We start from the raw sequence: 545,038 nt of genomic DNA on the forward strand, positions 1-545,038 counted from the left end.
GGCACACCAGGCTACCACAGCCATCCGTTTATCCAACAAGAGGCCCAGATCCAGCAGCATCCCCTGCTCCTTTAAGGGAGTGCAACCTCTTCCAGAACAGGAGATATCCCCATTCCTGGGTCAAACCTTCCCCCCACCAGCAGCACCTCTGATTTGTAGGGATTAAGTTTCAGCTTGTTAGCTGTCATGCACTTCAAAATTGCCTCCAGGCACCTGTTCGCAGTTTCCACAGCCTTCCTTGGATCTGCTGGTAGCATGAGACAGAGCTGAGTATCATCCACATATTGGTTGCAACTCACCCCAAATCTCCAGGTGACCTCTCCCAGTAGCTTTACATAGATATTGAGAAGCATGGGGGACAAGATAGACCAGAGGCCAAGGGGCAGAACAGCAGTCCCCTAAGTTTCAGAGTGTGAAGACAGGACTTTGAGGCAGGACAAGAACCACTGCAGAACAATGCCTCCCAATCCTAAAAAGGTAGTCCAAAAGGATACCATGATCAATGGCATCAAGAGCTGCTGAGAGATCCAGGAGAATTAACAGGGTTGCAATCCCCCATCCATCTCTCAGTGCAGGTTATCCCCCAAGGTGACCAAGGCCTAAAACCAGATTAGCATGGATTCAAAAAAGCCACTTCATTCAGATATCCCTGGAACTAGCCAGGGATCTGAGACTGGACAGTAGTTATTCAGATCCTCTGGATCCAGAGTAGATTTCTTTAAAAGCGGACGCAGCACTTCCCACTTCAAGACAGGACAACCACCCACTGTCTCAGGGAGGCATTTACACTCTCCTGAACCCAGTTCACCAGGCTCCCCAGTGGACAAGCAGCCATGAAGGGCAACTGTCTCACAAGTAAGTGGTAGATCTCAAACATCCAAGGATCCTATTGTGGGTATAAAATAGAAGAGAACACTGCTGTAAGCTGCTTTGGGTTATCATCGGGGACAAAAGCAGGGTCTAAAATATCTAAATAAATAAATGTTGCAGAGTATACAGGTTGGGTCTGGGGTCATCACACTGTGTAATGATGAGACCGAGGATCTCATTACACGTTACAAAAAACATGAGTTCTACCTTATCTTCATAACTGTGTGACTGCTCCACCCTCTCTTCTGTTTCTTGACCTGTGTTTACAATTAGTAGCATCTGGGTTGAGCACTGAGACTCTGTGCTAGAGAGTCAGTAAACCTTGTTTAAAAGTCAGTTGGTACTTCACCAATACTGCAATTAAGCTAACATGTGTGTTAACTATGAAATAAAAAGTATAGAACATATATATGAAGCAATTGAGCAATACACCATGAGAAACAGCAGTCTCAGGGCCAAGCTACAAGTGACGAATGACACTTGAACGGCAAGTGTATTTCTCCCTGTTCACTTGCCCTCCACTCAATCCACTTGCCGTTCAAGTGTCATTCGTCATGTGTAGCTTGGCCCACAGATACAAGGTTACAGTTGCATATAAAAGTCCTTTTACAGTTGCATATTAAATTCCTTAAAACAGCTATCATGGGTACTTAACAAAATGATAATCTTTGGACAAACTTAAAGTGAAGTATTTCCTTGTGTTAATAAGAGACCACCTGCTGCATTTGAAAATATGTGAGGAGGAAGGGGGGGACCTTTTTTAACCTGTTTCTTCTTTCCCAGGTTGAAGCCAGAGGGTTAAGGGAACTCAAATATACTTGATTTCTCTTAATATGCATCTTAATTAAATGATAATACTGTGCTGAAAAAAGAGTTATGTGGCTTGTTTAAAGTGAAAATGAAAGGCATGCAGGGATACATTCAGAGAGATGTGTAAGACCGCCAAAGACGTGAGTTTGTGATTCATTGTTTACAGGGAGGTGTGACTTCTCTTCCCCTTATCTTACAGGGAAAGAATGTAAATATAAGTTTGTGGAGAACACCTGGATAATGTGCTTTTTGTCTCATGTAATCAGATATCAGACCCTCAGGGTGGCCTTTGGTCCGTGCAATGACATCACCCAGGGGGTGGGGGGACCTGGCAACCCTATAAGCAGCAAATGTAAAATCAACATCAACTGAAATCAATTTGGTTGTTGTGGATTTTCCGGGCTGTATTGCCGTGGTCTTGCCATTGTAGTTCCTGACATTGAGGTGTAGCACCAAAAGACAGAGATCTCTCAGTGTAAGTGGTTTGACACTGAGAGATCTCTATCTTTCGGTGCTACACCTCTGAAGATGCCAGTCACAGCTGCTGGTGAAACGTCAGGAACTACAAGGCCAAGATCACAGCGATACAGCCCGGAAAATCCACAACAACCATCATTCTCCAGCCGTGAAAGCCTTTGACAATATATTGAAATCAATTTCCCTATTTTTAATGAAATTGTATAGTACCGATTAATTTAGCAATAAAATATTCATGTAGGCCACCACTATTCAAAGATCAGCTTAGCTAGAACCATGAGCCTATCACCTTCTGTTTTTTAGTACTCATCATTCCCCCCGTTTTACATGAAAACTTATGTCCATAGACACATTATGTCTATGGGCCTGAGGTCTCCCCACCCAATGCAACAGTCAGATGCAAGTTGTATCTGAGGTTTCCCTTTATGAAGTGTGTCCAGTATTTTTGTTAAAACCATCTGGCAACCTTAATCATATGTACACAACTAAGACTGTTCAGAATCATGAGGAACACAACACAATATGTTATATATATTACATCGAATGCAGTAATGCTGAATCAGCAATATGTTGATTCACTACTGATTCAATACTAGCTCCTTCTCTTTGGCCTGTATCCCATAGATTAGTGTTAGCATGCTCAAGGGAACCCAATACTAGATACATACATTCAACATAGCTTATCTGAAAGGACATCTTTTAGGTGCAGTGGTATCCCTATGGGCCACAGCCAGTATGCCTTGCCAACAGCTCCCTGTGTAGCTCTAGATCAAATCTCCAGCTCTAGATCAAATCTCTAACCTCATCCATGGTCTTCAATCTTCCATGGAAGATTGGTGGCTGACATTAGGCCAGTCAGTCTCTCTCAGCCTAATCTACCTCACAGGATTGTTGTGAGGATAAAATGGAGGACAGGAGAATGGTGTAAGCTGCTTTGTGTTCCTATTGGGGAGAAAGTTAAGGTATAAATAAAGTAAACAAATAATAGAGATGAAGGCTATTGGAGGGCAGATAAAAGAAAAGTTGGTTGGTGAGTGGTAAAGAGAGAAGGAAACACGAAAGGGGAGAGGCTATGGGGGCTCTCAGGAGGTGAGAAAGAAGAGGATACAGAAGGGAAATGAAGTGACCTGCAAATATCCTTGAGGGGGTCTCTGTGTTAACCTAATACAACCAAAATAAATAGGAATCTTTGGCACCTAGAAAAACAAGTTTTTTTAAAAAAAAATATGCCCTAAGTGCTGATGGGCAATGAAGAGGGAGGTTGGAAGGTCTCCCTGTGTTTACACCCCTAAAGCATACATTGATTCTATTTTTTACTAGCCCACTCCCATTCATGATGTCCTTGAAATGCTAATGTTGTTGACTAGGAATAAATATTTTCTCAGTTCTGTATAGGTTTTTAGAAAAGTGTAACTTTTTTGTGTTGAGTCAACATAGTACTTCAGATTTATATTTATATAAAGCAGAGTGAGTTCTGGCTTTGTATATGCTTTCCATTGTTATTTTCAGTGAAAGTAAACAACTCTTTAAGGTCCAGAATAACTGTGATATAATTGGGGAGAGCTGGGGTAACTTACTTGTGATTTCTTTGACTTTTTCATAGCTGCATTAGTATACTTTCTCATGTCCCCTAGGTTTACAATAGTTTGTGACATGTTGCCTTCCAGTGATCTTCCATAAAGCTGATAAAAAGCCTGAAGCTTTTGAGTTTGCCTTCTTTGATCTGGATCATTAGTTTTGGCTACAACAAACAACATTGGAAATAAAATTCTTTTATTAGAAGGTGGCCTGTTTTTTTTTCCATCCTATCATCCTGATTGAGAAAGGGATTTCCACTCGCTGAAGTATAAATCTCTAATTTAGTTTACTTTCTGATACCAAATCCAATTATATTTTCTAATAAAAATACACCTCTTGTAATTTATTCAAAACATACAGAGAGAAAATTTAATCTCCTGATGCTTCAAATACAAAATGGTACATGATACCCATGGCTGTAGTTTTCAGAACAACGCAAACACTACTTTTTATTTTATTTCCAAATCAGCAGCCCAACATTAGTTCACCAAACTATATTGTAACAAACAGTGGACCGGCGAGACTTGCGGGGTGGGATATCATATTCCACACTACCCTCACCCAATTTCTCCTCTTTTGATTATTCCCTATCCTTGTTTTGTTTTTTGTCCAATTGCTTGTGGGGCCCTAATTTCATTCCTCATCCTTTCCAGTCTGGATATCACTTTCTGTCCCTTCCCAGCCCACTGTCCGCTACTCTCACCCCAGCCTCTCTCTGTGTTCTGGGGTTGCCTAAGAAGCCCCTTTCCTGTTGGGTTGCAAGCAGGGCTTTTTTCTGGGAAAAGAGGTGGTAGAACTCAGTGGTAGAACTCAGGAATGCACAATGCCATCACTTTGGGTTAGCTGGAACAAGGGGGGGAGTTTTTTAAAGTTTAAATCGCCCTTGGCAAAAAAGGTCACATGGCTGGTGGCCCCACCCCCTGATCTCCAGACAGAGGGGAGTTTAGATTGCCCTCCATGCCAGTGATGTGGAGGGCAATCTAAACTCCCCTCTGTCTGGAGATCAGGGGGTGGGGCCACCAGCCATGTGACTATTTTCAAGAGGTGCCGGAACTCCATTCCACTGCATTCCAGCTGAAAAAAAGCCCTGGTTGCAAGGCATCCCCACAATGTTCACTGAGGTCTTATGAGAGTTCACAAGATTTCAGGTATCATTCTTCTCCTTTTTTAATGTTTTGGAATTTTTTTTCTACAACCCTGCAGGTACTCTCAGGGTACCAAAACCATCTCCCCTGTCCATCCCTGGCCCCACAGTGTGGATGTTTTTGATCAGCATTCTAGGGCCAGGTTCAGAATTAGACATTGTCCTTCTGGGTTCAGAAAGTGGTTTGCAAGTCAGCAAATTAAGGATATGGACCAATATAGCTAGATACAAAAGATTGGTTGTTGTGGGTTTTCCGGGCTGTATTGCCGTGGTCTTGGCATTGTAGTTCCTGACGTTTCGCCAGCAGCTGTGGCTGGCATCTTCAGAGGTGTAGCACCAAAAGACAGAGATCTCTCAGTGTCACAGTGTGGAAAAGGTGTAGGTCATTTGTATCTACTCAGGAGGGGTGGGGTTGAGCTGAGTCATCCTGTAAGAGTTTCCCAGGGTGTGGACTGCTAATGGCGGGAGGCTTCACTGTGTCCTGAGGAGGTTCTTTTGCATATGGATTGGTACTTGATGTGCTAATCTTCTCTGCAGGGCTATTGTCGGGGATAGAATGTTTTGTTAGCCTGGTGTTTTTCAGAACTGGAAACCATGCTCTGTTCATTCTTAAGGTTTCTTCTTTCCTGTTGAAGTTTTGCTTATGCTTCTGAATTTCAATGGCTTCCCTGTGCAGTCTGACAAAGTAGTTGGAAGTGTTGTCCAGTATTTTGGTGTCCTGTGCCCTGTTTGCGTTAGGCTATGTTCAGCCACTGCTGATTTTTCAGGTTGTCCAAGTCTGCAGTGTCTTTCATGTTCTTTTATTCTTGTCTGGATGCTACGCTTTGTGGTCCCGATGTAAACTTGTCCACAGCTGCAGGGTATACGGTATACTCCTGCAGAGGTGAGGGGGTCTCTACTGTCTTTTGCTGATCGTAGCATCTGTTGTATTTTTCGGGTGGGTCTGAATACTGCTTGAAGGTTATGCTTTTTCATAAGCTTTCCCATCTGATCAGTAATTCCTTTGATATATGGCAAAAACACTTTTCCTGTAGGAGACTGTTTTTCCTTGGTTGTTTGATTCATCCTGGGTTTGATTGCTCTTCGGATTTCATTTCTGGAGTAGCCATTTGCCTGAAATGCGTGGTTTAGATGATTAATTTCCTCATTGAGAAAGTGCGGCTCACATATCCGTCTTGCACGATCCATTAATGTTTTCATTATGCCTCTTTTCTGTCGGCGGTGGTGATTGGAGTTTTTGTGTAAGTACCGATCAGTGTGAGTTGGTTTCCTGTAGACCTTGTGACCTAACTGAAAGTTTGCTTTGCGGATGACCAAGGTATCCAGGAATGGGAGTTTTCCCTCGATTTCTTTCTCCATTGTGAATTGTATGTTCAGGTGGATGTTGTTGAGATGATTCAAAAACCCCATCAATTCTTCCTCCCCATGGCTCCAAATGATAAATGTATCATCCACAAACTGGAACCATACACTAGGCTTGTGGGGTGCTGATTCTAGAGCTGTTTTTTCAAAATGTTCCATGTAGAAGTTTGCTATAACTGGGCTGAGTGGGCTCCCCATGGCCACCCCATCCATTTGTTCATAGAATTCGTTGTCCCATTGGAAGTAACTGGTTGTCAGACAATGGTGGAATAAGGCTGTTACATCCTCTGGGAAAATCTGATTAATAAGTGCAATAGTGTCTTTTACTGGAACCTTGGTAAACAGGGATACAACATCAAAACTGACAAGTATATCTTGTGGATTGAGTTTCAGAGAACTGACTTTGTTGATGAAATCTGCTGAATCTTTGATGTAAGACGAGGTTTTCCCGATGTGGTCCTGCAGGAGATCTGCCAGATGTTTAGCTAATTCATATGTCGGTGAACCAATGGCACTCACAATGGGTCGGAGTGGGACTGAATCCTTATGTATTTTGGGGAGTCCATATAGTCTAGGTGGCTGTGCTTCAGTCTTGCATAGTTTTCTGTGCGTGTCGGGATGTAGTGAGGAATTCTTGATCAGAGCATTTGTTAGCCTGGTGATTTTGCAAGTGGGATCTCGTTTTAGTTTTTTGTAGGTGGAGGGGTCCAGGAGTTCCTTAATCTTCTTTTTGTATTCCTCTGTTTTCATGATCACTGTAGCATTGCCTTTATCAGCTGGTAGAATGATGATGTCTGGATCTGCATTGAGGGTCTTGATGGCATTTCTCTCCTTGCGTGTTATATTGCTGGTGGGAAGCTTTGCCTTTCGTAGAATCCTGGCTGTTTCTCCTCTTATTTCCTCAGCTTCCTCTTCAGATAGATGACGAATGGCAGCTTCTACATTTGCAATGATGTCTTCCACAGGAATTCTGGTGGGGGTGACTGCAAAGTTTCCTCCCTTTGCCAAGATGGAGGTTTCTTCTGGTGAGAGTTGACGGTCTGTCAGATTGATGACAATGCGTGCATTGTCGAGCATTGGGCTAGTCTGTCTTTTTTCCTGTAGTTTGCTAAACTTCTGCTTCTGTCTGGATGTGTGGTTGGTAAAAACTTGTTCCATCTTCCTGTAGGTGAGATTATCGATCTTGTCCCAATCCTGACTTCTCATTTTATGGCTGGTGTTGATATGCAAGCAAAATATGCTTGCATATATTGTAGTTCCTGACGTTTCGCCAGCAGCTGTGGCTGGCATCTTCAGAGGTGTAGCACCAAAAGACAGAGATCTCTCAGTGTCACAGTGTGGAAAAGGTGTAGGTCATTTGTATCTACTCAGGAGGGGTGGGGTTGAGCTGAGTCATCCTACACCTTTTGACCTACACCTTTTCCACACTGTGACACTGAGAGATCTCTGTCTTTTGGTGCTACACCTCTGAAGATGCCAGCCACAGCTGCTGGCGAAACGTCAGGAACTACAATGCCAAGACCACGGCAATACAGCCCGGAAAACCCACAACAACCATCGTTCTCCGGCCGTGAAAGCCTTCGACAATACATACAAAAGATTCATAGTTCTTACCATTAAAATTGCAATTTGTCCTGTCATAGTCATCACTGAGAGGTTTGCCTGAATGCCAGTGATAAAGTTCATCAAATTCTTTGTGTTTGGGAAGCAACATCACTGCAGGCTCATTGCTGAAACATAAATGCAATAGGTTACAATGGGTGTGAATGTTTTTAGTTTTATAATACAAACAATTACAGAGTTAATGCAGAGGCAGTCTAAGTGATTGGCTGGCCAATGGGCAGGGCCGTCAGCATAGTTTAGCACATTAGACTTCCCCCAAAGATCTAAGCCTTCCTCATGCCATGGACCTCCTCTCTCTCTTAAAGTATGATCTGCCACCTCTATTTTTTTCTTTCTTTAGCTCACAGAGGCTGAAAATGCATACAGCCACTGACTCATCTATGCAAGAAACTAGCTAGGAGCATCTGATACCTGGAGAAACAGATAAACATGCAGTTGGCGCTGCTAGAGGGCTGCAGCTCTGTATCAGTTCCCCTGAGACACAGATCCAAAGTAGGAGTGGCCAACTACGAGCTCTCTTTGAGTGGAAATACATGTTGCAAATTACCTGAGAATGCTCAAATGCAGGATTTTATGTGTGATCCTCAATTCACATACAGGCTGTCTCTTGCTTGGCACAAACGCATGCCACTTTCAGGAGAGCTCCCTGTGTATAACTGCATTTCCAAATGAATATGAACTCCCCCACCAAGTTGGGAGGGCAGAGTGCCAATTCAGCTCTGCTTTCGCAGTGAGCACTCTCAGGGATGGACATCGAAGGGCAACTACTGTAGGCTCCTCTGACTTGCCAGTGTGCATTTCTTTAAGGTGTGAGAAAGTGTCAAGATGTGCATTTCAATTAATGGAGATGGGAGGTGGGGGGAACTGGGAATTTGGCAGCTGTAATCAGAGAATTTCCTTATGAAAGATTAACTGCAGGGGCAGCAAAGAAAGTCATAGCCAGAGCTATTTATTTATAGAAATGTAGCAATTTCAAACCACATTGTTATCAGAAGGGAAAAATGGAAAACACTGTCACCTCACAATAAATTTAAAAAACCAAGAGAGCCTGCAATACTTTTGGCAATTGGAGAAGAACTGATATTGAACGCATGAACGTACTCACACGGAGCAAACTGAAGTGTGACTGTGCAAGCAACTGCATTGGAAGCTGCATCAGAAGGGGTGGGGAACACATGAAATGAGGTTCACTTGAGCATCCCTAGGTACTTCGTAACGTGTACTTCCATCCTCGTCTCTGCCTTTCTACAAACTTCTGTTACTTCGCATAAACCTGCCTAGTCTCTTCAGCTGGGAGGGGCTGCCTTCCCAAACTCTGATGAGTACATGAATAGAGCCATTTCCTAATAATCGATGCACGTTGACAAAATATCCACTGTCATTATGAAACATTAACATTCTTTTGCCAAAGACCCTGGCTTCAATCGCCTAAGACCAAAACGAAAGCAATATATTTATAATAAATTCAAACAACATACTTCTAAAAACACGTCAGCACAAAAACTGTTGTTTTAAAGATATTTACTGATTATCAAAATTCAGCCATCTCTGACAGCCAAAAAATAGTTATAAAATTCTATCTAGGCTTGAGAGGAAGCAATGACAAGTAAGACTGTTGGTCCAGTCACTAGCACTCAGAGATACCAGTACTCAAAATGAAAATATATGTACCTGCTTAAGAAACTTAGATCTTCCAAAATGGTTCCAGCATAGTCTTCCACTATATCAGATTTAATTGGAATAAGTCCAAAACTGGGGACATCTGTACATTCTTGATAAATGTGATATTTATTAACCACAGAAATAAAATTATCAGTTTCCATTCAAGTTCATAGAAGAACCAGGAGTACAAGTAGTATCAGAGATGCAAAGATCATCATATCCCATGATTGTAATGCATACCTTGTTACATTTTAGATAGCTCAAGATAAGTAGCCATGTTAGTCTATCTGTAGCAGTAGAAAAGATCATGCATCCAGTAACATCTATAAGACTAACACAAATTTTGTTAGTCTTATAGGTGCTACTGGACTTTTGCTCATTTCTATTGTTACATTTTAAACTGTGATAGTATGATGGTAAAGTTGAATATGGATATAGATATGGTTCATAAACTCTCTCCTTTCTTACACTCAGCCAATCTGGCCACTCCAGTCAAGGTTGCCAGGTCCTCCTGGTGGGAAGTGGGGGACTGGCACATCTCCCTCTTCTTCTGGGCTCCGCAGAGGCTCAATTTGGGCCTAAATCAGCCCAATTCAGGCTCAGATTGATCCAGATCAGGCTGCTGTGAAGCGTGGGAACGCAGCCATGCTCTGCAGTGGCCTGATCTGGGCCGATTTGAGCCCGAATTGGCCCAAATTGGGCCGCTGTGGAGCATGGGCGTGCTCCCACACACTGCAGCAGCCCGATCCAGGCTGATCTGGGCCTGAATTGGGCTGATTCAGGCCCAAATTTGGCCTCTGTGGAGCCTGGAAGAAGAGGGAGAAGAGAAAAAAGGCTCCTGTGTTCCACAGTGGCCCAATTTGGACCAGATCAGGCCTGTGTGAGCATGCAGTGCTGCCCAGGAGCATGTCCCAGGAGGCGCATTCCTCCCTTACCAGCCAGGTAAGCAGGGGTGGGGGTGAAGAGTGGGAGCAGGGGATCCTCCGCCCCAAGCAGGGGACTGGTAACCCTAACTCCAATCCATACTTCTGTTACCTCATAGCTGGATTACTCTACATTGGGATGCCCTTCAAGATAACTTCAGCTAGTCCAGAATGTCAGCTTGACTATCATCAGGAGCTAGCCAATGGGAGCATATGTTGCCCGTTTTGAAACAACAAATAATAACATTTGATTTATATACTGCCCTTCAAGACAACTTAACACTCACTCAGAGCAGTTTATAAAGTGTGTTATTATTATCCTTGCAACAATTACTCTGTGAGGTGGGTGGGGCTGAGAGAGCTCAGACTGACTCAAGGTTACCCAGTTGGCTTCAAGGAGAGGAGTGGGGAATCAAACCCAGTTCTCCAGATTAAAGTCCTGCCACTCCTAACCACCACACCAAACTGGCTCCCTTCATGGCTTGGGGCTCACATATCTGAAAGACCATTCCTTTCCGTCTGTTCCTGTGCACCAACTTCTACCTATTGGCTGTTCCCACACTTACAGTGATGCACTGGCATTGACTGGAGCTCAAGTCATTTGCACTGTGTGGAATGGGTTCCCTGAAGAAGTGAGGGGTGTCTCCTCATTGGAGATCTTTAAGAGGCACGGTAAAGACTGTTTCTTTGCCAGGTCTTTTGATGGGCTAGGGTAGCTTATGAATAAGCAGGCATCTTTTAGGAGGAGGGACTTGTTATTTTATTTTTGGGCTTTCTATTTTATTTTCGTGTTGACTTGCATACATACATAGCTCAGCAAGTTCACAGTAGAGACTTCACTTTTTCAGTCCATACAGCATTGCTATTCCAAACTTAAAGCTGTAATAATACCATATAATACTAAACAGTGTAATAATGATGTATAATGTTGTAATCACCATACTCATCCCAAAGGGCAATGCATTTCAAACAAAAACGTTCAACAGAAGTGCAAATTGACAGTGCATTTCTTACACTATAATAATTGTTAGACAGGGTCTATACCCATCTACTATCAGACTCCTTGAGCCACTAAAATTAATTAATTAAAATGGTGCTCATTGGTTATACAAAATGAATTTTGTTTTTAGAAAGAAATAGTTACGGATTTCTGGGCCCATCACCCTCTTGATGATTTACTGGTAGTGCAGTTGAACTAAAAATTTTCCCTGTCGTGTAATCACCTGGATAGGATTTCTCCACTTCACCATCCGGCTGTGGATCCACCCAATTACTAATGGCAGCCTAACAGTGCAGTCTGAGGGCCAAGCTACACATGACGAATGACACTTGAACGGCAAGTGGATTTAGTGGAGGGCAAGTGAACAGGGAGAAATACACTTGCTGTTCAAGTGTCATTCGTCATGTGTAGCTTGGCCCTGAGGCAGAATTATACCTTTCTGACTTCACTGAATTTATAAATTTGTAACTCTGCTTAGAACTGCACTACAAGAGTACAGAAATACTCCAGAAACAAATGACGAGCCCTTATTTCAGTGCAGCAGTACTGCCATGCATAACAAAACCGTGCCTTCAGACTCAGTTTTTCAAAGTAGCAAATATCCATGTTTATAGCTTACAGCTCATATTCATGGTTCAAGACTTCTAATACCTTTATCTGTGATTTCAGTCTGTTGAAGGAATAGTTTTGGGGTATTTCGTACTGGAAAAGCTTCTCCAAGGTCACACAGACCAGCTATTGTGGTTGCAGTATTCCATAGATATTGATAACAATTTTGAATGTCTTTTCCCAGTTCTAACTTTAAGCCTGCACAAAAGAGTCACAAATGTAAGTATAATCCTAATGTTACAGAGACAGTCTTAGCTCATTCAATGCTACCAGAATCAGCTCATCTGACAAAGGCCTCAGTCATGGATCAGACTTGACCCTGCTCCCTAGGTTTCTTCACAGGAATATATTGGTCAGGGTTCTGAACTTTGTTGAACAGAACTTAGGCCTTTGCCTATTTGTGGTGTTACTCTTATGAATCTCCCATAAACTATAGCAGGAATCATTCATCTATGGTAATCAGGTACAGAGGGGATTGGCTCAGATACGCTAGTGTTTTAAACAGTTAACATGCTGTTGTTATTTTTTATTTACTTGGAAGACACATTGCAGTTCATGGGTTCCAGCCAAGACATACATGATGCCACACTCAATCCAAGTGAAGTATATTCTACTGATGGAACAATGCACTAGAGCTTAATCTTTTGGGGGGGGGGGGTAGACTGGTTAAAATATTTCTTTTGACTGCCTTTGGTAGCCTTGAGTTGTTGACAGACCTTTAATTGGTCATTTAATTAATAGAGATACTATGACAGGGATGGCCCCTTTCCTCAGGGGATATACAATCATGCAGTACCATGGTGGAAGTCTTTCTAGGTCTATGTATGAATAGCAACTCAAAAGTTGCAAGCTGTTAGGATGCCTGAGGGTTTTCTGCACTGCAAAAAGAACAGGATCAGGGAAGAGTGATGTCTGAAGCAATTAAGGTGTCCGATTAATTTTTTTATCAACATGACTGACTTTAGATGACAATTACTAATTAAGCACTGAAGCAGCCAACTTATGGTGTCCCCTCATGGTATGACAGGGAGATATAAATAAAGGTTAGGATTAGAGATCATGATGGCCCAAGGTAGCCAATCAAGCTTCCACAGCAGAGTGAGGATTTGTACCTGGTTGAATCAGGTCCTAGTCCACCACTCTAACCACTATGCACTCCACGTCTCATGATATCTTTGGACAGTACCACCCAGAAGAACAAATGCATGAGCTTTTCATGTATTTGTGCAATGCTGGTTACTGTGACCATCCACACAATAGCATCAACACTGGGAATATGTGCAGTGCATGGTGGGGAGTCATCATCCTGACCTTGCAGAGTCCAGTGGTTTCTGCATAAGGATCCCAGTTGAAGATTCAAATACAATAACTAGAGACGGGCACAAACTGAAATACAAACCAAAGTTCAGCACAAACTGGGCTGGTTCATGGTTCGCGAACCGGCAGTTTGTCAGAGCCCATTTCTGACAAACTGCCACGAACTTTAGGTTGGTTCGTTTGGTTCGTTTTTTGGTTTGTCGCTACAGACAGCCTGGCACCAATCAGTTTCCTAGGCAACGGGGAATGGGCTTTCTGCAGACCTTCTGCTGATCCAGAAGTGATGGTTTGCTGACCCAGAAGTGACATTTTCAAAAACCAAACAAACTGGGGCAGATTCATGAATGTTCGTGGTTTGTGAAACGTGATGAACCACAAACCACATGGTTCATTTTTTCCCCGGTTCATGCTCATCTCTAATAATAACTATTGTCCTTTACCCTAATAGAAATACTGGAATACACTAGCATAATTCTAACACAGCACACAAGCATGCCAAAAGAGTATGTTTGAGTTATAAAAATAGTATTAGTTTAAGATGAAAAATCAGATTGTTCAAAATCAAAATATAAGTACCTGCACAGTATTCTAATTCATAGTAGCATACAAGATTCTTCCACAGAAAATTATCTCGCAAATCTGCCAGATATGTGAAATCCAATTTCCAGTCATTTGCAACATTCAGATATTTCAGAACAAGATAATCACATCTTTGTAGCTGTTGAAATAGAAGAGTACTGCAGATTTCAAAATGATTTTATTCTTCCCTCACAGAGTGCATTGAAAGATCAGACTGCCATAAGAAACTACAATATATATATAAGGACATATTAAGTAATACAGACCTTATATAACTCTGCTTGCTAACTACCTGGAGAAAAAAAATGCCCTGTTTCATTTGTAGAGGCTTAGCAGGATGCTATTTACCAGGTAATATTATTTACCTTCATGTCATAAAAAGTGTCAGCTGCCTATTTTGTACACATTATGCCCCTATTAAGTGGGCAAGGCATTCTTCTCTGTTAGTAACCATAAATGGAATCACACCCTTCCATATTTTACCTGATATAATTTCATTGCCATTAATTTACAGCTCTTTCCTTATAAACACAACGGAACATGAGCAGGTTTATCTCCTCATCCCATAAAATAAATTGTTATTGACCTACCATCTTTATAAATGGGAAGACTTGTACTGTCCAGCAGGATTTGATTATTCTAATTTGAGCTCGTTGTGAAAGTGGCAAACTACAAAGAAAAGCCACACTGAGGCACTGAATTCTACAAAGATCTGCTACTTCATCCATTGTTAACCCTTCTCCTGTGTCCTGTTGTGAAAAGACAAGGTGTTTTGCATTTAATTTTTAATTTTTGAGCTGCTTTTTGAATATAATTTACATTCCTTTTCTTTTGCAATATAAGTAACCTGTATCTATCTATTTTTATACTGCTGTACCCAGATCCCATAATCCTGTGTACTGATTAGGAACTGAGGGTTTGGTTTCTTGGCTCTTCATTTCTTTTTAAAGGGTTTAATGGCTCTTACCACTCCTTCCAAAACAATCCACATGTGTTTTCACACACATGCACACACACACTTGGAACTAACGACTGGCTTGAAAGGTAAAGTCTCTGAGGTCTGAATAACCTAGAATTAAGAAATAGCAATTCCCCCTGTTTCCAAACCAAATACTCTTCTCTGGGAAGGCAATAAACAAAGCATTGTATTTGTTTCCCAACATATTTCTTTAACAAAAGTATCGGGCAAAAACCTTTAAAACATATTCTTATGTAAGGTTGATGTCAACGGGTGGCTAGGCGAGGTAGCTGCCAGGGCCCATGGCTTTTGGTGGGGACCACTCCTACTGACTCCCTACTCACCCATCTCCTCTGATGCCTGCATTCACATCCTCCCACTGGCTGCTTGTGAGTGCTTTGTCCCCTCTGCTCCCAGCTGCATATGCTGCCTGGCACTGCTAGAGAAGGGCATGTGGGATGGTGCACAAAGCCTCAGCATCCCTGGTGGCTGTGGCAGTGGCACTCCTAGCTGCACCCACCACCCAGTGCCATCAGGAAAAGGGCATGAAGACAGTCTGGGCAGCTGTGACCACAGGTGGTGGGAGAGCTTGCAAGTGGGCAAAGGAAGGGTCACAGGCAGGTGGAGGCATGTGGGTTGGAGGGCAAGAAGAGGAGCCTAGTAGTGGGCATGGAGGGGGACTGAACACTCTCTGCCCAGGGGCCTCCAAAACCTGGAACTAGCACTGTTCTTATTAGTTTTTTTACTTCATTATGTCATGTTTGGGTTGCTCATTACTTAGGTAACTTAACCCTCTCCCAGCCAACACCATGTTCTACCTTTCTCCTTAGGGTTGCCTGATCCCCCCAGCAACTGGTGGAAGCCTTACCCACTCTTGGGGGGGGGGGAGCATTTCTCATCATCAATATTATGGCATCACCACTGATATCCTCACATTGCTGGTGGTAGGCTGACAGAATTCCCGTGCACCCAGAAGTTATATCAGCACGTTGCTGATGTTGCATCCGTTTTTCTCAAAACTCTGTGGATTGGCCATAGAGTTTTGGAGAAATTGAAGAGCATCCCTTACCATTTCTGGCTTAACTAAGGAGTGGTGTTGGTGCTCCTCTGGGGTGCCCACTCTTTTCCTGCCCTTCCCTCTTCTCATAAGGGCAGGGGAGATTGGGGGATTCCAGCCATAAGTAAGACCTCTCCCTTCACCAATGTTATATCCCATCTCTATATGTTTGCTACTCTTCTCGCCTACTCTTTTCCCTTAAAAAGTAAATTGAATAGGATAGCATTGGGACCTCAAGCAAGAACATGATAGAATGCTAATTTTTTTAAAAAAAACCTTAGCCATGAAAAAGAAGGAAACAAAACAAAACATCTTGTCAGGTGTGATTTTAACAGCAGTCTTTCCAATGTTAAAGAAATATTTCATACCTTTTCATTCCACTGTTCCAGTGGTTCTCTTTTTATTTCATCAGTTACCTTTGCTTTTTCTAACATGCTTTTGTAAATTTTCAGTCCTACTGCACAGGTAAGAACACAGAAAGCACACCTAATGTCTGATCCTTCTGGCCACAAATCCTTAAGCAATGATATGGCCTGACAGACCTGCAAGTACATTAGTTAAATGAAGTTTTTCAACAACACAAAGATATTACAGATGCCGTATTCTTTCCTTATATCAAATTCGGCCGTGACATTCAAGCACTACAAGATAGTGGTCATTGTTGTTATATTTTATCCATATTGTTGTCCAATTGCAAGACAAATAACTTTTATTTTATCTTTGCTATGGAAAATAGTTCAACAGTTACCTCTTCTTGCATCATTCTCACGTTGAACTTCAGGTGTTTGTACAGAAATAGTTCTGCATCCTTGAATTCTGTTAAATGTTTGAGCATAGTTTCCCAAGCACGCAGAATATCTTTTTCATACTAAAATCATAAAGTTATGTAGTTATTGTGACAAGGAAATGTCAGAACCTTCAACGAGTAGAAATGCTTCATTACTGCACAAAGCAACTAGCATTTCAATATGTATATTGAAATGGGATTTAGAGAAATGATATAAAAGTTTGCCAGATTACTGATACGTCTAACCTAGGTCTTTCTGCATGCATGGCATGTTCTGCTGTGCTCTGACATTGAGACATAATCTTTCCTCATAAACCCAAGCCTCTGACAGGGACCTCAGCAGTCTCATACGAACATTCAGGGCCTTTTTCTGGGAAAAGAGATGGTGGAACTCTGAACAGGGAAATGAGGGAGAAACACACGGGATTCTTTGAAATAATATTATTTTCATGCACTATGGACTTACATCAACTGTGAGACAGAACCCCCAACCTTGTGTGTGTGTGTGTGGTGGTGTGTGTGTGTGGGGGGGTGATATTAAATGACATAGGAACTACAAGTAGGATCCTACTTATCACAATAGTCTTGAACTCTTGCCCCGGGTGCAAAATTTCTCCAGCCCCACCTCTATACCTTCCCCAGAGCAGCCAAGGCAAGTCCCTTATACCCAGGGCTTTTCTTCAGCAGGAACGCAGTGGAACGGAGTTCTGGCACCTCTTAAAAATGGTCACATGGCTGGTGGCCTCGCACCCGATCTCCAGACAGAGGGGAGTTTAGATTGCCCTCCGCGCCGAGCTGGTGACCAAAATGGTCACTAGCCATGTGACCATTTTTGCCGAGGGCAATTTAAACTTTAAAAAACTCCCCTCTTGTTCCAGCTGACCCAAAGTGACGTCATTGTGCAGTCATGAGTTCCACCACTGAGTTCCACCACCTCTTTTCCCAGAAAAAAAGTCCTGCTTATATCTATTGGGGAGACTTGTTCCTCACAACGATCCAGCCTCCCCTCCCTGAGCAGCCACTCTTGCCGGATCTCCGCATAATGCCAAACAGCCCCTTAGAATTTTGTGCCCAGGGCAAGAGGTGCCGGAACTCTGTTCCACCGTGTTCCGGCTGAAAAAATGCCATGAAAGTAAGTCTATATGTAACAAATCAGACCATTGGTCCATCTATCTCTGTAGCGATTGCTGTAACATGCAGTGGCTTTCTGAAGTCTTTTGGAAAAGAGCATTTCCTGTTTTATTTTTAAACTAGGAATGCTAGGGATTGAACCTATGACTTTCTAGACACAAGAGAAAAAGTGCAAAACGTGGTCTACCACTGCCAAATTATATGTGTCAGGGAGTTCCATGCAGCCGTAGAGGGCTATATGGATCACAATTATGTCACTGGGAAAAGGGGTCAAATCATCCATCTCATCACTACTTCCTCAAACAAAACTCCCCCCACCCTGGTGTTTTTAGCCTCAATAGGAAAAAGACAAGCACAATGTAGGCATTTGTCTTTTTCCCTGCCAGAGAAACAGCATGAGGAAGAATTTTTAAAATGTTTTTATTTTTGACTGAATTTATAGCCCAACTTTCTCACTCAAAGGTGCCAGCATTAATGTAAGAGAGATTAAGTCCCCAGCTCCATTAACAATATACAGTGCAAAGTGCAGGGCTTTTTTTCCGCAGGAACACGGTGGAACGAAGTTCCGGCACCTCTTAAAAATGGTCACATGGCCAGTGGCCCCGCCCCCTGATCTCCAGACAGAGGGGAGTTTAGATTGCCCTCCACGCCAAGTGGCGCGGAGGGCAATCTAAACTCCCCTCTGTCTGGAGCTCAGGGGGCGGGGCCACCGACCATGTGACCATTTTCACCGAGGGCAATTTAAACTTTTAAAAACTCCCCCCTTGTTCCAGCTGACCCAAAGTGATGTCATTGTGCAGTCCTGAGTTCCAACACTGAGTTCCACTACCTCTTTTCCCAGAAAAAAAGCCTTGGCAAAGGGTATTGTTTTTCCAGTAGAAAAGAGCACATGTCCAGTAGCATCTATAAGACTAACACAATTTGTGGTAGGGTATGAGCTTTTGTGAGTCACAGCTCATTTCTTCAGAGCACCTTCTCACCTCTGAAGAAATGAGCTGTGACTCACAAAAGCTCATACCCTTCCACAAATTTTGTTAGTCTTATAGGTGCTTCTAAACTCTTGCTCTTTTCTACTGCTACAGACTAACACAGCTATTCATCTTGCTTTCTCCAGTTATAGAAGATTTTAAAAAATATATATTGTAACATACCACTGTGAAAAATACTTTGTGTCCATACATGCTCTGCACATGATAAGCATGAATTCTAAGAATGTCCGACTCCTCTCCTAATGCAAGTACCACATTGATTTTCTTTGACAGTGTGTGGCTGAGGAATATGTTCAGGTAGTCTGTCTGGATAGATGTCAGCCCCATATCAGAGATTACCATAAAATATGGATAACTTTCCTTGAGGAAAATCTGCCATTCTGGTGACAAACAATTGGAAAACTCCGTATGAAGAATAAGGTCGGTATTGCGATCCAAGTGTTGAATTAGCATAGTACGTAAGAACAGTAAATAGGGTTGACTGAAATACATCTGTTCTACATCCTGTAGAAAATAAATGCAATGAAGTTATTGGTGGAAAATTTAAAAGATGACAACTCTTTCCTGACTTTATGGTGGTGAGAGTGCCCTCAAGTCCATTGTCCCTAATTAATTAAACTAACATCAGTGTAGTTTCCGTTTCTCAATGCCTTAATACACATGCAATTGTTGAGAAGATGGATATATCAAGAACAATCTCAGATTTCCTGACAATCCAGGCACAGCTTTTTCTATCAAAAGCTGAAAAAGAACTGAGAGCAAGATTGGGTTCTGAAGAAGCGCTGTCTTTAATGGATCTACCTGTCTCCTCAATGGTTAGCAAGTAGCAAGAAAAATGTGCTTTGTCAGAGAGACTTTTACTGCATCCATACATATACAATACAATTAGAGAACCCACCATGGGAGCACATTTGTCACATTTTTTACTCATGTTTAGCCTTCTCTCCACAATCAGTGGAGTCTGTCCATTCCTCACCCACCCACCCAGTCACCCACCCACCGCCTCTGTTTGGATTTCACAGTGCAGATTGGCCAGATCTAGTTACAATTTTGTCTCAATTGTAATGCAACACGTCACCTCATTTTAAGTAGGATAATTTGCTTTCAACAAGAATAATGGTATGTATTAGTGGTAGTCCTTTCCATTAACATAAAGAATAACAAATAATTAGTACAGATAGATAAGGCCTCCTAAAATGGTACAACTGTGAAAAAGGGGAATAAAGAATATTGGCTACTACCATACCTTGAAGAATACAATTATAAATCTTGCTCCTTTTTGAATGAAATCATTCAAAAAACATTCTACGGTGTAAATGAAGGACAGAAATGGTCCTTGGGTGCACATGCATCTGACAAGTAGTGAATCTCCGTCGATTACAAAAAATTCAGATTCTACAAAGTCATTCAATATACTGGAATACCTGAATGATAGAGCAAATGAAATGAATACATAAAGTAAAAGGGAAAAGCTGATTTCCATAAACTTTCATTCTTTCATTTGTTCATTTATTCATTTATAGTCCACCTTTTCCCCTGAGACACAAAGCAGATTACAGAGTGTAAATCAATACAATCAACAGGTATAACACATGAAAGTCCTTAAAGGCAGACAGGTAAGGCTCCTAAATGAGGCGGTTGGGATGAATCAGCAATCTAGTTAATTTTAAGATTAAAACTTTTCCCCTAGGTTTTATATAACCTCTCCTCCTCTCATATGAAGACTGAATCTCTGGATGAAGAGAACATTGTTTTCAGATTTAATCTTTGGAATGGCATGTAACAGTTCAGCTCTGGGGATTATAATTCAAAAAACTAAATAGACATAAAAGTCATTTATTTTTTAAATTCCCATATCTGAAATTCATGTAAAGAATCCACGAGTATCAGAATGAAAGGGAGTCAGCTTGTAAGTCATTGTTCAGATAGAAAAGCAACTGAGAATGGTAGAGTCACCAACAGACTGGCAAAAAAACCCTGTCTCTTTAATAGAGGTTTACTATGTGGAAATGGACAGTTGAAGCTTTTCATGTATAGAGGTAACTATCATAACTTGGTAAATAATATTCCATCAAGCTTATATTATTCCACACACACACAGCCCGGACAATTGGCAACCCTCAAGAAAGGAATGAAAAGTAGAGCATCATTGGATTCTTGCATAATCAAATTACGACATCAGCAGAGCACAGCCAAGACATAACAGACAATATGTGTGTCTCCAGCAGTAAGACAAACAGGTCACCTCACACAGCCCTCTTCTATCTGCAAAAGTGGGCTGGGTGGAAAACGGGGACCAATGAAGCCATTCCTACCTCTGCATGTGCTGGGGAGCCCATTCCCACCCAACTCCCCCCACACACACACACACTACTTTGAAGGTGAGTGCTGTCACACATTAAACATGAGCAGGGCTGGTTTACTGTGTCATCGGTAGTACCACCATTGTACCGTCTTGGTGCATATAGAAGGCTCAATATTCCTGTGCGCTGTAAGACCCTTTAATCTGGCTTCTAGAAACCCCAGTGTGAGAACATAAAACTCTACAAGCCACCTGGAGGTCCATGATGCTGCACTTAAAGAAGAAGCGAGGATCACAGAAGTGCATGTCTCTATTTTTTCATGTGTAAAATAAGAGTTCACTCATTACGTTTTGATCCATGTAAACAGTCCTATTTCACAGCATATACACTAACATGGTGAAAAGCAGCAGATTACAAACTTCCAGTGCAAACCTAAGCAGTAAGTCTCATTGAGCTTAATTGGGCTTACTCCCTAGAAAGTATGCTTAAGAGTGAAGCCTGTCAGGGCTTGCCGCCGCTGCCGCTGGGCGTGGCACTGGGCAGTCTGCTCCTGACGTCACAGGGGGGCCAGGGATTCTGCAGGACCCTGCTCTGTGGAAGGAGGGGCGGTGTACCTCACCCAGACTCCCTCTCAGTCCACTCACTGGCCTGCTCAACCTGGCCTGCTTACCCTCTGCGTCCTCCTTCATCTCCTCCTTCCAGAGCTCTCCTCCAAACCTCCACCCTTGCATCTTACTGCTCTCACTCCACATCATCACTCCTCACTCACACCCACCACCACAGGGCTCTTCCCAGCCAGCTTTTATAGGGCTTCCTTCTACTGCCCCACCCCTCTTCCAGCCTGGCCTTGGGCTGCACCAAGCAGTTGCAGCTGGGGTAGCTGATCTGGCCCCACTGACCAGCACCAGCTGTGCCTTGTTCTCTGGCTGCCCAGCCTCCCTGCCTTGGCTGATTGCTGAAGGCATGTCCAGCTGCAGTCCCCTGGCTAGCAGCCCAGCCTCCCTGGCAGAGCTGATGGCTGAAGGTGGGTCCAGCTGCGGCTCCTTGGCTGGTTGCCCAGGGCTTCCTGCAGAGTGCCTCCAATAGCCCCACCTGGAGTGGCTTGGCTTTTGGCAACTCCTGGGCCAGGCTACTATTTTCTAGCTGGGGCATGGCTTTGGGTTGTTGGGGCTGCTGCTGCTTCTCCTCCTCAGGTAAGGTCTTTGGGTGGGTGACTGCTGGGCTCCCAATCCCTCTGCCCTTGCCCCCTTCCGCCTTGCCTAGCCCCCTTTCCCTCCCTAGGGGAGTGGGACTCGCTGGCCTCTCTCTGTCTCCCCCTGCCTCCTGAGGCCCTGGGCTTTTGCTCCTTGCCCCTGGCACCGGCAGGTTCTGGCTCCATTTGCCTGTGGGAGGGGTTGACCTGCTGTCCCCCAGCTGCCCCCTCTGCCTGCCAGTCAGACCGGTTGACCTGCTGTCAGCTGGCTGACCAGTTGACCTGCTGTCTGCTGGCTGCCCCCTCTGTTTGCCCATCAGCCCGGCTGACCTGCTGTTCCCTCCTACCAAGTCTGGGGGCTGGGACCCAGACCCCGGACACAGCCATAGTCAGTAGCTATGACTATAATTGTAGTGACAGTTTTTTCCAGATGCAACAATAATAATTATAATTGTGTTAGAAATTGCATATGTAGGTTTTAATTAAAATTTATATTTTAGATTTATGATTATGTTTCAACAAATGAATTCTTATACTTACTTAGCTTTCAATAAGGATTTCAAAATATGCCTCGATAAATAATCCAGAAACATTCTACTTTTTCTGAATTCTGGAATATATAAACACAACCTGGAAGTTAACTGGAAGATAATTGAAAAATAGCTATATATTTAATTTCAGTATAAACAAAATAATACTACAAACGATTTCTTCTCACCTGGGCCTTGGGGACCGCAGGTATCGTCTGTCTTTTTTGAATTTTCCTTACAAGCAGAACTTCCATCCTCGGTATTTTCAGTTTCAGAAAAGTCACTACAGCTTTTAGTGTCATTAGATTCCTCGTGCTTTTCCAACAGTGAGGATGTATCTTCTAGGAAACAGTCAGTCACCTCACTCATGTCAGAATCAAAATCGTCAATGTCACTGCCCTCCTCACTAAACTCTTCCTCAGAATCAGATTCTGCAGAAGCCATTGTAGACACTGCTTTTAGGATAAAAACATCACAATCAATAATAATGTTGTATGCTTAGTATCACTGGAGACTAGAGATGGGTACAAACTGGGGGAAAACGAACTGTGCGGTTCATGGTTTGTCACGTTTCACGAACCAAGAACTTTCACAAACTTGCCAGAGTTTGTGAACCGGTTCGTTTGGTTTGTGAAAACACCACTTCCAGGTCAGCTAAACATCACTTCCGGGTCAGCAGAAGGTCTGCAGAAAGCCCACCTCCCGTTGCCTAAGAAACTGATTGGCACTAGGCTGTATGCAGTGCTGAACTGAAAAATGAACCAAGCGATCCAGCCTAAAGTTCGTGGTGATTTGTCAGAAATGGGCTCTGATGAACCGCTGGTTCACGAACCATGAACCGGCTTGGTTCGTGATGAATTTTGGCTCATGTTTCGGTTCGTGCCCACCTCTACTGGAGACTATAGAATACATTCAAGCTAAATGTCAGTGCTTTAAAATCCCATTTATCTACCTTGATGGGAGCACATGGTTAGATTTCTCCCACTGAAATTAATGGCACTTAAGTGTTCCACTGTAGCCAGACCATGCCTTGTACAAATACAAAAATTCAAGATGCCATATAGACAAATATCATTGTTATTATGGTCGCTTTTTTGGAATAAAGAACCCTGGACTTTCAGGCTCAGATAAATTCTTTTTAAAATAACCTGTAAATTCTTGATTAGGAGTCGAAAGATTAGAAGACAGATATGAGATTTACATATCACAGTCCATCAAGGGAAATTCATGTGCAGAAGTTGACTTTCATGTACATATCAGATATGGATGCAGTTCTACATCTGAACCTGATAGGAATGCCAGGCCAGTGGTAGCATCCAATGGGAGACTGTAAAGGATGGGAAACCACCTGACTGATATCACACTGATGCCACAACATCACTTCCAGCCCAAACCAAAAGTTATATCAATGTACTGGACATGTTCTAGGATTTGCCCAAAACTATGCTTTAACCACACCACCATAATGACATTACTTTCCCTATAATAAGAGGCTTGGCTGCCTTAGGATCTGAGCAGGGATCTACCATTTGCTATGATGCAGCAGAACCAAAGGTCAAGAAGTACCAAGGGTTTGCCAATCTCCTGGCTTTGAAACCACAGAGAGTCACTCTAAATCATCCCAAACATACAAAATCCAGTAATTACTACTACCACCCTAACTTTTGTACACAATAAAGGGATGACTTCATTTCTCAGTTAAAAACAAGAAAGATTTCTTTGCTGATATGTTAGAGGACAGAGTCATTCAGTATAGATGGGTTTAGGGCATATAAATTCAATGTCCCCCTGCTCTAAAATATTGAACTGTATCTAGCTCTAGGAAATCAGTATAACAAGGCATTTGAATAATTTAGAAGTACTTCAAACTTTGGCTGAAAATGTAAGAAGTAAAGGACTTTATGCTGCCTCTTGTCTTAAGTTACCCAGGGGGACATGCAATAGAGACAGAGTGGTAAAGAGGTCAGGGTCTGTGCACCTCACCTTCCTACTGCAGCTATCCCTATGACATTGCCACTTTCAGGGCTTCCTTCCCTCCTCCCTCGCTTGTTTGCACACTTTTCTATCTTGCCACTATGGATTATGCAGGACATGCATCTTGCATCCACCAGCATCCTAGCTTAGACAGACAGAACAGATCCTATCTCTTCTCTTTCCTATCCTCAGTGGAGTTCCTAAAATAAAAGGACTCTTATTTTCCTTACTAAATAAAGCAGGCTCTGTATAAGTTTATTCTTTAAACACCGCACATTCACCTGCTTAGCTGTGCCGGCTAAGCTACTCTGTTAATAGAAAATACTCTCCCCTTTTTGCTCCTTGGATCTTAACAGGAGTGAGGTAGAGGGTGGAAATGCACATTACGAAGTACCTAGGGACGCTCAAGTGAACCTCATTTCACATGTCCTTCCACCAACTTCCCATGCACTCATGCACACAGTCACACTTCAATTTGCTCCACGTGAGTACATTCACATGTTTGAAATCAGTTCCTCACACCCACTCCTCAGTTTTCCTTCAGGTGCTTGGAGGGGGGGGGTGTAATATAGCAGGAGGCAGGAAAAAAGCTGAGGGAGAGAGAAAATCCACAATACCATTTCTCACCGGGAGGGACTGGGGTTCTCTCTCTTTCACAAAAAACTTCAGCTTTTTTCCTGCCTCCCCTCAAGCTCCCCAAGGATTTTTGAGACAGAGAGAGAGAGAGAGAGAGAGAGAGAGAGAGAGTCCCTCCAGTTGCGATTCTCCTTGGCTGAGAATCGCACCGAGTGGCTGGCTGTTTTTTTTTTTTAAGACTACATTTCCCAGGGAACCACGTGTCTCATGTAGTTCTACTCTTAGTCAGGCTTAGTTACTTGCAAGACTATCCTGAGCAGATAAAGTCCATTTCCACATGCTCTTAAAGAGATGGCCCACTCACTGAACTGTGGCAGTTTTTTTCATTCATTCCATACACCTATGATTTGAAAGTCGAAGCAGGCTCTTTGGCTTCCAATTTTTGGTGTCTTTTCTGAGAACGCAACTTCCCTGCACTTTCCTGTGCCCAAAAAACAGAAGCCAAGCAGCCTTTCACTTTGCAATCAGAGACATATGGAGTGAGTGAAAAAAAATGCCAGAGTTCAGTGAATGGGCCATTTCTTTAAGAGCGTGTGGAAATGGCCAAAGTCAAGGGTGCTTAGGACTGGATGGCAAGTTTTGCCAAGTTCTTTTTCAGCAGCTTCCAGTGTCTGGGACGCATAGGGAAATGTGGTTTATATGGACTTGAAATGGCCCACCCTTGCTCTGACCTGAACAAATCATGATCTTGCACAAGTGCATAAGGCCAAGCTTCAAACAGCCAGCGAGAGAAGCCTCTGCTATTTCAAGGTCTCTGCTGAAACAAAGAATAATTAGAACTAAGCAGTTTTTAAGTGTTGAGTGATGAGATAAACGGCTGGGTCCAATGGTCACTTGACTCACAGCAACTGAAATTTGGACATTCCTTTAAAGCATTTGTGCACATTTAAGGCAAGAGACATGCACATCTAACAGGCAGGAAGGAGAGAGAACAGAGTAAGATAGTTTCTGCCATCTACTGACAGGCACTGATTCACAATGGAAAAATCCTTGAGCCAGAGCATCATTTGTGACTGGGGGACAATAGAGGGAGGGAAGCAGGATGAAGCTGGACATTTCTGCTCAGCGCTGGCTGTCTTTAGAGCCGAGTGACCTTAGAGCAGCTTCGGCAGCCCAGCCTCTCATGGACTGGCCAGGAAGGCGGGGAGGGGAACTGAGGGTTTCAGATTTCAATTTGGTCCCGGTGTCATGTTGAAAAAGGAGGAAGAGGCATTTACACAAGGCATTTGAGAACTCTCTCCCTCCAAAGACCCACCTTACCACCCCATGTTTTTGCTTAAATTCTGTTTTTCGGTATGGAATCAGGATCACAGCTCAGACTGCCTTATTGTATGTGTGGATCTGTACTGTCTTGTAGATGGGTGGCACTCTGATTCATATCTTTGATCACCTTGTTCAAAAATTAACATTTTTTAAAAAACTGTGTAAACCTATGGCACTGGTAGCTAAATTCATAGCTGAATGCTAGAATCAGATAAGACTATTGCAGCTTGCAGTTAAAAACAAAAAACGCCCTCTGCAAAATTCACTTGTCAAAAATAATGTTAAGGATGTGCAATTCGGATTTGGAAATATTCAGAAGCACTGAATAACGTTGTCTTCAGAATTAGGGTTGCCAGGAGTTGAGAGGCATGTGTGCGCTGAAGACAAGCTGGGTAAAACTGCATCCAAAGGGGCAGTTTTCACTCACTTCCATTTCAATGCACGTTGGGATTTCTCTGCAAAGGGGAAGTGCAGGAGCATGTGCTTGTGCTTCTCTCCACCCTGTGTCTCCCATCCCCCACCATCCAGGTGAGCAAGAAGAGGTAGAAGCAGGTGGGGGGTTCCCTCTCCCCAGGCAGGAGGATGGCAAGCCTATTCAGAATACTTTAAAATAATAATTCTGAATCTAAATATTACAGTTCTAGACATTCAGAACCATCCCTAATATTAAAAATCCCATTAATTCTTATAGAAAGCAGGCTAGTCAAATAACACCTTAGACAGATATAGATAAGTAGATTTTGATTAGATTTAGGTAATACATTGTATTTATGAGATGTTCTTTCTCTCTCTCCCTCAGTGTTCTGCTGTATCCGTCTGCTAGCAGTGTGAAACATGGACATGATAGAGTTACATTGCTGGGTTTCCCTCAGGTGCACGTTGAGTAAGCGGGAATGGCCCACTCCAACTCAGAGTACAGGGCCTGTCATGCTTCATTCTGCTGCCTCCTCCAGCTGCCCCTTCCCTTCTTCCAACTGCTATGGCAAGGCTGTGTGTGTATTCATTCAACTGTGCTGTGCCCAAAGCTGTTGGGGCAGTTCTCATCCATCCACCACTATCTCTCTGCTTGCTGCTTCAGTCTGCCTGCCCTGGGTCTTCGCCCACTTTCCAGTACCAGCTGTCCTCTGCTCCACTGTGCCATGCCCTGTGCTGCCCTGGTGGCATTAGTACTTTTCAAGGTCCATGCCCAGATTGAAGTCATTTGCTAATGCCTGGCAGTGCTCCTCAGCAATAGTGGCTATTGCTGTGTGCTCTTGCCAAAGCTTCTCCAGTCACTGAGATGGGCACAGGTACTGGGAAAGGGTCAGAGGGCTGAGGGAAACCTTATAAAAAGAGGTTTGTCTTTTCGTGCTTTTAAAAGTGGGGAGATGACTATTCCTATTGACGTTAATAGAGTTCTGGATATTCAGAAATTCCAGATTTTCTAAATTCTGAATCTGAAGGGTCCTAATTCAGAACTCTAAATCTGAAGGGTCCTAATTCAGAACTCTAAATCTGAATTCCAAATCCAGATTTTGGTGGTAGTGCACATCCCTAGGCAATGACGGAGCAATTGAATCACAAGCCAAACATATAAACAAGTCCAAAATGAAAAATAATATTGCCCAATATTGCAGTTGTCTTCATTTGTCCTCCAAAGACCAACTATACTTTCCCACATGAGGTCTGAAAAGTTCCATGATCAGAGCTCAGTTCCCAGACACACGAGGCCTGATTCAGAGCAGCCTTCAGGGGAGCTTAAGCCTTCCCCCAGACCCCATTTGCTGAACATGAAATGGATTCTTGAAGATTGTATTTGCTCCACTGATGAAACTTATCTGCACTACATGGGCAGCCTATCGGATTCAGTACATTAAGGTCCTCAGTGGGGCGAATAGCAGTTTCCCAGGGTTGTTTCAGGGTCAAAAAACAGTAAGAGGGGAAGGCTTAAGTCTCTTTCACATGTCACATTCCCACTCAAATTACATGTACATGGAAATTGAGTTCCAAACTCCCAGAACGGGTATATCAAATGAACCCAGGGATGAAAACAAGAAAAGTATAGTTATTCTCCTACTCCCTGCCACCACCCAGTGTTGGACTTTAAAGCTGGACTCTTGCAAGTCTTCAAATCAAGAACCAGAATACACCCAGCACATTTCCCCCCAAGTAATACACATTCTCCAATCATATTTGGTGCAACCAGCACACACAAACCCCTTCACTCCTCTACGCCACCCATTCTGTGGACCTCATACCCCATAGTAATTACATTGCTTCCTTGGAGACAGTAGAGAGATCCGCCACTGTATTTTCCCTCCGCCTTGTTCGTCCAACTTCAGGAACAGAAAATGCACAGCCGGGCAGGGAGGTGGCCAGGGAGTTCCTTTTATTATGTATAGTATTTATTGGGTGCTGGCTCAGCAGTTGCCCAAGTTACTTTCTTTTCCTGCCAGCAAGGAATCAGTTTCGTTTCTTAAAGAAAATGTTACTGGGAGGTTCACAAAAATGAACCCATAATAGTAAATTAATTAAGGCTGGTACAGTACTATTTAACCTGAAACGAGTGCTTTTGCACCGTGAAATTCATATAAAATGCAAATATTTTTCTAAGCTGGAAGGAGTTCATTTTTATTTTTTAAAGCTAATAAGAATGTCCAGTGCAATTTTGGGGCACCATTTTAATGTTTTTTCTACACAGAATTAGGCCAAGAGGGGTCAGCCCCTCCCCCCATGCCTGTCAGACTCTCCCTGGTCTGGGATAGAGTCCAGGGCTGCAGCCCCCTCCAGGGATGCCTTGTCCAGTTGGTCACAGTGTGGCTTCAGAAAGAGGAAAGGAGGGGGCTTTCAGTGTCACCCTTCTCCCTCTCTTCCCGGTGCTCCAGCCAGAGGGAGTGGTCTTGCTCTTCCTCCCCAGCCTCTCTGGGTTCTGCCTTTTAAGGGTCCCCTTGGGGGTGATCCTGAGAAGTTAAAGGCTCCTGGGCCAATGGGTGAGCCTCCTCATCTCCCCCACCTCCCTGCCCCTCAATAGGGGCCCCACAAACCTGCAACCTTTCCCAGGACGAGGGTTTTTTTTCTGGGAAAAGAGGTGGTGGAACTCTCAAGAGGGAAATGAGGAAGAAACACACAGGATTCGTTGAAATCATATTATTTGCAAGCACTATTGCTGAGTATTTTCAAGAGGTGCCGGAACTCCGTTCCTCCATGTTCCCCCTGAAAAAAAGCCTTGCCCAGGACTACTGCTTAAGATCCTTGCATCTCCTCTCTAGTTGGCATCTCCCTACACTCTGCCAAGGGTGAGGCCATTGGTTTCCACGTTGTGCCCAGTGATCCCTCCCCTGGCTGCAGCCTGATATACAACCACAGGCCTGGCTGCGGCATCAGCAGTGCAGCCCCTGCTGCTTCCTGCAGTTCTTGAGGATGTGTTGGTCTTCTCTGCAGCTCCTCCACTGCTGCCGTGGGTTGGATCTTCTCATAGCCCTGCAGTGGCTTCTCTCCTCGGCTCCCCTGGTGTGGTTCCTTCTTGCTGGTCAGGTACAGGGTGCCTGGACATTCCTCCCATTTCTTCGTTGCAACTGCCTCTGGGGGAGCATCCCCCAGCCAGCTGGGAAGTGCAGGCACTGGAGGATTGGCCCTAGATAATGCCATATAGCAGCTTGGGTTCACTTGAATGCTGTCCAACACCATGGGAGCTCATACACACACACACACACCGTGGTCCCCTAGTGTACAGTTGATAAGAAGCTAGCTTATCAACTGTTTATCAATCTTTTTACTGATACATCCCTCAAAGAACTCGCCAAATCTTCCTTTCTATCTCATTTCCCCCCCAAAACTGTATTTACTTATTTTAAAAAAATGTAAAGTCATCTGACAAAGACACAAGTTTTTGCATATTTATATATTTTCAGATAAACAACCCTAATTCTGGTGTGAGTTGTTGCCAACAAGTGGCCCACCAAAACTTGGAGTGAGTCTACCCTGATATTGAACTTGGCCATTGGCCATTGCTATTGCTGACCATGCTGCCCTCTCAGTTAGGACCTTATCAGTCTACATGCAGAGAAGTTAGCCGTGTTAGTCTGTGGTAGCAAAATCAAAAAGAGTCCAGTAGCACCTTTAAGACTAACCAATTTTATTTTAGCATAAGCTTTCGAGAATCAAGTTCTCTTCGTCAGATGCCTGATACAGAGACTGTTTGTCCAGTCTCTGTATCAGGCATCTGACGAAGAGAACTTGATTCTCGAAAGCTTATGCTAAAATAAAATTGGTTAGTCTTAAAGGTGCTACTGGACTCTTTTTGATTTTATCAGTCTACACTAACTGTGTGCATGTGTATGTGCTGTCAAGTCACAGTCAAATTATGGTGACCCCAACAAGAGGCTATCAAGGCAAGGGAGAAACAGAGGTGGTTTGCCAGTGCCTTCCTCAGCAGAGTCTTCCTTGGTGGTCTCCCATCCAAGTACTGACCCTGCTTCGTTTACGAGACCTGATGGGATATACCATGCCACCTTCCCTCCCCTACACTAACTAGATCTATTTAAATAAGCTCCCTTATACAATGTAGAACAGACAAAAAAAAAGGACTTTCTCATGTCCAGTTAGAGACGGTCCCAAAAAACTCCTGCTTGGTTCTGAATTGGCCAGCTAATCCTATACCGTATACCACTTAATACACATTTATGTTAAAAAAAATCCACAAATTCAGACTAAATTTATTTCTTGTCTATTTGCATTTCACATTTGTTTCTTATTTATTAAAGGCAACTCTTTCTTTGACTGCAAGGGCAGAGCACAAGCACTAACACATGCTGATACACAGCAGAGAGAAGAAGAACAAGAGAGAGGTTGAGCTGCGAGAGAAAACATTCAGTAAACCCTAAACACTAAAGAATGCTCCACAGCTCCCCCTAGTGTACAAGTAGACTAAATTATTTTCAGTGGTATTTACAGTAACTAGACCCTTGGCAGGCTGTCGCTTCTCCAACATAAAAACGATAACTTGAAAAAAAAAACATTTCCTGACATTCAAGGCTCATTGAGAAGATTAAGACATATTACCCTTCATCATGGGGAACAGATGTGATCAGAGATCAAGCCTGTAACAATACATTGTGAAAGGGCTCACTGTTCACAATTGTGATCAGCACCAAAAAGAAGTAAAACTAAATTGCATTTGACACAATACAGGCAATTATTATTATCCATTATCAAAATGACACAGGATGAGACCTACGATACTTTTACCCCCACCTTCTGGAACACCTGTCTATTAGCCAATCAAATTAGAAAAAGCCTGAAGACTGTCCAACTCTGGAAATCCCTTCCAAAAATAGTCCTGAGCTAAATACCTTCCCAGCATTTCTGCATTCATGCCAAATAGTGACTCTCTTTCTTTCTTTCTCTCTGCCCCCCTTAAGACCACTTCTCTTTGTTTTATTTTAGCAGTCAAACACTATTTGGTAGATTACGCTTTAGATATTTTTGGCATATTCCCACAGCAGAGTTTGCTCCTTCTTTTCCCATGGAGTGTAATTCACATCCTTTCACATTTTCATCTTTGTTTAGCGCACAGCATCTGTCATCGTTATACAGCTGTCTCCATTTATCTGATGTCAACTGCCTCTTATACTTGCAATGTGGAAATCCTGATATAGACAAATGGATATCACTGTACTGTCAAAACCAACCATGATTTGACGTGGTTGAAGGAAAGAGTGCTTGCATCATCTTCTTTTTTTAATAATCAGAATTTTTTTTAAAAAACATGCTCTGGATAGTTATCCCATTGTGCAATGAACTAGTGCAAGAAATCCTCCTTTTTTGACTTCATTTTGTTGTAAAAGAATGTTGAGTTTCAGCACAGCATTATTGAATGCAATATTGCTTTCGGCACAGGTAGAACATGGGTTTGGATCCAACCAGATTTTCCACTGGTGAAAAAGGGAGGATGGGGGTCTCCTTTAACCAACAAAAAGGCTATGCTGGAGAATCATAGAACCTCCATGGACACAATGGGATAGAGGCCCTACTATAAAGCAGAATCGGCTGAAATTGAATGGCTAGATCTAACCCATGGATATAAAGTTAGTATTTAAAACATTGTCCTCTATATACTTCCATGAGCATCTTATAGAAAGGTATCCCTGGGTCCAGATGATTTAAACAAATATTCTGCTTTTGGCAAGATAATTCCAGGTGGGTAGATGTTGGCCAGTAGTAGAACAGCAATATTTGAGTTCAATGGCACTTAAAGACCAACAGGGTTTTCAGGGTACAAGTTGTCAAGAGTCAAAGCTCCCTTTGTCAAGTACATATAAGAATGGAGATCCCTGAGCCTTTACATTCCACTTAGAAGGTGGGAGGGGTGTTGCAAAGAAAAAACTCAGAATGCAAAGGTACAATGGTACAATGCAGCTTGATTAGAGCAGAAATTATCATCTGCACTGAGATAAGAATACTATCTACGCATTCGCCTCTGCAGTTTTGTATGGGAGATGCTCTTGCCTGCCTTTGCAGCAGCGTTGTTGTCCCTGTTCAAACAAAGTGGTTGGAAATATCACACACATACTTTTGCACTGCAAATTCTATCAAGAAGAAAGGATACAATTAATTATTCCACTACTCTATAGATTTAAACCATTACAGTATTATATGGATTTTAGTCCTGAAACCCTTCAGGTATATCTTTTAGAGGATAGCCAGAGAACTGTATCTTACGCAGCTGCAGCTGCAAAATTCTGCGTGATAGCACTCAGAAAGCAGAATCACTTGGCAAAGGAAATGTCAATTTCTGGAAAGTGAATTAATGGAGTGCCCCCACACCCGCTTACCTGGCCAGTGGGGGAGAGCGCACCTTCCGTGCTCACTCTCCTGTGGTGCTGCGCACTCCCGTGCACTGCAGCCGCCTGGATTGGACCCGTTTTGGCCCGGATCAGGCCCAGATCAGTGCTCCTGCCTTCCACAGCAGCCCAAAACGTGCCCATTTTGGCCCAAATTGGGCTCAAAACGGGCCTGAAACAAGCCTGATCTGGGCCAAAACGGGTGTGTTTTTGGGCCACTATGGAGGGCAGGAGCACTTCCGCACTCTGCACCATTCCCAATCCGGACCCCAGCAGAGCATGGGTCCACACCTAGGGACCGCATGATGACGTTACTTCCTGGAAGTGATGTTATCGCGCTTGTGGGAGAGTGCGCACACTTTATGCATGTGCACCCCCACTCCTGCAGAGAAGTGCCAGGCCCCAATCCTCCACCAGGAGGTTGAGGGGGTCTGGCAACCCTACTATAACTTCATGTGTTTGTATAGTTTGGAGTTACTGAGTTACTGCCATAGCTGCCTAGACTTACCCTTTTTGGTAACACAGTTAGCAGTCAGTCTGCACTCATGGGAATTCACTTGGATTCCCAATGAGCTTTCAGTGGATGCTTATTTATTTTGATTATAACCCTGCTTTTCAGTGCTAAGTTGGCTCCAAATGAGCTCACGGGTATCAGAATCTGACACAAGTAATGATTAAACTGCAATACTAAATGTTGCAATGAAGCTCCTAGTCCCTGATAGCTGCCTGGTGCAACTCTAGACCTTCCTGGGCTGGCAGAGATGCAGGTGGGGACAGGAAAGATAACTGCGCTGGCTGACTTCTTTGTCTCTGGACAATTTTCCCCTCTTGGACCACCGCTGCTCTAGCCGTTTGTTATTCATTTTTATTTTGGTTATGGTTTGATTTTGCTAGGGGATACTATTGAAGTATTTGTCGTTTTCATGTGTTTGGTCTATGTTTGGTGTAGTTCCTTTACATGTTTTAAATACGTTGTGAGCTGCCTTAGGCGGTTTTACTGGAGAGACAACAGCTGGTAAATGAAAGTTACTATTTTCTGCTTTATTACTCACACAGTTAAGATTATTGAATTGAGACTGGGCTGTGAAAACTGCATAGTCTGACAATTTGGGGATGATACAAACCCATGGCTGCAGTTGCTTAGCCTCCCAAAGATGACATATAGCTGAGATCTGCTGTATTGTTACAGACCTGCTATATTGTACCTGCTATATTGTTAAACCTAAGTGGAAGGGAAACTACACAAAATGCCCAGGTATGTGTTTGGTCCTGCAAGGTTCCCTGGGTAGTGTAGTCTTACAAAGAACAGCCGCTCAATGTAATTCTCCGCCAGGGAATCTCTCTCTCTTTTGCAAAAAGCCTCAGCTTGGGTTTTCCTCCAGGAGCTCAGGGGTGGCGGGGGACATAACAGGAGCCAGGAAACCCAGGGCGTTTTTTTGCGAGAGAGAGAATATACAATGTGATTCTCTGCCAGAGAGAAGAGATTCTCTCTCTTTCTTTCTCTCTTGCAAAAAGCCACCCTGGATTTCCTGCCTCATGTTACATCCCCCCACCCCCAAGCTCCCAGAGGAAAACTTGTCAAGGCTTTTTGCAAGAGAGAGAGAATCCCTCCCATCACTTTCCCCCAGGTGGAGAATCACATTGAGCAGCTGTTCTTTGTAAGACTACACTACCCAGGGAACCTTGCAGGACCCAACACATGAAGAACATGTGTCTGGCGTCTCATGTAGTTTTGCTCTGGGTCTCAGGCTATTCAGTTCCTAATCATTGTGAGCATATCTAAGCTGTTCTGATCTTTCCAAAGCTTAAAGAAACTGAAAAGAAATCATTAAAATACTTTTTACAAGTCACCCGAATCCATCAATCAAACATGCATCAGGATAAAAGGTTTCTGCTTTGTTACATACTTTAGAGGGGCTAAATATGCTGAAATGCATACATTACAAATCCTTGTCTAGCAGCATATTCTTTTAGCTGTAAGTTCAGTAACATGCACACAGTCTTATGCTGCATTAGTGTTTTTTATTTACTTGTTTGTTATGATCTGATAGATAATTGCAACAAATAAACTGGCTGGTTTTTATTTATTTATTTTATTTACAAAATTATATACCACCATCCCACACAATCAGGGCCACAAAGGTAGCTAACGGTTAAAACAAAACATTATAAAAATATATCATAAAAATAATGTATATAAACAACTAAAACGACAACATATAGAGAAGATCACATAAACAGTAATTAAAACATAAGGGTTCCCTGATTTAGGGCATCTACCTTAGGTCTAGAAACCTATTGCTCTCTAGAAATGGGATTTGACGCTCATAATTTTCTTCCTTCCTTCAGCAGTATGCTGGTGAATGAAAATATGAGGGATTCCGTAGGGATTTATATTCTGGTGGACCCAGACTTAAAGTTGAAATTTCAGCTCTGATCTAGATAAAATTTTTTAAACTTCTTTAAAAGAAAATCTCAGTGAAACTCTGTAATATGTTGCATTACTTGTACAAAGCTTTGATTGATGGAAAATCCAGAACAGTCCCTCTGCTCTTAACACTATTTGGCTCTGACGGACTTGTGCTTCGCCTTCCGTGGTATCACTTTCAGCTCCCTGTCCAGGAAGTTCCTTGGATTTCGTTGGCAAGCAACTTTATAGCTTAGCTGTAGTTCGTGCTTCTTCATCTTAAATTTGAATCCTGTGGAGCTTGACTTTGCTTTTTAACTGCCAGGGGATGTTAAATCATTACAGAAATAAATTCTAATTCTATACATGAGTCATCGGAGCTTTCACGGAAGCCTAACGGTAAAGCCATTCTCTAGCACCACAACCACATGTCCATAAATCGTACTTGTTTTTTCACTTGTGTAGACTTAGATTAAACACGGGCATTTGGATAGAATATTCTCTCTGAATGTCTGTGTTTAATCCAAGGCTATAAAGAGAAGAAGATTCCCACTCATTTTATTAGCAATACTGCAATCTCTGCAAATAGCAAGCTCCAAAATGGAATTTACCCATTCATAATGCTCTTTTTCTCTCAATTCCCTATATTCTCAAATTTCTGATAAGAGACTGGCAATTTAAAATTAGCTGTATTTTGAGTTTGTATGCTATTTTAGTATCTGTGTGGTCAGCAGCACTGAACATCAAACAAGGCAGCTGGCTGGTAGCTGCTGTTAGCACTTGCACAGAACTGATGGGATTGCTGTCCAAGTCACACATGCCCCAAAGTCAGGGACAGGGAGTGCATCATTTAAATGCTAGGTCTTAAAAGAGCAACTGCACAAGAGCCATTGGGAAAACAAAGTTTTTCTTTTGACTGGCTATTACTGTTAACTAAATAATCAAACTCGTGAACAATATCCTCCAATCAATTCAAAGCTTCATCTAACATATGCAGAGCGCTACATGGCCGCTTAAGTGAAACAATGCCATCCCACAATGCCCTTGGTATGAGAATACGCATTTGTTTTTCATGTTCAAGGATTAGGGATCCCATTTCCCTAGTGGGGGTGGGGGATCCCCCACTTTCACCCCCCATTACTTGCCTCTGCTTACCTAGCCACGACAAACTCAGGGGGACACAAGGTCCTAAGAGACCTGAGATAATTATAAAAAATTTTATAATTAGCACCAATGCTTGTAATGAATTAACTTTGATCGAATATGCAGTTTAAAATGTTGGCTTATGAAGAAGCAATGTGAAACAGGATGTTTTAAGGGCTGGCACACCCATGGCCAACTCCCCTGGAACACGGCTCTCCGTTGTTGGTTCTCTGATTCTTCACGATGGGCATCTGCCTATAAAATGAAGGAACAAGGAATGGATATGTAATATGGACTCGTTCTATGAACTATGACACTTATCTTCCCAATGAGCATTGGTTTGGATTGGATGTAGACAAATTGTGGCATTGACCTTATTTGGAAAATTGACCGCTTGGGGTAGTAATGTCCTATATGGATTAGCTATATGAGATATTTTGATGTCTGTATGTTTGTAGAATATGTTCACACTAATTGCACTTGCACTTTAAAAATTAAAAATTAATTTAAAAAAATTATAATTATCTCAGGTGTCTTAGGACCTTGTGTCCCCCTGGGTTTGTTGTTGTATGAGACCTGTCCCTTTGTTTCTTTAGTTGTGGGTTTCCACTTACCTAGCTGCCAAGGGAAGATGGCACAGGAATGGATCTCCCAGGTGCGCTCACTGACATCATCGCACCACCCCAAAAGTGCTCCTGCACTTCACCACAGGCTGATTTGGGCCCCAAATTGGCTGAATTGGGCCCATTTGAGGCCCAAATCGCCCTGCTAAGATGCACATGAGCACTCCCGTGCCTGTGCAGTGACGTCACTGAAAGTGCTGTCACCAGAAATGATATCATTGCACAATGATGGGGCTGTGTAAATACGACATTAAGAGGGGAAGAAAGAGGTAAGAGCCAGGTTTCCCCTCACTCCTGCCAGGAGGATAAGGGGACCTGGCACCCATAGCAAGGACACTGCTCACAATTTATTATTTGAACTTCAATAAATCCAGTAAATCCCGTCATCACTAAAGTTTGGAAGTTTTGGAAGACAATAATTTAACACATTTTATGTGTTTCAAAAGACCAACAACTATTTTGCTGAAGAGGTATGAAAAAAAAATTGGATCATTAATTTCCTAGTTTTCATATATGTGTTTCAAACAAACAATTTGATGGTAAATAAATGGCAATAGACAGCTATAGTACTATTTGCAATAGTTATTTGTTAAAAAGAAAAATCCTATAAAAATCCTGTGTTGTCATGACAGGGGAAAAAAAGTTGAGAAATGGCACCCATGAAAACGGTATTGATGTGGGTGCAGCATTAGCAACAGGGAAATGCACACCATTCCTTGCACCAGATATGCTAACACACTTGGACTACATTCTTTCTAAAAAGATCAGAGTAAAGCAGGGTTGGGAAAGGACATATTGAGCATGGGGAAAACCTGGAAAGGGGATGATTAAGCATGATGTCATGTGGATGCTTAAAAAAGCGCTCCAGTTTGGAAACCAAGGTGGAAAGAAAACCCTCTGTGTGGAAACACCCCAAGTCTCTCTTTCTCCTTCTGTCTCTTTATCCCTATACATATTTATAAGTACACAAGCTGATTCAATAGCCATTCCTTCTCCCCAGAGAACTCCTGGAACTGTAGGCTGGGGTTGGGGGGACAAAACAATAATTCTCTGGATTTAAAAGGAGAAGGCAGGATTCATAAAGCAGTATAGGATTGATTTAGTTTTCTACTGTGTAGACACATCCTTGTTCTATTTGTGCTCCAAATTTTCTACTTCATTTTCTAACTGAATGAAGGGGTGCTTCTGGTGTGATCCACTTTTGTTAGGCTGTGGTCATTATAACTTATTTGTGGGTCCCTCTTGGGGATCCAACTTGGCACTGCAACAAGAAAGTTATGTACTATTTATATTTAACTGCAGAGAAATTACATAGTTAATCAAATAGCTGAAAACGTGGTTGATATCCTTTTCAGTGAATGCTAAAATTTAATCAGTGCACATTTTTTTCTTCCACTCTTCTTCCACTCTTCTCAATTTATTCTCACATTTGATTACACCAATATATTGTATGTTATATTACAATATTATATATTGTATATTCAGAGGCTTATTTGAAATTTTGTCTGAGAAAGTTATTTTCTAATGATCACCACACTGAACTTTTACTCAAGCTAGCTGTGACTTTAAGTGTGAAGTGTCACATTTGAAATCACTTCAGTATTGTTTTTTTTTAAAAAATGGAAATGAGATCATAAACTCTAACAATGCTATGTTCCTTGAAATTATAAGTACTAAGCACACTGAAGTTGCTCATTCATCTAGGCCCAACGTCCATTCTGTTGGAATTCCAGATAGTGGCAGTCTGCTGAAACATGAGTTCAGTTACCAAATATAGTTGAGAGGGGTAGGAATTACATAGTCAGAGAGGACAGATGTAACTCAGAGGCCACCTCAATGCTTACTGTGGACCAAGCAATCTTGAATGAATAGTTAAAGCAAGTTCCAGCTTTCTTAGACAAAAGGAAGTCAAGCTTCCAAGCCTGAATTTTATTCTGTATGAAACCTTTCGCACTGGTTTAAGAGTTGCAAGGTTTGTAAGATTCTCTCCGATTCTTAGTTAAGCATTGTTGATTCTGCTTAGTAAATATTCATTTTGATTTTTACAGAAAAATGGTTACATTTAAAAAATTTTCTGGAATTCATAGTTTATTTTTAAAGCATCTTTTTATTTTAGTGATGTAACTTTTAAGAATGTAATTAAATGCTTGCATTTTTGTATTTCTGGTTTAATTGCACCATGAAAATAATTATTTTGAATAACGCTTAGTACTTTACTTCTTATTTGTTTTGCACCTTCATTTGATGAACTATTAATATCTTTTTCATACCTCTATAAACAATGCATAGATTAAGGTATTACACGTGTGTTTATTTCTTGTGTTGTCTAAACTCTGTAATGTTATCTTTTTTGTAAACTTATTAATTTTAAACATAAACATGATGTAATTAAAAGCATGAAATAGACACGTTTAATTTTTACTACTTCAGATTTTACAGTACATTGTTTTACCACCATTTTAACTTGTCAGAGAGATGAGAAAAGTACTTATAAATATGCTGTTCTCTAATCAGTGGACTCCAGAAATAGCTCATAAGCTATTTCTAACTGTGGTCATGTATATTATTCAGTAGAGTTAAAATGTTGTTTCAACTAGATTTGCTATGAATTAAAAAAAGAATCCTAGCAAAGAAAACCTGGGTGACAGTGAATTTCCTGGATCACATTGTATAAACACATTATGTCCGCAATGCAACACATCACTCAGTGTGCTTAACCCCACTGAAATAAATGGGCCTTTGCCTGCATAAATTTGCCCCCCAAAATGTGGCCCCCAAAATAAAGAGGGGCGTTTATTTGAAGTTTAAGGTTGAAAAGCATAAGATTAGAGATTTTGTTGGCTTCAGAATAGCCAGTCAAATTTTGAGAGGACTTGTATGATTGTGGTTCTTATTATGAAACTTGGAAATGTCTTCATGACGAAAGAAACTTCGCACCTGCTAGAAATCTCGTTATGTTGCCAGGTGACAAAATATTTGCATCAGTATCTATTTTTAGGCACCCCTGATCATATTAGCTGACTATTCTGGAACTGAATTAAATCTTATTATTCCTTTGTAAAACTCAATGAAATATCTGAAAGGGAAAAAAAGACATTTCTGCTGCTATGTATTATTTCACAGAGTGTCGTGGGGGAAGCAGACAGAGAACCAAGCACTAAATTGCACAGTTGATGTTATTCAGGTTTAGTCAAATTGAAGCAAATCTAATTCTCCATTACTCGAATCCACTGTTTCACTGCAAGGGTCTTTCCCTTGCATAGAGCCTAACTGCATATGAGGAATACCTCTGAGCTGAAGAAAATGGAAGCAGATTTTACCTCGAGCAAAAGCAAAGCTCCCTGGAGTTTTACAGAGATTTGGACCAGTAACTACACTGGCAAAGCATGAAGTTAACTAAAGATCAATTTTACAAAGCCAGTAAGAAACATACAGTCTTCATAACAATTTTAAAACTAGACATTTTTATGTCCTGCTGATTTCAGTTTCATACTTAATGGAAAGCTATGGGACTTAAAAAGTGGTAATAAATTAACAGAATTGTAGCATCATATGCCTACAACATATAAATTGTCCAAATTTAACTTTGATTTTCTGGCATTTGCAATAACAGCTGAACCCATAGACCAAAGTTCCAATCCACCATTCCATGTGCACCATTCCATGTGCACAATGTTGCACATTGATGAATAAGCTCCAGAATTCGTACAGACATCCTCATTTACTTAAATAGCAGAAGCAGGCAAGTAGAGAGACATGCCCCTTCATAGGAGTGGGGAAACCTTTCCATACATGGAAGCGCTAATAAACCTTCCAAATGGGCAAGGAGTCTCCACATTGGGCTGCAAAAATTGTTTAATCATATTATTTTTCTAAATGTATCAAGCTGTGTGGATTGTTAAACTGTATCCAGTTTAAAAGTTTTTTGTTGGTAACTCATCACAGTTTGTTAAACAGATTGAGAAGGAAGCATAGAATCCAATGTAAACAGGAAATAGATTCCAACAAATTAGATTTTAATAGTGTTAATGAACTGTATACTGTTGTTTTTATTTTTTTATGCTGTGTGATTTTAGTTTTGGTTGTGATCCACTCTGATCTAGCTTGTGGGATGAGCGGAATATAAGTCAAATTAAATAAATAAAATAAATTAAAATTATAAGGCTAATAGTTTCCTTTATCTGTCCAGTTGTGTTCCGTTAATATGGCCCACAGAAAAGGAATAGTTATAAATTCCTAATTCAGGAATTTGAGCACCCTACCTGTCAGTTAACAGTTTCATGGAAGGTAAATCCCAGAGAAGCAGCTAGATGTAACTGGAGCTGCACAAGCTAATGTCAAACACATCCGATTGCTTCTCATGACTGCCAGGTCAAGCATCTGCCACTGGACAAATGTAATATGGCATATGACAAATGTTATGTTTAAAACTGCACAGATTAAATGAAATAAATTATACTGAATTGAAAGTTCAGAAATATTTTAAACAAGCTGAGTTGGCTTTTCTAAAATTTAGATTGTTGTCTTCATACAGAAATATGATTGTGCATTCGTTTTTATTTTGGTCTATCAAACCAGCCAAATTAAATGCCTCCATTTCTTTGCAAACTCTTGCAAGCTTTTAATATAGTTAGAAATATATTAGAGCACTAAGCAGACGCACAACCACGTGTATTTTTCTCTTATACTTGAAGGTGTTTTGAGGAAAATGAACTGTAGATACATTCAGTCCCAAAAAGAATATAGTGGAAAGCCAAATATTTTTGCCTATGACTTGGTGCAGCCTCCTTTTTGTTCTTTCAGTAAATCTAGTCCAATGTCCTGTTTTCTGTCAGGAAACACTGGAAGCTCACAAGTAGAGTATAAAGATAGTAGCAATGACAAATGTCTGTTACTTATCTTTAGTCTGAGGCACTCAAGGGTTCATGTATTATATGGTCACAGCTAATTTAACCATTAGGCTAAGAAGGTTCCTCATAATTTTTTAGGCCTCCCATTTCCCAGATCAGCCACAAAGCTCATTGAGTGACCTGGGCCACTTGCTCTCAACCTAACTTGATTCATAGGGTAGGTGAAAAGAAATCCGCATTTGTTGCTCTGAGACTGAACGTAATTAATAAAGCCATTTAAAAAAAAAACAGAAGACAGGATAAATAAAGCATTGTGTGCTGTGTAAAAATGCCGTGTAGTAGCATGGCTTTCAAGGCCTAATACATACAATGGAGTAAGTGTCATGTAGCAATGGAGAACACATACTCAACGATGGCTCTGAGTCAAGATACTTTAACAATTTGTTAACAATTTGTTTATGACTTCCAAAAAAATGGCTCCTTCTTCACATTATTTCTTCTCTACAAATGAAAAGCTCCTCTCAGCCACAGGAAGTCATTCCCTGCTGACTCTTGGTCTAAAAAAGATACGGTTGCCAGGTGTCCAGTATTCTCCCAGATAGTGTAGTATTTTGAGGGACAGTCCAGGGGAAACATTCCCCAAATATCAGACACCTGGCCCCTCCCCCAGCAGCTCCATTGCCCAGCCTGAGCACTTAGCCCCCCCCTCCTGCTTGGTGCAGGCAGGAGTGGGCTGCCTGGGTCCTGTGGCTGTGTGGCACCAGCAGGAGTGGCCAGCTAGTCCAGGTGCCTGGCTGGCTTCCTGCAGCTGTGTGGCACTACCCAGGAGCGGCTAACCAGCCATGGGGCCCGGAAGTGGGTTGCCATGGTGACATCACTTTCTGTAGTGATGTCATCATACCAGCTGGGGGAGTGTGCATGCTGTGCACACAATTGTAAAAACAAGGTTAGTGCCACACACACCCCTCACCAGGGTCCAGTATCATTCCTGACCCCATCTGGCAATCCCACAAACAGACAGTATCATAATATACTACAATGAGGTAGCAAGGGTGTTACAGTGTACTATCTCACTCCTAATTGGGGGGAGGGGAGCATTTCCTCCATTTTTTAATGTTTTATTTGAATTTCTTGCTATAAGGCATCAGGAGAAGGACTCGTGAAATTTTACATAATTTATATAGGAATGGTTTGGGATTTTTAGTTGTTAACATGAGGGAGTTTGTTTAATTTTTTATATCCTGCCTTATCTCCTTGGATTTAAGGTCGCTAACAAAGCATTCAGACCTGCCTAGTCTGGGGCGCAGGTGGCCTGGGTTGAACAGCACCATCCTTTCTAACATTAGGCCTTTGCTATATTGATTTGTTGACCGGGCCTGAATAAAGCCTTAGAGCTCTTGTCTGTACATGTTTATATTTAATTGTTAATGAATGGGCTAAAATATACTTCTTGCTCAACTTTAAAAGGCTTTGGTAGATTGACAAAAATATTGTCCAAAATTTGTCAGCCTTTTGAGTAAATAGTCTTGCATAGCTCCCATTCATTTCAATGGTACTAGTACATGGGTCTCCTATTGGGCTGTGCCTTGTGATTCTTGAAGAGTCTGTGCATGAGATCCATCAGCATAACAGGCTATATTCATTGGATTTGGAATGCTTGTCTTTATTGTTGCATTGGAAATGTTAGGTCTTGTGTAAAACATCTGGGAATCATTGTTTCAATTACATAGTTCTCATTATAAATCAGCATGTTGGGTGTATTACAAATTTAGGAAAACTATTCCTTTTCTTGTGTATCAGCCTTTGGTACCTTTTCCTGACTTCCTAGCCAAAAATGTTTTCATGAAAAGACAGCAATTAGGTGACATGAAATCTGTTGACTTTATCAAGAGTAAATTTGTTGTGTTCCAGATGCAGGAGAGAAGCAGTGAGCAAGATGCACCTCTGTCTTTAATTATGAAGGATGCTTATTCTGCAGAGGAAAGCAATCATGCAAACAACCGTGAAAACCTGTATGAAGATTCCTCTTCTTTTGATCTTTTTTATGATTCCCTCTCAGACATAGAGGGTGGGGGGCTTTCACATGAGCTGTCTGCCTTTCTCAGTGAAGAGGAGATATGCAAAAGCCTTGAACTCGCCCAGGAGTCTATTACAGATTCTGTAGAGGATGGGAAGGCAAAGCAGGAATTCACATATTACTTCAACACCTCTTCTCCAAACTCACCAGAGGAGATCAAAGTGTATGATCCAGATGCCTCCAAGAGGAATCAGGTGACAAGTCCAAACTCTCTGCTGATTGCATCTCAAACTCTCCCAGAGCAGAAGAAACAGAATGCACATTCTCAAGAAGCAGACAATATTTGCAGTGTTACTGGGAAACAGTCCAGCGTATCACCCCTGCTGCCTGCAAGGCCCAGCTTTATTCGGAGTCTCAAAAATGCTGAAAGATGTGGTCCAAGTGTGCAAAAGATGAACCAGAAGTCCAAATCTTCTTCCAACAGTGAATCTCCCTTCAAGAACAAGCTGTCTGACAAAGCTGCCACTTTGATAGAAGAACTCTCTTCCATATTTAGAGAAGCAGCCAAGACAAGAGTTAGGAGCCCAGATGGAAACTCTTCTTCCCCAGACAGCGGATACCTATCTCCCAAAAACAAACGATCAGCCATGTCAAGTTCCTTAATGAATTCAATCCCTGACAAAACATGTCAAGAGGCCATAGCTGAGAATGAGTTACTCAAAGTCAATCACAATGGGGAATCAGTGCTCCACAGGAAGGACAGTTCTCAGGCCAATGAAAATGCCTCCCTGAACCATCTCTCAAAGGAAAGACACAATCAACTGTCAGCCCCTCGATTTACCTTAAAACTCAAAAGTCTGGAAGTTGCTGAAGGAAGTAAGGTGCTACTAGAATGTAGAGTTACTGGAAACCCAACACCTCATGTCAGGTAAGTTTGGAGGAGAGTTATCTGGTCATACCTGTTTCATCAGATGCAACCTTATTCCCCCTTCCTTGTTCATTGCTTTTGTACCTCTGAACCTTCTGACATGGTGAGTTATTGAGTCCAAACCTTCTCCAAATTCAAAAGAGTCACTCAAACTACTTCTGAGACCTTCCCCATTGTCAGTGAAATTTCTCAGGAATAGTTGTTTGAGGAGCAGTGGTCTCCACACCACTGTGGAAATATGTTTCTCTTGATGAAATGTCAAGACTTGCCGATGGCTGCAGGTCATTATGGAGTTGTTAATAGTGTGGTCTGTTGTTTGAGTAACTTTGGACCATTTTTTCTTGCTGTTATATTTTGCATATTTTTAATTTAATTCTTCCTTTAAAAAGTTGCTCATAATACCATTCCTAATTAATATACTTGTTCAAATTCACAAAGGGCATTGAGCCTCAGAATGTCCATATGGTAACTGCAACTACCAGTGAGGAAATTGGACAATCTTCTAAACAGTACCAGTTGGTGCGAGGTGCGAGGTAAATCAGTCCTTGGTCTGGTTTTGCCTTAAAATACAGTAAAAGGCAGGTATGTGTTTGGGGCAATTTCACATTTCAGTATAGGTCCCACAGGTTGCATGTGCCACAAAAAGAGTACCAACCTTTGAGAAACATGTATTGCTCAACACCTTAGAATTTTGTCATGTATAATTTTCCATGAGAACACTGTCTCAGTAATATAAATGAAATCATAATAGTAATAATAGGGTGAAATAACAATGGGTCAGTACAAGTGATGTGCTGGATGATAAGCTCTGTGGAGGTATTTATTTGGACTGACACAGAAGTATAGGGAGCAATGGGTTTACAGGTCTCCTGGAGTTGCTGTTTATCCCGTTTATTTAGGTTGCATACAGGTTGTCCATCTGGTTTCCCAATTAGGCCACATACAGGGGGTAATTTGAGTGTGAGGGAGACGAGTTAATCTCCTTCCATCATGCTGTGGCTCTGACCTTAATCAGGGCTGGCAGCTCCTAATTATAAAACAAAAACATACTGTCAATCTGATCCTGACGCAGATCTTCCAGCGTATTGTCTGAGAGTCTCGCTATATGAGACATCTTATACAAGGACGCTCAAGTGAAGGAACATGCAATGTTAGCCTGGAAGCCGAGTTTTGAAAGATGGATTGGAAGGCTCTGTCAATTTTCCCTCTTTACAGAGCAGCAAAGATCACTCTTCAGAGGGTTTATTTCCTCTTTGCTTCCCAGAAGTCTCTGTCAGTTTCATCTCCCCTTCTGGGAGGTGAAGAGGAAATAAATAAACCCTCTCAGGAGTGATCTCTGCCAGCTCTAGAGAGATGAAATTGACAAAGCCTTCCAATATGACTTTTAAAACTCATTTTCCCGACTAACATTGCGTTTCCTTTCACTTGAGAGTCCTCATGTAAGATGTCTTGTGTAGAGAGACTCAGAGTTGAACCACATGATACGAATTACACGAGACCGAGCGAGTGTCCTGTCTTACCCCAAATGCCCGTGTCCAGCATTCTATTGATGAGCATGTGTCCTGGTCCAGACACGCATTCAAAATTTTCTGCTCCAGTGTAGCTGCGACGGCGCATGTACACAGTCACGATCAGTAAGTCGGCAATGCAGAGCGTCCTTATTTCCTATATCTTCCGCTTCCTATCTGTGCAAAGTGGAGGTGCATGATGGGATATCTTGAAGGTACGTGGAGAAAACCCATGCTACCACGAACACGCGTTCGATGGAGGTCCTGCAGTCTTGGCGCATGTAGTTGAAAATAACCTTGGAACACGTGTAAGTAAGTTTTCGTGTCATTCGCGTGTAATTTGTATTGTGTGGTTCGGCTCTCTGATTTGACCCACAAGCTTGAAATAGATTTGTATGTCTTTGAACTGCAGTCAATTATAAAAACATAAGAAGAGCCCTGCTGGACCAGTGGTCCATCTGTTCTAGCATTCTGTCTTACACAGTGGCAGGTCAGTTGCTATGGAGGGCCAGCAATAGGGCAGAGAGGCTGAGGCTTTCCCTGATGTTGCCTCCTGGCAATCATATTCAGAGGTTTACTGCCTCTGAATAGGGAGATTCCCTTTAGTCACCATGGCTAGTAGCCACTGATAGACTTGGCCTCCATGAATCTGTCTAACCCACTTTTAAAGCCATCTGTGCCTGTGGCTGTAACTACATGCTCTGGCAGCAAATTCCACATTTTAATCACTCCTCAAGTAAAGTGGTATTTCTTTTTGTCCATCTATTGAATCAGAATGATACAGTTAGTCCACTTTCACAAGTGATGCTATGACCTGTAACAAGAGGTTTTTTAATTACTTGTTAATGCAGCATGGAATGTAGGAAGCATCCATTTGTAATTAAGATTATAACAAAGAAGATCATTCCTCAAAATATGTTAATTTCAAATAATCTGCTAGACACACTTTATCTGGCAGGCAAGAATGATCATAGATTGCCAACTTTATCACAGACACTCAGAGAATCTGGCTTCCCTCTGAGAAATATAGAATCTCCTTATGGGAAGAAAAATGGGCATGATGCATGAAAGTGCTAACAATTGAATATGCATAATGTAGGTGCAGATGAGGGGAGTTCAAAAACTGTTGTAAAACCAGGATTAAAGGGGCCAAACATTTGTATTCAGTTATGTGTGTTAAAAATTGGGCCTCCTCAGACTAGGTTCAGATGCAATGTACTGCACACCTGCGCCTGAGGTAGCATTGCCAGGTCTCCCAGCAACCAGTGTGGGGGGGCAGGGGGCATCTGCCAATGACATCACATAGTGCCTTCCAATAACATCACTTCCAGGTTACATTGCATTGGGGTCGATTCTTTAGAAAATAGCCAAAGACTATGTTTCACTATGTTTTGGGTCAATTCCTAAAGAACCGCCCCCAGTGGGATGCTGTTACTTCCAGGTCATACTGGAAGTGACATCATCAGTCAGAGATCCTCCCATTTCCCCGACCTGCCTTCCAGTCTCTGCCAATGATGGGCAATCTCCAGGTGGCCTACCTCTTCCCACCAATCACCAGCGAACAGCAGGCAGAGACTACAATCACTGTGAATGGAATGTAGAAATAGCATGTATACTTCTGTGCTGCATTGCAAAACTTCTTTCTGCCAAGTCTTCCTCCAGTGGAGAAAGTGTTTGTTTTTTCCATTGGAGGAAGGCTTTGCCACCCTAGTCGGAATAATGAAACAAACACAAGGCTTGGAACTCAAGGGCCACTTTATTAAACATAACATCAACCCTTAATTCGGCAAGGGCCAAAAGAAAGTTGTAGGATCTAACACAACAGAAGGGAGTTGTTTGAACCAACCCAACCAAAAGTTTATGACTTCCTATTTTTAAAGTACCACGGTGGTTTGGAAATTAATGCCTGGCTATCTCTTTTAGTCCACAGAATTATTCCCAATATTATTTTATGGCAATAGAAGATTTTATTTTTCCAAGATAAGAAAGGGATCAGTCAAAACTTCCAAACAATTACAAGAAACCATTTCTTTCTTTTAAAAGTTCCAAAATGTCTATGTAAAATATGACAGTAATGTAACTATTTATTTATTTTATCCAGGGCTTTTTTTCTGGGAAAAGAGGTGGTGGAACTCAGTGGGTTGCCCTTGGAGAAAATCATCACATGGCTGGTGGCCCCGCCCCCTGATCTCCAGACAGAGGGGAGTTTAGATTGCCCTCGTTGCCGCTGGAGCAGCGCAGAGGGTCATCTAAGCTCCCCTCTGTCTGGAGATCAGGGGGCAGGGCCACCAGCCATGTGACCATTTTCAAGAGGTTCTGGAACTCCGTTCCACCGCGTTCCTGCTGAAAAAAGCCCTTATTTTATCTACCTAAAGATCTCACAATTAAGAACACTGTTTCTGTGCTTAGCTATTACCAGGGGTCATTTCGTAGAAAAGGAGCTAGAGGAACTCATTAGCATAGCTAATTAGCATATGCCACACCTCTTGCCATCATTGGAAGTGTGTCATTAGTAAAACTTATTTGCATATGCCACACCCCCTGACATCAAGTATTCTGGCTATTTAGGACCGAATCCTGGCCATTCAGGGCCGAAATTGGGCCCAAAATGGCAAAAAATGGCTAAAAATGGCTGAAAAGAGGCCCAAAATGGTCAGGATCAGGCCACTGATGAGCGGGAGAGTGATCCACCACCCATCAGAGGCCCAATCCGGGCCGTTTCGGCCCCAATCCAGGCCGAAACGGGCCCAAAATGGCAAGAGTCAGGTGGGCGGGGCCACCTGACGTGTGACCTCTTTGGGGAACTGCCGGAACTGTATTCCTGTGTGTTCCCCCTCGAAATGAGCCCTGGCTATTACTTGTCTTATGTGATACAGTAAATTGCTTCTCTTTTTGTACTGAATTTCCTGTTTGCTGAGTGCCAGTCAACAAATGCAAGTACAACAGACATGTGGAGAACGTGTACTGAACTGAACCTTGACGTGTCACTTCTGTGCCTTAAAAGAGTGTGAGGTCAACAGAGTTGTCATGTATTTACATTTTGGCAAGCTTATATTTTTACATTTGCAGCCATTGCTTTTCCATTCTCCCTTCTTTTAATTCAGTGAAACTTATAATCTATACATATAAAAATCAGTTTTAACTTTATGTCACACTGTCCCGAACCTGTGTCATGGTGTCATCGCTGTGTCATCACTGGTACAGCACATTTCATATATTACTTAGAAGCGAGCTCAGATGTTTACTTGAACCTAGTTGGGCCACTGATATCCTTTGTATGTGGCTGCATGATGTATACAGACATGCATAGAAGCCTCGAAATATATATTCCAGGGGTAATGAGAAGGTCTGTATTTCTCTTGAAATTTTGAGTGGCTTGTAAAATGGAACTATTTAGAAAGGCTTTGGGCACTTCCAGATGATTGTTCTGTGGGTGCCTAGGGTCGGAAAATTTTTATGATGGCTATTTTGTTTTCAAGAATTATACTTTGTACTGTTTTTATTGATGTTACCCTGGGCTTTGGGTCCCATTTATTTGGCAGGAAGGCAGGTTTAATAATGGTTTAAATCAAGTAACTCAAATCCTACTATATAAAAGGTTAAGCGTATTCAAGACAACTCACTTCCTACCCTGGTGCACCACCAGAGGGGCACTGCTGTGAGGGAAGCCCAGATGAGGCAGCCAGACCTCCACAGAGTGTGCCACAGCAGGAAGTCCAGGCTGGGATCAGGAGCGGAGCAGGTGGCAATGCCCGCCCACCCCTTCACCCAGCCAGAATCAGGTGCAGAGCAAGAGGCAATGCCCGTCCCCCTTCATGCAGCCGGGATCAGGTGCAGAGGAGGTCGCCATGCTGGCCCCCCGCCTTCATCCAGCCGGGATCAGGTGCAGAGCAAGAGGCAATGCCCGTCCCCCCTTCATGCAGCCGGGATCAGGTGCAGAGGAGGTCGCCATGCTGCCCCCCCCCCCCGCCTTCATCCAGCCGGGATCAGTGACGGAGGAGGAGGGAATGCCTGCCTGCCCATCCTCCCCTTTCTAGAGCCTGTTGTATTTTTCCCCACCATGGCTCTTTGTTGCTAGTAAATAAATAAATGTAAACCCTCTACACACACAAACACATTGTGCCTGTCAGAATGAGGAGCATATGATTAGTGATTATGTATAATTTTACAATATGTTGTTTCTTTTAATAATAAATAAGTTCGTCAGAATCCAAACTATGCTGCTGACACAAAATGTTACAATTATGAGTAAGGCTAAGTTCATAAATGTATGTTTGCCCCCACTCCCAAGTCAAAATAAAAGGCAGACACAATGCTTGAATATAAAAGTGGGCCACTTTATTAATTACAACATAAACTATCAATACAGCAAGTAATCTAACTAGCAGTACAGGTCAAGCCATGGGGTTACCTCAGACCTCCACCTTGACCTGTCTGGGTGAGCCCCTGCTGTCCCGGAGGTGAGCCATCCAACACATCGCTGTACCCAGCTGCCAGGCAAATGGTTCCCCCCTCCAAGCCTACAGCACCTCGCCATAAAGCAGAAGGGCCTTACTTGCACAGGGGGAGCCACACGGCAGTCTTCCCTCACAACTAGCAGCTGTACAGCCTACCAGCCATTCCTGACAGACTCCAATTCCCCACCAATGGGGATGTACCAAGGGGATCACCAATTTTTCCAGAAAACAGTGTTCATAGCTAGGATTTCCAGCTCCAGCTTGAGAAATTCTTGGAGATTTAAGACTGGTGCCATGGGAGGGTGAAAGTTGGGAGAGAAGCTCAGTGGGGATATGTTGTCCTAGAGTTTACCCTCTAAAGTTGCTATTTCCTTCAGGGGAACTGTTATCTGTAGAGTGCAGAACAACTGTAATTCTGGGACAACTCTCAAGTCTTTCCTGGAAGATGGTAATCCTATTCATAGCTCCTGACATAATTTAAAGGAATAAAATCAATCAACTTAAACCAAACAGAATAAAACAGTAAAAAGTCAAATCCCAGCAGAAGAGATATGATTTACAGCAGACCAGGAATCAAAATTAAATAACACAGAATCGGTATAGAAGAGTTTTACCTGCCCCCTGAAGTGAAGGCACTGGCCAGACACCTCATGGGATGGAGTTCCAAAGATGGTTTGCAAGTTGCAACTAGACATGGGCACGATCCAAAAAAAAATCCAATTAAGCCGTTCGTGGATCTGGGCTGCCGCCAAACGCAGGTCACCGATTCTAACCGATCAAGTCTCGTTTCCGGTCCAGAATCAGGAATCAGGGAGGCCAGCGCCCAGGGCAACTGTAGTCAGGCTCTTGCGCGCGCGCTTATGTGCGCACACGCTCTCCTGAGTTGCCCACGCCCACGCAGCAAGCCAGCTGTCCCAGTGCGCTGCGGAGCTAGCGGCAGCGCGAGTGGCTTGGAAGCTCCCCGCGCCGTTCACCTGCCCCGCAAGACAAGGGGTGGCCGGCTTGCCCACGCGCCCCTTGTCCTGGGGAAAGGCGAACGGCGCAGGCCTCCCGCGCTGCCTTTTGCCTTTCCCCAGGACAAGGGGCGGCTGGCTTTCCCCAGGACAAGACGAATGGCGCGGATGGCCTCCCCGCCTCCTGCACTGCCTTTTGCCTTTCCTTTGTGCCCATGGCTTCAGAACACCCCCTTCCCCCTCCCTCCCCTTGGTTGCTGCTCCGTGGTTGGAAGGAAGCCTGCTAATCAAGGAAAGCTGGGCTTCCATTCATGTTTCGAGGGCGACAGAAGGAGGGCAAACACAGCTCATTCCCCTGACACCGTTGCCCCGGGAATAAATTACTGGCACCAGAGTGTCTGCAATTCCGAACAGAAACTGACCCATCCGATCAAGTCCCGAACAAGCAAACTCCCGACTGCTGGATCGGTTGCCATGGACAGAACCGATTAGCTGAATCACAATGGTGCAAACACCAAAATCGGGGGGGGGGGGTTGAAATCGTAATTCAGATTGGGCCCATCTCTAGTTGCAACCCCTAAAAAGGCTTTGCCTTCAGTCCTAATCCACCTATTCCCAAATGGGAAAAACCAAGAAGTGTCTTGAACAGGTGAATGGGTTGATTCACACAGCTCAAATGCCATGAATATAGCTTTCATGTAACTTGATAGGGTTTCATATTTCGTTCTCAGCAGGAAAACTTCAGATATTCAGCTGTGAATTAAATGATACAGTGCTAAGTGTTGAGCTATTGTGTTGATGAGACATTGAAGACTGAATGATGGCATGGTATAGTTGCTGGATTTGGGCTTGAAATAGTATCAAATAGTGCTGGGCTACTCTTTGCCCAGTTTGTAGAAAAAGCTCTTACATATTTCATCAAAATATACCAATTATTTAGATTATTATTATTTATATCCCAGATTATCTTTGAAACCTCTACAGTCTATATGGTTTAGCAATGTGATTTCTAACAATATTTTCCCCAATTTTAGTGAGTGCTTATAAAGAGGCGAAAGTGCTACACTGGTCTGCCAGAATGAAGGCCTGCCATTCAGCCCATGGGAGTTTCCCCACCTCCTCCAAGCTGGAGAGGAACCCTGCCAAACCCCCTTGTGGGCTGGCTACCAGCATTTGACTGTTTGGACTACCAGACCACCACTGAAATACCAATTAGGTTGTGTTTCTGTGCAGCGGATGGGGAGCAAGAAGCATTGTCTGGTCACAGCTCAAGCTGCTGTAGTGCTGCACCAACAGCCACCAGGCTTGCAGCGGCTGTGTCCAGGCCAGTCCTGGACGGTATCTTTTCATTGCACTGTATCTTCTCAAAGTCACTATGATACAGTTAGCCAAAATCTATTTATACCTCTTGCATAGCCATTCTTTCAGAATATTTCAGAGTGTTTTCATTTCACCAAGAGGGGATACAGGAAAAGCTTCAGACTTAGTTCATAAGTGTCACATAGAGAAGCAACAAGAGGTGCTAGGGGCTTACAATGTAAATACTAAGCAGGGTTAAAATATATCTATGGGCTTAGAAAGGTGTAATTCTTAGGACTGCATTGTTAATGGGAGGGGCTGTGCTCAGTGGAAGAGCATCTCTTTGGCATGCAGTGTCCAGCAATGAAATCCTGTCCAGCCTTACCTTTTGGAGCAGGAACACCCTCAGCACAGAGGGATGACGCATTCATCATCAGAGGCCGGGAGCCAGCTGCCAAGGCTGCCTATTATGAGTGGGGAAAGCCCCCTGATACACAGGCACCAAGCCATCTTGCCTGAGAACAACCAGGCCATGTTTCTGGGAGGAGTAGCCCAGCATGGCCAGGCCTGCCAGCCAGGTTGAACCACTGGGCCCAGCCAGTGGGGCAAGAAACCAGAGGGTGTGTGGTTGTTCAGCCAATGTGAGGACAGAGGGGGAGAAACAGTGACAGGAGAGGGGAATTGCCCAAGCATGGGAGAGGCACATCATAGCAGGCGGGACTTCCTGGTGGACAGAGGAAGGGGATTGGTCTACAGATTCAGCCTCAGATAAAAGGGAGCCAGAACCAACCCAATGAGGAGGAGAGTGGTGCTGTCAGTCTGTGAGGTGATAGCAACCACAAGAGTAGAAGGGGACTAAGACAGAGCAACCCTTTCCCTCTCCAAACTAAGGTGTAGAGGTTCACTCAGGATTCAGTGTAAGGCAGGTTCATGTGTGAATGGGATTTTCAGCCTTTCCATATAGTTAGCAAGCAACCAACCCAATTGGATCCCGGATCAGTCTAGCAAATATGGCCAAATTCAAAAGTGCCAATTAAATGCCTTTCTTGCTTATCTAGATAGAGACCATTGCTTCATTGATGGATATATATTGTTCTGCTATTTTTACTTTCAGCTCTTAGATTGACTCATCTATAATATATATAAAGCAAAAGAATGTTAGAAATGATATAAGGAATAGGATAAGTGGATTAAAAAGCATAATAGATAATGTTTATAGAAAACAAATGTTTGTAGAAACAAAGGGAAACTTTGTTTGTATATGGGGCGTTAATTACATATTTAGTGGCTTTCTATATTTGAACTGATGTATCTGTCCTGTGGTGAACCTGTTAAAGATTGATTTCTTGCTGTATCCCCTTCCCCCTTACTATAAAAGCTCAATAAAAATTGATATATAAATAAATAAAAAGTGCCAATTAAATGCCAATTAAAACATTCTCCAGCCCTTCTTCAGCTCTATATGTGCAGATATGAACAGCCTCCAGGGTATTTTTAAATGCACTTGTTTGGAGGCTGTGATATGGTCACAGAGAAAGGTTGATTTACAGCGCCATTTCAACTTTTCTGCACTTTATAATACCGATGTGATTTCAGTCCTTGCATGGCATGATATGCCCAATTATTTCTGTGAAGTGATCAAAGTCACAAAGGATCCTCTGTACGTCTAAAGTGATGCTACACATCACCTCTAAAGTGATGCCCAAGGAAATATGGTTCTTATAAAGAAGAGAGATAGCCATGTTAGGTGTAGTGTAATACAACAAAAGGTATTTTTAGGTCAACAGCCGTGTTTGTTTTTAGTAGAACCTGCAAGATTTGAGTCCAGTGGCACATTAGAGACCAACAAGATTTTCAGGGTATAAGCTTTCCAGAGCTCCCTTCTTCAGATATGAGCAGCCTAAAGGCTCAGGGTGATCTCACTCACAACTAAAGAAGGCATCTTTGACTCTTGAAAGCTCAGACTCTCGAAAGCTTATACCCTGAAAATCTTGTTAGTCTCTAAGGTGTTACAAGAGAAGGTGCCACTGGACTTTTTTTTAAAGCATGAAGTAATCTGATATCCCTGAAATGTGGAAGGCATTGCTGAGGTACTTTTTATGTGGACGCTGATTCATATCTGTACCATCTCATGAGCCAGACAGAGAAAATCTTTAACCATCATTTTCTATGTTATTGAATAACACCAGGGGGCAGAACAAAATTTCACACATGTGTTCCATTTACACACACAGCAGTTAATGTTGAAATGTAAACTTTAAGCAGTTGTTCAGAGCAACAATTAAGAAATCTTCATTTGAAGGCCACCTTAGACCAATATTTAAAGTGTCACACAGGATTTCCGAATGGGGGTTCGCCTTTTTTGCATAATTGTATTAGAATGGAAGGTTACTGTATTGCATAATTGTATTAGAATGGAAGGTCTAACTGGTTACTTTATGAAGCTCATAAAAACGGCTAAATTATCTGTTTTCAGAATCTTCTCTTTAGCTGTACAAATGACATTTTGGATGAATATGAGGGGAAGGGGTTTGCAAGAATCTTCCAATAAATTCTCCGTTATTCCATTCAAAATACTCCAGAATTGATGAAAGAACAGCCATTTTGTGGCTATTGTTAAATTATATGTAGTAGCAATAGGTGGCACTGCAAGGCAGGATATAATTGTGTTTTTCAATATAGCTTTAGGAATGAGTCTGAGGAAAAGAAAATATGCATTGACTATATTGTGTCCACCGGAACATTCGTAAATCCTTCCCTAAGGGTCCTCTTCAATTGACTCGTGCTAAAAATGAAGCAAAAACTTAATGTTTAAATTAATTCAGATCACATTCTTAAACATACATGAAATAGCAATACAAAATAATAAACCTCCATAATTCATAGTGCTGCATTTGAAAACTTGAGTCACAGTAAGCATGCCCATTCAATTTGATCAAATTTATGTGTGCTCAGGTTTGTGACATTCATCTATTTTTGTTGTCATCCATTTATAATCCCAAGGCATTGGTCAGCTTTAACTTTGGGAAACCAAAACTGGTTTGAATCTGGTCAGTGCTTGGATGGCAGACTTATAAATAAGTGCTTGGCCGGCATTGTGTTTTGATTTAGTCACTCAGTCCTTGTTTATCTGCATTTTCCTCTTAGCTTTTAAAAAAAGTTGGTAAAGAAATTAAAAATGATGCCACACTGGTTTGTCAGAAGAAGATTTATTTATTTATTTTTATTTATTTATTTATACGTTCAATAGCCTGCTCTCACTGCAAGCAAGATAATATCAATAGATAAATATTGTACATCTGTAGACATATCTCAGGCAGTCTAGATACACAGTCTTTTCCAGAACTCAGGTTGTTCAGTGTGATGGTTCTCAAAGTGATTAGATAATTCTGACATCAGAACCACTGAGCAATGTTGTACAAAAAAACTTAATACTGTAGTATGTGTTGCTCTTCAAGCTGAGTGTGGGAGGAAAAGGGATCTCCCCGCTCCCCGCTCCCCGCCCATTCTATGGAACAACCCTGGGGCTGCCATAAAATTTGGTAAATACATGTTAAGTGGCAAGTTCTCCATAAATGAAGATACATTGTTAAAAGGGAGTGTTTGGTAAAAGGTGATGTTATGGGGTTGAGATTTCTCTTCCAAGACCTGCACTTAACAAGAAGTAATGTCTTGATTGTTCTTCTCAACGGAACTTGGGAAATGTTTGGGCTGATTCAGACATGCATGTACATCTCTTGTTATTTCATCACTTGATGACTCACACAGCTCAGTGCAGCAGCAGCTACTGTGGTGGTTCAGTGGGGGGCTACCAGCTTCTAGAGATGAGCACCACTGCGGAGGACACTGAAAGGTACAGTGGTGTGGTTCATGGAATCACAGTGCTGCTTCCTCAGCATCACGCAAGCACTGGCTGCCAAGGAATTACTGCACTTGGTGTAGCACATCAATGCAACACCCCCAGTAAGAGGGCAGCACTCAGCAGAAGAAGCAGGAGGCTCTTTAGAGAACTACCGCATGAGCAGTTACTGGAATGAACTGTTTGCTTCCATTGAGAAATAATGCATTCTAAGCGGTAAAAGCTTCATCTGTCTTGACTGTATAACACACACAAATGTCCATTTTGTGCTGCAGTCACTGAATGTTTAACATGTGTGAAGTCCCCACCCGTAGACTGATGTAGTATTCCAATATAATAAAAAGGAGCTTAAAGGGACACATTGGGAAAGCTTTATGTTTAGCATGGCAGCTGGCACAATTTACAGTTTTCATTATGATGCAAGGAGTTCTCACCTAAACAGTAAAGAAACTTTGTAAATCCTTAAGCTCTTTAGCAAACATTGTCTGTGGTAATCAAATGCTATTAAATCTTATTGTTCTTTTTTGACTGAATACAATTCATTTCATTTCCTTCCAAACATCCCAGGTTAGCTGCCAGGAACTATATGGGAAAGCAGGATATAAATGTTTTAATAAATCAGTAAAATAAATTAATAAATAACCAGGACAACTGTGATGTTTGTGGGGATATATCAAGATGGGTAGCTGTGTTTGTCTGTAGAAGTAGAAAAGAGCAAGAGTCCAGTAGCACCTATAAGACTGACAAAATTTGTGGTAGGGCATGAGCTCATTTCTTCAGATACTAAAGTATCAAAATAGCAGACTCCAGTAGCACCTTTAAACCAACTTTATTGTAGCATAAGCTTTTGAGAGCCACAGCTCTCTTCGTCACATGCATCTGACGAAGAGAGCTGTGGCTCTCAGAAGCTTATGCTGCAATAAAGTTGGTTAGTCTTAAAGGTGCTACTGGACTCTTCGCTATTTTGCTACTGCAGACTAACACAGCTAACTCCTCTGGATCTAAAGAAGTATCTTAAGCTGTGACTCACAAAAGCTCATACCCTACCACAAATTTTGTTAGACTTATAGGTGGTACTGGATTCTTCCTTATTTCTACTGTGATTTTTGTGACAGCCATTTCCCAGGAAAACTCCACCATCTAAATCAGGGAATCCCTGACATGGTGCTCATGAGTGCCCAGCAACACCTTTTCTGGTGCCCACTAAGTGTTTTTAGAAAGTGGGTGGGGCTGGGTAGATCTTTGTCTGGCAAGGTTTATGATTGGCTGACGGAGATTTGATTGGCTGTGCAGATCTTTAAACATGTTGCTTCAGCAACAGGTGCCATCACAGCACAAAGATCTTCATTGTGTGACTGAAGGCAAGCTGTGGCAGCCATTGTATGCTGGCTCTGCCTCTTGGGGCAGCCATTGTGTGGCAGGCATTTTGTGGCTGTGCCTACTATATTTTTTCAGAATTCCAAAGGCACGTGCATACAGGCTCAAAAAGGTTGAGACCATGATCAAAAAGCACCAATTTTAATGTAGCAATTATAGACCCTGAAACATGATATGTTGTCCACATGTGCCCCCTTGTGCTTGCTCTGGGATTTGTTGCCCAAACATGCTGAGATTTTTTTTCCATGCTTGGTATAGTGGTTAAGAGCAGCGCCGGATCCAGACGTGCGGACGCCCGGGGCAAACCTTGCCTGGCCGCTCCACGTGCACGCTGCGCGCGCACACTCCCAGAGCTGCGTGATGATGTCACTTTTGTGATGTCATCACACAGGGCGGGAGCCATGCACGGCAAGCCGGCCACTCCAGTGCCCGGTGAGCCATGGAACTGGCAGCGGCACGGGCGTGCGCTGGGGCGGCTGGCTGGCTTGTCGCGTGCGCAGGACCTCCCAGCCCTGCACTCAGCCACCCCGCTCGGCAAGCCAGCTGCCCCAGTGCACACTCTCACTGCCGACAGCTCCACAGCTCACCAGGTACTGGGGTGGCCGGCTTGCCACATGGCCAGCTGAGCACAGGGCTAGGAGGCCCTCCGCACAGTTAGCGTGCCCCGCTGCCCTGTGCCACCCGTGCAGCAAGCCAGCCACCCCAGCACACAGTGAGCCGCGGAGCTGGCGGCGGTGACGGCTTGCGCTGGGGCAGCTGGCTTGCCGCACTGGTGGCTGAGCGCAGGGCTGGGAGGTCCTGCACGCGTGGCAAGCCAGCCAGCTGCCCCATCGGCGGGGCTGATGAGGGTCTCCCAACCCAGTGCTCAGCCTCCCGGGCGGCTGGCAGCCATGCCCGGCGCCCCCTCTTTGGCAGCGCCAGGGGCAGGCTACCCCCCCTGCCCCCCTCGATCCGGCCCTGGTTAAGAGCACGGGACTCTAATCTGGAGAGCTGGGTTTGATTCCCCACTCCTCCACTTGAAGCCAGCTGGGTGACCTTGGGCTAGTCACAGCTTCTCAGAGCTCTCTCAGCCCCACCCACCTCACAGGGTGTTTTGTTGTGGAGATAATAATGACATACTTTGTAAACCACTCTGAGTGGGCATTAAGTTGTCCTGAAGGGCGGTATATAAATCGAATATTGTTGTTGTTATGGGAACGTGATTCCACTTAGGACCATGGCATACAAGGACAGAGTGTTAAGGCTGCACCGTTTTCCCGACCTGAAACAGCTCCAGGAAGCTGCTATTTGCCCCATTGGAGAAATTTACATGTATAACCAATCAGTACACATATAACTTCTTTTTTGAGGATGTTTGGTGTTCATCAGTAGTGCTAGATGAGCACACCCACACTATTATTGCACATATCATATACACCAGAATATCCTGCAACATTTCACAGAACAGAGCAGGGGCAGGAAAAGAGTCTAGATGCCCAGTAGCATGGCATAGTAGACAGTGATGAGGGAGGCCAACACAGTCTAGATCCAAACATGCTGCAGCAGAAAACGGGAACTCAGGAAGCAGTTCTGGGCTTATGCAGATTGCCTTTTTCTCTGTGAAATGCATCTCTTGCCTCCTTATGCATCTGGAATTCAGGAGCAATTTGCCTCTCAGAGTCTCTCTACACAAGACATCTCACATGAGTAAGATCAAGTGAAAGATCTTAACATTTGCTCTCCCATTGTGGATTCATATGCAGTGCTAGGGAAACAAAGTACACTTGGATATAAGGCTGCACAGAAAGGAAGTCACGTGAGCATCCCTGCATAAGATGTCTTGGGCTCACAGCATGCACTTAGTCCACGGTTTTCAGGAGGAGAGTTGATCCCACAGTCCTTGTCTGCCCCCCAAATTCCAGTCCTGGGTTTCTATCCCATATATACATTCAATTCCATGAGTCATGAAAGAAGCATTTGCATTTTAATTCTGTTTTTACATTTTTTATATTCTGAAATGACACAATGACCCAGACTGAGGCTTTTATTTCAGGCTCTCAAACAGCCCTCACTTTTTTGTTGCTCTTTTTGCTTAACATCACTTGAAGAAGAGTCCCACAAACCTCGTTGATTATTGTGTAACATTGTGGTTGGTCCTAAGAAATTATGCTGTTGATTTTTATGGATCAATACAGCTGCAAGCATTTTATTAATAGACCCATTTATATAAAGATTTATTTTCCTAGTCTTTTTATTGCAAAATCATGCATGATTTCCCCCAAATCCATTTATCTTTTCATACTCAATAGATAAAATAGCTAAGTGGGATAAATGTTCTTGCCCCATAGTGGAATGCCTGCAGTTTTTGATGAGTGCTTGCCTATGTAAATTTCTTCCTTGGAGAAACTTACAAGGATGTTAGAAACAAGCATGTATGAATAATGTTTTTAAAGTTTCACCTGATGTATCACAGAAATTTAATCTAGACTTTGCATACAGTAACCAGGGCCAAAAAAGTACAAGACCAGCTTTGTGTGCACATTGTGGCTCACAAGTAATTCTCTCCCACAGCTGCCTTTTTCCTACCAGCTAGTAAACTGCCCCTGTAATTTGGAACAGCTTTAGAAAATCCTCCAGGTCGGGATAATGAGCATATGTTGATCACATGACTAAAGAAGATTTTAGCTTCCTACCCAGTTATAATTAGTTCAATTTTTAGAATGTGGTTGTCCTCATATTACAGTAAGACCGGAACTCTAACCCTGTGCCAGATCATTCAGTTGTTCACCACATAAGTAAGGGTCTTTGTTCTATTCTCTGAAGAGAACCAAAATTCCTGACACTGGAAATCTAGTCCCCAAATTCATAAGGAAACAGAATTCCTTCTCTTTTGCCTTGCCCACATCAAGTCGGAATGCAAGTTTAGGGAGGTCACAGCCTGTGTACACTTACATGGGGGTAAACTCCATTGTATGTAGTGAGATCTGTTTCTGAGTCGGCATGCATAGAATTGCAGCATAAATGTTTGGAGCTGGGCTTCACCAGTACCCCCTTCAAACTTCTTTTCTAGGTGTCTCTGAAGTCCTGACAACTGTAAAAACCTTCACGAGGAGCAAACCATCATGCATAATCAGAACTTTATTTTATAAAAGAAAAATATTGGCTATATGTCTATGTAACCTTATGCTGTCCTGTGTAAAGTAGTGAGTATTGTCCATGTTGCACATTCTTTTTTCACATTACACATTCTTGCATATCCATAGTAATTGTTCAGAAATCTGATTGTAATCAAATACCCTGCATTTAAAAGACACTTAGCAGTTATCTGCATTTCAGTTAACTCAGTGTGTCATCTGTAGATTTCTTTTTGCCTGGTTTCTTTGTGGTTTCATTGCAGTACTGCTATCCAATAGATTTAACAAAAAAAGAAATAGATTGCTGATGCTCTAATCTGACAATCGTAGGCATATTTGGCAACTTTCACAGATCACTGCTTCTAATTTTCAATGGTAGTCTAAATGGAATATCCTAAGTACAGATGATCTGCTCTTGAAATTGTAGGATTCTGCTAGCAGTGGGAATGTGGGAGGGGAAAGTTCTTAGCAAAGAACAACACTTGGAATTAATCTTAGTGATAGAACTGCAGTTGTTACTTATAGGTTACTATGTGTTTTTTTCCCCTCGAGGGTGTAGCTTGATTGACTATTATCTTATTTCCCCTAAATTATTCACTTTTGCTGATAATTTACAGATGGGGCCTTACCTCAGCAGGGACCACCTACCGGTTACACTCTTCTTGGTGGGTTTGTCAGGGGAATCATTTCCAGAACATCAGGCTTCCCTCTTGAGGGCCCAGAATATACCCTGACCAGTCCGATGGAATGTAGAACGAAAATGTGAACTTCCGGTTTGGGATCCATGGAGGTCTGAAGCAGCTCCATTTGCGGAGCTGACCGGACTGCCGTTTTAAGCGGCCGGCAGGGTGAAAATAGCCCGCGGCCGACTGCTCTCAGGCGGAGAGCAGGCAAAGAACGCTCGAGACCCTAGGGTGAGTTAGATCTCGGACGAGGGGGGGGCTCTACACAACGGGTCCCCTCCCGATCCTTGAGGTCCCATCCTGCGACGGGTCGGCTACAATCTCTGCGGCAGTTCTGGGGCCAATTCGGCTGGCATAAGACCTACATACCCAAGCTTCGATTGGGGGAAGAAGCGGAGAGGAGAAGTTAAAATCGAAACAGCGATTACAACCCGAGAAAAGTGAAGGAGAAGGTAAAGATCACTATCTTCTGATACGGGACAGATTGATAAAAGCAGAGAGGAAAAAAAGTAGATTTTTAAACTGCAACAGACTAATGAAAAGGAGGGGAAGATTCGGCAAGAGTTGTATTTGAAAAGAGACTAAGTTTAAAGAAGTTATTAAAGAAATCGGACTATTGTTTTGAATACTTGCGGTTATGGAGCTGTGAGAAAAAGACACCATCGCGAGATCTGCTGTGGGAAGTTGGGAGACAGGAAGTGCGTAACAACAATAGAGTGGCTGGAGAGAAGCGGCCCTTGCTGGAGGGCAGGAAGAAGGGAATCGCCATCTTTGAAAGGGGAAGGGTCGCGGCTTCAGCGGAAAAGGAAGTAGGCCATCTTGGATTACAAAATCATAGAGAGACCATAGAGAAAAGACGCCCGACATTTTGGACTCTTTAAAAACTAATTTATGCAAGAAGACCGGGACATTTGAAATAAAAAAGGTATTAAATTTAACGCTACGGAGTTAAGGAAGAGAGCGGACTCGTGGGAGCGAGCTAAAGCAAGCCCCACGATGTCGAAAAAAGAGTGGCAATCGGCAATAGAAAACCTGGACAAAAAACTTTTAGAGGTGATTAAAGAATTCAAAGATATGAAATTGGAGCTGATTAAAGAGGTTAAACAGACAGTAAAATCGGAGCTGTCAGAAGTAAAATCGGAGCTGTCAGAAGTGAAGAAAGGTATGGAAACAATACAAAATGAATTACAAGGAACGCAGCAGAGAGTTAAAACAGTAGAAGGAGCGATGGAGAATTTAGCAGACACGCAACAAACAGAGATGAGACTGATGAGGGGAAGAATGGCGGTTGCAGAAAGTAGACACATGGAGAAGCAGCTGAGATTTCGCGGTCTGCCGGAGATGGAAGGAAAGACAGCGCAAGAACAGATGACGGAGGTGTTAGCTGAATACCTGGGGAAGGAGGAGGAGGAAGTTGTGGCTATCCTTGATGTGGCATATCGCGTAAACTCGAGAATTGCAACCCAGAGGAAAGTACCAAGAGATGTGATTGTGCAATTTACAACACGAAACATGAAAGAGAAGATTGTGACTAAACAGTTTCAAGACCCATTGGAGATCGATGGCAAGACAATTATCATAATGAAGGAATTACCCAGATCAGTGTTATTGGATCGGAAAAAATATAAAGCGCTAATCCAGATGTTGAAGGACATGAAAATCAGGTATAGATGGGAGCTTCCAGAAGGTTTGTCCTTTGAATTTGGAGGTGCCAAAAAGCGCATTAGATCTGAGCGGGAGATGGAGCGATTTATAAGGGACAATGAAAAAGACTTACCAACAAGACTATGAGTATGGAGTGTAAAGTCATATCTTGGAATGTAAATGGACTAAATTCACCGAACAAGAGAAAAAATATCTTCCACTGGCTATTAAAACAAAAATGTGATATTGTTTGTTTGCAAGAGACCCATATTCGAAAGCAGGATGTAAAATATTTAAAATTGGGAAAATTGGGCAAGGAATTTGTAGCGGCCTCAAGTAAGAAAAAAAGAGGAGTGGTGGTGTATATAAAAGAGGAGCTACAGCCAAAATTTGTAATGAAAGATGTGGAAGCCAGATTTATAGCAGTGGAATGTACTTGGAACTTAAAGAGAGTGTTGGTAGTCGGAGTTTATGCAAAAGAAAGCTTCTTTGAGGAGTTGAGGAACCAATTAGACGATCTTTCATATGACCAGATAATTCTTGCTGGAGACTTCAATGGAGTGACGGACTTGGAATTAGATAAAAAGACAATAACGGCACAAAAGAAAAGAGGATTATTACCAAAGCTCTTTTTTGAGTTGACTCAACAGGAGACTCTTGAAGATGTATGGAGAAGAGAACATCCCAAAACCAGACAGTTTACTTTTTATTCTGCAAGGCACTCTACATTATCAAGAATTGATATGATCTGGGCCTCAAAAGACTTAGCGTTATGGACTAAGGAGGTAGAAATAATGCCGATGGTAGGCTCAGATCACAACCCAATTATGTGGAAATTAGGGAAAAGGAGAAAAAGGAAAGCATGGAGAATAAATGAGGACTTGCTACAGGAAGGAGAGAATATGGAGATACTGAGAAGAGAGACAAAGTTCTTCATACAATACAACGTGAATAAAGAAGTACCAACTGGTAAAGTTTGGGATGCTTATAAGGCGGTCATAAGGGGCATACTGATGGACTTAAATGGTAGAGCAAGAAAGAAGAAAGAGGAGAAAAGACAAGAGATTGAGGAGAAAATAAAAGCCAAAGAAACACAGTTAAAAAAGAGACCAGGGAAAAAGAAATTATATCAGGAAATTAAAATACTTCAAGAACAGCTAACAGCAATGAGTAACAAAGAATTGGAGTGGAACCTTAAAAGACTGAACCAGAAAGCGTTTGAAGGTGCAAATAAACCTGGGAAGTACCTGGCATGGCAATTGAAGAAGAGAAGGGAAAAGAAAATAATAAATAAAATTTGTGAAGACAACAAAACGTATTTGGAACAGACCACCATCAGTAGAGCCTTTTTTAAATTCTACGCTAAGCTGTACAATAAGAAAGAAGTAAATAAAGAATCAATAGCGTTATATTTGGAGAAAATGAAACTTCCAGAAATCTCGGAAGTTTGGAGAAATAAATTGAACAGTGATGTAACGGACGAGGAAATAAGTAAAGCAATACAATCTGCAAATTTAGGAAAGGCGCCAGGGCCAGATGGACTTACGGCTAAATTTTATAAGACAATGGCCAACGAACTGGCACCATTCCTAAAAGAGGTGATCAATGGAGTTTTAAGGGATCAAAGGATTCCAGATACCTGGAGTGAAGCGAACATATCATTGATCCCAAAAGAGGGCCAAGACTTGACTAATGTGAAAAATTACAGACCTATATCGTTACTTAACAATGACTATAAAATTTTTGCGAAGATATTGGCGGAGAGACTGAAGGGGTGGCTCTCGGAAGTTATAGAGGAGGAACAAGCAGGCTTTTTGCCAGACAGACAAATAAGAGACAATTTAAGGACAGTGATTAATGCTATTGAATATTATGACAAGCGTTGTGACAAAGAGGTTGGTTTCTTCTTTGTTGACGCTGAAAAGGCGTTTGACAATTTAAACTGGGACTTTATGTTTGCCACTATGGAAAAGCTACAATTGGGAGAAAGATTCATCAGAGCAATTAAGGAAATTTACAGAGACCAGACTGCAGCAATTGTGGTGAACGATGAAGCGACCAAGAAATTGACTATAAGTAAAGGAACAAGACAAGGTTGCCCGTTGTCTCCACTGTTGTTCATTTTAGTATTGGAGATCCTGATGATACAAATACGACAAGACGAAGAAATTCGAGGAATAAAAATAAAGGACTATTCATACAAGGTCAGAGCATTTGCGGATGATATAATGTTAATTGTAGAAGACCCATTGGAGAACATGCCAAAAGTGATAGATAAGATTAAGGAGTTCGGAGACCTGGCAGGTTTTTATATTAATAAAAAGAAGTCAAAGATATTATGCAAAAATATGACTAAGCAGAAACAACAATTGTTAACGGAAATAACGGACTGTGAAGTAACAAGTAAGGTGAAATATTTGGGAATTGAACTGACTGCAAAGAATATAGACTTATTTAAAAACAATTATGAAAAACTATGGATTCAGATAGAGAGAGACTTGATTAAATGGAATAGGTTGAATCTGTCATGGTTGGGTAGGATTGCAGCAGTTAAGATGAATGTGTTACCAAGAGTAATGTTTTTGCTACAGACAATACCAATCATCAGAGACTCTAAACAATTCGAAAAATGGCAGAGGAAGATATCAGATTTTGTATGGGCAGGCAAGAAGCCTCGAGTGAAAATGAAAGTTCTACAAGACGCAAAAGAAAGAGGCGGAATGCAACTGCCCAATCTGAGACTTTACCATGATGCAATCTGCCTAGTGTGGCTGAAAGAGTGGATGACGTTAAAGAACAAGAAATTACTAGCCCTAGAGGGATACAAAAAAATATTTGGATGGCACGCATACCTATGGCATGATAAAGTAAAGGTGAACTCGATGTTCCTGCATCATTATATACGGAGAAGTTTATATACAATCTGGAAGAAGTACAGAACTTATCTACAAGAAGGAACCCCTTTGTGGGTAGTTCCATATGAGGTGATAGATCCGAGAGCTGTTGATAATGAGCAACAATGTTTAACTTACAAAGAAATTACTAGAACTGAAGCATCTAAACTCAGAATAAAGACGCAGGAGGAACTATCACCTTATTATGACTGGTTCCAGTACAGACAGATTAGAGATTTATACAACTCGGACTCTGTAAAGGGAGGTGTACGAATAGAGAATTCGGAACTAGAGCAGACCCTTCTTAAAGAGGACAAGAAAAGAATATCTAAGGTATACCAAGTACTGTTGAAATGGTATACTGAGGATGAGATAGTTAAAACACAAATGGTGAAATGGGCTATAAATTTTAATAAAGAAATAACAATGGAGGCATGGGAATACTTGTGGAAGACTACAATGAAGATAACGACATGTACGAGCATTAAAGAGAACATTTACAAAATGATTTATCGTTGGTACATGACACCAAAGAAGATTGCGCTAGGGAATTTGAACACTTCTAATAAATGCTGGAAATGCAGGAAGCATGAGGGCTCCCTCTATCATATGTGGTGGTCGTGTGAGGTAGCTAGGCAGTACTGGGGGGAAATAATAAGAGAAATGAGTGAAATTTTGCAATTTCAAGTAAATAAGAACCCAGAACTCCTGCTACTAAACTTGGGAATGGAGGGAATTCCAGCTCATCATAGGACGTTGATATTTTACATGACGGCAGCAGCCAGACTTTTGTATGCGCAAAAATGGAAAGTACAAGAAGTGCCAACTATTGAAGATTGGATACACAAATTGCTGTACATGGCAGAAATGGACAAGATGACAAGAAAACTGAGAAATCTGGACTCAGGGCAGTTTAACACAGACTGGGAGAAGCTGAAACAATATTTGGAGAAGAAATGGGAGGTGGGAGGAGAACTGTGGCAGTTTGAGAACTACTGAAGTATAATAAAATGTAGAGGGGGGTGACTTTACCGGGGGGGAGAAGAGATAAACATGAATCTCTAAGCAGTTAGGTTTATAGATTGATATATATAGATTAACAAATAGAATATCGATAGAAAATAACTAACCATAAGGGTTAACTATAAGGACTGATTAACTAATAATATTTTCTTTCTGGTAAGATTTGTATAATGTACCAAATTGAATATGTTTACCTGAAGATATATATGAGTTAAGTTGATTGATTATATAATGACAGTAATATAGATCTACTATTGAAGGGGAATAGAAATACTAATGTAATTAAATATAACTAAAACAGAAAGAAGAAGATAGAATGTAACACATAGAGTATAAGTCAAATTGTTTGATTTATATGAATGTATGATTTATATGGTTTATGATCTATAGAAATATTTGAAATCTGAACTATGAAAAATGGGATAAATTGTTTGTCCAATATGGAAATAAGGACTCATAGTTAGGGTACAGAGTTTTAAAAATAGTTAAAGAAGTATTGCTTAGAATAGAGGGAGAATATACATTTGTTAGATAGAGGAATTTAAAAGGAGTAAGGGAAAAGGGACAAAGGGTTGGAAAACTGTTGGAAGTCAACAAAAAGGGGGGGAAAGGGAGGGGGTTAGAAATTGGAAAATGGGAGAATTGATTGTAATGTGAAAATAATTGATCCTAACCCAATAAAAAATTTTTCAAAAAAAAAAAAAAAGGAATGTAGAACGAAAATGTGGCCGCTCTTTTAGATTTTTTGAAATGTATTACCCATCAGGATGCTTCCTCGGAATTTCTTTGGGGAATGTTGGACAAGGTTGTGGGACTACTGAAACCAGTCCCTTCTAGAGACCTAAGGATGAATAGAAATAAATTTTGCTTGGTAGTAATAAATGGTTTGACAAAGAATGCCTTTATGTTGGCTCACTTTAATTCACTCCCAATGGCGGAATTATCTGGCTGTTTTGGAAGGATCCCATTAGCTGATAGTCTTTGCAGCTGCGACACAGGGAATCTCAGCGCCATGCACCATTGTCTGTTGGATTGTCCAAAATTCCACAGGTATACAACTATGTCTGTTTCCCCCTTTTTAAAGGATCTAGTCTGCCTCCCAGCCCATTATAAGTTACAGATTCTTTTGGCTGGAAGTGATCGTAATACCCTGGCAGTAGCCACATTTTCCCCTATGTAATTAAATTTAATAGATAGCCAGATCTGGACAACCCGGTGTTTTAGCTGTTATTTGTCATTACCATTATCATTATTTGCTGTTATTACTATCATTGCTTCTTTGTTGTTCTGTTGTTGAATTATTGATGCTCAAGACTGTAATCGTAAGAACAGAGAATAAAAAGTGAAATTGTAGGATTCCGCTAGCAGCGGGAATGTGGCGAGGGCGTTCTCAGCAAAGAATAACACTTGGAATCAATCTAAGTGGTAGAACTGCAGTTGTTACTTATCAGTGCTCATAATTCTATGTGGTGCTATACCAAGCCATTATACATTATTGTGTTCAGTCAGTTTTTGACATGTATTGTTGCTTGCTCATTGGCAAAATGGCATCTTGGCCTACTTAAAATTCTTGGAGGCAAATGTTGTGATTGAATAACCATTTTTCGATGGCACATTTTTGTGGTATGAAATGCATTGCTTTATAAATATTAATGTGGGTCCTGTGCAATTAATGTGGTAAAACTATCACTTTAAACCACGATTTGGTGAGCCAAAATGTTTCAAAGGATCCACGAGACGTCTAAAATGTTTAAAATTAGCGTGTTGGTGGTTTTGTAAGTGAGAGGAAGAGACAGCGAAATGGAATTGTTGGCATATGGGACTGGGAACTATTTTTACATCTGAAAATTTTGGGGCATTGGTTTCTGGTTTATATAATAAACCATAATAATAATTTTAGGAGAGTAACTGTGTTAATCTGTAATAGTAGAGCACAATTAGTGTTCAGTAGCACTTTAGAGGTCAACAAAATTTTCTAGGGTATAGGAACAGGCATGCATCTTCATCAAGCTAGACGTAACAGGGATAACCACTGTTTAGCCATTGTTTAACCATAAGTATGCCCTGTTAATGTATTTATTGGAGAGTGTGGCAGTTTTATTTTTACACCAAAAAAGGGAATATAGAGTAACTGAATTTTCCACTCTTCTTACCTTAACTGCTTCCGGCTGTTTTCTTCTAGCTCATTTTTGGTATCAGAGTGGGAAAACAGTGGTTGGAGCAACACAGGTGGGGAAAATAAGGCAGGGATGGGTGGAGTCAGTTTCTATGTGTGACCTTTTATGTTAAAATAACTCCACTTTAAATATAAATAAACAGGGCTTTTTCTGGGAAAAGAGGTGGTGGAACTCAGTGGTGGAACTCAGAACCATACAATGATGTCACTTTGGGTCAGCTGGAACAAGGGGGAAGTTTTTTAAAGTTTAAATTGCCCTCGGCAAAAAATGGTCACATGGCTGGTGGCCCCGCCCCCTGATCTCCAGACAGAGGGGAGTTTAGATTGCCCTCAGCACTGAGCGGCATGGAGGGCAATCTAAACTCCTCTCTGTCTGGAGATCAGGGGGCGGGGCCACCAGCCATGTGACCATTTTCAAGAAGTGCCGGAACTCCGTTCCACCACGTTTCAGCAGAAAAAAAAGCCCTGTAAATAAATATATAAACAGATACATAAGCAAAGGGGATCATGATCATGAGACCCTTTTAATTGCTAGAATAAACCATGCATAAGGGAAAATCATACACCCTCTCAAAGTGCATGGTTGTCCTTTTGTGTGAACAAGGCAGCACATCTATTTTCTTACTTCAGTACATACAAACAGATACCCTAAAAAAAAAATTGGACTTTCCAATTGCACATACTGAAGCAGAAAAATATGCACATGCTCTGTTCACACAACACAATGGCTATGTGCAAGGCTTTTTTTCAGCAGGAACGTGGTGGAACGGAGTTCCGGAACCTCTTGAAAATTTTCTCCGAGGGCAACCCACTGAGTTCCACCACCTCTTTCCCCAGGAAAAAAGCCCTGGCTATGTGTATAAAGAAGATTGTGCCATGTGTACTCTTCCACTTATGTACAGTTTATGTCTAGTTTGGCCATTTCTCAATGGTAGTGAGAGAGAATTGCATATTCTTGTAATTATCCAGGAGTTATTAAATCTTGCAAATGAATTGCTACATAGTGAAATCAACCAAGACAAATGCAGTGTTAGGGCCATTTCATACATTGTGTACCTAAAGAATCTGCAACGTTTAAAATGGCTGTGTGGTATAGGCCATTTCCCCACGTCCTAAAAATAGTGCCTCACTCACTGAATGCTGGCGGCTTTTCCATGCAATTTCTGACATCACTATTTCGAAAATGGATGCAGGCAGTTATGATTCTTTTTTCATGGCGCCACGGAAATGGAATCATAACCGCCGGCATCCATTTTGGAAACAGTGATGTCAGAAATCACGCAGGAAAGCTGACAGTGTTCAGTGAGTGGGGCACTATTTTTAAGATGTGGGGGAACAGCCACAGTTATGCCTGAAAATAAGTGCAGTTAGCTAAGATTCCTCTCCACATTTATTTTTAGTATATGCATGTTCAAATAAAGACATGTATCTCCTTCAAGTGGTAACGTTTTAGCAGATACATAAAAGTAGTCTTTAATTTATTCCCACTAAAAATGTGATGTGGATTTTAGTATTCCATAGATGACTTTCATATGGCTACATCTCAATTTCACAGAAATTTGTAAAAAGCCTCTTTCAATGTTCCTTGATACAAATACAACCTAAGATGCAGTGTTGCATACTACAACCTCACATTTTGAACAACTGATTTTGGCATTAAAAAGGAAACAAGGCAGCTGTCCAAAAGAGGATGGAGCCATGTCAGATTAGAACTGAAGTTTCTTGAGAAATTTATAACTTCTCAAACAATTAGCAAACAGAATTGCTCCTAAAAGCTGCTCTTAAGCGAACTACAAGTAAAAGCAAGTTGAAGGCTTTTAAGATCTTGTTCATCTGCTTTGTTAAACTCTTTTTCTTATATCCTCTGTAATGTAAGCTTCAAAGCAAGTATAACTGGATGTTCCCTCATGTTGAACATGTATGTAATAAAAATGATTATTAGTTTGCCTTTATAGTTCCTTTATATCAAAGGATCTGAGTGTTTAACAACCTCTGCCATATGCTGGCAACCTTGCTTTGCTTTCAAACATCTCAAAAAGGAATCCTTGATCAAGGGGAATAAAAGAAAACAGACATGTGTTCCAGCTGTCCCTATTTACTTACTAGGGTAGTTCTGGTTTTCTGATAACTGTCCCTGATAAATCACTGCCTTCTCTTGTCCCTCTTTTTACAGAATTCTTAAATGTTTATCGGTGTGAGTTGCTAGCATTCATTTTTCAGCATTTAGCTCTCTCCACAAGCTTTCTAGAAGTTAAATCTCTGATTGGGGGAAAGGATGCCTCTTTTTCTCACATGCATAGTAAAGGGATGTTGGTTGGAAAACCAGAAATCTTGAAGGAAATTGTGCTTCTGACCTTTGATGCGGTCCGGCGACCTAAGGGTTAAACTGGATCCAGCACTGCTACGAGAGAAAAAAGTAAATGCAGTGGCAAAAAAGGCCTTCTCCCAACTTAAACTAGCCTGAAAGATGGCTGCCTACCTTGACATAGTTGATTTATCTACTTGGATTCATGCCACGATAAAATCAAGACTAGACAATGTTATGTTAACTAATTACACATTAATTCAGAAAGGTTTCATCTATGTGTCTGGTTTTACACTAGTTTTCAAATTTGCAGCTTACATACCCTACTGTATCTGTTTTCATTGAATGCCCTGTTGATCATAGTGTATTGTTATGCTGTGAATGTTGTTGATTATATTCTTGATTACATTGTATTCACTTGCAGTATGTAATCCACCTTGGATCTCAGTGAGAAAAACAAACTATAAATAAACAACAAAAAATAAACAACAAGAAATAAACAATAAACGACAAGAACAATAAATACTTGTGCTTGAACACTAAGGTGCCATGCAGTGAAGAATATTTTGAACAGTTGGTAAAATTTTCTAGGGCAATTATGCTTTTCAAATGTATCAGCTTTTAAATCAGTGACTATTACAGAGTGAATGTATACAGCAGGGTCCCCCCTCCTTTCTGAGACTATGGGCACCTTTGGAATTTTGAGCAGAGGTGGTGAGCACCACCCCAAATTGGCTGCCGCAGGAAGGGGAGCCAAACATGACACCTCCCTCCTTTCTTAGCAAAAGAATTGCAGAAGAATAAAGGAGAGAAAGAGAAGGGGGAATAAAAAGAATGAAAACCTAAAGCAGGAATGAATCCACGCTCTGACTAAGGAACGCCTGGGTGTTACTGATTACCAGCCCCCCTGACCCTACAGTGCCTGCAGCTGTTATTGAAACTGTAGACGCCTCTTTCATTTGAATGAGGGCAGCTAATAATAAGCCCTGCCCACTTTTTAAAAAGCTCAGTGGGTGCCAGAGAAAGTACTAGTGGGTGTCATGGTGCCCACAGGCACCACAATGGGGAACCCAGATATACAGCATAGAGTAAGCAGAGAAGAGAATCCAGCAGTATGGAGGGAAGGAGTTTGGAAAGTGATCTTTGATATGAAAGTTGGAGTGTTATTCATATGTCCTTGTTTCCATTTGTGAAATGTTGGATGGTATGAAGATATGATATAACAATAAAGCTATTGTTAGACTAGGCTTCCCAATTGCCCACCGGTGGTAGGCAATTTCCCAGGGCTTTGCTTGGAGGTGTCAAACCCCCCTGGGGATCGCCTGCCACCAGCAGGCAACTCAGGAAAGCACAAACTGGGCACACACTCAGCAGGGTATGATGCCACTTCCTGAAGTGACATCATCATGCCAGCCATGGGCATGTTCCTGTGCTTCACTGGGGCCACTTTTGGCCCCAAATGGGCCAGAATTAGTCCCACAGAAACCACAGGGGTATGCTCATGGCTGGCATGATGACATAACTTCCTGGAAGTGATGTCACTCATCATGCCTCTTGCACATGCACGAGACAGAATGAACGAGATAAGTCCCAGGTCCCTGTCTCCCTAGGAGAGGATATAGGGACCTGGGAACCCTGTGTTAGACACATGGAAAAGCCCTGACCAACTTGTAATCCACCAAGCTGAAAGCAACTCATCAGCAAGCTATGGAAATCCGCCATGGTTCTGCTGCCTGGCCAGGACTGCAAAAACAGAGTTGAACACCTGTCACAGTACCTGGCTTCTGGGGGAGAGGGCTGTCTCCAGCTTAGTGGATCACAGCTTGGCAAGCATGATCTACACTTTACAGAAGCTGTGTCTGAAGAGGAAGCTGGGCCTCTTCAGTAGAAAGTGACTGTTTATTTTATTGTAGGCTGGAATCCCTTGTGGGAAACACAGTAAGAGGCAAAACATGTATCTCCCTTCAGAATAATAATCTGGACTCCAACCAGCTTTCCAGGGAAGAGAAAACAGTGCAGATCTTACTCAGAATCATAGTCAGATCCCTAAGGAGAGAAGTGTAGTAAAGAAGTATTCACTTCAACAAACCTGCTAAAATAATTTAGTCTAAAGTTCATGTTGGTTCAATTCGTTCAACCATGTCCAATAATAAGGAAATGGGGCTCAGCAGAACAAGGTCAAAAATATTGTTGAAAATCCCCTATCCTTAATAAATAGACATAGTCACCGTCATAATCTAAAACATAACACCTGATATTGATTATGAAGTTATAGTAACATGCTGCTAAATCCAGTATTTTCACAAACTGACAGAAAATAATTATTTCTTCCTTTGCGAAATTTAATGGAAACTATAGAGGAAAATAATTCCAGCAATCACTATTTTCAGTTGAAATAGAAGTATTCACAATAAGCCTCTCATGGAAAATGTTATTTAATAGTTCTGGATAGCTGTTGTTTTTGGCACTCTCTAAATGTGGATGAGGACAAGCAATTTTTACCCTTGTGACAGAAGTCAGGTGCTGCTTGGAGGAGAAGTATTCCTCTGGGGTTCCAGCGTAATGGAAGCTCACTCCCTTCTTTCCGTCTCCACCCATGATGAAGGAAATCCCATCCTTTTTATCAAGAATATTATATACTAGGCAGTTAATTTACATTTTAAACCACCTTGAACACTCTTGTGGAAAAGTAGTATATACTTGTAATAATTAAATATGTAAGAAAAGTGCTGTGGGGGAGAAGGCCCATATCTCCAACAAAAGATAATTCTACCAGTCTTTCTTGACTATCCTACTAAGAGAAGCTAGACAGAAGAGAAGCAAGATCATACCAAAATCTATAGAAGGATCTTATGCTCCCAGTTTGGGCCCGCATATGATTGCCAACCTCCTTGAATTCTCCCCTAATTAAAACCGATTGCCAGAGATCAGTTCCCCTGGAAAAATAGCAGCTTTGGAGGGTGTGTGTGTGTCTCCATGGCATCACATCCTTGCTCCCTCCCCTCCCAAAGTCTGCCCTCCCCAGGATCCACCCCCAAATCTCCAGGACTTTCCCAGCCTGGAGTTAGCAACATGAGGTCAAAGGTATGTCATTGGAACTTCCAATATGTAATTTGGCTCTAAAAAGAAGTAATTGGAGGTATATGGATTGGGGCTACAACACTAAGGAAGAGGAAAGGTTAACTCTTTCTGCTGTTGTTTCCCCAAGTGGAAATAACTTAATGTCTTAAATCCTAGTAGGGAAAAGGAAAGATGCCGACAACACATGTTGTTTGGCTCTGTTTAATTAATTCTGAGATTTATCCATAAATCCTAAACCACACAAATACCCTCTAAAATGGTAATTTTTGTAGAGCTCATGACACTCAGTATATACTGCTTGTAAGTACTGTAATGTTGATTAAATACATCTGTATGTTGAAGCTGTGTATCACAGACACACCGGTGGAATCTTAATTGGGGGAGGGGAATCAAAGGTGTAGATCCTAAAAGCCCCTATTCTGTATAAATGCATGGCCCTGCAAAACTTTGGGGCATTATGGCTCAGGTGGCCTAAGGAAATTTTAAACTTCAGCTCAAAAACTTCATGATATATTCAGCATACACACATCTGGTTTTCTCATGGTCCTGAACCAAGAGAGGATAATGTTTTGCATAAGCTACCCATTCTTTATTTCACAAATTTAAAACTAGTTCTTAAAAATTATATATCATTAGCACTGAACATAGACTGTCAAAACAGAATCATTGAGACATTTCCTTTACTTTTCTGTTCAGGAAGTATGAGACTGAACACAGAAAGAAGATGACAAGACCAGAAAGCTTGTTCTTGCTTGTTTTGCTTTTATTTTAAGTGTACCTGAGAGGTGAACATTTTGTAGGCAGTAAATAATTAGTCCATCACCATGGATTTTTTTTAAAAAAAGAATTAATCTTCTATACAGCCTTTTTAAATTCAGCAGGACTTAACTACAAATAAACCTGCCTAGGATTAGGCTGGGGGGGGCACACTTGCAGGAATGGTGTTTTTAATTTCTCTCAACTGTCTGCTTCCTTAAAACATCTACACAAAAACTCCAAGGACTTAGAACCGGAGGTGAACCCAAGGATCATCTAGTCCAAACCCCTGCAAACGCAAAAAATTCAAAGCTACTTCCCTCACTCCCCCAGTGACCGCTGCTCTATGCCCAGAAGATGGCAAAAAATCTCTAGGATCCCTGTCAAATCTGGTCTGGAGGAAAATTCCTTCCTGACTAGAGATGGGCATGGAATGGAAAAAAACTGAACCGCTTGGTTCGTGGTTCGTTAATTTCCACGGAACGTGGAACACGAACTTAACTAACTTGCTCAATTTCTGAACCAGTTCAAGGTTTGGGGTTTGGGGAGGAGAAGACTAGGATGGGGGGGGGGGAGGGAAAAAAGCTCCCTTTCCCCAAACACCTCCTCAGTCCCCAGTCAGTAAGAAAAACAAGAAAGCAAGAGAAAAGAAAAGAGGCTTTCAGCCCCTTTTCCAGCAGCCAGAAGTACAGGACAAAGATCCAAGTTCCAATCCCAATCCCAACACCACAGCCAGCCACCAAGCTCTCCTCCCTCTCCCACTCTAGGGAAACTGAAACCAGGAATCACACAGCTTCCCCTATTTATGGGAAAAGCCAAGAGACTGAACAACACAGGAGCACTCCGGTTGGCAGAAAAACCTGCCTAACATGGTTTTGGAAGGAAGAGATTGGTGTCACAAGGGCTTTTTTTCTGGGAAAAGAGGTGGTAGAACTCAGTGGTGGAACTCAGGACTGCACAATGACATCACTTTGGGTCAGCTGGAACAAGGGGGGAGTTTTTTAAAATTTAAATCGCCCTCGGCGAAAATGGTCACATGGCCGGTGGCCCCACCCCCTGGTGGTGCAGGGGCAATCTAAACTCCCCTCTGTCTGGAGATCAAGAGGCGGGACCACTGGCCATGTGACCATTTTCAAGAGGTGCCGGAACTCCATTCCACCGTGTTCCTGCTGAAAAAAAGCCCTGGGTGTCACCATGGCTGCTGAAGGCCCATCTCCTCACTTGCCTTGGAGATTCTAACCTCCCCCCCTTTTCCTGGCTGGATAGGCCAGAGTGCGAGCTCTCTAGTTGGCAGGGACAGCTGCCAGTCAAGCCTAGAGGCCTCAGATTGGGGCAGGCTAAAGACTGCCACTGTTTCCTGGGCAAAGGAGTATTTTATTTATTTATTTATTTATATTTCAATTTATATACTGCCCATCCCCAGGGGCTCTGGGCGGTGAACAGTTTAAAATCAATAAAAACAAGAAAACAACAATACTAAAATCAATATACAAAACAATAATGAAATAAATTAACCAAGTGCAATGGTGGGGAGCCCCCCCCCCCGAAGGTGGGAGGCCAACATGGCACCACCCCCTTCAACCACCGAACTCCTGGAGGAACAGCTCTGTCTTACAGGCCCGGCAGAACGATAATTTGGCACCAAAAGCAACGGAATGGTAAGAAAAGTTCATTTGGTTTGGAAAAATGCAGTCTCATGGAACGTGTGGTTCTTTGACTACGAACCGGCCGTTCTGTACAGAATTTTGTTTCATAGTTCGTTTTGTACCCATTTCTATTCCTGACCCCAAAGTGGCAATTGGCATTACGTGGGGCTTATAAGAAAGGACCACAAGAGCATAGCATCAGCTCATCCCTTCATGCCCATCTACTGATCTGCCTGAATTCATACTGAGTCATGGAATCATCAGTGCTGTCAGATGGCCATCTAACCTCGATTCGGCTTCGTTTTCCCGGCCATGTCGGACGCTCCTCTCCGCAGGTCCGGGAGGAAGCGACCAAGCAGCCTGACCGGGTGGTTGACCTGCGAGGGTTAACCCCCAGGACTCCTAGTGAGGGGGTCAGGGTCCGGAGCGCTGCGGGAAGAGCCCCCTGAAGTTGATGCAGGGGGTAAATTGCCCGTCTGCTCCTACGGAGGCCAGCAGACTTGCGCAGCACATCGCGTGCTGCCGGGCCATGGAGAACGGCAACAAGCAGATTTAAGGTGAAAACCTGTGAGTAAGCGAATCCCTTCTGTTATTCCAAGCATATGCGAAGGATTGGTGAGAGTTGAAGCTAAGAAGGTCCGGATATCTTCCCCTTCACTGAGTTTCGGAACTTAGTTGGCAGTCTCCCCCACCCCCCCTAAGATGGCAACGAAAAAGCAGAGCCCTGCTGTGAGCAAATCAGTTTTGGTGACGTTACAGGGGAAGGGAGAAACTCTTGAAGAGGTGGTTAAATGGTCGGTCGTTGAAGCTATGAAGCCCTTTGTTGATAAGCTAAATGAAATCGGACAGAGGGTTGGCTCAGTTGAGAATGAAGTGAAAACCATTAAAGATGCAGCGTCTGGGGCAGAGCAATCTGCTCGGGAAAATGTAGTACTCATGAAAGCAACAAACAAAGAAGTAAAGCTTTTGGAGAATCAATTGATAGGATTACAAGTGTATCGTGCTCAGACGGTATTGCGTCTTCAGAATGTGAAGGAGGAGGAAAGTGAAAACTTAAAGGATTTGGTGTCGGAACTTTTGGCGTCATCCGCAAAGGCAACTAAAGAAGAGTTAAAAAGCGATATTCTGGAAGTCCGTTGGACATCTTCAAAATATGCAACGAAGCGTCAGCTGCCTCGCGAGATTATTATTGATTTTTCATCTAAGAAGACTCGGGACACCATCTTATATAATTCGTACAATGTGGACTTGGACTTTCTGGGCAACAAGGTTAAGATATTGAAGGACGTCCCATTTTTAGCTCGGAAAAGAAGATTCAAATATAAAAGGTTTGCAGCTCTTCTGAGGAAGCGTGAAATAAAATACAAATGGTTATTTCCGGAAGGCATCTGGTTCAGATATAAAGACCAAGCCTACAAGATAATATTGGAAGTACAGCTGAGGGACTTTGTGTTTAATCATCAAGAGTTCCAGCAAGAAGAGGATTTAGAATCTGAAGGGGGAAGTGGGGAGGAGGGAGTGAGCGCAGCTACTGTAGCTGTTCAGAGAGAACTGAGACCGAGACCCAGGGGAGGGGAAGAAGAAGACCTGATCTTGACTGTAGTTTGTATTTTATAAGATCTACCAATCTAATAGCATATTAGAAAGTTTAACTTTAAATAATTGTATTATGAAGGGAATACAATTCTTGTAGATGTAGTGTGTGTTTTTTATATGGTGTTTTCCCCCTCTCCCCCTGTTCCCTTTTTCCCTTTTTTTTTTGTAGTTTTTGATGTTAGTAATTAAAAATTTAAAAAAATTATATTAAAAAAAAGATGGCCATCTAACCTCTTCTTAAAAACCTCCAAAGAAGGAAAGCCCACCACCTCCCAAGGAAGCCTGTTCTACCGAGGAACCACTCCAACTGTCAGGAAGTTCTTCCTAATGTATAGCTGAAAACTCTTTTGATTGAATTTTAACTCTTTGGTTCTGACCCGACCCTCTGGGACAACAAAAAACAACTCCACTCCATCCACTATGTGACAGGCCTTCAAAATGTGAAGAGGCTTATCAAATCACCTCTCAGTCACTTTCTCTCCAGGCTAAACATTCCCAGCTCTTTCAACCTTTCCTCATAGGACTTGGTCTCCAGAACCCATGCCATCTTTGTGGTTGCCAGAGCACTCAGGGGGTGGGGCTCACATTTAACCTGCCTTATCTACTTATCTAGTAGCCACAAAGAGGGGTTGACCTTATCTCATATTACGCTCTCAACTGATCTTTCCTCTTTGACGCCAAGATCTCTTTCAATCTCAGCCTCAGACAGTTCAGACCGTGGCCATTTCCACACACATTGACTAATGCACTTTCAATGCACTTTCACAATCCTTTAGAAGTGGGTTTTTTGTTCCACACATGGAAAATCAGTTTCAAACGTTCACTAAAGAGTATAGAAAGTGGATTATTCAACGTGTGTGGAAGCAGTCCCTATCAGGATTCAGGAAACAGGATTTTTTGTTCCAATATGCTTCACCCTACACTTACCCATCCTGAACTTTATTTGTTACATTGTTGCCCACTCACCCAAATCTCTTTAGAGAACTGATCAAATCTCTGTGGTATTTACCATAGAGTTGGGGGAAGGATTCTAGAGAGTTGTGGGAGGCAGTGACATCACTTATAAGTCCAACCCCCCCCCCCCAGCCCTGCCGTCAAACAACTGGGGAGTGCACGTGCAGGCCTAGCATCCCTAGCTATCATGAGGGCAAAATGGAGGAGAGAAAGCTTTGTATACCACCGTCAGTGCCTTCGAGGAATGATGAGATAAAAATTCATTAGATAATTGGTTGACAAGAGAAAGGGGACACTCAGATCCTCCTATACTAACCAGTTCTCTTTCCCATCTTTTAGTTTTACTCCTATTAGTGGAACATGGTGAACTGGGAAACATTTGGCACCTTCTGTCCGCTCAGTAATTCTAACCTGCAGACCATTAGCAAAGAATATGTTTTCCTTGTAACATTTAGTTCTGCCGTTAGAAATTCCAGTGTGCTTTTTTGGAAAGGAAGAGTTGTCAAACAATTTTTCACAAATTCAATTTTATTTCATTTCGTTGTTTAATAAAAAATTGACTTGTACCAATATATTTCCTTGGACAGGACACAAGACATAGGGCAATTTTCTTTTTCATGAACTAAGAGGTTTATCCAGTGTTTAAGCAACTTGCTTCTTGTAAACCAAAACAACTTCATTAAAATCAGAACAACTCTGAAGAATGTTGATTATAAAAACTAACCTCATATTTACTCCTTTTTCTTGTAAAAAACTTTCTTTGGAATATTTCTTTTAAGAATTACTGTGAGAATATAAATACCCTTTTACATTTTTTGTGAGATGCTTTAAATAAAATAATTAAAATGAAGGGAAATAATTGGATTACCACATGGTTTAAATCTGATGCAACATGATCTGTTTTATTATAAGCTGGAAGTTTATTTATTTAGTACATTTTAATCTCACTCTTTCTCTGAGGAGCTCACTGCAGTATACATCAACCCCCCTCCTCCATACGGTTGCCAGCCCCCAGGTAATAGCTGGAGATCTCCTGGAATTACAACTGGCCTCCAGGCCACGGAGATCAGTTCACCTGGAGAAAATGGCTACTTTTGGGGTGGACTCTATGGAATTATGCCATGCCAAGGTCCTTTCCCTCCCCAAACCCCACTTTCTCCAGGTTTCTCCAGGTTTCACCCCCAAGATCTCCAGGAATTTCTCAACTTGGAGCTGGCAACCCTACTCTTCCATTTTATCATCTCTAAAACAACAAGAGGTGACTAGCTTAAGCTGAGTGTGTGATTGGCACACCAAGTAAACGTGCCTAGTGTTGCAGCCCCTGTTACCTGGAGAGCCAGATGGAGGAGTAGCTGAAGTATCCAGCTATAATCAAGGAGACCTGAGTTAATCTTCCCATTCTGCCTAGAAACTCATTAGACGTCCCTAGGCCTGTCACTCACCCTCAACCTAACCTACCTTACATGGTTGTTGTGAGGATAAAATGGAGGAAGGGATCATGTATGTCATCCTGAGCTCTTTGGAGGAAGGGTTGGGGAAATATCAAAAGCAACTGAACATGGTGACGTTTACTTCAGGGTAAAATAAAACAAAGGGCCAGAGGTGCCTTAGACTAACATCGTCTATTTCAATATGAGCTTTCATGAGTCAGAGCTTGCTTCTTCATGTATATGGAAAAGATACCATTTTGGGAATACTTACAGGGATAATTGTAGAAGGGAGAAGTTGAAGCAGAGAAAGATTTGGTGTGAATCCCATCCTACAACTGTAATTCTCTGTGTAAGGAACTTAAATGGATTTATTTATACATAATGGATGATGGCAGAGCTCAGAGGTTCTAGCCTCTCTTGGAGTACAAATAAAACCCAGTAATGAGGAAGAATAAACACAAATGATCAGAAAGAAGAATTCAGACATTCTGGGTAAACATGCATAAGAGTAGGCTGAAATTTTTCTTGAGGGATTAATTAGGGGTTTCCTTTTCTGCAGACTAGAAGAAAAGTTAGAAATCCTATACTGTGTATTTTTGTGCCCAAACATCTATTTCCCCTATATTATAGACAAATTATATTTTTTCTACTGCTAGTTATTCTGTGTGTCCAATAGAGGGTGCCAAGAGATCCAGATATTTCATATCTTGCTATGGTCAAATATTTTCAGAAAGGGTCACACACTTTTTAATTCAATTTTAGTAGTTATGAGATGGTAACCTGGTAAAATGAAAGTGGCTGGTCCATATAACCTTACCCTGATTGCCTCACTTTGGGTATTACAATTTTCAGACTAGCCATTCTTCAGCTGTAGCCTCTATAAAAGTGTTGGTTGGTTGCACAGTGTGGAAGAACGCATCAAAACTCACTAATAAGAGGACAAATAATTATTCCTTTGCTGTACAAAATAATTATCCCTTCGCTGTACAAAAGGGACAGCCTTGCTAGTCTCTCCAGATGAGATCACTTTGTTAGTTTATACTAGGACTTCATGGTCTTGGCCACCGTCACAATCATAATACTATTCATTATTCTCTCCCAGAGTTTTACAGGTCTAAATATAAGAAAGAGTTCACATGCTGTATCGGGTATTCTTTATTGGTCTGGAAGTAAATTGTTTGAGAAGGGGGAACTAATGGTATTGCATGAAGACCTCAATAACTTCATTTATTTTCTCATAAAAGTTTACATGTTTTGTGGCTTTTAAGCTCTTGAGGACCAGCTGGCCAGGTAAGATGGTTACCCTTCAAACTCTATGAATCCAAGCAGTTTCCAGACTGTCTAACTGGTTTTTCCAATAATTCCAGTTCTAGAATTACACAGTTTTGTTGATCATCTGGTTGACTCTGGAATGAGAGACTCGACTTAGCAACAGTGGTTCCCTCATTTTGTTAACAAACCTATTCTGGGACCACATCTCCAGATGATGTATTTTGCTTACAATGCAGTGCTGTGAAATATATTCTAAATAATTTAAGACAAGGATATGGTTTCTTACACTTTAATATTGTTCGGTGCAATCCTAGGAAAACTTACTCCAATGGGTTTGAACTAGCATAACTCTGTGAGGGATTGCACTGTTTGACTATTTTCCAGAGCAGAAAATTTTCTTTGGAAGAGCAACCATATTAAGTAATTCAAAAACAGTATATTTTTAGAGGTACCAGTTTAACTTCATACTGTTTTCTGGAATTGGACTGTCATTGTAGAAGCTGGATTTCACATGTTACAAACTGGCTGAAAAGGAAGCATAAAACCAAAATAATAAGATGAATAAAAATAAAATATTTTCTTTAGTTTCTTCATTATGATTACATGCAAGCTCTTTGTTACAGAGGCAATTTGTTTCTCTTACTTTACCACACCATATGTATTGTATACAGTTGGTGCAAGAATAATAATAGCAACAACAACAACAATCACGATTCACGATAATTCGGCAGTGGAGTCATTCCCTGTCCTGCCTCATTCTATTGTACTTCCAGCCCATGATTTTATATCTCAGGTTTCTCGTCTAACGCAATCCATCAGTACCACTGCTGCCATTTTTTCCCTTGGATTTCTCTACCAGCTAGGCTTCTGGACTTTGTACAGAGAGCCTGCTAGGTCAGAGGCACATGCCAGGTGCCATTTTGAATCTAGTGAGTATATTGCAAAGTGTTCCTGTCAAGAAATTTTGTCATTCAGCAGGCATCTCAGACAATATGAAAATTGCTTCTCCATATCCTTTGTCAGATCACATAGGTTTCAGGGGCTTCTCATTGTGCCATTAGGAGGGAAGCCTGAGTCAAGGGCTGCTTCCACACACGTTGGATAATCCACTTTCAATACTCTTTAGTGAAGATTTGAAACTGATTTTCCATGTGTGGAACAAAAAATCCACTTCTAAAGGATTACGAAAGTGCATTGAAAGTGCATTATTCAACGTGTGTGGAAATGGCCAAGGAGTGAAATTAGAACCACTGTCTAGGAATGCTATGAAACAAGAGGGTGTGGGTCCCTCCACACAGACATACCATGGCCCTCTGCTACATGAACAAGCAAGGGAGAACGGCCTCTCTCAAGCTCTATGCCGAGGCAGCAGCCAATTGGGAATGGGTGATACAAAAGAATGTGTCCCTTCACACCATCCACATAGTGGGCACAGACACTCAAAAGCAGATGCCATCGGCAGGGTTCCCCTAATGCACCACAAATGGGCATTGTTGGGCAAGTATTTCAGCAGTGGGGATTACCCAGGGTAGACTCTTGGCAATGCCAAGGCCAAGAATTTCTGTGCACTGGAAGGCAGCTACCCTAGGTCTCTAAGGACGAGTTCCAAATCTCATGGACCCAAGCGCTCTTTTACACCTTTCCTCCATTCCTCTCTTGACCAGGGTTTTATGCAGGGTTTATGAGTTCAGGACATGCTGCATCGTTATTGCCCTCTTTTAGCCCTGGCAGAAGTGGTTCTCTACCCACCTCACCATGTTGGAAAAGCACTATATACACCACTCAAATCAGGGCCAAGCTACAAGTGACAAATGACACTTGAACGGCAAGTGTATTTCTCCCTGTTCACTTGCCCTCCACTCAATCCACTTGCCAGGCAAGTGTCTTTCGTCATGTGTAGCTTGGCCCTCAGATCTCCTTCACAGGGACCCCATGTTCCACCATGATATGACCCTGTTTAACCTGTTTCTCCAAGGAGGTGACACAGGTCATACTCCATGCCCACCAGGTTTCTACCCACACCTCCTATGGTCACAAATGGAACAGATTTGCTTCCTGGGTTATTCATAGAGGGGAATCACCCTTTCCCTGCCCCCCCCCGCCACAATTCTTGACTGCCTACTAACTCTTCCCAGCAAAGGCCTATCTGTCTCATCTATGTTCACCTCTCGCCCCTCTCAGCCTTCCATGAACCAGTAGACAGTAGAACCATTTTCTCCCACTATGTTTCTAAATGGTTTTCGAAGGATCTTTTCAACACCTTTCCCCCTAAACCTGTCCCAGTTCTACAGTGGATCCTGCCCTTGGTGTTAATGAAGCTCATGTTTCCCCCTGTGAACCCATGTTCCCTTCCATACTACCCCTGTTATCATGGAAGGTGAGCTTCCTAGTTACCATTAGGTCAGCCAGATGAGTTGACCACATTCAGAAGTGACCCCCCCCACACACACACACACACTTTTTACCCAGTTTTAACCCAAGAATGTGATTTTATACACGAGCATGGAGTTCCTTCCCAAGGTTGTTTCAAAGTTCATCATCTCTACCTGTATTTTTTTCTACTTGTACTTTCCCCTTCACCATGTTTTCTACCTGTATTTTTCCCCTCACCAAGCACTCTCTACATAAACTAGACTTTAAAAGAGCATTATTATTTTATTTGAATAGAGCAGTTCAGAAAGTCTAAGGGATTACTTATTTGTTCCTCTGGACTAGACAGTGGCATGAACAGAAGAAAAAAAAACATGGTGTTCATTGTTCATTGCCATCCATGAACAACGAACACTGATGAACATGATTCTGTCATTAACATGTTCATTGTTCGTGGTTCATGGGGGCCAGCAGGCTCTCCTCCAGCCATCAAGATCCCTACTGCACCACTCCCAGAAACCCTACCTGAGCAGGCACCAGGAAAGGTACCAATAATAAATAATAGCTTGGCTCCAGAGCCTGGCAAAAGCCCTGGAACTTGAAGGGGTAGATCCCTACTGCACCACTCCCAGAAACCCTACCTGAGCAGGCACCAGGAAAGGTACCAATAATTAATAATAGCTTGGCCCCAGAGCCTGGCAAAAGCCCTGGAACTTGAAGGGGTAGATCCCTACTGCACCACTCCCAGAAACCCTACCTGAGCAGGCAGCAGGAAAGGTACCAATAATAAATAATAGCTTGGCCTCAGAGCCTGGCAGCAGCCCTAGAACCTGAAGGGGTACATCCCTATCCCACCACACACAAAGAAAATTCAAGCTCCAATGCACTCACCCTGTCTCTCTAACAGCAGCTGTCTCTCCCTGGAAGCCAGAGCTGGGAGCCCCCCTCCCCCCTGCTCTTTGCTCCCTTGTAACAAATTTGGAGTTCCAGTCCACACTTGAAAGGAAGACCTGCCTATCAAGCTAAATTGGGCTTAGATTGGGGTTTCCAGGGCAACAGCAGGAGTTCAGACAGAGTTCAGACAATCCCTACATGAGTTGCCATGGGAATTGATTGCAGGTGCCAGACTGTCTGGCGTGATGAACTGCAACGAATAGCAACAAACAATGCTTGCAACGACCACCTGTACGTTTAGAATGGGGCCTCACAAACAGCTTGCTCAGGAACAGCCAAACAGGCTGTTCGTGGGCTTTTTTGCATTCGTAATGCTGTTTGTGCCCATCTCAACTCTGGACCTTACAAAGGCCGAACAGTTTCAGCCCAGTCATTACCAAGGTATATAGTAGCAACCATCAAGCTGTGTTATACAAAAACTGGAGTTCCTTGTCCTGTGGCAATTAGAGTGCATTCTGCCCGGGCCCAAGCATCATTTGCCACCTTTGTCCAGGGTACTTCTCTATGTGACATCTGTCAAGCAACAATGTAGTCTTTGTCTGACACCATCAGACACTACTCTGTCAATACAAATTCAAGAACAGAATCAGTCGTTTGAACAGCTGTGTTGCACTCCATATTTAATTGACAGGCTCACCCCTCCTCCGTTGATAAGTAGCTCTTCATACTCTCCATGTAGGACTGCACAGTTAGATAAAATGAACAAAATAGGGTCGCACTTACCTATACCTGTTGTTCATTGAGCATCTTGATGAACAAGCACACATTCCCTCCCTCCTACCCCACTGTGAGCTCTGTTTTTCCTTCACTTATGCTTGACTCTGGCAGCTTAGGAGAATGGAGGGAAAGGGGGATGCCCCACCTCAGGACACGCAACATTTCAGTGGGAACAAGCCATGCATGTGCTGTGAGGGGGACCATCCCCCTGCAGGCTCCTAGAACTTGACATTTCTCTTTGTGGCCAGACTGTGCCTGTGCAGTCCCAATGTGTGCCTGCACAAGAAGATACAACAGTTACAGGTAAGTGCAACCCTATTTTTCTCTGAAGCTCAGCCTGGAATTGTAGAGGCACCACCTAATAAGGAAGACTGGCTACAGCTTGAACCACAGTTTCATTGTTATTCTACTCTCTGCTCTGCTGACAGCTTTTTGTAGCAAGCAATCAAACTTTAAGGTTAGTCTTAAATCTGAAAATATAGTATTGGCTTCATACTCCTTCCTAGAACAGAAAGGATTTTGAATCACTACTGAATAAAAACACATTCATTTATATATAAATGTGATGAAATAATATTTTTAAATGTGATTTGTATTCCCTTTCACTCTCATAAACCAAAGAATATGAATTATGGGTTGGATCCTGCAAAACTTTTCTAATAATGGCATTTTCTCCCGGCAGAAGGAGACTTCCAGTGGCACAAGGCCCCTTGTGCTGGAGAAAAACACCTCTGTGAGCGGAAAAGTTTGGTCGGATCCCACACAATGTCTCATTAAATGAATGGCTGTTAATGAGAAATGGTTTACACTGCCTTCCCATAGTGTTCACACTCAGAGAAGTGGGAAGGGGAATCTATTTTACCTGCATTATCAGCTCATTGTAGTCAAACAATGACTTCTTATCAACAAAAAACAGATTTAGCTTTATGAATGGGCTGGATTGGCAACCATCTCTGTCTACATAGCAACTGGGCAAATATTATTCTAGGCCTGTGGAGGGGCCAATGAGACGCAGGTCAGGACATTTTCAATTCAAGCAATATGAGTGTGAAGAACTTCTTTCTCTCTCCTTTCTCTGTCTTTACAGTTCTTAGAGTATGATCTCATCTGCAGATTATAAATACTTAGGGCTTTTATGAAGGGAAAATATTACAAAAGCAGAATTCATGAAGAATTTAGATAGGAGCCACAGATCTAATTATGTTTAGCTATTTGTTGACATCTGTGTCTGTCAAAAAGAGTTCTTACAGTAATCTATTGACATGGTTGAAAAATTTTAATCTAACAGCAGATCGGGAAAAGCCAATATGATGCAGTAGGTAGAATGGTAGCTGAAGGATATGTACTATTTATTTATTTAACCTATTTCTGTGCCTCTTTTCTGTTGCACACTCCAAGTGGTTCCCACATATGCATGCAGTACTATAAACATTTAAACCAGCAATGGCAGTTTACCAGTTAGTCAACACAACAGGTCAGTTGTCAAAGGCCTTTTAAAAATAGTTCAGTCATGCATTTCCCTCCCCTAAAAATCATCTGCCCATTCCAAAGGATTGAAACTATCACAGAAAATGCCCAATTACAAGCTGAAACAGTCCCAGCCTTCCTCTGTGTTGGCACTGAAAGTAACCTTTGTTGTAACAAGCATGGGTCTCTCAATATTAGGCAAGGTGATCCAGCAGGCAGGGCCGGCGTCACCATTGAGGTGGTGATGTGGGCGCCGTGGGCACTGGGGTGCTGGAGAGGGTGCCGGAGGGGGTGCCAGGGGCAGAGGCACGAGCCACAGAGCTGGCGTGCCTGGCCTGTGGCTACTACAGCCAGCCAGCCAGCCAGCCAGCCAGCCCTGCACCGCCGCTGCCACTGCTGCTGCCACCACCACCACCACACGCCCCCAGCTGGGTGCAGCAACTGTGGGCCAGGCACGGCAGGCAGCCAGGGCGGCGTGCCGAGCGTGGGCAGACTCCGCGCGCCGCCCCAGCCACCCGCCAGCCAAAGGGCCCAGCTTTTGTTGCGTGATGACGTCATTACATGATGATGTCATCATGCAGTCCGGGGGCGTGCGCATGCACTGTGTGTGCATGCACATAGGGATTGCCGTAGGCGCCAGAAACCCTGGCACTGGCGGTGCCAGCAGGTATGCTGGGTTCATCGTGGTCTTATTCAGCAGAGCATTTCTTAAATTCCTGTGTCCATTCTCACTGAATTTCTCAAGAAAATTATTAGGGGTGTGCATGGCAGAAAAATGAGCTGAAATTACACACATAACTCACTGGTTTGGCTTGATAAAGCAACTTCCAGAATACTTAACCAAATCCAGGAAAATAAATTCAAACAAGTCTGTCCCGCTAAAAAGTTTGTGCACTTCATTTTGGCTCGTGCCTTCCCAAAGTTTTCCTGAACGGTTCCAATCAGATCCCAAAGGGGAAAAATACCTTACATAACTCTGTTGGCTGGAAGGGGGAATAAAACCAATGTGAGCGGCATGAGTACATCTTTCTACCCTCCTCTTCGTAGCTACCCAGGAAATGGGTCTCCCTCCCTGCTAATCCACAGAGACCCTTCCTCTCCTGTCAGCTTTGGAAACATTTGAAAGGAATAGGCTATATTGCAATTTGAAACAAACTTCCCTGGGAGTGAGCACTATTGAATAACATGGGACTTACATCTGAGTAGATTGCTTCCATAGTCTTTCAGGGCTCTCTCTTTTTCTGAGGGCCAAGCTACAAGTGACGAATGACACTTGAACGGCAAGTGGATTGAGTGGTGGGCAAGTGAACAGGGAGAAATACACTTGCCATTCAAGTGTGTAGCTTGGCCCTCAGTCTCTGGGCAAACGTGTAACTCCTCCTTTTCAAAAACAATGCTGCTTACCCCCAAAGCAAAGGGAAAAATTAGATCCATTTGAATTGAGATTTGTGGTACCCCACCTGATGCTTGAGGATTGCCTCTAGGAACCGTTAATAAATTCTGCGTAGTTTGCTTCAAGGGGAAAGGGAAACTTCCAGAAACACACATATCCAAGTTCAAATTGCCACTCTGCCATGGAAGCTTGCTGGGAGAGAGTGGGCAAATCACTTCCAACCATACCTATCTCAAGTCAGTTGCTGTGAGGATAATAAGGGGTAAGAAAAAAATAATATCAGTTGAGGGGAAAGCTGCAATTGTTCCTGCTCTCACATCCCAGTCATGAGGAGAAAAAGGCACATGTGGGGCCGCATGCCACATTTCCATTGAATATCTCATTTGAAGTCCTCATGTCATTGCTCAGCAAACACAAGGACTTCATAAGGTGTAAATGAGCCCTCATCTCTGAGTTCAACCCTAGGTAGGTCGCCAGACAATCTAGTGGGGACCACTACTTTCCAGACCTGTTGCTTTAACAAAAATCAGTCTGCATCTTTGTGGAATATTCTTCTAGAACAGTTTAAATGTGAAAGTGTTTTTGGTTGCTTGCTTGTGGTTTTCATGTTCTTATTTTATTGTATGTTATTTTGAGCCTATAGGTGGATGGCAATATTTTAAGCAAATGTAATTAAAACCTAAACAGGTGTCCCTGCAAAAAAAGTATCAGTAGTATAACACCGAGGGTATTTCAAACAAAGGTTCAGTTTATAAATGATCATGTAAAGATATGCTGCCCAGATTTTTCTCCAGTGGGACAATTGCCAGACATCACTTCAGCATCTTAATACCACTATTTTCCTTGCTGTTACTTATCTGTTACATGGATAACTGTTGCACACACAGACTAACATCACAAACAAGCAAACTTGTTATATTATGTTTTTACAATAAATGAGATATCACTTGGACTTCATTCTCAAATGATGCAGGCCAACATACAATCATTTTATCCAGAATTCAGGTAGGATCCAGCCAACTTTTTCACTCAATTTTGACCAGCTTCCCAGTTTACTGCAGTCCCATTCCACATGGCTTTTTTTATATGCATCCCAGGAGCTCTAGCATAGCCTTTTTGTGTGGTCAGATGGAACCACCTTCTTTCCAGACTAGAAAAATTGGTTGTATCCAACCCTATATTCTGATATCAGGGTTTTTTAATTTATTAATCAGCTATGAGTTCATCAATAGTGTGTGTGCGTGCCTATAAAAGTCAAACATGCCTCAGTCTCTCTCTACACAAGACTTCTGACATGGGTTCTTCACATGTCAGGAGACGCAATGTTAGCCAGGAAGTATAGTGTTAAAAGACAGAGCCAGTGGAGATCTCTCCGGAGGGGACAGATTCTCTCACAGCCCACTGCCACCTCTGGCGTGCCAGACTGTCGCCCCTTCCTGAGCCTTTGCCCTGCCAAGGCTCAGTTAATTCAAAGTTTTAAGCAGTGAGGGCAGCAGGGCAAAGACTTGGAAGGAGAGACAGTCTGGCGCACCATAGATGGCGAGGACTATGAGAGAATCCATCCCCTCTGGAGCAATCTCCACCAGCTCTGACTTTTAAAACTACACTTCCCAGCTAACATTACATCTCCCGGTACTTGATGAACAAGCACCCAGGCATATCGTGTAGAGAGACTCTGAGTCCCATGGAAATAGCTTTACTTTTCAACCATAAAGTTCAGTAGGTTGCCTTGGCTCACTGTCTCAGCATTCAACCTATGTCATGGGGTTATCACAATAGCATTATATCAGGATAATCAGTAAAGATGAAAAATATGTTTAAAATGCATACATGCACATCTTGGTAGCAATGTCATCTAACATATTAAATTGTGTATCCTGAGCTTTCCAGGATACAGGAGCTTTTAAAATCTACTGTAATTGATTCAGACTCAGATGGGACATTCTAATTCTAAATTCAACAGGTATCCAAGAGTTGTAGGGAGGAGTGGAGGAAGGCATTTAAATATTTTTTTAAAAATGGAGTGCTCATCCTACTAGACTGAGGCTGACAGATGCTAAACATCACACAAAAATTGCATTTTTTTCTGAAGGACTTCATTGAAAATAGGCATAAAATGACTACTTCAGCACAGCAGAGTCTGTAACTTTTTAGCTTTTTTATGAGACAAAGAGTTCCATTTTTTTTTCCACAGAAAGATCCAAGCCAGAAGCAGTATCCATTAAGGAAGCAAATAAGACATATGGGACACAGTTTTTATAACCATATTACAGAAATATTCTAAAAGATCCAGATCTGGAGGTCAATTTGAGGAACAGCTGTTTCTTGTGCTTCCTAAAAGTTTTGGGTTTATTTTATATTTTATCCCTTACCATATGATTGTGCTTGAATTTCACTTAATTGGGCAAATGCTTTGTTTATGTCTCTTGTGAGGCATCAACAGTACAATTCATTACAGATTTCAGATAATACTTATTAAATGGAGATATTTCATTCTCCATAAAGGTATTTGTCCAGGGTCTGAGGCTCTGCCCCTGGACTTAACAGGAGGAGGGGAGGGGAGACAGCCAGGTGACCGCCACTCAGCTGCCAAGACAGACACCAAGACCCTGCCATGCCCAGCAACAGAGGAAAGGAAAGAAACACCTAAGCCCCAGAGAGTCAAACAGGGCAGGGGAAGCCACCCAGCCCCACCCTCTGGTGGGAGAATAGCCCAAGCCAGGAGGAAGAGGGCACATGCATCGGAGATGACCAGACAGCAAGATCACCAGCAAACTCATCAGCAATAGCTGAAGGACAGCAAAGACAGCACCAGGCCACACCTCAACCAGCAGGCAGGCTAGAGAAGGCTGGAAAGGAGAGTCTGGGAACAGAGCAACCTCAGGTGGGGCTGCCTGAGGCAATCAGCAAAGGAAGCCCATCAGCCAGCAAAGGAGACACAGGTGTGGCTGCCCAGAGCAGCCAGCAGAGTAACCCCAGATGTGGCTGCCTAAGACAGCCAGGGCTGAGGCTAGAGTGCTGTGGGGCATGGCTGGCAGGTGGCGCTGGGAATGGGTGAAGAGATATAAGGGAAGTCCACCCACAGGAGAGGGTGGGTTGTTTAGGAGTGGAGGGGGAGAGAGAGGGAGAGAGATGAAAGGAGGAAGAACAGAGGGGCTGAAGAAGGGAAGGAGCAACAAGCTGGAAGCAGGAGGAGACAGCCGGGAGTCAGCCAGGTTGAGCAGGCCTGCGAGTGGGTTGAGAGGGAGTGAGGGTGAGGTATACCCCTCCTCCTTCCACGGAGCAAGGCCCTGCAATATCTCTGGTGGCTGCCTGGATTCGAAGTCAGGTGCACTGCCATACAGCACCGTGGCACCCACGGTAAAACCTGACAGTATTTTTCAGGGTGCTTGAATGTAATGCCCCAAATATCAGATCTATCAAATACAACACAGAGAATTATATATAGTATCATTAGAAATCATCAGGATTGTACATGTACATGTGCATGCAGAATTTGAATATACACGCAAACACAACTTGCTTTCCAGACATTATCCTGAATACATGTACCAAACAAGCCAGTGGGCAAGAGCAAATTCGTTCCTGCTTTGCTCCTGTGTTCAGACTGATTGCAAATTGTTGTAATGTGTATGTAGTCATAGAGTAAAATCAAAATAATCCAGAATTAGTTACCATATAATCCTTACTATCTGCCTTATTTGAATCATTTCTCTCTCTCAAAGGTGTTCAAAGTAGCTTACAGACAACTAAAACAATTTTAAAATACCAGTATAAATGTGATATTCCTTGTGCATAGACAGGCTAATATAGTGCCTTAAAGCAACTTTAATATAAAGAACAAATAAAACATCTTGCAATGCAGTTTCTAAGCTTGTTCTAGAATAGCCTACGATCTTGTGCTCTTAGGACAAGTCCGCCAATTACCAATTCATTAACATTGTAAAATGTAAGGGAATGTCTCTAAATGGTAAATTCTATCATGAAAAATAAAATTGCACATTTAAAAAAAAAATAACAGAAAACTTGAGTTGATCTGTAGGGTATTGGGTATTGAGTTGATCTGTATTGATCTGTATTGAGTTGATCTGTATTGATCAGTAGGGATAGGGTATTCTTTAATCAAGGGACAACCACAGAAAAAGTCCATTTTCATGCGGCTGCCTACTTTATTTAAGATAACGATAGCAGATGGAGCCCCATGACGCAGAGTGGTAAGCTGCGGTACTGCAGCCCAAGCTCTGCTCATGACCTGAGTTCGATCCTAGCAGAAGCTGGGTTCAAATAGCTGGCTTAAGGTTGACTCAGCCTTCCATCCTTCCAAGGTCGGTAAAATGAGTACCCAGTTTCCTGGGGGTAAAGTGTAGATGACTGGGAAGGCAATGGCAAACCACCCCATAAAAAGTCTGCCAAGAAAATGTCATGATGCAACATCCTCCATGGGTCAGTAATGACTCGGTGCTTGCACAGGGGACTACCTTTACCTAGCAGATGAAGCGTGGCTTCAGATGATGACTGCATCAACTGGGAACATTCATAAAGGAGCAGGCAGTCTCTGGTTCTAGATTATGTGGCATTTTAAATTTCATAACCAGAGATGGCAAGTGAATCCATAGCCAAGGTGTTAGCAGGGGAGAAAAATGTATACAGACCTTGCTGCTGCATTTTGAACTAGCTGAAGGGTCTACACTGTCTTCAAAGGGAGAGTATTACAATATGAATAACATTGGCCAGATTACCTTGCTCAAAAAAGGGCCACAGCAGGTGAACCAACCAAAGCTCTCCAAAGGGATGACATGCTGCCGAGGAGATCTGAACCACCATTTCCATTCCTCGCTGCCCTCTGGTTGTGATCCCATACAGCTTTAGACTGGAGAGGCAAAATTGACAGAGCCTTCCGGGAGGCGAAGATAAAATTAACAAATCCTCTAAAGAGCGATCTTTGCTGGCTCTGTCTTTTAAAACTACCCTTCCTGGCTAACATTGTGTCTCCCTACAATTAACAAACAAGCGCCGAGGCATCTCATGTAGAGAGACTTTAAGGAGTTAGTAGTAAAGATATATTCTATTCAGAGATTCCATTATCTTGCACTATTATAAATGTAAAGTTGAGAATAATTTTAATGGCAAAAAGGTAGGAGGCCTTCATCTTATAAGACTTTGTTTTTTGTTTTTTATGATAGTTAAGTATGAAATTAGTTACAATCCAATCATACCTTGAGGCATTGACTTCCATTTTCCCAGAAAGAAAGCATTAGTTATGTATCAATAAAATATATTGTTCATTACAAGGTAAAAAAAAAAAAAAACATGGGCTGCAGGACTATGTGGAACATAGTAAACACAGAAATAAATGTCATTGAAATAAGTGGGCCTTCCAAGAAAAATATGTAACTACACTGGCAAGTTGGAAATAAAATTTAAAATGGGGATAATTCTGTGTGGATGTTAATTTGTCTGATGGTTGCAGCAATAAAAAAGTTAGGTTTGCAATTTTGCTGCTGCATTCATTCATTTGGAGCAGTTGCATTAAATTCATTGGGCTGATGATGCTGAATCTACTTCCTGCAGTTCTGACCTCCATTGTTAAAATATTGTACTCAGGGCTTTTTTTCTGGGGAAAGAGGTGGTGGAACTCAGTGGGTTGCCCTCAGAGAAAATAGTCACATGGCTGGTGGCCCCGCCCCCTGATCTCCAGACAGAGGGGAGTTGAGATTGCCCTCTGTGCCGCTGGAGGACAATCTAAACTCTCCTCTGTCTGGAGATCAGGGGGCGGGGCCACCAGCCATGTGATCATTTTCAAGGGGTTCCAGAACTCCGTTCCACCGCGTTCCAGCTGAAAAAAAGCCCTGATTGTACTTAATACTGGAGATGGCAAAAAGGGGTTTTAAAAAGTATCTACTTAATTTATCTGGCAACTGATATTTGGCTATTGTTGCTTTGTGAACACAGTTGCTTGTCTTCTGTGGCCTAACTACGCTCCCTCCCAATGTACTGGGGATCACTAAAATAAAATGAAAGCCCCAAAAGATAGCAAGCTCTACAATTATTTCCAGTCATTAAATATTCAGTCCCATTTTAATTAAAGTTTAAATCCAGAGATCGGGCAATTTGGTTTTGGACTCTTAGGGGGGACAGCTACAAACTCAAACAACAGGGGCTCAAAATGATGACAATGAATTAATGAAATTCCCTTGCTTGGAAACCATTAGTTGTCATTCACATCAGATTATGGGTAAGTATATCTAGTTAACCCGATGATAATTTTAACAACCAGGTGTTATAAATGATTGCCTATAATAAGATAGATATAATGGGTTTGATTCAACCAGCTTTTCTACTGAAGGGAGGACCACAAAAAGGCTATGCTGGAGACCATGAGGCATGCATGGACAAAATATAGGAAATAGGGGCAGTAATAAGGAAAGGAACTGACCTGAGATTGAGAGAAAAAGTTGGCTGGATCCAGCCTAGTATCTTTTCCTTCTTTCCTCTTCCTAGCATTAACAATGTAAATACTTGAAATGCTGCCAGTAAAATTCCTATAGGAAGACATGTATGAGACAGAGAATCCAAGTGCATAGCTTTAATGATGCCTGTGATGCAAGCACAGAGATTGCTGTAATGGCATATCTATCTTTTCTTATTGATGGATAAGACAATGTATGTACAGCAATGTGAGTTTTCTCCCTTCTTCTGTAGGTAAGTTCTTATAACAAACTTACTTCCCAAAGCATCGATTTGTGCTTTATTGGAGCAGACCATAGGAATATCAAGAGATCCATACCCTCTATAGTTTTGTCACTGGTGTGAATAGGAAAAAAGAATTACTATAGCACAGAGATACTAATTCCCCAGGATAGTTTCCTCAGTATAATGGGGAATCTGTCAGGCTTGGGGGAATACCAGAATGGTTCTCACACAATCAACAAGCACCCTTTCCCATTACTTGAATGATGTTTTGAACTGTGATCAGGCTAATAGTATATTTTTTTGTAGTGATGGAAAGAAAAAAGGACATCTCTCTGAAAATTTTAGGCTAATTTGAGAATTAAAATTGTTGCTGTTGACAAAGCATAGTTTCAATATATCCATAGATATTTTCTTTATTGTGGCATCTGACGGGAAGCTCATCTGTCAGACTCGTGTGAAACCAAACTGAAAATAGAATGTATACTATGTGAGTATATGAAAGACGCAAAACTGTTTTACGTAAAATTTCACAGTGCGTTCTTAAGAGCAACAGAAAACCATTCCCCTGGTGTGGTTGAATACAACTTTAGCTAAAAGGAGTAACTTTTGGGTGCCTTCCTAATAAATCACAGTGTTCCATGAGCATGACATCAAGTTTTACAAGCAAATTTAAATTCCGTACCTACTGCGGATTAGTCACTTATGTGTCAAGTGCTCTCATTTATAGCAAAAATTTCCCTGCAAGCACATATCTTTTTATGTAATTGTTAACTATGTATTCTCCTTTGAATAGCATGAAAAACAAAAATTGCCCTTGAAAGTATATTTATAGGGACAGCTAGTAATATATATTACTTGGCCCACAGATGGGATGGTGGTTGCAAGCTGACCCCAGGGTCTTACAAGTAAGCAGAATCACGTCATTCACTATATAAAGTTTGAGGAGTTTGACACCATTTTGCCTAGTGCTTTTTTATCACACACAATCACTGAAGTAGCTGATCTGGAAACGTGGTGGTAACATATTATATTGTATATTTTGGTGCCAATATGAATTCTTAAGAGGATGGCAGGTTTTTTTTTTTAAATAAGCATTATTCAGGTTACATATTATTATCCTGCTTAGTATTAAATTAGATTAGGAATTTATGTCACTGGTATAATTTTAGTTTGCCAAGATTTTATTGGTAGAAAAGAGCAAGAGTCCAGTAGCACCTACCACAAATTTTGTTAGTATCATAGGTGCTACTGGACTCTTGCTCTTTCCTACTGCTACAGACAGACTAACATGGCTACTAGAGGTGGGCACAAACCAGGAAAATATTGAACCATGTAGTTCATGGTTCGTTGCATTTTACGAACCACAAGTCATGAACATTCGTGAACTTGCCCCAGTGCGCAAACTGGTTCTTTTGGTTCATGAAAACGTCACTTCTGAGGCAGCAGAAAGGTTACTTCCGGAGCAGCAGAAGGCCACAGAAAGCCCATCCCCCCATATCCTAGGAAACTGATTGATCGGCACCAGTCTGTCTACAGAGATGAAACTGAAAACAAACCAAATGAACCAGCCTAAAGTTCGTGGTGGTTTGTCAGAATTGGGCATTGACGAACCACCAGTTCATGAACCACAAACCGGCCCAGTTCGTGATGAATTTTGGTTCGTATTTCATTTTGTGCCCACCTCTAATGGCTACCCGTCTTGATCTATCTCCATGGAAGGATTTTATTAGACCATTTTGTTAAGCAGGGTAAGAGTAACAAATGGTGTAAAGAGTAACAAAATCATCATAAAAATGCCAGATTTAAGTATGTGAATGAGCTACTGCTTTGTGTCCATCCCAGCAATTAACGTCTCTTTTCCCAAGAATTATCCAGAATCCTGTTGTAGAAATTGTTGGTACCTTTTCTGGTTCCTATACATTTTATGTTACGGCTGTCATCCTAAGTTTGCTCAGGCGCAAAGGTAACACCTAGAATCATATGGGAAGAGTTTTTAGATCGACTCAGATGTTACTTAGTCCTGGAAAACAACAAAAAAGAGCTGAGTTCTTTTAGAGAAAATGAAGGGCAAAAGGGAGGCTGTTGATTATGATCGAGGCATTCTTAAATTTTCTTTTAGGTAATTTTAGGATACATCTGTGTAAAACGGAATAAAGTGCATTGTAGTTAGAACTATCAATAAGTATAAATGAGCAAACTGCTCATTGCAATGCAGGCTTTTGCTTCTTGCTTCTTTGTATGCTGTAAAATATTATTACTCAAGTTTTAAATTAAGTTTTTTTAAAAATATATCATCGGCCTGATTCAGAGTCATTTGTACATAAAAACTTCCTGATTTCATGAGAACAAAAATGTGCCTATGTAATGAGAATGTCTGCTCTTAGAGAAAGCACAAAAGCCTTGTAAATACCTGGATCCTTGTCCCTATTGACATTTTTATTAAGACTACCATTAGGAATATAGACAAAAATAATATGTAGAATGGATTACCATACATAGTCATTCTCATGATTGCAGTGGCTGAGAAAAGTGCTGAAGCAATAGCTGACAGTTGTATTCAGGACTAGAGATGGGCACGATCCAAAAAAAATTGCGATTCAGCTGATCGTGGATCAGCGCCGGTGACGATCCCGACTAAACGATCCACACTGATCATCTCCCGTTCCCGATCCGTGGATCGTGGAGACCAAAGCGGGGCACGCTGCTATTCCTAGCTATGTGGGAAGGTGGGTGTTGGCGGCGGCCACCAGGCCCAGCGGGCCCGGGGAGATGGCGACGAGCCACCTCCCCTCAGAGGGCAGGGGGTCTGGCCACTCGCCAGCGGCACCCCCCATGTGCCCGCTCGCCAGGCCAAAAAGGAGCACGCTGGCGAGAAAAGAACGGTGGGCGATGCCGGTGGCATCCGTGTTTGTCCGTCTGTGTTTGACCATCAGAGCTGCCTATCAGGGTTTGCAGGGATGAGATTGGAGTGCCCATGGCTACAGAACACCCCCTTCCCCCTCCCTCCCCTGGCCATCTTCTCCCAGCTGGTGACTGCTTTGCTGCTCCGTGGTTGGAAGGAAGCCCTGCTGATCAAGGAAAGCTGGGCTTCCATTTGGGTTTCCAGGGCGACAGAAGGAGGGGAAACACAGCTCAGGCATTCCCCTGGCTCCGTTGCCCCTGGAATAGATTACTGGCGCCTGAGTGTCTGGCTTCCCGATCCGAGCACAATCCAGCCCCAATCCAGCCCCCTCCCGATCGCTGGATTGTTGGCCATGGCCAATCACGATCCGCTGAGTCACGTTTGCGCAATCGCCATTATCGTGGAGTTTTTTTTATCATAATGCAGATCGTGCCCATCTCTATTCAGGACTGCCAATTCACAGACTATGGAAGCAATCATAAACAGGTCCACTCAGATGTAAGTAGCATGTTATTCAATAGTGCTTACTCCCTGGGAAATGTCTTTAGGACTGCTGCCTATGTTTGTCCATCGTCTGGCCATGAAGAATTGATGGTACCGATCTTATAAGAAAAGATGTATTTGTAATAAGATTTGTTCTCAGCAATGTTATTTACTAATATTTTCCTGGAATGTTGTCAAGTTAATTTTGCATAATACTGTCCTGAGCCAAGTCTTGCCCCCCAGTCAGAATGAAGAGGCAGACACCAGTGTTGGGAATTAAAGGGGCCTCTTTATTAAATTATAACAACATATTTGTCGACATGGCAAGGGCCTAACTAGTGGTACAGATCAGGTCCTGGGGTCACTCCTGGACCTCTGCCCTGACCTGCATGGGCGAGCCACCCACAGCCCTGGGTGTGAGCCATCCATGGTATGGCTGGGGCCCAGCTGGCCTGGTGAAGTAGTTCACCCCCTTAAAGCTCCCACACCCAGCCGTAAAGCTGCAAGGGGGGACCGGCTTGGCCAGGGGTTCCCCACTAGGGTGTCTGACCTCGCAACTGGGCCGTACAGCAGCCAGCCACTCCTGACAGACCCCAATTCCCCACCAATGGGGATATGCGAAGGGTGGTCACCGGCCCGCTCATATTTCCCAACTCCTATTGTGCATTTGAACAGAGACTTCCTTTGTCCATTAATTTTAATGATAGAAGATAATCCATATGAGATTCCTGTATCGTGAAGGGCGTATCTATACTAAAGTCTTAAATTAATAGTCTCCCCAGGTTCATTTTAGAGAGAGGAGGCAGTTTGGGACTATTTAGTGTCCCTTTCCCAGTGATAGTTATTTGAATAGGAATTTCTGTTTACCCAGGCAACTGGAAAATTGATGGTACTGATCTTATAAGAAAAGATGTATTTGTAATTAGATTTGTTCTCAGCAATGTTATTTACTAATATTTTCTTGGAATGTTAGCAAGTTAATTCTGCATAATAGTATCCTGAGCCAAGTCTTGTGTGCATTTTCTATATTTGTTTATAAATAGGTAATATCTTGTTGGGGTTCTTCTTTTTATGGCCAAGATATGCTGGTAATAGAAGAAGATGTTTAGAATTATGGAGAGACTGTACTTCTGTCTGTAGTAGAGATATTGCTAGCATAGATCAGCTGTCTTCTGCCTTACCTCGGAGAGGATAACACTGTTGAACTCTCATTTTTCAGGAACGTATGAAATAGTCCAATCCACCCCTGCCTCAGGACATTCCATGCCAATCATACTATAATGCATTTTCACTAGTCAGTTACACATTCTTGATATACCTGGGTTGCCTACCAATTCCAGTTTCACTGGTGCAAATATAATTAATTACCTCTACTTTGCTGAATTAATTATACCTATGACTAAAACTGTGACTAATGTGCCTAATCTCTCTTTTCAAGGCCTCATGAAACCTTATTCAAGATAAAACTTGGCAAATGTATTTTGCGACAGGACTAAGCGTGACAATATATTTTATTTCATCATGGTTAGTGAACCATGTTTGTAAATTCTCTGTGGGCCTTTCTAATGTGGTTCTGCATTTATACATTTTTCCTCCAATCCTCTCCCTCCATAAATTTAATCTTTTAAAAATATGTATATATTTTTATTGTATTAAATAAGTACAGGAAAAATGAATTTAAACATTTTGTTCCCTCTTTTTCTTCTTTCCACTATGTGTTTGGTAGAATATTCTAATGTTCTTAAGGCTATTTCCCTGTGTAAGTTGTTTTGAGAAAGCATTCATACGAACAGTCTTTCCGTGAGAAAATTTCCATAGGGGAAATTTATCAGAAACAGCAATAATTAACATGGAGTAGACTTTTAAAAATTACTTTAAAAAAACACTTTCTAAATTCCAAAGTAGATGTGAAATGGCAAACATTCATAATTGTCTTCTATTCTCCCCCCCCCGCCCCCATCCTTTTAATGAAAAGTAGTGACGGCTGAGCATGAGACAGGCAATTGCAAATGTTAGATAACACTCAAAAAAAGTTCTTTGCTTCCAGTAGTTTTAAATTCACTCTTAAATACACTCCAAAATCCTCCAGTTCTCCCTGAGAACCCTCAAACCCTCTTATCTGGTGGCTGTTGCAGCAATTTTTCTAGCAACAGCTACTGCTGGAAGAATGAAGGTGTCTCCTCCTTCATGTCTCTGGGCTGCCTGGCAGAACGTCTGGCAGTACCAGAAACCCTGGGATGTGTGGGACATTCTATATAGTATGACTATTAGGCACCTTGGGAAAACTAGAAGTTCAAGCACTCATGGAGCCAGTGATGGTGCCATTGCAGTGCTGTCACTTTAAGAGACTATCCCAGTAGTCATCAGCACAAGCAGGACTGTAAGACAAGGAACAGCCTTCAGTTAAGTATTCTTATATCGTTTCTTCCAAGCCAAGTTACCTGCCCTACAGTTAATGTTAATAAATAAACCTTCAAGTTAAAAGAAACTGAGTGTTTTGTTGTTTGTCCCACTACTCAGTAAGCACAGGCACCAGGGAGAGTAATTGTGGAGAGACAGTCATTACAGTTTTGGCACTCCTACCTCTCATATTGAGAGAGCACAATAGGTGTGATCCTCTCAATATACACATGCATGTTTTGTGTGAATTGGTCAATGCGTCGTTTTCCTGCTTTGGTATATAGGAAACCCAGATTTTTTTCCCAGGTATGTGCTCATATAATACTGAAGCTAGAAAATACCTATATTGCCCTATGCACACAAAATGGGTGCCATGTGTATCAAGAGAGCTGCTTGTAGCGCACTTTCCCAGTATGCAAGGTAGAACCATCAAAATCATAATGACTAAAAAAACTAGAAAGAGATGGAGGGGGGGGGAAGGACAGAAGGATGAACAGAGGCCTCTTCAGCTGGTCCAGAGCATCTGACGAAGAGAACTGTGGTTCTTGAAAGCTTATGCTACAGTAAAGTTGGTTAGTCTTAAAGGTGCTACTGGATTCTTTTCTCTTCAGCTGGGTAAATGAGTAGGTGGCTATAGCAAGCAGTTCTTCTCTGACTAAGACGGAAACTACACAAGACGTCCGGGTGCATGTTGGGCCCCACAAACTTCCCTGGGTAGTGTAATCTTACGGGACATAACAGGAGGCAGGAAATCCAGAGTAGCTTTTTGCAAGAGAGAGAGAGAATCTGTGATGTGATTCTTCACCAAGGAGAAGAGCAGTGAGGGGGAATTCCCCACCTCAGACCTGGGCTTAAGGCCCCCCTTTGCCATGGAATTTACTGGGCCCGTTGCTCTCTTCATCGTACCGTATCCTACAGAAAACCCAAGTGGAGGCTTTTTGAAAGCGAGAGAGAAAGAATCCCTCCCATTGCTCTTCCCCAGGAGGAGAATCATATCAAGCGGCTGTTCTCTGTAAGACTACACTACCCAGGGAACTTTGCAAGACCCAGCACGTGAAGAACACTTGCCTGGCGTCTCATGTAGTTTGGCTCTTAGACTAAAATCTGAGTAGGACTAACGCTTATATCTCATTGAAGGTGAGCATTACAAGTTGCCAGCATTGTTATTCCAAATCAATAAATTGTGAAATAATTAAACAACAATGAAAAGTATCCATGGAACAATGCAAAGTAAGTGGAGCAATGGTGAAGGATAGCTGTTTCCATTGAAATATTTCTGCCAAAACTGATTTTCCACCTGCAGGGGGGAAAGGTATTTTCTCCATTGAAGTTTATGTTTGAAGGTTATGTTGAATTTAAAAACAGAGCAGAAGGGTTAAGCAGCCAGTTCTCATTGATCCTCCACTCCCATATAAAGACATTGTTACAAATATCTGCCATACAACACTTACTTTGGGCCTGAGTTAAACATTGTTAAGAATTTAAGACTACAGTCCAAGTAATTCCACTTTAGGTTTATTGCATTTTTCCACAATAAAAATATAAAAGAATTGGCTTGTGCCCTCCTTTTTCTTATCACTTTCAAAACAGATTGTACTTATATAACGCCTTAACCCTCGGCCCGCTAAATTCACTTCTAGAATGTAATCTTATGGCTGAGTACTGTACATAGCGACTCTCTGGTGGTTGCCACTAATCCTGTCCCTGGTAAGTTGTCCTCTTATCAGCAGACATCATAGGGGAAGTGAGTAGGCCTCTTTCCAAGGCTGTTTTGGCCTCCAAATCCACCCCTGCTGTTCCCCATGGCTTTGCTTTACAGAAACCAAGGCTTGGGAGGCTCAGCAATATTGTTGTGGTTGCCTAGGAAACTCCACAATGGTAACTGGGAGCTTAGTGGGCATTCTTTCTTAAAGCTACAGGCATTGTTTCTATTACTCAGGGGAGTTTTAATCCCCCATTGTTGTTGTTTTTAGATTTCAGATTTTTCTGCAAATCTAATCCTCCTATCTGTCCCTAAGTCTATATGCAGATGTATACAGAACTCTATGGCCTTGTTTGGAAATTGATATCTCAGTGTCAAAGATTCAATGTGGTAGTGATTTGAGTGCTGGATTGATAACAGAGCCCTGGCATCAAGTCCCCCCTTTGCCATGGAGTTTACTGGACCAGTCGCTCGCTTCATTGTCCCCTATCCCACAGAGTGTTAGTGAAAATAAGATAGCGAGGGAACCATGTACACTGACCCAAGTTCCTTGGTGGAAGGGTGGGATAAAAGTTGCAATTAATAATAATAATAAATCAGTCTGTAATAATTAAAAAATCTATAGACCCACAGGATAATAGCAGACATACGGGACACCATTCTGATCCATACAACCATGTATCACCCTTTCAAGATTAGGCATTCTTTGAGACTTTACTGTACTGACTCTCAAATGCCTGCATACCTGTCAAGAAGGCAACAAGGAAAAGAAAGCTAATGGAAAGCATGCTGAACAAAGAGTACACACAATAAGGATATCACAGGACATGTTGTAGGAAGAACGTGTGATTGGTTTACATCAATGCAAGTGCGGATGAAGCAACAGCCTTTTGTAGACACACATGGGGTTGCCAGATGGGGTCTGGCAAAATACCGGGCAATGGGGAAGGGGGCGGCGGCACTCCCCTTAAGAACAATCTTCTGGAAAGTGATGTCATTACACCAGGCTGCACAGGACTCACCTGGCCCAGTTCCGCTCTTCCCACCCTACACATATGGCAGCCACTGCTGCCAATTCTCAGGGCCAATTCTCAGGGCCAGATCTAGGGTTGCCAGTGCCCAAGGTAACCATAGTCCGGCTTTTGCTCTGTGCGTGTGCGCAATGCACGCATGCACTACCAGCACTGCATGATGATGTCGTTTCTGTGACATCATCACGCACGGCCCGGAAGCATACTGCCCGTTCAGCAAGCTGGCCACCCCAGTGCACAGTATGCTGCGGAGCTGGTGGCGGCAGTGTGGGCAGCTGAGTGGAGGGCTGGGAGGTTGACTGCGCCGTTTGCCTGCCCCGCCGATGGGGTGGCCAGCTTTCCACGCAATCCCTGTCCTGCGCACTCAGCCAGCCAGCCGCCCCATTGGTGGGACAGGCAGGCAGCCTCCCAGCCCTCCACTCAGCCGCCCGCGCTGCCACCGCCAGTTCCGGCACACTCCTGGCGGTTGGCAGCCGCACCCAGCGCCCCCTCTTTGGCAGCGCTTGGGGCAGACTTCCCCCTCTGCACCCTGTCAATCTGGCCCTGTGGCCATTTCCTGGCCAGGGACCAAAGAAGCAAGGGAGGGAGGGATGAAAGGGCTCTGGTCAGACCACTGCATGCCAAACACTGTGGACAGCCCAGCCCAGAGCAGTGGCAGTTCAAGCAGGATGCCACAGGTGGGAGGGGTCACGAGGAGCATGGGACAGGAGAGTAGGCACCCATTGGCAACCCTCCCCAGGCCATGGCGCATCTCACTCCAGTGCAAATTCGGCCCTTGGGGTTGACTGCCAAGTCAGGGAATTCCGACCAGTAGATCGCCTCTTGGCCTGTTCCACAATGGTGAGTGAGCTGGCTTCCTGTGTGCTGTGCCGCTCCCTCCCCTTCCTTGCCTTTCCCTTCCCTCCCCTCCAGCCAGCTGTCCAGTATTTTCAGGACATTTCCCCCAGACAGTTCGAGGAAATACCAGACTGTCCAGATGAAAACCAGACATATGGAAACCCTAACACACATTGTATTAGGCTGAGCAGTATTTTGTCCAGGTGAGCCTGAGCTTGTCAGAGCTCAGAAGTTAAGTAGAGTCGGCCTTGGTTAGTAATTGAATGGGAGACCTCCAACAAAGACCAGAGTTGCAGAGGCAGGCAATGGCAAACCACCTCTGTTAGTCTCTTGCCAGGAAAACCCCACCAGGGGTCGCCATAAGTCAACACTGACTTGAGGACACTGTCCACCACCACCATGTTTTTTTACAAAGAAATGGAAAAAGAGCAACTAGGAAACATATTGTCTTATGGCTTGTATGAGAGAAGGAGTTAGGAGCCAGGCTGTAATTGTTGGGAAGATTTGGTTCCTTTATCAGGTCTCATTAAGACTAGGATAATAAACCATTACTACAATCTACCATATATTTAGGATTAGTGACAGCATTTTTTTCTCTTTGTAGTAGGTATGAGTTATGAAAAATACTGTTAATTTATTCTGACAGTGTGTGATTTGTTCTCTGAATTATGTGAGGGTTCTAAATAAGCAAAAAAAATCAGTAAATGATAACGTTTTTGAAGAGGTAACGTTCAGGTTTTCTTAATGGAGAGGATTTTATGAAATCATGTGGGGTAAGCTAGTATTATAGCTACTATGGAGGAATGCTCTCAAGGCAGTGATCTTTCATAATGACGTGAATTACTTATTTGCAAGCCAAGAACTGTGTGGAATCCCTCGAGGGGGGGGAATTGGAGGGAGAGAATTGCCTCTTCTTCCTGGCTGCTGCTGCTTGCCTATGTGTTCTGACTGGTACAGACTGGGGCAGGGCGCGTCTTCGTCCTCCTAGCCACAGTCACTTGTCTGCCTTCATTCCTTCCTCAGCATTCCCCCCCCCCCCCCAGTGCAGTAGAGAAGGAGAAAGAAGCAGCGGCAGAGCCTCCACCTCAAGCACCTCCTCCCTGTCACTTACCTGCCTTCTTTCCCTGGCAAAGGCAGAGGAGAGCTATAAAGGCTGGGCAAAGAAAGAGAACGGAGCAAAGTTGTTCTTGCCTGCTTTGTTGTCCGCCTGGTTTCTTCTGTCCTTGGCAGCAGCTTCCACCACAACCCACCTTGTTCCTCCTTTCTCAGCCAATCTGCACGTTCCACTTGCCTGCCTGCCCACTCTCCCTACCTGAGGGCCAAGCTACACATGACGAATGACACTTGAACAGCAAGTGTATTTCTCCCTGTTCACTTGCCCTCCACTCAATCCACTTGCCGTTCAAGTGTCATTCGTCATGTGTAGCTTGGCCCTCAGTTTATCACTATCCAACTAAATAATGTTTGCTGGGGTTGCTTTGCAACCCCGCAAATGGCAGCAGAGAATCATGCATTGTTTTCCTTGTCTCCATGGGAGGGGGAGGTGTTTTACCTGCCTAATTTTTTTAAAGTTTGGAATTTGTTTGCCTGCCTAGGAGTTACTCCAGGTCTGCAGAAAAATCCTTCATCCCTCTACATGGCCATCTCCTCTGAATTTATAAATCCACATTCTTTTTGCCATGTTCAGAATTATATGTAAGATTTGGAAAATGTCTGAGCTTACAAAATAAAGCAGGAAAAAGAATAAAATAGCAAACTATTGAAAAACCTAATCATTATAAATCCCAGTACAGCATAAAAACAGGATTAAACATTTCGCACCCTAAAATGATTCTCATTAAAAATAAAGTTCTAAGGACATAAGCAGACTATAAAAACAATTGTAAAAGATCAACCCCTAATTAAAAGCCTGAGCAAAAAGAAATGTTTTCTCCTGCCACTTAAAAAATATACAATAGGAGCCAGGCAAGACTTAAAGGGAAGGGCATTCTACAGGCAAGGTGCCACCACTGAAAAAAATCCCCTGTCTGGTTGCCACCTTTCTCTGCAGGTGGGGGCAGAGAGAGCAGGAATTATGAGGAGGATGGTGGGCTGGACAGTATGTGACAAGGCAGTCCTTCAAGTACCCCCCAGTAAGAATCAGCACTTTGAATTGTGCCTGGAAACAGGCAGGCAGCCAGTGATATGATCCCTGCCTCTGACAGCCTGGCCGCTGCATTTTATACCAGCGGATGTTTCAGGACAGTTTTCAAAGGCAGGACCACATAGAATACATGAAAATAATCTAACCTGGACGTGATCAGCATAGCATGGATCACTGTAGTTTCCAGATCATGATTCTCAAGGAATGACATATCACCCAAAGCTGTTAAAAGGTGATATATGCATGGAGGAGTCCTGCTAAGCTTGCCAGCCTCCAGGTGGTAACAAAACATAAGAGGCTTTCCCCAGTAATAACCGTCCCAATACACAAACTGTACATGGGGGCGGGGGGGGGGGCGGAATTGACAGTTACCTGAAAAATTAGTATATACAAATGCAATTCTTTTTATAAATATTTTCACATAATTAAAGATGAAAAAATACCATTAAGATTAGTGCTCATTACACCTGATGGAGGAAACAAACAGCTCAGTCCACAGCGTCCTAGAGATCCCCCCGCCCTACAAGTCGGCTTGTTACATGTTCTATCCACTTCCTCAGGGGCCAGATGTTTCTCTACCAAAGGAACACTTTTCAAAGAATCACCACAAACAATCTCTCATGCATTCATATTCAGAGCACATCAAATACTGACCATTTTGATGTGCGCTGAATAAGAATGCACGAGAGATTGTTTGTGGTGATTCTTTGAAAAGTGTTCCTTTGGTGGAGGTCCCCTTCGGGGGACCCTTTACATCTTCGTAGTTCCACCAATCTGCAAAGAAAGAGAAAATACAATTCAAAAAGGATTATTTGAGGGTCACTATTCAACACACTTACCTGTGACTGTTGGTTCCTCTAGTCAGTGGAGGACAGCTTGTGACAAATTGTTCCCATTCCTGGATATAGAAGGTCAATTCCGGAAGTTGTTATTTGTCAATATCTTCAGTGTCTAAGTGAAATTAATACGGAACTTAGAGACTCTACCTGTAGGACGCTGTGGACTGAGCTGTTTGTTTCCTCCATCAGGTGTAATGAGCACTAATCTTAATGGTATTTTTTCATCTTTAATTATGTGAAAATAGTTATAAAAAGAATTGCATTTGTATATACTAATTTTTCAGGTGACTGTCAATTCCCCCCCGCCCCATGTATAGTTTGTGTATTGGGACAGCCTCCAGGTGGTGGCTGGAGATCTCCCGGAACTACAACTGATCTCCAGGTGACAGAGATCAGTTCACCTGGAGAAAGTGGCTGATTTGGGGGGCATTATACCATTCTGAGGCCTGTCCCCTCCCCAAACCCCGCCCTCTCCAGGCTGAACCCACCCACCCCAATCTCCAGAAATTTCCCAGCCTGAACCTGGCAACCCTAAGTCCTGCGCTTCTCACTGTAGGCCAGGATCTACCAGCATCCTCCAAGTGACAAACCTGTTGCTTTAGGGGAAGTGCAATCCCCTCCAGACATGCTGAATTTTCAGTCCTCCAACAGTTTGTTCATTGACCATAACACCTTGGCCTACTCTAGACTGAACTTCAGTTTATATCATTAATTTAGAGTTCTCTCCACAATCAAGCCCAACAGTGCAGTATGCGGTAATGATGGAGGCAAGCATCATTCACACTGCTTCAAAACTGCTTTTTGTTGTGTGTGTGTTTGTGTGTGTGATGATTGTCCTAGAAAAAGCAAAGATGATTAGCATGGCCCCTGCGCAAGAATGACTAGAAAAATCAAAAGCATGGACTTCACATGACTATGAGACACTAACTACACATTTTCACTTTAAAATGGCAATGCTGTCAGCCAGGGTTTTTTCCCCCTCTTGGAAGGCTGTTATGTTGAAAGGTGACTTATTATAGTTCCCAGCTTGCCAAGAATTGTTTTATAGAACATAAAATATTTGTTCTATTACAGCATCAAAAATATGTAAGGTACCATGTGGGAAGCGATTGAAGTTCAGTGGTGGTCCTGCTAATGGTCTACAGCCAAGGATCCACAAATTGTACACTAGAAATGCATGGAGTGCAACTACTATCAAGCAAAATTATATGAAAGCAGAACATTCCAATTAGCTACAGGTCTCCACTGTGTGCAGTGCTGTTGACACCTGGGAAAGATGGTCATTTCTTAACATGGGCCAGCATACAGCCGCGCTGGTCCCAAGCAACAGTGGGGTGTTCCAATCAGCATGGCTGGAAGTAAACAAGGCTGTGCCAGAAGTGATGAAATATCACTGGTGGGTGGGTGGGGTCAGGGGGTGGGGCCCATCCCTGCCACCCACATAGTTAACAGAGCATGGCGGGTCAGCAGAAGGAGGTCAAAGCAAAGGGCTAGAGGCTGAGGGAAGCTTGCCATACAGAAAGCAGTGAGAGGGGCCCCAAGGCCAGGGAAAGGCAAGAAGTGGAGACAAGCCTGCTGGCCAGTGCAGCAGACATCTGGAGCCTTGGGGCAGAGCGCAGGCAAGGAGGGCAAGATGAGGAAGGGGACAGAGCTGGAAGCCCTTCACTTGCCTGCTTGGAAGACAGCACAGGGGAGCTGGGCATGCTGCTCTAGGCGGATGCATAAACATGTGTAGGTGCACTTGTAAGACAAACAAGAGAAAGAAAAGAAAAACTGTCAGGGGCAGAGGGACCAAGGAAGAAGCACTAGGGAACCTGATCCGCACCAGTTGGGATCAAGGAACCCAGTATGAGGCCCTGCAGGTAAACATGACACTTAACAATACATTTTTAAGGGCGAAATGTCTCTTTGTTCTACATCACTGGGCGGGGGAGTTTGTTTTGCTTTGTAGAGCTCTAATGATAGGCGACAAATTGGATGCTGTAAAACAGGTTAATGACAACTCCATGCAGATACCTGATCTTCTTACTAAATAACTCTCCTCCCATGATTTGCCCCACCACATCAGCACCAGGTATCTGTGATTTGTTTCACCCTCCTTTGAAGGGTTACTGTCGGTAAGACAATCCTCTGGAATTACATTTTAAAGATTTTTGTTTGTTTCCAATTATGAAAGCCAATTTATCCTAGAAGTAGGTGAAACAGGGAGCCTGGTGAAACTCATCCCTCACAACCATCCATACCCCAAGCATGAACTTCGTCTATATAAAAATTGATTGATGAATACAGGAGGCTCGTTGCAGCCGAAGCATGAAGCAAGTCCTCTCTGGTACAGTCAACAGTCTCTACCAGGTGATCTATAGGGAGGCTTTTCCCCCTGGCTGACCTACACTATGGGATCTCTGCCAGACATATCTTATCTGGAAATCATTCTCATTGCAACTGTTCAAAATTACTTTCTCAAATGCAAAATGTGATAGGGTGCACATGAAAATCAATTTTAGTTCAAAATAAAAAAGATCCCAAGTGTTACATTAGCCTTCTACTAGAATATTTAATAGATGTTTTTATTCTACTAATGTAATTCTTATATGATAGTTGTCTACTCCTGGCCTTCTTTTCTATCAGATCCCTGCTTCCAAACTTACGTTTTCACATTGATGAACCTTTATTGTTAAAACAATATAAGTGTATCCAGTGTCCAACAGTTTCTTCGTGTTCTGAGGTCAGGGAGTTCCACGTGTGTTCCAATGTTCATCTGAAGTATCTATGTAGCACACTCTCTCTCTCTCTCTCTCTCTCTCTCTCTCTCTCTCTCTCTCTCTCTCTCTCTCTCTCTCTGTAGAGCACAATAAAATATTAATCTGGAATGGTCCCAAGATTGCTAGTAAATATGCCTGATATTATGCAGGTGGCTTCCTTATACCACATGCCTTAAATTCCCACTATTATTTGGGTTTAATGCCTGGAAACTAGTCTCAAATTATTCTTAAGATCTACAGTTTTTCATAACCTTTTTTAAAAAGCAGGATAGTTCTGCAGTGCAATGTAGAAATGCTTGCTTAAAATGTAGACATGCTTATATACAGGAGAGTGTGTAAAATTAAACTTTTATGGTGAGCAAAAAAGATAGAAAAATTGTTGATAAGTTATACATGGTGTCCCACAGTGTCAACTTCTGATTCCTCTGCAAGACAAAATTAGTATCTACCTCAATAGTTCTAACATTTTTTTTAAAGGGGGGGATAAATTTCAACAGTAATTGAGAACTTTCTTTTGAGGCCGCAATATGGATCGAAAGGTGGCATAGAAATGTTTTGCATACATACATTATATGGATCAGCAAATTAAGAGAGCCAGATATAGAGATGTTTTTTTTAAAATTGGCTGTTCCAGGAATTACCAAGTAGGGTGAGTTTTATATTTTTTAGCTATCAAATTTACGCAAGTGAAAAAAATTATAGCAATGCTGAAAACATCCTTTTATTGTAGAATCACTTGTCAGGTTTTCACAAGCAAGACAATGAAATATTTCAGTTCCAAAAAATGCTCGTTTCAAATGTTTGACATATATGGGCACTCTTGGGTCTGTGCATGAGCCAAAAATAAGACCACTTTTCATTGAAAACATATGGACCAGCTAACATGGAAACCAATAAAATTCTTCCATTTGTTCTCTGGCACTGCAGCTTTCAAAGAGATCCAGTTAAAATAATAAAAAGACAAATGTTGAGAAAAGGCCCTCCATTCCGTTAATGCTCTGAAATACCGTCAGTGAGATGTAAACAGAAATAACAAGGAGGGCTTTTCTTTGCTGCGACTACATTCATTATGGGGTTCTTCCTCCCCGATCTGTTTAAGATTATAATGTGATCAAAGATGTTTGAAAATTCAATCGTCTTAATTTATGTTTTATTCAGTAATTGTTCAATTTTACCATCATTAACAAATGAAAACAAATAAACAAAGAGTAAACAAGTATTATAAGTCTGAAAATGTAGTTCTTGTCTCCTTAACATAAATATAACAATGTCAACAAAGTAGTATACAATACTTACAAACTATTTAAAATTCAGTCTTGATTGAATATAATCAATATGGAATCATTTTAAGACCAATGGCTTAGTTTTAGGGCCTGAAAAATATACTTCACCTGAATTAAAACAGCACTTGATCTAAATTATTATGAGTTAGATCTAGCCAGTTTTTTAACCAATCATACCCAATTCTCCTCCCACGTGGAAAGAGATTTGACCTTGATACCAAGCTTTCTAAGAGCCAGGCTACAAGTGATGCCTTACACAGGTTGGACACTTGTCAGCTTACCTCAAGTTTTGATGGGAAATGTAGGCATCCTGGTTTTACAGCTTGGCTCTCCATAACAGCTGCAAGACCAGGATGCCTACATTTCCCATCAAAACTTGAGGGAAGCTGACAAGTGTCCAACCTGTGTCAGGCATCACTTGTAGCTTGGCTCTGAGACAGGACAGGACTTGCAAGCCATCCCTATGAGAGGCCAAGTACTCCTTACCATCAAGCCTGGGTCGACACGCAGGCAGATGGCTGGACTTTAGAAATAGTCTCACAAGGCTATTCCATACATTTTGAAAGCTACCCGCCAGAACGTTTTGTCATCTCTCCCCTATGCGAAATCTTAACTCAAGCTGTAATCCATCACCTTCTGGACATTCAAGCTGTGGAGCATGTTCCCCACAATGAAAGAGGGTGGGGGAGGCAACTCAATCTTCTTCACAGTCCCTATAGCCCACGTCCCATATGGCTTTGTCTTCATAGGCCCCAAGATCCCCACCATAGCCTTTTTAGTTGTCACAGTTGTCATGGCCCCCCCCCCCCCCCCGTTTTTCATTAAAAGCTGGTGGGACTCAACCCTATGCATTTCTGAAACAGGATCTTAATAATTTAACAAAAAACTTTTTCATTGCGGTAAATCTGTGCCTATAAACTACTGCAACCACTTTCAATACATATTTTCTATACATTTAGTACTTAGCTATCTTATTCTATATTCCACTTTTAGCTTTTGGATTTCTGACTCTCTGGAAAATGTTCTCTTAAAACTAAATTGGACTCACATTATTGGTGCAGATGCATGATTCCTCTGTGAAAGCTTACTCCAACCATATGCCTCAACTTAAACTGCCTTCGTCATGACAAGCCAGTTTCTCAAATCTTCAGTACTCAAGGGAGGACATGATAAACAGCATGGCCAGCCACAGTTTAATTTGCTTAACCTGGATAGGATACCTGTTGTCCCAACTGCAGACACACACTGGCAGCAGGAAAGGGAAAACTCCCAAGCTGTCAGAGCAGGGCAAACCACAGTTCCAACATTCAGGCACCAATTGGGCAACACTCACAGCTTCAAGTCAAAAGGGATATTCCAGAAACAAGTCCACATGAACAGGCCAAGGTCAGAGACAAGCAAATCAGTTCCAAACACAGCAGCAAGGTCTACTGACACATTGCTTCCACACAGCTACTCCCTTTTTGGCTGCTTTTAATCCTCACAGTGCTCAGCTGCTTGTGCTCAGCTGCATGCACCTGCCAGCTGTCTCAGTCCTGCTCCTCCTGCAAGCACTCATCATCACTAATGATGCTAGGCCAGTGCTGTGCTGCTAGCCTGGCACTGCACCTTTTGGCTTGGAGGGCTCTCCTAGCCCTCCTCTGATGGCACTCTCAAGGCCCTGGTGATGAGGGGGGAGAGCTGGCTGGTGCCTGGCTCCCTGTTGCTGGCCCAAGGCTGGGAAGCTTAGGGGGAGAGCTGGCTGGTGCCTGGCTCTCTTGCTGGAAAGCTGAGAGGCTGATGTGCTGTGGATCCATGTCTGATCCTTCAGAGACTGCCTCCTCCTGCAGTGCCTCTGCCACTGGCTGTGGATCTGGGTCAGGTTCACCAGCTGCCTCTCCCTCAGAAGAGTCCTCTAAGTCTCTCTGCTCTGCTGGGCCAGGTTGGTCCATGACACCAGGTTGGTCCATGACACCATGACACATGGATGTACAAACATCAGAAAGCCAGTCACAGCTAGTCACTTTCCTGCTTTGCTTATAATTTCCTTCCAGTTTATCCAAATGTTACAAAAGTGTCACTGCTGTTATTTAAAGACCTCTGTAATTGCATATTTTAAAAAGAAGGAAGGTTGTACAGCTGTACAAGTCAGAATTGATGCAACTTGCAGGAGCTTGGGACAGTCAGACAGGTCCAGAGGCTCCTCTAGGGAGATCAGGAAGAGAGCATGATGATCAGGCAAGAGCAAAGTAATAGAAATGCCTGGCAAGCAGACGTGTTCGAGTTCTCACAGAAAAGCTCACTGCACAGTTAATGGCTCCAAGAAACAACTATTGGCCAGAAGCACTCATTTCAAGGGAATTTAAGGAGGCCTGTGCTTCAGTCATGCCCATTCATTTATTTGTGTGTGTTCATAAAACCCAGTTCTTTATGAATTCTCATTACTATTGTCACTCCAAAGAAGTTCATAAATATTTATTCAAATTTTACCACTCCACTGTGGGATCCCACCACAGGGAAGTGACAACCATGTAGTTCCAATAATATATGAATCAGATCCACTGAATTCCAGATAACATAATACATTTTCCCCAATCCAACAGAAAATTTGACGTGGCATCAGTGGGCTTCCACATCCTTAACTCTATATTGATTGTGACCTATGTTTGTTTATTTGTTATACTGAAGCACTTCCGTGCTATATCAAATGATTGAGCTGTTGGTCTCAGCTGACATGGGAAATCCTATTTTTCTCTTTCAACTAACAAAGATTAAATTCAGCCCAAATGCAATATGGTAGACATCCTCTATGGCATATCTTTTAAAGCTCTGATACTGTCCATTGTGAGAACCAAACTAGATCTGACATACCACTCGGCTCGCGTCACCTGCCAGAGGAATAATGGCCGTAGGATAATTCCACCACTTCCATCCAATCAAGACCGTCAGTCTGGTCCAGCTGGATGTAAATTCTAAACTGTCAAACTGATCTCCCTTTTCTATGTTTTCCTTCCCTCTTGCTTTCCATTTGAAAAGTCCCAGGTTCAGTTCAGGGGATCCACAACTAAAAGGATTAGGAAGAAGGTTATCCTGGAGAACCTGGACAGCCACTGCCAGTCAGAATAGACAATACTGACCTTGGTAGAACAATAGTCTGGTTTAGTATAAGGCAGGTATTTGTGTTCCCTTTGGTATCTTTTTAAATCACGGGCTTGAGAGAAGAGCTTGTCTCCCTTATTGGGAGACAAATGTAAGAAAAGAAGGATATAAATATAATCAATAAATAGTATTTATTGCCTTTCCTCCCATCTTGATTTTGTATTGAAAAGCAGCCTTGGGGGCTGTAATGCAGAGAAGATGAGAGGACAGTGCTGCTTATTTTATGCATTTAAAATTGCACGTTCCAAGTGTATTTTCCACCTACTTAATTACTTACTACATTTATACCTCACCTTTCTCCCCAATGGGAACACCGAATGGCTTACATTATTCTTCTGTCTTCCCTTTTAATAATAATAATGGAGCTTATATACCACTCTTCTAGACAGATTAGTGCCCTACCCAGAGTGGTGAACAAGTTATCCCCACAATACAGCTGGGGAACTGGGGCTGAGAGGAGTGGTTTACCCAATGCCACCTACTAAGCTCATGGCAGTAGTGAGATTTGAACCAGTAGAGTGCCGAATCGCAGCCAAATCACTTAACCACTGTACTACAGCAGCTCTTTAGCCTCACACCAGCCCTGAAGGGTAGGTTATACTGAGAGAGAGTGAATACCACAAGGTCACCCAGTAAGTTTCCATGGCAGAGTGGGGATTTGAACCTTTGTCTCCCAGATCTTAGACCCAAGCTACAAGTGACGCCTTACACAGGTTGGACACTTGTCACCTTACCTCAAGTTTTGATGGGAAATGTAGGTGTCCTGGTTTTACAGCTTGGCTCTCCATTACAGCTGCAAGACCAGGATGCCTACATTTCCCATCAAAACTTGAGGGAAGCTGACAAGTGTCCAACCTGTGTCAGGCGTCACTTGTAGCTTGGCTCTATGTCTTGCACTATAACCAGTACACTGCACTGACCCTCCCCTCTAGGGGAAAAGATACAGACCCCCAGTATTTTCCCTCTTAGGGAGAAAAGCAACCTGAGAAGAGTAGTTTTTAGTTGGACAGGACTGGAGAAGAAAGAGTTAAACAGCTTCTTTCCTCCACCTGCCTTTCCTCTGCTCCAACTAGCAGCACGAAGAGGCTGCCTTTGTTTTAAAAAATTATATAGCGGAAAGAGACAGAGATATTCATGTAATGTCTAATTTGGCTTTGAATCCCATTGAAAGCACAATCACAATTAGATGGTTTGAAGTAAACGGTAAGATTTAAATCTGTCACATTTGGCACATACCTGCACACTCTGGGAATTGCACAGAAGGGAATGGGATGTGGACCATTAGTCCCTTCGACAGGAAAACAACGTGACACACACACACACCCGAAATTGGCCGGGCATGTTATAAATACTTGGAATAGGCTGTTTTACCATCTGGTCAACAAAGCAGTTCCTGGCATGCTGTGGTTTCGAGAGCTTATTTGGAATGCCACATTTTTGAACTTGAAAAAGAAGAAATGGTTTTTCTTTGTCATGGTTCCACAAACTGCACAGAAACTCTAAGGATCTTGCAGATGCGCATGTTAAATCACTCTAGCTACCAGTGTCCAGATAACGCACAGAGCAACATGATTGCTGAAGGGTCCATGTAAGTACATGGCTTCCATAGTAGGGCTGCCAGCTCCAGGTTGAAAAATTCCTGGAGATTTGGGGGGCGGATCCTGGAGAGGGCAGCACTTGGGGGGGGGCAGGGAGCTCAGCAGGGTATAATGCCTTAGAGTCCACCCTTCAAAGCAGCCATTTTCTCCAGGGAATTGATATCTATGGCCTGGAGATCAGTTTTAATTCCAGATCTCCAGTCAACACCTGGAAGGTGGCAACTCTGTTCCATAGCTGGACAGTCGTTGGACTCAACAACATGAAAGAAGTCTTATATCAAGTCTGCTAGAGGCAAGGTGCTAATGAACGGGTCACGTCCTACCATGTGGGCAAGTAACCAAGCCATGATAGTCAGTGTGGCATAGTGATTGAATTGTTGGATTAGTACCAGGAAGACCCAGGTTCACATCCCTCCTTGAAACTTATCAGGTGACCTTAGGCTGGTCATTCTTTCGAAGTCTAGTTTTCGTCACACAGTTATTGTGAAAATAAAATGGAGAAGCAGTGATCCATATATGCTGCCCTGAATTTATTCCCCCGCCCAGGGCGGGGGATCCCCAGATCCCCCCTCCCCCCACGCCCACTTACCTGGCTGGCGGGGGGGTGCTCCCTGGGGCGCGCCCTCCCCACGTGGCATGGTGCACCCCCGGGTAGGGGTGCACTCCCATGCTGTGTGAGCAGGTGGCAGCAGCAAGAACAGGCCGCTCTCACCGCCACCACTGCCACTACCACCTCTTGCCACCGTGGCCTGTGTGCCAAATGAGAGTGAGTTGTGGCGAAAGCAAGCGGCGGCGGCAATAACAAGAGTGAGTGGCCGCAGTCACAGCAAGAGCAGGCAGCAGTAAGAAGGGCCCTCTTTGACCCGGGGGCACCCTTTGACCCTGTGTGATGATGTCACTTGTGGGAGCACATGCATGCTGTGTGCGCATGCAGAGAAAAGAAGCCAGGGTAAGTACCGGCTTCCAATCTCCTGCCGGGAGACTAAAGGGGCATGAGGACCCCCAGCCGAAGGACTCCAAGTCTCTGGCAACCCTACCTGAACTCCATGAAGAAAGGGTTCAATAAAAATTCGATTTTAATAAATTGCTTGACAAGAGGGAGAAGTATTATGTTTACAATATATTCCCTCAGTGAATGGATGTGAAATTAAGGAATGGTATGAAATCACTCTAAATTTGATAATTTAGCAATTCATCAGGTTTTTTTTTTAAAGCAACAGCATAACATTCAACTTAGATATAATCTTCAGTAGCACATGGATTTTAGCCATCCAGAAAGACTAGGGATCAGTCCAGACTTTCTTCTTATTTTCTGTGTAGCATCGGGCATTTAGTATTCTTGAGCATGGCAAATTGTTCCATTCAATCTATTTCATGTGATAAAATATACTTCAAAAAAAATTGTTTCTGACACTTTCCATAGACTTGCCAAGTAAATGTATCTGTTCCTGGTTTAGCTGGCCCTGAAAGAATTTTTCTTGTGAGTACTGGGTAGAATAGTACATTATAAAGTACATTATAAAACTACCTGCTGTTTTTAATACCTTAAAAATTTTGAGGAATTCAAATTTAATTTGTTCAATCCAGTTTAGCTATAGTCTGAGCTGTTTCTCACACACTGTAGTATCCCTTCATCCAGTATAAACAGGATGACAATTTTGGCTGGTCATCTCAAAAGCTACTAACCTACACTACCAGGGAGTAGGAAATGGAATTGGATGGAACGTTTAATAACAAGCAGTCTGAAACAACGGTCTGTATGGGATTTTAATGTATGGAACCTTAGGAGGGGTTGGAGTATGAGATTCTTTCCAAAATTATGGCCATGTGAAATGTTCTTCTTCAATTTTATCTTCTGGTTTCAGCACCATCCCAGTATGGACCTATCTCCTCCAATAAGCTCTTCTCTCTCTCTTTCCTCAATACATACATTATATAACTAGCTAACCCATCAATTCCTGTTTAATTTTCCCCCTTGAGTTTCTAAAGTTAACCATCTGTAAATCTACTTATATTCTTCATGTAATATCTTTTAGCTTTTTTCATTTAAGGCTTGTTTATCTGTACTTAATTCTGGAATTCTAGTGAGTGCTTACTTATTTATTCATGTAAAATATTTATATTATACCTTATTTACTTTGACGCGAGGTAGCTAACAGTCATTCAATAACTATTGGTGAAATTCTAAGCAGAGGCCTTGGACGTGGAAGGGTCTTTCTCTGCTTAGGATTATGCTGTAACTAGAGATCAGTTCTTAAGGAAACAATATAATCATGTTTTCAGGATTTCCTCTGCAACCCGTTGAAAAAATAAAGCTGGTTCATTTCTGGACTTAGAAGGAGACAGTCTGTTCTCTCCCCCCACCCACCCTCCATTTCTCCTTACTCTTCCCAATTTATTGATGGAACATGATCCTACAGTAATTTATTGAACTGTATACAACTAGTTCTGCTGAAGAAGAATGGCTATGGAATGATTTATATACATATGTTCATTGCTGAATAACACATCATCACTCAGTGATTAGAATGGGAACTCCTGGACTGCCTCCACTGGAAAGTATTGTGGTTGTTTCACACATGTAACTCATCAGCTGAGCCTGCAGCCATCCAATGATGAGCATGAACGTCGTATATGGCAGTGCTGACAAGTGAAGGACAATGCAGCTGATTTAACCAATGTTGACTTTTCAAAAAGATCTATTCTCCAGCTTTGTGTGTAGCTAATCGGCTAAGTAATTAGTCAAATCATCCAATGGCTCCACAATTATAACATTTTTTAGGATAGTGCATGAAGAATGAGGTAAGTAGTTTAGTGGACAAATTAGCTTCCAAGTTTTGTCTGAAGGAAAACATTGACATAGATTGGCTATAGCAATGGGGATTTTTACAGACGATGTATAAACAATGATAAAAGCTCATGATTCAGGTGAAAACTTACAGCCAAATCGCAAATTATTCTTTTCATAACAGTTACAAACCAGTTTGATCATGAACTTCTCAATAAGTCCTTAATTGGTGAATTCTGAAGATGTTGAAATGATTCCAATTTATTCCCAAGAATTCCCTTCAAACAGAAGCCATACAGCTTGCAGCTGTGAACTTCCTAATGAAGAAAGTTGTGTTCTTTCTTAGCAGCAAAAATCAAGCTTTGTATGTATACTGAAGTCCACAGAGTTTGGTATGTGTAACATCCCCCCAATAAAACCATATATTCAAAGCACTTTCTTTAGGTAGTGAGCTGAAAGTATAAATACCACAGCTGTGTGGCTGTTTTTTCCTACTAGAAATCCAAACAATACTTTTCTTAGGGCCAATGAACAGTGATAGAGTAGCAAGGAAGCTTTTGAGTTCACCAGAAGTCTTCTTCAAGCTTGATACTAAGCAAAATAAGGGGGGGGGAGGGAGGGGGGAGGGAGAAAAGGTGTTGCTGGTTAAGGTTCTGCAGTAAATTTAAATTAAACAGCTTTAAAATGCAACTTGTATTACTCTTAAGATGGAATGAAAGAGGTGTTAACATAAATTTACAGTACATTCCTAAGAACATCAATTTACAGTACATTCCTTACTGGAAGTAAGCCCCGTTGAATAGATCTCTGTAAGATTCTAAGTGAATTTGCTTATGCTTGCTCAGTTAATTTAGTTAACCTGTGGCTAGTACAGAAAGATTTCAGGTTGCAGCAATTCCAGGGTGAAAGAGCAGTGGCCCTTTGAAAATATAAAACGCAGGCAGTCATTTGACTCTGATTCTAGCTCCAGTTGGAGCTAGTCAGGAACACATGCTCTTGAACATATGCATAATTTGCATAAGCAACAACAACAACTAAACCCCATAAACTTTTGATGTAGTAAGCCATCCTGAATATTGATTTTTTTCAAAAAGTGACTAGCAGCCATAGCTGTTTTACAGTAAGGAAAAGCTACATATGGATCAATGCTATTCAAAATGAAAATGTCATTGTACACTTTAAAATTTCTATAAGGAATAAGATAATAGTATATGTGCAAGAGCTATATGTGTGACAATACCAGATACATTGATGGCAGTACTTGTTTTGTCCTTTCCCTTTTCCTCTTGTACTTTTTTCACAAGATAGGAAGGAGTTATGTGCCACCATAAAGACAAATGTATTGTGGCAGCAGCTTTCTTCAGATGCCTCGGCCAGCCCATGGGCATGTCTCTAAAGTGGGTTCTCGATAATAACCCATTTTCACAAACTGCTTTGCAAAACTGGTGTTTGAATGTCTCTTTTCAGTGAGCTGACACCATACCAGTCTGCATCATGTGTTAAAAGGTGGTTTTACATGCTGTGCCTACCAGTTTTACCGAGGGAAAGGCCATAAATCTGGGAAGAGTCCCTGGACCGGTACAGACAGAAGTTGTCAGGCCGTCTGAAGATGGTACCAGACCACAAGCACAGAATAACATCCATTCGTGAACAGTTTGAATTAAGCATGTTTGATTTTGTTACCTTTACAAATTCACCTGAAATAGAATGTGGTTTGCACTGCATCCTCTCTGGGGAGGTAGAAAAGGTGCTTCTTTTGACAAGAGGCCCATGACGTGGTGGCCCATTTAACCGCCCTAGCCAGAAATCCCAGATGATGGAACTGTGGAGCGAGTATTACTGTCAGGTCACAAAGGAAACTTTCAAAGGCTGTTGTGTTGGGGAGGAGGGGAGTGACAGGCAGACAGGCTGGTCGGATAAAAGCCACATTGTGTCTCGTAATTGCCTGTTAATTGGTCGTAGACACTCCCTTTGCCCAAGCTGCCTGGGCAGATTCAGGGACTTGGCGGACGGCGATGGGAGTTACAGAGTCCGAGTCCAGCCAAGTAACTTTCCCGCAGGCTGCTCCGGCGTTTTGCTCGCCGCCTTCTCCCTGAGAGCGCAGAAGCCAGCTAAAGCGCGCGCGCGCGCCTGGGAGGCGAGCACCGCCTGAAGGGAGCCGCGGATCGCCCCGGTGGTTTCTGCCGTGTTATTTTTGGCCATCCCCGGCATTCCTCCCCGGCGCACGCCCGTCGCCTTCCCAGCCCCCAGCGCCCGCCCGCTCGGCGAGAGCGCACGCCCGAGCCGCGCTCGTCGTCCCGCGGAGCAAGAGCGAGAGCCCCGCGCTGGCCGCGCGCCAGACGCCTTCCACTCGCCTCCCGCGCTGCCAGCAGCCTTTGTTCGGGCTTGGGGCGCAGTCCGGACTCCTCGCGGGCGGGCGAGCGGCTCCCTTCGGCGGCTGGCGCGCTTCGGTGCGAGTGGCGCGGCCGTCCCTCGGCGGCGAGCTGGACTGACTGACGCAGGCAGAGCTGCAGCTAACCCCGCGGGGCCAAAGAGCAGCGGCGTCTGGGAGGGGGAGGCGGCCCGAGAGGAGCCCGCTTTCCATTCCAGCGGTAAGTGCCCGCGGTTTGCATTGCATCCAGGGACTGGACGGAGTGGGCTGTTGAAGTGCCGCGGGTGGCGGCAGAGGCGCCCCCCGACGACGTTTGTTTGGCTGCGGGTGTCTGTGCTGAGTGATGGATGCCTCAGAGCCGTTTCCCTGAAGTGTGCCTTTGTCTGTCCTTTCCCTCTGAATCGGCAAAGGAAAGAATGCGAGGATTTAGCTCCATTCAAAAGTGCCTCAAAGGGGCTTTCTGATTTGGCTCTGGGTGGTAAACTCTTTGGACTCGGGTAAAAGACACACGAGCTGCGAGCAGCTTGTACGGAAAGCAATTCCTGGAAGCATAATGAGGTTTTTTTGGTATGGCTCTACCTGGGAGGTGGGAACATTATGTCTGACCCAAGTAACGGAAACATTTGTGCGTGTCAGTAGTTCATGTAAGCAGCGAGGATATTTCTTCCCCCTCAGAACTACACTTTATGGAAACCACAAAGAGCTTTGAATGGGCCCCATTCATTCAAGCCCCCCCCTCACACACACACACACACACTCCTACTACTGAGAAGAGTGTTCAAGATTTTCTTAGGATAAAGCTAAAAAACCAATAACAAGCTCTAGGTACCAAACATGCATTGTTTTTAACAGACGGCAGATACAGCTGAAATTGGTTGTTCAGGCTTTTTTACAGTTCCTTGCCCCTCTCATCAATTTAAAAAATATCCTAGAGCAACACCCGCAGCTAAGATAACCAGTGACAGCAATCCGAATTCACCTAAAATAGTTTCAAGCCCCATTGCTTTTAATGAGAGAAAGTTAAAACACATGTTTAACTTTCCCACAAAAAGAAGTCAATGAAATTCCAAATGACTTAACTTTGGTGGGATCGTCTCTTCTAAGACTATCTATGTAAAATAGGTATAGAAAGGATCCCTTAGTTATCTCTCGTCACTTAATTAGTTCACGGTAAATAGAATTATTGCATCTGCTCTGCTTTTTGTTATTGGGGGATGGAGTAAATACTGGTTTTGCATGATGTTGAATGAGCAGTTGAAGTTTTTTTTGTAATACCTTGGATTACTAAGGTAGCTGTCCTACTTTGACAGCTAGATTACATTTATGAAATAAGAATCCCTTCTTCCTCAGAATTTCTTTGTTTTAAAATTTCTGAAGAGCAGTAAAGTTGTAACTCTGTTATCTATTTGTGCTGGCAGCCAAATACCCTTGACAAAACGACCTAATCTATGGATCCCAGTAAGAAAAATAAGTTGATCGGATTTAAACATAGATGTAAATTGGTAAACTAAGCTATAGTATTTGTAAAATGAATATATGTAAAATAAACATTGTAGTTTTACTTCCTTCCAACAGTACTTGCAGCTAAGTCCATGCAATAATTTCAGCATCTGCAGAAGCACAGAGTGAACAAGTGTTCTACTAATCTAATCAGCTGTTGGCTAATGGGGATTTTGAGTTCCCATTTAATGTGCATGGTGTTTAAGTTTCATTCTCTTTTCAACAAATTGTCGTCATTGCATTGGGAAACACATCTCCTCTTGCATGCTGTTGTTTAGTCTATTTATAAAATAGGATTTGCTCAGTTGGAACTAGAGACTACAACTACCAAAGATTCCTGGTCAGTGCTAAAATTGGAATGGGCCTTTCTGGAATTGTGCTTTCCCTCTAATGGCATAATATCCAACGGTGTTTTAAATTACTCCATTTCCAGATTTGCAGTATCGTTTCTGTATTAAGGGAAGTATGTTGCTGTACTGTCAGTCCTAATTTAATGTTTAATATGCATTGGATTTTTAAAAGCTGATGTAAAATACTGATGGAAAGGACCAGGAAGTTGCATCTAATTAAATGATCTTTGTTCTATGTAAGATTCCCCATAAATTTGCCCCCTGCCTATTTATGCAAACAACACAGCCAGCCAAGTGTATGTTAACTGGAAGGCATGAATGAACACAAAGAGCCAATCCTCCCGCAACTCCACAAAAATGAAAGCAGACAGCTTTTGATAACACAAGCTGTGGGAAGAGTTCGAGGTGTAACCAGACTCACTAACAAATTTGTCCTGGGGGACTTTTTTCTCCTGATCTAGTATATTGTGATCAGGAGTGTGCAAAATGAAACAAACGTTCTAGAAATACATCCAGAAATCATGGTTTCGTTTCATTAAAGCAGCTTCCAGAACAGTGAACCAAATCTGGGAAACCAAATTATAACAAGATCCTCCCACCATAAAAGTTTGTGTGTTTCATTTTATTTTGTTTCTTACCTCCCAGCAGCAGCCGCATCTTGTTTTCCTTAATGACATTCATCAATCAGATCTCAAGGGGAGAGACCTCTTATATTATTAATTAACTCTGACGGCAAGAAGGAGGAATGTACACAATGGCATTATGTTGGACATAATGCCATTAGAGGAAAAACATGCCTTTTTTTTGCCATCGCAACAGCATTGTCTCCCTGCCAATTGGGTTCTCACAAGGGGAGACCCCATCCTCGCTTACCAGTTTTGGAAACTTTTGGAAGGGGTAATATTCAGACTTCAGCCATAGGCTGCACTTCTAAAGACACTTCCCTGGGAGTAAACACTATTGAATAATAATGAACTTACATGTGAGTAGACCTGTTTAGGGAGTTGGAGCTTGGTTTGTTTTGCAGTGCTATCCAGCACTGGTTTATCTTCCCGTTCCCTCTCAGGGCACTTGGACAGTCAGTCACTATGAGGCAAAGTGCTGCTGGGGATGGGGTGCAAGAGGTCTGTTCAATCAATCAGTCTTGATAAAAGCCTCGGAAGACTTCAGTCATTGCCTACAACTCTAAAGACACTTCCCTGGGTGTGAGCACTATTGAATAACATAGGACTTATATCTGAGTAGACCTATTTAGGATTGCTTCCCCCCCCCCACCCCCATCCTGTGAGCCATTCACCTACTCTGCTTTTTCAAAAACAATCCTGCCTGCCCCCACAGAAAAATGAAAACTTACAGGGAAAAAACAGGTCTCTTGGGGAGGTGGGCTCAGCACCTGCCTGCACTTGGGTGATGGAGACTGGCGGAAGTTAATGTGAGAACATCCCCTCATCACGGGAACAAAGTTGCAAAGTGCAAGGAAACATGGCACCCCATGGGCAACAGCAGGATGCAAAAGTAATAATTTATTGGCACAATAGAAAAAGAAAAAAAGTATACATAAGGCAGGATTGTTTTTAATGCCGCCAACCACCAACTACCCCATTACTTCGTTGCCTGCCAGTTTCCCACCATAGTGTGCACCTGCCAGCAGTTGTCTTCTGGGGTTGTTGTTGTTGTGTATATGTATGTCTAGTGTAGTGCAGTAACTGAGGACAAACTCAGTGGATCGATAATTTAGAAGGAGGAATGTTCTGTATGATTTTGATGCTGTTAACTGCAAAAAAAAGTTGCCCCAAAGAACCTGGAAGCCCTCAGTGTAAAGGACAGGGCCAAAACCCATGATAACAACAACAAATCCCAAAAGGATTAGATCTGACCCAGCAACACCCCTTCGACATCTTGGATCTGAAAATGAAATGGATTTTTTTTCAGTACACACACCTAGTGATCTGTTTTACCCTGAGCATGAAACAAGATGAATCCATAGAGATTCTCCAAAAGTAATTTAACAGGTTATGCCACTCTCATTGTCTGTCTTGTGATAGTTATAAAGACAATCCTTAATTAAAACATCCACATTTTACAGTGCATCCTAAACAGAATAACATGCTTCAAAATCCATTATACTGTTTAGGATTGCACAGTAAATATCTGAACTCTGCAAGCCTAGTGGGTAGAAACACTTCTGGTTTACTCAGTTTGGGGCTATATTTTAGTATTGGAAATGCAGTCCCAGGTAGAGGTTTACCCTTCTATGTCCATTGAAGTAAATGGGCCTAGAGGGATGTAACTGTGTTTAGGACTGTACTGTAGATAGCTGAGCATGTTAAATGCGGCTGATAACAACTCTTGCAACCGAGGGCCACTATCTGGGACCAGATGTTATGTGCTTCCTCAGGGGTTTACAGTTGCAGTGTTTAATTATTAATTGTTTGAACACTTTACTGAAATTAACGCTCTATCTTCTTGGGGCTTGTTTCAAGAAATGCTGGTAATTTGCCTACAATGTGTCAGCTACCCATTTAGTCTAGAAATTCTAATGCATGTGTTGGCAACTTGCTTGTAGAGTTTATCCAATTTCTTTTGACCCTCCATGGATTAAGTGCTATGCCTGATGATATATTCAGCGTGCTTAGCGCACTTTTGATGGTATGCTTGGCCCACTTGAAAATAACATTACAGTTCAATGCTATCAATGGATATTTCAAACTTACGAAGGTAATGCTGCAGAAACATCTGTGGCCCAGATCCAGACGGATTTGGAAAGCTTCAGAAAAGAGCCTGTAGGAAAAAGCTGTTGGGGACAGCTGGTTATATCATCCCTGATATAAAACATTTTTGGAAGGTCGGTATCATCAAGGAAGCATAAAACATCTTGGCAGGAGCATAGAGTAAAAATTATTTTATGAGTATTGCTTGAAGGTATGTGATGGGCAATGTATAGTTTGTATTTTTCAACTTATTCTAGATGCCCACAGAGTGCTTACAACATACATGTAAAATAGAGGATGGTTCTTTTAAAATTTTGGCCAAGCTAGTACTCTGCACACTGAGGCTACTGCTATAACTGAATTTGCAGGTATGAAACCATTTCTGAATGATGTAATTGACTACTGTGTCTGCCAGCTGATTGTGGTATCTGTGTGTGTTGCAATAAAAAGAAGCCCGAACATTTTGGTCTGGCATGATGCAGCAGCTGTGGTTTGTGGTACCTTGTGGCAACTTTGCAGCAGTTTAGATACTTTCCTCCTGGGCCAATTAAGCGATGATGTCACTTTCTAAATTCAAGACCTTAACCTTGAAGGATTTTGTTCTGGATGTGACTGTTAACCCTAAGGAAGGGGAAGCTGCCCCACAACTTCTTTGTAGTGCAAATCTGCCTATTCAAGCACATTCCATTGTTCATAGTCTTAGCCACCAAATGAGTTTTGTGGACAGAGTAGTTCAGAGCTGGATAAATGCGATTTTTAAAATAGTCTATGGGCACACTGCAATATACATTTAACAAAATACTTTGTATGTGTGTTAATTTTCTGCCTTATTGAGACCACATGGCTCTAGTTGACATTTTTTAAACATATAAATGTTTGGCTAGGCTGCCTGCAATGAGTTTATTTTCTTTTTAATTGCCCGGAGAGACAGAATTTGAATTGTGGCATAAGGCTCAGACAAAGCTAATATATATTTTAAGAGTGCTTGCAATGCAAACATAGGGTTTTTGGGGTATCAGGCGCACTGACTCATCACAATGGACATACCCAGGCCATATGGAGAAAAAAGTTTTAATTCTCCCTTGCCCTGCTGTACTAGTTTATATGATTAGTAAGGAAGGATTTTTACACTGATAACACTCCAGATGAGTAACCAGAAGCAGCATCAAACATTGTAGGATGCTCTAAGATTCCCCAGAAACTCTATGTTTTTATTATAGCAAAATCGTAGACTGTCCCACAGCACAACGATGTCACACTCCAGGTTATGCAGCCAGAAATGACATTGTGGCATCACAGGTCTCTGCCTCCTGTCGTCTCCTGGGGGCAATCCTAGTATGTTACCTTTCCTCCTACCCTTGACAAAGCCTGCTTGCACTGAGGCCTGCTGAGTTACCCTCTTAATGAGGCAGTGTACAACACAAAGAATTTATTTTGGGGCTACCTACATGCAAGCAGTGTCCTTCCCAAGAGCAGGAGTAGTAATATCAGGGGAAGTAACTTTATCAAAGGCTTTTTATATGTACATCAAGCTTTCTGCTTTATTGGGGTGGCATAGGATCAGGATGTATCCATGCCACAGCAGCTCACACACCACTGACATTTACAATACCTGACTGCCTCATTGTATCAGCTAACATCAGGGGATTTCACATCTCTCTTAAAAGGAAACATAATGAATACTGTTATCCTTCCTCATAGTATTGTCTCATCCTTTAGATTTTTTTTAGATATATTCTTTGAATTTTTAATGTTTTCATTGCGTGTTACTGAAATGAATATTTATCCTGATCTTTTAAAAACAGTGACACAGGTGCAGGTACACAGATACCTGGTGGATAGGTAAGATGGGCTACCTCCCAATCCGTTTATGGGAAACCACATATCAGTTGTTCTGGATCAAAGTTAGTTGGACGAGAGTGGTGATGAGAGGATCGGGATCATTTTGTTTAGAAAAGTCTTAATAATCTACACATTCTTATGAGGGGGAGCACACCACCAAATCTGTATTGGCAAATACTCTTGCCGGTTTTCAGAATAGGCTGTCTATGGTACAGAAATTATAGTCTTGGTTAGTGTCCAAGGCAGCTTACTTTTGTATAATGTCTACTAATAAAAATAACAGAATCTGGCAGCTCTAGAAATGTGCCAGTTTTTGCCTGAAACTACTGTCTCATTCACCCAGATTCAGGGTGCTTTGTTAGTCTTCCCTGTTTGGAGACAGATTAGGAAGCAGAGAAGAGATGATGGTAGTAGTGATTGAAGGCTCCTGTGGGAAAGAGGTTAAGCCTAATCGGCTAGTATTCTCACTGGATAGTTTGTTTGATGTTGCCGTGCTATGATTGTGCTGTGAAATTCCGTTTATAGGATTCTGTCTTCAACCGTAGACCTAATAGCTCTTGGTGAGCAGATGTCTAAGAAATATTGATCAAGATAGTTAGTGATCAGCATGCTCACCCCAGCTCAGTTCAAAATGGATTCTGTGTTTACAGATGTTTTTAGAAAGCATTTGGCTCAGCTGCTTTCTGAATATTCCCTCCCAATGTTAAATGTTCGCACATGGGAGCTAATAGTGACATACACATGTACAGTATCATGTGGTCTCTGGAACTGTATTTTAGTTTGATACTACATGTGTAACCGAAGTTCTAGCAGTGCTGCAACGTCAAGGCTCAGATGTTTATCTGTCCACTCAATGCAATATCATTTTATATATAATATTAAAGAAATCCTGCATTGGTGTCTATAAAGCAGCTGAGTTGGCGTATCCAGGTTGCTGATCACTGCTTGTGAATGCAAAGAACTTTCTTTAGCATTCTGAGCCAGAGACGAACTCGTGGGAAAAATGTCGCATAAGAAACTGGATAAATTCAGTAAAACTGAAAGAAAGGAAAAACCTTCAGCAGCTCTGAAAACTGAGCTGGATTGAGACATGCTCAGGCCATAAACTATGTTACGCTTAAGAGGCCCTGTAGCATTACCAAAAGAATGGTCCTATAGTAATGGAGGGGGTATTTAGAGGCCCTTCTTAATCTGAGGCCCTAAATTCTAGTTTACTTTGTTTGAGGATAAATCCAGCTCTGACTGAGTATGCTCATATGCTGAATAGTTCAGTTTTTGTCAGTCTTTCTCGCTACATGCTATGGGAGAGTAAAGTGACTGCCCAATTAAAACTTTGCTCTAGGGATCCCAGGTCCCCCAGCGGGGGTGGGGCATTCCCTGCTCCCACCCACCACTCCCTACCACCACTCACCTGGCTGGTAGAGCGGGGGAGGCACAGGAATGGGCTTCCCGGGCATGCTCACAGGGCAGCATGATGGCTTCACTTCCTGGGAATGATATCATTGCACCTCCCCGAGAGCACTCCTGGGTGGTGGGTACAACCACAAAATAGCTGCTCAAAGAGGTAGAGCCAACAGTAAAATGGCTGCCACAAGAGGAGCGGCCAGTCACAAAAAGTCAGGAAGTGAAATTATGCAAAACCCTAACAGCGAGGTGCTGCTCACAAATCCTTTCAGGTTCCCACTTGGCAACTGGACCTGGTCTGGCCCAACTGGAATCAAGAAGCTGGGCCTAGCCCAGCAAATAGTATTGTGCACCTCAGCCAGAGTTTTCCCAGGGAGAGGCTGCTTGGGGAGGGAAGGAGACAAAGCTGACAGGGGGCAGATGAAGGTAGGTGGGCTGGTGAGTGAGAAGGAAGCAGGGAAAGGGCTAAGTTATTGGAGCTTTCGGGGAAGAGAAAGAGAACATACTGGGAGAAGGGAAAATGAGATGTCCCCTGGGCATCCTTGTTTCCTCCTATTTCTGTTTACCAAAAGCCATCTAAAATAAAATGTGGTGCACCATTATTGGAAAATGCTCAGGCCTGATCACAGTTGCAGTAAAATGAGGTGAGAATGGGGAGGCAGAGCCTTGATGTGGCGAAGTGGATTTCGCTACTGTAGACTGCAGATGGCAGATTCCAGCTTTAAATGTTTCTTTGCATTAAAAAAAATCCATGCAGAAAGAGAACTAGCTCAGAAGGGAGAAAAGTTCTACTGCCTCTCTTTGCATGCAGTACTGGCTTTTTATTTGCAAAGAGTTTTTAACCCAGGGAGCTTTCCAGTTGTGATCCTGCATGACTCAATAAAAGAAGCCATGTCCTCCAGTTTGCAAGATCTGAGCAAGTCTGTTAACAATAGGACATTTTGGAGGTCTTTCATTCATAGGTTCTCCATAAATTGGAAGTGACTTGACGGCACATAACACACACACACACTTAAGAGAAAGGGCAAGTTAGAAATATAAACAGATTGATGATGCAGTTTACAGCATATACAGGGTATAATAAAAGCAAAGATGAATAGCTTAGGAAAGAGACTATACATGAAGTAATACAAAATATTGGCTTGCTAAAAAAGTGATGTCACGGTTGGCTTTAATCCTTTATGTGCCTAGTATTTTCTTGAGTAGTTTCTCTGTAGACGCTTGTGTCATTCTTCAAAAACAAATTAATATTTTAAGCTCCTCTTATTTTGTACCCTTATACTAACTACTGGTGACAATATTGTGCATTCTGTTGCAGTTTATGGGAAAACTCTCGTTAGTTTTTATTCTTCTTGATTGTACTAAAAGTACAGTGTAGCTCAATGAAAGGGAATGTAATGGAAATGTTTCTTTAGCACTTTATTTCTTCCAGGTTACTGGCATGAGGGGAGGGGGATACCTAAAACAACCAAAAATAATTGGACCATTTGTCTATAAAATGATGTCACTACTTGATTAAATCACAACAAACAGAATAAAAATATACTGTGTTCAGTATTTATTAAAAATAAACTAGAAAGAAATCACAGCAAGACAAATCCAAATTAAAATGTGTTTGGGAAGACAACTACCTTTCTAATGAGTGTAAGAAGACTGGAGCCTTCCATTTTCTGTAGAGATATACCAGCATAAGTAATAGCAAATATCGGAAACTTTTATAAATTTCTGGGAACTGATCAATATTTGTGCCATATTGGAAACTTAACACATAACCAAGCCAAACCTGAGCCCTTTTAAGTTCCAAAGATTTGTGTGGGGAAATTAAGAATATGCTTAATTCTTTCCCATTGAAATGAGGACAATTTTGCCTAGTTTGTTTGGCATAGACCTATCTCCTTCATCAGTTTCATAAGAAACTGACTCAAAAATGATATATGTTTATATACAAATATATGAAGGTACACCTAAGAAGGTGCCATGTCCTACTCTACAACCATTTCCTTTCCCAAACTTTCATTCCACTTGATCTGATGTATTTCTAAATAAATATATGCTTTCTGGATTTTTTTGAAAAATGATGCTTTTTAAAAAAATAAAAAATAAACATAAGTATCCTAATTAGAATACACATTTAAAATTCTACTGTGATTATAAAATAAAACAGTAATATAGAGGTCTGTATAGGGTTACCATTCCCCTGCCGGGGGCGGGGGATCCCCATCTCCTACCCTTCACTCCCTGCCCCCGCTTACCTGGCCAGTGGGGGAGGCACAGGCCTCCCGGGGCATGCTCCTGGGGGCGTGATGTGCTCCCGTGGGCCCAATTCAGCCCAATTCGGGCCCAAATCGGGCTGATTCAGGTCCAAATCGGCCCAGATTGGACCACTGTGGAGCCCAAGAGCTCTCTTATACTCCACAGTGGCCCGATCTGGGCCCCCCCATGGAATGTGGGAGCGCTTCTGGAGCAGCCGGTACTATGACATGACTTCCCGTAAGTGACGTTATCACGTGGGCCCGGAGTGCACACGCGCAAAGTGCATGCGCAACGTGCACCAAAGCAGATAGATGCCAGAGCCCCCACCTCCCACCAGGAGGATAGGGGGACCTGGCAAACAGGTCTGTGACATTTATCAATGTATATAGGCTATGTAGGGCATGCTTTTCCTTGCTAATTAAATGCTTAGCCAGGTGGCTTTACAAGTCACTTTAGAACTGGGAATGTTTATAATCTCTGTATGGTGAAATATTATGGATAGCTTAAGATGATCGTTCCCACTATTCTTCATTCTTGCAATCCCTCCCTCCCCCTTGCTATCTAATTTAATTTTTCAGTACTTTTGGTTCAGAGATGTTCTAACAGCAGTTTGGATACTAACTTCCTTCTGGATCCTATGATTTTCTTCCATTAAGTCGTCCTTCAACAGAGAAGGATTTCTTCCAAAGGAGAAAGACCTTTTCAGATGGGGAAAGTCTTTCTTTGTTGAAGAAGGTCTTTCTGTGATGGAAGAGCAGAATTGAAGACCAAGGTCTGTTAGAAGAAAACATGGTGGAAGGGAGTCTCAGGATCCAACCCAGTATTGGCAGTGACTTGCCACTTGTACTTACCGGGTGAGTTTTTTTCAGATGCTGTTTTGGGATTCCAACCACATGTAATGGAAGTATCATCTGCATACAATCATCCCAATATATGTAGTTGCTGTTTTGTGTGAGTAGGGAAACATGCATATTTTCCATGCCTGTAAAGTTTTGGTACATTCAAACAGAACACTTGGGTTTTTGAGGAAATACGTTTGCGTGTTCCAAAATGTACACACACATATACGTATACTACCCCATTCACACATGCAACTGAGCATAGTGGGAGACTCACACATAGTACATATTCCCATTATATGGGATCGGAACATCAAAACTGAACAGGGCTCTATACATCCATGGGAATATGTCAGTTGTAAGTTTTGTTTTGTTTTGTTTTTAATTCCAAGCAATATGTAGCAGATTTATGGGCCTGACTTCCTTTTAGCATTAACAGGAGTAGACTGCATAAAATCATTGTACAGCAATACGTGAATAGTCCCTTCATATTTAAATGGCTATAATTTACTGCCCTACAGAGCAACATGAGAACTTGCATGCCATGCATCCAGACCTTTGTTCACTAGACTGTGTTGGGTAATAAAAAAAAAAAGAGCTGAATAACTTTATGGCTAATAACATTAGTAATTCTAGATGTTCAGGATCAAATCTAATTCTGCAGAGTGTAATAATAGAATGGAGGGTGGTCTTACAGTTTAAAACACAGGTCCCTGGGTCAAATTTCAGGGTTCTGTTTAAGCTCTGTAAACTGTCAGCATGGCAAGAAACTGTTTGCTCTCCTGCTTCATCTTGAAAGAAATATAACGGGAATTTTTACTTACAAGGCAGTGAGAGTCCCATATGGAGTGTGATATATAACCTCAACATTTTTTCCTGAGTCAAAGGGAACACTATGTTGACATGGTTAGAGTTCACCAAGAAACAAAAAAAGAGAAGTAGCGGTAATGTATCAGACGTGTTCTCCAGAATACTGTGTTTGTAAGGTTGCCAGCTCGGGGTTGGGAAGTTTCTGGAAATTGTGAAGCAGGGGAGAGCTCTCAGGGCAGCACAATGATGCCACTCCCAGGAGTGACATCATTGCATCGCCCTGGGAGCAAGCCTGGGAATCCCGTTCTCCCACCTCCCTCCCCCCAGGCGACCAGATGAGTGGTGGCAGGGGGCCGAGGGTGGGAGCGGGGGATCCCCCACCTCCACCGGGGAACCTGGGATCCCAAAGCAGGGGTAAAGCCCATAGAGGGTGGAGCTTTTCAGTTGGAAAATGGCACGAGGATGAACAATATTAAAGTATTTTGTCATCATACTGTTTTTTTAACATTTTCCCCTTTTAGGGAAACATTGTTCTTTCTGTCGCAACATCATACCCTTAAAATATTCACATCTTTCCAGGAAATTTATTTCTGCCTCATTTATTTACTTTCTTCATTTATGACCTACTTTTCTCTTCAGTGGGAGTCCAAAGTGATCTGCATCTTTCCCCTCTTCTTCCTTTTATCCTCATAACAACCCTCTGAGGTAGGTTAGATTGAGTGTGTGACTGGCCCAAGGTCAATAGGCAAGCTTCCTGGCAGAATGGGGATTCCAATCTGTTTCTCCCAGTTCCTAGTGTGACACTGTAGCTGTTACACGACATTGTCTTTTTAAAAATATATTGCATGCTACCATTCACAGGTAATATGAACCAGAGGTGCTAGTACAGGAGGAGGGGGATAAGAATTGGACTAGGAATGTGGAAACCTGGTTCCACGTCCCCACTCAGCCATGACTCTTGCTAAATGACTGTGAGCTAGTTATCTCTGTCAGTCAGAGCTTCTCGAAGCTCTCTTGAGTCAGCCACAGCTTCTCAGAGTTCTCTCAGCCCCACCCACCTCACAGGGTGATTGTCATGAGGATAATAACAACACACTTTGTAAACCACTCTGAGTGGGTGATAAGTTGTCCTGAAGGGCAGTATATAAATTGAATGTTGTTGTTGTTGTTGTTGTTCAGTCTAATCTACCTCATAGGGTTGATGTAGGAATAAATAAAGGATAGGTAAAACCTATATACCACTCTGAGCTCTTGAAGGAGGGATAGAGAATCACTTTATACCTCACAGACGACTGACTTAAAACCCTCCGCTGCATCATATCTATACAGTCTGAGTCTCTGTATCTTCAAAGAGGAAGATTATTTATTTATCGGTTTGACTCATAGAAACTCGAATGATGGCTGATAAGCAGAGTGACTTCTTTATTCGATAGCAGACTGTGGATCAAGTAGATTGACACAGTGAATGGGGGTGGGAATCCAGAGGTAGCTTGAGTTTAAAAGTCTTCTACTCTAGTCTTTTAAAATATATGTTATCTTTTCCCCTAGTCAAACAGCAAGTAAATCTTGGTTTTTTGGCAGGACAACAGAAGCAGATAGAAGGGAGATGCCTGACATTTCAAGAAATGAATTAGTGAAACAACTTGAAAATGCAGATAAGCTTACCACATTTTGACTTGGGGTAAAGCATTCCACCCACAAGGAGGAAGTGGTACAAAAACATTCAGCTTAATTATCTGTCAAAAGGAGTGCAGTTGTGGAGACTGCAGAGATAAAGCTGTGATGCAATTATTTTAACAAGCAGTCACCATAATTATTAGCTCTCCCAAAAAATGCATGCAGTGATTACCTCGTTTCTAGTATGGGGAAATGTTTTGAGCTTGTTACATAGAATCCCCCTAGAATGTATTTATTTGTTTGTTTACTTCCTTCATACCCTGCCTTTGTATCCAGTGACCCAAAGCAGCTTACATTGTTCTTGACTCCCCCATTTTATCCCCACAACCACCATGTGAGGTAGGTTGGGCTGAGAGTATGTGATGGCCCAGGGTCTCCCAGCCAGCTTCCATTGTAGTGTGAGGATCTGAACCTGGTCCTAGTGTGACACTCTAACCACTACACTACATCAGCTATGAATAACAATGCAAGAACAAGGTCTCCTGCAGGTGACACCCTGTACATGGGTGAAATCAACAGCGGCTTTCCCTTTGGTGGCCCCTGCCCTGTGGAACGGCCTGCCTGAGGAGGTCAGAAGAGCCCCCACTCTCCTGGTTTTCCACAAACAATGCAAAACTGAATTACTCAAAAAGGCTTTTGTATTGTAGGGAGGGGTTTCAGATGCTCTGCTAGTGAGTTAGGGACCATAGACTTCACCTAGATACTTCACCACTGTGTTGCCTTATATACTTTCTGTGGCTTTGAATTTGTGCTCCTATGTCAGCCCTAGAATTGCTTATGTTCTTTCAGCATTTCTTCAACTCTTTATTGGATTGTTGCTGATGTTATGTCTTCGTAAACTTGTGTTTATTAACCCTATGGCATTGTTTATGAAATTGTCCTTGATACTCACTGTACTAATCTCACACTGTGTAATCCTTCTTGAGTCTCAGTGAGAAAGGTGAACCATAAATGAAATAAATTTTAAAAAATAAACACTTTTGTGTTTATTTGAATAGATCTGAGTTTCTGAGTAGACTTGCTTAGGATTGCCCTCTAAATCAGAGAAGTCTTTCTAAATTCTGTAAGATTGGTGTACCGTGTGGGGCATAGACAGTTCAGAGTAGACATAACTTAATCTCAAAACAATGAGGCTTCCTGGAGAGGAACAGGTACATCCCTGTCTTTTCTCTATAGAAGCAAATGCTTCTATTCCTGGGAGAAAAATTAAGCATTGCGTTTAGGGACAAATCATCAGCCCAACAGCAACTGTCTCAAGGGATTATTGGGAGCTGACTAATGGTATGTGTAGCTCTGCCTCTCCCCAAAAGTGACAGAAGAGAAAGAAACTGTTTAGTCTAGGAACCTCAAGACACCAACAGACTGGGCTCCCTATTCACTGAGAGTGCTATCGGAACAACCAGCTATCATGCATCCTGTTGAAATAAATTAAGGTTGCCAAGCTCCAGGTGGTGGCTGGAGATCTCCCCAAACCACAACTGATCTCCAGATGATTGAGATCTGTTCCCCTGGAGAAAATGGCTCATTTGGAGGATGGATTCTGTGGCATTATACCCTACTGAGGTCCCATCCTTCCTAATCCCTGCCCTCCCTAGGCTCCACCCTCAAAGTCTCCAGGAATTTCCCAACCCAGGGCTGGCAACCATAATATCACCTTACCTAATGAGGTTGTTTAGCTGTACAGTAGGTTTGGTGAAGGGTTCTAATTCTCCAAGCTCAGAAACATCTATTTTAGAGGCAATTGCGCAGGACGTGTAGTTGCCAACAGGATGGGGGAAATGTCATGGAGGCTGAATGAGAGGCTGAAATTTTTCATGGCCTGGGGGTAATCAACACCACCTGGTAAATAACATCCTATTAAGGGACAGAACATTTTTTTCTTCCAGGCCAGTTGGCAACCCTAGCAGAAAGACCTAGGTTTGTGTTTGTGCTTATAAAGGAACAGGTTCCTTCTTGAGGGTGCTGCTGAACCCAGGCTTCCTGCTGGATGGGCAGGAGTGCCTTTCACCAGCTTTGCCCTTTTCTGGCCCTGGTTGGACTACTGCAATGTGCTTTATGGGGCTGCCCTTGAAAAGTGTCCAGAAGCTACAGTTGGTACAGAATGCTCCAGCCAGAATGCAAACTGGAGTGGGCTGTAGGGACCAGTTTTGTTGGCTCCCAGTTTGCTTCAGATCTCCATTCAAGTTGCCGTTTACTGATCCTGAAAGCCCTATATGGCTTTGGACCAACACAGCTTAAGGTGAGCCTACACTCAAATGAACCTACCTGACTATAATTGGCTATATTCAGAGGCCATGCTTCAGGTACCCTATTCATTTGAGGCTGGATGAGGAGGTAACCCAATAATTGGGTTTCCTGGTTGTAACTCCAAAAGTATAGAAGTCCCTCCCCAAGGAGACACCTCTCCCTCTCCGTCACTGTCTTCTGTCCAATTTTTGTTTTCTTTGACATTCCCTTATTAATCCTACATCCTATCTATGTGTTTTGTTTAATTGTTGGTTTTAATTATTGTATATGTGTGCGTTTTTAAAGCTGGTTGTAGTGTTTTTATTGTTCACCATCTATGAGGCTATAAGGTGGGTAGAAAGGTGGCATAAAATGTTTTAAATAAATAAACTCTTGAAAATCCTTGTAGATGGCTTGGCCAGGAAGATTTTTTTCAGGATTTGGTATTTTTGGTATTTTTTCAATCTGTATTCTGGTGTTCTGCTATTGTAGAAGCAGCTGACTCTAGCACTGGGTTAGGAGATGAGACTGTAACCATCTTTACTTCACTGTTCACTAATTCATTTCTTACAATATTTATACCCCACTTTTTTCTCCAGCGGGCATCCAAAGCAGCGTACAACATCATTCTCCCCTCTTCTGTTTTATCCTCACAACAACCCATTGAGAGCGACTGGCCCAAGGTCATCATAAGCTTTGATGGCAGGGTGGGGATTTGAACTTGGTTCTCACGGATCCTTGTCCAGCACTCTTAACAACCATACCATTCATCTAGCAGCCAGAATCCCCAGCAGGAACCTATATAAGATAAAAAAAAAAATTCTTGCTTAGTACAACATGTTCATGCACTGGTTCCTATGGTTGTTGTGGGTTTCCCGGGCTGTATTGCCGTGGTCTTGGCATTGTAGTTCCTGACGTTTCGCCAGCAGCTGTGGCTGGCATCTTCAGAAGATGCCAGCCACAGCTGCTGGCGAAACGTCAGGAACTACAATGCCAAGACCACGGCAATACAGCCCGGAAAACCCACAACAACCATCGTTCTCCGGCCATGAAAGCCTTCGACAATACACTGGTTCCTAGTTGGAGGAATTTCTCTAGAGGAGTCTGTTTAGCTCCAGGCAGCCATTAAGAGAGAGGGGCTGCTGTTTTTGGTTGGAGAGTGGATTACTTTTTAAAGTTTTAGTTCTTGGGCTCAGTCTGCTTCAAAACTTAACCAATTTCTGCCAAGCCTGTCTTCAATTTCTTGTTGTTTTGAAGTGTGGAGAAACCAGATGCTTATCTAAATTGCAGGAAGTGGACTATGAGAATGATCTATTTTTCCTTGCCTTCCCTCCTGGTGAGAGCAGGAATATCTCATGCAGTATGTTGTTCTTACCAGGCTGGGAGAAACTAGGGTGTGTCTCTGAATAGAGCATCAAACACAGAGATGCAGAAGAGCATAGGCGCAATGGGCAGGAAGGACGGGCCACTGTAAAGGGGTGATCTTGGTTATCACTTCATCTTGTCTAAAGAACTACCTAAGTGTACATATCAGGTATTGGACAGAATAGAGATTCTGTTAACGTATCAACCCCTGTGCTGTTTAATGCTCTGCCGGTCGAGGTGAGAGATAAGTCTGGAATACAGGATCCCGTGGCTTATCATCATGGGGTATTAAAATCTCCATGTTGTTGCCTCCTTAACAGCCTTAATGTATATTACACTTCCTCACACATACACAGGGGTTTTTTTTGTTATTGTTGTTCTGAATTGAAGTCTATGATTATTCCTTTGTCAGCATTACCTGAAAAGTGGACATTCCGTTTCCTCTACCCTTTAAAGCATATGGAACCAGTTAAGCTGGCCAGCTCGTGATCAAGGTTTCCTGGTGTGTGTATATTAGAGTTGCCAAATGTGGGGGTCCCAGAACAAATCTGGCTTGGGAAGTTTATGGAGATTTGGGGAAGGCAGAGGTTGAGGAAGGGAGGAAACTCAGTTTGGATGTAATTTAATCTAGGGCTTTCATTTCTCCTACAGTCCATAATACACCATAGAGTATACACCAAAGCTACCATATTCTCCAGAGGAACTGATCTTTGTAGTCTGGAGATCAGTTTGAATTCCAGGAGAACTCCAGGCCTCACCTGGAGGCTGGTTATCCTAGTGTCTATGGATATATGTAGTCATTACCAGGGGTGTGTATAATGGAAAAAATGAGCCAAAACCACACAGAAATCACTGATTCAGCTCATTAATGCAGCTTCCGGAACACTGAACCAAAACCAAGAAACTAAATTGTAATGAGTCCTTCCCATCCAAAAGTTTTTGTGTTGCAATTTGTACTTTCCAGCAGCATACAGGCTCTGGGCTTGCCTTTCAGGGCAGATTCCTGCTTTCCTGAAAATCAAAAGGAAGGATTTGGATTTGCCCCTCATTGTGGGAACTAAACTACAAAGAATAAGAAAACAGCAGCAACACACAACAGCAGAATGCAAAGGTAGTAAGTTATTGATCCTATAGAAAAAGGGAACATGAAGCAGGATTGTTTTTAATGTTGCTGCACAGCATTTGTTGGACTGTTCTCCTACTTGGGAGTGCCCCACTGCCACTAACCCACCTGCTGACACTCGCCTTCTACGAGTCCATTGTTTTCTGTGTGTGTGTTATTGTGCTTGAGGAAATACTCAGTGAATCAATGGTTTAGACTGGGAAGGGGACTGATGACTGATGCTGTTTTTGGTTAAGCATGAAAACAGCTGCCTCAGAGCCTTGTTTCCACACCACCCCTTGAAAAGAACAGCATGCGTTTGCACATGTGTGGCCAACATGCATGCAACAGATCGAAACTCATGAAAATGAACAAAAAATCCAAATTGATCAGTACCGAGCCTGTACCGGCTGACCCAGAACAAACTAGTAATGGAACGGAATTATTCTGGAACCCCTGGAACTGAAACTGAAACAAATTTTCTTAGTGTACTCTAGAGGTGGGCACGAATCAGAATACGAAGCAAAAAAATGCACGAACCAGGGCGATTCTTGGTTCGTGAAAACGTGGTTCATAGGACTGCATTTCCCACGAACTCCATGCCTTTTTTTGCCCGGTTCGTGCGAGTTGTCAGCGGTTGTAAAGCCAGATAAGCTGATGCCGTTGATCGTGTGTGAAACTGATAGCCCCGTTCTCCTGCCACTCAGGTGGCAGGAGAAGGGAGCTGTCAGTTTCACAGACCCCGCACTGGGTTCAGCCGATGGGCTGAAGCTAGTGTGGGGTGAGTGAAGCTGACAGCTCCCATTCTCCTGCCGCCCTGAGCGGAAGAAGAACGGGGGCTGTCAGTTTTACAGACCCCGCACTGAGGTCTCCCCCTTTCTCCCCCTTTCCAGATGGCTGGAGGAAGAGGGGAGAATTTAAAGGGAAGAAGGTTCCCCATGCTGCTTGCAGCATGGTGAACCTCCTTCCCTTCAAATTCATCCCCTTTCCAACTCCCCCTTCAAACTCACCCTGGGTGGCAGGAGAACGGGAGCTGATAACTTCACTCACCCCACGCTGGCTTCAGCACATGGGCTGAACCCGGCGTGGGGTGAGTGAATTTGACAGCCCTGTTCTGCTGACTGGGCTGTCAGCTTCACACACTTTGCACTTGCTTCAGCTAGGAAAAGGTCATGGAAGTTTGTGGTATCTGGTTCATGGCATGCAATGAACCATGAATCACGTGATTCATTTTTTTTCGGTTCATGCCCATGACTAGTGTACACCCCTAGTCATTACTTAATATGAAGTTTTCTAATTGTCAGATTATAGATAAGGACAAGCCAATACTCCAAATGTCTGTTATAGTAAGTGTGTTCACTCATCTGTGGCCACTGCGTGTGTGAAAGTGCTATCAAGTCACAGCAGCCTTATGGTAACCCCATAGGATTTTCAAAGCAAGAGACAAACAGAGGTGGTTTGCCATTGCCTGTGCTTGTGTAGCAACCTTCTTGGTTTCCCATCCTTGTTGAGAAACCAACTTCCTTGGGCTGCAACTAATCATCTGAAATTAATCATCTAAACCACGCGCTTCAGGCAAATGGCTACTCCAGAAATGAAATCCGAAGAGCAATCAAACCCAGGATGAATCAAACAACCAAGGAAAAACAGTCTCCTACAGGAAAAGTGTTTTTGCCATATATCAAAGGAATTACTGATCAGATGGGAAAGCTTATGAAAAAGCATAACCTTCAAGCGGTATTCAGACCCACCCGAAAAATACAACAGATGCTACGATCAGCAAAAGACAGCAGAGACCCCCTCACCTCTGCAGGAGTATACCGTATACCCTGCAGCTGTGGACAAGTTTACATCGGGACCACAAAGCGTAGCATCCAGACAAGAATAAAAGAACATGAAAGACACTGCAGACTTGGACAACCTGAAAAATCAGCAGTGGCTGAACATAGCCTAACTCAAACAGGGCACAGTATCTTATTCCAGGACACCAAAATACTGGACAACACTTCCAACTACTTTGTCAGACTGCACAGGGAAGCCATTGAAATTCACAAGCATAAGCAAAACTTCAACAGGAAAGAAGAAACCTTAAGAATGAACAGAGCACACCAGGCTAACAAGACACTCTATACTGGACAATAGCCCTGCAGAGAAGATTAGCACATCAAGCACCAATCCATATGCAAAAGAACCTCCTCAGGATACAGTGAAGTCTCCCGCCATTAGCATTCCACACCCTGGGAAACTCTTACAGGATGACTCAGCTCAACTCCACCCCTCCTGAGTAGATACAAATGACCTGCCAACATCTTTTCCACACTGTGACACTGAGAGCAGAAATACAAGTGACAAAAGGCACAGATTGGACACTTGTCAGCTTCCCTCAAGTTTTGATGGGAAATGTAGGCATCCTAGTCTTGCAGCTTGACTCTCTGACTGCTGTCCAATGGACTTTTCAACTGTCACTTGTCCAGCATTCCGTCAAGCTGCCTACATTTCCCATCAAAACTTGAGGGAAGCTGACAAGTGTCCAATCTGGTCACTTGTAGTTCCGCTCTGAGAGATCTCTGTCTTTTGATGCTACACCTCTGAAGATGCCAGCCACAGCTGCTGGCGAAACGTCAGGAACTACAGTGCCAAGACCACGGCAATACAGCCAGGAAAACCCACAACAACCATAGCTTCTGGGTGCTAGACTACTTCAGTTAATTGTTTGACTGAAAACCAATTGTCATATTTGAAAGCACTTCACAAAGATTGTTGATTTCATGCACATTTATGAATACCTTTTAGTGAGGAAAAGTCAAGTGAATGTGTAAAAAGTAATAAAATGATCTTGGTGTAGATCCAGCTTGGTGGTAGTTAAAGTGTTGGACTTGTATCTGAGAAACTCAAGTTCAAATCCCCACTCTGTCATGGAACCTTGGGCCAGTCACCCACTCTAACCTACCTCACAGGGTTGATGTTAGGGTGAAGTGGAAGAGAAGAGACCAGTGTATCTCATCCTGAGCTTCTTGAAGGAACCGTAGGATAAAAACATAGGACATAAAATCTGATCTCCTAATGTTTTCTTTAATATTATAAACTAGCATCTATGGGAGTGGGCTTACTGGACTGGGGCCACAGTGGTAGAGGAACACTTTCTTAACCTCTCACTAACTTACTCAATAAAGAATACCATCACAAGGAGCCATTTCTGACCATCAGAATCATCATTATTCACTGCCCGTAGGCCGCATCATAATCTATTATAGTTCTATGTGTATTAACAAACAAACAAAAACTACAACTGGAGATATTGCTGTATACTGGATTTCCTATTCTTCCATCTGATCCATAGACACATGTTGCTCTTCAGAAGGAAATATGTGAACTGCAATGTGGGCGGCGGGGTGGGGGGGAAGAGGTGAGTTGACCTTGATGAGATTCCAGAGTCCCGACCTTATAATTCACATGTAAGCATCTCTGAAGAGAACATCTATATTGAATAATGGTCCATTACTAAATTTGGTGTCTGCTGTTGTTTGGAAGTCATTTGTACTTTATGAAATCCAAGTGTCTCTTAAACACATTGGAGGAAAGAATCTTCTCTCACCTTGTTCTTCCACAGGGGATGCTGTCTTCTGCTCTTGCAAAATGAGTAACAGCTGCCTCCTGTTCTACATACTGACTGTTAAAACTGCATTATTTAGAGTGTGTTATCTAACCTTTTAGACACTGATCAGTTTTCACAAGGAGATAGTTCTTTGTTTATCTTCCAGCTTTTCTTTATAAATGTACCCACGAGGCTCATTGCACTTTTACCAGTTGGAGAGGAAAACTAAACAAAAGTGGGTGTATATTTTGTGTGCGTTTTTTTCACAACTGGGGGATGAGGAATAACTTGCACAAACTCTTTTCAGTAAAAAGGCCATGACTTTGTAAACTGGTTCCGCAGAGTAACAATTCCCTTTTCAAAAGTAATTCATTTTGGTGCCTTATATAATGGCTCTGACCCAACTAAGCTTAGCTGTGACTAAGAAGCAGTGCAAAACACACTCCTTGAACAAAGTTACTATTATTTCTAAACAATGATGTGTAGGATCAAGCTGTAATTATCAATGGACTAAGTTAGTCATGAGTAATTTAAGTTGCACAGCAACTTGGAGCAAGATCCTAAGTATGTTTACTCTATTGAGTTAATTGTGTCTTGTTCCCCAGAATATCTTAAGCCTGCAGTCTCAGAGCTACAATTAAGTCATGACTAATATTAGCTGGTTCATGAGCAGTTATTTTGTAAAGGCTACACTGAGATAGTAATTTTAGCTTACATTGGTGACTATGACAGCTGAACACTTTTTTATGTAGAAAAAAAATCCTGGGTTTTTCAGGATCATAATAGAGTCAGCATTTAAAAAGGCAGCGCTGGAATTGATCTGTGTCTTGGAGTTTATTTTATTTTGGAGTGAATTACCCTTTAAGACTGTGACCTGACCAGCCAGCAATAATTTCCCATTGATCAGTGCCAGAAAAAAAAATGCTAACTGCACATATGTGTGATGAAAAATAACAGCAGTGGGTCCAAAAACTATTCTCATGGTTTTTTATTAGATGTTGATATAGAAGCTGCACATCTTCCTACATGTTTAGCTTTTGCTTTTAAAACCTTGGTTTACATTTGAAAGATCTCCATATATGGATGCCAAGAGAATGTATTTGCCATTATATTTTTTATGAGAGACATCAAGCATGAAAGGGGATACTTTTTATTAGAGATTCTGCTCTGCTGCTGAGTTTTGCAGTGTCCTTAAGAAACGTGGGCCATGTATCCATGAAACGTGATCTAATATTTTTGAAATAGCAAGATTTCGTTAGATCCAAAAAGTTAGGTCAACAAAGTCATAGAAAACAATTCCTAGTGAAAAAATTAATCATGAATAGTTTAGAAATGTCAGATAGTGGTGAGTACACTTGAATGAAATGATATAATAGCACTTTAGGTATTATGGGGGGGGGGATTACATTTCAAAGAACAGCAGTCTTTAATTTTCTCCCAATAGATATATTTAATGCTATTTAGGATAAAATTTCCTTTTAATTTACAAGTTATCTCTCTACACATTTCACAGCGGAAAGAACTATAATTATCCTCTCCGTGTATGTCTTTTGATTTCAGTACAACTGCCACTTTAAATTATCTTTTTAAAGTCTGTAGAAAGGAAACTTTCATTATTCCTTGGTGACCTTTACTAAACACAGGTTGCAGTAGGATTATGTGTGAGAGAAAAACCTGAACCGTTTTTCTTAAGGCCCTAACTTTTAGCCAGTCAGTGGCTGTTGGCGTTATTATAATTTTTTCAATTTTTAAAATCTCAGCTAAGTAATTAAACTTGCACACACACACACACACAGAGTCACACACACATTTTTTTATATATTCCTTTCTAAGACTGAAGAGCTGGTAGAGGTCAGCATGAAACCAGAAGCGGGAAATAAAGAGACAAATTGTATGAAGGACTGACTTTTTTATCTGTTCAAATTGCTAACAGTTGCTGCTCTTTTCTCTCTAGCTAATAATTCAGAGTAAAACTAAGATTCCAACACTGCAGTTGTATGCAGAGTTAGACAGTCCATTGATCTGAATGGATTAAGCAGCCTGCAGCGGCGAGAGCAAGCGGCAGCAGGAGCCGCTGGCAACTGCGAGCCACTCTCGCTGCCGCCGCCGCCCCTTGCTCTCGCCGTTGCAAGCCGCTTTTGCCAGCACTGCGGCTTCTGCACCACAAGAGCAAGCGGTGGTGGTGTAAGCGTGGTGACGCTGGCAGTGGCAGTAGCATCGAGAGTGGCCTGCTTTCACCACCACTGCCGCCTGCTCTCACGGTGCAGGAGCGCGCTCCCCACCCAGGGGCGCACTGTGCCACCCGGGGAGGGGGCGCCTCAGGGAGCAGCCCCCCCCAGGTGGGTAGGTGGGAGCAGGGTGGGAAGGGTGGGATCAGGGGATCCCCCGCCTCAGGCGGGGGGATGGCAGCCCTACTATTGTCCTAAATCTCCCAGAGTGAGGCTTATCCATTGCATTTCCCCTGTGATTTCCTCACACGTGGGAAACTCAACTTCATTATTTGTACCACTTTAGGAGGGGAAGGACCTGACTTGGATAGCCCAGGTGAGCCTGATCTAGTCAGATCTCAGAAGCTGAGCTGGGTCCGCCTTCTTTAGTAATTGGATGGGAGACCTCCAGCAAAGACCGGGGCTGCAGAGACGGGCAATGGCAAACCACCTCTGTTAGTCTCTTGCCATGAAAACCCTATCAGGGGTCACCATATATCAGGTATGACTTGAGGGCACTCTCTATCACCAAGAGGAGGAGGGACAGTTCAAATGGTTAAATGCTATTTTATATATAAAAAAATCTTTCCTCATAGGTAACTAGTGCATTAGGGAGAAAAAAACACTGTACAAGAAAAGTGGGAATTATGATTTAATATAGTAGCATCTCCTATGTGCTGGCACAGGTTATAAGATTTCACTTACATGAGAAAACAAGTTTCTCCAAGCCCTCATGATTATGAAGAGAAACTTTGAATAGCTCTGATAAAGGCTGCAAATCTCGCACAAAATTATGCATGAATGTTATTGGGCATAAGCACATTTAACTGTGGCCTGGAGTGAAGCCAACAACCTCTTTCCTTGAGTCTTCAGACTGTAAAAAAGAAAAGAAAAGCAGTGAAAGGTGTGACCCTCTCACCCTCATTAATCATTTTGAAGAGCCAGGTCTGCAGCCAACAGCACAATGGTTATCCTTTTGTCAGTACTAATCATTCATTGTTTTTATCGTCTAACAAGGCATAATGTGGAATTAAAACCTAGTCATGATGGGAATTGCTATCGGAAGGAAAAGCAGAAAACAAGATTGATGGGGGTGGGGGACAAATGACAGGATGTTAAAACCCTGAAATAAAACTATTGGAAGAATGGGATTTCTCCCCCAGAGAGATCCAGTAATACTGAAATAATAAAAAGATACATGACAGGCTTAACATCTGGATTTAAGTTCTAAGTTCTTTTCCAGTATCCTGAAAGCTGGCCAGTCAGCCACAGTGTGGGCCCGCTCTTTTTCAGTAGCAGCTCCAGCACTGTAGAATGCCCTCCTAAGGGAGGGGCCGGGGGGGCTCCTACAGGTGTCTGGTTTCTGCAGCAGTTGTAAAGCTGTTCTTTTCAGGCAGGTATTTGGCAGCTAGTTTATAAGTAAGGATTCCCAGGGGACAAGTTCTGTGGTGGGGTTTTTTCCTGATTGTCATTTTATACTTGTCTATTTATTTACTTTAGGTTACTTATACCCCACTTTTCTTCCTCATGGGGATCTAAAGTGGCTTACAACATTACATGTGGATGATTTTTTTTTGTAAGCCACCTTGAGTTACTTTGGTCAGTAGACAAAGACATAGAATATTTATTGTATGTGGCCAAAGGCCATTACAATCAAGCAAATAAAACTAAGTAAAACACAAGCAAAATATAAACAATAAAACTATGATGTTCACAACATATACAAATTACTTAAAATGCACGAGCACCTTAATTATACATAGGTGAAAGAGTCTCGGCCATTATGTGCAGCTCGAGCCCTGATTTTCTTAGCTGCCAGAATAAACTGTGCTGTTCTATAAGATCAGGTCAGAGTCAAGCAGTGATCAATAGTGCCACCCCTTTCCTAAACCCTGCTTGCTCAGGATGTATAAGTTCCAGTTTTTTTATTAACATATGTAGACCAACGGATCATAAGCAAACAGGAAAAGAATACAGTAATATATTACTATATATTAATTAATATTTTAAAAGGTAAAGGTGCAAGCTCCTGTGCAAGCTCTAAGTCATTACTGACCCATGGGGGGAACGTCGCAACACGACGTTTTCTTGGCATACTTTTTGTTATGGGGTGGCCTTCCCCAGTTATTACTTAATTAATACAGACAGTGTGAAAACCCAAGAATACAAAAATTTTACATTCAGAAATAATGCCATTACATGCCATAGACAAAAAATTTGCAACTGCAAGACTCACGTTTGGATCAGTATCTGCTTGTAGATTAGCCACAACCTCTTGTTTTGCAACACGACACTATTTTTAATATAAATTGTAATCCATTTGTTACGGACCAAGTTATATTTGCTGCAATCAATTAAAAAATGCCAGATGGTGTCTACATTCACAGATTTACAATCACAAAGCCACTCAGAGAAAGGCCCTTCTAGAAACCGACCTGCTAATTCCCCTAATGGCAGGACATTTAGTCTTGCCTTAGAGAATGTATGGAGAGTGACCTCAAGTCATAGCTGACTTATGGCGATCCCTGGAGGGGTTTTCATGGCAAAAGACTTACAGACATGGTTTGCCATTGCCTGCCTCTGCATCCCCGATCTTTGTTGGAGGTCTCCCATCCAACTACTAACTAGGGCCGACCCTGCTCAGACTCTAAGATCTGACAATATCAGGCTCACCTGGGCCATCCAGGTCAGGGTGCCTTAGAGATATATTCTGTATTTGGGAATCGTTAAGAACTTGTAGTAGGCAGGTAAAGTCTTTGGGATTGGAAGGCTCAAATAGTATAGGGAACATAGCTTTCTAGCTCTACAACCAGTACTCCATTTATTGAAATGTAGAACACTAGATTTAATCAGTTTACGTGCTGTGGAATATTCTATCTGGTTGAATTACTCAAAGGTAAAGCCCATTCTCTGAAGCCTATCATCAACTAATTTTAGCCATGAAGTTTGGAATTTCCCAAGCCAGAGTTGGCAACACTATTTAAGAGAACAAAAATACTGGCCACTGAACTTGCAAGATACTTTTTGTTTGCAGGCTTCCTCTTTGGAAAATGAGGCCAAATGGGGCTGCTGGGTAAACAACAGTATATTTTTTCCATGGTGATCTGTTTTCTCTGGGCGCTATAATGCACACAATAGGAACTTAATGGATCTTAATTACAAGAAAGGAATGATAGAATGTTTTCGTTCCATCATCAACATTTCCTAGCCTTAAGGGATGTCGGGTTTATTCTTCTGCATAGGGTATTGTATACATAGTTTTCATTAGCATGAATGGGAGTTGTTTTGCCTGCATAATGCTGTTGTATGTTGATTAGAGAAGGCACTGTTCTACTCTGGAGTCCATTTTAAATAAAAATAAACGTTATTTCGTATATTTTTGCTGAGGCCCATATCTTGATTGTGTAAACTGGGGTTCTTAAGAGAAATTTTCTTAATTCCTCTTTACCCAATTTCTTTCTGAAATCCAACAATCCATTGCTTTTCATCTTTTTAGGAATCTGGAGTCAGTTTCTAGTCGATTCCTTTTTGATCAAAGAGAAATTTGAGCAGAGGAGGTACAGGAAGGAAGGTTCTGCAAAATGTCCTATTTTCACTCTGTAGCTGCTCAGAGGCAGTTTCTTCCCAAACCTTCCTGTCCTCCTGCTAGAGCACCACCCTGTGTTGTATAACCTAAAACATCTACAAGGATTGAAATTGCAGAATACATTGTAGAGAAATCTCTTAAAAGAGGAAAAAGAGGAATTAGTGGCTGTCCTCCGTAACAGTACTATTGTCAACCTTATATGAGGAAGCCAAAAATGTACTTTTATTTTAGAGAGAATGCCGCATTAGCTCATTTTTTTGGTGTTCCTGTTTGGAGTACTTGCATATGAAGGCTGGCCCAAGGTGAGCTTTGATTAGATACAAGCACCCTTTGACTGACATCACTTGGGATTTTTATATACCACATTTAAAGTATATCTAATATTATAATCTTTACCAGTCAGGAACTGGCCATAAACAGAAATTGCTATTCTTGAACTGGAACTCATTGCCCAGCAAAAATAATTATACATGCAAAGGAAGGTCAGATTCCTAAATGAACCTTAATCCTTTACCCAATTTCTTTCTGAAATCCAACAATCCATTGTTTTTCATCTTTTTAGGAATCTGGAGTCAGTTTAGGAACACAGTTATACAGTAGTGTTGTATGACTGTGTTGTTTTTTGGCCAAGCTCAGTACAAGTTCACCACTGCCCAATCCACGGGAAGTTGTCTGCTTTGAGCAATTAGGTCTCGGGGTGCATGATCGAACAGTTGTTCCACCATGCACTCATACTCATCCCACATGCCCTTTCTCAACCCACTAAACGAGAGCCCTGGCTTAAAACCCCAAGGAGAATTTGGCATTAAATTCATCCCTTTTAATTCAATCCTTCTTCCAAAGAGCTCAGGGCAGCTCACATTGTTCTGTGAGATTAGGCTGAGAGAATGACTGGCCCAATCCAGCGACCTTCATGGCAGAGCAGGGATTTGGTTTCCCCAGTGCTGATCAGCTATGCAAACCATTCCATAAACTCACACAAAAAAATCTATTTATTTCACACAATTTACAGATTACTATCTGAAAAATCTAAGCTCAGTTCAACATTTATCAAATGCATTGTGAATTTTACCTTATTTGTTGACCCCCCCCCTCTCCAATTCTTGACAGTACACAATGAAGTCTGTTGCATATGGTTACACTTGACGAACGGAGTTTTAGTTTTTAAGCTACATAAACAGTATTGTCGGTCATGTCTATAGTCTTGATGAATGATGAGATTTGTGGTCTTTAAGTGATAAAACAATTCACCTGAATTACATCAATGTGATATGATCTGCAGTTAGCCAGGCACAAAAAGTGGTTGCAGAAGTGGTTACAACCTGGGATTACTTTTCTGTTTCAGATGGAAATAAAATGGTAGGTGAGAATGGTTTCTTAAATAGTGAAAGGTGCTTTAAAACCAATCTAATATTCCAGAGGAGTTAGCCATGTTAGTCTGTAGTTGCAAAATAGTAAAAAGTCCAGTAGCACCTGGAGTTGCATCTGATGAATAGAGCTGTGGTTCTTGAAAGCTTACGCCTCAATAAAGCTGATTAGTTTTAAAGGTACTACTGGACTTTTTACTGTTTTGCAATCTAATATTGTTTTAAAACAATGTGAGAAGAAAGTCTGAACGTGCACCAACACCACCACAAGTGGTCTTTGCAGGTTAACTTTTTTTTTTTTGGCTATGGGGAGGGAAGGGGTTCAGAGCCATCCAGGGCTTTTTTTCAGCAGGAACGCAGTGGAACGGAATTCCGGCACCTCTTGAAAATGGTCACATTCCCAGTGGCCCCGCCCCCTGATCTCCAGACAGAGGGGAGTTTAGGTTGCCCTCCGCGCCACTCAGTGGTGCAGAGGGCAATCTAAACTCCCCTCTGTCTGGAGATCAGGGGCAGGGCCACCAGCCATGTGACCATTTTCGCCGAGGGTGATTTAAGCTTTAAAAAACTCCCCCCTTGTTCCAGCTGAACCAAAGTGACGTCATTGTGAGGTCCTAAGTTCCACCATTGAGTTCTACCACCTCTTTTCCCAGAAAAAAAGCCCTGGAGCCATCAAATATCAGGATAACATTTTAGCAAGCTGTATATTCAAGACTGACACCAACTTGTAATATTTATTCATTTCAGAGCAGCCCTTCCTAAAAGGTAAACATACTTATTTCATGAATTGAAGAGGCAAATTTTCTCTTTCTGTTTAAGAAGAGAGGATGGATTTGAGCATTTAGTACATAGCTGTTCTTCTTGGAGTCTCCCATGCTAGATCTATGTTTGGAAAAGGAAGGGGCTGCGCACTAAAAATGAGTTATAAGTCTTGTGTGAGAAGAAGTGGCATCTGTGTGGTCATGTGACCTGTCCTGCAAGCATTAATCTTTAAAACATTGAGGGCATAGAAAGCATAATATGCAACATAGTTGTGCCAGTCAAGTATCTGTAGGCAAGAATCAAAAACATGTGCTGGTAGAGTCATAACAGACCTAAGAAGACTGATAGCTTCCATGTCTTGTGACAGAGTAAGACCTTTGTAACCCATTTTCAACATAATTCAAGTTACTGTTTAAAAAGAATTACGATTAACAGCATAGTTGAAACTTAGCAAAATGTTAATAGCTCACATGGATACATACCATTCCAGGGTGTTCTTGGGTCGATAAACTGCAATGTATGAAAGAAAGCATTTTTAACAAATTCAATACAAAATAACATTGCTGTAATTCTCATATGTGCTGCATGCTTTAAGGCGCATATATCATTATAGAAAAAAATAATTGTCTCATGTGAAGAAAGATATATTTTTCACACAGTTGCTTTGATGGTTATGGACCCAATCCCCTTCTCAGATCTCACCCCTCAGGACAAGCACCCTTAGGTACTAACGTTGAGCATATTGATCGGGGCAGCTGCCTTGGGTTGTCCCCATACACACACACTGCTAGTCTTGGCTGTAGTGGCATGCATTGTTGGGTTGTACACTCTCAGTGTGCATATTAGAGACCCCAGAGGCAGAATCCTATGCTGTGTACCCTATCATATGAGCTATGGGGTAACCTGGCTTAGAGTTATGTAGTGCTGGAGGGGATGTGATTGGATGTGGGGCTGGGGTTTGGCCACTCTGGGAGAGGTTTGATTGGTTTCAGCCATAGTCAACTATGTTGGGGCCTGTGGCAGGACCACATGTGTGTGTGTGTGGGGGGGGTCTTTGTCTTTTAGTTCAATGGGTGGCTATGAGCTATATTGTTGTTTTGCTGGCATAACTTTGCACTGGTTCTGCGGGGCGTTCCCACACTAGGGTAGATTATTGAGCTAACTTGTGTCATGCCTCCAAGCCCACACTTTCCCCATCTGGCACAGTGAGTTGCCCCAGTGGTGCAGTATTTGTATTTATTAAACTTTTATTCCACCATCCCCACGAATGGGCTCAAGGTGGATTACATCATTTAAAACACAGTAGATATAATTTACATACAGTCATCCATAAAAATCAGGGCTCTGTGGTATTGCCTTGCCGGCACCTGGCCACAGTGCAACAGCAGTGAGGCATTCCACCACCAGATCTCCAAGATAGGCCATCTTAACTTGGAGTGGTGCTTGGTGCTTTTGCACTGTCAAGGTAGCTGGTGCTTTCTTGCTCCAGATGCATTAGAATTCCTGGGCTGCATGATAGCTGTATATGTGTTGTTTTTTAAACACAGAATTATGCAAAAGCATCACAGCTAATCTCCAAATCATTCCTGCTAAAGGCGCTAGATCTGGGTGTCACAGTGTTCCATACAATTGCACTGGATAAAGTTTAGCCCATGCAGTGGTAGTGGAGAAAAATGTCTTCACTTCTGGCCCATGGACCATCAAATGGCATGTTGTGTCTGGTTTTATGCACATCTTCCACCAGAGTTGTTCAAGTGATACCCTACCCCATCCTCTTAGCTCCACCAGTTCCCAGGGCTACAGCTCTTTCAGAAGGAGAGAGTAAGGATCAGGGAGTGACTCTGCCCATTGCTCCTGAAAGCTAGAACAATATCTAAGGCATCTGCAGAATGGCTGTTAAGGTTCACAAAAGCCCCCCTGGCCTAAGCATTCTGGAAGCTGTCTGGATCCATCAGTCTTTAGGGAGAAAGGAACCTAACTGAGGTCTGACACTTCGGCAAAAGAGAGACAAGAAGGCCAATAGTGCCTTCAGCAGATAGGAAACTGATGGGGCCTTATTTTCACTCCACTTACCAGATTACCTGCTTGGTACAGAAAAGTAGATCCAAAGATTGAGCACCTCATGTGTTGGTCCCCATAAGAATGGCAGCTTTAAACGAGCTTGATCAAAGGAGGCCATCTTGTCATGAATATTGAAGTTCTCCAGAATAATCAAACTTGAGACTTTCTCAGCCAGGGCAACCTCAGGTAAGCTAGATGGTTGGTAAACCTGCAGGAGCCCAGTCCTGTCCCTGGTGCCCAGCATATTGTAAATTAGATGCTGATATTCATTAACCTCACAACCTGACTATAAACCTATCTCTATCAGGAATAAGCTATCAACTGAATGATTTGGGGGGGAACAGAGAAATACACAATTTTAGAAAAATCAGTGAGTCTAAAGAAACACTAATACTAGTCAGTGACTAACAAGTAATAGATGTGTTACTTACAAATATCCTCTATTTCATTATAAAAAAATATGGGGAAAATGCATTTGACTCTCACAAATATATCTACCACCAATGTCTTCAGTAAATTGATCCTTTTCATTTAAGTGGCTTCTTGTCTTTAACTCTTTTCATTCTTTTTTATTAATTACAGGTGGTTCTGTGAAGGCAAAGAGCTAAAAAATTCTCCTGATATCCAGATCTGTTGTGAAAACGGAGGACTCCACCAACTAATTATAACTGAAGCCTTTGAGGACGACACAGGGCGCTACTGTTGTCTGGCCTCAAACTCTGTTGGATCTGATTCTACATCTGCAGAAGTTTTTGTTGAAGGTAAGAAAGCATGACAGCTAATGAGGCCGCCAAACACATTATGTATGGATTACAAGAGATCTACAGCAATCACCCTAACTTGTACAGGGATACAAGTTGCAGTGGAATCGTTTGTTGTAGCTGTGTCTCTGCTGCCTGTGTGGCTTACCTGGAGTAGGGGATGAAAGGTGGTCATGAAATCTATACAATTATGATATTTAGGTGTGGGGCTAGATAACTTTGAAAACAATTTTTAAAAATTAGGGTGATGACACGAAAAACTTCCAACAGGTATTAATAATAATAATAACAACATTTGATTTATATACTGCCCTTCAGGACAACTTAATGCCCACTCAGAGCAGTTTACAAAGTATGTCATTATTATCCCCACAACAAAACACTCTGTGAGGTGGGTGAGTCGGAGAGAGCTCCAGAGAACTGTGACTAGTCGAAGGTCACCCAGCTGGCTTCAAGTGGAGGAGTGGGGAATCAAACCTGGCTCTCCAGATTAGAGTCCTGCACTCTTAACCACTACACCAAACTGGCTCAGGATGTTTGTGCTGCAAATGTAATTGTAAAGGGATGGAAAAGTTTATTTTTCTTTAACTTAATGTTTTGTTTTGAAGTGTAGCCGATGACCACGATGGCTTACGCTGTTTTTACTCTGCATGCAGGTACCAGTTCCTCTGATTCGGACAGTGAAATTTTCAAAGTAAACTCTGGAGCCATGCCACAGTAAGTTTACACAGCACAACCCTCAGTTGCACACTGTGTTTCTAGGACAATCTGGAGGGATTATTACAAAGCTGTTCTGCTTCACCTCTTCTTCCTACAGTCACTGGATAGGAAAAAGGCAAACCAGTGTTAATTAATGATTGGGCCATGTCAGTATACTGCATTGAACCTTGGACACAGGGAAACAGAGGTGGATTTTAGTTCAGTCTTCATTTGGATGGTCAATTAGAAAGTCTTTACTGGCTGAATCTTTGTTGCAGACATAGTCAAGAAGGTTTTCCATATTATGTTATCTTTTTCAGTTAATTCTGCATAAAGAAAAGCATTATTATGTCAACTGCGCCTGAAATTCTGCATATCTGAAATCTAGCATTTCATACTAAATGTGTAAACTTTTAGTGGAAACCTAGTTTGTGCCCTTTCTTGTATGTATCTGTATCTGTGCTTTGCTTTTGTTTTTTGATTTGTGTTTATGAAAATGAATTATTCCAGTCTGTGAAGGCAGTCTATTTTTGTAATGATATTTTATCTTTATTTTTTGCTACAACTAACATTTTTCGTAAAGAAAGACATCAAAATTTTGGAAAACAGAGAGTAGAATTAAGATGTCATTTTATAGATCTCTTTGCTGCCATGTGAGAGTTACCCATGGAGTCCCTTATGTTTCCACTGCCCAACAACGGTCTTTTCTTTGTGCTGCTGGCTCCAGACAATTGGGTGTAGGGGAGTCACTGCTGACAGTTTCCTTAATGACAGTCTGACAGCCTCTCGATTTATCCCTACAAATTGTCCTGAGGATAAAATGAAATAAGATGATGTAGTATGAATTGGCAACTAAACACCTTGGAGCTACATCCAGCCCCTAAAGAGTACCAGTTACCCATTTCCAATAGGCCAAAGAAACGTGGGAAAGAATTGGTGGCTTGGACATTGCTGGAGGGGGTGTGTATGTGTCTTGCCCATCGAGCTGCATTCTTTCACTGTAAGACTATTTGCTAACAGGAGTATTTGCTAACCTGTCTTCTTCCCTCTGCAGGGGGGAAACTAAAATGAAATGTAACTATCAATGACCAATTCAGCTCATGTCAGCCATAGGAAAAGCTTAGCCAAAAGCCACATGTGAGATTCAACAGCTCATATACCAGAGCAAATTGCCTTTGATATGAGTTAGCAGTGTTGGGCCAAAAAGTCAAACCCTGTGCACATTGGCAACATGTTTGTGGATGTGCAAAATAACCTTGCTATAAGAAGACATGACTGAAAGCTAGATCACTTCTGTGGATGTCATGGGTTACCCTGGTAATGAGAACAGGCCTTATAAGGTGGAGGCATTCATAGGAACATTGTTTGACCTTTTCCTCTCTTTATGCAGGGTCCAGAAGAAAAGCACGTCTGTTTCTTTAACAATAGGATCTTCTGCTCCAAAGGCTGGGGTCACTACAGCAGTAATCCAACCTATCTCTGTCCCTAATCAACAAGTATGTAGCTGTCACATTTTAACTTAGTTGTATTCTTGGTAACTTATGACGTAGACATAAATAAAATCACTTGCAAAGGTTCCAGCTTGAATTCCTTGCTAGATGGAATTGCTCCACAAAGCCTTCCCCAGGAAACCAAACCCTTTATTTAGGATGTTATTAAAATAAATTCTGCTTCCATTCTTCATAACCTATCTAGTCCTTTATACTAATTAAGGAAACCCTTGAATTTATCTTTGTGAGGAGGGGCCATTTCATAGGTCCTGACTCTTCCTACATAGCCTGGAAATGTATCTCTCCTCTGAGATTGGAACATTAACAGAGCAATAGAGGGTGGGGGTTATGATGTAACAGCTCCCACACCACTAAGAGAGAAATCCTAAGCAGGTCTACTCAGAATCTCAATCAGGTCTATTCAAATAGGGCTTACTCCCAGGAAAATGATCTTAGGATTGCACTATAACATAGGGGTCTCCAACCTTGTTGAATCTGTGAGCACTTTGAAATTTTTGAGAATTTGTAGCGGGTGCCACAGCAAAATGGCTGCCATAGGAACACTTTGTACCATAGTCACAAAGTGTTGAGAGGTTACACAGAACATTGGAGGTTCCATAACAACAACATTCGATTTATATACCACCCCTCAGGACAACTTAACACCCACTCAGTGGTTTACAAAGAATGCTATTATTATCCCCACAACAATCACCCTGTGAGGTGAGTGGGGCTGAGAGAGCGCCGAGAACCTGCGATTGACCTCCTAAGGTCACCCAGCTGGCTTCAGGTGGAAAAGTGGAGAATCAAACTTGGTTCTCCAGATTAGAGTCCTGCTGCTCCTAGCCAGTACACCAAACTGGCTCTCATATCAATCATCCTCCTGTGTTGGAGAGAGCTGTTTCCTGTAGACACAAAGCTCCTAGACTCCACTATACCTCCTATACCAATGAAGCAGAGGAAAGCCAGAATTGGCTGTTTGCTTTGGGGAAGAGATGTTTTAGGGGAGAAGCAACTGGGCACCCCAAAACACATTGGCAAATACCCAGCTGAGGGTTACTGGGATTACAACAAAGGTGTATTGGTCATGTTGTTGCTATTCACTTTTCTCTTACAATTCTTGAATTATTTGCATGACCCCTTACAAGGGATTTGTATTTGTACAGCATCTAACACGGTGTTAGTAGTATGTTAAATAGCAGTACTTTTTGAATAAAACTTACTGTCCTATGCTAATGTGCAAGATCATATTCTATACACTTCTTTTTAATTTAAGTTTGGTTAAGCAGCTGAGTATATTTAGTCTGGTTTTTGTGTATTTAAATTGTGTTCACTTTTAAATGTATATAAATTGCTTTATGAATCATTTGAATGAAATGTAGCATATACATATTTTAAATAAATTATGGCTTGCATCTCTCCGACTATTCTGCTAATGAATGGTAGTATGTTCTTTCAGGTCAAGGCATCTTCCCCTGGTACAGAAGAGCCCCCTTGCTTCAAGGGAAAGCAACTTGTCCCAGAGGAATGGGTTGCCATCAGCAAAAAATATCCCTGAGAATCTGGCAAAATTGTCCAACTTTTGTGCGGTTGTTTGCTTATTTTAATACTTTAGACTTGGCTTTCTACAAGGCTTACAAAAATTCAAAATACAATAAACAGAAAAGCTACAAAATAGGAGATGTATGAAAGTTTAAGCCAAAGTACTAGCATTAAAAGGGTGTGTGCTGTTTTGGTATTGTGTGTGTAAACGGGCTAGACTATCTTTCTATGTAATCTGTTATTATTAATGAAACCCCTGTGTCCTGCAAATATTTCTCTTTCTCTTTTCTAGGTCCAAAGTCCTACTTCATACCTCTACAGATCAGATGGATCTAAACCCAGTCATGCTGTGCCTATTTTTACAAAGGTCTGGATTCTCCTCTGAGATTGGAAGGTTTTAGGATATAATAGCAAAAACATTTTTAGTGCATAGATCATATAAAAATCACATTAAACATTAATACGAGTTCCTTTTCTATATGGATATTTTAAGAAAAGTACCTTTTCTGTACTGAATATTTTCTGTTTCTTGTACTGCAAGAGTTTATGTATTTTTATTAATTTCTGTTCTATATACGCCATGTTGCCATTAAATAAAGCAAGAGTGAAAAACAAAATAACACATGATAAAATGCTGATAAGCAGGTTTTGCTGTCTGATTAAAATCCATTTATTGAACTTTCAGGAGCTGCAAAACTCGACGGCAACGGAAGGACAAGTAGTGGTGTTGGAGTGCAGAGTGAAGGGACCGCCTCCGTTGCAAGTCAGTTGGTTTCGGCAAGGCACTGAAATTCAGGATTCCCCAGACTTCAGAATTCTTCAAAAAAGTAAGTGGCAGAAGACCTCCTGTTATAAATAGCTATGCAACATGAGAAACTGTAAGAATATATCCTTTAGTATTGTTTTCTTATACAGGATAATTTCATTTTTAAAAAATTTACAGCCCTATACTTGATTTTACCTGCCTGTAATTTTAGTATCCGAAGCCACATTCAAATGTTAAGACAAACTATAGTTTGCAATAAAATCTGGTTAGTCTACCAAATGTAAGAAACCAGATTTTCCTGCTTCCACACAGGAATTTTCCCCTACAGGGGCAGTGTGAAGCCTTCACAGTCTTTGGGAGTATCCAGATGATGCCATATCCTAGTTGGGCACAACTCATGCGGCTTGCCCCCACTTTTAGCCATTTCATAAATAAACCTCCTTTGATTCAGCTCAGAGGGAAAACTGCAGGATGGCTGCAAACCCACAGCCACTCAGCTGCACCTTCAGAACAGAAGGGCTAAGCTTTGCGTCTCCACCCTCCTTCCGCTGTTTAAAGGGCTTTTTTCCTTTACCAGCTGAGCAACTTTGTAGCATTACACTGTAGGTCAAGGGGAAAGGAGGCACTCAAATCCTGTCACATCTGTGCAGATGTGATCGAGAACAGGGGCAGAAACAGTGGGTGATAGTTGGTACCAGTGTATGTGAAGATCATTCCCATCCCACTTGTTGCTGCTGCTGTGGTGAGAGGTACATTTTGCACCCCTGTGTGGAAATCAGTCCTGGTTTCTGCATAAATCCCAGTTTGTCTCTTTCTTGTCATCTCTCCTTGTACTAAAAGAAAGGATATCTTCCATGTGCTGCCATCTCTCTGACAGGTGGTGGTAGTATTCAACAAACTGGTTTGTGGGTTCAGACCACCTCACATACAACAATGAATTCAAATAGGTGGCAACTTCTAGGAAACTGGCAGAGAACCCTAATGCAACTGCTGCGTAGCTGGAAATAACATCACCACATGGTGGGATGCTTTGATTCACCCAAAACTCTGGTAAAAATGCAGTGATGTCACTTCTGGTTATGTAGCTGAAAGTGACATTGCTGTTTTGGAAGGTTGCACATTACACCCCCCAATTTCCCTCCTGCCACCCTCCCAGCATACTGTATTGTCTGAGTGCAGTCTAATACTGCTACATTAAGACACGCTCTTGAAATATTTGAGAACGACTGCTTCTGACACATTTTGTTCTTTCCCCTTTTCTTCTCCCTCCCTTGCTCTCCATTTGGATGATGTGATAAGCAGAGCCTCGATCTGCAGTTGAACCTGGTAAGCATCATGTGAAAGAACAATCTTTTTGTTCACTCACCCTTTGTGTTTGTACTGAAGCTAAACAGTGTAATGTTTCTGCAATGGACTGGTAATATGAAACCCCCTCCAAGGCAGTCTATTCTTTATTAAAGACTTCAGATCCTGCTGTCCTGCAGTTTACATCAGTTCCTTTATTAGTGGAACAGCAAATTCCATCCAGGTCAATGTGGGGAGCCCCTCCTGGGTAACGTTTTAAGTTCTCATTCTCTGAAATGGAGCAACTTGTAAGCTAATGAGGACAGACTTGCATCCACAGTTTCCATTACTGAATCTCTGTTGGCCTGTTTTGGGTACTACCAGACCACTAAATACTAAATTTCCACTTCTCAAATAGGCATTATGTTAAATGTAGGCAGAGCCATCTTAAACATAATAAACAACGGTTCCCAGTTCAGTGTTATTTTTCCCAATATTTTCTGATTATATTTTCTTTAAGACCATCTTGCAATCGTGTAATTGAGTTTTCTAGATATTCTGTTGTAGGAATTTGAAGGTGGGTTCCTTTTTCTTAGGCTACTTCTGCACCTTCGAGTTCAGTGGGCAGCCCAGCCACAAGGCTCTGCTCATATGCTTCTTATTGTCTTTCTGCTTGTACGAGTCAGCTGGTCCCTTATCTTCAGTTTGCAGCAAATCAGCAACGTAGCACTGGTGATAAAGGACCTGTAGGTGCATGAATGCAGCAAGTTCTGCAGAATTCATAGCAATGGTTCATCTCCCCCCACCTACTGCGGGACAATTTCTTTAACAATTTAGTAGCACAGGCATTAATCGCGATGGTCCAAGATCACACTAAGCACACCAGAAGCATTTACTCTATCCCTATTGCACTCCTCTCCAATCCCAAGATTGGAGTCCCATCCAGTATTGTCAGCTTGCTCTTTGTGGTGAGGCTTTGGTGGTAAGAGGGTGTGATATTGTCAGTTGAAAGACTGGAGTATTTAACTAGTCTAAAGACAAGGAGAGAATAGCAAAGGTTCAAAACCCGAGTACTGATCAGCCACTGCCAGACAGTGTTTGAGGAGAGAAGTAGTACAGTAAATAAGCATACTCTCCAGTTTTTCTCCATATGTTCTCAGCAGTCTGGAAGACAAAGTGAAAATGGATCCTTTAAATAAAAACTGTGTTTGGGCCCAGAAGTGCCTTCTCTATAAGTCTGCAGAGGTTTTGACAGTAGATGTTTGTTTGTTTTGTTTGTTTTGTTTGTTTTGTTTGTTTTGTTTGTTTTGTTTGTTTTGTTTGTTTTGTTTGTTTTGTTTGTTTTGTTTGTTTTTACCCACCCTGCCCGCAAGCGGGCTCAGGGCAAGGTACAACATTGATTAAAATACAACTTAAAATCAATTATGAAAACAGATAAAATACTGTGTCCCTTTTGGGGCAACCAGCGGGAGTGGACTCTCCATACCCCTTGTAGAGGGAGACCGGTGGAAGGCTCGGCAATGATGGGCTAAAATTAGCCTCCACCATATGCCTGGCGGAACATCTAAATGATACAAGATCCTGGCAGGCCCGAGTGTCCTCAGACAGAGAGTTCCACCAGGTTGGGGCCAGGACCAAAAAGGCCCTGGCCCTGGGAGAAGCCAGCTGAGCATCCCTAGGGCCAGGGACCACCAGTAGATGTTTTCTAGTTGAACAAAGTGCTCTCTGGGGAACATACAGGGATAGACGGTCCCTTAGGTATGCTGGTCCCAGTCCGTTTAGGGCTTTATAGGTCAAAACCAACACCTTGAACCGAATCCGGAATTCTACTGGGAGACAGTGAAGCTGCTGCAAAATAGGTGTAATGTGTGTCCTACACGAAGCTCCAGTTAGGACACGCACAGCAGCATTCTAGACCCGTTGAAGTTTCTGGATCAAGCCCAAGGGCAGCCTGCATACAGCGAGTTACAGTAGTCTAACCTGGAGGTGACCGTTGCATGGATCACTGTTGTTAGGTCCTGGGCCGAGAGGTAGGGTGCCAGTTGCCGGGCCTGCTGAAGGTGGAAAAAGGCTGCCCAAGCCAAAGCTGTGATCTGGCCCTCCATAGACAAGAAGGAATCCAGAATCATGCCCAAACTCCTAACTGATTGTACAGGTACAAGTGGTGCCCCCCCCCAAGTTTGGGAGAAGGATCCCTGCCTCCGACAGTCCATGGCCTAAGTACAAGACCTTCATCTTCGCAGGATTCAACTTCAGCCTGCTCTGTTCTACCCACCCAGACATGGCCTCCAGAGCTCTCAACAGGGTGTCAGGGGCAGAGTCAGGTTGGCCACCCATCAACAGATACAACTGGGTGTCATCTGCAGTCCGAAACACCACACCAACTGGGTGAGGGGGCGCATATAAAGATTGAACAACAGGGGAGAGAGTATCACCCCCTGTGGGATGCCGCACTCCAACAGTTGGCGTGCAGACAGTCTCTCCCCCAGCGCCACCCTCTGTCCCTGACTGTGGAGAAAAGAGACAAGCCACTGAAAGGCCATCCCACGAATCCCCACATTGGCGAGGCGGTGGGCCAACAACTCATGGTCAACTGTCTTGAACGCTGCTGAAAGGTCTAATGATGAGCAGTGCCGACCCGCCCCCATCCAGGTGCCTACGGAGATCATCCTTGAGGGCAACCAACACTGTCTCCGCCCCATGACCCATACAGAACCCAGACTGGTATGGGTCCAGGATAGAGGTCTCTTCCAGGAACAACTGTAGCTGATCCCCCACCGCCCGCTCAATCACCTTTTCCAAGAATGGGAGGCTCGATACCAGGGAGGTAACTGGATGGGTCAGTGGCGTCCAAAGACGGTTTTTTCAAAAGAGGCCTTACAATGGCTTCCTTTAGCGCCTCGGGAAAAACCTCGGCGCTGAATGATGTATTAATAATGACCTCCAATTGGGCCCCTAACCCATCGGCACTGGCTTCTACCAGCCATGACGGGCAGCGGTCCAGGGAGCATGTAGTGGGCCTCACCAGCTGCATGATCCTCTTCCTGGAAGACCAGGCTGAAGTGATCCAAAAATGGGCCAGAAGATGGCCTAATGTGTCTGATGATATAACTCTAGCAATTTTAAGCAAATAGCTCAGTCACTGTGATGAGATTTTATTGTTTGCTGTGGAAATGAGGAAAAGATGAGGACAGAGATACCAAGAGGTTCTGAGTATAAAGTGGGTAAACTGGCTCAACTCCCAAATCCCGCCCTTCAAATACGGGTGTTGAAAAGATTTATGAAGACAATGAAATGCAGACGCTTGGTTGAGTGTTACACTTTGAATAATTTGATTATCTGTTTCTGTTCCTTCTTAGAATATCTTCTTGCCAGAGTACATTTGTAATGTTACTGGTGTAATAAATAGAACAGGGAAGCAAAGAGGACTGTTTTTATCTCTTCATCTGCTAATCCTTGACAGTCAGCAAAAATAATTTCAGATGGCCATTTGCTACATGCTAACGGGTCAGACATGGTTGGATAGGAGAAGAAAAAATAGCTCCTCTTTCTGGATTCAGGCACCTGAACAATTATGAAACAGGTTTTTCTTGTCACTGCTAAGTTGTATCTCCCTAATGTGTTTAACACTCCTTGTTCTGTCTAGACGGAAATCAGCCTGCATCACTAATCTCTTCAGACTGTTTTAAGAAGTAATAGCCAGTTGAATTACTTAAGGCCAACATCACAGTTTGTCAAATTACCTGCTCAGTACTACGTTATTTTGACATTTTGACTTTATGTGGATTGACTCCTTCAAAGAACAGCCAGTTTAGGAAGGAAGAAAGAAACTAGTAGAATCATTTGCCAGCTGTTGATGCTTTGGCCATTACTCAGCTGTCTGGAAGCAGCCACAAAGTATATTGAATTTCCTTAAAACAATTATCTTTTGGTATGTAAAAATAGTGTAGACAGAATTTTTTTTGAGGGGGGATCTTTGATCCAGGTTGATCTCATTGGAAAGACACACCCCTTTTTAATGTTACCAGTCTTAAAGTGCAATTTTAAACAGTGTTACACTCTGGGCTTAGGATTGTGTAACTCCATTTAGGATCGCACTCTTAAAGGAACATTATAAAACTTCTTTAGTTATTCTTATTCAAGCTGGGTTCTAGCCCTTCAGCTGTACAGAAGAGTCCTAAGCAGAACAGAATCCTACCTCGGATTCAAAGAGTTTTCTTTATAATACTGGTAATCTGAGGCCTTTTTCTCACATTACCTTGTGGCCTGGGAACCTCTGCAGCACAGCTCTTTCTTTCAGCGTGAAGGTAACATCAAAAGCAGTCTCAGGCTGGTAGCCATGTTGATCTACAGTAGAACAGCAGGAACTGAGTGCAGTGACACCTTACAGGCCAACAAGATTTTCAGAGTGTAAGCTTTCAAGGGTCAAAACTCACTTCTTCAGGTACCTGAACTGGATTCAGGTCGATCACATGGGAGCAACCCCAGCAACAGCTCCTCCCCATGTCAGCACTCTCCTAGCTTCTTGGAAAGCTGGCCTTTGGCGTGGAGAGAAGGAGGAGACTATACTGTAGGTTCCTGACACTATGTTCACACGGTAGGAAGGACCCATTGCAGAAAGACTCAGATCTCTCAAAGGTAGCACAAGAAGGAGACTACAGATGTAAGTACAACCTTTGGAGGACTGTGTGTGGGTGTAGTTCCAGCATAAACTAATGTCCAAGCATGGAAGTCATAGAAAGGAACTGCACCAACTCTGTGCAGTTCAAAAAACAACACGATGTCGAGGCCAGCTGCAAATGAGTTCTGTTGCTTAACTGAACAGAATTTTGAGGAACCCCTCCCCCCCCCTGAATAACATTAGATTATTTAGGAAAAAGAATCCTCTCTTACTGTGTCACTCTGGTTTTGCTGTGCCTTTTCTCTCCCATATCTTCTTCTGAGCCACCAACATATTTGCAGTATATTGACCTCTTTGTGGACTGGTTACTTTTTGCTCTTTTGCTCCTCCGTTGCCAGTTGCCCTATGGCATCTTCAATTAACTTCTCTAGATTTCTTTTGACCCCTCTTCCAAGCACATCCCACCCATAACCCTGGGTTTTTCCTTTAGGAAGGGGAACAATTCAACAGATGAATGAAGTTGAAGGACAAGGGGATGGGGTGAGTTACCAGATAAGGGAAGCGAAGTACAAAATATAACTTGAAGAGCTGATCCAGCATGTAAGGATGGAGAGAAGGAAATCAGAGGCTAAAAAAAAAGTCTGGAAACATTTGTAGATAAATGGTTGAAGCACCAAGTCTTTCTTTCCCTGATAAACAGAAATATTTACAGTTAGCTTGTATATGTGGTTGCCAGCACATCGGCAATTCCATACTGAAACCTTACAGAAACAAGGTTTGAGTCCAATAGAACCTTTGACTCTTGAAAGCTTATACCCTGGAAACTCTTTATTGTTTTTAAGGTGCTACCTGACTTGAATCTTGTTCATCTACTGTAGACCAACATGGTTACCTACTTGAAACTTACAGAAACTACTAATGCTTGTTTTCAGGATAGCAATTTAACAATACAAATCCATAATAAAATTCACTTTCCTTGTACCCCTTCCTTTTAAACTACCATTAAGTTCTATTTTGTCTTAGTAATAGGTCTGTAAGTGTATCTTGTTTCCAATGCAATGTAACCCAGCTCTCTAGAGTGTTTGGGATACTTGCAGTTGTACAACAAACCTGAACCAAGACCTTGGAATTCTGCTGCATGAATTCTGCACTGGTCATTGGATTAAGACAACCATGGCTGTGTCAGACTGATGAACTATCAATCTTTAGCATGCTGCCAGCACTTTCTTAACAACCCCAATGATTAAGGGGCTGGAGCTCCTTTCCTATGAGGAAAGGCTAAGGATTCTGGGACTTTTCAGTATAGAAAAAGACCCCTGAGGATGGAGAAAGTAGATAAAGATAACAACAACAGCTGCCACTCTTCTAGACAGGTTAGTGCCTCACCCAGAGCAGTGAACAAGTTAGTATTATTATCCCCACAATATAGCTGGGGAGCTGGGGCTATGAGGAGTGGTTTGCCCAAGGCCACCTACTGAGCTCATGGCAGTAGTGGGATTTGAACCAGTAGAGTGCTGATTCATAGCTGAACCACTTAACCACTGTGCTACAGAAGCTAACTTCTTCTCCCTATCCCATAACGCTAACACTCAAGCGCTCCCAATGAAGTTGATGGGCAATAGATGCTTCTTAACTCAATGAGTAATTAAGTTATGGTATTCACTGCCATTGGATGTACTGATGGCCATGAACATAGATGGCTTCAAAGGGGGATTAGACAGATTTGTGGAGGTGAGGTCCATCACTGGCTGTTAGCCATAGTGGCTGAAGGGAACCTCCATCTACAGAACTCTGAATACAAGCTCTGGGAGGCAGCAGCAGAGAAGGGCCTCGGCCTCTGTACCTTCTTGGTTTGGCCCTCTAGGGCAACTGGTGGGCAGCTGTGTGAAAAAGGTTGCTGGCCTAGATGGACCACTGGTCTACTCCATTGGGGCTCTTACATTCTCATGAACCGGTCCTGGCTAAGAAAGTGGTGGCAGCATGCTAAAGTCTGATAGTTCATCAGTCTGACACAGCCATGGTTGTCTTAATCCAATGACCAGTACAGACAGCTACTCATGCAGCAGAGTTCCAAGGCCTCTGGATTCACTGGATAAATGTTCAAGCAGAAAACACAATTTCTTCCTTCCCTTGCTCATCCCAAATCATTGGATAATAGATTCTAAAGTGCAGGAGTGTAAGTATCCATTCATTTGTGTGGAGCTTTGGAAAGGGCAGGCTGCAAAGTTAATATTCATCTAAACTGACAAAATAACTAAGCTGGCCCTCAGTGCTGCTGGAAGTCTGCATGGGTTAGCTGAAGAGCAACAGCTGCCATGAAGAGATGGTTAAAATAGGACCTTGGAGATCAGTGATCTTTTAACAAATATATTTTAATACCCATTAAGAAGCAAAGGCACAGATAGAAATGTGATTCAAGCTTTCTGCAGATTGCAAAGTTAGGAAATATCAGAATTCTTCTCTCCACAAGTTTCTGCCATTTAATTCATTTAATTCTGGCCATGTGGGATTTCTACTACCTGAAGCACTTTGAGATTAGTCAATGAAGCTAGTAATTCCATCCTTCAGTGGATTCTTTGTGTGGCTTAAGACTATGCAACACCAGAAATGAAGGGTGTTCATACAGCTAGGACACTTCTTTGTTAATACTTCTGGTGTAAATGTCGAAAGAAAGACCTTGAGCTGTATTCATATCTGAATTTGTGCATCTCATTGATCCATCAGATGTTACACTGCCAGTACAAAACCAGGATGTACGAAGTGTTCTTCACAGCTTTCCCATGAGACAATCCCATATGGCTATGGGAAATTTGTGAATGAAGCAACCATATGTGCTCAGCAGATTGGATCTTTCCAAAGAAATAGGCACCTTCATTTCTGACAGTTGCTGATCAGGTTGTGAAAACCCAGACAAGCTGTCCTGCCTAGGTGGTGGCCTCATTCAGCGGAATATCTGTGGGTCACTGGCAAAGCTCCTGCTTTGCATGCAGAAGGTTCCAGGTTCAATCATCAAAGAACTGGTAGTGAGTCATGCGGAAGAGTTCTGCCCGAGGCCCTTGTGAGTCATTGCTAGACTGAGTAGAGAACGGTGACCTTGACAGACAAATGGTCTAACTCACTATAAGGAAGCTTCATCTATTCACATGCAGCTACAATACAGCTCACATCTATATTAATTCTACATCTTGGTTTTTACCACAGAAATAAGATTGCTAACAAAATGGCAGTATTTTTCTTCAGCTCTCTTCTGTATGTTATACCAATTACTCTGTGTCATGTATTTCCTCACCCCAGCCAGAAGAAGCCAATGATATGAGTGTAATTGGGGAAGTGTACAATTTAAGGATATTGCCTCACACAGAAAGTGCTGCTACTGTAAAATAGCAGGGGGGCAAGCTTGAGTACAGAGGGACACAATTTTATTTATTTTTTATTTTATTTTGGCAGCAATCCTGTGTTTCTGGTAACATATAATTCTTCCCTTAATCTCATGTGAATGTCTCCTCAAAATCAAGCTAGTACTGTCATGTGGGTGGGTGAATGGTAAAATGCACCCATAATTACTTAGATTGCTTAATATGAAGTGTCAGCAAGTTTTTTTTCTATTATGGAATTATGAATACATGTAAAAGTTTTCACAAGAGTGACTTGATACCATCTATTGTTCTAGTTTGGTCGTTTCTATGTCTCTGTGGAAACTGGGTTGTCTCAAGTTTCTCACAAAGTCCTTTTTTCTGTCTGAAACTTTTTTCTTCTTTACAACCCAAGTTTCCAGACTGTCGCTACTAAATATGGTGTTGCTTTATTATTATATACATTTTTATCCTACCTTCCCTTCCAGGAGCTCTGGATGGCAAACAGGGTACCCTCAAGTTTATCCACAAAAATCCTGTGAGTTAAGTTAGGCTGAAAGTTAGTGACTGGCCAAGGTCAGCCAAATACATTTGTGGTTGAGGGGGGATTTGAACCAGATCTCCAGAATTTTAGTACTACATTACACTGGCTCTATACCTTATACTTGTTTACTGTAGGCAAAGGACCAAGGTTGAATGTAGAATACAAGTTTTTCCATATGTCAAAATTACAGTCATAATTGGTGGGTTTGAATTACGACAGTGCTGACCACATAATTATGTTAAAATAGCTTAATGAAAATGTTTGCTTCCTAGAATTATTTTTGCACCGAAAGGGAAGGCAAAGATCAAAGTTGAAAATCTGTGGTACTGTCATACTTCTAATATGAAGCATTTACAACCCAGTCGACACACATTTACTTGTGAATTAAGTCCATTGATTTCAGTGGGTCTTCCTCACCTGGTTACTTCCACACAGACATTTTGTTCTGGTTTGGCATTCAAACAGGAGCAGGGTTTTGTATGGGTTTTTTTTTTAGCAGCCACACAATTTTTTCTCCAGCTTTGCTCTGATCTTTTCTAAACCTGGTTTGATATGATCTTTTGGGAAAGATCACATTTAAAACATGTTTGCACACTGTGGGGTCAAGCAGGTATGTGTTTTTACAGTGCCATTTCCCTTGACCCTCTGCAGCCATCATCCCCCCCCCGCCCCCCAAATCAGAGGACTTTTTGATACAGCAGTGGCATTTCTTATGAAAACCTGAAGAAGCCCTCCAGTGGTGAGGAAGGGAATGGTGGTAGCAGTGGGCAGAGTCCAGTGAAGTGTGGGGGAAATGGCTGTGTGGGTGTTCCATTACCCCTGCAAATTTGCAGAGGTCACAGAATGTCCACACAGCCATTTTCTCCTCACTTTGACTCCATCCATCCACACAGCAGTTTTCCCACACTTCGTTTGACTTTGCACTCGCAGTAGCAACGAGAGAGCCACACAGACAATTATTGCTTTGTGGAAAAAGGTTTAAATGTTGTCACAGGCAGTGGTTGCTAAAGCAAAACGGAGATGTGTAAAGGGGCCAAAGGTTCATTCCCAGGATAACCTCTGTGTTCAGGCAAAGTGTGAGCCAGCCCCAATGCAACACAATGTTCTCGTTAGCTAAATGAACTGACAGATTAATCCAAAAGCTTTCCTTTTCTTTTGTGATACTTAGGCTTTAAATTTTTCCAAACTAACAATGGTCTTCTGTTGTGACCTTCTTGGTCAGATTAGGGTGGTTATAGAACATAAAGAGGGTTTCAGTGGCTGCCACCCAACTGTGGATCTCACGTCTCTTGGAGAATCACCAAAGCTTAAATCATCTTTTGAAAGTATGAGACCCTTTCTAAAAAGCAAAAAGAAGTCGTGGTTGAGAACAAGCTGGTGCAAGTTGAGCTTCTGAGTGCCTGCGATGCTTTTGTTTGGTTTCAATTTGATTTTACTGGATTCTTCACATAGCTTCTCTTTTACTTTATTGTTTCATACTCTGGACTTCCAGGCTGGAGTGAGCTAGCCTTTAATATAAATAAATTACAGGTTGTATATGTTTCCTGTACAAATAACAATTAGCAGTTTAATTGGTATCACATACAGTGATTGCTATTGAATAAAGATTGCAATCCACACAGGCTTAGGTCTGGAGATCTCACTGACTACATTGCTTTGTAATTGTAATATGGAATTATTCCACATTTCATTTAATTAAGAGATGTACAGGCTGCTTTAGCTGTTTTTTAAAAACAACCTCCGTCAGAGTGGCTGCGGCAGCACGAGTCTCACGTTTGCTAGAGCGGCCTGTTTCCTGCCACAGTCTGCTTAGGTGCTTTCCAACATGTCTTTCCCAAGAACATGGGTGTACAGGGAACACAAGGGAACACTGAGGAATGGATGAAGGAAGCAGGGCAGGAGAGGACAAAAGCTGCCCCAGATGCAGAGAATGAAATGCTGAAGGTGGCCCAGCTGAAGCTGTGAGAGGAGAAAGAATTGGGTGGCGGGGGAGGGGGGAGAGAACAGCAGCTGTGAGCTGGCAGATAAATCTAAAATGGGATCACCGAGTTATGACGGGGAGCTAGAAGCCGCAACATAGAGCACAACTAGAGTTGCTAAACTTTTCTAAATAGCATCTTGAGAGGATGGACTTGGTACAGGTACAACATTGGGAAAAGGCGTTTTAACCCTTTTCTCATGAGAGAGAGTGTTTTTCCCATCTGGGTGAATAGAATCATACGGATCTTTCTAGGATGAGTATTCAACAAATGGGACATCACCCCTGGAAAAGCATACTTTGTAAACCGCGCTGAGTGGGCATTAAGTTGTCCTGAAGGGTGGTATGTAAATCGAATGTTGTTGTTGTTATATTATTTTGTTGAGTAAGGCAGTCCTGCAAACTAACCTGGTCAAAAACAATTTAGGGCTTTAAAAGTCATAACAGTTCCCAAGAACATACTGATCAAATTGGTGCATTCCAGTTAGCAGCTTTTCTGCCTCATTCAGAACAACTGGATTCCAGATAGTTTTAAAGGGCAGCCTCATGGATTATGCATTGCTGTTATCAGCCTACTTGTTAGCTTGACTATTGTTATTTATGTTCTTCTGTCTCTCTCCTGGAGACTTGCAGCAGCCATGCTGCTCAATGTAAACTAGAAAGGTACTTCATAACACACATGTTATCTGAGCTGCCCAAAATAAAGGACAGGTCTAACACAGCACCACTAAACTGCAAACCTGTTTTTTTAAGTGCAGCCCCATCCAGCGTAGGTTGTGTACAACCTCCTACTAACATTGAATTAGTTCCTAGCTGAACTTCTGCCTTGTCAGGATTGAGCTTCACATTGTTAGCCTTCATGTCTCATTATCAACTCCCAAGTACTTGTTTAACATGCCCCTGTCACTCCTGGCTCAGAAACGGAAAGGAAATAGAGCTAGCTATCATCAGGACACTGGCGCAACCTCGCCGCGTGTATTCATGGAGATGTTGAACAGGTTAGAACCTTATGGAACATTATAGCAGAGGAGCCCTGCTGCTGGACTAGTGCTGGTGTACCACTTCCTTGTCTTTGTGGCCTAGGCAGCAGTAAAATAATCGGAGAAGTGGTCCAGCAGATTAAATGGTATCAGAGGTTGCTGAGAAGTGCAGAACTAGCAGTGCTACTTGAGAACTTTGCTGCTCCAGTAACAAAATTACTAATTTGCTTTACACATAAAGGAAATCTACCCAGCTAATTCTACCAAATGACCTTGCATTGTCTGAAACTGCTAACATTTTGAGAAGTCTACCTAGCTGGGGTGGGGCAGCCAGGGGGAGGCCTTGCCTATTGTCTGGCATGATCGTTCCCTAATCACCATCTAGAGGAGATTAAGATCGGTGCGCTACGGAATACCAGCCCACATTTTTGTCACATTGTACAGACTGCTCGCTGTTGCCAACAGAAACTGTTCTGCTGTCGGAAAGGGGGGTGGGGGGTGGGAATCGTATAGTGGACCTTTTAATTGGCCCTTCATTTACAGACTGTCTCCAGCTCAGGAAGTCCCTGGATGTGTTTTAATACTTGATGGTTTTTAAAAAGAAAAACATGCTAACTTAATTAAGATACCAATCAGCTGCCATGAAGAACTGCTTCCTGGATACAATCATTTAAGGAGGAGGAAGGCAATGCTAGCTTATTATGCATGGTTGCATTTGTTTTTAACATATTCATTCAAGTAGTGAGACCGGAGCCACAAAAGATGTGCAACCTTTTATGCCTTTGAATGAGACAAATGTTACCTTAAGGGTAACACGGCTAAAAGAAGGATAACTGAAAAGGACAAAAATAGTGGAAATATTGCTCCAAATGTAGTACCAATTGATATGGAACCGGTGGAAATTTAATCAAATAATAAATAATAAAAACAATAGTAATAATAATAAATAATACCAAAACAAATTAACCAAAATATGGTTAAAAATTATTTTTACCTGCATTTTTGTATTATTTACTACTTAGCTACATTTTTACTGGTTCCGTATTGATCTGTACTGGTTTGGAGCAACACTTTATATTGTTTATTGTTTCAACTGAAGTTACCCTGCTCTTGGGCCAGTCACACACTCTCAGTCTAACCTACCTCACAGGGATGTTGTGAGGATAAAATGGAGGAGAGGAGAATGATGAAAGCCGCTTTGGGTCCCTGTTGGGAGAAAGGGGGGATAGAACCAGGGTTTTCTTTTCTGGGAAAAGAGGTTGTGGAACTTCAGAGGGTTGCCCTTGGAGAAAATGGTCACGTGGCTGGTGGCCTCGCCCCCTGATCTCCAGACAGAGGGGAGTTTAGATTGCCCTCCGTGCTGCTGAGCGGCGCGGAGGGCAATCTAAACTCCCCTCTGTCTGGAGATCAGGGGGCGGGTCCACCAGCCATGTGACCATTTTCAAGAGGTTCCAGAACTCCATTCCACCACATTCCAACTGAAAAAAAGCCCTGAACAGAACTAAAGTAAATACATAAACCCCAACAAGATGACTAATATACATTAAAGGGCAATCATGAAATGATTCAGAGTATGCACTCTTAGATTTTGAAGCCAGTTTCCTCCTGTTTGAGTCACTTGGCTATAGTTGCTAATTTCCCAGTGGGGGAGACTGCATAGATCAGTTCCCCTGGAGAAAATGGTGCTTCAGAGGATGGACGGTATTGGATCACATCCCTGCTGAGTTCCCTCCCAAACCTCACTCTCCCCAGGCTCCACTTCCAAATCTCCAGGAATTTCCGAACCTAGAGGTGACAACCCAGGCACTCACTACATACGTTTTAGGGGTTTTTTTTGCCATGTATGGAAAATCGGAGTGCTAGAAACCCTGTGTTTGCGAATATTGGTATCATTCAGGTGTGGTTGCCAGAAGCCAGGGCTGGCTTCTTTGGAGGCAAACCCAAGATTGGCTTGCATTGCATCTGTAATTTTGAAGGCCAAATTTTGATCACCACGAAGCCAAATTTCTCAATTTAAAGGAAGGGCAATCCAATATTTTAAAAAGCTGAATAGTATCAGATAATTAGAAGGGGGAAACTCCACAGTAAAAGCTGTGAGAGGTCATTTATTGTAGTCAAGGCACTTGATTCTACTGGGAAGAATTCCATAATTCTGCCTTAGAAATGTAGTGCTCTGTAAACATATATGCTATTTTAATGTTCCTTTTAGAGGTGAAAATATAGACTTCCTGTGAGCCATGGCAATATACTGCCTTCTGTGTCAGATAATGCAATGGCATATCTGGTTCTTTCTTTTTCCATTTTAATTCCTGTCTCTTATTCACTGAAGTGACAAACTCTGCCTTAAATTTAGAACTGCTTGCAGAAATGGATCACTCTGCATGCAGACAGGTCTCTTGGATAATTAAGAAATTATGACTGTGTCCAAGCTTGCAGCACTGGAAAGACTTAGGCTGAAGTGGGTGACCAATATGTTTATATTTCAACTAGCATGGTGTAATGGTTAGAGTGTCAGATTAGGATCTGGGAGAATCGGGTTTGAATCTCCACTCTGCCATGGAGGCATGCTGGGTAAACTTGGGCAAGTCACACACTCTCAGCCTAACCAACCTAAAAGAGTTGTCGTGGAGAGAAAATGTGGGACAGGAGAATTATGTCAGACATAAATAAAATATTTGTTAGCGCTGCTGTATCTTGCAAGTACTGCACAGTCTTTATACAAAATATTGGGTGGCATATTAGGGTTCAACTTACATGTTTATTTTAAATGACTTTTTTCCTTTGCCAAGTTTGGCTGCCAGGATTGTTTATCAAAGAGGAAGACATATCCTGGAAAGCGGAACCTTTTCTTCCCCTGTCATTTTCTCTGTGGAGAAAAAACCAGTTAGCTGCTTTCATATTGTTGGGGGTGGAATCTGTAAATTTTCCTCAGTAAAAACAACTCAAGGATGGCTTTTTCCAGTAAGAAAACAGTAAGGATAAGATGGGTTTGTTTGTTTTTTTAAAGTTATCTCTCCACACTTCTCCTAGGTGCTAATTTTTGCAGGAGAAAAATATGTCAAAATAAACATGAGAGAGATTGTAGCATGTAGTTAATCTGTAAGATGCAAAATTTAGAACCTTCATAAACATAAGCACATATAACCCTAAGTGGTATCCATTATGCTATTGCCATATATAAGGATTCCTCTATGGTTTTTGTTGGCTGTTTACGGTTTATAAGTGGAGAAGAGACGATCTGACCACGTGCTAACAATAATCTTGAACCTTGACTATTAAACACCTCTATATTGGGCTGTTCTCAAGACCATTAAGAAACTGCAATTGGTGCAAAGTGTGGCAGCCCTTCTAGTGTTAGGAGCAGGTCACAATGATCAGGTTATACCACTTTGCAATCTTTGCGTTGGTTGCCTATCAGCTTCTGTGTCCAATGCAAGGTGCTAGTGCTTATCCTTAAGGCCCTCATGACCTGGGGCTCATATAGCTAAAGCACTACGTATCCTGATAGGAGCCAGTGTGGAAATTTTGCTCATTCCAACAATGTCTTCGTTCTGACCCAGCCCCGATGGGGGTACTTTTTGATTCGGCCTGCTTGTGGACCTTTTCTGTTATCATGCCAATGTCATAGGATTGCCTGGAAAACCTCCATCTCTCTTGCTTGTAAAACACAACTATTTAGAAGAGCCTTTGGATTCTCAGAAAGATTGCTTCATGGGAGTTTTGGAAGGCAGCAGTCTTTGCTGGACTATTTTGAAGGTGTTGTTTTCTGGTGGTTGTTTTAATTCTGCTGTTTATAGAGTTATGTAATGATTTGATGTTGTCTCCTTGATCCCAGTTACTTGGGAGACTCACACTTTCAGTATGTATACATATTGTTTAATGGCTGACATGAGGATTTCCATATGTTTCTCATGTTGAGAAGCTTGTTACCTGGGGTTGACACATCTTGCCTACATTTTGTAACTTTCTGAGATTGCTTTATTTTAGAATGCAGGCTAAATTAGCCCCATAGGTACTTTTGTGAAGTGAAAACAAAATAGCTCACCTGTTCACTGACTCGTTTCCATTCCTTTTTAGAGGAGATATGTACTCTGGTAATTGCAGAGACCTTTCCTGAAGATGCAGGAACCTTCATGTGTACAGCAAGAAATGATTATGGATCAGTGACAAGCAGTGCAAAACTGACCGTGCTATCAGGTATTCAGAAGTGTTGACACAATATTTAATTAGTATAAACTTTGTGATGTCTTCTGGCTGCTCTTGCACACAGCTGCAGAAATGTAGTGAGATGTCTTGTTTCCCCTTCTGGTTCTTTCTCATGTTTAGTCTTTCCACATTTTCCTTTGTTGACTGATTATTCTGTGTCTGGGTAGGAAGAATGTGCACTGTTGACATGGAGAAGAGGCTTCTACATTATCTTAAACTGTAGGCTATAAGCAAGGGAGCCATTTTTATCTCTCTAAAAGCACCTGCTGTGATGGTCAAGTACTGTCAAGCATCTGCAACCGTGCTGCCCTGAGTCTCTATTTCAGAGGACCTATTGTAAAAATGCAGTTGCATAAGAAAGTACTGTGCTGCTGTGCCATTGCTACAGCCCAAGTGCCAGTAATAAACACATTAAGCTTTCTTATACTGAGTCGGGCTGTTGGTCTCTTGAGGTCAATATTGCCTATTCTGACCAGCAACAGCTCTCCAGGATCTCAAGAAGATGTATTTCTTGCATGAACATCACTCCCATCCTACAGTCGCTCCATTGGCTACCCATCAGTTACCGTGCTCAGTTCAAGGTATTAGTTATTACATACAAAGTTCTTCATGGCTTTGGTCCGGCATACCTACAGGTCCGCCTCCCTCCCTATGTTCCTCCACGGCAGCTTCGCTTATCTGAACAGGGTCTACTGCAGGTGCCAGGCTGCACACAGGTGAAGTCAGCAGCAGCTCGTACACGCACTTTCTCTGTGGTGCCCCCTATCCTGTGGAATAACCTGCCTGATGAAGTCAGGAGAGCCCCCACTCTGCTGGCTTTTCGTAAATGATGCAAAGCCGAACTATTCAAAAAGGCTTTTTACTCAAATGGGAGGGCTGTATTGTAGGGCTGGGGTCTCAGATGCTTTGTTAATGAGTTAGGGACCATAGACTTCATCTATTACCTTACATATTTGCTGCATTAAATATGTCCTCCTATGTACCACCAGTGCTCCATGTTGTCTAATGTTAGTCCTAGAATTGATTATGTTCTGCTTCAGTATTTTTTTCTACTCTATATTGAATTCTTGCTAATACTATGTCTTTTAAACTTGTTTATGAAATGTCCTGGATACTGTATTGAATGTACTTGATACTGATTGTACTAATCTCATACTGTGTAATCCACCTCAAGTCTCAGTGAGAAAGATGGACTATAAACAACATAAATTAAATAAATAAAATAAGTATTTCATTTTACCCACTACCACTTCTGTGATAATTGAATTGGAGATTTTCTGCAATCAAAGGAGATACGGTACCACTGAGCCACAGTACCTCCCTTAAAGTGCACCAGAATCCCTTTTTATTATATTTTATCAAACACAGGAAAAGACAATCTTAAATTCCAACTACATCTAGGTACAAATGGAACATTTTGAGCATGGATTAGGATGTGATGCACAAACGGTACTGCGCTGCTATGAGGGAAAAATGTATGCACCAGTGTGGTATCCACTGACCCAATGCTATAATGGATCCTTTTCCTTTAATCTTCCCTTCTCTGCCTTCTTAAATCTTCAGATATATATATTTTTAAATTATGATGGAGCTAATAGGACATTTTAGGCACATTTAGAAATATTTCAGTTATTATGCCAACCAGCCAAAAGGAGATAGATCAAGATGGATAGCCGTGTTAGTCTGTCTGTAGCAGTAGGAAAGAGCAAGAGTCCAGTAGCACCTATAAGACTAACAACATTTGTGATTGAGTGTGAGCTTTTGTGAGTCACAGCTCACTTCTTATAGTCTTATAAGTGCTACTGGGCTCCTGCTCTTTTCTGCAGCCAGCCAAAAAGTTTGCCAGTTCCATCCAACGACAAAACTGCCCACTAACTAAAAAGTATATATTGAACATTTGGCCCCCTAGTAGACTGTGTTAACTGACAACCACTGTTTATAAATTAAAAATATTAGTTTTTAGTTTTGTTTTTCCAACTTGAATAGAAAGTTAAACTGGGCTGGCAGCTTTTAACGCTGAGATCCTAAGGCTAGGTGGCAGCAGAGGCAAAATGGAAAAAAGTAAGCTCCATTGACAAGTGAAAATGAAATCCTCATGCTAACATAAAATGTAAACCAGAAATATATATTAAACCTTGGAATACATTAGCAGTTCTCACGCACAAAGATGTTGAATGTCTGTGGTGAGTGCTAACAGAATTTTGATGCATGTGGTTCAGTTGCTCAGCCAGTACTGAATGTGCGTCGATCAATTACTGTTCTCATCTGGCAACAAGTTCTACCTACATCAAGGACAAAGGCAGTGAGTAAATATTCATCAAAATGATTACATCAGTTCCAGCACTCATGAGAACTTGAGAGGAAGACAGTCCTTTGGGCAGAGCTGTCAAGTATAAGAAAATAAAATAGTAGTGTCACCTTCCATTAACTGATGCTGTATTGGAAGTTCATTCAAGCTATCTGTTAGTAGTTATGGTACAGCCTTATAGACAGGATTATCTTCTTCTTTTCCCGCTTTAGCTGATTCTGAAAACTCCATGCCTAATTTGTCAGTGAGGGAACAGAACCATGACGACTTCCACCATTTCCCACCTCCACCTCCAAGTCTCGAGATTAGTGCTGTTGAGCTTTCGCCAAAGAAGCACCCCGAGAGCCACCAGATGAACAATGCTGAATTCAGACCAAGCGTAGCAGCCCTTCAACTCCAGCTCAGTGCAGCTGACAAGAAAACCAATGGGGTCCATCCCAGTCATGGAGTTAATGGGGTGTTTAATGGCAATGCCAAACCTGATGTATCTGCTCCTCATCCAAGTGGCCTCCTTTCACCCACAAAAACACCACCACCTGTGCTTGCCAAGCCAAAACTGTGAGTAGTTACCTTGTTTTGTGCAATGCTGATTGGTTAAAAGTATGTATATCCTGCTAGAAGCATGAAAAGCATTGTGTGTGTGCGCGCACGCTGTGAGACACTGCTGCCTCAATAGGTGTGGTCTTTACAAATAATATCTAAAATGTGAAATTTGGACACATGATGGCATGGACAATTTTAAGTATGACTGTGTATCTGCTTCAACATCCATGTGTTAAGCAGGCCATAGAACGTATTAATTTTAATGTTCTGCTGTCTCTTCAAACCCAATTTCCGTCCTGAGTATTGTGTTCCATGTTTGATAACTTGTAAAATGAATTAGCTTACTAGACTGCTGATGTTATTTTGGTTAACTTTCAGTAATAAGTAAGTGGACGGATTCTGGCAAATGATATCTGGAATGGCAATTATTATAGGCTGTGTTGTATTACAGTTTAATGGGGTTAAAAGCCACGGATGGCTCAGAACAAATCCCTTTTCGCTTCTGCTTTTGTCCAGTGTATGTGCAGAGATACTTGTTTCAAACTTCAAAAAGTAGCAAAGAATGTTTTGAAATGTTTGTGTGAGAAAGGCAGAAAATAAGCGAGAAGAAACATTATTTGGCTGAACAGAAATTGAACAGTCTTGCTTTGTTCACTTTTAGGTCAAATTATTAATGTACATTAAAAAAAAACCTCCATTTTTTTCTTTTTGTCTCTGAAAATCAGACAAAACCATTCTTGTGGTTATTTGTGAGGTTTAGACTTAGTTCTTGTGGAATGACATCATAATCTCTTTGGGAGCAGGATTTTGAGCATCAGGTTCAGGTATATGCTGGAAGCATTACTGTATTCAGACTTAGCTACAAATTATTGTGGCTTTCTTGACTTATACTGAGGTTCAAGAGAGGACATGTTCTAGTTTAAACATGCCAGCTAAATGCTTAAGTAACAGGATTACTAATACAGAATCCAGAGGCCTAAGCACTTTTGGGGAGAGAGCAAGCACAGGAAGAGAAGGTGGTGTTGCTGTTGGCTCAGGGAGTGAAGATGGCTAGTTGGAGGAAGGGTGGAGACAGTTGAGGGACCATAGCTAGGAGATGACAAGAGGCAGGTGACCAAAGTTGTTGATGACCAAGAGGCTAGGAGTTTCCATTTCCTTGCAAAATTGTCGCAGAGTGTACAAATTGCATCTAGTTCAGAATTTAAAAATTAATTTATCATAAGAAATGAAACTAACTAGGTACAAACCTGATTTGCTTAAGGACTCAAAACTTGAATATTTGCATCCATCTTATTTTCAAGTTTAGTCTTGAGGTGTTATTCTCGTGATACATTAAAGCAGCTTAACTTGATTACACTATTTGCCATCTGTTTATTGTCTACCAATAGACCCAATGGTTCGTGGTGCTATTAAGTCTGCAGTTCACAGCTGTTCATCGACGGTATTCAGTGCAGTCCCACACTGGGAACTGCGCTTGCGCAGGCCAGCTGCTCGGAACAAGATCTTTCCTAGCTTTTAAGCTATTAATGGGGAGCGACCTCCCCGCAGCTGCTCTGAGCTGGTTTTTCCTGCCCAAATGGCCACGTGATTGGGAAGGTCGCCCCCTCCTTTCCCCAGTTCGTTTTCTGCCACCGTGTCTTGGATCGCTCTTCTTCTGTGTTCAGGCTTGTTTTCTTGTTTCTGCTGCAGTTAGTGTAGTTATAGTAGTTAGTTGTTAAAGTTTGTAGTTGTTCAATAGTTAGTTGTTATTGTGTGTAAAAATATTTTTTAAAAAAGAGGGAGAGGGAGAGAGCGTTGTTCGGCCACTCTCTGCTGGATCCACGAAGCCATCAGGCTCTCGAGGCTTGGATCTCGCTCTGTTTGGCTTATACGCCCTTTTTACTGCTGAGGAGAGATGGTGGACAAATCTCTGTTTAAGAAGTGTTCGGAATGTGGCACTAAAATGGCAAAAACAGATGGCCATTCACTCTGTTTAGCATGTCTTGGTGAAGAACATATTGTTGAGAAATGCAAGTTTTGTCCCAAGGCAAGAGGTGATCATACCTCCCGTTTAAGAACAATGCTTTGGCAGAAAGCGATGTCCAGTTCCAGCAGCCTGGCAGTTAAGGTATCTGCCCTGGCAGAGCATTCAGTGAGAGCCTTGTCGGAACTGACCCAAGAGTCGTCGTCAAGATCGGACCCAAAGAGGGACCTAATCTCGGATCTGGGTGAGCCACAGCAGGGTTGACAGCAGAAGCGTTCCCGTTTGCAAAATACCTCCGCTTCAGTCCGTTCTGTAGCGAGTGTGGCTTTAGTTGAGAACAGCTCCCCAGACGCTGAAGGGACTTCAGCAATTCCGGTGATGACCGGAACCGAAGAATCCCCTTCAGATCCACCGCTGAAGAAGAAAGATAAATCAAAGCATAAAGGGAAGAGGAAGGTTAGGGCTTGGAGCTCCCATCCTAGCCCCCTTCCTCTGGTGAAGAGGGCATGAGGGAGAGAGAAGTTCAATCCCAGCCCTATGCTGCAGTGGATCAAGTGCGGCAGCTGTTTCATCCTCCCCCATAGGGACTTCCTTACCCACCAATACACTACCCCTATGATTGAGATTTCTACCAAGCTGGATAGTATGCCCCGTCAATGTCAAGCCGATTAGTTCCATCATGAACCCCACTCCATTCGAATCCGAGTGGGCACGAACAGTCGCATACCATCACATCGGATCGGAAGTTGGATTCAGAGTCAGACCTAGAGAGGGAACCATCTGAGCGTAGCCCGACAGGAACTTTCGAACCATTCCCAGAGGAAATCATCGGGGATGCTGACCAGAGTTCCCCAACTATTGATTTCAAGCTCTGTTTGAAGCAGATGATTCGTATGGCAAAGTTGCTGAACGTTGATGTCTCTTAAGGTTAACCGAAAACCGAAGGATACTATTCTTCAATATATATATATTCAAATATGCTGGACATCATTGCATTCATAATGACCGAGGGTTTTATTGATACCGTACATGGACAGCCTGTTCCAGAAACCAGCATCGACTCCAGCAACTGCAAGGAAAGCGGAATCCCTTGATAGGATTAAGGAAGATAAATGCCTTTACCTATTCACACATCCGCCAGCATCTTTGATGATTGCTGAGCAATCTAAAAAGAGACAGGGCAGTCTCTCCACTGCAAGTTAGATGCCATTGGCAGAAAATTATACTCTGGGTCTGCGTTGACAACTAAAATGGCAAACTATCTGGCTATTATGAGCGGGTACCAGATTTTCTTATGGCAGAAAATGGCTACCTTTATGGAGTCCTTGCCAGAGGACAAGAGACCACTTGCCAAGCTCATTTATGACAAAGGGGAGATACTGTCTAAACAGCAAATTAGTGCTAGTGTGCTAATGAGGGGCTTAGGTACAGCAGTGGTAGTGCGCAGGCATGCATGGCTGAGGTCGACAGCCCCTCCCTCTAAAAACTTGTGCAAAAATTGAAGACATGCCTTTCAAGGGTGCCTCTGTTCACTGATAAGACAGACGAGTATTTGTCCGAGAAGAAAAAAGATAGACAGACAGGGCTTATGGTGTTTTGCCAGCTACCACTGGGGGAACAGCGTACAGGTGTTATGGGAGACATGACTACCAACCGAGATGGGATTATAGGTCCTACCGTTAACAACTGTACAAGCAATAGTATCCATATAGGGCTCCTTCTTTTAGAAATAAACAGAATGGACACTCTAAGACTGCCCCCCCCCGCCCCAATCAGGGACAAGCTCTTAAGGAGCAGGGCCAGAACCAGAAGAACCAATTCTGACTATAATCCCCTGGTCTGGTGGCCTTACATAAGTTTGTAAATAGGTTGTTCCAGTTTTTAAAGGCATGGCAGGAAATTCTGTCAGATATTTGGGTCCTGTTGATTATTAAAACAGTTTCTACTCAAGATGCTGCTGCTGCTGATAACAACAACAACAGCATTTGATTTATATACTGCCCTTCAGGACAACTGAATGCCCACTCAGAGCAGTTTATGTCATCATTATCCCCACAACAAAACACCCTGTGAGGTGGGTGGAGCTGAGAGAGCTCCAGAGAACTGTGACTAGCCCAAGGTCACCCAGCTGGCTTCAAGCGGAGGAGTGGGGAATCAAACCCAGCTCTCCAGATTAGAGTCTTGCACTCGTAACCACTACACCAAACTGGCTCTAGTATCTATATTTCATGTATCACAGGTGATAACGCTTCCTGTGTTCTTCCCTAATCCTACCACCCCTCAGGAGCATACTCTGCATGCGCTAGATGTTCGACAGGCCATCCTGTTTTACAAGGATAAGACTTGAGCCTTTCGCAAGGAGTCAGCATTTTTGTGCTATTCTGGCCCTAACAAGGGCAAGGCTGCATCCTCTCAGACAATTTCAAGGTGGGTGGTGTCAGCAATAAGACAATGCTATAAAACTGCCAATATACCCTGTCCATTTGCTCTTTGAGCTCATTCCACAAGGGCTCAGGCAACATCGGCTGCCTTTCTGTGGGGGGAGCGACCTCCCCAATCATGTGGCCGTTTGGGTGGGAAAAAACCGGCTCAGAGCGGCTGCGGGAGAGGTTGCCCCCCCCCCTTAATAGCCTAAAAGCTAGGAAAGATCCTGTTCCGAGTGGCTGGCCTATGCAAGCGCAGTTCCCAGTATGTGCCTGCATGAAGACCTAGATGAACAACAGTTACAGGCAAGTACAGCATATGGAAGAAAAGCATAAAACTATCATACATGGGCATTGCTGTTTGGACTAAGTTATTTTTTATCCTGCGTAGTCCTATATATAGAAGTTCTCATATGCAAATAAAAGGAGCTTCCCTTTTGTAACAACTTCCCTGCAGTAATTACTGTAATGACATAGGCTCAAAACAGATTAGACACTTGAATATCTGTGATTAGGTCCTCCTAGAATTTTAAAAATACGAATAGGGCCCAATTGTGCTGTTGTTAGTCCTCAGAGGAAAAAGAGAGTATCCCATCTAATTTCTTTTGAGGACTAATAGCTCAAAAGGAAATGGTTTCAATAAGTGAAACCTTGATGAAGAGGGATTAAACATCTCCTGGAATTACAACTGATCTCCAGACTACATAGATCAGTTCCCTCAGACAAACTGACATCTACAGAGAGTAGACTCTATGGCATTATACCCTGCTGAACTCCCTCCCCTTTCCAAACCCTATCTTCCCCAGTTCCACCTCCAAAAGTTCCAGGAATTTTCCAAACTGCATGTGGTTTCAACCTGAACTGGGGCGTTAGGCAGTTTCTTTTAGTATTTCAAAAACACTGGATCATAGCAGTCCGGTCCCACCATTTAATTAAGTTTGACCCTTATGCCTACTTCATCTATGCATGTACAATACTTGATTATTTAGCAGTACATTACTTAACTTTCATAACCAGCAGCTTAGTGGGTGAAAACCACTGCATTTCATGTGATGTGAGTAGTAATCTGTGCGGCCCTTCATACAGGAAGCTCATTGTTTAAGGTTGCAGTCATAACATCATGAAACTGTCCTTTTAAAGCAGTTGTATTGACACAAAATGCAATTCTTTGTGACTGTAAGGATATACTTTGTTATAAGTATTTAACTTAGTATTGAAATTCTTATATGACATTTCTATATGACTTTTAAAAGTCAAATGATCCCACAAGTGAGTCAACACTTCTTAATTTTAGCAGAGCTCAGCTTTTCCATATTGTTTTTGGAGACTATAGTGCTAACCACTACTTCTAGGAAGTAGGTCCCACGGGAATTGGTGGGTCTTACTTCCCAGTATGCATTGATAGAAGAATGAGGATTCCTTATTAGACCAGAATATGCTGCTGTATGCAGGACAATGGGTTAATGCAAAATGTGCCTTTGTGGAAGGGAGTGAAGATGAAAAAACTTCCTGTACTTGGTAAAAAAGGATGTCATTGGATTGAGTCTATAGTGTCTTGCACAATAATTTTCGAAGGATCACTGATGCCATTAGATACAATGAGTTGAATCTTACAAATGATTTCTGTTAATGAGAGAACTTTCCTCCAATGTAGTGTACATATTCACAAAGTGCTGAGAAGAGTGACATTTAGAAGAATAATGGTTATCTCGGGTAGGATTTAGTAATTTCATTTGGCTTCAGTACAATCAAACTCTCAGCCAAGGTGAGCACACACTTAACATGTTGACACCCTCATGCGTACTCGAAGCTTCCTGTAGAAGAGCTGACAGGTCCTTTTTTTAAAAGAGCATTACTCCCTCTTTATCCTATTGTTGGAATATTATTTAGGTTAACCATGAGGTGTTCAAAATGAATGTCTGTTAATAGAGTCTAAGCTACCTTTCTGCCTGAAAAGAACAAAGCAATCAGAGTAGACCTTGTGTTTAGAAATGCTAAGTACCATGATCTTTAATTAATAAAGTAGTATCTCTGGATTCTTAATCCTTTCATGTTTAGTCTGTTCCTTGCTGAATGGTTTGTTTCAACTTTGCGAGTATAAATGAGATAATTTGGTTCTCTTTATACAAATAGGTTTGTGTCCTTTTGAAGAATGATGTGTTTACAGATTAGGTCACACTTGAAACCAATAAATGTTAATGTTAACTTTTTAATCATCTTCATCCCTCCTACCTCTTCCTCCTCCTCCTTCTCCAAAACAGTGAGAATGGAGCAGCATGAAATTTAGTGGGTATGGTGGTTTCTCCCTGTATTTGTGCACTGTGGATCACATAAAGTTATCTGATGACTGTCTCTTTGCTTTTATGGATGTTTTCATTCCGTGGGGCTATTATTTTATGCATGGGGTTGCCAGGGGCCCCAGGGGCCAAAGTGGGGGGGGGACAGGGGCCTGAAGGGGCAGGGAGAAGCAGGGTAGTTACCTCCCGCTAACATCATTTTCTGGCTCAACGGAAGAGCTGCCAGGCACACTGAAGCTGAGCTCAGTAAAAATCACCTGCAAAGAAGTGGTTTTTACTGAGCTCAGCTTCAGCATGCCCCATGGTACCTCCATCTCACTGGAAAATGAATGCAATGGAGGAGTGCACTGAAGCCAAACTCAGTAAAAATCACTTCCAAAAGGGTGTATTTTACTCTGCTTGGTTTCAGTGCACCCTGAAGCGTGTGCATGTGCTTCTTCCTTCCAGTCATCTCCCCCCCCCACCAGCCAGGTGAGTGGGGCTAAGGGATAGCAGGTGGGGGCAGGGATTCCTCCAACCTGGGCAGGGGGGTGGCAAGCCTATTTATGTAGGATCAAAAAGTGGCCAAATGATAACAAGCGTAAAAGGAAATGTAAGCCTGGCCAAGTTACCTTGTGGCCTGCTATAATTTTAGTCTGCTTAGAAATATGGTGATTTTAAGTTGGAAGGGCATTAGAGAAGAAATAAATAAAAATTGAAGAATGTTAGCCAATTCCTCCTAAGTTACAACAAAATAGTGCACTTTGGAAGTGAGAAGATTATCTTGTTAAGCTAGGTTTGCCAGCTTCTAGGTGGTGGCTGGAGATTGACAAAACTGATCTCCAGGCCATAGATACCAGTTCCTCTGGAGAAAATGGCTGCTTTGAAGGGTGGATTGTAAGTAGGGTTGCCAGGTCCCTTGGCTCCCCAGGCAGGAGATTGGGAGCCTGGCACTTACCTTGCCTTGTCCTGGGTCTTTTTCTTCACTCGCGTGCTTAGTGGGCATGCACGCTCCTGGCTTGCATGATGATGTCACTTCCGTGAAGTGATGCCATCATGCAGGTCAAAGGTGGCCATGTAGGGCAAACGGTGCTTTCCCTGCGCTCTCCAAGCGGCACAATTAGGTCCGAAACAGGTCTGTTGTGGGGCATTGCGGGGCGCCATTCAGGCCACTGTGGCTGCGGGAGCACGTCGCACCGCCAGGGAGGGCTCCCTGCGGAGTGCACCCCCCTGCTGGCCAAGTAAGTGGGTGCAGGGGGCAAAAGGGTAGGAGCAGGGGATCCCCCACCCTGAGCGGGAGAATGGCACCCTAACTGTAAGGCATTATACCCTGCTGAGGTCCCCTGCCTCCCGAAGCCCTGCCCTCTCCAGGCTCCACCCCCAAAATTTCCAGGAATTTCTCAACCTGGAGCTGGCAGCCCTCTTCTAAAAGGAAAAGCTGTTAACATTATTGATAACAAATATCAATAATATCAATAATGTCAATTATCAATAAGTTTGTATTGTCAAAGGCTTTCACAGCTGGAGAACGATGGTTGTTGTGGGTTTTCCAGGCTGTATTGCCGTGGTCTTGGCATTGTAGTTCCTGACGTTTCGCCAGCAGCTGTGGCTGGCATCTTCAGAGGTGTAGCACCAAAAGACAGAGATCTCTCACTGTGACACTGAGAGATCTCTGTCTTTTGGTGCTACACCTCTGAAGATGCCAGCCACAGCTGCTGGCGAAACATCAGGAACTACAATGCCAAGACCACGGCAATACAGCCCGGAAAACCCACAACAACTATCAATAAGTTTCTTTTTCTAAACTGGGAATTTAGAAGAATTAGTATGATTGTTGCAACAAATTCTTATAGCACTATAGCAGGACTCAGGAGAGGCAGCATGAAAAATTCCTAAATAAACATGGCAATCTAGCAATTTCTGATTTCTTAAAAAGTCCTTTAAAAAAAGCCCTCCAATGGTGCCTCAAGGAAAATGGCAGCCAGTAGTGGACAAGGGAAGAAAGATGTCACCAGTATGAGTGGCACCTTGGATAAAGCTCACCTTCCTTTTTAGATCACCTAATCCGCTTGGACTGTGGTAGTGGGGAGTGTCCTCAAGTCATAATTGACTTATGGTGACCCCAGCTGGGGATTTCATGGCAAGAGACTAACAGAGGTGGTTTGCCATTGCCTGCCTCTGCAACCCTGGTCTTTGGTGGAGGTCTCCCGTCCAATTACTAACCAAGGCTAACCCTGCTTAGCTTCTGAGATCTGAGGAGATCAGGCTCACCTGGGCTGTCCAGGTCAGGGTGCACTTGAACTGTAGTCTTCTAAAAAAAGAAAAACAGATTTGGAAAGAGCTTACCACGGATGGAGAAAGGATAATTGGAGCACAATTAGACCATGAAGTCATGTGGATGCTCAAAAAAATAAGGTCTTCAGTTTGATAACCAAATTGGAATAAAACTTCTGGGTAGACGTGCCTCAGGTCAAGTACAGGCCTATGCAAACTTAATTGGCAGCGTTCCGTTGAACAGAATGGGATTTATATCTGAATAAAATTGCATAAGATTGTTCTATACCAACTTTTGTAATGGAAATGTATAAACACATACCATGAAGAAGTGATGAACTAGCACTATCCCTTAAACTTCCAACATCAAAAAGAAATTAAAGACGCCCATTATTTTTTGCATTATTTCTGAAAGTGAAGGGACTTTTTTTTTCTTTTACCCCATTTCATTACTGTTTGTCACTTTTCCTCTGTGCACATCTTCTCTCCTGCATTCATCATTGCTAACTCAAATGCAGATTTCATCTTTATGGTTGCCAGAATTCTCAGAGCTCTTGGGAGAGAGAGGTAAATTACTTCCCCTTTCTGTAGCTTCCCTTCAACCTTCGATCAATAATCATTACAGTGTGTGTGATTTTTTTAAAAAAACTGAGCTGCAGAGATGCAGATGTTCTTGCTTAAGTCAAGGGGCCATTTTACTTAAGGATAGCCATCAGAGCCAAACTTAGCTATGTAATTCCTAGAACAAAAACTGCATGTGCTTTAAATGTGAAACCACCGAATGCATCTATGCCAATCTTAATAATCCCATTAGGCTGTTACTTACAATTGCACTGGGAGGGAAGGGGAATTGAATTAATGTACAGAGACCATATGGATAGCTAATTCTTGGCCAGTGTGACTTGTGGGTTCATTGTTGCAGTTAGAGAATAATTAAAATTCAGCAGAATATCATTCCAGCCCAAGTCTGTGATCCTAAGCACTTATGAATAAAGTTGGCTTAAGGTTTTTACTGTTACTTTAATTATATTCTTGAAGCCGATTAGTATAAAATATGATTAGGGTCACAGAAATGCTGTCCATCTTAGAGTGGAACTACATGTGACAAAAGGCACAGTTTGGACACTTGTCAGCTTCCCTCAAGTTTTGATGGGAAATGTAGGCAGCTTGGCGGAATGTTGGACAAGTGACAGTTGAAAAGTCCATTGGACAGCAGTCGGAGAGCCAAGCTGCAAGACCAGGATGCCTACATTTCCCATCAAAACTTGAGGGAAGCTGACAAGTGTCCAACCTGTGCCTTTTGTCACTTGTAGTTCTGCTCTTATTCAGGACTTTTTTTCAGCTAGAACGCGGTGGAACAGAGTTCCGGAACTTCTTGAAAATGGTCACATGGCTGGTGGCCCCACCCGCTGATCTCCAGACAGAGGGGAGTTAGATTGCCGCGGCGCAGAGGGCAATCTAAACTCCTCTCTGTCTGGAGATCAGGGGGTGGGGCCACTGGCCATGTGACCATTTTCTCCAAGTGCAACCCACTGAGTTCCACCACCTCTTTTCCCAGAAAAAAAGCCCTGATCTTATTAATGGGGCAGAGGATGGCTGCTTCCACACACGTTGGATAATGCACTTTCAATGCTCTTTAGTGATCATTTGGAACTGGGTTTTCATGTGTGAAACACAAAATTCACTTCTAAAGGATAACTAAAGTGCATTGAAAGTGCATTATCCAACGTGTGTGGAAACAGCCGATGAATGAACTAACTTAATAACTTTTTAAAGGGCAGAAGAATTGTGTTATCTAATAATCTTGCATCAGCTCTTCCTTTCTTGCTGTTGCTTTGAGGCTTTTTCAGAGGAACAGCTTTGGAGCCCATTCTTCATCCTCTGATAGTATATCTAATCATTAGATCAAAGAAGAGCTCCTTTTTGATGCCTTGGACGGAATTGTATAAGTTTGGTAGATTCTCCATACTCTGATTCCAGTTTCTGTTTTGTGTCTGTTTGCTGTTTATGACGCATACAAAAGTTATTGATGCCAGCCAATATCTTGGATTTTCCGCCACCCTTTTCTCCTTTTTCTTAGAACTTCCAATGATCACTGCAAGACTTGCCCAACTCGTTCTCTTTTACTGTTCCTTCTTGAATTTTCAGCCAGCTTTATGTCAGAGGAAGGCTTCATATTAGCTATTCAGGTCCTGCTTATCTGATTTGGAAAGCAAAATCCAGGGCTCTTGTATCAAAAATTGGTTGAGTTGCATGCAAACTCCCTTCTCTTTTTCTTAACTTATTTCCATTTCCCAATAGATAATGGTGATCTGTCTGACAGCTTGGCTGGATTTTAGTACAATTCTCTGTCTATGTAGCGGTTTCACAAGTGCTCTGCTTCTCTTGAAAACAGTTTAACAGGGTGAAAACTATACCTGAAATGAAGAAAAAGGGAAGCTGAAAAAGCATATTTTAAAGACAACTTCCATCAAACAAGATCTCTGAAAGCTAGCAGCACTTTTCAGTGACAAACAGTCCATTGATACTGATGGTTTAAGCACACCATTAAACACTTACTTCCACTGAGAGTAATGGAATTTTAGGATTGTTACATGTATTATGGAACGGCAAACTCACATTTCTCTGATAAGGCATGTAAAGAAACTGCCTCATCTCTCAATTAATGATGAGTGGATTCCCCAGCTCCATCCTGATTGGGATTGGAATTTATTTGACTTTTACTTCCAGAGTTTCTTTCCAGTTTTCTTCAGTTGAATTTAAAAAGAACTTTTTAGAGTGGAGTAGAGTAGAGTTTCCTCAAATGGGATGCAATAGAAACACCTTCAGACTGTGTGTGCTGGTATGTTAGGGTAGAAGCCATTGTAAAAATAGAACTGACAATGATTTTAAAATGGAGGGAAACACTGTGGACATGAGTCTCAGAGGAAAGGGTGTTTTTAAAAAAAGCCCAGAGTCTTTTACTGACATTTTATACACACAAATGCAGAACTCATGGCCAGGGTGGGTGGGGAATCCCACTCTTTTTATTTTCTCTTCCCCTGTCAGCCCCCTTCCTCCCCCCACTGCCTTCTCTTCCTTTTTCTTTCCCCCACAGGCACTCTTCTTCCCTTTTGATCCACTTCTCTCACTTTCCCTGCCTCCCATTTTCATCCTCTCTTTGTCCTCATGCTTTTTCTCTCCTCACTGCTTCCTCCTGTTACTTATCTCATGCTCTTACTTGCTCACCTGATTGTTGGGTTGCCAACTCCTGGTCAGGAAATTCTTTGAGATCTGGAAATGGAGCCTGGGGAGGGTTGGGTTTGGGGGGGAGGGGTCAGCAGGGTATAATGCTATAGAGCCGGCCATCCAAAACACTCATTTTCTCCAGGGGAACTGATTTCTGTAGTCTGGAGACTGGTATAATTCCAGGAGGTCTCTAAATGCCACCTGGAGATTGGCAATCCTACCCATTCACAGCCCACCCACTGACTTGCTAACTAGCCAGCCTGCCTAGACCCTCTCTGCCTGCCTGGCTCACTCAGCAGTGGCTACTCCTCCCCTCCCCTCCACCTTCTCCCTGTTCCCTCTCCCTGCCTACAGCAAGATCCCTCTCACTCCCCAGCTGCCTTCTCCTTGGCCACCTTGGCCGCCGCCCCTATCCCCGTCTATCCTTTCTCTTTCCTGGGGGCTGTATGCACTTGTGGAATTTAATCCCCCCTTTGAAAAAGCTTTTGATATTTGTCTGCAAACCTGGGGGCTCTCTCAGGCCTACTTGTTGTACTTGTCCCTGTCAATTTCAAAGGGGCCAGGTCACTATTTGATATAGAATCAAACATAATCACTGAGACTAAGACAATAGTTCCTTTAGTGGGGCTTTTAAAATTTATTAAATCTCAAAAACGTAAGAAAAGGTTGCTTTTATCTTAGCTGTGAGAGTAAGGCTGCATCTGTATATCACTGGACATTGTGCAATTATTGCACAATAGCAGTTATTCACTTACTGGATTTTCTTATCCACCAAGAAGATCCCAGTTGCAAATTATTGCTATAACTCAACAATACTGCAGTATCCAGCATGGATGCTGCTAAGTGCTGCTCCTAAAAATTGTACAGAGATGCTAATAGGGGGTGGTTTCTATATGATTCTGATTGATTACATTAAAACTTGCATTTGCTCTTTCGTACAGCTATGTTCCATCTATTTTTGATAGACGAAATATTTCATCAAAAGTACATAACTGAAAGTGAATTAAGCAGTCTATTATTTCAAAATCACTTTACAACTGATTTAATATGTAAGGTAGTTCTTTTCTGATGATACTGTATTTTTGCTTAATGGGATCTGTTTGTGTGCATGGCTCTGTGAAGACAATAGAACAAAATTGTCCCCAAACAAAACCATATCCAGCTGCCTCTGTTCCCCTCCAAAAGAAAATTACTTTGCTTTAGAGATACCAAGCGTTGGGGGGAAATTTTCTAATTGTTTGGAAAGAGATTTAAAATGGAAACACATTCAGATTTCAAAACCTTTCCAGTTAGGACTTTCTAACACATATTTAAAGTATCATGATGTGATTGCTTCTTTTAAAAAATAGATTGCTTTGAAATTATTCATAGGTTCTGCCATTTGTAAGCAGGGAGATATTCTAAAAATGTATTTGACGAGGTATTTATTTCCATGTCCTTTCCTAATCCACACCCACTGAAAGATTCTATTCAAAATGAGATCATATAGTATACTTCACTCTGAATAGGACCTTATGTTGTTCTTTGCTATTTTCTATTGTCTCGGTGTTGCAGTTTATTAAGGGGAAATTATTTTTGACAAATAAGAATCTGACAGGGTGAAACCTCTGCTTAAGACTCAGGAATCTTCTGACAGAACCAAAGATAGAGGGAATGGGCCCACTTTCACAGAGCCTGAGGGTCTGGGAACCCCCTGCCTGGATACAAACTCATTATCATGATAAGGTCTATTTCTTTTTTTAATTATTTTATATTATTTATAGTCCACCTTTCTCACTGAGACTCAAGGCGTATTTCATAGTGTAAGTTTATACAATCAACAGCAGGGACATTCCATAAACAATGAAATAGGGTATACATATTTGCAGAGATATGAAAACAAGGAGAAATCTGATATAGAACTGAAGCAGAGCATAAGCAATTCTGATCCTGACTTATTAAACAACACAGAAACTACCCAGTAGTTCAGTAGGATCATACTTACAGCAACAGAGACAGTACATAGTAATATAGTCTATAGTCCCTGTCACTTTACCAATCCATCTCTTTTGAAACCACTTCCTTACAGTATCAACCTCCAATCTGAGTGAAAAAGCCCTCCTGAATAATTCAGTTGTGCATAGTTTGCAGAAAGCCAGGAAAGTGGAAGCTTTCCGGACATCTTCAGACAGGCTGTTCCATAAGGTGGGGCCCATCACAGAGAATGCATGTAGGGCTGCACCATGGTAGGGCTGCCAGGTCCTCCAGTGAGAGCGGGGAATCCTCCACTCCCAGCCTCTGCCCCCCTCTGCCACTCACCTGGCCAGCTGGAGAGGAAGGCCTGGGAGGCAAAAAACCTCCCAGGCCAGCGCACCGTGGATGCACTCCCACCAGCTGCAATAACATCCCCCCTTCACACTCCACACTGAGAGCCAGATTTTCCCACCAAAATTCAGTTTCCCTGCTTTGACTGAGCAGCTCCAAGGACCATGTTAATATTTGTGGTTTTGAAAGTCTGTTCGTCCCAGCCTGACACGCAGATATAATTTTGGCTTTTTATCCCAGCCCAGGAACTTAATGGGGAAAAGCAGGAGCCCTCTTCTTTTTGTGCTTGGAAATGGCACTAGAGACTGTATAACATTTAAAAGGAAATAACAACTATATTTAACATGCAGGGGTTGAGTAAGTGTAGTCAGGATGGAAATGAGTAGGTAAAATTTTGTTGGTATCACAGAATACACTTTGTGTAACAGGCAAAATAGTATCCTTGAAGCTTATTTCCATATATTCTTGGTTCTTAACAGTGAGAGGTGTGTTACTTCATAATTTAGTTATAGCAACAATGTTTCTTCAGGAAGTTTCCGATGACAGTGCAAGTTTTCTGAACTTAGTCACTTTTGTTGTGTACCTAACTCTTGCCTTTCTTAAAACTACAGGGTATTTCTATCTCCTGAGTAGTTGAAAAACATTTTCCCTTCACAACAGACCTTGGGTCCTCCTCAGAGCCACATCCCCTTCGAAACTGGGAGGAATTAATCTTCTCCTCAGAAGATATAACCTCTCTTGTTTTTGGCTTGAAAGGGAATCTCAACCCACTATCCAATCACTCTCGCCCGAAACACATACTCAGTTCTCGGATGTCTGTGTAAAGCATTCTTCAGCTCATGGTGACACTTAGGCTTTGAATTCAAAAGTCTTCCTCAGGACAGTAATACTACAGTTAAGGCAAAAGAGTCTTCTCTCTTCACTCCAAAGATTAACCTGACTTTTCTTGTCAGACTCCCTAATTCCAAATTCTGTCAGATACCAACTGACTGTCTCCACTGGTTGATTGGAGCAGCCTGTCACTCAGGCTTTCCATTCTAGGGAGTAGTTAACCCTTCCCCTCCCAGCTCTCTGATTTTTTTACACCGTCGAAACCTGCTGTTAAGTGCAGTCCATCATACCTCTGCTTCGGCATCTGGGGGGGGGGGCTGGCAACCCTAAGCTGAGGGCATTTTTAATTGTCCCATTTCTGAATTTTTAATATGCTTCTGATTTGATGCTGGACCTGATATGTAACTGGTCTGTTATATCTATGGTTGCCAGGTCCCTGGGGCATGAAATCGAGGGATGGGGGGCGTAGAGGGCCCCAGTCTGGAGACTTACCATGCAGTTGTGCTCCACAGTGTTTCAGCACTGTGCTGGGAATGACATTCCCAGCATGAATTGGAGTGCTCCGGAGCATGCAGGAATGTGCTGTTGGGTTCCCGTGCCTTTCCCCCCTGTCATCCAGATGAGAGGTGGCAGAGAATGGAGGCTGGGAATGGGGAATCCCCCATCCCCACCATGGGGATGGGAACCCAAGTTTTATCATGTGTTTTTAACTTGAGAGTTTTTGTGATTATTGCTTTATTGTAACTCAACTAGGGCATCATTTGGGCTGCAAAAGTAATCTAGAAATTCTTAAAGAAACTGGAGTTATGGTAAGTGTCATATGAGGTGGAAGGTATCTCTTCCACAGGAGGACATTACTGTGCTCAGCACACAAAGCCAACTGTGTAGCTGCACATACTAACCCTGCACACATTCTGGTCAGCCAGGCACAGAACCCAGGCTTTTTTGATTCATTGGGAATGCTCTGTGGTTCTCCCTGTCTTTGTGTGTTCCTTGAAGTGAGCTGGAAGTGAATTTCTCTTTATTGTAGAAAACTTATGCATTTTGGGTATACTGGACAAAGAACAGTAAAAAACTGAGTTTGAGAACCAAATCTGATTCCATTAAAAGCTATATAGCATTTTTGGAGACATCTGTTTCCCATTTTCTTATAGAATTTAATTAGCATCAGTCTTACTAAACTTGACAAATCAAAAAGTAGTATTTTGAAGGGAAAGACTCTTTCTTAATAATAATTTTTTTAATGTAAAAGAGGGTACTTTGGGCTTGATTAACTTCATTGTACCTTGTTTGATTTCATGTCTTCTTCATTGCCTCACTCACTGCCATGATGGTTTGTATCAACAAAGGCTGACCAAGCTCCAGACGGCGTTTTGTTCTGAGCTTGGGGCTGTTGATACATTTCTTGAATACTGAAAATGGAAGAAAAATTAACTGTAGTAGTGAGAAGTGAAGGGAAGCCCTTTTGTTTGTCTTGCTGCCCTTTTGGCTTTGGAACAAAAAAAAGTTAAGTCCTATTTTTGCAAAGCAGCTATTTCTACTTTGCCATTTATAAAAGATCTACTTTTAGACAGGGCCATGAAGGATTGTGAAATACTTAAACTACAGCATGAGTTTATTTCTATATTTTCCTTTTTTAAAAAAAATATAGTTTGCAAAGCTGTAACAAATCTCCAGAGAAGAAATAAGATCACCAAGGAGAAAAGAACCTATTGTCAACTGGCTTGTTGAGTTGTATTTATTTTCTGTATCACTTAAGTACATGTGCCCATTAAGTGGGAAGTAAGGGGAATGACTTTCATTTCACAGTGTCATTATGGAAACTCTGCAGAGCTAGCATCCACTTATACGTACCAACTGATTAGGAGGGTAATGTGTTTCTGCTCCTGGAGAAGAATATGTATAGAAGGTTTACAGTGAAGACACCAGTGGCATCCTTGACATGGCTGCTGCTGCTTTTGCCTTTCATGTCGATGCAATATTTGTGAGAACCAGTGACTCTGTGTTATAACCAAGGCTGTCACAATACCAACATTTGGAGGGAGAAAAGATATACTACTGTTAAATTCTAGTATTTCTTTCCTGTTCTTGCCTTTTTACTCACATTCATATATTGTTGTAGGGTCACCTGCCTCTGACCCTATAAAACCCCTAAGAGCACACAACACAAAATATGCTGGGGAAGGGACCCCCCTACATGCCTATCAACAGGAAAGTGGAACAAAACCATAATTAGCTAAAAAGCAATTGTGGCAATGAAGGGACTTCAGTACCCTTCCCACTTGTAGCATTCTAAATTTTCATGAACGCATTTTAAGCATCTGCTTTAAATTGCATAAAATGATGGATATTTTCATACACACACACAATAGCCAAAAATACTTGTTTTGCGGGAATTAATAATAATGTTCTGAAGTCTTCCGAGTCTAGATCCTAAAAATTATTCTGTCCTTCCTTGCTACCCCTTTTGTAGGTATTTGCTTTCCCGAAGACCTGTATGATATCACCATCTCTCTCTTCAAATCCCAGCTTTTCCATGAAGCTTTTGGATTAACCCATTAGTGTCTATCCCCTGCAGAAGCAATGCCTAAGAATGTGCAACTAGAACATACATGCTTTCCCTGTTTATCCCTGCTTTTGCTTTCCCTCCCTCCCTTTGCTGTCTTCTTTGTAAAGCCTCTTGGGGCAGAGACCTGTCATTTTCTAAAGTGTTGTGCATAGTGATCCTACTCTATAAATAATATATGGTTTAACAGCACTAGCAGATTTTTAAAAAACAGAAAGAAAATGGCAATTCCAGTTGGGCCTTCTTACTATGTAGTTAACCCACCCAGCTAAAAAAACATTATAACAATACCAAAACATAACAAAGACATTCCCGATTCCTTCTTCCTAAAGGCAAGATTTTCTTCTTGCCTTAATGGGGTGGTGGTGGTATTGTTGTGGACTTTGTAGCCTTTTTGCTGCAGGGCTTTTCTTTCCTTTGGATGGTTTCCTAGATCTTTTGAAACATCGCCAAGTTGTTTTTTGTTTGGTACAAACAGAACTTTAGCGAAGCTTTAAACATCCCTCTGACAGCTCTCAAAATGTCTGCAGATTCCTTGAAATTTCTGTAAAGGATTTGCCTAAGAAAGAACCTGTAGTTTCACTTAAAATGTCAGCAATTTTGGAAGCAATGAAAAAGTTGCATCACTCAGCCTATCCAAAATGAAGACTGCTTGCTGTAAAAAACTAGATCTTACAAGACACATATCTGAGCTCAGTTTCTATACAGTGTGGACTGTCTGGTACTGATAGTGTGTTGTATAGACTCTTCCTCTCTAAGAAAGACCAAAAGGATCAAGTACTTCTGCATCCAGCAAAATCAGTGGGTGGTCTTATTTGGCTTGACATTCCAGTAATAGCCACAGGGTGCTGAGGTCCCAGAGTTTTAATTGTAGCTTTCCTGACACAAACATTAGCACTGGGAAATCTCATTTACAGGCATTACTAAAGGAAATAGCCAAATGTACTTTAGTTCTTTTCAGTAGAACCTGAACGGAAGATCTTTGCAAGAATTGCACCACACTCCCAGAGCGGTGCAACAATGTCATTCCCAGGAGTGACGTCATTGCACAGGGGCCAGGAGCACCAGCCCCCCCCCCACACACACACACTGGGAACATGAGGGGACTTGTCAACTGTAGCCCTACTGGGTGATGAAATCTTATTGCCCTCTTTTACTTTACCCTCACTAATCTCTGACCTTCAACAAAAGTCTACCTAGCTTTGGGCCCCTAAGTAGTGTATAGGCTATGACCAGCCCCTTATCTGGATGGAATCAGAGGCAAGCTAAGAGCTGCTTATATAATCTGCTTCTAGATCTTAGCATGAGTCTGAAGTCAGCTCTGGAACATGAGAAAAAATCATAGTCTCTGAACATGTTCAGATCTAATTTTCTTTATTTCTGATTAATCAATGGCTATCTCCTGTAGATCTGGTTAATCTTTTTTAATGGGGAGTGGAACAAGTCTTCTGGATTCATGGGTACAACTTCCAGTAGGCATGAACTTTTAGAAATTAACCACAACCAGAATTCTACTTTGAGAAGTTTGGATGTTAAATCTGGGAGTAAGCTCCACTGAATAGATCTTAGTAGGGATGGGCACAAAACGGAACACGAATCAAAAAGAACCACAAACTGGGCTGGCCGGCCAGCCAAGCCCCACTGTTTAAATGGCCATTTCCCCGCCGCTCGGAGCAGTGGGGAAATGGCAATTTAAACTGCGGGGCTTGGCTGCTCGGCCAGGAGTTCCCGGCCGGCCAGCCAAGCCAGACCCGCTGTTTAAATGCCCATTTCCCCGCCACTCGGAGTGGCTATTTAAACATCTCTGCTGTTTAAATGACCAGCTGCTTGTTGGGGATCTCCCTGACAAGCAGCTGATACGCAGGTTTAAATGCCCTTTTCCGTGCGAAGCAGCACGGAAAGGGGCATTTAAACCTCATGAACCATGAACCGGTTCACGAACTTGCCCCAGTTCATGGAAGTTCGTGGTTCGTGAAAACGCACAAACGACAAACCTCATGGTTCATTTTTTTCATGGTTTGTGCCCACCTCTAGATCTTAGTCATTCTGACCATTTTAGGATTGCTATCCTAAGCTCTTAAAGAGTGGTAAGCTGCAGTACTGCAGCCCAAGCTCTGCTCATGACCTGAGTTCAATCCTGGTGGAAGCTGGGTTCAGCTAGCCGGCTAAAGGTTGACTCAGCCTTCCATCCTTCCGAGGTCATTAAAATGAGTATCCAGTTTCCTGGGGGTAAAGTGTAGATAACTGGGGAAGACCATGGCAAACCACTCCATAATAAAAGTCTGCCAAGAAAACGTCGTGATGTGACGTCCCCCCATAGGTCAGTAATGACTCCGTTCTTGCACCTTTAACTTTTTTTTTAGTGGGGCTTACTCTCAGAAAAGTCTTCTTAGAATTATATGTTGAGGTAGGTAGCTGTGTCGGTCTGTAGTAGAACAGCACAACTTGAGTCCAGTAGCACCTTAGAGACCAGCAAGATTTTCAAGGTGTCAAAACTCCCTTCTTCAGATACCATTAGGATTTGTTAGGCTCCTATTAGTCTGTTCCTTCAGCCAGATACATTTCTTTTGCGCTACTTTTTCCTGAGATACATTTGTATAGAACATAATGTTGTATGTGTTTATACTTTTTTAGCTGCTCTTGTTTATGCTGCTTATGTCTGTTTGAGATTGGCAGAAGGCCTAAAAAGGAAGACTGTGCCTCAGTCTGATATGTTTGGTAAAACTGAATGGCAGAAAAATGAGTACTAAGGCAGTCTCCATGTTGTAGATTTTTCAACAGACACATTTCTCTAAGTGCCTGTATATTGTGTTACATGTCCATCTGTAATCACTTTCCTTAACTGAAATATCATCATGCCCATTTATTACAAAAAGGCAGGAAAACAATAAGAAAAATAATTAACATTCCTCCTCTACACATTCTTGGCAGCTATAATTTCAGTATATTTGCTCCAGCCAGAAGTGTGTGGCCATGCCAGTAAGAAAATGGAGCTTACTGTTTCAGTCTGTTCTGATCAAACACTGGCTATTGAAAGATCCATCTTTGGAGAACATATCTATATCTATCTATAGATATAGATATATAGATATATATCTGCAAGGTCTTCTCTGTTAAAGCAAGGTATGAGTTGCAGTTTGATCTTGTTAGGGTTGCCAACCTCCAAGTAGTGGTGGGACAGCTTCAGGGTGACCAGTATTCTGCTAGGACCAAATCTCAGCTGGCTGATCATGCCAGTCTCTGTGGTCATCTTAAAAGGAGATTTCAAAGCACTCTTTCCATACCAGCATTAATATTCTGTATTCCTATAAGAGCTCCATGGTGCTCTTGAAGCGCCCCATGGCGCAGAGTGGTAAGCTGCAGTACTGCAGCCCAAGCTCTGCTCACAACCTGAGTTCGATCCCAGAGGAAGTTGGGTTCAGGTAGCCAGCTCAAGGTTGACTCAGCCTTCCATCCTTCCGAGGTCGGTAAAATGAGTACCCAGTTTAGATGACTGGGGAAGGCAATGGCAAACCATCCCATAACAAAAAGTCTGCCAAGAAAACGTCATGAAGTGACGTCCCCCCCATGGGTCAGTAATGACTCGGTGCTTGCACCTTTACCTACCTATAATAACATTTTGGTCCATTTTAATCTCAGTAATTGGTATCTACCCTTATACTGTCATCTTCCTGCAAATGTTTCCCAACTAAGCAGCAAATACTTCTTTTTCAAGCAAGTTGTGCAATGATTTTGAGGGCAACCAAGTCCATTTGTTTTCTGGCTTATATTGAATGCTGGTTCCTGTTGTTATCCATTGTCTAAATAAGTACACAAAAAGTAGAGAAAGCCCCCCCCCCTTCTAGCAGCATTAGCAGACTTTCTCTCTCTTTCCATGACCTTGGGCTGAATCCAGCAGTAATTTTCCTCTGACAGAAGGCATTTCTGTTGACAGAATGGGACTTTCCTGCCTCCCACCTTACCCAGCAGCCCATTGGGCTCTCCAGAATTCTGCTCCCAGGGGATAAGAAGGCCCTCATGAACAGCTGGAGCAATGAATTGGGGGTCTGCAATGGGAGGGGGAAAGAGTGAAACACACACCCCCTTTTCTAGTGACCACTGGTTCCAACTCCTTGATAAAATGGAGAAGAGAAAGCAATACACAATAATGCTGGTCTGGATGTAGAATGAAAGCTGGCATTCTCATCTCTTGGTAGTTGATGGGAGAAGTGCAGTAGAGACTAACTGCTGCAGAGCTGCAAAGAAGCCACAGGAATCAGTGGTATTGCTTAGTAAGTGACCAGGGCTCTGATCTCCTGCTTAACTTCTCCCCTTGATTAGACAAGACAGCTTTCAGAATGCCTTGGCTTTCACCTTGGGTTTGAGTTATCTAATGGCCCTTTTTTGGAGCAAGGCTCTGATAATTCAGTAGTGGGAAGTGAAATGCATTCTGCATGTGTTCATGGGCACTTCCCTGTGTGTTCCAAAGACTGTTCATGCTACTTACTGTGACTTTTCAATGCACAGCATAAATGAGAAGCATAAATCAAGAAGCCTGTGCAGCCCCACTACAGCCCCACCAACTCCAAAATTCTCTAGTTATCCCTTTGCATTTTCTTAGGAAACTCCCCTGGATTAGTGGATGCAGAATAAATTATATAAAATAAGTCCTTGTGCAAAATCAACAGCTGCCTGTCCATGTGCATTCTCTGTGGTAGCATCCACCTGCCTGAAGAGGTCACGAAAGCTCCCACTCTCTTGGCTTTTTGCAAGTAATGCAAAACTGAATTGTTCAAGAGGGATTTTTATTCTGTTCTGTAAGGAAGTAGTCTCAAAGAGATGGAGCAGTAACAAGATAGGGACCATAGACGTTACTACTGTGTGCTACTGTGTACTATATGTTGCTTTAAGTATGATCCTCCTGAGTAGCTGAGGAGTTCTACATTGTTTAATATTTCAGTCTTAGAACTGCTAATGCACTTTTCAGCATTTCTTCACCTTTGTGCATTGTATTTCTGCTGGTTTAAATCTTTGCAGATTTGTATTTTTATATCCATTATGTTGTGTATTGGAATATCCTTGAAAATTGTTATACTAACTCACACCGTGTAATCCTCTTTGAATCTCAGTGAGAAAGGTGGACTATAAATGACATAAATAAACAAACTTAGGTGGTAGAACTTGGTGTCCCTATTCAGCCCAGTTTTCACAATTTACACTGCACAAGAGACCGCATTCTCTGATCCTTTATTTGTAGGAGATAGCAAATGAAAGATGATGTCGGCTATGAATAGGAGCTTCCTGCTCAAAACAGGAAATGTGGAAAGCATTGCCTAGAAAGAGGTTATGATTATAGACCCATATTAATTCATACCCTGAGTGGACTTTTCCCGCTTTGCACAACTTCTTACTCCCAAGTGGTAGGTGGAAAATAGTGCAAGCAGCATACCGATGTTGTGTGGCTTTGGGGGTGCATGAATGAGTTTATCCATTAGCAATTTACCATGTAGACATTTTGAGGCCATTATCTGAAACTGTGTGAAGAAAGACGTTCTGTATCCACAGGGCTGTTGAGTCTGCATGATTGTTATACGTATTCTAATTCAGCATCAGTCTCTTACCCCCAGCAGCATTAACTGAAATAAAACATCTGGGGGCACAATCTACCGGGAACATCTGTTGCACAGGCTCCACTTTAATAAATGCTATTTGCCTAGCTAAGGTTGCCAGGCTCCAGGTGGGGCCTGGAGGTCTCCTGAAATTACAACTGGATCTCCAGACTACTGAGAACAGTTCCCCTAACTGTTCCCCTAAATGTCAACTTCAGAGGATGGACTTCACAGAATTATGTCCCTGCTGAACTCCCTCCCCTCCCCAAACTCCACCAACCTCTGCCACCACCACCCTGAAATCCCGTGGAATTTGCCGAGTTGGAGTTGGCAGCCCTACGCGTAGCTCATATTAATTGCAATGGTGCTTGTGCAGCAGAGCTCCTGGGCTTGTGCCTACTATGTTTAAGGGAGTTTCCCTTCACGCTGAAGCTGAAGACATCTCTCTGAAGGTTCACACCTGATAACGGGAAGAAAGATTTGATTGGTGGGCTGTCAACTAGGAATGCTCTCCATTTTCTTTGCGAAGAGTAGAGATCTCTGTCCAAGGAGCATAGACAGGTTAAATGTACAGTCTTCATCTCTGGGGCATCGTAATAATAAGGTTGCTTTATGTGCTGTCTGCAACTGTTGCCAGTGAAATGACCCTTCAGAGACTTCTGGGCCTTAAATAAGCTGTACTTTTCATGCCGAGCTACTTGGCCACGACTCTCTTGATGTTTTTGGTAAATTGACTCTTAATTTGTGAATTGGGAATGGTGATGGAGTTGTTAACGTGTATGTTTAGTTGCATGACGATGGGACGTTTTGGAGGTCTTTCATTCAGGGGGTTGCCATAGGTCGGAGGCGATTTGAAGGCACATAACACACACACAGTTACCACAAGGGCAATAAACATAAACTGCAGGAAATTGTCCCAAAATTCTCTTTTTAATTTTGTTATGGCGTGTTGTAGATCCATTGTGAATGATGTGATTTCATCAAGAGCAGTTGAAGGGGTAAAGAAGAAGGGGGGGGGGAATATGCAAAGAAACAAAGGGGATACAGCCTTACATCTTTTGATGTGACAGAAACCTTTTTTCATATTAGGCTTCTTTTGCCAGTTCTCAACAGCCAAATATGTGCATGTCAAATCTCATTCCAAACAAGCTTCACTGGTTCCTGCCAGAGAACTTTCGGGCTGGAGGAAGCCAAAGTTAACCCTTTTTATAATTTTTCTTTATAGAAACTTTATATAAACAGTGTCATATTTGAGTGCAAATCCAAGATTACTTAAAAAGTGAAAAGAAGACAATTGCACATTAGATGAACAGAGCCACTCTACAAATAACTCCCACCCTCCCATGCATTGCTGCGTTGAAGTCAGGAGGATTGCTTTACATTGCTGAACTTGTCTTGCTCAGGAGGAGCAGTTGACACACACAGCCCAAAGGCTTGCTTTTTCACCCTTCATGATTTCCCCTCATTCATTTTAAAAGGCCATGGCCTTGTCCAGAAAGTTTAAAAGAACCCAGCTCTGCTTGAAGGATTACAATTTAATAAACAGACATCTCTTTTTTTAAAAAAAAAGACTGCATGCAGCAATGTAACTGAACTGAACTTTACAAAGACAAAACCAATCAGCACTCTGCTGGTTCAGATCCCACTACTGCCATGAGCACAGCAGATGGCCTTGGATAAGCCACTCCTTTCAGCCCCTGCTCCCCAGCTGTATTGTGGGGTTAACAATAACACTGACTGTGTTCACCACTGAGTGGGGCACTAATCTGTCTAGAAGAGTGGTAAATAAGCTCATTTGTTGTTGTTGTTGTTGTTGTTGTTAACAATGGTTCGAGGGATTCCAGTAATTCAGGTAGCTAGAAAAAGTGCTGTCATAATCACAGAAAATGATGCTGGTCGTATCTCTGTACAGCACTGGCATTTTTTCAAATGATCTGACATCTGAGAAAATTACACAAAGGGATGATAAACCTGCTGGCTTGTATTGGTGAATGGATCTTTGGAGTCAACAGTTAGGGATGCTAGTAAAGGAGGCTGTGGCGAGGTATACTCTTTGCAGCCTTAAAGACCAAATGTGAAAATTCTTTAAGAACATCTATATCATACTGGCTCAGTTTAAGTCACATGCTTGTACTCGCTTCCCTCCTCCCATATCACACATGGTTTCTCTGCAGTAGAAAAGAGCAAGAGTCCAGTATCACCTATAAGACTAACAAAATTTGTGTTAGGGTATGAGCTTTCATGAGCCACAGCTCACTTCTTCAGATACCTGAAGATATCTGAAGAAGTGAGCTGTGGATAATGAAAGCTCCTACCCTACCACAAATTTTGTTAGTCTTATAGGTGCTACTGGACTCTTGCTCTTTTCTACTGCTACAGACAAACACGGCTACCTATCTTGATCTATGGTTCCTCTGGTTTGCCTAGCCATTGGTTCAATTTTTAAAAGTCTGGAATTTCCTGCAAATCAAAATTTGGCACCATTATTGGAACTGGATTTGTTTTTAGGTATCATGATCAGCACATAGCAAAGGGATGACAAATTCTGTGTGTGAAAGGGGGAGAGAAGGGGCAAATCCACAGCATGTTTCTGGCCCTCCAGACACTGGATTGGGGAATGTGATGTCTGACCCAGAATCACCAAGTGACAATGGTTATTAAAGCTATGTGCCCTCTTCATTTTGTACTTTATTTATTTTAAATTTTTTGTACCATGATTGCCAATTCTAGCTTGGGAAATTCTGGAAGATTTGAGGATGAAGCCTGAGGAGGGCTGGGTTAGGGGAGGGCAGGAACATCAGCAAGTTTTGCGATAAATTTGGGGCCAGTTTTGAGTAGTGGTTAAAAGCAATGGGATTCTAATCTGGAGAAGCGGGTTTGATTCCCCATTCCTCCACTTAAAGCCAGCTGGGTGACCTTGGGTCAGTCACAGCTTCTAGGAGCTCTCAGCCCCACGCACCTCACAGGGTGATTGTCGTGAGGATAATAATAACACTCTTTAAGCTGCTCTGAGTGAGGGCCAAACTACAGGTGACGAATGTCATAGGTTGGCCACTTGTCAGCTTCCCTCAAGTTTTGATGGGAAATGTAGGTAGCTTGGCGGAATGTTGGACAAGTGACAGTTGAAAAGTCCATTGGACAGCAGTGGGAGAGCCAAGCTGCAAGACCAGGATGCCTACATTTCCCATCAAAACTTGAGGGAAGCTGACAAGTGTGCAACCTGTGTCATTTATCACTTGTAGCTCGGCCCTGAGTGTTAAGTCGTCCTCAAGGGCAGTGTATAAATTGAATGTTGTTGTTGTTGTTATAAAGTCCACCCTCCATGGCTTTTTTTAAAGCCAGAATGCAACAGAACGGTGTTCCGGCACCTCTTAAAAATGTCCACGTGACTGGTGAGTAAGTTGGCTGTTTGGGCCCTTAGTAACAAATGTATTCAGTTTTCCAAATCTGGTTGTTTGTAAACAATACGGGACTTTAAATGTTTCCCCTCACCAGTTCTTTTCATTTGACCTAATGTACCAGGCAAATTAAATACATTTTTGTTACTTTCAAAGAACTTATCCTGAGCCCCCATAATGACTGTTTATTGATAGTATACGACTCTTCATTCATCAAGATGAGGTTGAAGCCAAATTTGTTTTTTCTGTTTTACTAGGAACATTAAATGCCAGGGCCTTACAGTGACATTTTAGTTTCTAAAAGTATTATAAACAGAAGTCATTGTGAGTGCTGTAGTTTGCTGTGAGTTCATAAACAATTCTGAAAAAGTACCAGCCCTTTCTGTAAATTATTAAGCATCATTTTAACAATAAAAGTAGACTTTAGGATGGCTTTTGTTGAAATCTCCGCTTACAGTTGCTGTATCTTAGATATAGATTTTATAGAAATATCCAGGTCATTCCCACTATGTCTTGGCAGTTTAGAAATAAGCTATTTTCTTTCAGCCAAACTCTCACAGTGGATTTATTTTTTCTTTTTCTTTTTTTTATCTCTTCATTCTTTGACTAGGAAAGGAATACATTTTTACAAGTCCCTTTGAAAGTGATATGAAAGCGAAAAGAGCCGGAGCGTAAAGAGATTTTCAGCAGAGCAATCATTGCATCTGTCTTGAACATGACACTGTTAATTAGTTCTGCAAAGGATCAGAAAATATACTTTTATTGTGCAATCTTATCAAGAGTTACTCTAATCAAAGCCCATCGAAACAAATGAATTTAAACTGGAGTAACTCTGCACAGGACCGCATCGTTAAAGTGCAAACAGAAGTAGAAACCAAATGTTGATTCCTTTGACCATCTGACATTATGACATAAACCAGTTCTGTGTTGGGAAATAATGCTGTTGGTTCTTTTATCTACATTTGAACATACTTTTAGGTATGAAGATGGCCCTTTGCAGGCCTCTAAGTGACTCTCCCGCATCCTGTGGAATATTTTGTTAGACTTCAACTCCTCTTTTTTTTTTTTAACAGCAGGTTTTCCTCAGAATGAAACTTCAAAGCAAATACAAAGTCACAGACATGTTGCGTGCTCTTCGCTCATGAGGAGGTATTAGTACTTTGAAAGACACAATCATAGTAAAACCTATTAAACCATGACTACAGATAATTTAGCATTACTTGTCACTGTCGACAAACAGACCAGGAATCCTTGCTGTTGCAGGTCTGTTGAGTTTGAGCATGCTAAGATTATCGCCTAGGCTGAGAATGGATTATACATACCTTGACCTCAGTCACCCTTTTATCTTTACAACAGGGTGTGTTGCTTAACTATTGCTGTCAGCGATAGGTAGGATGTTTTTCATGTCTTGTGAATATACCTATTAGGGAAATGGAAATGACAGAGATGCAGTTCCCCATTTCAAAAGTAGTCTTACTCTCATTCTCTCTTCTGAAGTGGTGAATGATCCTTTGTCTAGAAACAGCTTTGTACTTTACTTGGATTGGTTCTTAACCACATCTGTAAAGTTGTTGAAGTTTGTTTCACAAATCCATTGGATTCAAAGAAATGCAGCTTTATGAACTGCAGGCAAACTTGGTTTTATGGTACTGTAAGAACCTTAAGCTTTGGAGACCACATTGTGGATTCCAGATGGAAATAAATTATGCTGATGTTTAGTTTCCACTTGAGGTTCTCTGTAATGGTTCTACAAATATTGTTTTAATATAGAAACTTTTCAGGGTATAACTGTTGTTTGTAGGTTTAAATATTATCTAAATTCAATGTGTACTCATTGTTTCCAAAATGCCAGTAGATATTGTCAGTTAAAATAAAGATAATATTAAATATAGTTTATCTGAAAATACCTTGTAAGAACACCACATGCAAGATGTTTTGAAGCTTAGAACGGGTTTTGTCAGCCAGGATGGTGAATTTAATGTTAATATACATGTATGAATAATACACAGAAGAAGTGGGGTTGCTTTGATTTTGAATACTAGGGGTCCAATAGCAAAACTCTTTCAGTGGTTTTAAATAATTGTTGTTGAAAAATCCTAAATGTACATTTTTTCTTAGTATGTCAGAAGAGATTTGCTGGATCTTACGTGCTTTTGCAAGAAATAGCAAGTATTAACTAGTGATGTGCCAGTAGATCTTGATGTACCTTCCACTCATCTTTATAGTACATATACATATATTTGTGTTGCCTTAAAAAAGCAAAAACAGAATAAGAAACAACATTGTCACCAGATTTCAAGGATTTCAAAGATTAGAGTGAATTTCCTATTATTTTTGGCACAAGCAGATGCCACAGAATAGGCACAATTCTGAAACTTGCAATAGTTTACCACCTATATTAATGGGTGCTTTGTGTTTTCTTTTACAATATTGTAGATTCTGTGCCTTGTAAATTATTGATAGAGTGAAGTTATTAATAGCGGCTGTGCTATAAATGCATCTACAGTTCTGGCACAGATGGATATTATGTTGGTTTTATAAGAGATCCTAAACCTGATGCCGTTTCAAAGCATCTGGAGGGGCAGAAACCAGAAATGGGAGAAAAGATGCTAGAAGGAGTTTGAATCGTCCTGAAAGTTTGCAGGTTCATGATCTTTACATGTTCTCTTTTAGCATCTCTGAGTTGGCAAGGAACATGCATATTTTGTTTTAATTATCTTAGAACATTAGGGTAATTGCTGCTATTAGATGGTCTAATGTTCTGTTTACCTTGGGTTTATTCTCCATCATTCTGTCTCTGAGGGCATTGATGGCAGGTTACAATATGAAAATCTAATTGTATTAACTTTATGTGTTAAATGCAGCTCTTATATTCCTGGGAAATAAAAGCATCACGTCCCTGTGTTGCTGCTTATCCATAATGTGTTTGACAGTATACATGTGACTTACAATTCTTGGAGGTACATGTGAAAGCCTGGAGATTTCTTGTTTGTTGCTGCCTGTTGGAGGTCTGCCGTGCTCTTTTTTGTTGGATTTTATACTTAGGGCACCAGTTTCAAAGGCAGGAATTTTACTAGATGGATAGATGACCTGTTCCCAAGCTGTGGTGAAAGGAGAAGAATCTAGATGATCTTTCCAAATGATAAATACACTTTTTAACATTCCCTGGGCTGTAATTGATATTCATTGTAGCTTTCAAAAAATTTTTGTTAGTAAACCATAAAAAGCTTGGCATGCCAGGGTGGAAGTGTGAACATTTCCTACCCTGAGAGGGGGCCAGCAGCCCTAAGGCAGGGCCTGGGATAACTTCAGGAGCTGGAATTCTCCATCCCCAACAGTCACTTCAGAACAGGAGTACAAGAAGTTTAATCCATGTATTGTCGAAGACTTTCACGGCCGGAGAACGATGGTTGTTGTGGGTTTTCCGGGCTGTATTGCCGTGGTCTTGGCATTGTAGTTCCTGACGTTTCGCCAGCATCTGTGGCTGGCATCTTCAGAGGTGTAGCACCAAAAGACAGAGATCTCTCAGTGTCACAGTGTGGAAAAGATGTTGGCAGGTCATTTATATCTACTCAGGAGGGGTGGGGTTGAGCTGAGTCATCCTGTAAGAGTTTCCCAGGGTGTGGAATGCTAATGGTGGGAGGCTTCACTGTATCCTGAGGAGGTTCTTTTGCATATGGATTGGTGCTTGATGTGCTAATCTTCTCTGCAGGGCTATTGTCGGGTGTAGAGTGTTTTGTTACCCTGGTGTTTTTCAGAACTGGAAACCATGCTCTGTTCATTCTTAAGGTTTCTTCTTTCCTGTTGAAGTTTCGCTTATGCTTGTGAATTTCAATGGCTTCCCTGTGCAGTCTGACAAAGTAGTTGGAAGTGTTGTCCAGTATTTTGGTGTCCTGGAATAAGATACTGTGCCCTGTTTGCGTTACGCTATGTTCAGCCACTGCTGATTTTTCAGGTTGTCCAAGTCTGCAGTGTCTTTCATGTTCTTTTATTCTTGTCTGGATGCTACGCTTTGTGGTCCCGATGTACACTTGTCCACAGCTGCAGGGTATACGGTATACTCCTGCAGAGGTGAGGGGGTCTCTACTGTCTTTTGCTGATCGTAGCATCTGTTGTATTTTTCGGGTGGGTCTGAATACTGCTTGAAGGTTATGCTTTTTCATAAGCTTTCCCATCTGATCAGTAATTCCTTTGATTTATGGCAAAAACACTTTTCCTGTAGGAGACTGTTTTTCCTTGGTTGTTTGATTCATCCTGGGTTTGATTGCTCTTCAGATTTCATTTCTGGAGTAGCCATTTGCCTGAAGTGCGTGGTTTAGATGATTAATTTCCTCATTGAGAAAGTGCGGCTCACATATCCGTCTTGCACGATCCACTAATGTTTTCATTATGCCTCTTTTCTGTCGGCGGTGGTGATTGGAGTTTTTGTGTAAGTACCGATCAGTGTGAGTTGGTTTCCTGTAGACCTTGTGACCTAACTGAAAGTTTGCTTTGCGGATGACCAAGGTATCCAGGAATGGGAGTTTTCCCTCGATTTCTTTCTCCATTGTGAATTGTATGTTCAGGTGGATGCTGTTGAGATGATTCAAAAACCCCATCAATTCTTCCTCCCCATGGCTCCAAATGATAAATGTATCATCCACAAACCGAAACCATACACTAGGTTTGTGGGGTGCTGATTCTAGAGCTTAGAGATTCTAGAGCTCTAGAGATTCTAGAGTTTAATCCAGGCCTTCATTTCTAAACTGACCAACTTGGGTAGGAATTATTGGATCATATGGAGACAACGCAGGAGTTGATAGAAAAGGATTGGGGTAAGGAAGTGGTAGACAACCTTTTTATTCATTCCTTATGGCCAGTCATGACCCCCTCTGGCCAGCCCTCAGACCAGGCCAGTGTCTCTCACCTGGAGGGCTCAGAGGCCAGGCCTGAGGGACTAGGGCCAGGGAATCAGGGGGACCAGGAGGGTCAGGGAGGGCCTGATGCTGCAAAGGCACCAACTGACCATTCCTCAGCAGCACCTGAGAACCTGAGACCACCCTGCCAGAGCCTGTGAGCGAGACTCAGCTGATGATGCTTCAGCCATGCCAGATACACCCTGTCAGAGTCTGCAAACGTGTCCTTGCTATCTCTTGCAGCGGCCCTCGCCAGGCAGAACATGAACCTGGGTCTGTATTCCCTCCGAACCTTCTCCCATGCTGCAGGAACGGTGACAGCAAAAAGCTGAGGCAGAGATGGCACAACGGAGGCAAAGTGTAAGGCTGGCAGTATGCCACTACCCTGCAGACTCAGAACAAAGCAAGGCATGTGATACTTCCTTGCAGGATCCTGGCCAATCTCAGCCTCCTGAGATGCAGTACCTGGCAGCAAATGCAGCTTACAGTCTATTTAGGCTGAGACTTGAGAAAGCTGCATTGCTGGATCAATTGGTCTACTAGACGTAAGCCTAGCCCCAAGTCCCCTGCCATTCAGGGCCGGCGCCACCACTGAGGCGGTGAGGCAGGGGCCTGGGGCCAGAGGGGGTGCCGGGGGCAGAGGTGTGCGCCATGGAGCGGGTGTGCCTGGCCCACGCCGCCACCGGCGGCCAGCCCCATGCTGCCGCTGCCACCACACACCCCTGTCTAAGTGCAGCAGCTGCAGGCCAGGCACGGCAGGCAGCCGAGGCAGCGTGCGGAGCATGGGCAGCCTCCTCGTGCCACCCCAACCACCCGCCGTCCAATGGCCCCGGCTTTTGCTGCGTGATGACATCATCACATGATGACATCATCACACAGTCCAGGGGCGGGGGCGCGCACACTGCACGCACGCACATGGGACAGTGGCCGCAGGCACCAGAAACCCTGGCGCCAGCAGTGCTGCCATTCCATGCTCTCAAGCTTTGCCTGCTCAACCAGCAGCCCCACTCCTGATGAACCCTGACCAAGTGAGCCTGTAGAGCACAGATTCAGAGAAGTTAGCCGTGTTAGTCTGTAGTTGCAAAATAGTAAAGAGTCCAGTAGCACCTTTAAGACTAACCAACTTTATTGTAGCATAAGCTTTTGAGAACTACAGCTCTCTTCATCAGAAACATCTGATAAAGAGAGCTGTGGTTCTCAAAAGCTTATGCTACAATAAAGTTGGTTAGTCTTAAAGGTGCTAATGGACTCTTTACTATAGAGCACAGAGCACTGTTAATTCCTTTTACGTGTCTGGCTCCCGTGGTCAAGGGTGAAATGGCTGAGACATTTGATCTGTGTAAGAGCATTTAGGGATCTGAGCCCCTCTCCCCAAAATCCAATCAGCCTGGGCAGCAGAGTGGACTATAGTGTTCATTGCATATCAGTTTAAGATTGAATCATATAAACTATACAAAGTAGACTCTTTTTTCCCCAGGGCATGTATGTTTCTATTTGTTTATGTGTTGACTTAGAAACAGAACAAAAATCATGGTGTTTCCATTTTAGAAGAAAGTTGGAACCTTTTTTATTAACAGAAAAACGTAGCCCAAGGAAGCTTGTAACCATTTATTTGAAACTGGAAACAAATTGCAAAAAGTTTTTAAAAAACACACATAGTTCTTCTATGCTAACTATATAAACCGTTAGTTCCTCTCTTAGATAACATCCCAGACTTCTGTTTACTGATGGTGATGACTATAACTGCCTGACTCATTTTAATTTCTTTATTGGGAAGTAATAAAACAGAGCATGCTTTGTTGTAATATCTTGCTATTTCATCCTAGCACAGCCTCTGTAGATTGTTTATGGCCACCCATGGAGCAGGTACTGGTTAACAAAAGGGAATAATGGGATAAATGTGATAAATAACCAACTTTTTAAAATAAAAAATAATCTATTTGCACGATTTCATTACCTGGATGCAATCAATTCACATAGTCATTGTGGGCACAAAAATATTCATTTTATTTACTTTATTTTCTCTGTCTCTTTCCCCAACAGGGGAATGTAACTTCCCCAAAGCAAGTTACATTATTCCCCTTTCTTCTGTTTTATCCTCACAACAAGCCTTTGTGTGCATCTCTTTTGCTAGAGGTTTTTTAGAGTGTACAAGATCAAAGGAGATGCTAGAAACCAGTTTTGCTTGCACAGAACTCAAGTTACTGCAGAATTTCTGCCAAATGGATGACCTCCAAATATGGGAGCAGAAAGAAACAGGGTTACTGTAAAAAATGTGTTGGAAAGAGGCATGAGTCCACAGTGCGTTAGTGCGTTAGTTAACTTTCAATTCAGACATTAGATGTTTTCACACGTCTTTACCCTCGCTCAAAATCGCCCAAAACACACGGAACAAGGGCATCTTAATGGCACGATTTCTGACACCACCCCATCATGATTCTATTTCGTGGCATGATGATGTCAGAAATCATGCCATGAAGTCACCCTCATTCCATGAGTTTTGCATGATTTTGTGTGAGGGTAAAGATGTGTGAAAACAACCATTGCTAGATTTCCATCTCTTTAAAAAATAGATGAATGGCAGAGGTGGGGAATTAATTTAATTAATTTAATTTATTGTATTTATATTCCGCCCTCCCCGCTTTCGCAGGCTCAGGGTGGATAACAGAATACAAATATACACATCATTAAAAACACCTTAAAAACACAATCATCTCATCTACATCTATTACATATAAATAATTTTTAAAAAAATTTAAAAGCAGCACATAGCAAAAGTTTAGTGTATACACACAGCGGTGTTCCCAGAGCAAATCCATACCTTAATAATAAATGTGGCGGCAGCATCTGCGTTTACATGGGGGAATAGTTTAACCCCCCCTCCATGGGGGGGGCACCGCCTGGCGTTAGCCATACACCTGGCAGAATAGCTCCGTCTTACAGGACCGGCAAAATGCAAGCAAATGTTGCCGGGCCCTAGTCTCGCAAGGCAGAGCATTCCACCAGGCCGGGGCCAGGACCGAAAAGGCCCTGGCCCTGGTCGACGCCAGGTGGGCCTCCCTAGGGCCAAGGACATTTAGAAGATATTTTCCACTAGATCAAAGAGTCCTCTGGGGCTCATATGGTGAGAGACGGTCCCGCAGATACGTCGGTCCCAGTCCGCATAGGGCTTTATAGGTTAACACCAAAACCTTGAACCTGATTCGGTACTCCACTGGCAGCCAATGCAGCTGGCATTGCACCGGTGTAATGTGCTCCCACACTGGTGCTCTAGTAATGACCCGCGCCGCTGCATTCTGTACCAACTGTAACCGCCGAATCAGGCCCATGGGAAGCCCAGCATAGAGCACGTTACAGTAATCCAGCCTAGAGGTGACCATTGCTTGGACCACTGTAGTCAAGTCACGGGGAGATAAATAAGGGGCAAGCTGCCTGGCCTGCCGAAGATGATAAAAGGAGGACCTGGCGACTGCCGTGATCTGGTCTTCCATCTTCAGGGAGGAATCCAGAATCACCCCCAGGCTCCTAACTCTCGGGGCCAATGTAAGTGGTGCCCCATCAAGTGTAGGGATCTGGGGTCCCGAAGCCATCTCCCCACAACTCACATACAGGATCTCCATCTTTGTAGGATTCAATTTCAGCCGACTTTGTCTCAACCAACCAGCCACAGCCTCAAAAACATGCTCTAGGACATCAGGGGTCAATCCAGGCCGCCCATCCAACAACAGATAAAGCTGGGTGTCATCTGCATATTGATAGGAAGCTCCAGTCTCTGTTAATCCATTATTAGTGATTACTTTTTCTATGTGTGCTACACATTACTTATAATGTCCTTTTCATTGGTTTCTTGAGTTTCCAGTATATAAAGGTGTGTTTTATTTTTAACACAATTACCTTGTGAAATCCAGCTGAGAAAATTAGTTGATTTTTGTTCAAAAAATAGACTAGCTAGCTTTAAGCAGTTTAATCTCTATAGCATTATTTCTTAAGCTGATTTGTTTTGAGAGTTTTTTCATGGATAGGGGAATAATTGCCTTGGCAGCAGTAGGTATATCAAAAGCTTTTCAGGAATTTTTAATCTTGATACAGTAAAATGCACTAACAACTTTTGAAAACTGCTGCCAAAACGCATGAGCAGCTGATCTCTTATTTCTTTTAAGGAAGGAAGCTGTTCCATAGAAATGTTTATAATGTCTACAAACATTTTTAATGATGCACTTAAATTAGTAAATGGTTATTCCAATACCTTTATCAATTATCACTCAGCGACTTGGTTCACATGTCACACCAAAGCATGGTTTTAGCTCTAAGGAAATAACCTTTGTGTTTGCCCTCTCTCCCTAGTCCCTTGTATGCTGTGATTTAGAGCACTTTCATGCTTCTACTTTACCCCGATTTTTCTCAGTTGCTAGTTGTTGCTGATCCTTCTCTGAAACAAGGTGAGAAGAGATTTCAGACACTGTTTAAAAGGAGGAGGTGGGAAAGGGAGATTCAGGCCTTAAAAGGAATGCACTGCTGTAACTCAGTTAATTTGTTGCTAAGGGACAAGGTCTGCAAAGAAAGCTCAGATTTGCAAAGGCGGTGCATTATAAAGCGACAGTCTGGACAATCATCCAACAGATAGAGAGCATCAAAGAGAATCATCAGCCATTTCCATACAGTTTATCTGCCCTAGCTCCAATGCTGTTTCCTGCTTCCTGATCCATTCATAAACCTTCTGGGGATTCCTTTGCTTTCTCTGACCTTTCTCAAACCAGCTTTAGGAAAGATTGCTGGTAAGACAGCTGTGGACCTTCCTGGGTGAGAAATCTTGCCACTATGGTGCATCCCCTGGTATCATCTGGATTAGACTACTAGATTGGACTCTACATGGGGCTGTCCTTGAATACTTTCTGGAAGCTACAGTTGGAATGTTGGCTGAAGTAGGTCATAGGGACCATATCACCCGAGTTTTGTTCCATTGACAGTGGCTCCTAATTTGCTTTGGGGCCTATTTCAAGGTGGCTTTTAAAGCTGTATACAGACTTGGGCCTGCATGCCCATAAACACCTACTCCTGTATTAACTTACTCATCCACTCCAGCCATCTTCAGGGGCCCTATTTGGGGCGGCCCCACCATCTGAGGCTAGCTAGGTGGTAACCCAAGAAAGGGTTGTTCATGGCTGCAAAATTTTGGAACTCCCTCCCTACAGAGATTCTTCTGTCTCTTCTTCTGTATCATTGTCTCTTGCCAGCAGGTGAAGACTTAAAAAAAAAATTGGAAGTCTCCCGCTGTTATTGCCCTCTTCCCAAGTTGTGTTGTTCTCTGTGTTTGTGTGTTTATATGTGTTATTTAATTGTTTAAATAATTATTTGCACTTTATTTGAAATGCTATTTTATATTTTGATGTTTTAATGTTGAAATGTTTTGATGGTCATCACCTTGGGGACGCTATTTGCATGGAAAGGCACATAGAAACTTTTAAAATATAATAAAAAGGGAGATGTGCGGTTTGCCAAGAAATGATAAATTGATACAAACTCAATGTACACAAACACTGATTTAAAAGAAATGTTGATACATCCTTGCATGTCTCATTTATTTATTTATTGATTGATTGATTTACTCCTTATACCTCACTTTTCATGAAACATTGTTCTTCTTTCTTCCATTTCATCCTCACAAACCCTGTGAGGTAGGATAGGCTGAGAGAATGACTTGCCCGATGTTATCCAGCAGAGATTTTACAGCAGAGAGGGGATTTGAACCTGGGTGTCCCAGGTCCTTGTCCCATGCTAATCACATATATTCAATGGAAGGGGATTAAAATTAGACATGGGCATGAACCGAAAAAAACGAACCATCTGATTCGTGGTTCATCGCTGTTCCATGAACCATAAACCACGAACTTCCACGAACTTTTACCAGATCACGAATCGGTTCGTGGTTCGTAGTTTGTGGAATTCAAACACCCGGGTAGGGTGTTTGAAACTGACCGCCCCCTTCTTCCACCCCAAAGCGGCTGGAGAACTCTGTCCGTTTCAAAACACCCTTCATCCGATCAAGTGAAGCCAATGCAGGGCATGTGAAACTGACAGCCCTGTTCTCCTGTCCCCCGAGTGGCAGGAGAATGGGGCTGTCAGCATCACTCACCCAGCACCGGCTTCAGCCCATCAGCTGAACCCAGTGCGGGGTGAGTGAAACTGAGCCCTGTTTTCCTGGGGCTGTCAGCTTTACTCACCCCGCACCGACTTCAGCCTGTGAGCTGAACCCGGCGTGGGGTGTGTGAAACTGACAGCCCCCTTCTCCTGCCGCTCGCTGGCAGCAGGAGAACGGGGCTGTCAGTTTCACACATCCCTCAGCGGTGCCAGCCTGTCTGGGGTCACAAACCACTCACCAATATGACAAACCGGGCCAAAAAGTTGTGGGGTTCGTGGAAACGAGGCCCCACAAACTGTGTTTTCCCGAACCACAAACCAGCCCGGTTCATGCGTTTTTTGGTTCGTATTGCAGTTCATGCCCACCTCTATTTAAAATCCTTGGAACTTGGAACGCCAGTTTGGGAAAGTATGGAATTGTTTCCTTATTCATCTGTATTAACTGCAAAATGTGATTGATTTAATATTGAGATTAAGGTTTACATTGGTGATAATTTGATGAGACTTGTACATTCTGAACATGACATTCCTTCCCTCCTTTATGGCTCAGCTCCTACCTAGTATTTCCACAAGCATAAGGAGTGGCAATTTTTCTCAATTCCCTCTCCTTCAGGATACCTCTGCTCCCCCCAATTTTTACTGGAGGTCCCCAATCTCCACTTTTGACTGCTGCAAAAGGGAAAATCATCAAAACCACCCCCACTCATGTAGAAATTCTATAAATTTATTCTAGGTGAGTTCCAAGCCTATTCTGTGATTCAGTTACTTACTTACTCTTTAGTGCATATGCTGCTTTGCTGTCATATATGAAGTAGAAAAGTATGGCTTGCCCTTCTCCTCCAAAACAGTATAGCAAAACTTTTTCAAACTGTTTGCAATCCTGATTTGAAGGGAAAGCCCAAACTGTACTTTACCATGTACAGTTTTGGATGTACTAACAAACTATAATTTGTTATAACAGAAGCCACTAATTGACTTGCAACATGAGGAGGGAAGAAGAAGAGGGACTGAACCATGCTCATTCATAGTGCTAAACCATGGCTAAGTGTAGGGTTGCCAACAGACTGTAGGATCATGGGTTGGGGCTCAGACCACAGAAGTGACAACATTGCACAAGGGGCAACACTGTAGCATTCACTCAGTTGGGTGAAAGCTAGAGAGTCACCTCATGTGATGACATGACTGCTGATGCAGCATAAGTGACCCCATAGTATTAACATAAGTGTGATAGCCTGAAACCTCCCCCTCCTCTGCATTCCCTCCCCAGTTGAATGGTGGCAGGCACACATCAGTTCATAGTAACAAATCCTTCCTTAAATTGCAAAGTGGTCTATTTTAATCCATCTTGCTAATTAATGCATAAAAGGGATAGATGCAATATTCAGAAAACAGACATTTTGCTTAGCTTAGCTGTTGTTCAGAGAGGGAAGTCTTGCCTTCCAGCAAATTGAAAACATCCAGGACACCTTTCCCCTTCTTCAACTCATGCTATCAGTTCTGAACTTGCTACTGTAGAACAGTTTCACTGAGTAAATCTCAAATTCTAAAATTTTAAGAGAGAATAATTTCTCTGTTCATTCTTGCCACATTTTTCATGATTTTATAAATCTTCAACACGTCCTCCCTGTAATCAGCTCTTTGATTTTTTCAACATTGAAATCCCATTGCCTCTGTATATATAAATGTTCTTTCAGTCAATGCCAAGTGAGAGAGTTAAGGGAACCTTCTGCCTCACACACATAACAGCATGCTTTTACGGTATGATATAGTGTGAAGGCTATAAAATGAACACAGTAGTCTTTCAGAACAGATTTTCTAGGCCAGAGCAGGCCCTGCAGAGCTGTAAACAATGGTGCATTATAAAGTCTGTTCATGGGGTATCAGTGGGGGGTTCGCTCTTTTGCCAAGTCTAGGAAGAAGCATCATTTAGGTTTGACAAAAATAGAAATTAGAAATATTTTTCTTAGGTGAAGGGTAGTCTGTTTTTTACTTTTAAAAATGCATTCCTTCTCCACATTTATTTCTATTTATAGAGGTTACAATGAATCTACAACCCATTCATGTAATATGAAATTACTAAGGCCATGAATTAGTGTGATGGATTATACAGCAGTATTTTAACAAGCATTATAGCTTACCTCCAGATGTGAAACATGTGTCAGTGGTATGGCAAGAACATTGGAGTACATGTCTCTTGTGTGCTTGGTGGAAGAAGTAAAGTAAAATATTAATGACCCCTTACCAGAATTTGTGCCAGTAGAGAAATAGACCCCCAAACCGTCTATTCTGGAACAAGCATGAAAAAAAAATTAAATCTATGTTTGCACTGGTTTTCCGCATCAAATCAAAAATTAATAATTTGACTTCAGTCTGGGTCATAGATTATCTTGTTATCTATGTTGGTGCATTAATAAGGAGTAAGCAATCATCTCTTGGTACTAAGTCGTTGCTGCAGGTTTGAAACTTCTATGAATGAACGTTGTAAAACACAATCACTTGGTACGTTACGCAATTAAATATACTTTTCTTCACTTAGCATTTCTTTGGAAAATGCTCATGAGTATACCATTATGCATGAATGAAATATACATGCGCAAGCTGCCTCCATGCAACTGGAATTAGTGTTTTTCTAATGTTCCTTATCATAAGTAAGGGAGCTACGGTTGTAGATGACATGGAGGGAAAGCAGGCATGCTCGAACTCACTCCCATTCTGTGCATGTTGATTGAACGTGCAAACAGATCATGTGGGGAGGTGGTTAAGTGAGATTTCTGTTCATGTCCTATATCCCTGATTCTTCCTTGCCGCTTTGCTTTTTCATTGCTTTACACTTAGGATAATTCTTGTGACTGACTGTTTTAATGCAATGAAGGACATTTGTTTCGGGGAGCCAAAATGTTCTCCAAAAGACATAAACACTAGACCTCATCATTTAACACCCGTTTGCTCTTGGCTCCCCTCTGGCTTTTAAGTGGGGTTAGATAAATTCATGCAAGATAGGACCATCAGTTGCTACTACTAGCCATAATGACTAAAGGGAAAGCTCTAGTCCATAGTCAGAGGTAGTCAGCCTCTAAATACTGATGCTAAAAAAGCAAGATGAGGACCTCTATGCCCGTTCATTTGGCTCACCAAGGCAAGTGGTTGTGTGAAACCGGCTTGCTGGACTAGGTAGACCACTGATCTGATCCAGCAGTGTTTTCCTTATGTCCAGTTATCTTACTATGATCAGGAACATTGTTTTCTTGAGTGTTGCTTTGGTGCCAATTTCTTTTTAAGAAAAAGAGGGTTGTTCTTATTGGATACGTAATCCAGCCAATTGCAGTACATATAGCCAGCCTGATATCGCTCTCTCATATACCCAATGAATTACATAGCTTTTGGATTTTGCTATGGACCATTGTGGTCACCTTTATTTTTGGCTATTTTGTAAAGACCTAAATTTAGCAGGTAGAGAGAGAGACTCTCCCAATGGAGAGCTAGTATTTGCAAAGACTCCCTAAGTAAGTCTATCCTCATTTGGCTTACATTGACTCTTTACTTACTATATCAACCAAAAATTAGTCTCCAGTATAATTAGTATAAATTAGTATAACAGCTGCTACATTCTTCCTTTGCGCTTGGACATTGAAGGAACCTGTGTGATCCATTTGACATCAGACAGTTGACTGACTACTGGCTCTTATATTTTCAGCTGGATTGGATGGCTTCCATTTTTTACATATTCTTCCCAGAATAACCATTTGTGTGTAGTAACAACCTGAACCCCTTGAAGTCAGCTGGGTGTTTTACCTTGTATGTAGACAAAGAGGTGTTAAGATCATGACTAGGATTGCCAGGCAACCAGCAGAAGACTGAGGGGGTGGGAACATGGGGGGCCATAAGTGATGTCATGCCTCTCTAGCAACCTGGCTACTCCTAGAGAAATGTAGCTTCACTTCTGGATTTTTCTTGGAAGGGGTATCATACTGTTTACCCGATGGCCTTTTTTATATTTCTTTCCTTTTTAGTTTTCTCCTCTCAGAGCAGTGGCAGGAAATGGGAGCTTGGGGCAAGGGATGCCTCACCGTCACTGGGGGGCTGGCAATCCTGTTTGTGGTATAGAATATCTTATTTTCCTTCACCACTCACACAATTTTGCTTTATTTTGCAGTTCCCCCTCCAAACAATCAACACATTGGATAGAGGTTCAGTTCTTTGTAAAATGCATTCATGGTTTTAGGTCAGCTCTATTTACAGTATTTGTTCAGCAGCTGGCCATACATACAAACAAGCTGTACAAGTTGTGGCAACTGTTGTAATAAAAATATATCCTGCATGGCATGCTTTCCTGTTTAAAACGAGATTTCCATCCGAATACTCGAGTTCAGTTAAAATTGTTTAGCATTAAATTGTGTCTAACCTAAAAACTGGTAGAAAATAAGAGTTGGGTGTGAGAGTTGAAGGGGCTGCTGAAGTTCTAGTTGAACAAACATAGAAATCCTGCATTTTATGTCCATGAAGTATGATATGTGCCTACCTGAGCACGTTTTATACTGTCCCATATAGCTGATAAGCTGTAGCTGACACATGATTTTTGCTTTCTAAGCAGAATTTTAGTTCTGTGCATCAAATATGTATGCATATTATGCTTGTAAAATAACTTTCTGTGCTCCAGGCAGCCCCTTTAAATTTCAATAATACTTAAAACATTCAAAACTTTCCATATTATGAAATTTATTTCGCAATTACACAGCGTCATTGCTGAAACTGTATGGTTTCTTGACTGTGGTCTTGCTCTGTGTTTTAACAATGTGTGATCCTATCACAGTCAGACTCATGTGAGATACATATGGCTGAGTCATGCCCTTTCAATGGCCAGCCACGTATACAGATGACCCCATTCCTTAGGCAATCTGGAAGGCCACTATGCGAGTTCATTTTCACTTCAATGAAATGTCAGTTCCGGCAAGTGATTTCTCTTTCTATTTTTGTAGAAGTAAACTCGTGTTATTGCTATTCTTACTCAAATGCTTTCCTGGTATTAAACCTCTTATCAGTGCTGTAAAAGAAATAACACTATACAAAGGAAGGACACCAGTCTTTTTGGAGCTCAGTATATTCCTAAAATAATACACTGGCAAGAATATAATTAGTCTTCACTTTTTTGTTGGTGTTTCTATGAATGGCCAGAATAGTTTTTCAATAGGTTTTTTGGCTGCACAGTCAGAATAGCTATGCCTCTCTGAGAGTCTCTGTACATGAGACGCCGGGGCGTCTGTTCGTCAAGTGTTCGGAGACACCATGTTAGCTGGGAAGCATAGTTTTGAAAGACAGAGCCAGTGGAGATCGTTCCAGAGGGATGGATTCTCTCCCAGCCCTCCACCACCTCTGGTATGCTGCACTGTCTCCCCTTCCGGGGCTTTTACCCTGCTGCACTTGCTGCTTAAAACTTTGAATTTACTGAAACTCAGCAGGGCAAAGACTCCGGAAGGGGAGATGCCAGAGACAGCGGAGGTCTGTGAAATAATCCATCCCTGCCGGAGCGATCTTCACAAGCTCTGTCATTTAAAACCAGGGCCGGATCGAGGGGGCAGGGGGGGTATCCTGCCCCTGGCACCGCCAAAGAGGGGGTGCCGGACGCGGCTGCCAGCTGCCGGGAGTGTGCCGTGGCTTGCCGCGCAGGAGGCTGAGTGCAGGGTTGGGAGGCCCTTGCCAGCCCCGCCGATGGGGTAGCTGGCTTGGCGAGCGCGCAGGACCTCCCAGCCCTGCGCTCAGCCACTCACGTGGCAAGCCAGCTGCCCCAGCGCACACCCTTGCCGCCACCGCTGCCAGCTCCGCAGTGCACTGTGCGCTGGGGTGGCCAGTTTGCCATGCGGGCGGCATGGGGCAGTAGAGCAGGCGAACCGTGCGGAGGGCCTCCTAGCCCTGTGCTCAGCCTCCCATGCGGCAAGCTGGCCACCCCAATGCACGGTGCGCTGTGGAGTTGGCGGCAGTGGTGGCGGTGAGGGCGTGCGCTGGGGCAGCTGGCTTACCACGCGGGTGGCTGAGCGCAGGGCTGGGAGGTCTTGCATGCATGGCAAGCCAGCTGCCCCAGCGCATGCCTGTGCCGCCGCCGCCGCCAGCTCCAGGGCACACCGGGCACTGGGGCAGCCGGCTTGCCGCACGGGCAGCACGCCTCCCACCCTGTGTGATGACATCACGAAAGTATTGTGTAGAGAAACTCTGAGAGATAAAAGCTTAACTTAAAAGTGAATGAAATGTACTGACCACCATTAGCTTCGTAATTTCAAAGCAGAAGGTACACCCACCCATAAAGTGTATGCTGATGTTCTGATGTTTGCATCCAATATTCTGCAGCTGTTTGTCGATGTAATACTGATTTTTTAATCAATATGCATCTAGAAACCACCTGATATCCATATGTATGTAAGGCATTTATGTACTACTCCTTTCTCTTCACATTGCAAAGAGGGTAACAACAACAAATCCTATATAAAAATAATCATCTTTGAAAATCATTATTGGGAATTTTCTGATTGGTTGCTGTATTGGTTGGAAGTCTCCATATAAATAAATGGTCCTCGCTCTAAATAAAGACCAGCTGTACGTACTGATTTGGATGACTCCGGTCAGGCCTGATTCAGATACAGGCATGCTTTTAAGAAGCCTTAAGTGTTTAATTAGCTTTCCTGTATCAAATCATTTATTCCTGTCCAGAGGTATGCCCCAGATAACATCTTTGGTCTGTTACTGGGTATAGTACACAATCACATCATACCATTATGGAGTCTCTGCTTCCTTTTTAGGCCTTTATTATTACAGCACACCTACTTAGTATTCTTAATAACATCTCTATCAATAAAAAATCAGAGACCATTAAACAGGGCAATTACACGAGTCCAAAAAGTATCTTACCCAAAGAGAAGAAGATCACAGGCAAGGAGCACCTGCTAAGAAGAAGCTCTCTATCAATTTAACATATTTATAGGGTTTCAGAACCTTTTCTTAACAATACCCGTTTCAAAGACTCAAATTCTTGGCTAACTTATTATCTTATGATTTCATACACCAAACAAAGTTTTCCATATTTATGAAACATCTTCTTGAAACATATAACAATAACTAGTTCATTGTTGCTACTTTTTGTGTTAATTAAGTATATGTAGAATTAGCGATTACAAGTTTCTCATACATCTGAATATCTCTTGCCCCTCCACCAGTATGTCTATAATATTGCCAGCTTCTATGAAGTTATACATTCTTGCCATTCTCAGACACTCGCTGCTTCTGGGCCTTGGTACATTGTATGCATTATTATGAGTTACGTGGCGTGGAGTTCCCAAGCAGGGGGACTGGGAGCCTGGCATTTATCCTCCGAAGTCTTCAGCATCGCTTTTCTCCTTCTGGGAAGTGACATCATCATGTGGGTCAACAGGTGGCCCCGCGCTCGCCAAAGGGCTGAATCCCCCGCCCACAGGCCCAATTTGGCTCCAAATGGGTCTGTTGCAGGGCACGGTAGTGCACTGTGGCAGGGCGCAGGGGCATGCCGCACCACCCAGGGATGCACCACGCCACCAGAGGGTGCCCAGGGGGGCGCCCCCCTGCTGGCAAGGTAAGTGGGGGTGAGGGGAGGAGGTGAGAGCAGGGGATCCCCTGCCCCGGGCGGGGGAATGACAAGCCTAGATGGTGTCTTCTAATCCACGCATGGCGATACAACTGTGTAACTCTATTGCTTTGTGCCTCTCTCCAAGATTGTTTTATTCTAGGCCTCTAGACTCTCTTTGCAGCCTGTCTAATTATGGGGCTGGGCTAGCCCTGTTTCTGTGAGCATAGACGTCTTGAATAACTTCCTTGGTCATAGCCATGACAATTGATGTTGTAACATTTCCTCTTCCAGGTAATTTAAGAGATCATTTAGTTGGTCATGAGAATCAGACCTAACTATGGTAGTCCTGGTATGCAAGCAAGGTAAAAAACTGTTAGGTTAGGAGTGTGACCTGGCATTTGGGTGGTATCCTGGAAGTAGATGTGAGGGCAGCAGTCTTCAAGGACTAGATTGAGATGAACCTGAAGACTGTAGATGCTGCGTGGTGAAGCCATTTGATGATCTCTTTGTTAGTTAATGCTAGAATCAGGAATCCATGGATCTATGAAATGGCAGCCCCATGTTTTGAGCTTCAGGGGCTACAGATTTAAGGATTCTCTGAGCAGTAAAGAGAGGTTGGGCTCTAGTGTGACTGTACTCATCCTGGCTGACCATTGGCTTTCTCCTACTAGGAAGGACTTTTCCAAGCAGGAAGATGCCTGAGTATCAGCAGTAGGTCTGATTTGTAGCCTCCTGCCTCCAACCTGTGGCTTCAGGTTCTAGGATTTGCTGATATTTGGCTAAGGTTCACCTCTGGCATCCTTATTGGGCTCCCATGCTGCTGCACATGCGAGGTTTTGTGAGCCAGAAGGTATACCCAAATGCAACAACCCATCAGCAATCATTGAGAGTCCGTATGATGTAATAGTTAATGCCCCTACTTTACCATGAAACTCACTGATTGACTTTCATATCCTATCGTCCTACTCTACCTTACAGGGTTGTAGAAAAGATAAAATGAAGATGGGGGTGACCATGTATGTTGAAGGAAGATTAGGAATGTGATGACAAGCAGAATAATTTGGTTAATGTTTTTACTGCAGCAGAACATTACAGAGAAGTTTAGAAGAAATTGTGAAGGAATTTGTCTCCACTTCTCTTCCTGAAGGTGGTCTATCTGAGGTCAAACTGGGATATTCCATTTAATAACAACAACAAAAACTTGTACGTAAAGGGAAGGAAGCTGGGCAAGGAGCCAACTGTCTGTATAACGAATCCTTGGCCAGAATCACAGCTAAGGACATAATCGGACAATTGAATGTTGAAATCATTGACTGTCACAGCAATGATGCACAGTCTATTGACCCTAGTATAGTGGACTCGTCTTTCAGGAGTACCTATGGTTAGAAATATGTGGAGTCCTGATGAAACAGATGGGAAATTGGTGGAAAGGTAAGAATCCATCCTATAATATGCCATATGCAGAAGGTGGGGACTCCTTTCTGGATTTCCATATCTGGTTGAATAAGAGATTGTTCCAATCCGCTGGAACCTGGAGAGGAGGCTGCTGTCTGTTTCTCTTTTGCTCTGCAGTCTAGAGGGACCACAAGGGCATCAGCGTACAGTTCAGGGAGTCATGAGGGCATCACCACATAGATAGCAGTGTATTAGGGTTGCCAGCTCTCTGATGGCAATCTCAAGGAGTATATGGGGGATGGAGGAGGGAGAGGAGCATCATAGATGCCATAACATCACATTTGGGTTAGCACTGAGAAGTGATGTCATGGCATCCATGACTATAGCAACTGAGGGAATTCCTAGAGTGGCACAGCTGCTGTGATATCATTTCTGGATACTCAACTGGATGTGACATCACAGTATTTGCACTGTTGTTCCACCCCTTTCCTTCCATTGTTCTACTTATCCAGTGTGAGGGATGGAGTGTGGGGATGGGAGGTTGCCTACCAGGGTAGACAAGCTGGTAAGCCTACAGTATAATAGACTAGAAATTTCTGGTTCAGTTCAAAGTTGATGTTGAATGATACCATGCTAGGAAGGGATCCGTAGCAGGGTACCATTTTTTTCCTGCAAAAGAAAGAAGCTGAGAATTTCCAGGATTCTGAGAAGATAGGGTTATATAGCCTACTGTTTGATATTGTGTATCTGGAGGAGCCCAGGTGCCCATCTGGCCAGCCAGGTGGAGACAGTGGCCAGTGTAGAGGGAATGACGGCACAGACAGTGGGATTGAAGCAGGGCCAGATGGGGGCTGGCAAACCCAGCAGATGACTCAAAATCCAGGAAGTGACCTGAGGGGTTGATGCAGTGCTTAGGTTGCCAACCTAGCAGGGCCAGTGCTAAGGTTGTCAACCTCCAGGTAGGGCTTGGAGGTCTCCTGGCACTATGACTCATCTCCAGATTACAAAGATCCATTCCCATGGAGAAAATGGCTGCTTTGTAAGATAGAGTATATGATATTGTAGCTCACTGAGGTCCCTCCCCTCTCCAAATCCCACCCTCCTCAGATTCACCCCCAAATCTCCAGGAATTTCCCAATCTGGAGCTGGCAACCTTAGCCAGCTCAGTAAGGCAAGGATGATTAGCCATGATCCCTGTTATTGGGGTGATGTCTTTCCCCTGGGCTAATGCTGGGTGGGTCCAGAGGAGACTGTGGTGGGTGGAGAGAATGAGTCAGCATGGCCCTGGCAGAGGAAGGAATGGAGCAATTCCTAGGGTGGGTGAGGTAATGTGGAGCCATTGTACGTAATATGGGCAGTACTGAACAAAGACTGTCTTCTTGGAACTTGACTAGAGAGACATTTATGGGTAGGAGATGAGATGGATGGACTGATGCACCTCCCTCCCAAGCCTGCTGCATTCTCCACTGCTCCAGATAGCCCAGGGCCTGTCAGTCCCACTTGCAAATTACCAAGTATAAGGAAAGCCATAGGTGCGTATGAAGAATGGCTTTTTTAGTTGGGCTTGAAGGCAGAGAACCAGAGTTCTGTACACAGATGCATGCATTTATATACCTACACACTCAGACTGGGTATCCAGATGTCCAAGCCAGAAACGTCTCATGAGAGACAAACCTGATTCTTGACCTGAGTCTTGTTCTTGAATGTTGTCTGACATTTTCTTCATTGTCTCCTGAACTGCAAACTGTGGAATTAAAATATTCAATCAGAAATAAAATTGGATTATGGAAAAAAATGTGACATGATTTATAAATGGGAAAACATCATAAATACAACCAAACATTAGAAATTATAATGCGAACAACATAACTCGTCCTTCCTAGTTATTGTGAGGATGAACTACGCAAAGTTATGTGTAGGCCTAAGCTTTAAAGAGTTGGCAGGCTATCAATATAAATAAATTAGCCTACATTCCTTTATTGTTTCAAAGCGCAACTATTGGCTCAGCTTTTAGGTATCTGGTGTTTACCGCTGTTGGTTGACTAAGAGCTTTATCCGTTGTGTAAATTGCTCAACTGAGGGGATTCTAGCCTGAGAAGATAAAAATTCCACCAGATTTTTTTCCCAACCACCTCATTTACTTCCATGGCACAGATGTGCCCCTGGGCAAAGGGCAGCCCCTCGAGGGGAATTACTGGAATGCAGGGGTCCACTGTTCCTGTTTTTAATCACCTCCACTCGACAGCACAAATTGCATTTGGAAACGGCATCTGACTCCTGCAGTGTGTTGCCTTGCATTCTAATAGAGCGAGGCATTGTGGGGTTTCATTCTATGATTCTGTAAGACTGAGTGAACCAGAAGAATTGAAGGGAAGCCATGACTGTAGCCACTCCGCTCTTTGGAAAGTTCCTCCCTCCAGAGAAATCAACAAATGAGCTTGCCTTTGCCCCCTCCAAGTTGCTGAAATGCCAGGAACATTTCATTCCTGTACAAAGGTGGGCCCAAGGCCAAGGTACAGTATCTGCATTGTGTGCAGGTCCAAGTTCATTCCCTGATTTATCCAGTTAAAAAGAATCATGTAGTTAGTAGATGGTATGAAAGACCTTGACATGATACCCTGTAAAATCACTGCCCGTTACAGTAGACAGCACTGACCGTGATGGACCAATGCTTTGATTCAGAGCCAAACTACAAGTGACGCCTGACACAGGTTGGACACTTGTCAGCTTCCCTCAAGTTTTGATGGGAAATGTAGGCATCCTGGTCTTGCAGCTGTAATGGAGAGCCAAGCTGTAAAACCAGGATGCCTACATTTCCCATCAAAACTTGAGGGAAGCTGACAAGTGTCCAACCTGTGTCATTCATCACTTGTAGTTTGGCTCTCAGTATAAGGCAGCTTCATGTGTCCAGTATACAGAAATGCCTAGAGCTGAAGGCAAAAGTAATGTTAAAAAAAAGTTAATGTACTCATGGACTGAATGTGAATCCTAGAACACTTCCCAGAATCCTCTGCAACACTCATAGGAAGTTCTGTTGCAGACACAGGATTTCCTTGTCAGATGGGTCAGTGTAGGCATGAAAGACTGAAAACCACTGCTCTCTAGAGGGGTGTTAGAGGAATCCCCCTAAAACAATCGTCTTGAGAGATCTTGGCTTTGCCATTCAGGAAGGCTTAAAGATTATTACAGCAAATGAGCAGCAAGATGTAGAAGAACTGTTTTCTGGTAAATATTTCTGGATGGACAGTGTATGTATGTGTGTTTTTCCTGAGAAGACATTTGTCTAGTAGACTTGTCTAATCTAAAATTATTAGATATCAACGAATGGAGACGTGCAAGACTCCCAGGGGGAATTCCATCCTGCTCTTCAGTCCCGCTGTGCCAACCACATGCCAGACAGCTCCCCTTAACCACCAAGAGACTGGCAGAGAGGAATTTTGCACAGCCATCCCCCTCCCCACCACCTTCCAGGTTTCTGAGGGTGGGAGGGGGTACAGAGAGTAGTGGAGGCTCCCCTCCTTCTCACCCCCCAACTCTGGCACTGCTGCCTCAGCAACAGTAGAGGCAGTGGGGGGGGCAGCTGAAACTCACCCTCATCTCGCCTGCTTGCCCCCCTCCAGCACTAATGCATCAGTGGCAATTTTGGAGGCAGGACAATGCTGGGAGGTGGCTGAGGCTCCCCCTTCTCCTTGTTCAGGTTTTTCTGCAAACCTGGGTAGTCACCCAAGACTGGAAGGGGCAAAAAAATCTCCCTTCTGTCTATATGGTCTTGATATGCAGATTTGGGCCATGTTGACAGCTAGATGTATTGACAAGTGGGACCTCGAAGACCTGCAGGAGAGAGAACTATGGGCTGGCAACTCCTGCACTTGCCAGCCAGTCTGCATCACTGCTGTCTTATATGCAGGGCTCATTTTGAGGGGGAACGCGCAGGAACGCAGTTCCGGTAGTTCCACAAATAGGTCACATGTCAGGTGGCCCTGCCCACCTCTTGGCCATTTTGGGCCTGTTTCGGGCCTCTGACGGGTGGTGGATCACTCTCCCGCTCAGCAGCGGCCAGACCCTGACCATTTTGAGCCCCTTTTTGCCATTTTGGGCCCAATTTTGGCTCTGAATGGCCAGGATTGGGTCCAAAACAGCCAGGATAGGTGATGTCAGGGGTGTGGCACATGCAAATCAGTCATGCTAATGACACACTTCTGGTGATGTCAAGGGGCGTGGCATATGCTAATGAGTTCCTCCAGCTCTTTTTCTACAAAATGACCCCTGCTTATATGGCATGAGAGGGGGCAGCAGCTGCTTCCTCCTCTGATGCTTGCATCGCTTCCCCTCTGTGGCTCACTGAATTGTCCAACCACATCACCGCTGCACAATGGTAGCCGTGGAGGTTCTAGTCCCTCTTCCTCCACTCAGCTGCCTGCCTCCATTGCCACTCCCCCTTGGCTCATGGAGGGGAGGCAGCGATTGCTTCTCTCCCCACCACCTGTATTGCTGCTCTTCTGCAGTTCAGACTGTACACACATCGTTGTTGCCTCTGACTCACATGGCAGTAGCAGTTTTCCCTGCCCTCCTTCAGCCACTAGCCTGGCATGGATGAAGCTAGGTGAATGAAAGGTACATTGTCTGCACAAATGCAGACAACACTCCTCCATTTGCAGGGGGGCGGATTTATTCCACCACCTCCATTTAAAATAAATCAGTTTCTTTCTGCAAACCTGTGGATGTGTCCCCAAGTTTGCAGAAAACTCAGTTTCCTTTCTCCATGGACCCTGTCTCCTGATTTAAGTATCCTCAGATGAGGCCTAGATGACTATTCGATATCATTATAGTTGTACCATATCAGTGCTTCTCTAGAAATGGAGGTCTTACACTTTGGTTGTGCAAGTCAATCAGTCTTAAAATAATTAACTTCACTTTTAGGCACCTCTTTCATTTGAATTACAGTGATAATTTAATTTATGTTCATAACTCTGAATTTATTTTCTCACTCTTTTTCCTGGTTTCAGTTCCTAGCACCAGCTTTCAACTATGCAGCAGCTGAACTGATTTTATAGAATAGCTGTGCATCTTTAAAACTTGAAAGACTGTCTTTAAAACCCACATGGCTAGACTACAAAGAAACTAGATAAGCACATTCCAGAGGGGTGGCCGTGTTCGTCTGTTGCAGCAAAAATAAACAGGTATCTTTTGGCTCTGTAAGGGCCCAGCCTACACCCATAGCAGAGTGAGATGGAAGAGTGGGCTACAGTGTTCTGGCTGCTGGTGAAGAGGTCACACATATTCTTAATGCTCTCCCACATAACCAACCCCTGCAAATAAAATGTGTGTTCATCAGGGAGAGATGTGTTTGACTAGAACTTTGCATACGATGCTAGATTTCCACTTACAGGGAATTATTAACTTGGAAACATGGTTTCACTCCAGTCTGAAATTGTGTGATCCATCCTGCGGCCTCAACAATTTACTGCGTTCATTACCACTTCATTCTTCTACGTGTCTACTTGACCAGACCAAAATTTTATTTCGGCAGAAACTTTTGTGGACTAGAGGCCATTTCTCCAGAGGCAATTGCACACATACATTTATGCTGGTCGTAACATAGTCACAAGTTGCTAGTTTGTTTTAAAAATAGAACTAGGGTGTATCCCCCTACATACCCACGTCTTTTTTAAAAAATTCTTTTGCTTTGTTTCTGGGCAAAGCAACAAGCCTGTACGACATGAAAATGAAAACCCATGTTTTGTGCTCATTTCAGTGCATGCTGCAGAGCAAACTTTCCAAACCGCTGAAAACTCCCAGTTCCCCTGCTGATTTCCAAAAGGAAAGGTACTCCATAAATGGGCATATGTGCTGTGTGATTGGTTTGCAAGCGGCAGAGGAGGCTGAGTCAGAGTGACCTGTTTGAAGCCAGACTGTATGTATGAAAGGGGGGAGGGGGGGCCTGTGGATGGAGGGGAGGCCTGCAGCTTCCCCGGACGGTTGGAGCGAGGCACAAGAACTGTTCCAGCAACCAAATAAGGAAGTCAGAGCCAGAGTACTTCAGAATACGAGCATATTCAGGATTTGGGGGAGGCAAAGAGTAAGTACTTATGCAGCAGAGTGTGTGGGAAAAGCAGGAAACATATCTCTCTCTCTCTCTCTCTCTCTCCTTGTTAATCCTCTGTCAGCAACTCTGACAGACTCACTTTTTTGTCATTTCTCTGTGGAGCCTGCTCTGTAAAATTACAATAACGGACAAAGCTTTTAGTCAAAGCTGTAGGGGGTGGAGAGGGGGCTGTTCCTCCGGAGCCATGCAAAAGAGACTTTGAAGAAACGCTATCAACATTTTTGTTGTATTGTGTTTTCATCATTTGTTTTAATGTTGAAAAAGCATCTGTGAAACACTGGATACCTCTGTTTTGGAGTAGAAAAGGGAACATGAGGACAGATGCCAAAGGATTCTGGTGCCAATTTTCATTGCATTTAAATGTCTAAATGGTGTTTATATAACAGTGCTGTTGGCAAATGTGAAGTCCCAAACAATGCTGGGATATGGGTTTAGTGGTTAAGAGTATTAGAATATAGTGGTTAGAGTATAGATTCCACTCTTCACTGTGTCATGAAGCTTGCAAACATTGGCTCTGGTATTATTTCTCAGTGACACCCTTCTTTACCTACCATCAACCAGTTTTAAGTAGTATATTGATTTCATCAAGCATCTCACCCCTACTAATTGCTCATGGTTGCTTCATCAATGTTTTGTACACACACTTTGACAATACACAAAGTTAGATGGTATATATTATACCAGGCAACTATTGCCTCAGCTTGTGTAGAAGCTGCATTGTGCAGAAGCTGCATTATACTGACTCAGACCATTGGGCCGTCAAAGTCAGTATTGTCTACTCAGACAGGCCACTCTCCAGGGTTTCAGGTGGAGGTCTTTCATATCACTTACTACCTGGTCATTAACTGGAGATGCTGAGGATTGAACCTGGGACCTTCTGCATGCCAAGCAGATGCTCTACCACTGAGCCATGGCCTCTCCTGAACTTACTAGATACTGGAGAATCATAGCTTTCAGGTACTTTCTAGCCCTGGAATTTCGGAATATATATTTGTGAATAGTCAAGAGTCACCCACAAGTGACACCCCTAGACAAAATCATTTCCAGCATTGCTTCTGGTTCCAGATAAGCATGCAACCTCTGCAGCGAATTGCTTTTAAGGTATCTTAATTGCTCCATTAGATTTGTCCCACATCCATCATCCTTTCAGTTGAAAACTGGAGGTAGTAAGACTGAGCCAGTAGCTTAGGGGTACCAATTGTTGTACATGGCTTTTCCTCTGTTCGTGGTCTTGGGATGCTCTTGAGTCCATCTCTGTGTCCACAGATCTAGATGTTGGCTTTGGATCTGAATGATTCTGCTTGATGGGAAGCCTGCAGCTGTGCAGATGGGACCATCTGAATGACCTTGGCTCAGTCAGGAATACTTATATATTGATGATGATAATGAACACTTCCCTGGAAGTGTTCGAGGGGATAAAATGCCATTATTAATACATTGCTACGTGCTTCCCACTTTCCAGATTAGGGAAAAAATCTAGGGTTTTATTTTTTGTTTTGATAAGTGAGCAATAGAATACTTTAGTGTCTTTGTGATATCTGTTTATTTACAAATATCCGAGCAGAGCCCAGGGAAAGCAGGTTCATTGCCTGCTGTAGATGTCTTGTTTGTCCAGGATCAGATTCTCTAAGAGCAATGGTCAGTTTTTATGATGCCACAAGATGCTTGTTTATTCCACATAAAAACTGTCAGATTTTTGCCTCTATCTGTGTTTGATTCAAACTGCCAGTATATATATATATATAAGGGGGAGTGACACCCTTCTTTACCTACCATCAACCAGTTTTAAGTAGTGTGTGTGTGTGTGTGTGTGTGTGTGTGTGTGTGTGTGTGTGTGTGTGTGTGTGTGTGTGTGTGTGTGTGTGTTCTACTGTGGGAAATCAAGAGTGTGTTGCTTTCTAGATTTTATCCAGTCAAAACTCTGTCACAGGAGGGCAGAGACCTAAATGTGGTCCTCTTTCCTGCTATTGGTTGTGGGATAGAACATCTGCATTCCATGCAAAGGACTTGGGTTCAATCTCCAGTATCTCTAGTGAAAAGGATTTGGTAGTAGGTGATGTGGACAACCTCTGCCTGAGACCCTGGAGATGTGTTACCAGTCAGAGTAGACCCAACTGACCTTGATAGGCCAGTGGTCTGTTGCATAAGACATCTTCATATGTTCATGTGTGTTTACTCAGCCCTAAAGCAGCTTTACAAATTTTCAAGGGCATCAGCCTGCCAGCCGGTGCTGCAGGCTGACGCACCAACAAATTGTTAAAACAGTTCATGCGCTGGGTGAGAAGTGTGGCTGTAATTACTCTGCCTCAGCTCTACACACTTCATTTTATGCCCATTGAATGTATTGAAGTGGAAGTTGGACCAGCACAGGTTTTGTTTTTTAACCTCACAGTACAAGTCTAACCTCCATGCATTAACGGTGTAAGTAAGATCTTGGGGACATTTACATCATTATAGCAGGTCAATTGTGGGTGTGGCACCTTGAATGCCAGCACATAGTTTAAATTCTTTCAGTAAAGGCACACTGTTGACAATTTGCACTTAACCCAGTGGGAGCTGTGACTTGCACTTAGTTTCCATGGTTGTCAATACAACACAGACGGGACCATATGAAATGTGCCCAGACAGTGCAATCCCAAACAGAGGTACACCCTTCTAAACTTTTTGACTTGAACGGACTTAGAAGAGTATAACTCAGTTTAGGATTGACTGTAAGCATGCTTGCTCGGAATTGGAAGAAGGAATTAATACCAAGTAAATGACTAGGATTAAAATCTTCAGGAAATTTAAGAGTGTGTGAGTCTAAGGGAACGCTGCGGTGACAGATCTATCAATAAATTGAGATTAATTGAGATGAACAACCTTTAGTTGTTTAAGTAAGTTTCCATTCTCCATAGAAACCACTTGTTACCAGAAAAAGCTGTTCAGTGCAGTGAAAGCAAATAGAAAATATTGGGCTACATATCTAGGTTTTTATGTCTTATCACTCTGTTGCTATGTGTGTGTGTTATGTGCCGTCAAGTCACCTCCTATGGCAACCCTATGAATGAAAGACCTTGAAAACATCCTATCTTTAACAGACTTGCTCAGATCTTGCAAACTGGAGGCTTCTTTTGTTGAGTCAAGCCATCTCATTTTGGGTCTCTTCCTCTTTTCCTACTGCCTTTCACTTTTCCTAGCATCATTAACTTTTCGAGAGAGTCTTGTCGTCTCATGATGTGACATAATATGATAGTCTCAGTTTTATCATTTTACCTTCTAGGGATAATTCAGGCTTGATTTGATCTAGTACCCACTTATTTGTCTTTTTGGCCATCCATCTGCAAAACTCTAGCATTTCAAATGAATCAATTTTCTTCCTGTCAGCTTTCTTCACTGTCCAACTTTCACATCCGTACATAGTAATGGGGGATACCATCGTTTGGATTATCTTGAGCTTGGTCCTCAGAGAGACATCTTTATCTTTAGGGATCTTTTCTAGTTACGTCACAGCTGCTCTTCCAAGTCTCAGTCTTCTTCTGATTTCTTGGTTGCAGTCTCCCTTTTGGTTGATGATTGAGCCAAGGAATAGGAAATCTTGAACCATTTCAATTTCCTCGTTATCTTTAAAACTGTGTAATTCCTCAGTAATCATTACTTTTGTCTTCTTGATGTTCAGCTGTAATCTTGATGTGGCAGTTTATTCTTTAACCTTCAATCATCAGTAGTCATTTCAAGTCTTTGCTATTTTCTGCCAGTAACATGGCATCATCTGCATTATCTCAAACTGTTAATGTTCCTTCGACCAATTTTAACTCCCTTTTCTTCCAGATCTAATCAAACTTTCCTTATGATATGCTCTGCATAGAAGTTGAACAGGTAGAGAGATAATATGCATCTTTGTCTGACACTTTTGCCAATTAGAAACGATTCTGTTTCCCCATATTCTGTCCTGACCGTAGCCTCTTGTCCAGAGTACAGGTTGTGCATCAGAACAATCAGTAGTTGTGGCATTTCATTTCTTTTAAAACTCTCCATAGCTTTTCATGATCCACACAGTCAAAAGCTTTGCTTTAATCTATAAAACATAGGCTGATTTTCTCCTGAAATTCCCTGGTATATTCCATTACCATTGTAAATTTGTGATCTCTAGTGCCACTTCCTTTTCTGAATCCAACTTGAACATCTGCCATTTCTCATTCCATATATGGTAAGATTCTTTGCTGCAGAATTTTGAGCATCATTTTGCTTGCACGGGAAATGAATTCAATAGTCCAGTAGTTGCTGCACTCTTTGGCATCCCCCTTTTTTGGAATTGGAATGTAGACTAAGCATTTCCAGTCTGTGATGAAATAATCAGTTGCTATGAAGTAGAATTAATTCATCAACAAGACTGGTTTCACTCAAGTACAGTCTTGTTAGGTTGGCACAACAAAGAAATTGCTTAGATTTTAAGTTATAAAGCAGTCATCTGCAACCCATGGTGCTGGGTCAAGATGAGCTCCTACAGAGTTGCCATTTTTCTGCTGTATTTTCAAGATCCGGTATTAATATGCATGTTTAGAAAGCATGGTTGCCATCACCCTTCAGCCATTCTAGATTTTCTAGCCTTTGGACCTATTGTTAATGTCTATGTGGACTGATTGAGAGGCAACCACATATTAGGGCCACAGTCACGTGACAGGAAAAGGAGGAGCCAGAGTTATGAAGAGCTGCACAGACTGACTAGTGGAGTGCACAGTGGGCTAGCCATGGGAAGAATAAGAAGACAAAGGAGAGCTTTTCTCTGAACCTGCTTGTGCTAAAAAGGAATCCTCTTCTTGAACACATCCTGCCGATCCTCTCAGCGCACATACAAAGAAAAGCATGAGGTATGGCAATAGGGTTGCCAACTTGTTAAGTAGTCATTGCAACTATGCCTTTTAACAGAACCTGAATGTGCAGACAGTAATAAAGTGGTGATATTTAGCAGAGAAAAGCTCGCCCTTGCCTCATCTCTCTCCCTTGGGCTAGCCCACTGTGCAGTCCACTAGTCAGTCAGGTATATGTATAGTGGTTAGTCTGTCAGACTAGGTTTTGGAAGACTCAGGTTTGAATCCCAGCTCTGCCATGGAAACTTGCTGGGTGACCTTGGGCCAGTCTCCCACACTCAGCCTAACCCGATTCACAAGGTTTGTTGTGGGAGGAAATGGAAGAGAGGAGAATGACGTGGCTGTTTTGGGGAGAAAGGTGGGGCATAAATGGCATTAAATGAAAAGCTTCGCACACTGATATCTGACTGCCTTGAAATGAACAAGAGCAAGTCAGATGGCCTTTACTGGTCAGCTGACACAACCCTGTTTCAATACTGATAAAGGAAAAATGATGCCCTTGTATGTTTGTGAGGTTTTTACAGTGCAGCTGCCTGCACTTTGTAGGAAGGTCTCGGACAGGGATGGGTTGTTGTTGTTTATCACTGGTTCATGGGAAAGTTCCCTGCAGATTCCTGCAGATTGTGGATGGATTCCATAGCTGACACTGTGCACCAGCTGTGGGGCTGCAAGTTTTAACGGGATCAAGTCCTTGATCATATGCCTTTTGTGGGCTGAGGCTGTTCTGAAGGGATGGACTGTAGAAAGAGATCTGGCCAAGAGAAAACGGAGTGGGCCAGCAACACCACAACATCAACACTGCAAACACAAAAGTTGTATTTATTATGAGAGAGTCCCAATCCAAACTTTTATGAGACTTCTCTAGAGTAAGTAATATGATTGCAACATGAATATTGGTGTTACATGCAAACAAACAAACATACTAGGAAAGCTGTTCAGGGGCTACGGGTACAATCCCAAGCACACTCACTTGAGAATAAGACTTGCTGAAATAAATTAAATTTGTTTGTGTGTAAACATAGTTAGTATTGGGCAACAGTCCTAAGCATATCTACCTGGAAGCACTGCATTGAATTTGATGTGACCTAATTCTGAGTAAACATACTTAGGTACTTTGTATTGGTCCGTTCCTGTGCGCACTTCCCTTGGAGTTGTCTTAGATGGAAACAGTGAGATTAGCTTTTGAGTAGGCTGCAGAGGATTGCACTGGCTGGATCTCTTTAAGAAAAATCCAAATAGAACTGCTACATCACCACACACTTTTTAGGCTGCAAGTTGGTTGGGGCTATGGCTCAGTCTTAAGAGCATCTGCTTTCTGTGCAGAGGGTTGCAGGTTCAATGCCCGGCATCTTTAGTCAAAAGGATCACACGGTAGATGATGTGAAAATTTCTCTCTCTCTGAGATCCTGGAGCCAGGCAGAGTAGACTGTATTAACCTTAGCTGACCAGTGATCTTCACCCAGAAGGCAGCTAATGAAAAATGGTGCTGTACTATAGCTCTCTCTTCGAAGCAGAGTGACAAATAAAAGTGGTGTGGCAGACTAGAAAATTTAATCATCTCTCTGCGCTGTGAGGTTAAGTCCAGAGCCCTATAGCTAAACTCTCTTTTAACTGCTGCCATTTTAAAACACACAAATTCCAGAGAACCCAGGCTGTTTCCTTTTCTTTCTCGTGCTTGATTTATTGAAGATTTCTCTGTAATTTGTAATGGAAACAGACACACAGGCAAGATGGAAAAAAGGCTTTTGCTGCAGCAGCCAGGAGCCCTTCGTGCTGAAGTAAAAGGGATGCCAAACTTTTGCATGCTGTGAAGGAGACGGTGAGAATCACTTCAGCAAGCCTGGTGGTTTTAAAGAAAAGAAGGCCTGAAGGACATGGCAGCATTTGGGGTTTTTTCCCCTTGAAACTTTGCTTTTCTAGCTACTGCCTGGCGAAATTCTGAGGAACTTTGAGGGACTCTTATTGTGAAACTGCTGGAGCTAGAAAGCTTTAGTGAAGAATCACTGAGTCATGAAGTTGGTGTTCTCTCTTCTGACTAATCTGTATATATTATTGAGTACCTGCTCGGCTCCACTTTAGTTCCCAAAGTGGCGGTGTCACGGCTGCAGCTGGTCTGGTCTGCCTGTCACTTCATATGGGAAAAGCTGCACAGTGGCACGAACTAGGTACAGAAAAGGTAAGGTGAGAGGGTTACGTGTATTTACTTCTGCATGTGCAGGGTACTTTTTGCATGTCAGGTATGTAAATAAGTTAAACCAAGTGTAAGAGGGCAGATGAAAGCAATTACAACCTTTTTTTTAAAAAACCCTGTGTAATGTGATCTTGTATGTAGCTGCTCCAAGAAGCAGGGCTAAGCTCTTTCTGTCCTGATTCTGTATCTTACTGTATTAGTTAATCTTTTTTGTAATTGGAGCCGTGTGTAGGCAACACCACATTGTTTGGCATCACTTTAATATTTTTATCCTCTAAAGTCCACTTGAGATGTCAATGTAGCAGCAGCTGCTTTAGTCTGTGATTTTTCACACAGAGACAGGGAGTTTGGATGTTTTCGAATGTATTAATTGCTCCCCCTCCATTCCGATACAAAAAAACAGCAAATAAGGGTATGATTGGGCTAAGAATACCCCTTATAGCAAAGTGAAGACCGTAAGAAAAAAATGTAAGCCAAGATATTGAGTAGAGACAGAACTTCAAAACAACTGTATGATTGAACAAATGATACACAAATGTTTTGGTCACGTAAGCTGCCTGTAACTTCAAGGATTCTGAATATTCTGTAGAGTTTAGCACTCAGAGTGCTATGGTTCATTAACAAACTCGCAAGTTGTATAGGAGCCATGTGGCTCGGTTTGCTGAGTGCTTTGGAGGAATGATCCATTGTGTACTCAGTCACTGTGGGTTTATTATGTTTTCACGTCTTTCAAATGGAGTGCTGAGAGACATTTTTGTCAGTGGTACTCGAACAGCTTTGTGAGTTTCAGAGCAGCTGTCTCTAAAATGGCTTGGTTTTTCTGGCTGTCCATCTCCTTGACTGCAGTAGACGTTTGTTTAAATGTTAGAATGGGACAGAAAGTACGTGAAAGTTTCCTGGCAGCAGCCACCTAATTAGAAAGAATGCTGGGAAAAGTCAAGCTTGCTTTTTTATTATAATGATGTGTTTCCAGAAACTTGGAAAGCAGAGAAATCCATTGGCTTTCAAAGAGAAACCAATGTTTGCTTTTGGAACATTGAGATCAGCATTAGATGACTGAAGCACACTCATCTAAAAATAGGAATGGGAATATTTGCATTTTAGAAAGAGTTTGGAGGGGAAAACCTCTCTTTACAAAAATGTTGTGTATTATGCTAGACCACTGAGTGGTTCACATGGCCAAATGATGATGATGATGATGATGATGATGATGATGATGATGATGATGATGATGATGATGATGATGATGATGATGATAGGGAAAGATTGGGGAGCTGTCACTACTGCCAAGGAGCAGTCAATAAATAGTGTATTTATATACACACGTACACAATAGAAGGGGGCAGGTTGGGGGGGGGGGGGCTGTGGTGGTGTCTTTCTGGTGTTTGCATGTTCCTGATGGCCTCTGGGAAGACCAAAGGAGCCTGTGACAAACTATACAAATGCTGTGAAAAGATTTGGGTGAGTCACTGATGACATGGGCAATAAGCAGTTCATAGGAAATCTTATCTTTTGACAAATCAGTTGACCTCAAGAAACTTGACGAAAACTTTGAGCTCAGTGTAATAGGTGAGTCACTGGCAATTGCTGCTGAGCAGAGTGCCTGGAAAGAATTCTCCACTATATTTTCTCATAGAAAGAGTAGAGAAAATAAATAATTGTATACTTGTCAGTTCTTGTAATCTAAACTTCTTTTACAAGAAGGTTGAGTCTGGTTTCCTTTGAAAAATACTCATTCTGTCCAGTCAAACAATGTGTTTAATCGTGTTTGGGTTGTTGTTGAATTCAGAATGGTGCAATGGATTTCTGCTTAGAATTGCACTGCAAGAGGTGCCATCCTTTCAGGCTGCAGAATATCCGTTATTCAAAAAAACACATTACATTAATAAAATATGCATCATAGTGTCATGCATTCCATATTGAAATCATATTATTCTGATATATAGGATTAGGCAGGGCCGGATCTACATATTTTTGGAGGAGGGGCAAAAGTAAAAAATGGCGCCCCCTTATATTTTTCTTTATGTATGCGTCTATGATCAATATTTTTAATATAGATATATAATAAACAACTCTTTTAAACAACGGAATGAATTGTATTGACTTCTATGAGTTGTTAATAATAACACTTTTACATTATCTTATCCATCGTTAGCTAAGCATTCCTCCTAGATTTCCTTTTGTTGTAGGGAGCTAAGGGAGTTCATAGGCAGACATACCAATAAGCAGACATGCTTATTGACCAAAGTCTTTTCAAAAGTCAAGGGTATGGAAAAGCAAATGGTTGGCTTTCAAATAGCAACTCTAGCTACAGCCAAAGACTTAGAATAATAAAGCTGAAAGGGACCCTAAGAATCATCTAATCCAATTCAGAACTACCTGCCCCTTCCTCCACTGATCTCTGCTCGGTGCCAGAGGAAGGCAAAAAACTTCCAGAATCTCTGGCCAATCCCGCCTGGAGGAAAAATTGGGATTATGTCTGCCATCTTCAGAAATTGACCATTTAAAGCAAAGCCAGTCTAAGTGTAGAGGAGTTAACCGTGTTAGTCTGTAGTAGCAAAATAGTAGAGTCCAGTAGCACCTTTAAGACTAAACAACTTTATTGTAGCATAAGCTTCTGAGAGCCACAGCTCTCTTCGTCAGATGCATCTGACAGAGAGCTGTGGCTCTCGAAATCTTATGCTACAATAAAGTTGGTTAGTCTTAAAGGTGCTACTGGACTCTTTACTATTTTCCAATCTAAGTGGCATTTTGAGCTAAGGAAGCTCCTACCAAAGGACATCAATAGTTTTTTCCTGATGTTTTGAATTTGGTTAACTGTTCTCCAATAACCCTTCTAAATCATTCATTGATATGCAATATGATAGGCATTGTACATTTAAAAATATTTTTTTAAACACTGAAAAAATGATATTTCTGGGGCTTGTCCTACAAAATAGAACACGCAGATTTACACTCCAGGATCAGTATTAATGAGAATGGCTTGGGGTTACGCTGATCTCACCACAAAGCCATTACCTTGAAACAAAATGTGAATCAGTTAAGTGGCTTTCCAAGTTTTGGCAGCTTTTACTACCACTAATGCATGTGTTATGCATTTTAAAACTATTTGCAAAATCAAGTGGACCGATTTGACTGGATTTGTTTGCACCCAGGTCACAACGCCATTTGATTTCTGTTCAAGCAAACAAGTCTATGTAACTTGGGCTGCAATCCTAATGACATTTTCCTAGGAGTAAGCCCCATTGAAGAACATGAGGATTACTTCTGAGTAGACCTGCTTAGGATTGCTCTCATAGACTTCCAAGTTTATGCTATTAAGAATGGGGAGTCAACTGGACGTCGTCAGCTTTGCTGTATTGACACTATCCCCTTCCTTCTGGGAAGGCACTAAGCTCTACCTTTCACTTTGAATTCTGGTGGTCATTTACTCAATACATGAAATGTTCAGATGGCCTACCTGCCCCTTACCTTCCCTCCTCGGTAATCATCATCTCAGTGCTGATCTCATCGAAGCACTTTCAGAGCTCTGCGCCCTGCAGGTCCACCTGAAGTACTTGCAGAGGAGAAGCAGGCTCTCTGCAGCAGCTGCCTGCAGGCCGGAGTGAGAGGAAGACAGCGTGTCACACCACAACTCCCCCCCCCCAGGCGCCAAAGCCCAGGCCAGATGAAGGAGGCGAAGCTCCGGGCTTGCAGAGCAATTAGAGGCGCCTGCTGGGGTGGGGGTGGCAGACCCCTCCCCCTCCTCACGTACGTGCCTTCTGTGCCTTTCCACCTTTTGGCGCACCTCGAGCTTTTCTCACCCCAGCGTCACCAGAGACAGCAAAAACACAAGCGGGTGAGCCAGGCATGCATGTCCCCATTCTTGCCTGCACAGGCTGCCCCCTCTTTGGTGCTGCCTGGGTCAAGTGACCACCCTGCCCCTCCCCAAGATCCAGCTCTGGGATTAGGACACTGATTTGGACATTGGCATTGAATAGGGGTGTGTGAGTGCAAGCATGCATGTGTATAATGCTGCCAAGTTGCAGCGATGATCCCAGAGGGTTTTCACAGTAAGAGAGGAATAGTGGTGGTTTGCCATTGCAGATAGTTAGCGATGATGATTCATTCATATACGCCTGGGAACAAATCTTCCTGTTAGGTTTTGTAATGCAAAATAAATTGTTTTTTTGTATTGTAAAGTGGCACAGGAAGAACTATACACAGTGATTTCCCTTACTACTAAATCCACTTTGCCATCCTAAGCAGAGTTGCCCTCTTCTTGGAAGTCAGTTGGTTAAGAAGGTATAATGCTGCTTAGGCTGGCACAGTTAGTCATCAGATGCAGAAATGTTTCATTAAAACATTTATATAAATTGACATTCAATATAATGAATCGCTCCATTCGATAACTAGCTGATTCGATATCCTGTTGCAGTATTCAAGTGCAAACACATGAAAATGCATTTGATGTCTAATTTTTAATGAAAAAAATTAAAAGCTCACTTGGAATGTACTGTTCTGATTGCAAAGGTTGGGATGTGTATTCTATAGAGAAGACTATAGTGCTCTTCATTAGTAAGTAAGTTTATGACTTTTTAAATCAGTGTTGTCACTTGCAAAAAATGGAAAAAAATAGAAATGATTTGTTTTAGAAACTTGTATAAAAATGCCTTTTTAAGATTTACTTGTCCTTACATTATCAAGCCATGACATATCATAGATGAATTATAATAAAAATAAAGGGTATTAGTTGCTCCTACATCATGGTTTCTACTCTAGCAGACCTTAGTCTACAGACATCAGTACCCTTTGTGAGGATGGCAGCTTCAGAGGGCAGACTCTATGGTATACCTTCGATCCCAGGTGAAATTCCTTCCCAAATTGCCCCTCCGATAGGCACCACCTCAAATCTCCAAGAATTTCCCAGACTGCAGTAGGCAACCCTAGTGCTGACTTAGGCTGAATCCTACACATAGTTGGGAGTAAAAACTTCGGATTCCAAATAAATGTGCACAGGATAGGCTTTCCACTTGTCCTTAAAACAATCACTGTTCCCAGCAGGGTTTTCAGTTTGTGTTTTGGGGTTCAGCACTGGAGTTGCACATATTACTGATAATGAAACCATCCCTGGTGGTACAGCCATGGTAGAGGAGAGAAAGGTAAAACCAAGAAACAGATTGCAAGAAGAAATGCCTTTGTGCAGTGTGAGAAAGTGCATAAAGTGATGCAACTTGATATTTTCAGTAGCCCACTGTTTGGTGAGAAATCAAACCTTTGCTTTAGAATAGGCCCACTGAACTCAGTGCTGGCTGCTTCTGTGTAAACATGCATAGAATTGTACTGCAGAATATTAGACCAAATTCATGGCTTGACTCAATATCAGTCAAGTGTTCCTTTGTAAAACATGCCCAAATTCTTCCAAGATTGAACCTGGCTTAGATGTTATAATAGCTAAGACCCAGTGAATGAATTCTCACTCTTGATAAACATGAAGCAAATAAGCAGTTCACCAGTCATGTAGGAGATCTTTACATTGGGTTGAATGAACCTACCAAAAGAGTTCATGGAAGGTGTTGACAGAGGGTATCTTTCCCTACCTTATCTTTCCTTAACAACCTTTCATTAACTCCTCTCTGAAGGTCAACAGAGCTTTGGAAACAAAATGAGTGGAAGGGTAGAGAATTGCAACAAAGAGTTGGAATCTCTACCTTCCCCCTTTTCTGTTCATGGTTTGAATCAGCAGAAGAGAGAAAAAGAGGAGATTTTACTTGATTTCCCCCCTCATTACTGAGATGCGAAGCTGGAGCCCCAGCCACTGTACTCAATGACTACAAGGCCCCCACTTCAAAAGTTAAGAGACCTGCACCAGAAACCATACTTGGAGACCAGGAGCAGCAGGCATAGAACAATACCTGTTGGACAATGATAACTTCAATATATCATCATGACTGTAGCCCTGGATTGTTGTATGGTTATCTCTGGACACTAGCATGTTCAATGTGAGGTACCTGGGGTTTATCTTTTCTGTTGTGGGGGCCGGTCTACCTGGAGCAGGTATGTATGTATGACATATCCCAATACAGATGGGAGCTGGTAGATACGGAGGTGGGGTTTATCAAAGATGCCCAATGTCAGGCAAGGTTGTTCACTGCCTGCTCAATATCTGTAACATCCCTAGAGTTGATGATGCAAGACTCTTCTTCCCCCACTTAGTCTCTAATACTATGCAATGCCAAATCTGCCTGCCTGACCACAGTGTTGAAGGAGGAGAGAATTGACCTGGCTTGCCTAACCAAGACGTAGTTGGAAGAAAATGACATGTTGTCCCTGTCCTAGCTAACTCCACCTGATTATGAGGTCCTCCACCAACCCTGCACAACTGGCAGGGGAGATGGTGTTGCTACAGTACTTCGTGAGACTTTCAACTTTTGCAGACTCCCAGTACAAACTATAGCGGGCAGTGACACTACGCTCCTTACATTGGGGACTAAGGACAGATTGATAGATTGGATATTCTGCCAGTCTAGCAGCCATCCAGTTCCCCAACAAGCCCCCTTTCTGAGCTGGCAAAGGTGCTGTCAGAAATAGTGCTGGAGACACCTAGACTGATATTCTAGGTGACATCAATGTCCATGCTGAATGCACCACGTCAGGGCCTCTAAGGCAAATGTGCCATGGGACAAGAGGCTGCAGGAATTACTTATTTTATAGGCTGCCTTTCTTGCTGAGACGTGACGGATTACACAGTACAACTGAAATACAATATAATCAACAGCTAGGACATTCACTGAGCAAAATACAATAATTAGCAACAGTTAGGACATTCAGTGAGTAGATTTAAACTAGTCCAAGCCGCATTCCCCAATACCTACTTCTGCCTCCAAACACCTCAACAGGATGGCATAGTCTACTGTGTTGAAAGCTGAAGATAGGTCCAGGAGGAGCAACTAGGAAGCATGGCCTTTGTCTACATTCAGATGGAGGTCATCAACTAGAGCCACCAGAGCCATCTCTGTCCCATAGCCTGGCCTAAAGCAGACTGAAAAGGGTCCAAAACGTTATTCTTTTCCCAAGTCTGTGCCCAAGTCCGGTTGATAAATGACATCTTGGAGTTCCATGTGCGGATTCCAGTTCCTGGGTGTAGGAGGGCCTAGTTCAGATTGGGCCCAGAGTGTCCTTGAAGAAGAGTCCTAAGCCCTTCTTCCTTTCCTTACCTATAACAACATTTTTCCTTACCTATAACAGCACTAGGAGCTGCTGTTTGGTCAATTTGGGGAAACATACCTGCAATATATGTGTAGCCCATGAGTGCAGGAAAGGATTTCTCAGGGGCTGTTTCAGGTTGGGGGAAACAGTGCAGAAAGCTCGCTTTCCATGCAACGTGGTCCTGATCCAAACTGGGCCCTCCTGTGTGCCTGGAAACTGAGTTCCAAGCATAGAACCCCCAGAATTTGTTTGTCAGTTAGAAGTCAAAACAATTACACTCTTGGGGGCATTCTTTCACTGTCCCAGGCTCACAGGGTTTTTAAGAGGAAATGTGTGTGTGTGTGTGTGTGTGTGTGTGTGTGTGTGTGTGTGTGTGTGTGTGTGTACACACACATATAGAGAGAGAGAGAGAGAGAGAGAGAGAGAGAGGATAGAATAAAAATGTCTAGACAGAAAACAAAGACAATTCATAAGTGCCTAAGTGTTTCCTTGTGCACAGGGCTTTTTTTCTGGGAAAAGAGGTGGTGGAACTCAGTGGGTTGCCCTCGGAGAAAATGGTCACATGGCTGGTGGCCCCGCCCCCTGATCTCCAGACAGAGGCTAGTTTAGATTGCCCTCCGCACCGCCAAGCGGCGCGGAGGGCAATCTAAACTAGCCTCTGTCTGGAGATCAGGGGGCGGGGCCACCAGCCATGTGACCATTTTCAAGAGGTTCCAGAACTCCGTTCCCCCGCGTTCCTCCTGATAAAAAGCCCTGCTTGTGCACATTTAAATGCTATCCATAACCTTATTTAAGGTGTATATTCAATTTTTAAGAACCTAGCAAATTTGAACATGGAGTGCTGGACCCTAGATATTGCAGGGACATTGGGATTGGCTCAAGAGTATCCTTGTGCACTCGGGCATGTATCATTTCCCTACTGGGAGGCTGGTGGTGGTGTTAGAAGTTTGTCAAGGGTGGTGGGTGGTTTTTGTCCTGCTGCAATACTTTATTTTTCTCCATATTGGTGAATGGTAGGCACACTTGCAGCCCCCAGTGAGCTGGAAGTTAAACTTGGCCCTCGTTACTCCTGTGTCTGCACTGAGAATCAATGTCAGTGGAAGCAATCGAGCAATGAGGTCCTTATCTATATAATCATATACATATTCCAAAATGTCTTCATGGGAGGGGGGGTGTCGCAGTTATATGTGATGAAACCCTGAAGACTCGCCTTGAGTTTTATGAATAATATGGACTCAAGCAAGATCTAAGCTTAACATCTTTCAGATTCAGATGCAGGAAGGAGTCTTCAGAACTCTCTGTTTGCTTCTGATCTAAGTTTATTTTCAGTTTCTTCTGCAGTTTCAGTTTTCTCTAACTTGAAATGCTAGACATTACGCCTCGAAGTATACACAAGCAAGCTCCACAATATCTCATGCCCTTGCTTTTGTAGTTTCTGCATGAGAGTAATTATTTTTTCTTTACCATGCCCTCTACTATGATACTTCTAAATAAAACATTGTTTTCTACTGGTGGCTGCACTGTGTGCCAACTCAAAGAACACTTTTGAACAGGATACTCGTCTGTTGCCTGTGTGGGAGACCTAGGACAATAGGCAAAGTTCCTGAAAGAAACTCTGGTCCTCCTGGAAGGGCAAGTCCTGCTGATATCGTAAGAGGAGGCCTATTTGGCATATGCAGTGGATGGGTGGGAGCTTCCCTGGGATTTCTTCCTCATACGCTTATATGTGTGTTGCAGCTTCACAGTACTGCAAAATCTATTCCCTTCTTCGGCTGGACGCAACAAAAGTCACACCAGTTTCCAAATGGCACAATATCAACCATGATTGGATGGTGATTAGCAGGCTCTTCAATTTAGCCAGCGAATAGGGTGGCCAACTCCTGCTTAGGAAACCTCTTGAAATTTGGAATAGTGCCTGGGGAGGGTACATTTTCAGAGGGCAGGAAGCTCAATGAAGATGTGACGCCTAGTCCACCCTCCAAAGCTGCCATTTCCTTCAGGGGGATTGATCTCTGTCATCTGGAGATCCATCACAACTCCAGAAGAACTCAAGGTCCCACCTGAAGATTTGCAACCCTAATAGCTAAGCATATGAAAGCTATTTAGTGTGAGACTAGTGTACGTGTTCAAAGTGTTATATGGCTAATACACTGTTAGCTATTTGGGCTTGAATCCACAAAGTGTCAGGAAACTCAAGAACCTTCTTCTGGGAATCTGTTGCATGATGTCTGCAGGCTTGTTTGGGTTTACTTCAATCAGCTGCCTGGACTTTACTTCAGTAGGTGTTGGAAACTGGGCAGTCGAACAGACTGTTAAGGAAACATCTGAGAAGCAAATAAGCCTGACATGGGACCCAGACAAGCATTTATTAAGGAAACCAATTAAATTATAGGAAGTCACTGAAGTGTAAACATGTTGCTTCCTTTTCTGAAGTACGTGAGGAGACTTTGATTCTGGCAAGTCCCACCAGACTTGGAGAAGTTTTAATAATATTGTTTCGATTACTGTCATCGTGGTCTTAAAATGTGTTTTCTTGGAAATAAGTCTTAATTGGTTATGTTTGTGTGGTAGGCTGGCTTGCAGTGCTGAATTGAAGTTAGTCTAGACAGCAGTGGATGTGTTCCAACTACACTGAAAGCATCTTGGAATTGGTGCGGGCACCACTGTGAATTATTCTTAGAGTTTGAGCTGTGCTACTGTCTTGCTAACATTTAACATAACCCCCCCCCCAAACCCAATAAGAGAGCTGCTGTAGCACAGTGGTTAAGTGGTTCAGCTGCAAATCAGCACTCTACTGGTTCAAATCTCACTACTGTCATGAGCTCAGTAGGTGGTCTTGGGTAAGCCACTCCACCCAGCTCCCCAGCAGTATTGTAATAATACAGCAGTATTGTAGTAGTAGTAGTAGTAGTAGTAGTAGTAGTAGTAGTAGTAGTAGTAATAATAATAATAATAATCTAGAGGTCCATATCAGAATAAAAATTGTTTGTGGGAATTATGTTTGCTATATACAGACCACAGTGACCTTTGCTTTTATTCTTAATAATAATAATAATAATAACATTCGATTTATATACCACCCTTCAGGACAACTTAATGCCCACTCAGAGCGGTTTACAAAGCATGCCATTATTATCCCCACAACAAAACACCCTGTGAGGTGGGTGGGGCTGAGAGAGCTCCAGAGAGCTGTGACCAGCCCAAGGTCCCCCAGCTGGCTTCAAGTGGAGGAGTGGGGAATCAAACCCAGCTCTCCAGATTAGAGTCCCACACTCTTAACCACTACACCAAGTACACCTTTCCCCCAACTGCCAGAGCTGGATTTATGCACAAGACAAGTAAGCTAACAGTTTAGGGCCTCAGATCATAAGGAAAAAATTACCAAATTATTGTAAGGCTAGGAGGCTTGTTGAGCTTGACATATTTTAAGGCCTGGACTTGCCTACTGCCTTGAGGTGTTTTGCTTGGCAAACTAACCGATTGCGTACCAGCTGAGTCACTTTTTTGCTTAAATTAATGGATTGTTTGCCCAGTTGCAGAACCATTGCTGTCTCCATATGATAGATAAGTGCAAACAGCAGCTTTCTCTGTAGATAGCTTCAGATGAGTTGGTGTGTTTGTCTGTAGCAGAAGAGCAAGATTTGGGTCCAATAGCACCTTAAAAACCAACTAGATTTCCAGGGTATGAGCTTTCAAGAGTCAGAGCTCACCTCGTCAGATTCATCTTCACCAAACACAGAAGGTTCACTCTTCTAAACCCATGGATTTAGAACAGTGTAATTCCGCTTAGGAAAGCTCTGTGAGAGCAGTTTGTGCCGAGAAAATCTGAGATGGAGAAAATCTAGGTTCACGAGCTTCTCTGGATTGTGACTCAGATCTTTATACATCAGATAAGAATATGAAAATCATGAGGGCATAAAGCTCATTTGTTTCCAGTACTGGCTGCTGAAAATGCCCTTGATTGGGATTGTTTTGGATTTGTATAGAGCTGCAGGTGCAGGACAAGAAAAAATGTCCTTGATTCCCTTTGTTTAATTTTACCTTATCTGACAATCAGGGCTTTTTTTCTGGGAAAAGAGGCGGCGGAACTCAGTGGGTTGACCTCAGAGAAAATGGTCACATGGCTGGTGGCCCCGCCCCCTGATCTCCAGGCAGAGGGGAGTTGAGATTGCCCTCTGCGCCACTCGGCGCATTTTCATGAGGTTCCGGAACTCCGTTCCCCCGCGTTCCACCATGTCGCTATTTTGACCTAATACTAAACATATTTACTTAGAAATAAGTCATGTTGTTTTCCAAGGACATTAACTCTCAAACTACTATGTTTATGATTATAGCCCATGTTTTATGTAGTCTATTTTATGTCTAAAAGAGGGAGGCTGGTTGCATCCAGCACATTATACCCTACTGTTACAGTATTCAAAAGACAAATATTTATTCAGACAGGGCATAACCTATAAATGTCTTGGGAAGCTGTCAGCTGAACTTTACCAACTTCATCTCTCTCTGACTCCAAAGTCTGTAATTATATAGAGAAATATTAATAGCATGAATGATCCAAGGAAACTGAGCAACTGAGTGACAGACTTTGGCTTGAATTGAATAATATAAAATATAAAATAAAATATAAAATAACTACTATCTAATGAGTTATATTGGTCCTAATCCAACAGTTAGTCATGCATAACAACTGGTAGTCCAGGCATGCATCCCTATTTGACATCTAAAGATTGATAAGTCACTAAGGCTCAGATATGCATTCGCAGTAGACAGCAACATGCATACGCAAATGCGTCAACAGAGAGCTCTAGTTTAGTGTAGTGGTTAAGAATGACAGGACTCTAATCTGAAGAACAGGGTTTGATTCCCCATTACTCTACTTGGAGCCAACTGGGTGGCCTTGGATCATTCACAGCTCTCTCAGAGCTCTCTCAGCCCCACCCACCTCACAAGGAGATTGTTGGGGGATAATTATGACACACTTTGTAAACAGCTGTGAGTGGGTGTTAAGCTGTCCTGAAGGGTGGTATATAAATTGGATGTTATGTTAGTATTATTATTTTTAAAAAACTGTTGTATACTTATGGAACTTTCTTTCTACACTGAGGTATAAGCATTATCTATAAAAGCAATCTGTGGATATAAATCAAAAGTACATTGTCCTGAATGGAAAATGGTGGAAGCATTTTGTCAGAATATTTTTGCTTTAGCTAAAGATAGCTGTAAAATTTCCACTTTCTTTGAATAATATTTTTAAAAATGCATTTCAAGATGCAAGATTCTTCTGGAAGATGATCTGAGGCCAAGTCCATTCTTGATAATTGGCTCTGCTTTGCTTCATAGGTCTCAGATTCTGAATCTGAACCTCTGGCCCATTTCCAGTACCCTGACCTCCCCCCCCCCTCCCATACGTGTTAATCACATGGAGGAAGGAGTTAATGTTGGAAAAAAATCTTAATGTTATTGACATGTTTACATTTTCTGAGGGCATTTCTTACTGATCAAATGACCCATTTGTCCCCTCTTATAAATAAATATGCCCAGCTTATTAACACAAAATGAAGAATCTCTGCATAGTATCTTTCCGTAGCACTGTAAAATGTCCCAACTATGTCCAGCTAACAGTTAAATCCAAAATATGAATTTTCCTTTTGGCTGCTATATATAGACAGTAAACATGTAATGCACTGTTAAAATAGAAGGGAATAGCGAAGTATTTTTTTCCATTACAGTTTATTTCAACAGATGTTTTCTTTGTCTCCCCCCCTCCCCCATGACCAAGGGGCTCTGCTTCATGCTCTGTAGGGAACTAAAGCAACACTTACAGAACAGCAGTTGCATCATCTGTCATTCATCACCTTTTAGATCCAAGTATTGTTGCAACTTTTAGGATTGATTGATGAGTCATAAACATAGTTTTACAATTATTTAGATGCATGGTTTGAGAATAACACCAAATTCCTTTTTGTCCTCTTGAACATTCCTGGAAAAAGAGGCAGCTAATAGTGAACCGGGCAAACAAAATCTTTCAAATCCAACTGGTGACAGAAACTTGGGAGCTCTCGCAGTGTAAAACTTTTGAATGAAAAGTGAAGCAATGAATAGGTGAAATTGCCCAGTCTGTTGCATCAGGCCAAAAATATTGACAGCCTCATTAATATTGCTTCTTAGAAAAGTACAAAGGGTGATGGTAGTAAGAGTAATATTTATGCAGTACTTTTCTTACACAGTAAGACCTAAGCAGTCATGCATAATCTTCTAGTTTCTCTTACCAATGTCTTTGCACTAATGGTGGCAGTTTAGTATCTTGTGATACCCCATTGATTTCTTCGCCAACATTTTGACTTGCCTGAGTGAAGCCGCAGACATCCCCTTTGTTTTCCTTATCCCCTAGCTCAGCAAACACCAGTCTCAGAGCAGTATCATTGAACATCTAGACCTGACTTGGGGAGTGAAGGTCATTTTCCAGGCCAAACCCTCCTGCCTTTCTTCCCTCCCTCCCCCCACCATAAGTATAACTCACATTCTCCTAGAATAGCAGCCTTACAAATCCAGCCTCAGAGAGATGCCTAATTTATGAAGAGGCTTGACTGGACTTCAAAAACGAAACACTTACCCCTGGTGTCCAAATGTTTTCTATTCCTTCAGGCCACTTGACAGTTACATGTTGGTTTATAATAGAACTTGAAGTCTATGAAGCCTGCGAGAGATCTTCGGTGAAACTTGTATTTGTTTATTTGGGAAGATGTAAAGAGTGAAGTTGCCTAGTGTTGCTTGGTATTTGCTTTGTGGTGCTGTTTAGAGAAAATGGTCAGCCATGTCGAGGAGAACAGTAGGCAGAGATTTGCTCTTCATGGATGGCAAATGCTAAATGTGTAGCCATTTGGAAGGCTTAGGTTCAAGAGAGTTGTTGGTGCATTTTATGGTATTTAGAGTATCAGTTGCATACATGGAATGACTTCAGCTTGACCCTAAGCAAGCTTAGAAGTAAGCCTTGCTCAGTTCAGTGGCATTTACTCTATAGGAAGTGCATTTAAAACTGTCACCTTAGTATTATTGTATTTATGTCTTCTTGTAGAAGAGAACTCTATCTAACATAGAGATGTGGGGTCCAAAATTTGACTTATTGTGGAGTCACATTATAGAGTTCCCAGGTCCGAGCTGGGAAATTCCTGGAGATTTTGGGAGTGGAGCCTGGAGAGGGTGGGGTTTGGGAAGGGGAGGGGCCTCAGAATGGTATAACACCATAGAGTCCACCCTCCATAGCAGCCATTTTTTCCAGGAGAACTAATTGTCACCTGGAGATCAGTTGTAATTCTGGGAGATCTCCAGCCATCACCAGGAGACTGAACCTACAAGAGAGGCTGCCCTAAGAGATGTATCTGAATAACTAGAAGGGTGATCTCCTGGGAAAATGTCCACTGAACTTAGAGACCCAATTGGGATCCACAAACGAAGTACTCAATACAAGTCAATGCAAATTAATCAATGCAATTTTTTTACAAAATAATCAATACAATTTTGTGACAAATCCACAAACTGTTTTTAAGATACAAAAAATTAATGCAGGCACAAAAACTCTTCAGAAGACCTATTAGTAGACCGTGTAACACTACCATTGGCCAACAGTGTATACAAATAAATCGATCATTGTGAGTCCTCTTATATAAATAATACACTGTGGCACACGTAGTTGAAAAGTCCAACAAAAGTAAACAATTGCTGTTGTGAGACGCCGCTCCAATCTCCGTTTCGTGGGATGAAACCGGTATGAGGAGCAGTGGAGTCCCATAATGGTGTAACTTCCATATGTTTTTGATTTTTTAGGTGGAGGAAGACAGGTGGAACGGAACCCGGGGGGGGGGCTCCCCCGCCCTCTGTTCGCCCAAGTCACAATCTTCAAGCAATTGCGTAGAACTTTTAATAAATATATCATTTTTGAATATGGAGGTGACATAGAATTTTTTGCTTCTGAATTAATAATTTTTATATTTGGCAAAGACAAAAACCAAAGACAAGGCAGGGCCTGGAGTTATCTTAAAATTATACCTGGGCTGTTTTCACACTGCTTACTGACCACGGAACATCACATTGAGCTCCTGGAATGGCAGCGTCTTCCTGGTGTGATTTCATGCCAGGAAGACGCCAGAAGATGCCAGAAATCACGCCAGGAAGACGCTGCCATTCCAGGAGCTCAGCGCGATATTCCGTGGCCGGTAAGCAGTGTGAAGACGGCCCTGATCTCCAGATTATAGAGAGCAGTCAGTCCCCTGGAGAATAAGGCAATTTTGGATGGTGGACTCTGGCATCAGATCCTCGTTGAGCTCCCCCTTCTCCAAATTCTGCCCTCTCTAGGCACCACTCCCAAATCTTCAGCAATTTTCCAAACCCACAGTGGCCAACCCCATCCCACATTCTGGTCGGTAGGTATTTTCTGCGGGCTAGCTATAAGGATTGTTTTCTGCTGCAAAATACTGAAAGCCTTAAGCAGATTTTCTATTTTTGTGTGTGTTGTATCCAGGACTCTAGTGGTTTTGAAGCAGCAAGATGACTGCTGTTTTAAATTCTGTTTCTGATTAAAACATCAGCCTTACAAGATGATCCTCTCTGAGAACTTAAATGGATACACTGAAGCAAATTGTTATGTTGGAAAGAGGTTTCCTATTAAGGGAGAGTGATGTAATGCCAGTGGAATACGGCCAGCTTCTCTCCGCTCATTTTATTTATATTAGCTGCATACCAGAGAAAGATACCCCTAACAACATGAGTGCCGCTTGCTATATTTAGCCAGGCTAGGTTAGTAATTCTAAGAGATTATGTTTATATGCAATGGAAATAATAATTTTAAAGGTATTTTGAGCATTTAAATTCAATCAATTCAATCAAAACATTTCTAAAGAATCTTAAAACTGAGTTGATGTTTGGTGTTGTGTGTCTTGAGGCTCCTCAAATAGTTCTCATCTTGGCTAAAACCTTAACCAGTTCTTATACAGCTGCTCCTCTCCCCCCCCCTCAGCTATTTTGGCATTTTGTATTTAAAGCCAAAATGTTGGGTGTAGAATGAGCCAGTGTATCATCTAAGATTCAACAGTTTTCATTCTATATCCTTTGCCCAATCCATCTGGGAATGATGTATAAAATTCATTACGATGATGGATTAATCTGTCACCTTCAAACTCTCCAGGTTTAGATGAGTATGTAAGTTGCTGGACATGGGTTAGGGGTGCTGATGCTTGGCTGTGGAGGAAGTCAAGTCTTCCAGCGCTCTTTTAATAACTTCAGGTCAGAACAATAAACGCTACTTTTCTTGTCACTGCAGTACTGCAGCAGGCTTGGGCAAAACCTGTCCTGCTGAATCTCTCCCTTTCGTGCTATTGTTAAAGACAAAAAAAGTTCCCTTTGAGAAAGAAGGCAGGCATCCTAAGTGCATGTGGTTCTGTTTGAACCACAGCATGTTGCTGAATTGGATGGATGACTTCAGATGGGTATGAGTGATGGTGTGTGGGGGGGGGTGCTTGCTTTTGCTGAATTCTGTTTTGCTCTTCCTGATCACTTTTGGCAACAGCATGCTGCTTCCCAGCTATAATACTGCTGCTTTGAAACTCTGAACTTCTGAATCCATTTTATATCAACCTGAAAACTGTATGAAGAAGCAGCCTTGTGTTAGAAGTCTTTTACCTAAAATCCATAACTGGACAAAAAGAATTAATTTGCTTTGCTGTCTCTCAAATGAGGGCTTGCACTGAGTTTGAATAGCTGGTAGCTGAAGAGAGTAAACATCACATGGCTAAAATATATGAGGGTCTTCTAAACAATAATGTAATACATAGCAGCTATCATTTCAAATGGATATGAAAATTCTGATCAAACTGGGCAATTTATTCTAACTCAAGGGTCAATCTTTTTGATAAGCTTGCAATTTAAACCAAATATTTATAAAATGATACACCAGTGACATCTCAAAAATTATCAAGAATTTATAGCTTGTGCTTAATTCATAGTTGGTTCTATACTACTGTTAAGGCTGGGATTTTTTTTCATCTCCAGCGGCTTTGCCCTCATGCAGAACATTTTTGGAAAAGTATTCATTCAGTGTTAGAAAAAGGATTTGCTATAGTTATTCCTTTCACTCCAGAGGTCGTTTTGTTGAATAACTTTATGAATTTTCCCTATTGTTATAGAAACATGACCTTACATGTAATTACGGTGGCAAGAACAATAACAATATTTGCAAGATATTTGGGGGGGGGGATCTCAACCTAAGCGTTCTGAATGGGTTAAAAAAGTAAAAGACACATTCTTGATGATCAAATTAACTAAAATTGCTAAGAGGTAGTAATATTTCTCAACATGTCAATTTGTGGAAAGTTTTTCTTATAAATGTAAACTCTTGCATTTGGAATTTCATTGTAGTGTGACAACTTTTCAGTAAACAAAAAACATTAACAAGGAACAAAAGACAACATTAACAAGGAACAAAAGACAATTTACTTGCTACCGCTGGGATATTTTATTCACTTACTTAAAACGACACACAGATGTGCAAATTTGTTTATTTCATTTCTGCTCCACCCTTCAAGGTCCCCTATACTATAATATTGGGCAAAAAAAATTCAGGGGTTTTTGTGGGACATAATAAATCAGTTATTTGATGCTTGTAGGTTATGCTAATAAGGGGCTAATTCAAATAATAACCTGGAACAAAGGAGACAGAGATGTAAGACAAAGTCCTGATTCAAGAGTTGGGAATGTGATCTTTGAGACCCAAATGAACCAGAGAGAGCTGTTTATGCTCAGATCAGGACATGCACTCTGTAGAGCATGAAGTGAACCTCCCAGCAAAACCATCAGCAATTTCTAGACAACCATCACCTGCTAAAGCCTAGCTTCTCTGCATGATCACAAGGTTGGGCTTGCCCTCCGCCTCTCACCATTTTATTCATCTGTGTTCCTTGTCATGTGTGGCAGTTGAGGGTGCTGGAAGATCAGAGTAATTTCTTCTTTTTGGTAAAGTTAGTTTTGCCTCCCTGGGTTCCTTTCTTGCATGTTCCTTTGAACTTTTCTGATTAAATCAGAACAATTGCAATCCCACAGTTCTTTATTGGCAGCTACTAAAATGCATTCGAATCCTTAATTCATCCCTAAGCCTGAATCAAAGTAAATTGTAGTTCAGGGGTGTTAAGGGGAAAACTAGAAACCGTGAGTATTCCGCTATATGCATCTGCTGAGATCTGAACAGTGCATTCCGAAGCATAGTTACACTCTTCTAAATCTATTTAAGTCAATAGGCTTAAAAAGTATAACTGTTTAGGATTGTATTAGAAAGTTTTTCACTGTGTAATTGATTCCCTTTCCATTGGTTGACCTAGCCGTTATAGGAGATAGTCTGTCATTGTTATTGCATCTGGCTATCAAAGTATAATGGTTGGCTTGGAGAAATTTGTTAGAGAAGTGAATTGTGCTAAATGCTGATGAGAATATTTTGTGTTGGCCGAAAGATTTTTTTTATTCCTCTAATTACAGAGAGTGCTAATAACTTCTTGTTGAGTTCAGATTAATTTCAAATCCCAAACTAGAAACGTTGGTTTTTAAAATATCCCAGTGTCTTTGTTTCAGATACCAGGTTCAAAAGGATTAAATTTCTCCTGTAGCATTTTAACAGACATTGCTAATGTATGAAACATTGCCCAAACAGTATACAACTACAGAAGATGTGTAATCACCTCTTGTTTAACAAAGATTTCCCATTAGAACTAAAAAGAAACAAATGTGCTTGTGTTCAACTTTTCTATTAAATAACCTTTAAAATATTATATTATATTATATTATATTATATTATATTATATTATATTATATTATATTATATTATATTATATTATATTATATTATATTAATCAGTGTAAATTCCCACTGATTTCAGCAGGACAATTATGCATATAAAATCCATTTGGGATAAAACACTTAACTATGTTTAAATTGTGCTCTGTGTCCTGTTCTGTGCTTTTAAAATGGGTAGCTTCAAGCAGGAATATTTGAAGACCTAGAAATACAGAAAGCCTTACATATAGATCAAGATGGGTAGCTGTGTTAGTCTGTCTGCTGCAGCGGAAAAAAGCAAGAGTCCAGTATTCAAATGGATTCACATACTTAAGGCCTACTGCAGTAGAAAAGAGCAAGAGTCCAGTAGCACCTATAAGACTAACAAAATTTGTGGCAGGGAGTCAAAGAGCTGTGACTCACGAAAGCTCATAGCCTACCACAAATGTTGTTAGTCTTATAGGTGCTACTGGACTCTTGCTCTTTTCTACTGCAGTAGGCCTTAAGTATGTGAATCCATTTGAATACTGGCACGGACAGTGATAGTTCATAGCTCTGAAAGCAGAGAAGTGTATTTGTGTTGAGTAATAACATGGGAGTTATCAAATGTACTACAGAAGCAAGATACACAATAGACCTTCACATGTATTCAGTGTGAATATAATCACTGTAAATGGGTGGGGGCTAGGATCATGGTAGCAACTGATGCCTCCACCATGTGTCCCCCCCCTCAAATCTTGAGAATCATTTGAATGATGTTTAAAATTATACAGCAATAAATCATGAATATGGATTCTTCAGAGGCATAGGAGTGGAAGCACCTAGTGATCAGAAGCTGAGTTTTCTGTTCTCTGTAACTTGTGGATAGGGCTGCCACGCCCCTGGTGGGGGCAGGGGATCTCCCACCCTGAGCTCTCATTGCCAGCTGCTGCAACAGGGAAACTGGCAGCATTACAACCAGTAACCTACAGTACCCATGATCACTGCCGGGTTTTCCCTGAAAGTGACACTCACAACAGCGTTCCCATGCCCCTGCCCTCAACCCTCCGACCAGTTGCCCAGTTCAGCCTAGCAAACCTACTTGTAAATGCCACCTCTCTGTCCTTTTATACCTGCTAACTCTTCATGTGTCCAAGCCCTTCTTCCCTGCCATACCCAAAGCCCTGCCAAAAACAGTTATGCACATTCTGGAAAATGAGTATTTTAGAAGCAGTGCTAAAAACAAATTAAATGCATGCAAGTTTCCCTGATTTATGAACAGTACCTTCCAACTGCAGTACGACTTTCCTTAAAATAGCATTTTAAGCTCATTTTGTAGGATCTAACTGATTCCTGGTTACTTTGTGGTGTTCGGCTGAAGAACTCAACAAAACAGCCTCTCCCGTACTCTTTTTTTACTATTTTTTTAATCGATGATCTTGCCCAGCTACAATTTTATCAACCAGTTGAATTCTGTGTGTTATGTTGTTATTGTTGCTCTTGTTTACATTGAAGTTGTGATGGCAGCTACGGTGCCAGCCAAGAGTCAGTTGAGTGCCTAGGCTGGGTTGAAGCAATAAGAGAGGGAAGAGTTGGCTCTTCCAGGTACCAAGTAGCCATTCCAGCTGTCCATATTGAAGCATGTTTCCCACAATGGCTTCCTTCTGTTGCTTATCTCATTCGCTCCTGAAGAATTTCTGCCATGTTGCTCACTGGACAATTACCCATCACTCTTATCCATGAGTGTCAGATTGGACAGTTAAATTTGGAAGCAACCATTAACAGGAAGAAAGCCAAAAGCATTTCCCCCCCTGTAAATTGTTGGCATTCTGGTTATTTGTCCATTGCTGCCTCATTGGATTTCACAAAGTTGTCCTACCTTCATGAGAGAAGTTCTTCTTGTCCTCCTGAGTTTTGTGATGAGCAATTGTTACAGATGTATTTATTGGATGTCTCGCCAGTCTCTCAGAACCATTGGTTGTCTTTTCCGCAAACTGTCTCAACTTCATCACAGATTGCACCAACTGGTCAATAAATTGTTTGCTTATCTGATCCATATTGCCATACATATCCCGTGCTCCATTAGTTTGTTTTAATAGGGCCCCTTTGCTCCTGAGCCTGATTTATGAAGTGGAGGCCTGCTTATAAGCCCTGTTTGCATCACTGGCACTGTCATCCAGAGTGGAAGCAGTATCGCGCAAGACTTTCTGAACAAGTGACAAGAGGAGACTAGATATACCTGCCTTTGGAGATTCATGGTGAGGAGACTCTTGTAGCCCACTTGTCCCTGGAGGAAATTTGGAAGATGGGCTTCCTCCAGCCTGGTCATGATTAGAATCCCTATGAACATAGCCAGAGGAAGTAGGATGTGACTCACGAGATGATTCCTTTGTTTTTTCCATTATATGTTGCTGTATCAGTTTTAAGGCCATTCCAAAAATGTCTTTTGCATGCACATCCAATGACCAAGGCTTTTCTGAACCACCGTCATAAGACCCCGAAGTTGCACCCTTTTCAGGACCATTCACAGGCTGGTGTGTGGTCTTGCTGCTGCTACTTTCCAATTTATTCTGGATTTCCTGACGTGCCTTTTGAACAACCAAGGAGCAAAGTTGATTGACATAACTGGAAGCATTTTCTTGGCTTCCTTTTTGACCGCTGGTGCTACTTGGAGGCAACTTCTCAGATGCTAGTGTAAAAGCATGAGTTTTACGAGAACCAGTTGCAGGTGTCAATGCATGCTGAAATCCAATGGCATATTTTTGAAGGTCATTGCTTAGCCAGCTCACAACATTGAGCTCTTCAGAGGAGCCTTGCTTGAAAAGGCAGACGGCACCTTCAGTATTATTGGGGTTGTTTTTCTCATTGTCTTTTATTACAATAACTTCTTTCTCCTCCAAACTGCCCAGATCGAGTTCATTTAATCCTCTCTGATCTTTATCCTTTATATTTAGGCTGGAGACATCAACAAAGCAGATCATTTTACGGTCCTGGCCCTTCTGTCCTTCAGAGTTGTAGTGGTTTACTTTACACACAGCTGCCCCACTGCGTAACCAATCAATTTCTTGAGTCATCTTTGGTGTGTTAAGGTAGAATTGCAACCAGAGCCATAGAGTGTTGTTCTGTTAGATGAACAGCTTTGATCCTGCCAGACTCAAGGTGTTGCCTCCTCTCTCAGCTTTCCATGCTCTTCTACTGGTAAATGGGATTTTTGCTTGTGAGGACAAGTGGTTTCTATGACAGCAGTGATATCATAAAGCATCAGTCTCTCCAGCCAATCAGTGAGGCATCTGGGCAAAGTTTGAAGAAGAGCTAGCAAAAGAGAAGACTGGATCTCCCCCTCACGTACACAAAAGGATTAGATACTGCTTAAAAAGTAATTCCATATTATAGAATTTTAGAATGTCAAGGATCATAGTACTAGAACATACTTGGAATATCTAATCCAGGCACTGCCTTAAGGATGTTGGGTTGAAAGTTTATTAAAAACCTGAAAGGAGGGATTTCCGGTTTAAATTTAAATAAGACATCTTTCACAGCACAATCCTATGCAGAGAAACGCCCATCTAGGCCCTTTGATCTCGGTGGGCCTAGACTGGAGTAACTCTACATAGGATTGCACTCAGTCTAGATTAAGCAAACTGGAATAACTATGATTCCTAAATTGGGAAAATGGATCATGAATATGAAAAAAAAGACTGATAAGGAGAGTGTAACTGGTCCTCTGTTCAGTCACCCAGCTAAATTAGACGTCTGTTCTGTGAAGTTAGTTCAACAGCATGATTGGGTGTTAATGTTCTTAAATTATCAGAATATTTCCTAAAGGACATGGCTGTTTTTCTTCTTAACGTTTGTATAAAAGAGAATTTTTGTTGTATTTTCCAATCTAATGCTTCAGCATCAGCAGCATGCCAAGTTTTCTCTCTCATACCCAACTTGTAAAAAAAGAAGAAGCAGCAGCTATGTCATTTTTTAAAAATTCTGTACATTTTGCAGCCTCCACAACAAAGCTGAGAGAGAGAGATATTTGGTACAAGATTCATAGCAGCAGGGCTTTTTTTCTGCGGGAACACGGTGGAACAGAGTTCCAGAACCACTTGAAAATGGTCACATGGTTGGTGGCCCCACCCCCTGATCTAAACTCCCCTCTGTCTGGAGATCAGGGGGCGGGGCCACCAGCCATGTGACCATTTTCTCCGAGGGCAACCCACTGAATTCCACCACCTCTTTTCCCAGAAAAAAAGCCCTGCATAGCAGCATTATTAGTTTAACTTTGTCGGTGACTGAACACTTTTTAAACCCTGAATATAGACTTGAGCAGAGTTTTCTGGAAACCCTGCTTTGTTATTTTAATTGTTATTTTTGAAAAAAATATCTTTTGTATACATCCATATGAAAAATGTATCCTGTCACTGGAAGAATTGGTTGGCAACATTTTGTGTTCTCACCCAACCCTGGTCATGTCACTGCTTTTGGTTTCCTCAGACAAACATTAGCTTGAGGCCTAGTTGTCAGATAAGGAAACAAAAGCGGAAAATGAACATGAATACAGCTGCTGGGTTTGGTGATGATAAAGCCGGAAACGAAGAATTAGAGCAGGATATCCTTAATAATGTTCTTCATGAGCGCAGCTGGAATGTCTTTTTGTCTTCTCTGAAAAAGAAACTTCCTTGCAGAGGTCTTTTTCTGAATGCCACACTGTGGTCACAGTTCAATACAGAATGAGGTACCATTTAAAACAATTGAAATCAATGGCATAGGCATACTTAACTGTGCTGGATTGTGTCCTGTTTTAAGCAGCAGCACACTTGAGAGTGGTGTGCAAGTGTGTGTATGCAAAGACAGAGAGATGCACATGTATACAGAGAGAACTTTTTTCAGGGGTACATGCTGGTACAGGGTACTGGCATTCAGGACTTGGGCTACAAGGGGAGAACGTCGTAAGTTCTCTCTCTCTCTCTCTCTCTCTCTCTCTCTCTCTCTCTCTCTCTCTCTCTCTCTCTCTCTCTCTCTCTCTCTCTCTCTCTCCCCCCCCCCGTCCCACACACACAGAGTAGCTTTTAGAAATACCAACCTTTTACGTTTCATTTTCTAAACATTACTTTGTTTTTGTTTTATTCTATGTTTTTCTTTTAAGTAAAATATCATCAGAAACAATTAATGTTCTTTGGTTATTTCCAGCAGCAAGCACTTAATAGCAAACAAAAGCAGGGCAGAACGGCATGGTTTGAGAAGAATGAAAATGTGTTCATTTTTGGTTATGTCCATTAACTAGATGCACTCTGAAATTCATGTGTGGTGGTTACATCCATGTACCTTTCTCATGAACTTTACATTGTATAGAACAATGCTTTGGTCTTGCTTTTTCACAGCATCTTCACGAACAGGCACTTTTGTAGAGGAGCTAAGCAAGACATGTTTATTGTTTGAAATATGATGGAAATTGTGATTAGGGATAAGGATGGGGTTTGCTCTAATATAGTCTTAGGGCTCGATCAGAAGCTTTTGATTCTATTAACTTAGGGCTCAGTTGAGACCAGGCTTTTCTTTCACACTACGGGTGTTAAATTAGCATAGGAAAAGATGTAAGTTCAGTGCTCTTTGCTAAAGCTAAAGGAGGTTGCTGTGTTCCAGGCATTTTAGCTTTGCATAGAAATGTCACATACTGTACCTTTTGCTTTTCTTAACCTACTGTTTACAATTTTTTTCTGAATACATGTGAGTACTCGTATGCATTTGAAGTGAGTGCCAGTCTGAACATTTATGCCACAGTAAATCAGTTAGTCTTTAAACTGTCACAAAACTTTTTCTTTTTGTAAGAGGCTAATATGTTTATGCCCTGGAATCTGAACCACAGAGTTATGCTCTGGAAAGGTCTGTCAGAGCCTGGAACAGATTGTACCTGTTCCAGCAAAACTCTGGGATGGATCCCACAATGTGTTCTGAGCCTACAAACAGAACTCTAACCTGTCTTTTCCTTGTATGGTGCATCTTGATCCAAATCTACAAGAACGCAGAAGGCCCCAGCTGCAGTCCAGTAATCACTCCATCTCAACTGGCAGCACAAACTCAGATTTCTGATCAATCCCTACTAAAGCTATTTGGCCCATCTTACCACATGTCCTTTATCATCCAGGCATCCATTTAGGATTGCTAGGTCTTCCAATGGGAGATTAGGTGGGCGGGGGGGTTGTAGCAATCACCTAGTTAATTTCTGCACACCCCACCACAATGACGTCATTTCCAGAAGTGGCTCTGTCATTTATGAGGACCACTGTATATGTGCTTCACGCCAGGAACAATTTGTTAGGAACTGGTCCCAAACGCTGTATTCTCAGAAGTAATGTCATTGTGGTAGGGCATAGAGGTGCATGCGCGCCTGTTTGCTTGTTCTGCCTGCTGGTGGCGGGTTATCACTAGGCAACTTGCCTCCTCCTGCCAATTGGCAATGATTGGCTAGCAGAGGGACAAACGGCTGGGCATTTGCCCACCACCAGTGGGCACCTGGCAGCCCTACTCCAAATCTTTTTTGGGCAGTCTTCCGTCTTCCTAAAGCCTCTTTCACACAGGGTCATGCTGTTTGGGCCATGGGGAAGTACATTTGCAATAATGCTTCAAAGCCCTGAATGTGTGCACATGCATGTGGAATCAATCAGGGGCAACAACAGGCAGGCTACATTCTGTATGATCTGACTTAGGCACTTTCTGTTGTCCCTGCCAGGGTTCCAAGCAGGAAAGCTTGATCCTTGCTGAGCAAATTGCAGGCTGTCCACAGGCTTCTATGCACCACTGTGTGCCAGTGTTTTAGAAGTTGATTAAAAGGCCTGGTGAGGCCTCTAAGACAGGGGTCCACAACCTTTTCGAGCCTGCAGGTGCCTTTGGAATTCTAACGGGGGGGGGTACAACTACAAAATGGCTGTCTCAGGAGGTGGAGCCAACCACAGAACATCAGGGAGTGAAGTTATGTGTAAATCTAATAGTAACTCCTCAACATTTCAGGCAGACACTCTGATTAACAGGATGCATTTTAAAATGAATCACATTTTTTAAAAGGTTTCGTTGCATACACATAGTTTAGCTTCAGCCACACAGTGAAGATCCTCATGGTGTGATGGCAGATGCTGCCAGAGCAATTTTTTAAAACATCTGCACAGTCAAGTAGAAGCCCTGCTGGTCAAAATCCCAACAGACTCAGCTCACTTTCTAAAAACACTTGGCATGTGCTAGGAAAGATGTTGGTGGGTACCATGTTGGGGACCCCTGCTCTGAGATCTCAGGACCTGACTGGACCTATAGGGGTAGGAACGAAGTGATAAAAAGCTGATCTGATAGCTAATGATGATGATGATGATGATGATGATGATGATGATGATAGTGATAGTGATAAATTGGCGTTAATGCTGCCAGGAAAAACATGGATTTGCACTGTTATCTCAGTCAGAATAAAGTCACTAGATGTGAGGCTCAATTCTGCCCCAACAAAATCTGGTAACAGAATTTGGATTGCATTTGATAGACTTATCTGCACAACTTATGTAAGTAATTGCTTAAATCTGCAGGAGTTCCATTAATAGGTAGGGTTGCCAGGTCCCTTGAGTTCCCTGGTGGGAGCCTGGCACTTACTCTGCGGAGGCTTCAGTGTTTTTCCTTTTGCATGGGCGCAGCATGCGTGTGCTCCCGGCATGCACGATGACATCATTTCTGGGATGTGACATCATCATGTGGATCAAAGGGTGGGCCGGGAGCACTCCCGCACTTGCCAAAGAGCTGAATCGCTCCCCATGGGCCCGATTTGTCCCGAAACTGGCCCAGTTTGGGACGCAGGAGTGCAGTGGGGCATGGGGGCACGCTGTGCCACCTGGAGGTGCACTGTGCTGCTGGGGGACCACTGTGCAGCCAGGGGGTGCCCCAGGAGTCTTGCCCCCCCCTGCTGGCCAGGTAAGTGGGGGCGGCAAGGAGGAGGTTGGAGCAGGGCATCCCCTGACCTGGGTGGGGGAATGGCAAGCCTATTAATAGGGTTACTAGGTGCCTGCCAGTGGTGGACAAACTCCCAGAGACTCACTCGTCTTCCCACTGATCATCACTTGATTAGCAGGAGGAGGGAGGCCGGGATGTAGGCTAGCAACATAGCTACACACACACCTGTGGCCCCAGTCAATGACATCATTTCCAGCATGACCTCGAAGTTTCATCATAATTATGTTTTTGGCCAGTTCTTAAAGAATCAGCCTTGGTGCAAAACCATCACTTCTGGGTCATGCTAGAAGTGATGCCATCAAGCTGAGTTGCATGTGCGCATGCCAATGTACATGCATGAGGTGCCCCGCACCGCAACTCCCACTGGTTGCCCGGGGGAACTGGTAACCCTATATTACATATTTAATGTTTCACGTAATCTTTAAATCCGTTTTGCAGATCAGCGTCTTGGAATTAGTTTTGTTATATTTTGGCCTCCCAGTCTGGGTAGCCTAAACTGTATATTTTGTGCATTGTTTTATGATCATACAAATCAAGCACAGTGGTTATGCAGGGAGGTTTTTATGTCTATTTCCAGCATCACACTAGTGACACTGCTGTTTTTTTAATTTTCCCCAATACCACTTGGAATGGCAGCAGGCAACAGGAGCTCAGGGTAAGGGATTCCCTGCCCCCTCTGGGGGCTTGGAAACCCTAAGTGAAAGGTGGTATCATGGAGGTTTTCTGGGAGGCAGTTCCAGGCATAAACAAGGGGGGAAATTGAACAGGACACCTTTCAAATGGCCGAGGAGAAGCAAGTCGAGCAAAGGTTATCGATAGAGATGTATATGAGAGTGGAGAAAGTGCTGCTTCCAGGAGTGGACCAGAAAACGATTTAGGGATTTAAGCAGAGATACTGCATTATCAAAGTTACATGAGTAGTGAATTCTTTTGGTATCATGGGGCTGGATTCGAGAAGGGAGTTGAAGCTGAACAGCATCACCATATTTCATTACTTTGCACTTCCAAAAAGGAGTGGGAAGATAACTACAGTCAGCCATACCGCTCACATCCGAATCTGTGAGGTTTCAGTAGAACAGAGTTGACTAAGTACACCAACAGTAGACCTTTTTTTTCTCTAGAATGTATCAAATTCCCGTGGCCTGAATCACTGGCTGTTTTCTGTGATGTGTGTGGCAAAATGCAGTTTCTTGCCAGAGACAAACTCTATGCTGTAAATTGTGCAATAGCACTTACCTTGCAGCATTAGTCATGGAACTGGTCTGTTTAATTTGGCCTCAGCAGAATGCCTGTCTGGGATGATCCGTCTATTTAAAGTTTGTGTACAATCAACTGCTATTGGTATGCATGAGTGAATAAACATAATGTGCTAATGTGCCGTGGTTTTAAGGAATATGCACAGCTAATACAGAGCCTTTGCATTGCAGATTAGTTCTTGCTTTTCCAAGGAAGGGGCTTGTGAAGAGCCCTTCTGATGATGTTTGATTGACAGCTTGCTTTTTTCCAAACAGCAGGCTCCAAGCTAAACCATGCACTTCTTCTTCCTTCCTGAGCTCTTGTAAATGTTATAAATACTGTTTTTCAGGTTCTGTGTTCAGCATTTTGTCTGCAGCTGACCTAGGCCATGTGGGCAAAGCTCACATATCAAAGAGACCCACTCTAAAGCAGTGTGTGTAATGCATTGTTTATGACACTTTGCCTTGTATCCTTTGCTCCTTTCTTGTTGTGTGTCATTTTTTGTTTCCATTTGACTGTTTTTATGTTGAGATCATCAAACTGTTCTTCATTATATACACATAGGATTTGCTTGACTGCCATTCCTTTGCCTTTTGCCATGAGGAGAGTCATGGCAGTGCAGGCTACATAGGCTAGGCTCAGACATAACTCTCAAGAATGGGCCCTTTTCCCATTTCCATATATAACCATGGTTTAGCATTACATCTTTTCACAGATACAACCATGGTTTAGCATTACATCTAAACTATAGCTAGCATTGGCGAGGTCCAACCTGGTTGTGTTCTTAAACATGATTTTATGTCAAGATTTGAAAATCTCTGTCCAACCTAGGTTAAGAGAGAACCTGGTTAGTGTTAACAATGGTTAGTGGTGGTGCAGATGGGATGTTGTATCCTGATTAAAGCCAATGAAAGGTGGGAAAGTAGAATAATACTGGAGTACAGCAAGAAGGAAGGAAGATTTTGCTTTGGAGGGATCTGGTGTTCTATTTGCACACAGACATAGAGGATAAAATGGAGTTGATCCTCTGTCTGATCTTTTTGTCTTAAGTGGTTGGACTGCAAGTCAGCACTCTGCTGGTTCGAATCCCACTACTGCCATGAACTCAGCAGGTGGCTTTGGATAAGCCTCCCAGCCCTAGATCCTCAGCTGTATTGTAAGAATAATAATAAAACGATGTTCACTGCTTTGAATGGACCCTAATATGTCTAGAAGAACAGTATATAAGCACTGTTGTTGTTGTTGTTGTTGTTGTTGTTGTTGTTGTTGTTGTTGTTGTAGTAGTAACGCCGCAAACTGGGAGCATAGGAGGATCCTGTTCAGAGATTCCTCACTATGCATTTTTCCAGAAAAAACACATCCTATATAAAGCCTAGACAAGGGATTCCCCAGGGACACAAGTGGCTTGTGTGGGCAGAGCCAAAGTTGTACTTCCCAGTTCGCAGGATTTCCATGTTCATTTTTGCTCTATTGCAAAATAAGGGCTGGGAAGCATTATTTTTTTAAAGTATATATATATTCTCCATATTAGGACTACCATTCCCCAGTGGAGGCAGGGGATCCCAGTCTCAGATATTTTCAGTGTAGACGGCATAATCACATGCATGTTAGATCTTCATTGGGATGAATTTTAAGCAAATACTGCCAGCAGGAGTTTAAGAACATTCAACAGGATTTAACAAGACTAGAAATACTTACTTCTTCTGTTGGACAAAGTAGTTGACCTGAAGGGTTTCTTTGCCCTAACTAATGGTCCTAACGGTTCCTTTTCAAATAGCACAATATGATCAGTTCATTAATAGTGAGTGTCTCTTTTTTAAAGCAAACAACTTCTCTGCATAAAGGAAGCACAAATTCCACAGCTAATCTTAAAAATCAACACACTGGAATCCATATTAGTTCTCAACAAAAAGTCTTCAGAGGCAGGGGCACATAAAGAACTTATTTCCTATGGAAAATATTTATCAGAATTGTTTTTAATGTGCCCTTGTGTTTGTTTCTGCATAATTGCAGAATTTTATTTATTTTAAAGTTATATAATGGAGAAAATGAACAAAATTACAAGAGTGTAACCAAATAAAAACATCCACAGCCACAGATCAAAATACCAGCAGTAATAAGCCTTCACAGCCAGTAAAACAAATGCAATCCATGATGAAGAAAGGCAGAGCTAGCTACTGTGTAACAACTGAAACCCTTTGTGAGTATTTAAAACAACTACTGCCTGAACGATAGTAGAATTAGTTTCTTGCTGATGACTTAGAGAAAGCAGTCCAGATACTAGAGAGCCATGGCTGAAAAGGCATTCTCCCCAGTGGCTGACTTACCTGACCTTCTTTGAAGAAGGGGACACTTCAAGTAAGAACTTGGAATTAACAATCAGGCTGGGCCATCTGAGGTGTTCCTTTAAGCTCCTTGGTCCTAAGACATTTAAAGCTTTTTGGCTGGTAACGCAGGATGTTCTTCTGCACCGTTTCCTCCCCAAGTGTATGGAAGCTATGTTGCAAGAGTTCGCTTCATTTCAATAGGGTTTGTGCATTCTTAAATTGCTGCCATTGATTAGAAGGTCCCCCTTCTTGAAAGTGTTCACTGTCACAAGATGGGACAACACGGTTGTGCTCATTATGATAAAACTAATCTAGCGCAGAATGGAAGTTTTGGTTGGCTTTTGTGTTTGCAGAATGTAGTAGTTGCTTTGCAGAGTTTTTGTTTTTTTCATTTAAGAATGGGAGTTTATTTTGCTGATAATGAAAAGCAAAGTACTATGTTACTACAACATTTACACGTGTTCTAGTCCACAGCTGACAAGACCACATAATATATGATGCTCCGCTTGCAGGGCAGTATTCAAACCAAGATTTTATAGCTGTCAGCTCCATTGTATGATATGTGTTGTATATGCATACCATTATAAATATTTATATGCAAGATATACAGGAAAAAGTGTGAGCATGTATTTTAAGAAAAACCCACAACAGCATCTGGCACATTGAGTAAAATTCTGGACTTCCCAGCTGCAGTAGTCAGTTGGATGGCTCTTCCAGTAAAGACCACACAAAGATGAAGCTGATCTTTGCTTTGATAAGGGCTTTACTTAAGGAGGTCAGGTTGCCATAACAGAGTCACAATTATAATCCCTGTGCTCAGAGCTCCATTGGGGCGGTGTTGATTTATCAGCCACAACCAGTCCTTGAGAAGTCTGACCTGGCTATAGTTACACATGCTCTAGTGGCTTCCAGATTAGATTACTGTAACACACTTGTTGCAGAACTGCCTTTGAAAAATTCTCAAAAACTTCAGCTTTGCCAAAATGTAGCTGCTCCATTTTTGATGGAAACTAACTTCTTTGAGCACGTGATGGCTATGCTGCTACATCTCATTTCACTTCCAGTTTGTTTCCGAGCCTAATTCAAGGTGCTGGTCTTGGGAATACCAGTATCAGGGTCCTGTACATTTACAGAATTATTTGGGAATATCTGTGACCAGCACTGTAAAGAACCCAGGTCTGTTTCCCCCCCCTTAAACAGGTTTCCAGGGCAATGGGGTGGGGGTGGCTCGTGGCCCGCAAAAGTTTCGCCCAGCTCAGGGAGAGTCTGGCATGGCCCAGGGAGGATAGCTCACAGCCAGAGAGAGTCTTGCTTGGCCCAGCAGAGCTGCAGGTTTGGTTGGCTCCTTTTCCTTCCTTCCCTCCTTTGTGGGGTTGGGCCCTTTTCCAGGGCCATGTTTTCCTCTCCGTCTGTGCCTTTGCAAGTAGGATGGATGGGACCACCTTGTTCAGAGGCCTGTAGAATTGGACCACTTGGCCAGTTTGCTTGAACTTGGTGGGTCTTTAGTGCAAAGGCAGCAGTAGCTCCTATGTAATTTTTGTATTATTTGGTTGAAATGCAGCAACTCCAGCCCTGCCCCCCAGGTCCCCACAGGGAATAATGGACCCCGAATAATTCTAGAATCCTGGAAAAACCTGAACCCTGAAATGGTATTGGGGGACCCGAATTCTATCGATTACTGGTATTTATGCCATTCTTGAAATCTAAATCTGAAAAATAGTGAGGTGTTTTTTTTTCAGGTGCACATCCCTAGTAGTAACAGTAATAAAACTTACTAATCTTGGATTTTTTTTCTGGCTCCATTGTGGACTAGCTGATAGGTAACCTGCCTGCCTTCTTCTGTGTATGTCTGTTATGAGGATTAAACAGGGTTAAGGTTAAGGTGCTGACTTGCTGTTATGTAGAGAGGTATCTTTTGACACATAAGTGTTCGGCCTTAGAAGGGAAAGAGGGATCTACTTTATTCCTTGTTTAGAGAAACAACCTTCAATCAATCACTGCAAGTTGCCCAGACAGGAGCAGATGCCTCCAAATTAGAACATGGATAAGATTCTTCCTTGGAATAGAATAACAACACTGTACTGTACAGAACCGTAACTAAGCTGTATGAAAATAGCAGAGCATCATTTGTTGTCAAATACTTTTCTAAATATGTTACCTATATGTCACCAAAGTGAAAAAAAAAACCCTCCAGATCTCCTTGGCATTTTTTCACACATTATCAATTTGATCCAGATTAGTGAGAAATGATCCCATATAATTTAAAAGAAATTACTTGGTGTGTCTATATTGTGTTGTGTCATGTTGGGGTTTTTTTTCTGTGACATGGTTTAATTACTTTTTGACATCAGTAGAATTCACAAGGTTAAACCAATACCAAAACATTATCATTCTAAAAAAGCAGATAGCTAGTTTTCCTGGAACGTTATATGATAAAAGAGGAAATTATTACTTTCTAGGTGTTCTTATCCAATCGTTGTGCATTTACTGTATTCTTAATAGTTCTCTGTGTTTTTATACTATAATGTGTTTGCCTAAAAGATAGTGTTTGTGCATCATTAGATTAAGAATCTGGAAGGGTAAAATATTCCTGATCTCTATCCATGGTTAAAAAACAGACAATACTACTCAAGAGTATGGTTCCTCCCCAAGTGTATATTATGCATGAATTCTCCCTGCTTTCCTTCAATGCAGATATAAACCAGTTGCAGTTTCAAAATTTGCACAGTATTGTATTATATTTTTATTACACCCTTCAGTAAAAGAGTTCAGGGTTGTATAAGCTGCCTCCCTTTGTCCTTACAACAAGCCTGTGAGATAGGTTACCATGAGAGGGAGTTATAGGCCAAAGGATATTTAGCGAGTTTCACCTTTGAGTAGAGAATAGAAGAGAGAATTTATGTATGAGAGGGGGTGAACTGGGGAGGGGGGAGTGCATGATCCCACATCTTGTTCCCAAACTGTTGGTCATGGTTAGAGGTTAGGGATGCTGCTCATGCAGACAGCCAAGTAGATTTTTCTCTCCCTCCTCCAGGACAAGAAAAGCAACATTAGCTTTCTTCTAACTAGTTCTCTCTTTTCTTTATATATACAGAGACCCCTTGAGACTTCAGCAGTTGCAGAACCAAATCCGTCTAGAGAAAGAAGCTAGTCAGTGTTCTCATCAGCAGCAAGGTTTCTACCAGAGCCTGCCCTCATCACCGTCTTTCCCCCCTCCGCCTTCATTCCAAGAACTGGAATCCAGCCACTCCATTGTTCCTCCTGTGCAAATGAGCATTCTCAACTCTCATTCTGCTCCCACCATGCAGTCCTCCAGCTCCTTCAACTACGCCCGTCCTAAGCAGTTCATTGCTGCCCAGAACATCAGCCCTGCTTCAAGCTACATGACTCCTTCATCTGGATCTTCCACCTCCAGCCTCCCATCGCCAATGTCTCCCACTTCTTCTCAGAAACAATTTGGCAGAACATCCATTCCCCCTTTCTCTCAGCCATTTGTTCCAGAAGGGGAATATCCCTGGTCTACTTCTTCCCCTTCACCACCACCGCCACCTCCCCCTGTTTTCAGTCCAACCACCACCTTTTCAGTGGCCGATTCCTTCCCACTGCCACCACCTCCTCCGCCTCCTCTCCCAACCTCTGTCCCATCACCCTCTCGAAGTCTTTCTCCCACGTCTAGATTTTCCAACTCCAGCCAATCTCCAGCAGCTTTCCTTAGTTCCATGCTACCATCTCAGCCTCCTCCTGTTGCGGTCAATGCACTCGGACTTCCGAAAGGTGTCACACCTCCGTAAGTAGAAACATTTGAATTTCTCAAACATAATTGCCCTCCTTTTCACTTTTAGTACTGTACCTTTTGTGGTACAACATGCTCTTCTCTGCACTTAAATCAGACGTGTTGTGAGAGATCCACAGTTAGGATTTCTCACTGAGTTTTTTCTCCCTTCCTGCTAGTTAGCAGCTCTTTTCAAACTATCAGGAAAGGGTTAGTGGCATATGTAGTATTTTACTGTTTCCTCCTTCAGTGATTTAAATCACTGCAGTCAGTCCCACAGGAGGAAAAGAGAAAGTACAAGTAGCTAGGTAGCATGATTAATAACCTTTTTTTAAAAGTGTGAGATCCTAATTATGGATGTCGAAAGATTTTGCGATCTGAAGAGAAACCAGAGTAACCAAAAAAATATATTATGGATGTCTTGGACCATATCTGGGATGATCTCTAGTATTCGTGATATGAGATCTAAAAGCACAACCGCAGTTATTTCAGGGATTGGCATATGTTTGTGTGTCATGGACTTCTACATTCATTACAGGACATGTACCCTCGGACTTTTATTCTTTCTTTCTTACAAGATGTCCCTGTACATGTCCCTTATTTTGCATTACTTGTGGCAGCTTCATATTGTGGGTATAGGAAGAAAGGTACTGCATTGTCTATGAATGCTTATGGCTTAATGCAAATCCAACTGTGCACAACAATGCTCCATTAGGGGGTGCAAGTTTGTAGCTAAATGCTTGATGTGTAGGTACCAGTCAGTGCTTTGGTCATGAGCCATGTGTGCTCCACAAGTCTGCAGGTCTTGGCATTAGACATAAAGTCTAGCATCTGAGTGCCTAAGTATGGGCAACAGCTGGTGAAATTTCATAAGCTAGTGGTAGAAGCTGAGCAGAATCTCTTTATCCCTCTTATCTCCATAACTGTACAGAATGATGGGCTTAAACCACAGAAACATCTGTGTAGCCCCAAATTGTTATATTGGCTATGGTTTGTTTCCGCCTGGGTAGATCGTTGTCCTTACATCTCACTTTATGAACCTATAAAACAGAAATAACAATGACTCTCCGCCAAAGTGTGTTGTGTTTGTAAATAAGACTCTGAAAGTAAAACACTCTGTGTTTAGTATGCTATATTAATAGTGACAATACTTCAGGTGCAAATAGTAGAAAAGGTATCCAGTATACTTGCCTGAGAATTTGCAGACACAAGAAACAACTGCAAGGATAAAGGATTGTTTTGGAACATGCTAAAAAAAATCCTGCATATTTCAGCTAACGTTTCCATTGACAGTAGATTCTCATTCCACTTTTACAGAACAAAGAATGATTAAAAATGAGAATATCTTGAATCCAAAACTTAATTTGCAACTTCGTTAACATTTTTGAACATGCTTAGAGGTGTCATTCTTAGGTCCGTTGGGTTAATCTATTTGTTTCTCCCTTGGTTATTGTACAAAGGCTGTAAATTAGCAGAGCAGTACTGTAGCTCAGGTGCAGCCTTAGGCAATGTCAATATCCTCTAGTGCACTGTGGAACTTGGCCACCACAAAACTGAGGGAAAAGCTTAAATGCTTCCAGTTAGTCCTGGAACCACTACAGCTTTGATGCTTTGTTTTCTTTAAGGTTGCTTCATCCCCGAAGCAGAGGCTACTTAAAACTCTCTGTGCATGGCAACAGCTCCTCAATAAAACCCTGCTCACAAGTTACAGGGAACGCACATACAGTCTGTATACAGAGTGATATATGTTGCGTAATTCTCATGTTATATTCAATGCATGTACAGCTGAACATGTGATCAAAGTCTCACATTTATTCAAGCACTGGTCCCTAGTTTCATTCATAAAATGAGCATGCTTTGGCTCTTTCTTACAGTAAATGCATGTACGTCTCTTTGTAATATGTAAACTGGGCTTTTGAGTCTCATGGTATGTGCTTGTTCACCAATAGGATAGGCCCCTCTATGTGATAAAATTCTCCAGGCCACTTTCAAAAAATGGCATGCCTTGCATTGTAACTCTTCTTTTTGCCATCAGTCCTAATAGCAGTGAGTTTTTGCCATAATTCTGAAAACTTGAGCCAAACAGCTTGCAGAACCCCTCCAGTCTTCAACAGCTATTAAATTGCAGTTGGCCTATTTACCTTGTTATCATTGGTAGAGAGGGTGGGTTAACGTAAAGCATAGGAATGCCAGTTATTTCCAGCTGCTAGTTATCCAAGGGAAATTTTCTTTAGTGGGCATCACTTAGGGGAAAACGACATATTACAGAACAAATACAGCTTTCCCAGATCACATACTTGATTTATAATGCTGGGTGGATTGGACAGGGTGTTCAACCATTCCTGTGCTCAGCTGCAAACTTCATCCTCTGTTTTAATTGTTCATCCCCTAATTGAGCTTTGAGATGCCCAGATGTAAGGAAAACAGCCTGGTGGTTTACAGGAGAGAACCAGCCAGAGTGGAAGTATTGCACATCCCTCTTCCTGTCGACCAATTCTTCTCTGCAAATATGCTCCCTCCCCTCTGCATTCATGTTAACTGGCAGATATATGTTTGGTAAATTATCTGTTTGCCAGTATCAAATGTAGCCCTTTGGTTACCTTGAAGTTCTGCTGATTACACCCATTAACATCATACAGCAAAAGCTTTGTTATCTGGCACTTTAGTATGCAGGCAACCTGGTTAACCAGCATGTTTGGGATCTGCAACCCAGCAGCACTGAGCAGGTAGATGCAATGGCGTGTGCTGCAAGTTCTGGGTGGGCCCATCTCTGCCTTTGGTTTTACACTGTTGCCTGCTTGCTGCCCCTGGGCTGGGCGCACAGGTCAGCAGCAGCACAAAGCAGGCATCCAGGACCCACCTGGGACTTCCAGCCCATTCCACTGCTGCCTACTCTGCCCCAGTGGGCCCTGTCCAGCAGCAGCAAGCTAGTAACCATGAAAAGAAGGTGACAGCCATGCCTGGGTCCTGCAGCCTGCTCTTCCACCGCCATGAGATAAAACCTTTGTTAACTCACACACACCATTTCCCATGAATAATGATTAGTAAAGCTTCTGCTGTACTATGACAGTTGTTATACCAGGGTGGAAGTGTGGTTCTGTCTTAACCAATAGTCACAATAGGATATTTCCCAGTAATTGTAGGAAGTGGTAATCAGGAAAGATTATGCTTGCTCTTGAAATTGCACTGTGAAATACCACGTTTCCAGTTTGACCCTTTCAGTCTTCCTCATTACACTAAACTTTTCCTACCTAATCTCTTTCCACTCATCAGGTTGTTCAATTAAGGCCCCTCAGAGCTACCTTCTCCCTACTTCTCAAAGAGTTGTTTGTTTCCATTTGGCTCAAAGTTTACGGAATTAATAGCTAACATGTCCTCAATCATCGTGGTGAAAGTTAAGAAAGTATCCTAAGCATGTACAAGAATGGAATCTTAACTATGGCCAAAAGAAGACATTTTGATTTCCCATGGAATCAACCTTTTATAGAGCTTTCAATCAAGGCTCAATAACATTTATGCCTAAGCATGTAGCACGAGAGCATGAGCAATAAATATCATAGAGACAGTTCAGCTCAAAGGAAATTCATCTTTGTAAATTAGAGGCCTCTGTAGACTGTGGATTTGGCAGCATTGCTTGAGCCATTATTGTTCAAGTGAACCTCTTCCAACAGGATAGTTTAAAGATACTGGGTTGCCAGTGTATAGGTTTAGCCATTCCAAAATTGCACAAAAATCTGACTAAAGATGTAGGTTTCTTACTGCATGCAGAAAACATTTGAAATATCAATTCTAATGCCTAGTAATCACCAGCTCCCCAAACTACAGAGTTCAGTTCCCCTGGAGAAAATTGCTGTTTTGGAGCGTGGGCTCTATGGCTTTATACCCCCTCCCCAGGGTCCACCCTCCAGGAATTTCCCGACCCGGAGGTGACAACCGCATTGTGTTGATTGAAACAACACAAAAGTTTGAATATGTTAGAGAGATTGCCCTGAGAAGGCAACAACACTCATTGGGCTGTGGAAGCCCCTATTAAAATTGTTGTGGTCATTCAGCCCCCTTCCCTTCCACTCAGGTCTGAAAAGCTGCTTGGCAAACAGGTAGCTTGCTAGATTTAAAAGAGAACTTCTCTTATATTTTCTGGTGTGGGGAAACTGAGAAAAACGGTAAATGAGTGCCTGTGGTCAGCTGATTTATGAGAAGTTGCTCCTTTTTTTGAGAGAGACTCCCACCTTTTCGGACTTCTAGCCATAGCCAGGGTGTTTCTGGCTATTGCCATTCCTGAGTTCTGCTTAACAGCAGTGGTTGTAATTCTTCTTCTGTGTCTCAGTGTTTAGAATTAGAAGGTGGCAATCGCACTGAAAAGCAAAATGTAAATTGTTCTTAAGCTAGAATTTGGCCAAAGCCATGACATTATAATTTCACTTGGGGTGGGATGGATGAGGTCCATTTCTGTCTCATCAGTCTGATTATACACACATTAATGTGGAACATGAACAGTGTAGTAGAAACAGGAACTGGTTCTGTTTATTCCTCTCAGTTTATGAAAGCCCGGTTTTCACTTGCCTCTGAAGGGCAATCCAGATTTTTCCATTTATTTACATTCACGAAACCGCCTGGATATGCCTGAAAGCACAGCTGGCTCATAGGGAGACATTGGAAATATACAGTATATAACCACTAGAAAGAGAGCATAGCGTTAGTCATCCATGCATGGCCAGACTGGAATCCCTTTCAAAGTCAAGGAAAAATTTCATTTTCAGCGTATGTGTATGTTAGCTTGAAAGGAACAGACTTCAGCAGGGTTTTCTGGGGCTTGGTTGTCCGCATTTCTGGTAATTTTAATCAGGACACTTGCTAGCATCCTGCTATTTACAGAATTACTCAGAGTAATGGCCTTCAATAGGAATAGCCTGAACCAAGATTATATTAATAAATACCTTTGAAACTTGAGAGGAAACGTTGCTTTGGAATGAACATTGTTTACATTTTGCAGAATTATCATAAGATATTTTTTCTCTTTATTGCTGATGTTAAATTTAATAGCTGTTTCCATGTTCTTCAAAGCAGTAAATCACTCTGAAAGATCTATGGGAATTGAGAGGATTAAGGAATGCTGCAGGGGAAACCGTGTCAGAGTTTTTGCTTTTGTCTGAGTGAAAGCAGCTGGCTGTTGCTTTCAAATGTGGTTTAAAAAATTTTTTTAAAAAAAATGCTTCACTAACTACTGAAAGTTCACATGTTCAAGGACTTTCTGACTCTTTTTCGCTTGTCTTTGATACTTGTGAGCAATCCAAGTAGAAGGTTCTGGAATCACTGTGCACAGTTGCAACAATGCTTAAGCACATCTCTCATTTAAGTGGGAAAATATGGTGGTCTGTTGTGGAAAACACAGACACGAATGAAGCCATTTAAAAATGCTGCAGGGGTCTAGAGTGCAGTAGGACCAGGTGCTCTTGTTGCCCCCCTCCCTGCCTTTTCAAGTGCTGAAACAGCTGTCTCCCCCTCTCTGACAGAGAATCAGGCAACATCCTACCCCTTCTGCTTGCATTCCAGTAGCTAGCTTTCAGCTGTTCCATTTTTCTGTAATGGCTAATAGGGGCTGACGAACATAGCCTCTATGAATTTGTCTAATCCACTTTTTAAAAAACAATCTCTTGCAATGTACGCTTTTAAGCAAATAAATTGTAATAAATTAAGACTAATAACATACTGAAAAACAATTGTAATATTAATGTTTTGCTCCCAAACACATTACCAACACGCATTTTTACAACTGTCAATAAATCAATTACTTTGTGACTGTGCTTTTTTAGTACAAACTCATATTGGGAATTAGTGGTACGGCATGGTCTATTGTATCAAAGGCTGCAGATAGATCCAATGGAAGCAATAAGGAGGCATAGCCTTTGTCTATATTCAGGCAGAGATCATCCACTAATGCTACTAGTGCTGTCTCTGTCCCATGCCCTGGTCTATAATCTGACTGGAAAGGGTCAAGAGGGGCCTGTACTATATATTAGTAATAACACAGGAAATATTTTATGGCCTTTTTTTACTAGGGAGATTGGCCTGTGTGACTTATCCAACCCTTTTTAAAAACCATCTAAGCTAATGGCAACTGTTGCATCCTGTGGTAATGAATTCCTTGGGTCAATCACAGCTCTTCCAGAGCTCTCTTACCGCCACCCACCTCACAGGGTGATTGTTACGGAGATAATAATAACATACTTTGTAAACCACTCTGAGTGGGTGTTAAGTTGTCCTGAAGGGAGTATATAAATCAAATGTTATTATTATCAAGTTAAGTGTGCATTGTGTGGTAATTTTGCACATCAGTACAGAAAAATAATGTTATAAATTAATAATTTCAGCTGCTGTATTTATAAATGGAATCAATAACACCTATAAACTTCTTGTATATCTTTGCAGGGGCTTTCCAAAGAAAACAGGCAGAACAGCTCGGATTGCATCCGATGAAGAAATTCAGGGCACAAAAGATGCAGTTATCCAGGATTTGGAAAGAAAGCTTCGCTTCAAGGAAGACCTGTTGAACAATGGCCAACCAGTAAGTGGCAGGGAGATTCAAAGGGGGTGTTTGGGCATAGTACTGGGAGAAGTGTTCTTATCTTAACCATTCTCTAAATTCTCATGTTAGGAAAGGGTCCATGGGTAGAGCATCTGTTATGCATGCAGAAGGTCTCAGGTTCGATACCCACTCTCTCCACTTAAGAGGATCAAGTAGTAGGGGAAATCTTTGCCTGAGACTCTGGTGAGCTCCTGCCCGTCTGATTCAGTATAAAGCAGCTTCATGTGTTCATATGTAAGAGAAAAACAAAGATTTGTCATTTCCATAGAGAATTCATTGAACGTGATTGCCTAAAAATTTTGCCAACTAAGGAAATCCATCTACTTTCTCCCATAAATTTGTTTTCTTTATCTGAAGACTTGATCAGAAATCTTCATACCACTTTATGCTCTTTGTATTTTCAGTGGATAATTTTTAACAGAGAAAGAAAAGTAGTATTTAATGGACCAGGGCTCATTTCGAGGGGGAACACACAGGAACACAGTTCCGGCAGTTCCCCAAAGAGGTCACATGTCAGGTGGCCCCACCCACCTGACTCTCGGCCATTTTGGGCCCGTTTCATCCTGGATTGGGGCTGAAATGGCCTGGATTGTGCCTCTGATGGGTGGTGGATCACTCTCTCACTCAGCGGCAGCCTGATCCTGACCATTTGTGGCCCCTTTTCAGCCTTTTCCAGCTCCTTTTTGCCATTTTGGGCCCAATTTCGGCCCTGAATGGCCAGGATTGGGTCCAAAACAGCCAGGATATGTGATGTCAGGGTGTGTGGCATATGCAAATCAGTTGTGCTAATGACACATTTCCGGCGATGTCAAGGGATGTGGCAGATGCTAATGAGTTATGCTAATGAGTTCCTCCAGCTCTTTTTCTACAGAATGACTTGGGTCAATAATGGACTATGTGATTTATAATATTTTTAATTTCCGTTTGGAGAGAAAGATAAGAAACATCATTTTTTCTGGCAATGCATATTGCTCCTCGTGCTTATTAGTCTGAGATACTGGAACTCCTTTTTCTCCTTTTGATTTAGAAGTTAACATATGAGGAGAAAATGGCACGTCGACTGCTCGGGGCTGACAGCGCTGCAACCGTCTTCAGTATTCAGGAGCCAGAAGAAGATGCGGCAATACAGGTGCAACTATGCGGCTGTCCTCTTGCAAAGCGCAACACGGCCATTTCCTCTTTTTGCCTTGCCTGTTCTTCCTGCAGCTTTTACTTCCCCCCCCCCCTTTTCTTTTGGGGCGCAGATTGAGACATTGCCTTGTGGCAGAAAAGAGAGTGGTCAGACCTGACTGGTCTTTTGGCTTGCACCGTGAACTGCTCCCAAGGAAGGGCTGCTTCATGTTTGAGAAAAATATTTTTCTCAAGCTTTGACTGCCTGAGTACAGTTTGTTGTACCAGACTTCAGCACCAGTGCTGGACTTCAGATTGCAGTCCTTGTTGGAAGGAAAAGTAGACAAGTTTGAGGGCCTAACTAGGCAATCAGTGCCAGCGTGTGCCTCAGCTGCATTTGAATCCCATAGTAGCCATATTTAATGATGGGGAGTAAGGGAAGGAAGAACAGAATTACCTCTGTGATACGGGATAGCCACGTTGGCTCACCCCACTTTAAAGAGGGAAGGAATATGTAGTCCAACATTGAAAAGACACAATTTCTAGCCATTAAAGACAGTTTGGTGTAGTGGTTAAGAGCGCGGGACTCTAATCTGGAGAGCCGGGTTCGATTCCCCACTCCTCCACTTGAAGCCCGCTAGGTGACTTTGGATCAGTCACAGCTCCCTTAGAGCTCTCTCAGCCCCACCTACTTCACAGGGCGTTTTGTTGTGGGAAGAATAATAACATACTTTGTAAACCGCTCTGAGTGGGCATTAAGTTGTCCTGAAGGGCGGTATATAAATCAAATGTTGTTGTTGTTTTTGTAAAGAAAGTTTAGAGTTGAGTTGAGCCTTTAAGATGAAGGTTCATTAAATGGTAGGACACCGCCAGAGAGAGGGTAGGTAGTTACTGATGTTTGCCAGTAACCCAGTTCACACATACAACATGCACGTATGTGCATACAACTGTTTGTAAGAAAGAGCCAATGCACATTCACTTTACACATGAATCCAGGGACGAGTACAAGCAGAGCTGCTTCCTCGTGGGCAGTCGTGGCCAACAGCATGCGGGTGCTGGATCTTGAGGGCTGGGAGTGGGAGGAAAGGGCACTTGGGGAGCCTGTTCCATGCACTCAAACTTGCATACACAGGAAGGGATGTTGTGAGCTGCCTCAAGCAGGTCTGGAAATCCAGCATACAAATTTTCTAAATAAATGGATCACACCATTTGGTCTTTAAAGGCAAATGCCCCATGCTTAAATAGTACAGTGTGGGGGCCAGGGGGAATCAGCTTTTAAAGCATAAAGTAAACCTTAGAAATCTTGGAAAATCCAAAGTTCAGCATAGGAAACGTGCAAAAAACCCTGATAGAGGAAAACTAACAGCAGGAAAACTTAAAGCAGAAACGATGAGCAGTTTTGTAGAACAGCTAGACGAAGTGCAGCAGTTTATGTTGGCTGATAGCAATAACTGTGTCGTGGTGATTATGTTTAATCATATAGATGGGTGCACGAATTCCTTGTACATCTGCAAAAATGTAGTGTCTGCATATGGCATGGGGAAAGCACTGTATGGGAGAGAATAGATTCACATAAAGTAAGGATGCTTTAGCCAAAGCTGTATGTAATATTTTAGGAACCTTTGCACCAATATGGAGTAGTGCATTCGGTTCACTTTCCCCCTGGGCATAGAGTGGAAGAACACTTTTAACATCTGCTCCTGTTCTTGTTCATTCTGTCTCTCTGATCTTGCAGTGTTTGACGATAAAGCACAGCCCTTGTCATCTTGAGATCCCTTTTGTTTTCTCCAGATGGAAACTGCATTTTTGGATACTGCCCAAATCCAGCAGGGAAGCAAAAAGTAGGCTTTAAAGAGTCACCAGTCATTTCTACTTCTTAGTTGAAATGCCAATGTTGGTGATTCAGACCATCCTTGTCAATCATTTTCAAATGTTATATGTAGTGGATTTTGACAAAAGAGCTCTCTGAGACTGCAGTGTGTTCGTCTTACTTCCGGTATCCGTCTTCTCTTCTGCCTTTACAGGAAATTGGCTCTCTTGATGCTTCTGTACTGACTCCTGTGGATGTTCAAAAGGTTAAATCTTTCTCTTTCTTTCTGGGTTTTCAGTCCACTGATGTCTTTCTCTTTCCTTTTCTGGCTTTTACAATGCTGTCTCCAGATGTTCACATTGGTCTCTTCTGTTGCAGGGCATAATTCTTTAAACTGCGTAACATTTTGATGTTTTGTACAGTAATTTCCCATGATTATAGATGTGCATTTCTTTCCCAGAGTTGACTCAGTGTGTGGATGTGTGTGTGCGTGTGCGCACGCGCGCTTGTGTGTGTCTGAAAACTGTGGTACATAATAAAGCTCTAACTGCACACTAGTTTTTTTAACAAGTAACCATCTGGCACTTCTACCCTTGTGGAACGATGGTCATCTGTAGCCTTTGAAATCCAGCGTTATATTTATTCTTTGCTTCTCCACTGCAGGGAGACACTGGCACTGAGCTAGTGGCGAGGCTGGAGTCTTTAGATGACCACCGCTCCATGCGGCAGAGCCCCAGTATGTTTGCAAACATCTGCCACATGGTTGCTGGACATCTGTTTCCAACCATTGTTTAGCTGCATTCCAAAGGAAAACTAATTGAAGTGTGGAATTGGAGGGGGGCGGGATTGTTAGTGTGTGGCATAAGTTTTAGAATGGCTTGAAATGCAACCCAGGCATCTTATTGCGTGTTCCCAATCTTTCATAAGGAAATCATTTAGAACTGAGGTTGTTACAATTTGTTTCTCTATATAATACAGTTTCCTTCTTTGTGTGCAATCCTAATGGATTGTGGAGGGAGATCTGCAGAATGGAGTTAATTAGGAGCACATCAAACTATTTAGCTATTAAAGATGGGACTTAACCTTGAACTTTTTTTTTCTTTGGTAGGAATACAAAGTCTCCAGCTTTGAGCAGAGGTTGATCGGTGAGATCGAGTTTCGGCTGGAGAGGACTCCTGTAGAAGAGTCAGATGACGAAGTGGAGCACGGAGGAGAGCCCCTTGATGATTCTGTGGCACCATATTTTGAGATAAAGCTGAAACATTACAAAATATTTGAAGGAATGCCTGTCACATTTATCTGCAGAGTTTCTGGAAATCCAAACCCAAAGGTGAGAGAGAGGAAGCCTCTCTAGGATTGCTCGTAAGAGATCTAGACTAGATTTGCAAGGGGCATCCACATGGACATCCTACTCATAGATAATGCAGGATTGCCTATTTTCTACATGCATAACTGTCTCAGCTTTATCTCATCAGGAAAAAATAAACTTTTGTTTTAAGGTAGGAAAGGTTTATAGAATCTGGGAGTTTTGATTGCAATATTGTTGACAATATTAGGAAGCAAAACGCTTAAAACTCCACAGTGCAATGAGGTGAAGTGTGGGGAGGCTTTAGCTCCTCCCACCCACAAACTTCTTTTCAGGGAAAAATGCCTTCACAACACTGCTTTGTTTGTGAATGGGGCCAGTAGGAATAACTATGAATAAATACATGTGGTTGGCCCATACTGTCTAGTCTGTCCCCTCCCCAGGGCTTTTTTTCAGCTAGAACGCAGTGGAACAGAGTTCCGGCACCTCTTGAAAATGGTCACATGGCCAGTGACCCCACCCTCTGATCTCCAGACAGAGGGGAGTTTAGATTGCCCTCCGCGCTGGAGATCAGGGGGCGGGGCCACCGGCCATGTGACCATTTTCGCCACGGGCGATTTAAACTTTAAAAAACTCGCCCCTTGTTCCAGCTGACCCATTGTGCAGTCCTGGGAGCGTGTGTGCACTTTGCGCGCAAGCATGTGGTACCACCTCCTGCCAGGAGTTGTCCCCTCGTGCTGGCAACCCACTGAGTTCCACCACCTCTTTTCCCAGAAAAAAGCCCTGCCCCTCCCCATAGTGTTAATAGGATTTCCTCTGTATTGATATGTGTATTTACTCTTATGGAGATTCAGTTGAAAGTCCTTTGCTGTTTGATTTACTTGTAGCCAAACTTGAGCCTCTGGCCACTTCCTTCTCATAGCAAGGTCATTACGTTGCTTGGCTGCATAACACAGTTGACCTACCTGCATGTGTCTGCATGTAGGACTCCCCAGAATTTACTGGAGTAGCAAGATATGGCATTCAATTTATTGGTTATCTCTTTTCAAATCAAAATAATGTAATACAGTGTGCATGTTTTTAAGTTCTCCAGAACTCTTTATCAGGCTAGATTAGAAGTAGGAGCAGCCTGATGAAAAGTTCTTCTGTGAGACATTTGATTGCCTACTCATTTTTATATTGTCAGTTGGATGGCTTCTCTTTTTCTTGCCGGTGTGTCAATGGCAAAGTTCTAGACAACTTGAAAGCTTTACAAACAGTATTGCGGTTTTCTGTTTTGATTGGTCTTAATAAGAGGTATTACATTACGGCTTCTGTTTTTAATAAAAAATATTTTGTTTCCTTAGAGGTGTTAGTGTACATCAAAAGTCGCAACTTGAAAGCTTGGGTGTCTTACGGTGTTGTGTAGTGAGACAGGAAATATTACCCTGGAGATTTGCCTGGGAATTATTGAATTGTTTCAAAACATCTCTTGCCCAGCCAATGATGGCCCTAACAATTCAGTAGCTTGGCATAACCTTTGCTATGCCAAGCAAGAGCTTAAGCAGGTCTGCTTCGAAGTAAGCCCATGTTATTCAGCAGGGATTCCTTCAAGGAGAGTGTCCCTAGGATGGCAGCCGATGCAAAGTATTTTTTACAAGGAAGGGTGAGATTTTTTTTTCTCCATCTACCATCTAAACAGAATTCTGATGTGAAAATATGACTACCTAGGTATTAGCACTAAGTTGGAAGGAGTGCATTTTATGACCTGTGAAAGCAGGCTTCTTTTGTATATCTAACCTATAGAATGAAATATCCTTATGTATACCCTCAAATTATATGACATTTTTAATAATCTGAAATTTCATATAATTATTTTTAATTTGGAAGTTTAAAATTTTGATTGAGGTATGAAAACTGATTTTTAATCTGTAACTCAAATCTTGCATGCAAAAGTTGAGTATCTGCATGCATCTGTATGTACACAAAGTTGAAAGGCCTTCAAAAAAGAGATCTTGAATATCCTGAGTTTCAAAATCATGATTTCATATTCTGTAGATGTCTATGTTAATAAATATAAGCACAATTTTTTTCTTCAAAATTCATTTCTGCTGCTATAAATTAAGTATAATTGATCATAATCTGGTGGGTTGCAATTTCTAAAAACTTTGAAATCAAGGTAAACGTAGGTGGCATGTGGCAGGATCATATAATAATATTAACGCCAGAAAGGAAATAGGATCTTTGATTATAGTGTATGGCTTTGGAATCAAGGAAGGGAATTGACATGACGTATTTAATTATTACACAACAAATTTACAAGTAAAGAGCCATACATGGATGTAAAGTTTACAACGTTATAATCATGTTAATCTAGGACATAAGGTATACAGAATTCAATGTGAGCATATATCCCTGCTGATTTAATTCTTGGCAAGCTTTGCGATTCAGTAATGAAAGAAGTGTGTTATAAAATAATTACTGGCTCTTACAAGACCAACAGATGTCAAGTCACATTATGAAGCATACAAGTACAAACTTATTTTTGCAGCTATGTCATTACTAAACCTAAAGGTTTTTAAATGATAACATATCTTTAGTGATTCAAATAAAAGTTAAGTCAGCATATGAAAATACATTAACAAGTCCTTTGTTGGCACCAGAGAAGGTTTGCAAGCCTGCACACAGGGAAGCAAGTATAACTGACGCCTGGGTGTAATTAAATAATTTGACCTCGTCAGTACCTGACAACCTTACATGGAAGGGTTTTCTTTTTTGAAAAATAATCTTCAATGCAAGCCCCATGAATATTGCTAAATGAGTGGATATTGTTAGAATTTAAAGATCTGCTCTTGTAAGTGAGTAATAAATGGATGATGTTCAAGCGCTGGGAAAGATGACAAACTTGAAAAGGGTTCACTGCTGCAGTCGATGTGAACTTTGGATAATCTACTGTTTTGCCTGGAAATGTAACAATCAAGTAATGTTTCATTAAAGTGGTTATGTAAGCACATGACAAAGACCCCTGATGGATCAGTCCACAACACCTGTTTCTAACTGGTTGACTAAATGCATGAGAGATCCCACAAAAGGAGCACGAAAGGCAAAACTGCTGCCTCAGCAGCTTTTATTCAGAAGTATGTTACCTCTGAACAGGGCTTTTCTTCAGCTGGAACGTGGTAGAACGGAGTTCAGGCACCTCTTGAAAATGGTCACATGGCTGGTGGCCCCGCCCCCTGATCTCCAGACAGAGAGGAGTTTAGATTGCCTTCCATGCCACTGGCACGGATGGCAACCTAAACTCCCCTCTGTCTGGAGATCAGGGGGTGGGGCCATTGGCCATGTGACCATTTTCACAGAGGGCGATTTAAACTTTAAAGAACTCCCCCCTTGTTCCAGCTGACCCAAAGTGATGTCATTGTGCGGTCCTGAGTTCCACCACTGAGTTCCAACACCTCTTTTCCCAGGAAAAAAGCCCTGCCTCTGAACATAAAGATCTCATGTGGTTAATAGCTGTTAGTGGACTTGTCCTCCTTGAATTCGTCTATTCCGCTTTTAAAGGTGTCCAACCAGACTTGTACAGTTCCTCATCTCCCAGCATTTTTTTCACATTCAGATGCTCCGGTGCCCAATCTGGAGTTGATGGCAAGAGGGGGTTAAGTCTACCCCATCCCCTAGGAAGCTCTTGCTTGTCCTACCAAGGAAACTTGTATGTATTCAAGATCAAGAGTTTATTGTCTGTAGCCATAGGCCGTCACAATGCACCAAACATTGACGAACTTGTATGTATTGATCGGGAACGTGTAAGGTTCTGAAAACACAGAAAGTTGAGCTATATATCTAAGCGCTAACTTATAAATCCAGTAAACTCTAAACTGCATATATAAATATCCTTTAATAAATATACAATAAGTATACCAGAATAATTATACACACAAAATATTTGTGTTGTTAATTATAATCTTATAATTGAACCAAAATAAAACAAAACTCTCATGTTGTCAATTATAATAGTGCCTCCTTGGGGCCATTTTTAAAATCCTTCATGCAGAAATCATTCCTTTTCTCCCCTGTTCTTGAATAGCCTCTTTTGCCAGCAACTTTGATGCCAATCCTCATGATTAAACCTGCCATCCTAGAATTTACAAGATTAAAGCTCTTCCTGTGAGTTTTCCCTGCACTGTTTTAGTGGGGTTCTGGAGACTGGAGCAATGAATGCTATAAAACAATTTAATTTTTTTCTCCACATTGCTGTACAATGATTTTTTTTCACATTGGTGTAAACAACTGAGGTCCATATATCTGTACTGAGGAAAATCCTGCTTTTCTTACTCTGTTATCAGTGATTCTCCTTTAGTTCTGAATGTGTGTGCAACCACTATAGTGGACTGCAGTGTAAGGCCAAAACAAGTTTGTTACATCCTTCCCTAAGTATTTATACTTGATATTGCCAGGACTGGTCCAGAAGTCAAACAAATGTAACTCTGTATACAGTGGATAGCAAAAAAAAAATGTTGTTTTTCTTGTCCTGTTCATTTTGTAAATTAAAGCAGCCCTTTCCCCCTTCATTTCATAGTTACTAACAACATTTGAAAATGGTTATAAGCAGCAAATACATTCTGTGCTACTAAACTAATGCACAGCTATTAGTCTGAATACAAACAAATCCTCGGTGGCATTATTTGTGTGGGACCATGAGAGAGGAGGAAAGCATATGGAACTTTGGCTGCTGGTTCAAATGTGATTCATATCACCTTTTGGGGGGAAGGCTTTTAGTGACAAGGTTCAGGCTTAGCCCAACTAGACAGAAGCTTGGCACGACTAGCAGTTTTCCATGAGTGTAATTCTGTGAGCCTCAAAACCAAACTACCACCAAAGAAATCTCAAGGAATGTAGTTCTCGTGTTTTAATAACGTTGCCTCCACGGGCTTCTGGTAATGACAGGTTGCTGAGTTTCACATTAAGGTTTTAAACTAAAGGAGTTTATGCCTAAGAAGTTGGAGTTGGATCTTCTTCCTGTGATCCGTGGAAAGTTGTCAGGCGTTTTACAGAAGAGATGAGCAAGCAAGAGCTAAGCAAGATGTGGCAACGATTCAGAATCCTAGTACTCTTGTCAACCTTCATATTGCTGAGAAACGTTTATAATATCCACTTTTTATTGCTTCTCTTTGTGCTTTTGGGGGTGCAGATTTATTGGTTCAAAGATGGGAAGCAGATCTCTAAAAGGAGTGAACACTACAGGATGCAGAGAGAACCTGATGGGACCTGCTCTCTCCACACCACAGCCTCCACCCTGGATGACGATGGGAATTATACTATCATGGCTGCCAACCCACAGGTAAGCCAAGTCTTGGCTCTAGAATAAGCATGTTCCTGGGCACAGATCTCTTAAGTATTTACATCTGAATTTTGAGTAATTTAATTGACGGGTGATGTCATTCTGAAGCAATCAAAACAGAAGACATCTGTGTTCATCTCACACCAGTAGGGTGGGAGCTGTACAGGCTGCCAACTTTAGAACAAGGTGCCGTTGGGAGATTATTATAAAAATTGTTTTTCATTGTGATTCGCTTCTGAGCAGCTGCCAGTATCTCTGTGTTGTGTTTAAACAAAGTTAAAATATCCCATGTTGAAGCGTTCCTGGACTTACAGACATGGATCCTTTGGGCAAACTTTACTCCTGATGGCCTTATGGCAGCCCTTTGTCTCCATAGTAAAACAACTACGTGCTGATGTCGGCATGTGTTTCTTTGCCCTACCAGGGTAGCCGATGGTGTGGCGTGGGCAAGCACATAGTGCACGGGGTAACTTTCACTAAGACAGGGGAATAGAACTCCTCAGCAGAGGATGTCAGTCTTGTCTTTCCTTTAATGTGTAGTTCTGCCAGTAGCAGTGAACTATAATGTACATAGAATAGTAGAGAGTCCAGTAGCACCTTTAAGACTAACCAACTTTACTGTAGCATAAGCTTTCGAGAACCATAGCTCTCTTCATCAGATGCATCCAGGGGTCATTTTGTAGAAAAAGAACTGCAGGAACTCATTAGCATAACTCATTAGCATTTGCCATACCCCCTGACATCACCGGAAGTGTGTCAGAAGGCAACACCCCACCCCCTCAGGTCCCTTTCCCCAAAAATCTTCAGGTATTTCCTGAAAATAAAGCAGGATGAACTCAAAGCAGCTTACCCTCCTCTGGAGAGCCAGCCCCAGCAGCCCTACTTGCACGGATGCACTCACTCACGAGTCACGAATGAAAATAAAGCAGCAGAATGAATTGAAGCAGCTTACCCTCCTTTGGAGATCCCGGCTCAGCAGCCCACCTTGCATTCATTCATTCATTCATTCATTCATTCATTCACTCAGTCACTCACTCACTCAGTCAGTCACTCTCTCTCTCTCTCTCTCTCTCTCTCTCTCTCACGAATGAAAATAAAGCAGCAGAATGAATTGAAGCAGCTTAGCCTCCTTTGGAGGGGAGGCAGAGGGAAGTAAAAGGAATCACGTGGGTGGGGCCAAAACCTACATGACCACTTTTCAGTTCTACCGGAACGCCGTTCTGACACGTTCCCCTCCAAATGAGCCTTGGATGCATCTGACAAAGAGCGGAACTACAAGTGACAAAAGGCACAGGTTGGACACTTGTCTGCTCCCCTCAAGTTTTGATGGGAAATGTAGGCAGCTTGGCGGAATGTTGGACAAGTGACAGTTGAAAAGTCCATTGGACAGCAGTTGGAGAGCCAAGCTACAAGACAAGGATGCCTACATTTCCCATCAAAACTTGAGGGAAGCTGACAAGTGTCCAACCTGTGCCTTTTGTCACTTGTAGTTCCACTCAAAGACAGCTGTGGTTCTTGAAAACTTATGCTACAATAAAGTTGGTTAGTCTTAAAGACGCTACTGGACTCTTTACTGTTTTGCAACTACAGACTAACAGAGCTAACTCCTCTGGATTAATGTACATAGGGGAAGCCTTTGCTGGTTGCCCATCCACGTACTTTCCCTGCTTAGATTCCAAGAGCTGTCAAGATCGGGCTATCCCACGCCACCTTTCCTCTCATTCTTAGGTATATTTCCTAGCATATATCATCCCACTGAAACCTCAGGTCAAGAAACACTATTCTATATAGTGAAGAAAAAAAAGGGTGATCCAGATCAGGTTTCAGGGACACCAAAAAAAATCTGTATCCCTGAAATCCATGTCAGATTCTCTGACTCAGTTACAGAATCCTAAATTTATCAAGCCTCTATGCTCAGTAAAGAAAACTATCTGAGGAACTGGGAGAGTCATTTTTCAAGAAGACTCCACTACATTTGCAGGGAACCTACTGCTTCCTGTCCACTAAAGACCCCTCAAGTTTCAGGAAGATCGGACCCCAGTGTTCTGTTCTGTGGTTCCCTGAACAAACTGCCCCCAGCCATTCTCCATTGTTTCCAGTGGGGAAACATTCCCAAGGCTTTCTAGGCAAAGGGAAGCTTTAAGCAAAGGCAACCCCTGGCCAAAAGCCAGTCCCAAATGCAACTCCCACTCCCATGCAGGCTGAATCAACAAAGCCCGACAGAACCAAAGTGAAGCAAGAGAAGCAATGTCAAATAAGAGAATCTCAAAGTCAAACCAGAGAACCACACATTAAAAGTCTAGAATACCAAACTGAAGAGGGGGGGGGCGGTTGAGGCTTGTTGAAGCCATGGAGCTATAAAAGGCAGTGGCTTGAAGGGCTCTTTTGGAGCTCAGGCAGGGGCGGAGGGGCAGGATAGATGGGAATCCATTCCAACTGCTGCCTCCTGTTCCCTCCAGCCTCATCGCTCTCCTATCATGGTGTGGAGCTTGCCTCCGTTTCGATCTGCTGCCCTCACACTTGCTGCTGATGCTCCTCCTGTGCTGTGGTTGCCGAATAATCCAGCCCAGCAGAGTTAAGCTTCCCAGATCTGATCCCAGATTCTCCGATGTGAACCAGCATAGCTGGATTATGCCAGATGGGCATAAATCTGGTTATTTAGCCAGATCATGAATTACGAATCACACAGCCCTATTCTCTATAAATAAAGATATCCAAGTCAAGATCTTCTTTTGCATTCTAAATATAACAACATGAACCCTGAAGAAATCCTTAAAACACACACCATGCAAAGAAGTAGCAGTCTCTATAGGAATTAATTTGTCACCTTGAGATCAAGTCCGCATTTCTTAGAATAATAAACCTATTACCTCTTTTTGAAAAATAAGAGTAATCAATAAATAGAAGAGCAACACTCTTCTATTCTTGATCATGCTTGCTTGGTCACATAAGAATCTACTGGACTGCAGCCCAAATCTGCTTATGAACCATCCATTCCTGCAACCTTGCAAAAAACCAGTGGGATAGACTACTCAATGAAGGCTTGAGGTAGGCAGGACCAAACATATTGTCAAAACCAAAATTGCGAGAAAGATTGTGTTTAAAAATAACAAGTTCTATATTGCTAAGGCACAGTTTATCCTCTCAAAGATGGCTGTGGTCTATTATGAATGTTGCATAACCACAATGGTTCTGTTTTTGCAAAGTTCCTGATCTGTTGGTACCTCTGACTGCAAGATGTATGAAATAATAGAAAACTTGGCCTGATATAACAAATGGTGTAAGACTATAAAGTAAAAATATTGCTTCTATATAAATCCAATAGTATGGGCAAACAGTGTCCAATATAGACTTTACAATAGTGACTTCCAAACTTTGTTGGAGCACACTAGTTAAACAGTTATTTCAGCAGAATAACCCATCTTCAGAGGAAGGTACTCATTGCATCTCTCAAGAGTTACTTTTTGAGGCTTGCTTCTTTCCAAATAGGTGGCATATCTCGGATAGTGACTTACTTGCTACAAGACAGAATTAGAAATCATTTGCCAGTTTAACATGGAATAGCTAACTGTGGTTTGTTAGGGAATCATTGTATGCAAGGTGAGGAGGAAACGCACCAGCTTGAACCTTGCTCCAGTTATGCCAAGCCGTTATTCCCTTTCATGTTTTATCATCATGTCCTTTTTTGACAACCGAGAATAACTATAAGCAGTAACAAAAAAGTAAGCTTTTTAAAAATAAAATTAGAGATGTTCAGCTCTAATTCCTCTTTAGCCATTGTACAAAGAGTGCTTGATAGATGTATTTATGTTGGACAATAACCAGAGAAGTCTGGATATGAAGCTGGAAGTTTATTTTATTATGCAACAAGGACGAGCATTTACTTGGTTCAACCAGTCATTTATAATTCTCTCGTCACAGTGTCGTTTCCAAATAAACACAATTATGTCTCCTGGCATTAGTACAGTTCCACTGTGCTTTTAACAGTACATTAGAGACCAAGGGCAGCAGTGGATTAATGCACCAGCTTTTCACACCAGAAGATCTAGATTCCAATTGTGTTACATCATTATAAATGGAAATAAGTTTGCTTTGTAATCCTAAACACTAATGGAAGATTGTCTATAGGCCTCAAAGCTAGTACAGATGTGACCAATTTGTGCTCTAGTATAACACATGAAAATAAGAAGGCGTTTGGGCGAAGATTCCAGTAGGTTGATATCAAGATGTCCAAATTATTCTTTTTTAGAAGTAAGTAGTAGAGAAAAGCATCTTCCAGTGATACAATAATATTTTTTTTGCTAATTATCAGATTCAAAATTGTATAATGAAGTACATGAAAGTCCTGGATTTTTTTAGCTTGGGTATGTTTTGGATCTGCAGTGATATACCTGAAAGGGCTAGGCCAGGACAGGGAGGGCGTCGAACGAACACTGAGACATAGACCTTTACCCAGAAACTGGGGGTTTTCCTGCTACCCTCCTGAATCCACATGGAAACCTGAAACATAAAAATAATGCACAGACACTCTTTTAAAACTCCACATGTAATTTCAGCCTATTTCTCTTAACTCTTTGAGTAGTCAAGCTACTAATTGCAGGGCTCTGACTGTTCTTTATGTCTTCTCATGTTATTTTCTGTTTCTCTCATGGTAAATACACTTGTAGCTTACTGACCATTTCTGACCATTCTATCTTAGTTTGTGGGTCATTCTCTCAGACCATATCCTTAGGCCTGAATAAGAGATCTGGCCTACCCCTTACATTGCTCCCAAGGCTTTTGTGGGAGCAACTTACCACAGTTTGATTGCCTTGAACTAAGCCAACATAAACCTCTATACATTGGTGGGGTTGAAATTGTCTGTCAGACCCTTAAACCTCCTACTATTTATATATTTCTTGCAATATTTATATACACCCTTTCCTATGCAAAATATTCTTAAAGCAGTTTTTGAATTTAAAAAAACCGTAACATTTCAAAACCCATAAAAGCTAAAAAAAAAAATACATGAGTAAATTTTTAAAAAGCAGTAAGTGGAAGCCCAGCTCCCAAGAATCTGCAGAATAATTTTAAAAATCATCTGTCCCAAAAGGAGGCGAAGTAGGTAAGCTGACCTCGAGTCGGAAGGTATTTCACAGCTCTGAGGCCACCAGAGAGAAAGTCCTGTGTGTAGTGGATGACAATGTAACATCCCGAAAAGCTGGTAACTGGAACGAGCCTTCACTGGCGGTCAGTAGTGGGTGGGGCATGCATTCTTTTAGAGTTCCTGGATGAAAGTAATGTATTTAGAAGAAGCGAGTGTACTTTCTTGCTAGTTAAGTCTAATTTGTCTTAATGGCTAAAATAGAGCTCTAAAGATTCCAGATGTTTCCAAACTCAATACAAATTTCACTTAAGAACTCATTTCCAGACCATGGAATTTACCTTAACACGGGGATTTGTTTGGTGATTTAAATTGGCCAAAGAGATGGGAACGTGGATTTCCACCTTTTGATCTCCAGTTCTAACCACTGCTGGGATACCTAGGATCTAAACAACTTAACCCTTTATGAGCTTATTAAATCACCGGCATGAGCCAGATTCTAATAGGCGTAGTTTCAGCTCTGAAAAATTTCTGTTCACACTTGTTTCCTTTTGTTACTCATATTAATGAAATCATAAGCCTGGAAATGCTCTTATGCCAAAAATTGTAGAAAACTAGACTTCATGCTGTCTGTGAGACAAAATGAACATTCATATCCAAGGGCTTCTATATAGAAAAAGATGTTTCTTCTTGAAAATGGAGATGTTTCTGATTACAGCACTGGTGATGTCGTGTTTCCTGTCAAGGTACACCAGCTAATAATCTCAAATGAGTGTTTTTTATGTTGCAAATGTAGGATGCAAGCCAGCGTATGATTAAAGATACTTTAGTTCTGTTAAATTTCAGTGGGATTTAAGCACACTTACAGTACAATCCTAAATGAAGTTAACCCTTCTAAGGCCATTAAAGTCAATGGGCTTAGAAGGCTGTAACTTTGTTTAAGATGCCCCAGTTTATTTGTGTTCTGCATCTAAAGCTTGTCAGGTCTTCATCTGCAATTGATGTCTGTAGCACAAGGGACAGTATGTAACAATGGTGGCTTCCTCTCTGCCACTGCATGAGTCGTTTTGCATACTTGCACTGTTTGTGGGTCAAAAGTAGAGACTTGTGTAGCAGAGCAGCTGGAGGAACAGGGGAAAAGATACAGAGAGCAATCCTAAGCAGGTCTAAGAAGTAAATTCAATATTATTCATTGGGCCTTAGTCCCAAGAAAGTGGCCTAAGTATTGCAGTCACAGCCTTACTTTAATGGATAGAAGCTTCTTCTGGGTGTCAAGCACAGAAAGCCCTTCCTGACACCCACTGTATCTTTCCCTTTAAATGGAAGTGCCAGGGATTGAACTTGAGATCTTCCACTGGCACTGCTCACCTTCTGCCACCTTTTTTTTAATTTTATGAATTTATACCCCATCTTTCTGCACTCCTAAGGGCCAACAAGCCAACAAATTTAAATTTACATAATAAAATCAAATCTTAAAAACCATTAAAAACAAAAGCATAAAACCATTAAAACCAACAAAAATATCATTAAAATAATTAAAACTAGAGCAAAAATACATACAAAAACATAAAAAAATAACAGCTAAAAAAATGGGCGGGAAGAAGGCATTACTGAGGGAACCCCAAATGAAACAAAAAATTCTTCACCCTCTGGCAGAAGATGGCAACACAAGGAGAAAGATGAGTCTCCCTGAGGAGAGAGTTCCAGTTTCTGGGTCATGACTGAGAAGGCCCTCTCCCAAGTTGTCACCCACCTAATCACAGAAGGTGGAGGCACCAGAAGCAGGGGTTCAGAACATGACTGTAAGTGGTCAAGTAGGTTCATAAGTAGGTGGTCCTTCAGGTATGTTTTCCCAAACTACATATGGCTTTAAAGGTCCACACCAGGACCTTTAATTGTGCCCAGAAACAAATTGGGAGCCACTAATGGGCCAAGACTGGAGTGACACTCCAGTCAACATCCTGGCTGCAGCATTCTACCCAATTGGAGTTTATGAACAATTTTCAAGAGCATCCCTACTGTTTAAAGCAGCAACACTCATTCTGTTCAGACCTGGAAACCAATTTTAAACCCAACCAGAAACAAGGAATCCATTTTTTTTCAGTTTGCTTTTTTCCTAATATCTCCACTCTCATCCCCCCCCTTAAAAGCCCAGTGTCTCCCATGCCAGTTGAAGTCAGTTTATAGGATGCCTGAACAGTTGATGTTCTTAATACCATCATATTCTTTTGCTTGCATGTTGAATCCTCTGGTCACAGCCTAAGCTGCTCTTCTGGGTTGTCCAGTTTTTTTGCCAACCGATCAGAAATTCATACCATTGAGAACTTGTAGACTAGAATTATTACAGTATCTCTCATGAAGCACCTGCTTTAGTTAACAAATTCTGTGTGGTAGCAATGCGTTAAATGGCAATGCGTAAATAACTATATTTATTGCTCTTTATATCCTGCTTTTGTGAATATACATCATTTGAGTGGTATATATATTTGTGCAAGCAAACAATAACTAAGTGGCTACAAGCACTTTCTATGTTTGTGCAGCTTGTTTCGTATGAGTTTGGTGTGACTTTGAAACTGTAGAGAACTGTAGATTAATGGGTAGTTTTGTTAATGGATAACTAACCTCTCCATACCTATTATGTTGTGGGAAAAACTAACATCCCATATTTAAACATCGTGTTTAAAGAACAGCAAAGGTAACTTACCAACCAACACAATTCTACAGGCAGTAAGTTTTCTTTAGAAATACTGGACCAAGGCTGGAATTAATTAAATTTAATTTAATTAATTTACAAAGCTGCCTCATTCATTTCTGTGTCAGAAGCAGTTCTATGTATGCATCTTTTTTAATGTATCAGGATGCCCTCTACATTCAAGTTAACCAGTTGAGATCCTGCTTGCTATCTTGGGTTTTTTTCCTTCATTCCTTCCCCATTTTTTAAAATGAATGGCTGTACACTGTGACACAAGAAAAGGGGAGGGCTCACCTGGTAGAGGAAACAAAGCTTCTGCTCAGCTTCCAAGGTCAAACAATTCTGCATGATGTTACAGAGCAATGGAACCACCAAGGTGGGTGGCAGCTGCTGGGAACTAAGAACACCCACAATAAACTTCAGATTTTTTTAAAAAAATATTTTGTTGGGTGCCTGTTTGAGCACTGGCACTATACAGCAGGACAGTACTCTTTCAGCACAGGTTTGTTTTTTGTTTTTTTTTTTACAATTTAAACATGTGGAACTTAACTATTCAAACAAAACCTTTGCAAAATGATAGCGGTAGGGTATCATATGCCTATGATAATTTCTGCCACAGATATTGTCCAATAAGTGCTTGTGTCAGAGGTATGACTCCTACATGACAACAACTGCATTTTCCCAGCCAAATTGATATTATTTGTTCATTTATGACTTGATAAAAATGATCATTTAGTAGTGTTTTTATACCTCTGATACAAGCACCTATTGGACAGTGACTGTAACATGAATGATCATAACAGCTTGAAGAGCTGTGTCCTGTATTGAAGCTGTGCATTGGAAAGTTCCACTCCAAAGAGGTTAACTGCAGGAAAAGGGCATTACATTGAACTTGTAAGTGCTGTTCTCGCATCTTCAGTGCAATTACGGGGTGGGGGGGTGGGTGTTCCTGTGAAGTCAGAAAACGTGATGTTCTGACAAATTTAACCTTCATTGTTTTGTCAGCTAGAGGCCATTTTTGTCATTTTGAACAAGAGTTGAAAGCTTTAGGCCCACCTTCAGAGCACACAAAGGTTTAAATGGATTGCAGATCACACAAGCTATACTTGCTGCTACAGAAGCCCCATTAAAATGAATGAGACACAGCAAAAGTAACTGAGTTCTGAGCTTGGCGTGGTCATGTTTCTGCATCTGATAATTACAGAGGCTGCAGTTGCGCATTTGTCTGAGCAAAGGCAAGGCTGTTTTGTGCTGGAGGGCTGCTGCAGTTGCTGTCTACTGGGTCCTGCCTCCTGAGTTGGATGGGCATCCCCCCTCCCCCGCCTTTAAATGCTGTCTCTGAAATCTACCACTTACCATTCTGTTGAGCCTCCAGTCCTGCAGGAGCTTCTGGTGTCCATGCTATGATTACACCATTGTAGACATATACATATTATTGTAAAGAACATCTTGTAACAATTTTGTTAGAAACAAACATTTGGTGAACAGTGTGAATGGCAAAGGCTGTCATTTGGTTGTCTTAATTGCCCAGAAATCTGTTCTTCGAAACTGTTTTTTTCAAATGTTTAATTTTTTATGTTTCCCCAATGATTGACAGGGCAGGGTAAGCTGTACAGGAAGGCTGATGGTCCAAGCTGTCAACCAGAGAGGACGTAGTCCCCGGACACCACCGAACCAGCCTCATGTTAGAAGGTCCGTTAGTCATGTATTTTGTGCTTCCTTCATTTCTTCCTGTATAAAAATCTATCTTCCTGTCTCTTCCACTGTTCTAAGGGCTTCATATACATTATCTTGTTGCAAGGATTACTATAAGCCTGTATGGTAGCCCGGTAATATTATCCCAAAATTGCAGAAAGGAAATAAAGGTAAAGTAGCTTGCCAAGGGTCACCTGACTAGTTTTTGACAAAGCATGAACTGAACCAGAGAGCTCTCAGCTCATTGTCTAAGGGCCACACTACACATTACGGCAGCCATGGGTTTGACCTGTGGCTGCCAAAGACATTTACAGAAGAATTTAACCATTTAAAAATGCACAAGGACTCCATCCTGATTGGAGTGGCTGCTTCAGCACTTGAGAAGGGCAGAGGAGGGACAGATTTGCCTGCCCCCCCCCCCCGCACCATGGGCCCGATCGGGCTTGCACCATTGCAGCATTTTTTTAAATGGTCAAATTCTTCAATATTGCTGCCAGCCGCAGGTCGAACCTGAAGCCACCCTAATGTGTAGTTTGGCCCTTTGCTAACGCAATGTAATTTGACCCTTAGCTAAATACAAACATGCCTCCAATTTAGAAATCCTTGTTCGTGTTTCCTTTCTGTAATTCTTGTTTTGATTTTTACTATTTTTGACAAGACTACGTAAGAAATTCTGTGATCAGCTTTATCTTGCACACTGTTCTGGTTGCCACTAGATTGTGTGATATAATACTAACAATATAAACTCCAAGCCCCAAGGAAAGCTCGTTGCACACGGATTATTGCCTTAAATACCTGTAGTTAAAAATGGAATTTTCTGTTTGGTCTCAAAAATAATCATGTTTTTCAACTCTCTGGTCTATATCATACTGAGGGCCAAGCTACAAGTGACGAATGACACTTGAACGGCAAGTCGAGCGCAAGAGAACAGGGAGGAATACATGTGAATCTGTTCACTTGCCGTTCAAGTGTCATTCGTCACTTGTAGCTTGGCCCTGACTCATAAACCTTTGCACCTTTGGTTACAATCTGCAATGGATCTTAAGGCTGCTTCAAGCACCAAATGGGTGCCAGTGGTGTTTGTTGTGACAAGCCCATTAAGCAGAACAGGGTAACATGTGCTCTCTAAACATGTGATCCAGGAGAATGAGCTGTAATCCAAGAGGTTACCAATTCAAGGCTTATTTCTGCAGTGAACTCACTCAGTGATCTTAAGCAATCCATAGTCTGTCTGCATCAACTCTCTATCTCCAATAAGGGGATGACACGTGTGGTCTGCCTTACAAGAGGTATTGTAAGGTGTGCTGCAAGTCTGTTAAGCACTTTGAACACTGAAAATACAATATAAATACAAAGTGTTACGACTACCATAGTATTCTGTAGTGGAATTTAGCTATTTCATAAGCAGCTTTTAGTTGTCCTGACCTGGAGTTTGCTGGATTAACCATTCTGGTGCTGCTGTTCCTCCTATCTTCAAAAAGCAAACTAAACTCTGGGAAAGGGCCACACAAAAACTAGGTTTGGGTTTTTATCGGAATTTTTTAGACAGTAGTGTGCTTGCACAATGCAAATAAGTTAATGTATTTGCATGCTTGGTCATGCGAGAGACTGGCAAATGTAGATGATTAAAAGACAGGGAAAAAAGAGGTTTTAGTGGGCACAAAGATCTAGGAGGAAAAACAGAGAAAGCCCGGAGAAGCAGTAATGATGAGTCTGATCGGGCCAAAGTGGCGAAGTACTTTTGAATGCCATATATTTTCAGTGGAACTTGGAAGAGTTCTTCATGCATTTAAGTATCTCACATTGAAACTAAAAGTTTCATTTTGGCAGGGTTGTGCCCCTCCCCCCAGCAACAGGACAAACGTCACACATTTTTGGTCAAGAGAGAGAGAGAGAGAGAGAGAGAGATCTATTTGGCTGGACCATTCCACAGAGTCTTGTGTTAGCCCCCCCCACCCCCACCCCATACATCTAAAATTATTTGAATCTTGGAGTTGCTAAGATCTGGCGCATCATATTTTCAAGGTTCTGTCAGCACTTGCTTTTTGATGTCTGTAGAATAGAACAGACCTTATATGACTCATAAACAGGAAGCCTCAACTTGAATTTATGTCCTAACAGACATGCAGAGATTGTCTTTTACTCTCCCTTGTCTTACTCATCTTCTTGCTCAGTGTATTTGCCCGTATTGAAGTTGAGACAGCTAATCACTCTGTTCTACCAAGGAAGGTTTAAGGAACATAGGTCTGTCTGTGGGCCAAGCTAGAAGTGACGAATTACAAGACAGAAGACAGTGAAAAGGGCCAAGTCTTCTATTTCAGCTATTAGTCTGTTTGATTGGAGCAACTAAAGATTTGAAGTTTAAAACAAGTTTAAAACAAAGGAATTACCATATAAAAATGAAAGACAACAGCTGCTCATTTTCTTCTTCATGGCATTACTGCATGATTGGGAGGGGCATAGAACATGCCTTTCTTGTTTACAATAGAGAATTTTACTTGATTATGTGACTTTCTCAGTAATGGGAAACAAAACTTTTATATGTCGTCCTTCCCCCTCTTTCATCCTTCTTTCTACCACCACATCTTTCACCTCTTTTATTTAGTTTCTTGATGCACACACCCCAACCCCATCCTCCTCCTTCAATCTCCATGTCCGTCTAGCACATCCCACCTGTTGGGGTGTCTATTCCAACAAGGGTGTGATTGCAGTAGGGTGCTGGCACACTTTCTTTTCCGAAGTGGCACCTCCACAGAGTAATTTTGCTAGGAAACATGAAAGCCATCTATGTAAGCTGTGCCACCCTGGAGATGTTCACTGCTTAACCCTGCCACATGGGCAGCTTTACCAGCAAAGTTAGCCGTTATCTGGTGGCCATTTCCTCTAGGTTAATGCCACCTCTGGAGCTAATATAGTCTTGGCCCTTCGTGTGGTTTATTCATCCTCCAACAAACAGACCCAATAATCAGTATAGCTAAAGTTGGGTGGGTTCGTTTTTAAGTTGTGAGCCAGACCTATAACTGTTGGCATGTAAAAGGACGGGCTATGCTAGTATGCCAATGTTGGTTATCACTGCTATGCTGTGCACAGTATGTTCCTTTTAGACAAAGCACGGCAACATTGTGCAGTTTTGATATATGACAGAGACATGACAAGGAGTTTGTTAGGACGAGTACTTGCCTGTGTGGGATGCTACAGTCTTCCTGGGCTATCTCAGCCTAGTCCTCCACATACAGTGTACTGGTTGTATCCAGTTCTAGAGGGCATTCAACTGACATTACAGTGATCATAGTAAGATGGACTTGCCTTGGAGAGTATGCTGGTGTCCTAACTGAGTCCTCCTTAAACCATGCTGGGTCACATTTGTGCGGTTCATCAGATTGCTTAAATGGTTAGTGTAGAACTCAGAAGAATATTTTTGTACATTTTCTTCAGACCTCGGTCTCGATCAAGAGACAGCGGAGATGAAAATGAACCAATCCAGGAACGCTTCTTCCGACCTCATTTCCTGCAGGCCCCAGGAGACTTGATAGTTCAAGAAGGAAAACTTTGCAGAATGGACTGCAAGGTACATTTTTACTTTTATTTTAACCTCCAAATAAAGATTACCTTCAATTGTGATTTATAATTCATTTATACCTTGTTTTACTTTTGACAAATACGTATAGGCAACTTTAGCACTGAAGAATTCAGCCTAATAATTAAAAGTGAACAAATTTTGCTTGAAGCCTGTATCACTATTATATGTATAGCAAACTGTTTTGAGTTCATTAAAAGTCTGACATATATTGACTACTAAATCAGATCCTGAGTTAATTGATTTAACGTTTATTAAATGGAACAGGATGAGTTCCAGTGTAGCATTGGGACCATATTTTATTTCAATCTTCATCATACTGAAAGTCCATTGGTTCCTGAAATGGAAATACATTTTTAAAAGTTGCTACTTGAAAAATAGCAGTAGGAAAAAATAATCATAAAACCAGTTCTGAAAACAGGCAAAAGATGTGCCCCCTCTAGTGGCTGTACAGGAATAAATCTTCAAAATAGTGCCTACATTTCTGGTGGATGAGGGAAGAGCTGAGCATAAATGGCGGGAAATTACCTACAGGTAATTTTCTGTTGCATAAAAAATATTCAATTTACTTTGTTGCCCTCTTCTTACAAACTATATAAGCAAATTTTAAAATATAGTTTGTAACAAGTGGGTGTTTTTTTAAACTTTCATGCCTTTTCTCCCAACTACTTCCATGCCTTCTCTCCCAACTACACTGTTTAAATATTAATGCTATCAATACAGGTTGTCAGTATTCTTTATTTATTTTTTATTTACTTATTTAAAACATTTATTAGCCACCTTTCCACCTGAGAGGAACTCAAGGCGGCTTACTGGTAGTTAAAAACTACCAGTACATTAAAAAGCAGCTAGATAAAAGCTATCCTAAATAAAACAGTTTTCAGCTGTCTTTGAAGGTCAAGAGGGGGCCAAGCACACTTCCCTGAGGAGATTGTTCCGTAATTGGGGGATTGCAACTCAAAAGTAATCCTGGTTACATTACTTGAAAGTAATCCTGGTTAGATTACTGCCGTGACCTCTAAATGGGACTGCCCTTGAAAGCCTTCTCCCATGCCTGTTGACTACTAAAATCAACCTACACCAGGCTTGTGGGCCCACGCCTTTGAAAGTTGGGTGAGTGAGCAGTTGAAGCAGGCTTTCCCTGTTAAGGTGCCTTGATGGTATAATTCCTAAATCAGTTCTGGCACTAACTTTAAGTGCCAAGCAAAAACATGTTTTCTTCGGCTTGTTTGTGATCTTGAAAATGTCACGGGGCAGGGGAAGTGTGCTTCGGCATTCTGTCCCTGCATGGGTCTCGTTTGTTTCATTATCTCCTTTCTGCAGTCATTCCTCTCCTCTGCTTGAGATTTTACTGCTGCTTTTTTACTAGTTTCATTGGGCTGTTTTAATTGTTAGGATATCACTTGTTTTATTTCAGGTTGATCTGTTGCAGCAAAATTATGAATCTGATGAAGTGTGTTCTAACTCACAAAAGCTTATGCTGGAATAAATTCTGTTAGTCTTTAAATTGCCAGTGGACTCCTGTTTAATTTTGGAATGTTATTGTTTGTAGTTGCTGTTCTGTTGTATAATGTTATTCTTGCTGGAAGCCGCTTAGGGAGCTAAGTGCTAAGAAGCAGGGGCAAACTATTTTAAATAAATAAATGTCCCCGTTTTTTCTTATCAATCCAGTCCAAGGAACATGTTCGAACTGCTGGAAAAGATACCTTTTGCACACTTTCATTCTTTCTACATTAAATGTGATTTAGATGTCCGTATGTCTTTAGCTGTTCCCTCACAGCTGACTTGTTGTGCCCTGGCTCTCAAAAGGCTGCTGGGATTTTGGAACATCCATGTGACATCACCATCCTCCCGTGCCTCTTCTGTTGCCTTCTGCAATTTCCCCACCTTTGCTCCAGTGTTCCTGAAATCTGCTTTGATCCAGTGTTTCCAGAGAGTGTGGACAGGAAGGGGCAGATTTCTGCCCACAGCCAGTGCCATTTCCCCTCTCCCTTCCCTTCCCTTGCAGCTGCTATTTTCCCACCCACTCCTCCTGCTAGTGAACAAAGGTCAAGTACAGTAGCACCTTAAAGACCAACAAAGAGTTTCCTGGGTATAAGCTTTCAAGAGCCAATCCCCCTTCATCAGATACAAGCAGAAATTATTGTTGGTCTTTAAGGTGCCACTGGACTCCAACTTTGCTTATCTACTGTAGGCCAACACAGCTACCCACCTGAAACTATCTTCCTGCTAGTGGCAGGCTTTGTGCCTTAGAGGGGGGGGCACGGAGTAGTAGGTATATTGGTGTAAAACTATTGCAGTACACAACTAATGACTGCTTTCAAAAACATGCAAAAAAGTCCTGAAAGGAGATCGCTAGGAGATGAGCTAAACTTACCCCTAGTGCTGCAGTCCTGCAAACAGCAAAGAAGTTTGGGCAGCAGTAGAGCAATTCTCAGTTTCCTGGTGCTTGAAAGAGGAAAGAAGTGCAAGGAACAACCACCTGTAACTGCTTGGCTACCATGGAGCTCCTGGGGGGAGGGTATTGGCTGATGGACACAAAGGGGCCAGGGGTTTCAGCTCTTGCTTGGAAAATCCCTGGTGCTTTGGAAATGGCGCTTGAGGAAGACAGAGTTTGGGGAGGAAAGGGAGCTCGATGGGAATAGGATGCTACAGAGCCTTCCCTCCAAAGCTGCCGTTTCTTCCAGGAGAACTAGTCTGGGCCCTACCCAGAGGTTGATAACCCTAAAAGGGCCAGGAGAGAAAGTTTCCCACAGAGGTCTGTCCTTGTGAAGAAGAGATGCAGCCACTGTTGCTGCTCTGGGAATAAGGACGAGAGCTGGCAGGAATAGGTGGAGGGAGACAAGTGGTGGTGGCCGTGGTGCTGCTGAAGTTTGGTTTAGCTCTTCCTTGTGCACCCAAGTGGTGGCTACCTAGACAGTCTAGTTCTGGGCCAGTGTAACTTCTCATTTCATGGGTTCTCTGGGGCTTAGAAAGCAACTTTCACAAAATTTTAAGAAATAACTTTTTTTTCCTTTTAAACTTTTTAACAATTAATAAAATACAACTTTAACAAAAATTAACTCTTAAGTGCAACCATGCAAAAAAAAAACTCCAAATCAACAATGTCCTTGAAAAGGCAAACAGTTCCACATCCAAGAAGTGATGATGAGTCTTCTCTCATCCATTTGAAGCAGCTGTACCCCAGGCTTCAGGCTTCTTGTTGGGAATTATAGCCCTGCAAAGAATAATACAACCCCAGTAACACCAACTACACACAATACATAAACACCACTTTAAATCATATTTTACATACAACATTTGATTACCTTATTCAAGGTGATAAGAGCTTATAATTTATTAAGCTCCCCAGCAAACAGCCTCCTCCTCAGCAGCCTGCCTCTAGCTTCTGACTCCACCCCACTGGGCTAAACCCATTAACCTCACAGGGGTTACACCAGCATTGGTTAAGTTCTGGAGAATGCCCAGAGATCCCAGCTCTCTGCTACAGGACAAACGGCCAATGTGGACGTTCTGTTGCTACTGCAGAGGCCTTTGTATTTGAATCAAGATTGACTTCACAATGGAATCACTCCTGTGAATGCAGCCTTGGCATTTTAAGAAAATGTATTGCCCAATTCAACTAACCTGAAATAACAGGAATTTCCTCTTGGTTAGTGACTTCACCATATTTTTCACCCTTTGTAAAATATGATCATTTTGCATCTAGTGGAAAATGAACTTTTGATTCATGAATTTAGCCTGCTTAAAATGCATTGCTCTGAGCCTGCTTGCGGGTAGAGCAGACTAGAAATATAATAAATACAAATAAATGATGGGCAAGCTAAAATCTAAAATAAATAAATGTTTGGATCTAGTTAGAAAGCACCCATGCCTCTTTGTGAAATACACAAATTGACAGCAACACTGAGAAAGTGTCATTTTAACATTTTACTAGGATTAGATCACCCCACTTGAATACAAAAGACACATGCGGAAAAAAGTTCCATATTTGGATTTACCTGCATTGGTAGAGAAGTGCAAAATGGAAATCTTTAGCAAAATTCATACTCCATCTTTTTAACTCATTTAATTTTTGAAATCTTACAAGAGAGTTAACCAAGAATTCTACCATTGAAGGGTGTTCAGCCACTCTGTGTAATAAGATTAAATAGCACACTTGCTAAAGCAGCTTTTTCTAAACAGGAAATATTATTGATGATACATCCCTTTCAACCAGCTGGGGTTAGCCTAAAACATTTTGATCATTATATATAGTAAGTGATATATGGTGCAGAGCTGGAATGGAATCTGAAGTACAATAATGTGTTTCTAATGTGTTCTTTTAAAGTGTTACTTTATAATGCTTGCTTCTATACTGTTGCCAGGGAGAAAATAGTGAAAGGATAATTTCTCTTAGTAGTAATCAAGGGCAGAAAAGTAAGAAGATGACAGATGGCACATAATATCTTTCCATTAATGCTGTTATGGGACTTCTATTCAAATAAGACTGCTCTTTACCATTCAAGCCTAGAGGTCTTCTAAAGTCTTTGTCAGATTTAGTTGAAAAAGTAGGATGGAAATTGGTCCATGTATGATTTGTGGTACAACAGAACAAGATGGCTGTAAAACCAACCTCTGTTATCTTTTCACCAGTCTCTCTGCTTGACTCATTGAAAGCCTCTTGCTGTGTTCTATTCTTTAAGGTCAGTGGCTTACCAACTCCAGATATAAGCTGGCAAGTCAATGGAAGAGTAATACGTTCTGATAGTTCCCACAAAATGCTGGTTCGTGAAAACGGTGTGCACTCCCTCATCATCGAACCTGTCACAGCAAGGGATGCTGGCATCTACACGTGTGTTGCCACCAACCGAGCTGGTCAGAACACGTTCAGCTTGGAACTGATTGTTGCAGGTAATGTTTCCATTTAGCATTCTTCCAAGGAATGATTCACTCCGATGCTTTTATGTTACCAGAGGATTAAGAGGAAGTGGCCAGGCGTCCCTCTTACACTGATATTTTTGCACATGATGCCTCGATGGCAATTTCTGGGGCTATTTTAGTATTTGGGCATAATCCTTTAGTTTTCTCCTGAATATCAAACAAGTTCCCTAAGGGACCTGCACAGAGTTTTCAGGAAAAACAATAATCACACAACATTTATGCAGCACTTTTCCTAAGTGCTCAAAATGCTCTATTTTTGATTCCTAACAATCCTATAAGCAAGGCTACTGTGAAGAACCCCATGTTATGGGTCAGAATTGGAGTGTAGAAGTCTAAACATAGTGACTTTGGGAAAAGTGGGGTTAAAGTCAGCTGGAAGTCATGTTGAACTTTAGTTCAGCCATTGACATTAACATAGGTGAACAACCTCTGTGCGCTGTGTGTGCACATACACATACACACATCCCATGGTGCTATGAAAAAGTATATGGGATTGGACCCAAACAGCTTTTTCACTCAACCTCACTTAATTCCCTTTCTTAATCTCCAATCCCATATGGCTTTTGTTTATATAGGTCCCATAATTCCCAAATGGCTTTTTTGGTAGTCTAGCCTTGCACCCTTTTTCACCAATGGAAAAGCTAGTTGGAGCCAAACCTTGGGTTGTTCAGGAGTATTTGGTGAATTGTGTCCACAGTTTGGTAACTTGCTCCGCTGAATTCAATCTATGGCTGTTCAGATTGTGATGCTGAGTTTGTTTAGAGTAGCTACATTAAGCGACTGTTTTTGACAGTGGAATCCTTTTAAATATTACCCATGAGCAGGAAACCAAGATGGTGGGAGATGACGAGGAATGCAAGCATAAGATTAGTGCCAGAAGAGGGAGCTACCCTTTCTATGGGAAAGGCCTATGTGGTCAGCCCCTGCCTACATGGCTAGGCAATTTCAAAGCTATCCCAACAACCAGAAATCTGTTCATGGAAAAGCAGTTCCCAAGGAGGAAGAGTAATGTTTAAAAGGTCTCTGTCACTGTGTAAAGAGGAAATATGTAAGCCAGATGCACTCCATCCAACTGTGAAAGATTTATGTTGGCAAGTGTGTAGGTGAATCCCAACAGAATTTACTTCCAAATAAACATGCATGTGATTGTAGCCATAATCTCTGATTCTCATGGTGAAATCAATGACACTTTGAAAGTTCTTAACTGTAGATGGATTGTGTCTCTTTGTAAATTACAACGGTGTCGAGGCTGTGCTTTTTGTCAAGCTGCAGAGGCTATGTAGCTTCCTTTCCCCAAAGCAACTATGTTTCATGTGCTCCTGTCGTTCAGGAAGAGCAAGAAGAGTCAGCGAGAAAAAAGTATGGAATTTTATAAATAAATACTTGTGATTCTGCTTTTTATAGCTAAGGAAGCACACAAGCCACCTGTATTTGTAGAGAAGCTACAAAACACCGGAGTAGCTGAGGGGTATCCTGTGCGACTGGAATGCCGAGTTTTAGGTGTGCCACACCCTCAGATTTTCTGGAAGAAAGAGAACGAGTCACTCACATACAATACTGACAGAGTGAGGTTAGACTAATTTACTGTTCACTTCTGAATTTCAGTGAGACCTAGCCAAACCTCAAGGTTAATATAGTTTATGCTATAAATTATTATTATTAAATTATTTCTAGTAAGGGAATGATGCACCTGGGGAAGTCCTCACAATGTAATTTCAATAAGAGTACAAAGTTTGCCAGTTTGGTGTAGTGGTTAAGAGCAGCAGGACTCTAATCTGGAGAACCGGGTTTGATTCCCCACTCCTCTGCTTGAAGCCAGCTGGGTGACCTTGGGTCAGTCACAGCTCTCTCAGAGCTCTCTCAGTCCCATCCACCTCACAGGGTGATTGTCCCGAGGATAATAATAACGCACTTGGTAAACCGTTCTAAGTGGGCATTAAGTTGTCTTGAAGGGTGGTATATAAATCAAATGTTGCTGTTGTTATTAAAGTGTATATAACTGCCTTACGATCTCTTTTTATCTCTCGTTCAGCATGCACCAGGATAACCATGGTTACATTTGCCTGCTTGTTCAGGGAGCTACAAAAGATGATGCTGGTTGGTACACTGTGTCAGCTAAGAATGAGGCTGGGATTGTGTCCTGCACAGCGAGGCTGGATGTCTATAGTAAGTTGTTGTTGTTGTTGGGGGCCGCTTCATATGTTCAGGTGAATTGGACCAAATGTACAGCTGCTGCTTCATCCTTTGGCAACCCCCCATAACTAGTTACATTTCCAGGGGAATTTCAAGGATCTCTTGTTCGTGGCTTATTCCCTCCTTTTGAATGGGAACATCTGCATATATTCTCATTCAGGGTTTTTTTTCAGCAGGAACGCGGTGGAACAAAGTTCCGGACCCTCTTGAAAATGGTCACATGGCTGGTGGCCCCGCCCCCTGATCTCCAGACAGAGGGGAGTTTAGAGTGCCCTCCACACCGCTAAGCGGCGCAGAGGGCAATCTAAACTCCCCTTTGTCTGGAGATCAGGGGACAAGGCCACCAGCCATGTGACCATTTTCTCCGAGGACAACCCACTGAGTTCCACCACCTCTTTTCCCAGAAAAAAAGCCCTGTTCTCACCAACATCAAGGGGGGGGGGGAAGGAATGCCTGCATTGCTTCTAGCTTCCCTGGATTCAGAGGTATGCAGTGGAGTTGGCATCAGTCTTCTCCAGCCATTGTAAGGCAGCCAGCCATACTGCACAGCCTGCCTGTGAACAAAATTCCCTCCAGACCAATTCACAGAGTTTGCTTTTTAGGTACATACTCAAGCTTTGTATAAAGTATAAATCCAAAAACATGTGAATGAGACAAAGCTACATTTAGAAATCCATTACATTGATGCACTCCCTGTGAAGTGCACAATAAACGCCTGTGTTTTGCACAGTGTCATGTGTAGGAAAGCCCTTAATATGTGAACTGCTGAAAGTGAATGCTGTGAATGTTGCTGTTAAGCTAAATGTAGAGTCATAAAGACAAGGTGAGATGAGCGGCTGCTTAGGAATGGTGACAACAACTAAGGCACTATCCAAAACAAGCACAGCTCCCGTTTCTCTTCGGTTGGGAACTGCCTATCTGCTCAGGTGGAGGACTCCTCTATGCCTGTTCTCCAGGTTCTCCCCCCTCCTTTTTTTGCCAAAACCAAAGCCAAATACAACAAAGACCGCTTTCTTCTGGAAGTGGCATAGAAGTGGTACTTCCAATCTGAAGTCTTTAGTGTTTTGGTAACACAAAGCCTGTTGGCCCTACCCATTATACTTGTTGATCACGTTATTTACTCAACCATGAAAAGAACTGGCATAAAATAAATTCTTTTGAATGAACTTGCTGATTTCCCCCTCCCCAAATTTTCCTCTGAGAAGCATCAGTGAAAATACAAATTAGATGAATTTACTATTGACTACCTCCAGCATTGCAAGAGAAACATACAGGGATGGGAAACAGAGGAGGGGAGGAGCTTGTGAGAAGAAAAGGGACTTTTTCAAATTTTTACTTACAGTTTAGTTTATTGATCAAGCATTAGAATCAACTTTTTTTTAAAAAAATGTAAAATTGTAGTGTTTTCATTCTTCTGGTAAATTGCTTTTACATATTAATGAAGTGTCTGTAATTCAGTAAAATGGGAGAGGGGAGGAAAATCAGAAGTGGGGGGGTTGGAGAAAATGGGATGTGGGCTCAGCTCTTGTATTTGCAAATATACATACATGGATTTGGAGGTAGGCAGGGCTTTTTTTCTGGGAAAAGAGGTGGTGGAACTCAGTGGGTTGCCCTCGGAGAAAATGGTCACATGGCTGGTGGCCCCACCCCCTGATCTCCAGACATGGCCTAGCGGCACGGAGGACAATCTAACCTCCCCTCTGTCTGGAGATCAGGGGGCGGGGCCACCAGCCATGTGACCATTTTCAAGAGGTTCCGGAACTCCGTTCCCCCGCGTTCCCCCTGAAAAAAAGCCCTGGAGGTAGGAAATAATGAACAGAGAGCTTAAATAGCCATAAAATACAAGTGACACCATTCACAACAGCTATAACGGTGTCACTATAAACCCTGGTTAATGCAATTAAATCTACTGTTAAATTCTAATTCAGCAATTACGTATGCTAAAATAACCTGTTAAGTCTTTGAGGTGCCACAAAATTCCTTTTTTCTTTAAAAGGGAAGGAGAGCAATTGCAACATGAATTAAAATGATTTGCCATGGATTTATGATTGTAATGAATTTTTAAGTACTGTGTAATGTTAGTGAAATTAAAATAAAACTATAGCCCAGAAAAACTATAGGTTATTTCCCCATGAACCCATGTTGCACGTTTAAGAACTAAGGAAGGGAGGTGGGACAAAATTGTACCTTATTAGGGGTGAGAAAATACCTTTAGCCAGCCTTTAACTCAACACAAATCAGGGGAGGGGGGGAATGGGATTAACTCTCTAACACTTTAAATCACTGCTCTTAATCCAGCTCTAGTAGTTTGCACGGTGTATAGAAAATGGCGTCAAACTGAGATGGAAATCCCTTTACATTTCATCCCTCCTCCAGATGTGATATAAATGCATAAGAAGATGCATATCATATTTACATCATCTACATTTATAGGTGTCTCTTATTGGATCTCGTTAATTGTACTGTAAGAGGATTGCTTCATGTACCAGACCAGTCATTTTACAGCTGCAGAGATGTTATAGTGCTTGTAATACAGTAACAAACTTTCTCTTCTCTGTAGCTCAATGGCAACAACAGTCCCAGATCACCAAGCCAAAGAAGGTGCGTCCCTCAGCTAGTCGATATGCAGCACTTTCTGACCAAGGACTAGACATCAAAGCAGCTTTTCAGCCAGAAGCAAACCCAGTTCATCTGACAATGCAGTCTGGATTGGTAGAAAGTGATGATCTGTAAACCTGAGCTGTCAGGTCTACCAATTTCTTTCAAAGTGAAACACTGAAAGCCATTGTCTTGACCAATGATAATTTATGCCACTTTATGTGAAAGGCAGACACCTTTAAGTGCAAATGATAGAGAACACCGCAGCAACATCTTTCTTGCTTGATGTACCAAATTGGAGTAGGTAGCAATCAAATAGATGTGTACAGTCCATACACGCACACGTGCACACACACACACACACTCCACCTTCACAGACATTTTTTAAACTACTATTTTGAATAATCCTATTCACAACTGCTGAAGTGAATGAGATTTCTCAAAAGCGCATAAACTGTAGACCTTTTCACAAAGTGCCTTTTATGATTTGTAGGTGCTATAAACATATGAATACTCTTTGGGCTACAACACAACTACAAGTGTATCAGCAATGTTTTCTGATGTGCAATACTGAAATGATAAAACAAAATGGAAAGGGAGGAAGAAAGATCTAAATGAAATTCTAATATCTGCACAAAGCTTTCTGTTCTCAAAGTAGAAAGAAATTACTTGCCTTAAAAGTTCTTAATATGAGCAAAGAAGCTTCACACCAGATGGCTTAATTTGACTTCAGCGAACAGATGAATTAGTTATAAATGGACTGCCAGGCTAATTCAATAATAAAATATAGACCTTATGATGGAATTGTTTTACAGTGTTACATTTGTTAAAGTGGAATAGGGCAAAAAGCTAGACTTGTCTTAGAGGATGAAAACGTTGTACATGTCTCTGAAATTCCATGGTTATCTGAAGGCAAGGCTTTTTTTTATGCTAGACAGTTGATTGACCAGGGTCTGTGTGACACAGAAGAGGACAATTAGAGGTGTAACAGTAAGTGAGGGAAAGGAATGTCTGCAATAAGAGGTTAAATGATAAGCACGCACCATAGAAAATAATTAGTAGAGATGGGAGAAAGTGGAATGCAGAACGATGGTAATCAAAATGGTGTTACATTTGAAACACTGCATGTGTGGTGTACTAGATGTTATGTTTTTGTGTTCTTGTCAACTGTGGCAAGGCACAACAACCCTGCCTATGGCTAGATCCTTGTGAAGAAGGCAAAATGGTTGAACTCCCAGACTGCAGACTAATTCTGCATCTAACTGAGCTATTGCATTAGGCAATTTGGATTCAAAAATCCAAGATGACTTCAATTGGGTCTGTTGGGGAGAAAGGTTTTGATGGTACAAGAGTATGTTACTACAAAAGGAAAACACTGTATTCCTTTATATGAAGCACATTTATAGTACTTTATTTATAATAAAAATGTTGAAATCTTTTATCTCAACTCAGTTATTCAAGTGCAGTACTTTTTTTAAAAAAGTTTTGTATTATGTACCACATCATATATTTTGCATTACTGCTATACATGTATTGCTTTGCACCTCATTGTTTAAGTACACAAACCAGGTTTTTAGCAGCTAACAAGTTTAACACAGGAGGTAGTTACTATTCTGTACAAATTGATGCAAGTGCTTTATGACTGCACTTACAAGCCTTTTTTCAATATTCATACTGTCATATACTGTTTGTCATATGGAAGGTTCTGCTGTCATCTCCTAGTTAAGTACGTCATACCATCTACTTACCAATTCTTCTCAAATGTGACTTGCTAATCTACTATTTGTTTAGCTTCACTAGTAGCATTTTGCTTCTTTTTTTGTATTTATAAAAAAATATACAATCATTATTACTTTGGATTGTTGTGCTGATATCATGTGGGTTTAACATCAATAAATATTACACAAATCAATAACTTGTGTCTTTCTTGTTAAAAGATACTGGAAACTTAATTAAGCTTCAAAACTAAACAAAAATTAAGGCTGGAACTCACATTTATTTTAAAGTAAGCCCTATTGAAATTAGTGGTACTGACTTCTGAGTTATATACTTAGGATTTTGCATATGGAAGAATAATCCTTTTTCAGAATTAGTACCAGGGCTTTTTTTCTGGAAAAAGAGGTGGTGGAACTCAGCGGGTTGCCCTCAGAGAAAATGGTCACATGGCTGGTGGCCATTTTCAAGTGGTCACATGGCTGGTGACCATTTTCAAGAGGTTCCGGAACTCCGTTCCACTGCGTTCCTGCTGAAATAAAGCCCTGGTACTAATTCTGAAAAAGGATTATTCTTAGAGCTAGTTATAAAGAAATGCTGGCTAAGGAGTTTAGCAAACAGGCCAATTTAACCGTAACACGCTAAATCCTGAATTTTTTGAGTGCTCCACTGATAAGCAATGAGGTTTTAAAATACACTATTCAAGACACTTAAATTTATACTCTTGCTGTCACATAGCAGAACTATAAACCAGTGATTTATTTACTTATTTAAAACATTTATATGCTACAGGTATAAAAACAGGTATCTTACTGGTCCTATGAGCCAGCATGCTGTAGTGGTTAGATTGTTGGATCTGGGAGATTCAGGTTTGAATTCCCATTCTGCCATGGAAATTTGATGGGTGACTGTCAGTCCCTGGCAGGTTGACCCCTCCAGCCCATCCGCAGTGAACACATGTGAGTTCCAGCAGAAGTAGCTTTTTTAGAGTCTGTGCAGTTCAGGTCTGTATTCCATCACGGAGTTTGGCAGAAGTGACAATTCAAATCAAGCAGTCTCTGTTATAGTTGATTTTCCCACGCCCCAAATGACAGTTAAGGTTTTGGCGCACAAGCCTACAAGAGTCTTGTGAGAATCTACTTAGTTATGAAAATATCTCAGGTATCCAATAGAATGTTCCCAGCATTTGGGAATAGCTGAGAAAACTATCCAGACACACCAAGCCGAGACTCGCATATTTCTCAAAAGATAACTGAGGGGGCCCATTCTGGGTCCTAAGGAAGTAACATCTGTAATATGGTTATGAATGAGCAGAGAGAGTACACAGCACCAGTAATTAGTAATCGGTACAGCTTCAGCATATTGTGGCACAAGCAATACAACAAACAAAGAACTATGGCATGGAAGTACACAGACATGACAGTGACCTTCAGCCAGTCACACACACAGCCTAACCTACCTCGCAAGGTTGTTGTGAAGATAATACAATATGGGCTGATTTGGAAGGCAGGATGTAAAGAAAATAAACTTTGGAGTGGGAGCACATCTTGAGAGAACACATACCCAAGAACCAGAGCTACTATTCAATTAAAAGGGCTAATGCAAGTGGGACAACAAGGTACTCTACTCTAAAAGCCTCCTCTTCTGGTTCTTTTCATCCTGCTCCAGAAACAAGTTTCCATGGGTACCCCTACTTGAAATAAGAATTATGCCTACACATAAGCACTGCATATCCAATTCCTGCTATTCAAAGCTCCATTCCACTTTTGGGGCTCTACACACAGGTGCAATAAGATCATAGGTGACAGTAGAAAAGAGTCCAGCAGCACCTTTAAGACTAACCAACTTTACTGTAGCATAAGCTTTTGAGAATCACAGCTCTCTTCGTCAGATGCATGTGATTCTCAAAAGCTTATGCTACAGTAAAGTAGGTTAGTCTTAAAGGTGCTACTGGACTCTTTTCTATTTTGCTTCTACAGACTAACATGGCTAACTCCTCTGGATAGGTGACAGTGCCATTCAAATGGTGTAAAGAGACGGCAGGGCCAGATGAGTAGCTGCTATCCCTCGCTATCCCTTTCCGGCTCCAATCAGGGATGTCACTGAATCTTCACAGAACCAATTTACACTTCCCATCCCAACATTCTGCAATAGAATAGAAATTAATGGCTTGAATCCAACAAAGTCCTTGGGATGCAAGAAACTATTGCACTTGGTTCCCATTGCTCCCAAGTACCTTCCTGCACCTGGGTTTAAGATTTTGACACATTGACCTATACTGCCAAACATTTAGAACTAAAAGTAGCTTGCTCTTAAGGTTCAAAACTGCTAAACTTTACACGTTTCTACCTCTCTCAGAATTACTAACCCTTATGCATTTCTGCCCCCAGCAGCTTTATCCCTACAGAAACAAGCTGTTTGTTTAAACAATAATGCACTCAAGTTTAAGATTAGTATTTTAAAGAACCAGTCATCTAGAAACTGATCCTCCCACAATAGTCCCAAAAGTAAAATAAAATGGATTGCTTTCTACTCGGTCTATAAAGGAGAACTGCAATTAAAACTAACAATCGTATCTGCGTGCTTCAGGCCTGAATTTGAACTTGTAAGGAGACCTGAACTTGTTTTTGACAGCATAGCAACTTTATTGGGACTGGAATGCTTTCCTCCTCAAATGACGTGTCCTTGTGGTTAATTTTGCTGCTGGTGTGTCATAAGATGTTACCTATTAATTTATGGGTAACTGTCCTTGTGGCTAATTCAAGACATTCATGATCACAGCAGAGGTGACTCAGGCTTCAAATATAAAATAACAGCCTTGCTTGCTTTTAAAAAAAGTTGTTGCTATAAAAACAAACACATGAGCACGCTGTTAGACACGGTGGTTTTACAAATGCAGAAGCAATGTGATACAAATAGAGGAAAATGTGGGAAGTTATCGAAGTCCAAAACTGGGAAAGAAATGGGGAAGAATGACATTTCAGTCACTCCCACCTCACTGAATCACAGAGAAAGAAAACACTCCATAAATATAACTATTCCAAATAACTCTACAGAGGTGTATTTACCTACTTTTAAAATGTTTGGTAAAGCCCATCAATTCATCTGAAGAGGCAGTGACAATCTAGCAAAGATTCAAAAGGTGTAGGAGGTAAGGCTTACCATTATAGCAATAGGAGTGGCACAATTCAAACATTTCTAAACTGTGAGGTACTGCTTGAACAAATATATTTCCAGTAAAGAGAAGGGGTAACATCTTTATCGTTGGTAAACAATTGTCGATAGAAAGAAAAGCAGTATTTATTGGACATTTATATTCAGCTGTCAAAAATGCGTAAGGACTAGCTGGTTTGACACAATAACACAGCATAAAGCTTAGTGTGGGGAAGCTGCTTTTCTAAATCTGACGAACCACAAATACTGTTATTTTTACTTACTCCCAAACAAACTAGTCTTCATGCCCTATCAAAAAACTCTAACAAGCCCTAAGCACTTAAAAGATTACAGCCAATTTTAGAAATAAATACCCCATTTAACTTAAAGGAATACTAGAGTTTTTCCCCCCTCCACATGTGCTATGCAGGAAAAGAGGGGGCTATCTTAAATTCACACACAAGTTACAATTATGCCCAGCAATTATGTAGAGCGATCATCTTATACTTAGGATCATGTAGTAAATTTTATGTATGCCTTTTGTTTTTTTATACATCTTTTTCCCCCAGTGGGGATCCAAACTGGCGTAAATCTTTCTCCTGTCCTCCAATTAACGACAATGTTCAAAGGGGGTGGGGGGACAGAGTTCAAAATGTCTCATTTCTTCTATATTCCCAAGTGTGAACATTTGAGTGGGATACAGAGGGAGACCTCTGACAATCCAAGAGGCTAGGATGGGGATCATAGCATTAGCACAGGCGAAAGACACCTGGGCAAGGACTGGAGGGTTGGTGGGAGATGTGAAAAAGCTGGCAGAACCCAGCCATCTGTCCTTGTAATGTGTGAATGAATCGCGCGGACTAAAACACGGGGTGGGATGAGCTGTAAAGGAATCTTACTCTGCTATGGTCTCTGGAAAACTCATAAATTGCTCCCTGTGTAAAGGTAGACAGAACTGGCTGTGCAGAACACTTCCTGAAGCTTTCCTAACATGGAAAGGGGGTGATAGATGCCAATCCATATATAGATCTATTTATGCAGTAGGAAGGGCACTTACCTAGGTCACATGCTTCTTTACTGTCTCTTTAAAAAGACAGTTTTCTGTTTTTCTTTAAGCAACTGTCTACATTTCAGGCCTCTCATTTATTCCAGTTCTATTTTGTAGAATTAGAGGTAGCTGAAACACAGAATGGCATCATGGAACCAAACAAAACCTTAGGATCTCTCAGGCCACATATAAACAAAAGGAAGTGCATGGCGGACTACAGAAGGGCTGGCCCAGCTCTGCTCATTAGAACATGAGATTACCAAATTTTAGCCAATACTGTACAGATATGTTCATCTTTTCTCCCCATCCTCCTAACAAAAAACTCACTTTTTTAGATTCTGTGATTATTTTTGGATTAAGCTACATTTTCTTTGGGGTACAATTCTGTTGAAGTTTGGCAGTTAGGACTCCTGGATTCCAACTTCTTCAACTGCAATCAAGGAATTTTAAAATATTACTTTACATTTTGTCTTATGATCTTTTCTATGTAGCGTTATGCATACTTTGGCCACAGAACTGCAGAGCAAAGCATGCTAGTTTATTCATTTCAATGCAATCATGTTAACTTCATGAAATGACTCCATTTAAAAAAGAAAGGAATAGTCATTTTTACACTATTAAGTTTGAATACTACATATAAAGGACTTTAGTGATTTTTTTCTCTGTGAGGCAATTTTGCCATTTAAAATGAAAATGTATTGAACTATAACGAAAATTATTTAAAGCACCATTGCATTTATCAGCTTGAAAAAATCCAAACCAAACATAAATTTAATATAGGACATTTGTAACTTCTAACTATTAAAATAAGCTTAATTATCAATTATTAAGTTATACTGACCTCAAGAGGTGAAATGGAGATCTGCTCATGAGCTAACACTCCTGATCTTAACGGCCTTTCTCTGCACGAATGTTAAGAGTGAGGGAATGAGTGGGAGGAAAGTTTTTATCCCCAAATATCATTGTCCCCATTTCCTGATATGTCTTATAATAAATGGTATAATGATTCTAAGCTACATTAAGGCATCAACAGGACTCAATATATTTCACTGTTTTCATTTTTGCATAATGCTTATTGATATATTTACTACATTTATAATATGTCTTTCTTTGCCCTTCTCTTTACTTTCAGCAGCAAAAACTCACAACGCACGCACCGCATTGGCTTCCTCAGAGTCTCTTCATGTTACTAAGTACCTAGGGACACTCAAGTGCAGGACTGTATGTCTTCCTCAATTCATGTACAGGCTGTTCTTGCTCAATGCAAGTGAATGCCAGTTTCACCAGAGCTCCCTTTTATGTGACTGCATCTGCAAGTAGAGATGGGCATGAACCGGAAAAAACCAATCCATGTGGTTCGTCGTTCTGCAAATTTCACAACCCACGAACCACGAATTTTCACAAACCTGCCCCTGGTTCACAAACCAGTTTGTTTGGTTCGTGAAAACGTCACATCCAGGTCAGAAAACCATCACTTCCGGGTCAGCAGAAGGTCACTTCCAGGTCAGCAGAAGGTCTGCAGGAAGTCCTTCCCCTGTTGCCTAGGAAACTGATTGATTGGCACCAGACTATCTGCAGTGACAAACCAAAAAACGAACCAAATGAACCAGCCTAAAAGTTCGTGGCAGTTCATCAGAAATGAGATCTGACTAACCGTGGTTTGTAAACCACGAGCCGCCCTAGTTCATGCTTAATTTTGGTTCGTATTTCGGTTCGTGCCCATCTCTATCTGCAAGTGATTCTGGAAGGCAAAACACCAATTCCACTCTGTTTTTACTGCGAAATCAAGTACTATAGGCTCCTCTGAAGTGTCAATTTTCATTTCTTTAAGGTGTGAGAAAGTGTAAAGATCTAGGGGAAACTGGAATACTTTTAACAGTTGAGGAGGAACTGATATCAAACACCTGACGTGGAGCAAATTGAAGAGTGACTGTGCGATTGCATGCATGGAAAGTTGGGGGTGGGGGACACGAGAAATGAGGTTCACTTGAGTGTGCCTAAATACTTAGTAATGTGTAGAGACAGACTCTTGCCCATGCTAAAACCTTCCTTCAGTAGAAAGGGGGAGATGGAAGGAGAGGAGATGATCTCCTACTTAGTGGGCTTACAAATGTCTTGCTTGAAGTCTCTGCTTAAAATTTTAGCTGGAGGGTGTACAGTAATGATTACCACTCCTGGGTCTACAGGACAGGGAGAATATAGACACCCATGGCTGAAAGAACCCTGGGAAAAGAACAGAGCACCTCCTTTGCATACCAAAGGTCAAGGGTGGACTGGCTATTTAACTGACCATGAAAATGCCTGGAGGGCCACTTAATCTAGAGGACCATGAGGAACCAGAAGCAAGTGATACAAAGCTCTAGTAGCTCTGCTAATGCTGTAGGGCCTGCCAATTGATGGTAGTGCAGAAAGATGCCAGAGTTGAGATGATAGCAATCATTGCCAGCACAGCTCAGGTCTGGCTTGAGTGGACCACTCAGCCTGCTTGGCTCACGGGCTATTTTAACTTCCCAGTCCACCCTTGCTCAGTGAGAGGGCACCAACTTGGCCAGTAGAAGGTCCTCCTAGGTTCAGCCTCTAGCATCCGCACTTAAAGGCTTGGAGACCGTGGTCTGTCTGACATCTGTCAGCACTCAGAATAGACAGCACTGAGCCAGTGGAACAACAAACTGACATAATATTTCCATGCTTCATGCAAGTTTTAAAAAAACTACTGGGGCACTATACTGCCACCACTAAGTACTTTAAGGTCCCATTGGTTTCACATGGAATAGAATAAAAGCACATATCTATCTCTTCTATTGACACTGATGGGGACTGAAAAGGTACTTAATACTGGATTGTGCTTCTGAAGTGCTGGCCCTCTTTGTACAGACACCAGCATAATTTTTTTTTTAAATGGGGCCCTTTATTTCATGGCTGGTTTCTGCTATCCTGGGAAAATCAATTTGTTTACATATCATGAGTATGACACACAATGACATAAGCCAAATCCATTAAGCCCAAAATTCATTTTAAACATCCATATTGATCTTTTGCTACAAATAAGGGAAGGTTTCATTTCACGCCAGAAAATAATTGCAGTCGATGAGTCTCCCCAGACACACACACACCCAGAGGAGACAGTCAATTAAAAAGTACTTAATAATGGCCTTTGAATTGTTTAGAAAATTATCTCCTTTTAATAATTTAATTAGCCCAGGGGATAGTTAATGAGTACTGCAAATGCTCCTTCGTGATGTGCAGCTTACAGCAAGCTGAGGACACAAGTACACAGGGCTTTTTTTCTGGGAAAAGAGGTGGTGGAACTCAGGACTGCTCAATGACGTCACTTTGGGTCAGCTGGAACAAGGGGGGGAGGTTTTTCACCATTTAAATTGCCCTTGGCGAAAATGGTCACATGGCCTGTGGCCCCGCCCCGATCTCCAGGCAGAGGGGAGTTTAGATTGCCCTCCGCGCCACTTGGCACCACAGACAACGCCAGAGATTGGAACTGCAGGAGAGACGGTGCAGTGCTTGTCTCCTGAGTCAACGCCAGCTGCTGGAGAGCGATGATGAGTGACGTCAGGATGGAGCCCCAAGCAGCTGGCCGAAAACCACGGCTGGCTATAAAAGCCAGTCTGGAGAAACTGCCAGGCATGGAAGCAACGTGTCGATTACCCGCAACCATGTCCTTGGACCTTGCATCTTGTTCTTGCCTGCACCTTGACTTGACACTCTCGTGCTTTGACCTACGGACTGGACTTGACTTGGCTTTTGGACTCTGGACACACCCCTGGCGTTTACCTTGTGCCCCGACAATGGACTGGACCTGGCTTTTGAATCTTGAATGCTCCTTTGGCTTTGTGTTAGTGCTTGGACTATCAGCTTGGGCAAGCCCAGCTCATGACAGTGGGAGAATGCTGCCAAATGGTACCAAGCTGCAAGCTCCAGCAGAGGCTGCGTTTATTCCTTGTTTTGCCCACAGTTTCCACAATCCATCGGCAGAGAAGGATCCAAGGGGATCCAGTCTGTGAGCTCCAGAGTGTAGTTAGCGAATCTCTTTCCATTCGTGTCAATTTCTTCCACAATGTCTGAAAGGAAAAAAACAGCCCATACTGAAATACACGAGTTGATTGAAGTGGGAAGAAAATAAGATTTTAAAAGAGGGAGAGATCAGTGAACCTCCTGCAACCCACAAAAAAGGGGCCAATATGAGGCCACTCCACAGCTCTTGGGTGAGGCTTTCATCACCAATGGGGTTTGGGAAACCTGATGTGTGAAGTACACACTAAACTATGATTGGTTGCAAACCAAGACATCTTTGTTATATGAGCTGTACAAAGAGAGCAGGGGAGAGTGAAGGTCACACGGAGGACAGTTATAGAGATAATATTATGCATTGGGTGCAGGAAATAAATAGAACTCCTTCTCCCGTTGGGCACCCATTAAAGTTGCTGGGCAATAGACTCAGGTAGGAACATGCTAGGTAATGAAAGACATGCTGCAGAAACTAAGGAATGCAAGCTGCTGAAATCCAATGTGGATTTTGATCCCTTCCTCACTTGTTTAAGTAATTAATAATTTAAATAGGGCCCCACTTGAAATAGTACTCACATCTAATTATTTTGTGTTCAACCCAAAGACATGATAGCGCTGCTATTTGGAACCATAAATGAGGTTGATGGAGAAACATTGGGGTTCACAGGTTTCTTAAATCTGTCCCGTGGGCCAAGCACCAAGATTAAAATCACCTAACTGGAGCTTGTGTGGGTCGCACAGTTAACAGGCCAGCCAGCCATAATGCACTGTGGGCTATGGCCCAGCGCTATCCAAGACCCACAAGCAACTTCCTACATTGCCCATCAAGAAAGACAGGATCAATCTCAGACCAACTTGTCTTGGGTCCTTCTCCATCATCCTGTTCCTCTATCCCTGAAGACATACAAATTAAAGGTTTTTTAAAATTACAAAAACCAGAATTTGTCAAGTGGCAAACATGCAAGGCTGCGACAGTAAAGCAGTCGCACTCACTCCACAGCTCATGAGCCACATTTGCAATTACCATCAACCAAAAAAAGCCACATTTACTTCAATCTCTGCAACGATGCTTGCACTGCAAGGAGGCTCCCAGCTTACCTGTTCCTCCCGTGGCAGCTCTTAGAAGGTGGGAACCACCTGCCAATGACTTTCCTGAAACACAGGGCAAGGAACACATTGGAGAAGGGTGCTCAGAAGAGCCACAGGTAGCATATCAAAAAGCCACACATGGCTCGCAAGACACTCGCAAGCAGTAAATAGTTTGGTGGCCTCTTAAAGACCAGGACATTTATATCAGCTGCACCTTTTATAGCCCAGAGTCCATCAGACACATGATTTCATCGGGCACTGGAAAGTTTCTGCCACAACAAATGATGTTGTCTTTTCTTTTCTTTGTGTTTTATATTGGGGGGAAGAACACATCCATTTCATAACCGACTTGCTCAGCAGTTCCTGTCAAGAAGAGGAGGATCAATATCGGCCTACTTGTCTCAGGAAAGAGATTCACTTCTCAACTGACTTTCTTACACAAGCTCTCATTTTTAGACAACCCCAGATATAAATACAGTGCCCGCATCTCTTATATTATGAGGAATTATACCACAAAGCAAGTGAATTTTCATCTAAAACTGTAGCTTGTGCATATTTTGGAAAAAAGAGGACAGACAGGGCTTCCTCATTGTTTCACAATGTCACGTTCTAAATCGTGCTCTTCGCTTTGAACGGGTGGGGAGTGGAGGGGGGCAGGCTCTTAAAGGAACACAACCGTGCTTGAAGCAAGTTCGCCCCTCGTATTTGCCAGCATTCTCTTTCTCTTCTTTGCAAGTCTGATTAATTTTCTTCTGACACACGTAGCACCAGGAGACAGATGGCTAGCCCCACGCTTACCCAGAGAGCCACAGCTGGAAACATGAGATGCTGGCCTAAGCAGAGGAGGGAGGAAAGACACACAGTCATCGTTGACACCGTTACTGGAAGAAAGAGGCAAAGAGCATTCACAGCTGGAAAGCAGGTGACTCCACTAGCCAAACTATGTACAGATCTAAACTAAATTATGTACAAACCTAAACTTCAGTTTCAGTGTATTCAGCTTAACAGCCCATAGGCCATGCACTCTAACAAAGTTTAAGAATTAAAAATAACAGTTAAAGAAAAGGTTGCCACATCTACAATGCAACTTTTACAAAGGCTACTCAGTAACAGTCTTAATTTTGAGGAGTCGGGAATGTTCGAACGGCCTCAGTAGCCATTTTTTTAAGAATCTCTCTTGGAGGAAAAGATGGCCTTCTGAGTGGACACACTGGCGCACCACTCCTGCCTTTGCTGTGGTTATACTATTTACTCTGCCTTGAGAGCTGAGATTTGATTAGCACAGCTGGCCTGAAGTTCCCGAGAAGAAGTTTACAGTTCTGCTCAGAAAGACATCCTTGGAATTCAAAAAAGAGTGTAAACTCCCATGAGGAAGAAAAAACGCCAGAGTCCTCTTGGACCGCTGCTTTCTGACTAAATCAGCCAAGCGACTTCATATGGACAATCTCATCTCATGGACTGAGGCAGTAAATGACCTTTCAAATCTTACTTCTCTAAATAAATATGCAGTTTTAGAGACAGAGCGTAACACCCAGATATCTCAGGGGAATCCTCCCACCCCGGTCTTAGAACTATCTCCTAAGGGGAACGAAATGAGATTGCAAACCTCCCTAAATACAGAATATTTTAAGGAGACAGAGGACTTACAGAGCCTATGAGAAGCTACTTACTAGGCTTCATAAGAGACCGCTGCATTAACACAGGACAAACAATACTGGCCATTTTCCAGCAATTGGGACTCTATGACTTGCAAACCTGAACTAAACATTTTAATGCAGCTCCTTTTTCAATTTAAAATTAGAAGTATGGCTTCCTCCGAGAAACAGTGCACAAACTACAGGATTGGATGGTGAAGGTATAGGATGGCAGCTCAGGCCTGATAAGGATTTTGTCAAGGAATACCTAGTTACATTAACAGTGAAATCCTAAGCAGAGTTACTCCAGTCTAAGCCCATTGATTTCAACTGATAGACAACTGTGCACATTAAAATGAACAATAGATCCATGCACTATGACACAAATACAGCATGCTACTGAACTCCTGCATTATCCAGATAGAAGGCATGAAATATTTGTCTGCAATAAACAAGCGTCTAATTAATATCAGGGGATGTACGACAAGCTTCAAGGAAGGAAGACCAAGCGAGCAAGCAATGATACTTTGAATGCAGGGAATGGGATCCACAGAAATGGTTTTTTCTGTTCTAAAAAATAAAACGACTGCAAAATTGCTGCATAATTGCTCTTTTAAGCATTTCTGACGGTTTACACTAAAATGAACATTTTATTTATTTTTTTAAAAAGTCACCCAGAGACCCATTCTGAAGCGTTTGACAAAAATAAATATTTATGTTTCAATTAAAGGAGACCAGGAAGTATCACATCTAAATTATGCTATATCCTCATATCAAATAGAATGATATGGTTTGGTGCAAAATTATCAGGTTCAGTACAAGGAATAACAATATTTCTTGTTAGGAATCAATCATTTAAGAGGATAATTAAAATAAATGACCATGCAAGTGTTTTTACGCAGCCTTGAACAATTTTACGTACTTTATTGTCAGTGTTTTGCCTTTCTGAATGGAGCACCTGGACTTTCCTATGACATAACTGTGAATAGAAGATTATGCTTTTATGCAAAAAAAATAGCCTGTTTAAGTTAGAATAATGGAATACTAGCTTTCCAAAATGTAATTCCCTGTCTCTCTGTACTCTCACTCACACATATAGAACAGAGGAGTCACATTTTTTCCATTTAGCATTACAATTTGTTTATCTACATGCGAACAGCATTGTGAACACATCATTTAAAGTTTTCCAGACTACCTATAATTTGGACTATACTTTGCATCATTCTCACTTGGCCCAGTTGTGAATCATTTCCTTCGGAATTCAAAACAGTGCGGTTATGAATTTTAAATCATAAGTTGCAAACCTCCATCTACAACCAGAACATGCCCTGTCATGTAAGGAGACTCTAGAAGAAACACAACTGCTTTGGCAATTTCTTGAGGCTCCCCAAATCTTCCAAGAGGAATAGTCTTTCTCAACTGATCTTCTTTCAAATGAGTTGTCATATCCGTATGAACGAAGCCTAACAGGAGAGAGGGGAAGATGTTAGGAAGAAAAAAATGACACAGCTTCTACAGTCACACTTACACAGCTTCCCTAGAATCAGCATAATTTGGCAAACATAACAGAGTTTGCCCAATTGAGAATCAGCTCAAGGGAACATATGTTTGTGTACCTAGTTTCAACTTAAGCTTCTTGAAATAAGAACCGATCCAGATAAAAATGGATGTTGATGAAATTGAATTTTATATTTACAGTCTGATCTAATCAGGCTTTTTGGCAATGTCCCATTACTGATTTTAATGGGATCTACTTCCAAAAATATATCCAACAACAAAAAATGCTAAAGGCGGGTTTTTTTTAACCCCACCGTGGCCTATTCAGATGTCATTTCCCTCCCCCATCACACCAGCCTCTATGCGTGATGACAGGGCAAGCTGCCTTGTACACTCTTTGCAACCAGAAGGCTACAACTTCACCAGGACTCATCTAAACCAGGGATTTCCACTGCAGGATCAGGGAGATCCAGTATTCAAATAAATTCATGATAGCCGAGTATAGATATATATGTGGGATGGGTGATACAACAATAGGAAGACAAAATCCCAAAGGTCCGCTTTCAGTTTTACAGCATGTAAAGTTGGAGGGTGGAAGATGTAACCTTTGAACAGGCCCTGGGAGAAGTTTACACACTTAGACTATTATAGTCCATACCTTCAACTCTGCACAACAAAGATAAACTTTCCAGTTAAACTAGAGTATTTTCATTATCAAAGAATTAAGAAGGCAAACAAAAAGGAGAGAGTCCCTTGCTAGAGCAAAAGAACCAGAAGAACCCAACTAGTTCTAAGAGACCCTAATAAATATACTTTTTTATTTTTAACAAAATGCAAGTGCTGTAAGTGCAAGAACTTATAACATTATATTACTACCATTTCAAATATTACAGATTCTCCTATGTATACCAATGCTATAAATACAGTGATAGAAAATCGCAATCCATCTATACATTCAAGAAGTCTCTTTGAATCCTAACACAAGGTAAGTATCCGTGTCCAAAATTCAGAATGAGAGCAGCTTGTTTTTCTTCTCCTTTACAGGCAGAACATTCCAGGAGGAAAGCAGAGGAGGCAAAATCTCCTGGGCAGTTGGCAACGGGTGCGCCAGCCTTGGTTATATCCCGTTTTGCGTTGCTTTTTCAAGCCAAATTATTTACTGCCTGGAGGCACAAATTTATATTTATACATATTTTCAGGTAATAGACCCCATACAAAGTTAATAAATATAAGTTAAAAGTACAGAAATTACTTACACGTTCCTTCTTAACAAAATCCTAACAAGCATTGGTGAGTATCTTCCTATGGTCATACAGTAATTAGAGGTCAACACGTTATATACACCATTCCCCATTAAAGCATTCACAGATGGCTTAAAGAGACATTGTCTAAACCTGTATCACAATTTCACCATCAAAATAAGAAGTCAATTTCATTATTCAGTCCTGTAAAGCACACACAAATGGCTTTGAAGAATTATTGTCCAAATGTATAACTCAATGTTACAATAAATTTATAAAAATGATGAAAAGTCTATTTCATTATTTAGTCCTGTGGGGGTGAGACTACCTAGTCTGAAAATCCATTCTGCTTCAGCACGCAATAGTAATGTGCAGGGCTTTTTTTCAGCTGGAACGTGGGGGAACGGAGTTCTGGAACCTCTTGAAAATGGTCACATGGCTGGTGGCCCCGCCCCCTGATCTCCAGACAGAGGGGAGTTTAGATTGCCCTCTGCACCACCAAGTGGCACGGACGGCAATCTAAACTCCCCTCTGTCTGGAGATCAGGGGGCGGGGCCACCAGCCATGTGACCATTTTCTCCGAGGGCAACCCACTGAGTTCCACCACCTCTTTTCCCAGAAAAAAGCCCTGGTAATGTGTGTGTGGCTACACTAGTCCTGGTATCAACTACCTGTAATACAGAGAACCTAAAATCACGTTCCTGATGATGTAAATGACTGAAGTGTTGTACCAACGGAGCTTCCATGATCCTATGTCTTATTGTTGAGAGATGTTCCTGTATCCTTACTTTGACTGGACGTGATGTGCTGCCCTCATATTGTAACCCACACTTACATTCAATAATATGAATTACATTGGAGGTAACACAAGTGGAAAAAATTTTTGAATACAGAGCTCTCCCTGTCCTAGGATTTTTGATAGCAGTCACATTAACTGTGAGTGCGCAGACACTGCAGTGCCCGCAGGGGTAATGACCCTGTGGTAAACGTTTATTCTCATTCTGCCTGAAGTCAGAATGCACCAGTGTGTCACAGTTAATGTGACTGCTATCAAAAATCCTAGGACAGGGAGAGCTCTGTATTCAATTTTTTTTCCCACTTCTGTTACCTCCAATATAAGTGTTAGGATTTTGTTAAGAAGGAACGTGTAAGTAATTTCTGTACTTTTAACTTTTATCTTATATTTATTAACTTTGTATGGGGTCTATTGCCTGAAAATATGTATAAATATAAATTTGTGCCTCCAGGCAGTAAATAATTTGGCTTGAAAAAGCAACGCGAAACGGGATATAACCAAGGCTGGCGTACCCGTTGCCAACTGCCCAGGAGATTTTGCCTCCTCTGCTTTCCTCCTGGAATGTTCTGCCTGTAAAGGAGAAGAAAAAACAAGCTGCTCTCATTCTGAATTTTGGACACGGATATTTACCATGTGTTAGGATTCAAACAGACTTCTTGAATGTATAGATGGATTGCGATTTTCTATCACTGTATTTATAGCATTGGTATACATAGGAGAATCTGTAATATTTGAAATGGTAGTAATATAATGTTATAAGTTCTTGCACTTACAGCACTTGCATTTTGTTAAATATAAAGAATTAAGTAGTTCCGATTTAAATTTAATTACTGAAAAACACTCTGCCTTTCACTTTACAATTAGTAGAAAGCAACTCCACATGGAACTGGATAGATAAAATGAAAGTGTATCAAAAACTAATGAAATGAACACAGACAGTGCATGTAAATGCATTTCTGCCTTGGGTTAGGAGGTTTAAATTGTCATATCCAGAGTTTTTTACTTAGTGTATTATTGGAGGCAAGCTGGGATGTCAAAAGGTGTTAATGTTCAAGACCAAATCTTGATCCAGTTAGTAGCCTCAATTGAGTCATTCAGTATTTTATATATGCAGCCATTTGCCGGCACAAAAAAAACATTATCAGTGCAATCCAAAAGAGAATTACTTCAGTCTAAGCCTGTTGAAATCGATGGGCTTAGACTGGAGTAACTCCACTTAGGACTGCACTTTATATATTTTTACAGTTTGGATAATTACAATTATACTGTTAGAGAGAAGGGTGATAAAATACTTGCAATTATTAAAGCATATCTACAGTTATGAAACTATTTCTGCATGAAAAAAATTATCCACAGGAGAAAAATGTGAGAAACATTTCCATAACTAGTAACGGATACAATTAATATTAATTCTGGAAACTGGAATTGAGCCACCAGTCCATGCATTCCTTTCTACTCTCTCATATATGGATTTATTTTCAGTTTTCTGAAGCATAAACCATACTATAAACTAAAAGAAAAGGTATGCACAAGAAGGGAGAAAGAACAGGAAGCGCATAAGCTTGTTCATGCTTTGCAGGACTGCCTGAAGTTAGTAGCATTGTATCTACAAGTCTTGCATGCTGAAGGACAAGCAATAGTGAGAACAGGTAGTCAAAGTGTCCTTGTACACAGCCACACCCCTATAGAAGAGCTATATTCCTAATTTTTTAAAAAAGTAATTCATCTTCTAAATAGAAATCAGACGTGTATGACGAGAGGTACTGAATCCATAATAGCGTTAAAGCAAGCCACTAAAAATACCGACACAAAATCGAATGTTATTGTTGCTTCACAAAAATTTGTGTGCACAGGTTTTAACTCCATTCATGAAAGTCACGGTTGTCCAGACTACTGGCTGTTGGCCCTGTAATTGCATCTTACAATCAATGCGTAAGAAGCCTTTCCAGCCTTAATACGGAGCTATTACATCCCAGGTGACATTCAGGGAACAAGCATTTTAACTCAGAACTAACCAGGAGCAATCACGTTGACTCGAATGTTCTTTCTCGCTACCTCTTTAGCAAGAGAGCGTGAAAATCCAACTAGTCCAGCTTTGCTGGCACTGTACACAGACTGACCAGAATTGCCCTTCAGTCCAACAATACTTCCTAAAATGAAATAAAAGTAAAATGACACTAAAAGGTAGGTACATTCAAAGTTCAAGACAGATTTTACAACAGATGAATTGTTCTTTGATAAACATACAGTTTTTAACCATACTATTTTTAAAATAGCCTGTATCAATGGCTTATCTTGAGTTTGGGGTGAGGGTTAGCCTCCTTCTTACTTGACGAATTTTTGGGCAAACCTGAGCATTGGCTCCCCAAGGTTTATCTCAGCAGTCCTCATCTCCCCTTGGCCCCCGTGTCCGGATTTTTTGATCTGTATGCTGGGGCCATGTTCAGAATTAGATATATAAGGTTAAAGATGAAAAAAAATATCCCAGGAAACTGTAGATTATTATCCAAGAATCTATGTTTTGCTGCTTAGGCACTAAAAGGGGGGAAGCAAAATTTACTTTGCTTGGTTTGACAAAATACTCTAAATCATTGATACTCACACAATGGCTTGGGTGTCACATGTGGCCCCCTGACATGCCTTCTGTGGCTCTTCTGGGCTCTGTTCCCCAATATGGCACCCTCCCCATGTTCCAGGAAAGTGAGCAAGGGCATCTTTGTATCCAATCGTTCCAATAACGCTGAATCATATGCAAAACAATTTTTTACCACAGCTTCTATCGTTTTTAGTCAAGTAAGTAAAAAAGGTAAAGGTGCAAGCACCGAGTCACTATTGACCCATGGAGGGGGACATCGCATCATGATGTTTTCTTGGCAGACTTTGTGTTTTGGGGTGGTTTGCCATTGCCTTCTCCAGTCATCTACACTTTACCCCCAGGAAACTGGGTAGCATTTTTCCGACCTTGAAAGGATGGAGGGTTGAGCCAACCCTGAGCCGGCTACTTGAACCCGCAAAATGAACTATATAACCGCACCCTACTAACTACGCTGTATCAATAAAGAACTATTCAACAGTTTTTTAATCCAGAGCTTTCATGAAGCAAATTGTGCCCAGTTGATACAAGTATATACATAATACAATTTCACATCACCTGAGGATAATCATCCATCATAAGAAAACTTCATAATATGTATAAGTATATACAATTGCTATCGTGCTACAAAAAACTTAAGTACAATGAAAGGAACCGCTGACGGGTCGCCAGCAGGAAGTTCCCGTTCCGGAATACCCTTTCTCAAAGCAGTTACTTCTGTAAAATATATACAAAAACAGTTTATAAAAATTCATACACAATGCACAATAAATCACATACAACTGCATTGCTATATACTCACAAACAATTTTGATGGATGGTATTTCAATAAATACTGTAAGAAAAAATTGAAATACCATCCAACAAAATTGGATGATTATTAGGGTGCGGTTATATAGTTCGTTTTGCTAGTTTGCTCCGCACCTCTCTCTTTTGTTAATTTCTGGGCTACTTGAACCCGGCTTCCGTCAGGATTGAACTCAGGTCATGACTCGTGAGCAGAGCTTGGGCTGCAGTACTGCCGCTTACCACTCTGCACCACAAGTCCTTACTTAGCCAAGTAAGTGTTAATGAAAAATAATCATGTTTTCTTAAGTAGACATACCTACATTAACAATAGCACCACCCTGCTGTTGAATCATACTCTTCACAGCAAGTTTGCAGGTCAACATTGTTCCCAAAAGATTGGTATGAAGCTGGGATACCATTTCATCAACCTTGGTTCGCAACAACAAGCCATCCCTGTTGAAAACATAGCTAAGGTTAATTCCTGGAAAACTGTCATCAAGAACAAAATGAGACAATTTGTTCCAGTAACAGTCTTTAAGTTCTAAGATAAAACCAACAAATTAACCTTCTAAAATAAAATAAACAATGCTATTTTTTATTGTTTATATTAGTACATGATATTTCCAAAAGAAATTTATTTAGTTATTTTATTCAACTTATACCCCGCCCTTCCTGCGAGTGGGCTCAGGGTGGCTTCCAACAAATATATTATTAAAAATACAATAAAACATTATAAATAATATAAAAACCCAATACTGATACACAATTTATATCAGCAGCATAAAAATCCAGGCGCCACCAAACAAATCTGGCCACTACATAGTCACCACAAGCACAGGTACCGCCACGATGTAATTAACGTTGAGTACTACTTAAATCTGACACTAACCTGTTGATACCTGCAGCGTTAACCAGGTAGTTGATATGTCCTAAACTCTTCTCCATTTGGCTAAATGTATTTTCAACATCTTCTTGTTTGGAAACATCACAACTAAATGCTAGATGACCTGCTGTGATAGAATAAAATCCACAATGAAATATAAGCTTCCCGAAGGCCTTTGACAACCACAGCTAAAAGTAAACACTAATATAATGTTCTGTTGGCACGCAGTCCCCAAAAATCAATTAAAACAAAAGAGATGAAGCTTCTTTTTTAACACAAGTGAAGGAAACTATTGACAGAGCAGGTTTTAAAATTACACAGAATTCTTAATCAGAAAAAATGAAAGCCAAAAGCTTACGACTGACATTTTCAACTTAGAACTAGGCCTTTAATTTATACTATTTCATGCAACAAACGATGGCATTCGATTTGCAACCATGATTCAGTTGAAATAATTTTGCTGCTACTTTCTTTAAGATCAGGGGGATGTTCCACCACTTTTTCTGAAATATGTATGAAAAGAGAACATCAGAGTAAGCCTACCTCCCAGGTTTTTTGCAGTGGTTTGAGCTATGTCCAGATTTCTTGCAACAACAGCTAGACGATATCCTTTTTGTGCTAGCAGTTGTGCAGTAGCCTGTCCAATTCCCCGAGATCCTCCAAAAATGGCACAAACCTTTGACATCTCCAAAGAATACCTGGCAAACAGAAAAACCGTTGGATGGCAATGCATGTATTTGTCTTGTACACAAAAGTGCAATGCTCTTTTGGTACAAATTCAGTAGCTCGGGATGTGACCAATCTATTTTGCCCCCTCCCCAACCTACAATTTGGAATAAATTATAAATCCACACTGGGTTAAACTTTTGTAATGTATTATTCCAGTACCCTTTGACACACAATTTTAAATGAAAGTTCAGAACCTCAAGAAACAGATCCTTCAAATACAGATTCCAATTATACCAAGTGAAGTTATACTGTAATTTTCAAGAATATTGATTTGTACTGATTTCTTAATGGTGTATATCGACTGCACTGGAAACAGCCCTGTTCTATAGAGATGGCAAGTCCTTGCCCGTGGACCCCAGGAACAGTTTGAGAGTGTGGCCTGGCAGAGGACAGAGTGACTAACACTCTGATATCATTGTTCGTGAAAACTGGGAGGGGAGAATGCTGCTGTTCCATGATGCTCTAGGAATCCCCCCCCAAAACTCTTATGGTAAATACCATAGAGACTCAGTCAGTTTCTAGAGCACTGCCAAGGGAGTGATGTCACCTCCGGTTCTTTACCCAGGACTAATGTCAAACTGAGAGCAGCACTGTTCCCCCTTTTCCCATTTCCTCCCACTGCTTACAGGTGGTTAACAGAGAGAGGGGCAGGAGTTCCCACACCCTCAGCAGACACCCAGAAATCTTACTGTTCCTCTTTCCCTTTTTTCTAGCCAATGACAGAACCTGCAGCAACTGGTAGCTTCATTTGTGCTTTTTTTAAAGAAGGTTTAATTGGTTTCTAAAAATAAGTAATTTTAAGGAAAGGTATCCAATGCATTCTTGTGGGTTTCCAAATTATTTTTTTAAATAATAAAAATTAGTCTTTTTCTTTAAAAATCTAAAAGGGTACTCCCTTCTCTATCTCTCACCATAAGGTTGAGGGCAGCAGAAAAATAAAAGTCCATGTTTATATTTTCAAAAGTGGAAAATAATTGAGCTAGCACAGCAGTCAAGGCCAAAAGAGCCAAATTGGGTGGCACTACCTAGTGGGCTCGTCCCCAAGTCGGAGAGGCAAGTATTTGGAGAAGCCTCTCCTTCATTACTAACTCACGCATTTCAATCTGACAGTTATCTTTAGAAGCACGTGGCCCAAAAAGCATCTTTCTTTTTAGCGTCATACCCACCGAGGGTTCAGAGCCTAGAGAAAAACAAGTAAGAATCCCTACACGGGATCGGCTACTGCAAATTAACTTCAGTAAATGCAGAGCCGCGTCCTGCGGAACCAAGAAAGCCAGAGAGCCGAGGGCAGCCTCCCTCAGGGGCCGGGCCAGAAGTCGGCAAAGAGCCGGGCTCTCTCCCCGCCGCCCGGCCAGCGGCACTTGCCTGCGCGAGGACGGCAGGACCGGACCCACCCGTGGGAGGAACGGCAGCGCACCTACCACCGTTCTCCGCAAGGGGGCAGCAATACCTAGCCAGGGGGGTTCTTTGCGGGAGGAAACGTTGCGTTGGGCAGCGGAGCAGGTCCCGGTCAGCTCGCTCGGCTCTGGGCTGTAAACAGCAACGCTCTCTCAAACATGGCTCTCAGGCATCACGAAGTAGCCCGCCCGCCCGCTTCTGCGGCTGCTGCCTCCTCCCTTACCTTTCTGCAGTTACCGGCTGGAGGAAGACCGTCCTTTCCAGCGGTCAAACTTTTTGGACTACCGCTCCCAGGATGCAGCGCGGCAGAGTATACTTTATTGCCTCATGTGTCGCGGGGTGTTCTGGGGCTGGTAGTTTCTGGCGTCTCTTGAGTCGACGTGCATGCCGAAATCGGCTGTATCTGTTGTTGATTTCAGAAGCGCTCGTGTGGGTTGTAATTTACTTTTCCGCATACGGGAACCGAGACTCTTGGAAGTTCTTCGCGATGATGGCTGCTTCCCTCAGACTGAAGTAAACTACTGCTTGTTGTCATTGTCGCAATCCAGTGACACCTCCTTCTGACTCCCAAGTAACTGGGTCGTTTCACCTTCCAACAGCTGCCCGCACCTCTGTTCAGATACTATTTTCTAGCGACACGTTCTTGGAATCTATGCTTCGTAACTGTATGCTTCACTTTGTTGTAGGTACGGTGCTTGAATTGCTTGGGAAGTGAACCAGATCTGCTTCCAGCTGCCTTCCGTACAATCATCAGAGGGACAGCGAGAAGTAACCAGATGGCAACTCTTTTTCCAAGAAACATTGTGTTGAATTTCAGGATGTAATTAGTATTGCCCACATATCTCTGGTTCATTTTTATCCTGCTCTTCCTCCAAGGAACTCAGGATGATATGCGGAGATCTATCCTCCATTTTATTCTTGCAACCACCCTGTAAAGTAGGGTCCAATTTTTGGCTGGAAGGCAGCATAAAAATGAATACAACAGCCAAAAGTAACCTTATTTAAGATAGTTGCAGAGACATACAGTGCAGTCCTATGGTGAGTAACTCCGGTCTAAAGCCATTGAAGTCAATAGACTTGGACCGGAGTAACTCTCCACAGGATTGCACTGGTAGTAGTCTTAATTTTAAAACTATGGATCTAATTGAATTGATGTTTAGTTGTCCCAAAAGTTAAAATTACAGTTTGTGTTGATCTTACACATAGTTGTTGATGTTTTATATATCTTTGCACCATTCATTTCAGCTATCTCTGAACTGCAAAATGCCTGCTCTTGTTGGATCATTAAAACTACAAATAAAATACAGTGTGGGATATTATACTGACTGTAGTGTCAAACAGTCAGAGATAGAACGTTTTGGAGGTCTTTCATTCAGAGGGTCGCCATAGGTTGGAAACGACTTGACGGCACATAACACACACACACAACACACAGGGTCAAACAGGATCCGGGAGAACCAAGTTCAAATTCCCACTCTGCCATGGAAGCTAGCCTGAGTAATTTTGAGCCAGTTGCGCTCAGGGTTGTTGTGAGGATAAAATGAGGGATGGGAAAATAGTGTTGCAAGCTGCTTTAGGTGCCCATTGGGGGGGAAGTGGAGTATAAATAATAAATATAAATAGTTGTACACATTTTTGGAATGGCTTTTTCACATATTAACCTCCTTGTACAGAAGCATTTTTTGCACTCTGTCAACAGGTTTGATGCTCCTATGTGCCCAATCCCTTACATTACAAGAACCATGGCACCCGTGCCACAATTCTTTCCTTCATTTTTCTCAGTGACATTGACAACATTGGGGACAGCCTTTCATTTTTTTTTAATTTTACAAAGGAATTACGAAGCATTGGTGAAATTGATCATGTCAGTTTCAGTAGAGGTTGGAAGGTGGAATAGTAAAGCAAGAGTAGGGTGGTGTACAGGTAATACAGAAAGAAGGGCGGGGTTGTGCAATATCAGTTGCTAACATCATGATGGGATTGCATTTGAATCCACACAGGGCTACATAAGCAAATATCCAAATAATCATTAAAATATTTAAAATGCATGTGTAATTTCTCCCATATACAGAGAATTTGGTGCATGGATTTGGCAGTGATATGAGTGGGAACATAGTTTGGAATAAATCATGGATATACAATCTTTTGAGAATATGATCACCTCAGCAGTGCCAGGGGAGAGTAGAATTTGGGGAACATGAGATGTCACTTCTGCATGATGTGCAAGGAATTTCCCATATGGTAAAAAGATATGGGGAAATTCCTAGAGTGTCATTACACAGGCCATTTGCCAGCCATTTTTCCTCTTGTTCCTCGATTTCTAGAGAGTGTGAGATTGGAGCTAAGGGTGGGGGTTTACCTGCCATGGCAGGCAAATGGCAAGCCTATATAAACACCACCTTATAATGAAAACCCAGTCTCATGAGTGCATCACCTAATATATAGCAAAGTATTACATTACAATGACATTCGCTCCAGTTTCAGAGACAGGGTCCTGAAGAATTTACAACAGGCGTTCTTAGGATTTCACTCCCCACCCAATGATGTGGGAGGGAAAACTGATTGACAAAGCTAAGCTGGTACCCTGAAATAGCCTACCGCGAGAGAGGGCCAAAAGAGAAAAGCAGAACACTATTAGTTGTCACCTATGGCTTCCAGCTCAAAGCAAACCAGCTCATCAATTACCTATCCTGGAAGGATAATGATATTTCTACCTCATATGCTATCATGTGAACAATGTAATTCTACCCTGCATCCAGGGCTTTTTTTCTGGGAAAAGAGGTGGTGGAACTCAGTGGGTTGCCCTTGGAGAAAATGGTCACATGGGCCCCGCCCCCTGATCTCCAGACAGAGGGGAGTTTAGATTGCCCTCTGTGCACGCTCCAGCGGCGTGGAGGGCCATCTCAACTCCCCTCTGTCTGGAGATCCGGGGGCGGGGCCACCAGCCAAGTGACTGTTTTCAAGAGGTTCCGGAACTCCGTTCCACCGCATTCCTGCTGAAAAAAAGCCCTGCCTGCATCTAAGACATAGGTCAGTTCCTATGTTAACAAAATGGATACATAGCTGTTTTTTTAAAAAAAGAATCTGTATTATCTTTAAATCACAAAATTCAGAAACAAGTGGGAGAAAATTTAAGTCTCCTTGGACACTCCAGCTTCTGAAATCAGAATTATAATTCTTCAACAAAAGAACATCAAAGAGAGACTCCAGCATAAAACTGTTGAATTCGGATCTAAGAGTTTGTTTCACACTACCACCCACCCCCCAACTCCAGCATGAACAAAGATTTGGGATTTCTTATTCATTACATATATTAAGCATTTTAGCAAAAGCCAAGACTGTCTACCCTTTTGTAGGAGCCTGTGCTTTAGAGGCCTGCTGTTCTTCTTCTTCAAACTGTAGCTTGTTGTGCTCTGCAACTCCCAAGATTGTTTCAATATCTCGGACAGCTTCCTGTAACAGAGTCAAAGTCGTTAATAGTAGTTAACTAGCTTGGCATAACTAGTGAATGGTCTCTGTATTTTTCTTGATTAGATTTGAGTTTGACATAATTATATTTCACCCAGTGCTTCCTGCATTTCATGGACCCTTGACCCTACTGCTCTCCCCCTCTTTCCTACTTAAAATGACTGCAGAATGAGGATCCATTCATTGCATCTGAAAAAGTGGGCTCCAGTCCACAAAAGTTTATGCCAGAATTTTAGGTACCACAAGACGTCTGTTTATTTTTGCTGCAACAAATGGAATTGGGGCATGGAACAAATGGAGCATGGAATTTTTTATTTTTTTAAAAAAATCAATACTGTTTAGAGAAAATCTGTTTTATTGTGAAAAAGCTTAAAATGTACGGGAAATAAGATTATTTTATTAATTCCTTGAAAAATTCCTGTTTTGCATGCAACTTTCCCACAAAGTATGGCTGGCAGAAGATAATTAAGCTGTAATTAAGTCATTTTATGTAAGTTTTTGCTGGCTGGCTAGCAAATATCCTGGGGTCTATCATTATTGCCCACAAGCATTTGCAAATTAGCCATATCCCTTTCCCAGCAGGGACTGAGTCTATTCCTCGAAGTCATCTTGCTTCTGTCTCTTTCGCTTGAATGAAAGTTGCATTTTACAGGCAAATTGTTTAAGTGCTCTGATGGCAGAAAGCCTGACTGGACTTGGCAGAGTTACCGGCAGAATGCTTATCGGATCCAAATACTGTATCATTCTACAAACGGAAAACATTTTTGACACATTATTCTTACAGCTCTTTAAGTATTTGCAATATTCCAATCACTCAAGTTTATGCAGTAGCCAGTATTTAAGATTCTGTTTTGATGTCATAATTGCTCAGAGTTTCTCAAGATGGAGACATGGCTGAATGAGGGTCAACTTCCAGGATATGTGGATCTTTGTTGTCCAGAGCCCTTCAATCACATAAAGTCATTTGTTAAGAGCTATGAGACAGGGAAGAAATTTCACTAGTGTACTTTCCCCACATCATATTTCTGTAGTGATGGGGAAAGCAGCATTCGCTGATTTTTTTTTTTACTTGTCTGGACTACTGCTGTTGCCTGCTTCTGGTATGTCCGCAAGTTTCCATGCAATCATTTTATCTGGAAACCAACTGCTTTAACTCAAGTATTTTTACTCTGTTTTTATTTTAATTTATTTACAGGCTGCCATTCTCACTGAGACTCAAGGTAGATTACACAGTGTAAATCAATACAGTCGTAGGGCTAAGATTACAGTAGTCATAACCGAAGTGTACAGTGAAATCCTTAGCAGAGTCCCTCCAATCTAAGCCCATTGAAATTAATGAGCTTAGACTGCAGTAACTCTGCTTAGGATTTCACGATACGTTAAATAGTGAAGGAAATGGTATTATGTAGGCATAAAAACAAAGCACTGGGAGTAGAATAATATGTACAGCAAACGGATAATACATAATATACGTACGCATGTGCCATCGAGTTGTAACTGACTTTTGGTGACTCCATTTAGGGGTTTTAAAGGCAAGTGAGCAACAGAGGTGGTTTGCCATTGCTTTCCTCCACAGAGTAATCCCTGTCTTCCTTGGAAAGAGTCCAGTAGCACCTTTAAGACTAACCAACTTTACTGTAGCATAAGCTTTCGAGAATCACAGCTCTCTTTGTCAGATGACTGTGATTCTCAAAAGCTTATGCTACAGTAAAGTTAGTTAGTCTTAAAGGTGCTACTGGAATCTTTTCAATTTTGCTACTACAGACTAACATGGCTAACTCCTCTGGATCTATGTCCTCCTTGGTAGTCTCCATCCAAGGACCGACCCAGCTTAGCTTTCAAGATCTGATGAGGGCTATACGATGCCAATCCACCTCCCAATACATATTATTATATATATTATATGTATATGTAATATTATATGAGAGCCAGTTTGGTGTAGTAGTTAAGAGTGGCAGGACCCTAATCTGGAGAACCAGGTTTGATTCCCCACTTCTCCACTTGAAGCCAGCTGGGTGACCTTGGGTCAGTCACAGCTTCTTGGAGCTCTCTCAGCTCCAGCCACCTCACAGGGTGTTTGTTGTGGGGATAATAACAACATATTTTGTAAACCTTTCTGAATGGGTGTTAAGTTGCCCTGAAGGGTGGTGTAGAAATAGAATATTATTGTTTGTTGTTGTTGTTGTTATAGTTATAAACCGTGGTATAATTCACAGTTCTGTTCCCTTTATAAAGGCACCTTCCCTGAAACATTTTGTTATAATGTAGCTCTATTAACTTTATAAAAAGGCCCTCAATAACAATTCTGTTTTACATAGTTGAGGAATGACAGAAGCATGGGCGCCTTTCTGACCACCTCAAGCTGACCAGTAATAAGCCAGGGGGCATGATGGAAAATGCGTGTGTACAGGCAATTGTAGAAGTTGCCCATTTGTGGGGTGGCAGCCACAGAAGGTCCTCCTCATATGAGTGAAGCTGTCATGGTGGAGCAAAGCAGGAGATACTTCCTTTAAATATAAGGGCCCAAGGCCATGAAGGGTTTTGTTTGTGATAGCCAGTACCAGTGGAGTGATTATATAATAGGTTACGGGTGTGTGATTCAGAAAAAAGACCTTATCTGTATTTTGGGGGGTTATTTAGGAATCCCAATCATATCTGGGATTCTCAGACTGGTATTGGCCTTCCTATTTAATTCTAAAAATATTCAGAAATAATCAGGTCCATTATTCCCTAAGGGGGAATATTTCTGGAGGGGGGAGCTGAAAGGAGGATTTTTGGAGCAAACTACACCAAAATTGCAGTGGAGTGAGGGCTCAGTGTCATCTGAAGACCCCCCAAGTTTGAAGAAGATTGGGACACCGGGTCCAATTTTATGGGCCCCAAGCAAGGTCCCCTTAGCTAGTCCCCATTATTACTTGGGCGGGCGGAATTCAATTCTTTTTCTAGAACAAAGAAGCCGAACACACAAGAGCAATCACTGACCCAAAGACTCCCTGAAAGAATTAATAGACGGTCTACGAGAGAATCATTGTGAGTGACGAGACAGTTGAGTAGGCTCTGTCCGACTCGCTGCATTCTCTTGTGAGAGTGAGCTCTTTTCCCTGCTGTAGCCTAGGAAAGGAAACCTCTACCGCCAGGGGAGGGGGGAGCTGTCGCAAATGGCTGCCGCTTCAGGAGTGCTGTGCGGTTGTTTTTACTTGGATTCTGTGGTTCTGTTGGGCTTTGTTAATTCTCTGCCCTCCTGAACAACAGCAGCAAACACCCTCCCCCCTCCACACACACACACACACACCAGAACTCTGAATAAGCGATTACACCAAACTTAGTGGAAATGAAAACAAAATTCTTATTTGCCTTCTATTACACCTTCACAGACATCTAGCATACCCACTGCACCTGCAGTCAGTCAAAGATCTAGACACTAATAAACCCAGTGACCAGAACGTGCATTTCTCACACGACAGGGCCTATGGGATGAGGCAACAGTTTGCTGACCTTATGTCATGCAGGTTGCCAACCTCTAAGTGAGGCCTGGGAATCTCCCAGACTTACAACTTGGTCTCCAGGCAACAGAGATCAGTTCCCCTAGAGAAAATGGCTGCTTTGGAGAGTGGAATGTACAGCATTATACCTCGCTGAGGTCCTGCCTCTCCACAAGCCCCATCCTCCACAGGCTCTACCCCAAAATCTCTGAGAATTTTCCAACTCTGTGCACACGGGGACTTTTATGATGGGAATGCTACAGAAAAGAAGTACTTTGACCAAGGAGGCAAGGAACAGAATATATGTTGCATGGTATAGTTAGCACTGCTCTGCACAGAAGGTTTAAAGGACTCTTCCTTAGGACAAAAACACTGACCCTCCACTCCTCAAATGGGGGGTGCTAAAACAATTGCCACACAGATGGAAACAAAGGAGGGTGATCTTCACCTCACACTTGGACTGTTTCAAATGTCGCCCCACCTCCTCCAATATGCACCACACATACATAGGCACAAGAACCCTTCCTTCCTCAGTAGATGCTAGCAACCTCTGCCAGAGGGAACACAGAAGAAGCGCGTACAGCGTTGAAAGGGGAACGTCTGTTCCTTGGAGTTTTGCTGACAGAGCTTCTCTGCTATGTCAGAGCTAGGCCATACCGCTTAAGTGGAACAAACAGGAAGCACAATTACATTTCTGGGTGACACCAGCCGCTCCGTTCCAATGGTTTTTCCCGATCGCCGAACACCCACAACTCTTTTTGCCTTGCAGGCTCAGAGCGTCATGAAGCAACCCCAGAAGAATCTGCCATGAGAATTCCAACAGAACAGGTGAATACTGGCCGTGTGGCTGCAGTCGATCTCCCAAATACCTGGAAGCAAGAACAGGAATCAGAAAGGCACCTAGGTGGCGCCATTCTCTCAGTACTGTAGCAGACTGCTTAACCCCAAGTGTTCTTGCAACTGCAGAAAATTACTCATTAGCGCACTTGTGTTTCTTTTGCCTCTTTCCAAGCCTCTACAGGAGGGGAGGCACGGTGGGACCCCATTCACAGTGCAGTGCCCACCACCCATCACCCACAGAGTCTACAACTAAAAAGCCAACAGCTGTAGCGACCAACGCATCTAGATGTTCTACTGGGGGTTGCCAACTGCCTTTCATTCTGGATCCTGCACTATTGCAACCTGCTTAACAGGCAGATGTGTGACCAACACAGTTGTATCTATCATAGGCATACAGTGATAGGGAAAGTTGCATCTCTTAATACAACTTTCAAAGCCCCAGGAGTCTTGCTGAGTGCAGGGAGTTGACAACCCCCTTCATCTTATTAGAAATCATTATATTTCATTTGCTAGTGGAGTTACCCAATCAGAAGCATTTTCCCCAACATTCAGTAATTAATCTTCAGGCAATTAAATTGTAGAAAAGATAGAACTTAGTTTATTGAGGCAGAATCCATTTGCTGCATTTTCTTGTAGGAGAAAGAAATAATTCTAACCTAAAGCACTACTTTCCCTGTACTGCAGCCGGCTAGTTCAGCATCGTGGCTGTATGAGTGTAAGAGGGAAATTCCCATTGCAAGGGATGTAGATGCAGCTTCTTCCTTTGGAGATACAAGAGAGAGAAACTCTCACAGTGGAGAAAGGAAGAGAGGAGGAGTCATGAGGCATTCCATCCTTAGACAAGGAGAAGTATCTTGCTAATCAGGAAAATAGCACGTACACGCAGAGAGACATGCAGCAGCCCCAATGTCTAACAAATCTGACTTGCTTTCAGAGGTGTTCAGAACTGGACAGCTGCACTGTACTAAGGGGGAGAGGTAAGAACTTTGAGATCCAGTTTCCCAGAGCACAGCTGGTATGTGATGAACCACGCTGGATTAATGACAGGGAGAGAAGCTGGAGAACAAGCGTTGCTGGGCTAATGAGAGCAAGCCCTGGTTAGTAACGTCATGAATCCATCAGAGGGATGGTTCTAGGGAAAGGAGCTAAGCAAAATTATGGGCGTCTAGGACAGCCAGTCATCACGACAGCCTATCATCCCTAGTGGTTTGGTCAGATGCAGCGAAATCTTAGTTGTGACCGAAACTCCTGTGCCTGTGTTGCTCTGCAGTACTACGGCATTCTCTGCAATCTTTCCTGCCCTGGTATAAACGGCTGGTTTTGACACCGGGGTCAATGGAGGATTCTAAATGCCCCATGATGTGTTGTTCCCCTGGTGTACCCAGTTGTGTACTTGGTGAAAGGAAAGCTGTGCAGGGGCAGCTTCTAGTCTTGGCCAGTCCTGATTGGATTGCTGCTGACTAAAAAAAATGAGCTTCCCCTTTCTTAAATCATGAGTTTTAAACAGCTTCTGCCTGTTTCCCAGAGGAGCACTTATTTTATTTTATTAGATGTATACCCACCCTCCATGTGAATGGGCTCACATGTGAGGAAATGACCAAAATATCTCCAATGAATATGCCTTTGTGCATTCCTCTTGTTGCTGTTCTACTGTCTGCATCTCCCTCACCTTGCAAGAGGCAGCCACTCCTCACTCCCCCACCCCTGCCTGAGAGAGACTGTGAGATCTCCATGGGGGTTTATTTTCACAGCTGAGCTGTGGACACATCTGTGTGATCTGGTCAGAGCGGCCTGGTTCTTTTCATGCGTGTCCATCTGTCAAAATACATATCTGCAGGACATCTGCAGCCCCCACCAATAAAGATGGCAGGAATGCAGAAGTCACAGAGCTTCTACTGGGCACAACACAGTCCTCCATATGGCAGATGATCCTATGTTGCCTTTCCTCCCTCCTTTGTTCTGAGAATGTATAGGGGCAGGGTGGTATCAGGGAGGCATGCTGTCATTAGTGCTCATTGATTGGCTGCTTCCGTATCTGGCTGACATGCGGTGTTGACAGCATGCTGCTCGGTGACTGACAGGTGTTGGCATGGTTGCTATGGTCGTCAGTGCAGGCACCATGCTCTCAACTATTCTCAGATCCAAAGCCTTAGATGGTGCAATGATTGGCAGAAAGTAGAAACATTATGCACAGAAATACCAGCTGGAATTATCTTGGTTGGCAGGAACAACTGCTAACTGTTCTGGTTGGACAATGTCCTGGTTGGCACAATTCTGTTGAGTCACTCCCCAAACTGTCTCTCCCACAGTCCAGGAAACTGAAAACAGAAAGTGAGGCAACAGAAGGAAGGTCAGATCAGAAAGTTTCCTATCATTCCCAAATGTTGCTGCATTCAGATTCATTATATTAACTAGGAATAGGAATGGTCCAAGTTAGATTTTGACTGGATATTATCCAAATACATGTTTCTTTCATCTGCAATGAGTGAAAAAGACATGGCTGGGATCAATTATTAGGAGTGTCTGTAATAGTCAATATAGTACTAAAATTCTATGTATCAATTTGAAGGAAAACCATAATTAAATGACTTTCTATTGATATCTGACCCCTAAAAAACTACACAGATGTACAAACCGACAAAGGTTATGCAGCTAACATAAAACTGATATCATCCATACCTTGAGAGAAAGCGTGAGCGCACAGAAGTAGAGATATTCACTGGATCTTGCCAGACCACATTCTTTCTAACTCTTTCTAATTGCTGAGTCATCTAAATATTATTCTAGCTAAAGCTCGTTTTGGAATTTTTGAACAGCAGCCAGAATATTAGAAATTAGTAAATGACACACTGCCCATCCATTTCTGATTATTTAAATGGAATATTTAAATGGAAGTTGCTGACACAGCAAAAATTACCAAGGCCGTTTTCACACTACTAACCTGCTTCCGTAACGTTGTGCAACGTTGCGCAAAAAACATGGAAGATAGCGTCTTCTCGTGAGAGTTTTGTGCAATGTTGCACAAAACTCTCGCAAGAAGGCACTATCTTCTGCGTTTTTTGCGCAATGTTGCACAACATTACGGAAGCAGGTTAGTAGTGTGAAAACGGCCCAAATGAGTAAGAGAAGGTAAATAAAATGCCAGTTTTAAAAAGTATGGTCTTCGTTTATCAATTATTGTTGTTCAAAGTAGCAGTGAACGCGTGTTTTTTTGTAGCTGTGCTGTACATTTGTTGTTAAGTTTTATTGTTTGCTGTTAAAAAAATAGCTGGTTTTGCATTCATTTTGAAAACAAAACAAGTTTAAAACTATTACTCCCCAGTGCAATTTGCAATATTCTTTCAACACAAGGGTGGCCAAATAACAAACACATCCTTTCACCGTGTTAATGTTCTGAACAGTCGCCACTATGGAAATTGGCAGATTTAGAATTCCACCCCAAAATCCAGCATGATCCAGTAATTTTTGGACTTAAAAGAGGTGAAATGGTTGTAGACTGCTTTGCTTTATCAAAGTAGAACAAAAACAGCAATCATGTGGTGTTCTGTCCTGCTACGCTGATATACAGAGAATGGGGAAATTAAGGATATGTTTTCAGCCTTCGCTTGGCATTTTTGTGCCTCCAGTGATTTAATAATATGCCAAGCCTTCTGTGCGAACACTGCCGCCCATTGCAGGGTACTGGAGTTCAGCTTGCGCATTCATTCTTGATCCAGCATAGATGGGAACATGAAGGAGAGCAGCACAATCAGCCCAGGGAAGAAAGTGCATTGCTCTATTGGCGGAGCCCCTGGGACAGGTCAGAAGAACACGGTTTATGAACAGCAGAGGGAGCTGCGTGCAGTCGCTCTTGTGTGTGACATTTCATAGGGAGTTCTATACACACAATTAAAATGTTCAAGGCCTCCAACACGGCTTATTCACTCCGCTCATTTCCCCCCTCCCATGTACTCAAGGGACATTTTAGTCCTTCTACCCAGGAATAAACAAAATGCCCAGAACATGTTCCCCTCGAGGTTATTCTTTACAGAACACAACATTTTGTAAGTGCCAAGTTCAAAGAACTAAGTGCAGGAGCAGGAATATGCTTAGCATTTAGCAAGGGAGAAGGTGTTACCTCCAAACTCTGTCCCCCACCCTTTCCATAGGATTGTGGTTTTTCTTTCCCCACTAGCAATATCCAGTGGCTTTAGGGAAAGATGGGGAGCATGCCATATGAATGCCACTTTGCAGGGGGAAGGCCTAAGAGCATGAAATTCCAAGGTCCCTGATCAGCTGGGGAGCTTGTTAAGGTGCTGCTGGTTTGCAAAAGCCAGTGGGGTTTTTTTTGGAAGGCCTCTATATTTGGTGGCAGCCGCATGCCTCCCTTAAGAGGTCATGCTGCCCTTCCTAACATTTAAAGGACCTAACTCCACGTTATACTTTCTGCAGGGATGTCTTGGATGGGGTCAAAGTGACATGTTACACAGTTCCTAGGCTTGTGTGGGCCGAATTTGGATCAGGACCACAGTACACAGGGAGACAGAGCTTAGGCCCTCCCCTAACCTGCACCATTAGCCTGATCAGAAACAACCCCAGGTGCTCTTTACCCAGTCAGGTAAATGTAATGTCTAGCCCATCAGGTATATATGGAAAACCCAAAGGCATGATAGAAAAGAGTCCAGTAGCACCTTTAAGACTAACCAACTTTACTGTAGCATAAGCTTTCGAGAATCACATGCATCTGACGAAGAGAACTGTGGTTCTCGAAAGCTTATGCTACAGTAAAGTTGGTTAGTCTTAAAGGTGCTACTGGACTCTTTTCTGTTTTGCTACTATAGACTAACATGGCTAACTCCTCTGGATCTATGACCAATGGCATGAAGAATTCTTCCCCAAGGCTGTTTCACGTGGGAGAAATGGTACAGGGGAGAGATCCATGCTTCCTCTCCAAAAATGTCATAACCTGATTAATTCCTCTTTCCTCTTGTTTGGATTGACACCCTAGTTTTTCATTAGTCCAAAAAGGACCTCCCAGTTTCCAAGAAACCCCTTGAAACATGGGGCAGAAAGGAGAACACTTTTGTTACTCTTTTGCCAAGGCCAGATGCCTGCTGTGGGAAAGGTGATCCATCTTGCATGAGGGGGATGTTTGAAAGTCTTGTAATAAGAAACTACTTTCATTTTGCTTTATGAATTCTATTGATTGATTTTATTTCATTTAAAACATTTCTATGCTGACTTTCCACCCAACTCAAGGCCCCTAAGGCAGCAGCAACCATTTCAAACATTAAAACACCATATATATTTATAATAATTAAATAAACCTATAAGCACAGAAACACAAAGAGGACTGATCAAAGTTAGTGAGGGAATGCCAAAAAAAATGAAACAGACTTCACCAGCTGGCAGAAGACAATGACAGACAGACAGAAGACAAATCTCCCTGGGAAGAGAGTTGCAAAGTTTCCCTGTCATGACAGAGAAAACCCTTTTTAGGGTTGCCACCTGTCTAGCCTCAGGTGGTAGAGGCACCCCAAGCAGGGCCTTTGAAAATGACCAGCGTTTCATTTTTTAGACTTCATTGGTGTATTTGTGTGTGCGCAGAATAATAACATTTTACAATGTGTCCTCTGGTTCTGAGGGACTTCTAAGTTATTTTCCTCATGTCCTGGCTGCTCTAAGCCAACTTTGCCTGAAGAGAGAAAGAGAGACTTGGATTTTTTCCGCCTTATCTTTCACATACACTCTGAGACTACAGTCCAGGGGACAATTATTGGCTGGCCTAGAGCTGCCAATTAATATAAGAAAATCTCTAGGTGGTGGCAGCATCTCCTAAAGAGGCATTTGGGGAGCCAAGAGGCAGGAGTGTCCATGCCAAGTCTCATGCACATGTGCCTGAAGGATCCAGAGAAATGGGAAACCATAACAGGAGCATTCATGATTTGGCTTATTTAAATAGTTTGCCAATGGCTTTCAGACAGCAACAGGCATGATGGAAATGAAAATTTGCAAACAGCTTCAGAACAGGCTAAGCTGAGGAAAACATTTTTTTTTGTGGTTGCATTGCTTATAAAATGTCTAGCTTCTTAAATTATCACTGTTTTTGACTATTCCATGCATGCTAGATTAACCTTGGTTGCATATAGATGCTACATTCCTTATGCTCAGAATAAAGATTACAAACTTTATGAACGACAGCCCAAATTAGAAAGCCAGCCTTCCTCACGTAAGAAGACAAACTTCTAATGGTTTGTTAAGCATAAACAAAATACATTTGCCCACCTACTTTGTGCATCACCAATTTCCCACTCTCTACGAGCCATTCTAATTTCATCTTTCCGTGCAAAGCAGGTGCATGGTTAAGAAGAGCACCGTGTTTTACAGCCAGAATCAATATTGCCACTGTGTTTATGTTCTTATTTTCACTGTGACTCAGAAAGATTCTGAAAGAGAAAGGAGAGCTAAGTGGAGAATCTTATACAAATCTATTGTTGCTGGGGCTGCAATCACTGTAAGCAAGCAAGATGTATTTATAGATCTGCAGCTGTGCTTGGAGTCATGTAAAAGGCAAATCTAAGCGCTGCTGCCGCCCAGCTCTTTTCTTCCTGATCTCAGCTGCCTTGTTATGTCACTAATCACAGCCTTAGAAACCAGATCATCACATATGCCATAAACCTCAGAACAGCGCTCTTCTTATGAACCGCAGTGTGACCTCTGCTCAGGGCTTTTTTTCTGGGAAACGAGGTGGTGGAACTCAGTGGATTGCCAGGACAGGGGACAACTCTTGATGGGAGGTGGTGTCCCTGGTACCACATGTGCATGTGCAAAGTGCACACATGATCCCAGGACCAATGATGTCATTTTGGGTCAGCTGGAACAAGGGGGAGTTTTTAAATAGCCCTAGGCAAAAATGGTCACATGGCTGGTGGCCCCGCCCCCTGATCTCCAGACAGAGAGGAGTTTAGATTGCCCTCCATACCCTGGCACAGAGGGCAATCTAAACTCCTCTCTGTCTGGAGATCAGGGGCGGGGCCACCAGCCATGTGTCTATTTTCAAGAGGTTCCAGAACTCCGTTCCACCGCGTTCCAGCTGAAAAAAAGCCCTGCCTATCCTACTGGATATTTACACCTTTTAAAGCAGAAGCATATTCTTAACCTGCTAGCAAAGTAGATTACTGAAACCAGAATTGGCATGATTTCACAGCTTTTCCCTTGTTGCTGTGCTGCATGGCCTGGCTAACTGCATGGCTTTATTAAGTTTAATCGTGAAGAGGTAATAAATATAACAGACATGCATTTTAAGTCTGTGTTCTCAAGCCCCACTGAATTCAAGTGTGCATATACAGTAGCAGCCTAATAAATAGGGGAAGTCTTAGCCAATGGGTAACAGGGGCAAGTGCCTTAGGCCCCATACTTTGGGGAGCCCTGACTGCCCACAGATCTATCCCCTCAAAGGAGGGGGGGGGAGAGAAGAAGAGCAGACGCCTGCTGCTGCTTGCGCCTGCCTTGTCTCGGGCTCAGGCAGCTAGCTTCTACCAACAATAGTAGCTCCTGCCCATCTTGCATGGGTTGCGAGCCACTACTTGCTTGGCTGCAGCAGGGGGAACAGTAGGGGACAGTGATTCTGGGGATCCATCTTGGACTGTTGTCCAGGGCTTCAGAATCACCAAGACCTCCCCTGCTAACAAGCAAAAGTGTTCTCTTTCATCTTGCCCATAGTCTGGTCAACATCCAAAAAAGGAGTGAAGCATTTAGGACCTGCTGCCTAGTGCATTAGCAAATCCAGGAAATGAGAGGTAGCCAGTAAAGATGATAATTGTGTGCACCCTCTCTCCTTCTCCACTACAGCTCACACTAATATTACCTTAGGTTCCGCTATCAAATACCTTAACCCACGTTCTTCAAAATCTTAAAGGCTGTTCCCTCCACCTTCTCTTTTACGCACACCCCTTTGCAAAACCAATATAACTTGGTAGATTGTTTTGGTTTTTTAATTTTTGAATTTGTTTTAGATGGACATGAAAAAATGATAGCTAGGTAAAAAGCACAGTAGATTGCAATAGATTAGCAGTCCATTAACCCATCCAAAGAGGCAAAATCTTTGATGTATGTATTATTTAGGATATTTACACACTGTTGGTCCATCCTGAAAAGATGCTCAAGATGGCATCTTAATTGTCCACCCTCATTAGCAGCTTAACTATAATACAAAAAGGAATTGCCACATTCTCAGGCTCTGCCCACAATTCCAAAAGAAACAAAGCCAAGCACCAAAATGTTCCTAGTGCCCTGAAAACCATCCCTTGAGAAGGCTTTCAAAGTCAGAGACTGCATTTCATCTCAGATGCCGTTTTCATTTCTGTACCACTGAAAAGAGCTGCCATCTCTTGAAATAATAAATGTTCCTCACTCCCCAGCTGCAAAATGGCATATAATCATTCTTTCGAGATGACAAGGGGGAGTTTTCTCCCCTTGTCTCCATGAGCTAAAGGAACTGCTTCCAGATAAGCAGCAACAGAATGGGAAGATCTAGCTCCAGTTCATCTGACTAGGTCTAGAAAATCCTGCTGGAGCCTAAGAATGGAACAGCACCCCCGAGTAACAGAAAAAAGGGGAGGAATCTAAAGCCATCCTCTATTCCATGCATCAAGGCACAGCTGTATTTCTCTCTTGGGAAAGAAGGGTCACATCTGGATTCAGTGGCTGATTTACTGGTGACAAAAGTTATTTGCAGCCATGTTGATCCAAAATCCAATTCCAAAAACCAGGTACAACCCATGTAATACCTTTTAAGACCAAATTCCTCCACTTTGGACTCCTTCCATGCAAACTGGATCAGAACCATTAGCTTGCCACCACCAGCAGAGAAGTCCTAGCAAGGGAAATTTTTCCAGTATAATCAGGGGTCATTTTGTAGAAAAAGAGCTAGAGTAACTCATTAGCTTAACTCATTAGCATATGCCACGCCTCTTGCCATCACCATAAGTGTGTCATTAGTATAACTAATTTGCATATGCCACACCCCTGGACAGCACCTATTCTGGCTGTTTTGGATCCAATCCTGGCCATTCAGGGCCAAAATTGGACCCAAAATGGCAAAAAGGGGCTGAAAATGGCTGAAAAGGGGCCCAAAATGGTCAGGATCAGTCTGCTGATGAGCGGGAGAGTGATCCACCACCCGTCAGAGTCCCAATCCAGGCTGTTTCAGCCCCAATCCAGGCCAAAATGGGGCTAAATGGCTGAAAGTCAGGTGGGCGGGGCCACCTGACATGTGAGCTCTTTGGGGAACTGCCGGAACTGCGTTCCTGTGCGTTCCCCCTCGAAATGAGCCCTGAGTATAATACTGAAAGAAATGGTATCTGGCCCTCCTATTTATGTCCCATGTACACTTGATTTGCTGGAGAAACACGGAAGACAAGAAATAAGAAAAATATCAAAGTAACGTTCCCTTGGGGAGAAAGTAATTCCAGAAGATTAGATGTGCAGTCTGTTCAGCCTAAAGTCAGAATGCTGTTAAAGCTTAGAAAACAAAGCAGCAATTAGGGTTGCCAGCTTCCAGGTGGTGGCTGGAGATCTCCCAGAATTGCAACTGATCTCCAGGTGACAGAGATCAGTTCCCTTGGAGAAAATGGCTGCTTTGGAGGGTGGACTCTATGGCATTATACCATTCTGAGACCCCTCCCCTCCCCAAACCCTGCCCTCTCCAGGCTACACCCCCAACATCTCCAGGAATTTCCCAGCCTGGAACTGGCAACCCTAGCAGTAATATACACTGTTCAGGTGGAAAGAAGTCCTGTTTAACTCTGCGAGACTGAATTTTGAGGAAACAGACATTGACTTGAGATGGAATTGATTCATTGCAGCATAAGCAAGAGACAGCATAGACAAGAAGTACCCTCAACAATCCCAGTACTCCTAATTAAAAAAAAATTATGGAGCAAATTATAAATCTGCAGCTAGTAACAGCAAAATTTATCACTGATTTTCCCCTGCCCTTCCTCCAAGGACGTCTTGTGAAATAACTGGTTTTCCGCTCTTCCATTATGCCCCATAACAGCCCCATGAGACAGGTTAGGCTGAGACAGGACTTTTTTTCCTGGGAAAAGAGGTGGTGGAACTCAATGGGTTGCCAGCACAGGAGGCAACTCTTGGCAGGAGGTGGTGCCCCTGGTACCACATGTGCGTGCACAAAGTGTGTGCACACTCCCAGGGCCAATGACGTCACTTTGGGTCAGCTGGAGCAAGGGTGGAGTTTTTAAACGTTTAAATCACCCTCAACAAAAATGGTCACATGGCTGGTGGTTCCGCCCCCCTGATCTCCAGACAGAGGGGAGTTTTGATTGTGGAAGGCAATCTACATTCCTCTCTGTTTGGAGATCAGGGGGCGGGGCCACTGGCCATGTGACCATTTTCTTTTTTTTCTTTCCCCCCTCATTTTATGTAAGTGATGGGAGTCTAATTAACTCACAGTCACAAACAGACAAGGGCATGAATGGGGAAAAAAATCCGAACAAGCTGTTCATTGTTCGTTGCCATCCACGAACAACGAACAGTAACGAACATGACCCTGTTCACAAACATGTTCGTTGTTCGTTGCCCTTTAAAGATCCCTTTAAACTATCAGCTGGCAGGTGGCAGGGGGGATTCCCGCCTGCCGCCTGATAGTTTAAAGGGCCCTTTCCTACCACGTGCAAGGGGCAGGACCCTTAAACACCCCACAAACTGACCTTCCCAATGTCCAATACTCATCACATTTGCAGGGGACATAGTCCTCACTGTCCTTCAAAGACCCCTCAAGTTTCAGAGAGATTGCACTCCAGGAAAGGCATGATCCATGGGTCACCCCCTTTGTTGTCATTTTCTCTTCACAGCGGCAAAAACGGGACCCTCTGCTGGAAGCTACTTTGAGGGGTTACAAACTGACCTTCCCAATGTCCAATATCCACCAAATTTGCAGAAAGCATAGTCCTCACTGTCCTCCGAAGACCCCCGCAAGTTTCAGAGAGATTGCACCCCAGGAAAGGCATGATCCATGGGTCCTTCCCTTTGCTGTCATTTTCTCTTCACAGTGGCAAAAACGGGACTCTTTGGTGGAAGCTACTTTGAGGGGTTACAAACTGATCTTCCCAATGTCCAATACCCACCAAATTTGCAGGGGGCATAGTCCTCACTGTCCTCTGAAGACCCCTGCCCAAGTTTCAGAGAGATTGCACCCCAGGAAAGGCATGATCCATGTGTTCCCCCCTTTGCTGTCATTTTCTCTTCACAGTGGCAAAAACGGGAATCTCTGCTGGATGGAATTACTTTGAAGGGTTAAAGCCAGAAGGAGTTCAGACAGAGTTCAGTCCCTGCCGTTGCCAGGGGAATTGAGTGAAAGGGGCAAGACTGTCTGGCTTGACAAACGGCAGGCGAAGGCAACAAACAAGGCTTGCAATGACCACTTGTTCATTTAGAATGGAGCCTCGTGAATGGCTTGTTCGCGAACAGATGAATGGGCTGTTTGTGGTTTTTTTCCATTTGTAATGCTGTTCGTGCCCATGTCTAGTCACAAACACACACACTCTATGCTGTTGTGTCTGGTGGCGGCTATAAATACAAATCAAGCAGCCAAAAACGTAAGGAGGTGAAAGAAAGGGAACAAAAGGAAAGTAAAGGAAACCAATCTATGCTTCAGTTTTTCAAATCAGACAAGGCTTTTCTGCAGTAATTAGGGAAGCAGATAAAAAAATCAAGATGAAAGTGATCTCAATATAGAGACTGAGTCTCTGACAACTAATTGTCACTGAAGTGTGCATAGCGCTACAGATTCTTTGCACACTGAAAGTTACTGGAAGAACATGAAAGTAATTTCAGCAAGCTAGCCCTCATCAAAAATTGCAGGTGTTCGATTGGTGGGGCAAGAATGGAAAGCCACCTAGCCATCTTGCCTATTGAGTGTGAACTTACAAGAGAAATTGGCTTGGGAGGGGGCAGTTAACTATTTTGGAATAGAACAGGGCAGAAAAATAAAGCTTTAAATTGATTGGCCTAATCTTTGCAGCCACATTGGTCCATTAGAATTTTTTTTAATTGACAGATAAATGATCAAAAGTTACAAATAGCAAACTTAGTTTTTCCAGGTCCCCTGGGGTCCAAACTGGGTAATGGAGGAGGTCATACTGGGGGCGCATGGGAGGAACTTGCACTTATGCTCCAGAGCATTCGTTGACACATGGGGAATAACGTCATTCCCAGTGTGACAAAGAAGGCTCTGGACTTGCGGGAGTGCACTCCAGAGCTCCTGTTCCCGTTCCCTGCACCTCCCCCTGCCACTGGCCAGGTAAGAGGCAGCAGGGGGAAGAGGCTGGGAGTGGGGGTACCCCACCCCCACCAAGGGACTGGGAACCCTAAGCAAGCTTGCAGAACTGGGTGTTATTATTAAACAAAACTTACAAAAACTGGCATTTTTCAGAAATGTAGATCATGTAACAGTAATTTCATAACTAAAAACCTTTTTCGTGGTTCATGAGATATGTTTGGAATGAGAAATTGTGGTGTTGTGGAGGGGGGGTTGCAAGTTTATACTGGGCCTGAAAAAATAATGCAAGGATAGGATTAACAGGTTGCCTTACCCTCTCAGCAGGGGAGAAGGGGAAGAGAGGAGACCCGGCACTTACCTCATGCCTTCTGTATGCTTGGTTTTGCTCCAGGCACTTGCGTAATGATGTCATTTCTGGAAGTGATGTCATCATGTTGGCCATGGGAGTGCTCCTGCATTCTGCATGGGGCCAATTCTTTGGGCCAAAATCAACCCCAAATGAAGTGCAACACTTCAAAACCCACTAAAGTCAAAGGGCTTAGAAGGGTACAGGATTGCACATTAAGCTTTTTAATATTTAAGTGTAGAATTGTAAAATAGGGTCATTATTCTCTTTAAAATACCCTGTCGGCTGGTTTAATTAAGCAGCAAGAACATTCTTAAAGATGAGAAGTGACATTTAAAATGATTGCTTGAATGATTTAATTTACTTATTACTGTGAATACTCATTCCTTGGGGACTTTTCAAACATGACAGTCCTTTTCATTAAAACATTGTCCTCTTGGGTATTTTAGAGCTGCTTATGAAAATGTTTAACAGTGAGACAAGTTAGTGTGTCATTTTAATCCCACTTCAGTCAAAGAATTTGATCCTATGGCTGTTTAACATAATCGATTTGTAAGTATTTTGATTTTTAAACAAAAATGCTTTAATTGGATTTCTAAACCTAAGGACTAGGCTAGACTAGTAGGCAAAGGTAGAGGTAGTCCCCTGTGCAGGCACCGAGTCATTACTGACTCATGGGGGGACATCGCATCACAACGTTTTCTTGGCAGACTTTTTACAGGGTGGTTTTGCCATTGCCGTCCCCAGTCATCTTCACTTTACCCCCAGGAAACTGGGTACTCATTTTACTGACCTCAGAAGGATAGAAGGCTGAGTCAACCTTGAGCCAGCTACCTGAACCCAGCTTCAGCCAGGATTGAACTCAGGTTGTGAGCAGAGCTTGGGCTGCAGTACTGCAGCTTACCACTCTGCGCCACGGGGCTCTTTTTTAGGCTAGACTAGTATCTAAAGCTAAAAATAACTCATATACATTTTATTTTTTAATATTATAATAAAATTACCAATCATTGTCAGACCCAGATAAGACATTAACCAGTTAACTGTAAGGATTGGGTAGAGGGTGTAGAGAAATGTTTCTTATTTGTTGATGTGGATGGTATAAAAATCTTCACCCCCCAATTTAAAAAGTCTCTTTTAGCTGAGAACAGGTAAAAGGTGGGGCGGGGGGGGGGTGGCGGAAAGCCAAATACTTTTTAAGCTGCACACAGCTTTGGGCTTCAATCATGCAGGTGTGGCCAGAATACTTTTTACTAAAAGCGTACCTTTCCAGTTGCGTGTAGGGAACAGAGACTTGCAGTGAAATCCTAAGCAGAGTTACTCCAGTCTACGCTCATTGAAATCAATAGGCTTAGACTGGAGTAACTCTGCCTAGGATTTCACTGTTAGAGGACTAAAATACCAGAAAGGTTTCCTCCTCCTGCTATCAGGAAAAAGCCCATTTGAACTTTCCAGGGGATGGGTAAAGGGAGAGAAAAAACCCCACCTAGCACAGGAAAGAGGGTCTCTCTTTAGCTGATTTGAGCTGAAAGCTGAAGGAGCTGAGAGCTGGCTCTTTGCTGGGGGGGACTGTTGGCCACGAGGAAACCTGAACCATAAAAAGTATAAGGACTTCTCAATCAGCTGGAACTTTTCAAGATGGAGAGCCTGCCTTAACAGAAGATCTAAGTTAGGCATGTACAGCAGGAGCGGCAGAGGAATTGTGTTTTTACCCATTTCTTTTCCGTTCCCTTGCTTGCTTTGGCGCTATGCTTAAAAGTATGAGTGTTAATGTTTTTAATGTTTTTTTAAGTTCTTAAATGCTGATAGCTGTTCTCTGTACCACATAGAATCCCACTGCTCAACCATACTACATAAAACGGGTGCTGTGTAAAGAGGGTGGTCTGTTGGTTTGAGGGGCACCACGTGGGTGGCACATGTCAGACAGAGACTTGAAGTGCCTCTGGTTAATCATAGACACCTCAGAGGGCAAGAAGGGGGAGTGCTCAGGAAGTAGTAGGGCTGTTTCACCACAGAGGGTAATGAAAGGAGTATACTTCTCATAGAGGAGGAAGGATGCTCAAATGGGGGGGGGGGTGGCATTTGCCGATATAAAGCATAGAGGTAGTGGGAAGGTGGAGCGAGGCAGGCATAGGGCATTAACCAAACAAAAGAATCCAGATACTCAAAAGAGTCTCATGTAGGCAATAGCATGATCGTACTGACAGCTGGCATGCAGCTGGCAAATCAGTAATAGTGGAGAAGGTTTCTTTAAGACGGCTTGCCCATCATCAACCATTTTCCTTGAAGTATACAGATATGGAAGAATATTGTGCAGACTATATTGTGTAGATTTGGATGTGAGAGAGATATGGTGAGGTTCAACAAATCTGTTTTTTTTTTCTTCAGTGTGAACCAAGTGTATGCCCTAGAAAAGCACGCCAAAATTCTCTATAACATGCAGTGGTTCGATTAGCAGAAACATCAACATTCCCTAAACCTGCAAAACTGGAAACAGAGATTTTCCAAAATAATTGTGGCTTACGTGCCACAACCTAGATATTGAGTCCCAATATTCTCATCTACTTCATATGTAATTCTATAAAGAAGGATTCTAGTGCAACCGCTCAGGGCCAAGCTACACATGACGAATGACACTTGAACGGCAAGTGTATTTCTCCCTGTTCACTTGCCCTCCACTCAATCCACTTGCCGTTCAAGTGTCATTCGTCATGTGTAGCTTGGCCCTCAGTTGAAAGAACAGATAATGAATCTTGGAGTCACAGGACTGGTAGCATACCAAACTGCCATTTTGAGGAAAACAGCCCTTTGTCCATTCAATAAAGATGCGCAGATACTAACATAGGTTCAGGAAGCTAGTAAAAACTGTATGTTTAACTTCTAAAGGTCAATGGCCATATTCAATAAAATTTCTACCTACGTAGCAAAAGCATATTAGTGAAAGATGGCCAGAGGTGTGGATGAACAGGTATGAACTGCTAGGAAAGACTGTATAACTTGTATTCCAAATATACTTTCAAATGAACCTTTTAATGTAGTTGACTTATATGAAACATTGAGGACCGGCTGCATTACACATACTGCTTTTCTCAATGAATCTATAGTTTGAAAGAGATTTAAGTCTTCTCATAACCTCAATGGGTATGTATAAACAGCAAGCACCCCAGAGGCTAGCAATAAGAATTAACTACTTTAACAGTTATTTTGCTTTTGCATAGCTGCGGTATTAAGATGCTGCTTTGTGCAATGTATTTAAATTCTTTATTTACATTCTATTCTGCAGCTCAAAAAAACTCATCGATCAGACTTCTGCATCATCCGCGAGATGCGATTGCTGCCCTGAGCCACACAACCTAGCTTTTGGCTCATCCAAGGCCGTGCTGCAGCACTTAACCTCCTGATTGGTTCATTAAATGAGAACATTTATATGCTAGCTCTGCACACTGAAAGTCAGTGGTTGAAATCAGTTGGAAATTAAGATTGTAATAGAGAACATAGTGAGTCTGGAATCCTAAACTAACATCGATAGCTCTAAGGAGAACTTCTAAAGTGAAACGGCATATAAGAGGTCATGCAGAAGGCAGATATTAAGTAGTTTAAAGTAATATTTTATAGAACAAATCCCAGCTGGAATGCATGGACACATTTATGCTGTGCAGAATTCTTTGTCAAACAGAATGGAAAGAGAGCCTGTTCCCCTCATTAAAGTCCAAAGAGATGTATGTATTTTGAGACCTAATATTAGCCACGGTTAGATTTATTGAGAAGGGGAAAAAACACAATTCTCCAAACAATATGTTATCCTAATAAATCTTATTCCACTGGGCTACTTCCAACAATTTAATCTAATCAGTTGAGCAAGCATACATAGGTCCCGTGCAGATGAAACATTGGTTGCCTGCAAGCCAAGGTTTGAAAATCAGAAACCTCCCGACACAAATTCGTGTTAATCATATTTCCTGCCCTTTTTCCAAGGAAGTCAGTGCAGGGTACATGGTTTTCCCTTCCCTCATGTTCAGGGCTTTTTTTCAGCAGGAACGCGGGGGAACAGAGTTGCGGAACCTCTTGAAAATGGTCACATGGCTGGTGGCCCCGCCCCCTGATCTCCAGACAGAGGGGAGTTGAGATTGCCCTCCACGCTGCTCCAGCGGTGTGGAAGGCAATCTAAACTCCCCTATGTCTTGAGATCAGGGGGCGGGGCCACCAGCCATGTGACCATTTTCTCCGAGAGCAACCTACTGAGTTCCACCACTTCTTTTTCCAGAAAAAATGCCCTGCTCATGTTGATCCTTACAACGGCTCTGTGAAGTAGGTTAATTTGAGAGTGATTAGCTCAATAAGCTTTGTGTCCAAGTGGAGTCACCCAATGAACTTTATAACCCAGTGGAAGGTTTAAACCTGGGGCTCGACAGCAGGGGCATAGACTTTCCAATTTCCCAGAGGGGGAGCTGGGCCAAAGGCATTGCTATGCTAGGTCTATAAGTGACATCATAGGGAGGAGCCAATGACATCACAGGGAGGGGCCTCCATTGCCACCATCTATGGAGGTGGGGTGATGGATGATTTAGGGAGGAGTTCCCCAGAAATTTTGGGGGCGGGCACCCATGGGCACCTCTAACAATTCTCCTGGACTGGGCCAAAACCTAGGAAAAGGTGGAAGTTGGCCAGTGATTATAGTGGTATCTCAGCAGTCTCCTGTGTCCTGTTTTTGAAATTCACTTTGAGGATAGTTACTTTAAGATCTGCAAATATACATACCATGTGCATAGGACAGGCTTGCCTGGATTGTGCAAGCAGGGTGTAATCCCTGCAGCTTCTAACATTTTTGTGTAGCATTTCAAATTTGCCAAAGTGGTTTATAGGTTTTTATCCAAACAACCACCATGCAAAGTAAGCCACAGTGCATTAATACGATTATATGCTTGAGACCAGTTCATGTTAGCTGTAGCTGCCGAGGGGGGGAACAATTGTCAATATACACCTACTGGCTCCTTGACCAACACTTTAGAGTATAGACATTTTAAAAAGAATGTTGAACAGGCTTGCTGGGGCCACTAACTTTAAAAAGGAACTGGTTCAGCATCCACTTCAGCAAACGTAGAAAATCACCAGTTTTATCCATCTGCCAAAATATCTGTCTACCAAAAGAATCCCCAAATCCTATAGCAATACATTTGCTGTAATTTTGAAAGTGCTACTCAGCTGTCTTTTTCAATTCCTTCTCTAAGCATTAGCTAGCTGGTTGCCCCTTTGAAACTGCACCACACAGTTTTAGGTAACAGCAAAATGAAGAGCATGAACATGTACAGAGAGCACATTTGTTGCCAATGTTCTCTCTGGGCTGTACACAGGGCAAAAGGGAATTTTTAAAAGGCCTCTGATCTGCACCCCCTCCCCAATCTTGTTAATGCAGATGGGTCTTCTCATTGCCTGAGAGAAAGAGCACCCAGGCTGCCATTTTAGGAATTGTCCTTTTCTTTAATAGAGACCACCTTACCATTTAATGAAATGGAAATTGAACTCAGAGTTTAGGATTGGCTGAAGCAGCCCTTCCTTCACTACCATGAAAAAATAACTGTTCTCAATCAAAGACAGCGCCGGATCCAGGTGCGCGCACTCCCGGCGCTGCATGATGACGTCGCTTTTGTGACATCATCACACAGAGCGGGAGCCATGCCTGCCTGCATGGCAAGCCGGCCGCTCCAGCACCTGGTGAGCCATGGAACTGGCAGCAGTGAGGGCGTGCGCTGGGGTGGCTGGCTGGCTTGCCGCGTGTGCAGGACCTCCCAGCTCTGCGCTCAGCCACCCGCGTGGCAAGCCAGCTGCCCCAGCGCATGCCCTCGCTGCCGACAGCTCCACAGCTCACCAGGTGCTGGGGTGGCCGGCTTGCCACGTGGCCAGCTGAGCGCAGGGCTAGGAGGCCCTCTGCGCAGTTAGTGTGCCCCACTGCCCTGTGCTGCCTGCATGGCAAGCCGGCCGCCCCAGCACACAGTGAGCCGCGGAGCTGGCGGTGGCGAGGGCGTGCACTGGGGCAGCTGGCTTGCCGCACTGGTGGCTGAGCACAGGGCTGGGAGGTCCTGCACGTGCGGCAAGCCAGCCAGCCGCCCCATCGGTGGGGCTGGCGAGGGTCTCACAACCCCGCGCTCAGCCTCCCGGGCAGCTGGCAGCCGCGCCCGGCGCCCCCTCTTTGGCGGTGCCAGGGGCAGGCTACCCCCCCTCCCCCCTCGATCCGGCCCTGATCAAAGATATATAGACCCATCTCATACCCAGCAAAAAAAAGCAGCAGCAATAAGCAAGCAAACAAACAAACCTATTTCAGCAAGGAAACATAAGCTCCACCCTTCTCCAGTGTTCCATTCCCAAAATGCAATGTAATGATAACATAACAGCAACAGAGACTCACTTTTCCCCCATTAAAAGGAACAGAAACTGGCCCTTAACAAGGTAGCATCGATTGCAGAGAAAACATGATGGGTGGTTGTAATGTGCTGGCTGGTGTGTGAGAGAGAAAATAACAAACATACACTTGCCTTAGGTTTAGAAAAGAAGTAGGAGTTCTTATGGGAATTCCATACTTTGATAGGAAAGTGGAGAGATAGATCCTATCTACCTATCTAGTCTAAAGATGGATATACATGGCAGAACAAGTCTTAATTTCCATGGTGCAAGAAGGAGAGAAGAGATAGTTGTGTGGCAAAGGGAGAAAGAGAAGGATGTCACATGGACGAAATCCTAAGATTAGCAATCTAAACATCAAAGGCTAGATCAGGACCTGAAGAAAGGGGCAGTGTCAAGTCCTCCTCTTCTAACATTCCCCAAATTTAAATTGGGGAATTTAAGCAAGTATGTTGGGCCCAACAGTGGTACTGCAGTCTAACTGTTGCTACATTGAAAGTAGGTGGAGCCAGCCAGGGTTTTAAGGACTAAGCAAGTTTGTGTGGGGCATAGCCACAAGTATTTTAAGACAGTGTATACAGTCGCTCTTTTTATAAAAATTTATTTTCTATAAATATAAACAGAACAGAAAAAATAAAATAAAAATGATATCACAATTGTAATTACTTCAAAAGAAAAAGTAAATATATAATAAATGATACCGTAAACAGTAAAAATTATATGACAATAGCAACCATTTTTACTATGTCTTCTTGTAAGAAAATTTGATCTCAATCTTCCCCTTCTGCCTCTGTTTTCTTACCAAGAAACTACTGACTGTGATTTGCAAAGGTTTTTGGTTGTATCTTTGCACTCACTAAATTAATACCTAAGATTTTTGGTATCCAGAACATATCAATCCTTGACAGGGCTGTAGCTAGGATCACCAGCACCCAGGGGCAGCTCCAGGGCTGTTGCTGCCCCCTGAGCACCCGGACTGCATGATGACGTCACTACGCATGACATCATCACGCAGGGCACGCTGCTGGGAGCCAGACACCCTATCGGTGTGGCAGGCAGCCAGGGCAGCGTGCAGTTGGCCTCCCAGCCTTCCTGCTCAGTTGCCCCACGCACCACCCCGGCCGCCTGCCACACCTGGCCCGCAGCTGCTGAGCCCGGCCAGAAGCGTGTATTGGTGGTGGAGGCAGCACCACCAACTGAGGCAACTGAGTGGGAGGGCTGGGAGGCTGCCCGCTCTGTTGCCCCACGCTGCCACTGCCAGCACGCTCTCCCAGCTGGGCACAGCAGCTGTGGGCCAGGTGCGGCCATCGGTGTGTCAGGTGGCTGGGGTGGCATGCAGGGAGCCTCCCAGCCCTCCCGCTCAGCCGCCAGCGCTTTCGCTGCCAGTTCCATGGTGCATGCTCCCGGCCAGCAGCTGTGCCCAGCGCCCCCTCTTCGTCAGCACTGGGGAGGAGGCGACTTCACTGCACACACACCCCAATAGAGCTGGCCGTGATCCTTGAATATGTTTGGTGTCTGTCGGACAAGAAACTATAGTCTCTATTATTCAGATTTTTGATCTTCCAAGCATTTTCTAATTTTAACATTTCCATATAATTAAACACATTTTGAGGAAGTTTGCCTTTGGTTTTTTCCACCTATATTTTTTTAGATCCATTACCTCATTCATGTATCTGAAGATCATTATCTCTCCTTCTTGAAAATCTAAAATGGATTGGAAATATTTTCATAAAAGTTTTCTCTTGCATTTGTTGGCGCATATATTGTTGCAAGTGTGTAAATCTTGCCTTCCAGATTTTCAAAACCTGTATCTTCCTTCAGTCTTTTAATTCTTCTGTAACATTTATTTGTAAATTGTTTATATAAACCATGACTCCTTTTTAAATTATAAATTCTTCATAAACACACAGATACATACTAACAAACAGGAACAAAGCCCCAAAGACTCATCGAAATTGTAATGTGATACAAGAAGAAGGGCGGGCAGTGCTGTGCTTCAGCTGCCATTGTATAACTGAGTTCCTCATGTGTCCCTGGTTGCCCTGGGGGAGGCTGAGCCCCCCCCCCACCAGCCAAATTAATTTAATTTAATTTATTCAATTTATAGTCCATCCTCCCCACACTAGTGGACTCAGGGTGGATCACAACAAGGCTTAAAAACACATTACACAATTAACCATTAAAAAACATAAAATACTACATCTATATAAATATAAAAAAATCAGAAGCATAGCAGCACATAATTTAGACGCTCACCTGTCACCATCTATAAAGCATTTTTACCAGGAAGATATGTGAGAGATGGAAGGTGACATTGGATGGGAGGGCACAGTTTAACCCCCCATCTAGTGGGGGGGCACCGCCTAGCATCAACCATATGCCTAGCGGAACAGCTCCGTCTTGCAGGCCCGGAGAAATGCTAAGAAATCTTGCCGGACCCTGGTCTCATAAGACAGAGCGTTCCACCAGGCTGGGGCCAGGCTCGGGGGGGTGGGGTTTGAGCCTCTCAGCCCCCTCAAAGTTTACGCCTATGCTCATCAGTACTATTTTGATGCTATATCACCTAAATCATATTTCCTTTGTTTGACCTAACCAAGCAATCTTACTTAAGGAATGAAGTGGATTTCTAAAGTATGGTTGAAAGGAGGAGCTGGATTAACATTAATTACTATTAGTGTTACTGCAAATGCAATGCTAAACCAAGGTTAAGGGGTGTGAACTTCTGCTGGAGAAAAATGAGTGTTGCTTAGATTGGCTTCTGATTTACAAGCCATAATTTGCAGGGAGCCAGCGTTACATCTATACTGAGCAATAAAAAAAAAACTGGCTTTAGCGCTATTTTGCCAAACAGAGATTCATCCAATGTTATTTTAAAAATACTGGGAAATTAAATGAATACCATTTGACACATCAGATTTGCCAGAACTGCAGGCAGTGCAGGTGTAATCCCTATTTATGGGTTCTATGGACCTAATTTAGGAAGGAAAGTGTTACACAATTTTAAGTTAAGAAAATTTCTTTTTCACCAAACCTTTTAATAATTAGAATAAAAAAAAAATTCCCCCCTTTTCTTTAACCAAACTCGTAAGTGCAACAAAACCAGAAACTTTCAGCCAACAATGTCTTTGAAGCCAATCAAGATAAGCAAGTTCAACTTGTCAGGTCTCACCAAGTGATAGAGTCCTTTGCCACAATCCTTCTAATTATTATGTAACTGGAAGGAACCCAGGCTTCGGTCCTTTTCTTGGGGAATTACAGCCCTGCAAGAACAACAACAACATCTGATTTATATACCACCCTTCAGGACAACTTAACGCCCACTCACAGCGGTTTACAAAGTGTGTTGTTATTATCCCCCCAACAATCACCCTGTGAGGTGGGTGGGGCTGCGAGAACTCTGAGAGCCAAGCTACAAGTGACAAATGACACTTGAACGGCAAGTGAACAGACTCACGTGTATTCCTCCTTGTTCACTTGCACTCCGCTTGCGCTCCACTTGATTACATAGTGATCACTACATGATCAAGTGGAGCGCAAGTGAACAGGGAGGAATACACGTGAGTCTGTTCACTTGCCGTTCAAGTGTCATTTGTCACTTGAAGCTTGGCCCTGAGAAGCTGTGTCTGACCCAAGGTCACCCAGCTGGCTTCAAGTGGAGGAGTGGGGAATCAAACCCGGCTCCCCAGATTAGAGTCTCACGACTTTGAACCACTACACCAAATGGACTCTCACCAATCAAACAACACTCATATACCACTTTTAGTCACTATTGTTCACATACAACATTTCTGATTACCTTATTCAAGGTGACAAGAGCACATTAGCTGTTATTAAGCTCCCCAGCAACCAGCTTCTTCCTCAGCTGCCTGGCTCTAGCTACTGACTCCGTCCTACTGGGCTAAACAAATTAGCTCATAGGGGTTACACAGGTTTCTTCAGAACTACAAGATTACCTAGCTGTGCCCTTGGATCAGAAGCAGAGAATGATGCTCTTACCAGACACACAAATGACAAGATGATGGGGACATTCTGTTACATCTGTAGAGAAGACAATGATAACACTCCTTAATCCACCATTTTAGGGAGTTTGGGCCCAAACAGCTGCAAAGGCCATCAATAATGTGTTCTGAAATAAATCAGGACTTCAGTCCCACCCTCGGCTGCACCTCATCTGAGGAACACGTTGCAAATTTGCTCTTGGAACAGTATAATCATTCTTGTTGCAGTTCACAGGTTTGTCATGCATTTAAATCCCTAAAAAGCAGTAACAGGGACTCTTGAACAACTGATGAACCACAACTGTGTGTGTGTGCAGGTGTGCATACACACAGAGACGAAAGGTTGTAGGATGAGCCTGGAATTCATCCTCCGTTTCAGGTGCCCTTGGCTGCCCATTTCTACAAGTTCCCTCACACCTCACAGAGTTTTATAAGGGCCTCCATTTTAATGGGAGCTCTTTGCCTATATTTGAACACCTGGAATGCTTTTTCCATTTAGTTGCTATTGGAGTATCACACTTACATCACACTCCAGCCAGTCTTTAATTGCTGACATCCAGCTTCTGCATGGACTCCCTGAGCATCTTTGGAATGCAAAGCTTTTATACACACAGGCCCCATTCTCATTTGCTTGGCTAAGTCATTGTCCAGAGGCAGGGGTGCCTTTTCACAAAGAATCTGCTCCACTAAGCAATGGTCTGGCTGAAGACAGTATTGTCAGTACAAAGCTATCATCTGTTGGAGGTTGAATCTGGGGGAGGGAAAGAATATAGCAAATATATAGCTGAAAAAGAAAAAGGAGTATTCACCCAATGTTTATGCCCTTTAAACTTAATGCACTTCTAAGAAATACATGTCAATACTGTTAATAGTCTTGTTCATCACAAAAGCAGCCAAATCAGGCCAAACACAGACAAGGTATGGATATCTGTATACTGGGCCGAGGGGGGGGGGTCCGCCCAGGTATGCAAAAAAAGAGAGGGAGAGATACTAAAACAACGTGGAAAAGGCCTGACTGAGCATGCTCCAAGATGAACAGACTGTTGAGAGTCAGTTCAAAGCGGGAAAGGCAATGGAGAAACTAGCCAGTTCAATCCCTAAGCATTTAGAAAATCATGGAAGAAAGATTTGGAAATTTCCAAATTGCTCCCCTTTCCTGCAAATTCTCATAGAACTCTAGTAAGATTCTTCTTATGGATTAAAGAGAATGAATCCTCTGATTAAAATAGGTTAAACATCAGGAAGCCAACACTAATAAATGGACAGTTCTTACTATGAATGGAAAACAGTGGGACACCACGAGGATCAATACTGGGACTGGTGCTATTTAATTTGTTCACCAATAACCTGGAATTAGATGAGTAGAGTAATAGCCAAGTTTGTGGATGATGCTAAATTTTTCAGATGGTGAAAAGCCAAGCTGAGTGTGAAGGAACAGCCAGGAAGATATCTCCAAATTGGGTAAGTGAGCAACAACATTGCAAATCAGCAGGGCTTTTTTTCAGCTGGAACGTGGTGGAATGGAGTTCCAGCACCTCTTGAAAATGGTCACATGGCCAGTGGCCCCACCCCCTGATCTCCAGACAGAGGGGAGTTTAGATTGCTCTCTGTGCCGTGCGGAGGGCAATCTAAACTCCCCTCTGTCTGGAGATCAGGGGGCGGGGCCACCAGCCATGTGACCATTTTTGCCGAGGGTGATTTAAACTTTAAAAAACTCCCCCCTTGCTCCAGCTGACCCAAAGTGATGTCATTGGCCCTGGGAGCACGCATGCACTTTGCGCGTACACATGTGGTACCAGGGGCACCACTTCCCGCCAAGAGTTGCCCCCTGTGCTGGCAACCCACTGAGTTCCACCACCTCTTTTCCCAGAAAAAAAGCCCTGTGAATCAGTATAGATAAGCGCCAGACCAGGCACACTGGAACACAAAGTTCTGTCTTGAAATATATCCTAGTGAGGTCTGAACTGGAGGATACTGAACAGGAAAGAGATCTTGGGGTTGTTGTGGACAGTTTGATGAAAATGATGGTTTCATGTGCAGCAGTGGTGAAAAAGGCAAATTCCGTGCCTGTGAAAGGGATTGAAAATGAACACCCAGTATTGAAATGCCTCTGTATAGATCTATGAGGTGGTCTCACTTAGAATATTGTGTAGAGCCATCATATCTCGTAAGAAATATTGCAGAGCTAGAAAAAGTAAAGAATACGGCAACCAAGATGTTTAAGCTGTTGGTGCACCTTTCCTATAAGGATAGTCTAAGTAGTCTCTGGGCCCTGGGGACTGCAAGCCTTTTCAATCCGACATGCAATAACTGTCAGGAGGGTAAAAGTTTGCCTATAATGATTTTATCACCATGTAAAATAGATTGTCGATGAAAGCAGCATCTTGTTCCTTCATAATAAACTGCTGGGTTATTTTTAGAAATGCAACCTCTAGAATTGTTTGCATGATAATTTTGAAAGCAGACGTCACTTCCTCGGTGTTCTGTAAATAAAGGCTCTTTAGAAGCAAGGGAGACTATTGAAAGAGCCTGCTAGTAACATAATTCAGTCACTCAAAAGGCACTTTTAAGCTGCTTCCCATATGAAACATGCAGATGTCATGCTTGCATAAAACACAGAAACATAAAGCTGTAAGGGACCCCAAGAGTCATCTAGTCCAGCCCCCTGCACAATGCAGAAAATTCACAGCTATCTCCCCTCCTCAGTGACCCTTGTTGTAGGCCTAGAGAAAGACAAAAAATCTCAAGGATCCCTGACCAATCTGACCTGGAGAAAAATTACTTCCTGATCCCAAAGTGGTGATTGGCATATAAGATTGGCACCCTGGGCATATAAGAAAGGGCCACGAGAACCTCGCACAGGCTCATCCCTTCATGCATGCCCTCTCTTGATGTGTGTACATTCATATGGAGTCAGAGAATCATCACAGCTGTCAGATGACCATCTAGCCTCTTCTTGAATACCTCCAAGGAAGGAGAGCTTACCACCTCCCGAGGGAGCCTGTTCCACTGAGGAACCACTCTGTCAGGAAGTTCTTCCTAATGTTTAGATGAAAACTTTTTTGCTTTAATTTTGACCTGTTCTTTCTGGTCCAACCTGCTGGAGCAACAGAAAACAACTCTGCTCCATCCTCTACGTGACAGCCCTTCAAATATTTGAAGAGGGCTATCATGTCACTTCTCAGTTGCCTTCTCTTCAAGCTAAACATACCCAGCTCCTTCAAACTTTCCTCATAACACTTGGTCTCCAGACCCCTCACCATCTTTGTTGCCCTCCTTTGGAAACATTCCAGCTTGTCAACATCCTTCTTAAACTGTGGTGCCCAAAACTGTACACAGTACTCCAAATGAGGTCTAACCAGAGCAGAGTAAAGCAATACTGTCACCTCACGTGATCTGGACACTACTTCTGTTGATACAGCCTAAAATCACATTTGCCTTTTTAGCAACAGCATCACATTGCAGACTCATGTTCAGCGCATGATCTACTAAGACCCCTAGATCTGGAAGGAAATTGGCTAAGTGTATTGTTGCAGGGGGTGGACATCTGGCACTCTGAAATAAGGATCTATGTGTTCTGAAATCTGCTGTGCCAACAAGTACTTTTGTTTTGGATTGAGACTGCAAGCTTTAAGGCTGTAAGTACCTACAGAAAGACAAGATTTCTGTTCTATTTCCTTGAACCAAAGGAAATCTGAAAAATAGGTCAATTATTATATGTAAGAAAGACGGCAAGGCAAAGATTTAATAAACATGCCACAGAGAAGCAGTGCTCAGAACTGACCATTTAAGAGACTTGCATTTATAAAAACCTTGTACTAGCACAGAAACCACAGCTGTAACGAGTGGCAGGATTGTCTAGATAGCATATAAAGTTCACAAGTAAATTGCTAGCTCATCACTGATTGGTCAGAGTGCTGACTGTAATGCTGACCAGCTGGAATTGGCTTGAGGCTTCCTGCACCCCAGCTCAGCTTTTCTGTTGTTTGAACAGAGTTATAAATTTAGCTGCTATGGAAGGACACTCCAGAGCATCTGAAGAAGTGAGCCCTGACTCTGAAAAGCTTGTAAAGGAGTAAATTACACTACTAATGTTCCACTAGACAATTTTTCTGCACCTCAGGAACTCGGCTTCTCTTCTCAAATTACATTACCCTCAGATTTCTTAACTACTAAGCTTTCCTGACAGTCGCAAAGATTTATGTATTCAGCATTAAGCTCATTGGTATTCTAATACCTATTTTGTACTGTGCTGTATCTTTCTCTGGGAAAAACAGCAATGGCTGTTTCTTCCTTGGTATTTGCTTATTTTGACTGTGCCCAGTTCCAACTAGTCTCTAGCAGCTTTCCAGTCTCACCACAGGATATTCCACATCATTTGCCTCAAGCAGGCATAAGCTGATCAGACTCCCTGTCCAGCATTGCCAAGATTTCCTTCTTGCTGTTTTAGCATTCAGCTCACTACACAGCTAAGCACCCTTCAGTGTGATGTCAACACTGCCTGGCTGGCTGTCTTAGAGCCACTTTCCAATGAGGCAGGGCTTTCTATGCTATATCTTTGTATCTCCTATGTTTATTTGAAGGCTACGAAGAAGGCCACCAAAATGTTTTTTTTTGTCTTTCCCCCAACTACTTGCTATCCTGGTACACGTTCTGAAACTAGACTACCTCCATGGTAAATTGCAGTAACGCCACAGGCATAAACGCAGTTAGAACTCTGAATGCAGTGGATAAGTGATCAGTAGTTTACAAATATGGACATCCTGGCTCGTCGGCATGCACGTGCCAACTACAGAGAGACCTCTCCAGAGCGGAGGTTGTAAAACCAGCATTTCTTGAGGCAAAGCAGAATTTAAGTGATCCTCTGTGAATCTAATCCTAGTTTTATAAGTTAGCCATAGTTTTTTAAAAAGGTTTTTGTCCTATGTTCTAACAGAATCTAACCAGGTCTCTCTTTTAATTAGGATATTCAACCAGGATTTGGTGTTCAGACTGTAGTTAAGAGTGAACCATGGGTAATCTAAACCATAGTTAACATCTATGGTAGTAAAATGCTCAACCTTAGCTATGGTGTGTGCCCAAGATTAGGGAATAGATAGAATGTGGTGATTTCACTGTCTGCTCCTGTTATCTTAATCCCTGTTAAAAGATTGATCAGTATTACATCTGCATTGGCTCAACAATTTGCTTACCTTGGGACTGGAATGTGTAGACAGAGCGCCCTATCAATGAATTATTTTTTTAGTTGATTATCTGGCCACTTTATCTCCAATTTAAAAATGTAAAAAGTTTTCCTGCCATTCTCTTAAATCAAGTTCCTTGCCACTTATGGCTCCCTTGGATAGCTAGTCAAATAATTAAGATTAGTCTTGGTAGCACATGACCACATCCCAATCGTGCCTGATCTCATATTATTTCTCCTAGTCATGGGGAGGGGGAAGACTGTCTGAGCTTTGCTTTCAGATTCAACAGTTAGGAATGCACCCTAGACACAAACACCTCCAGCCCTGTCTAGGGTGCCAGGTGTTTAGCAAGAGAGTGATTATGATACTACCTTTTGTTAAGCTTTCGAATTATTGCTGTCTTTGTGCTTTAGGAGAAAGGCGCCCACACAGCCTAGTTCTCCATGCAGCCCCAGGCTATCTCTACTTCCATAGCTTGCATGAAAGAAAACACAATGCGTGCACACTCACACACACATTCCACTTTTGTTAGGAGACAATACTGCACATTGCCTATGTGAGTCATGGATTAATTATGCCAAGGGTTTGGAACAGAGAGCAGCGTCTCGTGACATTGCACAGAAAAATGCATTCCTCTTAAATTAAATATACTTTAAGGGAACACCCGCTTGAACCACAAACTGCACCTTCCCTAAATTATTTCTCTCTTTCATTGCCCAGAATGCTGAAAAGGGGTGGAATAGAGACTTTGCTGCTAGGGGAGGATATAGGGATATAGGCGGAACAGGGCTTAATTTGAGCTAAAGCTGAACTCCAGAACTTGTGTTGAATATCTGGACTCATCCTTGAAACTTACAAATGTGTAGCAAACAATGCCTTTGAGCATATGCAGAGAGCGTTTCCATTATTTCCCGCTAAATTGCTACCTCCTTCCCCTGCCAATCTGGGATTAAGTAGCAGAATTTTTAATTAAAGCAGGAGGGTTAATTTCTAAACAAGCTTGAATGCTATTTTTTTTAAAAAAGAACCACTGGAACAGGCATAATGATGGGATAAATGCAGAAGCACATTAGCCAATCAAGAGAGGCTGCAGTGTACCAGGCATTTAACATCAAGGGTACTCCCAGACTGGTACTTTTGATTATAGGAAAGTAATGTGCAAGCTAACAATGCCTTCTATATTAAGAAAGGTACCAAGATTGTTTAGTTATCAAGAGGGAAACTGCAGATTTACCAAAATGTTTCTACTTTTGTTTAGCTAACAACAGGGTCTAAGGTCTTTCAGTTGCATCAACAATCCTAGCCAGCTGAAATGAACCATCTGACCTAGGGCACATCCTTCCCTCCCTGTACAAATGACCACCAGTTGAAAGAGATTCTGCAGCTGACTCATGTCCGGTCCCATGTGTGCACAGATAGGCCGTGAGAAAACCATGCAGCAGTTAACCACATGAGAGCTTCTGCACAAAGCAGGATGCAATTTGGAACCCATCAAGTATAAGGTTTTATCTGAAAAGTGGCCAAGTCTCTCATGAGTTCTTGGGTATTGCTAAATAACAGTTCTCTCAGATCACTAGCTTGCCTCTAGTGTCTAGGACAACCATCCTTTTTCAGAACACATAACAGACCTAAAATACCCTCAGGGATTCTAATTTATTTACTCTTCTGTGTGAATCTGTGCATCCATGTAGGAACAGCTGTGATCCATTCCAAGCAACAACTTTGAAATGGGTTTAATTCCACTGAGATCAAATAAATGTGTAAACAAGCATACATGGTAAGAGAAGTGAGGCTATTGTGTAAACACATTCAGCATATTTTGGTCACGTGTAAACAGGGTTCCCAACACTGCCTCAACAAATGTCAGGAGATTTTAGAAGTGGTGCCTTGGGAGGGCAAGTTTGAGGAGGATGTCACTTTGTAGGATTGCCAGCTGCCAGATGGTGGCTGGAGATCTCCTGGAATTACAACTGATCTCCAGGCAACAGAGATCAGTTCCCCTGGAGGAAATGGGTGCTTTAGAGGTCAGACTCAATGGTATTATACCCTGCTGAAGCCCCTCCCCCCCTCAAATCCTGCCCTCTCCAGGTTCCACACCCCCCCCCCCAATCTCTGGGAATTTCCCAACCTGAACCTGGCAACTGAGCTGATGTTCATTGCCATAAAGACTAGGGGAAATTCCTATGGTATATCTTGCTCCTCAGTTCCTTGAGTGTGAGAAACTGGGCTGGTAATTCCTTGACTTGAGTGGGTAAACGGGAGGCCTCCATGTATATTCCCTGACCTGGATGCTCAGGCTCGCTCAGACTCATCTGATTTCAGAAGCTAAGTGCGGTCAGCCTGGTTAGTTTTTGGATGGGGGACCACCAGGGAAGGCCAGGATTGCTACGCAGAAGCAGGCAATGGCAAACCACCATCTCTTGCCTTGAGAACCCTATGGGGTCACCATAAGTCAGCTGCAGCTTGATGGCACTTTACATACATGTGCATACTGTGCAGGAACATCATTGAAAGTCCCCTCCAAGCCTCTGCTAATAAATTAGAACATAAAAACAGTACTTCAGACAAGACAACTTTATGTATATAGGTATATTTCTGATACATGCCTATGGTACACTGATTTCAGGTAGACATTCAGTGAGGTACTCATGCCGTGTGGACCTCCTTAAGGACAGGCTGGATTCCTATTTGTTATGAAATTCCTTTTTAAGGGATGGGGTGAGGACGGAGTCTAAGGTCTGTACTATTAAAACAACTATAACAATAACGACAACATTTGATTTATATACCGCCCTTCAGGACAACTTAACACCAACTCAGAGTGGTTTACAAAGTATGTTATGATTATCCCCACAACCATCACTCTCCTCCACTGGCTGTCAGAAGCCATTGGTAAGTGGGATGCTCAATACCCCGTTTGTACCCCAAAGTTCTGAATGCCTCCCAAGAGCTGTAGTTGCCCTGGGAGGTATTGGGGGGGGGGTCTAAGGCCTGCATTAAGAATCACTGCTGCCACCACTAGTTATGACCCTTACTTTCCCTTGGGTAGATTTTGCCTTTTATCTTTCCCTTAACACCCTCTGGGTAGTTTGCTGCCACCAGGAATATTATATTCCAAGATATTTTATTTAAGTTTTCCCTTTTGTAACGTGCCTAAGCGTCAGGCCCTGAGGATAAGAATGGGATATAGCAATGACAGCTACTCTGGGATATAATAAAAACAAAATAAACTTTTATTTTTTCAAGAAACATATTGGATTCATAAAAGTAGTTCTCGGTTCCTAAAGTTACTTCATTTAAACTCATTCATACAGAGCTCTTCTAAGGCTTCACACACAGCTTCTTTCTCTAACTCAATATTTCTCACAGACGTGCTTAAAGTTACTCAGGCTGCACACAGCTAGCCTGCTTTCTCTAGACTCAATAATTCCCTCACAGAAATGTTTAAAACTCCTCAGGCAGCACACAGCTAGCCTCTCTTTCTCTAACTATTATTCACAGAAATATTAAACCTGCTCAGGCAGCACCCAGCTGGCCTCTCTTTCCCTGAATGAGGGCCAAGCTACACATGACGAATGACACTTGAACGGCAAGTGGATTTAGTGGAGGGCAAGTGAACAGGGAGAAATACACTTGCTGTTCAAGTGTCATTCGTCATGTGTAGCTTGGCCCTGAGTGTCCTTTCACAAACATGCTCAGTTCAGGCTCCATACCGGTTATATTTCTCTCATAAATACTCCAATATACTCAGGCAGCACACAGCTAGCCTGCTTTCTTCAGACTGAAACTTTTCTCTCCACTCCCCCTCTCAAACTGCCTTCACTCCACCCACACTCTCAGGGCGAAGCTACAAGTGACGAATGACACTTGAACGGCAAGTGTATTTCTCTCTGTTCACTTGCGCTTCACTCAATCCACTTGCCGTTCAAGTGTCATTCGTCACTTGTAGCTTGGCCCTCAGTCATGAGCCAATCATATCACTCACTCATCCCTCTTTCACCCCCACTCTTCACCTAGCTCAAACCAAGCATTTAAAGACACATGGACCCATTTACTTAAAATCATTACATATCCCTTCACCCCACAGCTTTTTTCAGCTTGGACTTTAAGATGCTAGATAAACTTTTAAACAGATAACTATGCAAGTGGGACTTTAAGCAATGAAAAAAAATGAAGCAGGGAAGGAGAAGGGCAGGCATGAATATTAAAACAACTTTTAACTCAGAGGCCAATACATTTGTCATTTGAACTGCAAAAGCAGGTAGAAGTCAGTTTTGCTTTGCAGGCAAGACATAAAGTTAACATTTTTTTTAGGTACTTGTGTGTGCACCCTTACTATGTTTGTATTGGCAGTGCTTGAGCCAAGCACTTGGGACACAGTCTCTGTGGGGATATGCTAGAGTGGCACAAAGGAAACAGGACAGACAAAGCTATGAAAATGCCTGAGGCAACATATTTTTATTATCCCCTTGAACCTGAAGCAGCATGTTTCTGAGGAAAGCAAAACAGAATCCAACTCACAGAAATGTACGTAATACATTTGCAAATAAGCATTACTCTCTCCAGCCTACTACCTTCTTAGAGAATTAAGAATGTTTGTTCTTATGTATAGTACAGCTCATCCTACATTTCAAAGAACCATACAAATGTTACAAATATACCAAAGACATCTATGGCTGAGCAGGAATAAACCCTTCTTTGATTTTGTATATTGTGTGCCCCACTAAGAGTGGGCAGTGAGAAATGTATGGATCAACATTCAATCCAAAGTCCCTTTTGTAAACAAAGGGCCAAGCTAGAAGTGATGAATTACATTTGAATGGCAAGTGAACAAACTCACATGTATTCCTCCTTGTTCACTATGTGATCGAGTGGAGCGCAAGTGAACAGGGAAGAATACATGTGAGTCTGTTCACTTGCTATTCAAGTGTAATTTGTCACTTCTGTCCAGGGTCTGCAGCCCAGCCCCCAGACTTACCTGGAGAAGAGAATGGGAGACCCCTGGGAGACAGTGGCCCAGCATTCCCAGCAGACAGCCAGACCCAGGACCAGCTGGCCACAGAAGGAAGGGAAGAGACACCCCAGCCTCAGAGGGTTAGAAGGGGCAGGTGGAGGCCAGCTAGCCCCACCCTCCAGTGGGAGTCCAGGGGTCCAGGCAGAGAGAGTGGGGGCAACCCAGAGGGGGCCAGAGCAGACAGGGAGGGCAAAAACAGTGAGGACAGCCAGCCAGCAGCTGGCCAAACTGAAGCCTTACCAGCCAGGGAGGAGAAGCAGCCTCAGCAGCTCAGAGCCACACCCCAGCCTGCAGCCCAGCTTGAAAGCAATGACCTGGCCCAGGGGATGCCAGGAGCTTAGCAACTCCAGGTGGAGCTGCCTGAGGCATTCTGTGGGAGAAGAGGGGCAGCCAGCCAAGGAGGCTCAGCTGTGCCTGCCTTCAGCCGTCAGCTCAGTCAGAGAGGCTGGACAGCCAGTCAACAAGGCACAGGTGGACCAGCCCAGTGCTTCCAGCCAAACAAACACAGGTGCAACTGCCTAGGCCAGCTAGGGCCATGGTTACAAGGCAGCAGGAGGGCGTGGTTGGCAGGTGGAGCATGGCAAGGCTGAAGGGATAAAAGGGAAGTCCACCCACAGGGTGTGGCTGGGTTGAGTAGGAGTGATGGAGTGGAATTGGAATGGAGCAGAGCAAGAAGATGGAAAGTGAATGAAGGAGATCAAGTGGGAGGACTGGATCGGGTTGAGCAGGCCAGCAAGTGGACTGAGAGGGAGTCTGGGTGAGGTATACTGCCCCTCCTTCCACAGAGCAGGGTCCTGCAGTATCCCTGACAGCTCTTTGACTTCAGGGCCAGGCATGCCAGTGCCCCACCCGGCAGTGGCCACAGCAAGCCCTGACAACTTCTAGCTTGGCCCATAGTAAATGAATCTTAACATAATTTTCTTCTGACATTTGAGAGCAGCCAGAAACCTTCCAGCCTGCCGTCTAAATTCTACCCCATAATAGCCACTGGGACATGCAGCCACACAACAACTATGAGTACTCCATGGGAACTTAATTTTGAAGTACCACAGGGCCCAGTTCTGACGAGGACTGATGCAGATGGGAACAGGGGCTCCTGCCTCCCCCCCCCCAATGCCATTTTTTCAACTTGCAAGATCCCTGAGGGACCTTATTTGCCTCATGGGTGGGCTCAGAGCTTTTTTTCAGCTGGAACACAGTGGAATGGAGTTCCGGCACCTCTTGAAAATGGTCATATGGCTGGTGGACCCACCCCCTGATTTCTTGGAGTCAAGACTGAAAAGGCCCTGGCTCTGGTTGAAGCTAGGCGGGCCTCCCTGGGGCCACCAATACTCATTTATCCCTTGATCAAAGTGTTCTCTGGGGCACATATGAGGACAGGCAGTCCCGCATTTATATTCTTGTATTTATGTGATTGAGATGTTGTGACCTGCCCTAAGCTTGCTTGCAGGGAGGATGGGCTGGAAATCTAATAAATCAAATCAAGGGAACTGATCTGTGTTGTCTGAAGATCCCAAACCTAATCACGCATCTGCAGCGCTTCTGAACTGAGTTCCCACTGGGGCATCCCACTGCAAGCCCTCACAGTTAGGCATCTTGATGTCTAGTTGCTAGTTTCCTGTGCAGCAGGAGGGGTAGTGAAGGGAGAGAGCTACTCAACAGATGTGCCTGATGGGCATGGGTGAAACTAATGTAGGTTTCCTACTGATACTCTTGCCAGCCCTGTCTCTTTCTCAAGCTTCCTCCTCAAAGTTGTGTCCTTCTGTGGCTTTTATCCCCCTGGCAGCCTAGTAGGGAAGGGGGTTTGTGGGTACCTTGGTGCTTTTCCTGCTACACATGTTACGTTTGCCACATATAGTATGGGAAATTCCTGGAGATGTGTGTATGTGTGCCTGGGGAGGGCAGATTAAGGACAGAGCTCAGCAGAGAAGTGATTCCATAAAGCTCACCCTCCTAAACTGCCTCCATGGGAACTGATCTGGGTCATCTGAAGACAGATTGCAGTTCCAGGAACATGCCATGTCCCACCTGGAGGCTGATAACCCTAACACATGTGTACAGCACTGTACGAGATTGGCTCCTCTCTTCTTGAATGATCCTGCTACCTGCTTCTGCCACTGCTGGAAGTACCAAATGGCTCAGGTTTCCCGGTGGCAGTAGCAATAGGAGTTAGGAGGCTGACCTTAAAGGCCTACTCTCTGTTCCTCTAATGGCCTGGCTGGCTGCTCCTGCATTAGAACTAGAGATGGGCATGATCCAGAAAAAAACTGAACCATGCAGTTCGTGGTTCATCACGTTTCACGAACCACGAACCAAATGAACCAGTTCGTTTGGTTCATGAAAACGTCTCTTCTGGGCCAGCAAATCACCACTTCTGGGTCAGCAGAAGGTCTGCAGAAAGCCCAACCCCCCATTGCCTAGGAAACTGATTGATTGGCACCAGGCTGTCTGCAGTGACGAACCAGAAAACGAACCAAATGAACTGCCCTAAAGTTCATGGTGGTTTGTCAGGAATGGGCTCTGACGAACCGCTGGTTTGCGAACCATGAACCAGCCTGGTTTGTGATGAACTTCGGCTCATATTTTGGTTTGTGCCTATCTCTAATTAGAACCCAGGTCCACAATACATCAGAATACTGATTATACTAAGAAAAATATTCTTCCCATATTCCTTTACCTGTTCTTAGGAAGAAATTGGACGAAGAACAAGATAGCTTCCTTCCCTGCCCCCTTCACCAGTGTGGATGCCTAAAATCACATCTCACCTCATTAAAGGGTAGAAGTGGTAGTGTGTGTGTAAAGCACCATCAAGTTGCAGCTGATTTAGGGTGACCTCCACAGGGTTTTCAAGGCAAGAGATGTTCAGAGGCAGACTAGATAGTGGAACATTGCAAAAGGTTGGGTGGCAGAAAAAACATCAGCAGGTAAGAAGGGAGCAGGTAACAAAAGATAAATATAAGCTGGAAGAAAGCAAACAATCTGAGATGCTTTCATGCACTTATTTACTTAAGCAAGTTGTGCACAAATTGTTCTTATTTAGAGAAGGACCTCCCCCCAACCTTTGGATTATAGCAAGTACAAACCTCTTCTCTCCAGGTTGCAAGAAACCTGTAATTCACACCTCTGTGGGGGATCACTGGTAAAATGCTGTTCTCCCTCTCCTTAGCCTCCATTTACTGTGTGTAAAGCAAGTTGCTCAGAAGTGATCATTTAAAATGGAAAATTGGGGGGGTAGGGTAGGGGGAAAGGCACACTAGGTTTTGCAGCAGTTTCACACCTTTTCAGAACATTATCTTTTTTGTCTCCACGATATTTCCCCTCAAACATTGATGAACCTTTCTCAGGCTTTGGGGGTAGTAGGAGGTGGGAAAGATTGTCCAACAAAGATAAGCATCCCTGATACAAGTCTCTTTCTCCACGACAGTTATCCAGTTGTCATCCTGTGGCTGCAGATTGAGAGTTAAATACATCTAGAGTTCTAAAAAAGAAGGCAGACCTGAGAATACGTATCTTGTAACTTAGTTCTTAAAAGCCTACTGATTATGTGCACCAGATAGGAGAAATGGTACTCAAAAAGCAAACATTTGTTCAATAAGGTGGCAAAGTACTGCACAACAGGGAGTAAAATGAAGATTTAATACATTCTAGAAAAATTGATATGCCAGCCTCATTCAAACCGTGCATTAAGCTAAGTGACTAAATTTTCACCCAAAGGATGATAAAAATTCGCTAAAATCTCTGAGGTTGTTCCACCTAAGGACTCTCTCTCTCCCTTTCACACAAAAAACATTTGCTTCCAAATGCACTTTTTGAACTATTAACTGCATATTGAGATACAGGGTGCACATTTACATGCCAGAAGGCTTTCAAGTTGTTCCCAAAGGGATGATCGGTGTCTTCAGGGGGGGAGGTGGGGAAACTATCATCCAATCATGTGATCAGATGCAAAAGGAAACTTCCCAGGAGCCTCATGTGATTGACAGGTGTACAAAAGCAGTATGCCTAACATTTTCATTTGCAAATTGCACAAGAACAGTGCTGGACCCTGTTCTGATCATTGGCATGGCTTAAAGACTGGGGGTAGTGCTAACTCTTGAAAAAGCTTGCCTCCCCTTTCTTGTATAATGCTCCCACAGCTGGGAGGGAAAAAAATTCTACCAACAAGCAGGCATCTTTCCAAAAAACAGGAACGCTGTTAGTGGTTACACTGTTCCATAGTCCTCCTGAAGTCTCAAAATGTTAGTTCAGAAGTGGTATCCTAAGGCCTGATTTAAAAAGAACTGCTGGCACAAATCCTCTGGTCCAGTCCTTCCCAATGCAGTGTTCCAGGTGGACAGGACTTCATTTAAATCAGGACACCTTACTTATTCCTGTGTGCTTGGGTGAGTGTTATGCTACCATGCCAGGGCTGCATTTGTATGGGCCAAAGATGCTGGCTTTTCCCATTGCTTAAGTAAAGCTGACTGAGCAAATTTGGTTAGTCTTAAAGGTGCTACTGGACTCTCTTCTATTTTGCTACTGCAGACTAACACGGCTAACTTCTCTGGATCTATGAGCAAATTATGCATTTTTCAGGGTAGATATAGGGTGGCTACCATGGCTGCAGAACACAGCTTCCCACCCAGAAGAGCATCAACTGTACGTTCATGTTGTCTTCTGCAAGCAGCTGGGGAATTAAGCCCTTAACTCCTTACAGACGACTTTACTTTCACAATTAGCATCCAGTACAAAATTGGTCTTGTCTACCACAAAAGTATTCCAAGTTCCTCTACCCTCTTTCAGATCATTAAGTACCAAATAAAAGAAAGCAAATTGGTTTCAGCCTGGCATTTTCTTTTTCTAAAAAGAGTTTGAATTTCTAAGCAGTAAAGAACCAGATGTGCTCCCTGCATAACATTACACAGCAGGGATTTGTTTTTTTGCTTTTACATGGAATAAAACACATCCATTTAGATGCTTAATTCCATGTTTTGTTTCATAGAACACGACTATTCCCCCCTCCCTTAGGTCTTTCCCCCCTACGAATCTGCAGTTGATTATAGCATACATGCCAAGTGAACCCTGTTCTATGGCTGACTACTGCATGCCCCAATTAGTTTGGCTTATTCATCACTTGAAGTAATGTGGTGCAGCATGCCGTTCATGCTCAAATTATGTAAATATGATGTAGATCCAGAACAATTTGTCAAATACACAGGGGGGTGGGGAGGAAAGAAAGGGGTGGGGAGGATTTCTAAGAATGAGCAATTAGGAAGGGGGGGGGAGAGAGAAGGCACAAACCTTTAATTCGTTTTGTTCCAATGCAAAGAAAATGGTATAATAAACATCTGACTTCTGTGCCTGACAGTTGTCACGTGGGCATGCCAATTCCCCTCCCCACCAAGGAGCCCATATCCACGTTTTAGACCAGTACTTAAAATGTGTAAAAATAAGTAGTAACTGGAAAGTATTGGAAAGTAACTGGAAAACAGTCTTTCCAATGGTCTAAAAAGGATGCAACATTTCTGCAGCTAGAATTCATGCTAAAGCGAATACAGGCAATTTAAATGAGATTATGGGTCCGTGAAGAACAGGGTTTCATGTGGTCTGGTAGTCTGTGCAAAAAGGGCTTAACCTGTGCATTTGTATGTATAGTTCAGGCAAAAATCTGTTTTGACATGGGATTGGAAACAGCAGAAACTTTCCACTAATGGAAGAAGCGTGATTTTTGTTGATCTCCCCATTTGGCTGCAGACCTCCAACTCTCCCTCATGCTGTTTCTGGGTGCATCTTTCCCCTCAGGAGCAACATTTGGGTGGCATTTTAGACTGCAGAGAGTGGGAAGAGTTGAGAAAGTCCCACTCCCCTAATGGAAATCCCTTCCAACAGCAGCGATTTACTGTGGGACAATAAAATGCCCTTTAGATGTGATGCTGGGCTATATGGAACACTACACAGGTAAGTGCTTTTCCCACATTCAAAGCCATGTAGTTATGATGTCATGCCCCTCCCCACACCAAACTGATGTTACGTTTTATAAATCACATACTATGAAAGGGGATCCCCGTTGATATCGTTTAAGCTGCTTCTGCAACTCCGATACAATTGTCTTCCAAAAGCACTAGCTATTGAATCACATCTTTTCACCAAGCAAGTTAACAGCATAAAATGTAATTTGGAGCTTACCAGGGAGGCTTGAAGGCCCCTTCCGCTTGTGCTGTGGTTCCAGCCCAAATGGGGCACCTGTATGCCTGATCATTAGGTTTGAAAAAACATACAGCTGCGGAAAAGCTCACATCTGGCTTGGCCCTCATATTCTATGTGCTTTGGGCAGAAATGAGTCACTTCTGTGTTAAGTACTTCTTGTTTAGTAAATGAAAAATCAGTGATAGATTTCCACCTTGTTGGTTGATTGTATATTGGTCCAATTAAGCGGCAATGAGTTGAGATGCCCAGCCATGCAATGACCACTGGGAACAGTTCGCAATTCAGATAATCAATCATTGCAACCATCACTTGGAAACCATATTGCATGAACTTGCCTCAAACTCTTCTGTATTGGTTTCTTTGCTGTTTGCTCAGTGCTAGCTTGGGGAAATTAAGTCTTCAATCAAAGCTACAGTGCCTAGTTAAAGATGATAAAAAGTGAAATCCTATGTCATCCAAGACACACTGCACAGCTTTATTTTAGCTGATTTCAGTGGTTGAGGATGTTTTGGCCAAAGCTATAGCTTCATTGCCATACATATATGGAAGACTATGCTAGAGTCCTTACTAGCCACACGTAAACCTTCAGAAATGGAATTCCATCCATTTTAAAAAATGTAAAATTAGTCCATAGCTTTCTAGATGCAAAGCTTCTTTTCCTTAAAACTTTTCAGTCCCCTTTAATTACTTTTTTGACTTTTGCTGCTTTTCCTTTCTACATGTCACTCCAGCCTCTGTCCTTCTGATAAAAATGTATTCAGATCCTACAAACATGCCAAGTACTGAGCAGAAACTTTTTTCAAAGTAGGTTGTTGCTAGTTTTAACCATACTTTTGTTTATGTTGAGCTCTGCATTTGGGTTTCTGTGGCACAGAATTCTCTGCTTCAGTGAAAGCAACTGTTAAAGGTGAGCCGGTTGTATTTGGGGGGGAAACCCTGCGGAGAGCCCTTTGTTGATCTTCGTATTTATGCACTCTCCAGGGCAGGCCAAGGACATTTGGTGGCCTAGATGCGACCTGCATTCCGAGGAAATGAAGACTCACCCTCCCTCTGCAGTGAGGTGCAGTGAGAAGCTGCTGCCCACCTCGTCCCCCACGTTGTGGTAGGAAGCCATGCCCGCATTCCTACCCACCCCCAGGCAAGGTGCGGTGGAGAGGCAAGGTACACTACAGGGAAGTTGCTGCCTGCCCTCCTCACCCCACCCCCTGGTGAGGTGAAGCCACTGTCTGGTCTCCTCTGGCACTGAGGCGAGGCAGCAAGGGGAGGCAGGAAGGCATTGCTCATCCTACTCACATATACCCCCAGCAATGCAGCAAGGTGGAGGAATGAGGAAGAAGCTCCTACCCCCATCTTCTGATGAAAGGGGGGGGGAGGAAACAGCAGGATCCTCACAGCTGTCCACTGGGGCTGGAGGCATCTCTCCGGGCTGTCACAGGCTGCTGTGGGCAGGTGACAGGGCTTGTTGGTGCCACTCCACCTCTGGCGTCCTAAACAATCACCTCGGGCTGTTTGCCTTGGCACATTCTTCAATATGGTCACAACTACATGTTCATGATGACTGCAATTTTTTAAAAAGCCAACGAATGTACATAATATACACCAAACAGAAATGTCATTTATTAGCAAAATTTCTATGCAACAGCCTCATTTCTTGGTCAAAGTACACTATATGTATCTCAGGTAGCACCACATTCCTTTTTCTGCCTTCCAGATAACAGTTTACCAATCTGGCTTCTTGCTGGCAGTCTGGATTTCTTTACTGAAACCTCCAGCTTTCACAAGGTTCTTCAAATGCTTATGTCCAAACCAGGGTGCATCATCTTCTTCACAGATTTCCATAACAAGTGATGTTGTTGGTAATGGATTCCCCTCTACTCCGCATTTTCTCTAAAAAAACTCATTCCTACCGTGTCTCTTGAGATTGCTTTAGTCTTACTTTCCTTACAAAACTGATCAAAAGGTAAAGGCTACCATTCTGATCCCTCCCGCCTTTAAAGCCAATCAACTTTATGCATAAACATGCTGAATTATCTGTTGGTATGCAGACAGCAGACCCAGACCGATTTAATAAAGCACGAGCAGCTTGGCACTGAAGCCAGATCCTACAGATATTAATAGAATCAGAGATGGAAAAGATCAGCAGCCACGGTCATCTTAATTTCCCTCACAGCCACATGCCAATCCTACCCTAACTCTATTCAATTTACACTGTAACAGGGTTTTGTTTGTTTGAAATGCAAATTAGTGACATTTATTTGACATGACTACTTTTAACAAGTAATTACAAATTGGTCACACACTTTTGTGTTAAAGCTGTTTGCTAAGAAAATATTTATTAGGAATGGAAATTTAACAGAGAAAATCAAACACATAACGTTCACTGGACTTCAAATATAGACATTAAAATATCCCACAGAATCTCTTTAATGAAATACACAAAACAAAAAGGGTTTGTTCTTATACTGGATTACACACAAGCCAAAAAACCCCAATCCAACTCCCACAATTTTATAAAGATCACAAGGCATGGAAAACGGCATTTTTGTTATTGTTGTACTGCTGTGTAACAAGCCCTTGAAACAAAAGAAAATTCCTTCTCTTAAAAAGTTATTAGAAAATGTATTACATCTAGTAGCACTATTTTATTAATTTATATTTTGATAGACTTTACATAATAAAATCCTATTAACAGAGGTTCCTCTCACACACAAGTATTCTATCTTATGGAGAATAGTAAAAATTCTTTGCAGTAGTCTTTTTAATATATAAAAACACTAATTTCTGAAAATAAGGTTGACACATTAGTGTCAGTTTATGTGGATGAAAGCTGATGTCAGCTTTTCTCCTAACTAAAGTTCATTTCAAACAACTTGTATCTCACATGACTATTCAAGTAAACTAATTTTGAGATTGCAAAAGAACCGACTTGAACAGTGCTCCACTCAGGTGTTAATTTAGGAATGATTTCAGTTTTCATAAAATAATTTATGTTAAGACGATCATGAAGCTACTTGATATTGCAAGAAACCCCTTTCAGCTAACAATTTCCTCTCCATTTGCAACCTCTTAAGAACAAAATCATCAGTTGTGTTTCACATCAAAGAATCAGTAGCCCACCACCAATTACTCTACCCTTTTCTTCTTTATATTGCATATGTCTTCTTTATATTATGTATACCATGCTGCAAATTCCACTCTAGAAAAGGCTAAGAGTTACCTATGCCCATTGATTCTGACTGTAGGAAAGAAGCTGGCGAGCTTAAGATCATCCCCTTTTTTCCATGAGAGTTTATGAGCCTTTAACAGCTGCATAACAGAAATGCAGTAAATACAAATATTCCGTGACAGCACCTCTGTGCCAGATGTTTCCATTGCCATTTTTGCTTGTAACACACAGTACTTAAAGACTCAGGAGCTCTACCACAACAAAAGGTGGCAACCCTTATTAGCTAAGCTTTAAAGGTGAGCTGAGCCCAGTGAGACTTTAAGAAACAGTAGAAAATAATCTTGTGCATAGGCTAGGGTCATCAGTAATGACAAAAAACAAACTCCACAACCCCCAAATAGTATTTTCCTTGGTGGATCCATTTAGAGGTAAGAAAGTGTCAGCTTGTGGACCGAATTTAGCTTCAATGGCTCTGGCAGCTTCTGGCCCCTCAGATGTAAGACTTCATCCAGCTCTGTACTTCTCAATCCTGTTTACAGATATTAGAGATAAGAATTCCCTACCAAGGGGGGAAAATTCTCTCTCATATCACCCTTATGACACTGTTATCCAGGAAATTGCTTGGAAAACTGGGTGACGGTGTGAACATAGCACTTGGTGGAAAATCTGCTCTGTTTCTGTCCCTTCAAGCCAAGGAACAGCTTTAAAATGGGACTGGAGAAAAGGATGTGGGGAACAGCAGTGTGGGACTTTCCAGCAGATTACTATTTCCCCAAAGTTTCTGAAAAGAGAGGTGCAACAGGAGTCTCAAGTCAGGTAGATCTATAAGCCTTCTCGCCCTCATCTGTTCTTGGGACTCAGGAGTATTGCTAGTGGGCAGCAATTATCTTCATCTTCTGCTGGAGGACAAAAATGGTAGTGGCATGGCAATGTGTATCCTTCCCCACCCTAGGGGGTAAGCAAGAAACAGTGCAAAGGTAGCAAGGAAGAAAACAGAGAACTTTCTTCCATATCAGAAATTTGATGGAGGGCACAGTTCCCAAAATATTTCTAGATATCCACAACTGGATGTTAAAGACTCAACAAATAATTGGAACTCACTCACTCACTAGTCTTGGTCAGTGGCTTTTGTGCTGGCAGGAAATTGGTTGTTTTATCATCCCCGTGGGCACTTTTAAAGTAAAGTTAACCCACAACTGGACATTGGAATGTAATTTACAAATCATGCACTGTTTTATATGCCTGTGAGAATTTGGCAATACATGCAAGACAATGAGAAGTGAAGACACATGAAAGTTGCAATAGTTAATAAAATTTGCAAAATTTTCACAGTGTTCTTACAGCCTTTACCTTAAAAACCACAAGTGTATCACTTACCATCACTATTGCTCATACACTGTAAAATTGTCTCTCAGCCATGCAGATCGCTTTGAAAAGATAAAGAAGCAAATGACATTCCTTGGCATAGTCAGACAGTGAGTGCAACTTGAATTTAGATTCTGATTCCTACCCACACTCGCAGATATCACTAATACAATTTCCCACTTCCGAGCTTTTTGTGATTAGCATCTTTTTATCTCATTTATATTTGGCAACTGGCAAGTGCCCAAAGAGCTAGCCAAATATGCAAAGCTAAATCTTGTCAGATGTCCAAATTCTTGAGCAAACAGAAGCTAGGGGAAGTTGTTTCCTCCATCTCTGGCATATTCCACATTTCTCATTCCCACTTTGAGAATGTTAAGGTTTAAATCAGTTGCACAGTTAACCGTTTTGCTTTCCAGAAATGTTATATGCTTCCTGGGGAATTTAGAGTTGCCACTGACAGAGAGCTTCTCACCCCAAATAAGAAAAAGCTCACAATGCCATTTTATCCCAGTTTGCAGTTTAAATTTGACACCACAACACCACCATTACAGCCAACATTTACCTATAAAACGAACTCACTTCACTGTCACATACAGTGGGAGAAAGCAATCTGTCAGACACGATGCCTTTGTATAGAAGAGAGAATCCAGCCTCCTTAATTCATTTCATAAATTAATAACTTGTTAATCATAATCACCAAGATTCAGCTATCAAACAGAATTCAAGTTTAGAAAATGAAGAATAAATTAGTTACAGCCTTGTAAACAATTGCTCTTTTGTGTTATATCTTTTTTTTAAGTTCATCTGTAGAAGAAACCAGGCATTACAAGGCACACATTACACATAAGAATTCAAAATGATTAAAAAAAATACCCAGCAAATGCCCTAATCTTTCTTTGCTGGCAGAATTGTGCTATGGGATACTGGAAAAACATAAATATAAATTTGATTATACTACAATAATTTTAAAAGTCTTCAATGGCTGCACTCTGACTTGTAAAATATTTGTGCTATTTTATAGTGCTGTGTGATTTGAAATGAGTCTTCTTAGATACTCTCTACAAAGCTGCCTGGAAACAGGCCAGTTTTTCCATTCCGTTGCAGTGTGCCTTTGAACCAGCCGTCTTCGCGTTTTTTGTGAACAAAAACAACATCTCCTTCTTTAAGCTCCAGCTCAGCTTCACTTTGAGGAGGATAAGATACCACAACCTTGAATCTGTAGAAGGAATACACATTTTTGTTGAGGTTATTACAGAGGCCTATATAGTTTGCAAAAACATTTGCTAGATAAAAAATGCAAAAGGAAGCTGTTGGTTACTGTAAACAACTCTTCTATTAAAAGCATAAGATGTATCACCAAAGAAAAGCTAAAATTGTAATATCAAGTGAAATCTATACAGGCCACATATCCGCGGTCCTTTATTAAACTCTCAGTAAAGAAAAAAGCATCCGCTGGTTTTGAAAGTAATTGTTTTTCGAAAATTAACCCACCACTGATAATACAATTGCATTTTTTTTACTAAACAGAAAAAATAAGCACCAGTCATGTTTTACATTCAGAACTTTAGTATATTTCACGTTTGTAATGGGAATAGCATACATGGCTGAATAATGCTGGATCAGTTCACTACAACTGGTGCAATGTGGTGAGATAAAACACTGCCTCTAGGTATTGCCTTACATGTAATCAATGAAAATTGGGCAATAGGAGATAAACGTAATAGCTTAAACATAGCATTAATGCACTTAACTCCTTTTTGATGGCCAGTGCACAAATCATGGGGAAAGCATCTTTCTCTGCATCCCTAGGAAACTGTCTAAACAGTCATGAGATTCCCTGCTCCCCACTCCATCTTGCTAAGATGCCATGAGATACTTCCTTTGCCTTCTAACTCTCTGAAGGCTTACCTACATGTCACGGCTCTTTAATATATGTACATTTGCCTGCATGCTGCAGTGCTGATCCAAATCAGGCCTCTACCTCTAGTTGGACAGAACCAGGAAGATCCCAAAACAGCATAATGTGCGCTTATGCGCTGAGGTTTCATCACCCTGGTATATATTTCCATTTCCAGGTATCAAAAAGCAATAGTCTTGTACATACACCTGATAGGGACTAATCAAACACTGCGTATGAACTCAAATATTTAACCTGGAAGACACAGCACATTGCAATCATATAGGCTCACAGCCACTTATATTCCTATAACAACTGATCACAAAATAGTTAATGAAGACATCCAATTTAAATACTGGCATTTTACAAAAACTGTGCCACTAATATTAGTTACATGTCCATGCTCACTTTTAAAGTTCCATTTAATTTTGAGTGGAAGATCTTGCATGTTTCTTCTTATAGGTATTTGGGTGTTTTATTTCAGTCTACTTGTCCTGGAGATGTCATAAACAATTGGACACTCAGAACTCTTTGGCTACCATAAAAACAATTTTGAGTTTCTTTTTAATGGGACACATTATATTCCAGCTGCTATTAGAGTTTTTAACTGAGTGGTGATCTTACAACTTTTGTACGGTGTCCCTATATGTATCTCGGCTATAGATGATTCTATAAACAGAGTACAGTTCTTATTCCTTTGGGCAACTGGAGGACTTCCTAGGTGCATTTCATCATCGGACCTTTGCTATGAATTTGGTTTTAGCTCTATGCAGTAGTAGTAGTAGTAGTAGTAAATTTATTGTCTATAGCCATAGACCATCACAAATTTTCAGTTTTAGCTCTATAGAAGCCTGTGCCTGGGTATGAGCCTTTAATTTTGGGGTTCATTTATTTTTGAGGCCTCCAAGTGTAGCTTGGTAAGCCTAACCCTCAGGGACTCTTATAAGGCTCCCTGGCTTCAGCCTTTTGAACAGAAGCTATATCTTATAAATCTTAAGGTGGAGAATCTTTCTTCTTCCACTGTAAATCAATGAAAAAAACATCTGGCCAAACTGATTAATGCCAGAGATGAGCTATACCCATTTTGATGCTTGAAGGACATGCTCCCTGCTTGCCTTAGGCATCCTGTCAAAGGGCAAATTCCTCAGCTAGCCCAAAGTTATTTAGAACTGTTATGCATTTATGATTCAACTTCCTCTTTTCAATGGTATTGTGGAATCGCCTGTTAAGGATCCCCCTTTATAGATCAGTTATGCCCCTGCCCCCCAACAGTCAGTCGACTCTCTTGTACATACTCACTTGCAATGTCCTTCCGTATTTCAGTTTAGGCTAAAATGGCACGCCTTGATAAATCGACTATGCTTCATCTAGCAACTTTAGAACAAAAAGTTCAATTCCTCTTAGAGGATTCTGATCCCAAATGTACTTATTTTGTTGCTCGATTTCTAGAGGCTGCAGAAAGTACTGAAGGGAGGTGTTTTTAGATATGGGCTTTATTTGAGTTTTTCAGTTTTATTGTTCAAGACATTGGTCTAAGAACAGGGTATTGAAAAGAAAGTTCTACTTAATTTAAAAGAACACTGTTTCTAAGGCTGAGACATAGGGCAATAATTTTTCCAGGTAATTCCATGTTTTGCTGTGTGTGTGTGTGTGTGTGTGTGTCTTGTTTGAAAAACTTTCCAAATCTGTTTGATCACATACAACAGTGGGGCAACAAAAGAGTAAATGTGAAGTGAATTAGACTGAAAATCTTAAATTAGTGCAACATGATCAGGTTTATCAACAAAGGATTATGTATTATCTTTGACCTGGACTTCCTGATTAAAACCATCCAAAGATTGTTCATCAGCAAGATTCTTTCTGGGATTAATATGTAACCTGTGAACTATTTTGCATGAATGGCTAAGGAGGAAGGCTTTATATTATCAAGAATTTGGTTCAATTATAAAGCAGTGGAGAAAATATAAAGTGGCCATGTAAATTGTGATTCAAATATGCAGCTTCACTGTCACAAGCACTGAAATAATTGTCCTACCGCTTTGCATAGGTCAAGGCTCACAGAGGAAATTATATGTATGTGCTGAATAGTCCTGGTACGAAAACAACACACACTTGAAAAGTATAGCACTTCGGAAGATTTCTACCTCAAATGAATTTCCTTATAAATATTTGTCTTGTTCCTTACAGCACACAAGTAGAGATTCCAGGGCAGTTTTTGTAGATTTCATATCTGTTGGAATATAGGTTGCAGGTCTGACATTCGGTCATTATGGGGTTAGTGTGTTTACCCAGTGTGCTTTTGATTTGTATTGACCTGGAAGGAAACCTGGCAGAGAGCCAATAGCCTTATCTATCTGAAAGCCACTGAAACTGAGAAATTCCTATTGGTCAAAAGGTCAGGTGATTTCCTCTCTAAGGTCAAGAAGAAGAAGATCTCCATTACTCATGCAGTCTAAGTTTGTACTCCCCATAGTGTAAAGATGTAGGGAATAGAGTTCTTTGTTTTGTAAAAACCCTGTGTACCTTTTTCCTTTAGAAGTAAACTTTTCTTAAAAAGCAAACAAGCGCCTGACTCTCTATGGATTCAAGATCCATTGCAACTCTCAATTTAAGCTATTTTAACCCCCTTTCCCAACAATATCTCCCAGATCACAGTCCAACATTGTAATCACTACATCACAATGGCTCTCTTGAAGAGAAAGGTGAAGAAAGTTTGTGATGAAGGGAGAGGAACAGCTGTCAGCACAGGAACTCAGAGGTACAGAAGTGAAAACAGTTGTGCTGCATATCCCCACCTCAAACTTCAGACTGCAAAGGTAAAGGTGAGAGTAGGGTTTTCATTCTCCTTTTCAGCAGATCTTATAAAGGATTCATTCACCATCAGAATACAGAATGGAGGTTCCAAGAAGACTGTGTCCTCCTGTAGATTATCCTCCTAACCATCTAATCAGACACTGAGCACTCATCAACCATTACTGTTCCGTGCTTCACTGAGTAGCGAGGAAGATGTTTCTCTCTGTGTTCTTCATATCCATCTGGAAATTTCCTGAGGGCATGGGGAGGAGGTACACTTTCTGACTTGCCTTCAGAGTGGCAACAGCACTTTAATTGATAACACCGCCCCATTAGTCTCATTTGTAAACACAGACATATTCTCCATCACCATTTGCATTGCTTAGTGATGGCTGGAGTTTTATACTATTTAGTCAAATTTGCATTTTTCCTGCATGGTTTCCAGGGACTGAGATGTTAGATGAAAAGGAATGTTGCAGGGTTCTCTGTGCTATTCAAATATAAAATGAAGCATATTTGGTTACTTGTTTCTTTGTGAACTACTCAAAATCCTCTGCCAACGGAGGAGCTCAAGTGTGCCAAATATTGCAGTAAGAGAAAAATACTGCCTTATGAATACATGGAAACAAGCTTCAGAACTCAGATGTCTTCTTGGCTTCTTTTCAGTGATTAAAAATGAGGATGAGGGAACAATAACAAGTCATTAACTGCTATAGAAGTAAAATTTTAATAAAGTGTTTCATTTTTTGTTTTATATTGAGCTCACTTCCAGTAAAAGAAAACACTAACAATGCCCACAACTTTACAAATACAGTTATAAATATCTGGATTGGTTGAAAGCCTAGTTTTAACCTAAGAGCAGTCCTGAGTCATAGATCAGAGTAGATATCCATCTGTTTCCAACGGTGGCCAACCAGCTAAGGCTCTTAGTTTGATCTACTTTCTTCATCCTTGCTACAATACAGTTTCACCGGAATCTACCATAGGAGTTTTAGGTAATGGAAGCATCATATTGGATATGATCCAATTACAGCTCCATTAGCAGAAATGAGGCTCTCTTACTGCCACAGCTAGGAATGGAAGCCTGTGCTCTTAAGGGTCTCTGCGTGCAGCCACTGTCCAGACTGGTACCAAGCTGTCACTTTGAGAACAGCTGAAAAACCTCATCAGGACAAGGGAGATACTCCATTATTTAAAAAAATGACAACATCCCACTTTTATTATTTTTCATCACCTAACATTTCTAGATGAAATGAAAAAGGAATATGTATTAGATGCTGGAAAGTGACTTACCGTTCACAGACCACAGGCCTGGATTCATTCAGAACTGGGGCCAGTGAAGAGCAGGGCTGCCGTGGAGGAGGAGCTATAGGAATACTGGAATCCGAAGAATTTGCTTTCCGATGAGAATTCTCCTGAATTAGTGCTGATGACGTTTCTCCGTCCATGGGACAGGATTCAGTTCTTCCATGGCTGGATGTTGATGGAACCTCTGGCCCAACAGCACCTTGCAGTGCAAGCTCTGCAGCTGCCTGCTCAGCTTCCAATGTTGGCGATGATGGTGGAGACACCCGAGGTTTGCGTTTCGTAGATGCTCCTGAAAGCAACTTCAGCAGCCCCTTTTTTTCTTTCTGTAAATAAAAATCAGCATTTGTTTTAAAGCAAGAAGTACCTACTAGAAAGGGAAACACAACAGATTGTTTTTCAAATGAAAAAATCAGTATCTGACTGTGCATTCACACCAATGGGCTTTGTAACTGCACAGAGCTTTACACTGGAGCAAACATCTAGGTGTGAAAATTGCTTCCCCCCTCAGAAACACTCTGGTCTGTATATACCAAAGGGGAAGGAGTCATGTCTTCCCAGTTCGTTCTTTGCAAAAGTAGTTCTTCAGCACATTAAAACACACCTGTTACTGAGAACAAGGGCTGGCTGCACAAATGACCACTCATAAAACATTTATAGGTAAGCATCCTGTTTTTCTTCTTTGTGGCCTCTCTTTATCACACTGATGGGTAAAAGCTAACAAGTTGGCCTACCTGGAGGCTGGTACAGGAGCAGTTAGGAGACAAGAACATTAAGCACTCCCCCAATGAAGAATATGTTCTGGCTCCTACAGCTAGGGCATAGTGCCTCACAAGGGTGGAAAGCTGGGCACATTTGGCTACTCTGGAGAATTCAGGAAGCAGGAAACCCTTTGCTGAAGGCTGAAGATGTGGTGACAGCACTCATGGGATCATCTCTGACGGTCCCAGAAAGCATCTTATGTTATGGGCCTGCTCATAGTAGAGCTCAGTGGTATCTGTGACCCAGTGATTGAACCACTGAAGAGGTACTCTCTGTCCTTTCTTTGGGCATGAGTAGCAGAGGAAGCAGTCCAGATGTTCTGGAAGGGGGGAATTCCATCCAGATAGAAAAACAATGCCCACCTCAGGAAATTATGGTTGCAAGGACAATGTCCATATTCAGGTGGCATCCTGAAGCAATTTTTGGGAGAAAGTGCAGAACTACCTTGTACCTATGAAGCTGAAGGAGGGCTGAACGCAGAGTTCGCTGGAATTCTTTGCTGAACAGACTGCCATCCAAAAGGAAATGTGGTATAGTGGTTAGAGCTGTTGACTGTGCTCTAGAATACCCAGGTTAGAATCCCCACTCTGCCATGGAAGCTCACTAAGTGACCTTGGGCCAGTTACTCATTCTTATCCTAACTACCTCTTAGGGTGGTTGTGGGGATAAAATGAAGAAAAATTATTTTATAATTCACGTTGGTTGGTTGTGGGGATAAAATGAAGAAAAATTATTTTATAATTCACGTTGGTTGGTTGTGGGGATAAAATGAAGAAAAAGTATTTTATAATTCACTTTGGGTCCCCACTGGGGAGATAAAAAGGGTTGAATATATAGATAAATTAAGACTTTAAAAGTTAGAAGTCTTGTGTGACAGGTAGTCTGGAGATTGGAAGGGTCAGGTAAAAATTAAATGATAGTCCGGATGGTGTGATAAAAAGATTAAACCTTAGTGAGGAACTACCTCATGAGGAGTTGGATAAAGAGAGAATTGCCCCATATCAGCAGATGTAATGCATAGATAACTACCAAGTAACCTTGAGAGATGGGGGCCATAAACCTAGAGAATGGAGATGGAGAATGCAAGCCAGTGGAAAAGTAAATTCCATCTCTCTGCTTAAGTACAGGTATGAATCCACATCCTCTTGTACTGGTATCTCCCTCAGGTCATCAGAAAGCAATGCTCCTCCAGGCCACCAAGTTCAAGATGTTGATTTTTCGGTGTAAAATCCTACCACAATTCTACAACAGCAGATCTGGAGCTTTGGAAAATAGAGATTGCCTTTTGAAAAGAGAAATACCTTGATAAGCCAAGGCTGCATCAGATAATTATAGATCCAGAGGAGTTAGCCGTGTTAGTCTGTAGTAGCAAAATCAAAAAAAGTCCAGTAGCACCTTTAAGACTAACCAATTTTATTGTAGCATAAGCTTTCGAGAATCACAGTTCTCTTCGTCAGATGCATGGAGGGCAGAAAGAAACTGGTCAAATATACAGGAGGAGAGGGGAGGGGAGGAGGAGAGAGGGGATGTAAACAACTCCTTTGATATGGAAATGCAAACAGCTCCTTTTGATGTCGGGATCAGTTTGCTTGTGTAAAGGTTCAAAGGAGTTTGCCGTGTTAGTCTGTAGTAGCAAAATCAAAAAGAGTCCAGCAGCACCATCAAGACCATCCAATTCCACTGCAACACAAGCCTTCGATAACCACGTGGGCCTTCGAGGACCACAGTTCTCTTTGTCAGATGCATCTGGCGGGGAGGGCTGTGGTTATCCTCTGCACTCAGGGGAGAAGGACCCTTCATGGTAAGTGTCCAAAGGTCTGTTCTCCCTCTGAGGCGGAGGATATCTTGGGTACTCCCAAAGCAGTTATCCATTACAGGGTGGGAGAGGTTCCTCATCCTGTACCACATGTTGAAGAACTCTCCTTCCGAAGGCTGCGTGTACAGAGTCAAATATGTTCAACTTGTAGTGTCTCACAAACGTAGAAACTGATGACCAAGTGGCTGCCTTGCAGACCTCCTCCATGGAGGCATCGTTGAGGAAGGCCACATTTGTTGCTGCGCTTCTTGCCAAGTGGGCCGTGATCCCCTGGGGGACGTCCCTGTTACATGCCTTATATGCTTCCACAATGCAGGATCAAATGCTCCTTCCAATTGCTGCTTGTAACATCTTCTTCCCTTGATTGGGAGAAAAGACATTAACGAAGAGCAAATCTGATCGACTCGGGCCTGGCAAGGCCCGACTTGAGGGCCCTTCGAACATCAAGGTTGTGTCAATCCCTCACCTTGAGGTGAGATGGATTAGGACAAAAGGATGGCAGATTGATTTCCTGTACCGTATGGAATCTGGAATAGGATTTGGGAACAAAGGTAGGGTCCGTTCTGAGAACCACTTTGTCCCAGTGGAAAATGCATAGGTTAGGCTTGATTGACAGAGCTCCCAGTTCTGAGATCCGTCTTGCCGACATGACGGCCACTAAGAAGATAGTCTTGAGTTTTAGCCACTTTGTGCCGAGAGGCTCGAAGGGTGGTTTGGTTAAGGCTGACGTGAAGTCTCCAGGTAGGAAAACAATGAACGACAAGAGGACTCAACAAGGGAGCGCCTCTAAGGAAGCGGTGAATGTGAGGATGTCTAGAGAGTCGAAAACCTTCCAGCACGGGAAGGACGGAAGACAGCGCCGCTACCTGTTTATGAGTGTGGCTGGTTTGAAACCAGAGTCCAGTCCAACAGTGTTACTATAGAGGGGCGCAGAGAGTTGACCTTCTTCCTCTTGGCCCAACGAGTGAAGGCCTTCCAGGTAGTGTTGTATATCCTAATCGTAGATTTCTTTCTAGATGCTAGTAGATTATGTATCACTTGGGGAGGATATTTCAAGCTGGTAAGGTACTGCCTCTCAATTTCCATGCGGTCAGACACATCCAGTCCGGGTGAGGATGCCACACCGGGCCCTGCTGAAGAAGATCTAGCACTGCCGGAAGGTGCATTGGAGAGGAACTCGTCAGTGACTGGATTGTGGAGAACCATGGTCTCCATGGCCACCACGGTGCCACGAGGATTACCTCCGCCTGCTGTTTCACTATCCGTCTCAGAAGCTTGGGAAGAACTGGAGTCGGTGGAAAGGCGTATAACAGCCCCCTGGGCCACTGAGAGGAGAGGGCGTCGGTCCCCTCTGCCTGGGGGTGTAGAAACAGTGTTACTATAGAGGGGCACAGAGAGAAAAACCTCGAAACTTGAGAGTTCGTATGGGTCGCGAACAAGTCAATGATCGGGGTCCTGAACTGACCTGTTATCATTCGGAAAACCTCCTCGAGCGCCCACTCTCCTGGATGAATGGTTTGTCTGCTTAACCAGTCAGCTTGTATGTTGGCTATGCCTCTGATATGTTCTGCTTGCAGCGAGGAGAGGTTGGCCTCCTCTCAATATAGAATTTTCTTGGCCTCTTTGTGGAGCTTGGGGGAGCAGGTACCCCACCCTGGTGATTGATATATGCCTTGGCTGAGATATCGTCGGTCCACACCAGTATGTCCTTGCCAGCGTTGTCCTGGCTGAAGTGTGAAAGGGTGAGGTGAATGGCTCTTATCTCCAGGAGATTGATGGGTAGACTTGTCTCCTCCTGTGACCAGGTACCCTGGGCAAGTTGGTTTTCCAGGACCGCCCCCCAGCCAGCGAGACTGGCGTCGATGAATAACTGCAGTCTTGGAGGGTTGAGGAAGGATTTCCCCTGGCGTAGATTGGACGTTGAGGTCCACCACCTGAGGCTGGCCTTGACTTTCTGGGGGACCTTGAGCTGTTGATCATTTTTTATCACGATCAGAGATTGGAAAGGTCTGAGGAAGGACATGAGTTCCCATGTGTGTAGGCGGCCCCAGTCTAAGGCCTCGCAGTCTGCTACTAGAGTTCCCATCAGCTTGGACAGCATCATCAGTGAGGTGGAACTGCTTTGCATCACTAAGGCAGCCATCTCCTTAGTGTTCTGAATCTTCTCCGGTGGGAGAAAAAAGCGATCTTTCTTGGAGTCGATCAGCAGACCCAGATGGAGCAAACTGTGAAGGCTGAAGTGAGCATTTTGACAAGTTGATTAGGAAGCCGTGCGCTTGTAAGAAGAGTATGGTGGTCTGAGTGTCGGATACAGCTTTTTCCCTGGAGCTTGCTCTGAGGAGCAGATCATCCAAGTAGGGATGGATGTGAATTCCCTTCTCCCGAAGACGGACTATGGGATTGATGAGGATTTTGGAAAAAACCCTGGGAGCTGTGGCAAGCCTGAATGGAAGAGCTTTGAATTGAAAATGGTGACCATCCACGTGGAACCTTAGGAACCTGTGATGGGCTGGGTGAATTGGGACGTGGTATGCCTCTGTAAGGTCTATGGAAGTGAGAAATTCTTCTAAGCGTACAGCTTCCGAAATTGATCTTAGGGTCTCCATGTGGAAGTGCCTCAGTTTTATGAAACAGTTCACGAATTTTAAGTCCAAGATGGCTCTCCAATCTCTGTTTCTTTTTGGCACTGTGAAAAATAGAGAGTAAACTCCGAAGCCTTGCTCTCGCCGAAGCACGGGTTCTATTGCCCTGATGTTCAAGAGATGTTGAATGGCTTTTAAGGTGACAGATCTCCTTTGCAGACTTTGGTGTAGAGGGGACGATAGGAAACGATCTGGTGGGTGCAATTTCAACTCTAATGAGTATCCTTTTGAGACCACTTCCAGGGTCCAGGCATCTGCCTTCGACTCTACCCAGGATTGATGAAAGAACTGTAGTCTCCCCCCAACCGGATACAGGAACGAGTCAGGATTTCTGATTTTTAGTGTCGTATTCCTGTCTTTCTCCTCGCTGCTGATGCTGCCTATTGAACCTAAATCTGAAATTGGATCTCTTGAAGGGCTGCTTGTTGGTGTTCCAGGAGGAATGCTTGGTGTCCTGGCGTGGTCTTGCCAAGGAATGGTGCGCACGAAAGGACTGATTATTGAAGAGTCGCCTGTCAAACCGCTTAACCGACTTGGGTAGAGCTTTCTTCTTGTCCTTTGTCTCAACTAACACCTTCTCCAGAGCATCGCTGAATAGTTTATCTCCATAGAAGGGACATGCCATCAGGATAAATTTGTATCTGAGGTCGGCTGGCTGTGTATGCAACCAAAGAAGCCTTCTAGCAACTGCTGCCGAGGCAATGGCCCCAGAAGAGAAGGTAAGAGCGTCTAGGGTGGCATCTGCTGTGAAAGCGGCTGCTTTCATGACTCTGTTTGCCCCTTCCAGAAGATGTTTTTGGTTGTCAGGTAGTAGCTGGATCAACTTGTGTAGCCATACCACCGATGCTCTGGACACAATGGATACGGTGGAAGAGGCCCTGATCACCATGGCTGCCACTTCATGAGCTCTCTTGAGAGCAGCTTCCGCTTTTCTGTCCATATTGTCCCTAACAGAACCTTGGCCGTCTTCAGACAGTAGACCTGAGGATTGAAGAGCTGCCACTGGAGCGTCAATTCTTGGGACCTGCAGAAGCTCGGATGCGTAAGAAGGTAAGGCATATAAATTTTTAACTGAGCTTGAATATTGTTTTCTGAATGCAGGGGAAGCCCATTCTGCTTTCAACTGCCTTTCAAAGTATTCAGAGAAAGGGAAGACTTTCTCCTGGGTATCTGCCCTGGGGAAAAATTCCTTATCCCCACGGGGTCTAGATGAGGCCCTACTCGCTCCGTTAGCAGCCTCTTCCCCTTTTTGCTTCTCTTGAAGCTCTAGTGCTGCCAGAGCCTTATTCAGCAGATACTGGTAATCCTCCGCTTTAAACAGTCTGTCAGACTGGTCAGGCATGATAACCTCCTCTTCCTTCTCCTCCTCGGAGAGGAACTCCCCTTCTTCACCCTCCTCGCTATCAGATGAGGTTCCCCCTCCCTCCCACCCGACACAAGCCTTGTCCCTGGCTGGTACTGGGGCAGACTTCTGGGCTGCCTTGGTAGGCCATTGGTGATGGATGCGGCGTACCTTACTGGGGGCGGGAATGGAGAAGGACTCGCTCGCTGCCTCAAGAGAGGGCTGGCACAAGTTAATGATCTCTTCCCTCATGGTTTGACACAGGAGGGACATAAACTCGCCTTGCAGGAGGGAACCGAGGTCGCTGTTTACGTTACCTGTCCCTTGGATGCTGGTGCCGGTTGATTGCAGGGGCCAATCTGTGGTAGAAGGGCCTGTAGATCATTCTCCCGCTTGGAGGTTGGCGACAACGGTACCCGGAACCGTGCAGGATTTGGCGCGGGCACCATTTTCATTTCCTGCCAAAACCGCAGCTGAATCAACTGGGCTGCTTTCGGCTTGCTCGCTGGCTGGTTCCGATGCCTTGGGGTCTTGTTGCTTGCGGCGCACTCTTTTTGAAGAAAGTATGCGGCTTAGAAGCTGGAAAGGTGCCGGGATGCCGTTCAAGCCTGGACAGCAAGACGGCACTGGATGCAGCAGCCGTTTCTGCTGCCAATGCGGCCACCAGCGGGCCTTCTTCCCCGCCTTCCATAAAATTATCTTCGGAGTCCCAGGACTCCATGGTCTCTGCCGTCTTGGAGTAAGCGAGGGCAGAGAAAAAGGTGGGTAATAAGAGGGGTAGATAAATAGCTCAGAGTGGTGGAAGGGATTAAAGAGGGATGGTAGAGGAAGAGGGAAATGGAATGAGTAGAAGTGAGTAAGAAAAGGACTGTAGGCTGGCAGAGAAACTGTAGCCACAACTGCTCTCCCTGGAAGCAGGAAAAGAACTGAGACAAAGGGGTGTTCCTAGACTCCAAGAGGAAGAGGAAGAATTTTTTTTGTAACTTCCTGCCTCCCTGATTGGGTGAAAGGAAACGACCCAAGATGACCTCCGCCTCAGAGGGAGAACGTCAGATACACCTTACTAGTTTATTAACCTTTGGGCAATAGATACAAGTCTGTATTGATTGTTGCTCTCAAAGGTGCACCTTGGGCAAAGACTGTAACCCTTTGAAGGGAGAGGATTTTCATGCCTAAAAGACAGCTCTAGAAGTTTCCAAATCAATGGTCTGCACAGGTACCGAGCCCATCAGTATGTCTGTTTAACATATATGGAGCCTTACTGATTTCTTCAAATTTAGCAAATATTTCCTAGTTGTCATTTATGTTGTCAGAAGGGAAATATAAAGAATATTTATTACATGCTTTCATGCCACATTGTTTCCAAAGCCAGAGTGGGCATACTTTACTTTCAAATGTAAGCACCAAGTCCAACTCCCCAGAAAGATGAAATGTCATCAGAAAACATTCAACATTTACAGCTAGACCAGCACAGAACCACCTTGCACAAAATCCTTCCTCCATTTCCAGTTTTTCCCTGTTACTATTAGTGTTCTATATTTGGGGGAGGGGGGCACTATTATCAAGAAAGGGATGCAGAAACCAAAGGGTTTTTTTTTACTGCACAAACTGATCTCTCTGACAACTGGTCAGACCCCACAATGAAGCTGACATACATACAAAATTGAAGGATTACCGAGACATTAAAGAGTGAAATGTTTTGTGTTGTACGATTTGAATATATTTTTTCTTCCCTTAGGAATGCAACTTTGGGCTTTTAAAAACATTTCATAATGACTCACGAGGACAAAACTTTCACTGCACCGTGATTTATTTTCTAGTTGGTTATTCCTGCTGTAAAGGGCAAAAAGGAGCAGGGCATTGAAAATGAAGTGAAGAAAAGAAGCAACAACATTGTTTTTAATTTGTCAAATGTCACTGATTTCTCCAGATAAAAATTCTACTTCTGATACTTTAGCAATAGTTAAATCAAAAAGAGTCCAGTAGCACCTTTAAGACTAACCAACTTCACTGTAGCATAAGCTTTCGATAATCACAGTTCTGCATCTGACGAAGAGAACTGTGATTCTCAAAAGCTTATGCTACAATAAAGTTGGTTAGTCTTAAAGGTGCTACTGGACTCTTTTTGATTTTGCTACTACAGACTAACACGGCTAACTCCTCTGCATCTTTAGCAATAGTTAGTAACTATATCCCACTTCCTCTCAAGGGAACAAACATCTGACTAGCATCCATACTAGTTCACTTATTACAGTAAACAATTCAAACCTGTCACAACTTGGGTTCAAAGAAATGCTAAAAAACTAGCACACCAATCATTAGAGTTACTGTTAATCAAATAAAAGTTTTTTAAAAAGTCCCACTGTATGTCATTCTTTGTATCTAAGATTCACACAGAAGCTATTACAGAGAAATACTATTAGTGGGAAGCAATTAAAAAGCATGCCCACCTTGCTATCTCTATCTGGTTTACTAACAGTAGTAAATCCACCAGCTGCTAATGTATTCTCTGGACCTCCAGGATGAACCGTCATGATTTTTCCACTAGCATCTCCATCTAGAGATGTAGAAGCGACAGGAGAGTTTAACGTAGCTGCTGCACAAGCCAGTGGGACATTTGTCCGGTTGATATTCACAGCTGTGATATAAGCAGCAGCTGCATTTGAAAGCTGAGGTTGGAGCTGTTGGGAGGCAACGGAATGGTGTGGAATAATTACAGCAGCAGGAATAAGACATGCTGAACTTTGAGCCTGAATTGGCGTCACTGTGGCTGTAGGTCTTTCTTGGTTGTGTACTGCAACTGCAACGAGAGGAAAAGCAATTTCATAAGAGTGAAAAAAATCCTAACCATTCTGTTATAAATAAGCCATTAAAAAGGTTCCCTCCCACCATTACCTTCTCAGTTGCAAAATTAAAAATAGTTCATGTGGGTATTTCACTGTGTCAAGCAACCCACATTTGAAACCAATTAAGATTTACCGTACTAGAAATATTTGACCAGGATTTGATACTATACTTAATTCTGTTCTTAGAGAAATACAGAATGATCATTCTATGTTGAGCTGATATCAGAACTGGTATTTTGACAAAAAGGATGGTATCAAAAATATCTTTGGTCCTCTTTAACGTATTTGCCAAAGCACAATTGAGGCTTTCCTAGGAAAGTTCAAGAAAGGCAAATGTTGAACATTGTCAACAAAACACCACGACTCTGCATGAAGATTTCTATTTTCGTTCAAATTAATGGTTAGCTGATGCTTAAACATGCCAACCTATGGAATAGTTTCTCGTTGTGCAGCAGTTCATAGAAAACATGACCTGCTGCCTAATTTGTCAATCTAGGCTCCTTGAAGGAAACAGGATAAATCACTACCCAGGGATGAATTCTGAGATCATACTTTAAAACCATCTTTTTTGCCTCGTCTCGCCCAATAACCCTCCTGACCCATATAGCTTTTGTCAATCCACACTCCATGATTCGCAGCTCAGTCTTTTGGGTGGTCAAAGGAGACCACCCCCTCCCTTTTTTCATCAGTGGAAACACTGGCTGGACCCAACCCACTGGCTCTCCTATTACAAAATCCAGTGAATTTCTAAGATTTCTATCCTAAATATATCACCACAGTGAGTTGTACCTGTTCGAACCGCATTGCGAGCCTGGTTGACAGTCATTTGGCTGGTCATGTGCATAAGAACCTTGGTTTGTGGACTAGCTTGTATGTGAGCTGCAGAGACCACTGCTGTTGGTACCACACTGGAGTTCATTGTAACTCCATTTCCCTGAAGTTTCTGCAATGTTCCAGCAGTAGAAGAGCTGACCATGGTCACCACCCGCCCTGTCTGACCAGCAGTAGATACAGGGACTTTTGCTTGGGAGGCACTTGTCACTGCTCTGTCAAATACAAGAAAAACTTTTTAGGTACACCCTACTAAGTGACTCAAGCCCTCTTCCCCTAACAGACCACCACCGCTTAGAAATAAACTGGATATTCAAAAAAGGTTGGTCACTTTACTGTTCATAAAGGATTCTTGCTTCAGCAGAAAGCCATACCTTGTGACTGGTGCCACATAATTGCCAGGGAACACCCCAATTTTGCTTGTATGCATGGAGGTGCCTTTGAACCAGCCATCCTGACAACGCTCAAATACCAAGAACATCTCGCCTTTTCTCAGTTCCAGTTCATCATCTTTTCTAGGAGTGTATGGATATATAGCAATGTACCTGGAAAAGGCAACAGTTCATAAGGCTCTACTCATAAAAAGGCTAGAAAAAAACATCTGTCATAATGTTGAATTAATGTAATAGCCTAACACAAAGAACAAGTGAACATTTGGATAATTAACATGTTTTTACCCCACCTTTCCAAACAATGATAGATATTAAGAGCAGTTTATGAAAGATTCATAAAATCTGAGACAATGTTACAATTAGTATTAATAAAGATAAAAATCATACAAAAAACCAGGAATCAATATGTTTTTAGAAAGAAATGTAAATTTAAAACATGTTTAAATATAACAGTAGAAACAGTACAATATTTGCTACTGTATCAAATGATATTATCAAAAACATGGGCTTTTGAATGCCTGAATATCAACTATGAACAAATCACAGGTGGGTTAATAGTGCTTTCATTTCTTTCACTGCCTACACTCCTCTTAGTACTTTTATTGCTTAAATCATAGGATCATTTGTATGACAGCTGCTGCTTGGAAATGGAACCATACAGACACAATTCAGTGTAGAAAGTAGCTCCCCAAGCAGATGCAGCAATTCCATCACAGCACAGCACTTATTTCTGAAGCTGCCTGATTAAAATGGCTACAAAAAGCCTTCCATGTTGAATAGCACCCACACAGTTCCATTTTCAGGAGGCAACCTCAGTGTATGTGATTGTATGACAGTGCCTAAATCCCTTCAGCAATTGCACCCAGCCCTGCCCATAACAGAACAGCCTTATGGTTACCATATACAGAAATCAACGCTAATTTTGGATCTCATTCACCTTCAGTCATCAATAGCCATCCTCTCTAGCCTGTTTAAGTGCCCATTTGCCCATTGTTTGACCCAAATTTGGTAGTGTCACTAAGCTCCCAAAGAATACCCTGCCTACTGGAAATGTTGGTTTGAAAAAAAACTGATTAGTAGTAGTTATGTTGCCTTGTGTCATGTTAAGAACCAGAATCCTACCCTAGCAGCTTAACAATTAGAATAAGCTTGGCAATAACCAACAATGTGGAGGCAGAGTAGAGGATTCAGAATTAATTTCTTATTTAAAATTGTCTATTCTATTGTTTCCATGGGGGGCGGTTGAGGGGGGGGGACCCTTTCTTTATTAGAATTCTCTCTCCTGTTGTTAAAGTAGAAGCTCAAATATGCTTCACAAGCCTAGACACGCTGCATGTTACTGATTCAAGAGAAATGGATAAGAAGACATTGCACCCAGAAAGTACAGTGGTCATCCATCTATCCTTGCCACTCATTCTTCTGAGCCACACACCCTCCCCTCAAGTCACCCTCTTCTCTGGGGGAGAGAGATCAATCAATCTAGACAGGGTGATTTACAACAACATCTACAGGCGTGACTTACAGTGAAATCCTAAGCAGAGTTGCTCCAGTCTAAGCCCATTGAAATCAATGGGCTTAGACGGAATAACTCTCCTTAGGATTTTACTCTTAGTGTAGTAGTTTTTCCTTCAGGTGAGACTCTGAAAAAGGGGAGGCTCCCACAGATGGGTATGCAGGAAATGGCCTTTCAGAACCTTCTGCTTAAAAGGATAGCACATAATGACAACACTTAGATTACATAAAATGGCTTGATTTGTATAAGTATTTTGATTATGACACCATGCATATATGATGCATCTATGATATTTAATTCAGGGGCGGGGGGACTCCCTTTTGGAACTCAGATTTGTGGCATCTCCTTCTCTTCCATTTTTTCAATAAGTAGTGCTTAAGTGTTTGTTTTCCAATACATGTTGTTAAGAACATATGTTGTATACAAAATATTTACATGCAATAGCTTGTCCAATTCACATGTGTGAAGATACTATACCAGGTAACAGCTTTCTGCTTTTACTTCAGGCATTTGCTGCTAATTAAACTATACAAGCATAATAGCAAATGCAACCTGAAACTCTAGTGTGTAGCCCTCTGATGATTTTATTAAAAATAATAATAAAATAGTTACAGCTTTGTCAGTTATCCTGTTCTCTGCTAGGGAGAGAAAACACGTTCACTGTTCACACAATATATCATATTATACATGAACAAAAAACAGGGTTAACATACCTGTAACTTATGTTCATCGAGTTCTTCTGTGCTGACACACATGGGGACTGCGCAGGCGCAGGCCAGCCGCCGGAGAATTTTCTAGAGCTTCCATGGCTCCGAAGGGGCCGTTTGTCACGCGCCTCAGCGACCGTTTTCCCGCCCAAACGGTCACGTGATCCTCCAGCGACCAACGGCCCCTTCCCTCAGTTCTCCCTTGCCGCCGCTTGACCAACACACTTCAGCCATAACACCTTAAAAACACCAATTTCCGTTACAGCCATCACATTATTGTGCATTGGAGTTCACAGCGGGGTAGGAGGGAGGGTTGTGTGTCAGCACAGAAGAACTCGATGAACATAAGTTACAGGTATGTTAACCCTGTTTTCATCTTCGTTCTTCTGTGCCTCCACACATGGGAGTGTACCAAGCTTCACACAACAAGGAAGGCGGGGGTGAAGTCCAACACAATTTTATTGAACAAACAAGAACAACAATAAATAGATATGCATATATACATCTATGTAAAAAAAAACTGTGTAAGGACACATAAATACTCAATATTTACATATATACACACCCCCAGGTACATATATACACACTTTCACTCAAGGGTACCCAGCAGGTACGCCAAGAAAGTCATTCCAAAACTCCCTTAGGAAAAAAGGGAGTGTAAGACAGCCTTGGCCACAGATACATCCTGCTCCGCATTGACATCAACGGCGTAATGCCTGACAAAGGTGTCTGCAGAGGACCATGTGGCTGCTTTACAAATGTCAACCAGGGGCACCCCCCTGAGGAGTGCCGAAGAGGATGCTTGGGACCGCGTGGAGTGGGCTCTGACATGGAGCGGGCAAGCCACCCCTGCCAGGGAATAGGCCTTGATAATGGCCGCCACAATCCACCTAGACAGGGTCTGTGAGGAAGCCCTGCTACCCTTGTCCTTGGCCCCAAAACATACAAACAGGTGAGGACAGGAGCGGAATCCCTTCGTCCTATCCAGGTAATAGGCTAGGGCCCTCTTCAAGTCTAGGGAATGAAGGGCCTTTTCCCCCTTAGAGGAAGGTTGAGGAAAGAATGCAGGCAGTGAGATATCCTGCGAGAGGTGGAAGGCTGACACCACCTTGGGCAGGAACCCGAGGCAGGGACGCAGGACCACCTTGTTGGGATGAAACACAAGAAAGGGAGGGTCAGACCGCAGTGCAGACAGCTCACTGACCCTTCTGGCCGATGTGACGGCCACCAAGAATGCTACCTTGTAGGACAGCATATCCAAGGGGCATGTAGCCATAGGTTCAAATGGAGGCAACATGAGACGTGAGAGCACCAATGACAGCGACCACTGAGGCACTGGCGCCGACACAGGTGGGTAAAGATTGTACATGCCCTTAAGGAACTGGCGGGATTGTGGGTGAGAAAACACCGTAGCACCCTCAACTCGGGCGTGAGCAGCTGATATCGCTGCCAAGTGTACCTTGAGGGAGGACACCTTCAAGCCCAGGCCACGCAAGTGGCACAAATACTCGAATACAACCCCCAAGGGACTGCTGTCAGGCACCACCCCTCTGGCAAGTGCCCAGAGCTCAAACCTGCGCCACTTGGCCGCATAAGCGCGCCTAGTGGATGGCCGACGGGCATTCAGGAGGACCCTCTGTACCTCGTCAGTAAAGGCTACAGGGGAGGAACGATCCGCCAAGCCGTTAGGTGCAGCTTCCTGGGATCGTGGTGGACTAGGCTCCCGTTTAGGAGAAGGTCTTGCCGAGGGGGCAGACTCACATATGTCCGTTGGGACATCCGCAGGAGCTTCGGGAACCAAACCTGCCGTGGCCAGAAGGGGGCCACTAGGATGCAGTCCGTCCCGTCCTCCTCTATCTTGCACAGGACCCTGGGAATCAAGGGGAACGGAGGAAACATGTAGTGCAAGCCCTGCGTCCACGTAAACTGGAAGGCATCCCCAATAGAGAGGGGGTCGCTCCCTGCCCTGGAACAGAACGTGTGGGCCTTGGTGGTCGCCGCAGTGGCGAACACGTCTATCACTGGATGACCCCACATCTGGAAGATCGGCCCAATGCACTCTACGTTCAGTTCCCACTCGTGGTCCAGGAAAGGGACCCTGCTGAGGGCATCTGCCCGGGCATTGTCTGACCCAGCCACGTGTATAGCACGGAGCGACACGCCGTTCTTGATAGCCCACTGCCAAGTGAGCGTGGCTTCCCGGCACAGGGCCATGGATACTGTGCCCCCCTGCTGATTTACGTAGTACATTGCTGTTGTGTTGTCCGTCTGCACCAACACCCGGCGATCGTTCAGCAGTGCTGTAAGGGACACAAGTGCGAAACGAATGGCCCTTAGTTCAAGCACATTGATATGGAGGGTCTTTTCCCTGTCAGACCAGACATCTTGCACAGACACATCACCACAGTAAGCCCCCCATCCCAACAGAGAGGCATCAGTGGTAACCGTGATGTCATGGTGTTGATACCCAAAAGGGGTCCCTTTAAACAAGTTGTCATCAGACAGCCACCAGTCCAAGGAGGAGAGGATGACCCTCGGGATAGAGAATTTGAGGGACGGAGGGTGCAGTAGAGCATCGTACCTCCGCACAAACCAGTTCTGGAGCGTGCGCATACGCAGCCTAGCGAAAGGCACCACAGAGGTGGCCGCTGCCATATGCCCTAGTAAGCACTGGATAGTGCGCACAGACTGGAACCGGTTCCTTTTAAACATGGACACTAGGCCCCGTAGGGACCGAGCCCTCTCCAAGGGGAGCAGGGCCTTACCCTCCACAGAGTCTAAGAGTGCGCCAATGTAGGACACCTTGCAGCTGGGCACCAGTTTGGATTTCTCCAAGTTCACCAGGAGCCCCAGGCGTTGGCAAGTGCTAAGTACCAAGCCAATGTCCTGCACCAGCCTAGACTCCGATTCAGCCACGATGAGCCAGTCATCGAGGTACGGAAAGATGGTACAGCCTTCTTCCCGTAGGAAGGAAACCACAGGGGCCACACATTTAGTGAACACTCGTGGGGCAGTGGACAGGCCAAAGGGGAGCACCTTATACCGGAAAACCCTTTGCCGGTAAACAAAGCTCAGGTATTTCCTGTGCTCCTTCCGTATGCCCACGTGAAAGTATGCGTCCTTTAAGTCAAGAACCGCAAACCAATCTCCCTGTTTCAGCAAGGCGATCACAGCCGCCAACGTAACCATTTTGAATTTGGTCACCTTGAGGTAGGCATTAAGGCCCCTCAGATCTAAAATGGGACGTAAGCCCCCATCCTTCTTGGGGACCAGGAAGAACCTAGAGAAGAAACCCTTTACAGAATCCTCATAGGGCAATTCTTCTACAGCACCCTTGGCCAAGAGCGACACGATCTCCGCATCCAGCTCGGCCATAGTGTTATTGACAGCTGTCAGGGGTGAACTGCATCTAGGCAGCTCAACAAACTCCAGCCCGTATCCCAGTTCAACAATAGTTAAGACCCATGAGTCAGATGTTATTGACTCCCACTCAGAGAGGAGTGGACTCAGTCTGTCCGAAAAGTTCGGGGATACGGCTGGCGTGACCCGTCAGTACTGCCTTCCGGCGCCCTGCTGATCTTTCTGCTGGGCCGGTTGTTGTGCCGGACGAGGCTTGAAGGGCCGACGCCTCCTCTGCTGCTGTGCGGGAGGGTAAGGCCGCTGCTGGTAGGCAGGATACTGCTGGTAGCCCGGCCGCTGTGGCTGGTATCTGCCCTGGTAATGGTAAGGGCCAGACCGGGGAGCGTACCGTGACCTGGAGGAGGGCTTGTCCGCTGGAGCCAGACCCAAGGACCGCGCCGTCTGCCGGTCCTCCTTCTTTTTCTTCAGGGTCTCGTCGGTCGATTTGGAGAACAGCGAGTCCCCTTCAAAGGGCATGCTCTCCACCCTGGAACGCACCTCTTGGGACAGGGCCGTAGACCGCAACCAGGAGTGGCGCCTGAGGACCACCGCCGAAGCCATTCCCCGAGCAGCAGTGTCAGCAGCGTGGCTCCCAGCATTCATCTGCTGCTTAGACAGCCTGACAGCCTCTGTCTGCAACAGGGAGACGACAGCCTTCTGCTCAGGTGGGAGGTCTCGAGTGTAGGATGCCAACTTCTCCCAGAGGTACAGCTGGTACCCTGCCATGATGGTCTGGTAGTTGGCGATCCTCAGACCCAGTGAAGAGACAATGTACTGGCGCCTGCCCATGGCATCCAGCTTCTTGCCCTCCTTATCGGCAGGCACCGAGGAGTGACCCGATCGTCGGGGGTTGAACTCCTCTGTGACCAAGGAGGAAGGTGGAGGGTGCTTCACCAACGCCGGCCAGGTGCCCTGCTTGATCTTGTAAAGCTGCTCGATGCGCTTGGATGTTGGCGGTTGATCACAGGGCACCTGCCACACCTTCTCCACAATCTCCTCAATACCCTCGAGCATGGGGAAGCCAACGTACGCCGGATTGTCCCCGTAAATACGTTTGAGGAGCTTGTCCTTGGTCTGGGGGACTGCCGAAGAGATGTCCATCTCGAGAGCCTTGGCCATCCTAGCCATCTGGTCGGCGTAGATGCGGAGGTCCTCGAATGGCGAGTCCGCAGATGGTACTAGCTCCTCAGCTGGCGATGGTTCGGACCAGGACTCCGACTGGTAGCCGCCAAAGCTCTCCACATCCTCCTCATCGGAACCGAGCTGGGATTCCGGAACCGGGAGCGGAGGGGGAGCCCACGCCGACCTCGATGTCGAAGGCCTCGGTTCCGACACGGAGAAGCCCGCAGGTGCCCCCTCCCATTGGCAACGGTATGGCGAGGGGAGGCGGGAAGCCTGTTGATGCCGGGACGCAGCGGACCGGACTGATCGGACACTGTCCCCGGAACCATGCCGCTCACGACCGACCGGAGGTGGAGACGGACGGGCAGGCGACGGACGGCTCCGACGAGGGGACGGGCTCGGTTCCAGCCTCGGCGACCGAAGGGGAAGCGATGGTCGGCTCCGACGGCGCGGGCTCGGCTCCGGCCCCGACGAGAATTCTGCGGGCACCGTCTCGAAGGCCATCAGATCCGGCACCGGCACGGAGATGTCTTCTGGCTCCGGGGAGCCCAGATGAGGGGAAGGCGTGTGAGGAAGCACGATGACCTCCTCCTGAGGAGCGGGACGCGGCGACCGGTGATGCTTGGTCTTCTTCTTCTTCTTCGCTGGCTCCGAAGAAGACCTCGGAACCGATGCGCTCCTCGCCTTCGAAGGGGACCTCGGCTTCGACCTCTTCGCCTTGATCGGGATCGAACCGGTCGTCGGTTCCGACCGGGGACTCGGTACCAGGATCCTCGGTTCCGACGCTGGTCTCGGATCCGACCTGGTAGATGACGCGCTACGGGGCGGCCGCACCGGTCCCTGCGCTGGAGAGGCCGCTCTCGATGCCGAGGCACTCGGGGGAAGCGGTTTCGACCCCGACCTCGCGGAGGCCACTGAGCCAGCTCTTGATTGCCGTTCGGCAGAGGGGCTAGGGCCGGCCTTGGACGGACGTAACGGGGTTCCCTCCGACATGACCTTCTGCCACAGCGAGGAATTTAACCGGGCCTTGCGATCCTGCCGGGCCTTGCTGGTAAAACCCTGGCAGATCCTACAGGCCGAGACATTGTGGGTCTCTCCCAAGCAAAAAAGGCACAAATCATGGCCATCGGATTTGGCCATTTTAGTGTGGCATTTTAGGCAATGCTTGAAGAGAGCCGTAGAGGCCATCTTCAGGGGCACGCGAAAGAAGGGTCAAGAACAGTCCGAGTCAAATTACCGAGTCCACGTCAAAGTCCAAAGCGAAATCCAAAGAATAGTCGAGGTCACGAAGTCCGAAGTCAAAAGCCAAGCAATCAGTTAGAGTAAAGCACGAAGCACAAAAGCACAGAGCAACGAAGCTCACGTTCTCTCCAAGCGGCGGCAAGAAGAGAACTGAGGGAAGGGGCCGTTGGTCGCTGGAGGATCACGTGACCGTTTGGGCGGGAAAACGGTCGCTGAGGCGCGCGACAAACGGCCCCTTCGGAGCCATGGAAGCTCTAGAAAATTCTCCGGCGGCTGGCCTGCGCCTGTGCAGTCCCCATGTGTGGAGGCACAGAAGAACGAAGATGAACATATGTTTCTGTTGGCCCATTATATGCCCAAACTGCTATATACTGTTAGCAAAATTAGGTAAACTGCAAAGTGAGGTTATGTTTGGTTGCTTCCCCCCCCCCCCCGCCCCCCGGTTACAGAAAGCCAGTTTGGTGTAGTGGTTAAGAGCACGGGACTCTAATCTGGAAAGCCGGGTTTGATTCCCTGCTCCTCCACTTGAAACCAGCTGGGTGACCTTGGGCTAGTCACAGCTCCCTGAAGCTCTCTCAGCCCCACCCACCTCTCAGGATGTTTGTTGTGGGGATAATAATAGCATACTCTGTAAACTGCTCTGAGTGGGCATTAAGTTGTCCTGAAGGGCGGTATATAAATCAAATGTTGTTGTTGTTGTTATTATTATGTTCCAGGTATTTTTCAGCTGAGATGGCAAGGTAAGATTTCCTCTCCTTGTCTCCAAAACGCTTCAACTTTTCTTCTCTCACCAATTCCAGTCCTCCGCCCCATTTCAAGTTCATCATTCATAAGATTATGGGTTACTTACACACTTGGTCGTGCTTGTGGGCGCAAATGTGCTGTTTGTTCAGTGGATCCTGATGTAGATTTCTGTGCTGCTCCTGAGGGTAACCCAGTAGAAGAGGGAGCAATTATTGTAGCAGGCAAGAGAGGTGGTGGTGGAAGAGGGGGGTTCAAATTCTATAAAACATAACATATATATATATATAAAACAAACATACATTTAGCACTTTGATCACTATACTCAGCTACAAATTGTTTCCATAAACATAGACACACTCATACACATATTACATAATTTCAAACGAATCAGGATCATTGGCAGTAACAAACAACTCTGCCATCTCCAGTTTCAATATAACTGCACAACTGGTTCTGTTTCTCTTCTCAAAACAAGTTTTTAAGTGACAAAAGCAGAAAGAGTGAATATAAAACCATTTCAGTTCAGACTCCTGATAGAAACCCAACAGACTTCAAAATGGTAGTTTAAACATCCAGTAGTTCAAACAGACTGCCATCCACTGTAGCATTTAAAACCAGATGAAACACAATATGAAGTAATTTCACTACAGTCAATCCTAACCATTCCTTCAGGGACAAAATTCCCTTTAATATGTGGGCTACAATAGTAGAGCCCAGTTACGGTGCTATTGTTACTACTTCCTCTTATTTTTGTGTTTTAACTACTAACCTCTGAAATTCAGAATTATTAAGATTAGTAATCTTTTACAATATGAGCAGTGAAAACCAGAGTTCTTCCAGCAGGCAAGTTCTTATGTGGCACTGCTCTGCCTTACGAAATTCTATTTTTTTTAAAAAAGTCAATGGTTAACTTTTTAATCTAAAAATTATTCATCATCTGGTTGATTGTTGATATTCCTGGAGAAAACTCAAACTAGTAAAAGGATCTGACCTTATCACATCAATTCTTAACTACAACAGGTAAGAACTGAAATAAAAAGATGTTTTCATGTCCCTAACTCCAGTATTGTGTAACTATCCATTAAAAAACAAAATTGAGATAGTAACTAAAAGCAGAAAATTGTCTAGTGTAAAACTATGCTGACACAGTGTTCCATCAGGTTGCCAGCTCCTTTTTGGTTGGCATAGCTGGAAAAAAAAACCCTGGTCTTGCATTGGAGTAAATACTGTATTCCTGGTTTCAGGTTTTCAAACTCAATCTGCCTCATACTGTCCAAATGCTGGTGGTCTGGATAAATTGGTTTTTTTAGAATCCTCCTTAGTGGACTAAGGACTCAGTTTGCACTGCAGACCACGCATTCAAACAGCACAACCAAGTGAAGCTCAGCAGAAGGATTCTCTGATACCAATGCATAGAGAGAAGAGAACGCATAAGCCAGGAACAAAACATGTTTGTAACAGTCCTGAACAAGACAGATTTGTTGTGATATCTGAATGCAAGCATATATTCTTACATATCAGCTACAGGAAAAAGGAAATAGGGAGGTGAGCATATTCCTCTCACACACTCTCGTCATCACTACAAAACTGCAGGTTTATCCCAAATTACAAGGCACATATGCTCCAATTGTTCTTCATGAGAATGTCTGCTACCAGATAATTCAAGACATTTGCAACTGCTTTATAAATAATGTCCATCCACAAGAAACAAGTTGTTAGTTCTGGAAATATGCAATATGCGGCCACACCTTCTACAAAGCGCAGCAATATAAGAGCTATGGCCAGGCTCAAAAGAACTGTGAAGCAAAGTCTGGGAATTGAGGAAAAATTTCAAATGCAATTGGTGACAAGCGAGTCAGTGGTTCAAACATACAACAAAAGCAAAGCCACAGTCACCTCCACTCTTCTGGACAGCACCTGAACAAAGAGTATAGTTGCTTCCTCATTGTACCGGAAAATGATGTCATTTTTCGGCATGACATGGAATCTGTGGGTCTCACTGAGGGACAATTTACTAAAACTCACTCCCAATCACTAAGTTTGGGAGCAATTTTTAGTGAATTGCCCCCTTGCATGTTTTGTAGCTTCCACACTGTGCCAGAAAACTACATCATTTTCAGGTGTAACAGGAGGGCATGGAAGTGTGTGCAAAAAAACCCCACGGCCCTGTCTGGCCCATAGCGGATCTGATACCCCTAATATATGGTGATCAGGATAAGGCATGTACAAGATTACAAACAGGGGAAACAGGAAAGAATATAATCCTCAGAGGACAGCTCACATCAAATGCATCACTGAGTGTAATGATAAAAGAGTGCACTTTTGTGTACTCTTAAATAAAATTTCAGCTTTATGCAGAGAACAGGTCAAGGACAGTAACACAAAATTACACCTTCTAATTAAAAATGGAAAGCCTGACGTATCTCAGATGCTCCAGTTTATTATTGTACAGATGAATAAGGATCTCAAAAGCAAACCTAAATCAAGTGAAAATAATATGTAATTCCTGTGGCCACATCAGATTTATGTGTGTAATAAGAAGTTTGCCTGTTCATAAGTTCATGAGGAAAAGAACAGAATACTTTTACCCTTGAATATAGCATCTCTAATGGATTTTGTATGCAATATATGCAGTATCAATAACAAGTAACTTTAAGGCTATATCCCACTGTTTAGAGGAGCTCATTAAAATACGTATGTTTGTTATCTTTGATTGAGAATATACTGAACCCCAAAGGGACTTGTACGAGTGGGGGGGCCTCGTCATCAACTTTGCAGAAAATGCTACTCTCCAGGATGAAAGTCAGTCAGTATGTCTACAACCATCAATCTCTACAGCTAGATAATTTTCAGTTGGGAAAGGCTTGTTTTACCTTATTCATCTATTATTGAGACACCTATTTAGAACATGGTCACTTGGCAATCACCACAAGGCTTACATGTCTAGCATCTTGATGGCAGCAAATTGAATAATACTGAGGATCTAGAAGGGAACTCTCACATCACACAATATAGACAACTGGATCTAAGAATGGCTGATTTTGGGGAAGGATTTTATTTTTACTCCTGATTAGGGGTGTGCGCGTTGGGTTCCCAGTTTGGAAAAAAACCTGAATCGGGCCCAATTCGTAAAGATTCAGTATTTCCAAATTGGGGCCAGTATGATGGCCCCTATTTGGAAATACCAAATCAAAGCTTCCTGAAGCAATTTGGGTCGCTTCAGGGCCTTTTTAAAGGGCTCCCTCCCACCACCACCCCACTTACCTGGGACATCAGCTGAACTTGATAATGTCCATATGATTTGTCTATAGAATCAAAGATAACTTTGTAAAGCTTTGTATCCAACTTTCCTTTTATTTAATAAATTTATATTTTTTAAAAAAGAATTCCTACAATCAGAAAAATCTTCTGTTTTCAGAGCTCAAAAATGTATTAATCACAAAACCAGTTTCACCTATGAATTTGATACAGCCTGCAGGGATTGCAGAAAAGCAAATGGCAAGTGACATAAAGGAGTCCAGTTTCTGTCAGATGATACTTACACCAAGAGCAGCTGGGTAGGTGACCTCTGGTGGAAAGGTAAATGAAGACCCTGTTGTTACTGGACTGCTGGGTGGTGGGGTCACAATTAGCCCTGTCGTGCTGATATGAACCTATTTTTAAAAGGTACATCAAAACAGAAGAGCAAAATGCAACAATTACTACCGTGACTTACTTACAATTGTAACTTAATGTGTTTATTGTGACTTTATATAAGTGCGCAGTGTTGAATGCATTTGGAGAAGGACAGGTAGACTGTCTTAATATAAATAAATAATCTTGATTAACTATTTTTATTTATAGAGAAAATTGTATTGAATTGGTGTATTTTTAAGGGTTCTATTTGTATTACAAATGACTTTCCAGAAGTATTAAAAAGAAGACTGGCTCGATAACAAACACCAAATTTTCCTAGTACTGTATATGTTTTATCAATACATTTCCTGCTAGGGATGCCAGACCCCCGGTGGGGGCAGGGGATCCCCCACCCCCACCCCACTTACCTGGCCAACGGGGGGGCGCGCACCTTCCATGCGTGCCCCCCACGGAGCTGTGCGCTCCCGCGCACAGCAGCCACCAGGATCGGGCCGGTTTTGGCCCGGATCGGGGTCACTGTGGAGCACAGGAGCACTCCTGCGCTCTGCAGGGGCCCAAAACGAACCCAATCTGCATCAAAACGGGCCCAATCCATGCCAAAATGGTGCGGATCACCATTGTGCTCCGCAGGGGCCTAAAACGGGTCCAATCCATGTTAAAACGGGCCCAATCCATGTCAAAATGGGTGTGGATTGGGCCCGTTTTGGCACGGATTGGGCCCGTTTTGGGCCACTGAAGAGTGCGGAGCAATCCGCAGCAGCCCCCAATGGCACAATCCAGGGCAAGGGATCCCCTGCCCCTACTCCTGCCCCCACTTACCTGGCCGGGGGGCGCGCGCACCTTCCATGCGTGCCCCCCTGTGGTGCTGCGTGCTCCCGCGCACAGCAGCCACCAGGATCAGGCCTGTTTTGACCCAGATCAGGGCCACTGCGGAGCGCAGGAGCGCTCCTGCATTCTGCAGGGGCCCAAAACGGGCCCGTTTTGGGTCGCTGCAGAGCATGGAGCGATCCGCAGCAGCCCCCAACGGCGCGATCCAGGGGCTGCGTGATGATGTCACTTCCCAGGAGTGACGTCATCACGCTTGCAGGAGTGTGCACGCTTTGTGCGCACGCACTCTCCCTCTCAGGTAAGAGCCAGGCCCCAATCTCCCGCTGGGAGATTTAGGGGGCCTGGCAAACGTATTTCCCGCCTAACTGTTGTGTTTGATGCAACTGTATAGAGATGGCTGCTGCAGAATGTAATAAAAAGGCCAATTCAGGCATTTTAACCTGATTTCAAAAGTGCACTTCTTCCTCCCCTTTTATTATAATTCACATTTCCTAGTTTGCTTTAACCATAGCTTGTCTTGTTGTTCACATCAGAGAAACAACATGCTAACCAGGAATGGTCTCCTAAACAGGATTCAAAACTGTAGATTTGCAAACCACAGTTTGGAAACCATTTATGAGCTCTGGATATCATGATAAGCTATGATTACACTATGCCATGTATAGATCAGGGATAGGAAGGGGAAGATGTGAGGAACTCTAAATCAGCAAATCATGATTTGGTTACAGGTCTCTCTGATGTTTGAACTGAATCACAGACGTTAAAAATAGAAAACAAATGTTTAAAATATTGACACTGTAAACTAAAGCTGATGATTTACTTTTTATACCCTGCATCTTATTCAAGAAGTCAAATCTGTCTCTCTTAATTTGTACAAAATATAAAGCAGTACTTGTCGTGCATGTTCTACAAACAACAGACCAGCTATTCTAAGAGCAAGAACATCTTTCTTCAAGTTACATTACTTCAGTCTGCATGAAAATTGTCCCTTTATGTTGAATTAATGACTGCTTGCACACACTCCAAAAGAACTGGCAGCAATTACTTTCCATTTGTTTTGACAATCTTTTAAATTCTTCATTAAACGCTATGATATACTTTGTATTCAGCTTTCACAATTACCTGAGAAGGTGCACTGCAAGAAAGGCCTGTAAGTTCACTTATGCGAGCTGCAGCAGTGGGATTACTGGAGCTGATGAGGACAGGAGGACTGATTTCCATAGAGTGACGATTCTGAGAAGACTGAGAGGCCTTGTTGGACATGGTAAGGGAGGTAAAGGAGTGGCGTTTTTTGGTGTTCTTCTTGGTATCCATGTGCTTTTGAATGGAATTACACTGGGATGCACCAGAAGTGCCTTCTCCAGAGTCTACTGCAGAACTTGAAGGCTTGTCCAGTTCTATCAGCTGCTTTGCTGTTGTATTAAACTGTAAAACAATAACACATTTTTATAAATATGGTATAAGAATTCTGATTAGGAATCCTGAAGGAAAAACAAAAACATGGAAAATGTTTGAAATACTGGATAATACATTCCCTTCTTAAAGTGGCTACCAGCAATGGATTCCTTGTGGTTGAATAACTGGGCTGGTAAATAGACATGGGCACAAATGGGAAAAAAAACCCAAACAAGCTGTTCGTTGTTATCCATGAACAACGAACAACAAACAGTAACTAACATGACCCTGTTCACAAACATGTTCGTTGTTTGTGGCTCTTTAAAGATCCCTTTAAACTATCAGCTGGCAGGGGTTTCCCCCCAGCCGCCTGCCAGCTGATAGTTTAAAGGGCCCTTTCCTGCCACGTGCAAGGGGCAGGGCCCTTTAAACACCCCACAAACTGACCTTCTCAATGTCCAATACCCACCAAATTTGCAGGGGACATAGTCCTCACTGTCCTCCGAAGACCCCTGCAAGTTTCAGAGAGATTGCACCCCAGGAAAGGCATGATCCATGGGTCCCCCCCTTTGCTGTCATTTTCTCTTCACAGTAGCAAAAATGGGACTCTCTGCAGGAAGTACTTCGAAGGGTTAAAGCCAGAAGGAAAGCCAGAAGGAATTCAGAGTTCAGTTCCTGCCTCCGTTGCCAGGGGAATCGATTGAAAGGCACCAGACTGTCTGGCTTGACGAATGGCTGATGAAGGCAACAAACGAGGCTTGCAATAGAATGGGGCCTCATGAACGGCTTGTTCACGAACAGATAAACAGGCTGTTCATGGTTTTTTTCCGTTCGTAATGCTGTTCGTGCCCATGTCTACTGGTAAATAGGCCATAACTGGCAATAGTGGACCAGTAGCATCTCTATCTACCACTCATCAATACTACTAGGAATAGGGGAATATGAGAATTGAAGACTCAACTAAGGGGCAGGCAAGAGAATACTGCATTGTCATATGTTAATGATAAATTGTGTAGGTTAATGATAAATATGATGTTAAATTTAAAAAGTATGATTTAAAGGAGTGATGAAGCCTGCAAGAGCAGTGCCAAACTCAACAAAAAATGGATGTGAAAATCTAAGGCGACACCATTCTCAATCTAGAGCTGAAAAGAGGGGCCTATAACTCTAAGTGAATAAACAGTAATAATAAAAAGCCATACTTTCATTATAATAGTAATATATGATAATTTTGTGAGGAAAGAATCTGGGTTTGGTGGTATGGTCTGCATTATATAATGGAAACGTCTGCTTCCCCCTTCTAAGATTTGTGTCTGTTGATTTAGCCTTATGGGGTGGACCCTGGTCAGTTTGTTCTATCAGATAGTTAAAATATTGTAGACTGCATGAGCTCCCTTGTCAGTTGCTCTCATCATCCCTGTATCTCTTTGCCAATAAATGGATGTTGTTTTGAACACACCTATCTCCGCTGTGCGAACCTAAGAGCAGGAACCTGACTACTCTTTTCCTGAGTTGCAAGCATGGAATATCTCAGGTGGTGAGTTAAAACATGGAGGTGGGTACATGAACATTTCACAAAACTGCTGTTCTGCTGTTAAATGCACTCCGTTTGGGTAAATTTTCACATCCAAAATGAGTACTTGCTTTCACTGCAGAGGCAACTGGGCCAAAGTTCCCTCACCTTGATTAAGTTATGTACAGATGTTTAGAAGGAAAATAGCAATACACAGCCCACTGCAAGTAATACTATACAGATGGGTGACAACAGTATCCAAGGGTGCAGTCATCTCCATTCATTACTTTTATTGATATATATAGTCTCTTCCGCATGCTTAACTGTGTGTCATTAGAGTTGCCCTTGGTTGGAAAGCACAGTACTGGTAGACAATGACAGCACCAGCGTTGCAAGATAGGCAGTACTTTATTTACTTACTGTACTTATAACATGCCTTTCTCACAGAGGCATGCTATAGGTACAGTAGGCAGATTACACAGTATAAACAACGTAATCAGCCAGCATTAAGACATCCAATAAACAATGCCACAGGACTAGGAGCACAAATGTTTTTAAAAATGCAAAAAAAAAAAAAAGTTCAACTATGATAATATCAATCAATGCAGAAAACAGAATTACGAAAATAGAAGACTGTAATAAGAGCAGAATAAAACATATAATAATGATTGGAATAGACTACTGTTCCTTTTATAAAGTGGTGTCCTCCAGAACAAATCCTTTATAATACAGTTCCATTCACTTTATAAAAATACAGTGTGAAATATTCAGTCTTACACAGTATGTGAAACAACAGAAGTGTGGGAGCCTTCTTGTCCTCCCCAGACAGACCTTTTCACATCAGTTCAGTACCTTGATGGGGAAAGAAGTTCTGGAAGAAGGCTATATTGCTGTATGGTAGAGTTATTGGTTTGCATATCAAAGGTCCCAGTAATCTCCAATTAGAAAATTTCAGGTAACTGCACTGGGAAGGACAGCTATTCAAAACTTCAAGAATTGCTGCCAGTCAAGTAGATAACACACTAGACTAACTGTGCAATCCTATGCAGAGTTACTCCAGTCTAAGCCCTCTGAAGTCAATAGGCTTAGACTGGAGTAATTCTGCATAGGATTGAGCTGTAATAGTTTAACTCAATATAAAGGAACTTCAAATGTTATCTTACAAACTATTTAGAACAGGTTTATTCTGCATATCAAAAAACAAATTATATATCTGAGAAATAAGTACTAATCAAGGTTTAAACAGATAGCAGAATAACTTCTCTCCATTTCTATATAGTATATATTCACAAGCAGACTTCCCTTGGATTTTCTAGATTACAACTAGACCTTCAAAACAGTATCTATTCTATTTGAGCTGTTTTGAAATTGTGCAATATTAATTTTTTGTTAAGATCTACAAAATTATGCATGATGTAGAGAAGACTGATAGGGAGAACACTTTTCTCCAAGTCTCAAAAATAAATAGAACTCAGGGCCACCCAACGGAAAGGACTGGCAGATTCAAGACAGGCAAAACGAAATGTTACTTCACCCAATGGGTAGTTGACTTGGAGAACTTGCTGCCATGTGATGTGGTAATGGTTTACAATGGACTTCAAATGTGATTGGACAGATTTATGGAGGATAGGTCTGTCATTAGCTATTGCCGTGATAGTTGAACAGGACTTCCACATTCAAGTGAGGAATGCTTCAGATTGTCAGATGTTGACAAGCATTCAAAGACGTGAGTGCTGTTCTCTGTAGGATCTGCTTGTGTGATTATCTGTGGCACTTGACTGGCAACTGTTGGAAACAGGATGCTGGACTAGATTGACCACTGGTCTGATCCAGCAGGGCTTCTCTTATGTTCTTAATACATTCTACAGAGATACCAATGTGAAGAACCAGGATCACCACTGCTTCTTCAAAGCATACCACCGTACTTTCCACTACTAAGGAACAACTGCTGCTCCCTTTTCTATACATTCTGCAATTTTATGGTAGTACAAAATTAAATCATGGCTGTAAAGATCAGCACCGAGATAGAAAGATTAATTTGTTTAAAAAGCAAAGTTTTACTCCTAAGGGCTGTATATGTGGACAATGCCTGCTGAAGTCTCAGAAGCTAGAGAAATGGCTATGAAGGAACTCCAGAGGTCAGGGTTTCAGCATGCACATTAATCATTTCTGTAATATAAATGTTCAACAAAAATGAAATTATGCTCATTATCTTCCAAATATGGGGTGTGTAGGACATCATATATTAAGAAGGGATAAATGCTTTCAAGGAGGTCAGGATGGTTATATTACCATCTAATTGATGTTTTCAGAAATGAAAACCAAGTAGTTAATTATGAATGCAACATAATAACCCTCCTCAAAGTTTCTACTCTTTCTGCCCTGCTCCTTGTTCTGCTTGCCTCAGCTAGCAGGACACACGCCCAAATAAATTTGAAACGTAAAATCTCCTCGCTCCTCAGAAGCACTTCATATTAGGAAATGCTATTTTATTAGAAATATACACATTTTATCTTTGCTGAGATTATTAGCCCTTGTCCATAGAGTATACCAGGGATCCCTACCCTTTCTAGGCCTGTTGTTTCCCCAGGAAACAACACAGGACCCACTGAGCTGCAAGTGCAGATCATGGAAAGGGCAGTCTGGTTTCTCAATGTAAGTAAATTAGTATTTGAGATACTCTGGCTCTTGTAAGCAGATTTGTTTTTATTTGCTCCTCCTATTGGTGATTTCTTTTTGCAGAGATGTCACTTGATGTGGAGGTCTCTGTAGGGATAACTGGACTTGATGCTAAGCGACCAAGAGTGTCGCCATATTTTTAATTTTTTTATGAAAAGTATCCATTATTACACACTTTGCTCCCCAAATTTTCCTCCTTTATCTTGTTCACTTTTTATTCTGCTTTTGTTCACTTTCTGACTCTCTTACCTTTCACAGAATTTTTCCTGTCACTTTCTGCTAGTTGCTTTGCATTCTTGCTTTCTGACCTTTTTTCACTCCCTTTCATAATCCTGCCTGTCACCATTTGTTTCTGTCACCTTTGCATTCCTATTCACAGTAACCCCTGCCTTCTTCATCTTAGTAACCAATGCATAAACCTCTTAGTCTGAGTAGAGCTCCAGGACTAGTATTATGAATACACAGAGTTATACATTTAAACAACATTACCAGTGATGTTTTACAGATTTACAGTATCAAACAGTTTCTCCAGCCTTAACCCAATGAAATCAATGGTCTTAGATTGCATAGGATTTCACAATTACAGATTAAAATATGTCAAAAATAGTATTTCACATCTACGAGAAGCTTCTGGTTTTTGTTTTTAGTTCGGGGTGCGTGTGTGTGTGTGGGGGGGGGCAGAATTAGAGATGTGGAGGCTCAACCAGAAAAAGCCTGAAAAAAGTTCTTCCTGTGGCTGAGTTGGTAATGTCAGTATTGGGGGGGGGGGGGGACAGGACACACGGACACCCTCTCCAACGAAATATTTTTTGTTGAATGTGTACTGTTAAATGCTTTGCAAGACCTGGTTTAGTCTATCAAAATGAGTAGTATAAAGACAATCTACAATGTAAAACAATCTACAGTATATATTTTAATTTTTCCTATTATTTTTGTTTCCCCCTCCCCAAAAGAATTCCCCCTAAAAGCTTCAAAATGTCTGAAAATTTTACATCTCCAGTGGCTTGATGGAGAAGGAAAATAACATCAAAGAATAAACATGAACAAAATGCAGTTAACATACAGTTCAACCTTGTACAAGTCAGAACTAAGCCCTATGGAGTTTTAATGGGACTTACTTCTTTGTTTGTATAAGACTGTAGCCTTAGAGGTCAGGGTTTGGTTGACTGCCTGAGGGAATACATGGGACCCCTGCTCTCTGAGAACATTCTACTACCTTATTTTTCTATTTGTCAAGAAGACCCTGCCCTGCTCATTTCTGCCAGCTGTTCGAGACTCCTTGCTTGCATGTGTAGCACAGAGCCCCTCTATCTACAAAACAACCTCCTTGAGGAGAGGAAGTTATACTGTACTGTAAACATATATATAGAAAGTTACTTCAACCAATACACCTGTGTGATTGCTATGGAGAACAGGGGGGATCAACCTGCCAGGGACTGACATTGCACACATGTGCCCATTCAAATCCTTTCTGAAAGGAGCGAAACAGAGATAGAGGCTTTATAGGGACATGCAACTCATTGAACGTGTCTTCACAGCCCATCTGAAGTTGCAACTCATTGTTTAACACTAGCAGTGTATGCAATAGGCAGTTTGTTTTCCAAAAAATACTGAATATAGGAAAGAAACTAATCTTCATTGATAAAGACAAAGACATTTATACTGGAGAAGAATAGTTAACACCACTGAAGGGAATTCCCAGAAAGTTCCAGGAGGCTGCTAGTATACCTAATTATATGTTTATCAGACAAAAACACTGAGACCTGGTGAATCTTGTTAGTGCTAAACAAAAGGAACACAAAAGGGTGACAAGGAAATTGTATGAGGTTGATACAAGATCAGGCAAACTTAAGGCATCTGTAGATACTTGATGTAAATAAGGTGACGCTAAAAGCAGAATTTAAACTATACAACTGATCCCAGTACTCATTAGCCTTTACCTTGAAAAACTTTAGTCATACTGAATATTGTAGCTTTTTGCTAACCAAGTTCCAAATATTGGATGGAACTCTTAAGATTATTATTGGCAGTGCTCTTTTAGGAAGGTACAAGAAATAGAGATGGAATGGGTGGGGAGCAGAATTCATTTTACTATTCTTTTAACTTTTGTTGACATATCAAACAAAAACATTTAGAATTTTATACCAAAGGCTGAAGTTAGATGTATGCCTAAGAACAGGATTTGCAATCTGCAGCCTATGAGTTTAGAGCCAATGGTGGCTCAGTAAGGAACCAAATATGACTCTCAACGTAAAAAATTAATTTACTTTCTAAGGAAAGTAGAAGTGAACAGTTGCCAGTAACACAAGTGCAAACCATGCAGAGATTTATGCCATTGCATGAAACAACTGCATGAGTGCGTCTGTATATATTTATTACTTATTGTGAGATTTCATGTGTGCCACGAACTAATAAAAAACCTGCAACAACCAGTGTTTGGGCTGCAAAAACTTTATGAATTATTATTTTAAAAGATATACATAATAAAAGAGTATACATTATAGGTACGAGGCAAATGTGTCTACTGAAAGCATAACATTCTGTCAAATTACGAACTGTCACACACATTTTGCTGCCACACAACTCTTGATCATAATGAGTCTAATCTGAAAGTATTTCTCCATTGACAGTACGCTGTTTATTTCACTACTGTGTAAGTTTCTTTTACCTTCATCAGACAGTTGCGAATTTTGGGCCTTTTTTTTTTGCTTCTAGTTCCTAGCAAAGCTGTGGCATTGATATGTAAAGCTATTGCCTGAAAATTGTTAGGCATGTCAACTATCTTATATACTAATAAAGAAGTGGCCCTGATCTGTGGTTGTTTAAATCTGGAGACTGGAGCCATGAACAGACAAGGCTAGGCTTATCAGTTGCCCACTGGTGGCTGACAATCTCCTGAGGGTTTGTCTGGTTGCCTGCTAATTGCTGGCGATTGGCAGGAGGTGGCAACTCCCTTGGTGATCGTTTGCCACTGGCAGGAAACCTGAGAAAGCGTGCACTGGGCACACTCCCAGCGGGGCACAATGACATCACTTCCTGAAGTGATGTAACCGAGCCAACCATGGGTGTGCTCCTGTGCTTCGCTGGAGCCAACCTTAGTCCCAAATGGGCCAGAATTAGCCCCACGCAAAGTGAGAGAGCATGCCTGTGGCTGAAGTAATGACATCACTTCCTGGAAATCACATCATCATGCTTTGTGCATGCAAGAGAACACTAAAAGAGGTAACCCCCCGCCCCCGCCAGGAGGGTATTGGGACCTGGGAACTCTAGACAAGACAGATCTTCCTACACATCTGAAAAATGCCACAGGTTTTGCAGAAATATCTGAAAGCTAAAAAAAATACATTGGGGCTTTTTAAAAAACCCTAAATGATTAAAGGTGCTCCTGTAGTTTTAACCAGATGCCCTCATTGGCTGTTATTAGGCAATAGGGTTGCAATGTCCTTTTCCCTCCGGGTGGGAGGCTAGAGACCTAGCATGCACCTCACTGATGTCCTTACGCATGCACATGCTCTGGGGGCTATGCAATGACATCACTTTTGGGACAGGAAGTGACACCATGTGCCACCCCTGGGAGTGCTTCTACGCTCCGTAGGGGGCTGATTTTGGCCAAATTGGGCTCATTTGGGGCTGAAATCGGCCTGCAGGAGCATGATGCGCCACCTGGGAACATGCCCTGGGAGGTACATTTCCCCCGCCTTTTCCTCCACCAGCCAGAAAAGCAGGGGCGGGGGGTGAAGAATGGGAGCAGAGGATCCCCCACCCCCAGTGGTGGACTGGCAATCCTACTAGGCAACCAAGTAACAGATCAGTATTCCAGGCTTGGTTTCTGTTAGGAAAAGGCAGGGAGCAGGGTCCTTTCCAGGGCTGTTTTGGGCTTTAAGGGAAGACTCATTGGGATGAGGCCCAGAAACTACCAGCACATGACTTGACACCACATAATTTACATGACTGTCCCATGCCGGTCTGCTTGCTACTGCTCAACAGCACCCCCGCCAAGCCAATATAGAGTATTGGTTAAGGGGGAAAGGGGAAAACATGGGTACAGACAAAGGTGGGTGGGAAGGAGAAAAGGAAGTAGGAAAAGGGAGAGGCTATGGGGAGCAGTGAAGGGAAAGAGGACATGGTGCAAAAGGGGAACATGAGATGCTCCCCACAAGTCCTTATGGGTTCCCACTTGTACAATTTAATGGTAAGGTGTCTAGTTTATAGGGAATCTGTCTTTCCAATCTAACTGATATAATTTCTACTGCACTTCCAGTAATGTGTTGCCTGTTTACATCCTCACATGTTGAAAACATATCCCTTCACTACCTCACAAAAACAGCACTCACCACTTCCAGTTCCACAGACTTCTGACAGACTCAAAGGAATAAGGTGCCACTGATAGATAGATCATGTTAGTCAAATTTTCCATATAAGAGAGATCAATTGTAAAAGTGGTTACATCCACTTTTTATAATCTAAATCACAACCAATATCTTTTTGCCACCTTATAAGAAAACTATTATGAGATTTAAGAAAGAAGAAAAATGGTATACAGATTAGAAAAATGGTATACAGATTAGAAAAAAAGGGTTCTCCACATATGGTTAACATTTTCTCAAATTGTGACATAGGTCAAAACCTTTCAAAACCTTTCCATACTGTATAATATAGATAACATTTCTCTTACTGACATTCAAAAACAAAAATAATCAAGTTACTACGATCTTTAATGTTGTTATATGATATTACCTAGTTGTAATACATCTATTTGTTAGTTGCAGTTAATTTTCAGTTTCTTAAGCGGGAAAAAATTAAACAAATGCTCATTTATTATGCCTCTAACTACAGAGGCTAAAGGGGAGATCTCAGGAACTTAGTGCCATGGCATTTAGCATCATATTGTCAGTATTATAATAATGGCTTCTATTTGGTTTCTTTATTCAAGGCCATAGTTTCAATGTGACCTTAAATATCATTTTGTTCAATACATGCTGGCATATTTTCCCCATTATCTGTTATCCGTTCTTTCATCCAGCTCAACCCGGCTGTTTATAAGATTGGGTAATCCGAAACGATCATTTAACTTTTTATCATACATTTTGCTCCAACAAATCCTAGGTCTGTTTTTTTAATCCCATATAAAGGCATTTAACAATTGTTGCCAATTATTTAACATTTTATTAGAAATCTCCACTGATAGATTGCAAAGGAGGTGGTTTATCTTAGGGAGAACCAGGGCTCATTTCAAGGGGGAAGGCGCAGGAACGCAGTTCCGGTAGTTCCCCCAAAAGGTCACATGACAGGTGCCCCGCCCACCTGACTCAGCCATTTTGGGCCCATTTCGGCCTGGATTGGGCCGAAATGGCCCAGATCGGGCATCTGATGGGTGGTGGATCACTCTCCCGCTCAACAGCGGCCCGATCCTGACCATTTTCAGCCCCTTTCTGCCATTTTGGGCCTAATTTCGGTCCTGAATGGCCAGGATTGGGTCCAAAACAGCCAGGATAGGTGATGTCAGGGGGTGTGCAATATGCAAATCAGTTATGCTAATGACACATTTCCGGTGATGGCAAGGGGCACGGCATATACGAGTTATGCTAATGAGTTCCTCCGGCTCTTTTTCTACGAACTGACCCCTGGGGAAAACCATCTTACACATTCAAGAAAAGATCAATTTAAGATTCCCCATAAGGTCAATTTTGCCTTTAGCTATTAATGGATCGTAATTAATTTTTCACAGATCTTTGTTATTCCTTGTTAACCAGATACCTAAATATTTAACCTGATTCACTTTTTTCAGACAAAACATCTAGTTATTTTTTATGTTCGGTATATCTGTATTTAATCAAAAACCCTCAATTTTATCTGTATATCCTCCTGAGACTTTACTATGTTGCATAATAAGGGGTTCTAATTTTTACTGGGTTTTTCTATATCTGTTTCAAATATAACAATATCACTGGCATATAAATTTGACTTTATACTGAGAAAATTCTATAGATTATTAACCAACATATCAGTTAGCAGTAATTTTGTTACATATTTTCAGTGATGTAAATTGGCACTGTTATACTTATTCCTTAATTGTTTGGCTCTTTAATTATAAAAGGTTGTATACTGTAGAAATTTTGCTGTGGTCGGAAGTGTTCTTTATGCCAATGCTTCCAACAGTGGATTTGGCTGGCCCGTAAGGAAGATACAGGCCTGACTCAAATGATACCATAATCCGGGTAGGAGTTATGCCAGCATAGAATTATGTCAAAACACATCATACATACAACATCGGGGAGACAGCTTCATGTAGTTCTACAGCATTGAAAAGGAAGCCCAACAATAAAATCTAATGTAAAGAATTTTTTTTTACAAATTTTTAAATGTTGGAAGCAGAAACAATTTGGATTTGTATAAATTTAACTATTTCCTTAACATGTTATACAAACATGCCATACTTTTCCTTGTTGTTATGAGGCAGTTTTTCTTTATGTTTCATTAATAATGTATGTAACTATATTCAATTTTTAAAAAACCATTATTTTTAAAAACAATGACTTCAGCATTATTTTAGAGAATTCTTAGCATTCAGAAGACTTTTCTGACAATTTCTAGTTTTCCTAATGTGAATCTGGGCTAGTTTTGATTGTGCAAAATACTGTGAGGTTAAAAAGTTAGGTTTTTTTCAGTAATTTAAATAAAACATAGGTTTCTAACAGTGCAATTCCAGAATTATAGACTTCTAAGCCCTCTGTCTTCACCTGACATAAAAGGATGCGACTTTGCTTAGGACTGAATAATAAACCTCTCAGAATCTACTCAAGTTCTTCCTGCTATATTTTAAGACTACACTGTCAAGACAAGTGAATGCAAGTTTCTATGGAACATTTGAGGCAACTTTGCTTGATATAATAGTAAATCAAGAACAATTTTCCCCATAGATCATAATTATCAAGAATTTGTTTGTTATAAAATATAACTCCTGTCAAACAAATATGGCCACAATCCAGTCAAAGAATATATCTTTAATTCTATTATAGTGACTTGAAAGGGACTTAATTTTTTTAAGCGTCAAAAGATTTTAAACTGTTTAAAACATATGGTATAGAAATAATTTAATTGTTCCTTTACCATTAGCTACATTTAATGTTATATTATGTAAATTAATTGTGGTTTTCAAAATATGTCTCTTTTGTATATTGCCTCAACATTCCTTTGTTCCAACAATTGCTAGCAGCATCACCTACATAGGGAGCAGAGGATAAGCCATATTGCTGGGTGACCACGAGTCACTCAATCAACTGACGTTTCTGCCCAAACACTCATGTTGTCCTTTTCCTCACAGCTTCCCAAGAAGCAACCCAAACAGAAAGTGCAGACAGAATTCCACTGCAACTTCATACAAGAGATAGGTAATATTAGCTCAGTGACAATAGTATGTTCCCTAACTAGTGAATCCTATCACGAAGGAACCTCCAACAGAGAGGTAGGCAATTTGGGAACTGGAAGAGTACCATGCACTTTTGTACCATGTGTTGGAGTACCATGCATTTGAGTCCGCTTGCTGTTTGCTGCTGAAAAGTATGCAGAACTGACCTTGTGACTTTACAATTCTGTGGACTTGAGAAAGATCAACTTAAACTCATTACAATGAACTCAAGCCATTCCTTAAAGTTTCATACAAAGATCTTATATGCCCTAATTATGATTTTTTTCAGTTCTAATTAAGGCACTGTAACACAGTAGCGAAGCAAAATTAATTAAAGTCAGAAAGTTATACTCAGTCCTAACAGTCTCCTAGTCTCCTTCTCGAACTGCACCAACAGAGCACCAAATGAAGCAGCACAGCGGCTGCTGCCGCCACCACACCTAAACATTTCTTTGATCACAGAATCACAGCAAGGGTTTCAAACTTAATGCAATTTCTGAACATACAATAACATACTGAACCAGACTACAATCTATGCTCCAACCCTTGTTATTTTACTGATTGGTACATTTTAACATGCAGCAATCTTTTTTGCTCTTAAGTGATGAGGGAATGAATACAAACTCTCAAACGTTTTTAAAGGTCACTTTCACTGATCATCCTCAGAGTGATTTAAAGACTAACGTTTACTAATCAATTGAATCTCTGAGAATTACTGTATTTCCTCCAACAAACCACTGCACAGAGTGAGAAAGCACTAAGCTCATGTCACATAATTTAGACTGTTCTGAGATGATCTGAGGTTTTCTATCACAACTATATGGTTTATGAGAAATCCTTGAGGCTCTCACCTCAACATATGAAATTGGAAATATTCCTATCTTGTCAGCCAGCATTCCTTCAGCCCAGTTTTCATCCACTCGGCGAATCACGGTCAAAATATCATCCTGCATAAAAAAAAAAATAGATAGGTTTTCCAGCTGTAATTTAAAAAACACTTCAATATTCTTCTGAATGTATTTCCTGAAAGGAAACTTTCAAACAATTATGTCTGTTATCAGACTGAATGCTTACATCCATTCTATTTTAGGGGTGCACAATTTGGCATTTGTATACTGGCTAATTATATCAGATATGAGAAGCTGGATATTAATGGGCCAGATTTTTAAAAAGTGTATTCAGTTTAATCTGGCCTGTGTCATCATGGCTACCATGCTTCCAGCAGGCTTGGTGCCAGAGAGGCTCCCAGCCTCTCTGCCTGCTGCCTCCTGTCTCCCTCCCATTTCATGCCATGCAACTCTCCCACCACAGAGAGTGCCTCGGTGCATTAAGCCATTTTGCGCTACTCCCCTCTTGCTTGTTGCTGCTCTGCCTATACCAGGGGTGGCCAAACTTGCTTAAAGTAAGAGCCACAAAGAATAAACGTCAGATGTTTGAGAGCAGCAAGACATGATGCATTGAAGTGACTTCAGATAAAGAGGTGGGTTTGGGGGAGTGTCCTGAAAGTGATATCACATGAAGGGGTGGGGTTTTGGTGCAGTACGCTGGAAGTGACATCATCAGAAGGGGTGAAGCTTGGGATGTCACATCCTTCACCTAGGCTTCACCCCCAAAGTCCCTAGGTATTTTCTGAGTCAGACCTGGCAACCCCAACATTTTTATTGAAAATATGAAAGACATGGGAAGGAAGGAAGGAAAAGGGAGGGGAAGACATGGAAAGAATGAAGGAAAAGGGGGGAGGGAAAGACATGGAAAGAAAAGAGGAAAGGGAGAGAGGGAAATAAACTAAAATACAATAAAATGTATGGCCATGGCAATACTCAGGGACCACTGGGAGCTGCACAATATGTGTAGAAGAGCCACATGTGGCTCCTGAGCCACTGTTTGGCCACCCCTGGCCTATACTGTATGCTTTTCTCCATGAGGCAAGGGCTGTGGATTCCCTCCCATCCCACCACTACCCCAGCCCAAGCTCGAAAAGAGCCCTTCATGCTGCTGGCCATCTTTTAAACTCCACAGCTTGTCTGGCAAGCCACGCTCCACCTTGCTTCAGTTTGGGATTCTCTCATTTGACACTGGTTCCCTTGCTGTAGTTTCATTCTCTTGGGCTTTGTTGGTTCTGCTGGCATTGGGAGAGGGACCTGCACGGGGACTAGCTTTTGGCCAGGGGCTGACTTTGCTTAAGGTTTTTCTTTGCCTGGAAAACCCTAAAGATGTTTCCCCCATAAGAAACAACAGAGAGTGGCTGGAGCCACCTTGTTCAGGGGCCCATAGAATTGGACCCCTGGGTCCAATCTTCCTGAAACTTGGTGGGGTCTTTAGTGGACAGGAAGGAGTAGAGACCTTTTCAGCACAGACCATATGAAGTTAACTCCAAATTGTCTCAAGGAAGCCATTGTAATGTAACAGATGTAAGACTTGGAGCAAGGGCATCAGGTTTAAATCCCTACTTACCTAGGAATCATACAGGATGCCTTGGACTTCTGATTCTCTTTCAGTCTAGCCCTATCTCAGAGGCTTGTTGGGAGTGGGGGAGAGAAGGTATATGTCACCCTATTTTCCTCAGAGTACGGACAAACAGTAACATGTTTCCCCCATAAGAAACAACGGAGAGTGGCTGGAGGCACCTTGTTCAGGGGCCCGTGGAATTGGACCCCTGGGTCCAATCTTCCTGAAAGTTGGTGGGGTCTTCAGTGGACAGGAAGGAGTAGAGACCTTTTCAGTAGAGACCATATGAGGTATAAATGAGGTAGTGCATTTAAAAATATTTGGAAAAGAGCTGAGGTTACTTTCACCTCCAGTAGAAAAACTCAAAATTAGAGAATTCCTGCAGAGAAAGCAACAATCAGATAATAAATAAAAGCCCTCTGCACCAGTATACTTTTACATTTTAACAACTGGTATAATGTTCTTAATATATACAATAATGTATTAATATTTTACCTTTGAAAAGGGTAAACAATCCTTATCTGCTTCCTTGTCTTTAACTTCAAAATCATAAAGTGCTTTGCACTGTGGTGGTGGTTGAGGTAAAGGTTTAATAATCTGGACAAAGTTGGTAGGAAAAAATCCATGGACACCATTGACTTCTCCATGATACCAATTTTCATCAACTTGCCGACGTAATATGATGATGTCACCTTTGCTGAATTTCAGATCTCCAGGTTCTTTGCCCTCATAGTTATATAATGCTTTGGCACAGGGTAACTGAGGTACACCCTGCAGAAAGACAGACATAATTTTTTAGTCATTGCATTTAGAAGAACATGCAGTTTTCCACTCATATATACTTTTTAACAGACCTAGGCATTTTATACTTAAGTATTTTTGGATTCATTGCTGGAATTTGTGGTGCCTTTTGAAAGCTGTGCAGAAATTCTTTTTATTTGCAGGTTTGGACTGTGTCAAAACCTTCTCACTCAGTTTAAAAAGTGGGAGTGGGTAAGGAAAGCCAGATGCCTTCTAAGCCAAACCTAGCATTGGGCTTTAGTCATGTAGATTGGCTAGAAGATTTTCTTCTAAAAGCTTACTTTTCCAAGTGTGTGTGTGGGGGCGGGGGTGGAGAGAGAGAAAAATGGCAGAACATTTTCTTCCTAGAACCTCCAGGAAAAGCCTCTCTGATCTTCACCTTTGAGCTGGACAAAAGGAGAGAATAAAACCTCCTGGCACGGGGAGGAGGGTCTCTTTGGCTAACTTGAGCTGGAAGCTAAAGGAGCTGAGAGCCAAGCTACAAGTGACACTTGACACCGGTTGGACACTTGTCAGCTTCCCTCAAGTTTTGATGGGAAATATAGGTGTCTTGGTCTTAAAGTTTGACTCTACATTTAATTGAAGTTTACAGAACCCCCCACCCAGCAGAAGGGAAGGGGGGCGCCTGTCGAGAGCCCGACGTCTGCACTCCCCTCCTGACCTCATGTTTTCCCTCCCGTAGATTGCTGCTCTGTAAACTTCAATTAAATGGAGAGCCAAGCTGCAAGACCAGGATGCCTACATTTCCCATCAAAACTTGAGAGAAGCTGACAAGTGTCCAACCTGTGTCAGGCGTCACTTGTAGCTTGGCTCTCAGTGCTGGCCCCTTGTAGCTGGCAGCCATTGACCATGTGGAGGCTGGAGGTCTGAATCAGGAGAATTATAGGAACTTCTAAATAAGCTGGAACTTTCTAAAACAGAGATCCTGTCTTAACAGAAAATCCAAGTTAGGCATGTACAAAGGGAGGGACAGAGGAGTTGTATCTTTACCCATTTCTTTTCAGTTCCTTTGCTTGCTTTGGTGCTGTGCTTAAACTGTGAATGTGAACATATTTTCTATTTTCTTTAATGCTTTTTAAAAATTCTTAAATGCTGGTAGCTGTGCTCTGTACCACACAGACTCCCACTGCTCAACCACAGTACCTAAAACAGGTGCCACGGGAAGAGGGTGGACTGTTGGCAACTGTCTGATCCCCCAGTGGTGAACAAGTACAGTAAACCATCCCTGCAGTAACCAGGTTCTGGCTAGAAGGAGACTCGGCACAAGGCAGAGTTCAGAGTGGCAAGCATGCCTAGGGGAGTGGGGAGTCTTCACCCTCCCCACAGGCAATTTCCACAAAGGCCAAGTGGTGGCAGTGGGCACAAGAAAGGAGTGAAAGCCCCTATGCAGCTTTGGAGACACCATGTGGGTGGCATGTGCCAGATGGAGACTTGGGCTGCCACTGGTAAACCCCAGACACCCCAGAGGGCAAAAAGGGGCAGGGCTCATGGGTCAGTGGGGTTGTTCTGCCACAGAAGTCGTGACAATATAATACAGAAGATGAATATAAGATTGCCTCCTCTGCTAAATGAGTTTTGTAAGATTCCTCTTGCCCCTTGAAGCTGGTAAGACCCTCTCCCACCACAGACTGGGAACTGAGCACCATTTATCTGGGGACAAGAAGAGAAACATGATTTTGTGCCAAACATTCTCCATAATGCCACACTGCTCTGATCAAGGTTTAAGGCTCTCAGATTTCCAGGAAACCTCTTTATTCATTTCAGGCAAACAGGATTTTTTCTTGCTCCCATTACTTTCTGCTCAATTTGTCTACAGTAAAAGAACTCCTCCTAGGCATATAAGTGGATTGGATACTTGTTTGGTGCTACAGATTGGCTGGGAGGAAGAGCATAAATACTAAGATTTACTTTCTAAATATAGAACTCCAATAAGTGCATTGTTTGGAAACCTTCCTTCACTACATTATTCAAAAATATGTTGAAGAAAATTTCCAGAAAGCCCCCTAGAAATATTCAGAAATGCTTTATATTGATATAAAAATATGATAAATAAACACTATTCCTAACATTCCATTGGATTTTTTTTCAGCATTCTGTGATGAACTTCAAGTTAGTAAACCTTATGTCTAGATTAAACCACTCCAGCGTGTAGAATGAGTTTCAGATGCTTAAGCATCCCTCTGTGTGTAAAAAAAATTCTCTAAAACAAAAATTAGATGCCAAGATGAAAACAAACAAACAGTGCAATCCTAAGCAGAGTTACTCCAGTCTAAGCCCATTGATTTCTCCCTGTCTTACAGTTTTCTTTGTAGAGGGAATATATTCTTGTACGTAGAATTATTCAGTATCCATCATGTAAGTACCTGAAATAATACAGACTGGACACAGGTTTGTTACACTAATGATAATGTAGCCCCAAAAATCAACCCTCAATGAAGGTGTGAAGATGAGGATAGGAGCTGTGCAGATAGAAGAAAGCTAACGTCTCTCAACCACTATGATAATTATGGGTCACTAGAGGCAAGGATTAGGTATATCCTCTGCCTAGATATTTTTATTTATTTTAAAAAAATTCAACAATGCCTGAATCTGCTTGAGGTGGCTTACAAAGTAAAACACAACAAAACATAAAAAAACATACGCTGTTAACTATTAAACTCCCAGCATTAAAAACCCAGCCTGAACAGAAACACAACACAAAATATTTAGCAGCTTAAAACTAATCTCATAAAAACAGTTCTCAGGCTAGATGCAGACTGTATAAACATTGTGAAAAAAATCAAGCCCTTAAATTAAATGCATGTCCTGGCACCTAAAAGAGAGAAGGGTAGGCAACCAGCTGAGCCTCAAGGGAAAGCGCATTTCATAGGCAAGGTGCCACCACTGAAAAAGCTCTGCCTCTGGTTGACAAGTATATTACTTTCTCCTGTGCAAAGGAATGGTTATAGATTTTACCCCAACAGGGTTAAGAGAACCACTGCAGTAATATGTAGAGAAGGGTGGAATTTTAGCATTGGCCTTTCCCTCCAAATTCACAATGGCAGAGGGAGACCTTTCTCTATTGACTGGCTGTCAAATATCAGATTTTTGCTAGGTGCTGATTTCACCAACCATGCTTAATTCAAGAACATAAACACAGCCTGAGGTAAATCAAATTTCAGTTATTGCTTTTTACTGATGTTACACTATCTGGTTAATGGATAACTGTAGCAGTATTAAAATAATTGATCATTCAAAGCAACTATAACCAAATACTCAAACCAGTTTTTCATTCTGCTTTTCCTTTGGAGTGGTTGTAAAAAAAACAACAACAGTAAGAATTCAAAGCTATTAAATTAGTACTTGCATTAAAATTAATGAATTCCATTGTGTTATTTCCAAAAAACTGAAGCTGAATAAGGTATATATCAATTCCCAACAAAAAGAGTCACAATGCCCAAGAATACCCTTTTTATCCATTGTTTCTGAAAACTTATACCAGAACAATTGGTTTAAATTGCGCAGAGCTATTCTTTTGAGTATAACATATCTGTAGGCTACCAGGACACTGTCTTCATGTTGCTCTAACCCAAAGGATATGAGAGCCAGATCACAATTGGGAATCTTTGGCCTTTAAACAGGCTCCCTAAACCAGTTAATACTCAGCAGCTGTTTGTTACTTTGCAGGCCCTTGAACATTTGCTGAGCTAGAGTTTACATTACCGTCTAAGTCACGTTCTCACTTGGCTGAACATGAAAAGATGGCTTAAGGTGGCGAATAGAGACAGGAAGGAATAGAGGGGGGCCCATAAGTTTGCAGCTGTATTTTACCACAATAAACAATTTAGTACATTATCTTTTTATCCAAACTGTATGTAAAAGTTTGTATATAGAGAGAGTAAAAATAGGTGAGAAATCAAAATGTTTATAGAAAATCTGAAAAATGCTTTCTGAAGGTTGTTGACATCATAGGTCCTCCTCAAATCCATATACTACTGTGGCTCTCCCCAAATCCATATACTACTATAGACCATGTTCCTCCTGCAACATGGCCGAACATCTGTAGTGCTATCCTTAGTGGAGCTACACCCTCCAAGTCCACTGAAGTCAATGGTCTTAGAAGAGTGTAACTTGGTCTAAGATAGCATTGTTTTTACAACTAGCGTTGCAATTCAAAACAAACCCACTTTTGATCTATTTAAATGTTACATTTGGTGGCTGGATAAAACTGGTAAGGGATGTTGGAAGATGAAAAATGGGTCTTCCTATGAAGCGTATGAGTCTATGTCCTGTGTGATCATGAATATTATAATTGTTAAGTTTATTGACTGGAAATTCAGTAACAAGCAATTTTTACAACATCAGAGTCCTCAGGTGCACTTATTCTCATGTCTCCCCAAAGCCTCACTATTAGCTCCCAAGAGTACAGCAGCAGCAGTGTATGCAGATATAAAAATTCCATGCACAGTGGCTTGGAATCTGTGGCAGAGTGAGGGAACTACTGCAAGTGGTTCATGGATATTAAAGTGATCATTAATGTCCCTCAAAAAATATGACTCCTTTGACAAATGGAACATTGGACTTATCGTGAAAGCTCCTTCTACTCTGAGGTAAAAAGGGCATCCCTGATGAGTAAGTGATTCTTCCCATTAAGGCTGAGATCATAGCTCAGCTCCAATTGCCTGTCTCCACAATCATGGGAGGGAATTCCCACTCTTGTCTTGAAAGAAGCTAGTCGACATAAATAACCACTTCCCTTCCCCACTACAAATGATTCAGAGGAAAGAATTATGTACATGTAAATACGGGAAAGAACACAATAATTATAGCTTAGTAATTGAGGCAGGAAAGAACTCTGCCATATATCCACGACTAGTGCATGTGATTCTGATGCCAAGAGTCAAATTCTCCCTTCCAAATCTAGAGCAGGACAGGATGTCCTATCTACCCCTGAGTAGAAAGAATGCTTACAGCAAGTTCAGTGGTGTGTTCTCACTCAGGAGGGGAGAGAGTGCCCTGTTAACAAAGGAGTGTTTTTTAATAAACTTTTATTAAATTTTTAAAAATAATTATAAAACATATAATCAGAAAAAAGAAAAGAAAAAAGAAATTAAGAAAGACAGGAAAAGGAATAAAGAAAAAAAAAGAAAACATCTACGTAATAGGAATATATACCAATTTTCCATTTGAAGAAATCAAAAAATGATACTTATTCTACACTTACTTTAACATTACCATTAATAAAAATTCCCCCATTAACAAAGCAGTGCCCCATTATGATCAGGATCACCTGAAGAGTGCAGGATCACAAGGCCTGCTGAATCATTCTGTGCCTGAAGGCTGCATCAGATGAGGTGATACTATCTATCTTGTAAGAGATGCAAAGGAATATCCAAAGCTGTGCGACACACATCCAAAGCTGTGCTACCTAAAGTCTCCCCATGGTTTAATTTAGCTACCCAGGGTCCAGGTCGTAAAACTGGGCCTGCATGAGCATATTCTTGGAATTCACCAGAGTGATTCTATACCAGGCTTAACAAGAAAGGTGCCACACAAATGACTTCTGCCCTCACTAACGTCATCTTCCCAGTATAACCTCATCTTCTCAGTAAGGGGCTGCAGACTTTTTAAATAAAAGCTGGGGGATTCATCTATTATTACTATGTTGGTCATTATAACATTATAAAATTGGCTTTCAAAAAATGATTGAGGCAAAATGGTCTCATAAAAACGGGAAAAAACAGGAAACAACCCTCTCCCTCAAAATGAAAACTAAAAGCAAACTCCAGGGATAAATGAAAGTTGTATGAGGTCAGAACCCGTGAAAAATAACCATGTGGAAGAGCCCCAAATCCTAACAGAGATACAAGGGGGAGGGAGGAGTCTATGACTTCCAGTGTTTGGCACAAGAGTCACCAATCAAGGGGACAAGTGATTCCAGCCCTTTTGGTGGAAAAGTGAATCTTTTATTTCACAAATCCTGGAAATTCTCCTAGAATAAGATAAGCTTCAACAATTTATTTATTTACACTGTTTTAGACAATTCTGAATGGAGGCTTTGTGGATCTTCTCCTGCCACATGATTGCTTGACATCAGTGGATCTAACCAAAGCCAACCTGCTTGTCTTCCTGACAGTACCTCAGGCTCATATACAATGATACTTTCAGTACTGGGTGCTATCCTTTGCTGTGTTCTGACCAAGCACTGAGAGTATTTTCTAAGTTGACAATAGTACCTGAGGCTCGCTTCAGGAATCAAGTACAGCCATACCTAGGCAATTTGCTGTTGAGCTCAGCTTTAACCTTCAATGAGCCTTCCACCTTATAATCAAGTTTCTCAAGTCACATGATTTCTTGGTAAGTTATGAGAAATGTACAATTCCCATCAAGCACATTCAAAACCTAGGTATAATCATTGATCCAAGATGAACAAGTTCTTTCTACCACAGGATCAGAAAGGAAAAACTGGCCCCAACAGATTGTTCAGTTGACTATGGGTAGCAGCCTACAAGACTGTAGAGCTCACTTCCAGAAACTGACAACCCAGGGGCCATGGTCCAAAGAAGAAAATCACAATATAAATTGGCTTGAATTGAATATAGTTCAACTTGCATTAGCCTCCTTTCAGCCAAAGAATCAAAACCAACACGTAATTGTGGGGAAGGATATCACAACAAATATACACATGAATAAGAAAGAATTAACCAGATCCAGAAGTATCAGTTGTGAACCCTTCCTGTAGCTTACCTGGTTAGATCTATCAGACTCTACAGAGCATGTCAGCAGGAGATTCAATGTGCAGGTCAAACTAGTTATCAGCTAGCTAGTCAAGGGAATAATTTCTGAAAGGCCAAATCTTTCAGAGCAACACAGAATACCCTAAACGGAACTGTGTTATTCTCCTCTGAATAACACATTCCAGAGATCCCCCTCCCCCCAGTCCCATTGTCCAGGGGTGGAACAGGATGCACTAATGACACTACAGCTGGAGGAACTACTGTATGCTTCCCCCACCCCCAGTCCCACTCATGGCTAGAGGTAAAACACTCCTGGGTTTGCTTTTAATCTTTTTTTAATTGTCAGTTTCATAACATTATAATGACCTTACATTGTAATAACTGATGCAGCAGATTCTCTGAATCTTCAACTTTCATTTTTAAAAAAGTAAGTCTCTAGTTCTTTCCATTGTGGAAATATGCCCTTTTTCTCTGCAACAGAAGGGGTTAGAGACTATTTTTAAAAAATGAAAGATGGGGAATTAAAAAAACCTGCATCTATTATTACAGTGTTGTCATGTTATAACGACCTAACATTGTAACAAGAGATGCAGCAGATTCTCTGAATCATCAGCTTTCATTTTAAAAATAATAAGTCTCTAGCCCCTTCTGTTGTGGAGATATAAGGAAAAAGCTTATCTCCACAATGGAAGGGGCTACAGACTTTTAAAATAAACGCTGGGGGATTCATCTATTATTACAATGTTAGGTCATTATAACATTATACAATTTATTATTTTAAAAAATAATTCAGAAGTCCTGTGGGGGGGAGCTTAAGCATGGTCAAAAATATAAAAGGGGAGGAGTGCTGTGACTCTACCAATGATGCCACTGACAACAACAACAATCTTGCTTGAAAATTCCGATTATTCAGGATGCATGAGGAAAAAATAAACAAACTCCACAATTGTTAAAATGCAGAGGGAAGGCAAATATGCAGAAGAACTATCCTCAAACCAACTCCAGTGTTTGAGGATCAACTGCTACAAAAATCAAGAATATGCTGAGTGTGCGGAAAAGTCCATTGTTTAGGCAGTTACCAAATAGCTTCATACCATGAGGTTGTATCTACTGAACAAGAGTTTGTCAGCCATGGCCAAGGCCTTCCTTATGTGCCCTGCAGTAGGTGAAATTGTTTTTTTAGTCTGTGGAACCCTCAGCTGGAACTTTCTCCATTCCTGCGGACTATAATTTTTAACACTATGGCCACCTCAGGTGCATCCACTAGTGGGCTCTAAGTGCTATCAAAGGCATTCCTGGAAAAGTGATACTTTTCTCAAATTATCACCCATCTAACTTCAGATGGCAGAGGCACCCAAAGCAGGGCCTCAGAAGATGACTGAAGTGTGCAGGTAGGGACATATAGGAGTAGATGGCCCCCAAGCCTTATAATAGAGTTTTATAGGTCAATACTAACACCATTAATTTTGTTCAGAAGCAAATTGGGAGTCAGTGTAGCTGGAACAAGACTGGAATGAAATGGTCCCTATGACCCACTCCAGTCAGCATTCTGGCTGCAGCGTTCTATACCCACAGTCTTCAAGGACAGCCCTGTACCGAAGGCATAGCAGTAATCTATTTTAGATGCTACCAAGGCATAAACCTCAGGGGCAGACTTTTCCTGCCCAGGAACAGCTGCAGCTGGCTCATCAGCCAAAACTGGTGAATGGCATTCCTGGCTACCACTGCTACCTATCTATCCAACAGAAGGCCTCAAGTGACGAACTTGATCCTTTAGAGGGAATGTGATCCCAACAAAGAGAGATCCAAATTTCTGGGTCAAAACTTCCTCTCCTATCAGTGACATCTATGTTTTGTTGGGATTTAAGTTTCAGACTGTTAGTTCTCATCTATCTCAAAACTGCCTCCAGGCACCCAATCATAGGTTCCTCAGCCTCCCTGAGACGTGCTAGAAGTGCAAGACAGAACTGATTGTCATCCAGCATACTGGTGGCAACTCATCCCAAAGATGACCTCTCCTAGCAGTTTTACCTAGATGCTGAAAATCACATAGGACAAGATGCAACTGTTTGGGACCTCATAGGCCAGAGGCCAAGGGGGCAGAGTAGCAGTCTCCCAGCATCATAGTCTGAAACCTTCCTTTGATCTAGGACTGAAACCACTACCAAACTGTGCCTCCCGTTCCAACCTTTAAAGGTGGTCCAAAAGGATACCATGCTGAGGGTATCAAATGCTGCTAAAGTATCAAGGAGAATTAACAACATTGCACTCCCACTGTCCATCTCCCAGTGCAGGACATCCACCACAGCAACCAAAGCCATTTCAGTCCCATAGCCAGGCCTGAAACCAGACTGGAACGAATTCAAACAATCCATGTCATTCAGGAACCCCTGAAGTTGCCTGGCCATCATTAGTTCAATCACTTTACTCTATAATGGTACATTTGAGCCTGGGTGGTAGATATTCAACTCTCCTGAGCCCAGAACTTAGAACAGACATACTAGGATGATATTTGCCTAAATCAGTATTCAGCCATTTTCCAAACTCTGAACATGTCAATAACTCAGAAATACTGCTGGAACCACATACACGAAGAACACGCCCCACCCGCAAACACACCATAATTGCCAGAGAGACAGTAACAACAACAAGGTCAATGTGAGACAAATGCATTTACAACTTGTGTTGATTATATACTAGACAAAAAACATTCTCAAGCATGCTAGGTGCAGTCAAATTGCCTGATTTTAAAACACTGACCATGCAGATATTAAGTGAAATGAAAATTCCATATATATCAGCTTGGATAAGTGGCACAGAAAAAATAAAACAAAGCTTATTTCTTTAGTACATTTTAATGCTTCCTTCAAGGTTCTCAGGATGGAATTAAACCTGCTAAAATTCCCACCGTGATTAAGAGATGCTTAGGCAGGAAAATATTTATGTAGATTCTCCATCTAGGGTACAGCTGAAGACCCCATAACATGATGAACAAAACAAGAGGCTTCATTCTTTCATTTTGCCCCCATGGAATGAAGACGGCAAGATCAAAGTATAAGCAGGGCTGAAAACGTGTAAAGCACAATATTGTATTCAGCTTTGTTCCAGAATATAGTCCGTGTTGGCTGCCAGACAAAAGAATTAGTTCCTGTACTGTTCTAAGCATGTCTGTTTGGTAATCCTAGTGTTGCATACACCTCAGTCTCAAACTGCTAATTTAAGGGAGGGGGGAAGTAGAAGGGGGAAATTAAAGCATGTTTCATTATACTTACAGGTTCCTAGTGAAGTAGTTAAATCACATTTGCACTATAAATGTTACACAGGAAGATTAAGGCAAAGAGGCCCACAGCTCCTTATACCACTTAGAAGTTACTAATTTCCTTCCATGTGTTTGTGAGCACTGTGGCAAAAAGCAAATAAAATGTGGCACCCAGATGTTCAAACAGACATGATTTTGTCAGTTTACCATAGCTTGGGGGGATGCTACAAGTACAAATGAAAGGAATATTCACCATGTGGGTATGCACTCACAGACACAGTAATGAAAGACACTGACACAGAAGAAAAAAAACAATGTTTTCAATGCACCAGCTTGCAGGTTTTCATTTATGTTGCATTTCTATTGAAATACTTGAGGCAGCTTACAAAAATACTAAAACTAACCAACCAATAAAAACAATTGCAATACTAAAATAATGTGTAATCACTAAATTGTACACATAAATTGCAATCACTAAAAGTACACATAAATGCTGTAAATAAATACATACCACAATTATTTTTTTTATCAGTGCCTGCTTAAAGAAAAGCTTTAAGAATTTGAAAAAAATTACCTGGTGGTAGAAACTATACAGAGTGGGACAAGGCAAACTTCATTAAGGAAGTAGTTCCACAACATGGGTGCCAGTACAGAAAAAGCCCTGCTTCACGCTCTAACAGTTCTGTAAAAGCAATTGAGCAGAATAGCACCAAAAATACTCACTAACTGGGAGCAAACTTATCCCAGAGAATATTCCCTGAAATTCACAAGGTCAGATGTTTTGGTTCTTAATTGTAAAAGCCAGTGAACTATTAATTCTTTTAAGCTAGTTTGAAAATTTAGACTTAAAACTGGCCTATAACTATACATAAATATTTTATGAATATTAGATTAAAGCTAATCTAGCCCAATAACATCATTTAGCCACAGAGACTGTTGCTGCGGGATCTGATGAAAAACAAAAATATTATTCCTGTACACAACAACATGTTGATGTTCAGCACTAGTGTGCGGCCGGGGAGGGAAGGGCTTGTAGGCTGTGCCATTTGCAGCCACGCATGCTAGACGCTTCCCTTCCTACATATATTCACTGCACATTTATTGCTCATAGGCATAGCACCTACATGCAGTCAAACAGTACGCAGGCTCTATTCTCAATCAAGAGGACAGAATCTATGAACATACAGCTTTTATTGTGTGGCAATTATGCAATGTCAGTACTGGGGCTAGCATGCTTGCCCAAACTCCCCCTCGATATTCATTGGCTCTATGTACTAATATTTTTTATTTATGTCATTTATAGTCTACCTTTCTCACTGTGTACAGAGCTACTGTTGCATGATATCAACATATGAAGGATGCCAAACTTGAAGTGATGGAGAATTTATTTTAAAATATCATATTCTGCACTTTCAAGCCTTCTGGGCTCATGAAGCAGTTAACTGTATTTTTAATATGTTGTTATCTGCCCTGAGCCCGCTCGCGGAGAGGGCAGAATACAAATTTGAAATAAATAAATGTTTTAAAAATCATATGAGATAGAAAAATAAATTAAAAGGCTAAAAAACATGCAGTTAAAACCACAGCTCATACTGCCCCCTGCAGTGGCCTAGAAAAAGCTAAGTAGAAAGTACTTGCAAGGCTGGGTGCTTATGCTGGAAACGCAGGATTTGAGTCCAGTGGCACTTTACAGACCAACAAGATTTTCACAGTATAAGCTTTCAAGAATCAAAGCTCCCTTCTTCAGGTACGAGGAGGAGTGACATCCTAAAGACTTTATATCCCAGTCAGGAGGTGGGCGGGGTGAAGCAAAGCAGGGAGTCAGGATATAAAAACACAATGCAGCTTAACTAGAGCAGAAATCAGCACCAGTAGTGAGATAAGAATCCTATGTATCTATCAGCTCTGAGGTTCCTTTGTTCTGAACCTAAGAAGGAACTCAAGTTCAGCAGTCTTATGTTGTAATCTGCCCCTGGAGCTTCTTTTTATTTTTTATTTTTAATTTACTTTTCATTTCTATTCCACCCTCCCCGACTAGCAGGCTCAGGGCGGATTACACTCTGCAAAACAACACACTAAAAACTTACATTTTACAATTTTAAAACGACCATACAAAACAGTACAATATAAATCTTTAAAAAGGTACAAAAAAGCAGCGCAGGAGTAGTCAGTTGATGAATCAGTCTGCCAACTACTCCACCATATTAAAAATTACCTGCGCGGTAGGCTAAACAGTTTGATGGTGGATGCCTCTAGTAGGAGGGCGTTCACCTCTATTTGGCCGGTAGGGGCCCAGCCTCAGCCTCAACCGCACACCTGGTGGAACAGCTCTGTCTTGCAGGCCCGGCAGAAGGATAACAAATTCTTCCGGGCCCTGGTCTCATTGGACAGAGCATTCTACCAGGTTGGAGCCAAGACCGAAAAGGCCCTGGCTCTGGTCGAAGCTAAGCTTTGTCTGAGAACAGTTACTTTTAGGTCAGCAATGAAATGTTCCAGAAGATTAAAATGTTCTCCCACTGGTTTTTGAGTGCTGTGATTTTTGTTAGATTTATGTCCATTTATTCTTTTCATAGGAACTGACCTGTTTGTCCAATGTAGAGAGTAAAGGGCGTTGCTAACACTTGATAGCATATATAACACTGAACAAATAAACAAACCTGAGATGGTATAATTGGTGTTGTTAAGTGAGGAGATTGTGTTGTTGGAGTGAATATGGGCAGAGTTGGCATCTAAGTTTATTGCAGGGCCTAGTCCCAGAATCCATGTTAGGAAGTACATTATAAGCTGGTTCTTAAGCTTCCACCATATATTTGTACAGTGATGTCTAGAAAATATACTTCCTGTGTGGATTGATTCAAGGTCAGGTTGATGATAGGGTGGAAGTTTCTGAAGGCCTGGTGAGATTCCTCAAGTGTTGACATCTTTATTCCCTGCCTGCCTCCTAACTGGGATATAAATTCTCAGGGATCTCCACTACTTCTTATCTCTTAAGAAAGGAACTTTGACTCGTGAAAACTTATACCCTGAAAAACTTGTTGGTCTCTAAGGTGCCAATGGACTAAAATCCTGCTGTTCTATTGCAGATCAACATGGCTACCTACCCAAAACTATGCTGGAAGGGAGTTCAATAAGCAGTGCACCACCATGGAGAAGGACATATAGGAGCATAGGAAAGAAGTCCTTCTGGCAGGAACATAATCACTTCCAGTGAGCTATACTGAGAAGGTAAGATGTACTGGAGACAAGATTGATAACCGCTATGGAATATGTAGCTGTTACCAAGTACTACCTGTTAGGTTCCTCCACAGGTGCAGTGGTGCTGTACACCGCCGCACCTGACTTTGACTCCAGAAAGCCGTCAAGGATGGTGCAGGGCCTCGCTCCATAGAAGGAGGGAGGGTATACCTCACCCTTGCTCCCTCTCAACCCACTCGCAGGCCTGCTCAACCTGGCTGTCTCCCAGCTGCTTCCTCCTGCCTCCAGCTTCCCAAAGCCTTCACCCTCCTCGCCTCTTCCTTGTTTGTTATGCTTTCCCTCCTTCCTCTCTCTCGCTCTTCCTTCTTCCATCGCTCTCGCTCTCACACACTCTCTCCTCCTCTATGCTCCTAACTCACCACCCCACCTTGCGAGAGAACTTCCCTTATATTCCTTCACCCGTTCCTGGCTACACCTGCCAACCATGCCCCCCAGCACTCTAGCCATGGCCCAAGCTGTACTAGGCAACCACACCTGGCGTTGCTCTGCTGGCTGCTTTGGCCAGCCACACCTGTGCCTCCTTTGCTGACTGCCGGGCTCTCTTTGCTGATCGCCTCAGGCAGTCACTTGAGGCTGCCATGATCCCAGCCTCACCTGGCCCTTGCTATTCCCTTCCACCCTGTTTGCAGGTTGGGGTGTAGCCCTGTGCTGTTTCTGCTGCCTTTCTTCCCCTGCCGGTAAGGTTGCTGTCTGGCTGGTTGTCCTTGTCTCCTGTGCCCTCTCCCTTTGGTACAGTCCCCTCCTGGCTGTACCCACTCTCCCTGCCTGGGCTCTTAGCCTCCCACCGGAGGGTGGTGCTAGCTGGCTTCCACCTGTTCCATCTGACCCTCTGAGGCTTTGGTGCTTCTCTCCCTCCCTCTGTTGCTGTCAGGTTTTGGACCGGGGTATCATTTGGGGTGGCTGGACAGCTGTCTCCCATCCCCTCCTCCTGGTAAGTCTGGGGGCTGGGCCTCAGACCCAGGACACTACCTTCCAAAAACTAGTAGGCAATATGTACATCTAAAGAATTATACTACATAATACTTCTCATTGTATATAAGTCCTTTGAGTTGGAGTAGGGGGTGATGCGTGAATATGTGCACAATTAAATAAGGGGTGGGGAGCAAAGATATGCAGAGACCCATCAGTTGAGCCTCCCTCCCCATTTAATGTTCAAAGCAGTTACATAAGAACTGGAGAATGCTCTTGGAAATGTGCACAAAATGTGAATAAACTTTGGAAGAGAGATTGCTTTTAAACCAACAATATGGGTGCAGATAATTCACATTCATATAAAATTCCTGTTTTCAACAATCTATTGTTTTCTAAGAAATTAAGACAGACACCTGACTATATAATAAAGAATTTTCCACTTCAAATTCAATAAATGTATCATGTTAGTGCTTGTATATACATAACTCTCGTATATTAACACAAGAAGGGAGTGGGGGATACAAGCAGCTTCTACAGCTTTCCTCTTTGCATCTATTCATTTATTTTTATTTAGTCTATCCAAGCATCCCATGTCTGTTCAAGGAATTCTAACTCTGTACATAATATTCTATACTAGTGGAATACTATAGCGTTTACATCTTCTGTTCAGGCTCCTGTGTGTTTTTCTACCCCAATATGAACACAGGTTAGAAAGTTAGTTCTAGCCCTGTTGGTCTGTAGTAGAAGAACAAGATTCAGGTCCAGGAGCATCTTAAAGCTTTGACTCTGGAAAGCTCATGCAGAATGCTACTTTGTAGACTACAACCACCTGTTGCACTTCCAGAAACTTAGTTTCCACTAAACACCAATATTTCTAGCTGTTTGCATCGTGTTCGTGTGATACAGAGGACTGAAGGTACATAACACAATTCAACAGGTAAAGATAAATTAACTAACCTGTAATTGTCTGAGTACAAGCCTAGCTTTGGAGGAAGAGTAGGTTATGACAGGTGGTCTCCTGGAAACTATGTCATGATCTACTCTTTCTCAAAAAAGACGAGCTGGCTGGGAATGGTCTCAGTTTGACCATCTCCACATTTATACAATTTATCTAAATGAGGTATACCGGCATAACGGCCCTCTGTAACCATAGACGGAAAAGCTTTTAGCCTAGTCAGCATAAACATCTTTCTACAGTGGGGTACCGTTAAGAAAACGATGTATTCTGGAATAGAATTGGAGGGGTTTAAGCCATGAACAGCCACTGAGCATACATGTTGTCCTGCATACTACTAAAATCCAAGTATATCACAGCTAACTTGATTTCTTTTATCTCATATACATTATTTGAGTTCAAGCCCAGTGACTGAAACCTATTTTCAATTACCTTTTCCCAAGAGGACAATGATGAGTCCTTTCTAATAAAGCTTAGCAGCCCCTCATTGACAGTAGGCATCTTTTGATATAGCAGAAATTATCTTTATGTTCCACAACAGAAATTGGTGTGGGTGTGTGTGTGTTTTTAGCAGCAATGGGAAAGTAGAAAACTGAAAATTCTTCTATATGTTTAGAACAAATGTGACATTTCTCTGAATTGTAGTTTTAAACATAAAATTTTGACAAACCTATGCATTTAGGGTGATTACTACATTCTTCGTGCTAGCAATCAAACTGGGACTGTTAATACCCAACAGCATAGTATTACATACTATCTCCAAATTAACATTTCAAAGGATCTGTGAATGAGAAATCAAGTTGCCACTGGAAATGTAACTACCCTGCTATTACTTAGAAACAAACAAAAAATCTAACGAAATATATAGCTGTTTCCTCCAATCACCTGATATTAAAAACTATGCTTACATATCAAAAATATCTCTATTTCAATGACAAGCTGTGATTTTAGAGACAGACATAGCATGCATAATTTTTTAACATTTAGTACTGACTAGTATAGCTTTTGTTGACTTTTAAATTAGATTTATTTAGTTTCAGGAAACTACTTTTCTTAGCATAAAAGAAAATATTCTCTCAGTAGTTATACTTTTCTACAAACAATAGCTGCCACTGTCCAGAGTTGCAATGACCTTTGCACCAACACCTACTTTGTTTCCTTTTGGAATGCCATTCATCCTTTTGAAACACAATTGAGCTCATTATTACCTTATTTTCTCCTTTCAAATTTTCTCTACTCTCAGGGAAGAAAAGGCTAATGCTGTTAACAGCAAGAAGGTTTCATCTCAGTCTGGCAGCACAACCAAGGACAAAATATGCACTAGTGTTAAATATCATACATTACAGATGCCTGCAATGCCAGCAGGGAGGGGCAGGAATATCAGCAAGCCAGTTTCTACCTTCTCCAACCAGTCTGTGTCCTATCAATTACTACTATAGTTATTCTATTTATATAAGTCAGAAGGACTCAAGGTGGCTAACAATGATAGCTAAAAATAATACCAATTCATCTGTTTTAAAATCAAGTAAAACACTAATCACTGTCAGAAAAAACACAAGCAATATAACCACACACCCTTTTTCAAAAGTATGTGTTACACTGCTTTCCAAAAAGTAAAAGAGTAGTTGCCACCCTGACACTTTCTAGGTCATTTCTCACTACTGAAAAAGCTTGAGATCAAGTACTGACAGATTTAACATGCTTGTCAGAGAAAATAGACAAAAAGGCCCTGATCAAAGGGCTGGAGTTGCTTGCTACACAGTTCATATTGGGGGGGGGGGGAGGGGGGAGAGTGCCCTCAAATAGTGATCCCTGGCAGGGTTTTCATGGCAAGAGACTAACAAAAGTAGTTTGCCATTGCCTGCCTCTGCAACCCTGGTCTTCAGTGGAGGTCTCCCATCCAATTACTAACGAAGGACAACCCTGCTTAGGTTCTGAGATCTGAGGTGATCAGGCTCACCTTGGCTATCCAGGTCAGGGTATTCATATTGGGAGAGCTGGTCTTTCAAGAGTGAGAGTCCCAGGCCGTGAAGGGTTTTAAAAGGTAAGCAGGAAGCACTAACACTTTAAGTTGCACTCAAGAGACAAATACACAAAGCTAATCAAAAGCCCTATATGTCTAAGATATCTGTTTTCTAAACAAGTGACTGATCTGCTCTCCATGTTCTGTTGAGGATGGTCTGGAACAGGGAAAAGAACAAATTGTTCTGGAGGAGTTCTGGAGGGAACCCCCCCCCCCCCGAGTATTTCTGTATCCCAATGTGTTATACGGACCAGTGGGAAAATCCTGGGGTTGTTTTATACCTCAGTTCCTTTTCAACAGCAGAAAGAAAAATTTAAGTGGCTGTACTTTAGGGACATAATGTACAGGTGACAATGCCCTATGAGGAAAAAGTTGTAGACTTTCTGCCAGAAAAGTACAACCAAATTTATTACAAACTTGTAAATGGGATAATACTTTATAGATAACTGATTAATAACACATCTTATTTCACCACAAATGCAACATTATAGCTAAAAAGTTACCCACATCCTTATTTATTTTTAATTTTTAAATGGATTTATAAAGCTGCAAGATGATCATTTGGTATTAATCCATTTATTCAAACCCAGTTTTGAAGTTCTCTCACAATTTAAACTCCCTTAAATTTATCAGTGGGAAAACTATGCAGTGTAAAATCTGGAGTGCTTCATTAAATTTAATACCCATTTTCCATGCAAGCCACAAGATTGCCTTGCAGTAAGTAGCGTGATTATAATGTTATCACCTAAAGGTCTCAGCTGAACCTCTTCTTTCAAGGTGGACTTCCTTACTCGGAGCCCTCAAAACATGATTTGCACCATAATGTAGTAGAGATGCTTTGGAGCATTACTGGGACTCTAAAAGCAGAACTCAGGATAGGAAGAATATAACTACATAATACTCTATCTAAACAACGATTTGTAAATATTGCAGGGGCTATGGCAAACCCCTGCTCCTTAATCCAGCCTTCCTTTACCATTTCATACATATACATATGTACAAATATTTCTATATTATGTCTCACACTAGGGCTGCCAAGTCAAATGCTATAGCCAGAGACCTCCTGAAAGCAGCCCCCAATCCCTGCTGCCACTTGAAAAGCTGGCAGGGGGGAAATGCTCAAGAAATTGACATCAGAGTGGCAGCTTGACATCACTTCTGGGGCAAACCCAGAAGTGGCATCATTGTATCAGTGTGATGCTCTAGGCTTCACTTGAAACTATGGTAAAAGCACAGAGCTTTCGGTGAATCCTTGAGTGGTATGTTGACACAATTACTTCATTTCCAGGTTTGTCCTGGAAGTAACATCATGCTGTTGCTCTCACTGTGCCTCACCATGTTCCCACCCCTCCAGTTGTCATTGGCTGGCAACCCTATACCACACATATATGTTCCTACACACAAGACACCAATGCCCATGACCCACTTCATGTTAGGACGCATAATGATCAAATCATATTGCACATCCAAACTGGTCTGTAATGACTGTTGTATACAGCTACACTGATCAGAACTTTCTTGTACACAGCAACGCTGATCAGAAATAAAAATCAGAATTTGGTCTTACAGCAGCTCTTGTATAGTATTTTGTACAAATAGAACAGCACTATCACGTAGTGATAGTCAACCCTCTGGTGTTTATTTTGACAAACTAGGAATAATAGCCATAGCCTCTCATGCACCCCTCTCTTGATCTCTCCGCCACAACATTTGATCCAGGCTATATCACAACCATTAGAATGCATAAAAGTCCATGGAAAAAATGGGAGTATTTCTTATTATAGGATCGATACCACTTACAAATAAATCTAGTAGAGTCTGGATTAAATGTTACTAGAATGAGAAAATATTTGGCTTTGCCAATTAGGATCAAAGCTATACAGGTTAAGACAGAGTCAACAACTGATTAACTTGATATATAATTTGTCTTTTACCAATCAATAGAATTTAAGTTGATATACTACAAAAACTTCAGCGAGTGAAAGAAACATTACAAGGAACTGAGAGATAAATTATAATGCAAAAAAACCTATCATTAGCTGAAGTATCTACTATTGCAGAGAGAGTTCTTCTCATGGAACTTCTCACTCTCCCCCATTTAAGCCCACTGTGTTCCCTGAAATGCTACTGCAGGAGTTGGGAGACCGCCCATGAACAGAACATGGGAGATCTGCAGTAGGAGGAAAGTATTCATGAAGACTGCCACCCTCTGCCAATGGAAAATAATCTTTGGATTCAACCCATTAGTCTCCTTCTTTATTACCTATTATACAACAGAACCAAACTAGCTCCCCAAATGAAATGTTCCTTTAACTTAAGTTCACTGGTTGATGAAATTTATAGTTGATAAATTTACCAATTAAGATCTGAGCCCCCCCAAATGAGGTTTCTATATACTAGCCTTCAATATCTATATCATATTTGCAATAATCTGTCACAAAACACGAGTAATATTTCAGAAGTATGGAGAAGGGGGATCAGAATGATGCTCCAGAGGACAGTATTAGAGATGTAGACAATTATAGTTTGGATTAAAATATTTTAATAAATTTTCTATAAAATATTTGAAGATTTCTGTCCTACAAAACTCTCAGTCAGATTATTTCAGTGGTAACATTATTTTTTTTTAAAGCAAAAACCTAATTTTACTTTTGGTAGATGTTCTGAAAAGTAACCAGCAGCATTTAAAACTCGAGTGACCAAAATTGTCAGTAAGTATAATTAATAAAAGATGAGAGGGAAGAAATCTCCCACATTAATATATGTTCTACTGTTCATACAGTACAGAGCTTTATATGTTTAACTGTTCATACATGACAAAATTTTTTGTAAATTTGGATACTATTCTTGAAGAGAATGTTATACATATGACTACATAAAATGGAATGCAAGGGGCGCAATGCCAGAGTAATCTCATCTAGAGAAAAGCAATCAGATACAACAGAAGTTGTGCGTTTTTAAAGGAATATACTGAACCTTAAAAACTGTTTTCATATTCTTATAATGCAGCTTGATTAATTGATTTCATATATGCAATTAAGATAGTGTGTGGAAATAAAGCTGAGAACATTGATCTATAAATGTGCTATCACCTATTTCAGAAATGAACGGAATGCTTGTATTTCTAGTGATGGATATGAAAATTTTTTGTCACATATCTCCTACTGGACACACTTCAATCTCTGCAAACCCCTCATGAACAACAGTTGCTATACTATATCCTGGTCTGAGCACACACCCTACTTTGCTCCATCCAAGCTCGTGAACTGCCATATGTTTCTGTGGAAAACAGAATAACTAGGCTTACAACTCCAAATACACCAAAAGGATAGTTCTCTTTACTAAAATGTCCACTAGGAACTGCTCTTAGGACATAAACTGAAGGAACATGCTTTCAAGTAACTTCTGTTGAAGATGGATGCGCTGAGCAAACAACTTCTGGTTCCTTAAGGCTATATTTTTCTTGGCTCAGAAATGAAGTCTTTCATATAGAAAAAAGAAGGGGTCTTCTGCAAGACAATTCAAATCAAGCTCATAGGCTGTAAGCTAAACAGAGAGTTTTCATGGCAAACACATTACACATGAGTTCCCTGCAGCTCTGAGGAAGTGCTGTTTTAGCATGTAGTCTAAAAACTTTCATTCACATAAAGAAATTTAAATCAATCTCATTCTAGTATTTTAAGTCAAACTATGTTGCAATCAAAGAGACTGATGGCACAGTCCTAAGGTCGGGATAGCAACTTCACTCCAATGCAATTTGAAGTTGAGCTGGAGCTTCACTAGTAGGTCATCTTCCCAGTGCTTTGCTAATGTAAACATGGTGCACAGGCCAGAAATGGGAAGTATTTGAGCATCTCAGGGAAGAAGCCTTTGAACTGCCCCCAGCACCAGTATAATGTTATGTCAGAAGTAACACTGGTGTACATATAAGCACTCTTATTTATCTCAATGGCAATGAAAAAAAGTTTCCCGGCCTGCCTTCTGCCACACCTATATAGCTACAGCACAGCTTTGGGAACTGACTGAGTCTGAGCTAGTCACACTATACCTGGGAACTATAAAGATCTAAGCCAAACAACCTCTCTGTCATATGATATAGGTGCACAGCAATAGGGCCCATGTTTCTGGCTTCATGTCATCTAGACTACATACGGAGGCCTTTAGCAATGGGACTACTAAAGACACACTGCATGAACAGCCATGAAGGTAAACAAACAATGTTCTGGCCTATTGCTAACACCTGCTGTACTCAAAAGTTTTACACACTCTACCTCAGGATGTGAACACTGACTGGAATTCTCCACTCCTCCAATGGGGAATAAACAATGCACCCCAAACAGCTAAGCAAGAGAAAGAGATTCCTTGCCTCAAAAGTTGACTGTTGCAAATATTCCCCCACTCACTCAGCAACATGTATCTACTGTGTGCTGGCTCAACAACTCATCTTCTTTCAAGAGTTGCTAGCAATGTTTCCTCTCAGGGTAAGGATGCACAATGGAGCTGTGCTAGCAGAACATCACGATGTCAAAGTGATAACATGTCTGTGTAACCCCGCATGCAAGGGGGGAGGGGGGAACAGGGAATACAACCAATCACTTCAACCACTGGTCAAAGGCTCATGTTATTTACTATATTACTGGATCAGCGTTCCTGGAGAACCCCTAAGAAAAATTACAGGTGGAGTTTCAAGTCCATACAACAAATAGGTCAATATTAGCCCAATGACTATACTATCATCCCCAAAAGGTGAATCCTAAAGTTGTTCCTTGGGGTATCTCCCCACAATAAGGACCTGAATACTTGCAGAAAAGGATTGTAACCTCCATCTGCAAAGCTCCCTGAAAAGTGGTAGTCACAACCCTCTGTCCGCTGGAGGGTGCAGTGTTTTTCTCAGAGAGAAGGATGACATCAGGTGTGATGGCATCGGAGACTGACATAGTGGTATTATGGGCAGGCTGCTACATAATTGGTGCATGGGTAATAGTGTACTCAAGAATGCATCATAATGGGTTAGTTATTTCTGTGCACTATTAATAGAATACTTACTTTTTAATTATTTATTTGGAAAAGACATTTGAAATGTGTTGGAGGACACTTTTACATATACCATTGACTGTCAAAAAGACAAATAAGTGGGTTCTAGATCAAAGCAAGCCTGATTTCTCTTTAGAAGCTGTAATGACTAAACTAAAGCACTCCTACTTTATATTGTCAAAGGCTTTCACGGTCGGAGAACAATGGTTGTTGTGGATTTTCTGGGCTGTATAGCCGTGGTCTTGCCAAGACCACGGCTATACAGCCCGAAAAATCCACAACAACCACTCCTACTTTGGTCACACTGTGAGAAGACAAGACTCACTGAAAAAGACAATAATGCTAGGGAAAGTTGATGGCAGTAGGAAAAGAGGAAGGAGATTCAAGGTGGATGGACTTAATAAAGGAAACCATGGCCTTCAGTTTGCAAGGCTGTTAATGACTGAACCGCCCTGAGCCCATTTGTGGGCAGGGCAGGGTATAAATCGAATTAAATAAATAAATAAATAACGCTTTGGAGTTCGTTAATTTATAGAGTCATCATAAGTTGGGAGCAACTTGAAGGCATATAACACACACAAAGTAAAATCAGTTTTAATGGCATTTTGGTAAACCTGTATTGTATATAGTTGTATTTTACCTAATTTTAATGGAGTCTTTGTAATTTTGTGACAGCCTATGGCTATACACAATAAACCCTGAACTGCAGTACAAATAAAATGCTTAACAATGTAATCAGTATTTATAATTTTCCATTCTAACAATAATACTATTCTAAAGTAATATCCCCAAAATGGTTTTTAAAGTTATCTACAATTTTATACTGCCTTCCCCAACTCTATCACAGCAAATCAAAACTTTTTCATACTCAAACGACAAAAATCTCTGCTACTTGTCAATTTATTGCACTTACATTCTTATAGTAGGAGCCCCGTGGTGCAGAGTGGTAAGCTGCAGTACTGCAGCCCAAGCTCTGCTCATGACCTGAGTTCAATCAGGTAACCAGCTCAAGGTTCACTCAATTTTCCATCCTTCTGAGGTCAGTAAAATGAGTACCCGCTTTCCTAGGGGTAAAGTGTAGATGATTGGGGAAGGCAATGGCAAACCACCCCGTAAAAAGTCTGCCAAGAAAATGTCGTGATGCAATGTCCCCCCATGAGTCAGTAATGACTCAATGCTTGCACAGGGTAACCTTTACCCATTACCTTTACATTCTTATAACATTACATCTTAAGCTACTTCCCATTTCAAAAGGATTCCTACTGCATACCTGTTTATCATGGAAAAAGAGAGAGAGAACAAAATATGCTTCAAGAAACACTGTGTTTGTACCATCTAGAAAATGACACAGGTAAAATGAAAAAGAGCTGAGATCACCTTGCATTTGTGAAATGCAGCATGTCACTGAACTGTACATGTGCAGCTAACCAAATCTGTACCATGCTATGGGAAGAAATAGGATTAACTCCCCTTGTACAACTGCACCATACTAGGGCAGAAGTAAGAAGAGAAACTGGCATGGCAGGAAAAGAAAAGAGGGCACCCTCTTACTTGGCACCTTTATCAGGATTATTTCCGTGCCACTGTAGTACTATGCACAGATTCACCATGTGACACAAAATTTAGGAAGTCAAGTATTCTGTAAATTGTACTGAAATTAAAATAATACACAAAACATTTAAAATACTGGCTGTGAACACATGAAACATGTTTTAAGGGTCACAAATTCCTTTTAAGAGAGATTATTTATTCTTATTCACATTTGACAGCCTATTTCTGTTTCCACATTTCTGTAAATTATAAAAGGAAACCAAAAGAGAAGGACCTGAAAAATATAATGTATATTATAAACTGCAGTCTAGCAAATTAATCTCCAGACTTTATTAAACTGTTATATGGTAACAAGGAGGGTTTTCTGCTAGCAGAAGTTCTGTAAAAATGCATTAGTCAGAAGACACAGGTGAATATGACAGGGTGCTGGATTTAAGCTATCCAGATGGTTTTAATTCTGATAGAAAAACTGGTAAGAATAAATTTCAATGAAAAAAAGCTCATTTGGCTGATTAAGGACTTCTGAAACGGGTGGAAGCCTCTCCATTTGGAGTTCCTGAACAAACTGGATCTCTCAGATGTTGAGACCAGTTATGTATAATTTACTCACATGAAGACAACAAAAACATCCAGGCTTATGCAGTGCTAACACAAGTTTCTAAATACAGAACCAGATTCTGTTATCAGCTCTACAAGAAAAAATTCTAATTTGAATTAAAGAAAAACTACACTGTACGAATCATTCTAATGTAATAACTCTGCTCCCTCCAAACTAACTGAGCATGCTCTATACATGTTTTTAAAGTAAGAGTATTTGCCAATGTTAATAATAAAACTATTATTAGCAATCATAAAAAATAAACACCATAATAAACACTAATCCATTAGACTGCCACACAACACACTACATTCAAGCAACACAATTCAGAAGAACCATGCAACTCTATCCCAAAGTAGTACAGCACACAAAAAGCCACAGCATCTTCTGCAGGGACACTTAATTGTTCACTATTTACTTAGGGCATAAACAGATTGTATGATTCAATATCCATTATGTATACTCATTTTATTCAACATGGCAGCAGCTGTCACTGAGCTTTCTCTGCAGCTGAATTCTAGTTACAGAAATTAATGCCCAGTTATTAAGGCTATTCCAACCCTTATGGCCAGCATGGGAAGATGAACATATATCACCACCTTTCCTTTTAGGGAGTCCTCAAATAATGGTTGACTAGCACGAACAGCCAACATCTGCAGACCCCTGTTCCTGATCATGATAACTCCAAACTATTCATTTACCAACCATCATTCATCCCACCACTGCTAATAATTGGTTAATTTTTAGTTCTTTTCACACTTGTTTTGTTTACATCAAAATTTGTTAACTCAGGTTCTTAAATGGAGACAGATCCTGTCTACACAGACAAGAAAATCCCACTGACTCTCTCAATTCACATATTAGGGTTTTTCTCCAAGGAACTCAGAAAAACACCTCCCTTTGCATACCACAGATAACCATACTGCATTTCTTTACTTGATTGCTCATGCAAGACAGGTAAGTGAAGGAGGAAGAAAAGGTAACAAATGTTCTCTGCCTGAGACTCTAGAGCCACTATCAGTCCTGAGCTAGAGGGACCAAGGATTGGGCTCAGTATAAGTCAGCTCCAGAACCCATCTGTGCTAAGACTGTTGATTCATTTCAATCTCTGATCAGTCTAGTCAAACTAGTAGCACAGAGCAGAAGTTAGGCAGTATGAGACGAGCAAACAGTTGTAGCAGAAATGGGAGAAAGTGGTAGTAACAGAACAAAGTCTGAGGAAAAATAAAGAGAGCAAAAGGATTAGGATACTGATCTAAAAAGGCATTCATAGAACTTTTAACCACTTCCCATTTTTGCCTTACTTATTTATACTCTGGAATGAAGAAAATGTTAATCTTGATTAATGAAGAACCAGTAAGACATATTTTGAGAGCTATTGATCTATACCAAGTTATCCAGCAATATCAGAACCACGTAAGCAAAATATGAGGAACGTGTCTTATGACAGAAGAGGCTTAGTCAGCAGGCTACATGAGGAAGTCACAGGGTCACAATTCTGTCAAATGGTAAGCACAGTAAAATGATGTAGGAGTGTACTCTGTACTGCAAAGCATAACAAAAATGTTGCACAATATATACTTCACAATGCTACAGAATGCTACTCAAATGGTGAGATGATCCAGTATTTTGATTAACTTTCCTAGAAATCTATGAAGAAATAAGGAATAATAACTGCAGAGTACATTGTTTCACCTTCAAAATAAATAAGTTACATCTTATTGTTTAGTTTCGAAACAGCACACTATCGTGTGATGGCATAACATATGCACGATGATCAGCAGGGGGATTAGATGCACTGCACTTTGCTTCCAATACCCTGTGGGTTTTTGCTGGATTCCAATCTCAATTTATAGTAAAAGTGATATCTAGCCCTGTGCAGACAAGTCTGAAAACAAGTGAATGCACATACCTATGTATCTCAAAGCTCAAACAAAAAGATACACATAAACTTGTCATTTAATTTAAGTTCTATAGTTCTGAACTGTATGATATTACATTTCTAGAGACACAGTAGGTGGTAAAGTTGCCAGCAGCCTGGAGAAAAATGTCCTGTCTCTTTAACAAATGCTTAACATGTGAAAATGGGCAGCTGAAGCTTTTCAGAGCATGCAGGTAAATAACATTTATGAGGTAAATAACATACTATTAAGCCTCTATTAAAGGGCAGGACACTTTTTCTCCAGGCTGTTGGCAACTCAATTTTTCAGCAAAACAAATTGATAGTATTTTAATATATATTTTCACGTCATTACAAGCAACAACACTGGCACTGTCAATAAACTAGACCAATTGACTAATCAAATGCTGAGAATATGTTACGTTGCATTTCATCATGCTTTACACCATTTCCGAAAAATGCAATACAATGCACAGTTAAAAAGTATCAAAGATAATTTCATGACCACCAGTTTTGACCGGGCATACCCGAAATGCCAATTATGTCAACCTTGTGTTACATACACCAGTGACATTTACATTCATCTTCCAGCTCAAGGAAGAGCATGCACCTCTCTTAGCAGCTAGCTGGATTTCTAAGAACCCATCTTATACTGGCTTGCTGCATCTCTAAGAACCCATCTTACCCTAGCTACTTCACTACAATATATACTTGTTTGTTCTGAATATCAGACAAAGTAGTAACTGAACAAAAAAAACCCACACTTAAAATGCTTAAATGCCTTAAAGCCTGCTTTTCCTCCTCATATTTCTTCAACTATTACCCTAAACACACTGCATTCTTTGGAACTGATGGAGCACTTAATCACTGTAAAACAAATTCAAGCTATGCCCAGAGGCTCTGCACATGCAAGTATCACTGGATGAAAAGCAAAGCCTTTTTAAAGAATCTGATGTGATCTGCCAGCGGGCAAAAATAAGATTAGGTCAGTCATATTACTGAGTTACCTTTACAATTACAGGTTCTGGATTAGAGTGTTATAATTCAAACTTCTGAGGTTTACATTCAACACATTCATTAATATGAAACAATGCCAAGAAATGCAGATACTCATCTCAGCTGGATTCTGAAAAACTCTAATCAATATTTAGCACTTGCAACACATTGAATGTTGATAGCTCAAATTGCAAATGACAAAAAATGTAAAAGCCTTACAAGGAAAGAGACAGCAATCTGAGCAGCAAACTGAGCAGCAATCATAAAATAAACCCTTCATTAATGATTCTTGAAAAATTTCATATTTATAATAATTCATCAGCAAAGTGGTATTAACAGTTCCATCAGTTACACCCTCCTAAGCCATTGATTTAAATGGGTGTAAATCTGCTTTGTAAGAGAATTTAGGAATTGTGTTTAATATACTCAGCATGTAAAACTGATAGTTACAATTCCAACCAAATTTCTGTGGGGATAGATAGGTTTAGGACTACAGCCTAAGAACAGCAAGCTTATTAGTCTTCCCTTTCTCTGTCACACACACACTTTATAAAAAATTATGAGGTTCCAACTGAGAACATCCTGTCATTTGCAGAGTGTTACTTTTATATATGCACATATTATCCATGGTCAAAGACAATACCAAAAGTCAAATCAGTACTCTTAAAAGGCAGAACTCTGAAGACCTGCTGTCAACACAACACAGCATAATCTTGGCAGGCCACAGGAAAATTATTTCAGTTAAAAAAAAGATTACCACTTCTCTTCTGCAGCCAGCACCAAACTTTCTTCAGCTATATTCTGTACTGGAAAATGCTACTGAAATTTTGCAATCGAGACATTCTTTTTAATGACCTTTAGTTGATGATCATATTATAAACCTGATTTGGGGGAATTATCTCAATGCAAACTGACACTGGCTGGTGACCCCAAAATTAATATTTATATTCTAATTTATTTACATTTTTCATGTGATTCACAAGTTAAATCACTTACCCTAACAGGAGGACTCCGTGCTTGCACTCTCTGCTGCTGGCCACTCTGAGAACTTTGCAGGTCTTTTGGAATGCAATTACCAACAGTGCTGCTCTGGGCCCTTAATGAATTTGCACAATTCACCCCAGCACCAGGTTTTCGGGGCCTCTGCTTAATGCCATCCAGTAATCGAACTAGTAAAATATTACTGGGAAGGTCATCAACACTGCAGTCAACTAACGTCCGGCATTCTGGACATCGCAGCTCATTTCTGGAACTTACAATGCCCAGCAGACACCGTTTACAAAATGTATGTTGGCAAGGCAAGACTTTTGCAGAAGCATCAAGGCGTTCTAAGCAGACAGGGCACTCCAACAGATCCAGTAAGGCAGATTCATCCATCTTTTATCTAGCTCATCAAGGAATGAACTTTTATAAAATTCATATCGTTTTTGAGCATATTAAGAGAATCATGTTATATCCATGCCTCTTCAACTTTTCTCTAAAATTATTTGTGAAGGAGAGAGAGAGAGAGAGAGAGAGAGAGAGAGATTAACAACAGAAAATGGGGAAATGGGTGTTTCAACAACAAAAATATCTTGCTTTCAACACATTCTTACAATGTAATATAAAGGAAATATTCTCTATAAACAAGAATCCCCAAGGACTAGCTGTGTTTAATATGTAACATAGCTCCCACCAACATGTGAAGAATGAACCACTTATTACCTGCTAAGACTTTAAAAACCCTAGTCTGGATAGCCCAGGCTAGCCTGATCTTATCAGATCTTGGAAGCTAAGCAGGGTCAGCCTTGGAGTAATTGGATAGGACACTTCAAAGGAAGTCCAGAGGCAGGAAATCACAAAGCACCTCTGCTGATCTCTTGCCTTGAAAACCTCAGTAGGAGGTCATCATAATTTATTGATGACTTGATGTTGTGTTCCATCACCACCAAGACTAAAGTATAGGGTTATCAGTAATAGTGGGATCTAAAGTCAATGTCATAAAAAAGGACCTATTGAAAAGCAACTAGTAATTTTTTTTTATTAAAAAAAGCAAAATTTTCCATCAATCTGAATACAATAAATGAAACAGGATCTGGTTACAGCCAGTCTTATTAGTGAACTGAAGTGGACTGATCAAGTGTACCCTCAACAAGTTTTCACATTTTCAAATTACTTCAGAATTAAGACTGTTCAGGATAGATCAAACACTTGAGTGAAACCCATTAATGCTTACAAACCTGCCCATGCTTAACTTCTCTAACATGACAACTCTCTAACTTATATTGGAAATACAATTCAGCAAAGTAAACAGGTACCGAAAAAGCATCTTGCAAAACCACAATGAATAATTTGTTCAAAACCAGTTTTTATCGTAAGTTTTTGTAAAGCAAAAGCTACAGTAACCAGTATCTAGTGAACTATGCAACTGGATCCATGTGCCAGAAAGATTAGAAGTTACACACGACAACAAACTTTTCAAAATCCCCCTTTTACAAAAGTCACATGCAGGGGGGGGGGGGGCGCCGCGGGTCATCTCCCATTCAAAATAAAATTCCCATTGGTGTATTTAAAACTCTTGGATACTGTTGAAGTAGCTCTTTGAACACCAGCCAATGGGAAGTTTTAAAGCATCAACTTCTTGAACAAACACCTAATCAGAGAACTTTTATTACTTTTTTTCAGGAAAAAGAAAAAATGGTCAACTCAGATGTTATTATATCCTCGTATTTGCTTTTAAATCTGAGCATGGGTCCAGCAGTGATAGCCATTTTTTTATAAAACCTAATTTGCCTACTAAGATCAAACAGAATTTATACATTTTAGTTTTTGAAGTACTGTGGCTATAACAAGAGAAACCATTTTTCCAGATGTCCTAAATAAGACTACCTTTTAGGGCAGAAAAGAGATTATTTGCTTCACTATCTACTGCACATACCGCCTAAACATTTTCCTAGCTAGTGAATTTGGAACAAGCAGCATGCATACTATTGTCCAGACGCTTTGAGTTAGTAACAGAAGACTAGTACATGGTAGTAAGACATAGCTGACTGACGAATACATGAAGATGCCTTATAGGTTGGATTATGAACACAAGACTTCCCCTACAGTTCACTTCAGGGCCAGAGAGAAAAGAAAAGAAGGAACAGAGAGAACCTCACAGTTTGTTACTAAGACTTACATGCAGGGTTGGAAGGGGAACCATCAAACCTATCTTGACAGACTGAATGAAAGCCTTCCGTTTCCAGACCTGTAGAGTGTAAATTAAACATTATGGCTTCCTGTACGTGCACAGGATACGTTATAGAGACCCACACCTCCACTTAAGGCAGATAAACCCACCAGTAATCGTAAGAAGAGACAAGACCACACCAGTTTGGGGGAAATAAGCCCTCCACACCAGCGCCAGTCACAGCAACTGGGAAACCCGCGGCGGGCGAGTGCGGTCTCTATGGAGATTGAGCTGGCGGTGTCTTGTTACTAAAGGTGGCCCAACAGAAGTCTTCTCACGGCGGCTGTTGAGACCGCGGGGGACGCGTAGGGAAGGCAGGCGCCCCGTCTCCGGGGGACGGTTCCCTTCTCCCCCTGCGGCCCCCGGGCGAGAAGGGACCCGCCGCAAGGAACCGTGGCCGGGTACAGAGCCCAGCGGTTGGGTCCCTCCCGCCCCTCTCACTCACCATGTCCGCAGAGACGAAGGGAGCTCCCTCGCTCGCTCGCTCCCTCCCTCCGCTCCCCGCGCAGCCCTCGCTTTCGCGCCTCTTTGTTCCCGTGAGGAGAAGCCGCAGCGCTTCTCTCACGACGCGGCACCGAAGGCGCTCCTCGCTCGCTCCGCTTCTCCCCCCCGCTTCCTTCCCTCCCCAAAAGGGGGCTGACGCGGGAGGCCGCCCCGCCTCAGGGAAGGAGCCGGGTGCTGAGGCGGAGAAGGAGACGGCGGACTCCGAGCCGGAGTCGAGCCCGCCCGCCGCCCTCCCACTTCCTGGAGCTCCTGCCTCCCTGGGCGGGCGGAGTCGGGCGTGTGTGGTGTGGTGTCTCCCTCGCAGCCTCGATGGGGGTTGTCTGCGCGCCCGAGCAAGCCGCCTTTCCTCAAGAGCTCCCGCTCGCCCGCCCTCTCTCCCTCCCGGCGGAACGTCTTCGCTCCCGCCCACCGGCCCTCTCCCCGCTCCGGGGTGGAGGTCGCCACCCCACCCGCCCACCTCTTTCCCTCGGGCGCTCGCGGCTGCCCTCTGCCCGCCCATCCTCCGCTGAGGAAGAGCGAGCGAAACCTTTCGGCGCTCCCTTCTCCAGGCAAGGGCGCCAAAGGCGACGGGGCTCCGCCGGCAGGGCTCGCGGAGAACCAGAGGAGAGTTTAAAGCGGACGGGCCTGGAGAAAGGAGGGGGGTTGACGAGGCGACTCGAGCACTTTAGAGCCGCGGTGGGGGTTAGGGACGCAGCCGGTGGCGGGAAAGCCGCGCGCTTGTCCCCATAAGGAAAAAGAGGAGGCCGCGTGCAGTGGGAGGGGGGGGCGGTTCCGGAGAAGGGGACGCGCGCAGTGCTAAAGACGACGGAGAGGAAAGTCTGGAGCAGTTGTGCGTGGCAACTAAAGCCTGCGCTGGAAGCGGCAGTCCTTTCATTGGGTTGTGTGTAAAGGGCCATGAAGTCGCAGCCGACCCCCTAGAGTTTGCAAGGCAAGAGTTTACCAACCAAAGTGGTTTGCCGTTGCCTGCCTCTGCGTAGCCTCTCTGGGCGTTCTTGGTGGTTCAAGTAACAGTCCCGCGTAACTTCCAAGATTGGGCCAGCTTGGCCCATTCAGGTCAGGGCTTCATTCAACTTGCCATGGGCGCTTCAAAGCAAAACAGTTGAGTTTAGGTCTTTGGCAGAGTTCATTCAAAAATGCAGCTGGGTACATTTTGTACAAGGGGGGGGGGATGATTTAGAGGAACCTACTCTTATGTTTTTGAGCAGTGTCCTGTGATAATCTACATTTATTTAAAATATTTATATTCTATTTATTTGTCATTTAAAGTCTAATCAAGCCTCAAACCCAAATGAAGGGAATGGAACGAAAGGAAATTGAAAATTACGATGAATACTGGAATGGAAACAAGCAGCTTTTCCCGCTCATTCTTGCCACCTCCCTTCTTTTTTCCAGCTCCCAACCCCCACGGACTTTTGTGTATTCAGGTCCCATGATCTGCAGCATACCTTTGTTGGGTGGGCCGGCAGACCCCCATTCCTTTTTCACAGGCAGAAAGGCTAGTTGAATCCTACCCACGGCCTTTCTCTAAATTTCCCTCCCTTGTAGGAAAAGTTCTAGCCTGTATGCTCACTCCTTTGGAGGCGTTGGTTGCTGCATTGCCTCCTTGAGCTCAGAATAAACCCTGAAAGGGTTTACCTCAGAAATGGCTCTCTGAAGTAACAGCTATGGCCAATTCCCACACGTGTGATAACTAACACTTAGTTTACCTGTTAGTTATCGCTAGCACTTAGTGATAACTAACAGGTAAAGATGGGTCATTGCAGAGTGAGCAGTACAGACAAAACTTTCATATTGCCCAGTGTCAGCACCAATACAGTACTTTTATAATACACAGATTTGGCTGACAGCCATCAAATGTAATCAGAGATAAAGTGGCAATAAACATGGGGAACCAGCACTTATGGCATCATAGGTACTTAAAAGTAGATTGTGGACTGTGGCCTTAGTTATATACGAATCCCTTGGCAATGGCTCATTTTACCAGTATGTTTCAGTGAAAGCTGAAATAGACTAGATATTTGGAAATGTTAAATCACTAATAGCAATAAGAAAGCAAAAGGTAAAGTTGTTGATTTAGCATGAAAACAAGGGAGAAGACTCAGCAATTGAATCTCCACTCACATAACACCAACATCTGAAATTCAATCCCTTTTCATTTTAATTTGGATTATTAAAAACAAGGATATTGCTAATAAATTTCTGTATTGCTTGTTAGGAGTGGGGAAGGAAATGGGTTTTTATTTCTGTTTTCATATAAGTAACCCACAAATTGCATGAAATATTACAATAAAAGTTAAGTAGGTATCTTCTGGTCTTCCATGTTAAATTGTCTTCCAGTATGCTTATCTGAAGATAAACCCCCCCCACATATAAGCCTCAAAGCTACTGAGGCACATTGAACTAATATGAACAGCCAGTCCTATGGTTTTACAAAGAAGTAAGTCCAATTGAGTTCTCTTATTCCATGAGAAGTTTGCATACTGTTGCAATCTGCATACTATTAATCAAAAAGCATAGCGATAGCTAGAGGGAAATTAGGCAAGGTCATGGTTACTTTCAGAAAATTAGGCTAATTATCCTGGATTATTTTTCAAAGAGCAGTAAGTGTCAAATTTACTTTTCTTAGAACTATGGATGAAAGCAGAATTTAGCCAGTTGCGTTATTATTCAGTTTATGGCCAGTTGTGTTAATATTATTGTCTTCCAAAGTGGCTTGCATCAGTTAAGACAGTCTTTGTCAATCCAGACTTGGGACCTGCCTTGGGCAGCAAAATGGGACCTAGTGGGTTGGGAGCATGTTTTAGGAAGTCAGTCATGACAAAAAAAGACCTTGTGGCTTCACTGGTGGGGGCTTCTCTCTTCAAGAATACCTGGAGCATTGGGAGGGCAGATTGATGGGGAGGCAAGCTAGGCCAAGGGAAGATGAAGGCAAGGGAGAGCTTGTGCATGTGTGCTTGTAGGGATATCTCTGACCCTGCTTGTGCTAAAAAAACTCTCTAGTGCTGAGTGGCCTTGACTTGTTCTTTCTGCAGGCCTTCTCAGTGTAAATGCAAGAAGACACAGGAGGTGAGGTGCCCATGCTCTCTATCTATGTGCAGTAACAGCAGGTGCTTCCCAAAAGCAGCAGAAACAATGGTGGCACAATGCAAGCTCACAGCCATGCAGGTGAGGCTCCACAACTCACCTGAGGCTCAAGATTAAAGGCCCCTGAATTAAGAGATGCCAGCCTTTGCTTGCAGGTTTTCAAACTAAAAAAACAAGATACACAAGCTAAAGGGAGTGGAAAGAGAAGGTAAAGGATGGAGATCGGCCATTTGCCAGTGTCAAAACAAAATGAGTGTGTACACACACATACACAGTTGGGGCAAAGCTGATCTTAAGTTGCTGGTGTTCTTCCTAGAAGGAAGGGATGAAGCCTCCCAATGGCCTTTGGGTTTTTTGCTGGCAGCACAGGCCAAAGTGTCTTTTCTGATGCTTCTGTGAGCCCTGGGAGTTCTTTCTGGCAGAGAGTAAAAAGTCTCCTCATGGCTGCTCCATCTCTGATAGTTGACTGGGCCAGGCTGGTTTTCTATGATAAACTATGCATTACTTGAGTCCCTAGTTCAGCTATGATGATGTGAGCCCATGCTTTGTGTGCAAGAAGAGAACCCGGGTTCAGTCCTCAGCATCATCTCAGAGGAAGACCTTTGCTTCTGGCTTGGCTCAAAGTAGTTTGCCTCTCCATGCTTTTGCTGCCCCTTCCCATGCTGGTACTGGCAGAGACCAATGTGAACTCTAGAGGCAGTGCATCTAGTGCTTGCTTGACTGGACAGCAACTGACTGCTTAAATTCTGACTGACTGACTGGACAGCAACAGTGTGGATATTGGAGGTGATGACAGACACAGACTACACCTGACACTTGCTCCCTCATTATTGCTGGCTGGAAGCAAGTGGAGGCATTTGGGCATCCTTGACCAATGGTGACATCTGGATCACTCAGGTGATGAACAAGCACTGCTCTACCTGACATTTTAAAAAGCAGTTACCAGTCAATGTAGGTAGTACTGGCTTAGGTGATCTGACTCTGTATAAGGCAGGTTATGCTGCCAACTTGACAGTGATTTGGAAAAAAAAAAGCTAGTCAGTGGATTAAAGATGAGGTGAGTGAGTGGGCAAAACCAGAAATGGGGTTTGACTGGCCAGGGAATGCAGTCTAGTGAATTTGTATCAGGTCATGGGGTGGAAAATGGCAACATTTGACATTTCAGTGAGCTGCAGCTTGAAATTTTGAAGTGTTAGGGGTGAAGCCTGGAGGCAGTTGAGGGAATCCAGGCTTAGCAAATGGCTCATCAGAAGGTAGAGCCTCACAGATCAGGAGTTGGAAGGGGAAAAGTTATTAAACCCAGGCTCAAAATACCTGTCCAACATAATTAAATATGAACCTGAGGTAAAAAAAATACTGAAAGGGGAACTTGGCAGCTGGCAACATTAGCCCAGTCAATCCACATGTAATAGTTTTAGTCAAGTTCTCAAATACTAAGGAACAGTAATGCATGTAATATTCTTTAAATAAAAACTAACCTGGTTAATTTATCTGAACAAGGTGTCCCTTGCTGAAAACAACATGCTCCTAACACTTAAATTTTAAGCACAAAATGATGGAGGCTATAGTCCTATGCAGTGGTCTTAGACATACCTAGCTCTTCATAGGATGGGGTTGTACATGTTATCCCACTTCTCATTGTTTTACTAAGCTAAATTTGCATCCATGGGATCTAGAATCTTAACCTTCCCAGGCATTTACTGCCCAGAGAAGTAACTAGAATGTACATAATGAAATTGTACTGCTGCATACTAAGTAGTATAAATTGGAAACTCTTCCAAATGTGGCATTATTGACCTGATGCATAGCAAATATGCATATGTGAATAAATGGCAGCTCAGATAAATAAGAATGTTGTACTATTCTTTTTTAAAAAATCAGAATGACTCCTGCCTTTAAAAAGAAAGAGAAATTAGATGCGTATATAAGACATTCAAAAAGAAAGAGTAAGATTAGAGACATTTCAGAGGACTACAAAGTCCAAGCTCTTGGGAGATCTGGAAGCACTCAGTTTATTGAACATTTGCAGCTAGATTAACATTACTAACAAACTAATGAAAAATTATGCAATATGTCAAAATGCTGATAGTAATACAGCTACTATATGGAGCTGTGCAAACAGATAACATTGGGTACACAAAACTTCGTGGGAAAGAGAACCAAAGAGATGACAGAACTAGTTGGTAAAAACATCTACAAAAATCTGAGTTGTTACAGATTACAAAGCAGAAACTGGTAACATAATGTATGCCATTCTTTCAAGAACATATTTTAAAGAGTGATCTCTAGCTGGCTGACTCTGTCACACATAAATATCATTTATGTGTGGTCTGTATATGTCTGAGGTGGTTATATGCCTTGAGTGAATGTGTTTGCTTCTCAGACCGGACTCAGAGTAACACAAAGTCAGCAAACATATGAGAGAAACTTTTCTGCCGTTTCCTGTCCTGGCAGAAGCTGATCATTTAGGTTTTAACACCTGACCAGTAGGGAATATGCCCCAAAGGCAGACTTAGACCACCGAATGTTGATTTAGTGATGTTTTTCATGGAGTGTCAGGATAGTACTGCAAGGCTGAAGATGGATAAGAGTTATTTAGCAGAATAATCAGAGAAAGTTTATTGTGAGGAACCAAAGTACAAGTTTGCAGTCAGAATGATATCTAAGTACACATCGGTGCAAGTATATTAAAGAGAAAGATGGCAAGGAAAGGGAGGAAGAGATTATGTATTGTTTTCTGCATGGGTGGATTATGAGTGTGCAGCTACCTGATTATCTCAGTGAACCTCAAACTTAAATCAACCTGAAAGGAATTCCAAGATGGGCTGTTTGGCAAGAGTACCAAGCAGGTATCCAGGCAGCGGTTCAGGTAGTGATCCAAAGAGATTCAAGAGGGAGTGCATATGGAGCAGGACTGGGAATTACAAATGAGTGAGGAGGACCAAGGGTACATTGATGAATCCAAGCAGCACAAGCTGAAAGGCTAAAGAGCAGTTCTTGTTATAAGGGTTGGTGACAGCAGAGATAAAAGTTTGATTTTTTGTGGGGTTGGAGGGAAGAGATATCTGAAACAAGCCTTTGGATTGAATGAGAAGGAAGAAAAGGGAAGGCTAGAAGTTGGAGCTGTGTTTGGGAGGCTTTGCAAATAAAGAAAGCTAGAACAAGACAGAGTTAGCACATATTGGGTATATCCTGCTATAGCTACAGGTGATAATATTTCCAGATGCTCTTTTTGCTAGGTTAGATTGAGATGAAACAACAGTGCTATACTTCAATTGGATCAAAACATTTTAGAATAGTGGTTTCAGTGCCTGGTTGGGTCATCTCTCTGTGCTTGTCTTTTGTGCTAAGACTGCACCTTTCTGCAACCAAACTAGCTGGCTATGATGTCCCATAATTAACATTAAAGCATGCAGACAGTCCTCTCCTGCCTTTCTCTGAGTCAGTCTAACCACCTTTGTCTTGCGCACGCACCTCTGACTGGGATTTAAACCAGGGTAGGCCAAACTATTCTAAGATGTCAAGGCAAGCGAGCTGTTCATAGACTGGAGAGGGGTAGAGGCTGCAGTCACAGAATGGAGGCAAAATAGTCATAGCAACAGCCCAGCTTCTGTCTGGAAATCTGAATACTTTCTAAATACAAAATGACCAAAGGGATATTAGTCACATGTATGAGTGTATTCGCTGAGCCTTTGGACTGTTCTCAGTGATACATTTTTAGTACAGAGTACAGCCATTACTCAGTTGCTGCATGATAACCAAATGTCTTTGTTCAGTGTAGCGGAGCCATAATTGTTAATGATAGCCCTGGGCAGTTGTGGGGAATTTTTGATATAAAGGAATATTCAGACATATGACCTGAACTGATATTGTTCCATGTAGACCACACTGCCTACTTTTTCTGAGCGTATGATTCTGCCTTTTAAATGGCTCTGAAGAATTATTCCAAAGTTTCATGCTTCTAATAGTTTAAAACCTTAGGATTTTGAACAGATTTAAGATAATTCATAATTATTCCCTCTTGTATCCAAATGCTCTGATCCGGCAATTTGTTCTGGATATGAAAATTCCCACGGCTGTGGGGAGTTCCTTTCTATAGAAAGGCTTCCTCATTAATTTCAGAATAAAGAGGCGATCTGCGCATTCTTTGATGGGTGTGTATATGAATTGGTTCCCTCTGTTAAAATTAATAGTCAGTCATGCTTGTACGAGAGATGTGCACTCATATAAATCTTTTAGAGTGAAACCTAAATTAGTCTCCCCACTCTATTGTATTTTTGTTACATAACTCTCTAAGCCAATAGTTCTCAAACTGGGCAGTAGGACAGGGTGAGCTAGGAGAGGCGTTGTTGAAAACTTGATTGCAGAGGGCTCACCTCTGCGTCAAGTGCAAAATGGCCATGAAATAATCCTGTTGGTCAGACACAGTATGCTATATATTTATAAATACCAGAGCTGAAAAATAAGATAGAACCTTCCAGAGTTGTGCGATTTTTGTGTTTCATGTTGGGGAGGAGGAATGTAGGGTGGAGTTCAGTCAGCCAGTCTTCATTATGGCCTTTTATTGTGGCCCACAAATGGTACAGAAGCAGAACATCCACCCCCCCCCCTTCTGTGATTGTACTAATCAATTATAATATTTTCACATACATCATTGCCCTAGTACTGCTGACAATCTAAGGGTCAGTATCTGAATAAATTATGAACAGGACACAATCTCTGCCTGAATTTTATTTGCAGAGAACAGAAACTACATATAGCTACATATATAGTCATTCTTTGGTCAACTTCTGCCAATAAAAATTTGGAAGTCTTTGCTCAGAAAACATTTTTTTATCAGCTAGTACAGGTTCCAATAATTGGGGGCATGCTTGAACATACAACCTGTAGTGCAATAGCATGTGAGCCAGTGATTCAATTGAGTTATCACAGCAGGGACAAAATCTATGATTAGATGGAAAATAGGTTGGTCCCAAAAATTAGAATTAATTTAGAAGGGTGTCCCAACTGTAAAAGTTAGAGAACCATTATTGTAAGCTTAGAATCGAGATTCTATTGATCTCTCTACACAATCTATATGCGCCCCCTCGCCCACTTGGTGCAGAGTTTCGGGCTTGGGTGTCACCAATATGCGGACGACACCCAGCTTTATCTGTTGTTGGACGGACGGCCTGGATTGGCCCTGGATGTCCTGGAGTGTGCTTTTGAAGCCGTGGCTGGATGGTTGAGGCAAAATTGGCTGAAACTGAACCCTACGAATACGGAGGTCATGTACTTGAGTCATGGAAATGTGGATTCAAGACCCCAGCTTCCTATACTCGATGGGGCAGTGCTTACACTGGCTTCGAGAGTTAGGCGCCTGGGGGTGATTCTTGATTCCTCTCTGACAATGGAGGATCAGATTGCTGCAGTTGCCAGGTCTTCTTTCTATTACCTTCGACAAGCCAGGCAACTTGCCCCTTATCTATCGTCCCGCGACTTGACTACAGTGGTCCAAGCAATGGTCACTTCTAGGCTGGACTACTGTAAGGCACTCTATGCTGGGCATCCCCTGAACCTGATCCGGCGGTTACAGCTGGTACAGAATGCGGCAGTGCGGGTCATCACCGGAACAACGATATGGGGGCATATAACACTGGTATTGCGCCAGCTGCATTGGTTACCAGTGGAGTACCGAATCAGGTTCAAGGTTTGGGTATTAACCTATAAAGCCCTATGCAGACTGGGGCCGGTGTATCTACGGGACCGCCTCTCCCCATATGAACCCCAGAGGACTCTTCGTTCAAGTGATAAACATCTATTAAAGATCCCTGGCCCTAGGGAGGCCTGCCTGGCATCGACCAGGGCCAGGGCTTTTTCAATCCTGGCCCCAGCCTGGTGGAACACTCTTTCTTATGAGACTAGGGCCTGGCGAGATTTGTTAGCGTTTCGCTGGGCCTGTAAGACTGAGTTGTTCCGCCAGGCATATGGCTGATGCTAGGCGGTGCCCCCCTAGCCGGGGGGAATAAAATATATGCCCTCCCTTCCAGTGACACCTTCCATCTCCCACATATCTTCCTGGTAAAAACGCTTTGGAGATGGCGAAAAGGTGGTCATCCAGATTATGTGCTGCTATGTTTTTGTTTTTATATTTATATAGATATGGTATTTTAAACTACGGTTTGTAAGTATTTTATGCTTTTAATGATCTTAATGGCCTGAACTGTGAAATGTGTTTTTAAGCTTTGTTGTGATCCGCCCTGAGCCTGCTGGTGTGGGGAGGGCGGAGTATAAATTGAATATAAATAAAAAAAAATAAAACTCAAATCCTCCAGTAGTTATAGTTGTTCTTTGCACCTGTTCCAAATTGAAATCATTCTTCCATGTACACAAAGTTTAACACAGTGAACATTTTATTTCAAACTGTGACTCAGCTGTTCAGCAAGGAGAATTAAAATTTACCCTCCGCTGCTCAGAATACTCTAGTTAATATATTCAATTATTTTGTCTTTACTGTCTTATAACAAAGTCCTCTTTCATGTCCAGAGGCTAAAGTATTCAACTGACTGTAAAACTGTTTTCTTTGTATTTAAATCCATGATTCCATATGTCATACTGTTGCAATCTGATGGAAATCCCTTTGATAAATAGTACATCAAAATAGAAGGTGATCATTCCTTAGATGTTAGTTTCTTTCTAACCTGTACCAAAAACAGAGTCCAAAGCAATTGACAATCAAGAGTCAACTAAGATTATGAATTTAATGAACAATTTGTTACATGTTGAAGTTTAAGGACACTCTTTCTACTTGAGCAACAACCAGAGAAGTACTGCTGTTGCTATAAACAGATCATGTCAATTACCTATTACTATGAGCCAAACTACAAGTGACGAATGACCCGGGTTGGACACTTGTCAGCTTCCCTCAAGTTTTGATGGGAAATGTAGGCAGCTTGGCGGAATGTTGGACAAGTGACAGTTGAAAAGTCCATTGGACAGCAGTCAGAGAGCCAAGATGCAAGACGAGGATGCCTACATTTCCCATCAAAACTTGAGGGAAGCTGACAAGTGTCCAATCTGTGCCTTTTGTCACTTGTAGTTCCGCTCTAAGATTATGAATTTAATGAACAATTTGTTACATGTTGAAGTTTAAGGAAGCTTGTTCTACTTGAGCAACAACCAGAGAAGTATTCAACAACATGAAATGAGAGACAGAGGAAGAGCAAGTGAAAGAATCTATGATTAAATGAGCTTAAAAATTGGATATAATATATAAATGGAACAATGGGAAAATATGTGGTTACAAGAGTTGAAATTCACATTAAATCCAAGTCTTAAAGAGAACTTTTATAAGATGATGTACCATTGGTATATATTTCTGGAGAAATTGGCCAAAAAGTACTATTTGTACAATGTACAAAATGTACAAATGGCCAAAATACAATTATTAATTCAGAAGATTTTAAAGATTAGTATACAATTGAAACAAGAGTGTTTTCTTTTGGGATTAATGGATAAGTTGTAGAACTTTATTTTTATATACGACAATGGCAGTGAGATTATTATATGCGCAAAAGTGAAAGAGTCTCATACTACCTAGAGGAATGGTTGGTGAAGGTGCTGGAATTCACAGCGATGGCTAAGCTTACTTCACTGATTAGAGAAAAAACAGTAAGTTTGTTTATTGCTCATTGGAAACCCCTTGTAGCCTTTTTGCATGAAACAGATAATCATGATTTGATGGTTTGTAGGTTTCATGAATAAAGAATTTGGACAATAGAAAAAAGAGCATTTCTTTGTAAACATGGAGAAAGAAAATTTTGTAATGATATTTATATTTGTTGCAGAGAAAACTGGAAGCCTTTTTTCATACTTTAGTGTCTTTTTGGTAAGTTGTTATTTTTTTCTTTTAACTTTAAAAAAGAAAAAAAATATTCATCAACTAACCATCTGGTATGATCTCCTTACCATTTAATCACATCACTGTTTTATTTCCTGTGGTGGCTTCTTAGTTTCCTGTTTTTTGAAATTCCCTCGCATATCCCCATGCTACTGTTCCATATCTTTTTATCCTCTTCTTTCATTTAATGCTCCCTCCCGTGCTCTTCACTGTTGGCATTAACCAAGCCTTAAATTACTGCCTGCCACCCAGGCCTTTTCCCTTGTGAATTTTACCTCTGGAATAACCTTCCACCTCTGAACTCCATCTGTTTTCCTGTATGGAGGATCCTCTTTTTCCTTTTCTTCGCATTCCTCCATAAGTTTTAGGCAACTCTTCAAAACCCATTTTGTTGTGTTTCTATTCTCCAGTAGATCCTTCTTTACATTTTCATCCCATAACATATTCTACCTTCAGTATGTTGTAAGCTGCGAGCACTTATCTTACTTATTCCATAAAATATAGTAGCCAGACAGCCCATGCTAAAACTACAGTGCTGTTGCCACTAGTCAGTATCCATAACCTACAGAAATGCTTCTCAACAAGCCATAATGAAGACTGGCTGCCCACAATCACCAAGCTGCCTTCCATTGACATCCCTGTGACAAGCAGACAAAAGCAGCTAACCAGTGCATACTGATGCACCCACACCTTCCTGCCATCAGAGCATCACTACCCATATGCCAAGGAAGGGAACAAAGGCAACGGGCATCCCTCTCCTGAAAGGAGCAGTGTGATATGCCTGGGAGGAGCCTAAGAGCAGAACTACAAGTGACAAAAGGCACAGGTTGGACACTTGTCAGCTTCCCTCAAGTTTTGATGGGAAATGTAGGCATCCTCGTCTTGCATCTTGGCTCTCTGACTGCTGTCCAATGGACTTTTCAACTGTCACTTGTCCAACATTCCGCCAAGCTGCCTACATTTCCCATCAAAACTTGAGGGAAACTGACAAGTGTCCAATCTGTGCCTTTTGTCACTTGTAGTTCCGCTCTAAGATTGAACAGGGAGTTCTGTAGATGTAGATTTGAGACCCCACATACAGCTAGGGGAGGGGCACATACCAGGGAGGAAACATGGCTGCTGTAGCCCACTCAGCAGAGGTTAGTAGCATTGGATCTGTGTCTGCATGTTCTGATGGAGCAACCCCATGGAGCTCTGATCTTGTAAGGCAATAGGCACTATAAGTGGTTGCCCAGCAGCAGCAGTTAGGAGTGAAGTGGCTGGTAATTACCTCGGAGTAGTGCTTCCTGTGGCCCCCACTGGCAGGGAAGGGGGTTTACACCAACATGGAATCACATTGATGGCATAATAATGGAGTGCCAGCCCCTGCCAGCCCCCCCCCTTTTCAGCACAGGTCAAGTTTATTGCCAGTAGCTGTTGTAGGGAGCAGGGGGGGGATCTAGTTGCAGCAGCGTCAGCATAGGGCAGGGACCCCTTCCCATGGAGTACATTATATATAACAGCATTAGATACATGCAACAATGGTATTTGTCTCTTGACTGTGTACAGTATCCCTTTTGTGCTAAGTGCCTTTCATGTAGGGTCCCTATCACCAATGTCCCCTTTGCTCTAAGTGTTCATGACATGAAGCCAGAACAATATGACCTCATGCATCCATTCTTCTGAGCTATGAATGTCTTGGGCTAAGGTTTATATTCTGCTCAGGAGGGCTGTGACTGGCTGCCAACTTAGTATCCTAAACTGTGCAGGTGCTGTGGGACTTGTTCCCTCCCCCCTCCCGGTCCCTATGGGACATTTTGAGCACTGAGGATATGTCTGGGTCTGGATAGGTTTAGTACAGTGACTAAGTCCTGCATTGCCCAGGATGTGCCCTTGACACTATCCAGTTCTGCACTGGTTCACGGCTTGTGCTAGCAAACCACCGGCAGCACTGCCCCCAGCGTATCTCTCAGAGTACCTGTAAGAATTTTGAGCAGAATTACACACACGGAACAGCAGTGTTTGTTTTTTCTGAGATAGGACAACATAGTTTGGTTGAAAATTAGCATATTACAAATATTGGGACTACGATAGGTAAAGGTGCAAGCACTGAGTCATTACTGACTCATGGGGGGACGTTGCATCACAACGTTTTCTCAGCAGACTTTTTACAGGGTGGTTTGCCATTGCCTTCCCCAGTCATCTACACTTTACCCCCAGGAAACTGGGTACTCATTTTACCGACTTCGGAAGGATGGAAGGCTGAGTCAACCTTGAGCCGGCTACCTGAACCCGGCTTCCACCAGGATCGAACTCAGGTTGTGAGCAGAGCTTGGGCTGCAGTACTGCAGCTTACCACAGCACAAAAATTTTACTGCTTGAGTCCTAGATGTCTGCCCGTACATTGATAGATTCTCATTTTCCTTACACTCTTGTATATTAACATTATTTTGAAAGAGGAATCACACTCTTCATTAAGCAGGGCAAAGTTAATTCCAGCAGCTCTTAAGAAAAACATACGACCTTTGCTTGACAAATTGCCTAGACATATTCCCCTTCTTCCTATTATGAGCTAAGAATGATCATAATGTCTGTTTCAAAAGACAGCAAACAATGTCAAAGTTGAGGTATGTGGTTACTGACATCATGACTATAAAATGTTTTTAATATGATATTTGAAAATTTGGAAGTCTCCAGAAGCTAATGCCATATTATAATGCTTCTTGGAAAAATAAGAATCTCCTTTACTATATGTATATACAAAATCTTTTAGTTTTAACTTTTGGAAAATACATTTTCTCTAGTTGTATTTCCTAAATGTCTAATCATGTTGGGTTAATTATTGCATATTAGTTGAAAATAAAGTCTCTTTGTGAGGTTTTTCTCCTCTCAAAGATAATAGTACTTATTTTGATTATAACATTAAGATGTTTACTTGACAAGATGTATGTTAACATTTAAAACAATTTAAAAAAAACTAAGTATACAGTAATAAAATGATACAAAACTCATACACTTTTTAAAAAATCAACCATCTTTATTAGTAGTTGCAGTAGGTCTGAAGGGGAAATCTAGAAATAGATCGGTCCTATGTCACATAATTTAAAACCATATTACAGCTGCATCCAAAAATCCATATAATAAATGATGTGCATGTAATGGGAATTTCCCCCCCTTCTTTGACCAGCAGTGCCTCATGATGCCTCGCTGACTGCTTTTGACATCCCCACTCAAATTTCAGAAGTGTTTGCCTTGTGAGATAAGGGAATGCTATACAAAATACATGCACTGTCAGCTTCATGGGCTGAAAGTCACATACGGTGCTTGGGATTTTAGTTGTAAGCTGGCACTTTAGCCGCTTGGAAGACGACTGACCATTATTATTGGACATTTTCCTTGGAAAAGGACTGCTCTCCTGCCAGACAGGTGTTTTACTGTGTTACAGAATTACTCTTAACTCTTCAGTTTCATTTCTTCCTTGGTTCATGTGGAACAGAGCAGGGAAGAAGGACATCAGTCTACACGTCTTAGTCTTCTATGCATAGAACCTGATCTCATCTTTCCATAATTACAATCAGTATCCTTACTTCTGGCTTTTCATTTGCTGGGCTTATGTAGTTGCCTCTCTTGATACAGCTGTTGCATTGCATTCTTCCTAGTATCTCACAGACAGGACTACAACTACAGTGGGTCTTGCCTTGTTTTCAGCCCTACTCGGTACTTTACTTTACCCCTCAGCATATGGGCTGCCACTCTCTTATTTACTTACTTTATTTTATTGTACATCTCCCTGAGGCTCAAGGTGGATTACACAGCATAAATCAATTCGATCAGTAGAATGTGACATCTAATAGGCAATACAATAGGACCGGAATTACAGAAATCTGAAACAAGCAAGAAGTATTAGACGTGATGTTAAATGATGCAGAAAATGGTATTACGTAAGAGGAAATCGATGTAGTGAGAGCAAGGATAACTCATACAGCAAACAGGTAATACATATTTTACACAGTGGTACAGTCCACAGTGTTTCCCTTTATAAAATGTCTATTGGAACCATTTCATTATAATACAGTTTCATAATCTTTACAGAAATGCTTTCCTGAAAAATTATGTTTCACATAGCTTGTTGAATGACAGAAGCATTGGCAGCCTTCCTGACCTCCTCAGGAGGCCATTCCACAAAATAAAGGCAGTAACAGTGAATGCACCTGTAAGGCAGCTATCAGTCTTGTGTATTTATCTTATCCTTTTGCAGAGTGGCACCTTCCGCTCAGATAAGCGAAGCTGTTGTGTGGAGTAATGCAACCGAGGTGGTCCTGCAGATACGAGGGTCCAGAACCATGAAGGGCTTTGTATGTGACAGGCTATACCTTGAATTGAACTCCGTAACTGATGGGCAGCCAATGATATGACTGCAGGATTCGTGCGATATGCATGCTTTGCTTAGCTCCTGATAATAACCAAGCTGTGGCAACTGAAGTCTCAGAGCTGCCTTCAAGGACAGACCCATGTAGAGGACATTATAATAGTCTAAGATCAATCCATCCTGCTGTTCTCCCTACGAGGATCCTAAGGACTTACGTTGTTTGCCTCTGCTTCATTTTATCCTCACAACAACCCTGTGAGGTAGGTTGGACTGAGTGTCACCTAGCAGCTTCCATGGTAGTGTAAGGATTCAAACCTGGGTGTCCCAGTTCCTAGTCTGATACTCTGATCACTACACCAGGCTGGTTCTTGTTCTTACCTTTGTACTTCCTCTTCTTCTAGGGATGGCGGGGCCACGTAGTTTCATTCTCTTAAACAAATGTCAGTCCCGTCCTTTTCATACAGAGGCAGCCATACCAGAAACAAAGACAGTCTATCCACCTTAGGATTAGACACCTTAGGAGTCTAATCGTCAAGCCTACTTATGGTCCAGTGCCATTTTGCAAAATGGAGAAAGATTTGGTTCCTCGTAATTGTCCAATTCCACAAGCCAAAGTAGCCAAACATTTCAAATGGATCATTGAGTTACATTAAGTACACTTTCTACTGTTGATTTAGCGAACACGGTCTTCTTCACAAGCAGACCTATTACAAGAAGTTGCGGAACTCCTCATAATTAAATCTTACATTTTAATTAATTTTATTGGAGGATATTCAGAAAGTTCTCAACCAACTGCAAATGTATGCTGCTAAATGTATTTTTCTGTGCATATATCACCATTCTGGACAGAGCAAGTTAAAATTGACACAGCCTGCCTGCTTCACTTTGCTGCTCTGCTAGCATGTGGAACAGACCATGAAAGTACAATTGATGGCAACATCAGTTTCATTTTGCTCTCTGCAACATGAAGAGTGAAAACAACAGAAAAAATGTCTTCAAAATTTATCTACAAGGTTACTGTCTCCACAAAGAACTTTTAATATATTCCAAATTGTAATTTAGATCCGTGAAACCTTTATAATTTGAATTACTGGTTTACATTAACACAGGATTTTAAAATTCTTTTTGAATGAATCTAGTTGTACAAGTTTCCTGCTGTTATACCCTCAGTAGGCTATATCCTACTAGCTATTCTGTGGCCGAGAGAGACTGACAGAAAGGCGATGGTGGAAGACATGGGACTCATGTGAATGAGCCAGACAGTATAGGGACTATAGTGAGGAGGTGAGATTGAGTGCAAAGGTGTGTAGGATCCTGCCCGATATGATAAAGACCTTATTATAAGTCAAGTTTATTACATACCTGGCTGGTTTTGTTCAAATTCTGGTTTTGAATCCGAGAATATAGAACTGACCTTTGCCCTAAAATTCTAAAAGTAGCATGTAATGATTCCAAGTAGATGTGTGCATGTATCTTTAAATGCTTGATGACATAGGTGAAGAGTGGGGGGTGAAGGAGATGGATGAGTGAGTGATATGATTGGTTGATGACTGAGAGGGTGGGCGGAGTGAATGCAGTTTGAGACTGAGAGTAGAGAGAAAAGTGGCAGTCAGAAGAAGGCGGGCTAGCTGTGTGCTGCCTGAATATGTTGAAGTGTTTATGAGAGAAATATAACCTGTGTGGAGCCTGAACTGAGCATGTTTGTGAAAGGACACTCAGTCAGGGAAAGAGAGGCCAGCTGTGTGAATGAGAGTAAATGAAGTAACTTTAAGAACCGAGAACTACTTTTATGAAACCAATACGCTTCTTGAAAAATAAACATTTATTTTGTTTTGTTATATCCCCGTGTAGCTGCCATTGCTATATCCCATTCATATCCTCAGGGCCACATAGAACCACGAAGGAGCCTGACGCTTAAACACGTTACCAAAGGGGAAATTTGAATAGAATATTTTGGAATAATATATTCCTGGTGGCAGCAAACTACCCAGACAGTGTAAGGGGAAGATTAGAAGAAAAATCTACCCCAAAGAAGGTACAGGTCATAACATTTTTGGAAGGATATTATGACCCTGGCAGAAGATTGCTGGAGCGCTGAAGAACTACGAGCAAGTATGGGCGTGATTTTCTTTGTGCTAATCTCCACCTTGCCACCTTCACAACCCTCTGCCCAATTGCCCTTAACTTGATATCCCATCAGTTATAGATAAGGTCTAATACTCTCATTAAGCGTGCAGCACCCGAAGCAGTGTCACTATTTGTTCTCTTTAAGGTCAGGATCTTGGAATACTTCTTTCTGCACATAGGCTTTTGCCTAGTCTTGTTCTTTTAATCTGATGCATGTATCTAGAATTTGTTTTCTTTCTGCTGACATCACCAACATTTTACTCATTCTCCACTTCCCACTTCAATGATGTTTGCATTCTTCTTGGTCTCTTTGCTTTTATTCTTGAGATCCTCTTCCATCTTAAATATTACTACCACTTTTTGATACTTTGTGTGCTATTCAGATTCTGTTACTCATTTAATACTGTTTTCTTAAATCCCCCCCTTCCTTTTTGGGCTATCAAGTTACAAGTCAAGTTATGGTGACCCATTAAGAGTTTTCAAGGCAAGACATTGAGAAGTGGTTTGCTATTACCTCCCTCTGCATAGTGATCCTGGTCTCCCTTGGTGGTCATCCATCTAAATACTGATCAGGGCCGACCCTTAGCTTCTCAGATTGGGCTACTTGGACCATCTAGGTTAGAGATCATTTTCCTCTACTTACTTTTAAATGCTTCCATGGTTTCGTTCTCTATGTATTTTTTATTTTTCTATTTTACCTTTGGTCTATAGGTACCAATTTTCTAGCTAGATCTGTTTTCTCTCACATCCATTTTCCCTTGCTGCTCCCTACTACTGGAATGAATTCCCTGCACCGGACAATTCAGTTCTGTTTCTGCATTCAGTTCTCTGTAGGACTCCTCTGCTTACCTTTGACTGTTCTTCCCTTTGATTTTCATTTCCTAACAAACATGAATTGTTTTTAATCTTGTGATTGTGAACCTGCAGGCAGGGCTGATTTTATTTTTAATCTTCATTTAGCCCTTTAGCAATTTTATGTGCTTTATGAGAAAGGAAAATTGGGCTTCTTGTGAATTTCCTACAATCCTAATAATGAAAAAGGAGCCAGCAATAGGGTATAACTCCTGCATTCCTACATCAGAGCGCAGGGCTTAAGATTGTCAGCATTTACAGAGAAGAAAAAATAATCTTACTCTGGACTTGTTTCTTGAGACAAATGGAACTTGTATAGCTCTATGGCAGGGGTCCCCAACCTTTTCCCTGCAGGAATCTTTGGAATTTGGAACCACGGCTGTAGGTATAGCCACAAAAAGTATGCCACAGGAGGCAGAGTAGACCACATGTCAGGGAGTTAGGTTATGCATAACTCTTAAACAGAGCTTCTACCTGAAATGTTGAATAGGATGTCTTTTTGCCTGGGGTCTGAGGCACAGCCCCCGGCCTCGTCGGGAGGAAGCAATGGAAGGCAGCCGGGAGACAGCTGTCCTGCCGCCCCAGCCGGCAACCAGGGCCAGAATCTGCCTACACCAGGGGAAAGGGGCAAAGGTCCAAAGCCCCCGAGGGCTAGAAGGGGCAGGGAGAGGCTAGCTAGTCCCACCCTCTAGGGGGAGGATAGGGGGCTGAGCAGAGGGAGAGGGTAAAGGCAGGGAGAACAGGGACCTAGCAGCAGCCAAAAGAGCCTTTACCAGCCAAGGAGAAGCAGCCACAACAGCTCAGAGCCACGCCCCAGCCTACACCTCAGCTAGAAGACAGTAACCTGGCTCAGAAGATGCCAAGAGCAAAGCCCCTCTAGGTGGAGCTGCTGGAGGCACTCTGTTGGAAAGGCTGGGCAGCCAGCCAAGGGGCCACAGCTGGGTCTGCCTTCAGCAACCAGCTCAGCCAGAGAGGCCTGGCAGCCAGCCAACAAGGCACAGCTGTTGCTGGCCTATGCAGCCAAACCAGCTACCCCAGCTGCAACGGCTTGAGGCAGCCCAGAACAATGCTGGGAGGCCAAGGAGGGGTGTGGGGTGGAGAAAGCCCTATAAAGGATGGCTCGGAAGAGCACCGAGGTGGTGGGTTTGAGTAGGAGTAATGGAGTGGAGTTGGAGCGGAGCAAGAGTGAGAGCAAAGGCCAGGAGGAGAGTGGATGGAGGAGGAGATGGCAGAGATCAAAGGGGGTGAGTGGCACAGGTTAAGCAGACCAGCAAGTGGATTGAGAGGGAGTCTGGGTGATGTATACCACGCCTCCTTCCACAGAGCAGGGTCCTGCAGCCTCCCTGGCACCCCTTTGACGTCAGGAGCAGACCGCCCAGTGCCCCACCCAGCGGCTGCCGCTGCAAGCCCTGACGCTTTTTAAATGAACATATTGTTTTAAAATGTTTTCTTGCATATACACAGCTTACCTTCAGTCACACAGTGAAGATTGTGCTGTTGTGGCAGCTTCTGCTAAAGCAACATTTTAAAAGCTCTGTATAGTCAATCAGCTCTCTAATGGTCAACTGGAAGCCCTGCAGGCAAAGGCCCCATTTGGCCCTGCTCATTTTATAAAACATTTGGTGGGCCTCATGAAAGATCCCCATTTGGGGATCCCTGAGCTGTGGTGTAACTGCATTTGGAATACTGTGTACAATGCTGAGCATTATTTTTCAAAAAGGGAAGTGCCAATCTAGAAAAAGTGCAGAAAACGGCATTATCTTTATATAATACCATCACAGCTCTAGTTAACGTGGGATAAAATGGTCTGCAAATAATTTATCATTTCCAACTGCTATTAGTGAGTTAAATAAGATTATAAGCAGGTTCAGCCCAATGCTGTCATCCCTAAAATCAGAGTCAAATTTCAAAACTTGATTTAAATAAAAAGGGAAGAGCATTTAAATGTTGGTTTCCTCCCCTTTAAGGTATGGGAAAATTCATCTAATTGTAGAAATCAAGAAATCCACACAGTTATACAAAAAGATCAAGCATTTATTTTGCGTGGTTAGAAACAAAACATTTAGTGCTAAAAAAAACCCTGAAAGTTCGTATCTGTATACTTTCCTCCTGGCAGTTAGCTAGAGAATGTAAAGCTAGTTCTTCCAACAGAATAACTGATTGTTAAACATTACAGCTGATCCACCTAGCTTGCCAATAGTTCACCAGTTGCGTAATAGAAGTAGTTTATCATGTTGTAGGAATTTGTTCTCTTCCTCATATAATATCCCTTCCTCTGAAACAGCCCATGCGAGTAACACAGAAAGTAAATTCCTCTCTGTTCCACCAGAAGCATATCTTCTTTCAAAGCAATAACACAACCTTTGTATTTACTTTTATCTCTGTCACTGCAGTGACGGTCCCAATTACTGGACAAAAGAGCAGCAGGCTTGTCCCAGTATGCATTGCTATCAACAGAGAGATGTTCACCATTCAAACTGCTATTGTTTATAGAAGGAAAGTAGTAGAAGCACTCTCTGGCTCAAGTCATTCTTTAATACATTTGATAGAAATATCAAGTCTTCAATATAACACACTACTGGCTTTGATTTGAAGGAGGAAATGTTATGTGACCCAGGCATACATATGTGTGTGCGCACACACACACACAATCAAGTAAAGTACTGTTTCTAAACATACATGAAATGGAAATGTTCCGCCAATTTCATTGAAAATGACTTCCATATAATAGCGTCTTTAAGATCAAGGAAACTGCTACTGAGCAGCGGGGGAAAAAAAAACCTTGAGCAGAAAGCACAGTACAGGCTGTAAAAGTGGGAGGAATACTACTCAGGATTCTTTTTTAAACCAAAGAATACAAAAAGGCCTTTTCTTGGATTGTTCTTTTAACTACTGAAGATTTAAACAGGCGACAGCTAATATGGCAAAGGACTTATTCATACATGATACTCTTTCAAACATTAAATCACTTCTGAGTCAGCCTATTATTTGCGTTAACATTTTAGAAGAAATGTAACTATTCCAGTTATCTGTTGAAATGAGGGCATACGTGTCAAAGGAAATCTATAAACAGCGTTTCAATGAGAAGTGTCAAGTTTTTCCATCTCCTTTGTGCCGTCAACAAGCTTTTAAAGCCTGCCCCAAAAAACAACTGTTCTTTTCCCATTTGTGTCTTGTAGGTGTATGTATTTTGTTCAATACAATTACATTTGGCTTGAAATTTCAAAAAGGCAAGTCATTGTCTGCAGAGGAAGAAGATTTGGGGATGTTTAGTACAATGAGGAAAACAATTTACTAAACGTATCTACTTTTGAAACAAATTCAGCTTTTAAAAGTACAAAAAACCCATAAAAGCAACAAAAACTTATAGCAAGGGTAACATTTCCCATGCACAAGTAATTCATAGAAACTGTGATCTGTACAACTGTTAATTTGGCAACATCTCAAGACCGCCACGCCCCTCCCAACTATGAACAGCCTGCTCAATTTAATTATGAATGTTAAAGCTGCAGAACATAAATCTTTAACGTGTTAAAATAAAACCAGTTTTACTGATAGTGATCATATGCATTCAGTTTTAGTGATAGTGATCTTATATCTTAAATATCTTTGAGAGACTGGTTACTGGTCTCACGCACCCTCTATTTTTCAGAAATTAACCACAGAGCAGCACCATATTAATACAGTAGTAACACTAATGATATGATTAGATTTAACCCAGTTTTAAATGGCTGTGGCAAGCAGCTTTTTTCAAATTTGGACCAAATCAAGAATCAGCATTGTTAAAGTGGGATACTGCGCCGCAGTTTGTTCCGAAGAGAAAAGGGAGAGAGAGATGGATGTGCATGACCAACGAGGTACATTTCCTCTGCAGCAAACTCATGCACTCATTTTAATCATGTATGAATGCTGCACATAGGAAATAACTTCTTATCATATAGGCACATTTCAATAAAGATGGTTGACAGAAATTGTGGTTTGTGTGACAACTGTGAGTTTGTTGGCAACACCTCAAAATGAGTGTTAATTCTTACTGGAATTGTCAAAGCATGCAAGTTGTGTGCTATTGACAATGAGGACTGACTTTGTCTGATTTCTTGCCACGCTAGTCTGATGGTAGATTTAAAAAATGAGGAAAAAATTCTGTATGTACTATTTAATGTGTTTACTTGCAAAATTTGAAACATGCCAGCTTGGGTATTTTCACGTTGCATAAGGGACTGGGAGCCAGAAAAGGCCAAAGAAAGCAAATAGTTAGCTCGGGAAGCCATATTCAGGTAATAAATAAATAATCCTGTATACAAACACATTCCAGATTATTTTACCTTCTTGATAAGCTCCATCTGCCATTACCAAATGGAGAATTTTGGCATATAGATGTTTGTGTTCATTTCCCAAAATATTCTGAACTATAGTTGAACAAATATCAATGTTCTCATCTTCATCTTCATGTATAGCCTAGGAGAAAGAGACAGAAAGTGTATTATTTAAAAATAAATGGAAAATTAACATTCCTTCGTCTCTTTTGTGACCCCTTTTTATAAGATTATCAAGACAACTAATAGGGCACACACAGGCCAAATAAGCTTGGTCTCTAGTCCAAAAAGCATGATCCACACAGTGCCATGAAGGATATATTACTAGAAATGTTCATCATTGTGATTATTCCACAAACCTTTAATTTGTCATAAACTTCAATGAATTTTTCAAAGCCTATTTCTTGCTCCAGGTTACATCTCAGCTCTTCCAAATGACTGAACACGCTATCGTACTCTTCACATTCACTGGCATTATCACCATCACTATTGTCTTTAAAAAAGACAAAAGGAGAAAAAGAAACAGGAAAGTTGTTCAGTATTCTATTTCCTCTGCAATTCTATGTTTCTTGGGCTGAATCCTGAAGTTTGCCAAATTTCTCTTAATACAGCCTCCATCCCACATGGGCTTTTGTCCCAGGATGCCCAGCATAACCTTTTTGGTCAAAGGAATACTTTTTCTCTCCACACAAAAATTTGGTGACACAACTGCAAGTGTCAATTAGCCCCATGATAGTATTTAAAACCTTGAGAGTCTACGGCAAAATAATAATAGTGCGGTTATATACAACTGTTTTAGACAATTAGTGCCCTACTCAGAGCAGTGAATAAAGGCAATGTTATCATTATTCCTGCAATACAGCTGGGACTGAGAGGAGTGGTTTACCCAAGGCCACCTGCTGAGCTCATGGCAGAAGTGGGATTTGAACCTAAAATGAAAAAATCAGAAGATGTAAGGTAGGACAGATCCACAGCAACCTCTCACACTTAGGAGAATCAGCACGGTGAGCCGGTTAAGGTGTTGTTGATTAGGATTGGGGAGACCCAGGGTCAAATCTCCATCCTGCCATGGAAGCTCGCTGGGTGACCTTGGGCCAGACACACCACCTTCTCAGCCTGATCTAACTCACAGAGTTGTCTTGAGGATAAAATGGAGAAGAATGATGTAAGCTTCACTGGGTCCCCATTGGGAAAAAACGGTATTATAAATGGAATAAATAAAATAAACAACTAGTTCTGTGCAATCTTTCCATGGCATTCAACAGAGAATTGTACAACGGCACCCTCTGCCTATGAACTTATGCACTGCATATTGTGGGTGTGTAGCTTTGAACAGCAGTCCTCGAAAGTGGAACCCCATTTCTAAATTTCTTTGCTGATGACGGGGGGAGAGACAATGACAACACAAAGTAACTCCATACTACTTGGCCCCACCCAAACATGAAAGAATCGCACAATACATGTTGGCAAAGAACATGTTAATATTTTTCATATTTACAGACAAGAGTATTATAAATAGAGTATTACTGAGTGACAGGCTATATCTCATTGTCATTTCACACATTATGGAGAGAGAAACCTAAATTTGCCATTGAACCACCTCTCCAAGTTCACTCCTATTCCTCTCTCCTGGCCTTTGACCTACCTGTGACAGAGACACAACAGAGCCTCCAACCCACAGCTGGAGAACCATTAGCAACGAGGAACTGCAGCAAACCCTCCAAAGGAGCACTGAACTAAATAAAAATCTTTGAACCTAGCTCAGGGATGCTTATTTTCACATACTACATCAGTGTGCAAGTCTTAAATCTTGCTTACTGTTGCATTAAAAGCGATGTTACCTAACAGCACAGGTACTCCATCTTCAATTAATGCTGAACAGAACTCGTACCAAACAAAAGTAGACTTGATCCATTAATGTACATTATTTGCATCCGTTCTGGTAATTGGCCTTTCCAAGTTTTCATTTGAAACAACCCAAGATATTTTAGACTGTGAACAAACTGAAGACCCAATTTGACCCTAAACCTTTCAAAGTCATCATTGTGTGATCATAACTCTCAACTGGGACAGAAGTATACCTGAATGCCATTCTTCATTAAGAGGACTTTCACTACTGGGATTGTTGTCATCCTCATCCACTTCTGTTCCATTTGTAAGGCATTCCACTTTCAAAGTAACTTCTTCCTCTTCACTGAATTCCTCGCTAGGCTGCTCTCTAAGCAATTGCTCCATTGAAGCCTGAAGCTCCTGCAAATCAGTGTCTGCCTCCCCGAACATACTGCAAGGCAAAACATCACTATTCCGTTATCTAATACAAGAAAGACAGTTCTTACAATGTCCAAACTAAAATCGCAAAACTTGTTTATCAGTAGCAATAATTTATAGCTAATCTAAGACAAAGGGTCTCTGAAAGGCCAAGCAACATGTCACCTCTTAGTAGGTGGCTGTGGACATAAAAGTTTTCCTTCATGAGCTGCTCCAGCTTTGCATAGATAACATACTAGTCTTTTGATACCTACCACAAGAGTCTCTCTCCCAACCTGCGCTACTGACACTGGCATGGGAAGTATCCAAGTGATCACAACATCCATGTGCTACATGGGACTAGCCATGGTGAGCAGCTTGACACCCAATAGCGTACATTTCCGATGCTAAATTCAGTTACTCCATAGACCCCTGCCCTCAGATGCAGTATGGCCAACCATCCCCCAAACCGATAGGGCTCTTTCTTTTAAAGGAACTTAATCAAGTAATCTGTACTGCAAGATACGACGACAGTCGTTTTTGGATTTTTAGCATGCTCAGAAAGGGAAGACAGAGAGAAGACAGGTAAGAGAAGCTTTTTAAGCTGAGAATAGCAAGCCGTCAAAGTGCCTTTAAGGCTGCTTCCACATGGATGATTTGTGTCCCCTGCCCAGGACTCAAAATGCAGCTGGGAGGAGTTGGAGCATCCACACAACATCCACCTCTGCTTGTTGTTTCCCCTCCTTTGCTTTCCTGGTATCTTCTTTGATAGGTATTTCTGGAACCATCCAAGCAGATGTGGATGGGAAGGTAAGGATTTCTGAACTTCCTCACCCATATCCTGGGCCATCATCCTTTCTCATCTCCGAGTGCTTCCCCCCACCCCCACTGCCAGAGGGCTTTAGAGAAATTGGTAGTAGTAGGTATAACTCTGTAACACTACAGCAACATGTCTATGGCTGATTTTTTTAAAAAACCAGGAAAAAAGTCTTCTGGGAGTCTTCTGGAGGAGAAGAAACTGCAGGGGCTGCATTGCTGCTGCAAATGCATCTTCAGTGGTAATAAGCCTACAACAGGGAAACACCCCGAATGGAAGCAAACTAAATCCGAGAGAAGAGGGACTGAAAACCACCTGCACTGCATAATCCAGTAAGACTTTAGGTTTTTTGTTAGAGGTAAGACAAGTTAGATGAACATATCCCGCATTTCGGCCCACAAAAGGTTCTGTGGCAAGGATACAGGGCAGAAAGTCTCAAAGCCTGAAAACATGAAATGCCTGGACTATTTGGAAGAGGGCCTAAACGAAGCTTATTTTTTAAAAGTCAGTATGCAGAAGTAACTCTCCTCCCAACGGAAATTTTCCTATAACAGATACGAAGCGTATGGAACAAAGTATTACTTCCTATCGAATAACAACTGTGTGGATTAAACAAGTAACAGGAGCTGACTGTTGAATATTTAGGAGTTTGTATCTGAGTTAAGAAGTCCAAGAGCGACTGTGCAACTGAACACATTGCAGTGAAAGATTTTCTATCTTCTTTAAGGAGATTTTTAAAGCTAATTTTGATAGCTCTAGATAACACTGACTCCTCAACAGTTTACAGATCTATTTTGCCTCTTGTCACACAGTTTCTTCTCTGTATAGGCCCTCAATCTTTCCCCCTCTGAAGGCAATGAGTATTCAACTTCCTTTGCAGCAGCTATACTGAATCTTTAATTTCTGTTACTAACCTTCCTCATTGCACATCAGAACATTTTTGAGATCGCTCAGCCAACCATTATAGTATCCAGGGCTTTTTTTCTGGGAAAAGAGGTGGTGGAACTCGGGACTGCACAATGACGTCATTTAGGGTCAGCTGGAAAAGTGGGGAGTTTTTTAAAGTTTAAATTGCCCTTGGCGAAAATAATCACGTGGCCGGTGGCCCTGCCCCTGATCTCCAGACAGAGGGGAGTTTAGATTGCCTTCCGTGCCACTTGACAATCTAAGCTCCCCTCTGTCTGGAGATCAGGGGGCAGGGCCACCGGCCATGTGACCGTTTTCTAGAGGTGCCGGAACTCCGTTCCACCACGTTCCAGCTGAAAAAAAGCCCTGATAGTATCACCTCACAAACACTGAAGCTATTGTGGATGAAATGGTAGCTAGACATCACATTTCCCAGTCTCCATTTTCTTTGCAGTTCACAACGTAGCATTACTCTTAATTTTGTTCCCCTGTGGAAAAATGCCAATAACAGGTACCAAAGCACGCTACCCAGATATCCACTGCATCCAAATAATATTTTAAAGAACTATAATTAAAGTTCTATGTGAATATTTTGGGGCAATTTTTTTTTGCGCTCACACATCTTCTGAGTCAGACTGGCCTCCTTTGATAGGTTCATCTTCCATATCATCCATTTCAAGATTCTCTCGATTTTGCATGTCAGCGATACTGGGAACATCAACTAGAGTTTTATACAGCTTGGAAAGATCTGGGAGAGAGCAGGTTCTCAGCATCTGTAAAGAAGCACTGCATTAATGGATTGAGTCAGAAGAAACAACTTCGTGGTTTGAAGGTAAAATAGCAGACAGGAGTCTATGCTACTCAAGCACAGAGGCACTTAAGGGAACTTAGCAGCCACCTCTCCTGCAGTGTCCTGCAATGCTCCCTGATATTCTCTTCCTAGACATCAACAGAGTACCCCTCCCAGCAATAAAGTGGGGTCTGTAGTGGGAGGCCACAGCTGGCAAAATTGTTCTCCATCTTCTTCAACAGAAAATACAGTTAGCATCCAAGTTTCTGATTTGGATCCAGCAATGCGCAAGCAGGAATGTAAACAGACTTAGTGCAGTTCTGCTTGTGCAAGATCTTGTGCAACATCCAGCACTTTCCTCCCTCTATATTATAGTGCCCAGAAAGTGGTTGCGTAAGATCTTGTGGAAGCAGAAACGCAAGTGACGATACAATAAATCTGACTTAGAGTAGGCAGCTACCACGGTCTTTTTCTTGTACTTCCAGAAGAGCTCTAGCTGAAGTGAAAATTTTTGTGATGGAGCCAAACCATTTTATATTTTAGAATTACAAACAGTACATTTAACATAGTAATGTTAAAATATAGCACAATGAAAAACAACGTATTTGTTTCTTGCAGAAGGAGGCGCTTGTGCTGTTTCTGGGTGGAGAGGGAATGGGACAAAGATGACACAAGAAGACACAGATGTATTGTCCAGCTTCCACACTAAAATCGTGAATTCTCCCTCGTTACTAGAGAGGTTGTCACGCAATTTTTACAAATTTCATTAAAAAAATCTCTCTAAACTAGCCCATTTCCAACATTATCTATACAATTGCTTTTTGTGTATATCTTTTGTATAAGTGTATATCCTCGGTCTTACTGTCACATGCGATAATCTCACAGAGATGTATTTTGATGTGTGAACATGGCATGCTAACACAACTGTTGACGATTACCAGACCAGATCTACGCTATCTCTTACAAGTACAAGGAATGCTGTAATGTTTGACGCGATCCTCAAAGCAGTGTATTCTCATGGTATTTTCTATGACTCAGCTAGTCATACAAAACAAAGCGGGTCCATTTCCAATGATAAGATTTCTTAACACAGTGCTGTAGGTGGTGCTGATATATATGCCACAATATTATGATTCTGACACTTGCCTTTGGATTGTTTGCATCAAAAAGGCCAGTAGAAAGCCCTATCAACAGGGAATGTTTGCCTTTAGTCTTTTCTGGTGATACAGAGCGTGACCTTGTTGGAAGAGAATCGTCAAGTGAAGACTGTGCAGATAGAACTGGAGAAGCTGTTAGTATTGCTTGATGCCGTGCCACCTTCTGGAAAAAGGGCTCATGTTGCAAAGGATCACCCAGACCAGTCTCTGGCATGATAAAAAGCAGTAATTCAACAAAATATATGTTTTGTTAATGCTACAGGAAGTTTCATTTTTAAAAAGATGGTGATCATAATGACAAAAGTTATCAAAGAAATCTGACATACAGCAACACCATATTCCTCCTGGGATTCCCTGGTTTCAAACTGCTGACTGAAATAAAAGTTGGGTACACCAGAATAAATGAAATTACTGCATTAGGCAGCAGGAATTGAATCCAGTGGCACCTCAGAGCCCAATAGGATTTTCAGGGTATTACCTTTCAAGAGTCAAAGCTAAGGTGCCACTGGACTCAAATCCTGCTGTTCTACTGCAGACCAACATGGTTGCCCACCTGAAACTATCTGCATCAGGTGGTATCTGACCATTCATGTCCAGAAGGGCCCACAAGAGTTTTCTACATTCTTCTCATTCCCTGGAACTCTTTCTGGCCCTTGGAATGGTCATTCCTGGCGTTCCAGATCAGTGCAGAGAAGCAGCCATAAAGGCCAGTGGGCTGAAGTTAAGAGGAGCAAAAAGATGAAATAAACCCCTTTCCCTCAGAGGAGGCGCACTTACAGAAGAGGAAAGAGAAGCAATTTCATCACTACTACTACCTCCTCCTCCTCCATCCAGCTCAACCTGCACAGCTGGTCTTCCATGTGATCTCCAGGACCCTGCAAATAATCTTTCCGGGGATTGGAAGGGGTTGCAAATTTGAAGGAAAACTGGGAAAGTGAAGAGTTCCATGCATACAATGGCAGGATACCGCCAATTATTAAGCTTTTTTATACCCACTCTATGTACACACTGGATCCAGACTAAATTTTCTGCTAACTACACAGAAGGTGTCGTTTCCACCAATTTTCCCTTCCTGTGCAGATCCCTAATTTGCTCCTCATGTAAACTGCATTTGCAATACTTGCAAATTTGCAATTCTTAAGTGTCTCATGTTCTCCAGGAGCAGCATTTTGGTGGAGAAAAATGGACTGCAGTGGAAGACAGGAATTAACAAAAGAAGTGCCTTTTGTTAGTAGAACATTTAGTCTGGGTCCAACCCTAGGAATGTATCAAGCAGCTCTGAAAGTCCTCGTAAATATCTCAGAATGCTTACCTGCCTCCTTACCATTTCTGCAGTGCAATCTTATGCAGAGTTAGCTACAGTTTAAGCTCATAAATATAACTGGGCTTAGACTGGAGTAATTCTGCAGAAGGCTGTACTGTCAGTTTCCCACCCCCTACTTTATCATTCAGTTACATGTAGTAACTTCATGTCCCTGCTAAAATGTTTACAGCTGCACCAATATTTTCTTTCAGAGGAGATAAGGCTAATCAAAGGTTTAACTTCACCTTCCTAAGTCAAGTCAGTGGTTGACCCTGGGTCATTTTTCATAAAGGCCTGGCTCGTGCTGATAGGGGCCCAAACTAAATATGACGGCGATTCCTCTTTAAATGTGGGTCTGAACTAGTCATATATAAAATGGGGGTTAGGGAGTTCTACTTATGCATGGACAGAGAGGGTTAAACTATCACTGCTGACCTATTGACGCCTCATCATGGAACGGCACCTTTTTAAATATCCCTTCCTCTGTGGTTGGCTCTTCACTGTTGTCATGCTGGTCACTATCAGCGTGGTCCTGTGGCCTGTTAAAGATCACCATAGCTAGTAAACAGTTAAGTAATACAGCAAAATGTAAGCCTGTTGAAAATTCACTTTTATCGCTAAACTCTAAGAAATATAAAAGGGGGAAAGAGGGTGACTGACTCACACTGTTGTCTTGACCTCCTCCTTTTCTTTAACCCACACTTCTTCAGCAACAGGGAAAGCATTTGCTTTGCATTTATTTGCTTCGGTTTCTTCCAATAATTCAGTTTCCAAATCATCAGGCTCTGAGGGAGCAGTGCACCAAGGTGAGAAACAAGGATTGGGCCAGAGGCTTCATCTGCATCTTTGTTAACTCCTAAAAGTTCAGCAGAGGCATATTGCCCTTGTTGTGCACAAACACCCATGCCTTGAGGGGGAACTTTCGGGAAATCCTCTAATACATATAAAATTGAAAGGCTTGAGATGCATAACTGGCAAGCAGCAAGGAACTGACGCCAAAAATTGAGACAATTCTGGAACTGCAAAAAGCTCGTACACACACAGTCTCAGCACAGCCATGCATGTCATGTTTTGGTCATAAGTAGTACACCAGTACATCGTAAGTCTCTATCAGACTTCCATTAATAACTTTTCTAGTTTCTTGCAAGGTAGGAGGAGGTGTGTGTAAATCTTGGATTAAGGAAGAAGGAACAGCAAATGGTGCAAAAAGAATACTTAACCCCTATGCATTTTGCATTCGTCAGGGGGCTCTACAGAATTCCATTTAACGTTTATTCCGTATATGCAATAAGCACACATACGGAATAGACATTAAAAGGAATTCTGACGATCTCCTGGACGAAGCCAATACGAAACTTGTACGGGTTACTTACTATTACAGAATTATTCCTTTTGAACTGTTTGCTGTTCCGTCTTTGTTTTGCCTTGATGCAGGCCCCCTTCTTTTGACTTATTCAAGATTTATGAAAAAGACATACCATCCATCAGGTCAGGCTCGGGTGAAAAGCGCATGACTGCCGGTGAAGGAACGCTTGCGGCTGTTACTGTCTCACTATTACCTCCTTCAGGTGATTCCTCTTCCCCAGGAGTTGTTTCTTTCAGTTCACTATTATCTCTGACTGTTAACGTTTCTTTTGGTACTGCTGCAGTAAAGTAATACATTATTGTCACTTAATAAACTTAACTCTAAAACAAGTGAACAGCTGAGATTTAATGAATTCTTCATGAACATCAAGTACCTCTCGGGTGGGGGGGCGAGCTTTTTTCAAAGAGTGTGAAAACAGACTGTTTCATATGTGTCATTTTATAAATGTCAAGAAATCTGCTTCACCACAACTGTCACCTCCTCAGACAAATAAGATTTATATATCTAATAACTGGCTAAATACATTGCATGGCAGGCTTAAATGGCTTCATAAAAATCCAGAGATTTGGGCAGGGGACAGACAATTAATTTTAAGGTACGATGTCAAGCTTTAAACAGTGAAAATACTTCAGCAACTGAATGTGTCTTAAAAATATGATCTTGATGGGTTACATATAGGAACGTACTGAAAAAGTCAAAGCTCAGGGAGGTGGAACAGGGGTTAATTCTAACACCCTTTATAACACCCTTTCTAACACCCTATGAGACTGGTTATATGTAGTGTAACAATCGAAGGATGTTTCACCCAGTAAATTGAATGGGAAAACGGACAATATGAGTATTTATATGAAGTAAAATTGTAATAGACAGACATTGTGTGGTATATTACATTGTTATTGACAAGTGATATATGTATAGAGGGTGTTAGAATTAACCCCTGTTCCACCTCCTTGAGCTTTGGCTTTTTCAGTATATTCTTAGTAGGAGGTTTCCCGTTTCAGTTTGGGTTACATATAGGGCCACTAGACTTTTGGCTGCTGTGGTAGAAATATGGAAACATTCTAAACTGCATAAACTTTAATATTATGTGGGTAGGTTTTATTAATGGTCTAAACATAACTCTCAGCAGCTGTTTGAGACCCCTGGGTTGAAGGAACAGTAAGAGAAAGAAAGAAAAATATGACCTAGTAGTTATTCCAACGGCTACTGAATTTTGTGTCATAATAAATCTCAACACAGAACTTTCCTTTTAATCTCTGTTTTCATGTCTTGTTATTTTAGGGGGGGGGGGGGGTTATGACATCATAACCAGATTTGCCTTGCTAATTCTAGGATTAAAGTGCAGCAAGAAAAGCCTTAGTTAAATTTATTCTCCACACTAACACACACACACATCCAAGTTCTACCAGCATACAAACAAAACCACAGAGAAAAGTCAATGCAGAACCTAAGCCCCTATTCAAGTTTTAAATAAAATTTGTAACTTCAATTTCTCCTTACCATTAGTAATGCTTAAGTCATCTAGTAGATCAGTCTGAAGTTGCAACTCAGCCTCTCCTAGTATCTTCAGTACTGAGTCACTCGGACTTTTGCCCCAGACTTTTCGCTGGGGTTCAGCAACATCTAGCTTAATAACCTCCCCAACTGTTTGTGCTGTACGGAAATATTTAATAAATTAGCACAAAACTCAAAAAATTATCAAGGTTTTTTTTTTTTGCATTTTCAATGAACAAAGGAAAACCACTTGTAAATAAAGAACTTCCATCATCAAATTATCTCTCAAATATGAAGCCTTTGCCCAATATCCTTTATCTTTTAAATATTATTTTATAAATATGTTTACAAGTCTTTTTGTCTCTCACATTTTAGAGAGCAAAAAGACCTGTAAACGTGTTTATAAAATAATGATGTGAACAATATCACTTTTTACAAACTCAAATGTTTTCAGTCAGTACAAATGCATCTAGATTAAGGGCTGCATTCACAGAATCTTTGAAAAAAATACTGAGTAACTGATTTTGAACCTCTGACAACCAGAATGTAAAAGCTACCAGCTATTACAGTTTTCCCCCCTCAGTTTTTCTGACTCAAAAGGTGTTTAACAACACAGAAATGTTAAAGAGAACTTATCAGTAACATACTGTGAATTAAACTTGCCTATTGTTCTTTGTGATGTTTCTTCAGTAAAATGGAAAGTCTCACTCTGTTTGGGGAGGGATATGCTGATAGAGATTAACTGGCTCCTGTAAATATACAGGAGCTTTGAACTGCCAAAAACACAATCAATTCATTTTATGTTGGGAAAATTAGACATAACCTTCCTAAAGAGGTGTCAAGTAGCTAGATGAGCAGAAATGTAAGAGGTATTTAGAGGGGGCTCTCCTGTATAATGCTGAATGGTGAATAGTATGGCAAAGAAATTCAAGATTTATAAACGCAGTCGGGTTGTTGAGTGTGGTAATTCCATTAGCAAAAACACATACTTCTAAAAAAAAAAAAGATAGTAAAATATAATCACATACTGAGTTGCTAACAGCTGGATACTATATATCATGATAGATCTTCACTTTATTTACTTCTGATGGTGATATACTGTTGCTTGTCTAGGCTTCGTAGAATAATTGGTGGAGTGGGCAGGGACTCATGAATAGAGCCCTTTGGACAAAGGGGACAGAAGATCAGTTCTAGTCAAGCTACTAAAATCAGCAGCTTGTATCCTTAAATGCAAGCCAAGCTAAGCTAGGACTGAATAATTCATTATTCTGGGTACATGGGTTACAAGGACCCTATATGGTTAATAAAACTGTCTAGGTACTTAAATAACACTAGTAGAATATGTTCTAGATAAAAATATTTTAGTTTTACCTTCTGTCCCTGAGAAGGATCCTTCCATTGTTAACTGAGCTAGAGGAACCACAAGTTGAGCCCCGGCCTCCCATTTCTTGCGATCTACTAAAACCAAACACTTTTCTTCTTGAGGCTGGTTATTTTCATCAGCCACAGCAACCTCACAGGAGCCTTGAGGATCACTTGCCTCTTTCACATCTTCCTGTGCTTTAATGTTTTGATTCAGTCTTCGGAGTATTTCCCGCTTGTTCTGAAACAGGGAATAATCTTAAAATTAACAACAAAAATTATACTTATATACCACCCTTCAGAACAACTTAAAGTCACACTCAAAGCAGTTTATGAAGTGTGTTATTATTACCCTCATAACAATCACCCTGTGAGGTGAGTGGGATTGAGAGAGTTGTGACTGATCCAAGGTCACCCAGCTGGCTTCAGGCAGAGGAGTGGGGAATCAAACCTGGAACTCCAGATTAGAGTCCTACCGCTCTTAACCGCTACAACCAAACTGGCTCTCTAATTAAACTCTTAAGAAAGGAAAAGAACAGATATAAAGTCCAAATAATTAAGTGTACTTGAACAGCTGCATCAGGCTTCATTTCTGTAGAAGGATCCTGAGGGACTGCAGCATTTTCATCCTTTAAATAAAGGAGATAAGACAATTTGAAATACTGTGTGAAAACAGAAATCACTAGAAACAGGGCATTTTTCTGGGGAAAGAGGTGAGGGAATTCTCACTCGGGCTAACTTTCTGGAGGAGGTGGTGCGTCTCCCACTACATACGTGTACGCGCTCCTGCATGATGATGTCACTTTTGGGCCTAAACGGGCCCAAAATGGCCTGGATTGGGGCCAAAACCACCTGGAACTGTCTGCTGCCAGGTGGGGGACCACTCCCCCACCCAGCACCGGCCTGATCCTGGCCATTTCAGCCCTGGTCCAGGCTGTTTCGGGGCCTAAATGGGCACAAAATAGCTAAAACAGCCCAGATATGAGCCAAAACAGCCTGGAACCGGCCGCTGCAGGGTGAGAGAACCCTCCCCTGCCTGGCACTGGCCCAATCCTGGCCGTGTCAACCCTGATCCGGGCTGTTTGGGCCCTGATCCAGGCTGTTTTGTGCCCAAAATGGGCTCGAAAAGGCTCGGATTGGGCCCAAGTCGGCCTGGAATGGGCTGCTGCTGGGTGGTCTTCCTTGTTTTGGAAGTCTGGAAAGACAAGTTTTTTCCTGAGGGGAAGTCAGACAAAAAGGCTCAGATGGTATAATCTTGAAAATTTGAATCCTTTATGTATAGGACATGTGAACTTTAAGGTATTTCTTATTTTAAACTTCCTTTGGAAAATAATTTCCAAAATAGTAATAGAAAACTATTGTACAGGGATAGACTTTGCCCTGGGCTTATAGCCACATTTAGCCAATGCCTTATTCTGCCTAATTTACCTCACAGGCCCATTGTGAGCAAAAAAATGGAGAAGTAGGGAGATACACAGAATTTCCTGGAAGAAAAAAGATCACAATGCCACCACCTACCGCACCCACTTCCTTCAAAGCTGATGTCATGGATATGATTTGAGGTGAAGAGGGTTTTGATAGCCTTGTAGGAGAACCTCCAACTTCTTGTTTGCCATGTGTGGGACTTAACTCTGCAGCTCCCACAGGATTCTTTATCCCTTTGGCTACTAGCTGTAGGCAGAATATAAATATACCCATCATAACATAACCATGTGGTAGTTACCTCAAAAATGTGATGATGCAAAAGCTTTCTCGTCTTCTTAAAGCAAACAGTAGGGCCTGAGCCAGAATGCTTGAACATGTTCTATCACAGATTCAATTTTAAATTACTATAAATTAATTATTTATTTCATCATAGTACATTAACTTGGAGTGGGATATGATCACAATCAATATAATATTACAAATTCAAAAAGGCAATACAGCCAGGGCTCTATAAGCATAGTTGCCCATTATCACCACCAACTCTGGCACCGCCCCCTCCCCGCCCTTCTAATAAATTCGCAGGATAATGGAGATGACTTGCAGTGGTGCAACTCTGCTTAGAATGGTAATGAAGGAGGATGGAAAATGTCTTCGCTCCCTTTGCATCAGGGTTTGCAACATAAACGAAATATGAATCTTTTGTGCCAAACTGAAGAAATTCCTATAATTAATGTAGCATAGCAAATCTCCACCAAATCCCCATTGGGAGCCACAGGACTTGGGAGAAAGGAGGCTAGCAAGAAACTCAAACCTTGCAGATTCAGTGTATTTGCCACCACTCTCAAACAGTTTAATATTTCAGGGGAGAAAAAGTATGAAATGTGCTCATTACCAACCAATACGGACACCCTATTCAATCCAACATTTCTCATCTCCTTAGGATATAGAAGGTACTGAATGATGGCCAAACTAATTGTTTAAGCATAACGAAACTGCACATTCATCCAGAGCCTTTCTTTCATATTTGTTCCAGCAGCTCCTTCTCCCGAAGAGGCAGTTTACTTTCTAAGAACAGCGGCTTGCATAGGCAAGGCAGGAAATGCTGCTGAGAAGCACAGATCTGGCTGTGTGTGCTGTTCCGTTCGTTGCAGGTAAATGAAACACAAGTGAAGAAAGGCTTAACCTGAAGCAACAAAGACTGAAGCTCCTCTAAAGTATTTATAGCTTTAAGAACAGAGCATTTTATTAGAAATCCTCTCTTGTTACACCTTGCTTAAAGCTCTGTAGCTGTCCATTATAACTCAGCCAAACAAGGTCTACCCAGAATAGCATGCACATGCCAAAGAATTCTCAGCTTCTTCTGTCCTTGAGTAGTATGGTGCTATCAGCAAAGTTTTTGTGCTATTGTCAGTAGGAAAAGAGGGAAGGCTGTCATGTTCGTATGGGCAATGCTGGAAGGTTCTCAGCAGTCCTATTCCCCAGGAATTAGTTGGGAGGAGCACTTTACAGTACATTATTCTGATGTTAGAGGGAAAACATGCCAAGCCAGTCAGGAATCTGGTAAGGGAAGGCGCTGTACATACATTGAATAGCCATAATATTGCTTGTAATCTAGATTGTATTTATCCAGGTCACAATACTGTGTGGGTTGTACTCTAAGCTCAGGGCGAGGACTCACACCATTAATAATGGCTATAGGATACTATAAAACACTTTGATTACATATTAAAGGAAAGAGGCATCACTGAGGACATGTACATCAGCACCTTTGAAGCTACCATTAATTTAAAGCTTTCCTAATTTAAAGCTGGTTCATAAAAATCTCATTAGCAGATACAAAGATAGCAAAAGCATAACATTTCTCACATGTTCTTCCCAAGCTCTTTTCTCTCTTTCATAAGCTTCTTTTCTTTTTCGTTCTAGCTGTTCTTTTAGGACTGCAGCCCGGGCATTGGCTTGTGCCTAGAAACATGATTCAAAAAGCAATCTATTAGCAACACACGGATCAACTTCTGAATTCCATGAAAACCTCAGCTATTATTCTAATAATCAATTCTGATATTCTCCATATCTTCTATTGTGTTTATCACCAATTATCTAAAATTTTGTTGCGGAATGTGTTTTCTGCACTGAAAAGCTATGTTTAACTTTGTGGTAATAGAATTGTGTGAGAAGAGTGCTACTAAATCCGGAAGTGTGCCTCTGCTAGTGCTAGAGGTTTTGTTCATGGAGCTACATGGTTTGTTTCCCATCTCTCCTCTCCTCTAGAAGAACCTGAAATAACCTGACTTCATACAGAGGAACCCCCTGGAGCCAATGAGCTACTAAGTATGCGTAGCTTAGCAGCATAACTATCATTCTGTTCCTTCGTGTTGCGAACAAAAACGATGTTTTGACTCAAGAATAAATTTTTATTTAAAATTTGTTTTTCAAGAACGGTATTTTACAGAGCAGCTGATCAACAGAAAATGAATTTCACAAGATAACAGCAGACTCTCAGTATGAAATGAAACATTTAGTAAAGGGTTTTTTGGCAACTTAAAAGTGGGTTGATGTATTTCACGTCACATCACATGAATAAAGCATCACTGAACAGATGACAACATTTTGCACATTCCGCATGGCTCTTTTGGTTCCTTTCCTCTATAGTTTGACAAAAGAATGACTGTTATGAAGCAAAGTAATACTTTGGCTAAGAATTTGCTAAATAAGCAACAAGGTAGGTCATGCATATACTTTTGAGGGCCACTTGCTTTACTATTAAGTAAAGCGGTAACAATGGTATATTAGCTGTTGAAAGAAATTCTGATTCCCACGGCATTCACTCTCTCACAGTTACTAAGGTTTATGCCTAAATGGCATTTCAATGTGCAGAGGGAGTTTGCTAAAACAGCTTCTGGGCGACATGCAATGGGGGAAGACCACTGGCTGCTTTCCTACACTGCTTACTGCTGCTGTGGATGTATATGGCTGTTCACTGTTAGAAGCAGCACACTAGACAAGATGTGCCTTTCACATAATGCAGCTGGCCTCTTGTTAACCATTTCTGTCTGAACAATCCCCTTTATTAACCCTCCCATCTTTTCTTTTTCTGCCTAATAATATTCTCTCTTCCATCTGTTCTCTGTGGAAGAGTCTCTTCCTCAAAGCTCCATTTGCGTCACTGCATTACCCGCACCTATCTTCTTGTGCTTATCTTCCTCCTATACCAGCAGAGTTAACTCTCAATTCATCATGGCATCATAAGCAATTTTGTATTACTAGCAGCTGTTTTCCTTTTGCTAACAGCTCTCTGACTCCAACCCAGCAAAGTCTCTACCACCATAACCACCCTCCTTCAATGTTACCTTTAGTGCTTCAATTTTTTTACGCCTTATTTCTGCTTCTTCACTTAATTCATGTGTAGGAGAACTACCAGCTTCTTTCTACAAAATAAATGTGATGATATAGTTATTTACAAAGTGACAGAAAAGGGCACTTTATCTATAACCCTAATTTGTGAATTTTACCTTGCACATGCAATGGAGCTCTATGAGACTTTACAATGGACTTACCAATAACTTATAACCATGAGGAAAATAAATTAAATGAGAGTGGGAATTGCACAGCAATTCCCATGTATTAATCCTAAATGGCAAAAACAAAATGGTTTACAAATATAAAATGTCAATTTACAAGGTCAGTATCTATGTAGGTCTCAATTCTAAATTTTAACATTTGTTTCATATATTAGGAGCATGTGTTCAATTAGCAAGCTAGAAACACAAAAACTCCCAACTTTACTTAACACCTTATTATGGAACTGATTTTTTCCCCCTCAGCACAGCCTGCAGGGCCCCCCAATATGGGCCAAGTATCGTAACGTAAAAATGTCTAAACAGACAACAAATCTTCTGTGGTCCTTAGATAGGCAGTGGGTCAAGTATTTGCAACAAATGGTCAAAGACAGTTCCTCAAATTAGTGCTGCCTTAAGTGAGATTTTAAACCACCATCTTCTATAAGTATATTGACAGTCTCAGACAGAAGATACAAGAATAGGCATCAAAAATCTTGATCTGAGGAAATTTCCTCCGATTTGACAACCTTTACCACAAGACTTTGTGTACCTCGGCAGGCATATTGTGGTTTTCACCAGTTAGGACATAGTAGTTAATTTTTTTTCTTATTTAACCTCGTGATACTGTATATTAGGAATGTGCAATTTGGGTTTAATATTCCTTTAAAGATACTGAACTCAAAAGGGAATACTGAATCAGATTTGGTATTCTCAAACTTTAGTTTACCGAATTAATTCAGTAAACTTCAGTAATTACAGCTGGGCTGTTATTTTGCTAAGGAAAAGCAAAGAAACACTGTTTTCTGTATTTTTTCCACAAATGGGAGGGAAGGGAGGAGGGACAATCAGGCAGAGGCAGAAGGGAGGGGGAAGGAGGAAGGGATGGGGGGGGTGAGTGGCTAATCCTTGCAGGAGGAGTTCTCCTTCTCAGACCAATGGGATTCTCTAGAAGGAGAGCGCTTTTTAAAAACTGCCCTGCAAGGAGTTATATAAGCAGGCTTGCCTCAGAGCAGTCTAGATTTTGTGTGGTGTGTGCACTGATTGCCTGGAGGAGAAATCTGCCTGCTGCTGGCTGTGGGCTCTCTCTCTTTGAGGTCTGGCCTGGGCCTGGCCTGCTTTGGACTCAACATGGACTGCAATTGGATCTGCTGCCCAGTGGATTCCTGCTGCCACCTGCTGAGACATGCTGCTGCAGCACTTGGAGGACTTCTGCTGCCTGGTTTGAGAGTCTTAGGGCCATACTACAAGTGATGCCTGACACAGGTTGGACACTTGTCAGCTTCCCTCAAGTTTTGATGGGAAATGTAGGCAGCTTAGCGGAATGTTGGACAAGTGACAGTTGAAAAATCCATTGGACAGCAGTTGGAGAGCCAAGCTGCAAGACCAGGATGCCTACATTTCCCATTAAAACTTGAGGGAAGCTGACAAGTGTCCAACCTGTGTCAGGTGCCACTTGTAGCTTGGCCCTTAGAGTCACTGTTTTTTTCGGTCATTTAGGGGATTGGCCTGGTGTCCGGGAGGGATAGGGTTGGGGGTGGGGTGGAGGAAAGGGTTTTTTAAAAAAACTTTGCAGTTTAAAAACTCGTTTTTTGCTGGGTTGGGTGGGGTACTTTGGCTGGGCTTTTGTGGGGGGGCACTTTGGTTTGAAGTTGGTTATATTTACTGTTCATTTTAGTTCTTGTTTTTATCGATTTTAACTGTTCACTGCCCAGAGCCCCGGGGATGGGCAGTATATAAATTGAAATATAAATATAAAATAAAAATTTTGCTGCTTGTTCTGGGGGGTTATTTTTTGTTTTATCCTGTTGTGGGTGATTTGTTGTTTGGCGTTTTACAGTTGTGGTTGATTTTATTAAATTCATCTAAAAGAGTCCAGTAGCACCTTTAAGACTAACCAACTTTATTGTAGCATAAGCTTTCGAGAATCACAGTTCTCTTCGTCAGATGCATGGAGGGCAAGAAGAAACTGGTCAGATATATAGGTGGAGAGGGGAGGGAGGAGTAGATGCAAACAGTAGCTTCTGATATGGAGATCAGTTTGCTTCTGTTAAGGAAGTCAATTATCTCATTATCAGAAGTAACTGACTTCCTTAACAGAAGCAAACTGATCTCCATATCAGAAGCTACTGTTTGCATCTACTCCTCCCTCCCCTCTCCACCTATATATCTGACCAGTTTCTTCTTGCCCTCCATGCATCTGAGGAAGAGAACTGTGATTCTCGAAAAGCTTATGCTACAATAAAGTTGGTTAGTCTTAAAGGTGCTACTGGACTCTTTTTGATTTTGCTACTACAGACTAACACGGCTAACTCCTCTGGATCTATTAAATTCATCTGGTTCTGCTGGTTGTTCACGGAGGGGGGGGGGCGCTGTTTTCCCCTGTTGTTGGGACTTGGGGTGCTGTTTGTTTATAGTGTTTTTGCTAGGTTCTGTTTTCTGTTGCCGTAGAAGTTTGGTTTGGCTTTGGTGTTCAATTGTTGTAGGCTGGTTGTTATTCTTCGGTGGGGGGGAGTGTTTGTTGGGGTGCTTGTTGCTAGCTTAAATTACCTAGTAGTCTTTGGGTGTACTTTAGGTATTCTGAGAGGGTTGTGAAATTTTTAGAAGTGTAGTTGTAGGTCTTGTAAAGCGGAACTTAATTGGTAACTTTTTAGGGAACAAACAGAGCTTAAGAAGAATTCAGGTTCTAGTCCATTCTATAGTTAAATAGGCCTACCCACCTCTGGTTCCTCTGGAGTCAGGCCAGGCACATTTGAAGTAGGTTTTTTGTCACAGGCTTACCAGAAGATTGGGGTTCAGGGGGAGCTTGATTCCTGAAATGGAATTAAGCTGCTTGCTAGTGTAGTGCCACCACATACCTCAATAGGGCCTTTTAAAAGGAGATTTGTGTGTCCATCTCTAAGTTTAGACCCACAAAAGGCAAGCTTTCAGAGTAGATAGGTCGGTTTTAAAAGAAACTTTCATTTTTGGCTATGTGCTTTGGGTGGTTTGGTAATTTAACTATTTAATAAGATTAGTTAGTAGTTAGTATAGGTTACAGAGCACAGAAAAATGAGTGACAGGAGACCAGAACTGGCTCTTAATTGGTCATCCATTTGTCTTTTAATATTTCAAATTTACAACAGAACAAGAGTGCCACACTCAAGCAATTAATTAAAAAAATATTTAAATATCGTAACCGTCAGCCTATATTCAGACATCACAATAAAATATGGTTCAAAATGTGCTTTGAATAAACCCCACTAGTTGTGATGTCTAAATGCAAGACAATCCAACAAATATGGCTTTCAACTAGCTGACCCATTAACCACTCTTTCTACTCATTGTTGTAAAGTCTGAATTCACTCAGTAGAATTTGTTGAGTAGCTCCACATTTCTAACTGCCTGGCCACATTACAGGGAGGACATCCTGTCAAGACACAGAAGAGAAGCTGATAAACCAGGGTTTCTGCACAAACCAGAATTTATTACTCACATCTAGTAGACTAAGCAGAGTGTATTGCACAAGCCGTGGTTTATTGTGACATCTGACTACAACCTCAAACTAAAGAGATTTGCACGTAGTACAAAACTTTAGATAAAGCTGTCATCTTTTAATGATTAAAACAGCATTTGCTTTCAGAGGGAAATGTATGGAAAATGGCTGCCCAGCTTCGCATCTCTCCATGAGCACAGCAGCTCTTACAGACCACTTCCCAAATTAAGGGACTTGGGGTTCACCAGCACAGCTAACACTTGCTTTTGAAGAGGAAGGGAGGCAATAGGGCTCCTAGTCTCGGGACAGAAGATGCATCAATTCGTTTCGATTTGGCAAAGCAAATGGATGGTTCCTATCACATGGACAAGATAAGCAGAGCTGGATTAAATTATTTTGTCATGTGTACTGGTTAAGGACATTGTCCACCTGCCTTTTCTCCATGAAGTTTAGCTTTAATCTGCTGACGTTCATTGAAGTTTTGAAGTCTAATTTGCCTTAGCCTTGCCAAATACTCCTGAAAGAAAAACAAAATCAAAGAGGTTTTTTCATCAGTGGAAATTTGAAATAATACAGATGTTTTAACATACATAAACTGCACAAAATGGTCAAGTTAATGGGACAACTCTTGTGGAAGTGCTAGCACCACTAAATTTCTAGATCTTCTAGGTAAATTCAGTTATTCATTTGACCCATTACTTGAGCGTCAGGAAATCTGGAACAGTTATACATATTTTAAGGGGAAACGAATGATCCGTTTCTGGTTACATATTTATGTAACAATTATGTTAATTCATCTAAAGAGGCTTTTCTAGGAACTGCATTTTGATACTAATGGAATCTCTGAGCAGAAACCCTTTCTCTTGGGTTATACATGAAAATCCATGCAGAAAAGATGAGGCAAAGAAAGTGGTTTAATGTACGTAATGAAGGCAGCAAACATGCAGGAAGCGTACCTCTTCCTCCTTGTTTCTGGCTTTCCTTCCTCTTGAAGAAATGGGCCTGCCTCCATAGACAGCTGCCAGGTTTTGCAGTGTATCCTGTTCACCATTTAATGTATTAAATTCAAGAATGGCTGGGGCTATCACAGTATCTAGCCTTATAGCTAATCAACAATTGATAATCATTCATTGATAATTACTAACTGCAAGTTAAAGCAAAAAATGTAATCTTCTCATTTTGTGTCCCTTTCTTGCTCCTGTTTTTCTTATTTTTAATAACTTCAGCCGAGACTAGAATATTGCATACTATTTATCCTGACTGAGTTTGAACTTTATTGCTTGCTTACTCAGAATGGCTTACTAGCTTAACCAGTAAGTTTAAATCTTCGATTAAAAATACAATTTCCTTTATGACATGTTACAACATTCAGTGAACGCTCGCTTTGGAAACTTTTCGTAACCTTGTCATCCCATTAATTGCATTCTCACGGCCTTGAAGGAAATTTCATTACCAGAAATGCATATTATGGGTGATAATAAAGTATAACACATTGGGTATATGCTTGCGTAAATATAGCACACACAGCATTCATGGGGAAAGCTGATAGGATGCAACTACTAAACTGCAACCTATAGCCATTTAAGCAGTTCACAATGGTGGTGTGCCCATTTCCTATCTACAGAAGGCAATAAAAAGCTTGGTCTTTTGATGCCCAGGTTTGACCCAGAGTGCAGAACACTTGAGTACCAGAACACTTAACTTCATGGAAATTGAGATCACATGGAGGCACTGTTTGCCTCAAAATGGTAAAATTCAAACTAGAAACAAATATGCCAGAAAAAAGCCACAGACACAGAGCGAGGGTTTTCCTATCTCTGTCAGCAGGGCAGCCCTCTGCTTGCAATGGATGCTGCTCTCAACAGTTTGTACTGTGGGGCATCAGGCTGCTGCGCTTAAAGTGCACATGCACTGCATCACAGCTGGCGCATAACTGGAAGTTTGGAAATGGTCAGGCAGCTCACATTTTCTTTTCTTATACTGACTTCATCCTAATTTGCTTAGAGCATTGAGAGGAAAGGGTGAACTTGCCACAACGCAAGCTGCAGCTTAACGTTGCGACCCTTCTTTAAGTTGAGGGGCATTTCATTCTAGCCAGGAAAACATGGCACAGACGACAGGAAACGTCAGAAGGAGAAAGGGTCTATCCTAAACAAGAAAAGCAAGAGATTCACAGTATTCAGAAGACAGCAGGCAATCAACGGCACTGCACTTGCATCTCTAAACAAGGAAATACAGCGATGATCCCCTATTTTTCGGTACGGAGTTTATTTTATATGGATGCAAATATAAGTATCACTTCTACCTCTCAGCCTGCATTCTCTGTATGTTTATTTTTAAAAACAAGGGGAGCATTTCAAATGTGCAAACGAAAATTCTGTATCTTTCTAAAATACTACAAAAGCATTTGAAGATTTTTAAAACAAATATAGAGAAAAAACTTTAAGAAATAACCAAGTACACATAACATCTCTTTGTGTAACCTAGACCTAATTCCTTTGTGTTCAAAAACACTGGACCAGTTTCTGCTTTATGATACAGCTGGGATTACCATGTGAACACTATACATCTTCCAGCAAAACGTTAACAGTGAAGGGGAGACAAGTCTGCCATATGAGTGGATGTACACCAAGAAGTTGCAACCACAATACCAGTGAAAACTGATCTTGAATCAGATTAAGGCTCAAAACACCTTTGTAAGAAGAGTCTAAAAGTCACAGGGCCCCCCTGCATAATAGGTATTTTATGTTGATGACTAGTGCTTATATCAAGGCACTGAGCCCCCCAAAAGCTGACAGAGCTTTCTTAAAGTTCAGATACTGGCCTTTACACAATAAAAATACGAATACCAGCTTGTTCATGGTAGCTCAGTTAAAAGGACACCACCTGTTTCACATACTTACACATGACCACTTCATGGTTCATAGTAAAACAACTGTTTTATAGGTTTGTACGTGACCAAGAGGTCCAAGTGATTTGCAGGGCTTTCTCTTTCTGACAGCAATTCCCTGCATTGCTGGCAAGCCGCTCCTAAGCATGGGGGCAGTATCAAAATAATCCTCTAATGTAGCAAATTCATTGCAATGAAATATTATTAGATAAAGTTTTTAAAAATTCCACCTGGGCAAGTTAAATGCATAATCTTCAAGGGGCTTCTCAGGATTATGACCGTTAAGGTTTCAACATTGCTACTTTCATTATAAAAACAAGACGGCAGCTTACAATTCTTCATCTTGCTGCACGAGCTGTCAAGAAACTGACTTGTCCCAGTCTGTTTCTTGGTTCAGTTCAGGCTTAGCGTCTGATAGAGGCAGGGAAAAGCATCATGACTGCAGTTTCAGAGCCGGGACTGAACTACGCAAGTGCAATGATGTTATACCTTCAAGGTCTTGCACCTATGTTGCACCTTTCTAGCCAAAGACCTTGGGTGAGAAGAGTACGTGCACTCTCCTTGATCGGGATCAGGACAGTTGCTACAGTTCTGTATAATACAAGAGTCCCTGTTCTAGCTTCATCCCCACCATGGACCCTTATTGTTTTTGGTCCCTGTATGGGTGCTGGAGGATTTCAGCTCCCTGTTTTAAGCTCTGGACCTGTTCTCCTGGATTGGTGCCATCCCAGGATTTGTGTCTCTGGACTGAGAATGGAACCCTGTGTGAACTCTTTTGGTTTAGCCTGGAAGGTAAACTTAGGCCGGGAGACTGAAAGTCTATTTAAGTGTCCTAGAGTAGACTAGCTAGTTTTGTTGTTTTGCATTTTTCTCTGCACAATTCTGTCTGTAGCTTTTTTGCACACTTCTGCTAATAAACTTTGGAGTATAACTTTGTGTGGTCTTTGGGAATTTGCAAGCTTCAATCTGAATCCAGTACTTTGTCCCACTTTGGTGACAGCTACCCAAATAGTTGTTTAGTGGAACTCAACTGGTAAAGTGGTTTACTTTGCAGGGTTGACTTCCTGTTTAATACCTGGTAGGGCTGGGAACTTGCCTCTCTGTTTCACAGCTGAAGGTTTAGTCAAGAGAGGCTGGTGGCAGCTCCTTATGCTGGCAGTGAGGATTCACTCCCAGTCCTGAGTGTTTTGCTCTTGACCTGTCACTCCAGATGGCTTGTGGGTACAGCCATCTGCGACATTAGCTATGGTCAAAGGAAAACACAGAGTATATATTGAAAGTCCATCAATGAGAATAAGCAGGTTTTTAAACTGAGTACAAGCCACTTGTATCCATTTGCTATGAACAGCATTACAAAACGCCAACGTCTAAGGAACAGTTATCTTGCTGTAAAGATAAATGTTCCCAAGTTCATATGAAAGTTTACAGTTAGAAGGGATTTAAATGCTTGTTGAGTAAAAAAGCCCAGAGTTTCATACCAGATGTCCTTCAGCACGAGCTTTGTTTTGCAAAGCTTCTCGCTTTCGCTGCCAAAATTCTTCAACTTGTTTAGCTCTTTCTGCTGCCATCCATCCTTTCTGTCTGTGTAAAACATGAGGAAAATGGAACATTGTGATACTCCTTTACCTCGGGGCTTTTCCACATACTCAGTTCCCACCCACCTCCAATCCACTTTTCAATGACTGGAATTTCATCATCACTGAACCACTCAAAATTATTCTCAATTTTCTTAGCAGTTAATCCCTGGAATCAGTTTGGGTATGTATGGGTCTTCTGCATATCTGCCCTCCCTTTGTATTTTTACAGTTGTGGAGTCAGTTTATTTTGTTCTGCATATGCCTTCAATAATCAAGATTGTCAAATGAGGGTGCCAGTAGCACCATCAGTGATGTTACAGCACCTCCCCTCTTATTTTCTGTGCATGCTTATAACATTATATTGATATAAGGGCTGAATTTCAACAAAAAAGATAAAAAATGAACACATGGAGAAGTCTGTGCATGGGGAAGCATAAGGAAGTTGCCAATTAGAGCTAGGGTTTTATCCAGAATGGCTGGACTGAATGGACTTCGGTTCAGTGGTGAAAGTTTTCACAGGCCTCAGGCTCCAGCCTAGTTCAGAAATGTGCTGGCTCTGCTGATTTAAACACCTGCAGGTCAGTCTTGGTTCCCTAGAGATTCGACCTTGGAAGACTGGCTCTCACAAGCTTCTATTTTCACTCCCCTATTTTCACACGGCTGGAAACACTAATTAGACAATTGGGCCCTGATTGGCTGTTGGTTGATAGGGTGATGGCTGGAGTCCAGAAAAGATGGCTTCCCAGTTCACCCATCTCCTTCTCTTTTAACTATCTTTCCTTCACCATCATGTGAGAGAGCAGCAGCAGGCTCCATGCTCCTTGAGCACTTCAGCATGCTGCGTGCTGCATAGCCTGGAAGAAGGTACACCTCCTAAAGAGACCAGTGAGAAACAACCCGCTAAAAGCTATTCCTTGATGCATTAGTAGCAAGCTTTATAAGTTTTAGGCAGATTTTAACTAGCAACAGACAGGTTATTTGTTTTGGGTAGAGTTGCCAGGTCCCCTTGTACTCCCAGCGAGAGTCAGGGGCCCTGGCACCTACTTTCTGGGTTGCTCAGTTGCACTTGTGCTCTGAGGCCTGCGCAATGATGTCACTTCCGGGAAGTGATGTCATCACGCAGGCCATGGCTGCCCCGGGAACGCTCCTGTGTCCCATGGGGGGCCCAATTCGACCCAAATTCAGCCTGGATCGGGCCCGAATCGGGTCTGGAATGGGCTGCTGCTGTGTGGGGGAGCACTTCCCCACCCAGCAGTGGTACAATCTGGGCCATTTTGGGTCTGAACAGCCCAGATCAGGCCCAAAATGACCTGGAACAGGCTGCTGCCATGCGGGGGAGCACACCCTTGCAGCGGCCTGATTTGGGCCTGACCTAGGCCATTTCAGGCCCACACCGCACCACCTGGGAACGTGCCTGTGAGGCCCATCCCTTCCTCGCCATCCAGGTAAGCAGGGGTGGGGGGTGGGAGCAAGGGATCCCCTGCCCCCAGCAGGTGACTGGCAACCCTAGTTTTGTGTCTACTGCCTGAATTTGAATGCTTTATGCTCAGCAACCAATAAACTGAAATTTTATTTAAACCTGTGTCTGGATTCATGAGCTGCACACATGGGTACAACCTCAGAGAGAACCCAGAGACTGAAAATTCTCACAAAATAAAAGGAATCTTCCTTCTGTCTAAGGTTTGGACTGGCTGTGATCAGCACCCAAAAGAGAATTTGGGGGTCTCTGGTTCATACAGAAAGCCTAAAAGGGAAGCAGCCCTGCCACCCGTACCTAAGTCCCCCGCCACAGACCAAACTGGCGCACCCTCCCAAGGCTGATCCAGAGTTAGGAAGCAGAGGCTGGTGGAACAAACTGACCTCTATTGGGATGGAGTCCAGAGCAGCAGCAGCTATGTACTTTTCAAACTGCACTGCTTTAGAAATGGCCAACACCCCCCACCTCGCCCTACATACTCCTGAGTCTCCAAGGCTCTTCCAGTTTTTAATCATCATTTTAATTGACCTATTGTTGGTACAATACAAGCAGCAGATTCTTTGAGTTCCCAGCTTTTATATAAAAAAATCTCAAGCCCCTTCCCTTGCTGAGATATAAGGGAAAAGGCAAATTTCTGCAATGGAACGGGCTGGAGACTTGCTTCTTTTTAAATGAAAGCTCAGAAAAAAAAATCTGCTGCATGTATTTTTACAAAGATAGGTCGACATAATGCTATGATATGATGATTAAAAATACACAAACTCAGCTAAACCAACATGTGACCACAATCTTTTTTAAACATACAGAAGTATATCCAACATAGTTTTTCATCAGTTTCACGATGGAAAAATATTAAGACTTGACAAAAATAACATTGCATCATCCACATAGAATGAAATATTCAATTCATGTTTTCCAAACTAATCTCCTACAGTGCAAGTGGGCAAAACCAAATCAAAGAGAGGCAATTGAAGCAATTTTGCCCTATACCAGATGCCAAATTCATCTAATCCAAACATGTCCCATTAGATATCAGATGGAACTTAACAGTTGCAACAGTTGGATATATTCTAGGGGATTATATTATACAGTATCAGGATAAGTCAGGTGCTTTGTAAATTGGCTAGTGCATAGTAGGCGTTCATGTTGCCTTTTAAAATTAATTTGGGCAATGTATTGTCGAAGGCTTTCACGGCCGGAGAACGATGGTTGTTGTGGGTTTTCCGGGCTGTATTGCCGTGGTCTTGGCATTGTAGTTCCTGACGTAGTTCCTGTGACACTGAGAGATCTCTGTCTTTTGGTGCTACACCTCTGAAGATGCCAGCCACAGCTGATGGCAAAACGTCAGGAACTACAATGCCAAGACCACGGCAATACAGCCCGGAAAACCCACAACAACAATTTGGGCAATATTACTAATTCCACAAGTATTTAATATTTTAAATTTGCACCAATTCTGGATAAGAATTCTTTGATCCTAGACAGGTGGGAAATTCCAGCTCCTAGTTAGTGAGGTCAACTTAATATGGAATAACATTCATTTTGACCTTACTGAGAGCCAAGCTACAAGTGACGCCTGACACAGGTTGGACACTTGTCAGCTTCCCTCAAGTTTTGATGGGAAATGTAGGCATCCTGGTTTTACAGCTTGGCTCTCCATTACAGCTGCAAGACCAGGATGCCTACATTTCCCATCAAAACTTGAGGGAAGCTGACAAGCGTCCAACCTGTGTCAGGCGTCACTTGTAGCTTGGCTCTGAGTCATAGTTTTCAATTTCCAATTTTAAAAACATATAATTTTTGTAAGTATCTAGAAAATAGTTTTAAAAGACTTGCCACTGGTTGTGAAGGTTCCAGTCTTCCTGATCTGCTGGAAAATCGGTTTCTCTCTGGTCTAGGGTGCAGTATTTGACACTGAATGCAGACATGGTTGGCTAGAACTGGAGTTGCTTCATCTTAGTTTTCTAAATCCCCTTAATCAACCATATTGGCTACTAAGCACAGTTTGAGAAAAGATTTTGACCCTTTGCACTCACCAGTTGATCTGGTGAAAGAGCCAAGACATTCAGAGTGGATGTAAAGATGGTATTATGGAAGAGTTAGGCAAAAAACAACAACAACCCTACCTCTATTTGCTATCCCAGCTTATTAGGAGAAGATACAAAAAATTCAGAAAGAATTTGACTAGTACCCTGTAGCTGCATGCTTTTGGCAATCTGGAATATATATTCTGATTTCCTCCTTTGTTCAAATAAAACTTGGTTTGCTCTGAGGCATGAAAGAAGGAAGGGAGTGAATTAGAATACTCAAGCCATGGTTTGGTGAAGCTTCATGATGAACATGAAAACACTATGAAATATTCTCTTTTTTGATGAGAAAAATAGCTTTACTCATTTAAAATGCTACGAACTATGTAGCATGAAGGATTTAGTCGAAGGAAGCACCAATCCAATCCAATCCTAGCCATTTAATCGTGTCCGATCCTTGGCTACTCTGTAGATCGTATCCTTCCAGGCCTTTCTATCTCTGACTGCTTCTTTCAATTCCTTCATGTTCAGTCCAGTGTCTTTCATGATGGTATCCAGCCAGCGGGTTTTTGGTCTTCCTCTCTTCCTCATTCCACTCACCATACCTAGCATCATTGATGTTTCTAGTGAGTTGGCCCGCATTACATGCCCAAAATAGCTGAGCTTCTGCTTTGTAATCTCCCCCTCCAGAGACATGTCAGGTTTTATGCGTTCCAAGACAGCTTGGTTCAAAGGAACGAAGGAAGTACAGCATTAAGTAATAATTCCTGTATATATCATATAAAATGTATTTTTGAACAAACACTTCTTTAAATGTGACTAATTTGTCCATAACGAATGCTATATGCTATGTGGTGGTGGTGGAGAGTGCCCTCAAGTAATAGCTGACTTATGGCGACCCCTGGTGGGGTTTTCATGGCAAGAGACTTAACAGAGGTGGTTTTCCATTGGCTGCCTCTGCAACCCTGGTCTTCGTTGGAGGTTTCCCATCTAATTACTAATCAAGGCCGATCTTGCTTAGCTTCTGAGAACTGACAAGATCAGGCTCATCTGGGCTATCCAGGTCAGGGTATATACTATGTATATGATGGTAATATATTACTGCAGAATTAACATCGTTAAGCTTAGTTCAAAATCTAGATATGGCGATAGTCCTTAACACAGACTGTATGAATCTAAATTCAATGTTTTTTAAAAAATTTGCTTATGGCAAGATCTATGGTTTCTTTTTCTAACTTTAAATTCTTCCCTCCATTTCGGATGGCAAAAATATAAGCATTGAAAGCACTTATGGAGCATTGGAAGCAACAATCTGCAGCTGTCTTTCTTATGACTGATACACTGGCAGCTTTGTTTGAACAAAAACTAAGGCATTCATACTTTTAAGATTCTTAATTATGTAAATATACCAATAGTAAAATTTGACACGCTAAGAAAATTACAAATAATTTCAGGGGTTTTTTTCTGGGAAAAGAGATGTTCTTCAAGCAGTAAAACAAGTTTATGCTTGATATATAATTACTGCATAATTTCAATTTTTCCAAAATTGCAAGGATTTCTCATACTTCCAAATATCTGGATTATTTACTTTCTAATTAGAATGCAGCATCTGACCCAAGCCAATATGCTGAACTACGGACTACAAAATTGCCTAGTTTCATGATTTTGACTTGCAATCCTTCATAACATCTTTGTCTTACATTGTCTAAAATAAAACCGATCGCCCCAACTGTTAGGATATACAACAAGGACACTGGGCTGTGTGTCTTATTCTCCCCAGTTGTCCTCCTCTACATGAATCTCTGCTTTCCCTCCTGTTCCTCTTTTCTCTTGCAGCCTCTCCCCTTTCTGATTCCTTCCCTTCCCCCTCAGCTACAGCTCCCTTCCAGCTGACCAGTTCTGCCTCCTCATGCTCCCCATATCCCCCCTTTTCTCCTGACCATGACACCTGAACCTCTCCTGGCTGGGGGCCACAAAACACTGGGGACTATTTTGTTGCTACAGCAAACCTGGGAACTCTCCCAGGTTTGTCGCAACACTCTCTCTATCCCTCTGTTACCTCTATATGCAGACTTTTCAATATGCATAGTTAGACCAAGTTAAGATTACATCTAATTCCCACTAGGAATAAAACTAAATGGGACTAGGCCAAATACATCTTCCATGGGTCATGGATTTCAAAGCGCAAGTGCAATCTCTGAATTCAAAGCCACATTCTGGTGAAGTAATGGCAGCATCACCAGATCTCACACTGAATTACCTGACAGAAAATTGAGCTGAAGTCACCCTGACCTCAAGTTCGCTTTCTAAATATGGACTTGACTGGGAGAATCAGAGACACACAGATGGAACAAAGATAGGATCTGTACATACATACTGGAGCCACCCAAAGGCTATTGGTTTTTGAAGTGGATCTTTTTTGTCTACATCTGTATAATTTTTCTTTAGCCATCTAGTTCCAAGTTAAATCCCATTCTTCTAAGTATTTTCTGAATACAGTACTTTTGATAGTGCAAAACTTGAAGCCACCTGTTATTGAGTGATGTGGTGGGGGAATGCTGAAGCTTAGGGTGCAAGAATAATACAGGGACACTTAAACACATTCTCATTAGGCAGAAGTTTCTCTCTGTCATGGAACTTGCACACTTCCTTGATATCTGGGGCGACCAACTCCTCACCCAATTCTCTTTCCCCTTCTCTCTCTCTCTCTCTCGTTATTTCATGGCAGATAATGGTGGATGCAATGGAGGGTTTTTAAATATTGCAGAAATTTGTTAAATAAAAAAGTAACATTGGCAAATAAGAAAAGCAGGAATGCAGCACGGTCTTATTAATAGACTGTCACCAAAACAGCCTAAGAACGACCAGCAAAAGCTGCAGAAAAGAATGCAAAGGCCTATACAGTCTGTTATCTCATGATGGAATCCTCAGACAACACTGCAAACAGACTAACACCACAGTTTACATGTCCATCATGTTTGCCACTGCCATACCAGTATTATAACAGCTTTTCCAGCAGCAAACATGCCAAGAGTAAGCAACAGATATGCTGCTTTAAAAACCTGTATGTTTAAAGACCCAGTTCTGTCATTCACACTTTAGTTACTAAACTACAACACATGACAAAAACCTAAACACACACACACACTGAGGACAGATCCACAGTCCAACCTGTTTGCACTGGCTTGTCTAGACACCTCCTCCAATCTTTTCACTCTTTTCCTAATTGCATCAGCATCAGGTGAATGATGGTGACCTGCGGGCCCATTAGGAACTCCTGGATGAACTCCAGGTGGATATCCTCTGTAGACAAATACGTATAGTAATTTTCAGTACTTTTGTCTAGTGCGACATATCCTCTGCTTTTGAATGAAGGTAGAAGTACCTGTCAACAGGCTCCAGAGCTTGCTTTTCTCTCAATTCAGCCTCTTTTCCCTCTGCTATTTTAATGTTTTCCCTTTGTTGCTGCATCTGATCAAAAATAGCATGATAGTGTTCATATGGTCCTCGAGCTGGCACAGGCGAGGGCACCATACCTCCTCCACCACCATAAAACTGAGCCTAGGAATTTAAGAACATACACTTATATTCTGATTCTAACACATACAGGGCAGGTGTAGCTGTCCTGAACGTAACACAGTCAGAAATTCTAATTAAAAATGCATTCTCAGTGTGTTACTTATTTATATTACAGTCTTCTAGTATTTGGTCATGCAAATAAGCTTCCGTTTATTAGTCTAAGAATTATTTGGTCAGATGCTGAAGTTTCTACACTGCCTACTATCAATATAAAAATGTGCACATACGTATTCGCATATTAGCTTCCTGCGAAAAATAGTAACTATACTGCCAAGGCCAACACTTAAAACACTCCTAAGAAACCTATTCCAACACACTTCAGCATCTACTCTAGGAGACACCCATTCATGTTAAAACACGTAGCAATTTAACACCTGATGTAATAAATATTTTGGATCACTACAATAGCTTCTAGGCTCATTCCAGGAGATGCCCCACATGGTCATTCACTGGAATGTGAACAGTAAGTATGAACGACCGTTCCAAGTGAGTACATACACCTTGTATCCAAGAGAGACGTTTCTCACTCAAAGCACATCCCCCCTCCCGTCATATAGCCCAGAGCCACATTTAAGAGGCAGCAAGGTATTTGCAGAATTTGAAAGCCTGCTGAGGTAGGCCATCATGTACCGGCTGCCTGGTTTTCTATGGTGTCTCACGGCATCTCCCTTCTAGCATGTAACTAAAGGGTCACACGGGGGTGAAAACGGTTGAAATTACTATGAACGTTCTGCGTACTAAAAACAGAACTTCCTTTGAAGGAAGGCAGGTAACTGAAAGGTAAGAAAGGCTGCCAGAGTATTCCACAGTAGCTACCAACCTTGGTTTCACCACTTCCACCTGCACTGAGCACATGCCTCCATCCTTGCTCCCTAGCTCTGTTTATTCGATCCATCTAGAAAGGAAAACAAACTGAATCCAAACAGTGTTAATGAAAGTTGAAGCTCATATGTAAAAGCAAAAATATCAAAATATTTTACCCTTTCTTTCTCAGATCTTCTTATCTGCTCAGCCTTCATGAAACTGATCTGTAAAATTAAAGATCGGAGTGTGTGAACTGACAGCGTAACAACCTACCCCAAAACAACAGTAATTCACAAGAGAGTACTTTTTTAAAGCAAAGGATTAAGTGTCTAATTGCTCACTTTGTAACTTACAGGATGTATCTTTTAAGCATATACTTAGAGCTTGTCCAGTTATTCAGTCTCTTTAGGAAGAAATACAGTGCAATCTTAAGAAGAGTTACTTCAGTCTAAACCCACTCAAACCAATTACTCCTATTCAGAAACAGGCAATGGTAAACCATCTCTGTTAGTCTTTTGCCTTGAAAAACCCAACCTTGGTCGCTCTAAGTCAGCTATAAGTTGATGGCTCTTTCCACTACCACTGATTATTCATATTAATTTCATATTAGAATATTCATGGATTTGAGGGTATTTATGTCCTTCTAAACTGTTTGCCTGTCTCTTGGAGGTTAACCAATGGTCAACAAAAATGGACCCTCCATGCTCTTACTATAGCTAAAAGAATTATATTACAACATAGGTTAGACAAATGCCCACCTCCTATAATTCAATGGACTGAGGATTTTACAACTTATCAACATTTGAAAATATGATGCACAGATGACAATTGCTTATGGACTTATGGAAACCTTTTGTAGAACCTTATTTGTGAACCTGCTAATATTATCATATTTTTATCTATTCTATATGAGGCTTGTATCTTCTATTAAAAAGTTTTTTAAAAATAAACAAAAGGAAATACTCTATTCTATTTTTTTAAATACCTATTAGTAGAAACAAAGCCTTCACTATTTTCTAATTTACCTGCTCTCTCTGTCGTTTTTCCTTTTCAAAAATGTCTAGCTTTTTCTTTTTAGCAGCTTCCTGGAAAGTAAATACAAATTTAAACTCCAAATCATCATTTAATCAGATTTAGATCAAGATGGTTAGGACTCTGGCATAAAGACATATTCCAGGAAAGAAAATGAGGTTAGAGAATATCTAGTGGAAGGAAATGAGGAAAGGTTTGAAGGTTTTCTTTTATATTTAAAAGCATTTAGCTTATTTTCTTCCCCCACTGAGTTCACATCTTTATACCTCAAACATTTTCCTCCTTTCTTCTCCTGGTTTCCCTTTCTTCACAGGTGATGGATGGGCCTAAATAAAGTGAAACTGCAAATTAGAAGGAGCACATTGATTTTCCTAGATGACAACTCTTGAGAATAGAATCAGTAAGGGAGTTTATTTATGCAGTTAATTTTACAGACTTTATAGTTCTACCGCCCAAACTTAAGCATGTTTACTCAGAAGCTCCACTTTGTTCAATATGGCTTATTCAAAGGTAACTGTCCATGTAATTATAATACACTGCAATCCTACATGCACTGCTTTGGGTCATACCTATTTCAATTGAATTTTACTCCTTGGGATTAATAGGATAGGATATCAGGATCATAAACAAAAGTTGTTTAGAAGTAGGGTTACCAGTCACCCACTTACCTGGCCGTGGGCGGGGGTGTGTGTCACACCTCCTGAGGCATGCTCATGGGTAGCATGCTGCACTCCTGTGCTCTGCAGTGTGCCGATTTTGGCCCCACACAGGCTAAATCAGGCCTGGAGGAGCACTCCAGGGCCCTGCACAACAACACTGAGCCGCCCCAGCAGTGCTCTCGCACTCTGCAGTGAGCTGATTTCGGCCCCAAACAGATCTGATTTCGGTCCGCTGCGAAGCATGGAAGCACTGCCAGGAGGGCCCTGGAAAGCTCCTGTGCTTCACAGTGTGCCAATTTAGGTCCCAGTCGGGCCCTATTCCACCCCAAACAGGCTGAAATCGGCCCACTGTGGAGAGTGGGAGCACTCCCAGGGCAGCACGATACCCTGTAGAATGTGCAGCCTAGGAGTTTGCATGCAAACTCTACAGCAAAGGTGAGTGCCGGGTCTCCCACCTCCCCACCAAGAGAGTAGGGGGACCTGGTAACCCTGTTTAGAAGAGAAATAAAGTCCATGCAATACCTTTTATTAGGGGCAACCCTAACTGTACAAACTTTTGAGCTTACTGGAACTCTTCATCAAGCCACGTTACAAACAAAAACAAAAATTGAAGGGAAGAAAAAAGCAGATTTTTTTTCAGGTCATGAACTTAAGACCTACTCTTGCAAACATTTGGATTGAGATGCTGTGCAGGCTTTTGCTCTTCTGCCACTTATTTGCGTAACTGTATGGCTAAAAAGTGATTACTCACTGGAGCAGTTTTAAACTAGGCTTTGAGTTATAGTACATGAAAGAAACGGAAAAGCAATTTTGATAGAAGCAAGTGAGTAAACTTTTACAAAGGAAAGTTCACACCATTTTTATTGTTGCTGGTCCACTGCAGACTGTTCTGAAATTGTTGAATAGACATTACAGTTCTTTAGCACAACACAAAGTGACACTAGTGGAAATTTTCACAACTGAATTCCTAGCTGAAAATGCTTCCAAGTAGGAAACATTTAACTATTTTCCAGAAAGCTTTGTTATTATGATAAAAATGTAGTTCAGGCAAATGAAACAGAGGATTAGACCCAACCAGCTTTTCCACTGTTGAAGAAAGGATGATGGAATTCCAGTTAACCACTGAAAAGGCTATGCTGGGGAATTATGGGACATGCATGAACAAAAGCTCTATGGGTTAGGAGCAATAGCAAGGAGGGGAAATGGGTGATATAACTTCACAATCAAGAAGATATACCTGTGTTTTCTTATGGAACCTTTTCCCTCACCTGTCTACATTTAAGTAAAGGCTTCTCATAGTACTTTTTAGCTCCATCCCCAGGTTTCTTAAAGTTTAAAGGCACTCCGTATTTAGCAGCAGGTTTGGTTATTTTCTGAGCAGGTGCTGCAGAGGCCAAGTTTTGTCCTTGAGCTGGTCTCTTTACTAAAAAAGAAAGAAAAAAATATTGAAGATTACATATCTGAATGCAATCAAACTTGAGCTCCTTCAAGAAATGTGGTATTATAAGATAAGGCTTAGCCTAACCCTATTCTGAGCAAAGTACACACCTAGTTTGGCATAACACCGGTTATAATATCCATTTTAATACAAAAGAAAATTAAACTTGTTTTAAGGTTTCCCTTAATATTATAAAATAAAATATTCTTTCAAAAAAAGTACCTTCCTAAGGTGCAGGAAGCACTATAAATCTCACAAAGAGGACCATTTCCCAGAATGCTCTAAGTGCACCCTTTCAACAGAATATTGGGCCACTTCAAAATATCAGCTGAAGCATCAGTGACCAAGAAATAAAACTATCACTTGGTGAGCTAGATTGATAGAAATGGCATTAGAGATCCATCTGTCACCACTATTTCAAAACCAGTCTTCTAAATGACAGTTATTTATTTTAAAAGTTTATATTCCACCTTCTTTCCTTAGACTCAAAGCAGCTAACAATATGTTTCGAGGACACAAGAGCATAAGTTCATTAACAAGGTAAGAACAAACATGCAAATTATTACTCTCCTTTTGCAGAAGCTACCTAACATGCATGAAAATTTACAATACAACAAGGATCTTGATTAAGTCACTGAAGTCTATATTGCAGAACTATATGAGAGATTTTACGCACACACCCCTGCTGCCACCTACATTTTGGGTATTGGGTTAGAAGATACATCTGCAAATTCTCTCTAATCATATCTAAGGAAGCTTTTTTTCCCATACATTACCTGGTGCAGCATGCTGTCCAAACTTTTGCAATACTTTATGGCTGAATTCTTCTGCAATAAGCTAAAAGAATAATTTTATGTTTGCAAATAAAACCACTGCATGCTTTATTACAAAGTTAGAATATTTACAGGAACAGCTGTGTCCTAAAAGATGTTAAGGGATGTTGGGGGGGGGGGAGCTGTTTAATATTTAGAAAATAAGAGCTCAAGCTTGAATCAGTACTAATTTTATTGCGAATAAACTAATGGAATTAGTTAATAAGTACTGAAACAATAAACCAGTCTCAATTACAAATGAAAGTCCTGTAAGCTGTTTGACAAGTACATGAACTACTTGCTCAATCCAGAGGTGCTTTATCTACAAACTTTAATGAACAAATGGAACTGCGGCATAGAATGGACTTCAGTCACCGCCATCTTGGTAGCATTTCTGCATGTATACACATGGCCATTATTGTAATGACAGTGATCTATGAAAGGCCATGCCTGCTAGAACCCCTAGGTGCACACTGGAGAGCTTGTGAAACTTTGAATGAGGTACAAAGTGTTCCATAGTATCTATATACACATGAGATTTTTGCATATTAAGGGGAGATAACGGCTATAAGAAATGGCTAGAATAGTAGCCCAGCAAAATGTTTCTGCCACTCATATTCCACATACCATTCCGATGTTTGCATAGTGTTACGGTAGAGGGCTGGTTAGAATATAGGACTAAGATCTGGAAGACCTAGAAGTGAACCCCCAGTCTGTCATGGAAACTCACTGGATGACTTTGGGCCACGACTCTCTCTCAGCCTAACCAATTTCACAATTCTGTTGTTGTGTGAAGATAAAATGGAGTAGGAGAGATTGATCCATGTTGGGTCTCCATTGAAGAGAAAAACAGGGCAAAAAATCTAAATAAAAGTAACTAATTATATAAGAATAACTTTATTCTTTTATGTAAGAATAGTTTAGAAACGCAGTAGTAAATCATTCCTCCAGCACTTATGTACCAACATATGCACTCTATATAAGGCACTTAAATAAATTGTCAGAAGAATTTCTTCTAGAATTTGACTTCTCTCTAAAAAAAAAAAACTTCTAAGAAAAAACACGACCATACCTGTGGCGTCAGAAATTTTTCAATGCGTTTAGCTATAAAATTTTTCTCCAATATGGAGTTGACTGATGGTCTATCCCTAGGATTTCTTTTAAATAGCTGTGAAATTAGATTCCGGAGCTCGTAGGAATAATGTACAGAAACAGGCGGAAATGACCCAGAGATTATCTTGAGTACTAAATTTTTCATATTTCCAGCTTCAAACTAGAGAGATAAGGACAATTTGAACATATTAGAGAGCAGTAATGCCTTACTCGAACAACAATGGGACAACTTGATTTCACAATACAACGCAAGTTAGAAATATTTTAAAATACTTGAAAAGGTTGCCTCAATTTTCTTTCAGCACCAAATTTTACCATATAGAGTTACTGAAATTATCATGTTATTTGTATTTAGATGTTAAAATTAAATTCTCAGTTAGCTAATTTTAGATTTTTAAAAAAATTACTCAAGGTTCTACAAACAAGGATAGGAATCAGCCCAAACAGGCTGACTCCTGGTTTCCCATAATTTCTGAGATACTTCCCAGTACTAAGATAGTATCAGATGGGACAGCCATGTTGGTCTGCAGTCAGCAGACCTATATGAAGAAGGGTGCTTGATTCTCGAAAGCTTATATCCTGAAAATTTTGTTATTCTTTAAGAAGCTGCTGCATAGGGAAAAACACCACCTTCCTGGATCCCAGGGGATTCTTTTTCCTTAAGGGTGTCAGAAACCAAAGTTCAAAAGCTGGAAAGTGAATCCTCACTTCCCATTGTAGAAGCACCACCAGCCTCTTATCTAACCCACAGCTTAAGGTCAAGAGGCAAACTCCAAGCCCTCTGGGTCTTAGCAAACAGAAGTAAACACTGCAAGACAGGCACTTTAAAGATTGAGTCCAGAAAACAATTACTTGGGTAGCCTATGGCAAAAAGGCCAAGGTACTGGATTCAGATTGAAGCAGTAACAACTCAACAGAAGTGCGCAATCAGGAGAAGCAAAATAACAACAGGCTAATTAGCTAAGCTAATATATACTTGAAACTTGCAAATCTAAACGGGATGTTACCTTTTAATCAGGTTTCAAAGTCCAAATGGCTTCAGAATCTCAATTCCATAGAACAAATGCAAGATGGCAGCTAGTTAAAAGCATAGCACAGCATTCAGAAGCAGATTTATCCTTCAGGCAGAAGTTTCCCCGAGGAGGACAAAAGTTAGATTAAGAGTACAAGCTTTTAAGGAGGCTAACCACCAGCAACGTAGCCTGAATAGCCTGACCAATCATGAAAGGGCTTAACCTACAACGATATGCTCTGTAGTAGCCTGTCATCACAGGTGTGTGGAGGAAATTAATCACTATTTCCATAATGTCATGGGTTACTGAGATGGAATGCAAGTGCTAGCCTTCCTAATAGAGATGGGCACGAACCAAAATACGAACCAAAGTTCATGACGAACCAGGCCGGTTCATGGTTCGCAAACCAGCAGTTCGTCAGAGCCCATTTCCGGCTAACCACCACGAACTTTAGGCTGGTTCGTTTGGTTCATTTTTTGGTTCGTCACTGCAGACAGCCTGGCGCCGATCAATCAGTTTCCTAGGCAACAGGGGATGGACTTCCTGCAGACCTTCTGCTGACCCGGAAGTGACCTTCTGCTGACCCGGAAGTGACAATTTACTGACCTGAATGTGATGTTTTCACGAACCAAACGAATCAGTTCGCGAACCAGGGGGCAGGTTCGTGAAATTTTGTAGTTTGTGAAATGTGACAAACCATGACCTGCACGGTTCATTTTTTTCTCGGTTTGTGCCCATCTCTACTCCTTAATGCTCTGACCTTGAAAACTTTGAAGGTCTTGCACCTGTGGCACCATCTCATCCTCTTATCTGGCTGGGAACCGAGAGCGTCATCTCTGTACTAGCTTCCCAGAAAAAGCTCTCTTTCCCCAAAGTTAATTGAGAATAAATCTAACTGCATCTTAGCTAGGCCAAAAAGCCTGATCCAGTGTGTAAGAAAGAGACAAGAAAAGAGCTGGGTGAGTGAGTTTCTTGACATGCTGGACTTGAATCTCCCAATAAGAAGTGATACAACGCACAAGGCGAAATTGTATCCCACCGCCAACGCCATCTCTTCTAGCATATAGGGTCAGTAAGTACAAATTTAAACAGCTAATTTCAAAGGCTATTCAATAACGTTTCCAACTGCTGCAAGATCGACGTTTGCCTCAGAAAACAGTGAAGCCAGCATGGTGTAATGACAATAAAGTGTCAAACTAGGACCTAGGAGACCAGGTTCAAATCCCTACTCTGCCATGGAACCTCACCAGTCACTGTTTCTTAGCCTAGACTACCTAGTTGGTGTGAGGATTATAATTACAAAGGGGATAATGATGTTATAATCCATTTTGGGTTTCCACTGGGCAGAAAAACAGAGCATGATTATATAAACAGTCAGAAAGCTTGCCTGATGACCTTGAGCCAGTCAATCTCAACCTAGTCTTCCTCACAGGGCCAACTAAAGATACTGGATTGGATCCAGCACTTCTGCTGGCAGAGAATGGGATATTTTCCTAATTCCCCACACATCATTCCTAGCACTGTTCCTCCTTGCCTCTGGAGAGAGTGTTAAAGTTCTGTTCCATAAGCAGCGCTCTACTCCCATAACAACAGGAAGTAAAGCATTTTTAACTGTTTACTTACTGCATGTTTCAGTGTACACATTTCATAGAGAACACAACCAAGAGCCCATATGTCACTAAAGAAGAAAGCAGACAGAGAACATTAGTGTGCACTGACACAGATCTTCTGAGCATACTATTTAATTCTTGGAACTTGGACTTTGTTCATGTCTTCTTATATCAACTATTTCAGGAGCTTGTGCATATCAGCAGGGGCAATTCTGAAATGTGAATAGCATCTTTTGGAGCTTCTATGCCCATGGAAAACCACGAGGACACAGCTTACTTGTGTAAGGACTACAACAAGCACATAACTTGAGTTAAGAGAGCAGCCCGAAGTAAAATGTGAATGGCCTGTCTGCAAAGAACTTCTACTTCACTACTTCCTGAGTAATGATAGCTGTGCCAGGCACTATGTCTCTATCCTCCACTAACGGTTAGGCCAGGGCGACTTTTATTCTTAGGTAAAATAAAGCAGCAACTATGGCAACATATTTTGGGCATAGTTAAAAGACATTCAAGTAGATAGTATTAGACTGCTGTACTTTCATTGCAATTAATACACTTAAGATGCTTTTTAAGGCTTAAGGAGAAATATTGTGGACATAGCTGGACAACAGGTCAGAGCACATCTTAGTGGCCACTAGAATCTAAACTGTTTAAGAAGAAGGAGTCAAATACATAACATAAATTTTTGCAGACCAGATGCATATAATTTTTAGCAAATATAACTCTTTGCTTTGTCTCCATCCAATGATCAAAACTCAGAGATGAAGAAGAATGTTTTAGCTTATGCACTATGACAGAGACTGGCAAAAATAAAGCAAAGTTGAATGAAATTCAAGGTAAGCTCTTTTCTGAAGAGTACCTTTTATTGTTGTAAGGCTTGTTCTCACAGATTTCAGGTGACAAATAATAAGGCGTTCCTATACATGTTCGAGCGAGCTCCACTGTACTAAAATAAAATCAGAAGAATTATTAATAAATTAACAAAAACAGGCTAGAAAGTATTACAGTAACTGGAAATATATTTGAATGTTACCTATTGAGCACTCTAGCTATTCCAAAGTCTCCCAGCTGTATTGTTCCATCTTTGGTTAAAAATATATTCTAAAGTCAAGAGGAAAAAAACAAGTGAAAGATGAGCCCAAGGGTCCATATGAAGAAAATAATCTATGCAGATTAGCATAATTGCATGTTTTATCAAAAATTTACAAATCCTCACTGGAAAACACTCTTGGTTAAAGGCACATTAACAAACACGGCAAGATAGTTTTCTTACTATACCAAAAGGATCACCTTAAAAAAAACACAAATAAGATATTGTTAAATACAACCAAAATCTTCATTCTCACATACTACAAATGAGGTGATACGGTTGAGTCTGGACTATATCACTTCAGACTGCAGGCGGGGACTCGGTGACATGCTAGTTTTCCATGGGGGGGGGTGAGTATGGAGTATTTGATTCATGTGACCTGAACTGCACTCTGAAGTGATACAGTCCAGACCACTTTATTTGGTTCTTGTGAGAACAAGGCATAGATCTTTCCATTGGAATATTAAAAGTTTCTCTCACCTACCTGTGACTTTATATCTCGATGCAAAATCTTTCTATCATGTACATGTTTTAATGCTAAGCAGATCTGTACAAACCAGTCCATGATCTAAAATTAACAACAGTTAAAAAGACATCTGTTAGAAATGTATTTTTTAAAAAAAGATTAGAGCTCCACTGAATTCCAAACTCTGATGTTCAAATTCAGGGGCATACAGTTTCCTTTACTCATCTTTTCTTCTAATAGTACAGTTTCCTAACATTAAGAATGGAAGATTTTGATATCGCTGTAACCTTGATTTATTCCTTAAATATACTGGTAAGGGGTTATGGGTGAGATCCAAAGGACTACAAGCAGAGCTTCAAATACAGAAGAGAGCTTTCCTATCTCCCCATTTCCTGTTGCAGCTTACTGCTTTCATCAAAATGCTGCTCCTAGAAGTTGGGCACTCTCATGAGCAGTGTGATGTGAAGGTCTGCTATAAAAATGAGAAAATGGGCAAAAATCACCCGCCATACACACTTCCACAGGAGAGTTTGGATCCAATCTTATATGTTGCAACATCCTATATTATATAGAACTAGGAGTGTGCACTTCCGAGTTTCCGATTCAGGAAAAATACCCGAATTGGACCTGATCTGTAAAGATTCGGGATTTCTGAATAGAAGCCAGCATGCTGGCCCTGATTTGGAAATCCTGAATCAAAGCTTCCCAAAGCATTCATATTACATCGAGAAAGGGCTGTCTACAGTTGGCAGGCAGCGCGGTTGAAGTTTAAAAGGCCCTTTCCCTGTTGCTTGCAAGTGGCAGGGCCCTTTAAACTTTGTTCAACCACCCTCACTTCCAGCCCCCCAGCCCCAGCCCTCAACCCCCCCTCCCACTTATCTGGGCCGGCAGGGCCACTGCGGTGGTGGAGAAAGCAGCTCTGGGCCCTACCGCCTCCTCACTGGCCTCCGCGGCAGTAGCGGCTCCGGCCTTCCCTGTCGCCTACTTGGCCACTGTGGGCCCCGAAGCGGGGGTGGCAGCTCCGGCCTTCCCCATGGCCCAGCTGGCTGCTGCACCTCTGGGCCCCACAGCCATGGCAGACATTTGAGGGGCAAGAAGGGCCGGAATAGACAGCTCCAGTCTTCCCCTCCATCAAGCTGGCTGCTGTGGGCCCTGGAGAAGGTGGCGTGGAAGCAGAGGAGTCCACTCCAGCCCTTCCCACCCCTCAAATGGCCGCCGCGGCTGAGGAGGCAGAGAAGACCCTTCCTGCTCCTCAAATGGCCGTGGCGGCTGTTTAAGGGGCAGGAAGGGCCAGAGGAGGCAACTCCAGCCTTCCCCGCTGGCCACTGCAGCAGTGGAAGAGGCGGCGTGGGCCCTGCAGGAACCAGTTCTGCACTTCCCCTTCGCCCAGGTGGCTGCTGTGGCTGTGAAGGAGGTGGTGTGAGCCCCAAAGAAGGTAGCTCTGGCCTTCCCTGCCACCTAGCTGGCCGCTATGGCAACCGAGGAGGCGGCACGAGCCCCGCAGGAGCCGGCTCGGCACTTCCCCGCCACCCAGCTGGCTGTTGCGGCAGAGGTGGCGCAGGCCCCATAGGAGCCGGCTCCACACTTGCTGGCCGCCCAGCTGATTGGCCTTCCCTCTCCCTGCCAGCCAGGTAAGTGGGGTGGGTAGGTGGGATTGCTCCAGGGGAGGTGGGGGTGGGGTGGTTTGCTCCTCCTCACTTCAATATGCTCCAAATCTTTACGGAGCATACTGAAGCTAGCTAAATAACAGAATCCCAAAGCAGCTTGCCACTTTGGGATTCTGGTAATTCCAGATTTTTCCGAAGCAGGGAAACCCGAATTTTTGGGGGGTGCACACCCCTATATAGAACATATTTTAAACACTCACATAACCTGCTTTTTCAGCCATAAATGGATCCTCAAGAAGGATTACACTAAAGTAAAGCACAGTAGGAACTATGTTACCCACAACAGATTACCTAATAAAAACAGAGCTTCAGACGTTCTCTAGTTTACCAAAAATAGTAAAGAGTCCAGTAGCACCTTTAAGACTAACCAACTTTATTGTAGCATAATCTTTTGAGAACCACAGCACTCTTTGTCAGATGCATCTAATGAAGACAGCAGTGGTTCTTGAAAGCTTATGCTACAATAAAGTTGGTTAGTCTAAAACGTACTACTGGATTCTCTAATATTTTGCAAGTACAGACTAACATAATTAACTCCTCTGGATCTCTACCCAGGCTTTTTCAACCTCAAAAACACCTTCCTTTGGAGGTTTGAATCCCACCACTAATACCACCTGTGGCATTTTGCCCCCTTTGTGTGACCTGTATATTGCTGTCTCTCTGACTTCTCCATTGTTCCCAAAAGGTTTTTGCTGCCACCAAAGGCTTTTTGCCTTAGCTCTCTTCAGTTTAACTTGTTTTATAGAAAGTAAAACGACAGAACTGCCAGCACATGGGCATGGCTCTGAGACAAAAAAGGGATCCTGTATTCCAGATGGAACACATTTTGCTTAACCAGAAGTACAATTTAAGCATAAGTACATATGCATGATGGTTGCAGAGTATTGATATGGTCATTGGTTTCAGAATAGGTTCAGAAGCGTGGTAGTTTCAAAATAGTTATATATTCTCAAATGTATAATCCCAGACCCAGTCACAAAGATTAATTTTCCACATAGTTCTTCACTCAGAGAATACTTATGGGTTTATCAGATGCCTGCTGATGGCAGGCAAATCTCCAGGGGGTTTGCCTGGCTACCCACCAATTGCTGGTGATTGGGGGAGGTGGCAAACCCCCCTGGTGATTACCCACCACCGGAAGACAACCTGAGAAAGAGCACACCAGATGCTTCCTGAAGTGATGTCACTGCGCCTTATCAGGAGTGCTCCCGTGCGTTGTTGGGCCAATTTTAGCCCCAAATGGGCCAGAATTAACCCTGTGTGAAGTGCAGAAGCACACCAGTGGCCAATATGATTACATCACTTCCCAGAAGTGACATCATCATGCCCCTCCAGGAGCACGCAAAGCATGTGTGCAAGGAAACTTCAAAGGGTAAGTCCCGGGTCCCCCACCTCCCCCCTGGAAGGTATAGGGACCTGGGAACCCTATTCTCTCTCCCACACAAAACTCTCTGGCTTAAACACAGATTGACTGACTGGATTTTCCCTCTGTTTTCACTTAAGACTGTTCATCCGTGAACACTCAGACTTCTACACAAATTGACTGAACTTGACGGAATAACCTCTCTCTGAGATACACAGACTGACTAAAAACCTTTCCCTCCTCACCGTTCTCAAACTGAAGTCCACTCTGCTCCCTAGGGTACAGCTGCCATCCAATCAGATCAGACCCTATTCACCCATCTAGCCCCCACTCCTCACGAGAGGCCTGCATTTAAACCCACAGTAACAAATATTCAACCCCTCCACATTAATACAGAGAAACAAAAACATATTTACATAGCAAAACATTAGATCATCCAACTCTGATTACAAGACCATATAAAACCAACATTACTTTTATGCACAAGACCCTATACCACCGGTGCATGAAGACTGCAAGCGATGTGCATGACATGTTGGGAATGTAGGAAATGTAGTGCTGAATGTATTATACTTCCTGCCAACACTTTGTTTTGTCTTGAATGCCAGGGAGAAGATCACCACCAACCAAGCAAAACACTGCATCTCCCTGGGCAGGTAAATGGTATAGTGATACTTGTCTTTGTGTTCTGGGCTGACCCAAGGGATAAACCACAAGACAGAGAATTGCTAATGCAGTTGTCATAGCACTATATTTCTAAAGTCTAACACACAGCACAGCAAACATTATGGCAATGACAGGATTGCAAGTAAGGTTACCAACAGCCTGGAGAAAAGATGTCCTTCCCTTTTGTAAAGGCTTAATGGGATGTTATTTAAGTCCATGCCATGAAAAACATCAGCTGCCCATTTGGGCATATTAAACTTCTACTAAAGGGAGAGGATTTTTCCCCCTCCCGGCTGTTGACAACTCTTATGTACAGGAAGCTGCTGTTAGGTATTTGAATGCTAGATTAAGGACAATTACTGCAAGATGGAGATAAACAAGTTACATGGCTACAACTAAATAAGGCAAATATAATTTATGACGCACAACGATTATAATTATCAAGCAATCTGGACCTCAAAGCCAGTTACCTGGTCTTCTGAAAACAAGACCCCTCTCTGTGCATTAATTTTCTTGAACAGGTCTCCTCCTTCACAATAATCCATCACTATGTAAAGACAACCGCCTTCTACAAAATGAAAGCAATATCATAAGACAAACCTTGGTGAGTAGTGAACACAAAAATCAGTTCCTTTTTTGGTCTAATTTTCAGTTAGCTTGTATTTCCCACTTCAGTACAAGAGATGGGAGACTTATAACTTAATCTTACACATGCTAAGATCTCTTACAGAGTTCAGTATGCCTTTCTTAATAACATTCAATTTATATGCCACCCTTCAAGAAAACTTAATGCCCATTCAGAGTAGTTTACAACAAATATTATTATCCCCACAACAATCACCCTGTGAGATTGGTGAGGCTGAGAGAGCTCTGACTGTCCCAAGGTCACTCAGCTGGCTACAAGTGGAGAAGTGAGGAATCAAACCCGGTTCTCCAGATTAGAGTCCCGCGCTCTTACCCACTACACCAAACTGGCTCTTCTATGCAAGTATGCATGAAACTGCAGAAACTGAAAATCCTGGCAATGAAAAGCAATTGTGAAACATATCAAGGGCATTTAAAACAAAATCACACTGTCTCATGAGTCAAATTCACTTTTTCATACATGTTATACATCCTGCATCGTAAAACCTAACCTTCAAATGATTCTCTGTACAGGACAATATTCGGATGTTTCATGTTTGCCAATACAGCAACCTCTCGCCTTGATTCTTCTCTCTCTTTATTTGACATCTAAAAAAGAAAGAAAGACACATTGTCTTAGAAAACAAATGTAAGAGGTCATGTGATTTCAAGAATTAAAAATCTCAGAAACTCACCTTGGATATACTGATCTCCTTAATAACATATTGTCTGCCATTTTCCTTTGCTTTTACCAGAATTGCTTTACCAAATGATCCTTCACCAATCTTTTGCACCTTAATATATTTGTCCATGGTATTTTTCTAAGGCATCCTCATTAGTGAGCTAGGGAGAAAGAAAAAGGTGCTGTTTAACTGAATAACTGATTTGCTCTTTGGTTTCTGCCAGATCAAGTCAAGCAACCCGAGTCATTTTCAAAAGCACTTTTAATTCCATCACCACCACTTTGTTCTTCCACAGTACAGTTTCTGAATCCATCAGTGTCCTCCTATTTGGTTCAGCTAAGCTCCACAGCAGTTTGCATCTACTCTCTTCGTTCCAAAATTATCACTGTGGAATTCCCCCCACCCCCCAAATGGACACAGAATCACTTAAATATTTTTACCCAGTTAAGAAGTTTGTACCTACTACATACTAGGAAAATACGTCAAATTCAGAACATGAACGACAAAAATATTTCTGCTTCCTAAAGAAGCACTTCCTTACTCTTCAGTTGCAGCCTGATTATACATGCATTTGTTTAAAAGCAGGTCCCATTGAGTTCCATTAAGAACTCAGGAGATTTCTGCCGTATGCTATGGGAGCTATCCTGTCTGTCCCACTGAATTTAGTGAGGCCTTTGTCTGGGAATGGTCATGACTTTTTGTACGTTTACTTGGAATAAGCCTCATTCAACTCTATGGGACCTGCTTCCCAGTAAAGATTTAGAACTGTGGCTTAAAACAGCATCCTCAACTGATTTTGAGAAAGATGTGATAGCAGAGACAACACACATACTCTTAGATAAAACTAATTATTTGGACCCTTTGAGTGCAGTAACGGCCTGACTGGGAGACTGAAACTACCCCAGTGCTCTGGTAGAAAACTGTCACGAGGAAATGGACAAAGGGGATGTGAACCTGTTAATTCCTCTTGATCTCTCAGCAGAGTTCAGTATCATCATGTAACATCTTTCTTGTGCTGCCTTCCTGCATAGGGAGCTAGAGGCACCCCTTCCGCAGTGGCTCAGCTCTTTTCCATTCAGCTAGTACTAGAAGGCAGAAACAGAATTATCTGGGTGGGTCACACGCAATGTCATCAACATGCACCTGACACCTCACTCTGGTTCACCTTTTTTTCTGCTCCTGATAGGATTGTGAACTTTTCAAGAGGCATAGTAATGACCTGAGATGAGCAAGGGGGAACAAATAAGAGAGGATGATGGTGCAAGATTTGTTATTTAAGATATGTAAGGATCAGATTTATTGTTTGGCAACATTCCTGGAACCAGAGCTACTTTATGAGGTCTGGCGATACCTGTGGACCGGAGCCTCTTTTCTCAGAAGCAGTTAAGGCACCCTGTATTTGCTTCCTCTCAATAACCTGCAGATTAACTTCTTATATTGTGCAGTACCTGGAGCTACTTTGAGAAGTGCTTGGACACTTCAGCTTGTCCAGAAGGCATCCGCCCCTTTACCACCTAGGGCGTTTATTAGGACATTTATTTCTCCAAATTTTACAAGAATGGTATTGGTCATAGCTTAGCATAGAGACACAATTAAGTATCCTGTTTTTGACCTAAACAGTCTGATTTCTTCCTATTGCAAGAAGCACCTACTCTCAAAGGCACAAGACAGCCAAAACATTTTATTCCCATAGACTTTCCATCTGTGTTCCTTTATTACAAAAAAATAAAACCATAATTAGACTATAATAAAAATCATTTAATTCAACTGCTTTGCAAGCCACTTCAAGGATTACCTTGGTTAGGAGAGGAGAGTGTAATAAAGAGAACTTTTTTTACAACACATTTTATGACTGTAAAGAGAAAGAAAACCAGCACAGGACATCCAAAAAGAGGGGCAAATAAGAAAAACTAAAGTTCTCACTATCTTGTGTAAGAATGAATTACAGACGCTGAAATTGGGTATTTAAGACCTACCAGTACAATACTCTTTATACCTGACCTTTTTATCTACCTCGTAAAGGGACCTCCAAGCCGTAACTGAAACCCCGTCATAACCACACTTAAAAGGCTCCGTGTGAACACTCTATAAGGGACCTGAACACTGGTTGTGGATGGGAGACAGCCCATTTCGCCCCCCCCCGGCCCCCCAACTCAGGAATTTCTCCTTCCTCACTGCGGTCTCGGCCTCGACACACCCCTCCCTGCAACACCGGCACAGAAAGCCAGGCACAAAACGAGGTGACTTACCAGGCGGGAGCCGCGGGAGAAGCAGCGCCAATCCTAGAAAGCAAAGAACGAGAGAGCCGCCGCCTGTTTAAGGAGGCCAAGCGACAAGGCAGCCGACCCTTCCGCGCGTTCTCCGCCCGACCCTCACCCTACGGCCCCAGCCTCATTAGCGCACTCAGCCTTCCCCAGCAGCCTCAACCGAACGCGAGCACTGGCCCCACCCCTGCCGCATCCCGATAGGCTGACGAGCTCGAGCTTGGGCTGCCATTGGGACAAAAAGGACCGAAATGTTCGGGTGAGCAAGACAGGGCGTGTTGTACCGATCGCTTACAGCTTCACCCTGGCAACGCACGGGCGGCAGGCAGGCCGACTGTTCACGTGACCAAAGTGTCCCGCGTAAGGAGGAGGAGGAGGGCGGGAGGCAGCCGGTGAAGTGGAAGATGCGGGACTTCGAGCCTGGCGACGTTACACTCTAGGTTGTTTTTTCCACGTGTCGCGGAAGGAGGCGGCGAAATGGACTGCACCACTCCAGATAGGCGAGGAGGGGGTTGCATTTCTGCATAAATAGCGCCTTCCTTGGAAACTGAACACTAGCAGAGCGCGCAAAGAGTTTGGCCGGGGCTTTTCATTCTGACGTGCTTGTTGTTTGTTGTTTACAAAGAGATTTTACTTGAGGGATTCTAAATAAATAAACAGGAATCCACAGCCACAATTTAATCAACCTGCTGGATTGGGGGGGGGTGTTTCCACCCCTCTGGGAACACAACCAGCTAACAACACAATAAACACAACACAATAACGCTTGAGGGACAATTTATGACAGCCCAAGAAGGTAGCAAGGTCTGGCCACGTCCCATCAAAGATTACGTCTGTCTTCTAATAATATACCTTGATTCTTTTAAACCAAAAATGGATAGCTATGACATCCCACAATACAGATTAAGGATAAAAATGTTAGAACCCTTTAAAGATGGCATCAATGCCCCTAAATACAGATTAACTCTTGACTATACCCCTTTTCCTTTATCAGTAAATATGAACTTATTATACTGATGACTTCTGTCTTTTTTTCAGCAGGGAAATGGATTCTCAACAACGGCCAACTAAACATTATTAGTGTATCATTTGATGACTGCGGAAAATACATGTGCATTGCATCTAACATCTATGGCCAAGTAAATAACACTGTTACTCAGAGTTGTCTTCACCTCTGGTGATATGGGGCTCCACTACATGATTGTATGCCTTGTAGCTTTTACCATTGTTTTGATTTTGAACATTACACGCCACTTGAAGAAGACAGAGAAAGCCATCAATGAATTCTTCTGGACAGAAGGAGCAGACAAATTGCAAAAAGCTTTTGAAATTGCTAAAGGCATCCCAATCATCACCTCAGTAAAAACTCTTGAGCTTGCCAAAGTAACACAGTTCAAGACCATGGAGTTTGCCTGCTATATTGAGGAACTGGCAAGGAGTGTTCCCCTGCCACACCTCATCATGAACTGCAGAACACTGTGACGCTCGTTCATCTTCCAGATATGGGAGGGGAGATGAACTGGTCTTCTAGTGTCAGCTGTGCACCTACCAGTAAGAGGAAGTTGAAAGCTTAGATTTTAGTGTGAGCTTTCTGAATATAATAGGTAAAGCAAATTTTAACATTTGCAACCCCACCACCCCTTAAAAAAAGTCCTTCCCACACATGTGGTGATTTTGTATGTGCCATAAGTGTAACTCACTGATTGTGTGGTTCTGAAATGCAACAGATGCAAGGCCAGAAACTATCTCCTTTTGCAAGCTACTACTGCAGTGCGGAGTCCCGGCTGAAGTTCCTGGTTTGAGGCCCTGACCCTGATGATTAGTTGGAGAGACGAAGTAACCTTTACTGCTCTTTACTCTAAATAAGTAATCCTGTACTGGAACTATGCTGTGACTCCGACGCATCTTCTCTGCATGAACCACAGCTCAAGATTGTGATCAAAGTGTTTGTTCACTAGTTAACTAAAAAGGACTGTGTCGGTAACCAGTCACAAGACAGTGTCCAATTACAAATTTAAAAAGAGAGGGAAGAAGAGATAGTCCACGCTCCAAGGCAGGGACCTGATTAGAGTCAGCGGTAAGCATGCCCAATTTTCTTTTAAGAAATTGTTTAGGGTGTGCAAACTTGTGTTGCTGGTCACTTTTAATGGGGCTTAGTGCATTTGCTCAACCATGTACCATTCACCAATCTCAGTGAATGCACTTTTTGGAAGAAGATTCCACTCGACTGCAGAAAAAATACAATGTGCCAAAAAATCCCAGTCCTCCGTGGCTTCATCTTGTCTGGTGACAGTCTGAACATATTTTTGAGACCATGGAAATGGCTAACTCTGGAATGAATTTTAGTAGTTGTAGATTTTCCGGGCTGTATGGTGGTGGTCTTGGCATTGTAGTTCCTGACATTTTGCCAGCAGCTGTGGCTGGCATCTTCAGAGGTGTAGCACCAAAAGACAGAGATCTTTCAGTGTTTTCTCCACACATTGACACTGAGAGAATTCTGTCTTTCGGTGCTACACCTCTGAAGATGCCAGTCACAGCTGCTGGTGAAATGTCAGGAACTACAATGCCAAGACCACGGCCATACAGCCTTGAAAATCTACAACAACTAACGTTCTCCAGCCGTGAAAGCCTTTGACAATGTATCTGGAATGAGTACCAGTGGAGGTAAAATACTAGCTGAACTGTAGACATAGTAATTGCTCTTAGGTGGACTGTTCTCTGCTTTTGTCTTCTCTTTAAAATGAGAGGGATTTTGTGAGGTAAACAAGGTAAGGAAAAAATGGCACATTTTCTTGGGCTTCAAGAAATTCAGTGATGGGGCAGGCTATTTAACTGAGGTTTTCAATCAAAGTTCCATGTGCAGTCTAAATTCAGAAATGGCTGTTTATAAAATGAGCCCCTTTATCAGAGGAGCTTTCTACAGATTCATGTGAGTTGCCTCAAATACTACACTTTCTAGAATTTAAAATCTTACTATGAGCAACAACAATGAAAGATTTAGTACAGAGCAAGAAACTTGATCTTCCACCAACCAACTAAGAATACATTAGAAGGTACTGATTCAATAAAGGAAAATACTGCCTCTGCACCCTGCAGTGTTCTGCATGGCCACAGAAAGTGACATTCCAAATGGTTTGATGGAAGGCAGAAAATAGCATAGTGCTCCTGTGAACCAGATTGGTCTGCAGCAACATTATTATCCTCTGTTCTATTTAACTGATTCCTGTGCAGTTAACACTAGTCTCAGCTGGAAGTAACACACTAGTGATGTCTTCCTACAAGCTATATTTAAGTTTAAAGAAAACTCTCTTCATTAAAACAGTCAAAATTCCAAATAACTGAGAAGAATATCCCTTCTACCCATGCATTCTGCAAAATAGCTTGGGGGAAAACCCAGAAGAGACTATATTAACCCTTCTGACAGACCCTTTTTGCTGCTATCGTATTTCTGTAGACAAGTTAACCCTGTGTGCGTATAGTCAATTGTGCCATAAAGATCTGGGGATAATAGATTCTAGTGAATAAAGAGAAATGTGTAAAGGAATTTAAATTTCAAACATGTATGTTTCACTTTTAAGTATTCTCTGAATAGCTAGTGTAAACTGACTTCTCTTACCCAATAAAGCTAAAATATCGTCACCTAACAAAAAGGACTCCTGTTCATTTTTAGCTCTCAAAAGCCACAAAAGAAAGTAGTGCTTTATTTCTTCAATATGAGTTTTGTTGGCAAAGGCACTATTTTAGATTTCACCATGAGGAGCTGGGCAGGGGCAAGAAATCTTAGGAAGATTTAAATGGTCATTTTCAGGGCTTTTTTTCAGCTGGAACGCGGTGGAACGGAGTTCCGGCACCTCTTGAGAATGGTCACATGGCTGGTGGCCCCGCCCCCTGATTTCCAGACAGAGGGAGTTTAGATTGCCCTCCGCCAGCAGCGCAGAGGGCAATCTAAACTCCCTTCAGTCTAGAGATCAGGAGGAGGGACCACCGGCCATGAGACCATTTTTGCTGAGGGCTATTTAAGCTTCTAAAAACTCCCTTGTTCCAACTGACCCAAAGTGATGTCATTGTGCGGTCCTGAGTTTCACTACCTGTTTTCCCAGAAAAAAAGCCCTGGTCATTTTTAAATATATTCTAAATTGCACAAAGGCAGTATATTAAGAGCCTCTGCTGTAGTCACTTTTTGTAATCTTGTATCACTATAGCAATGTTATCGCTTTCCCTCTTCTAATGAAGGGATTTGAACCTTTGGATGTATACTTAATAAATGGGTTCAGTTAAATGTGTCTGTCATGCAGAACTGGCCAGAAATTTGGCTCTTTTGAGAAGTAATCTCGTATTGCCTAAAACAGAAGGGAGGCATAGCTATTCTCTAAATGGTACCGTTATTTAGAAGCACAACTTGCTCCTCACCAGAGATTTGTTTTTATCCACACTGTTTTCAAATGAGGCATTATTTTTTAAAATGGCATCTTTAAAACTTCTCCACAGTTTGCACAATATGGGAATGTTAATGCAGAAGAGTCCATTTTAATGCATATCTAGCATAAGCATAAGACCGGCAAAGCAGGTAGACTCATATCCTACTCCGTTCACTTCAATGGGCCTTACTCCCAGGGAAGTGTTCTTAGGATTGCACTGCAGTTTATGCTGATCCTTACATAAAGCCCCATATGTGAAAACACTCAAGGAATTCTACACATTTTGTTACTGCTTTATGTATTCCAGGATTAAAAGACAGCTTTTACCTGGCTTAGACTAGCAAACAATGTGGATCATCTTCAGTGGTGTTCTGATTAGCTGGAATAAATTGGAATCCAACAACAACAAAACCCAATATAGGAGGGACAGACGATAAATACAGCTGTAGGCATCACAGATCCAGGTTTGATTTTGGAACCAAAACATACAGAAATTAGGTTTTTTTCTTAAGACTGAAAAAACCTTCTGTAATGGAAGAGATCTTTAATTGCCTGTAACTTTAGGCTTATTTAGAAATATCTCTACTTCCTGGTTGTAAACTCTAAAGAGGTTTATCAACAGGTGCAGCAAGAATAATATTGGGCTTTAACAAGGAGGCACCTTGTTAACAGAGGTCTTTACTCTTACCTAAGGCGCAAGGAGCTGAAAGAAGCAGGACTGCAAGCTAATACAAATCTTTGCTTCCTCAGATCTTGGTGCATTGGAAAACTCCCAAAGATTCCCCACAACAGTATCTAAAAAGCTGCCAGTAGTTTCTCTTACACAGCATGCAACCAGGTGCTCTCTGACATATAGTTTTCAATATGCCCAGGGGTTCCCAATGACCAAACTACCTCATGGGAAAAGTCTAGCTCATATAGAGAAATCCACTCCCCCATGTAATTCACTCTTCCACTATCTACTGGCTTCAAGATATGCTTACTGAGCAATTACCGAAGAGAGCACAAAAGCCCCTACCACTGCAACACAGCACTTTATGTATAAGCAGCTTAAAAGCACAAAGAGCTGTGACTTCTATAGCTGACCTCCGATCCAACAGAGAAATGAGAACCAATGTGCTGCTGAACTAGCTTAACCATAATTAAACTAGCTTAACTTTTTAAGATTATAAATGCATCCATAATGGATCAATCTGGTGCGGCATCATTTTTACAGTGTCCCACCAGATGCCCTCAGGATGCGTCAAGGGCAAAGAGGCCGAAGCATCCCTCCCTCCTGCTGCCCCTAGCACCGGTATTCAAGGACAGCAGCATCTGAACACGGCAGCTCCATTTCGTCATTGTGCCTAATAACCACGGGCAGATCCATCTTCTGGACTTTGTCTAAATGTCTTGAAAGTCAACTAAACTCATGACCATTGCTACATCTGTGAGCAAAGAAGTGCTTCCATTTTTTGTCTTAAATGTATTGCCCATCAACTCTATTGGGTACTGATTATTTCTAGTACTATGGGGGCAGATTCTATCTACTTTAACCTCCCTAGGCATAATTTTATAAACCATGTCTTCCCTTAGAAATCTTTTTCCGAAGTGAAAATCCCCAAAGTATTTAGTATTCTCTTGTAGAGAAGGTGCTCCAACTCTTTGATCCATTTGGTTGCCCTTTTCTGCATCTTTTCCAGCTCTATATCTAGCAACCAGAACTGTACACAATATTTCAAATGTGGCTGCTCCCTAGAACTAAATAAATGATACCGATTATCCTATTTTCAATCCCTTTTGTAATAAGCCCTTGCATAGAATATACCTTTTTCATTGCTGCCACACACCTTTGATATATCCTAAAAACATTATACAGAAGTAAACTCCTACTGCAGTGTTTCCAAACTTGTAAAGTGGGTCGCAAAGCCTTTGAAACTGGGTTGCAGGCCAGCCATTCCTAATGGCAGCTCCTGCCTTTTGCACCATTCTTTTTCTCTTCATTTCCAGCTTCTCACTTTCTTGCCTCCCCCTCCCGCTCCGCAACAATAATGATGGGGGGAAAGCTGTTTGGCAACTAGTAACTTTAGGACAGTAGGTAGAAGGATAAAAACACTGGAGAGTAGGTGGGAGCTGTTCAGTATATGGAAAAGTGAGAGGAAAGAAAGAGGTATGCGAGTGCGGGCTCTGTCTTGGCACTGTTCCTTCAGCAGCCCAACCTCTCGTCCAGTCCCCTGTAGTGCCACATTGCCCTCTAATTGTTGTGGGAGATCTACTGCACTGAGCCACTTGCCACCCACCACTTTGCTAACATCTGCCATCTCCTCAACCCAGCCTCCCCACACCTCAATATTTTGGGCCACCCCTGGGTGGGTCACCATACAAAGTAAATTTGGACTTGTGGGTCACCATATCAAAAAAGGTTGGGAACGAATGAGCTATACTATCCACATTATTTAAGATAATTTCCGTGCACTGCATTTGAAAAAAATTGAACTATTTGTTATGAAATTATTTTAAATATTTATTTCAGAGGGGTTTTTTTGCAGTCTGTCAAGATGAGCTACTCGCAGTGGGACTTTCCAGTGGAACAGTGTTGCTGGCCTATGGCCTTTGTAACCCTCACAGGCTTGGATGTGTCTACAATGCTGTTCATCAGGCAATTTGGGATGACTTTTGTGCAAACAGGAGAGCTGATCGAGTACAAATTTCCTTCAAAATACTCCTTGGTGACCATGGGTATCCTACATGCAGAAACAAGGTATTGTTCTAAGCCGTTTAAGTCTTGGTACATTGTATATATTGATATGATTTAGATGGCTCTTCTAATCTACACATGGCAATACAACTGTGTAATTCCATTGTTTTATGCCCCTCTCCAAGGTCATTCTGTTCTAGGCCTCTAGACTCCTGTTGTGGCTTAGTTATGGGGCTAAGCTAGCCCTGTTTCTGTATGCAAAGGTATCTTGAAGGACTTTCTTGGTCATAGTCAGCAATTGTTCTGCTATAGTGCTACCTATATATCCATGACAATCCTGAGTAGTGTTGCACCCTTCTATATCCTATTGAAGTAAAAGTAAATTGCTTACTAGGGTGAATACAACCAGGTGGATAGGGTCCCTTTTGACCACCAAAAAATCTTGGGGCCTGCATGTACTAAAGCCATATTAAACAAGGGCTGTATTAAGAAGAGGAATTCTGTGAGACTGTGAAACAGCTGACTGGAGCCAATGCATTGCCTGTACTGTTCAATTTTTGGAGTTCGAGCAATCAATTTTCCACAGAAATTATTCAAACACTGGAGTAAATTTCCAAAAGCCCATGTTGAAATGTGTTCAGTATGAAAAAATTAAGTTATTTCAAGGGCTAGAAACCTCCCTCCGTAAAACTGCTTCAGGCCACGATCTTGAGCCCATTAGTCTGCTTGTGCTGGAGGCATGCAAGCTTGGGAAAGGCTGGGATGTGAGGCAAATGTGACATCAGGCACCCTTGGCTGGATTCAACGAGACTCTTGCCTCTGGTGGGCCTGAGCACAGCAATCACCACTATTGCAGTTGTAGTAGTTCCCCATGTGCAAAGCCAATGTGACAGGCTGTGCTCCTGGCCTTCAAGCAGCCAGCTCTACCTTGCTTCGGTTGTTTAAGGGTTGTCTTCCTCACATGAGTTTGAACTCAACAGTGCATTCGCAAGAACTGCTATCCCCCCTCCTCCACACACAAATGGTAACCTCCCTCACCCCCACACAAGATAACTCCATTAGCCTGTGTAAAGCAGGTCCTTACCCAGCTTATGAACTTACCCGTGAGGGGATTTTCTCCCAGAGTCCCAATTCTGGGAGACCCCCAGACCAGGACTCTGGACCTCAGTCAATCAAGGAAAAGCCGATTAGAGGAAAAACTTAATAACTGACGCTCTATAGATCTTTCTTATCAGGGTGCATGCCTCACAAGGCAGGCACCCTGATTTATATCTTCTTCAGAACAAAGCCAATTACAAGATTTTTACAAAACCCCAAATACGCTTAAGTCATTCATTTCTAAAAAGCTGGCAGGTTGTAAAGCAAGAAGGGTGACATCTAATGCCTCTTCAGCGCTTCTGTTCATGAGTGAAACTGGCATAGCAAAGTCGTAACAGGCCTGCTAGAAACCGCATCCTGATGTAAAATTGAAACCCTCCATTATCTCACTTATTTTTATGTTGCAATTTCTAGAGGGGGAACATTTAAAAGTAAAAGGTTAGAGGCAGCTGGGACAGAGCCTAAATCCCAGAAAATCTTTTGAGAGAACCAAACTTTTAGGACAGAATGATATGCAGAGTGCATAGTTAAATAAAATCCCTTACCACCTCCCATCTGGGGTCGCTGCCGCGCTGCCCCCATCAGGCTCCATTGTTGCCACCACCCCTGATGAACTCAGTAATTCTGTGACACGTTTGAACCGTCACACAAAAAATATTCATAGAACTGAGGGGCAGCCTGGATCTCTCTTCAGGCCCCGCTCTCCTCGAAGGCCCGCGCTTTTCCTGCAGAGCAGCAGCGAACTGGCTGGCTGCTAGAAGCACAGGAGAGCCCTTACATAGTACTCCTCCCCTCTGTGCCTCCGAGCAGTCTTAGCTTCATTC

General features: G+C 42.2%; 5 protein-coding genes across 15 annotated transcripts; 1 reads left to right on the forward strand and 4 right to left on the reverse strand.

The window, feature by feature from the left end:
- Window positions 1-9,498: 9,498 nt before the first annotated feature.
- On the reverse strand, window positions 9,499-21,322 carry LOC129336520 (probable ATP-dependent RNA helicase DDX60). Its single transcript, XM_054989648.1, has 9 exons — window positions 21,300-21,322; window positions 20,123-20,300; window positions 19,039-19,380; window positions 16,718-16,837; window positions 16,338-16,511; window positions 14,545-14,703; window positions 13,952-14,093; window positions 12,101-12,256; window positions 9,499-9,635 (listed from the first exon to the last, which is right to left on the reverse strand). The coding sequence occupies exons 1-9, from the start codon at window positions 21,320-21,322 to the stop codon at window positions 9,499-9,501; spliced, it is 1,431 nt and encodes a 476-aa protein (XP_054845623.1).
- Window positions 21,323-39,723: 18,401 nt separating this feature from the next.
- PALLD (palladin, cytoskeletal associated protein) lies at window positions 39,724-315,301 on the forward strand. Of its 5 annotated transcripts, XM_054989776.1 has the most exons (22): window positions 39,724-39,740; window positions 44,530-45,563; window positions 155,697-155,875; window positions 156,532-156,592; window positions 157,965-158,070; window positions 159,899-159,973; window positions 160,292-160,433; window positions 161,675-161,698; window positions 177,210-177,329; window positions 179,859-180,204; window positions 273,819-274,511; window positions 280,926-281,061; window positions 282,110-282,211; window positions 284,217-284,267; window positions 285,111-285,332; window positions 290,476-290,625; window positions 299,998-300,092; window positions 303,531-303,663; window positions 308,358-308,565; window positions 310,000-310,165; window positions 310,628-310,761; window positions 313,349-315,301. In XM_054989776.1, the coding sequence occupies exons 2-22, from the start codon at window positions 44,530-44,532 to the stop codon at window positions 313,519-313,521; spliced, it is 4,350 nt and encodes a 1,449-aa protein (XP_054845751.1). In that variant the 5' UTR covers window positions 39,724-39,740; the 3' UTR covers window positions 313,522-315,301. The 5 variants fall into 5 exon arrangements, with proteins under 5 accessions (XP_054845751.1, XP_054845752.1, XP_054845753.1 ...); XM_054989777.1 differs by lacking the exon at window positions 284,217-284,267; XM_054989778.1 differs by lacking the exons at window positions 39,724-39,740; window positions 44,530-45,563 and adding an exon at window positions 123,618-123,680.
- A 6,911-nt stretch (window positions 315,302-322,212) lies between these two features.
- On the reverse strand, window positions 322,213-336,247 carry CBR4 (carbonyl reductase 4). Of its 4 annotated transcripts, none has more exons than XM_054990082.1 (10): window positions 336,193-336,247; window positions 334,386-334,540; window positions 333,849-333,969; window positions 333,276-333,412; window positions 331,593-331,727; window positions 327,348-327,506; window positions 325,208-325,290; window positions 324,624-324,772; window positions 324,419-324,472; window positions 322,213-323,373 (listed from the first exon to the last, which is right to left on the reverse strand). In XM_054990082.1, the coding sequence occupies exons 2-8, from the start codon at window positions 334,525-334,527 to the stop codon at window positions 324,644-324,646; spliced, it is 906 nt and encodes a 301-aa protein (XP_054846057.1). In that variant the 5' UTR covers window positions 334,528-334,540; window positions 336,193-336,247; the 3' UTR covers window positions 322,213-323,373; window positions 324,419-324,472; window positions 324,624-324,643. The 4 variants fall into 4 exon arrangements, with proteins under 4 accessions (XP_054846057.1, XP_054846060.1, XP_054846058.1 ...); XM_054990085.1 differs by lacking the exon at window positions 336,193-336,247 and adding an exon at window positions 336,022-336,121; XM_054990083.1 differs by lacking the exons at window positions 322,213-323,373; window positions 324,419-324,472; window positions 324,624-324,772; window positions 325,208-325,290 and having other exon boundaries at window positions 326,518-327,506.
- Window positions 336,248-384,815: 48,568 nt separating this feature from the next.
- SH3RF1 (SH3 domain containing ring finger 1) lies at window positions 384,816-464,692 on the reverse strand. The gene is made up of 13 exons (XM_054990310.1): window positions 464,607-464,692; window positions 464,111-464,179; window positions 461,947-462,427; window positions 433,446-433,721; window positions 431,354-431,449; window positions 418,630-418,932; window positions 416,586-416,696; window positions 413,150-413,301; window positions 404,299-404,469; window positions 403,883-404,139; window positions 402,698-403,047; window positions 393,674-394,011; window positions 384,816-388,906 (listed from the first exon to the last, which is right to left on the reverse strand). Exons 3-13 carry the CDS (start codon window positions 462,325-462,327, stop codon window positions 388,738-388,740), a joined length of 2,604 nt encoding a protein of 867 aa, XP_054846285.1. The 5' UTR covers window positions 462,328-462,427; window positions 464,111-464,179; window positions 464,607-464,692; the 3' UTR covers window positions 384,816-388,737.
- A 20,301-nt stretch (window positions 464,693-484,993) lies between these two features.
- Window positions 484,994-536,164, reverse strand: NEK1 (NIMA related kinase 1). 4 transcript variants are annotated; one of them, XM_054990407.1, is made up of 35 exons: window positions 536,007-536,164; window positions 533,770-533,917; window positions 533,587-533,683; window positions 532,921-533,018; window positions 528,773-528,856; window positions 528,232-528,299; window positions 528,058-528,144; window positions 527,212-527,266; window positions 524,535-524,735; window positions 523,427-523,487; window positions 522,481-522,635; window positions 520,820-520,879; window positions 520,547-520,606; window positions 519,698-519,745; window positions 519,538-519,612; window positions 518,524-518,699; window positions 518,310-518,441; window positions 511,536-511,638; window positions 508,124-508,207; window positions 507,601-507,684; window positions 503,486-503,563; window positions 502,005-502,100; window positions 500,232-500,384; window positions 499,280-499,342; window positions 498,723-498,954; window positions 497,358-497,510; window positions 495,970-496,134; window positions 495,156-495,276; window positions 494,927-495,030; window positions 493,178-493,395; window positions 491,860-492,014; window positions 489,353-489,552; window positions 487,631-487,764; window positions 487,281-487,413; window positions 484,994-486,197 (listed from the first exon to the last, which is right to left on the reverse strand). In XM_054990407.1, the coding sequence occupies exons 2-35, from the start codon at window positions 533,884-533,886 to the stop codon at window positions 486,178-486,180; spliced, it is 3,870 nt and encodes a 1,289-aa protein (XP_054846382.1). In that variant the 5' UTR covers window positions 533,887-533,917; window positions 536,007-536,164; the 3' UTR covers window positions 484,994-486,177. The 4 variants fall into 4 exon arrangements, with proteins under 4 accessions (XP_054846382.1, XP_054846378.1, XP_054846379.1 ...); XM_054990403.1 differs by lacking the exon at window positions 508,124-508,207; XM_054990404.1 differs by lacking the exons at window positions 508,124-508,207; window positions 518,310-518,441.
- Between the last annotated feature and the right edge of the window lie 8,874 nt (window positions 536,165-545,038).

The sequence above is a fragment of the Eublepharis macularius genome, chromosome 10 (genome assembly GCF_028583425.1).
Source record: "Eublepharis macularius isolate TG4126 chromosome 10, MPM_Emac_v1.0, whole genome shotgun sequence".
Classification (NCBI taxonomy): Eukaryota; Metazoa; Chordata; class Lepidosauria; order Squamata; family Eublepharidae; genus Eublepharis; species Eublepharis macularius.

Bases quoted from the DNA above. Each gene is read 5' to 3' on its own strand.
- LOC129336520 (XM_054989648.1), bottom strand. From the start codon at position 21,322: ATGGTGGTACTACCGATGACACA. The intron at 20,301-21,299 runs GTAAACCAGCCC...TCTATCATTCAG, and splicing joins GTGGTACTACCGATGACACA to GTATTCCAGTATATTGAATG. The intron at 12,257-13,951 runs GTACTTATATTT...TCTTTTGTGCAG, and splicing joins TGAATTAGAATACTGTGCAG to GCTTAAAGTTAGAACTGGGA.
- PALLD (XM_054989776.1), top strand. From the start codon at position 44,530: ATGCAGGAGAGAAGCAGTGAGCAAGATGCACCTCTGTCTTTAATTATG. The intron at 45,564-155,696 runs GTAAGTTTGGAG...TATTAATTACAG, and splicing joins AACCCAACACCTCATGTCAG to GTGGTTCTGTGAAGGCAAAG. The intron at 284,268-285,110 runs GTTAAATCTTTC...TTTCTTTGGTAG, and splicing joins CTCCTGTGGATGTTCAAAAG to GAATACAAAGTCTCCAGCTT.
- CBR4 (XM_054990082.1), bottom strand. From the start codon at position 334,527: ATGTCAAAGGTTTGTGCCATTTTTGGAGGATCTCGGGGAATTGGACAG. The intron at 333,970-334,385 runs GTAGGCTTACTC...ATTCTATCACAG, and splicing joins CACTGCAAAAAACCTGGGAG to CAGGTCATCTAGCATTTAGT. The intron at 327,507-331,592 runs GTTAGTTCTGAG...CTCTCCTGTTAG, and splicing joins AGTCAACGTGATTGCTCCTG to GCTTCGTTCATACGGATATG.
- SH3RF1 (XM_054990310.1), bottom strand. From the start codon at position 462,327: ATGGATGAATCTGCCTTACTGGATCTGTTGGAGTGCCCTGTCTGCTTA. The intron at 431,450-433,445 runs GTAAAATATTAA...TTTTTTATGCAG, and splicing joins ATTGTTTACCCTTTTCAAAG to GATGATATTTTGACCGTGAT. The intron at 388,907-393,673 runs GTAAGTCACTTT...TTCCTTCTACAG, and splicing joins AGGCCTGTGGTCTGTGAACG to ATTCAAGGTTGTGGTATCTT.
- NEK1 (XM_054990407.1), bottom strand. From the start codon at position 533,886: ATGGACAAATATATTAAGGTGCAAAAGATTGGTGAAGGATCATTTGGT. The intron at 523,488-524,534 runs GTATGGTCGTGT...TTATTCTTTTAG, and splicing joins AAAAATTTCTGACGCCACAG to CTTATTGCAGAAGAATTCAG. The intron at 500,385-502,004 runs GTGAGAAATGTT...TTCTGCCTACAG, and splicing joins AAAGAGCTTGGGAAGAACAT to CTAGTAGCCAAAGGGATAAA.